We start from the raw sequence: 530,000 nt of genomic DNA on the forward strand, positions 1-530,000 counted from the left end.
GCCAGCTGCCTTAATCATTACACAACTGGACATCAAATCACTAATAAATAAAGGTTAAAACTCTGTATTGCTTGGCTGCCAGTTAGCAGTCATCCTCATTTCTGAAACCCTCAAGTCCTAAAAAGCTGTTTTGGTGGGAGAAATGACCCAAGGATACAGAGCAAGAAAATAACTATGCTAGCATCCATAAGTGCATTAGACAAATGTGTTTGTTATCTGCCTTCAGTCTATGGCATATTCCTACAAATTGCAAGCTAGAATTGAAGATTTTTGAAGCCTGAGCTCTTAAAGCCAGCCCAAAATTCAGCTGCAGGCCTTATTACAAAGTATTTACTTCAAATAAGGACTTTACTCATGAGGAGGCATAGTTTTGCTTCCTCAGACAAGACTGTTTATATTTGGTAGCCAACTAAGTCTCCACTTCTGCCATCTTTTTGGACCAGACAGAAATGCATTCCTTCTTGGAGTCTGAGGGCAAGATCTTCACCGTGACCCAACAAAAGAGCAAACGACAAAACCGCACCCGGCTAAACCACGTCGCTAAAACCGCGACATCATCAACGCGCTGACAACAGCACGTCAACAACAGCGCTTCGACAGAAGGGCGATTTACATCAGGGTGTCGGCAGAAGGGCGATTTAAGTTAAGGTAAGGGTTAGGTTTAGGGTTAAGTTTAGGGTTAGGTTTAGGGTTAGGTTTAGGGTTAGTTTTAGGGTTGGGTTTAGGGTTAGGGTTAGGGTTGGGGTTAGGGTTAGGGTTAGGGTTAGGGTTAGGGTTAGGGTTAGGGTTAGGGTTAGGGTTAGGGTTAGGGTTAGGGTTAGGGTTAGGGTTAGGGTTAGGGTTAGGGTTAGCATTATGTTTAGGGTTAGATTTAGCTTTAGGGTTAGGTTTAGTTTTACAGCGCGCTTCTGTCGCCGTGCTGTTGTCGGCGCGATTCAGTGCTCATTCATTGGAGCGCTTTAGAACACGCGGTTTTGTCACCGCAGTTTAGTCGGGCGTGGTTTTGTCATTCACCCTTTTGTCAGTGAACCGATCTCCACAGCTAGGAGAGGGAATCATATTTGACTTTTTCAAAGAATTTAGAACATAGAATCATAAGGCTGGAAGAGACCTTAGAGGCCCTCTACCCCCTGCTTAAGGCAGGAGATCTTTCACCAGGGGTGTCAAACTTATGTCATCACGTGACGTATTGCGACTTTTTCCCCTTCGCTAAACTGGGGGTGGGCGTGGCCAGCACATGATGCATCGGGCCCACAGGCCGAGAGTTTGACACCCTGCCTTACACCATCCTGGTCAAATGATTGGCCAGTTTATCTTTGAAAACCTCTAATGATGGAGTATCCATAACTCCCAAGATCAGTTTAGGGTACTTCGGATCAAGTTGCTTCTCAGAGAACTTCCAATTTGGGCTTCATACAGTTATATTGTCCTCAAAGGTATGTTAGCTTTCACTGAAATGAATTGTTCGAAGAAGTAATGAATTTATTTATTTTTTCAAAAAACTTCCAATTAAATTTTTCTGAGAGGTGTTTTATGGATAAAAAGAATTACTGGTGTTTGTTGGTAATAAGATGCTGTGTTGCTACAGAGACAAAAGACTGGCCTGTGTGCCTGCTCATGTCAAATAGAGTGGAGAAGGAAGAGGAGGGGTTGTTTTTTGCAGTAGGTGAGGAGCGGCCTTCATTGGGAACACCCCGTTTGGGGATGACACCCCGTTTGGGGAGAGCATCTCTGAAGGAATTTGTTTAGAACCAACACTGCTAAGTCTTAAATGCCAGGCTAAAACCATTTCATTTTTCTTGAGTTTCTAATCAAATGCTGGGGAGTGGATGTTTTTATCTGTGACAGGCCTGTTGTTGTACATTTTATTGTTGTTTCATCTTTGCTGGTGTTTAGGTTGTTGTTTTACTGCTTTATTCTCAGTTACCCTGTGATGTTTTATTCTTTGGAAGCCACCTGGTAAATTCTGTCTTAGAACAGAAGTTCTGGGGGGGGTTATTTAATTATTTATTTAAATAAATAGATGTCAAGAGGGAATAGGAACACAAGTGAAGAATCTTTCTTTCTTTCTTTCTTTCTTTCTTTCTTTCTTTCTTTCTTTCTTTCTTTCTTTCTTTCTTTTAAAAAAGGATATTCCAGCCTTGAAGAATTCCATGGGAAGGAAAGAATTCTAAGGGAAGGGCTGTTTTCAGAATTGAGGATTCAGTTGTGGTGTTCTACAACCAACAGAGTAGAGGAACCAGGCCCAAATGAAATTGGATTTTTTAAAGTTATTTATTAGATTTTATCTTGCCTTTATTACTATATAGGCTGTGAACATGCCTACTATTCTTTCTTTCTCCTACCTCACCCCCCAAAAAACAACAACAACAACAACAACAACCCTGTGAAGTGGTTTGGTCTGAGAGAAAGTGACTGGCCTAAAGTCCCTCAGCTGGCTTTCATGCCTAATTAATTAATGTTAATGAATGAATGGCTTTTATTTGCATTTAAATTTAATTAAGGCTAAACAATGTCAACACGCTTATTCTCCAGTTGCATATAATATTTCTGTCTCATTAAAAATGAGGCCTGTGCGAGGCAGCTTAGATTTGCCTGAGTGAATAGGTCAGTGTCATAGGGTGACAGGAATCTCTTTATGGAGGCAACTCAGTTTGTCACCATAAATCATTTTGCTTTGTCTTCTAGCCTGCTTATTGTCTTGTACCTTTTCCACACTAGCCATCTGGAGGAACAGAAGCATCATCTGATGCTTCTGGTAGCTAAATGGAAGGCAGAAGCCTCTTCTGAGGGGCTGCAGGTGCTGGAGAAAGTTGTCCCATCAGTTCAGTCAGTTTAAGCTCTACAATATAACTATGATGTAGCTTTACACTCAGTGGTGGGATTCAGCCAGTTTGCACCTATTCGGAAGAACTGGTTGTTAACTTTCTAAGCAGTTCGGAGAACCGGTTGTTGGAAGAAATCTCATTTTGGTTTTTTCCACTTTACAGGACTAATTCCTTAAAGGCAGGAAGGAAACATTCTGGTGTTGTTTCTAGCCTAATCTTTACTCCCTGCTTACAGAAACTGCCTCTCACTTAACCCTTATTACATTGTAACAGCTAAGGCGAAGCGCCCATTGACGTGAGTGATGTTGATTTGGATATGCCCACACAGTCACATGACTATCGAGCCCCGCCTACCCAGCTGGTCATTAAGGCAAAGAGCCGGTTGTTAAATTATTTGAATCCCACCACTGTTTACACTTGACATGTGTACAACGTTGTGTGAATTAGCTATTAGTTGTACTGTGCCCTATTTTTCCTCCAGAAGCTGAGGGTAGATGCATAACGCCCCCCTTCCCCTTGCCAACACCAATTTTATTCTCAGTATAAATTGCAAACCTAGAAAGAGCATGGCTGCTCCCAAAACTACTAAGTTAACTTTGCAGCTTAGCAGGAATTTAAACCATGATCTCCCCTGTCTTAATCTAACTCCTGAACAAACGCATCTCTTGATTTTCTCATTCTTTTTTTTAATTCAATCTTCCTCTGGAAATAAAGCAAAGGGGAAGGAAGGGACTGTTAAAGCCACGCAGAAAAAACCCCCTAAGGTTTAATAAGTCCAGTATCCTGTTTTCCACAGCAGAAACTCTGGGGAGTCTGCCAAACGAGCATAATGTTCTCCCATCATCTTTTGCTTGTGGGCTTTTGTGGCTGCAGAGGTTTCTAATATAAAAAATTGAATATCCACAGAGTTTCCATGACAATAATATATGCAGCACCATTCAGGCTGAGACCCATTGATTTCCATGGGTTTTAAATGTCCTCTAGGCATTTCTCTTTTGTCCCAGCCATTCCTTCTCCTGTTTTCTCTTTTGCTATTCCTTGTTCCAGACTTTCTTTCTGTATTTAATTGGTTTTTAGAAAAGGCAAAGGCTCTTGACTCTAATGATCAGATGCCTTTTTTCATGTCAAAGCTTTGATGCCACTTCCCGCCTCCAATGAAAGGCAACAAAACCATATTGCTTTTGATTCCTCCTTCAAACTGTTAACTATAATAAATGAAAAATATTTGGACAGGGCTACTGCTCGGCACATAAAATATAATGCACTGATGTATTTTTATAATTTGATATACTTCAAGTGAGGAATATATATGCTTCCCTTTTCTGTCTATCGGCTCACTCTGGGAGCCGTCCAGGCAGAAAGCCATTTTTTTTATGTTGCTTTGTTACATATATGTGTATGTGTGTGTGCATGTGTGTAATATATATATATATATTAGAGACATATATGTATGTATGTATGTATGTATGTATGTATGTATGTATGTATGTATGTATGTATTTGGTTCTCTCTCTGAACTTCCAAGGCTATTCATTATTGATTTCCTAGTGAACAGTGATTAGAGCTTTTCATCCAAATTAGAGAACTCTGTTCTATACAAGATTTCCTATCCAAAGACTTGTATCTGTAATGGAGTTTGGCCACAAGTAATTATCTTTCCCTATTTTATAGATGTATGCAGTTGGTGCCAAATCTTTGCCAAATAAACGCAGTCTTCCACTGCAGCCTGCTCTGTTCAATTCAGGCATCTGATATCAGAGGAAATCCGCCAGCCTTGCTTAATGTAGATGGGGAACAGCACTATGTGGTGCAAGATGTATTAGACACCAGGTGGCACAGAGGATGGTTACAATACCTTGTTTTATGGAAAGGTTATCCCCTGTTGGAGGCATGATGGGTTCATAGCAAGGACTGTAGGGTGCCCTACCTGGTAGCGACATTCCATCACAGACATCTCACAAAACGGGGGGGAAGGGATCCTTCGACTCCTAACTGACTGTAATTTTTAGCTCCCCAGATGCTGTCTCCATGTAGAGGGGGTGCATGTCAGCACCGGCCATCCCAGAGCCCCGGAGCTGCCATTCAGGGGAGAAAACTGTGCCAGCTGCCAGACCTTGTGCTTACCAGATGAAAGGGTCCTCTTCTACAAGCAGTCCAGCTGAGATATCTACAAAGCTCTTGATAACTGACTGTGAACAATCCATGATTAATTGCCAGGTGGTTTTCGCTCTGGGACATGAGGTGATGGGTGTGCGCATGCGTAGGGTTGTAGTTTATCCTAATTACCAAGTAACTAAAAAAGGTGGTGGGGTGCACCTGGTGGCAGCTCTGACAATTTATTCATTGCCTTAGTGCTTTGTTGGTCAGTCCATGCCGGGGGGGCGGGGAGAAGATAAACTGCATTTGCAAACCGTTTCTGTGTTTGACTGTTTTCATTAACTCTTCAGAACCTGACAGGTGTAAATAAACTTTGCCTTTTACTATGGGGATTTTCAAGCACCTAGACATTCATTAGGATGTTTCTATGACTAGAGAGCTCTTGGTATTCCTGAGAGGTCAGGATCAAGTTCTGGCTTTCTTGGTGAAAAAATATTACTTGGCTAATACGTATCTACCACACTCCCAGTCAATCCCTATATGGAGAATGGAGCAAGCACCTATAATACTTGCAAACATCAAAAACAATCAATTGACCTAATAAGATGCAACGTCAAGTAAAAGCAGGAAAAGACAAGAACAGGCAAGAACAGGGGAAGGAGGGAAGGTATGTGAGAAGGAGGGGGGGAAGGAGGGGGAAGGAAAGGAGGAAAGGAGAAAAGAAAGGAGGGAAGGCAGGGGAGAAGGAAGTAAGGGGGAGGGAAGAAAAGGGTATGGAAAAGAAGAAATGAGGGAAGAGAAGAGAAGAGGGAGGGAAGGAATAAGATACCTAACCTTTGATGTTTATAATGATTTGATAGTATGGGAATATCTCGAAATGTAGTTGTATTGTTTTTTACAAGTTATGGATGTTGTATTTTCTTTTTACCAATAAAATCTTTTTTAAAAATTAAAAAAAAAAAGAACAGGCAAGAATCCAAAGAACTTAACCATTGACATTATCTACCTCTATCAAACGGCATCAAAAGAAACAAGAGTGTAGGAAATTAGCATGGACAGTCCCAAAGTAAGTGACCTGTGATTGCTCCAGCTTTAGTTATATTTACAAAGTGAAAAAAGAACAAAGATGAAAGGGGTCTCTATGCTGTACCTGAAAGAAAATAAATTGGTGCTTTAGGCGACTGGAGGCTAAAACATATGAAGAATGGTTACAGGAATTGGGTATCCAGTTTAATGAAAAGGAGGACTAGGGGAGACATGATAGCAGCATTCCAATACCTAAGGGCCTGGCAAAAAAGAAGAGGGAGTCAATCTATTCTCCACAGCACCTGAAGCAGGATAAGAAGCAATGGATGGAAACTAATCAAGGAAGAGAGAAGCTCCTGACAGTTAGACAGTCAATAAGTGGAATGGCTTGCCTTTAGAAGTTATGGGTGCTCCAACACTGTAGGTTTTAAAGAAGAAATTGGAGATCCATTTCTCTGAAACGGTGTGTAGTTTCCTACTTGAGCAGGAGGTTGGACTAGAAGACCTTCAAGATTTTTCCCAACTCTGTTAATTCGTTAATTTGGTAGATGAAGATGATGTATCCAACAATATTAGCACTTCAAAGTTGGATGAAAGGGAAAGTCAATAAACTAATACATTACATAGTAGCAAGAGTTGACATTTTTCTATGTAATCTTCCAAAAGTCTGTCAGATGGGGAAAAAAATAGAAAAATAGAAAAATAAAGCCAACATCATCATGCAATCAAGTAAAACCAGAACAATGCTTCTTGCCAAGAGATGATGTTACCATGCATATCACAAGATTTTTTTTCCTTCTGTATAAGAGCTGGTACTATTTTTTTCCCACTTAATTGGAAAAGCGAAAGGTGATGGACCGTAGTTACGCCAGTAAAATAAGAAGCCGAGTAAAAGCAAACTTGACAAACATGTGCATTCTTGTGACATTCTATTTTTAATAAGATCTACCAAAGTTGAGCAAGGGACCTTGAAAAATGCAGAGCATGTGACAACCATGATCTCTTCCAGATGGTTTGCAAAATTCATGGGCTATCTGAATACTGAAAGGTTCATGATACCAAGATGTAGTCATGGCAATCTGATCCTGACAATCTGCCCCAATTTCAAAAAGAAAAAATAGAAATGTTTGGAAACACTCTTATTTGCTTCTTCTAATGATTACCAGCATAACAAAGATTTACTTGGAAACAAAACCCTATTAAAGTATGAAAGAACTTTTCCATATGATCTCAACCCTAGCTGCAGAAATCCTGTAAGCCCAGCAAAAAAAAAAAAACAGTTTTTAGTTATTATATTCATTCATTCATTCTGATAAAATAGATTCTATCAGACAAAGCCTTCTCCAAATATCTGACTACCCAGAGACATTAAAATAAGTCATTCTAGTTTAACATCTAAACATCTGAACAAAATTCCCCTGTGTCTAGCATCAAAGAAATGCCCTGGTTTGAATGAATGGAGAAGAATGTTTTATTTATTCATTTGTTTATTTGTTTGTTTGTTTATATTTATTTATTTATTTATTTATTTATTTAGGCAGCATATATAAGTACAAACATTATTTTGAATACATGAAATGGATACAAATAAAAAGGAACATTAGGACAGGGACGGTAGGCCTGTTGGTGCGCTTATGCACGCTCCATAGAGACCTCTTAGGAATGGGGTGAGGTCAACAGTAGACAGTCTAAGATCAAAATTATGGGGGTTTGGGGAAGAAAGCACAGAGTCAGGTAGAGCATTCCAGGCATTGACCACTCTGTTGCTGAGGTCATATTTTCTGCAATCGAGTTTGGAGCGGTTTACCTTAAGTTTGTGTCTATTGTGTGCTCGTGTATTATTGTGGTTGAAGCTGTAGTAGTCATTGACAGGTAGGACATCGTAGCAGATAATTTTATGTACTACGCTTAGGTCAGACTGATTACGGTGTAGTTCTAAGTTGTCTAAGCCCAAAAATTCAAGTCTGGTGGCATAAGGTAATCTGTTGCAAGCAAAGAAGCAGAGGACTCTTCTCGTGAAGTATCTCTGGACTCGCTTGATTGTACAGGGCGGGGCATAACCTTTTCCTAGGGGGTCACAGCAAGATCGACAGCAGTTTACAACTTCCGCGACACCTCATTTTAAAGCCCATAAAAAACTGAATTGAATGAGCTATTAAATGTTAAATTTGCTTTAAGAATGGCTGGAAAATTCGATTCGGAAGAACAAAGGATCATTGACAGAATAAAATGCATTGCCTTTCGAGAGGCTCGCGATGCTGGAGCGACGTTTATCAATCGAAAATGGATTGCAAACAAATTGAAACGTCATCCGGATTGGGTTACTGATAATTGGAACAAAACAGCCCAAGAATGTTTCACAAAATTTGGAGAAGGGCGTCCTCTGCAACTGTCCCAAGAAAGCAAAGCCATCATTGCAACTGGCAGTCGCAAACAACGAAAAGGAAACCGAAAATTGGCCCAAGAAATCCTTCAAATTTGTGGAAAACGAGTTGATCAAAGGACAATCGGCCGATATCGAGAACGAGAAGGTTTGAAGCCATTCCACGTCATTTGCAAACCATTGAAAACTCAAACACACGTTCAAGATCGGCTTTGGTTGTGCGATTGGTTGTCTGAATGGACCGAGGAAGATTTTCTTCATTTGGCGCCATCTGACGAATTCTTCGTTTATGCCATTCGAAAACCGAATTTCCAGAACGATCGAATTTGGGCTAAAGACGTCGACGACATCGCCAAACATGAACGATATCGACAAATCGTTCGCAATCCGACTTGCATCGGGATTTTCGTCATTTTCACAGCCAAGAAACTGCATTGGGTTTTGAAGGATAAAGGGGAATCCTGGGATGGCAGTTATTTCCATGAGAAAATTTTATTGGAGAATGTCATTCCATTTCTCAGTGATCCAGACAATGTCTTGGTGGTTGGTGAGGCTGTCTTTCTTCATGACAAAGCTCCTTGCATGCGTGCAAATGCGACTCAGCAATTGTTAAAGGAAAACAATGTCGAATTTTGGGGCAATGACGTCTGGCCGGGAAATTCGCCAGATCTCAATCCGGCAGAGAACATTGGGGCCATAATTAAGGATGAAGTGGAAGCTCTGATGATTCAGGAGCAAGGTCAAAATCGATATTCGGTTGAAACTTTGAGAATGAATTTGGAAACTGTGTTGAAAAATCTGGAAAATCGAACGGAACTGTTTGAAGATTTGTTGTGTTCTTATCCACCTCGTTTGAATGCTGTTCGAAGGGCTAATGGTGGTCATACTGACTATTAAATCGTGTCAATAAACTCAGTTTTTGATGGGCTTTCGAATGGTGTATGAATTATTTGTGTTGTTATTACAAGTGTTGCTGTGACCCCCTAGGAAAAGGTTATGCCCCGCCCTGTATTAATGTCCAATATGCAGTGTGGGTTCCAGACAGATGAGCTGTATTCGAGAATTGGTCTAGCAAATGTTTTTGTATCACAAATCACTGTTTCCCTTATCCCCTCCAAGACCAAGAGCATCCAAAACGTAAGAATAAAATTGTCCACCTTTTGTCAACTGAAGACCCCACTAAATTTTCTTCAACCAGTCAAGAAGCACACATTGCAAACTAATTGTGGCACAGTTTTTATTTAGTTGGCATTTCATTATTTTCATTTAATTTGATTGTGTTGTTTTCAAAACTGCAGAAAATGGTGCAATGGCTAAATTAAAAAAATGCAACAAGGGAAGCAGCAGAAAGAAAACCAGTTGAAAAGACAAGCTGGGAAGGATGAGATGGGACAAGACATTGCGGAGAGAGGAAAGAGACACAGAGGAGGAAAATTCAGTGAAGAAGATGTGAAAATGGAAAGCAGTAGTGAATCTAGGCCATGGATGCAAAAGAGGCAGAGAAGAGTAGGAGGTGAGGCATGTACCCATATGTTTGTCAGAAGTATGTATGTGGCCCAAAGACCATATTTTTTGCACATATGTCTATGGAGATTCTCAGTCATGGTGGTGCCAACTGGACTTTCTTGTTTTTCCTTGAGACATTTCCCTTCTCATGCAAGAAGGTTCTTCAGCTCTGACTGGATGATGAGGAATGGAAGGATTTATATTGCTTTCAGATATATGTGTATATTGCTGGTCATTTGCATTCTTTAAGAAAGTTGTTGAGGCATTTGGAGATTTATCTGTAACCCCATCTGAGTAGTGCAAAGGGATATGGAGCTTTCTTGGAACTGCTGAAAGGACTGTGTTGTAAACTGGAGATAGATGATGTCATACCCCTCCCCGTCTGTTGAGAGAAGGCTGTTCAATTTTGACATAGATAGCCTCTTTGACCTCTCTTTCAAACCAGTGGTCATCTCTGTCCAAAATGTGGACATTGTTGTCTTCAAAAGAGTGGCCTTTGTCTTTTAAATGCTGCTGGACTGCTGAATCTTGTCCTGATGGGTTTTCTCCTATATTGTGCCATGCGTTTATGAAGTGGTTGTTTTGTTTCCCCAATGTACAGATCTGCACTCATAATTAAAGGAAGCAGGCCTGAAGTTAGTACCATTTCCTTAACAATGGTCTAAGGCACAGGTAGCATTCCTGACGTCTTTCCCTCTATTTTGGATATTCATTAATGCAGGGAAGAAGAGCCTTTTATTCCCTTGTTGAGAACTGCATTCCTTTAGGAATAAACTAAAGGAGTCATATGCTGGGAAAGTGATTGGGTTAAGTTCCTTGTTTATAAGATAAAATGAAAGCAGATATAAATGTGAACATTACCATTAGTTCATATTATAAGGTTATTACTGTATACTAACCCCTATAGTCTTTTTACAGCTGTTCCTATTTTATTTTAGATGAGTGCTTGTAAGCAATCAAACTCTGTAAAAGAAGCATGAAGGAGATATCCAGGCTAAGCTCAAGGGAGGGATCAAACACATCATCAGTCATGAGTTCCTGCACACCCACAAGAGATCTAAGTCCAGCTCACCCTTAATTCTTATTCTTAATTCTAGACATAAGAACAGTTTTTCCCGAACACCATCACTCTGCTAAACAAATAATTCCCTCACCACTGTCAAACCACTCACTAAGGATGCATTACTATTACTATTAGTCTTCTCATCATTCCTATCACCCATCTCCTTTCACTTATGACTGCAGGACTGTAATTATGTTGCTTGTAACCTTAAATTTATATTGATATTGTTTCCTGATTGCTTATTTGTACCCTATGACTATCATTGTGCTTATGATTCTTGACGAATGTATCTTGTCTTTTTATGTACACTGAAAGCATATGCACCAAAGACAAATTCCTTGTGTGTCCAATCACACTTGGCCAATAACTATTCTATTCTATTCTATTCTATTCTATTCTATTCTATTCTATTCTATTCTATTCTACTCTATTCTATTCTATTCTATTTCCTCCAATTTTCCTTGACCGTTAGTAGTTGGGATTCTTGTAGAGAGCTTAATATTACAATAAATCTTTATACACATTTGAACTGCCTGAATCTCCTAATTTCCCTCATGCTTGATATTAATCTGAACTCATGTTTGACACACACACACACCCCTTCAGACTCAGCCTGGTCATCTCCTACAAAGCATTACTCTAGGAATACTTCCCTTAAGAAACGCAATAATACTATTCAACCATCTGGCAGATCTTTTCTAACATCACATAATCACCTTACAGACTAATTCATTTCATGGGTGCTCCTGGAAATCACTTAAGGAAGTACCTTTGGTGTATTCTAATCATCACTCTCCACTGAACTGTTGGATCTCTTTAATGTTTCCTAAGCATTTTTTGAGATTTCAGTTTCTTAAAATATCCCACCAGATTTTACTGCTGTAGTATTTTCATGTCTGTTGGTCCTACCTTTTCCTCCTCCCATTTCTCCCATCTGTTTTTAAGCATCTTGCTTCTGGACAATCCTTAAGGCAGCTGAGCTGGCGGTGGGACAAGTATTAACTTGGAAAATAATGAGCTAGGTGGGGGCTTTTTTTACATCAGTGAGAGATAGCACAGCTGCTGGTAAGATCATAAGGTGACCATTCTTATGTATTCATGAAAGCGCTCCTTCTGGGAACAGAGCCTAGTACACCTACCTTCTTGGCACAAATTAAATTAAGTTTCAGCTTAATATATTTCTTCTTGTAATTTAGAATGTGATTCATTCTTTCAAAAATGTAGTGGGGAAATTTATTGAAATGCTTGGCTAATAATGACTTCAAATTATCACAAGAGCAGGGCAGTCATTGGTGCTAATTTGATGTCATTTCAAGACACTATGGTTACAAATACACTGATTGGGTGTCATAATGTGCCTTTTGGGGTCTTGTCCAGGGGTGGATTCAGGCAGTCACTACTGCCAGTTTGTTCGTGGGCACTTTGTGTGCGCACACTTGATGCTAAGTACAATAAAAATTGTTCTGTGCATGTGCAGAAGCAAAAAACAAAATGGTAGGGCCTATGGTGCTGCCCAGACAACCAGTTCAGGGTCATGGCAGGTTCCAGCAACTCAGGCCATCAAGCCATTACCAGTTCAGTCAAACCAGTCCGAACCGGTAGAAACCCACCACTGGTCTTGTCTTAGGCCACATCTACTTTTTCTGATTGTCCATCTGAAAGCATGGGCAACTTCTCATTTCTTGAACACATCATCCTCCATCTATTCCCAACCACTGCAACTCCAACCCCAATCACATCTTGAAGCTTCACTTCTGAAATATTGTTTTCTGCCCTGAGCCATCATAAGACCTTCTGAGCCATTCACTTTCTTTTTTTAATTTGAGGCTACTGATGGATTTGAAGCCTACCATGATCCTTTGTCTCCGGTGGGCTGTCATTGAGCTATATGCCCATTTCTAGGCTGGATTTCTCAGTTCTCAGTTGATGAGCTGTTCCAACCTTTTTTGGATCATTGATCCAACAAAGACCCATAAAGATTACCGAGACCACTAAGAATACCTGTTTTTCTTACCATCTTTGCCTTGCATGCCACATACCATCTTCCCAGGGGGAGTTCTGATCCAGTCTCTATCCACTGTAGTGCATAAGTTCGCTTAAAGAATTAAATTGCAGCATAGCAAGGATGGAGTGAAGCTACAGTGTTTTAATTATGACTGCTTTTTTTGCTTCTGTGGATTTGGATCACCAGATCTTTGCTTCAAAGTTTCTATGAAACCATAAGAGAATGAAGAAACAATATGTCCCACTTAGTTTAATAATTGTGGTATCAAAGCAATGATGGTAAAATAAGGATAAGAGAAAAAGTCTGCATAGTGTCAAAAGAGAGAACACGGGGAAGGAGAGGAGAGGAAAATAACAAGGAAGAAACAAGGAAGAAAATAATGAAGAAAGTCCTTAAAAAGGAAGCCATTAGTAGACCTGCTTATATAAGGATCAGCCAATAAGGTTTGTCTTTCTTGAACAAATGGGAAGGGCAAGAAATGGGAGAATGACCACTTGAGGGGATGTAGGAACTCTAGCCCAGATCAGCAGCAATCCAGTCTTATTGACTCTTTATATTGGCTTTGGAAACAGTAAGGCACAGCATGGGAGACAAGAAATTTAGATTGCGTTACAGAATTGTCCTTAATGTGCGGTATGAAGCCATTTATTGTGGTTTGTATCTTGATAAATTTGTATCTTGTATAAACCAAGCATTCAGCCATTCAGCCAATCATGCTTAGGAAAGCAACATGTGAACCCACTCACAGAATATAACACCATGTCATACAGCATTGCAAAATGTGAAAAGGATGCTTTGCTTTGATGGAAGTTGAATCAGAGGAGCATCTTCTAATTAGTGGAGTGAAAGCAGAACCAAGCAGCTACTGCTCACAAGATGGTTCAGCCAATCAGAGAAAGTTGGCTCCATTTAAATGTTTTACTAAGGAGGAGCCAGGTAAGGCAAAGTGCTTCTTCAAGATGGAACATCTATGATCTTCACATTCCAGTAATGCTTTATGTTAACAATAACAGTATGAGCCAAGGTGGCGCAGTGGTTAAATGCAGCACTGCAGGCTGACTGCTAGATCAGCAGTTCAGCGGTTCAAATCTCACCGGCTCAGGGTTGACTCAGCCTTCCATCCTTCCGAGGTGGGTAAAATGAGGACCCGGATTGTTGTTGGGGGCAATATGCTGACTCTGTAAACCGCTTAGAGAGGGCTGAAAGCCCTATGAAGCGGTATATAAGTCTACTGTTATTGCTATTGTTATTATTGCTATTGAATTGAGCCTCAAATCTATAGCACCCATTTGGTCCTTTGATAATAGAAGAGTCTGAGATGAGGGATTCCCAACAAAATATGGGCTGTATCTTATAAGGACAAGAAATAATGTATTTGAAATAAATCTTGCAGAACTGAGTTCAAGGGTTGTGAGATGAATCTTGGAGCAGAAGAAAAGAAAGACAACAAAATAGTTTAAGGCCAAATACTAAAATTGTGATGGGAGACATGTGTTAGAAAGGGAGGCAGCCAATAATTTGCATAAAGTGTAGAAATAATATCATGTCACTCACAGATTCCAGCATCTCTATCTAAATGCAGAAAGTGCAAAGAACAATAGCAGTAACACCTAGACTTATATACTACTTCGTAGTGCTTTGCAGCCCTCTCTAAGTGGTTTACAGAGTCAGCATATTGCCCCCAACAATCTCTGCCCTCATTTTATTGACCTTGGAAGGATGAACAGCTGAATACACCTTGAGCAGATTAGAATCAAACTGCAGTTGTCAGAAGTAGCCTGCAAAACCGCATTCTAACCACTGCAACACCACGGCAAATAAGAAGAGCTAAATGTCTTAAGGCAGGAAAGCAAATATGATTTAGTGGTCTTAACAAAAATTAGCAAGATCAATGCATGAATGGAATGCAAGTGTTGAAGACTACAACTTATTCAAAAGGAAAGGAGGGTGCCATCAGATGTGAAGGAAGGGCAAATGTGTACAGATATCTAGGAATCTGACCATATAGATATAGACAGGAGCATTTGGGTAAGAATACAAGGAAAGAAAAATAACAAAATAACAAGAATAATATTGTATGGGTGGGTTGTAGACTAAGAAACTGTAGGAAGAAAAATTTAATCCAGTTCCAAGCTGGGACAAAGGCGCTGGAAATAAACTGGAGGCTGATTGCAAGGAAAGAAGGTTTATTCAGTTTCCAGAAACTTCAATGACAGCAGGAATGTTTCTGGGGTGGCTGATCAAATGGCTAAGTTAATGGATGGATTTCTATATGTTTCTGGGGTTTTGTGTATGAGATGTTCCAGGGGATTGTGCAATGTAGTGAGCCTTGTGTCTTTTGCTGTTCTAGTGGTGGTGGGTTAATCCTCTTCAGTTCTAAAAGTCATGTCCTGTTCTTAGAATTTGGGTGGGAGGATGTAAATTCTTAATTCCATCAACTCCAGCCATCTGTGGCTGAAGGCATTTTATTTATGAATAGATTGGCCCAGCCTTTCTTAATAGGTACAAAATATCCATCTCTAAAGACTTGAGGCTTCTGCTTGAAGCTATTAAGAAAGACTAGGGTTGCTTTCTGCCTTTAAGAGGATGTTTTTCCATTTCTCCTTTGGGGAAATATTCTATCCTGCCTCCCTTAATATTAAGAATAATGAATATTTTAATCTGGGGAAGTGTAGAGGGGGAAGGCTTCTTACAAAGCCATTCTGGGTCAAGTTTACTGAACAGTCTAAAAGGAGACACAGAGTAATAATGAGAGACTTTAGCTACCTAGACTAACTAGGTCATAGCTGAAAGGTTCTCCAAATTCTTGTTAGTCCTGAGTTTCATTTCCAGAAATTTGATAAGGGAATTGGCTTTCCTACACATGATTCTAATCAATAGGATAGGCCTGTTTGTAGAATTAAATGCAAATGGGGCTTTGGAAGGAAGATATTGCATTATCTTGAGGTACAAGATGCCACAGAAGGAAAACTGGAACATAGCTGTACACTGCATTTCAGAACAGCCAGTTTCTCAAGCTTAGAAAAGTAATAAATTAGGTTATGAAGCACAGGAGGGCTGGGAAATTCCCAAAAATAAGATATTGGAAATGCAATCACCTACATGTTTGGGGTGGGTGGAACTTTAGAAACAATCTGGATGCCTAGAGAGCTACTGACTGAGATAAAAGTTAAAAGACACATACATGGGAAATGGGAAATGTATGTAATCACCAAGGAGATTTACTAGCAAGTAGCTCATACTTGCAGGAAGAAAGAAATGGCAAAGTGCAAAAAGAGCACAAGCTTGCAAAGGAAAATAAAAAAGGGAGGGGGAGGAGGGGAGGAAAGGCTCAGTCATAAGCAAGGAAACAAACAAAAAGGGAGTGATTGCTCCTTCAAGGAGAAAGTTCCATAGTAACAGCTGACAGGATCAGGCAGAGCTCCTGTTTGGCCTTCTCTCCAAAAGGAACTGCATTGAAGTGGAACAGAAATGATTAATAAAAATAATTAATTTAGTTAACAGTTAAAGTGAAACAGAACAATTGACAAAAGAAGAAATTGGCTATCTGGAATAAAGAAAAAGTTAGGAACCACCTCATTTTTGTGAACAACTTTGTTTCTCCAGGACCAAACCAATATACACTATAAAAAGATGTTGAGACTCTAGAAAAAGTGCAGAGAAGAGCAGCCAAGATGATTAGGAGACTGGAGGCTAAAACATATGAAGAACGATTGAAGGAACTGGGGCATGGCTAGTCTAGCGAAGAGAAGGGCCAGGGGTGACATGATAGCAGTGTTCCAAAATCTGAGAGGCTGCCACAGAGAGGAAGGAGTCAAGTTATTTTTCAAGGCACCTGAAGGCCAGACAAGGAGTAATGGATGGGAACTGATCAGAGAAAGATTCAACCTAGAAATAAGGAGAAATTTTCTGACAGTGAGAACAATCAACCAATGGAACAGTTTGCCTTCGGAAGTTGTAAAAGCTTCATCACTGGAGGCTTTTAAGAAGAGATTCGACTGCCATTTGTCACAAATTGTGTAGGGTCTCCTACTTGGAGGGGAGGTTTGGACTGGATGACCTACAAGGTCTCTTCCAATTCTGTTAATCTGTAAATATGAGAAATGTGAGATTGTATACAATGGCAGTGGTGGGTTTCAATTTGTTTTAGAACCTCTTCTGTAGGTGTGGCCTGCTTTGTGGGAGTGGCTTGCCGCCCATGTGACTGGGTGGGTGTGGCTCGCCAGCCATGTAACTGGGTGGGCGTGGCCAACTTGTAAAATGTGGTGAAACTCACTTAACAATGCTCTTGCTTAGCAACCAAAATGTTGGCTCAGGAACTCTGGCATTGAAGTGTGCAAGTCTTAAAGCTGTCAAGTTACAAGACCCTTGAACCCCTAACCCTTTAGAAAAAAACCCCAGGAGTGTTCAAACTTGACAGCTTTAAGACAGCTTTGTGGACTTCAACTCCCAGAATTCCTTCTCTCGCTCTTCATCTTGATGATGTGTGGACGGGCAGCAGGAGGGAGCTGGAACTGGTTCAAATGGCACTGTAGATTTGTGGAACCTCTTCTATAGAAGATGTTAGAACTGGCAGGAACCCACCCCTGGTATATGGGCTGGAGAAATCAAAACAAAGGCATGGAGGTACAATTAAGGGAGTATCCTGGTTAGCAATGCACACAAAAATATTGTGTGTATGATGGAAGTCAACTAATATATTTAATCTCCTACAGTGGAGTTTAATTTCCAGTTTTATGGTTGGGTTCTGGATGACTAAATAAAAGGAAGCTTAAACAGGCAGGTCTGAATTGGTGATGGTGTCACGCAAGACTTCTGTGCAAAGCAAAGCTTCCAATTCACCCAAGCATCCATGTTACTTCATTGTATTTTCCTCCTCAAACAGATGGTGAATGTAATCCCCATAAAACACTGAAGGAAATCTGGAACATTTCCTAGAAAAAAATTATATTTTCATTATGTAAAATCCTTCCTCGTTCTCTTTCAAATTCTGTTTGAAGTGCATTTTAGCGCTCTCCCTTTAAATACCTAACCCACAAACAGCATATACTTTGGAAAGCTTAATAAAGCAGGATTTTATGAATTATGGCAATTCGTTAATGGTTAAAACAATCCTCCCTGTTCATTTACATACTACTGTGCTTTTTCTTTCTCCGGCAATTGGCTATATTTGTGTTTGTGATATCATAAGAAATCTCTATCCGGTTGCCATTTTTCAGAGGAAGGATCTCAAGCAGTTATTTTTGTTAGGAAAATATAGCAATATCTAATGCAAGTGTCATTGAGTTCTCCTCAATTGTAATCCTCATCGTAAAAGCAAGCAACCCGCTTTTTCTGGCTGTCCTTTAAACAAAGCTTAGCAAACACTTTAAGCTGAGGGATGACCTAAGTATGATAATAGCTAGTTCCAGTGATGATCGTCTCCTCCACCCCTCTTTGAAGTTGTTATTTTCTCTATGGGGGTCTTCCATTAAGTTCTAGTCCAAGGCTACTTGCAGTTGCTAAGAGGGAGATTCTCACTGGGTTTACTCCTGCCAAGAAGAGAGGTGTAGCGAATTTTCCATTTGTGAAAATCAGCAAACGTTCTTGACATTTAAGATTAAATGTTCACCTAGCAGTCAATCTAAATCTTATCCTTGTAAGAGAAAAATAACGGATTCCAGAATAAATGGAATTCGCATCTCACCGGCTATAAATTTACACACAGGAGACAGATAATCATGTCTTGTGGGTGGTGATTGTAAACGAAACACAGTGTTGTAGCATGGAGCGTCTGTAAAATCTTAATGAAATATATGGCTTATGGAGACTTAGCCATAACTTCCACGTTACTCCCTTGGAAAATAACCAAGCTCTGGTCTCCTTTGCCAGATGGCAATATGCTTCTTTGCTTTTAATTAAGTTTGTCTGTAGTCATGAAAGAGTGAATTGGGTGGGAATTCCTTTGTAGCACAATGCATTCTGAATTCTTTATCTCCTCTTTGTGAAGTGTGCAGTGGGCAAGGAGAGAAAACTATTTTCAGCACACACTCCATTCAATTAAGACCACTACGCTGAAAGTTTATGAATGTTCACTTTATCATTCATCTGAAATGGAACAGCATTTCCTTTTTCTTGAGCAGGGGATTGGACTAGAAGATCTCCAAGTTCCCTTCCAATGCTGTTATTCTATTATTCATATTTGGCAGACATATAAAAAGAGGTAGAAAATTCTGGGTTCAAATAATACATTGCTTCAGAGGGTTCTAAACAGGGGTGGGATTCTACTGGTTCAGTCAGTTTGGGCGAACCGGTAACTCTGATAGTTAGCTGAGACCGAACTGGCTCGCCCCGATGATCAGATGGGCTTACCTGCCCACCCGTGCTATTTTCCTACCTTTATATTCTCAGCTGATTCACATGGAAGGGCAGATTGCCACACGATTCAGCTGTGTTACTCCTCCGAGGAAACCCAGAAGTGAAGATTTCTTCAAATTTTCACTTCTTCTTTGTGCAGCAAATCGCACAATCACCGAACCAGTTGTTAAACCAGGAGGATCCCACCACTGGTTTTAAAGATTAATATACAATTTGAGAAAACCATAGGGTTCTCCTTTGGGATTGATGGACAAACAGTTTGGGGGCGGGGGGAGTTGTGGGATTTTGTTTTTTGTGCATGATAACTTCAGAGAGATTATTTTACGCAGAAAGTTGGGAAGATTTGGCCCAACCATAATAGAGGAATGGTTGGTGAAGATGGTAGAATTTGCACAAATAACTAAATTGATTTCTTTGATCAGAGAAAATACACTATTTTTATTGCTGATTGGAAAGCCCTTATGCACTGTTTGAATCAAACAGAAAAAAATGATTTATAGTTTTAATGATAAGACAGGATGGATTGTAGAAAGAATAGAGTTCTATTATAGCCATAGAGTAAGAGGTAAATTTATAGTTGTACTTATAACTGCTGTAAAGAAAACCAAGAAGTTACTTCTTTGTAACTTTTTTCTTTCTGTTTTATTTTTACTTTCCTCCCTTCTTCTTCCCCTTTTAGCTTTCTCTTTGATTTCTTTCTTTTCATTATTTTATATTAGTTTAAGACCATTACACTATTTCAAGGATTTTATTTACCTAAGTTAGGTTTTTGAACTTGGCGATTTTAAGATATATAAAATACCTTCTCAGCGGGAACAGCATGTGGATTAAGTGCTCTAGGAAAGTTCCTTCTACATCTTGTTTATGAATTCTCCTCATAAACAAAGGTGCAGGCTGAGAGCTTCATCAGATGAAAATATTTTTATTGAACCAAGCCTCTAAAACAATCTGCACTTTAAGCCAACAAAATTTGCTTTCTTTCCAGATTAGCCATGTGACTAGTTAGATAATAGCCAGAAATTGATGTTTAAAATGGTTGTGATGATTACTTTGTGTATCAATGCTGCCTATTATTACATTTGTTTTGAATAATGTACAGAAAATGTGCACTTATGAGCAGCTTCATTAATTGAATAATTTCATCCCTTCTGTATGTACAATGTTTCCAAGGAAACCTGATTGTTAAACATATAAATCAGGATATATGGCATCTTTAGGATAACATGTAACTTGATTTTAGGTAAGCATAAAACAAAAAGAACAAAAGATGGAAGGAACAATTCCCCAGTGTCATCTTGCTCCACTCATTCATTTCCTTTGGCCAAGTACAAATAAACGTAGCCCATGTTTGTGTCACTAATTCAGAGTAAATTAGTTGATATCTATATCCCCTAAGTAAGTAAGGAAATAAGTAGAAACAAAAGTAACGCTACTGCCACAATGAATTACAGAACAGTGTCATTATTTGTTCCATTATCATACTGAGTTTTAAAAAAATATTTTTTTTTATAATGAAAAGGAAGTAGGTTGCACTGGTTTATTTATTTATGTACAAAACGTATATGCCACCCATCTCACCAAAGTGGCTCTAGGAGACTTAAAAGTATGGAAAATAACTCCAGGTGACTAATAGCATCCTCACAGTCTTCGGATTCTGCTTTCAAGGCACCAGAGTAGATCCTGAAGAAATAGCCTTGTTTTTTAAGCCTATTATGTTACTTCTCACCTACATTTGGAAAACTTTCTATGTATTTGTATGTGTGTGTGTGTGTGTGTGTGTGTGTGAGTGTGTGTGAGAGAGAGAGAGGGGGGGAGGGGGGAGAGAGAGAGAGAGAGAGGGGTATAGGTCTGGGGACTGGAGAGAACAATATTCAGAGATAGTCGGATGAGGGCTAGATGGTGTCAAATCACAAATAAAGACCAGTTGCCAGACAATGGGGTCTTTGAGGATCCAGAGCGAATCGATACTCCAGTATGTAAGGAGGTTTTAAGTTTTCGTAGGCAGATTTTAACAGAAAATAGAAAACACATAACATACCAAGCACGATGTTGTCACTTCAACTGTGAGAGACCCCTTGACAACAGCAGAGAGACTCGAAAGACCCTGGTGCGCACCTCTCAGCATTCAGGCCTGTGCAGAAGTTCAGAGCTAAAAGGGCATTTTTCAGGGTTTCTATGAAAATTCAGTCCCAGGATTTCATGACCCTGTTTCCATGGTAACGAAACTGCAAGACCTGACCTTGACTGGATAATTCTGGGACGGGAATGGAAGTTTGAGAACTTTACAGATAAGACAGGGCTCTGCTCAGCTCAGAGTGAAAAACAAGCAGGTTTAACCACAGCTCAGAATGAAAGGTGGTTTGAAATTTCTTAATACGGAGGAGAAATCAAAATACAGGTGAAACTCGAAAAATTAGAGTATTGTGCAAAAGTTCATTTATTTCAGTAATGCAACTTAAAAGGTGAAACTAATATATGAGATAAGACTCATTACAGCTCATGAAAACCCGAAATCCACCATCTCAGAAAATTAGAATATTACATGTAATCAATAAAACAAGGATTGTACATAGAACAATATCAGACCTCTGAAAAGTATAAGCATGCATATGTATTCATTACTTGGTTTGGGCCCCTTTTGCAGCAATTACTGCCTCAATGTGGCATGGCATGGAAGCTATCAGTCTGTGGCATTGCTGAGGTGCTATGGAAGACCAGGATTTTTCAATAGCAGCCTTCAGATCTTCTGCATTGTTCGGTCTCATGTCTCTCATCTTTCTCTTGGCAATGCCCCATAGATTAAGGAGCCGAGGTGGCGCAGTGGTTAGGGTGCAGTACTGCAGGCCACTTCAGCTGACTGTTATCTGCAGTTCAGTGGTTCAAATCTCACCAGCTCAAGCCTTCCATCCTTCCGAGGTGGGTGAAATGAGGACCCAGACTGTGGGGGTGATATGCTGACTCTGTAAACCGCTTAGAGAGGGCTGAAAGCCCTATGAAGCGGTATATAAGTCTAACTGCTATTGCTATTATCTATGGGGTTCAGGTCAGGCGAGTTTGCTGGCCAATCAAGCACAGTAATCCAACAGTCATTGAACCAGGTTTTGGTGCTTTTGGCAGTGTGGGCAGCTGGAAAATGAAGTCAGCATCCCCATAAATCTCGTCTGCAGAAGGAAGCATGAAGTGCTCCAAAATCTCCTGGTAGATGGCTGTTTTGGCGACCCAGGCTGCCAAACCACTACCAGTTGGGCCGAACTGGTAGGAACCCACCACTGATACTGCTTCACAGTGCTTTACAGCCGCTCTCTCCTCATTTTACTGACATCGGAAGGATGGAAGGCTGAATTAACTTTCAGCCTGGTGAGATTTGAACTCCTGGCAGCGGGCAGAGTTAGCCTGCAATACTGCATTCTAACTACTATGCCACCACGGCTCATAAAATGGAAATTTTTGTTGTTGTCTTGTAGTGATGTTCAACAATATTTCTGCATCCAAGGCTCATCCTATCTCTCAGAGCACTTATAGGAATAAAAGGAAGGCATATTCCTATCTTAAGCCATCATGAGTTTTAATATTCTGAGGCTGAGGTTCCTTGTGGCCACGGTTTCATAAAATGGGGATCCCAGTCACAACCTGGCCTGGAATGAAGCCCCTTCCATTGCTTACAGAGTTCCACCTTCATATTTACTACTGTGCTTCCATATTTGTCGTGTAGGGTACAAAGTCTGCCATGAACATATCCCTCAATATAGGTAAATTGAGAATCTCAGCATTCTGTTATGAGGAAGGCAATTGTGCAGTGGGAAAACACAATTGTTTTTGTGCAATCAATTACATATTGATTCAGTCAGAATTCTGGCAAAGAATGGACCAAGATGAAAAAGGTGCTTGTATGAAAACGTGTGTTTGAAAAAGGGGAAACTTCTATTTGAGAAATTGTTCTGATGGAAATAAAATGGTTTTCCAATACAGGTAGACTCCTCTATATTGGCTACAAAAAAAAGGAGTACAGGTAATCCTTGATCTATGACACTTTTTTTTAGTGATTGTTCAAGTTATAACAGTACTGAAAAAAAAGGACCATTTTTCACACTTACGATCATTGCAGCATCCCCATGCTCACAGGATCAAAACTCGGACCACTTGACTCATATTTATGATGGTTGCAGTGTCCTGGGCTCATCTGATCACCTTTTGTGACCTTCTGACAAGTGAAGTCTACAGGGAAGCCAGATTCGCTTAACAGCCATATTGCTAACTTAAGAACTGTAGTGATTCACTTAATAACTATGACAAGAAAGGTCATAAAATGGGACAAAACATACTTAAAACTGTCATGCTTAGCAACAGACATTGCGGTCATACAATTTGTAAAGACAAAGTCCTCTTCAATTCATATTCTAAGGTGTTTTTCCCCCAGCTAAGAGACTTTTATCCACCACTCTTTAAATTAAAAGAAAACTGCACTAGCATAAAACTAGTTATCCTGCCATATGTATTGCGCACTCTACTTCATAGAGGCTAAGTAAAGGTAAAGGTTCTCCTCGCACATATGTGCTAGTCGTTCCTTTAGTGGATCGGCGGACGGACGAGCCAGGAGCCAGGACTGGAGAACGAGGAACCTTTTATTGTGAGTAAGAACTATTTACAGGCGATTCAGCACCTTCCCTGCTTGACAGCTATTTATACGGAGCTGTCAAGCAGGGAAAGCCAATGAGCACGCCCCTAGCAGCCCGCGCTTAGCCAAGCCGTGCCTTAGCCAATCAGGGCACGGCTTGGCTAGTTGCTAGCCTCTGGGTCGTAAGTCGAGGACTTTCCGAATCCTCAACAGTTCCCTCTAGGAGGCAGTGCTTATCTCCGTTTCAAAGCCGAAGAGCCAGTGCTGTCCAAAGATGTCTCCATGGTCAAGACTAAATGCCAAAGGTGCACTTTCCCACCAAAGGTGGTTCTTATTTTTCTACTTGCATTTTTACATAGTTTCGAACTGCTAGGTTGACAGAATCTGGGACAAGTAATGGGAGATCACTCCGTTATGCAGCGCTAGGGATTCAAACTGCCGAACTGCCAACTTTTCTTATCAACAAGTTCAGTGTTTTAGCCCCTGAGCCACCGCATTATAGAGGATAAGGAGTGGTCAAACTTTTAAAAAGTTTTTTGTTGATAATTTTTTGTTTTGTGGTCATTGTTGTTCATGCTTTCACATCAGTGTTTACTCCTGGCAACTACCTGGGGAAGTCCCTGCTGTTTCCTTGGCAAGGTTTTTCAGGAATAGTTTGCCCTTGTCTCCTTCCTAGGATTGAGAGAGAGTGAATAGCTGGCTTGGTGCCCAAAGCAGAACTAGAACTCAGGCTCTCCTAGTCCTACTCTGGTATCTTAATCATTACACCAAACTGCTATTTTTTTTTCATAGATGCATTTTAAGAAAGTCTAACAATTAGCTGATGGCTGTACTCCTTCTTTGACAATAATAGCAACAATCCTAGATTCAAAAAGAACTATACAGTTTTCCTTGTAAAATCTTAAAACAGTGTTGTTCTTTTTCTTACCAAATAAAGGTCAGTCCTAAACTTGCAACCATTCATTTAGCAAAATTTAGAACGGCACTGGAAAAAGTGACTCACAACTGGTAATTGCAACCGTCGCAACATCCCCATGCAGGGGTGGGATTGAAAACTTTTAGCAACCAGCTCTCTGCCCGGTTGCTGGGTGGGCGTGGCCATGGTGGGTGTGGCCTACCTGGCCTCCTGCACCATTGCAGGGGGGTGTTTTTGCCCTCCCCAGGCTTCGGAGGCTTTCTTCAAGCCTCTAGGAGGGCGTAAACAGCCTCCCTGGGCTTGAGAGACCCTCCGGACACCAGAAAAGGGCCCATTTCTGGACTTCCAGGACTTCCAGGCTGCTTGTTTTTCGCCTTCCCAGAGCCTCCGTACAGGCCCTGCACTTGCCTGGCATCCAAAACAGGCCACGTGGAGATTCATGAGAGGAGTGGAGCAAGGTGGGCTGAACCAGTCTGCCCTTACAACTACTCATTCAGTGAACCAGATGTAAAATTACCATCCAGTTTGCCTGAACCAGTATGAACTGACTGAATCCATGGTCATGTGACCAAAATTTGGATGCTTGGAAATTGGCATGTATTTAGGATGATTGCAGTGTCTCAGGGTCATTAGATCGCCATTTGAGGCCTTCCCAGTTGGCTTCTGACAAACAAAGTTTAATAGCAAAGCCAGATTCACTTAACCACCATGTTATTAACTTAACAACTGCAAGTGATTTCCTTAATAACCATGGCAAAAGGGTCATAAAATAGTGTGTGACTCACTTAATAACTGACTTTCTTAGCAGAATGGAAATTCTGGACTGAATTGTGGTCATAAGTTGAGGAATACCTGCAATTTATGTCTGCATGATATGAATAAGAACTGAGGCTTTGTTTCTATTCATGTGATATCCATCATTTCAACACTTTCTCTTCCCCTGTCATTGCTATTTCTTTACCATGGACTTGGGTGAAAATAAAGGATCATCACAACTTCAGTTTCTAAAAAAAATATTTACAAATATAAATAGATAAATAGGCAGTTTAGAAAGTTATGGAATTAGTTATGTCTAGTAAAAATATATATACTTGAACCATTGCCTATACCAAATTGCCTTTATGAGAAAACTAAATTTTGAACATTGGAGAAAATGGCGATATGGAAAAATGGGGTGGAAGCAAGGATATATTGACTTTGGTCCAAATGAAAGATGAATTTTTTACATATTCTATGTTAAAAGGTAAAAAGGATGTGGTGGCTCACTGGCTAAGGTGCTGAGCTTGTCAATCAGAAGGTTGGTAGTTCAGCAATTCGAATCCCTAGTGCCGCATAACAGAGTTAGCTCCCATTAGTTGCCCCAGATTCTGCCAACTAGCAGTTTGAAAGTATGTACAAATGCAAGTAGAAAAATCGGAACCACCTTTGATGGTGCTCCATGCGCCTTTGGCATTTAGTCATGCCAGCCACATGACCACAGAGAAGTTTTGAACAGCACTGGCTTTTCAGCTTTGAAACGGAGATGAGCACCGCCCCCTAGAGTCAGAAACAACTAGCACATATGTGTGAGGGGAACTTTTACCTTTACTATGTTAAAAGATAAATATCTTTTATTTATCTATTATAGATACCATTGGGTTATATCAGATATAATCCAATGGCAATATTTACAATTATAAAATGTATTAACAACATTGTTCAGGCCAAAGGCATTTTCATGTCCCGAGACAGTTGAGATACTAGAACAACTTGTCGAAGTCTTTAAAACTGAAAAACATACCATTAGTTTTTTTAGGTATTTGTACTCAATAAATCAATTCAATATGCCTATGTTAAGAAACAAGTGGAACCAAAAAATTGAGGTTTCTATATTGTGTAGACAATGGAAGAGCATCTTAACTCCTGTAGCAAGAGTGTTGATGGACCTCAGATTATGACATACAGCAAAAAATAATATTTTGAATTTATTGGATTCCATTATGGAAAAAGGACTGTCAAAAACAGCATTTTGTTAGAGATGTAAAAAGTATAATGCATTTTTAAACACATACTGTTATAATGTTCTCTGCTTAACTTGTTTTGGGAGAAAGTAGTGGATTATGTAAATACTACTGTACAACAAAAGCTAAAATTCTCAGAGATTAATATTCCCTTAAACTAAATATTTACTGTAGTTCATGGAATTTGACATCTAAACATATAAGTGGATTCTTTGTGCCTTTGCTATGGCCAAAAGACCAATACCGCAATATTGGAAAGATAAATTTATGGCCTCAATGGATTAAAACCTGATTGTATTTGTCACTTTATGAGGAGATTTCCTATAAGCATAGACTTTGTATGGACATGTAAAATGAAATGTGGGTCTCATTTATACACAATACAGTAGAATAAATATCTATACAGTATACATAATATCTCTCTCTGTGTGTGTATGTGTGTTGAATAATATTTGCATTAGATAACTATATATAGAATAATTGTTTATTGTTCTAAAAACATATTGCTTTTTATCTTTTTTCACTTCCTTCTTATAGTATCTTTTTCTCTTTGACTGTATGTATCACTTTTTGTGTATTATTCTTTGTTATTATTTTAAAAATAATGAGAGAGATGATAGAGAGATAGAGATGACAGATAGATAGATTGCACAATACAGATGCTTAGCAATATATTCCAGGTTCATGCTGATTTTAAAATCAATCTCCCACAAACTACTCATCAAAGCTTTCTATTTATGTTCCAATCTTTGTTTTAGCTCTCTCGTTTGTTCTATAGTTGTTAAGTCATCTGCTCTATCTTCAGAACTTCAAACACTGTCAGAATGCAATGTATCTTTTACTTCATCTATGCAGTTGGCTTCTATCATGTCTTGCCTTTCATTCTAAAATTCTAAAAGTGAAACTTTACCCATTCACTACTTTTCCTCTTTCTTGACTCTCCAGCAGTTTCATCAATTTTCATTTTATAGCACATATCCCTACCCAATAACTCCAAACAATGTAAGAGTGTTCCTACAGATTAATAGAATACAAGGTGAAACTTGTAATAGTCAGAATGTAAAAACGGACGCTTGCACTGTTATAAAAAAAACCTTTTATAAGGCCTATTCTTAACTTTATTATTTGGTGTCACTGCAAGATGAACCTCTCCTAAAAGTAAAAATGCTGATTTCCCTTTGCCACAGTGTTTCTCCCCGCCCCCGCCCCCCACCCGCCAAAAGTTTCACTGTTTATTGGCCATGAATAATGTGAACATGTAACCAAGCTGAAGATGAGAATATATATTTTACTAGAGTTCAGTTCCTATATAAGCAGTCATTGTTTTAATGTTCTTTGAAAAATAATATAGTTTACTTGTATTTGTTTTTCCTAATAATAGTACTCCAGATAAAATCACTGGGACAATTCATCTATATTCTTCCCAGATCTTAGGACACTGAAGAAAGCATTCTTATGACTATGTCAATACCACCCTCCTAGAAGAATGAAATATTTTGATATTTTTAAAAAGATAGAATATTATATTTCCCTAAATGAGAAATGGAGAAACATGGTTTTTTTTAAAGGCAGACTCAGTCTTTCTTAATGGCCCCAGCAGATATTTTGTGCCCATTAAGAAAGATTTGGCCAGCCTATTCAGAAAGGCTGAGTGCCAAAGAACTGAGGCCTTTGAACTATGGTGTTGGAGGCGATCAAACCGGTCAGTCCTAAAGGAGATCAACCCTGACTGCTCTTTAGAAGGCCAAATCCTAAAGATGAAACTCAAATACTTTGGCCACCTAATGAGAAGGAAGGACTCACTGGAGAAGAGCCTAAGGCTGGGAAAGATTGAGGGCAAAAAAAGAAGGGGGCAACAGAGAATGAGGTGGCTGGATGGAGTCACTGAAGCAGTCGGCATGGGCTTAAATGGATTCCAGAGGATGGTATAGGACAGGACGTAAGGAATAGGGAGGATAACTAACCTTCTGTATACTTAATATTCAAAACTGCCTTTCCACAATTCAGAAAGGAAAAAAAAAGTCCAAAAGATAGGCAGCGCCTGAGGGCAGAATCAAGAAAGGAATCAGCCTGGAGTCATTACATTCACATAAATGGCACTGTACATTCTTGAATTTCATTAACTCTTATCTAGCACCAATTCAAGTGCTGATCATTACTTGATCAGATTCTTGTGTATAAGCGTGAACAATAAATTAGCTTAACTGGAATTTAATGGGTAGACCTTATTCTTTGCACCTGACATCTCTGTGGGAAAAAAAAGAATGGTTCTTTTTTCTCTCCTTGTTCCCACACCAGATAGCTAAGAGATACAGGTCTTCAAGTACAGCATGTAACTTCCTTAATAAACCCCGCTCATCCTTTCGGCCTGAAGCATTTGTCTCCAGATAGCCTTAATAGGTTTAGGTTTCCTCATTTCCGGATGGTCTGCCAAAAATAAAAAGACCTCCAGTGAATGAAACACAATTATCACAATGTTTCCCTGTAAGAACTATTCCTTACACCCACTCATGCATTCAATTTAGGCATAACTAGTCAGGGCTCTAGTTAATTTGCAATCAACCCATTACTTTTCTCCTTGCTCAGATGACACAATCAGTACTTTCGGTGCCAACACTGACAGTCTCCTTGCCTATTCTTTTCAGCAGGGTTTCCCACATCTAATAGGAGTCTAAATTCTTTACAATGCACTTACTGTAACTGCCAATGAGGGAGGTGTTAACAAAGGCCTCTGGCAAATTTAGAATGCTTCAGACCCAGATAGTAAGCTACTCCATTCAGTGATTAATTGAAGAATAAGATACAGAGTGCTGTGTGCAGAAGACTAGCCTGCTGCTTTTCAGCATTTTGTGGAAGCTTTTGATTCTGCTCAAATGAACATGTAAGGCACAGGCTTTTGAAGTTGCAGACTGATTTTATACCGTATCCCACCCCAGGTTGGAATTTTTTTTTTGTTTCACAACAATTATAATGTTGCTTTGCCCAAAATGGTAAATAACTATGTTCCCATCACCCGGGTTTGCTTTCTTTGGGGAGTGCATAAGCCATGCAAAACAACACCACAACAACAATTAGAAGAATTGACAGGGTCATAATCAACTGCAGAGTAGGAAAACCTTTCTCTGATAATTAGAGATTGAGCTTTTTGTAAGCGTTCCTGTCATCATAATGCAAAGTTTCACATTTTGGGTGAATGGTTGATTGGAATGCTCATAAAACCTTGAGGAGACTTTCATAATGCTTTCTGTCCTGGAAAAGGAGAGAACAGAGAAGGAGAACAGTGAAGAACCAGGATGGGGAACACTGACAATGACCACTATTCATCTAGAAAGAGTGCAGAGAAGAGCAACAAAGATGATTAGGGGACTGGAGCCTAAAACATATGAAGAATGGTTGCTGGAACTCGGTATGTCTACTTTAATGGGGGGGGAAAAGACTAGGGGTGACAAAATAGCAATATTCTGATATCTCAGGGGTTGCCACAAAGAAGAGGGAGTCAAGCTATTCTCCAAAACATTTGAGGGCAGGACAAGAAGCAATGGGTGGAAACTAATCAAGGAAAGAAGCAACTTAGAACTGAGGAGAAATTTCCTGACAGTTAGAACAATTAATCAATGGAACAGCTTACCTCCAGAAGTTGTGAATGCCCCAACACTGGAAGTCTTTAAGAAGATGTTGGATAGCCATTTGTCTGAGATGGTAAAGGGTTTCCTGTCTGAGCAGAGAGTTGGACTAAAAGACCCTCGATGTCCCTTCCAACTCTGCTATTCTATTCTATTCTATTTATTCTATTCTAGTCTAGTCTAGTCTAGTCTAGTCTAGTGTCAGAAGCTCCAGTGGAAAAACTGATGTCTTCTGAGAATGCCCATCCATCTTACTTCATGAAAGTCAACTTTTGAATTGAAAATGTCCTCTAAATTTAAGTGTACACATGTGGCTTAAAGATTAAGGTGTCAAACTTTGAAACATGCCCTGCTGCCCCAGCCATCTTTTTGTTTCTCAGCTAGCCAGAGACTATGGGGGGTGAGGATGGGGAAGAGGTTGGAATGCCGGCTCAGACAACAACAATTAATCGTCCCATAAGAACTAAGGTCATCTCAACAGATCTGAAGGAGTTGCATAGGGACACCAGAACACTAATTGGACAATGTGACCTGGTCGAAGGAAGAGAGGAAATAATTCATTCTTTAATTAGGCGAAAACCGCAAAAACTAGTTATAGTTTGTTCTGCTTCATGCATGCTGAAATGATGTACTCAATAAAGTTATTCTTAAAGAGATCTGATCGTCTCAACTTGCTGGCTTGGTTGAGTTTGCCAGTTGGAACCTTGACAAAAGGACTGTTTAAAAAGTTGTGACAAACTATATGCAACAATAATATAGTAAATGAAGAGTTAAGATTTATTTAGTAGGGCCAGTTGTCTCCCAAAGGCAGCATTGAATGAGCAGCCCTGGTGATTATTTCTACTGAGAAAGCTTACTGTAGGTACTTTTGTTTAAGTGGAGTCATTATTTCTCAATTTGCAACTCAACACATGACTCATTTACATACAAATTATAGGTAAATTATACATCTACATTCTTTGTCAACCAATGTTCTCCCTCCTTTTGTTTTAGTGAGGCAAAACTGGCTCTAAAGCATAATTTCCATGGATAGAATAGGACTCTGGAGGGATTCTTGTGCTTGATAAGAAGTCACCTGCCATGGGAACACCAGGCACCCTGATTTCTTCTGCTCTGCCCAAGGAGGTTTCAGACAACCAAGGATAAGCTTGAAGGCAAATATGCACCTTGATACTGTTCCTTAATGGGTGGGCAAGCACAGAGGTCATGGTTGCACATAGAATAGAATAAAATAGAATAGAATAGAATAGAATAGAATACTTTATTAGCCAAATGTGATTGGACACACAAGGAATTTGTCTTTGGTGCATATGCTCTTAGTGTACATAAAAGTCATGAAAAGATACATTCATCAACAATCATAAGGTACAACACTTAATGATATAGGGTACAAATAAGCTACCAGGAAACAATCAATATCAATATAAATCATAAAGATACAAGCAATAAAGTTACAATTCTGCATCACTAGAAATAACAACCCTATTCAGGCTCAGATTTGGTGAACAACTCTGATATGGAGATACACCATGACTAACTGTAGAGCTATTCTATTGGAGGAGTGGATGCTTTTTGAATCAATATTGACTCCTGGTGATTGCCTGGACTAATCTCTACAGTTTTCTTGGCAAGATTTTAGAAGTGGCTTGAATTGCCCTCTTCTTCTAGGGCTGAGACAGAGTAACTGGCTCAAGGTCACCCAACTAGCTTTGTGCCTAAGATGGAACTAGAAGTCCCTGTCTGCCAGTTTCTAGCTTGGTGCCTTAATCACTGTATCAGACTGACTCCTGGTAGGGCAAACAGCTCCAATTAATTCATGAGAGCTAATTCAGATTTTTAAAATGAGTAAGGACGACTAGCAGACAAGCGAGTTCTGCAATTCCCAGATGGCAAATTTCTTCCTTTTCTCAGAAAGAGTTTATCATAGAAAGTGAATCTCTTTACTGACTCCTGCCACACTGCCTTAGGACACACAGACCAAAAATGCATACAGTCCTGTCCTATTTCTCTTTGTACTAGATCCTGAAGCTCCAGAGAAAAGATACCTTCTTAGCACATGTCTTCCAGGCCTCAAGCAATAGTCCTGTTGGACTTTGATCAGCAAAATAACTTTCGTAAACATGTTAATTTTTATCTTGAATAAGCATGGGAGGGAAATTTGTTTAGCTTGCTCTTTTAAGATTTCCTGAAAATGCAGATGTTCTGAGAAGCAGTTTGGGTGTGCATTTGCATACTCCCCGTGCTGTTTTCAGAAAAATAATAATAGTATATCAAGATAAAGGAAAGTGTCTACAAAAATACATATTATGCTGAAAAGAAGGTACTGAAAATGCTTCCCAATAAGAGCTTCCAACAATTGCTGACATTTCCAATAATGTAAATTCATGTGCAGTATGTCACAAATTTGAAGACGGGGATCGTTTTCATGTGGGGAGGATTATATGTTTGGATACAGAATTTTTTTAAGTAGATACATTTCTTAATAGGGTTCACTGATCTGGGTAATTCCACTCTGGAAAATCAAATTCAATGGAGGATTTATTCCCCCCCCCATTTCATTAATAAGACTTCAATGTGCAGTAAATATTATGCTGACATCCTGCAAATCAGTTTGGTTGCTTAACAAAGCTAAAGGCTAAGTTGTTAGAATTGCAATTAGTATGTTAAATCAATCTGATTGTAGTTATGATTTGATTTTAAGTAAACACATTAAATAAATTGTGGAGAGAATTATATATATACGTATATGTATATGTATATGTATATGTGTAGGTAGGTAGGTAGGTAGGTAGGTAGGTAGGTAGGTAGGTAGGTAGGTAGGTAGATAGATAGATAGATAGATAGATAGATAGATAGATAGATAGATAGAAGATAGATAGATAGATAGATAGATAGATAGATAGATAGATAGATAGATAGATAGATAGTATCTATTTAGATTTACAACCCCCGGTATGCCCAAATATGGGAGGAAGATCACTACTTCCATTCTCTGTCCTTTGGCTCGTCACAAGAGACCATCCAGGCAGAAACCCAATACAACATATATATATATGTATGTATGTATGTATGTATGTATGTATGTATGTATGTATGATGGAAGAATTATAGTATCCAATCCAACATCTGATTCTTTATTTTTCTGTTTTCCTCTATTAAGTTAATGACCATAATTCCAAGCTCAATTACAGTTGTTAGTTGAAAACTACCTATACAACTAAGTGTGTTTTCTGACTTCAGGGCAAGGATCAAATTGTGGATCAAATTAGCCACAAATTGTAACTATGGAGTAGTACCGTGTTTCCCTGAAAATAAGACAGGGTCTTATTTTCTTTTGCTCCCCAAAATAAGTGCTTGACTTTATTTTCGGGGAGGTCTTATTTAAGATCAGTTGCTCTATTTTGTTCTGGGTTACCAGACTGAACAATATACCTGTGTATAGCAATAGCATCCAGACTTATATACTGCTCCATAGTGCTTTAAAGCACTCTCTGAGTCATTTACAGAGTCAGCATTCCCCCCCACCCCCAACAATCTGGCTCCTCTCATTTTATTGATCTTGGAAAGATGGAAGGCTGAGTCAACCTTGAGCTCCATCAGGATCAAATTCCAGACTGTGAGTAGAGTTAGCCTGCAATACTGCATTCTAGCTACTGCTCTCGCCATGTGTATTTTAATAAGAACATATGCTTTTTAAGAGGCCTTTCTGCTTGGCCTAAAAATTCAAAAGCCTGCTTTAAATGACCCCATGCATTCTCCAAAGGGGCCACATTTCTGGTAACCTGTTCTGACCAAGGGTTCCCGAAACAAACTCCTTGTCCCGAGAAAAAAAAACTTTCATTAATTTACTGTGAATTCTACTCATTCACAGCCGGCAAAGTCTTTAAAAGGAGGATTTACAGTCACAGACCTTATCTGGGTTGGAGAACTGCTAGGCTGATATCTGCAGAACTTGGCAAGGAGTCTTGGAGAGTCATGAACCAATTAGCGAACTAATTGTCTCCTGCAAACTCCACTCCCCTTTCACTCCTCTTTTATTTCCTCTGGGAGGGGCCATTCATCGTCCACCTGTGGCCTTACTCCCAATACAACCCCTATTCTTTAGCTGTTCCCTTCGTCTGGCAACTCTGTGCATGCGCACCTGGGAACAGGCTCCAGCAGTTTGTCTGCCTCACTGATGTCTGACTCTGAAGGCAGCTGATAACTGGCATATGTCTCTGGCCCCCTCTCTGCCTTTGACACAGAACCTCATCAGAGCCTTCTCCAGATTCCAGAACTGGCCCATGTTCCTCCGCAACTTCCTCACTGTCCAAATCTGCTGCCAACTCCACTGGCCACTGGTGGGCCACAACATAACCAAGTGAGTCGCAATTAAACAGAAAAAATATGAAGTTCAAAGGTGAGCCCTGACTCTCTAAGCTATCTAGCTAAGCTATAATTTTCTCCTAAAGAGCGTACCATCTTCCCCTTGAAGACTGCTAATAAGACTTCTCGGAATTTCCACAGATCAGTAAAATATTTGGAGCGAAGCTAATTTGCCAGAGAACACACCAAACAAAAAGGACAGCCCTATCTGTTTCCAAAATACATGCTGAAGGAGTTGCCATCTGTGACAAAGTCTTTCAGTTGTGCTAAGTCTGTTAAATTCTATTATCTCTTTTTTTAAAAAAAAAAATGCATTTTTTTAACCATGCTGAAAAGCTTTATGCAAAAACAACCCAAGATGATCATAAGAGATTTATAACAAGAAAGGGAAAATTAGGTTTGTTTGTTTCCCTAAGCAAATGATGGATGTAGTGGGAAAGAACTGAGTATGATGAATATGCTTGGCTGATTATTTGCTTTTAAGAGAACTCCTGTGATGCAGTTAGACCATTCTAAGCCTATATCTGCCATGCAAATTCACAACAGTTGCAGTGGATAAAATACCTATATATTGTTACTCTTGAGTGACTTGTCAATCAAAAGTACTAGCTATATTTTTTTTTTCTTCCAGTTGTGGAAAGGGCTTCTGTGTGTATATATCCCACTCTTTGGAAGATCTCCTTTGGGAAGAAAAAAAACAATATTTATCACCAAGACTTTATGGTCTATGAATTTTGGAACATTTATAGGACCACATAGTAAATTTTCCTTAAAATATCTGAAAGGTGTTACTTTTTGAAAGATTTAAAAGTTATCTCCAACTTCAGATGAATTAATTTATTTTCAGAATCTTACATTTTTGCATTTTTAGACATTTTTGCATTTTTACAATAAATTTGTTTCATCTCATGCCTATATTATTTCGTAAGCTAAAAAATGTTCAGTTAGGGTTTTTCTTAATATGGTATGAAACAGAGACAAATATTATATTTGTTTGTTTTTTCTCACAAAAGACTCCTCTATTATACAAAATTAAACTCTCATTCCTTATTTCTACAATTAATTAATTCTAGACTTGTTTCTATTTTCCTACCTATTGTACAGCAACAGCAACAGCACTTAGACTTACAGTATATATTGCTTTATAGTGCTTTACAGCCCTCTCTTAGTGGTTTACACAGTCAGCCTATTGCCCTCAACAAACTGGGTCCTCATTTTACCAACCTCCATTGGAAAGGTGGAAGGCTGAGTCAACCTTGAGCCTGATGAGATTCGAACTGACAAATTGCAGGTAGCTGGCAGTCAGCAGATGTAGCCTGCAGTAATGCACACTAACCACTGCACCACCGCAGCTCTGTATTCTATAGTCTTCCTATTTTGGTAAGTTTACAATTATCTCTATCTTAATTTAGGTAGCATTTTCTATCTTCATGTCTATGGCACTATGGTACTGTATTTTCCAAGCATAACTATTTCTTAACCACAGGGTCCTTGGTGCTCTCTAAGCTTGGTAGTTTTCTTTAAGATGTTTCATTACCCAAATAAAAAAAACAAGCTCAGAGAACACCAAGGACCCCACAATTTCACCCTGAGCTACACATATTCTTTTCTATTGTTATTTCTTAACTCATTAAATCTTTCCTTTTCCCCTAGGTCTTCAGCTCATGTAGCCAATCTCAGTCCATTTGACTGTGACAACATCTATAGACTTGAGTAATGGGCTTTTCTCCCCTGTCCTCTGTTTCTGGAGCTGGCTGGGCTTCCCTTTTCTCACTGGTTTCACAAGTGCAAGAATTGCAGTTACAAAGGTACTTTTTCAGCAGGCAACTGGACTTTCTTGTTTTTTTCTTTCGAAGAAAAGAAAAAAAAACTTTTATTGTTTTCTTTTGTTTGGGATGAACACACTTTGAATGACGTTGGAGTAGGAATGGATTTCCAGAGGAAAAATTGCGGACTACAGGAATCAGGAGCACTACTCAGGTGACACAGATAAACGTCCAAGTGCTTCAATGACCCTCTAAAATGATGTAGATGACCAGATGTCTGCAAGAAATATAAATCTTTCCATTCCCCATTGTCCTGTCAGAGCTGAAGAAGCTTCTTGGGTGAGAAGTGAAACGTCTTCAAAAGAAAAAACAATAAAGTCCAGTTGCCTCCTGAAAAAGCACCTTTGGGATAACTGTGACCTGGATGACTGCGAATAGCAGTTAGACTTATATACCGCTTCATAGGGCTTTCAGCCCTCTCTACGCGGTTTACAGAGTCAGCATATTGCCCCCAACAATCCAGGTCCTCATTTTACCCACCTCGGCAGGATGGAAGACTGAGTCAACCTTGAGCCGGTGAGATTTGAACAGCCGAACTGCAGAACTGCAGAGAACTGAAGTAGCCTGCAGTGCTGCATTTAACCACTGTGCCACCTCGACTCCCTATAGACTGCAAGAATTTCAATTTTCTCTGATTGTCTGAAGATGCTGCTGAAGTGTTTTTTTTCTCATTTCTCTGCTGTCTTCCTGGCTCTACTCCTTTCTTGTCTCGCCCAGACCCAAGGTTGTTTTCTGGTCCATTTTATGAGACAAACTCAGGACTGGATTCCTTTACCGGTTGATACCAGTTTGCTTTGCGTGTGCGCCTGCCACGCATTGTTCACACATGCGCAGTTGACTGTTAATTGTTCTGCGCATGCACAGAAACATGTCGACAATGGCAGAAGAGGTTCGGGGGCATGGCAGGCCTGGGTCACTGCCAGTTCTGCAACCCAGGCCAAATCACCACTACCAGTTCAGCTGAACTGAGATGAACCGAGAGCAAGCCACCTCTGGACAAACTCCCTAATTAATGAGAGTTTTAACCCAGTTGGCACCAAAAATCTGAATCCCAGGAAGGGGAAAAATGCCTATTCACTGTAATGATGATTGATCTCTTCCACATATTATAAAAAATGATACTTATTTTCTCCTATTTTACACGTTTCTAAATGTTTGTATTCACTGTAATACATTTTTAGCTGTGTTGTTTACATTTTCTAGATGTCTAATTTTGTAAGTATTTTTGCCTCTTCATGTATGACCTGTCTTTAAAAGAACTACATTGCAAAACTCACTTGCAAACCAAAATGTTCAATGATGTATTTGTGTGAATTTTGTGTCTTTTTGGACATGGTGGCTCAGTGGCTAAGACACTGAGTTTCTCAATCAGGTCAGCAGTTTGGTGGTTCTAATCCCTAGCACCGTGTAATGGAGTGAGCTCCCATTACTTGTCCCAGCTTTTGCAGTTCAAAAGCACATAAAAATGCAAGTAGAAAAATAGGGACCACCTTTGGTGGGAAGGTAATAGCGTTCTGTGCACCTTTGGCATTTAGTCATGCTGGCCACAAGACCATGGAGATGTCTTCGGATAGTGCTGGCTGTTCAGCTTTGAAACGGAGATGAGCACTGCCCCCTAGAGTTGGGAACAACTAGCACATATTATGTGTGAATGGAATCTTTACCTTTACCTTTATTTTTGTAAAATGATCCTTTTTCCAGCATGGGCAAAAATTAATAAAGACCTTTAAATATGCTATGGCTGGCTATCTGATTATTGTTATTGTTCTCAAATAAATTCATCACCTGAATTTATAAATAAATGAACAGGTATCAGATGTTTGGAATTGGTTTTCCAACATTACTAATTCAGTAAACAATTGCAATAAAGATGGCAAATGAGTACTAGGGGTGTTCTTTCTCTGCCCTCTTCCAATATACCGTAAGTTTTAATAGCATTTCTAAATCATAGTTGCATGAATGTTGCTAGTAAGTTGCTTGAAGTAAGGGAACTGCATTAAGTTATATCCTGAAAGTATTCTGTACCAGAAGAATCAAAGAAAGGGATAAATCCATGGCTTTGACACTCCAAGAATGAAGTGGAAGATGAAAATCTAAATGGAATTCTTTCAAAATTATTCTCATTCTAATAGTTGCAATTTAAACCCTCTAGATATTTGTCTTTTCGTTTATTGTAAGTTATGTAAAGTTGTGTGCAAGCTGCACAGCCATATGAATGCTTTGAATAAGCAAACAAACATTGTTCGAATACAATTTTATTTTCCAAACTGTTTCTGAGACATCTGAAGTCTAGTCAGACTTTACTGAAATTGCTATCATGGGCATGGTGAATCTCAAACTGTCATCAAGAGGTAGCCTGATAGTTCTCCTCTTCCAGCTTGAGAAGGTCCTCTTCTAAACAAAAGCTGAGGACCTTTGACCAGTCAATTTTGCCTAACATAAAATACCTAGAATTGACAAAGCAGGTTCCAGAGACTCTTTTTGTCTGCTAGGTGACATTGGCTCTTTCGCCTTAGAAATAATCAGTTGATCCTTTGGTCAAATTGTTTCCCCATTCTGGTTTAGAAGATATAGGCTGTAAATTTCAGTTAGACCCAAATCCTTAAAAAGCAACTCTTTTTCACTATTTATTATATTCTATCTGAGGATAGTTTTCAAAACTGGAAATCCTGGGCATATTGGTTCCCAGTTCTGAACTCTACTAAGCTTGTTATTTAAAAATAAAACTTAGATCCCATACCATCTGAAATGTATACTCAATGTATGAGGAATGTGACACCATTATTCTGACAACAATAGCAAGAACAGAATTACAGAATAAGACTCCAACCCTCTGCTCAAGCAGGAGACCCTGTATCATTTCAGAAAAATGCCTGTTCAGGCTCTTTTTAAAAGCCTCTAGTGATAGAGCACCCACAACTTCTTAAGGCACACTGTTCCACTGATTAATTTTTTTCACTTTCCCCTTATTTTTAGGTTGCTTCTCTCTTAGATTAGTTGTGAATTTGTAAAACTTTTCCATGACTATTATCAAGTTGGCATGGAAAAGGGAGGGAGAATTCCATGCATACTTTCGACCAGGATCGGATCTCAGATTTCTGCAGCAGGTGTGTCAGGGGTGAAAGTTCACAGCCCACTGTAGCACCACGTTGGTGGATGTGATTTATGACACAGACTGAGGGGAGGGGAGCCACAGGGGTAAAGGTCAGATACCCATTAACCGGAAATCAGATTCAGCTCTGAAGAAGAACATGCCAAAATGTTGCTGCTAATAAATGACTGGATTTCTTTTGAACTTTGTCTCGAGGCTCGTAAATTAATTAGGGCATCTTTTGGGAACTTCACATTAGTCTCCATCCATTGCTTCTTGGCCTTGCCTCAGGTGCTTTGGAGAATAGGTTGACTCCCTCTTGTTTATGGCAATTGGATAGACATTGGAATGGAATACTGCTATAATGTCACCCCTAGTTCTTCTTTTCAGTAGAGAAACCCAATTCTTGCAACCCTTCTTCATGTTTTAGCCTCCAATCCCATCTTGGTTGCTCTTTTCTTCTGTTTATCTGTTTCTCTTTTTCAGAGATTCTACATCTTTTTTATAAAACAGTGACCAAAACTGGATGGAGTATTCTAAGTGTGGTCTTACTAAAGCTTTATAAAGTGGTACTAATACTTAATGTGATCTTGATTCTATCTCTCTGTGAGCAATGTGTGTCACAAAGTGTGCAATTTGGAGGCTAGGCATCATCACCACCAATCAGGAAGATTGGAGCTACAGAGCTAGGAGATGGACTGATAGCAATCAGTATGAAAAACCAATTCCAATACAATAAGGGACTTCCAATTCTGAGGCTGGGGTTATAAGCCATGGGTACACTTGTTGAGTGGAGAAAATTCGGATCTAAAATAAATAAATAAATAATGTAGATGTGTTGCAGTGGTGATAAACTGTGACTACCTGGAATTCCCTAAGAGGAACTGAAAAAAAAACCTAAGTGGGCATTTGCAAAAAGATTTTGGTTCTTACATTATAGAAACGTGAACATAATGTGGTTTTGTTATTGAATTCTAGGCATTCTTCATCTCTCAGTCAAGAAGTATTAGAGGTATCACAGTGTTCTTTGTTAGATAACAGTGAGAAACAGTGCTGATTCTCTATTTTTAATGGAAAATGTTTATGGACATATAAACTGATATAAAGATTTTAAAAGTGGAAGGGCAATTTCTAATTTTAAACCATTGAACTACAACCAAGATGACCATGTTGGCAATATCATTTATGCATATTAATGGAATTAGCATTGTGTTCAAGTCTGGTAGACATCAGGAAACTTTCTTGTTCTGCAGGCCTCTATGGCCAAGCAGATAAAGTCAAGATTTAAAAAAAAAAATGGACAAGAGGAACACAGTTTTTGTCTCCCTGGCCTTGGGGTGTGATGTGGCATATTTCATCAATGCTACTTTAGGATTTTGCCTTGTGTTTGTGCTTATTGTCAAGTTTTTATCAGATTCTGCCACTTCCCGTCTCTTCTCTAGGACATTATTGAGAAGTGTTACTTACTCTCCAGGAAAAGAAAAAGCTCTTAAACATCCAATGTTTTCCCCTCAGTCCCTGAGTGAATGAATAATGACTAAAAAGAATGTCATTTATTCATGTTGTCAAGGTGACAATACCTTGCAGAAGGATGAGTATCAGATTTTGATGTTCTTATCATTTTTCTTTACAAAATCAACACCACTGGTTTTAGATCTGAAGCAAAAACTGTGGCCATCAATGGTTGATACAGCAACAATAGTTACTTCATGGTTGCTAAGTTTTAAAATGCTCAGATATCAACCATATGGAAGGAGACATGTCCCTTACCATTTGTGATGTATCCATCAACTGATGCATTAAGAATTCTGATGTGTCCATCATAATTTGGTTAAAGCTGGAAAAGATTTAACGGCTGAACCTTGTAAATATCATAAACAGGTTTTTTTATATTTTTACCCAGTGCTAAATTAAAGGTTGAGGGGAAAAGGCATATTGGACTCTGATTTTTGGCAAGGCAGAATAGATCTTTCCCAGTCTATAAAAAAAGGAACATTTTCAAACATGTAATCAATTCATCAGCATATTTCCCCAGTCATTAATTCTTTCAATGACTTTGGGTCTGAAATTCATGCTTCTTCCTGTTACACAGGTCTGTGACTAAAAAGCTGTTTGATTATTTTCATCTAATTTTCATGTATTTTGGTGTGCTGAAAACAAATAAAATATTGAAAAAACTCCTAAACGTCATGATTTTCCACCACATGCAAAATTGTCTTCAAATTTATCATTTTTTAAATTTTTGGTATTTTTTTATATTATGGGTTTTTAACAGCAATAGCAATAGCAGTTAGACTTATATACCACTTCATAGGGCTTTCAGCCTTCTCTAAGCGGTTTACAGAGTCAGCATATTGCCCCCACAGTCTGGGTTCTCATTTCACCCACCTTGGAAGGATGGAAGGCTGAGTCAACCTTGAGCTGGTGAGATTAGAACCGCTGAACTGCAGATAACAGTCAGCTGAAGTGGCCTGCAGTACTGCACCCTAACCACTGCGCCACCTCAGCTCTTTAACCAAATTTAAAGTCCGAATTATTATTAATTAATTCACATAAGTACATTTAAGATATATAATGCCAAAAAAAACCTTAAAGGGTTTGTCCGAGTTATGTAAAAAAAATATAGCACTGTAAATCTGATGGTCAGCAATATATACATAAGCTAAGCAAGTTTTAAGTCCGTGCTTCTAATGGTAGAAGGGGTTAATCTTTCCTGAAGAATCCAGTGGGAGGGAGACACAGGGCACATAGCAGCATCTCCGGTCAGTGCAGGGGGCGGGGCCATCACTCTGACATCTCATGCACAGACACCGAGCTGCTCTCTCCTGCATGCCACACTTGTGCATGAATCATCAGGTTCTTGGTTCTAGGCTGTTTACACTTTTTCATCGTAATTCATGTTATCTCGTCATTCTTCAACCATTATGTTATGGCTCCGTGAAAGTGTATTAATTTGCCAGACAGTTTCTGTTTCATCTGTGGTGAATATAGAGTGTTGAAGCAATAACAGAATATTACAGACTTTGTGAAAAAAGTATACTTTGCATACTTTGGACTAAAAATTGGAGATCAAGATAAAGTTTGGGCGCCTCATAAAGTGTACAAATGGTGTGTTGAGGACCTCCGAAACTGGTTCAAGGGTAAGGAAAAAATATTTCCATTATGGGATTCCTATGGTATGGTGAGAGCAAAAGAACCATAGTGATGACTGTTACTTTTGTTCATGCGATGTGAAAGGGTTTAATTCCAAATGGAAGCATTCCATTTCATACCCTAACCTTCACTCAGCAATTCGTCCCATCCCCTATGGCACAGATATACCAGTACCCAAGTCCCCTGCTACCTTGGAAGAGATACCTAGCTCCTATGAAGGTGAAGTCATACCTGAACCAGATGACGAATCAAGTTCTGACTTTGAAGATGATACAAGACCAAAATTCTTTTCTCAGGAGGAGATGAATGATTTGGTGAGAGGCTTGAATCTTCCCAAAGATGCCGCTGAGTTACTCGGATCAAGGCTGAAAAGCAGGAATTTATTATTGCCAGGAGTGTCATCTTCATGGTTCAGACATCGTGAAAAGGATTTCGTTCCTTACTTTGCCCAGGAAGACAAGTTGGTTTATTGCATCAATGTCGAAGGTCTGATGGGTCAATTTAAAATCCAATATGATTCAGAGCAATGGTGTCTTTTTATAGATTCTTCAAAAAGAAGTCTCAAAGCAGTTTTACTCCACAACAGTTTTTAAGCTTCCATACTTGTAGGTCATTCCGTACACTTGAAGGAAACCTACGAGAACTTGGAACTGGTTCTTTGTAAACTTAAGTATGAAGACCATGGTTGGCAAGTGTGTGGGGACTTGAAGGTCTTGTGCATGCTGCTCGGGCAACAAGCTGGGTATACCATATATCCTTGTTTTCTGGGTCTATGGGACAGTTGAGACCGACAAAATCACTGGACCAAGAAGAGTTGGCAACCAAGGGTGCTAGAAGTCGGTGAAAAAAATGTCTTCTGAGAAATTTTGATACCTTCCCATAAAGTTCTTCTACCACCTCTCCACATAAATTTGGGATTGATGAAGCAATTCGTAAAATCACTTCCAAGAGATGGAGAATGCTTCAAATACTTGGTCACCAAGTTTCCATGCCTTTTGGAGGCAAAATTGAAGGAAGGTGTGTTCATCGGATCAGACATTAGAAGACTTATAGTTGATCAAGAGTTTGTCAATACCATGACGGATCCTCAAAAAGAAGGGTGGATTGTATTTAAAGAAGTTGTACAGAAATTTTTAGGAAATAACAAAGATCCTCATTACAAAAAGATCGTCGGAAGAATGCTGAAAGCATTTCAAGCTTTAGGTTGCCTGATGAGTTTGAAAGTGCATTTCCTCCAGTCCAACCTTGACTTCTTTCCTGAAAATGTGGGAACTGTGAGTGAAGAACAAGGTGAACGATTCCACCAAGACATTAAAGAGATGGAAAGGAGATACCAGAGAAAATGGAGCATTACAATGATGGCAGACTACTGTTGGATGCTTCAGAGAGACATTCCAGATGCTACTCACAAGCATAAATGTACCAAGAGGAGCCTCACAAGGAAGAAGAATCAAGTTTAGTGTGTGTAGATGAGCTCATTTCAGTTCAAAAAAGGATTTTCATGAAAATATTGTAATAATACTTTGATTGTATAAGTCTATTTCCATTTATTTTGAGGTATTGCCTTATTTAACATAGGTACCTAAATTGTCAGGAAACGTGATGTCCTATGACAAACAGAGGTCATTTTCGGATTCAGAGCACCCAAAAACATAAAGATTACATGGAATAACCAAAACAGCTCTGGAAAAAAAATTTGCAGACCTGTGTTACCTAGGAAAAAACTCTCTGGGTTAAAGAATAATTAATACTAATTTCTGTCAGTCTCATTTCCCAAACTATGTTGGTACTACTGCTTACATCTGAGAGTGGGGATTTAATAAAGTGGAAGAATAACAGAAAGGAAGGAATATTCAATAAATACACACATCTTAGTGAAAATGGAAATTTCATTTCCTACATGTCAAAAACTAAAGGTTGACAGATGGAATAAAAAGAATTATTTTCAAGTCACAAAAGAACAAGTATCAGATGTGTTATCCTTGTTTGAATCCCACTTTCAGTTACTTTGAAGAAAACAAATCTTGACTATCAAACAACAAAAATGCTAATGAAATCTCACATTTGTTTTATAGGGATGATCTGAAGCTTTATGGAAAATCAAAAATCAAAATCCAGTCATTGACAAACAGTGTCAGAACTTTTTTGCATAGTTGTATCAGGTCTAGAAAAATATACTACAGAACAAAAAAACCTTTGGTAAAATAAAAAATCAGAAATGGAATTAAAATTCCGAATGTCAAATGATCAAGAGCCATCAAGATAAAGTCTACAATTATGTGGGCCTTTTACAGTTGGATAACATTAAACATGGACAAGTTAAATTGTGATTAGTAAAGAATACATCCAAAGAGAGACAAAATTGCTAAGAACAAAATTGAGCAGTGGAAACATCATCAAATCCATAAATACCTGGGCCATCCTGTGATATATAGTATCAAAAGTCAACCTTCAAATCTCTAGGTTCTATCATATCTCAAGACCTAAAATGGACACCTAACATCAAAAATGTCATCAAAAAAGCACAACAAATAATTTTCTTTCTGCACCAACTCAAAAAGCTCAAACTACCCAAGGAACTGTTGATATAGTTTTACAGAGGAATTATTGAGTCTGTCATCTGCACCTCTATAACTGTCTGATTTGGTTCTACAACCCAACAAGACAAACACAGACTTTGGAGGATAATCAGAACTGCAGAAAAAACAATTACTACCAACCTGCCTTCCATTGAGGACCTGTATACTGTACGTGAAAATATTTACAGACTCTCACATGCTGGACAAAAATTGTTTCAACTCCTACTCTCAAAATGACGCTATAGAACACTGCGCACCAAGACAATGAGACACAGGAACATTTTTTTCCCGAACACCATCACTGACAAACAAATAATTCCTTCACCACTGTCAAACTATTCACTAAGGCTGCATTACTGTTAGTCTTCTCATTGTTCCTATCACTGCATGACTGTAACTTTGTTGCTTGTATCCTTATATTTATATTGATTGTTCCCTGATTGCTTATTTGTACCCTATGAGTATCATTGAGTGTTGTACCAGAGGTGAGTTCCTACCAGTTAGGCCTGATTTGGCTGAGTAGGTAGTAATTTCGCCTGCCACACCCCCAAACTGGTTCTATTGGCAATGCATATGGCGACACCATCTTGTTTTTTACTACTGCACATCTGCGCGTACCACACCTCAAGTTTGTGCACACCCAAAGCATGTCCCTGAGTGAACCAGCAATAGCGGAACCCACCCGTGTTGTACCTTATGATTCTTGATGAATGTATCTTGTCTTTTTATGTACAATGAGCGCATATGCACCAAAGACAAATTCCTTGTGTGTCCAACCACACATGGCCAATAAAGAATTCTATTCTATTCTATTCTATTCTATTCTATTCTATTCTATTCTATTCTATGTGATATCTTGCACAACAACCACAATAAAGGAATGCTTCTTAATGGAACCACACTGCAGGGAAATAGATCCTATTTAATTGCTGAGTAGGATTACAAAGTGCCTTCCTGGCTACAATATCTGCTGTGGTTCTGTGACAGGTTGTCAAATGTAAATTCCCAAAAACAAATATCGCTGGTTATTTTCCTACTTTCCGATGGCTGCTAGAAATACATGGTAACATTTGACAAATACAGGAAAACAGCAGATGTCAATCCAGCCTTCTTCTCTGACGGTTCTATTTCTGATTTATAGTTTGTAGAGACAACTTTGCAGCTCCTGACTAACGCATGACACATCTCTTATCAGTTTGGAACTGGAATGCCAAGATCTATGGCTGTACAGTTTTGGAACTGTGGAACGTGTGGAAAAGAAAATGATTCAGCTTGACTAGAGACGGGTTAAGTTACATGGTGTCTTAAACTGAATTTGACAGCTCTGAAGCCTGGTTCATCTCTTCTTCGTTTTAAAGCTATTACTAGTGCTACATGTTTCTGAATTCACCAATATGGGATTGTATTCTTAGGGAATAGGGGATGGGGGGGTGGTTACTCAACATATCTTTTTATATATTAAAATAATAATAGTGAACTGCATAATAATATGCATTTACACTGATGACTTATTTGGCTTTTATTTTATAATCAAAGTCCTAATCATTAGAAGGTTGATTTTTTATATATAGAAAAAAGATCCTGAGTAAAAGAGACACTGAGGTGGGGGTTGGAGTACCATGCTGACTGTAGCTACAATAACTAGCAAATGACTTACAAATGAGAGGAGCTAGAAAAAAACAGGACATATCAAAACTAGTGCACGGCTTACCCAACACATTTGCCGGTACCCTCTGCACGTCTCTCTTCAAAGATATCCAACATAACAGAATAACACAACTGGAAGGGACTTTTGAGGTCTTCTAGTCCAACTTCTTGCTCAAGCAGGAAACCCTGTAATATTTCAGACAAATGTTTGTCCAATATCTTCTTAAAAAGCACCCACAGATTCTGAAGGTAAGCTGTTCCACTGGCTAATTGTTCTCAACGTTAGGAAATTTCTCCTTAGTTGTAGGTTGTTAAGAGCTGTGGTGGCATAGTGGTTAGAGTGCAGTACTGCAGGCTACTTCTGCTGACTGCTGGCTACCTGCAATTTGGCAGTTCGAATCTCACCAGGCTCAAGGTTGACTCAGCCTTCTAAGGTGAGTAAAATGAGAACCCAGATTCTTGGGGGCAATATGCTGACTCTGTAAACTGCTTAGAGGGGGCTGTAAAGCACCGTGAAATGATATATAAGTCAAAGTGCTATTGCTATTGCTTCTCTCCTTGATTAGTTTCCATTGATATGATTTTTCTTAAGATGACTGTGATGGTTGTGTGAACTGGGTTAGATTGTCCTTAGGTTCCATTATGCTATTATTCCGTTGTTGCAGTTGTTAATAGCTTGTATTGGTTTTGATCCTATTGGTTTTAATTGTGTCCAGAGTCATAATTGCAAGATGAGAGGATATATAAATACTTTATAATTTATTGATATAAACAAACAAACAAATGTTTATATAAATAAATGAATGATTTGCCTCTAGAAGTTGTGGGTGCTCCAACATTGGAGGTTTTTATGAAGAGATTGAATAACCATTTGTCTGAAATAGTATAGGGTTTCCTGTCTGAGCAGGGGGCAGAACTAAATGACCAAGATCCTTTCCAACACTTGATATTCTGTTATGCACAAATAAATAATAAAACCCTAATAATAAACCCTAATAATAAAACCACTGAGCCAAGGTGGCGCAGTGGTTAAATGCAGCACTGCAGGCTACTGCTAGATCAGCAGTTCAGCGGTTCAAATCTCACCTGCTCAGGGTTGACTCAGCCTTCCATCCTTCCGAGGTGGGTAAAATGAGGACCCAGATTGTTGGGGGCAATATGCTGACTCTCTGTAAACCGCTTAGAGAGGGCTGAAAGCCCTATGAAGCGGTATATAAGTCTACTGCTATTGCTATTGCTATTGCTAAACTCTTTTGCAGCATACCTTTCATCTGTATAAATGGCTTGGCCTGAAGCAACCTGTACTCTACTCACTCAAGTTAGTTGCTGCAGTGAGTAGGCCCTTAGCCGTTAGCTTGCAAATAATCCTCAATATTAACACATGGTTGGAGGGGGGAGAGCAACAGCAGACAAGGTTGTGTTGTGTTGTGTTGCTTTCAGAGTTACCCTGATGGGGTGACGAATGGAGTTGCATAAACTATGTGACTCTGGCAACAAAATGTGATTGAAAGTTGTAAGATAAATTGAAATGTAAATATTTATGGGGGGGAGAGGGGAAGAGTGATTCAAAGGGCTAGTTCAATTTATTCAGGATTTTTATTTTATCAAAAGAGAGAATGAGCCTGAAAGACTCCATTTCCAAATTTGCTTCACTGTGCCTATTTTTATGTTATATTGTAATTAAAGCTATAATTACAGAACTAACTATAATGAGCTCCTTTCTTCAAAAGACATTGGAATCCAACTTTCTTTATTAAATTTTCAATTTGTTTCCTGCAGTGTTACATAGTTTATTCGCATTAATTGAAGGGGATCTCATAAATATTTTATCAACACAGGAATGTGATTAAAAGCAGGAGGTTTCTTATTCTTCTTATCCCAATTTTCCACCTTTTTTTAAAAAAAAAGTAACTTTCCTTGATTTTAATTTTTTTACATGCACTCAAGTTCCTTAGTAGTCTTAAAAAGAGTCTACCCTGATGTTCATCTTATATGAGATAAAATCAAGTTATATTAGAGCAATTCCATTCTGGTCTTGGAAGCATTTATTTCTATTCTTCTGGGATTGTCTTTTACTTAAGAGATGATTTGCCAAATGCTGTCTAAAAATACAGCAGTTACTAGCAGGATTTTCACATTAAATGGTTCAGTATTGCCTTCTTCAAGATTAGAATCTACATATCTGTAAAAACAGCTCTGCTCACTCTCAGTGCAATTGGATTATCATCTCTCCTGGCTATTTAGGAATATAACTCTTGGCATACAGATATACAGGCAAGGTTATTTTTATTTTAAAGAAGTCGCGCTAAGCTTCCTCTGGCAGAGAAAACTGAAGATGTAAGAAAATAGATGTAACGTAGACAGAGTAGGAAGTCTGAACAACAGCAAAAAAAAACAACACCCCACAACCATTTGGGTTAAAATATATTGCAGATGAACAGAGGAAATATAAAACATTGTTCACTGTAGCTGAATCTGGTTGAGCCCTATGCTAACAGGTTGGGTCTCCTGGGAAGTCAGCAAAATGCTCCCTTAGGTATATTTCTAAGTACTTCTCCTATTCACAAAGTTGATTTTGAGAAATCAGGAATGAATGGGTGATATAAATCTTGTCTTCTCCAACGGGGCACGTATCAAGTGTGTTTATATTTTTAAAAATCCCAGAATTTCCTCTCAGCATGCTGATTATTGCTGGCTGAAAATTTTCAGTTTGTAATCCCACTTATTTCAAAGACAAAGACAGTTTTTTAAGGCTGATGTCAATTTTAGAAATGGGAGTAGGTCTGTCAAAGCTGTGCGGAGCTTCAAAGGGATGTTTTGCTCTGATGATGCTTCAAAGTAAGTCAGACTTTGAATGTGGTATGTGAAGCCCCCTGTGAAAAATAATGGAGGTCCAGGTTTGTCGAAATGTGTGATGTTACTCAAAAGGTGGAGAGGCTAGAAGTAATTAAAGCCAGCTGGTGACCAGGTGATTCTATGATCTGATGAAGGAACAGGACACTGTAGATGGCAAGGACTGAATATGATGGACAACTCCTCTGACTTTTCCTTGAAGGCCGGATTGAGGGAGGATGAATTCATTCTGGCACGTCAGGACTGGGTTAATTAATGACTCTGAACTGCCAACTGAAAGAGATTTATGGGGGACTTTGACTGGGGATAGTTTGCAGGTCAGTGAAGAGAAGGAGGAGGAGTTGCTTTCCATGGTGGATCCAAGAGCACACAGGGCAGAGAAAAGACAAGAGCAAAGGAGATCTGCCTGATTACTCAGGAGAAGGCCCCTCCTGTCTTGATGGGCTCACTGGAAATCTATTTAACATGGCAAGTAGAGGGAACAATGTGTTTGGTTTATGGTTTATGGCTATGTGTTTATTCATGCTTCCTACTTGACTTTCTCTTTGGAGATTCTGAACATCTATTGCCAAATGAGTTCTCGTGGATGTACTTTCAGTTTTGCCTGGTGGATTTAAGTTTGTTTGGTGTACTTACTTGTTGGAGCAACTTTTAATGGACTATTTGGTCATTGCCTTGTGGACTGATCCTGGCCTGCTTGTGGCTGGATTTATTTGGGACAGTTCTGAGGCTGGGTGAAAGGAAATGCTGGGAAACATTAATAAACTCTCTAAAACACACTTATGTGTGTGTGAGTGAGACAGTGTGAGTGAGTGGGGCAGCACACTCAGGAATATGTGACAAACTAGACAGAATGGGATTTAGGGAGACTAGGTGACTTCAAGAAGCAAAAAACCCATTGATTTCAGAAAGGCATCTTTAATTTTAGTCAGAATAAAAATATAACACTCCCTACTCCCAAATTATAAAAGCGGGTTCCCAAGAAAACCTCTAGCAAGTTAAGTAATGCACAGCCTCTTTAAAACATTTCAATCACATAATTTCCATTTCTGGACTGAGTGGCCTTTAACATAAACTCTGAACTGATCCTCCATCATCTGGTTCCAACAATCCCTCACAGATAAGGACATGTAGCAGGAGGCAGAGGTTGTGATCTGGCTGGCATGGCAGTAAGAGGGCAGTTCCAGCTTGTGACAATGCTTTTTGAAGGTGTGTTGACAGGCAAAATATGTACCTGTGCCGAGACTGGTGGGATGGATAAACAGATATACTGACCTGCCATGCCTGGATACCAGCAGTTCGTGTGAGGCTTTGGGTGATGCCTTTCTGCAGAGATGAGAATTTATCAGAACTTACCCACTTCTTACTTCAAAAGAAAAAAATATGTTCAGTTCTTGAAAGAAACCTTGAAATGCTGACCTATTGCAATAGGATAAAAGAGCAAATATTTTTAACATTCTGTTTAATTTGCTACTTCTTCCAGTTAAACAAGACAGGCAGGTAGACACAAATTGTTTATTTTTTTTCCTATGAGCACTACCATCCCACTTACTTAACAAGATCAAGCAGGACTTTTTTTTATTAAACCTGCTAGCCAGATTTAAGCCCTGCCAAGCCACTATGTTGTTCTTTGTTGATGCTTTTGCTTACACTTCCTGTTTTTTTGTACTAGATCAGGGGTGTCAAACTCGTATCATCATGGCAGCATCACGTGACGTATCATGACTTTTTCCCCCCTTCACTAAACCGGGCGTGGGCGTGGCCAATGTGTGACGCATCCACTGGCTGCAAAACTGATATTTCTTAACATGATCAAGGTACAGCAGAGCTCAATAGGCCAGCCTGAATCAACTTTGTCCTTGCAGTCATGCACTAGGAGAATGCATTTATACATCCTCAATAGTATTAGTTACACTAGAGCATGACAAAATTGTGCTTAGATATAAACAACCAAGATTTGTTCCAATTTATTCATGCATTTCTTGGGGCTGGTTCTCACTTCAAACAGCTGGTGCAAAGTCAGAACATTTTGAAAGCTAAAGCTTTTACATCATCCCCATTGGCATGCATCTCTGGTTCTTTCAATTTTGAAATCAGATTTTCTGTATAAAAATATTAAGCTCACCACTTATGCTCAATCTATTGATGCCTTTATACTGTTATGTTTATTAAATTTGCAAATTGAAGGTCAACAAGGTGTCTTCAGATTATAGGAATTTAGGACAAGTATAAATGATGCAGTTATCAAGGCCACTTCAACTGAATCATCAATATCCAAATCAGTGTTTAACCGGGAAATACAAAAAGGCTTGTGTGCGTCTAGAAAATATGATTTGAAAGATACTGATAAGTATAAATCAGGGCTGTCAAACTCCTGGCCCATGGGCCAGATGCATCACGCATTGGCCACGCCCACATGCATTTTAGATAAGAGGGGGAAAGTCCTGATACATCACGTGATGCTGCCCTGATGACGTGAGTTTGACACTCCAGGTATAAATCAAGGAATATTACTTAAAATTGTGTTTTTCAACCTTAGCAACATTAAGATAGATTGACTTCAATTCCCAGAATTCTTCAGCCAGCATGGAACATCAAACCCAAATCACTAACACAACTGAATTTGCAGGTTGCTGCACAGATTCAAGGTCTGGGCGTATTGTTAAATGTATATAATAATGGACAAGTGCACTTTTTTCATGTGTCCTTTTAAAAACTTCTAATATGCTGAAAATGAGAAAGTGGAGGTGTGGGGGTGGGGAGTCATGCTGCAGTTCAAACGGCAATATTATCAAGACTTTTCTGAACTCAATACAGGAAACTTCTAGGCAGTCTATATAATATTTAAGACATCCTAAATTGTTTAGGAGTTTACATTATTTAGTACCAGAGTGGTAGATTTCCTGTGTATTTATTTCTAACTGTTTGGAGACTGCTCTTGTAATAAAGCAACTGTTAAATATATAGAAACCTCTTTGCCCTGTAATAGTTTGTTGTAAAAAGCAACTATGTCACCCATTTTTTTTCAGAGAAACATCACTATTGCATCAAATCAAAAATAACCAAAACACCCTATTTGGCCATAATTATTTTTGTAAAGCTTAGAATTTTCCTCACTAAGAGTCATCCCCAATTACTGTACGGTTTTCCCAACTTTAAAACCAGTTTTAAATTCCAATTTCTTCTGATCTTTCACCTTTATGTTCTTAGTCAGTATTGTCGTCTTTATTTATTCTTAAACCTGTCATTTCTCCAAAGATTTTAATCTTCTTCATAAAATGTTCAATGTTCTCTAATGGGTCTTGCACAATCAATACCAAATTGTCAGCAACTGCAGGTAATTTTTTAATTAAAAATTAGAAGTGTAAATTAATCAATGCATACAAAGGTTTACACATACACATATTAAGTGTGTTTCATGCCCACTGACATTGACCAACTCCTTCATTATCTGAACTTCAAGAGTTGAAGTGATGAGGAGACATAAGGAACAACACCAGCAGAAAATAAGAAGTGAATCCATGATCAATCTCATGGATGATCTGTTGTGAGACTTGTGTAGGGGTAACAAAATCATCTTTGTTCTTCTAAATCTCTTGGCAGCCTTTGAAATAATATCCTTTTACAGGTTAACAGAGTTGAAAAGGATCTTGTAGGTCATCTAGTCCAATCCTCCACTCAAGAAGGAGACCCTACACCATTTCTGACAAATGGCAATCCAATCTCTTCTTGAAAGCCTTCAGTGATCCTTCTGGGTTTCCAGAAGGATTGGGAAAAAAAATTGGAAAATAGGAGGCGCTATTTTATGGTAGTTCTACTCCTACCCAAATGAGTGGATCCAAAGGCAAAGGGGACCTTTTCCGTTGGGACCTTAAATGCTCAATTATGAGGTATCGCATGACTCAATCTTCCCTTTTATTATGTTCAGCATCTATATGAAGCCTCTGAAAGAGGTCATCGCTCAGTATAGGGTTACCTGCTCCAAACTGAACAATAACATAACAGTAAGTTGTAAGTATTGGACCTGGGTACTTGAGAGAACGCCTGCTGCCAATTACCTCCCAAAGACCCATTAGATCGCACAGGGCCGGCCTCCTCCGGGTTCCATCCACCAGCCAATGCCATCTGGCTACGACCCGGGGGAGGACCTTCTCTGTTGCAGCTCCGGCCCTTTGGAACGAACTCCCCGCGGAGATTCGGACCCTCACCTCTCTCCCTGCTTTCCGAAAAGCCGTTAAAACCTGGCTGTGTCAGCAGGCCTGGGGTTGATGAGCTCCCCTCCCCTCTCGACAGGTGTGGTTGTTGGTCATTTTACCAGTTTCTGTCCATAGCCAGGCCTTAAACCAGATTGAAACTGATCTTAAAAATCACCTTTATTCAATACACCCTGGAGTTGAACATCCAGAACCCATTATTCAAGCATCTTATCTAGAAGGGGCATGTTGGACATTGGTCCTATCTTTAGCTGTTTTCATCCCTTGGATTCCGACTTGGTTTGTTCAGAAACCATCTAATCCTTTCTCTTTTTACAAAGCTAAAACTGCTCCCTCTTTCAGTGAGGGATGTCCTAGAACCAATCAGACAGTCCCTCCCTACAAGACTTGAAAAGCCAAAAAGGGCAAGGATCATGCACACAAGTGGTAATTCAAACATGTTCAAGGACCCTGTCCAGCTTTTCAGGCCTCAACAATTCACACTCATCAATAAACCAGGACAAGATGGTGCTCTTGATACTTCTATTTCTGGAGTTGTATTGAATGTGGAGACTATGTTGTGGTGAATGTGGCAACTTCATCTTCAAAGTTGGCCATATTGCAACAGACCCCTTAAACTCAGAAAAGCACTACTGAATCACTCTGAGATGAAAACTTTCTCACTGTCATAAAACAGGTTTAATGGTGGGCTCGAAGTTGTGTTCAGTTGCATTTGGCATGAATTTTCCCCTGCATGTGTTCTAGCCTTCACCCCACTTGTAAACATAGTTTGATTGGCTTGGGGTAGCATATACATTCTATAAATAAATAAACCTTGGCTGCTATTGCAAAGTCAGAGAGAAACCAAAACAACTCTGAAAGAATTCACTATGCAATCTGGAAACAGCGTAGAAGACCACCATGGGAGAGCAAAAAGACTAACCTTCTAAAAGTAGAACTAAGCGTCCTACTTTGGCTGGTCTAGCCAGGATTTTTCCTCCAGTTCCAGCAATATGGCTAGTTTTCAGAAATACCTTTTAAAAAGATGATATAAAAGTTATCTGAAAAGAATTCAAAGGTCCAACAGAGCCCCAGATTGCTAAAACTACTTCATTCACTTAGTGTGTGCTGACAACCCAAATAAAGTTTTATAGTGACACCCACAACCAAATTGCTCCGTGCAGATTCATCAAGCCATAGAACGAGGAAACCATATTTAAAAGCTCAATTACAAAAAGACATTGGTAAATCTGGGCTTTCCTTTCTTTGATGTAAATAATACTTCAAGGTAACTACCAAGGATGCTTGTTCTCTTGTCCACACAATACAACTGTATTTTACTTGTTCACATCTCTCCTTCCTCCACAAAAATCTACATTTTTTAAGCTCATAGCATAACTCTGGATATTTTTCCTGTCATAGCATGCTCCATTGTTTGTTGTTTTTTTCCGCCTCAAATGTGAAAAATTGACTTCATATTTCATTTTTTTTTCTTAACATGGTGGATAGGGAGGTATAATTTTAAAGAGATAAAGCAAATAGTAGAAATACTTTTCTAGACAGTGCAAAAAACAGGATGTTTGTGTATGTTTGTTTGTGTGTATGTGTGTACACACTCATAAACATACATACACACACAAATAAAGTATATATGATTAGCCATAATTCAATCAAAGCTCAGGATTTTGCCATTGGATAAAACCTTTATTTAATTTATTTTTTACATTTCAAAAATAAAAAGGGATCCGGGCAGTGTAAAATAAAACCTCAAAATATTAAAAAACAGTATATAAAAATTAAAAGGCTAAAAATTAAAATTTGAGAATTAAAATGTTTTTAAGGAATGCAAGAATACTTAAACCTGTTAGGTAATGAGAATTTAATAGCTGCCAGCTGATGTAAGGTTGTAAACTATAAGATGATGTAATGCTATTACAATTTGTTAACAAAGGTTGAGGGAGGACTCTTATGACACCAACCAGCCCACAACTGTGTGCTCCTCTGGGCTTCTCATGCAAGGCTGTAGTCATGTTTAACTCCTTTTCAGAAAGCCAGGAGTGTGGGGGCCCACATCACCTTAATGGGAAGAATATTTTGCCTGAGGTTACACACATAACACACATTTCTGGCATTATTCATCTTACTTGCATTCCAAGTTTCTCAAAGGACTCCGTTCCAAAACTGTGTGCCAGGGCACCCCAGAAAAATCACTGGAATACCTATTAGTAGAACTGTTAGTGTCATGTACAATTTGCACACAATTTGGAAGTTGCTAAGTGCAGTATGAACTGACAATGTTGAAGCTTCTTCCCATTGACAGCATTATATTCAGGATTTCCCAACATCATCCTTGTAATTTATGGGTCTTGTTTCTTGTGTGGATACAATATTCTTAGTGTGGTTGACCAACACAGATGAACAACAACTTCTCTAGCTCTTGGTATGATACTTCTATTGATGGATATTGTTTATGCATCATTCATTGAATTTTGCAACTAAGTATAAATTTATATCTAAATTTACTATATCCATTGTTCCTCAAAGGCACAAATAAGTAGAATACGTTTTTGTGGGCCATAAACCATTAATTATCTTGGTCTGAGGGGTCTGAGGGGTAACGACATCATACCCCTGTCGTGGTCAGACCACTGCCTACTGAGGCTCGACTTCCGGAGACCAAACCCCCACTGTAGGGAGGAGGAACCGACCAGGTGGTTCCGCCCCAGGCGACTTATGGAACCGTTAAGGTTCCAGACGGAGCTTGGGGTTATTCCTGATACTTTCGCCCACAGTCCGGTAGAGACTCTGGTTGCTGCTTGGCACTCGGCAGCATCGGAGGCCCTCGACCGGATTGCGCCACTACGGCCCCTCCGAGGCGGCGGATCCCGGAGACCTCCTTGGTTCACCGAGGAACTCCGGGAGATGAAGCGCCGGAGGAGATGCCTAGAGCACCGATGGAGGTCCGATAAGTCCGAATCGAGCCGAGCAATGGTAACCACCTGCACCAAGGAATACACCAGGGCACTTAGGGCAGCGAAAAGATCTCACATAGCCACCTTGGTTGCGTCCGCTGAGTCCCACCCAGCCGCCCTGTTTAGGATAACCCGCTCCCTATTGAATAAAAGGGAAGCGGGGGAACCCTTGCAGGGCAGAGCTGAGGACTATGCCCAATTCTTAGCGGACAAAATTGCTCGGTTTCGGTCGGACTTGGACTCCATCCCCGCAGTTCCAGCCGAGGCACAGGAGGATCAAGTAGAACATCTCTGGGTTGAGTTTCAGGATGTTACCCCCGGGGATGTGGACAAGGCCATGAGGGCTGTAAGTGCCTCCACCTGTGTACTGGACCCATGTCCCTCATGGCTGGTTACTAACAGCAGTGAGGTGACACGAGGCTGGATCCAGGCGGTTGTTACCGCCTCTCTTCGGGAGGGGAACCTCCCTGCCGCACTGAAAGCGGCGGTGGTGAGACCCCTCCTAAAGAAACCATCTCTGGATCCAGCTGTTCTTAATAACTATCGCCCAGTCTCCAACCTTCCCTTCCTTGGGAAGGTTGTTGAGAAGGTGGTGGCCTTCCAGCTCCAACGGTCCTTGGAGGAAGCAAACTATCTCGACCCCTTCCAGTCAGGCTTCAGACCCGGTTACAGCACAGAAACCGCTTTGGTCGCATTGACCGATGATCTCTGGAGAGCCAGAGATGGAGGACATTCCTCCATCCTGGTCCTCCTTGACCTCTCAGCGGCTTTCGATACCATCGACCATGGTATCCTTCTGCGACGACTGCGGGAGGTGGGAGTGGGAGGCACCGTGTTGCGGTGGTTCTCCTCCTACCTCTCGGACAGGTCGCAGTCGGTGTTAGTGGGGGGGGCAGAGATCGTCCCCTAGGCCCCTAACTTATGGGGTGCCTCAGGGCTCGGTCTTATCCCCCCTACTATTCAACATCTACATGAAACCGCTGGGAGAGATCATCCGCAGGCACGGGATCAGATACCATCAATATGCGGACGATACCCAGCTGTATCTGTCCGCCCCGTGCCAACTCAATGAAGCGGCAGACGTGATGAACCGAGGCCTTGAGGCCGTTAGGGACTGGATGAGGGTTAACAAGCTTGTGCTCAACCCAGAAAAGACCGAGTGGCTGTTGTGCTTCCCTCCCAAAGATTCGATCAATATTCCATCACTCAGGCTGGGGGGTCAAATTCTATACCCCTCAGAGAGGGTTCGCAACTTGGGAGTCCTCCTGGATCCACAGCTATCGTTTGACCACCACTTGACGGCTGTGACCAGGGGGGCATTCGCCCAGGTTCGCCTGGTGCGCCAGTTGCGACCCTACCTGAATCGGGAGGCTCTCACAACAGTCACTCGGGCCCTTGTGACCTCTAGGCTGGAATACTGCAATGTGCTCTACATGGGGCTGCCCTTGAAGAGCATCCGGCGACTTCAGCTAGTACAGAACGCGGCCGCGCGAGTGATCGTGGGTGCACCTCGGTTCACCCACATAACACCTATCCTCCGCGAGCTGCGCTGGCTACCTGTCGATCTCCGGATGCGCTTCAAGGTGTTATTAGTCACCCATAAAGCCCTGCATGGTAGTGGATCTGGATACTTGAGAGACCGCCTTCTGCCAATTACCTCCCTGCGACCAATAAGATCTCATAGATTAGGCCTCCTCCGTATTCCATCGGCCAGCCAGTGCCGGCTGGCAACTACAAGGAGGAGGGCCTTCTCAGTAGTAGCCCCGACCCTTTGGAACGAGCTCCCCGTGGAGATTCGTACCCTCTCCACCGTCCAGGCCTTCCGCACAGCCCTTAAGAACTGGCTAGCCCGTCAGGCCTGGGGACAAGGATAGGCGCCCCTCCCGAATGATGAATGTATGTTGCTTGCTATTTTATTATATGTCTCTATGTCAATGTTTGTATTCCCCCTCCCTGATTTTATGTGAGCCGCCCTGAGTCCCCTCAGGGAAAAGGGCGGCCTACAAATATTAATAAAATCTCTAAATCTCTAAATCTTCATCATCACCTATCCAGATGGTGTCCTAACGTAAGATCTGGAGCTGATCAGAGCTAAATGAAACCCAGGCTTGCCTCTGACAAGATTTTTGTGATTGTAGGTTTTTTGCCCCCACTTCTGACAGTTCTGAAATTCTTCTGAAGGTCTTTGAAAAATTAGTGCTTCTCCCTGGCCTGAGGGTAAGGCAGTTGTTGAACACCTGTCAGTTTTTCTTTGGAGAGTTGTGTTAATGCATGATCTTTTTCTTTTATCTTATTATTCATAACTTTTTTAAAAGTAAGGTGTTTAGAGTCATTTTGGAATCAAGCAACCTCTAAATTTAAATAAATAACCAAAAAATTAAGAAAAAAATAATGAAAGCTTTTATTTACCATCTTCCCACCTACAATCTAATCCCAGAGGTCCTCCCCCAAATGATACTGGGACTTCTATTGAACAATGAAGTTTAAAATGTGAAAAATAGCAGTAGCAGTAGCACTTAGACTTATATATTGCTTCATTGCGCTTTACAGCCTTCTTTAAGTGGTTTACAGAATCAGTATATTGCCCCCCAATAATCTGGGTTCTCATTTTACCCACCTCGGAAGGATGGAAGGCTGAGACAACCTTGAGCTGGTGAGATTCAAAGTGCCAAACAGCTGGCAGCTGGTGATCAGCAGAAGCAGCCTGCAGTACTGCACTCTAACCACTGTGCTACCACAGGTATAACATATGCTCCAAATTATTGACATTAAAATAATGCAAATAATGCCATCCCTGTCTTCTCCAGATATTATATGCTATTTCTACTTACCACACTCATTTTTACAACATCTGGATGGTATACCAAAGTCAATGGCATTTTCTGCTCACACTGAACAATTTGGGCACTACCCCCTTTCCATTTTTCAAATCTGCACCAAATTTGGACTTATTTCAAGATTTCCACTTCTCTTTTCTTATGGATATTGATTTGGCTACATAAACCACTAATTTTTTTTTTATGCATATGCTCTCAGTGTACATAAAAATAGAAGAATCAAGAATCATAAGGTACAATACTTAATGATAGTCATAGGGTACAAATAAGCAATCAGGAAGCAATCAATATCAATATAAATCGTAAGGATACAAGCAACAGCCAAGTTACAGTCCTGCAGTCATAAATGGGAGGAGATGGAGATGGATAGGAACGATGAGAAGACTAGTGAATAGTTTGACAGTGTTGTGGGAATTATTTGTTTAGCAGAGTGATGGCATTCTGGGAAAAACTGTTCTTGTGTCTATTTGTCTTGGTGTTCACGTTTTTTGGCTCAAATCCATTGAGCTGATGTATTTGAAAAGCCAGAACACCTGGCTTTGACATGGGATTTTAGGGAAACAAAGCAAAGATGGCAGAAAAATGGCCAGAGCTAGGAAATTGTGGTTAAACTCCTGATTGTGTAGTTATAATCCTAATTGTGATACTTCAACCACGTTGCATCTAAAGAACCAAATAAAGACTTGGAAACCTTCAAGTGATATATGCCATGTAACTTGATTGCAGAATGTATGTCAAAAGCAGCAGGTAGCCTTAAACAAGTGAATTTGGCTTTCTATTAGCATGGCAGAAGTTTGTATAAAGAACTGGGAACAGACGAATACTAGGAAAATAGCTGTGCAACCACCTGTCATATTAGCATGGAGCACATTGTACACATCTGAAGCAGAGAAAATATAGCCTAATACTTTAACTGACACTTCCAACTGCTGCTATAATTGCCTCACCATTAAAATATTCTGTGTGTTTCCAAATAATGCCCATGTCCTTAACCTCTTCCCCTCCCTTCACTGTTGTCATCTAGGAGTGGCCACAATTATGCCTGTGTCTAAGTGTCGAGATTTTGTGACTGCACAATGAAAGCCTCACTTTTTTTTAGACCTGTCGCATGTGTAAATCATATTATGCCGGGGTGATGGTTGCTTATATAGAAGGCCAATATGTTGGCAAATAAATCATTCTTGTTGAGTATTTAATTCGTAAACCTCTTGCTCATCTCATAAATCTCTTGGTTGGCTTTCAGCTATCCCTTAAGGACTTATTTGGGAATCGCCACTTGAATTGAGTTTTAGGATCTGAACTTGACCACTTATTAGAATTGTAGACATGTGGCATTGTTTGCTTCTACAATTCCAGAATCTCTATTCAGGCACAAACAAACATGAAATTGTAATACATAAGAAAGGTTGAGTGATGGTGCTTCCAAACCACTTGCCGCTTTTTATCTGCTTATCAATACAAAAACTAGCCATCTTATCACCTCCAAGCCAGTCTTCTCTTTTTTCCCCTTCCCCCCAAAAGCCAGGTAGAAGACAATTCAGGAAGTCACCATACTGGTAGAGGCTTCTATAGATGTGCAACAAGTGTTCCTTTTTAACTACCGGTAGGTCCTTTTGCAGAAAAGTAATGCAAAATATCTCCACTGCTGCTTCTACCATTCAGTGAAAGGTATTTGGGAAGAAGTTTTTTAAAAATGAGGGGAAGCAGCAATATTTCTTTCGACCCTGGTTGTAAGAACTAGGAATACTAGATCAAGCACTTTGCCTAATCAATTACATAAGGATCTAATTCTTGTGCAGCAATTAAATATGGCTAGTGCAAATTCAAGGTTAGGAAGCTGGAAGTTAATTCATACTAAATACAAAAGTCAGCCAAAACAACAACAAAAAACCCGATCACCAGTTCATAGATCAAATAGAACTAAAAACTACTATATGAATGGATAATATGTTCTATGACTTTTAGACTAATTTGTGAATAAACAGCTAGCTAGATGATAGCTAGCTAGATAGCTAGATAGCTAGATAGCTAGATAGCTAGATAGCTAGATAGCTAGATAGCTAGATAGCTAGATAGCTAGATAGATGAATGAATGAATGAATGAATGAATGAATGAATGAATGAATGAATGAATGAATGAATGAATGAATGAATGAATGAATCCTTATCTTTGATTTAGGAGAAAAGTTTTACTTCCCGGCTCAAAAATGTAGATTCCACATAAGCATTTGTTTACTTAAAGTAGAATCTCAAAAAAGGATTTTTTTTTAAACATAACTATAGTTTCTTAAATTCTTTCCTGCCCATGAAAAGAAAGTTGAAGAAGATGTACGAACTGTCAGGTTCACTGTAACTTGTGTACATGATAGGAAACCATGATTTTTCAATATATCTGAACTTGATCGTTTTCTTTTCAAAGTTAGCTTAGGTTGAGCACCTAAATAATCACCAGTTAGGAAGAAGGCCATCTTGAATCCTTCCAGATTAGAACTTAAATTCAGGGACCTTCCAATTTTATTTTATATAGATTCAGTGTAAGCAAAGCTTTCTACATTAAAAATTCTATTATTTTGTAATTTTACTGATTATAAACATTGTCCTAGACTAAATCTGAAAATATTTGCCTAATTTTTCTTCTGGCAGAAAAAGAGCAAATGATACTTAAATGACTCAGGTGGTATTTTCAGACACTATGAAGAATCATAATTTAAACTGAAAGAGGTCACATCTCAGGCTAAGTACAACTAGCCTTAGTTGCAAAATCCATTTTCCAAAATGGCATATGCTGTGAGCTTTGATGCCATGGCTAAACCTATGATAATAGCATGAATATTAATTTGGCTTTCTGTGTTAATCTCTCTTGCAAACAGGGTTGGATTTTTTTTGTTTTGTTTTGGTTTTTTTGCAAATATACTGTTGTGTATGAACCATGAAGTTTAGTGTGCCAGTTTAGTCAGAGTTTTCTCTTATACACATATAATGCATAATATGAATTTGGGAGAGAACTGCCATGTAGGATCTGCAGTGTGGATTTTATTTAATCAATAATAGCCACAGGTATAGGGTTTGTCAAATTACAATAACAGTATCAATGACATCTGGAAGACTATGCCATGATTTACCATTTGAAAGGACTCTGCATTTTTGCACATCAGAAAAACTAGACACAAGGACAGTTTTTTCCCCGCATGCCATCACTCTGCTAAACAACTAATTCCCACAACATTCAAATGATTTATTAAGACTGTATTACTATTACTCTTCTCATCCTTCCTATTACCTATCTCCTTTTCTACTTATGACTATAGCCTTGTTGCTTATATCTTTATGATTTATATTGTTTTATTTAGTTTCCTAGTATGATTTCGATTGCTTATTTAGTATCCTATGACTATCACTGTTGTATCTTATGATTCATGATGAATGTATTTATGATAACTATGATCATAATTTATCATTTATATATTTTACGTACACTGAGAGATTATGCATCAGACAAATTCCTTTGTGTCCAATCACACTTGACCAAAAAAGAATTCTGTTCTGTTCTGTTCTGTTCTATTCTATTCTATTCTATTCTATTCTATTCTATTCTATTCTATTCTATTCTATTCTATTCTATTCTATTCTATTCTATTCTATTCTATTCTGCTATCTTACTTTAATGCTGCCTGGAGGTGCAGAACATTCAGAGGTAAGTCTCATTCAACAGTGATCTTGTTTTTTTTTAAGGAAAGCGGGGGACTTGGCTGAACAACTTATTTGACATCCAATTTCTAGGATAAATAAAAGCTTTGTGGTAGCCATGTTCTTGGCTCCCTAATGGAATGACAGCGATAAGCTATAGCTTGAGTCTCCTGCTATTGTTGTATGATGGAGTTTCTTGGAAACCAGTGGCTCTGTCAGTGAGTTGATGCCAACAGCATCAGGATAGCCTAGTATTAGCTTCATCAATGGTTACAACAAAAGAGAAAGTGGTGTTATTCTATGGGAGTTGAATATCAAAGCTGATATTCTTCAGCTTTGAGACAAAGGAAAACTGGTTCAGTTTACAATTTTTTCTCTTTTAGCTAGATACAACGCTCTCCTCTCACCAGAATTATAGCTGAAGAACATGAATGGAATTGCAAACCCTTTTCTGCTAGTTTTCCAAATAAAGATTTGACCAGCTGTATGTATTTTGTGGTAGGCTTCCCCATGGACCAATACATTTTAACTCCCCAGAACCTAATTTTGAGTTATGTGCTGGGATTCAAATGGGTAAGAAAAGTCATGACCCTTAACAAAATCTATTCCTTTTCCTCCCCCCCCCAAAAAAACCCCACAATTACACATATGAAAAATTGAATATAGGGCAAATATGATGATTCTACCACTTCTGATATGAACAATAAACACGTAACTGAATTCTGCAATTTAGAAGTTATATTTTTAGAAATCCACATCTCACCTTCTCATCCATTCACAGTGTCTATTTTTTTCCAAAGTGGAGACCAGCTGCAACCTCAAAACGTTTTAACAGTTTAGCCTCGAACCATCTTTACCCTAGTGACCAATGCAGGCAGATGCAAAACATGATAAACTACACAGCCACAAAACCCGTGAATCAGCACAATGTGGAAACAGTTGGCAATACTGAAGGAGCAAATTTTTTTAAAAGTTGAAAACTCACGAGGAGCAGCAGAAATAATCTGAAACCTTCCGACCCATGGGCACAACACAACGTCCCACTTGAATTATGAAATAGTATGACTTTTCTATCTAACTGTGATAGCACTTAGCACTTAGACTTATAGACCACTTCACAGTGCTTACATCTCACTCTAAGCAGTTTACAGAGTCAACCTATTGCCCTCAACAATCTGGGTCCTCATTTTCCCGTCCTCGGAAGGATGGAAAGCTGAGTCAACCTTGAGCTGGTGAGACCCAAACTGCCAAACTGCTGGCAGCTGGTGATCAGCAAAAGTAGCCTGCAATACTGCACTCTACCCACTGCACCACCACAGCTCCCATACAGTGATGCTGTACATAACAGAATAAAAGAGGTGGAAGGGACCTTGAAGGTCATCTAGTCCAACCCGCTGCTTAGGCAGGAAACCCTATACCACTTCAGACAAATGGTTGTCCAATTTCTTCTTAAAGACTTCCAGTGTTGGAGCATTTACAACTTCTGGAGGCATGTCATTCCATTGATTGATTGTTCTAACTGTCAGGAAATTTCTCCTTAGTTCTAGGTTACTTCTCTCCTTGCTTAGTTTCCATCCATTGCTTCTTGCCCTGCCCTCAGGTGCTTTCAGGCCTATAGAATACAGTATTGACACCATTATAACAGAAATATCATTTTGGCATGGAGGGACTCCAGGCTAGTTAACTAACAAGATATTCAAATAGTATCTAACCTGGGAAATATTCTACAGGTGAGGGGGGACTCTGCCACCTTTTCAATTGATCAAAGAAACTGAGTGAAATTTTGTAGTCATACAAATTCTTTGGTATCCCTCCCAGGACAATTTATTTTTTGCTGGGGATTCCATTCTTCTCTTCTGCTGCTCAATGATTGATTGATTATGTGTCATCAAGTCACAGTCGACTGTCAACTCCTAGCAACAACATAGATTTTTTTTTTCTATGACAGTCTGTTCCTAGCTTGATCTTTCAAGTCTTCCAATGATGTGCCCAAAACTGAGCCCATCCACCTTGCTTCAGGTCATCCTCTTCTTCTCTTTCCTTCCACCATTGCCAGTCTTAAAGCCTTCTCCAAAGAATTAGATCTTCACATCAAGCGTCCAAACTAGGATGAGCTGATCAATACATCAGTTTTTGATTAGAATCATATGCAAATAGCAATAGCACTTAGACTTATATACTGCTTCACAGTGCTTTACAGCCCTCTCTATGCAGTTTACAGAGTCAGCATATTGCCCCCAACAATCTGGGTCCTTATTTTATTGACCTTGAAAGGATGAAAGGCTGAGTTCACCTTGAGCGGTGAGATTTAAATTGCAGGCAGCTGGTCATCAGCAGAAGTAACTTGCAGTATTGCATTTTAACCACTTTACCACCACAGCTCATGGTAGATGGTATTGGCACAAACAGCACTGCATGAAGTGTAAAATATTAAAATGGATTTTCTGCAAAAATCTTGTTCTTCAAATTGGGAAGTCTGAATCAAAACAGTTGACATCTGTGCTTAAACCAGCTATGCTTACTATTGCTAAATTGACCAAACTGCACCTTCTATTTTCTGTCCTTGGCTAAAACTTTTTATATTTCCAGGACTCTTTTGATATTTTTGTTCATTCAGTCCAAGTATATACACTGTCTTGTTGTTCTGTTTAAGGTTCCATTCAGTGTCCAGATTATTAGCTGATAGGGACTGAGACATTCCCTGGTCCAGGAAAGGGAACCTAACCATTAACATACTTACATGCTAGCCATGTATCTTCATGCATTAAGAACTCTTATGAAAGAGCCCTATTTGAATTCCATTTCACCTGCTTTGTGACTTCATTATACAAAGAGCAAACTTAGTTAATCTATAAGTAGCTGAAGCTAACAAGGGAGCAACTAAAGCATCTCAGGTTAGATAGAAACATAAGCATCTGACACATGTCCCCAACTCTCAAGACTAAGAAATACACTGGCCAAAATTGGCTGATTTAAATAGCTTGGGAGAAAAGAGCTTAAGATTTAAATCTTGGAGCTGATACATATGTATATTGAATACATTCTGCCTATATTTACTTTTTTCTCATCTGCAAAAAAGCAATTTACTTGGCTGTGTTATGTTGTGAAACATCTTGTCACGCCCCACTCCACTCCATAATTAGGAAAGAAGACTAAGAGACTCCATGGGTTGGAAATCCAAAGTACTTTTACTAATTATAAATGGTAAGCGAGCAGTAGTGAAGCAAGATCTGAATAATATGGCGCGAAAGCAATTGATATATAGGAAAGCCCGTTCCCCCCCCTTAGGATCAAAGCTCCAGTCCAATCATAAGTCCTTCAAATGTCAGGTGTGAGATAACTTCAAAAAGACAGGCCGAAGATGGAATGTGTAGGCCGTTGATGCAGGCGGGAAACACGTACGCATGCGTAATCCCAACGACTGGTACATCCTAGAACATTCCTCCAGCATTCCTCCAGCACATCAATTAAATCCCTCCCACATACACGCCCCCCCTTCCCGTTTCATGGCAGCTGAAGCAACAGCAAAGCAGAAGCTGACATCCAGCCGTCCCCCGGAAAAAAGGCTGTCAGGCCTGGAAGAAAAAACAAACAAAACAGACAAATAACAAAAGAAATGAAAGAGGGAGGGGAGAGAAGTCAAGGCTTGTCGGGATAAGAAGCATAAAATTTCTGGAGTAAGCGGGGAGCACGAACGTGGGACTTATCAACCCATTCCGTGTGGGAGGGGGGAAAATGTTTCCAAGCCACAAGGTATTGGATGCGATTACGGTGCCTACGGGAATCAAGAATGTCACGAATTTCAAAATGATGTTCCCCATCAACAAGTAACGGAGCAGGCGGAGGGTCATCTGTGGGCCTTAGGTTGGACACCCGAACTGGTTTGATGAGGTTAATGTGGAACACTGGGTGGATACAGTTGAGATGCTTGGGCAATTGCAAACGAACAGAAACAGGATTGATAACTTTCACAATTGGGAAAGGGCCAACATACTTGGGACCCAATTTCTTCGATTTTTGTGTAGTATGCAAGAATTTCGTGGACAAATACACTAAATCTCCAACGTGGTACTCATAGGGCTGAGAGCGTTTCTTATCAGCCTGCTTCTTATGAGCCTTATGGGCAGCGTCCAAGGTGGAAAGAGTCAGGGGCCAAAGGCGACTGAGACGTTCACTCCAGTCTGCAACGGAAGGAACCTGAGGCTGGGCCGTAGGCAGTTCGGGAATAGGAACAAAATCCTGGCCGTAAACGACCCGGAAAGGGGTGAAGCCCGTGCTGGAGTGAACCGAATTGTTATAGGCCACTTCAGCATGTGGTAACAAGTCAACCCAATCGTCCTGTTGATAATTGATGAAACAACGTAAATATTGTTCAAGGACGGAATTAGTACGTTCACAGCCGCCATTAGTCTGAGGATGGTAGGCGGAGCTAAGGCCTTGGGCGGAACCAATGCGTGCGAGGAACTCCTTCCAAAATTTAGATGTGAATTGGACTCCACGATCGGAGATAATACGGTCGGGAACCCCATGTAACCGGTAGATGTGGGAAAGAAATAATTTAGCCAACGCCTTGGCGGAAGGAATTTTGTGGCAAGGCACGAAATGAACTTGCTTGGAAAACAAATCAGTGACCACCCAGATGACGGTGTGCCCCTGGCTCTCGGGGAGCTCAACAATAAAGTCCATAGAAATCTCCTTCCAAGGTGCAACCGGGCGGGCGACAGACTGTAGAAGTCCCTGCGGTTTCCCCGGCGGCTTTTTGGCGGCAGCGCAAACTGGGCAACTGGCCACATAAAGTTCAATGTCCTTTTTTAAAGAAGGCCACCAGAATTGTCTCTTTACGAGGTGCAAAGTTTTGACGAACCCAAAATGACCCGCCATCCTGGAGTCATGAGCGCGACGAAGGACGACAAGTCGTAGGGAAGCGGGGACGTATAATTTAGCACCAATCCACGGTAGATCGTCCCTCATGGTGCACTCGTCCCGATGGGTCAGGAACCAGTCGTCTTGAGGAAGAGCCGCTTTGAGGTCAGAAAGTAGATCGTGAGGCACTTCCTCCTGAGCTTTGGTCTGTTGACGTGTGAGTACCGGAGCTGCCAAGAGCGGTTGGACGATACTCAGTTTGGAACAATTATACTGAGGTAATCGGGACAAAGCATCGGCCATGAAGTTCTTTCCGCCCGGGATATACTTTAGAGTGAAATTGAAACGGTTAAAATATTGGGCCCAACGTATCTGTTTGGGGGAGAGACGACGAGGTGTGCGTAACGCTTCCAAGTTCTTGTGGTCAGTCCACACCTCAAATGGGTGTTTAGAGCCTTCGAGGAAATGGCGCCAAGTAGCGAGGGCCCAACGGACCGCAAAAGCCTCCTTCTCCCAAACCGCCCAGCGCCTCTCTGTGTCAGTGAGTTTACGTGAGGTGTACGCGCAAGGCTGTAAGTTACCTTGGTCATTGGCTTGTAGCAGAACGGCCCCAACGGCGACATCACTGGCATCAGCCTGGACGACGAAAGGCTGGTTGAGATCAGGATGTTTAAGAACTGGTTCAGCGGCAAAAAGGCGTTTAAGCTTTTCGAATGCCGCCTGGCATTCCATGGTCCAGTCCAAAGGCTTATTGGGTTTAGGCTTCGGGTCGCCTTTAGTCTTGAGTAAATTAGTAATAGGAAGAGCAATGTTGGCAAAAGAGGGAATAAATTGACGGTAGAAATTAGCGAAACCCAAAAATTTTTGCAACTGTTTACGAGTTTTGGGTGCGTCCCACTCAGTGACCGCCTTCACTTTTTCAGGGTCCATTTCAACGCCATCAGAGGAGATACGGTAGCCCAGATAGTCAATAGTCGTTTGGTGAAACTCGCACTTAGACAATTTGGCATACAGGTTGGCAGCACGGAGTTTTTTCAAAACAGTGCGCACCAGATTGACGTGGTGGTCGTAAGAGCGAGTATAAATGAGGATATCGTCCAGATATACGATAACGCCCTTATAGAGATGATCGTGCAGGATCTCATTAATAAATTGCATGAACACAGCAGGAGCCCCCTGTAGGCCAAAAGGCATAACTCGGAACTGGAAACAACCAAGAGGGCAGTTGAATGCGGTCTTCCATTCGTCCCCTTCCTTAATCGTACTCTATAGTAAGCTTCTCGCAGGTCCAATTTTGTGAAGATGCGGCCCTTCCCCAGTTGCGCTAACAAGTCCTTCATTAATGGCAGTGGGTAGAGGTTTTGAGTACAGATCGCGTTAAGGTTGCGAAAGTCACAGCATAAACGAAGAGAGCCATCTTTCTTTTCACGAAACAGTACAGGGGCAGCCACTTTGGGTCGAGCCGGTTCAATGAACCCACGTTTCAAATTTTTGTCAATGAAAGAACGCATCTCCTCCAGTTCCCTGGGTGACATGGAGTAAATGCGGGGTTTTGGGAGTTTGACCCCGGGTAAAATGTCAATGGAGCAATCAGTAGGCCTGTGGGGGGGTAGAATGTCCGAAGATTGCTCGCTGAAGACATCCTTAAGATCCAAATATTCTTTCGGGATTTTGTCCTCTCCTGCAATCCTCTCCTGCCCTCTAGCGGCTACTTCAGGAACGTTAGTGACGTCAGGTCGGTCCGGAGAGCCCTCCCCCACTGGAGGCACCTTCGAGCGAACACGTAAGCAGCCTGTCCGCCAATTTATGTGAGGGTTCCACTTTCGGAGCCATGGGATGCCCAAAATGAGTGGCCTGTCCATGCCAGGCGCGACCACAAAAGAGATTAATTCAGTATGCGTACCCATCCTCATTTCCAAAGGCTCAGTAAAAAAATGGGCGGGCCCCCCCCCCCGCAATCGATCCATCTATTTGGCAAAACACAATCGGGGTTTTCAAAGTGCGCAATTTGATGCCCAATTTTTCTACCATGGCGGGATTGATCATGGATCGGGAACAGCCGGAATCAAGTAAAGCTAGGAGGGTGGCAGGGGTCCCCTCAGGAGGAACTTTTAATTCAATAGGGATTAGAAGGGGCCCCTTGTTTGAACTCACCCAGCGAGGCGATGTGTCGTCATCAGAGTCCTCAGAAGAAGAGGAGTTAGCATCTGCGTCATCCTTTAATGGCTGGGCAAAAGGAGGGGGGTCGGTTTCCCCAGCGAACGCTGTCTCCTTCTTCTTCTTTTCAGAGCCTCTGGCAGGCTTTTCATCACGTCTGGGAGGGGGTTGGGCAGAGAGAGGCAGTTTAGCCCGACATTCGGGGGCGGTGTGCCCAAGCTTGCCACAGCGAAAGCATGTTAACGGTCTGGAGGAGCCAGAAGGGGGCCCTCTCGCGTCGCCTCGTCGTTTGGAAAACGATTGAGTAGTAGGAGGGGGGAGGGACCTGGCAGCCCTCTCTTTCCGCTTCCTTCTTTCTTCTGTGGCATAACGCAGACGGATTAAGTCAAGCTCGGCGTCAGCAGCATGCTCAAACCACGTGATTAAGCGTCTTGGCAGGTTACGATTGACACATTGTTGATAAATGTCTGCGTTCAACCCTTCAGCAAATCTGTCCAGAAGGGCGTCCTCCCCCCATCCTCTCATATATTGTGAGAGACACTGAAATTCCTGGATGTATTGGGCGACAGGTCTATCGTCTTGGTCGAAGGTTAAAAACTTCAATTTGTTCCGCTTCTCAGTTAATGGGTCATCAAAACGTTGGCGGAAAGCCTCCATAAAACGGTTGAAATTCCCCAAGAGGGGAGAGCCAGACATGTGCAAAGCAGTCGACCATGTAGCCGCCTCACCATCCAAAGATAAAAGAATCATTCTGACCCTTAAAGTGTCAGATTCAAAGTCCCGGCCATAAATTTCCATGTAGTTAAACACCTGCATAAGAAAGGAGGGAAGGCTAGTAGAATCCCCCTTAAAACGTACAGGCAAGGGAGGGATTTTAGCCATTCGATGTCTTCGGGGGGGAGGCTGGGGGGGAGGTCCTCTTTGATCAGCAAAACCTCTAGCCGCAGGGGGAGACACAGGCCGAGGGGGGGGTGGGGGAGAATCCTGGCGTGGGTAACGTTGCCAGTTTCTCCAGTCTCTTTCCTCCTCCCCCCTTCTCTCTTCCAAAAATGTTTGACCCCAATAATCAGGTAATTCACTCCGCTGGGGTTTTCTCATCGGGCCCCGGTGCTGATAGCCTCTCCATTCTCCTTCATCGCCCCCTCTTCTTTCCCCACAGTACCTTTGGCTCCAATAGTCAGGGACTTCACTCGCCTGAGGTTTTCTCACAGCACCTGGCTCCAGCGAAGTTTGTGGAGGTGGTCTTTGGGTGAGCCCAGCATTCCAGCTTGTCTCTATCTCTCTTTGCCCCGCTGAAGTTGACCAACGGGGTGGGGGGGAAGGTTCAGGCTGACTGGAAATTTGCAGTTGAAATAAATCTTCGTGCAAAGGTCGGTCAGACGGGCTGGGCTGGTGTAAAGAAAGGTCGGGAGGTCCTAGTTCACTGGAATCCCCTCCAACTGCGCCCTCCTCCTCTCTGGTCGGAGAAGACATTATTTCCCTTCTCGGTAGACGTAAATCTCCTGGAAAGGGATATATTCAGATCTTGCTTCTTGTCACGCCCCACTCCACTCCATAATTAGGAAAGAAGACTAAGAGACTCCATGGGTTGGAAATCCAAAGTACTTTTACTAATTATAAATGGTAAGCGAGCAGTAGTGAAGCAAGATCTGAATAATATGGCGCGAAAGCAATTGATATATAGGAAAGCCCGTTCCCCCCCCTTAGGATCAAAGCTCCAGTCCAATCATAAGTCCTTCAAATGTCAGGTGTGAGATAACTTCAAAAAGACAGGCCGAAGATGGAATGTGTAGGCCGTTGATGCAGGCGGGAAACACGTACGCATGCGTAATCCCAACGACTGGTACATCCTAGAACATTCCTCCAGCATTCCTCCAGCACATCAATTAAATCCCTCCCACATACACGCCCCCCCTTCCCGTTTCATGGCAGCTGAAGCAACAGCAAAGCAGAAGCTGACACATCTGTTGTTACTAAATATGAGAGTTTCTGAAGAGCTCATATTTATTACTATGTCTGGGTGTGATTGATATGAAATGAATAATTGTATTCTCTATATGATACCTTTATGCTTTACATATACATCTTTGTTCTTTATTCTTCTATTTATATGTCTCTTTCTATTATATCCTCTCTAAATCCTACAATGCTCTGTATGTCTCCTTCTATTACTAACTGATCAGAAGAGGGGAACAAAAGAAAGAACATAAGAGACTGGAAAAATACAGACAAAACCATCAACTGGCAGCATTTAGAGATAATTAATAGAAAGAAACTAAAGAAAAACTGAGTTTCTCCCACAAAACTGTGGAATTTCCTGACTCCATTTCTTCCTCTTAATCAGTGGAGGAAAAGGATATTTTCTTCCTTTACTCCCCCCTTCACTTTTCATCACTTTTGTATGTATACTACAGGGGTGGGTTTCAAAAATTGTTCGAACCACCTCTGTGGGCGTGGCCTCCTTTGTGGGAGTGGCTTGCCGCCCATGTGACCGGATGGGAGTGGCTTGCCGCCCATGTGACCGGATGGGAGTGGCTTGCCGCCCATGTGACCGGATGGGAGTGGCTTGCCGCCCATGTGACCGGATGGGAGTGTCCAAGACGATGTCACTGAATTCTTTCCCCCAACTACAATATGATTAAAATAAGTACAAAAACAATAAAAGAGCTACTTACAGATGGAAGATGCCTGTTCTTGCCAGTCTTCAGTATCACTGACTCCAATGAATGGGCTGCACAAAGAAGAGACACAGAAAGCAAGACTTTAATTGCATGCACTGCATTGGGATGAAACCAGCACACAAAATAATAGAAAAGGAAAATTACTCTCCTTTTTTGCATCTTCTGCACCACCACCTCACCACCTTGCTCCAATAACCTGCACAAAGGAGAGACACAGAAAGCAACACTTTAATTTCTGGCACTTCACTATCTCAAGGAGGAACACAACACAGATCACACCACACCCAGCAATAAAGACAGCTACTTACAGAGGAAGCATCGCTGGCTTGCTGGTCTTCTGCACACCACCTTCTTTCTTTACTTTGCTCAGAAAACCTGCACAAAGGAGAGACACAGAAAGCAACACTTTAATTGCTGGCACTTACACCTTACATAAGAATAACACAATGGAAGAGATACACTCAAGTACTTACTTGTGTTATTGCTTTTCTGGTTGTTGATATAATCTTTCATCCAAGAAGATAGTTCAAGAATGAATGTCATATTCCCAGAGCAATACAGTTTTCCTTTTTCTGAAATTTAGTTCTCCATTTCAAAAGACAGGAATATATGAATTCATATGAAATTATGAATTAGTACTTAGGTCGGTCCAACTAGCTATTCAGAAGTTAGTGGTTAGAAGCAATCGTAAAGCAAGATATGGAATTAAAACCAGAAATATTTTGTTGATTATTTGAAAGGGAGTATAATATATATTTAATTTTACACATGTTAGCAGCTGCTGGAATTGTGTTTGCACAACAGTGGAAAAACAGAGATATGTAAATGAATAAATATTACAATGTGCAGGAATAAATAAATGGACAATTAAAATCAAGAAGGCTTTGAATATTTTTTCACGTGGGATTGGTTTTAGCTATTGCCAACTAACGGAAACAGGAATTAGAAAGCCAAAAGTATGAAAGAAAACACCAATTATGTAAAGAAAGGTCCCTAAAATGTATAAGGAAATATTACTAGATAATTATTAATGCGTAGATAACTGCGGGACATTACACACACACACACACACACACACACACACACACACACACTATGATGGAAAACACCATAAAATAAGAATTCCCCCCCCCCCAAAAAAAAAGACAGCAAATGAAACCAGGTTTTTTTTCCTAAGCCTAAGGACAGGAAACACAAAGCCACTGGAATAAAAACCATCAAGGCATTGCGGGCAATTTTAAAGGACAGGCATTCACAGAACCATCAACCACCTCAGAATTACCTAAACAATGAGGGTGAAACACACTAAATCTGATTTTCTAGGATACATACACTTAGCGACCATTTTCACACTTAGCGACCGTTGCAGCATTCTCATGGCCACACGATCAAAATTTTGATGTTTGGCAACAGATTCGTATTTATGATGGTTTCAGTGTCCTGGGGTCATGTAATTGCCTTTTGTGACCTTTTGACAAAGTCAAATGGGGAAACCAGATTCACTTACTTATGTTACTAACTTATCAGCTGCAGTTATTCACTTAAGAACTGTGGCCAGAAAGGTGGTATAGTGACCAAAGTTACAATGGCATTGAAAACAGTGACTGATGACCATTTTTCACACTTAGCGACCATTTTCACACTTAGCGACCATTGCAGCATTCTCATGGCCACGAGATCAAAATTTTGATGTTAGATCCCAAGGTTTCAGTAAAACTATTCAATCATAATTAGTTTCATGCATTAGGATTATTTCAAAGCACAAGCAATAATTCATATTTCATTTCAAACTATGCCAACACACAATAACTTAACATGAAACCATTAATAATATTCCACACACAATAAGTTACAATAAAACTATTATAAAAAATTCAATGCACAATACATTTCAAAGTATTGAGTGTAGAATACTTTAAAAAGGTTTATTTTAATTTATTTTGGATATAATCTTTTTTTAAATAGTCTAAGACAATTTAAAAAAAGATTATATCCAAAATAAATTAAAGTAAACCATTTTAAAGTATTCTACACTCAATACTTATATGTAAAACTATTATAAAAAATTCTATGCATTAAATAAAATATTTTAAAATACATTAAAATAATAATTAAATAAAACCGGGCCACTTACCAGCAGCAGGCAGAATCAGCAGCATTCCGATGCGATGGATGGATCCTCGTCGCGATGGCAGGCAGCAGGAACAGGTAAGAAACCTGACTGGAGGGACAAGGCTAGGTAAAGTCACTTAGGTTGCCTGGCATGCTTAGCAAGCCAGGCGAGGGTAGAGGGGTGGTGGTGGGGGCCTTCCCTAGCGAAAACTAGGCCGCCGCCGCCCCCCCCCCCCCGACCAGAAGACGGCCAGGCGTAGTACGCGAGGCCGCGGCTTTCGCAAGGGAAGGCCTGGAGGACTTCCCTCGCGAAAGCTAGGCGGCTACCGGCGGCCCCCCCACCCGAAAGTGGCCACGCGGCCTACGCGAGGCTGCGGCTTTCGCAAGGGAGGCCTCCGCCACCGCCCGCACCACCCGGAGGCGGCCACACGGCCTACGCGAGGCTGCGGCTTTCGCAAGGGAGGCCTCCGCCGCCGCCCGCACCACCCGGAGGCGGCCACGCGGCCTACGCGAGGCCGCGGCTTTCGCAAGGGAGGCCTCCGCCGCCACCTGCACCACCCGGAGGCGGCCACGCGGCCTACGCGAGGCCGCGGCTTTCGCAAGGGAGGCCTCCGCCGCCGCCCGCACCACCCGGAGGCGGCCACGCGGCCTACGCGAGGCCGCGGCTTTCGCAAGGGAGGCCTCCGCCGCCGCCCGCACCACCCGGAGGCGGCCACGCGGCCTACGCGGGGCCGCGGCTTTCGCAAGGGAGGCCTCCGCCGCCGCCCGCACCACCCGGAGGCGGCCACGCGGCCTACGCGGGGCCGCGGCTTTCGCAAGGGAGACCTCCGCTGCCGCCCGCACCACCCGGAGGCGGCCACGCGGCCTACGCGAGGCCGCGGCTTTCGAAAGGGAGGCCGCCGCCACCCCCCCACCCGAAGGCGGCCACGCGGCGTACGCGACGCCGCGGCTTTCACGAGGGAAGGCCTGGAGGCCTTCCCTGGCGAAACCTAGGCCGCTACCGCTGCTACCACGGTCCCTATCCCCCCCCAGCTTCCTACCGCCGCTACCACCGCTGCCGTCGCCACCGCTCACCCGAAGTCCCGCCGCTAGCGTCCCGAGTCTTGCCGCCAGGGCTTGGTTGCTTACCTGTGGGGGAAGCAGCAAGCTCCTGGAAGGTCTTGCCGCCAGGGCTTGGTTGCTTACCTGTGGGGGAAGCAGCAAGCTCCTGGAAGGCGAAGGGAAGGCGTGAAGCGCGAAACGAGGCGTCTCGGCAACAAACCCTTTTGAAAAGACTCTTTGAGAGAAAGATTCTTTTCAAAAGAGGAATGTTAGCCGTTGGCGCCACACTTTTAAACGAGGCCAGCCCGCTCACTGATTGGCTGGACTCCAGCCAAACAGTGAGTGGCAGGCTGCGCTTAGTCCAGACGGGCGGGGGAGCGCGCGACAGGGCCCAGGACCGGTACCGGCGTTCCCGGAAGTTCATTACTTCCGGGTTCACCGACGAACCGGATCGTGCGATCCGGTGCGAACCGGTAGGAACCCAGCCCTAGATGTTTCTCTCCTAGGGTGCAAAGGAAAACAATTGCTGAGAACTTCACATAGGCATCAGGAATGGCATCCGGTTAGTAAATGTTTAGTTCCATGCAGTTGCCACAACTCCACCCTGAATTAAATGATTAGATAAAGGTTCCCCTCGCATGTATGTGCTAATTGTTCCATATCTTACATATTTTGTAAAATAATCCAACCAAATTAGGGAGTCTGATATAATTAACATGACCTAACAGATCATCTAAGGAAAGAATCCTTGAGGTCTCATTTTTGTAGAATGAAAAGGGACTGAAAGCCAAGGAGATCATTCTAGCTTCTTCACAAATATGAATTTTTAGAAGGATGTTAAAAATTAAGCTTTTTCAAAAAGTTCTGACTTACCCCATCATATTTCCTTATTTTTTTAAATTCTTTGCCTTTATTTTTTTCTATAATGAGTATTGAAATATTTATCAGTTTATAGTTTTTTTTTTGTTTAGAAGTCATTTAGATCCATATGATTTAATAAATTCTTCATGTCTTGGAAGCTATTGAGAATTATTGGTTTGCAACAGGACATACATATGATGGATGGATTGATTGATACAATAGTTGTAGGAATTGAGTATGTCTTGTTTCATGAAAATAAGGATTAGAGGAGACATGTTAGCAGCTTTCCAATATCTCAGGGGCTGCCCCAAAGAAGAGGGAATCAAGCTATTCTCTGAAGCACTGAGGGCAGGACAAGAAGCAATGTATGGAAAGTAATCAAGGAGTGAAGCAATTTAGAATGAAGGAGAAATTTCCTAACAGTTAGAACAATTTATCAATGGAACAACTTGCCTCAGAAGTTGTGAATGCTCCAACATTTTTAATAAAATGTCAGATATCCATTTGTTTGAAGTGGTGTAGGGTTTCCTGTCTAAGCAGGGGGTTGGACTAGAAGACCTTCAAGGACCCTTCCAACTCTGTTTTTCTATATTCTAATCAAGGAGAGAACCAACCTAGAATAAAGGAGAAAACTCCTGACAATTAGAACAATTAATTAGTAGAAAGGCTTGACTCAAGAAGTTGTGGGTGCTCCAGAAATGTATGTTTTTAAAAAGACATTAGACAACCATCTCTCTGAAATGGTATAGGGTTCTGTTTGAACAGGATGTGGACTAGAAGACCTCCAAGGTCCCTTCCAACTCTGTTATTCTGATAAACTGATTGACCATTCCTGAAGCGGGAGGTGCAAGATGACCATTCTGAAAGAAAATAAGAGGGGAAAGTGGGCTGAATATGGAGACAATAAGAAAGTCTAAAGCAGAAAAAAGTAGGCTTGGCAGCCTGAATAAAAGCAGATTTTAAAAGCTCAATGGTTTAGGAGACAGTATAGCAAGCATACCATCCTTGTTGTGCTCTCTAGTCATGTCCATCTTTTTATTACACTCCAACTTCTTGGCTTCCTTTACTAGAACCACCTTGCTGGGATTCTAGTATAATTCCCTCCCGCCTTGAATTTGCTTGTTAATAATTTGTGTCCCATCTTCTAAAAAATAAGCAGGACAGGAGAAAAATAGCCAAGGAACTTTTCTCTGTGCTTGGATTAATAAGGTTTATTTGGATAAAATGTTGATAACACAAGTAGTTTGCTTTCAGTTGTGGTTTCTATAAAGGCAATTCAAACCTGTTAGATTGTGTTTCTTTTTCTTTTTTCCCCTTTCATACTTTCATTGTAAAGAAGAGGAAGCTACTTTCTTCTGAGATGACAAGCTACTTTGAAAAATGATTTTTCCCTCCCCTCTAGAACTGTTTCATTTATTGTTTGTCAGTAAACTGGGTTCATCATGTCGGTGTAACATGCTTGCTTGCTACGTAAAAACATTGATTGAATTCAATTTGGACTGGTTTTTTTTTTGTTCACTGTTTAACAATATAAAAGGGAGGTTAGGAGACTTTCCAATATCTGATAATACATGTTTTGTTGTGAAAATGTGTCTGAAGAATAGTCACAGACACAAAAATGACTTAAATAAGGCTTGGTGAAACCCCAAGATAATTGAATATAGTACATTGGGATGAATGAACTGAAAACCTGTGCTGGCAGTTACAAAGGCATGATGACTGAGAAGCCAATGGGATTTTTTAGAATTCTAAGACAAGAGGCTTCAGAACAGCCAAATAGGGTTTAATTCAGGGGTGAAATCAACTTACCTTCACTACCAGTTCGCAAATGTAAGTGCACATGGGATCTTCTGCGCATGTGCAGAGCATCAAAGATGGACGTGATGACATCTGGGTGGGTGGGTGGAGCCTGCTACCAAGCAGACCTGCAAAAGTAAGTAGAATATCGGGGGGGGGATCTGCGGTGCCACACAATTTAGATTATCTAGAAAGCAGGAAATCCTCCTTTCTAGCTAATATAAATCGTGTGTCACAGCTAATCATCGGAAATACCGGTTTGCCCGAACCGGTAGCATTTTTTACTACTGGACTGGTCCAAATCGATAGCATTTCACCCCTGATTGAATAATATTGAATAAATATCAAGAGAATTAACATAGAAAAATATCTCAATCCACATCCCTTCAGCATGCTAGCAACTCTAAGAACGGCAGCATTCTTAATCAGACAAGCTCTCTTATCAATTTTATCTTACAATGAACAGGATTAGTCATCTGAATCAAACAATGCAGAGAATTTGTCAGCAAATAATTCTGATCTATAGGTAATTCTTTCATGGTTTCAAAGCCAATTGCATCCAAGAATATCTTCTAATTAATAGCAATATACATCCTAAAAGTTCAAAGACTACAAGCAAATAAAGATTGTATGAGACTTCCTGCTAGCCTTAACTCAAGGGATACAAATTTTTTTTTTCCTCAAACAGACCATGTCTAAAGAAGAAAAGGAAGCTCCAAAGACCCAGGCAATTGTGTATAATTTAAATCAAAATATGTCCAGGTTTTTGAACATGAGCCCTCTAATTTCATAATGAATTTAACAAAGAGCATTTATTGAAGGCCAAGGAGGAAAAAATAGTAGTCTAGCTATACAAGTGTTTTCAAATAGAATTTGACTTCTATACCCATAGCTAAGTAACAAATAATTTCATCAGAAATAGGGATAAATCTATTGACCACAACAAGTTATAGACATCCTTAATTTCCAATGAGCTAAATATAATTTATCTATCTCTTTGCTTTTTATGGCATTTTTTTCACAAGAGATGCACTCTATAAATGCTCTCATGCGGCAAGAGATGGTTGATACTGGCTAAAATCAGCAGCTAAGACTTAGCTGTGGTCCCAGCCCTTCCCAGCAAGTGAAGAGAATAAGCATTTGAGCTGAGCCAGTCATTCCCAACATTTTATTATTGCATTTGCCTCTCCCACGGGACACTTTAGAATGCTGCAAGAGGATATCTGCATTTGCATAGATGTGGTAAAGAAGGCATAATGTAAGAATAAGATAACAAGTCCCAGTGTAGCAATTGAGACTTTGTCCACTGATGCAGAGAGCAGAGGGAATGGCCTTGAGGGACAGAAGGAAGGAAGAGCTGCTGCCAAGGCAACAGTCAGATAAAAGAAACCTGAGTCCAGGGCAAGAATGTAACACACACAAATGTTTCAGACAAGCCCTCACTAGGAGGGAGGGAGGAGGCGGTATTCAGACATGCAAGTTTATTATAACTTTAGAATAAAAAACGTATTGACCTACATAGCTTTGATTTCCTAGTCATATCTACCATGAAGTATTGACAACCTTTCTGGACTATAATCATTCCAGGGAAATGTGGACTCTCACAACTATGAAAGAGATTCTATCCAGGTGGCAATAAAACCCAATGATCACAGCTGGCATTGAGATCTTCTGTTTTAAAGAACCAAGAGCAAACTTGACTACTTGCAATTTCCAGTTCATTCATGGAGGGAAATTATTTATTTATTTATTTCCTTATATGTTTTGTTTCCTGCCTTTAGTACTTTTATTAGTTACTCAACGCAGCAAACATACATAATACTCCTTTCTCTTTCTATATTTCCCACAACAACAGCCCTGTGAGATGGGTTGGGCTGAGAGAGAATGATAGGTCCAAAGTCACCCAGCTGGCTTTCAGGCCTCAGGTAGGACTAGAACTCAAAGTCTCCTGGTTTCTAGGCCAGTAGCATAACGACTACACCAGAGGTGATTCCTACCAGTTTGGACCGGTTCGGCTGAATAGTAGTTCTAGTAGTTCTAGTAGTTCTGAATACCAGTTCTATTGGCGGTGCCGCAGGTGCCACCATCTTGTTTTTTGCCTCTGCGCATACGCAGAAGTATTTTTTTTACTACTCCGAAGTGCGTCCCTGAGCGAACTGGTAGTAAGAGAAGCCGGACCCACTCCTGCACTACACCATCAGTGGTTATCAATCTTACATCAATGAACAGTATAGATACTTCCAGGAAATTCAGCAGATGAGACAGGAGGAAAATAGCCTTCCATTACTCCCTAGTAACTACATTCACAGCAAGTTGCCTGTGACAAGGTTACAGGGTTTAAACCTGCCACCAAGGTTAATAACTATTTATAGATTGAGTGTCACTGAATTATCCAATCATTTCCCCATGATTTTTTATAATGGCAAATTCCAGAGTTTAACTATGTATTACGTATTTCATTTTACCATCCAAAATGTCCCTGAATTTGGTTTTAAGGGATGATCCAGCATAGTGAGACAGGGAAAAAAAACTCTGTCCACATTTTCCATATCTTTTATTTAATGTACTTCTGTCATATTTCCCCTTACCAATCTTCCCATCAAATTAAATGAAATCAAAGATGCTGGTGGTTTTTTTTCTTTATTATTCATTGCTTGCCATTATTTGTAACTCTCCAACCTACAAAATCATGTTTCAGATGCAATGAATAGAATTTTGCATTCTATATCAGGAATCATCTCACCATAGATGTATAAAAATATATTATTACTTTGCATATTTTATTTTTAATTCTCTTTCTAACCTTTCCAAATATGTAATTGTCTTTTTCACTCCTTTTTTAAGTAGCTATATAGTCAGTTGACTTTTCACTGGAGTATTTATCACAAATCTAGATCCCATTTCTAATGTGTGAATGCCAGCTTAGATCTCATTAATGTATACAGAAGATTTGGATAGTTTGTGTTATTGTTGTTCTTGGTTTTTCATTTGCAGCTCAATCGCCTAGTGCGGAGAAAACCATTTGGAATTCTTTAACAATCTTTATTTTAACCACCCAGAAAAGTTGATATCACCAGCAAAGAGCCATGGTGGCACAGTGGTTAAAATGCAGCATTGTAGGCTAATTCTGCTGACTGCAAACTGCCAGCAATTGGGCAGTTCGAGTCGCACCAGGCTCAAGGTTGACTCAGCCTTCCATCCTTCCGAGATTGGTTAAATGAGGACATATATTGTTGGGGGGCAATATGCTGACTCTGTAAACAGCTCAAATAAGGCAGTAAAGCATTGTGAATATACCATATCCTTCACACTATAAGATGCACCTGACCATAAGACGCACCTAGGTTTAGAGGTGGAAAAGAAGAAAAGAAATCAGGCAGAGCCTGAGACGAACACTGATAGGTGTCCTCTCATGTGCCAGCTCTCTCTATTGATTCCTGCACTCCTGAAAAGAGACAGAAGAAGCGGGCAATGACAAAGACAGAAGACGTGGGGTTCAGCACTGTAAAAGGACCCCGCCACTGCGGCCCGGCTGCTATTCACCAAAGGACCTGCAACAGGACCCCTGAAGGTCTGTGATGCAATATTCACTCCATAAGATGCACAGACATTTCCACCCACTTCTGTGGGTGGGGGGGAAGTGTGTCTCATGGAGTGAAAAATATGGTAAGTCTAAGTGTTATTGCTATTGCTAAACTTGAATCATGCCCAATATCAAGGCTCACATTCAGTCCTCCGAGCTATGTGGTGTTTGGAATGCCTGTCTAGAACTAACAGATCATGAATATTCATTGATTCTACATTTTGATTCACTAAGGTACAATGATCAAACTGCAAAATAAAATAGTGTATTATTCAGCAAGATCGTAATCGCAGTTGGTGTCCCTGCAAGGCCGTTCTAATAAAACCTGAGACCTATTGTTGATCATGCTAAGTGCTGACATGAGATGACATTTTAAAAGGTTCATAGGCTCCTCATCTCTTTGGTGGAAATTCAGCAGATGACAACCAAATACTGATTTTATTAAGTGCAACTACAGGCCATTAGGTAATTAATATATACAACTTCATGTACAATATGGGGAATAATGTTTATCTGTCAAGTGCTGAAATACCTTTGTATCCCAGTGGGCATTAATATCACAAAAGGGAAGTGGCTAAAATGCATGAACATTAGCACTCTCGAATCTAATTGTAAGGAGACAATAAAAACTGAAGAAAGAAACAAAAAGAACAGAGTACATCTTCTCCAGCATCAATACCCAGATAAGTAGGGATTAACATCAAACAGTGAAGGAGAAAATAATATGTTAATCAAGGAACTATTAAGGTTAAAACCCACCCCTACTGTATATAAACCAACTATATGAACAGGGAGCAAACCCCACACTCACTAGCACTGATGTTGTTACCTAGTTAGGTAATGAAATGTCTGCAAACACACAATCAAGCTCAGAGAACCTGAGGACTTCACAGTTCAGGTCTGAGCTACAGATATTGTCTTCTATTGGGCTCAAGTCTATCTGGAAATTATCTGTACTCCCCCAATTATACTCTCTATATTGTAAGAGGATGATGGAAAATAATGGTTTCTATCTGAAACAATTATCTCAATATTTAAATGTGCATGGAGATTCTCAGTGATCCAGATCACAGTTGTCCCAAAGGTGTTTTTTCAAGAGGCAACTGGACTTTCTGTTTTTTCTTTGAAGACATTTCGCTTCTCATCCTAGAATTTCTCTCATCAGAGCTGAAGAAGCTTTTTGGATGAGAAGTGAAACATCTTCAAAGGAAAACCAGACAGTCTAGTTGCCTCTTGAAAAAGCACCTTTGGGATATCTCCATTTAAATCTCACCAGGCATGAGAAAAGCACTGCATCTGAGGGAAGCTACTAGTTATAAAAGCCTATTCTTGTTTTTTTTTAAATGTATGTTCCATTTTGAGTTAAAATGTTCAAGGAAACAAACCTAATCTGGTCTCAAATTTCTGTGAGCAGCCAAATTATGACAAAAGAATTGTTTTGGGAACAACCTCCCCACCTGATTTGTTATATTATGTAGGACAGGAGAACTGTGCCACATGTCTTTCTTAAATATTTCAATTAGAAATTCTGAAGCCATACAATCCTAGGATTTCCAAGTCTGGGCCTAGAATATATCCCAGAATATATGAAGAAGTGAATGCCCTTAGGCACTTCAACAATTCTATCCCTCATAAACCATCAAAAATGTTTCTACAGTCAGAATTTGTGAGAAGGGTTAGAAAAGAGAAAGGAAATGAACATTCATCACCAATTAAATTATGACTAAGGGGAAAATAAGAGTTGGGGAAAATCTATGCTCCCCCTTTCTTCGATTTCTCATCTTGTCTGTTCTCTTTTCTTTGCTTTATGTTTTGTTCTGAGGAAATAATGTGTATGTGTGTGTGTTACTGTTAATTCAGCATTTTATGCTAATTGGCTGTCTTTTCCAAGCAGAAGGCAGCCGAGCAGACAACTTCCTGTTAAAAGCTTTCTGTTTATTTGAATCATGGTTGTCAGTAGAAGCCCATGTATTACACTAACAATATTATTCCCAAGGAAGCTTTTATTAATTGATTGGGAGGGGAAAATATAAGGACAATTATAAGAAATACATGCAGAACAAGCCGTAAGACAGAAAAAGCCACATATCCCCCCCCCCTGCTCTTTTCAAAATAATCACAGGCATAGAAAATAAAAAGACACCCAGATTAAATTTTCATGGATGCAGGGCCTTTTGCTAGCTGGGCACAACAGCTCTAAAATTCATATCCACTTGACATGAGAAATGCAGATTCAGAGAATTCATTTCAAGCCAAGTTGAAAACTTATCTTTTGAGTTTTGCTTATGCAAGACTTAAATGCAGCTAAATGTTCAAGCTGCTGGTTATTGTTTTAGGTAAAACCCACTGAGATCCTTTGCATAAGCTGTGCTATAGAAATTGACTTTCAATTGTATCTAGTCTATACGCACTTGGAAACAGCACAGAGACAGCAAAAAATGTGATGAAGAATAAATACACGGGAAAAGACCTGATACCGCAAATCTTTTGTTTAAACACAAGCAGGAAGCTAAATTTTATCTGGTTGTCACATTCAAAACTGCTCGGTCAGTTACTACCATTCACCACACAGTGATAGATCCAGGTTGTTTACTTGTCAAATATATTCTTTTTAGGAGAAGGGGCAAAAGAAGGAGATTATCCTTTCACTTGAGCTGTTATGCTGTGTCATGATTGCTCTGTCATTCAAAAAACCACTTAAATTCAAGCAAATGTACCATTCAAATTAGCATTTATTAATTCAAAGCTCTGCAATTCTATTGTGGACCTGCCTCCATTCGCAGTACAGGCGCGTACATATTTTTGAAACTGTAAATCACTTAATCTGACATCGCTATTTTCAAGATGGAAGCTTTCTAAATCTTTCTCTCAACTTTATTTGACAGTCCTTGTTATGTCTTTTCTACTTATCCAACTCAAGGCCCTGGAGGTTTTCTGTTTCTTACGCTACTGAATCTCCTAACAAAAGTACTGCCAGTGAATTTTCAAGAATTACAATGTATGCAGGCAGGCTAAAGTAACTGAGCAGCAATACTAAATCACAGACTTGTTTAAGCAACCAGCAGCAATAATATGAATTTTGGTTTTCCTCCTGTGAGGAAAGAGATCTGGCAGGCATCATCTCCAAATTCTGTCATGTCCAAAAACCAAAAACAAAATGTAGAGATCCTTCCACGTTGAGTCCCTTTATTGTTTTATACCTATAGACAAAATCTTGCGAGATTGAGGATTCTACTATATGGATATACAATAAATTCTTCGAACTATTAAGGAGGGTCTGTCTTCACCCTCTTTCTTTTACACACAACATCTACCTTCCATCACAAATTCCTACATAGGTAGCCTTAATTCTAAAAGAAACAAAGTATATGCAGATCAGATATAAATGATGGGAAAATATAAAGTATCTAACTTTGAAATGAAATCCTGACACCAGAAAGGCTTGCTCATGGAATGCCAATTGAAATGATTGGCTTTAACTTTTTTCAGTGTTCAGCATCATCAAGTCACTAACAATGGTTGCGGCTATCAGAAATGCAGGAATCAGAACTTTGAATCTTCCCCAACACCAGAGGTGGGTTGCAAATCCTGATGCTACCAGTTCGCTCATGCTTGCGCATGCACTCAGGACACTTCTGCACATGCACAGAGGCATCCGGGCAGGTGGGCGGAGCCTCCCACCACCACCACTACTGGTTCACCTGATCTGGACTGAACCGGGAGCAACCCACCTCTGCCCAACATACAAAGTATTAAAAATAAAGAAGTAGTAGTAGAAGAAGAATCTAAAACAAACAACTCTATTACATTACTCTTTGTCTATGATGCAACATTTACAGTGACCATCATCCTATGGGTAAGAAAGATGTCTATGTTTTCCATAGATAAAACATATTTCTTCCAATGTTTCCATCAGGTTTCTAACCAGTAATTATTTTTATGATTTTTTTAAAAAATTGTCTTGAAATTAATTGTATCATTTTATGTTCTACACTATATATTTAATTGCTCTGGAGTCCCTTGAGTGTTAGAATAAATAGGAAAATGGAGTACAAATTAAAGAACAGAAAAAGAAATACATGTAGCTTGGGACCACCAATGTTGATAGAACATTAGTCTTTAGGTTTAGGTTTAGGTTTATTAAACTTGTATGCCACCCTATTCCCGGAGGGACTCGGGGCGGTTAACATACCAGAAGAGAATACAGAAAAAAACAAAAAGTCAGAGGACAAAATACAGAAGACAGTTTAAAACTCTCAATAGCCACAACAATTCGAGTAGGGATGGGAACTCATCAGCCCCAGGCCTGCCAGAACAGCCAGGTCTTGACGGCTTTGCGGAAAGCCTGAAGGGTGGTGAGGGTCCGAATCTCCATGGGGAGATCGTTCCAGAGGGTCGGAGCAGCCACAGAGAAGGCCCTCCTCCGGATGGTCGACAGTCGACACTGGCCGGCGGATGGAATTTGGAGGAGGCCTAGTCTGTGGGATCTAATACGTCTTTGGGAGGTGATTGGCAGGAGGCGGTCTCTCAAGTACCCAGGTCCAATACCCTGTAGACACTGAGTCTTGTTGATTAGTTCTTAATCTACTTCAACACCTGTGAAACCTCTTTGCATCAGTATAAATTCCCAAAATCGGTTGCGTAAAACGATCAAGTCACACTGTCTATAGCAGTGGACTTATATACCGCTTCATAGGCCTTTCAGGCCTCTCTAAGCGGTTTACAGAGAGTCAGCATATTGCCCCCAACAATCTGGGTCCTCATTTTACCCACCTCGGAAGGATGGAAGGCTGAGTCAACCCTGAGCCGGTGAGATTTGAACCGCTGACCTGCTGATCTAGCAGTAGCCTGCAGTGCTGCATTTAACCACTGCGCCACCTTGGCTCAATGATAGGCCCTATCATAATTTGCCAAGGACTCTGAACTTTTTTTCTCATATTTTTTTTTAATCATATTGTCTTTGGTCAATATTCTCAAAGTTTTTCCCAGTTTCAAGCTTTTTCTTCATGTTTTGTGGTTGATTGGTGATGTGCCCTATCAGACTCAGGTTCAAGACTCAGATTCTGAACCTGAATCTGAAAAAGGTGCTTCAGCTGGACCTGTAGAATGACAGCCTCAGGACACCCCGAGCCAAGAATCACATGAGGTGACAAGAGCATGTACAAAAGCACAATGTGGAAAGTGGCAGGCACTCTATGTGTTGAGCAGTGGCAGAGAAGAAAAAAGCAGAATAAATTCTAGTGAGAGGTATTCAAGGAGAGCAGGGTTTGCAAGATGGAAACATTGCTATACAATAGTATTACTAGTAATTGAATAATAATCACGTATAGTAATTGTTATAATAACAGTAATTAGTGTGGTAATGTAGAAGTAATAGGATAAAAATATAGAATAGAAATAGGATAAAATATAGGATACAGACAATAAAAACATTCACAAATAGATTTGTAAGTTTCATATTCCGTTTTTGAATCTTGTTCCCCCCCCCTGAAAAAATAAAGCATCTCCTTCTAAGCCTTCTAAGAAGATACTTAAAAATATACCTATCCAGAATCCAATGCTTTCATAACACTTTTGAATCTTGGTTAATCTAATTGGACACAGTTAAAAAAAACTGAACTTGTGACATCCATGGACTGACATATACATCTGGATATATCATATCAATGGTTCCCCATGCATGGCAATAAATGACCTTATCTTCAAACAAAAGCAAAAAGAGAACTGACTCCTGCTGAATTCGTATAATGGGGGCCATGTGTGGGACCATTCACTTCCAAACAACACTGACTGAAACTGACTGCAGAGAAAGGAAGACACCAGAACAATACAATGCCACTCATCTCCAAACCCAGCATCTGATTCAGAGGTGGTATTCAGCAGGTTCTGACCAGTTCTGGAGAACCGGTAGTGGAGATTTTGAGTAGTTTGGAGAACCGCTAAATACCACCTCTGACTGCCCCTGTCCCCATCTATTCTCTGCCTCCTGAGTACCAGCTGATTGGGAGGAAATTGAGATTTACGGTATCCTTCCCCTGCCACGCCCACCAAGTCATGCTCACCAAGCCATGCCATGCCCACAGAACCAGTAGTAAAAAAATTTGAATCCTACCGCTGATCTGATTCAGAAAGATTCCATGGTCAATGATACTGAAGTTTGTCAAAAGGTCAAGTAGAGCAAGGATGAATGCATGTCTTCCTGCCTCTGCCACAAGTCATCCAAAAGTTGACCAATGCTGTTTCAATCCCATGCCTAGGTCTGAAACCTGACTGAAATGAGTCCATATAATTCATTTTATTCAGAATCCACTGAAGTTGTGGATACAACCACCTTCTCAACAACCTTTCCTCTTCCTCACGCCCAACATGTTTGAGATCTTCCCAGATAATAGGGCATGATTACAATAGCTAAAAGAGACAGAAAGGGCCAAAAACAACTTCGCTTCATGTACATCATAGTCCTACAGGTCTATTTTTTTAAAATAATGAACAGAAAGCTAAAGCATGGATGTTGAATTGATATTTACCGATAAAGAAATAAAGGGAGACTAGTATAGATCTTTTTCAAGCTATTTAGTTCTCATCAGCTAGCCATACTCTTACAGGGATTCAAATCTGGGGTACTTCAAATCCCAGAAGGGTATGGCCAGCTGACAAGAGCTAAATAGCTTGAAATAGATCTATACTAGTCTCCCTTTATTTATTTCTCGCATCCTGGACATAAATTGTTTCAATTCATACCCTCAAAATGACGCTATAGAACACTGTACATCAAACCAACTAGACACAAGCAGGTTTTTCCTCTACTAAATCACTCTGCTAAACAAATAATTCCCTCAACACTGTCAAACCATTCACTAAGGCTGCATTACTATTACTATTAGTCTTCTCATTGTTCCTATCATCCATCTCTTCCCATATATGATTGTAGGACTGTAACTTTGTTGCTTGTTTCCTTATGATTTATATTGATATTGATTGTTTCCTGATTGCTTATTTGTTATTCTATGACTATCATTAAGTGCTGTACCTTATGATTCTTGATGAATGTATCTTGTCTTTTTATGCACACTGAGAGCATAAGCTCCAAAGACAAATTCCTTGTGTGTCCAATAACATTTGGCCAATACAGAATTCTATTCTATTCTATTCTATTCTATTCTATTCTATTCTTTGTTGGTAAAGATAAATTCAACACAAAAATAATTTGCTGCAAAAACGACTGCCTGCGAAGGGTCCTGGATTGGGGCTGAAAGGCGAAAGCAGAAACAGTATGCTACCCATATTTGGGTAGACCAGGTTGCCCTAATAGACAATACAATACAATAGCAGAGTTGGAAGGGACCTTGGAGGTTTTTCTAGTCCAACCCCCTGCCTAGGCAGGAAACTCTATACCGTTCCAGACAAATGGCTATCCAACATCTTCTTAAAGACTTGCAGTGTTGGGGCGTTCACAACTTCTGGAGGCAAGCTGTTCCACTGATTAATTGTTCTAACTGTCAGGAAATTTCTCCTCAGTTCTAAGTTGCTTCTCCATACCCAGTTCCTGCCATAACCATACCATCTCACTGGGGAGAAAACACATTAATGCATGGGTTTACAACATGCTTCTGATGTCAGATATGTCAAACTCGATTTCATTGAGGGCTGGATCAGGGTTGTGTTACATCTCAAGGGGCCTCGAGGGGCATGGCCAGAGGGTGTGGCTAGCTCAACATCACTCATTGAGGCTTCGTTTTTGGCCACGATCGCGTCCTGCAGCCCTCTACCAGTGAAAACAAAGCCCAGGAGAAGGCCCTCCCGAGCTCCATTTTCACTGGCAGAGGGCTGCAGGAGACTATTGTAGCCAAAAAGGGAGCACAGGAGGCCCATAAGTGGCCCTCCTGAGCTCTGTTTTGGCTTGCAAAGGCACCGTGGGCTGGTCCTTTGCTGTTTCCAGGGTGGGCCTGTGGGCCAGATCTAAGCACCCTGTGGGTCAGATCTGGGCCACAGGTCTTGAGTTTGACATCCCTGCCCTATGTAATTATTTTGCAGCACAATATTTTTCGTATCTACTCAAATGAAAAGCCCTCTATATTTAGCTGGGCTTCCTGCCATCTAAGCAACAAGATTTCAGTGATCGTGTACATGTGCCACTGAAGAAATTTCAACTTTATTTGACATAAATGCTTCTCGCAAGCTTGGCTCAACCTCCATAATAGAATTGCCACTGACTAGGTCAAGCCCAAATGGACATGCTCTAAAAGAATCTAATTGCTAATGCAGCTACCTGCTGCTTCTTACAGAAGCAGAGGCTAAAACACATCACTTTACTAAATGCATTGCAGTTACCCTGTAGTATTTACTGTGTACAGTAAGTTTCTACATGGGTGAGGCGACAAATTCATAGGTAGAAGCAAGAAGTACAGTATTTCTTCCTACTGGTATTTTTCTCTAAGTGAAATTGAACACTAATATTGTAGTGTTCTTCTTTCCTAGTTAACTTTCTCTAACTTCACTTAACATTTCTTAAATACTCTGCACCTTTAAAAAAAAGTGTAAAACAATTTTTTAAAAAAAATATTCTGCAAGCTGATGTTCTCCAGACAGGTAGAGGTTATAATATAACATATTTTTCGGAGTATAAGACACACCATGGTTTTGAAGATGCAAATTTAACTAAAAAAAAGTTTTTGCACTCTGCAAACCCCAAAACAGCCCATTTTTGTGAAAATGGACCCACTTTTCTTCCAAAATAGCCTTTAGGGGGCTTGCAGAGTGCTCCTGGAGGGTAGGGGACCCCCCCTCAAATAAGCAAAAATGGCCCATTTTTTGTGAAAACGGGCCCGTTTTTCTCAAAAAGAAAATGGTATGCATAGCCTTTAGGAGGCTCATAGAGTACTCCTGGGGGTTGGGGGGCACAATTGAGCAAAAACAGCCCGTTTTTCACTCATTTCTGCCTTTCTCAGTCCCCAGGAGTTCTCGGAAAGCCTTCTATAGGGTCTGCACGGCCATTTTGGTGAAGGGGAGGAGTTTCGGGAGGCAAAAAATGCTGTATTCAGTGTATATAACACACACAGATTTTCAGGCTCTTTTTTGAGGGAAAAGGGTGCGTCTTATACTCCGAAAAATACAGGTAGGTCCCATCAGTAAAGGAATGTCAGCTAGCAGGGAGTAAGAGTTGTGCCTTCTCTGCCATAGCCCCTCTGTCTGGAACATTCTCCCTCCTTAGATTAGGGTGGCCTGACTATGTTGGACTTTCACAAGGCACTGAAGACCTGGTTATATGTCAAGGTTTGGGACTCCAAGTATGTTAAGGGTCCTGGGTTGTTGTTGTTGTTGTTGTTGTTTTTGCTATATTGAAGTTTCTGGTTAAAATGTTTATAGGTTAAATATTATGTTACATTACATATATATTATATGCATTAAAATGGCTTTGGTTTTAACTGCTATTATGATTGTTCACCACCGAGAGTCACTTGAAAAGAGTGGCTATATAAATTGAATCAATAAATAAATAAGCTATGCTACATAGAAACCTCTGGCAAAAATTATCTGTTAATGAAAGATGCAGCAAAAGGTGCAGCATCAGATAATTATTACCTGCTTATCAGCAATTTTCAGATTGTTAACTGCTAGAGTAGTTGATACAATCCAACAGCATCTAGTTGAAAACAAGCTCTTTTCACTTAAGCAGAAAGGAAACCCCCCAAACAGCAGAATAACAGAATATATCACAAGAAAGAAGAAACTCTTAAAGTCCAATTCCTCACTTCCATTTCCCACTATCCTGTCAAAGCTGAAAAAGCTTCTTGGATGAGAAGCGAAACATCTTCAAAAGAAAAAACAAGAAAGTCCAGTTGAAACTCCTGGAAAGGCATCTTTGGGACAACCATGACCTGGATGACTGAGAATCTCTATAGACCTTTAGCTTTACAATTTGGGATGAACACCCTTTTAATAGTGTGGGAGTAGGAATGGATTTCCAGAGAAAAATTGCAGACTATAGGAACCAGGAGCACTGCTCAGGTGACCCTGAAGACACAGATAAATCTTCAAGTGCTTCAACAACCCTCTAAAAGGATGCAAGTGACCAGCTGTCTGCAAGGAATATAATTCCTTCCATTCCCCACTAACCTGTCAGAGCTGAAGAAGCTTCTTGGATGAGAAGCGAAACGTCTTCAAAAGAAAAGTCCAGTTGCCTCCTGAAAAAGCACCTTTGGGACAACCATGACCCGGATGACTGAGAATCTCTACAGACTCTTGTAGTCCAAACTCAGTGGAGGAAATACCATCAAAGCAATCAACATCTGGACAATCCCTGGAATAATGGACTAGATTCAAGCAGAACTAAAAGCCCTGGATGGGAAGTTCAGAAAAATAATGACAATGACTCATGTCCTTCATCTACACAGCAATGTTTTTATTTACCAAGATTCTGCTTACCAAGGAAAACAGGGCATTAAATGTTACAAATACAACAGATTGTTGTTGAAGAAGAAAAAGGGCAGCAAAGAGAATGCACTGAAGCTAGCATACATAGCATGAAGTTTTACTGAATACTGGAGAGACTCAAATGCCTCAGAAGAAAGACCAAATGAAAAATACAATAAATAGGGCAGATGCTATAATAAAGGAGACCTGCTTGTTGGTTCCTGACAGATATTTAATTGAGGGTACTCAATGAACCACATCTTTATATCAACTCAAATTGGATAGGCAAACAATTCAGGAGAGGAGGAGGAGGAGAAGGAGAAGTAGTAGTAGTAGTAGTAGAAGTAGTAGTAGAAGAAGTAGAAGAAGAAGTAGAAGTAGTAGTAGTAGTAGAAGTAGTAGAAGAAGTAGTAGTAGAAGTAGTAGTAGTAGTAGTAGTAGTAGTAGTAGTAGTAGTAGTAGTGTGGAAGCTAGGTAGTAAATGAGATGCATACCTTGTTATGCTACCTCTGTCTGTTATTGTTATTTCCAGCTGCATAAAACTAATGTTTATCACCAAGACTAACAGCATTTTCTTGTTTGTTTTTCAGATGCTTTTGTTTCAATGCCTCATTTCTGTTCTCTGAAAGCCTCTGAATGCAGCTTGTTATAACACTTCACACTATTTCAGATCAAATCAATGTAAAGCACAATTCAAATAGAAACAATTAAACTTGCAGTAGCCTACTCTACAAAAGAGCATTTTAGCTCCCATTTCCCCAGTTAGAATTCACACATCTTTCTGCTGGGCACACATAGAGACAATATAAAAGAGTGATAGGTGACAACTTTATGATGCTGCAGTCAGGCTTTAGGTGTTGAACTGGATGAGTGAACAAATTGATCTGCATTTACTAAATTAATGCTGGTCAAATTCTCTTGCAGTATTTTCTGCCTGTTGTCCTTCAATCTGACAAAAGAGAATTTGCTTTAGACAAATAAATCCTGCAAATACACCATCTTTGTCCTTATTTGGTTATGAGTTGGTCATAATCTCCATGTTTTTATTAGACAATCATCTCTACAGCACTCTGTGTTCTCCTGGCTTCCAAATCATTGAAATCCAGGGGAAAAACTATCTGGATTTTGGAAATATTCCTTCCATGGAGCTTTTTCAGGATTGGTGCTCTCTCACTGATAAGGGAAGATCCTGCAGTTTGGCAATTACAAGTAGGCCTCATTTAGCAGCTGCCTTGTACAGCAAGTTACAACAGTGGCAAAAAAATGTAATCTTAAGATCTATAAAGTAAAATAAAGCTGAAGTGAGATCATAAGAATAATCCCAGTTTCATTTAGTGACTGCTTCACATAATGACCCAGTTGCGTATCCCAATTGTAGTATTAAACAAGGACTGCCTGAACTATACTAGAGAATTTCTTCCTGGAAAACTTCAGAAAAATTGCCTGGAGAATTTTTCAAAGGCCATTTGCGTCCTGTTCTTTATCAAATGAGAGCTGCAGTAAAAAGCTGATTTCCATTTAAAATATAAAATCATAAAATATAAATTTTGTATTTTAAATATAAAATATTTAAAGCAGGGGTGTCAAACTGGATTTCTTCGAGGGCCAGATCAGCATTGTACTTATCCTCTCCGGGCTATTTTTAGCCAGGGCGGCCTTCTGCAGCACCTTGCCAGCCAAAATGGGGTGTGGTCCAGGCCAAAAACAGGGAGCGGGGTGCCTCACATGTCCCCTGCACCAGAGATGGATTCCTACTGGGTTGGCCAACTAGATCGTAACTCGGCCTGCCACACCCCTGAACCGGTTCTATCGGCGGCGCCATAAGCAGCACCATCTTGTTCTTTTAGTACTGTGCATGCGTGCATTGCCCGCATCAAGGGCACATGCACAGCACGTCCCTGAGTGAACAGTGGCAACAGCCATAACCCACCTCTGCCCCGCACCCCATTTTGAGTGCCAGAGGCACCGTGGGCCAGTCCTTTGCTATTTCCAGACCAGTCCCGCAGGCCAATTTTAAGCACCCCGCAGGCTGAATTCAGCCCATGGGCGTTGAATTTGACACCCCTGGTTTAAAGCATAAAATAGCACCTGTAACTCCAAACTCTGCCCTTTATGGACACAATGTAGTGACATATCATACTATTGAAACAGAAGCAAAACAAAAGCTGGGTCCTTCACTCATTTCAAATCCCTGCCATGAAGTCATCTAAATGGAAACAATCTCCTGAGTATTACAGGAAGATGTCACTGCCCAGAATACGAGAGAAATGTACCGCAAATCTTTGAAGTCATCTTACTTGGATGGCAAGAACAAACCTCAATATTGTTCCATGAATTATAGATGAAGGATGATCCTCGTATTAAGGGAGATAACAATATGATTCCTCCTTTTTCTTCCTACGAATTTTTTATTTTATTTTTTTAATGCTATTCATCTCCATGTGCAAATGCAAACCTTTCGCTTTTTTCAGGAAAACTGTTTATTTGTTTCAAGATCATTTCGGCCAACCCTCTGCTCTGTGTTTGTTGTTTAGTGATGCTTTTATGTTGTTATTGTCCTTTCCACCCTGCTTTCTTATTGTCCATTCAGTAGGATATTCTCCTAATCTGGAAATGAAGTCATGGCTTTTAAACAATTAGTTTTAAAAATGGAATTGATTAGAAGGGAATAAATGCCTATAAATACCTAAGAGAGAAAACCAAACATTGATTCCAAGGGACAGTTCATAAATAGTTCAGACATTTTGGTGCCTTGAGTTACGCTTCCAGACTGCCAGCCCAGGAGCGTAATGATACATAGCAAGACAGATCAAAGGCTAGAAATCACTTTGTTTTCTTAGCTTTGAAAGTAACTTCATTTACACTCTTTTTATATTAGTTTGCCTCACTGATACATCCAAGGAATGCACTAGGTACAGCTTTGTCTAATGGCAAAGAGGAATACAGGAAAATGAAAAATGCTTGGCTGTTAGATGCCGAAGCAAAGTGTTTCACTAAACATCTGATTTCAGTATCCAGGTAGAATGAATGATTCAAATCCAATTCATTTAATTTTTAAAACATAACTCATTCAACGCCATTGTGTCTTTTGATTTCTGCTACTTTTCAATACCTCTATCTTTCCTTTTTCATGGTTTTTTTTTCACCTGGGCAGATGCCCAAACCAAAGATTAATCAGTAAGGAATAAGTGCATTGTGAATATTTTTCTATGAGACATATTTCTTTTAAAGTGCCAAGAAATATACTGATAATGTACTGAAAGAGACACCCACAACCACAGAAAAAGAAAGGAAGAGAGGGGCAGAGGAGAGGAAGAGGAGGGAAGGAAGAAAGAGGTAAGGAGAGGAGGGTGGAAGGGAGAGAAGGACAGAGGGTCGGAAGGGGAAGAGGAAGGAAGGAGTAGGGGAGAGGTAAGGGAAGAAGAAAGGGAAAGGAGAGGAGGAAGGAAGAAAGTAGAGAAGGGAGGGAGGGAGGGAGAAAAGAAAGGGAAAATCAGGTCACTTCTGGTTTGCTTGTAGGGTCGGTTTAAGCCCTCCGGAGGCTTCAGGGACCTTCAGGAGGCTTCCCTGAAGCCTCCAGAGGACTAAAAAGGATCCTACGAGTGAACCAGAAGCCTCCTGAAGGTCCCTGAAGCCTCTGGAGGGCCTTCAGCGGGGGCGGGGGAGGCTGTTTTCGCCCGCCCCAGGCTCCTATAAAGCCTTTGGAGCCTGGGGAGGGCGAAAAAAGCATGCAGAAAATGGGGGAGGCGCACCTCTCATGCACGCATGCACACTGGGGAGGTGTACATTGCATTATGGGTGCGGCACACCCACACATGACACCCCCCTGCACTCCCCCCCCTATGGCACACAAGCCAAAGAAAGGTTCACCATCGCTGCTTTATAACAACAGGTACAACAGGGATCAGAGTGAATACATTTGCAATCAGAATGATTCAAGTGTAATATGATGGTGAATCTAGCTCATCTTTCTCTTGATGTGTTATATAAGATATAGGGAATAGTAATAAAGCAAACTAATAAATAGGTTTTACAGAATAAAAGTGTTTTACAAAACTGAGTAAAGCTCCTGTAGCAGAGGAAGAGGAACTTACCAAAACTACAAAGATTTGGGATTTAAACGATGCAAATATAAATCCATGTTTTCTTAAGTGTCCATGATATTTTGAATATTATTTTGATTTGGTGACAGTCCCTATGACTTACTGATATATACCAAAATCCAATATGAATGCAGCAATGCATTGAACCTGACAATTTATGTTTTTTAAAGAAAGTTTTAGATTTTTTTCCTTGCCCAGGTGGCACCATCTTATATATGTATATTTCTTTATGTGAAAGGGGATTTTGCTTCTCATGTCAAATTATCCTTTCACACTCTGGTGATCCCGAAGGAGAAGTTAATTCAATTTTTAAAAGGCACAGGCAGCTGTTGAATCAGAGGTGAAGTTTATTCCTGACAGCATAGTACACAATCAGCTGACTGGAAGTTGGAATTAAGTCTCTCTTAATCGCCCCTTTTATAGGAGAGTTTAGCTTTTGTTTTGGAAAGGAATTCCCTCCAGGAATTCTGAGAAAATGTCATGAGCCAGGTTACCCAAAGGGAGCACTCTGTCATCGGGCACCCTGCTGTGTTTATACTTTCTGCTTATTTAAAGGTGGCAATCTTCGGGAGGGAAAGAAATGGTTGGTTGGTTGGTTAGTTAGTTCAAAGGATCCCTGACATCCTGAAAGGAATGTTCACTTGAATAGGCTGATGTCACCTGCTACACTTTAATCTTTGTACCAAGCCTTTTACAATTTCTTACCTTTTGTCCTGATTGTAATATTTAATCTTCTACCCTGGTAGACCACGGGAAGACTGAATGGCAGAGAGGGTTTGATTCCCTTTTACTTAGTAGTATAACCTGCCTGGGATTCAAGATTTAATCTTGATTAAATGAGCTACTATTAAATACCTTCCTCCTCTTCCTCCTCCTCCTCCTCCTCCTCCTCCTCCTCCTCCTCCTCCTCCTCCTCCTCCTCCTCCTCCTCCCATATCTTTCATTGGATGTTGGCGATAATGTTGGCGATCCTATTTTTATCAACAACCGCACAACAGAGTGCTGCTACATTTTGTCCAAACAAATCCATTAGATTTTGAAGCCATGATGTTCCTCTTCTGCCTGGACCTTCTTTGCCTTCAATCTTTCCCTGGAGGATTAAGTGAAGTATGCCGTATTTTTCCAGGTGACGCATCACATGTCTGAAATAATATTATAACTTTTGCTTTTTAATGGTTTTAAATATCTCTCTACATTTTTTAATTTAGATTTGACAGCTGAGCATGTTTGTGTGTGTAGCATTTAGGTTCCCCTTTCATGACCTCATTCTCTGGGGGAAATAGAATAAATATGTTAGAGCGGGAGGGCACTAGAGAATGGCTCCCTTTAAATATCAAGGTCATCTTTGTGCTTCCTTTGTTAATACATTGTGTACCTTGGTCATAGTTCCCTGGGTAATTCTAGTAAAGTCAGCAAGTTGTAATAAAATATATCCTATGTGTTGTTGTTGTGGTTGTTGTGGTTGTTGTTGTTGTTAGGTAATCTTTGGTGAGATTCACAGCCTTTGAGTCTGGTTAGTAGCTCAACAGTTCGAGTCCTAACCAAGGACCTAGGAACTGTTAAGGTTACATCAGAGGTTATAAGTTGTTCCAAGTAGGGTGGTTTTTTGTAGAGTCAGAATATTCAAGTCTGGTAAATTTGGATTTTCCAAATAGCAAGGTAGCCATTTAGTTATTGCTCCAAGGGCTCCAGTTACAATCGGGACAACACACAGTTTCTTTTTCCATAGTCGCTCAACTTCAATTTGCAAGTCTTGGAACTTTGTGATTTTTTCTTGCTGTTTATCTTCAATTCGTGCATCACCAGGAATTGCAATGTCAATGAACCATACTTCGTTTTTTTCAACTATTGTTATGTCAGGTGTGTTGTAGGCCAAATGCCTGTCAGTCTGAATTCTGAAGGCCCACAAGATCTTGACTTTCTTATTCTCTAAAACCTGATGTTTCCAGTGGTTTTTGCTGGTGTTGTAGGTAGCCAGTTTGTGAAATTTTTCTGCATCCACTGATCAAGTGGTCGACTGTCTCATCTTTCTCATTAGAGAGGCAACATTTGCTGTTAGTGGTAACATGCTGAATTTTTGCCTTCATGCAATTTGTGGCTAAGGCTTGTTCTTGAGCCTCCAAAATAAAGCCTTCTGTTTCTTTTTTCAGTGCTCCTGATCTTAACCAGTTCCAAGTTAGCTTTTGGTCAGCTTTGCCTTCAATACTTTTCAAGTATTGGCCATGCATAGCTTTGCTTGTCCAATTTTCAGCTCGCTTCTCAATTACTTCTTTCTTATATTCAACTTACGACTTAGTTGTCTTCAAAAGACCTCCTGTATTTATTTCCTTAATCATTGGTTCTTCACTTTTCTGGATGTAGTCATTCAAGCTGTGTCTTTCTTCTTCCACAGTCTGCTTTACTTATAGGAGTCCTCGACCACCCTCTGCTTTGGTAGATATAATTGGTCAACATCACTTTTAGGGTGTAAGGCATGATTCATTGTCATAAGCTTTCTTGTTTTTCTGTCCAAATTGTCCAACTCCATCTGGGTCCAGTCAATTATTCCTGCAGAGTATCGAATCACAGGTATAGCCCAGGTATTTATTGCTTTTATGATGTTTCCTCCACTCAATTTGGACTTTAATATCTTGCGGGTTTGTCGAATGTACTTGGCTGAAGTTGATTCCTTGACTTTATTATGCATTAAGTCAGAGACCACTAAAATCCCCAAGTACTTGTAACCTTCTTCTGGTTTTATTGCCTTTATTAAATGGCTCCCTTTAAATATCAAGGTCATCTTTGTGCTTCTTTTGTTAATACACTGTGTATCTTGATCATAGTTCCCTGGGTAATTCTAGTAAAGTCAGCAAGTTACAATAAAATATATCCTATGTGTTGTTGTTGTTATTTACTTTATTCATTAAACATGGAGCTCAGTCAATTGACCATTCAAAAATGCACCACAAATATCATTGACTGGTGCTAATAGTTGATATGAGTTACTGGAGCAAGAACAGGGGCTCACCCCATCACATCGTACTTGAGTCTCAAACTGTCAAACTTCCAGTCAACAAGCCCAATGTCTTAAGCACTAGGCCACCATTCTCCCTGTCAGGAACATCTTATCGGCTACTTTAAAAATTAGCAATTGATGTAGGAGAAGAAGAGGCAGAGTCAAGAGAGGAATCAGTCTAGAGTCATCATATCCCTACAAGTGATCCAAGTTCAGCCTCCGCTTTTCTTTATTCTGTTATTTTTTTATCTAGCGCCAATTTAGAGGTTTTATTCCTTGTACCTGACAATTACTGCCTTACAGAAAAGCAAAATTATTATAGTAGAAGCTTTCATGGGTTTGATTCTTTTTCATGAAGTCTTTGCCATAGTTGCAGAGCATCTCAATGGATATTTTAATCTGATACATCTGAAAGGTGCCAGATTTTGTGGAGGGCTGGCAGAGAGAGAGTAATTGATTTCCAAAAATGCTCTCTTTCAGCTCAGATATCTCTTCTGTGCATTATAAGTTTCACGGGAACTACAAAGTATAAGCTATCAAAAGATCACTGCGGAAGCTTGGCTACCAGGTTAATAACACCAAAAACTCACTGGTTGAGCTAGCAAGAATTTCATTATGATTTAGAAAAATAGTCCATTTGTATCATTAAATGTTACACTAGCATGAGAGTGATAATGGGTTCTTAGGATCTCAGTGGAAGCTACAGGATATTTTGATATATATTGGAAAAGGCTATTAAATGATTGCCCTAGATTATCTATGCTTAAACCTGCTATTTCTGATAGAAGAAATTACACTTCAGTGGTATTGGACCTATTTCAAAAATTTGTATTTCCATGCATTTGCAAGGGAACCACTGCTCCAGGAAAAGATTAGCTTTGAGATTCCCTTCTTAAAAAGTTTCCATTCTTGCATATTTATTACCTTATTTTTGGTTACATGTGAAGTTTGTTGTGTCACTGCATGTGCCACCGAATGGGTAGAATGGTAACTTGGAACATAAGAAGAATAAATGATGAAGAACATAGATTAATGAATGTAATAACATAAATAAAAACAGACATGTTATGTGTCTGTGAAACGAAGAGAAAAGGGGAAATATATTCTATCTGAATGAAGCAGCTTTGATTGTATGGAGTGGAGCTGATGAATGCTTGCAGCAAAGTGAAAATATAGGTTTAATTATGAATAAAATGGCTAAAATATACGTCAAAAAGTATGCTCTGTTATTTATTCCTTTACTGTAAATGGTTGATCCTAAAAGTCAGATGATAGCCATCACTTTAATAACTTCATCAGTACTAAGCATACCACAATACTAAATTCTTCTGCAATTAAAAGCTGTGACATTCAGTTAGTAAGCCCTGTTTTTTAAAAAAGAAAAATTGGTTGACCATTCTAAAGATTGAGAGATATTTGTCAGATGAAATCAAAAATGGCTATAGACTTACAGATAATTCTGTATTAACACTGATCCTCAGTGTTCGCTCAGATAATGTTGTTTTTCCTCTGCTCCAAGATCAGTTGCTATTTCTAGTTTAGGATTTACTTTGTTTCATATTTCTCAACAGCATATACCCATAGATTATTCTTATATTAATTCTATACATACTTCTGGCATAGACAGTTTCTGTTGGGAGTGTGTTCTTGTCTATATATTTTTATGTTCTTATTGATGGCGATTAACTAGTGTTTAGCTACTTAGGGAGACTGATACAGAAATTTATTGGGTGTTCTTATTTACATTTATATGTCAATTCCTTAGGTTTTTATAGGAATAATGGCTTAGATGAATTGATGCTAAAATGTCTTCTTTAGAGCAACACTGAATATTGACTTCAGTTTTTAAAGTCAAGTATATAAGCCATCACAAGATGCTACAAATCAACCGCTGAATGTGTAGGTGTGAAATGGCCTTTAATTGTGGCAGAACATCAAGCTTCATTCTTGTATGAACTAGTCTAAACAATTAAATCAAAGCGACTCTTGTGCTGAATATTTAGCTAAGCAAGGAAAGGGTTAGTATCATTTAGAAGGGGGCAAAATCATCCTAGAATTTAGGGAGATGACTTTATGATCCAACATCTTAAACTAGCATTATGTAAAATTATCAATGTAAAGCTTGTGATAGTTGTCTTTAAGAGACAGGGACTTTGGCTGTCTAGACAGGATCAGATCTCATAGTCAATGAGTTTTGCAATCTGATCATTTTGTTTTTCTTTATATGGTTGGCACCTATCAGAACTTGACAGACTGCAGATATAATGATTACAACAATAGTAAGGATAAGTGTACCAAGTAGCATTATTAGCACATGAATGACTTTGTAGCTACTTGTTTATTTTCCCCCCAATGTTCCCCATGAGGTAGAATTGTTTAGGAGTTTAATAACATTTGGTTGGAAGGTGAAATACTCTTAAGAGTCTATTGTTTTACATTTTATTGCACTATATTCAGAACTGATAGGAAATTCATAATATGTACCAGGTGTTTCTTCTAAGTAATACTAGGTGATCTCTCACAAATGTACTCATATTCTGAACTAATGGCCAAGTTAGACATGACACAAATCACTTAACTGGAAATGTTAGTTTGTATTTTTATTTAAAAATAAGAGATCATGAACATATTACCAATTCTGCAATCTTTCCCCCTTTTAAAGCCCTACATGGTATCGGACCTGGCTACCTGAGAGACCGCCTCCTGCCATTTACCTCCCAGAGACCTATTAGATCGCACAGACTAGGCCTCCTCCGGATTCCATCTGCCGGTCAATGTCAGCTGGTGACCCCCCCGGGGGAGGGCTTTCTCTGTAGCTGCTCCGGCCCTATGGAACTATCTCCCCATTGAGATCCGGACCCTTACTACCCTTCTGGCCTTCCGCAAAGCAACCAAGACCTGGCTGTTCCAGCAGGACTGGGGCTGTTGATTTATCCAGCCCCATCCTAAATTATGAATGTTGTTGAATTTTTAATTGTTTTTTATTTTTTATATCCCCCTTCCCTTTTTATTTGTAAGCCGCCCTGAGTATTCCGAGAGTGGGTGGCATACAAGTTAAATAAATAAATAAATAAATAAATAAATAAATAAATAAATAAATAAATAAATATGGACTTGTTTTCACTGCATATAATCTGAATCTGGGCGGAATGGTATGTCAGGCTATATTATATGCATTGAAAGCAGAGGTGGTATTCAGCAGGTTCTGACCAGTTTTGGAGAACCGACAGCAGAAATTTTGAGTAGTTCGAAGAACCGGTAAATACCACATCTGACTGGTCCCACCCCTATCTATTTTCTGCCTCCCGAGTCCCAGATGATCAGGAGGGAATGGAGATTTTACAGTATCCTTCCCCTGGCATCCTTCCCCTTTTACATTTTATTTTAAAATGTAAAAGCTACCAACTGCTATTTTGTGTCCATAGCCAACTTACAGTCATCTAAAATTCAAACTACAAGTGACACTGATCGTGCAAACCATTAAAAAAAATCTTTCAGTATGAAACTTCAAATGTAACCATGAGCTATCATTTGGAGGGGGGCATTCTTACCTCCAACTACAGATTGTTCCATGATCTAGAACGAAAAACCAAGGACAGTTTTTGGTGTTAGCCAGATTCATAATGAACCTGCAAATGAATAAATGAACTTAAGGTATGAGACTATTTGTACTGAAGATGGCAGTTTTTCAAGACTATTTCAGCAGGGAAGAATGACATGACACAGCCTGGGAGCATACTGTACATCTATAATACTGCAACTATGACAATGATTTCTGCATGGTCCCAAGAATATTACCTGCAAGTGTCTATAAAGTCATCAGAATATCAGTTTAACTTGAAGCAGATTTTACCGAGATACATACTTTCATGTTTGCAGTTAATTGAATCAGAGCTGATCACAGTCATCAAATCTGAGCCTGAACAATCATTTATTACATTTTGACTGCTGCTTAGGGCCATTTACATGGGAGCCTTTAAAAAAATATACAGCCCTATTGTTAATGTTCTAATTTTGCTCTTTCCACACAGATGTATAAACAAAAATGTTACACAGTAGGTGTGGGCTTTTCCACTTTCGAAATGTCATACTTCTAAGACACCAATTTATCTGCCTTACCTTTTATTGCTACAAATAGCCATTGACTGTAACTGGGTCATTTTTTACAATAAAGATTCCCTTAGAAGTGCTATTTTAGTTCTATAAGGAGTGTACAGATCTATTTATTATGCATTTATGTTTTGTCTGTAACTAATAACTTGCCGTTGGCTGTTCAGAGGAATATCTATGTGATATTAATCAGGGTAGACAACTTTGATTACAAACCTGGGGTAGGGAAGAGCACTTAATATATAGAAAAGCTCTTAGGATGAGTGGGTGGGTGGGAGTCCATATAGAAAGTTAGGACATCTTTGTTGTTCTAATTTGATATCATTTCAACTGTTCAGAGCAGCATAATGGTGGTACTGTTAGCAATGGTGAGATATAGATTGCAAAAGGCATCATAAAATATGTAAAATATCAATAAGAAAAAATAGAAGCAGAAACCTCATTTTGGTTCTTTTGGATTCTTGATCAGTGTATGATATGTTGCAAATTTGAGCTACTACAGTTACAGACATGTGGGTAGGTAGGCTTATTCCATTCTAAAGGAAACCAGATTTTTTAAAGCAAGCCTTCTCACCCTTTCTGTGTTTTCTAGCAGAAGCATTTGCCAAAGGATCCCATGCAGTACTACTTGTCTCATCCTCTGCCCATCCTGGTGCTCGAGATATTTAAAGGATTATCTCTGTAAGCAGAAATGTTGGACAAAGGGAAAATATCTGAAGCTCTAACCAGCCGCTGCCATTATCTTCGTGAAGTGTTACTACCAATTTATAATGCCTTGGTAAGATCACACTTGGAATATTGCATCCAGTTTTGGTTGTTATAAAAAAGATGTAGGAAGAGTGCAGATAAGAGCAACAAAGATAATTAAGAGACTGGAGGCTAAAACATATAAAGAACGGTTTCTAGAATTGGGTATGTTTTATTTAATGAAAAGAAGGACTAGAGGTGGCATAATAGCACTGTTCTGATATCAAAGAGGTTGCCACAAAGAAGAAGGAGCCAACCTATTCTCCAAAGCACCTGATGGCAGGACAAGAAGCAATGATGGAAACTAGCCAAGAAATTCATTGTCCTTTCAAGCAAAAGACCATTTGTGTTCACCCAAAACATTCTTCACTTGAGCAGTCAGGATGGCCAGTCAATAAGGCTAATTTATATGTTGCAGTCATCCAGAGATCTATTTTGTCTTCTCAGCAAAGTAATAAAGAAATAATCAGGCTTTCCTATCCTGGGAACTCAAGTTATGCTTTCTAAGCAAGGATGATAGTATAAGATTTGTGTAAAGAGTGATAGGAAACTTGTTTTTCTCCAGTTTTTGCTAAACTGCAATCTCCAGCACCTGTTCTGTAATAGCCAATGGGGAAGAGGCTGGAAATTAAAGTTGAACATGTAGAAGGCAGCTTTGAGGAGGGTAGAAGAAGATAGAATCTCTTCCATCTTCTTCTGAAACCACTCTTGCTTCCCATTTCTATATCTGAAGATCTGAATAGGCAATTAGCCATAGTTTAACTTATCTAGGAATCAGACAATACACAGGATTCTGTCTATTATAAACCATGGTTGCAAATTATAGAAAAAGGTTCCTCCTAAACCCACTCCAGAAGTTGTATGTTAGCTTAGCCCATGGGTCCTCAAACTACAGCCCATGGGCCGTATGCAGCCCATCGAAGCCATTAATCTGGCTCATGCAGGACCATGGGCCCCACCCACATCACCCCACCCACCCTTCAGCTGAGCACAGTACTTACCTTCCTGAGCCCCACGGGCTGAAACTGAAAGGTAAGGCCAAATATTTTGGCCTACAGAGATGTTCTGGAGGTGGAGGGTGTAAAGCTGGGCACACAGACACCCCGGAAGGCCAAAAAACTGGGGAAACAGCCTGTTTTTCACCTCCCTCGCCTCCAGAAGATAAAGAAAAAGAGAGATAGACACAGAGAGAGAGAGAGACAGGCAGACAAACAGACAGACAAAGAGAGATTTCTCAAGCTCCTTGGGGCTGAGAAGAATTGTGCAAAACTGAGTTTCCTGTAGTGGACCACTAGACTCCTAAACAACTAAAAAAACGATCTAGTAAAAAGAAAAGGCAACCAAAAGAGCAACATACAAACAAAAGCAAATAAAACACCCCCAGGAGCAAAAGTTTAATTTTTGTGCATTGTTCAATGAACTGTGAAATTGGCCACACCCACATAGTCACATGATCTAGTCAGGCCCACCATCACATGCCCATCTAGCCATGCCCACCTAGCCGGTCCAGCTCCCCAACAATCTGAGGGACCATGAATTGGCCCCCTATTTAAAAAAGTTTGAGGAACCCTGGCTTAGCCTATCAAATCAATCCGATTTATATGTTACAGAGGCCACTTTCTCTAAGATCACTTATATCAGTATATGCAATAGCAATAGCAATAGCAGTAGACTTATATACCGCTTCATAGGGCTTTCAGCCCTCTCTAAGCGGTTTACAGAGAGTCAGCATATTGCCCCCAACAATCTGGGTCCTCATTTTACCCACCTCGGAAGGATGGAAGGCTGAGTCAACCCTGAGCCGGTGAGATTTGAACCGCTGAACTGCTGATCTAGCAGTAGCCTGCAGTGCTGCATTTAACCACTGCGCCACCTTGGCTCATATGCAACCCATAATAGATCCTGGCAGCTCTTACCAAAGTGAGCAACCTCAGAATATTTAAGGATTTAGATTCAGCGTTTTCAGTGACCTTATTTATATCCTCTGCCTGCTGAAAGTAAAGCAAAAACAACTAATATATGACCACTAGAATCCATTTGGAGCAATGTCAAAAAGTGATACATGATATGCATTTAGATGAGTAATCAAAACATTAAATAATATAATGTTTGCTACTAAAAAAAATGCAGTGGAGATATGAGCCAGGGTATCCAATGTCCACATCTGTTCCTCTCAATGTGTATTTAGAGCTGGTTTTCATCTATTAATAACTGATTGATCTTGTTCAGTGTTGAGTTATTTCTCATCATCTCAAGCACAGGCTAAATCTAAAGAAAACACAAGTAGATTCATTATTAATATTTCTGAAAAGAGAGAACTAGGCCGATTGTCTCTAGTATGTTTTGACCTCTGATTTATATAAACATGCAAAAATAAAAAGTCTTCCCAAATTATTAGAATATCAGTTGTGTTGGAAACAGTTTTCATTTATGAAGTATTTTGCATCCAAGCTGATTCTATTACCAGTGAAGAGAAGCCAGGACTTATAGTGTCAGCTAAAGCTTCACACTTAGCTTCACCTTTGAGATTCAGAGAGCTATGCTAAATTACAGCATGAAGAAAAGCAAATGCAGATTTTAATTCACTGAAAATAATTGAAAGGTCGCCTTTTAGAGTGCTACTTCTCTCATTTTGGGGGGTCAAGCAGATTCTCTTCTGGCGAGTCAACATCATTTGGGACATAAATTACAAGGAATAAAGATAAATCAATAGGTCACAATTGGTTCTTCCTTAAATCTTGTCTCCCAAAGAAGCAATTTCATATTTGGAAACATAGCTTTGTTGAATATCGAATGGGACAACTCACTGCGGCCAACTTGAAAGAAAGAAAGAAAGATATAAGAAAGAAAGAAAGAAAGAAAGAAAGAAAGAAAGAAAGAAAGAAAGAAAGAAAGAAAGAAAGAAGAAAGAAAGAAAGAGGAAAGTAAGTAAGTGGGGGAGACACACACACAAGAAATAAAGTAGGATGAAATAAATAAATAAATAAATAAACGAAAGATGGACAGAAGGAAGAGGAATAAGAAGGAAGGAAGAGGAAGAGAAAGACAGGAAGGAAAAGAAAGGAAGGAAGAAAATAAAGAAAGAATGAGGAGAGAGAGAGACAAGAAATAAGGAAGGAAGGAAGGAAGGAAGAAAGAAAGAAAGAAAGAAAGAAAGAAAGAAAGAAAGAAAGAAAGAAAGAAAGAAAGAAAGAAAGAAAGAAAGAACTTATGATCAAAATTGAGCCCAAAATTTTGGTTGCTAAGCAAGAGCATTGTTAAATGAGTTTCACCACATTTTACAAGTTGGTCGCTCCCACCCGGTCACATGACCATCAAGCCATGCCCACAAAGTAGGCCACCCCTACAGATAAGGTTCTAAAAATTTTTGAAACCCACAACTGGACAAGGCATTTTAGGGAAATGGGCTTCTAGTTCACAGAACGCACAAAATGATCTACCAATGGTAATTTGCCCACCTAGGTAATTAAATCCTACTCTGGCAGAGGGGAAACATGATGATTTAACAGTATATGCGCTGAATCTTAGGCAGAAAGGTGGGTTTAACAGGGGACATGGGAGCAGGAAAATTGCTGTCCTTACCCAGTCTCAAAACTGGGCTACAGAATTTGCCGTGCATAATGTTGGTCCTGTTTAAAAGCTCAGAAGGGACTGTTACTATGAAAAGAGGTGCAATGTAGGGCTCCAATGTCTCAGAAGGGGCATTTGGGGAAAATTAAGAAGAGAATGATAAACGCAATAGCCTTATTCTATGTCACTATTGTCAGGTTAGTAGGTGTCTTAATGTGATTCCTTATTGCTACCTAACATAAATGGCCAGTTATCTCCTACTATCTTTGGTTAGCTTGAGAGAATGGGGGAGGGGAGGAAATGAGAGAGGCGTATATCTGAATCCATGTGATTTTCCTTTTTGCTCTTTCTGATAGCCAATTGTAATGAAGGACTGGGTGCATTCTGAGCCTAGCAGCACAGCCAGTTTTGCTTCCAGCAGTATTTATATCCTCTTTTGGGCCTTGCCCTTGGGTTTCCTGTTCCTGCACAAGAAATGTATTCTATTGGCTGTAGTCAGACTCCCATGGGGGCATATGGGGTCATATTTGTCTGAATCAAGTTTGGTTGAAGCCTGGAGGATGATGCAATGTCCCCAGGTGATTTTGCAATGTAGACAACTTTGCTGCTAGAGAATCCTATTACGTCCTGGATGGTCATGTCTTAATCTAATCACATTTCTTGTAGATAGGCTGGCCCGGTCCTGCTGGGGCTATTAGGAAAGATGGGGACTGCTTTCCAAGAGCACGTTTCCCCTTTAGGGAAATATAATATTCTGCCTTTTTAAATATTTCTCAAAATACTTCATTCTTCCAAGAAAGGTGACTTCCCTCAAGCAGCTGGAATTCTCTTCTTGTTGCTAGTACAGCTCCCTGGAATGACTATGTAACTTTGCATGATCATTCAGGAACTTCAGGAAATTCTCATGGAGAAAATATTCTCAGCAGTGTGCCTTATATTTATTTTTATTTGAAGGTCTATCTGAAAGATCGTGGTTCCCTCTACCCAGGGATTAAAATCTTCAGAAGAAAGAAACCCTTCTGAAAATGTTTCTAATATCAGAAACTCGCTTCTCTGGCACGTAAAAGAGGACTTCCGTCACTTTTAGGCTATTCTTTTTGGAGCACTCCCTTCAGAGTTGTGTTTGGCTCCCAATCTCTCACTGTTTAGAAACAATGGTGTTTTTTTCCCCAGTGCTTTTAATTAATTTTACATTTTGCTTTTTGTTGTTATATTTTAATAAGTGTTAGTCATTTTGAATATGAAGACAGCAGTGGTGGGATTCAGCCAGTTCGTACCACTTCAGGAGAACTGGTTGTTAGGTTTCTGAGCAGTTTGGTGAACTGATTGTTGGAAGGAATCATTAGGGCAGAGAACTGGTGGTTAAATTATTTGAATCCCACCACTAAAAATCCCCTTGGCCATCTTTCTCTTTCAAACATAATTTGGTGGATCTTTCTTTCTTTCTTTCTTTTTCTTTCTTTCTTTCTTTCATTTCTTATTTCTTTCTTTCTTTGTCTCTTCTTCTCCTTCCTTTCTTTCATGTTAGAATTAAAAGTTTCTAAAAAAAAAAAAGGAAAAGAGAGACAAATGATACTGACTCCAAGCATTAAACCATGCATTCCTAGTGACTATTACTGTATATCAATTAGCACAATCAATACCCTTTTGTTTCTCTTATCATAAAGTCTTTCCCTACAGAGATTTCTGGAATAACAAGGACAAACTTCACAAGGCGCTAAGGTAAGGTGACCAGACGTCCCGATTTCAGCATGACAATCACGCTTCATAACAATTTGTCCCGTTTCCAGCTGTGTTTTTAAAAAGTCCCGATTTTCTGGCTTCATGTTGAAAGCCCAGTGGATTTGCTTAAGAAATCCTAACCGGGGCAAGACAAAAGACACCCTGTCTAATCCCTCTCTCTGTCTCAGTACTTTCATTGAAGATATTAAAACGTTAAAGCAACAAAACGGACCCCCCCTGCCCCTTTTACTCACTTTTATAAGAAAAAATGACCAAGTACCATAGAGCTGCAGGAAACACTTGGCTAGAGAGGGAAGTGACTGTTACTTCCTGGATTTTCCGGAGGGGAGGAGCACGGAGGTTGGAGGTCTGCTCCAAAATGGTGGCAAAGTTTCTTTGAAAAATATTTCCCTGACTAATTTCACCATTTTAAGTTGCTCAGTTCTTTGTATTAACATCTACATCATTCTGGATTGAATTGGAATGCTCACTTGTGCCTGCTGGTAAGTGAACTGGGGTTTTTCTTTTATTTTTTTAATGTATTTTAAAATAATATTTTATTTATTGTGCATAGGATTTTTTAAAATATTTTTATTCTGTGTGGATTCTTTTTTTAAATTGTCTTAGACTATTTAAAAAAAGATTCTATCCAAAATAAATTCTATGCACAATACTTTGAAATGTTTTACTTCAATTTATTCTGTGTGGATTCTTTTTTTAAATTGTCTTAGACTATTTTTAAAAAGATTCTATCCAAAATACAAAATACCAGCGGCAGTTATTCACTTAAGAACTGTGGCAAGAAAGGTGATATAGTGACCAAAGTTACAAGGGCATTGAAAAAAGTGACTGATGACCATTTTCACACTTAGTGACCATTTTCACACTAGCGACCATTGCAGCATCCTCATGGTCACACGATCAAAATTTTGATGTTTGGCAACAGATTCGTATTTATGATGGTTTCAGTGTCCTGGGGTCATATAATCACCTTTTGACAAAGTCAAATGGGGGAACCAGATTCACTTATGCTACTAACTTATCAGCTGCAGTTATTCACTTAGGAACTGTGGCAAGAAAGGTGGTATAGTGACCAAAGTTACAATGGCATTAAAAAAAGTGACTGATGACCATTTTTCACACTTAGTGACCATTTTCACACTTAGCGACCATTGCAGCATCCTCATGATCAAAATTTTGATGTTTGGCAACAGTTACAATTTATATTTGTAAATTGTAGTTATGTTGAAATAAAAAAAAATATTACAATACTATTTTTGCATTGTATGAAAATTTTTGTTGCTCCGTATAAAATTTTTAATCAAGTTCCATTCCCCCCCCCCCCCGGTCAAAGGTGTCTCTCTTTACCAATCTGAAAATCTGGTCACCTTATGCTAAGGTTCTCGGGATCGACTGAAACCTGTGAAAGCCAGGAAGCTTTTTTACTAGCAATTTCGATGGTATAGGCCCTCATGGAAATCAAATTGATCAGGTCTATGAGCAAAGGCTGCAGAAATCCTTCATTAGTGGATAACCTGTATTTTGACTATTGATAAGTAGGACCCATGGAGATGAGGATTAAGAAAAGCCTTGATATTACCACAGGTTGGATTAGAAGCAGTTTTAGATATTGAAGAACTTGTAATCGTAGGGCATGCTGTTGAAGTATTGTGAACTTATTGATTAGAATTTACAGACCATTAAAGTGAATTTATTATATTGGCTAGTTAGCCCACCACTGGATTTATTTGCTGACATGGCAACCTTGCTTGGATGAAATTATTATTGTAGGATTACATGAGTATACTCTATGTCTCTAAAGCCTGGCCTTGATTAAAGTAGAATAAAATGTAGTCAAAGCAAATCAAATCTACTCTCGACAGCTGATTCCAGAGTAATTTGTATGATCTATAGCAAAGCCGTGCTCAGGTATAGCATATACTAAGACCCAAGATCTGTTAACAAACAGTTGCTGAAGGTTCACTCAAGTTGCTCTGAACAATCATTGAGGTTTTCCAGATGTACACTTTAAACCCTTCCCACCTCTAATCCATCACATCATCAAAACTGGTAATTTGATATTTGATGACAAGTACATAATGTTATCATCTAACACTTGTACAGTTAGATTCTTTCTGTCTTCCCTCCCAAGGCAGAACAGTGAGGGAAGTCCAAGTGCTTCAGCATAATTAGGGAAGAGGAGGGGGAGAACGGAAGGAGAAGAAGAGGAGGAGGAGGAGGAGGAGGAGGAGGAGGAGGAGGAGGAGGAGGAGGAGGAGGAGGAGGAGGAGGAGGAAGCAGCAGTAGCAACATATAGATTCAGTGGGTGACAATTAATCCTACCTTGTAGACTGGTTGTTGTAGGAAAGGTGAGACTTAGTCTAACAAATAAATAAACATATCACAGGAAATGCAATCTTCTTTTTTTAAAAGCCAACATATATCTAGGATCCTTAATTTTGAGTATTAGTGGTATCTTTTAGTGCAATAGTGTCAGGTTTCTATTTTTCCATTATTCCACTTCTATCTTTTTTTTGTTAATAATATCTTAAACAATCTAAAGAAATATAAATAGCAGTTATTATGGTGGGGTCCTAAAAACAAGAGCAATATATGCTTGGTTGTTGCAAGGACCTTGTTCACTCCATAGCAGAATCAGAAAGCAAATCAATTTTCCTGTCACTGTTGCAAGGAAAATAGAGAACAGAAAATAGAGAAAAAATATTGAAGCCTGGATAAAGGTGCACAAACTGAAATGATCAAGGTGCAGAGAGTGAAATAGGTCTGCAATTGCAAACTAAGATAAAATGGAAACTTTCTTCAGAAAGAAGATAAAAATCTATGCTCTATCAGTCCTGAGTAAAGACAGAGAATTATGGTCTTAAACAGCCCAGTCCAATCCAAGGGTGATCTCCCTTAGTACTGAAGAGAAATCATCTGCTTGAAGATGACAATTGCTCATTAATTCATCCCAGAAGGCATGATGGATACTAAAAATGATGAGTACTGAGCAAACCATGTAAATTACCATGTAACCCTTTATTTCAGCCAGAAGGAGTAGCAAGTCATGGGACAGCCGACAATAGCAAGTTCTATCTTGCACATCAAGTATAGAGAGAAAAGAGAGTACCAGGACAGGATTTTCACTTCAAAATGCATCAAGTACCTAATTTGACAAGTTTTGAAGTGTTTGAGTACTGAGGTATGACTGTATATGCAACTTTGATGGGAGCAGCCTTAATTTGCTCAGGCAAATTTGCAGCTGCTATTTACATAACAACACATAGATGGGAGCATCAGTGAGATTGGTTTGACTGCATTAATTAATAAATGAAATTAATGCCACTCTAGTTTGGCCCTGAGAGGCCTCTCGTGTCTATCTTCATGAGACTTTATCTTTGCATATGCAAATTGAGTTCTTCTTGTCCTTAAAAAAGATTATTGTTTGCACTTGAAAAGTCATGCCTGAATTTCTCACAATCTCCCCAATTAGGAAGATAGATATAACACAAAAATCCTGTATACAAGTTTACCTAACTTTTAAAATTAGTGTTCCCTATTGCCAATCCTGAAACCAGTCCTGGAGAACTTTTCACCTCAGGAAATATGGTCTATAATGCCTGTGCAGGACAAACACTCAAATAAAGTTAATTAAAATCCACCCATTTGAAAAATTAATTGTCCCTTCCATGTGTCCCTTTCATACACACAAACCAACTTCTGAGATTCAAAATTCTTCTGTGCATATAGACAAATGCAAACACTTAGTCTTAAACAGAGCAAGAGAGACCAATGAATTCTGGATTCAACAAACATAAATTAACATTATTATTTCATAATAGGTTCCAGTGGGCACCCAGATTCTTAGGCTGAAGTATGTGTATGTATGTATGTATGTGTGTGTGTGTGTGTGTGTGTGTGTGTGTGTGTATGTATGTGTATGTGTATGTGTATGTATGTATATATATATATGTGTGTGTGTGTGTATGTATATGTATATGTGTGTGTATGTATGTATGTATGTATGTATGTATATATATATACATATATACATATACATATATACATATATACATATATACATATATACATATATACATATATACATATATACATATATACATATATACATATATACATATATACATATACATATATACATATATACATATACATATATACATATATACATTATATACATATATACATATATACATATATACATATATACATATATACATATATACATATATACATATATACATATATACATATATACATATATACATATATACATATATACATATATACATATATACATATATACATATATACATATATACATATATATGATTTTTACAACCCCTGGTAAGCCCCAATTATGGGAGGAAGCTAACTGCTTCCATCATCTGTCAATCGGCTCATCACAAGAGTCCATCACGACAAAAACCCAATATTTTTTACTGTTGCCTTTGTTATATTTGTGATTTTTTATTTGTGCTGATAAATAAATAAAGGGAGACTAGTATAGATCTATTTCAAGCTATTTAGCTCTCATCAGCTAGCCATACCCTTAGTGGGATTTGAACCTGGGCTATATTACATACTAGGCAGACCTTAGCCATTAGGCCACAGGCTCTTATCCATTATCAGCGAAGCCAGGGTGAAAGGTATCTATTAGATTTTTACAACCCCCGGTAAGCCCCAATTATGGGAGGAAGCTAACTGCTTCCATCATCTGTCAATCGGCTCGTCACAAGAGTCCATCACGACAGAAACCCAATATTAGAAACCCAAGATAAAAATCTAATAGATACCTTTCACCCTGGCTTCGCTGATAACGGATAAGAGCCTGTGGCTCTTGGCTAAGAAGTCTGCCTAGTATGTAATATAGCCCAGGTTCAAATCTCAGTAAGGGTATGGCTAGGTGATGAGAGCTAAATAGCTTGAAATAGATCTATACTAGTCTCCCTTTATTTATTTATCAGCACAAATAAACACACACACACACACATATATATATATGTATACTTCAAAAGATTTTATATATATATATATATATATATATATATATATATATATATATATATATATATATATATATTTATTTTGCTGGATAAAGTGATCTATTTAACCAAGGTGCTCTATGGAAACTATGAAAGGATATTGAGCATTTTCCCCTTTAAGTATACAAAAAGCAAAATAGATCAATAGTTATCTTTGCACCTGGCTGTAAACAAAAAAAAAACCTATGCGTGCTTATTATGTAGAAAGTCTCATTTAATGCAGAAGGTCCCATTCTTAGTAAGCCTGGTTAGGAATCTTGTCTTCTTCTATGTTGTGCTTTATTTGCTTCTCATTTGCTGTTAATTAAGGATTTTAATTTTTGAGTCCCCGTCTCAAGGAAAGTGTTGTGTTTTCCACTAGAAATCTCAGCTTTTTAATGGAAGGGTGAATTTTTCTAAAAAAAAGAAGGCGGAAAAGGCTAACACTGATTTAACAGGAGTTTTTATTTAGATAAGAGAAACTCATATATTACTTGGATAAATATAGTAATGCCTGTTTATTACAAGTTGAATAAGTTGGGCTATTACATTAAAACTTCAACTTTTAAAAAATTGTCCTGAAGTTTTCTTGCAGACCTTCATACGGTTTTTCTCAGGGATACCCGCAGAGAGCAGTCAAAAAGTTAAGATGGTAGCCATGAATTACCGGTAAATGAAAACATTATACAAAGAGATTAACTGTATTTTGTTGCCCTGCATACTAGGAAGCTTAATGAGTGAAGCTTGTTAAAGAGATATCCAATCAGGTGAAATTCAGCAGATTTTGGAGAACCGGTAGCAGAAATTTTGAGTAGTTTGGCGAACCAGCAAATACCACCTGTGGCTGACCCCAGGGTGGGATAGGAATGGAGATTTTGCAGTATCCTTCCCCTGGAGTGGTGTGGGAATGAAAATTTTGCAGTATCCTTCCTCTGCCATGCCCACCAAGTCATGGCAACAGAACCAGTAGTAACCAAATTTGAATTTCACCACTGGATCCAATCTAGTAGTAAGGAGAAATTTCCCAACAATGAGAACAATTAATAAATGGACCAGCTTGCCTCCTAGTAGAGGTTTTCAAAAATAGACTGAGATGGTAGGAGGATCCTACCATAAGCAAGGGGTTGAGCTGGAGGACCTCTGAGGTCCCTTCCATTCCTACGATTCTATGTTCTCCAGTTTAATGGCAAAGCCCACTATGGCAGGACTTTATGATGTGAGGGGAAAAGAGAATTAAGCTTTCTCTGTTCCTGGAAACTCAGTCTTCCAGCCCACTTTCAGATTATTTCAAAGTAAATGTGATGAAATCCCATCACTTTTCAATCATGAATTCCATGTGTGACACACGTAAAAGGATGGGCAGATTTTGATTATGAACTTGTGGCCTCCATCTTGATTTTTTTCCCTTCCACCACAAACTGTGAGTTTTGTTTTGCATTGCAAGTGATGTGTTATCCAATTTAGTTTGTGTGAAGAAAAGTTGCAATTTTTTTTGAATGCTGCCTTGTCACAACTTTTAGAATTGTTGTGTGATCCTGGGTGTGGAATCATTATAAAGAGGGATTTTTCATAAACCTAGTTAGCAGCCTGGGTGAAGTCATGTGCACTGATCATATGAAATTGGTCCTAGAAAATGTTCTTATCAATGATGAAGGGTTGGGAGTGCTACATATGTCTAGCCTATTGCAGAGAAGGATTAGGGGGGACAGGACAGCTGTCTTCCACTACTTGATGGCCTGACACAGAGAAGAAGGGGTTGCCTTATTCTCCAAAGTACCTAAGAGCAGGACAAAAAGTAACAGGCAGAAGATTGTTAAGGAGAAATCCAACCTATAAGTAGGGAGAAATTTTCTGACAGTAAAAAATATTAATCGATGGAATAACTTTCTCTCAGAGTTGTGGGTGCTCCATCACTGGAGTCTATTCAAGTTAGTCTATTCAAAAATAGACTGACAACCATTTGACCGGGAGGCTGAACTAGAAGACTTCCAGAGGTCCCTTCCTACCCTATGATTCTATAAGACTATTGCATCCATGGTGGCACAGTGTTAGTGTGCAATACTGCAGGCTACTTCTGCTGACCGTTTGGCTGCCTGCAATTTGGCAGTTCAAATCTCACCAGGCTTAAGGTTGACTCAGCCTTCCCATCCTTCCAAGGTGGGTAAAATGAGGACCCAGGTTGTTGGGGGCAATAGGCCGACTCTGTAAAACTGCTTAGAGAGGGCTGAGAAACACTGTAAAGTGGTAGATAAGTCTAAGTGATATTGCTATTGCTATTATGTATGATCCATTTTGTGTCAGCTGAAACCAAAATCTTTCTCATTTTTATGCATCACACGTAAAATGATAAGGTAATGAAAGTGGAAAAACAATGATGTATAATATAGAGGGTCCACAGTAACTAGCTCTTGATAGGAATGACAGCCCTATTTGTGTTGTTAAACAGTACATAATTAAAAGTCAATACATCCAGATCATTTAAAAAAACCCTCTGTAACTAGTCAACCTCTCACTTAGAATTCCGGCGAGAAAACTTTATTTAAAATCCAACTATGTCTAATTTGGAGGGGGAAAAAATCCCTTTGGAACAATATCAAAGTGGTAGATTAACATCCATAGGTAAAGTTCAGTTTAACGTTATCTATGCAAAAGAGATAAATGGTTGTTTATTTCCACACGTTGCTGGTAGCATACTGTTCAGACTTACATCCTTTGAGAATATCTGTCATATCAAAGAGAAAAGGATTCCTTATTAGGCTGTGCCCATTTCATAATGAACAGAAGTGGCAAATCTCCAGAGAAAAGAGTTCTTTACTTCCAAGCTCTGAGAACTTTTAAAGGAAGTTCGGTAACTATGGTTTCAGAAGATTTGTTCAGCCAAGGAACGGTTCTTCAGCCTCCGTTCATGCAAATGCAGTCCGCATAATCAGGCAATTGACTCTGTACTGCACCTCTCAAGTAACCATCTCAAGTCACAATGTTCCATAGATGGGGACTCTTGGAATTGGGTTCAAACCATTTAAAGACTGTATTTTCTTATCCCAGGAAATGGAGGAGATTGAAATAGTCAACCAGAATATCTGTGTTAAGATCCAAGTAACACACTGAAATGATTGCAGAAATAGCATAGTCAGCAAAGCAAGAACAGAACAGAACAGAACAGAATACAATTCTTTACTGGCCAAGTGTGATTGGACCAGAGGTGGTATTCAGCAGGTTCTGACCAGTTCTGGAGAACTGGTAGTGGAAATTTTGAGTAGTTCGGAGAACCGGTAAATACCACCTCTGACTGGCCCCGCCCTCATATATTCTGTGCCTCCTGAGCCCCAGCTGATCGGGAGGGAATGGGGATTTTGCAGTATCCTTCCCCTGGAGTGGGAAGGGAATGGAGATTTTACAGTATCCTTTCCCTGCCATGCCTACCAAGCCATGCTACAGCCACCAAGCCGCACCACAGCCACCAAGCCATCCCCACAGAACCGGTAGTAAAACATTTTGAAACCTGCCACTAGATTGGACACACAAGGAATTTGTCTTTGGTGCATATGCTACATAAAAAGAGAAAAAAATATATTAATGAAGAATCATAAGATACGACACTTAGTGATGGTCATAGGTTACTAATAAGCAATCAAATCATATTATATACCAGTATTAAGAAGAAAATATTATATCAAGAGGTTAACACTACTCTGTTGTTTTACATGCAACCTTTCAACCCTCCAGTTTTAAGGCTAAGCCCATTATGGCAGAGCTTTGTCAGAAGTAAGAGAGCTGAGGCATATTGGCACATACCAGTTCCATCCCATTGTCCCAAGTACATGGACTATTTGTTACACATTTAGTTTAAAAATCTGAAAGAGTACAGTAACATTATTTAGCGAAGATGCCTACAGCCTTCTCTGGGACGGGGAAATCAGCCTTCCATCCCTTTTCAGATAATTTTGAAGTAAATGAATTATAATATTTGGAAACAGCTGTGCATGCCAGCGTGTTAGGATAGAGCTTATATATACAGTCATGTATTTTAGCCCTATGTGCATGTAAGTAATTGATAGCAAACATACCCATAGGGTCATACTGCTGGCTTAGAATCAAAATGGCACCATTTAATTATGCTTTGTTAGGCTGTTGGCTTGAACCTGCTTTATTTCCATATCTAAATCTTGAATAGACCTAATTCTTTTAGTTCAGAAAATATTGAGTGTTCAAAGCTCAGAAATACTTTTAGGACAGGTTTGTATTAAGTCTCATATTCTACCTTGTCCTTAGAACAAAATTTGTCTGCTTTTTAGGAGTATTATTTCAAGTATTCCAGATCCCTGTTATTTTGGGTGTTTGCTATTGGATTGCTTTTCTCAAGCTTTTCCCACAGATCAGTTATATCTTTCCTACTTTTGACACAGCTCTCCCAGGAAATTACCACCTGAAAGCTATAGAAGTACCCAAAAAGCTTTCAGTGATTCTCAAAGGCGTTTTGAGTTTGTTGGAGATCTAAATCCTGAGTTTTTTAAAATCACTTTGTAAATTACCACAAGGGGCAGTAGGGTGTGGACAGAGATTTGTCTAAGAGATTGTTCATCTGAGGTCACTTCCTTCTGGCTACTTCCCAGGTGCACATAACTGGAACTCATGTTCTTAACTTCTCCTCCATCATGATGTAGCTAGCTGAGTGCTAGGCTGTGCCTCATCCTATGATGTATTTACGGTAAATAAATTTCATTTCTGTTATACAATTACATCAATAATCGTTGCTCACATAAGATTGGCCAATTTTTCCACAGATATCGTGGCAAGTAGTAATCAATAGGGAATGCTGTACCACCTACTCTTACAACATCAAAAGGGTCTTATTCCAAGTTTCCATTATTTCCTAAGGCCAAATATTCTGCTAGAAGATTTCAAGAAAATTGTTTCTTCCAGAATAGTTTTCCATTTGAATTTAAGAATGATTTCAATGATATTGTCTGAATATAAATTGGCAGCAAATAATACATTTTCTAAGATTTTCTAATTTTAGTTTCTATTTTTTCTCTTTTGCATATTCTTTCATTAAAATACCTAACTGCATCATACAGTTTGATAAAAGTGTAAGTGTATGTATGTATAAACATATTATATGAATCAAAAATAAAAATAGTGATCTTGATAATTTGATTCATTATCAATCTATATATTAATAGTATAATAACTACAAATATATCCTATGCCATAGTTTGCAAAAAACACATTGTAAAATGTATGGAAATATTTAATCGTACATGGAACAAATTAAGAACATTTGACCATGTTGCTTGAGATTCTTTTTTATCCCTTGTTGTTAGAAATAACATTTTTAAACCAGATGACCACAAAGTCATGGCAACACTGAATTTGTTCTGCACATAATTTTGGGAAATACAGATTAATTAACAGATTTGCTCTAGTTCGTCTTACAAGAATTGACAGAAGATGACTGAAAGAGGGAGGGAAGTATCTTGAGTTGAGTTCTTACTATAATCTTGTTTGCCCTATGCTTTTTAACCTTTCTAATAATGACTTTTTTGACACGATCTATTTATTTTTATAACTTTGTTGTACATTGCCCCAAGTCACTTCTGGTGAGATGAGCAGCTATATAAATGATATATATATAGTACTACAAAGGGATAAATTATTTCTGTATGATTTCCAAGGCATAAAACGTAATGCAATTAGTTGTAAAGATGTCCTTGTCCTAAACATAAAATCAGTATTGTGTTATCAATGAGACCTTAAAAGATAACCTTACCTAGTCTTCATGGTGTTTTTTTTGCTTTCTAGTCTCAATATCTATAGCCCACAGCTACAACACATAATGTATAGTCAAAGCTATGTGCAGTAATGTATGGTTGTGAGAGTTGGACTATAAGGAAGGCTGAGAGCTGAAGAATTGATGCTTTCAAATTGTGGGGTTGGAGAAGACTCTTGAGAGTCCCTTGGACTGCAAGGAGATCAGTCAATCTTACAGCAAATCAACTTTGTGCTTTAGAAGGACACATACTGAAACTGAGGCTCAAATACTTCAGCCACCAAATGAGAAGAAAAGAGTCATAGGAAAAGACACTGATGTTGGGAAATATTGAAGGAGAAGGGGATGGCAGAGGATGAGATGGGTTAGATAGTGTCATTAGTGCAGTGGTCATGAGTTTGGAGACAGTGAATGACCTGAGGTGGCCTGAGGTGATATGGTCCTTGGGGGTCACAAAGAGTTAGTCATGACTTAGTGATTGAACTACAAAAAACCAAAAGATGAAGGAGCTCATCCCACTTAACATTATACCAGCTGCTACGCAAAACACGGATTTTTGGTTTCCTGATCCTTTCGGTGCTACTCTGCTTGTATTCATCTTCATAAAATTCATGACCTCATAGCTAGGCCAGTATCATTCTTCGACTTTAAAAACACCAAATAATTAAAGTGATACATTTTCAGGAATGTTCTTCTTATCATGAACAGGAAGTTGCTTTTTCGAAGATAACTTTCCCCTCCAATGGGCCCAGCAATTAGTTGGCATTTTTATTGTAAAATTGAACTAATTTTATGGACTGCCTTCGGGTTCCCATTTGTGGCTATCTAAAGTATGCTTTTATGGTGTTGTCACTAAAGGGAAAGAAAGACTCTGAAATGGAAACAGCCTTTTTAGGAGTCATAAACCAAAATGCAGCACCCAGATTTAAATTCAATTGTAATAGATGGTCAGATTGAATTGTACGTGCAATACAGGAACATTTGTCAGGCAATCCATGTATGCAACTGACAGCTGCTCAGTTACTTGCCGTAAGGTATTTTGCACCGTTGGGAATAATCTGCCTTTTGCACCAAGATGTACACATAAAAGGAAAAAGGTTCCATGTAAGAAAGCTGCAAAGTCAGTTCATACCTGGAAAAGAACAGCATAGTTTTGAAGGGAAAAAAAAAAGCAAAATCCATATTAGAGGTAATTAGGTCAGGGTCCAAAAATAAAATTTCCAATATTGTAATGACTCAAACCACTTATGTGTGATGTAATCATACTTGGAATACCCTGTCTAGCATTTTATGGCAATATGGTAAGGATACCATTGATGTGTGAGATGAGCCTTGTAAATACTGAGCCTATTTATCATTTAAATCATATTTCCTCGACCTGATGCCTTGCTTTTATTATACTTTATTTATATACTTTATTTATTATACTTATGCCTTTATTATACTTCAATTTGGACTTCAGTAAGGCGTTTGACAAGTTAGACCATAACCTACTACTAGATAAAGTAGTAGAATGTGGGTTAGACAGCATCGCCACCAGATGGATTCGTAACTGGCTGACCAACCGCACTCAACGTGTAGTCCTCAATGGAACTGCATCTACATGGAGGGAAGTATGCAGTGGAATACCCCAAGGCTCTGTTTTAGGCCCAGTATTCTTCAACGTCTTCATCAATGATTTGGATGAAGGAATAAATGGGGAACTCATCAAATTTGCAGATGACACCAAGCTGGCAGGAATAGCCAACACTCCAGAAGACAGGCTTAAGATACAGAAGGATCCTGACAAACTTGAACATTGGGCACTATCTAATAAAATGAAATTCAATGGTGAGAAGAGTAAGGTTCTACATTTAGGCAAGAAAAACGAAATGCACAGGTACAGTATAGGTGGTACCTTGCTCAATAGTAGTAACTGTGAGAGGGATCTTGGAGTCCTAGTGGACAACCATTTAAATATGAGCCAGCACTATGCAGCAGCTGCTAAAAAAGCCAACACAGAGGGTTAGAATCAAGATCACGTGAAGTGTTAATACCACTTTATAATGCCTTGGTAAGGCCACACTTGGAATACTGCATTCAGTTTTGGTCGGCACAATGTAGAAAAGATGTGGAGGCTCTGAGAGTGCAGAGAAGAGCAACAAAGATGATTAGGGGACTGGAGCAAAATATATGAAGAACGGTTGCAGGAACTGGGTATGTCTAGTTTAATGAAAAGAAGGACTAGGGGAGACATGATAGCAATGTTCCAATATCTCAGGGGTTGCCACAAAGAAGAGGGAGTCAAACTATTCTCCAAGGCACCTGAGGGTAGAACAAGAAGCAATGGGTGGAAACTAATCAAGGAGAGAAGCAACTTAGAACTGAGAAGAAATTTCCTGACAGTTAGAACAATTAATCAATGGAACAGCTTGCCTCCAGAAGTTGTGAATGCCCCAACACTGGAAGTCTTTAAAAAGATGTTGAATAGCCATTTGTCTGAAATGGTATAGGGTTTCCTGCCTAGGCAGGGGGTTGGACTAGAAGACCTTCAATGTCCCTTCCAACTCTGCTATTATATTGTATTGTATTTATTTAATTCCAGAATTCACAGCTATCATCTGAACACTTTCTGGAGAGGATGGAAGTTGAAATCAAACCCTTCTTTCAGTTTAGTGAAGAATAAATTGAACAAAGCTTGATTGAACCTGATATAATACATTAAATCATTAAGATTGCAGAAAGCCATAGAATAAGCATCTATATTGTCAGAAACATATATAGCTATGGAAAACCATTTTGGTTATGTTACATTTCCTTAAGATTTAAACTACAACTAGACAACCCATTTGGGTGATCATTTCAGAGATATTTCCTTATCTAAACAGAGAAACAAAATGACTTGTTTCTGAGGGAGCTTCATCACTTGAGACTTTCAAGAAGAGATTGGACTGCCAATTGTTACAAATAGTGTAGGGTCTCCTACTTGGGTGGGGGTTTGTACTAGATGACCTACAACAGCGATGGCTAACCTTTTCTGGACCAAGTGCCCAAAGCGTGTGTGCCTGAATCCCCAAAATGCAATGTGCACGTGCCCCCACACACTCACGTTCCCCCACACACATGCGCGCAGCCCCCTTACATGTGTGTGCAGTTCCTGCATGTGCCCTGCCCCAGCACATGTGCACCCCCACGTGACCCCTCACATGTGTGCACCCCCTGCATGCACCCCACCCATCCCCAGCATGTGCGCATGGGCCCCCCACAATGCCCTACTCCCCTGCGCATGAGCAGCAGAGACCCGAAGACACAGCTGGCCGGCAGGTGGCACACATGTATGTGCAGTGGAGCTGAACTGGGGTGATGCTGACGTGCCATCAGAGAGAGTGCTGCATGCCACCTCTGGCATATGTGCCATAAGTTCACCATCATGGACCTACAAGGTCCCTTCCAATTCTGTTAATCTATAATGACCATGCAAAAAAAAATAATCAGTGGCAACAACTTCCTATTGGCTTCTTCAATGAGTTTCTTGTTGAAAGCTGGCAGGAAGCATCAGAAACAAACCTTCCTTCTTTTCTTCCTTCATCTCTGCCTGTTCCTCTACGTCTTCTCTTAAAATACAACGAATAATCTTTTCTTCCCTTATCCCATCTCTTATCTATAAAGAATTATTTAAAGTTTCATTGTTTCAGCTCCAATCAATAAGACTTCAGTAAAGGTTATCAGAGATAACAACATACCTGTTTTAATCATGATCAAACAAACTAAATTTATATTCCTTCTTTTTATTGTTAACATTCTTGATCTTTAGTCCCTTTAAATAATGTCCTAAAACTTGAATTCTTTTCATTTTTTTCTTTGTCACTTTTCACAAAATTCTTTGAGGCTTTAATGAGCCTTTTCTAAATCTAATATAAGAAAATTATACAGACTACTCTGTTGGTTTGTTATTTGTATATTCCTTTTAATTTATTTAAACATTAACTAGTTTCTTTTTGCTCCAATGTAGCATCATTTTCCATATCATTGTGGTAGTCTGTAATTTTTAAATCCACTTTTAGATCAGTCTAAATCTTGTCAGGTAAAACATGTTCCTTTTCAGTCTATATATAGAGGGGGACACTTAAAATTAACTTATGGGTTCATTTTTTCAAAAATATCCTTCAATATATCCAATATTAACATATTTTGTTTCATTCTGTATTAGTAAGTCAAATTTAAGCATTCTTTTCCTTCTGTTGTAATCTTGACTTACTTCTGGTATTCTCTAGTGTCCAATCTTCAAAATCTCATCCTATCATGTTTTTTTTTTTAAAAAGATAATTCAAAATAAAAGCATTTTCCCACAGGAAGTATTCTTATAATTAATTCCAAAATCTTATTTCAAATCCATCTGGACTTTTAGTCAGTTTATAATTTTCTAAAATCGAAGTTCTAATCAGCCTTTTGCTGTTTAATCCAAAAGAAAAAAAACAAGTTTCCTAAATTTTATTTAAAACTTATTTCACTAAGGACTGAAGGAAACCCACCCAATGCTGTAAAAATCTTGCAAATCCAAAGGTTCCTAATAACTGAAAAGCAATTGGCCAGCAATTGCTGAAGGTGATTAGAAAAGGAAGTTTGCAAAACCTGTGTCCTTTTGAAGGCACTGACTGTGGTTTGAGCAAGATAGCTATTCCCTCATCTCTAAGAGCTCTAAACCCTCTAGAAACCACTGTCTTTGTCAGAGTTTGTTGCATAAATTCAAATCCAGAAACACACACAGATAACTGATGCAGTAGGATTCATTAACTTATTTATATACATAAGAAGAGATGAATAAATGTACAATACCAACAGGTGGTTCTTCCAACTAAACACAAAGCAGGAGAGTTACAGGCAAACACAAGCAGTTAGTTTCATTTTCAGCAAACAAGCCCAGACAGACTGCTAGTTTACTTCTCAGAGCAGCAGACTGCTTAAGTTTCTTTTTCAATTTTGTGCACAGACTCAGATCTGTTTAAGCTCCCATTGGCTGACTTAGTTGCTATGCATATTCATTGGCTGACCTTGTTCCCATGTATCTCCCAGTCATGAATATTTTAACAGTCTTGTGGTGTCCTCATGAGGGCCAACTGTATGGAACATTTGGGAGAAATCTCAAATCCTATCCTTGTCCTCAGGGGAATTATGTAGAGATGGTCCACTCACTGGCTCTTCATTCCACTGTGACTGATAGCTTGCTTTTAGCAGTTTAGCAGGGCTGTGTCCAGTTCACCATTTCTTGCACAGAATCCCTCTGTAATTTCCCATATTTTAATTTTTTTAAGCAAAGTAACAACATGCAATATAGCATGACAATATTGGTTAGATGAGATGCCTGTTTATTCTTTTCCTTTTGTATACTGTAATAAATTTTTCTTCAAAAATGGATTGCATAAGAATCTATTCTGTTGTTTTCAAGTCCATGGTTAAAAAGAAAATTGTTTCTCACCCTCTTTTTGGGGGGTGACAGGTTGTTATGTAGAGTGATGGTCACCCTAGTACAGGGGTGTCATACTCGATTTCATTGTGGGTGGCATCAGGGTTCAATTTGACCTCAGGGGTGGGGGCATGGCTAGCTCACTCATGTCAGGGGCACCTGTGGTGGCCAGGTTCTAAGGCAGGACTTCCTTCAGACCATCCCTACCTCTAATTATAATTTCCTTCCTTCTTTCATTTTTCCCTTTTCGTCTTTTTCCTTCCCCTTGTAGGAAGTTATCACCCCTCCTCTTTCCTTCTTTTTCCTTCTTTGTTCTCTTCCCATCTTCCCTTCTTTTTCTTTGTCTTTCCTTTTTACTTTTCTCCTTTCCTGTTCCTCCTTGGGTACTCAAATGCAAAAGGGAAAACATTTCTTTTCTTTTGTTTTTACTTTGTTTTGCTAGCCTTCTGCCAGCGAAAACGGAGTCAGCTCCCAAGCTCCGTTTTCACTGGCAGAGAGCTAGAGGTAACTGTTGTGGCCAAAAACAGAGCCCAGGAGGGCCACACAAGCTCCGTTTTTGCTGGCACAGGCACCACAGGCCAGTTCTTCACTATTTTCAGGCAGCCCCATGGGCCGGATCTAAGCACCCATGGACTGGACCCGGGCCGTAAGTTTGAATCCCTGCCCTAGTAATTTAAAAGATTACTAAGAAATCACTCATTTCACAGATATTCCTGGTTATTAGGGATCCATTTTAGTTTTTGGACCAAGGAGTTGAAGGATTTGACTGGTCTGAGTGTCACCCTGCACCAGATTGGGTGCCCAAAGAGACCCACATGCAAGCTTTCTCATCTGATTTGGTGTCTGAGCTGGATAGGTTCCTGAATCCAATTTCAGGTCACAGATTAAGGAGAGATGAGCAAAGGAAGTCCTGCCTAGAGGTGGGTTGCTCCCTGTTCATCCTGGTTCGGCTAAACTGGTAGTGGAATTCAGGCCTGGGTCGCAGAACCGGCAACAACTCAGGCCCAACACGCCCCCAAACTGGTTCTCCAGTGTCTTCTGCCATTGCCGGCATGGTTCTGTCCGTGTGCAGAGCAATTTTTAGTTAAATGCGCATGTGCAAGCAACGCACGGAGGGCGCATGCGAGTGAAGTGAGTACTAACTGGTTTAGGAACCTACCCAGGTCATGCCCTCTACTTGAAAGAAAGAAGTGTGACACAGCCAATTAGTCAACTGGATAATCAGGGCCATAGAAAAGAACCTGTGATCTGATTGGCTTTTTGTGGCCTCGGGCCCTGGCTGTAGGCTGCTTTGGATTCCTTGGATTACCTAGTTGAACTGTGGACCAGAATCTGACCACTCTCAGATCATTTCTGAAGTGCCCATCTGCCTCTTGGTATTATTATCTGAAAAGTTAACGCTTGGGCCTAGGACGTCGTAACGTATTTTCGTAATATGCGTGCAGATCCAAGCAGTGCGGCTTTTTGCATTTGACTGATGGTGATTTTGTCAATTTTTAACTGTTTTAAATGTAATTCCAGTGCTTTTGGAATAGCACCCAGTGTGCCAATTACCACTGGAATTACCACTGCTGGTTTGTGCCATAGTCGTTGAATTTCGATTTTTAAGTCCTGGTATCTTGCGATTTTTTCATGTTCCTTCTCGGCGACCCTGCTATCACCTGGTATTGCGATGTCTATGATTGTGACCTTATTTTTCTCAACCAGTGTGATGTCTGGTGTATTATGCGCCAGTATTTTGTCGGTTTGTATACGGAAATCCCACAAGATCTTGACCATCTGATTTTCGGTGACTTTTTCAGGCTGATGTTTCCACCAGTTTGTTGCTGTTTTAATATTATAATTTTTGCACAAATTCCAATGGATCATTTGTGCTACTGAATTGTGCCGCAATTTATAATCAGTCTGCGCGATTTTTTTACAGCAGCTGAGTATGTGATCAACAGTTTCGTCAGCTTCTTTGCAGAGTCTGCATTTGGCATCATCAGAGGATTTTTCGATTTTGGCCTTAATGGCATTTGTGCGGATAGCTTGTTCTTGCGCAGCCAGGATTAGTGACTCTGTTTCTTTCTTTAATGTACCTGTTTTTAACCATAACCAAGTTTGTTCCCTGTCCACTTTATCTTTTATTTTTTCCAGAAATTGACCATGCAGTGCTTTGTTCTGCCAACTCTCCATTCTTGATTTTATCACATCTTTTCTGTATTCTTGTTTTGTCTGTTGGGCCTTCAGTAGATTTTTGTTCTTTACTTCGATTAATAGATGTTCTTGAGTTTCTTTTAAATAATCAGCCAGTGCATGTTTTTCTTCTTCAACTGTTTGCTTCACTTGTAATAATCCTCTGCCACCTGATTTTCGGGGCAGATATAGTCTATCAGTATCACCACGTGGATGTAAACTGTAGTGCATTGTCATTAGTTTTCTGGTTTTTCGGTCCAAAAGGTCCAAATCAGTTTGTGTCCAGTTAACTATGCCAGCTGTGTATCTTATAACTGGTATTGCCCAGGTATTTATGGCCTTGATTGTATTTCCACCATTCAATTTAGATTTCAAAATTTTCCTAACTCTGTTGGTATACTCTCGTCTGACAATAGTTTTTACTTCTCCATGCTTGATGTTATCCAACTGCAGAATGCCTAAGTATTTGTAGGCTTCATTTTTCTTTGCATTTAATTAGTTGGCCATTGGGCATTTCAATTCCCTCAGATGCAGTGATTTTTTATGGATACAGTGGCACATTTTTCCATGCCAAACTGCATTGAAATATCGGTGCTGAATACTCGGACTGTATTTGTCAATGATTGGATTTCTATTTCTGACTTTCCATAGAGTTTCAAATCATCCATATATAGTAAATGCGAGATTTTTTCAGCTTTTTTGGCTGTTTGGTAGCCTAATTTCATTTTTTTTAAGATTACTGATAGTGGGATCATTGCGATGATGAAGAGAAGAGGTGAAAGTGAATCACCCTGGAAAATTCCTCGCTTGATGTTAACCATTCCGTAGCTCTCATTCCCTACTGCCAACTCAGTTCTCCATTGTTTCATTGCCTTTTCAGTAAAGGATGTAATATTTTTGCTAATGCCAGTTGTTTCTAAGCATTTTATGATCCAACTATGTGGCAGTGAGTCAAATGCCTTTTTGTAATCAATCCAATTATTATTATTATTATTATTATTATTATTATTATTATTATTATTATTATTATTTTCCTCCAGTTTCACAGTGCAATTCACTGTGCAGTCGATCTTTCCTGGGCTTGCATCTTGCTAAGAAAAACAACACAGATATGCCCATGTAGTTATCAGGAATCTGATCTGACTTCAAGGCGTCTACCTTTCTTTATCTCTCCCCCCCCAAAAAAAAGGAAAGAGAAGAAACAACTTCAGCAAATAACAGCCATGAAACAGAGATAGCAGAAAGCGTACAACATGCTCCATTTAAAAATAAACCTGACCCTCTGCTTATGCATGTGTTGGAAGTGTCCTCAGCACTATTCAGAAAAAATTGATTCTGTACAGGCTCCAAGCTTTCATTTCATGGTTATTAAAATGATACTTAGAATGGGTGAAACCAGTGGTTCAGTGCCAGAGGCAGCCCAAATGGGTCCCTATTCCCATGTCTAATCTATAATATAAGCTTTTTCCCTAGATAACCTTAAAGGCTGCAAGCTTTAGATTAATCAAGTGGAAAATAAGTCTAAAAGAAGAATTAACTGCATAATACAGTTTTTATAAGAACTGCAGGTAGCTAACACCACCTCTCACAAAATAAAAAAAGGACTTCAAAGAGTCTGCTGGAATGCATATATGAATAAATAAAAATGTAATGTACTTCCTACCTTTGAAACTCATATGCAAATTTTAATATTTTAGTGTATGCTAATTGCCTTATTAATTAAGATGTGTTTAATTAGGAAAAGAAAGAACTACCTAATAAGTTGCACTTTTTATGTTCATGTGGCCTACTCTGGGGCCTTATCCGTAGACCATATTTAACTGGGTGATGATTAGTCAGTGTGGAAGGCTGTTGGGGTATGTTATAATTCAGAACTAACCTGGGTCTCTCTAACATTATGCTAACTTTGCTTAGTTAGCTAGAGCATTCAAACAAAGGTGAGAGGGCTTCTAAAAGTTAATTGTCTTGTCTGGATGCCTGTCTAGAAAAGAACTCCGAGAACATAATAGGAAACAGAATGTAGTAGGGAATAAGTTGGTATCTAAACTCCTCCATTCTGTCCTTGGAGGGCTGACCCAATCAGCCACACGGGGAGTTTTATGTTTACTGGGGAAATACCATGATACAAAAAAGATGTTAAGGCTCCCGAAAGAGTGCAGAAAATAACAATAAAGATGATAAAGAGTCTAGAAATTAAGCCATACAATGAACATTTGAGGGAACTAGCTATGTCTAGCCACCAAGGAGAAAAACTAAAGGTGAAATGATAGTAGTCTTCCAATACTTGAGGAGCTCTCACAGAGAACAGGATTCCAACTATTCTCCAAAGCATCTGAGGGCAGGACAAGAGGTAATGGGTGAAAGACATTATAGAGAGACCTAACCTACAACTAAAGAGAAACTTCCTGATAGTGAGAACAATTAATCAGTTGAACAGCTTACCTCCAGAAGTTGTAGAAAGATGATTCATCAGTGAAGGTTGACCACACAAGAAGAGATTGGAATGGAAAGGAGGGAGGATGAGGAGGGTGGAAGAAAGGGTAGAGAAAGCAATGGTGGGGAATCTAAGTAGGAGAGAGGGTAAGAAGGAGGAGAAGAAAGAAGGAGAGGGGAAAGAGAGGGGAAGAAGAAAGGAGGAAGGAGAGGAGGAAAGAAGAAGGCAGAGAAGAGAGGTTGAGAAGATAGAAGGAGCAAGATTGTTGCAAAGTAAGATGGAGGCATGAGATGGCAAGAAACACAAACTGAATTATATGTGTGTAAAAATAAATATAGAGATGAATAGACAAATGTTAAATGGCAACTATAAAAATGTATACTTGTGAAAGAACTTGAATGGGAAAAATAACAAACTTCTTTAAAAAAAGATCTCCAAGGTCCTTTCCAACCCTATTATTTATGTTCTATTTTTTCAAAACCGTAATTGTTGACAATCCTTCAGTACAGATAAAATAAAACAATTCTGTATACAGGCTGTTGTTAAACTATGAAAATCACTACCACAAGAAATGGAAATGGCCACAGTCTGGGTTAGCTTTAAAGAGGTCTAAGCAAACTTGTAGAGAATAAATTTGTTCTGATAGGGGACACATTTGTTTAAACACTGTGGGAACAAAACATGGCCATTGTTTTTTTATGAAAATATTTACTTTCAAGCCTTTAAGTGCATCATCAGCTCTACCACCATTGTGTGCTTCATATAAGTGCACCCAACTGCAATCTGGAAACATAAGAAAACAGAGCAAAATCTATTTTTCAGTGGGATATTTATGTTGAAACATGCTCAGTGATTGTGTGATTCATTGCCTATTCTGAAATCTTTGTGTACTCCCTCCCCATGAGGTTTATGGTTATAAGCTAGGCAAAATCACATCTGATACCTGTACAATTAGCACAAGATCCCAGCAAGGCTGTGTCCTCTCTCCACTTCTCTTCTCTCTATATACCAATGACTGCATCTCAAAAGATCCTTCTGTTAAAGTACTGAAGTTTGCAGAAGATACAACAGTGATTGTTCTCATTCAAGACCAGGATGAATCTGCATACAGATGGGAGATTGAACAAGTAGCCTTGAAGTGCAACCAAAAGAATGTTGAACTAAATACACTCAAAACTGTACAAATGGTGATAGATTTTAGAAGAAACCCTCCTATACTACCACCACTTACAATACTAGACAACACAGTGTCAACAGTAGAGTCCTTCATGTTTCTAGGTTCTATAATATTTCAAGACTTAAAATGGACACTAACATAAAAAAACGTCATCACAAAGGCACAACAAATAATGTTCTTTCTGCACCCTCAGAAAGCTCAAACTTCCCAAAGAGCTGCTGATTCAGTTCTACAGAGGAATTATTGAGTCTGTTATCTGCACCTCTGTAACTGTCTGGTTTGGCTCTGCAACCAAAAAAGACAGAAGTTGAAGCAATTTATGTCCAGACTTCAAAGGATAATTAGAATTGCAGAAAAAACAATTGCTACTAACTTGCCTTCCATTGAATACTGCACAAGTCAAAAAGAGGGCTGAGAAAATATCTCCAGACCCCTCACATCCTGGACATAAATTGCTTCAACTTCTAACCTCAAAATGATGCTATAGGGCTCTGCACACCAGAACAACAAGACACAAGGACAATTTTTCCCTGAATACCATCACTCTGCTAAACAAATAATTCCCTCCCCACTGTCAAACTATTCACCAAGGCTGCATTACTATTACTCTTCTCATTGTTCCTATCACCCATCTCCTCCCACTTATGACTGCAGGACTGTAACTTTGTTGCTTGTATCCTTATGATTTATATTTATATTGATTGTTCCTGATTGCTTATTTGTACTCTATGATTATCATTAAGTGCTGTACCTTATGAGTCTTGACAAATATATCTTGTCTTTTAATGTACACTGAGAACATATGCACCAAAAACAAATTCCTTGTGTGTCCAATCACACTTGGCCAATAAAGAGTTATATTTTATTCTAATTACAGAAAAGTTAAATCATTCCTTGTGAGACAATGTTTAACCATGAAGAAGAAACCTCAACACAGAAATACCCCATGATTTATTAATATTAAAAAATAACCTTCTCTAGGCACAAATAGTTAGACTTGTGTTATTAATTCCTCTCAACAGCCTTTTAAAAAAGTTTTCCCACCAACACTGCTTTTTCCTTTATACTATTTGCTTTAACTTCCTCTCGCCAGCAGATAATATATATATAGGTGCTATATTCCACATAATATTTACAACATATTTTTGAAGAATAAAGTTGGTGTATGTAAATAATTAATAGTTGGATCTTTGGCAAACATTCCTGCCACTGTTTAAAAATGTAAGTGCAAGGGGTTTATGTCTCCTGAGCATTCATCTCAAGTTACAGCCATAACAGGTCTGCAATCAAAGCAATCTTACCTAGGAGAATCTTGCATTAAACTTTCTCCAATGGCTTTGAAATAAGCTCAACCAAACTAGGGGCAATGCCAGAGATACGGTTTCATTTCAGTAATCCAGTTACTGAGTGCATTCATTCAGTGCCATAATATGTGCTGAGTCAGACAATTTCTAAAAATCTGAACCTCAGAAAGATCACAATACATCCTCACCAGCAATCAACACTCAGATAACACCAAGATTAGTACTAGACCTACAATCAAGCAGTAAACAATATCCCTACTTGTTCTGACCAAGGCTTTCCAAGAGCATGAAACAAACTCCTTGTCCCGACAAAAACCCCTTTTATTAATTTACTGTGAATTCTGCTGATTTACAGCCAACAAAATCTTTCAAAGGAGGATTTATAGTCACAGACCTTATCTGGCTTGGACAGCTGCCAAGCCGATATCTACAAAAATTGGCAAGGAGTCTTGGAGAGTTACAAATCAATTTAGAAACTAATTGTCTCCTGCAAACTCCACTCCCCTTTTGCTCCTCTTTTATTTCCTCTGGGAGGGGACATTCGTTGTCTGGCCTTACTCCCAATTTGACTCCTGTTCTTTAGTTGTTCCCTTCCTCTGGCAACTCTGCATATGCACACACTGGGAACAGCTCCAGCTGTTTGTCTGCTTTACTGATGTCTGACTCTGAAGGCAGCTGATAGCTGGCATAGGGCTCTGGCCCCCTCTCTGCCTCTGACACAGAGTCCTCATCATAGCCTTCCCCAGGCTCCAGGGCTGGCCCATGTTCCTCCCCAACCTCCTCACTGTCTGAATCTACTGCTAGCTCTGACAGCAGTGTCCCACAGTCACATGACCACATTTTATGATGGTTTTGTTCAAAAGGGCACTTTTTAGGTTTTGGCAAAACCACATCTTGGTAAACAATGGATTTGCTTAATGACCACCGCACTCATTTAAAAACTGCTGCAAAAAGTCTTAAAATTGAGTTGGTTTTATATCCGTTACCACTTACGGCTATATTTGTATTTGTATTTTGTATTTGTATTTGTATTTATTAGGATTTATAGGCCGCCCTTTTCCCTGAGGGGACTCAGGGCGGCTTACACTCATTAGGGAGGGGGTGCAATTCAAAAATAAACAATATGTGAACAAAGTAATATAATAAAAACACAACTTGCATTCAACACTCAACACTCGGGTGGGGCAAATTAGAAGCTTATCCCCAGGCCTGTTGGGATAGCCAGGTCTTGAGGGCTGTGCGGAAGGCCTGGACAGTGGTGAGGGTGCGTATCTCGACGGGGAGGTCGTTCTACAGGGTCGGAGCTGCAACAGAAAAGGCTCTCCTCCGTGTAGTCGCCAGTCGACATTGGCTGGCGGATGGGATTCGGAGGAGGCCCAGTCTGTGCGATCTTATCGGTCGGAGGGAGGTAATCAGCAGAAGGCAAGCTATTATATTATATTATAGTCGTAACTTGAGGATTATTTGTATATGTGTTTTCTTAAAAGATAATTCCTTCCAAATGCCTTCTACTCTCCTTTTTATTTTATTCACCTCTACATGAATAAGTAAAATGTTTGTTCCAGCATTTCTGTTGAGATTGAAGGAAAGCCTGAAACAAACATCTATATAAGTTTTGTCCTCTTAAAATTGATTGTCTACCTTAGACAAGTTCAAATCACCAGGACTAGACAGATTACAGGGTTCTGAAGGAACTGGCAGCAAAGATCTCAGAACCACTGAACTATACTTTTCAGAGATCCTGGAGCACCAGGGAACTGCCAGAGGACTGGAAAAGAGTAGATCTAGGAAACTACAGACCTATCAGCCTGACCTCAATACCAGGAAAGATTCTGGAAAAAATAATCAAGCAACGAATTAGCAAACACCTAGAAGTAAACAAAGTAATAGCCAAAAGCCAACATGGGTTTGTCAAAAACAGATCATGCCAGACTAATCTTATTGAACTCTTTGACAAAGTGACAAAATTAGTGGACCAGAGGAATGCCGTCAATATAGTTTACTTGGACTTCAGTAAGGCATTTGATAAGGTGAATCATAACCTACTACTAGATAAAGTAAAAGAATGTGGGTTAGACAGCATCACCACCAGATGGATTCGTAACTGGCTGACCAACCGCACTCAACGTGTAGTCCTCAATGGAACTGCATTTACATGGAGGAAAGTATGCAGTGGAGTACCCCAAGGTCTGTTTTAGGCCTAGTACTCTTCAACATCTTCATCAATGATTTGGATGAGGGAGTAAATGGGGAATTCATCAAATTTGCAGATGACACCAAGCTGGCAGGAATAGCCAACACTCCAGAAGATAGGCTTAAGATACAGAAGGATCTTGACAAACTTGAACATTGGGCACTATCTAATAAAATGAACTTCAATGGTGAAAAGAGTAAGGTTCTACATTTAGACAAGAAAAACAAAATGCACAGATACATTATATACTATTGAACAAGTAGTAACTGTGAGATCTTGGAGTCCTAGTGGACAAGCAATTAAATATGAGCCAGGAGTGTGCAACAGCTGCCAAAAAAGCCAACACAGTTCTAGGCTATATAAACAGAGGGATAGAATCAAGATCAGTAAAGTGTTAATACCACTTTATAATGCCTTGGTAAGGCCACACTTGGAATACTGCATTCAGTTTTGGTCGCCACAATGTAGAAAAGATTTGGAGACTCTAGAAAGAGTGCAGAGAAGAGCAACAAAGATGATTAGGGGACTGGAATCTAAAACATATGAAGAACGGTTGCAGGAACTGGGTATGTCTAGTTTAATGGAAAGAAGGACCAGGGGAGATATGATAGTAGTGTTCCAATATCTCAGGGGTTGCCACAAAGAGGAGGGAGTCAAATTATTCTCCAAGGCATCTGAGGGTAGAACAAGAAGCAATAGGTGGAAACTAATCAAGGAGAGAAGCAACTTAGAACTGAGGAGAAATTTTCTGACAGTTAGAACAATTAATCAGTGGAACAGCTTGCCTCCAGAAGTTGTGAATGCCCCAACACTGGAACTCTTCAAGAAGATGTTGGATAGCCATTTGTCTGGAATGGTATAGGGTTTCCTGCCTGGGCAGGGGGTTGGACTAGAAGACATCCAAGGTCCCTTCCAACTCTGCTATTGTATTGAATTGTATATGAAAAGGATCTTGAAATTCTAGTAAATTACAGGCTGAATCCATCCTGTGGCCAATTTTATTCTGTAACAATATGTATAATTTCTAAACAGAAGTCATATTTCAACAGTGTTCATTACTGATCAGACCCTACCCAATCTTAGTCTGGGCATCAAACTATAAACAAATTGGAATAAACTCAAAAAACAACGATGAAGTTGATTGAGAGATTGAAAATTAAGCCCTAAGAAGAGAGTTTTGGAAAAACTAATAAATTTATTTTTGGAGAAAAATTCCTCAAGAATTCATGTACTTGTAGAGCTGTAAAAGAGAAAAAAAGGCTATTCTCATTTCTAATGTTCTGAAATACAAGACATGGGGAAACAGTCCTAAATTAGAGGAAGGCAGATTACAGTTAAACATTAATCATCCTAGAGAATTGTGATAGTGGTTCAATTACCTAGGAAAGTACTGTAGTGGACTCACCTTTGATACATGTATTCAAACCAGTGGTGGGTTGCAGGCGGTACACCCCGGTACTCGTGTACCGGAGCCAGCCTGGAGCACCGGATACCATTCTGGTACAATGCTCCAGGGGGCCCACCCACCGTCCCGAGCTCCTTACCAGTGTTTAAAGGCTTCTGCACTTCCGCGCAGGCGCATGGTGCATACAGCACCTGCATGACACTCCGCAGAGCAGCTGGAGCGTCACAGAGGTACTAAGACACATGCACACGCTCTGTGTGTGTGCGCACACCATGCACGAATCCATGAGGATGCCACCAGGCCTGTTCCAGCCGGTTACAACCGATTTGAAACCCACTACTAATTCAAACTGACTTTATCTTCAATGACCGAAATAACTTTTCTAATTTGTTGGTGATGATTATTACAAGTAGGGTTTATTCTGCTGAAAGTATCCATGTATTATTGAGTCTTTGGGAAATGACATTTTTAGCCAATAATAAGGTATGATTCTAATGCAGTGAACAAACCACCTGTTCTACTGACCACTTTATGAACCACCGTGGCGCAGTAGTTAGAGTGCAGTACTGCAAACTACTTCTGCTGACTGTCTGCTACCTGCAATTTGGCAGTTCAGATCTCACCAGGCTCAAGTTTGACTCAGCCTTCCATCCTTCCTAAGTCAGTAAAATGAGGACCCAGATTGTTGGGGGCAATATGCTGACTCTGCAAACCACTAAGAGAGGGCTATAAATGCACTTTAAAGCGATATATAAGTCTAAGTGCTATTGCTATTACTAAGAAGGGCAGCTAACTATGCCTAGTTATATAGGGGCGGCAGACTGCCTGCTTAGTTCAGTTTATGTTCTCTAGTAAACAATGAAAACAAACATTACATACTGTATATACTCGAGTATAAGCCTAGTTTTTCAGCCCACTTTTTGGGCTGAAAAAAGCCGCCTCGGCTTATACTCGAGTCAGTGAAAAATTTGCCCGAAATGGAGGAGCAAAAGGGGCGGGGCCATGCCGCTGGGTGACACTCGTGAATGGCCCAGTGCCCCTGTGAGTTTCCCCTCCCTCTGTGTCAGTTTGCCGCGCAGCGCACACCGCACCATCCCCCCTCCTCACGTTCTAATGTAATGCAGGGCTGTCTTACGATTCCCCTTCCTCCCCCTCCTGCCGCTCTGCAACGATGTCCCACCTCCTCCTTGTTATGGCAAGCAGCCACATAGCGATGTCCCACCTCCTCTGGTACAGTGATCCAATGATAGGAATCACTGTGCCGTGTGTCATAGGAGGCGGGACATCGCTCCCGCAGCTGCACGGGACATCATCATCATAGCGGGACATCAGCATCATGAGGTGAGTGAAGTATTTCATTGAATACACCGCTAGTTTACTGTTTTTCTTTGAAATAAATATTCAAAAACATTATTGGTATCTATTTTTATTTTTGAAATTTACCGGTAGCTGCTGCATTTCCCACCCTAGGCTTATACTCGAGTCAATAACTTTTCCAGTTTTTTGTGGTAAAATTAGGTGCCTCGGCTTATATTCGGGTCGGCCTATACTCGAGTATATACGGTATGCAAGATTAAAACTCAACAGCTGTTTGGTGTTCGCCTGAAAGAAAGAGGTTTCAACAAGGTAATACCACCTGTGCATAGCTAATTGCAGTTTTTTGCAATCTGTTCCACAGCTAGACTGTAATGGGAGAAAGAACTAGGTTGAAAAATACTAGATTCACAAGCTTCCATGAAAAAGTCCAAAAGAATATCTGGGCCCATTTTACCCTTTCTCCAAATATATTAGCTTTTGCATTTGAAAGAAATTAAACTGTGGGCCAGGAAAACAACCTTTAAATCAGCTTTCCTTAACCCAGGAATTCAAAATGTGCTGGTCCACCAATTCTATTCTTCAGTTATAGACCAATGCCTCTAAAAAATCCGTAACTACAAAACAAGGTTTTAAAGGATTACAGCTGAAACATAGCAGGATGGATTTATTTGGTTACTTTTGACTGGCTGTGTCAGGTTATTTTACTTCCATCAAATCCCCCTGCTAATGAATCACTTTAACATTTTATTTTTTGAATTTAAAATTCATCTCTCTGGGTTATGAGTTCTGCTTGTTGCCGAATTCTGGTTGCTTCAATTCATTCAATCTTGTTTTGCTTGGTTTTCTTTCTATTTAATGTCAGACGGGCATACAATATTCTCATGAATGTATTAGTGAACTCATACCAGAGGTGCTATCCATCAGGTTCTGACCAGTTCTAGAGAACCGATAAATACCACCTCTGACTGGCCCAGCTGATCGGGAGGAAATGGGGATTTTGAAGTAACCCTCCCCTGGAGTGTGGAGGGAATGGACAGTTTACAATATCCTTCCTCTGCCATGCCCACTAAGCCACACCACACCACTCCCACCAAGCCATGCCCACAGAACCGGTAATAAAAAAAATTGAATCCCACTACTGACACATGCCGTAGATAAAGAAACATTAGGAGTTACACTGATTTGGAAAATGAATTTGAAACTTCATTTTCATCTCTTTTTGCTGAAGTTATAGTCCATTAAGTTTCCACTTTTTTCATCTAGTTTCATAAAGATCTCAACCCACTTATATCTATGTTTTTACCAAATCTGCTACTTGTAATCTGTCATCTTACTTCTTACTTTTAAATTGTTTAATCTGAATACTTCTGATTTCCAGTTTGAAAGTCTGTAATTTCTTTAAAATGCTATCCTGGTTAAGCTGCCAATTTGTCATGTATGTATGTATCCAGTGGTGGGGTTCAAATAATGTGACAACTGGTTCACCCAGGGTCAGGTTGGCCATTGTAGGAGGTGTGGTCCATCCCATTCTCTAGCTCCACTGCATATGCGGGACGAACTTCATGCAATGGTCAACCTGACCCTGGGTGAACCAGTTGTTAAATTACCTTCATCACCCGCTATCAAAATGGATCCTGTCTGCTGGGCTGCAATGAAAAAATGGGAAATGGAGCAGCCGGCATGAGGGAAGGAGGAGGAGCAGGGAGAAGAAAGAGGGGAAGTGGCTTTCTCCTTTCCTCATGCCGGCCACTCCGTTGCCCATTTCCCCATTGTAGCACAGTGCCCAGGATCCAGTTTGACAGCGGGGATGTGTGTTAATTTAACAACCACTTCACCCAAACCGGTGCAAACTGGCTGAATGCAATGTATGTATGTATGTATGTATGTATGTATGTATGTATGTATGTATGTATGTATCATTGAAATCAACCTTGAGAAAATACAACTTTTCTCCTAAGTCTTGTTTTTTTTTATCATTTGATAAAAATATCTTCCACTATTTGCATTTCTTGTTGTAATTTACTCAATTTCAACTCTAGAAATTTCTTTCATTTGTGATAAAGTAACAGAGGAACCAGTTATCATTGAGTCCTGTGATGGAAATTGGTGTTCTTCTAATTGTGTTATTCTTTACTCATTTTGATAACTAAAAAGTAATTTTATATCCTGAATATCTTTCAATTTAATATGCCCAAGAAAAAGTATACAGTTTAGAGTAAGATTTTAAATAAAATTCATTGATTTATAAATATGTTTAAATGCACATTATACAATATAAGACAAGAAGAAATAAAGAATGCCTTTAAAAGTATTACATATCATATGTTGGATGATGTTAAAACTTTAAAAGGAACTTTTGAATGAGGCCATTTTCTTCATTGAACACCAGAATAGGCAGTGAAGTTGCAGTATTTTTCTTTTTTCCTGTCTAAATATCTTGGTTTAGATTTTATTTAAATATGTAAATTTCTCTCTTAAATGCAAAGCTATAGCTTTGGTTGGGGGGAAGCTGTGGAATTGCAATCCTACTCTAAAAACATTAAGATGGCTGACCTTGCAACTTCCTGATGATTTTAACAGCCAGTTTTTAACTGGATCCATGATTATAGGTGATTAATGCATGCTGGGGTAAGAGTTGCATTACTAGTTGCTTAAAAGAAGCAATTATATGAGCTTTACTTTAAAAAAAAAAAACATCTCTAGGCCAGGGAGATCTTTGTAATTATAGGTTTCTAAACTTCCACTACTGATGAGGTGATTGAGAATGTTGTGGCTTGCAGGTCCACATATATCTAGACAAAATTACTGTAATTACCAGGATACGTTTCAGTTGGGGGATCACCTAGGATATGGAACTGAACCTGCTGTGATTGCATTGATGGGTGACGTACCTAGAAATGGGCGAAAGTGGGAAGGAGGGTTTGCAGCTTTGCTAATTCTTCTGGAGATCTCAGTGTTTTTTGCTGCTATCAGTCATGATTTTGTTCTGGGCCAATAACAGGCTTGGGCCTTGGGTTGCTACCCTGAAATACTCTGAACCTTCCCTATACCCAAATATAACAGATTAACAGATTTGGAAGGAATCTTGGAGGTCTTCTAGTCCAACCCCCTGCTTAAGCAGGAAACCCTACACCACATCAGACAAATGGTTGTCCAAACTCTTCTTAAAAATCTCCAGTATCGGTGTGCCCACAACTTCTGGAGGCAAGTCATTCCACTGATTGATTGCTTTCACTGTCAGGAAATTTTTCCTTAATTCTAGTTGGTTCTTTCCTTGATTAGTTTCCATTCATTGTCCCTTATCCTGCCTTCAGGTGCTTGGACCCCATCTTCTTTGTGGCAGCCCCACAAATATTGGAACACTGCTATCATGTCACTCCACTTCTCTTTTCATTAAACTAGACATATCCAATTCCTGCAACCATTCTTCATATGTTTTAACCTCTAATCTTCTTTGTTGCTCTTCTCTGCACTCTTTCTAGAGTCTCTCTTTATTGTGGCAACCAAAACTGGATGCAGTATTCCACATATAGTCTTATCAAGGCATAATAAAATGGTATTAACGCTTCACATGATCTTGAATCTATGACTTATAACTTAGAATAGTTTTATTGTCACTTTAAATGTACACTAATTGGCCTACATTAAAATGAAATTTCATTGCATATAGCTCTCAAAGGGTCACTACCTCCAGTATACACTACATAAAGATGACAAATAAATAAATAATATGCATATACCCACATACCAACATATATTATATGACACAGAGTAACAACACAGTCTAGTTCGAATGTATACAAGTACATGGAGAGAGAAACGAATCTTGCGAATTTACCAGATGGATGGCCTAGGGAACAAAGCTGCTACAGAATCTGGTAGCCCTGCTAGAAATACTTTGAAACCTCCTTCTAGTGGAGAGCAACAGAAACAGACCATGAAGTGGGTGTGTGGGGTCTCTAACAATACTTCGGGCTCTAAGCACATAGTGCTTATGAGCAGTATCCTGAATAATGGGATGCGAGCTTCCTATAATCTTCTCAGCTATCCTTACCACTCTGTATGGACCTGATCAAGATTTCCCTAGAACAGGGGTGTCCAAACTTGGGAACTTTAAGACTTGTGACGTCAACTCCCAGCTGGCTGGGGAATTCTGAGAGTTGAAGTCCACAAGTCTTAAAATTCCCAAGTTTGGACACCCCTGCCCTAGAAGATGGTGGCTGCTAACCTATAGTTGCTAACTTACAGTGTTCCACAGGCTCTAATTTGTCCCCTGTGCTATTACATATCTGCTGAGAAGAGTCACTGTGGCAGATGCCATCCTTATCTTCTAATTCCAAGGAAACAATATCAAACATTGTTTAAACTTGATAATTGGTTGGAAAAAGGGAACAAGCTGAAATTAAAACCTGACAAGACAGAGATACAAGAAAGAGAAATTGGACTCGGAGACTGCAGTAAAGTCTGTTTTTGAGGGAGTGTCACTCCCCCTTTCCTTTCAAAGGAGCAATTTCACAGTTTGGGGGTGCTTTTTTCACTCTCAGCTGTCATTGGATTCAGAGGCAGCAGCTGTGGTAAAGTAACATTAGTACCCCTTCTGAGTTTTTCACACTTGACAAACTGTTAGCCACATTTTGCCTATAACCTGTTTCTGTTGCAGTGTGCTTTATTTATTTATTTTTTACTTACTTAAAACATTGTATAGTCCACCATCTTGCAACCAACTCTGGATGATTCTGAATCAAAAGTTAAAATGATGTTGAAACTATGAAACTAAACAGATTGAAACATTAAAAACAACAAAGAACCAATGCCAAGTGAAACTTATTCCAGACTTTGGGGGGAAAGCACATCTTCAGTGTTTCTGAAAAACTAGGAAGGTGGAGGCCTGCTGAACTTGGGACAGAGAGTGCCATGGGGCAGGGGCTGACACAGAAAAGGCACACTTCCTAACTCCTATCAGATGGCAATATTTAAGGTAAGGGACTAGAAGCATACTCACCCTATTTGACCCGGTACAACAGATAGATGTCCTTAGGAAACATAGTCTCCTGTATAATTTGCGTGTGGGGGGGGGACTCAATTATCTTGGACAATCCTTGGGAAGCATACCAGAATTGTGATTGGTGCAAAATGAAGTGACATCAACTGATAACCAGTAATAGAATAACAGAGTTGGAAGGGACCTTGGAGGTCTTCTAGTCCAATCCCATATACCATTCCAGATAAGTGATGTCCAGTCTCTTCTTAAAAGCCTCCAGTGATGGAACACCCACAATCACAGTAAGAACTGCACTCTCTTCCAGAGGCCTACTAGGCACAAACACAAAATACTGATATTGATTTTTTCAACCCCTAACTGGCTTGGACCCTGGTTATATGTGAGGGATTCCTCTACACACAGGGGTGTCAAGCTCAATTTCATTGAGGGCCATATCAAGGTTGTGTTTGACTTTGGGAGGCCAAGGTGGGCTTGGCCAAGGTGCACGTGGCCAGCAGGACATCACTTGTGTTGGGGGGCACCTATGGTGGCCCAAGTACTCTGCCAGAAAAAATGGGCTCTGGAGTCATTTCCAATTGCTAGATGACTCCAGTCCCCTCCCTCTGGACTCCTAGTGAGAATGTCCTTGGTTCCCAACAGAAAGTATTTTATTTTGGCTACAGCAGCCCAGCTATCTCTACTTCCCCCTCCCTTTCCCACAGCTCCAGTCGTGGCAATGCTGAAGCCCCAAAATGGCCACAGCCAGAACTAGGGAATCCAAGGCCACAGGAGATTTTCGCCTTCTGCCTCCCAGTATTGAGAAAAATGGTGAAAATCCTCATTAATCACCAAGCTCTTGACTGTTAATTGAACTAATTTCAACTGATTTACCTTTCATCTTGATTTTAATTGTTTTGTTTTTATTCTTGTAATATTTTTGTAATATGTATTTTACAAAACAATCTTGTACAGCAAGAAAGGTTATAAATCTCCTCAATAAATAACTAGATTTTAATGCTATAATCTTTTGATGAAAGTCACCTTATTTTACTAATGGTTAGAACTCATCTTTAAAAAAAGCAAGTTAAGGTCATATAGAAGAGTGTCAGTGATCTAGAGTAAAGCTATAGGATTGTGAACAAATACTTGATTGACATCATGTAAAGCCACACTGTAGTGGCAACCTCACTAAGGTAAAATCAACCAGAAAAAAATGACTGTAATAGTAGAATCTTGCAACCTAATTGTGCTTCATCATTCCTCCTTCTCATTTCCATAAGTACATTTTCTTGGAATACATTTAAAAATGTATTCTGATACATGGAGGATCATGTCTGAGTCACTTCAAAATATGATCTGGCTTCTCCAGACTTAAATAATGTTTTAAATCTCTTTGTTTCAGTTTTCAATTCTTGAATATTTTTGTGAAATATTATCCGCTGCATGGAAGGTACATGTAGGATGCTAAGCCAGGTATTATAATCATACATTTTATTTATGCTAATGTATATTGTCATTTGCAAATAACCGTTGAGCATGTGGTATTAATTCAGTCAACTGTGTACTATTCATTAAAATGCAATCAAGAAAAACACAGTTTGGCATGATATTTCAAAAAGCCTTGAAATTTAAATGTTTTATGTATTCCAAGAAAATGTACTTAATTTAAAACTTGTATATAGCTGTTGATCTTACAGTATATCAAAATCTGAACCTGTCGCAAAGAATTAAAACAAAATCAATAGTAAAACAACATAATATATAACTCTATTAACCATAAACAGTAAAACGTTTTAAAAAAACCCACTTTCCAAAATCCAGTGCTTTCTGAACCTCTTCTTCTTTCCTAGGTAACTGTTCATAATAAGCTAAAGGTCTCCTGATGTGCAGTCAAATCATTTTCAATTCTTAGAGCCCACACAGATAGATCTTCTTCCTGATGAACCGCGGTGGCGCAGTGGTTAGAGAACAGTACTGCAGGCTACTTCTGCTGACTCCCGGCTGCCAGCAGTTTGGCAGATCGAATCTCATCAGGCTCAAGGTCGACTCAGCCTTCCAACCTTCTGAGGTCGGTAAAATGAGGACCAAGATTGTTGGGGGCAATATGTTGACTCTATAAACCATTTAGAGAGGGCTGTAAAGCACTATGAAGTGGTATATAAGTCTAAGTGCTAAATGCTATTGCTATCAATCCCTAACCTGATATTTCAAGTGTATCAATGATACACTCGTTGCCACTATAACTGAGTTCATCCACTTTATTATTGGTTGTATTCTTGTTCTCTTTCCTTCCATCCTTTTCCAAAGAGCTGGGTCTTGGCATCATGTGTCAGAAGGAGGGAATAAAGCCAGATATAATTAGGTTATATTTTAGGGGGAAACCAAGTATCTCAATTTGTGGCCTCCTTTTACCTTGAGAGCCTGTCCAAAATGTCTTCCCTGCTTGATCCTGAAGAAACAATACCTCATTTGCCCCTCCTTTTTTGAAAGTCAACTCCTCTGTGTTAAAATAGAGATGAGAAATAATAGATAACAAGATAGGAGGAATAAGAAGCATACTTGCCTGATTTACCTCAGAAATAGTCAGATACATGACTGATTACAGGCTTCAGAACCAGCTACCTGTAAAGCTAGACAAATTAGATGAATAGAATTCTTCCTGATGGACCATTCTGAAGCTTGTGAAGAAGCCACATTACCAAAACTGTCTAAATAATGATATGCCATTAAAATAGGTTTACAGATGAATGCCAGGGCCAATGTGCTGCTCAATATTGCAGTCTTATGGATTTAATGTAGCTACAGTTATAATGACTTATAATCCTTCTATTTCATATAACAGCAAAATGAACTATGACTGCTCATCTGGATATTGACGGCACCAATCAATCTGATTGCTGCTATCCAAGCTGATGAATTTCAGATGTGTACCATATACTGTAGCTGAGTTATATTTTAAGTGTTGTATTTATTTGTACGCAGCATTGTTCAAATTCTTAGTCTTCTATCTAATACACTTACTTCGTTCTGTTACCCTACTTGATCCTTTCCAGGAGCACACATTTTCTTCCTGTAGTATTTTAGTAATGTGCTACTGAGAAACTACATTAAGCCAAAGAACTGAAAGTAATTTGAAATAAGGAATACCATTCCACAGCAAAGATACTGTGAGGGTGCAGATAGATACCGGGGAATTGGATAGCAAAAGATACGTTTCTATTAGTAACCCTTAAGTGTTTTACAGTTTAAAAGTTTAATTCCAGCACTTTGAATAGAGCTCTCCTCTGATTATTGATGATTTAAAAATATGATTCACCTTTTCCAACTTTGGTAATATGGAAAAGAAAAGAATGGAGAATTTTGAATCTGCGTTTTTCACACTTCTGTTTTGGAAGCCATAGTATTAAGCCCTTAAAGTGGAACAGACCTGTGCAAATCAGTGGCATTCTGTTCAAACTGGAGATGTGTGATCTGAAGAGCCTGATTCAATTTGAGTTTGAAATTTGATATTGAGAGCTATCTGATTTGATTTGAGACACTTTCAGATTCAGAAATTTGTTTAAGAGAAGAAGGTTCATTTATAAGACATAATAGAAAAGTGTCAAAGCTGCTTCTTCTTTTTTTCTTTTTAGCAGAACCAAATGAAATAACAGGGACAGTAAAAAAATTTAAAGAAGATTTTAACCCAGCCAAGTTTTAGCTGGGTACCATCAAGGTTTTCACTGCAACATGCTTGAAACTTTCCCTTGCAATTGTGCAAAGGCATTGACAGATGGAAAAAGGATAGGAGAGCAACTCACCATTTATCCAAAAAATATTTGTAGCGAGGTTGAATCATTTCAGCAAGTGCTTTACTTTACTTTAAAAGGAAATCTTTCCAAAACTATTTCAAAACTAAGCTTTCTTTCCTCAAATGCTTTTCTGGGATGCCTGGCACAACACTGAAATATTCCTCTATATGGACTTAATTTTGTGATTTTCGTTAATGAATTTTAAATTTAATATAATTTTTAATGTTTTAGATAATTAAAATTATTTTTGACATTAATTAATACTGTAACACATACCTTACAGAAGAGAATAGCTCTGCTGCCTCTGATCACTGGATTTAAATGGTGCCAGGAGGGTGGCATGACAGGGTCGCAAGCTCAATCTCTTTGTAAGGATCTCTTAAACATCATCTTTACAGGGGTGGAATATTTAGCAGGTCTCAGCATTAAAACTTTTCATTCCAAAAGAGGTCTAAGAGCAAGAGGTTTCTGGAACCAATAGAAAAGAATATTTATAGCTCAGGCTGATCTATGAAATCCTTAGTACTCTCTGAACTTGTTTTCTTGCAGACATTTCATTACCAATGCACTGAAGATGTTACTATAGGAAATAACAGAATCTGAGACTGAGGGAGGGGTCAAGCACATCATCAGTTTAGAGACTCTTCACACCCACAACAGATCTAAACCCAGCTCTCCTTGAATTCCATTGACTCTTATCCACCCTCAATTTGCTCTGACTGTTAGTAGTTCAGGTTCTTGTTTAGAGAGAGCATGGAATACACTTGCACTCATTTGAATACCTCTGGTTCCTGATTTCTCATGCCTGACAGTTACCTCATTGGGTAATGAAAAGTCTGCAAGAAAACAACCAATTTCAGAGACCACTAAGGACGCCAGAGTTTTTGGAGATGAATAGTTTCATGGCTAGCTACTAAAGTTGGAGAACCCATCGCCTCGTTCAGCCCATTCTCCTCTCCCCTCATGCCTTCTCTACATATGACAAAAAAGTTGCAATATGGACTATGTCTGAAACAACTCTAAAAGCCACCAAAAAAAAACCCACCCTCAGGATTGAAAAAAATCAATGCTTTGCAGTGCTATGAAGCTTTGCAGCCACCTGATGTGACATGATATATTGAACTGGGTCTCTGTTTACATTTCAAATCAGTTTCCATAGGGCAGGCCAGTCAAATCTTTGTTGATTTGAAGCATCCCTCTAAAGGGCTGCACAGCTTTAACTTCCAACTATTGTCATTTTCATAGTAAAGTAAGGTAAAAATCCATAGTGCGGGTATAAAATTATATTGGAAAAATGTGTGCTATCCAGCTACTTAAATTATCCCTCCAATTATGTTTAATAATATTGTCTCTTCCCACTTACCCTTTATATTAAAGCAATAAATTTTTGGTGAGAAAATATTTTTTTTAAAGGAAATGTGTGTTCTTTTCATAACTACCATGTTTCCTAATCATGCCAATGTGAATTCAATACCACAAATCTATTTCTTCTGTTCTCTGGCCTAACTGAAATCAATCCTTCAAAGCAATGAGTGCATTGCAAATGTAAATGTTTTCTTAAAATCAATGAAATTATTTCACAATCTACTTTTTTAAGGTACAGTGAACCACGACTGCTGCTTCCCCCCCCCCTTTTTTTTTTTAGAAATTACTTGTTTTCTGCTTCAGAAATCTTGCACTCTTTACACACAGGTGCAAAAGAGGTAGCTGTGACTAACTAGTTGGTTATATCTTCTTGCTGAGAATTTCATTATTCTATGAGAAGAATGTCATCTGAAATGCATTGTTTTGGCTTGATTCATATGCAAAAGTATATTGAGTTGAGTGAGACATCATTCTCATCTAAACATTTTAATTATGATTTATTTAACTAACCATAATTGAGGCTGGTCCCATTCTTGGCAACTTTCTGGAACTCCCTCAGAATGGGCTTGTGGATTTCAGAGAAATGAAGAATTGGTAAGCCATCCATGTTTGCAAGATGGGCAGCTATATAAAAATGATGAATAAGTGAATGAGTGAATGGGTGAATCAATCAATCAATCAATCAATCAATGGAGTGGGGCTGGGGTCAAATCATTTGTTAAGACAAAATCAAACAAACCTATTTATAAAGATGTAATTCAACCAGTCCAGAACAAGTCTGCATCTATCTTTACACAAAGGGGTAAAACAGTCCAACCTATCAAAAACACCACCACAAAAATCAGATTAGAAACACAAATTGAAATAGGAAAGAAAATGGTAAGTGAGCACCTGTCTACCCTAGATGAGTTCAAATCACCAGGACCAGACGGATTACACCCCAGGGTTCTGAAGGAACTGGCAGATGAGATCTCAGAACCACTGAACTATATCTTTCAGAGATCCTGGAGCATCGGGAAACTGCCAGAGGACTGGAAAAGAGCTGATATGGTTCCCATCTTCAAAAAAGGGGAAAAAATAGATCCAGGAAACTACAAACCTATAAGTCTGACCTCAATACCAGCAAAGATTCTGGAAAAAATAATCAAGCAACGAATTAACAAACACTAGAAGTAAACAAAGTAATAGCCAAAAGCCAACATGGGTTTGTCAAAAACAAATCATGCCAGACTAATCTTATTGCATTCTTTGACAAAGTGACAAAATTAGTGGACCAGAGGAATGCCGTCGATATAGTTTACTTGGACTTCAGTAAGCCATTTGATAAGGTAGACCATAATCTACTACTAGATAAAGTAAAAGAATGTGGGTTAGACAGCATCACCACCAGATGGATTCGTAACTGGCTGACTAAGCGCACTCAACGTGTAGTCCTCACTGGAACTGCATCTACATGGCGGGAAGGACGCAGCGGAGTACCCCAAGGCTCTGTTTTAGGCCCAGTACTCTTCAACATCTTCATCAATGATTTGAATGAAGGGATAAATGGGGAACTCATCAAATTTGCAGATGACACCAATGGCAGGAATAGCCAACACTCCAGAAGATAGGCTTAAGATACAGAAGGATCTTGACAAACTTGAACATTGGGCACTATCTAACAAAATGAAATTCAATGGTAAAAAAAGTAAGGTTCTACATTTAGGCAAGAAAAACGAAATGTACAGGTACAGTATAGGTGGTACCTTGCTCAAAAGTAGTAACTGTGAGAGGGATCTTGGAGTCCTAGTGGACAACCATTTAAATATGAGCCAGCAGTGTGCAGCAGCTGCCAAAAAAGCCAACACAGTTCTAGGCTGCATAAACAGAGGGATAGAATCAAGATCACGTGAAGTGTTAATACCACTTTATAATGCCTTGGTAAGGCCACACTTGGAATACTTTATTCAGTTTTGGTCACCATGATGTAGAAAAGATGTGGAGACTCTAGAAAGAGTGCAGAGAAAAGCAACAAAGATGATTAGGGGACTGGAAACTAAAACATATGAAGAGCGGTTGCAGGAACTGGGTATGTCTAGTTTAATAGAAAGAAGGACTAGGGGAGACATGATAGCGGTGTTCCAATATTTCAGGGGTTGCCACAAAGAAGAGGGAGTCAAACTATTCTCCAAGGCACCTGAGGGTAGAACAAGAAGCAATGGGTGGAGACTAATCAAGGAGAGAAGCAGGACTGAGGAGAAATTTCCTGAGAGTTAGAACAATTAATCAGTGGAACAGCTTGCCTCCAGAAGTTGTGAATGCCCCAACACTGGAAGTCTTTAAGAAGATGTTGGATAGCCATTTGTCTGAAACGGTGTAGGGTGTCCTGCCTAGGCAGGGGGTTGGACTAGAAGACCTCCAAGGTCCCTTCCAACTCTGCTTTTGTATTGTATTGTAATAAGAATTACTTCAGCACTTTGCTTCAGCATCAGAGGGGATATGATATTCCTTGAACTGAAGTAGAGCACCTGCGGACAAAGCATTACTGTCAAATGCCAAGTGAGGCTATGTGGCAATGCAAAACATTCAAAGAGACAAATAGCCTTCCCTCTGAGTCTCAGTGAATTACAGCACTTTCCCACAGTCCTAAACTTTGTTCCAAAAGTGCTTTTTCCAAAGGCAATTGGTCTGTTTTTATCGTGAGGAGGAAGTAGTTAACATTTCACTTCTCATCCAAGAAGCTTCATCAGTTGTGGCTCGGTGGAAGTATAGGTTCTGATTGGGGGGGGGGGGACACAGATAAACCCCCCAAAATTTTTTACTACTAATTCTGTGGGAGTAGCTTAATGGGTGTGGCAGAGGAAGGATACTGTAAAATCTCCATTCCCTCTCCACTCCAAGGGAAGGTTACTGCAAAATTCCCATTTTGCTCCCGATCAGCTGGGACTCGGGAGGCAGAGAATAGATGGGGGTGGGGCCAGTCAGAGGTTGTATTTACCCGTCAGTGGTGGGTTTCAAAAATTTTTAGAACCTCTTCTGTAGGTGTGGCCTGCTTTGTGGGAGTGGCTTTCTGGCCATGTGACCGGGTAGGAGTGGCTTGCCAGCCATGTGACCAAGTGGGAGTGGCTTGGCAGTCATGTGACTGGGTGGGCGTGAAGAACTTGTAAAATGTGGTGAAACTCATTTAACAACGCTCTTGCTTAGCAACCAAAATGTTGGCTCAGAAACTCTGGCATTTGAAGCATGAAAGTCTTAAATCTGTCAAGTTACAAGACGCTTGCACCCCTAAACCCTTTAGAAAAAAAAACCCAGGGATGTTCAAACTTGACAGCTTTAAGACTTTAAGGTTTAGACAGGACTTAGAGGTGGGCAGGGCAATTGGTGAGGCAGCCAATCAGTGAGCGGCGGGTGGGGCAAGTGTGGTGTCGACAGGTAGGGGGAGGGAGCTGGAACCAGTTCTAAATGGCACGGTAGATTTGTGGGACCTCTTCTATAGAAGAGGTTAGAAGTGGCAGAAACCTACCTCTGTTACCAGTTCTCTAAACTACTCAAAATTTCCACTATCAGTTCTCCAGAACTGGTCAGAACCTGCTGAATATCACCTCTGCCCCAAGTGGCCTCCACAGCTCTCAGAGAGGAGTCTATGACAATTCACCAGGACTAACTCATCTTGGCCAACTCGCAGCAGCCAACTTTCTATGGCCAACTTGCTGGGGGGGAGGGGGCAAGAATTACACTAATAACAAAGAAATGGTGGAATAGAATCATTAAAGAAAGAATGCAAAGGGAGGAACAGAATGAAATGTGAATGAGAAAAAAATAGAATAATGTTTTATTTACTTTAAATAATTAAATTGAATTGTTAAATTGTCCCAAGGTGAGTTGTTCCATAGCAAGTTGGCCATTGCAAGTTGTCCCACAGCAAGTTGGCTGTGGTGATTTGTCCCATTCTGCTCAGAGAGAATGCTAATGACCAAATGACTGCAATCTGGTCCTTCTATCCTCTCCCCCATCCTTCCATTCACCCCCACCATCCAATCACAACTGATGAAGCTTCTTGAATGAGATGTGATTTGTCTTTTTCTTCTTCCTCAAGGAAAAAATGGTCCAGTTGCTTTTTAGTTTGAGACAACTATGACTTGGATGACTGAGAATCTCCATAGATACTCCTAAACATCATACTTTTAACCTTGGAGGTAGCAAATAAGAGAAAAGAAAATCTAATTCAATTTACTATCCAGAAGCATGTATGGAAGCATATAATTCAGTAATTATATGCTTCCATACATATGCTCATATGGGCCAGGGTGGCTCGGTGGCTAAGACACTGAGTTTCTCAATCAGAAAGGTTGGTGGTTTGAATCCCAAGTGCCACATAATGGCGTGAGCTCCCATTACTTGTTCGAGCTTCTGCCAACCTAGCAGTTCAAAAGCACATAAAAATACAAATAGAAAAATAGGTGGGAAGGTAACAGCATTCCATGCACCTTCAGCATTTAGTCATGCAGGCCACATGACCACGGAGACATTTTCAGACAGCGCTGGCTCTTCGGCTTTGAAACAGAGATGAGCATCACCCCCTAGAGTCAGGAATGACTAGCACATATGTACGAGGGGAACCTTTACCTTTATCTATACATATGATGCAACCTGCATTGTCTTTGTTTTTTAAACAACAAACATTTGTTCTTTGAAGATTGCACCTATTCCATTTAGCCTTGACTATAATCTTCTGCTTTCTCTTGATCTACTCACTCTTTGTTTATACATTTGCTTTACAATTTAATCCTAATTTATTTTCTATGTCCAATATCCTTTCTTCATACCAGTCAGTCACATTTGTATTTAATCCACATTCATACAGCATCCATTCATTCTTGACTGTATTTGTTTTTACCACATTTAGTTGTTAAATAATTTATTCCCACTGTATTTAATTACTTTTTATATTTCTCCTGACATACACAATTTTCATTTCCATTAATGAAATGGCATAAATATTCCATTATGCAGAACATTTTTATTTCTTTTGCAATAGATCACATGCTACCCATACCTTTCTACCTATTTTTGTGCACTTTAAAAATTCTCTAGCTATTTCCCCATCTTTTGTAACCCTGACACCAAAGTACATTGCTTGCCCTAGTTTTCTACCACTTCTATACAACCTGAAATTCTTCATTCTATTTCTCCTGTCAAATCTATTCCTAAACATAGCAATGCCAAAGTGACAAAATATGCTTTGCGATGTCAGAACACAATCTTCATTCTTTTGTAATTGGGTCATGATGTTGCTTGTAAGAGGAGGCAAAGTCTGTGCCATAGTTTACATCAACTATCGTGATTTCTTATATATTAATGATCATATCCATCTACTTCATTGCATGGTACAATCTATCCAATATTCACTGCAAATTATTCAATTTTCAGCCCGTAAGATTATTTGCATACAAAAGTATACACCTTGTACATATATGGGGAATGATGGTGGCATTATTCAAATTGTCAGCCCCAGCTTCAGTCTTCATGTTAACCTTAAGTTGTACATCTACCCCATTAAGAATAGATTTATATGTCAACACTTCTCCAATTACCAAATCAATATCTGTAGAATTACCAAGCATTTATTTATGATTTTCTAGCAGTTCAAGGTTTTGTTTCATTTTTTTCCTCAAAATATCACAGATGTGTCCATGCAAATCTTTCTAATACTGCTTTCAGCATTCTGCCACTTCTACCTCACCTGAAATCATTACAGCACTTTTATTTTTCAATCTGATCACCCTGGTAAAGGTTTCTTGTTTTGGTCCTATTTGCCCTCTTCTGAAACAACATTTTAATTAATTAAAATTGGTTTGCATTTCTGTTCTTTCATTATTAATTGTACCTTGCTTTCCTTGACTATTGGTTTTTTTCAACTCTTTTTTGATCTGTATATAATAATTAAATATCCTATACATCAGTGCCGGGATATGACCGGTACGCCCTGGTATAGGCGTACCAGTGCCTGCCGGTATGGTGCTCTGGAGGGCCCACCCACCTGCCCGCTCTCCTTACTGCTATTTGAGCCGATCGGGGCATTTGCGCATGCGCATGGAGCGTATGGCACCTGCGTGACACTCCGCAAAGCAGCTGGAGCATTGCGGGTGGTGGGTACATGCACGTAGTGGACACCTGGCCCCATTGCAGCATAGCAGTTGCAATGTGATCTGGAACCCACCACTGCTATACATATATTTATATATTAGAACAATATCATAGAACAATAGTTATAATGACTATATAATAATAGCAATAGCAATAGCAGTAGACTTATATACCGCTTCATAGGCCTTTCAGGCCTCTCTAAGCGGTTTACAGAGAGTCAGCATATTGCCCCCAACAATCTGGGTCCTCATTTTACCCACCTCGGAAGGATGGAAGGCTGAGTCAACCCTGAGCCGATGAGATTTGAACCGCTGACCTGCTGATCTAGCAGTAGCCTGCAGTGCTGCATTTAACCACTGCGCCACCTTGGCTCTAAAGTTAGAACTAATAAAAGTTAGAACAATTAATCAGTGGAATGACTTGCCTCCAGAAGTTGTGAATGCTCCCATATTGAAGGTTTTAAAGAAGAGATTAGACAATGGTACTGTCTGAATTGGTATAGGGTTAGGGTTTCTTCCTTGAGCAGGGAGTTGGATTAGAAAACCTCCAAGGTTATTCTGTTATTGCTTTCTTTTTCTTTTTTTACAGCAGCAACAGATTGCCTTTTTATATATATATCCTCACTCTCTTATGGTTTTTCATTTCACCAAGCATCCTTAACCTGGAATTTTGAATCCTGCAAATGCAGCGTATTTGGAAGAAGCTTTACTAGATGAGACTGTTTTAAAGGAGCCATCAGTCAGAAAAGATATTAGCTCTGTCAAGTGCTAAAGTTTCTTAGGGCAGGAATGCAAAGAATGTAAATATTCAGTTATAACTCAGTACTAGGGATATGGTGGCTCAGTGGCTAAGACACTGAGCTTGTCAATCAGAAAGTCGGCAGTTCAGAGGTTCGAATTCCTAGCGTCGTGTAACGGAGTGAGCTCCCGCTACTTGTCCCAGCTTCTGCCAACCTAGCAGTTCGAAAGCATGTAAAAATGCAAATAGAGAAAATAGGAACCACCTTTGGTGGGAAGGTAACAACATTCCATGTGCCTTCGGTGTTTAGTCATGCTGGCCACATGACCACGGAGATGTCTTTGGACAGCACTGGCTCTTCGGCTTAGAAACGGAGATGAGCACCATCCCCTAGAGTTGGGAACGACTAGCACATATGTGCGAGGGGCAGAATTGTCTCTTTCTTAACAAAACCACACTCCCAAAAATATAAAGATAATGAGTACATTGTAAAGGAAACATAAGCAAAGGATTGAGTGGTTAACTTTTCCCCATTTAGTAAATTTTACCCAACAATTTTCTCCCATTAGATTCTCTTCGTAGGTTAAGTGAATATTTCATTTTGATATTTTATTTAATGAGGGGAAAAAACTATTCTAGGTCATTATGGCTGCTGCTGAATGATGTTAGTTTTTCCTGTCTGTTCCTCTGTTTACCTGGGATTTCAGCTGAACTTATCTAGTTATATCACTTGATACAATTTTGTCATTACTGCCATGTATTATGGCTTTAACTTTTAAAATGTTGTATAGTTTTATTCATTTGCTTCCTGGTAATCTGTTTTGGGATTCCTGTGACAGTATGTCCAGAACCCAAGAGAGATTCACATGCTGACCCACTTAGGCAATTTTCACTTATTAGGAAAGAGAACAAACTCCTCATCAGCCTGCACCAAGACTGTGAGTAAAAAATTGAAAACAATTCTACCTCAACAATCTTATGATCGTTGCACCATCCCCGTGGTCACGTAATTAAAAGCCAGATGCTTGTGTTGGAAGAAATGTCCTTCTGGGTTCAGTTCCAAGGAGGGAAAAAGACACTGAAACATGGAGGCTGCTTGGAAAGATGGTTTAATGGTGGACAGGGTCACATGGCTTGAGTTCCTGAACAGGATGACATGGCTTGAGTTCCTGAGCAGAAAAGGGCAGAGATGCTGAGAGTCCCAATCTGAGCCCCTACCTCTCTGTTTCCTGTTCCTAGTAAGAAATGTATTCTGATTGGTTGCTGTCAGAGATCATAGCTAGCTTTGTAGGTTATGTGCTAAGTTTGGTTGAAACTTGGTGGGTGGTGCAATGAAGGGCAATGAGATGGGGTAGATCTTTGTTATCTATAATAGATTGACCCAGGCCTTAATGGCCCGTTGACAAACAACAACAACAATAACAAAGGCCCGTTGACAAAGGTGGGGGGACAGAGTTTCTGGCTCTCTGAGTTTCTACTTCTCTTTTTAGGGGGAATATTCTGCCTTTTTAATATTTCCTAAAATATTTCATTTTCTAGGAGAGGGGTGGGCTTTAACTTCCTACACTTGGTAAATATCTCATAGTTATGATGGTTGCAGTGTTCTGAGATCATGTGATCAGCTTTTGCAACCTTCTGACAAACAAAGTCAATGGGGAATCCACATTCAAAATTAACAACCATGTTACTAACTTAACAAATGCAACGATTCCCTTAACAACTGTGGCAAGAAAAGTTGTAAAAAGGGGCAAACTCACTTAACAAATGTTTCACTTAGGAACATAAATTTGGGCTCAATTGTGGTTGTAACTCAAGGACTATCTGTAGTACGGGTAGTACTTGATTTACAGCGATTCGTTTAGTGTCCATTCAAATTTACAATGGGATGAAAAAAATGACTTACAATCAATCCTCCCACTTACGATTGTCACAGGGTCTCCATGGTCACATGATTAAAATTCATGCATTGACAGCCGGTATGTATTTGTAATAATTTCAGTGTGTTTGTGTTGTTGTTGTTGTTGTTGTTGTTGTTGTTGTTGTTGTTGTTGAAGGTTGTGACCTTCCCAACCAAATTCTAAGAATCCAATAGAAGCCAGATTTGCTTAACCACACGATTCACTTAACTGCAGTGATTTGTTTAACAACCATGGCAAAAGGTCATCAAATGAGGTATCTGTCAGCCTTCAGGCTGCCATCCAGGAGGAACCTGTCCATAACCATGCCCGCTCAGCCATGCTTACACGCCACTAATGCTGCCACATTGATGCTGCCTCTCTGATGTCGATTGAGCCTGTAGCTGCATGTGGCTCTTCAACTCAGAAGCAACTGCCTACTCTGATGTAACTCTTTTGCTTGGATGCGGCTAACCAGGAAAGAGGCTATGATGACACTGAGTGGGGGTGTGGCTGAGGGTGTGGGTCATGGTGATTGGTGATGAGGGGTGGGTGTCGTCTGGGTGGAGTTGTGGGTGGAGCTGGGTGGGGTAATGGTATATATATATATGGGTGATGGTGTTAACTTGGTTAGAACTGACTTGGATTTGATTACCTTTGAATCATTGTCATTTAGTGCTTGTTATCACATAGTTTCTTAGATAGAGATAAACATTTTTCACCAAACAAACTGAATCTCTGTTTGTATGCAACGCGAATGGAACATGACAATATAACTCACTTAACAATTGTCTTACTTAACAACAGAAATTCTGGTCTCAACTGTGGTCGTAAGTCAAGGACTACCTGTAAACTGGATTTTAAAGTGAAAGCAGCCTACTTACTGCGATTTCTATAATCTTCTCCAATCGCCTTTCAATAAATCTTGTTAAAGAAACTCTGGAAGAATCTTGCTTTCCACTGGAATAGTTTGCAAAGAACATGACAATTATTTTGAATGACAAATGGCTACAAATATCATAATAAATGAGGCTGCACAGTACTTCAGAATCACAAGCAAAATGACATGTCTACAGTATATGCCATACTTTTCCTTTAGTTCTTTAAACCAGTTGTGTCTTTTCCAGGGGTTATGTGGCTCTTTCTACAGCTGCCACACAATTCAGCCAAACTCACCTCTGCCTGAAGGAGTTGCAAACAGTATGGTTGTACTTCCAAGCTCTTCATATGCACCTTTGTATCAGGGTTCCAAATAGCATCCAAAAGTACATCCGAGTCCAAGGCAAAGTATTGCTCAAAGTTCCAATTCATTAAGAGAGCCAGGTTGGCACATCCAAGAAAACCCAAATCTGAAAGCTTCCTGGTTTTCCCCACCTAGTTGAAAATTCAAGATCTTGCCCCCACACCCACAAATCCATCACATGGTCCAATCTCCCACTGCCATTCTGGCAGCTCCGCCCATCCAATTCTGGTCAGGTGCAGAGGTGCAAAGACGAAGGATGACCTTGGCTTTCTAGAAAAAACTTTGTTATGGCTACATCGCATCTAACTCCGTACAATCCCCCCTCCCATTTTCCCACAATAGAAATTGTGGGAATAATCGAAAGCGTGACAGGCCAAAGATCCAAAAGAAAAGATGGCTGCAGGCCTGACACTTTGTGCTTTTGAATTTGAATATCAGCAGTGGATTCAAATGCCAGGTCTGTTGTTCATAAGGCTCCCCTCGTCCGGGACTTAATTTTAGACGAGAGGGCAGACCTGGCATGTATTACTGAAACCTGGCTGGGCCCGGAGGGAGGAGTCCCCCTCGTAGAGATGTGCCCAGAAGGATTTCAGGTGCTTCATCAGCCGAGAGCCCAGGGAAGGGGTGGCGGTGTGGCTATCGTTATCCGGGAGTCTTTAGCACCTCGTAGGATCCCTGCTCCGGAGCTTGTCGGGTGTGAGTCCCTGCTGGTGAAGTTGGACCTCAAGGGTCAAGTGGGTCTGCTGTTAACGTACCTGCCTCCCAACTGTGTTGCAGCAGCCCTCCCCTCGCTCCTGGAGTCAGTAGCCGAGCTAGCAATTGAGTTCCCCAGGCTTATGGTTCTGGGGGACTTCAATTTGCCTTCGCTCGGTGAACACTCTGATGGAGCGCAGGAGTTCATGGCTTCCATGACAGCCATGGGCTTGACCCAGGTAATTTGGGGCCCAACCCATTCAGCGGGTCACATGCTCGACCTCATATTCCTCTCGGAGCAGTGGATTTGTGATCTTGGTCTGAGGGGTAATGAGATCATACCCCTGTCGTGGTCAGACCACTGCCTACTGAGGCTTGACTTCCGGAGGCCAAACCCCCACTGTAGGGAGGAGGAACCGACCAGGTGGTTCCACCCCAGGCGACTTATGGACCCTCTGAGGTTCCAGACGGAGCTTGGGGTTATTCCTGATACTCTCGCCCACAGTTCGGCGGAGACGCTGGTTGCCGCCTGGCACTCAGCGGCATCGGAGTCCCTTGACCGGATTGCGCCACTACGGCCCCTCCGGGTCGGCAGATCCTGGAGGCCTCCTTGGTTCACCGAGGAGCTCCGGGAGAAGAAGCGCCGGAGGAGACGCCTAGAGCACCTGTGGAGGTCCGATAAGTCCGAATCGAACCGAGCACTTTTGACAACATGCACCAAGGAATATATCAGGGCATTGAGGACAGCAAAAAGAACATATATTGCCACCTTGGTTGCGTCCGCTGAGTCCCGCCCAGCCCTGTTTAGGATAACCCGCTCCCTCCTAAATAGGAGGGATACGGGGGACCCCCTGCAGGGTAAGGCTGAGGATTATGTCCAGTTCTTAGCGGACAAAGTTGCTCGGTTTCGGTCGGACTTGGACTCCACCTTTGCAGATCCAGCCGAGACACAGGGGGATAACTTGGCACACCATCTCTGGGTCGAGTTTCAGGATGTTGCCTCTGGGGATGTGGACAAGGCCATACGAGCTGTGAGTGCCTCCACCTGTATTCTGGACCCGTGTCCCTCCTGGTTGGTTGCCAACAGCAGTGAGGTGACACGAGGCTGGATCCAGGCGATCGTTACCGCCTCCCTTCGGGAGGGGCACTTCCCCGCCGCACTTAAAGCGGTGGTGGTGAGACCCCTCCTGAAGAAACCATCCTTGGATCCAGCCGTTTTCAACAATTACCGTCCAGTCTCCAACCTCCCCTTTGTTGGGAAGGTTGTTGAGAAGGTGGTGGCCTTCCAGCTCCAACGGTCCTTGGAGGAAGCTAGTTACCTTGACCCCTTCCAGTCCGGCTTCAGACCTGGTTACAGCACAGAAACCGCTTTGGTCGCATTGACCGATGATCTCTGGAGAGCCAGGGATAGAGGCTATGCGTCCATCCTGGTTCTCCTCGACCATGATATCCTTCTGCGACGACTGCGGGAGGTGGGGGTGGGAGGCACTGTTTTGCAGTGGTTCTCCTCCTACCTCTCGGACAGGTCGCAGTCGGTGTTGGTTGGGGGGCAGAGATCGTCCCCGAGGCCCCTAACACATGGGGTGCCGCAAGGTTCGGTCTTATCCCCCCTACTATTTAACATCTACATGAAACCGCTGGGCGAGATCATTCGGAGGCACGGGATAAAATACCACCAATACGCGGACGACACTCAGTTGTATCTGTCCGCCCCGTGCCAACTCAATGAAGCGGTGGACGTGATGAACCGGGGTCTTGAGGCCGTTAAGAACTGGATGAGAGCTAACAAACTGGTACTCAACCCGGACAAGACCGAGTGGCTGTTGTGTTTCCCTCCCAATAATTTGGCCAGTGTTCCATCGCTCAGGCTGGGGGGTCAAATTTTACACCCCTCAGATAGGGTTCGCAACTTGGGAGTCCTCCTGGACCCACAGCTGACTCTTGACCATCATTTGTCGGCTGTGACCAGGGGGGGCGTTTGCCCAGGTTCGCCTGGTGCGCCAGTTGCGACCCTACCTGAACCGGGAGGCCCTCACAACAGTCACTCGAGCCCTTGTGATCTCTAGGCTGGAATACTGCAATGTGCTCTACATGGGGCTGCCCTTGAAGAGCATCCGGCGACTTCAGCTAGTCCAGAATGCAGCCGCGCGAGTGATTGTGGGCGCACCGCGGTTCGCCCACATAACACCTATCCTCCGCGAGCTGCGCTGGCTACCTGTTGATCTCCGGGTGTGCTTCAAGGTGCTACTTACCATCCATAAATCTCTCCATGGTAGTGGATCTGAGTACTTGAGAGACCGCCTCCTGCCGATTACCTCCCTTTGACCGATCAGATCGCACAGATTAAGCCTCCTCCGAGTTCCATCCGCCAGTCAGTGCCGACTGGTGACTACGCGGAAGAGAGCCTTCTCAGTAGCAGCTCCGACCCTTTGGAACGATCTCCCCGTGGAGATTCGCACCCTCACCACCGTCCAGACCTTCCGCACAGCCCTTAAGAACTGGCTATCCCATTAGGCCTGGGGATAAGATTCTAATCCGCCCCACCCGAATGCTGAATGAAAGTTGTGTTTTATTGTTTTATTTTTTATTTACGCACTGTCTTATGTTTTATCTTGCACCCCCCTTCCCATGAACTGTAAGCCGCCCTGAGTCCCCTCAGGGAAAAGGGCGGCCTATAAATAACAAATAAATTCTAAATTCTAATTCTAAATATTCATCCTGAACTTGATGATTCAGTGTTCTTTCTGATTGCTAATTGCCATCTTCTATGCACTTAATATTAAGCCTTTAACAAATGAAATGTGTTATTGAGGAATACTGTTTTTATTATTACATCATAGAATTTTACCCATTTAATCTTCTGCTCCTTTTATATCCAGTGCTTTATAGTGCTAACTCCAATCACTGAGAAACTGAAAACTGGAATAATGCAAGATTCCCCCAACCTACTCTTTGCTTGTGCACATCTGTATACATCAGTGGTGGGATTCATTTTTTTTTTACTAGCAGTTCTGTGGGCGTCACTTGGTGAGTGTGACATGGCTTGGTGGGCGTGGCAGGGGAAGGATACTGTAAAATCTCCTCCACCACCCATTCTAGGGGAAGGTTAGGGCAAAATCCCCATTTCCTCTTGATCAGCTGGAAATCAGGAGACAGAGAATAGATGGGGGTGGAGCCAGTCAGAGGTGGTATTTACTGGTTCTCCGAACTACTCAAAATTTCTGCTACCGGTTGTCCAGAACTGATCAGAACCTGCTGAATATCACCCTGGATATACATGGCAACTTAAGACCTGCTTCAATTTTTTTTAACTTACAACCCACCCGCCCAAAGAAAGAAGGGGGAAAAAATTCAATCATTTCTTATAAATGTAAGGTGGTGTTTTGAGTATCTATGGATAATACAGCAGATTTGCTATTTCAGGAGCTCCTTTTTCATTTGCCTGAAACACCTCACTCAAGCTCAGGAACAAAATGCTAGCAATTTGGAGAGCAGCCTCAGGTGCTGTTGGTTGAACCTTGTTAGCAGAGAGGCTTGTTAGTCAATCAGAAGCACTGCATGAAACAGGCAAACATAATACTCCCAAAATGGAAATAGATTTCTCGATTTCCTACCAAGACAAAGGCAAATGATTGTTTGGGATGCATTAGGAATGCCAGGCAGTGGTGCGCCTCCTAAATGCAGGGAGTCTGGCTCAGATGCTGTCACCAGCCGTGGCTTGCTGAGCAGTTCATTGTGACCTGCGGTCATTCTTGCTTCTGGCAAACAGGTTGCCTGGCTCACTTACCACCAACCGAGTCTGGAATTTAGCTTCCATTTGTAGCCGTCCTAATGTGGGTTCAGAAATACAATGAGGTTTTGCCCAAGTTGAAATAATCAACCCATTCTGTAAACTTATAAATTTTCCAATGGATGGACCTTACTGTTGATTGAGTGGACTAAAATATGTATTTCACAGGTTTGTTTAGTTTTAAGACTCAAAGAAAGACTTGAACAGGAAACATCATTAAGACTCAAGTACGTTCAGTATTCTTGGAAGTAATTAAGGTTTTCTGGATGGATTCAGTGCAGATTATGTCATGGTTAATTGTATCATGGTTATTGAATTTACCTAATTTTCTGATTGTGGCATACTCAAAATCATAAACATGTTGTCTGGGTTGCACATAACACACTGAACCATAAACACTCCAATCCCTGAAGGTAGCCAACTGAAACCTGATAAGATTGAGGTCCTCCAAAGAATCTACCATTCCTGTGGGAAAAGTATACAGGATCTCTGCAGTCCCTCCCAGCTTTCTACGTCTTTGATTTATGAATTTAGTTGTATTTATTATTGTGGACTTGTAGAGCCTGGGATTTTTAAAAAAACAGTTTGTGTTATTTGTTTTCCAGAAAATTTTGCTCTTGCTAGTGAATAAATTTACACAGAAAAGTAGACCAATTTCTAACTTTAACAACATTGATTTTTTTAAGTAGTTAATTAGGTTAGTCCTTGATTTACTACCATATTTGAACACAGGGTTATGGTTATTAAGTCATTGTGCTAATAAAGTTGGAACATCACATAACTGGACCTGACTTTTCCTCCAAGGTTGGTAAAATGAAGACCCAGATTGTTGGGGGCAATAGGCTGACTCTGTAAACCACTTAGAGAGGGATGTAAAGCACTGTGAAGCAGCATATAAGTCTAAGTGCTACTGCTATTGCTATCCTGTCTGACCTCTGATCATGTTCAATGCCAGCAGTTATGATCTTTCTTTATCTCAGCATCACAGGAAACAATGTAAGCAAAATTATCTTGAACTAAAATATTGAAAATAATTCTCTCCCCTTTCATATCAATCCCAACTCTTCATCATATCCCATGTTATCTTCCCTCTTTCTCTTTCTCTTTTGCTTCTTTACTTTCAAGTTTTGTTATTTTTTTAATATTGAAAGCAGATCTAATAAGTCTTACAGTTATTATCTTCAATTAAAAGAATAGGACTTTTTTTTTCACCACTCTACATTCTCCAGCTCAATATAAGGTTTCTTTTCTAGTTTTCCCACCTGATAACTTATCCTAAAGGATCAGTTCTTGATCATCAAATCTTTTATCCATGAATTCTTACCCAGCCATTTCTCCTCTTACCTATTTCATGGATATCTGGCTGGCTCCTAATGTAAAACATCATATTTTTGCTCCTAAAAACAGAGGATTCCTTCTCTTTGTCTCAGGATAATAGAGATACATTATTTAGTTCGTAGAGTTGAAATTCTTCAATAGGAGAAGCTCTAATGAAGGTTTAGGGTTGGAACCCTGAGGGCAAGTGACCATGCAATATTGGAATCAACATTATGCAACACAAATAGTAGAACAAAGTGAAACTAGAGTCTTGGACTTTAAGAGAGCTAAATTCAATACACTTAGAGAGAGCTTGGGAAGAATTCCATGGATGAGAATCCTCAAGGGGAAAACAACTCAAGAAGCTTGGAATTTTGAAAAATGAGATTACAAAAGCCCAGTCTAGCACAATACCAATGAAGAAGAAAATAACAATAGCTGCCAAAAGAAACCCAGCATGGCTGCATAAAGAACTCTCTGACAAATTGAAAGACAAAAAAGATAAGTATAAAAGGTGGAAAAGGGGGAATATAACTAAGGCAGAATATCAGCAAATAGCCACAGCCTGTAAAGATGAAGTGAGGAAAGCTAAGGCTCACAATGAAGAAAAGCTTGCCACAAAGTAAAAATAACAAAAAGCTTCTTCCAACATATTAAAACAAGAAAAAAAGTTAAGGAAACAATTGGTCAATTGCTTGGAGAAAGTGGCATGAAGGTGACAAGCAACAGGGAGGAAAGCACAACTATTTAACTCATTTTTTGCATCTTTCTTTACACAAAGGGATAAAACAGTCCAACCTATCACAAACAGTACCACAAAAATGAGATTAGGAACAAAAGTTGAAATAGGAAGAAAATGGTAAGTTAGCACTTGTCTACCCTAGACGAGTTCAGATCACCAGGACTGGATGGATTACACCCCAGGGTTCTGAAGGAACTGGCAGACGAGATCTCAGAACCACTGAACTATATCTTTCAGAGATCCTGGAGCATCGGGGAACTACCAGAGGACTGGAAAAGAGCTGATGTGGTTTCTCATCTTCAAAAGAGGGGAAAAAAACAGATCCAGAAAACTACAGACCTATCAGCCTGACCTCAATACCAGCAAAGATTCTGGAAAAGATAATCAAGCAACAAATTAGCAAATAAGGTTTCCTGCCTAGGCAGGGAGTTGGACTAGAAGACCTCCAAGGTCCCTTCCAACTCTGCTATTGTATTGTATTGTACTGTTATAAGAATCTACTGTAAACAAAGATTCAGTTGGCTAAATGCAGCTCAGTCTGGCTTATCACACTGCACGACTAGTTGCTGAGTGATTCCAGCCTATGGGATGAGTTTATTGTTTAGTGCATCCTATGAATCCAACAAAGTGGGATGTATAAACCAAGTTAAGTAATTATGGACAAGTGGTTGGTAGGGAATACAGCTCCTATGTTGTGTGATCCCTGAGTGTTCATAATTCAGTGTGTGGTATATCCCTCCCCTAAGATAAAACATAATTCAGATGCTGTGCAAACACAACTTCTATTTTAGAGCTGCCAAGGAACAGTGTGGAACTCATCTTAACATCCCTATATGTTTCCCTCTGAAATTTTACCCTGATCATTTATTACTTTTCTGAGCTCTGTAATCTAAATTGCATATTGACCTAGTTTCCTCGACCTCTTTCCATTTTCCTCTTCCTTTATCAAACCCAAAACATGAAACGTATTATACATTAGTAGGTTTTATGGGGACATTAGTGGCTCAGCAGTAATGCCATCATTCTTCCCGTATTGTTTTTTTGATGGCTTTATGTCCAATCGAAGTTTGCATTTAGCTCAGTTATTTAGCTGATGAACAGATCTGTGATCCAGCTTTCAAGCTGGCTTTCTCCCCTCCCTTCCCCCTCATCTTATAGTAATGCATACCACAGCTAGAATCTAATTTAATGTATTTCATGAAGTCTAATGATGAATTAATCTGTATTATGGTCCAAAGAATAGAGGGCTTCAGAGCTAGTTTATATTATTAGCAAAAGCACCCTGTAGCTTTCCTTTTTCTTAAAAAATTCTATGCTGGATTATAATAGCCCCTATATGTCTCAGACATCATAGGGATGCCCCTGGTGTCTTTTTGAGCCAGAATAGAAAGTGGTGGTAACTGGAAATTCTGATAATAGAGAACCTCATAACTAGAGAATGACAAGTTGCAGATGGCACCCTATTTCCCCCAAATAAGACCTCCCCAGACAATAAGTCCAATCAGGCTTTTGAGTGCATGCACTAAAATAAGCCCTTCCCCAAAATATTGCAACACAGCAGCAGCCATGAGGTGACCATGCTCGCTACCTCCTGCATCTCAAAAATAATAAGACCTCCCCCAAAAATAAGGCCAAGCACTTATTTCAGGGGTCAAAAGAAATAAGACCCTGTATTGTTTTCGGGAAAAAACATGGTAGAATAGATCATGGACAATCAAAACAAGTACAAATAAATGGATTAGTGTGAATGGCCTTTGTCTTGGGTTTATTTACTGTTAATTTCAGTCTTTCTCACTGAAAAAAAATATGTCTTATCCACAGTACATGTGAATTCCTCCACGCTTGGAAAAAATCGGGATGTTCTACATGATGATGGGAGCTTGTCTTACCTTCTCTAACAAAGGGCATCCGAGTAAAAACTCACCAACCATGAAGAATAGAAATAGAATAGAATAGAATAGAATAGAATAGAATAGAATAGAGGTCTTCTAGTCCAACCCCCTGCTTAGGCAGGAAACCTATACTGCTTCAGACAAATGGTTATCCAACATCTTCTTAAAACTTCCAGTGTTGGAGCATTCACAACTTCTGGAGGCAAGTTGTACCACTGATCAATTGTTCTAACTGTCAGGAATTTTTTCCTTAATTCTAGGTTGCTTCTCTCCTTGATTAGTCTCTACCATTGCTTCTTGTCCTGCCCTCAGGTGCTTTGGAGAATAGATTGACTCCCTCTTCTTTGTGGCAGCCCCTGAGATATTGGAATACTGCTATCATGTCTCCCCTGGTCCTTCTTTTCACCAACAAATCAGAATTAACCTATTTTGGAGAGGTGTGTAATCCTATGCAGCCGCTCCTATTCATTGCAGGGCCATAGTTTAAGGACGTCTCAGGTAAGATGCACCCAATGAAAGTTCCCTTTTCCAATGCATCATCACTACTTTTAACATGCTTGTCTGCTGCACCTTTTGCACAATGGATGTTGTTGACCTTAAGGAAGGTCAGGGGTAGAACATAGGGTTTTGTGTTATGTGTAGAAAGGGAATAGGCTCCCCCGCTTTCCTATCATGCAGCATTTTCTGTTGTAATCTTATGATGGGGAGAAGAGGAAGCAGGGAGGATAAGTTTTTTTCTTCTTTTGATGTTCTCCCATTCTTCCAATCAAGTTGGTGTTTTTTTCCCCTCTGTCCTTCACTTTCTTTTTCTGGCATCCTTTTTCTCCCTCTTCTCCCAGCAATAGGCTGCAGGAAATAGGAAGGTGCTCTTACCACGGCTGACCTTTTGTAGAGGGCTTTTGAAACTAAAAGGTGAAGACTGCATACAGCTTGAATACTGATGTTGCTGATTCCAGAGAGATACAAAGTCCCAAGCCAAGACTTGTGCTTTCTGAGATGAGGGATGAAATGGCACCATCGCTGCCATCAAGAAGACACACTTGAATCAGACAGCAGAGGCAATGAAATAGCTGAGTGCAGCTGTTCTAACCTAGAAGAACAGGGAGTGCAACTGTCTAGCTTAGAAGCAAAGGAAACAAAAAGACCAAACCTTGCTAGCAGTCAACACCCAGATAAGCAGATTAACCCCAAGATTAATGCTACATCAGTAATCAAGCCATAAACAATACCCCAATCAAGGAACTACCAATTCAGGCACACAATTAGAACAACAGCCTCATCAAGGAATCATCTTTTCTTTTCAGGAAGTCCTCTTCAATTAAGGGGGGCAGCCTGGTCAGCCCTGGAGCTGACCTGATTGAGGCCATTTTGATCTTCAGTGTTGCCACACTGGAGTTGAAGGATAGGGAGGTGGGAACAGAGATAGTTGGGTTTTGTAGCCAAAACAAAATACTTTCTCCTGGGAACCAAGGGTGGCCAGAGTGAGGAGGAGTCACCAGGCAATCAGATGGAACCTTGATTGGACCAGGTTTGGGAAAGGGGAAAAATATTTACTTTTAATTAGGTAAAAACCGTGGGGACTATTCAGAGTCGGTTTTCACCAGTCTATGCCAATATGATAGGTCCAATCAAAACTATTATTTGAGCTACTTGCCTCGGCATCCTGTTTGCTATGGGCATATGAATTGGAAACCCTGACCACCATCAAGAACACTCCTACCACCACCACCAACAGGGCAAACTTTGCATATAAGCAGAGGTCAAACTCCACTTCTAGCACTGATAATGTTACCTAACTGGGTGATGAAATGTCTGCAAGAAAACAACCAAGACTCTGGAAAATAGAAAGGACTATTGTTGTTCAAACCCGCTTTAAGCATCTGTTGGTAAAGATAATTACCCTGAACTGGCTAATAGTAGAATCAGTCCTGGCCCCTCCAGTTTAAACAGGGATAAACTGTGGATAAGGGATACTCACTGTCTGAGATTGAAGGCAACTGCTATTGGTCAAAGTAGATCATTGCACAATGTAAATGTCTAATCTACCTCCTGTTTGCAGTTCTGCTTCTTTTTTCTTTGTTAAGAGTTGCATGTAAGAGGTTAGAGCTGAATCTGCAAAGCTAATAAGGAGAGAACAGCCATGTCAACCCTTGATGACCCTGGCACTGATTAAAATGCTACTCATCAGATTGCTCACAACTGGGATCCCCCCCCCCCCAGTTTCTAACAATGGTTTTCCCCCAAACACAATTTATAATTCTCACAATTCATGATCCTTGACACATTTCTCATCCATTCCTTTACACAATAAACTGCTCATGTAGAAAAAGAAATCAGGTCTATATAGTGGATTCATGCTACATTGCTCCTTCAGTTTAATTCATTCCAGTCAATGAAGATCTACATCCTGATCAGATTTTCCTTCAGCATATTACTAGGTGTCCTGGCCAATAATATTTAAGTAATGACAGTTCTTTTGGGTAATAAATACGAATGGAACATGCTTTCTAGAAAGAAAATCTGCAAACATACAATCTGCATGTTATAATATGGTGTTCAGAATCAATATATAATTTTAATTAAGAACAGGGACACAAAGCTATTGTCTTATCATCATCATCACTACCAATGCCATTATAATTATCCCCAACCCTATTGGAATTATGAAAGCCATCAAATCCTAGTTCTTTCAACAGGCTTGGGGATCCCATGGAAACATGATTTGCTTGTTTGTGTGTGTTCTTTGAGGGTTTGTTCCTTATTAAGTTTTTTTCCTCTAAATTTTTTTCAGCATTCCCTTTGTTTTTCACAGAAAATCTGTAAGTAATGGTGCCATCCTTGTTGACAAAGGCACTAGATTTCAGATTTTAAGAGCGTTTTAATGGCCTCAAAAAATTATCATGAACTTTGAACATTTCAGAAACTCCTTCTCTTATCCTTGGAGCAGAGGTGGGTTCCTACCAGTTCGCACCTATTTGGTAGAACCGGTTCGTCAAATCTACCGAACCGGTTAGAAGATGTTCCACCAGTGGACCCGGAAGCAGGCCACACCTACAGAAGAGGTTCCAACATTTTTTGAAACCCACCGCTGCCCTTGGAAAGTTTATGATCAATGCCAGATTGGAAATCTATTCATGGGAAATAAATTAATTTTATGGAGATTGGCTCTAATAACAGAATCTTCTATTGTCTACTTGTTCTATAGTTCCTCCACCTCCTTATTGTTCAATTGAATTAGAGTGTCTATCTAAACTGTTTTGAAACATTAAGGTAAAGGTTTCCCGTCGCACATATATGCTAGTCATTCCCAACTCTAGGGGCAGTGCTCATCTCCATTTGAAGAACCAGCTCTGTCCGAAGACATCTCTGTGGTAATGTGGCCGGCATGACTAATGCTGAAGGTGCATGGAAACATTGTTACCTTCCCACCCAAATGTGATTCCTATTTTTCTATTTGCATTTTTACATGCTTTTCAAACTGCTAGGTTGGCAGAAGCTGGGACAAGTGATGGAAGTTCACTCCATTACACAGCGCTAGGGATTTGAACCGCCAAACTGCTGACCTTTCTGATCAGACAAGCTCAGCATCTTAGTTACTGAACCACCGTGTCCCTTTTGAATCACTACCAGACTGGAAATCTATTCCATGGAAAGACTAAAATAATTTTATGGAGATTGGCTGTAATACAAATCTTCTGTGTCTACTTGTTCTGTAGCTCCTCCACCTCATTCATAGAGAGGTGTCTGACCTGACCTAAACTGTTTTGAAACATTATCTCATTGTAAAAACATTTCAACCATTTTGACTAGGCAACAGATCCTGTATATTTCCATCAAAATCATCTTCCTGCTTCCTATAAGTACTATGATCAATTCCATTCACTGGCTCCAGGCAAATTATGTGCTGCTCATTGTGCTTCTAGCTAAAGCCTGCAAACCCTAGATGCTTAGCTATAAGGCAACATGAGTCCCATGCCAAAAATGATTCCTATCTGTCAAATCTTGATGGCATGTGAGCTCATGACCAGGAAAAGAAGAAACAACTGTGTGTAAAAGTTTCTGAGATTCTTCCAGTGACTCCAAACTCCTGCCAAGGCCATAGCTGTTTTGCAAGGTGTTGTGACTAACCAGGTGGCAGAAACTAGCTGACAATGGCTGATCTTGAAAAAGAAAACCAGACTGGACATTGCTAGTGTTTAGATGGCATGACCTAGCTCAGTGTTTCTCAACCTTGGCCACTTGAAGATGTCCGGACCTTCAACTCCCAGAATTCCCAGCCAGCAGTCGAGGGTCATTTTGAGGTCATTTCCACCCAACTTATATTTGGTGTTCTCATTTTTATTGCCAATGTGTAGGACAGAGAAATTTGTAGTACAAAGAATTTGAAATAAGAATTTATGCAATAGAAGGAATAATCAGGCTTAGAACCAAAGTATTTTAAGAAATAGGGCATATTCAGCTGGCCACTACAGGCAACTGGTGGAACTCTGGTTTTAGAAGGAGCTTGGAATTTTTCTTAAGGACCTATCAGGCACTTTGGTCAAAATCTTGGCTGCAGCCAGAGAAAGGCATGTAACAATGGCCCACAATCAGATTGCTCCTATGAAACCACCTTCTGTATGCCAATCTAGAGATGTTCTTTGGTTTTCTGAGGAGCTCTAACAGGTGAAATGCCAGAAACAATGCCTGGAGTGCTGATGGAGAAAGACAAAGAATGTATCTGATCAAATACAAGCAAGAGCCCACATTAGGGCCTACATCATGGTGATAAGGATGGTGAAACATTGCTATTTCTCTGCCTTTTTTTGCATTTTCCAATAGCCTTCTGATGGCCCTGTTTAGGATGATCCACAGCCTCTATGGGGGAGGGGGGTTTGGGCCATAGGAAGTGTACCTAGGACCTAGGAAGATTGGCACTCTCGTTGTGTCCCCTCAACCCTCTAGAGAATCACATGCTTCCAAAGATTAGAACAGCACCCTCTTTTGGATTTTTTTGGGGGGGTTGCAGGACTGGGGTTGATATTTATTATTTGTTCGATGGCCTCTGTTTTCTTTTGATGCTTTGCTGTCCATTGGATTATTTTAGTCTGGACTGCATGTATGATGCAAAGTTTTAGCTGTTTTTATGTTTTCCCTACTTCTGTACACAATTCAGCATCCATTTCAGTTGGGCAGCTAATAAATTTAAATAAGTAAATAAGTGTGAGAGTGCACACAGTGTGACTATTTTGAGACAACCAGGAGCAAAATACAGTAAGCAGAAGTTTGTTTTTCAAATAGTGGTTATCTACAAGGAATATATACATACATGTACTAGGCAAAGTCAGGCAATCAATCATCAACTATAGTATGGAAGCACACACACACAGAGAGATGCAACCTCGCAGGGCCTCTCTTATATTACAGCCCCTTAAAGCGGTAGCAGTCAAATAACCCTTCTGACTCATTGCTACCATTGCATCATCGTTACATTATTACAACATTACAGCAGCTGGTCAGCTATTAAAGTATCATTACCCTGACAGATTGTAACTCAGGTTGAATAAAAATGATCTCTCAAACTTCTCCATACAGTTTGCAAACCATAATACTTGAGTGCAGAAGAAAGAATATTGAGTAGGAAAGGAAAAATTCTCGAGTACTTCAGAAACTATGCAAACCTGAATCCAAACATGGCTTCATTGTATCCTGAACCACCAGCCTGAAGAAATAAATATTCAGGGTTGATTCTCACAAAATTAAATGACTGTTTGAGAGTTGTATTTTGGCCAAGTTAGCATCAGCCTTAGCTTCCTCTTGCCTTTGGATGCAATAAGCAGCCAGAGGCCCATTGTTTGTCTGCTTTGGTGTACAAATGTTTAAAACAGCTTCTTTGGGGGCTTACTTAAATATATATCAAGCATTTGGCTCAAGAAATGAAGATGTCATCCACCAAGAGTCATGATTTATAACTGTCCATGGCCATAGATCAAAGAAACTGAAATAGTAATAACAGCTCTTGATTTAACAGAAGCAGCTGTGAATAGCCTTGGTGCTTGCAGTTTGCTTGCAAACACTCTTTCCTTCTGCAGTCTGCTGGTTTTTATGAGTGGAAATAGGTAATATGGGCATTTAAAGCTGCTGCAGTATCTGCTGAGGTACAAGATCATCTTTTTTAGTTTGACTGCTACAGCTTTCCCTCCCCCTCCCCTTAAGTAGAGGCTTTCATCATCAAATCCAATCTGTTCCTTTAAAAAAAAACTATACAAGCAATACAAACCCAAGGAGAAATTTCCTAACGGTGAGAGAAGTCGACCAATGGAATAGCATGCTTTTAGAAGTGGTGGGAGCTCCATCACTGGAGGCTTTCCAAAGGAGATTGGACAACCATTTGCCTGGAATGGGGTTGGACTAGAAGACCTCCAAGGTCCCTTCCAACTCTATTATTCTATGTTCTAACATGACAGCCTAGGATTGACTGCATGCCATCTTCTTATGTTGAGCTTGCTGCGGTTGTCTTGCATGTATAGGAATTGAAGTTTGTATACTCTTTTGTCTTCTTTTGAAACTGGCCATCAAGACCTATCCTCAGTTCAGCATAAGAATCCAAATGAAGCATAGATGTCCAGTTTGAACCCCACCAGCTTTTTTGAGTGTATGTTTTCTCTGTCAAACAGCTCTTATTCTTAGTAAAATTGGCTAACCTTCAGAACAACTACCAGCAACATAACTACCATGGTAAGAGATCTAGGAGATAAAGTTCAGCAATATCTTGTGGGCATCTACTGCATGTCATTTTATTCTTGAGCTTTGTCGGATTGTTGTTGGGGGCGATATTCTGACTCTGTAAACCGCTTAGAGAGGGCTGAAAGCCCTATGAAGCGGTTATATAAATCTAATTGCTATTGTCTGGTTCAGAATACAAAATAAATAAGTCATCAATTAACAATTATATGAACTGATGTTAGAACAAAACAAAACATCAGAGTTTGGAGGTCTTCTAGTCCAATCCCCTGCTCAAGCAGAAGACCACACACTATTTCAGACAAATAGTTGTCCATTAGAATGGAAGGAATTGTTGGGAAATGCTCACTCAGAGAGTGAGGAGGAGTCATGGGAAATTAGCCTTGCATCGTTGCAAAGCTGCAAGAGATCCAGAATTGACATTCCCATTTAAGCTCCATTTAAGCTCCCAAGGGAAAGCAAGCAGTATGAGAAGTGTCCTATATTAGCGGAAAAATATAATAAATACAATACCTGGCACCTACAATATGCATAGAAGCTGGCTGAGTGACTTTCAGCCAATCACTTTCTTGGACTTAGATTTAGACTTAGAATAACTTTATTGTCACTTTGAGTATACACTAATCGGCATACATTAAAATGAAATTTTGTTGCATACATCTCCAATATACACTACATAAACATGACAAAATAAATAAATACAAAATTATGCATATACCCACATATATTATATTAGACAGAGAAACAACACAGTCTGGTTTCAATGTATAGATGTACATTGTGAGCAAAACAAATCTTGCAAGTTTACCAGATGGATGGCATAGGGAACAAAACTGTTACAGAATCTGGTAGTCCTGCTAGAAATACTTCAAAACCTCCTCACAGAAGGGAGCAACAGAAACAGACTGTAAAGAGGGTGTGTGGTGTCTCTAACAATGCTCCAAGCTCTAAGCACATAGAGCTTATAGGCAATATCCTGAATCGCCTAGAAAGCAAGCTTCCTACAATCTCGGGCTGTCCTTACCACTCTCTGTATGGACTTTCTATCTGAGGCACTGCTGCCACCAAATTAAACAATGATGCAGTTTGTTAAAATGCTCTTAATTGTGCCTCTGCAAAAAGTGGCCAGGACAGAAGGAGAAAAATGTGCTCTCTTCATCTGATGCAGGAAATGCAGACACTGGTTTGCATGCTTCACTAAGGATGACATGTAGAGAGACCAATTCAGATTGTTAGTTATCTGCACCCCCAGATACTTAATACTGTTGACCTCTACAGCTGCATCCTTGATACTGAGTGAAGAATGACTATGCTGACTCTTCTAAAATCTACAATGATCTCCTTTGTTTATTAACATTTAGAACCAGGTTATTTTTCTCTCTGTCCTAGACTGACAAGTTAGATATTTCTACCAACTCACATTAGATCAGCATGTCAGATTATAGTTTATGATCTTTAGTGACGAATCCTTCATCTTGCACTGGATTACTTCAGGCTGATGAGAAAATTATATGTTGGTGTATGTATTTGTACACCCTAAAATACCAATAGTCCTTATTTAGCAGCCACTTGTTCAGCTGCCATTCAAAGGTATGATAGTGCTGAATGAGAACACTTACACTGGTCCTTGAAGTTGTAGCTATTGCAATATCCCTACAGTCTCATGATTGCAATTCAGGTGCTTGGCGATCTGCACGCAATTATAATGGTTGCAGTGTCTTGTCGTCATCTGATTCCCGTTTGTGACCTTCACCAGCAAGCAAAGTCAATAACAGCGGGAAGGAAGCCACAAGTTGTGGTCATGTGACATAATGCTTAACAACCATAGGTGATTCTATTAATGACTGCAGCCAGAAGTGTCAGAACTGCCTTTGTAAGGTAATGCGGGTCACATGATTTATTTATTTATTTTTGCTTTACAGTCACACATCGCTTAGCAACAGAGTTCCTGGTCCCAATTACAGTCATTAACTGAGGACTTCCTGTAGTAAAATCTTCTGCATATATCATTTATTATTTGCAAATATAACAGTTTCCCTAATAGAATCAAATCTGTAAAGCTTCTGCTGTTAGAATGTTGGGCTAAATTTTCAGAAGTCTGACAATAATCAGCCTTCTCAACATACGTAAAGAAGAAGGCATTGTTAAGTCATTGATTACATTCTTTATAGGAAAACAACTCAATTTAATTAGATTTGCCAAAACAGATGGTTGTCATAGTTACACATTTACATGTCAGGATCAGCCATTTTTAATTAGAGGCCATCTGAGAGTTTGGATATGCATATATAAATGGATCCTTTCCAGAGTTATTTTTTTGCATCTCCTATAGGCTTTCTAACCCAGGGTCAACAACAACAACCAGGAATTTTATCTCCTTGATAATACGTAATACATGAGAAAACTAATATTTAATAAAATATTATTCTCAGGACAAACAGTACCTCTTTTAGAAGTCTAGACAGCTTGTAAAACCATTTCTCACTTCAGTTTCTAAAGGGTGTCTGTTTCATGCATACATATCTACTTGGGGTAGACGATAGGACCCAGCAGGAGATTGGCCATCTGTTAGATCTTCTCCCAGATGCTCCTAGTTACAGATATTAACTAAGAAAGTGGTGGTTTTTCCCCTAGCTCTTCAAAAAAGTTATCGGTATCTTATGAAGTGAGTCAAGTAAACAATAATATTTGATACAAGAGGTAGAAATGGTATGTGTTTTTGTGTTGCCAAAAGAAAGAAAATACATGGGTGGACGGGTGGATGGGTGGATGGATGGATGGATGGATGGATGGATGGATGGGTGGATGGGTGGGTGGATGGGTGGGTGGATGGGTGGGTGGATGGGTGGATGGGTGGATGGGTGGGTGGATGGGTGGGTGGATGGGTGGGTGGATGGATAACAAGGTACCTATAAGGAAAAATATCCTGCTGTGGAGGGCAACTTCAAGATTCATGTTGTTCTTTCTTCTGTCTTTCATCTTTAAACTGGGCTTGGACCATCAAACGGTTGTGAATAAACTTTCCAACTAGCCTCTGTCATGGTTCCAAGCATAGTGCTGGTTTTAGTGAGTTGAATCCATGACTACTATGTAAATTGGGAGGGGGAGGAGGAAGCTAAATGGCCTTCTCCAAATACAATAAACAGCATATTCAATATAGTCATGTGAATTGGATAGCTGTACTTAAAATAAAACAAACCAATTGTCGTCATTGTTAATTGATAAATCTGTTAGATTAACCAACCCATGAAACCTTTGGATTAAAATATATGATTAATATTCAAAGTTAAACTCTGAATTAATTTTGCCTTTGACTGACAAAGGTCACCCTTTAAAGACAGCAAAGTGCCCATTCTGGACAGAGAAGGACCATTGGTTTGAAAGAGGGGTCAAAGAAGCAATCTGTGTTAAACTTAAACAGCAACCCTCTCTCAACAGGGGAGGAGGATACCTTACCTACTCCTCTTCACAAACATAGTTCTTTCAGCAGTTCCAAGAAAATCCACATCCATTTGCAATCTGACTCAGGTGACGTTGAGGGCACAAATAACCCTCAAGTGGCTTCAATGACTCTCAGAGAGAGTCCTAGCGACCAGATGACTGCAAGGGATATAAATCCTTCCATTTCCCATCATTCAGTCAGAACTGAAGAAATGGAAAAGATAAGAATGAAACATCTTTAAGGGAAAAAAAAACAAAGAAAGTCCAGTTGCCTTTTGAAAAAGCACCTTTGGGACAGCCATGACCTGGATGCCTGAGAATCTCCATAGACATTCAAAGTGAAAGAAATTGTGGATATTTGAAGTTGCCCATTGTGCAGTACCAAAAAGAGAAAGTCACTGAGTGTATTAACTGGATTTCCAGAAGCCCAGGATTCGCCTTTAGTATGTCTGCACTAGATGCTTTCCGTCATTTGTTGCTATTGGAAAGAAGAAAGAAAGAAAGAAAGAAAGAAAGAAAGAAAGAAAGAAAGAAAGAAGAAGAAAGAAAGAAAGAAGAAAGAAAGAAAGACAACAGACAGAAAGAAAGACAGAACAGCATAGCACAGCACAGCAATTTAGGGCTTTGAAGGCTACTCAGAGGTCATCTAGTCCAACCCCCTACTGCAGCAGGAAACCTTACATTGCTTGGATTATTTTGGTGCCTCTAACAGAGGAAAATTTCCAGAAAGGAGAAGGAGTTTATTAGGACAGACTGCCATACAGAGAAGGCAGAGATAGTCCTTGTCTTATAACTACAATTGAACTAAAATTTTGGTTGCTGAGCAACAGCATTTTACCCAATTCATGACATCTCCTGGTGAATTACATCAAGTTGGCCATGTCCACCCAGTCACATGACCACCAAGCCATGCCCACAAAATAGGCCATGCTCACAGAATAGGTAGTAAAAAGTTTTGAAACCCACCCCTGCAAACTACCCATACATCAGGCTAAGCCAAAACTATATAAACTACCTTAAGTCATAGTATATCTACTAGCTGTAGATTGTGAGGTGGGGAATGAAATAAAAGGGGGAGATAGGTTGGTTTGGTTTGGTTTTATTGAACTTATATGTGTGATGGTTTCTTAGGGTTAGGGATAGAAATGTTCAGAAAAAAAGAAAAAGCAGAAATGCTCAGAAAAGTGTTATTATTTAATGACAAAGCAATTATTGGTTGATAGTATGATCAGCATGGCATTGGGGAGCTAGATAACATTTAGAAAATAGAACATAGAAAAATTCATTCAACCATTTTCTTAAATCAAGTAGAGCTTAAGATACTGATAAGATGTGGCTCCTTTTAGCTTCAAGGTTTTAAATTTGTGTTTGTTTTGTTTATTTTAGGTTTTAAAGACTGGATCTGCTTTCCTGCTGTAGGTTTGGGGGAAAAAAACATTGTAGGCTCTACCATCTACTTCAGGTCTTATGGCTGAAACTATTTTGGGATGGAAATATAATACCTTCTGTGGTTTGGAGGTACAGAAACCAATAGATTCTTCTCTGAAATCTAAACTGTACACAATTTGCTGCTGATCTTGAGGGTGTGACACATATGCCTCGTGTAGCACATATCCTCTTGTTTTTGGCTGAAAGGGATCCTCCCTCCACATCATCATCATCTCCTTTTTATGACCTCATAATTCCTTGTGGGGTGGAGTGTAGGCAACTGGATGGAGCAGAGGGCTGGATGCCCTTCCTTTCACCAATGTGGAATTTTATTTAGCAGATAAATTCACATTGTACACAGAAAGAAATATCTGCCTCTACCTAGGATCAAACTATCCTCCCCTGCACATCAGTGACCATAGTTCATTCCATGAGTGGAAAAGCCAATATGATATCTACACATTATAAACATTTGGCCCTGGCAATTATGTGTACTAAATGCCCTGATTTTCCCCACAAAAAATAGTATAGCAAATTATGGATTGAGCTCATGTGTGTTGAAATAACACCTGCCTTTAAGGAGCGTGTTTACAGAAGTCTGTAAATTGTAAATATAACCTAGTATTACCCCCCATTGAGCAAGCTGTTAGGAGAGGTGCTGTGGTTACATGTCTGTGTGATAGAAACCTGAAGAAGCTAGACTATGAGGAATGCTCTTCACCCAAACTTCGTTTCTAGATAATGTGGAAGAGATTGTATGTTCTTACAGTTCCAACTGCAAAACTAAGAGTTGGTGTGAGTCTTATTATCTAGTAGGGGTAGTATCTGGTAGTGAATAATTGTAGGTATCTGGACAATACAAGGATGAAAGGGAATAATACCAACATCAGCCTGTTAATTCTTCTACAGGTATAACAGTATGTATGATCAGTAACTGAAATGAGCATACATTTTCCTTTTTATAAAGAGCCACTCTCTGTTTATACCTTTAAGTGTCTGCCAATGGTTTTTATTTGGATAAAGCTTGGCCCACTATATCTCATTAACATAAGACTATTATTATCAATTTGCCAGCACAAAGGAATACAGGAAAAAAACATCTCACCAACAGCTTCATTTCAAGGTGTAATCAGTTTGTTAGACTATAGCTTTCCCTGTTTAGGAATATCAGGGCTGGGAAAATCAAAAATTCAGATAAACATGTTTTAATGTGTACATCCTCATAGTATCACTCTTATTTTCTTCTAATTTACATCTTCTTCGAAGTAACCCAATTTCAGCTAACACATTTACACAGCCACCCTCGTGACTGTTTTGTATTGCACGGTATTCAGAATATAACAATGTACACCGCTGAGAATTGTGACAGACTTTGTTTATTACCTGTACAAAAGAATACAATTCCTTTCAGGCCACAGCTCAGGTAAAAGTGGATCCTGAGACTCCTCAGCCACAATGAAATCCAAGTTGTGAAGTTTTATTTCTTTCTTTTCTTTTTAGAGATAGATCTGGATAAAAAGTCCTGATCACACTCGGCTGCAAAAGACAGCACCGATCGTACAGATGAGAGGATTATTGAACAAGTTACAGACTGTGCAGGTCAGATGGAACCAGATGAAAATAAATCAAGGGATGAAGCTGCCTAGGTAGGAAAATGTTTGGGAGCAGCAATCACACCGCATAGTCAGAAGAGAAAAGTTTACAGCCACTGCATCTCATGACAGTGACAAATAACTCTCACAACATGGTCCTTCACAAGGAAAATGGTTCAGAAATATCTCTTAAAGGCTGTGAAATCTGAATGTGAAAAATGAGACTGAGCATTCTGTAGCAGCCATCTTGCTATGATAGTGGTAAATATGGAAAACACTTGGAAACGGTTTTTCAATTTCCAAAGACTCAACACGCTGATTGTGGTTTATAGGCTGCCTGCTTTTGCCTCCAGGAAATAGTTTTTGTGGATTATTTTTTTACTCTCCTTTCAGCAGATTTGATGGAGAAGGAAAAGAAATTAAATTTCTTTCAGAAATGATTTCTCTCTCGAATACTATAAACTCTGTTAGAAATGTTGTCTCTTGCCCAAGCTGTAAGTGATGGTCAGAGGCCTAATGGTCTCATTGGTGATCTCAGGTCAAACATCCTTTTTGAAGCACATCCAAGTTAAAGAATATCTCTACAAACACATGATGAGAGGGGGATCTGTAGATTGTGAGGTGAGGAAGGAAATAAATGGGGGAGATAGGTGGTTTCTTAGTAATAATAAAGAGAACATGGAGAAATGTTCAGAAAAGTGTTAATTATTTAATGAACAAAGTAATTATTGGTTGATAGCAGTGGTGGGTTCTTACCGGTTTGGACCGGTTCGGCTGAACTGGTAGTGGTTTGGCGGTCTGGGTCACTGGTTCCAGTTCCCCAGGCACTGCCGGCAGCGCCGCCATCTTGTTTTTCAGTTCTGCACATGTGCAGAACAATTTAATTGCACTGTGCATGTGTATGCAGCGTGCATCAAGTGTGTGTGCAAACACACACACAACACAAAGCGTGCGATGAACGAACCAGTGGTAGTGCTGGCAAGAACCCACCCTGGTTGATAGTATGGATAAGCATGACATTAAGGAGTTAGATAATGTTTAGAAAATACAACATAGAACAGAGTTGGAAGGGACCTTGGAGGTCTTCTAATCCAATCTCCTGCTCTAGAGCTAGGGTGAAGCCTCGCTGGCAGAGGGGACTCTTCCTTCCCCAGGATCGGCCCACGCTTTCCACTGCTCTCCTCTCCTCTGCCTTCTGTTGCTGCTGCACATCAAGCACTGGACCCAGCTGTCCCTCCTCTTCTTCATCCCATCTCCAGACCTGGGGGTTGTTGACTCTCCATCTGAGGGCTGAAAGATGGCCCAGGCTCTGCCTCTGTCTCTCTCTCTGCAAGCTCAATTCCATCTTCTCCCTCAGAACTCTTAGTTTGCCCTGATACTGACCCTGACTCCCACTCCGCCTCCTCCTCAGATTTGGTTGGAGAGGCTGGTGGCCGACATGCTACAACAGAGACCTTGTACTATTCTGAACAAATGGCTGTCCAGTCTCCTCTTGAAAACCTCCACAACACCTCCACAACTCCAAGCACCCACAACTTCCAAAGGTAAGCTATTCCACTGATTAATTGCTCTCACAATCAGAACATTTCTCCTTAGTTCTAGGCCAGATTTCTAATGATTTTTCTACCCGTTACTTCTTGTCCTGCCCTCAGATGCTTTGGTGAATAGAATTCTACCCCTTCTTCTCCATAACATCTCCATAAGTCCTTGGAAGACTGCTACGATATCACCCCTTCTCTTTTGTAGATTACACATACTGTATATAGTTCCCTTAATCTTTCCCTCAATATGTTTTAGCTGCCAGGCCCTAATCATTTTTGTTGCTTTTCTCTGCACTCTTTCTAGGGTCTTAACATCTTTTTGTAAGGATGTTTTCTTTACAAGGTGTAATAAAAGATACAAACAGTAATGGTTTTCTCTTATGTTGCTACTGGTTCGGAATTGGGAGCTCACAGTGGTGCTTCTGCGCATGCGCAGAATTTTCTGCACATGCGCAGAGCACCTATGATGACATCTGGGTGGGTAGGCGGAGCCTCCCGCCACCGCTATCGGTTTGCCCAAACCAGGACAAATCAGTAGAATACCAACTCTGGATACAAAGATAGTTTTCCTTCAGCTGACCTTAAGTGGTCACTTATGAACACATTCATGAAGTTTTTTTTTCTGAACAATACGACAAGGAGGGATTCCTTTCTTCCCAGATGACATTGTGGCTTCCCGGTTTAGCCAACAGGTATTTCCTGTGTCTTCCATCCAAATATTAATTACAGCCATTCCTATTTAGTTTTTTGATATCAACTACCGCCACAATAAAATAATCATTTTGTTCCTCCTCAGGCCATAAGAGAATGAATGAATGAATATTATATCAGGGTGCCTCTGAAATTCCTTTGTGGCGGCTTTAAGGTAGGTGAGTATGCTATGAATTTGAAATGTTCTCATTATAGTTCTGAATATTGACCTTTTTGATATCAGATCAGGGACTAATCATTTGCATAAAAGCTAATCCGTTTCTTATGTTGGAATACAAAATCACATTGCTGAAGATGATGTTATAACTCATACTGGAAGATAACCACTGCCTGAAATAACATTATTTAATTCTCTAATAATGTTGCTAGAATAAATAGAAAAATTTTGCATCGGCATCTGGTTTCTATATCTTTATCTTTGTTAGGTCATTTGTTGTTGATGATAAAATTATTGTAGAGTGCCTATTCGAAGCATTGCACCGAAATATATGAAAAGAAAATCCAAGATGAACAGCAGATAACTGATATTCAGTTTTGATTGGTAGTAATTGAGAATTATAGTAGATAATAAGCTTTTGGTTCTTTCCTCTCTTTCTTCTATATCTTCATCTAGAGTTATGATAGACCTCTTTTTGGGTACACACTTGGTTTGGGGTTTTGGGAGGAGGATAAAATTATTTTATCAAGAATTTTAATTATAGTAGCAAAATCTGATACAAAGCAAAATTAAAGAGAAGAAAAAGAAGATAAGAAATAAATATATAAACAAAAATGAATATAATAAGAAAGATAAAACTACAGTATATAAACAAGTGACTTCTAATCTTCATCACAATATAACAATTTAGTGACTCTTTACCTACTTTAAGGTTAAAACAATTGTCTCTTCACTTTATATCACATCTGTTATCCATGAACATAACCATTACTTTTCACTCCTGGTGTTAGCAAAAAGTCCAAAAACAGTTGCCAGAAGTAACAATATATCTTCTTTTAATATTGATTAAATAAACCAACTTTATATTCTTCCATTTACTTGCAACTATTAATTCTTAATTCATTCAAATATTGTCATAAGATTGGATTTCTGTTCATTTCTTTTTGATCCGTCCACTAAATTCTTCAAGGATTTAACAAGCCTCTCTTGTAAATCCAACAGGAAAAAATTGTGCAGGTCACTCTTTTAGTTTGTCACTTGTATTTCCCCTTTGAATTTTAAAACATCACCAATTTATTTTCTAAATCTATTGAAACATCATTTTCTAAATCATTCTCTCAGCCTGTCAGTTGTAATATCATCATCTCAATATCATCTCTGTCTTGTCAGGTAAAATTGTTCTACTACTGCCATTTCTTCAATGACATTGAGCATAGTCTATCCATAGAAGCAGACATGATAACCATCTTTGCTGATACTGTAGTTACTCATTTCAGACTCTAGTCCCTAAAATTCTTCTTCAGTATTTCATTGTTATAAAGTCTTGGATTTTATACATTTGCTTTTTTCCTCTACCTAAAATCTTTAATCCTTTCTAGTGTCCAGTTTTTAAATCATGGAAATACTTTTCTCTGTTATGAATTTCAAAACCCCAAACAGATCTATTTCAACAGGAAGTATTTCTTCATAATAAAATATTATTGTAAATATGTCACTATTTCAAATTTACTAGACTCTTGTTCTATTTATAACTTTCTAAGATGAAAGTGTTATTTAGTCTGTTTCTGTTGGTTTCAGATACATTAAATTCTCAAGCTTATAACTTTTTTTTGTTTGGAAGTGAAAATAAGCTCTCCTCATGAAAACTTTTCACATTTGTCATTCCAAAAAATTTCATTAATTTTTAAATTAATAGCCAATTCCTAGAAGTGATCTTAAGTGAGATTTGCAAATTTAAAAAAAAAACCCTCTGCCATAGTTGTGAGCAAAATGGCTAATCCCTTCATCATCTGGTGCTTAGACCTGATGAAAACCCTTTTCCTATTATCTCCTTGTGAGGAGCAGTTCTCTGGAACACATGTGGGCAATCTCCACCCTCCTTGTATCCCAAGAATTTTCAAGCAGTCCCCTCCCCAGTTCCTCAATCTTTGCTGTGGTCATTTTCAGAGCCCTTATTAGTTTGTCATATCTTTCCTGGATGACCTCCCACATTTAGCCTGGTTTATTTCTATTTTCTTTGTTTTGTATTTTTCTTTTCAATGGATTGATATTATAATTTGATTTACATCATTAAATTGTGAGTGGATGCCCAGGAACTCAGAACAATAAATACTTATACAATGAGGTATGGCCGCAGGCAATAGATTTGATGAAGTTTATTCCAGTTGATGCCATTAAAAATGTTTAATATTTAAGGTGCCATGGTTCTCCTTTTTGGATCTGCTATAAGAAGATAGCATGATTTTGCAATTGAAAACAAATGCGTATTTTGAGTCCTTGGGTATGCAAGCTATGTTATCTTCTTTCGGTGAAGAGACAGCTACACAGAAGCAAAGAGGGTGCATTCATGGAATTTATTAAGCTGCTGAAGTGACAACATGCTTTTCTGTAAACAGAACAATGCTTCCCCTGAATGTTATATGGTGTCTGTATAGTACATAGAATTTTAAGCAGTTTTTCAATTGATGTGAAAATAAAGCTGTCTTAAGAAGCATGAAAAATCAGAAAGTTTGAAACTGTGAGACTTGTGTCATCACCTATTCATTAACGAAGAGATTAATAAAAAAAATTCTTACATGAATGTCACATGGAAAGGGACAATTTGGGGCTCTGAGAGAGATGTATAGCTAGTTTGGAGTTTGTATAGCTGAGTTTGGAAACATGAACTTCAGGCTGGTCTGTAAAATAAAAAAAAGTGATATGATGATATCCTCAAAGTGAAGGCAGAAATCATCTCCCCTTTCAGTCAACTTCTGAGATGTAAGTTACGACTGAAACCTTACCATTTTCCAAATCCCACAGGAATTAGCCATTTCTGTTCTGTGATGCATTAAGGAAGTGATATCAGCAGTGCTTTAGAATATCGATCCCTGGTTTCTAAAAGCACACGGACACAACCCTGTCCCCAGCTGAGAATCAAAGAAAGGAAAATTGAAATATATGGACATTGGCTTCTAGTGCGTATCACTATCGAATTTTTCACCTGTCCTCAACCACTCACACCCACCTCTCTGAATTTATGTTATTTATTGAGGGAGTAATAGAGATAGTGTATAAAATAAAAATATATCAGATATGTCAACTAAATGGAGCCAGATTCTGACAGCAGCTGAAAAGAGATCCACTCTTCACATAAAGTATTAACATTTATCTCCAGTCTGAAATTGTTTATCCACTGAAAATTTCTCCTACATCTTAATGCATAAAATGCACAAATGTGACTAGAGAAAACTCGTATGATTCAACTAACAGAATGATAAATAAAATTACATGGTACACTAGAAAGGTCTAACAGTTATTTGTAATGAAATATAATTGGCTTGGTCTTCTTTGAGAATAATCTCCTTACTGGATTGCAGAAACATAGCCCATGTTTACTTCAAGAACAAGAAAATGCAAGCATTAAATTATATTTAATAGTTGGTATGATAATAAGATAATAGGATTGTTTCTCTCTTCTGCTTACGTTCTGCTGGTTTTTTTGTGATTCCTATGCTTAATTGCTCAGTTTTAAAGTCTATAGTATAGCATTTTTAGTTTTACTAAGATTAAAGCTATGTTGGACCACAATTCCCATGGTTCCAAGACCACAGCCAAAAGCCATGCTGTTTGTAAAAGATGGGACTAGTTATCCAAGATATCTATTGTTACAGATGGACATAGCACAGATTTGTATGTCCCCATGGATTGATTCGCCAAACCATGAGAATTTTAAATTGCTGTCATTGGCCAGCTAGTCTGCTGGAGCTCCATAAATGGTGACTTCTGGTAACCTGCTGGCAGTTCGTATTGCAGCAGCTAGGGAAATAAAAAGTGCCAAAAGTTTCCACGTCTAGAGTCTGTTCTTTCCTGTGCCAATCTAACACCTACACAACATCCATTTTATATCCCTGCATCCATTTAGTCAGGGGTCCCCAATCCATGGGCTGCAGAAGTGCCAAGCAGGCAGATGTGCGCACATGCTCCATTTCGCCAGCGGCAGGCACACATTGCCACAGCTTGTGCAAATGGGTATGTGCACTTCAGGTCCAGAAATTAGTGCAACTTGAATAACTTGAAGTTGTGCAGTGGCCCTCCAAGCCATGATTGCCACCTGTGTTTTATGTTCAGGAAGACTCCCAGATTGCACACCAGCTCTGTATGAGGTAGTGCCATCCTAAGAAGTGCAAAAACATGATGCCTGTATATAATGGTGACATTAAACCCTTGAACTCATTTGGGGAAATAATGGTCTAAATCTCCACCCAGCTCTAAAACTCACCGGAAGACTTTGGATCCATCATACTGTCTCAACTCTTATATATCTGTTCTAAAGATTAAATGTTTGGTTGAAAGTGAGCTAGAGGTTCTCTTGAAAAAAGAGAAGTATATGGATATGTAAAATAATAAATATATCAATACCACTTAGAATACTTCAATGGGCTAGGGGTGAGATAGTGGGGAGGTTATTCTAGTATCTGGAGGAATTCACAGCAGACATATAGATGTTCCAAGAAACCTTGGCTACAGCCATTATTCATTGTGACTTTGTGCTCTTGTAACCCAACAGAAGGATCACCTGTATAGGTTTTCTGAATGATAAATTCTGACAATGAACAATAGGGAGAACAAAAAGTTTATTTTTCCCGAAGTATGAATAAATTTTGTTCTTCTGTATCTCCCTGTGTGTATAAAAAGTATCTTATATGCATCAAAAACTACAGGTCTACTCACACAGCATAGTAAGCAAACAACTAGATATTACAATCCCAGGCCAGCAGTGTAAGTACCAATATATGGAGTGTGGGTGCATAATATCTTACAAATGATGGGAAAATCCTCAGTAATCTTTGGGTGCATTTTATTAGCTAGCATACAGAAATGAGTTAACTTGTGAGTCATAATAGGCAGCTTAGCTGAAGAAAAAGGAATAAAAATAAAAACCACCCAAGTGTCTAGAAAGAGTCAATAAAAAGGTAAAGTCTAGAGTTGGTAAAAAAGGTGGCATAAATCTGTATAAAAACACAATTTCAATGCCAACCGTTTCAATAGTTTGAGAACCACGAGGACAAAAGATTTTGTTAAAGTAGGCATTATTCACATAGCTACATACTTATAGCAGTTAACAGCTTTTAACATTCAGTCTTTCAAAAGTTCCCTTCACATACATGCATATGTGTGAAAAAGAGATGTCACAGATATTTAAAACAGCTTGCAAGGAGGAGAAAAAAAATAGATCATACATTTATGAAAGAGTCAAGTTTAAGTTTTGGAGTGCACATTTGAACTAAAAACAAATTTCTTTTAAAATGGTTCTTGGGTTGATTTTTTTTAAGCATTTCTGGACTGAGAAATAAATTATATTAAGCTCAATGGATTTAATTTTAAATCATTTTGATGGATATCATTTCTATTCATGGACCTTACAATGAAGGCCGCTTAGAATAAAACCTGGGTTTTTAATTCAAATAATGTAAAAAGCCTATAACAAAGGAAAGATTTTGACTCCTTGTTTTTCAATTGGAAAGAGTAGGTACCAAAGACAATTAAGATGTTGCTGAACCACTGGACACTATTGCATGTAACACAGATGTTTGTGCGGGTAAGATTATCACTCCCGCTGTCAAGCAAAACCAAGCATTTAATAGTGAGTGCCATTCTATGTGCATGAATCATACAAGTGGCAAGAAAATAGGGACAGTCAGGCATAACATAGGTTATGTAGACAGTAAACACAGGGTCAATCAAAATGGACTCAAATGTCTATACACCAAAGCAGAGAGTATGAGGAATAAACAGGGCGAATTAGAAATTCAAGTAAATGTGGGCAGATATGATATTGTTGCCATTACAGAAACTTGATGGGATGAAACCGACAAATGGAAAATACAACTAGAAGGATTTAAATTATTTAAAAGAAATAGACCAAATAAAAGAGGAGGTGGAGTTGCACTATATATAAGAAATAATTACCTCTCTACAGAAATAGAGCACAACAATGATGAGAACTATCTTGAATGCATTTGGGTCAATATTAAAGGTTTTTTGGGGGGGAGGAAATGACATTGCCATAGGTCTATACTACACGCCACCCAACCAAGCAGAGGAAGTAGATGAAATTTTTGCTAGTCAGCTAACTAAGGTATGTAGGAAGCACACCACAATAGTAGTGGGGGATTTTAACTACCCTGAGATCAACTGGGAAACAAACTCTGCACCAAGTGGAAGATCCAACAGGTTCCTAACAAGCCTAGCAGACAACTTTGTTTCCCAAAAAGTAGAGAAGGGAACAAGTGGATCAGCCATATTGGACTTAATTCTCACTAACAGAGAGGAAATGATAGAAGGTGTTGAAACCACAGGAACCCTGGGGGAAAGTGACCATGCAATATTGGAATTCAACATTATGCAAACACAAGTAGTAGAACAAAGTGAAACTAGAGTCTTGGACTTTAAGAGAGCTAATTTCAATAAACTTAGAGAGAGCATGAGAAAAATTTCATGGATGAGAAATCAGAATTAGGAACACAAGTTGAAATAGAGAAGAAAATGGTTCTGAAGGAACTGGCAGACAAGATCTCAGAACCACTGAACTATATCTTTCAGAGCATCGGAGAACTACCAGAGGACTGGAAAAGAGATGATGTGGTTCCCATCTTCAAAAGAGGGGAAAAAACAGATCCAGGAAACTGCAGACCTATCAGCCTGCCCTCAATACCAGGAAAGATCCTGGAAAAGATAAACAAGCAATGAATTAGTGAACACCTAGAAGCAAACAAAATAATAGCCAAAAGCTAACATGGGTTTGTCAAAAACAGATCATGCCAGACTAATCTTATTGCATTCTTTGATAATGTGACAAAATTAGTGGACCAGAGGAATGCCGTCAATATAGTTTACTTGGACTTCAGTAAGGCATTTGAAAAGGTAGACCATAACCTACTACTAGATAAAGTAAAAGAATGTGGGTTAGACAGCATCACCACCAGATGGATTTGTAACTGGCTGACCAACTGCATTCAACATATAGTCCTCAATGGAACTGCATCTTCATGGATGGAAGTATGCAGTGGAGTACCCCAAGGTTCTGTTTTGGGCCCAGTATTCTTCAACATCTTTTTCAATGATTTGGATGAGGGAATAAATGGGAAACTCATCAAATCTGCAGATGACACCAAGCTAGCAGGAATAGCCAACACTCCAGAAAATAGGCTTAAGCTACAGAAGGATCTTGACAAACCTGAACATTGGGCACTATCTATAAAATGAAATTCAATGGTGAAAAGAGTAAGGTTCTACATTTAGGCAAGAAAAACGAAATGCACAGGTACAGTATAGGTGGTACCTTGCTCAACAGTAGTAACTGTGAAAGGGATCTTGGAGTCCTAGTGGACAACAATTTAAATATGAGCCAGCTGTTTGCAGCAGCTGCCAAAAAAGCCAACAAAGTTCTAGGCTGTATAAACCGAGGGATGAATCAAGATCACGTGAAGTGTTAATACCACTTTTTAATGCCTTGGTAAGGCCACACTTGGAATACTGCATTCAGTTTTGGTCACCACGATGTAGAAAAGATGTGGAGACTCTAAAAAGAGTGCAGAGAAGAGCAACAAAGATAATTAGGGGACTGGAGACTAAAACATATGAAGAACGGTTGCAGGAACTGGGGATGTCTAGTTTAATAGAAAGAAGGACTAGGGTGATAGCAATGTTCCAATTTCTCAGGGGTTGCCACAAAGAAGAGGGAGTCAAACTATTTTCCAAGGCACCTGAGGATAGAACAAGAAGCAATGGGTGGAAACTAATCAAGGAGAGAAGCAACTTAGAACTGAGGAGAAATTTCCTGACAGTTAGAACAATAATCAGTGGAACAGCTTGCCTCCAGAAGTTGTGAATGCCCCAACACTGGAAGTCTTTAAGAAGATGTTGGATATCCATTTGTCTGAAACAGTATAGGGTTTCCTGCCTAGGCAGGGGGGTGGACTAGAAGACCTCCAAAGTCCCTTCCAACTCTGCTACATATTATTATTTTATAAATATGGACATTCTTAGGAAGAATAAGTATTCTTAACTTGCTTGTCTTAAGACAGGTTCATGCCAAGGTAAGCAATTATACCTTAACAGAATAACACAGTTGAAAGGGACCTTGGAGGTCTTCTAGTCTAACCCATTGCTCAAATAGGGGACCCTATACCATTTCAGATAAATGGCTGTCCAAACTCTTCTTAAACGCAATGGAAAACCCACAACCTCTGGAGGCAAACCATTCTACTGGTTAATTCTTCTTACTGTCAGGAAATTTCTCTTTAGTTCTAGGTTAGATCTCTCATTGATAAGTTTCCATCAATTGCTTCTTGTTCTGACTTCAGGCCCTTTAAAAAATGGGTTGACCCATTCTTCTTTGTGGCAGCTCCTCAAATATTGGAACACTGCTATCTTGTCATCCCTAGTCCTTATTTTCACTAGAGATACTCAAGTCCTGCAACTGTTCTTATGTTTTAACCTCTAGGCTTCTGTTCATCTTTGTTCTTCTTCTTTGCATTCTTTATAGTCTCAATATCTTTTTATAATGTGGTGACAAAAACTGGATGCAGTATTCCAACTTTCTTCTTGAAATAAAATTGTTTCTAGTTCAAATGTATATTCCAAAACTTAGATTTCTTTCTTTCATAAAGATTTGGTATACTTTTTTCTCTCTACTATGTTGAAAAAGTGACATAACTGGTCCTCACACCTATAACTGTGCTAGCATCTATGAAGTCACTTGATCAAAATTTGGACATGTTGACAACCAGCATGTATTTATGATAATTACAGTTTTCCAGCATCCTGTGATTGCCATTTGTCACTTTCCCAGGCTTCTGAGAAACAAAGTCCATGGGAGAATCCGGATTTGCTTAACTGGCATATGATTCATAATACAACCACATGAAAAAAAGTCATAAGATCAGGTAGAACTCTTTTAACAGTCACATTCCCTAGCAATGGATTTTCTGGGCCCAATTGTCATTGTAAGTCAAAGACTACCTATTTCAGTGTTTTTCAACCACTGTGCCGCGGCACACTAGTGTGCCGTGACATAGTGTAAGGTGTGCCGTGGGAAAATTACTTTATATATAGTCAATATAGGCACAGAGTTAAATTTTTTAAACATTTTCTAATGGTGGTGTGCCTCGTGATTTTTTTCATGAAAAAGTGTGCCTTTGCACAAAAAAGGTTGAAAAACACTGACCTATTTCACCCCAAATCAAGGAACATTTACTAAGAGCTTCCTCATTATTTTCAGAATCATCCCAATTTTCTTATCCAATATATTTATTATAGGTGGAACAGTCATTGGCCCAATGGCTTTGTTGATGGTAGTGTCATTTTTGGAACATCTTAACCTTTGTGGTAAGAATGACCAACTTGTGGTTGACTTTAAGAAAACTTTCAAGAACAGGTTCCTTCAGGTTCAGGTTCCTAGGAAAGAAACCCTTAGCTGGAGAGTGAATTGGTGGAGTATTTTACTTATTGGTTTTTATATTCTTTTGCTCTAAGCTGCCTACGGTATGGAAATGTTTGTATAAATAAAAACAAAGAGAGCAAAAGATGTTTGGGCTTAAGTTCCTAAGCATGCAAAAGAAGCACAATGATGTCATTTATGTGATATCATTCCACAATGTGAATTACAAAATTTGCATCAGTCATGACATCATAATGCCCATGACACACTGTCCATAATTTGTACTGCTTCTATAACAATGCCAGGTGTGATGCCACTTCGACTCTTTCTCTCCCTGCAGATGCTCATGAGTATATTAGTTTAATGCAAATGTAGAAAGAATGGCTACAATTTAAACTGAAATACAACATCCTATAGTGGAGCAAACCATGACCAGATAATTTATGTCCAGGGGCTCACGGATGATGGCAACTTCAAGGCCTTTGTTGCATTTCCTTATGGCTCAATTTTACTCATTTTTATGGGTAGGATTAGTCAAGCAAAGGACTATCTGGCAGACAGCTTTTCAAGCAGTACGCAGCTCTCTGTAAAATAGGATATAGAGTAACCTTACAAAGTTAGTTCTTTAATATCACTAATTATCCCAAAATAGATCCTGAACATAGCTATGGCCGCTGGCTCTTTGTAAAGCTTTAGTCATTACAAAACCATCCAAATCAAATAAAGTAAGAATAGGATGTTTTAGATCAGCAGTTCCCAACCTTATCACCTTAGCTGCCCAGAATAAGGGGTGGGCGTGTGAATAGCAGGCACACATGCGCAAACACAGCTCATGCATGAATCTGCACTCATGTGAGCAGCGGGCACTTGTGCTCAAGCACAGAGGTCCATTCACGCGAAGGGAGAGCTCTATTCACATGAGTGGAGCTTTGCAGATGACTGCAAGGACCCACCACCTGCGTGAGTGGGTTACACCACAAAACCGCACTCAACTTAACCACGCCCGACTAAACCGCGTCACTGACGTCATCAACAGGGTGACATCAGCGCGGAGACAGAAGCACGCGGTAAACCCTAAACCTAAAATTAACACCTAAACCTAAACCTAACCCTAAACCTAACCCTTAACCTAACCCTAAACCTAACCGTAAACCTAACCCTTAACCTAATCCTAAACCTAATTCTAACCCTTAACCTAACCCTAACCCTAACCCTAACCCTAACCCTTAACCTAACCCTAAACCTAACCCTAACCCTTAACCTAACCCTAAAGCTAACCCTAAAGCTAACCCTAAACCTAACCCTTACCTTAAGTTGAATCGGCTTGCTTTCAAAGTGCTATTTAAAGCGCCCTTCTTTCTCCGCGCTGGCTGTTGTCGCCCTGTTGATGACGTCAGCGACGCGGTTTAATCGGGCACGGTTTAATCGAGTGCGGTTTTGACGGGTCACGGCGTGAGTGGAGTTCCGTGTGTGTACTTGGCCATTGCTTGTGCAGCCTGGTTTCAAACAGGCCAGGGCCCGATAGTGGACTGCTGCCTGGGCATTGGGGACCTCTGGTTTAGATCTTCATCACCTGCATCCCTAGAATATTTTTTTATACCAGAACTATATAGTTAGAGATAAATACACATTGCACTCAAGAGTTTAAATACCCTAAATGGAAATTAAGTCAAAAGGGATGAAAGGCCCACAATAAAGTGTGTTTAACACAAAAGGACAACCTTGTGGATTACCTACCTAGGTTATGTCTAATTCAAATTATCTGAATTGCATACTTTGAATCTCCATTGGATTTTGAATGAGATGCTTATCTATATTTCTATAAAAATAGATTCTTTTTCAAATGTTTGACAGAATAAATCATGCTCTTTCATAGCATTTATTTATAATCCTTTGGGTTTTTATAGAGTAATAAGAGAGAAGTGTTCTCAAATACGGATAGTTATTTAAATATCTTAAAATAAATAAAAAAGTCACTTATTTGTGGTGGTTGGCTATATAAATTGCATATTTAAACAAAGATATTTAAAATATAATGGGGAAGATTTTGAATGTTATGAGTTGTAATTTTTTCCCCTAAAAAAACCCAAACTAATTTTGCAGTGAACGTATATAAAATGTTAAAAAGGAAAAAGATAAATAAAATTAAAATTGTAAATGGTCTAATGTTGTCTTAATTTAGACTGCACGCAGAATATTTGGCAGATTCAATTGAATGAAAAGTGACTGCTGTAGTATACTAGATAGAATTTAGCATCTTTTCAAACAGAATAATAATGTGAAATAATTTTGTTTTTAAATACATAAAATTTTATTCCCACTAATAAACTTTGGGGTGGGGTGGGGGTTGGTGGGAGGAAAGCTGACATCTTTTATTACATGCATAATTAGCTGAACACATTTCCTTCCATGTGCCAAGACTGGCTTCTACACATTTAAGTAATATTTATGCAAATATTCCTCTATGCATATATATGTGCTTTATTAGATCCTTATTCTAGTTTATAAATCTAACATTCAATAGAGTGAGGATTAGCAATAGGGTCAAAGAATATTGAGCAATTATAGATAGCTAATCCCAATCTTCTGATTGGCTACACTAGCATTAATGATATATACAAACAGGTATTATCACACCAATACATAAAGATTGCTTTTTAAAAAAATCTAAGAACTTTCATTTTATAATGTTTTTGGTCTGTTGCTCTGGACTGCAATTGTGATGATGAAAATCAGAAAACGGTGAGGACTTGAGAAGGGACAATTAAGTGAAATGGATTGGATTGGGTCTATCTATAATGTGTAGATAAGTCTTTTAAGAAAGGTCTATGCTCATTTTTCAGGGACCTTCCCATTCAAGCTTGCTTCATTCTGTTGTTTTCAAGGTACCCCACGATACCCTGAGTTACTTCAATCATTACATAATTTTACTATGTATTTGGCTTCATGTAGAAATGAATTCACTCATCATCTTCATTTTCATCACCATCACCATCATCTTATAGTTATTTCTGCAGGTCTTGTTGACTTTTTGAGTCAACAAGAACCATCTCACAAGAATCAAAGGCAGCGTGTCCAATTGCACACTTTTCATGTCTGCATTTATTGTATCTTGCCATCTTTGCTTTGGACTTCCATGCGGGCTCTTAAATTAGAAGGCGATATGGGCAAATGGTGTGGGGTGCTGCTAGTAGAACATGGTTGTACCACTGTAGGCGTTTCTCCTGCATTTTCTCTGATATTGGCATGGTGCCCATTTGCTTCCAAATTTTTTCAACCCTTCTAGACCATTACCTAGAAATTGCATAATTGCATAGAAATGAATCCTCTATGATTTGTAAACCATAATTTCTCTTGGGAGATGGGTTTGTAAGTAAGAACACTTAATTATGGGTTAGCATTAAGTGTGTGATCTCTACTACACATTCTTCTGTACATTATCCCATTCATTTGATGAATTAAAGATTCTGATACGATTTATGCCACGTCATTCCTTATTTTGCTCTCTTTCTCTCCAACATTTAGTTTCATTATGAATGAGCTACCACATCGCTTCCATTTGGGTAAATCCTAATTAAACATTTGATCTTAGGGTTTAAAGATAACTGGATGGCTTCCTTGAGTTGCTCCCAAATTTGAAAATATGTGCAGAAGTTTTGCTGAATGGATAATGGATGCTGTGGCTCTCAGCCAGACCTCTGGACTGCACAGCACACTGATGTGATTGGTAATGCTCCAGACTGAATCTGAAGCTGGAAACTGTAACTGTATATTGCCAATTCTATAAACGGACTTGAGATATCACAAAAGTCAGTGAAGTCACAGACACAAGTAAATGGCCTTCCAATTTATTAGACTTGGGGTTTTCCTCTTTGTTGGAAAGCAATGCATTTCTCCCTGGAACAGTTCTGAATGGACAAATGATAGAATAGTAAGGGGAAAGTCCAAATATCAATGAAGGAGAATATCTGTAGCTCAGGGTTGAAATGAGGGTGCTCCCTGAACCTGGTTGTTATGTTATAGTGGCTTAGTTTATGTTCTACAACAGTGATGGCTAACCTTTTTGCCGTCGTGTGCCAAAAGCGTGTGTGCGCGCCCACATCCATAATGCAATGTGAGCGCTCCACCAGCCTCTGCGTATGCATGCGTGACCTCTGCACATGAATACATGGCCCTTCCCCTTGCTCCCTGCCCCTGTGCATGCACCCCCGCCCATTTTTGGCTTTCAGGTTGGTGCAGGAGGCTTTCCAAGCACAAAATGGGACATAGGAGGGCATTGCACAGTGCCCTCGCGCCCTATTTTGGTTTCCAGGTTGGTGCAGGAAGCCTTTCAGGCCCCAAACAGGGCACAGGTGCTGTGCAAGCCCCCAAAATGCAATGGGAGCATCCCCACGGATGTGCCATGCCCCTGGGCATGCGCAGCAGAGACCCAAAGACCAGCTGGCTGGCAGGATACGCATGCACATGCACAATGAAGCTGGACTGGGGTGACAGCTGGTATGCCACAGTTTAGCTATCACGGTTCTAGAACCTCCAAGATCATTTCCAATTAAACTGACTAGGCAAACCACTAGAATATAAATTGAGAACAAACCTCAATTCCCTTCTAGTGCTGATGACGTTACCTAGTTTGGGTAATGAAACCTCTGCAAAAAAAACCCAACCAAGCTCAGGGAGCAATAAGGACCCCTCAAAGTCAAAATATTCCTTTTCTTTCTGGTTTCATTCAAATCCCACTTTTATATGGTTCTAAAAATAAAAAGGACAATGTCCAATATCTTCATGCAGATATTACCTTATAAAAAAGTTTTCTTTTACTTTTTGTAGGATCTTGGTAAGGAAAACTGAAATCCCATCTCCATCACTGCTCTGATCTCTCCCTTCAAATGAGGCAATTTGCATTCAGACCTGTGGATGCAATTGTAGTTTTTATTTAATTTATAGGGCTGCCCGTCTTATAGGCATGACGCTGAGAAACCAACAGAATAAAAACATAGTAAAAAAAAATCACATATCCAAAAATACTAATTTAACACAACCACAACCAAGGAATGTGCCATATTAACAGTTTCCACCAGGGTTGACAGCAAAACTAGATTTTAATACCTAATAGGAAGCCAGCATCACCATTAATCCCTTTAGTATCTGATCCCCAAATGAATATGCAGCAGAGATGGGTTCCTACCGGTTTGGACCGGTTCAGCTGAATAGGTAGTAACTTGGCAACCTGGGTTGCTGGAACTGGCAGCAACCCAGGCCTGCCAAGCCCCTGAACCAGTTCTCCTATGGCGCTGCCATCTTGATTTTCAGTTCTGTGCATGCGCAGAACAATTTTCATTGCCGAAATGTATTTTTTTTCGTTTTTACACGTTTTTTGCATGCAACAACATTTTTAGGTAGAAATGCGCACGTACACAGAGCTTCGCTCCTGCGTACGCATAAATGTTTTTGCGCACCGAACCAGCATTAATGCCTGCAGCAACCACCCCTGATATGCAGGTCCCAATAGAGCCTTTTTGATGTCTGCCAAATTCCAGGTAACACTGTAATATGTGTTTAGGATTATTTCAATTAAATACACTACATGGATAACTAGCCCGCTTCATGACAAAGTCTTCATCATCAACTACATTTCTAGAACACAGTGGTATTCTTAGAAAGTAAGAAATGGGCAGCCCCGGGGCTTTGTCAAAAGTGTATTTACCTGTCCAGGTGGGAAAAAACTAATAGTAAAATAAGGTAGAGAAGAGCACCTGTTGATAGGGAATGGAAGGAAACAACCTTACTGGTTGTCCTTGTGGTAAAATGGTGAAATGCCACTGGCCAAGCCCTCAATCATATCCATTTTAAGCCCCAAATCACATATTTAAAATGCCAAATATCTCCAAATGGGTCAAAAAAGTTGGGTCTGCTTTAACAGAATCCTTTTTTACCCCTTCTTTTCTTTTCCTTTATTGAATCCTTTAAAGAAAATTTGTAAACAAATAGAACAGAAAACATGAAAGCCCCAAAGAATGCCATATAGATAAATAAATCTAGATGTTTTTAATGTCATGGGGATTATAGCTTTTTAATACATCATTAATTACTTAAAATAATTAGTTATATTCTATATATCCCACTAAGAAACCAAAATTCACTCTTACACTTAAGCCAAGCATGAGTAACAAACATCATAGTCAAAGCAATATAAATCAAATGAAATTATGAAGCATAGTAAATTCAGTCTGTGTACTAACTTTCTGATTGAGATATTTTACGAAAATCTCAGAAGGATGTATTGCCATCAGCAGTTGGAATATGGCCAAGTGATACAAGTGACACGTGTTATGTCTTCATGTTAAATCCACAACTTATGTAGTTACCTTAGACATCAGTATGAAAGGGCAGAGTTTGTGTTGTGACATGAACCATGGTAGCATAGTGGTTAGAGTGCAGTACTGCAGGCTACTTCTGCTGACTGCTGGCGGCCTGCAATTTGGCACTTCAAATCTCACCAGGCTCAAGGTTGACTCAGCCTTCTAAGGTGAGTAAAATGGGGATCCAGATTGTTGGGGGCAATAGGCTGACTCTGTAAACCACTTAGAGAGGGCTGTAAAGCACTGTAAAGCGGTATATAAATCTTAAGTACTATTGCTATCACCGCAGGAGTATTGCCATTCTGATGTAGTTTTAGTTTGCTGCAGGGGTTTGTGTTACTGCACTTTTTAAAAATCATTTTTTTTTCCTGTAGCAACAGTGTACAACAGCTTTAATTTCTCTGTTCCACAAAATAAGAACAAAGAGCCACCATCTTGTCATTAGTGGGTCAGTTTTGCCACCGTTGTGTTATCAAAGTAGCATCTCAAGAAGTACAACAGATAGTCAAATCTTATGTTTGTATTCTGAAAAATCATTTTCCTCCACTAGATTTTGCACACTTCAGATAGGAACATTTTTTTTTAGCTCCGTGATCCTCTCCTGAATCCGACAGAAATTCAATAAAATCCCCCCCCCCCCCCCAAGCATACAGCACATTGCCTGCCTGGAATCTAAGAGTCAGAAAGACTTACAGCAAATCTCTCTCAATAGGCTAGAGCTGTTCTTCTCTGCTGTATTATACTGCAATTCTTCTGCTAAAGATAATACATCTCATTTGTAAATTGATGTGCCTTTTGTACGGTTTTCAACCAATTCACTTCCATCATAATTATTTTGCTTGTTCCTTTCCCCACCCAAACATTAAAATGGAACTTTACACAAGCTGATATCCAAAGAATGAGAACTTCCTAGACAATTCCATTTTATGTTTTTATAGGTTTACCTGTCCTCATAGCTGTTTGGAAATTGGGGAGTAGATAGAAGTAAGGAGAAGTAATAAGTACAAAAATAAGAAGTATATAAGTAAGGGGTAAAATGAAATGGCAGAAATATGAAAAGGAACTGAAGAGAGACCAAGCGCCCTGCAATAGTTAAGATGTTGGTGAGGTAGGTTAAAACTCAGCTTCACATACAGAATTCACTGGGTGATTTTTGGAACAGTCCAACCTATTTTACAGGGTTATTGTTGTGGAAGGGGGAATGGAAAGTGAGAAAAACTAGTTTCTGAAAGAAAATAGAACAACAGAGTTGGAAGGGACCTTGGGAGGTCTTCTAGTCCAACCCCTTACTCGGGCAAGAAACCTGCACATACCATTTCAGACAAATGGTTGTCCAATCTCCGTTTAAAATCCTCTAGTGATGGAATACCCGCAAGTCAGATACAGATCTAAGAGATGAATAAGCAGCAATAATGCATTATAACATTAAGCAGAATAAATTTCAAGAGAGTGTTAGCTTCTGTGCCATCTGAGTCATAAAGAATACAATCAAGGAATTAAAATAGGTGACGTTAACTGCTTTCCTTCCAGCCCTTTCACTAACTAATCTATAATCAACTGAAGTTTCATTTCTCATGATTTAATCAATGGCCAGCCTCTTCCTATAAATTGATGCATTCAATTAGCTCAACAATGCTAGCGCATCTGTGTGATATGTAACTGTTGTTTTGTAGGGCTATGTAAAGCTTGGGATTTGACTTAGAAGAAAACCCTTCAAAATAGGTACGTGTGAAAGCATTGTTTTCTCTGCTGCTCATTGAAGCAGCTGCATTTGTAAATGTGTTCTAAATTGAACCATTACATCGTTCGTGTAATTCTATGGTTAATTCATTTGGTGAAGATGAATAGAATAGAACAGAACAGAATTCTTTATTGGTGATTGGACACAAAAGGAATTTGTCTTTGGTGCATATGCTCTCAGTGTACATAAAAAGATAAGATACATTCGTCAAGAATCATAAGGTACAACACTTAACGATAATCATAGGGTACAAATAAGCAACCAGAAACAATCAATATCAATATAAACTGTAAGGATACAAGCAACCAAGTTACAGTCATGCACTCATAAGTGGGAGGAGATGGGTGATAGGAATGATGAGAAGACTAATAGGAATAGTAATGCAACCTTAGTGAATGGTTTGACAATGGTGAGGGAATCATTTGTTTAGCAGAGTGATGGCGTTCGAGGAAAAAAACTGTTCTTGTGTCTAGTTGTCTTGGTGTGCAGTGCTCTATAGCGTCGTTTTGAGGGTAGGAGTTTAAACAATTCATATCCAGGATGGGAGGGGTCTGTAAATATTTTCATGGCCCTCTTTTGGACTTGTGTACTATACAGGTCCTTAATGGAAGGCAGGTTGGCAGTAATTGTTTTTTCTGCAGTTCTAAAAAACTTCTAATTCAGTTCCAAGGAAACTTTACTGGCTAAAATTTTCAATCTTCTGAATTCCAAATTAGTCATTCTAGAGCATGGGCGTCAAGCTCCTGTGTCATGACATTTTCCCCCTTTACAGAATTGGGGTGGGCGTGGCCTATGCATGACACATCTGGCCTGCGGGCAGCCAGTCTGACACTCCTGTTCTATAGCTTGATCCGTCAAACAAATCCCCAAACGAATCAGTCCTTATTTGTGTAGAAAGGATGGCCCATTTTTCTTGCTTTGAAGGACTTAAGCCACGGGGACTAATAATGCTGTGAATCAAGTGAAGTTGACTTTGCTCCCAGTCTGCTTCATTTTAAATTAGAATATGGTTAACCATAAAAAAGTGCCCCAATGACAAACAATTGCTCTTTAATCCACTGCTGTAATAGCTGTTTTATTCCTGACATGTATCAGCAGGAGCTCAGATGGCATTCAGGGAAATTTATTTATTTATTTCCGTTGAAAGCTCCATGCCGCCCTGCTGGTTGTAATGAATTTGTATTTGTCAAATAGGTTTTCTGCTTAAATAAAAGGTTAATGATAAACAACGTTTCTTGAACCGCTGGGTACTGCATTCATCTTGAACAAATGGGAGTTGGGAAAGGGATCTCTGTGAACGATATGAAAATGAGCAGGCTATTTCCTCATTAATATGTCCTTATAGCAGAATAAAAAGAACCGAGGAAATGTGAGAACAGCATCTCAGCTCTTCAAGGAAAATGTGGCCCATTGTTTTGCAATCTAACAATTTTAAGTTGTCTCTCTCTCTCTTCTTCCTTTTTATCCTGCCACAATCAGATAGATTCTGAGTGGTGAATATAGTAAAACAATTATCCACTGTGAAACCTAAAATTAGACAAAAACATCACAGTTAGCAACAATGACATTATACCAACACAAACCAACAATAAAGGCCGTAAAAATAAAAACTGCAGATGGCACCATTAAATCAGGAGAAAGATCTGCCAAGCAATTCATTTTTCCACAGTTGTCAAAATATCAGCAAAGAGGGGGTTAGATTCTTCCACAGGACTGTCATTGCTGCAGAAAAGAAATGCCTTTTTGCCTCAGTCTGAAAATGTGAGATTTGTAGCAGTTTCTTCCTGGTTGAGCAAAAGTCTGGTAGTAATTGGAGTAGGTGGTCTTACAGGTATCTGGCCACCGAGCCATAAAGGGTACTTAGGTCAATGACTCCAGTTCAGAGGTGCGTTCCCAATTATTTTACTACCGGCTTGGACATGCTCCAACTCTTGCACCCGCGCAACACTTCTGCGCATGTGCAGAAGCATCTGGGTGGGAGGGCGGAGCCTCATGCTGCTGCTACTACTGGTTCGGCCAATCCGGGCTGAACCGGCAGCAACCCACCTCTGCTCCAGTTGCTAAGCCAGTAACATGGCTGTTAATTGAATCTGGCTTTCCCATTGGCTTTGCTTGTCAAAAGATTGCAAAAACTGAGCAGAGGACTCTGGGACATTGCAAACATCATAAATACATGCTCGTTGCCAAGTGGCCGGATTCTGATCACATGACCATGGGGATACAAAAGTATTTGTAAGTCTTTTTTTTCCAGTGCCTTTATAACTTTAGTTACTAAACAACAAATGGATGCAAGCAGGAGTGAAATTCAGCAGGTTCTGGAGAACTGACAGCAGAAATTTTGAATAGTTTGGAGAACCAGCAAATACCACCTCTGGCTGTGGGGTGGGAATGGAGATTTTGCAGTATCTTTCCCCTGCCACAGCTCCAAGCCAGGCCCACAGAACTGGTAGTAAAAAAGTTTGAATTTCACCACTGGTTCTAAGTCAAGGATTACCTGTACAATTTGCATTTTTGGCTATCAAGTAGTACTGTGAGCACAGCACAGGTAATTGATGTTTTGCCTCCAATTTTAAAACCAGGCTAATCTTCCTCCAGTCTAGCTTCTTAATATATATTTCATTGTATAAATAAGGGGAGAGTACATGGCCCTGTCTCACCACCATGAAGCCAGGTGGTTTCACTATGTTCTCTCCATACAGTGCCTGACTTGTATGTAGGTTTCTCACGAGGCTAATGAAATGTTCTGGCACTCCCATTTTTCTGAGCACATTTGAGATCAACAGCCCTTATATAATCAGGGAAGCACATACTGACTTCTTTGGCTATTCTTTGGCTTCCTCCCCGTCATCCATGAGCCATGGTGGCGCAGTGGTTAGAGTGCAGTACTGCAGACTACTTCTGCTGATTGCACCCCAGCTAGGCTTGAAATAAGGTTCCCATTTATTTTGGGCTGTGGGTTAGTACATGATGAAATGTGAGTAAATATGACATGAGCACCTTTCCAAACTTTCTGTAAACCATAGGGGAGTTAAAAAGTGTTGGAGCCTGTACTTGATAAATTCGAAGGCTTCAAATGCTGTTCTGTAGTCACACATTCCAAATTCACGTCTTAAGAGTTAACTAATTCTACCTATATAGAGAGTAGTACACAATTAGAAACACACCGACATGGGATAGGACCATACATTTATTTGGTAACTAGAAATATTAAACACCCTTTCCTAAATCCACCCTCTCCCCAAATTTACTTTCTTCCTAGTGCAATTTCTTTTTCCAAGAAATGAGGGGAAAGAGCCAGAGCGAGAGAAAGAAAAAAAAGGAGTAGCAGAAAGCTATCCTTTACATCCTTAGGCAGGCATTCTACTGAAGAGTCCCACCTGGTCAAGGGAGAATGTAACCATTAGTAATTAGTTAAAATAAAATAAAAATATTTTATTTTTTGCCATTCACATTTTATTCTGCACCTCCTTTTGCGTCCTTTCTTTAATGATTCTATTCCACTATTTCTTTGCTATTAGTGTAAACTCTTGTCCCACAGCGAATTGTCCTGAGCTTGTCGATGAGAAAAGTCGGCAGTTCGAATCCCTAGAACAAGTCTCCTGCCTGACCAGGGGGTTGGACTAGATGACCTCCAAGGTCCCTTCCAACTCTGTTACTGTTTACTGTGGCGAGATGGCTGTGGCAAGCTGGTCATGGCGAATTGCCATAGACCCCCCCACCACCACCAATGGCGCCGCGGACTTCGCAATATCACAAACGGATCCAACACGTTTCGACGAAAAAATGTGAAGTACGCGTACACTGCCAATCCCGGCCCTTGCAGCGGTGTCTGTGGACCACCTTCCATTCCATTTTCTGCCCGATTCTTTCCTCCAACGCGTCTAACAGGCATCTTGTAGAACTTAAAAAGAGTTTGGATGGGTCGCGACTGGGGATCCTAAAGCAAGCGAGCGAGCCAGAGAGAAGGGGAAAGCGGGCTTCGGCGTGTGCGCTGCGTGGTTAAGAGTAGAGGCGTGCATTCCCTTCAACACGCTTCTACACGTCGGAGTTGGAGGCTTCGCCCAGTTTCTTTTCCGTGCAACTGGCCCTCTATCCTCAGCCTCCGGGGGAAGGCTCGCCGTTCTTGCGGGCGCCGGTACCTCCTGCAACCCGACCGCCTCCGGCCTGATCGAGCCCTGCAGCCGCCCCTGTTCGGGCGGAAGCTCCTCCCCGATTTACCCGCGTGGCTGAAGATGGCGTCTCCCATGGCGAGTCAAGCTGGGGCCGTAATCCGAGATTTGCCTTTGCTGAGAGCCACCCTCCTCAGGCGCAATCCGGTGAGTGCGCCCGCCCCTCGCGGCGAAGCTTCGGCCTCTTGTAGCCAGGCGTCTTCGGGTGGCAGAAGTTGGTGGGGAGAGGGGCAGCCCGATCCGTCCCGGGCTGCCTCCCAGCGCCCGTCAACTTCGTAGGCTGCTCGGGGCTAGATCGAGGGTGTTTGATATTTCTTTCACCTCTCAGTTCATTCTCCAGAACTCAACACGTGGACCTGTCTCAACCCTCTTCAGTTCTTCCAGATGCTCTGCTAAACAAATTATTTCCTCACCACTGTCAAACTATTCACTAAGGCTGCATTAGTCTTCTCATGGTTCCTATCACCCATTTCCTCCCACTTGTGACTGCAGGACTGTAACTTTGTTGCTTGTATCCTTACGATGTATATTGATATTGATTCTTTCCTGATTGCTTATTTGTACCCTATGATTATCACTAAGTGTTGTACCTTATGATTCTTGACGAATGTCTTTTTATGTAAACACAGCATAGGCTCCAAAGATAAGTTCCTTGTGTGTCCAATCACACTTGGCCAATAAAGAATTCTATTCTATTCTGTTCTATTCTATTCTATTCTATTCTATTCTATTCTATAGGTAGGATCTGATGTTTTTTGGCCAGGGCTAAAGATTCAGCCTTCACCTTAATTAACGCACTAGACTAGTGCTTTCCCAATAAAAAAAAATTAAAAGGGTGAAGAAAGGCAATGGGCTTGATCAAATGTCACTTTGGAAAGATTTTGAGTACATTTTTTTTTTGCTGGGGAAGTAACTCCACGAATTACAGTGAAGGGAATCCTTATTCTTACTCAGGTGTGGATCTCAACAATTTCATGATCTCTATCCCTCTCCCTCCCTGTCATATTGACTCCTGGCCAGTGCCTGGGCTAGTCCCTGCAGCTTTTTTGGCAAAATTTTAGAAGTGGTTTGCTATTGTTTGCTTCCTAGGGCTGAGACAGAGCAAGTGACCAAAGGTCATCCAGCTGGCTTCCTGAAGAAACTGGGACTAGAGTCCTGCTCTTCAGATTTCTTGCCTGATGCTTTAACTATCAAACTGGCTCTCCTCCTATTTCATAGCATATGTTATTATACTCTTGCTTCCCCCCAATATATTGCTGCTTTTCAAGGAAGTGGGGCCTCTCTTCTTGATGCAGGTTTTGCTCCAAGGGGGAAACTGGTTATTGAAAATCTTAAGCCTCGGCTTTTCTGATTTTCCCCTGAACAAGCTTGAAGGTGGGTCAAAGAGCAGTTACTTCCTCTCTGCTTGTTTCTTTATTTATGGTAAGTGGTAGTCGCCCAACAAAGCTGGTTTCAAGAATACAGGTAGTCTTCACTTACTAACCTTAATTGGGGCCAACAACTCTATTGCTAAGTAGCATGGACCTAAAGTGAGAAGTCATGTGACTGCACCTGAGTCACATCAGTTTCTCAGTTCTGATTGCATTAATAAACTATTCTCCAATGCACATGATGGTAGAACAAGAAGCAATGGGTGGAAACTAATCAAGGAAAGCAGCAACCTAGAGCTAAGGATAGATTTTCTGACAGAACAATTAATCAGTGGAACAACTTGCCTCCCGAAGTTGTAAATGCTCCAACTCTGGTGGTTTTTAAGAAGATGTTGGATAACCATTTGTCTAAAGTGGTGTAGGGTTTTCTGCCTAAGCAGGGGGTTGGACTAGAAGACTTCCAAGGTCCGTTCCAACTCTCTTATTCTATTCTGTTCTATTAAGCATGATGCCACATAATCACGACTTACCAAGCTACCTATTGACTTTAACTGTGGGAATCTGTCCATGAAGTTTGCAAACCATGACTGCAGGATACTGCACATTTTGTAAATGTGCACCAGTTACCAAATACAATCATGTGATTCTGGGAATGCTATGACAGCTACAACTTTGAGGATTGGTTATAAGTTGCCTTTTTCCGTGCTCTCATAACTTTGAATGATCATTGAACAAGTGATTGATAAATGAGGGCTATCTTGTAGTCAGTATTAACAGTTTCCATAGACAATTACTTGGTTAGAACTGGTTAATATTTCTTAATTCAATTGTTGGCTGAAGGGGAATATCTAAATGAATACAGCAGTGATGGGTAACCTTTTTGGTTGTCGCATGCCAGAAGCATATGCGTGCCTGCACCAATAATTAATGCACCTGCAAAAAAACCCATGCGCCCTGCTCCATGCATGCGCCTCACTTCTCCTCACACATTTTTGGCTTCCAGGTTGGTGGAGGAGGCCTTCCATGCCCAAAATGGGGTGTACGAGGGGGCCTCGTGTGCCACCCTCCACACCCTGTTTTGGGCCTAGAAGGCCTCCTGCGCAAGGTCCCAAATGGCAATGCGAGCGCCCTCTTGCATGTGGCCTACCCACCGCACATGCGCATGTGCATCCCCTGCATGCGCCCCACCCTCTACGCATGCGTGGAAGAATCCTGAAGATCAGCTGGCTGGTGGAAGGTGCGCGCATGCGTGGTGGAGCTGGGCTGGGGCGATGGCTGGTGTGCCCGCAGAGAGGGCTCTGTGCACCACCATACAGGTTCGCCATCTCGGGAATAGAGGAAGTGATACTTCCAGGCAGGAGTAATGGAGTCAAAGCAAGGAGTTGGCCCCATTGCAAATGGAGGTCAAAGCTGTGTGTGAAACTCCACAGATGCTGCTTGAATTGCTGCTTGGTTTGATCAGGAAGGGTGCTTGTGAACATCAGAGGGAAAGAGAACCAGCAATAGTGCTTAGTACTACTTTGAAGGAAGTGGTTCCCATCTCTCAGGAGCCTGCCTGCTGTTACTGTTGACATCAGTTGCTTTGCTGTGTCAACAGAGAATAGCACAATGGAGACATCGCAAATCTACTTGCTTTGGGACACAGAACAAACCCTCTGGAAATGCTCAGGATGTATTTGTTACTTATTAAGAGCTGTGAACACCTGGACTTTTACCTAGGCCTTTCTCAAATGTGAGGCGACCCCTTTTTCATCCTACTTGTCATTACGTTTTACTCAATTTATTGAAATTTGTTTTGATTGTTGTGAACCACCCAATGGTTGAGAGTTGGGTGGTATTTACATTTCTAATAAATAGTTCTTGCTATTCAAAGCCTATCTTAATATTGAACATTAAAATCTAGCCCTTGTTTGAAAATTTCCAGATGAAGGTAACCTCTGAGTTTTGGAGATCGGTTGATATATCACAAACATTGTATTAGGTTGGCTTTTTTTTAGATGTTCAAAGTGCACAGGCTCAGCAATCTTTATTATTACCTTGTAAATCAACTTTTACTGGGTGGAAGGCCGCTCTGGGAAAAACTAGTGGGTGGAGTCAGGGCAACGTAAGTGTAATCATCTCTTGGCTTTAAATAAAATTTAACAAACAAATTGATGTAGCCACCCAACTCACACATACCGTAGGTGGCTCTGGGTGGCTTACAGTATTTAAAAATCTAATGCATAATGAAACCTCATAAAAAAACTCCAGCCCTCCCACGGTGGCAGCAATAGCACAAACAAATCAGTCACTTGATCAGTTCCATCTCATCCGTGGTCACTAGGCCCACCGATAAAACCAGATTTTGGGGGGGCTTTTGGAAATGCAACAGGATGGGGGATAACTATACCTCCAGGGCAATGCTGGGACCATTATTTTCCAATATTTAATATTTTAATTGTCAACCAGTTTAATATATATATATATATATATATATATATATATATATATATATATATATATATATATATATATATATATACCGTATATATATATACCGTATTTTCACGACTATAAGCCGCACTGAAAATCCTAAAATTTGATCCAAAACCGGCAGTGCGGCTTATAACCCGGTGCGCTTTATATGTGGAAAAGGTCTCCCAGCTGCTTTCGGGGCTTCCTGGAGCGCCAAGAACCTTCGCGCTGTTCTCCGCTCCTCCTCGCGACTGCAATAGATGTCCAGAAGCGGCTTTTGGGGCTAATGGGGATTGGATTTCCAGCTCGATAGCCCCTGCCGCTTCTGGACGTCTATTGCAGTTGTGAGGAGCCGAGGAGAGTGCGGAGAACAGCGCGAAGGTTCTTGGCGCTCCAGGAAGCCCCAAAAGCAGCTGGGGGAGGCGCACGGCTTGGTTTCTCCTCCCTGGACGTCGCAGCAGCAGCCCCAGGCGCACCGATCTCTGTGTTTTTCGCATCGGGGTGTGCTGAGCATGCCCCGATGCGAAAAACACAGAGTTCGGTGTGCTTGGGGCTGCTGCTGCGACGTCCAGGGAGGAGAAACCAAGCCGTGCGCCTCCCCCAGCTGCTTTCAGGGCTTCCTGGAGCGCCAAGAACCTTCGCGCTGTTCTCCGCACTCTCCTCGGCTCCTCACAACTGCAATAGACGTCCAGAAGCGGCAGGGGCTATCGAGCTGGAAATCCAATCCCCATTAGCCCCAAAAGCCGCTTCTGGACATCTATTGCAGTCGCGAGGAGGAGCGGAGAACAGCGCGAAGGTTCTTGGCGCTCCAGGAAGCCCCGAAAGCAGCTGGGGGAGGCGCACGGCTTGGTTTCTCCTCCCTGGACGTCGCAGCAGCAGCCCCAAGCGCACCGAACTCTGTGTTTTTCGCATCGGGGCATGCTCTTGCAGCACACCCCGATGCGAAAAACACTGAGATCGGTGAGTTTGGGGCTGCTGCTGCGACGTCCAGGGAGGAGAAACCAAGCCGTGCGCCTCTCCCAACTGCTTTCGCGGCTTCCTGGAGCGCCAAGAACCTTCGCGCTGTTCTCCGCTCCTCCTCGCGACTGCAACAGATGTCCAGAAGCGTCGGGAAACGTGCGGCTTATAACCCGGTGCGCTTTATATGTGGAAAAAGTTTGAAAAATTAACGTTAATTGATACTGCGGCTTATAATCCGGTGCGGCTTTTGGTCGTGAAAATACGGTATATCCAGCTTGCTGTAGACTACATCCAGTCTTTTTGGAGTTGTTTGGAATTACATTGAATGACACCTGCCTTTTCCAGGATTTTTCCTAGAATGATGACGTGTGGAAGAAGAAGATTGGACCATGTGATGGATTTGTGGGTGTGGGGACAAGATCATGAACTTTCAACTGGGTGGGAATCCTAGGTAACTTCCAGAATTGGGACTCCACAGATGGTTGCCAACATATCTGTCTTATTAAAGTGGAACATTAAGGATAGCTCTGCCTTGGACTCTGATTTAATTCTGCATGATACTTGGAATGCTGACATACGGTTTTCTAAAGCGGTGCTAATATTTCACATGATCTTAATTCTATGTCTCTGTTTATACAACACAGGATTGTATTAGCTTTTTTGGCGGCGGCTGCACACTGCTGGCTCATATTCAAGTGATCATCCATTAAGATTCCAAGGTCACTCTCACAATTACTGTTTTTGAGCAAGGTCTTGCTTAATCTGTACTTTGATTTTTCCTGCCTAAATGTAAAACTTTGCTTTTTTCTACATTAAAATTCATTTTGTTGGATAGGGCCCATTGTTCAGGTTTGTCAAAATCATTTTGGATCCTGAGCTTGTCTTCTGGGGTGTTGGCTATTCCAGTTTAGTATCTTGCTAGGTGACCTTGGTTACTAGGTGACCTTGGGCCAGTCACTCTGATTCAGCCCAACCCACCTCACAAGACTCTTGTTATGGGGAAAATTGGAGGAGGGAGATTAGATAGGTTTGTTGTTTTGAATTAATAAAATTAATAAAGGCAAATAAAAATTAAATAAATTAACTATGCCAACACCTCTGGTAATCCAGGGCATGCTTTTCTCCATGAGAGCAGAGTAGGAGAGAAATAGGGTCATTTGCTTCCCTCCCAGTTTTCTAGATTGCTAGTCTCTCAGTAACAATCATAGCGTAGATTTAGAGAAAGATTTTCTTTTGCCATTGAGAGCTGCAACCAGGCTTTGGGGTTGCTCACCTGTGTTATAAACCAACTAGTTCAGGGGTGTCACACTGAAAGCCCATGAGCCGGATCTGGCCCAGGGGTGCTTTGATCTGGCCCATGAGGCCACCCTGGAAACAGTGAAAGACCAACTTGCGGTGCCTCTGCCAGTGAAAATGGAGCTTGGGGAAGCTGCGGGGGGCCCATTCGGCTCCTTCAGCCGCAACAGCCTCCCTTTTCCCTGGCAGGGGGCTGCTGTCGCAGTGACGTCGAGCTGGCCATGCCCCCCCCCCCCGGGTCAAACACAACCCTGATGCGGCCCTCAATGAAATTGAGTTCGACACCCCTGGACTAGTTGTAGATCCTGAAGATTGAAAGCTCCAGTGGCAACAAAATTTCCCCTTATTTTCTTGTGCTTCTCACAGTAGGCATGCTTTGATTTTTTAACCTTTGATGAAAAGTCACCTGCTTTAGCCCCACTATCGACTTGATACCTCCTTCAGTTTTATTGCTAACTGCCTACATGGTTTTTACTGTTAACCTCTTCTCTCTACAATTTCAATTTCGCTGGCAAAAGCTTTTTCCTCTTCAACTCTTCCGATACAACATGCTTTATATATAGTGTTTTCTCTGTAAACTAGATGCTAGTGAATACAAGATACAAGGCAACTGTCAAGTGTAAGTTGGCGTGTTTGAGGTTTTAAATACCAGTTGCGACAAAACAAAAATACAGTATGTAGGTGTGTTGAACATAATCTTGATTTAAACCGCCAGAAGAAAGCCATGAATTTTTAATTAAAACAGGAACAAAACAAAAATACTTGAAAAACACCCAACCTGTTTTTTTCAGCTGCAGATTTAAAGAAAGAATACTTCAGTAGAATATTATTCAATCAATGAAATGATTAGTACTTTTAAAATTGGAAAGCATTAGGCTTTAGCTGTATATTGAAAAATAAAAGATTAAACATGAATGCCTTAACAACTTCACTATTTTAAATCTCCTTTTTTTAAAAAAAATTGCGGGCCTTGATTTAGTTCTATTTCAGGGTGCATTTCAGCATAAATTATATACAGGTAGTCCTTGACTTATGACCACAATTGACACCAGAATTTCTGTTGTTAAGCAAGGTGGTGGTTAAGTGAGTCATGAACAATTTATGACCTTTTTGCCATGGCCATTAAGTGAATCATTGCAGTTGTTCTTTAAATGAATCATTGCAGTTGTTAAGTGAATCATGCAGTCTTTAAGGGAATCTGGGCTTTTCCATTGACTTTGCTTGCCAGAACCTGACTGGGAAAGTTGTACATCATGAGTATATCATGAGTACATGAGCCCAGGACTACAATTAATCCTCGGTTTACAGTGGTAATTGGGACCAGAGTTTCTGTCACTAAGTGATACGGTTCTACAGCAGGCTGTCATGTGACTGCATTGCTTAGTGATGGCAATCCTGGCAGTCCCTGTTGTCAATGTTAAGGTAGAATGTCAGGTCATTAAACAAGTCTCCGGTTGTTTGCAAGCAGGGTGGTAAGTGGCTACTGCCAGGCAGGGGAACTTTTCTGGGTGAGTAGCAAGGCATAATATGAGCGTGGCAGGGCCAAGGGTAGCTGCAGCCAGGTGGGTATTTGGCAAATAATCTACGGAAATCGCTAAGTTTTCTTGACCTGCTCCTGAGTTGCCACAGGGGGTTGGGAATCGCACCTCACAGCTGCACCGAGGAATTCACACCTCAGTCAAAACGACACAGCCTAGTCTGCTGAAGTCAAGGCCATCTCCACGGAGACTTGCAATGGCTGGAGTGAGTGATTTCTACGACCTGCGAAATTGCTTCCTTGGGGAATGTGATTGATGACACACCCTGGGAGGAGGGGGAAACAGGGTCAGAGGCAAGGCACAAATTGGGTGAACCTAGAGCTGGCTTCACCTAGGTTGTGCCGACATGGTGCTCCTAATAAACAACTGGATTTCTCTTGCTAAATGGCTTGAGACTCTTAATTTTATTAGGGCATTGGTCGGAACCCTTACAAATGACTTGTGGCCTTCCTTGCCAGCTTCCCCTCTTGACTTTGCTTGTAGGAAGTTGGCAGGGAAGATTTCAAATGGCAATTATGTGACTGTGAGATCCTGCAACTTTTGTAAATGTGAGCCAGTTGACAAGTACCCTGATCACAATCTTGTGTTCACAGGTTACTGGGATGGCTGGAACTTCAAAGTCCAGTCATAAGAAACCCTTGTTTAGCACCCTAATAACTTTGAAGGTTGCAAAATGAGTGGTCATTAAAAGAGGATTACCTCTATGCATTGGTTTTAGAAAATCCCAGTTCTGTTCAGAATTGCAGAGGAGGGGTACTTTATACATTTTGCGCTGTGGCCCCTTTATTTCCTTTAGAAATTGTAGCCATCTCCTTGCTGTCATGTCCCCCGCGCCCCAGCAGTTTTGCATCCAATGAGATAGTAAAAGGCTCGTAAGAAAAAAATGTTTGTAATGTTGGTGGGGTGAATGCAATTGATGTTTGAAAAGCAAATGTTAATGGGCAGCAATTAATTTGGATAGTACTGCGGGTTTGTTTTTTTAATTAAAGAAAATATATTGCTGTACTTCTGGTGTGCAAAATGTTCTCTCCCTGGGCCGTTCTGTGCATGCAGTCAGCATTGATTGTATGTGTTCATCTGGACACAGAATTGAAGCACATGCATCCCAGAAGAGTGGAAGACAAAGTGCAAAGCCATATGTAGCGGTGTGTGGAAGTAGCAGCAGCAGTTTAGTAGAAGAAAAGACTCTGGGAAGGTTGGGGAACAGCTGGGTGGGCTCTTCAGGTAAGGCAGCAGTGTCTGTTGGGAAGGAAAGTGCTGGGAATATTGGGATAGAGTAGATGGTTGTTTGGGAGAAACGGTCACAGGTGCAGGGAGTGAAAGAAGCTGTAGATCGTTCTGATATTCAGCATACCTGAATCCAGGTGTGACAACCACATCTACAAGAAAAGGATCTTCTGCAGCATGGTGGGCAGGTTGGGGCATAGTCCGTGCCGAAGTGAAGGAGCAAAAAGGATGAGGTTCCACCAGATTTTTCTCAAATCAAATGTGTCAGGTTTCAGTCCAGCTGGCCTGTTCTGGTTGGATATCCAACTGCTATTAAAAGAGAATTTGATAACAAGACTGATTATTTGTGTATTAAAGTTTCTTTACCATGTGGAATGGGAAAAAGGAATGATTACCTTTAAGATTAGTTGTTCTGTTTGCTTCACCTAACTAAAACAAATGAAACAGAAGAGCCGAGGTGGCGCAGTGGTTAGGGTGCAGTACTGCAGGCCACTTCAGCTGACTGTTATCTGCAGTTCAGCGGTTCTAATCTCACCGGCTCAAGGTTGACTCAGCCTTCCATCCTTCTGAGGTGGGTGAAATGAGGACCCAGACTGTGGGGATGATATGCTGACTCTGTAAACCGCTTAGAGAGGGCTGAAAGCCCTATGAAGCTGTATATAAGTCTAATTGCTATTGCTATTGCTATATTGGTACTAATACCCCCTGTGGGGAGGTAAATGAGTAATGAATGTCCTGTCTCTGTTTTGGGAGATTGTATATGAGGGCTATGTGACACAGGAAGGCCAGGTACTTTAGCCAATATGTTGGCTAAAAGTATAAAAGACTGTAAACAACTGCCCTTCGGGGTTCAGATTTTGCTTGACCAATCGCTACTGAACCTTTGCGCAAATAAACCTCTCCCTCTGACAAAGAGCTAGTTTTGTCTCATTTTCTGCTACACTATTGTGTTTTGTATACGAAACATTTTCTAGTTTGACATTCCACAGTTCTCACTGATAAACCCAAGAGTGATTTGATACAAATCCCATGTATGCAGACAATATAAAAGGATGCCGTGATTCCATGAAACTGGTCCCTTTTTAAAAAGCAATTTATGAGTAAACGTCTCGGCTGATGTAATTGTCCAACTTTGTCCCAGTCAGTTTTGGTTTCACTTTACAAATTACAGCTAGGTTGTCCTTAATGAACCAGTGAATGTTTGAATTGTTTAACCCACGAATTAATAGCTACAGTATATGTAATGGCTTTTTAACTATATGTCATTTAATTAGTTTCGAATAATAGTTTCTGAAATCTTCCATAAACAGTTTTAAAACAAATGTATCGCAGATTTCTAGTTATAAAAATGGGTTTGAACAAATGCCCTTATTTGTTTTTTTTTCTACCAGTTAATTAGAACAAAATTAACATTCATGTTAAATTAACTACAATATTAATATTGTTTTCAAAGGAGCATAAAACTAATATGTAATAGTTTTATGGTGGCTATTATTTGTGATTAGTATTTTATGTTGAGAAAGTGGTGGCCTTTCAGCTCCGACGGTCCTTGGATGAAACCGATTATCTGGATCCCTTTCAGTCGGGATTCAGGCCTGGCTACAGCACGGAAACTGCTTTGGTCGCACTGACCGATGATCTCTGGAGAGCCAGGGACGGAGGTCATGCCTCTGTCGTAGTGCTTCTTGACCTCTCAGCGGCCTTCGATACCATCAACTATAGTATCCTTCTGCAGCGGTTACGGGAGGTGGGGGTGGGAGGCACTGTTCTTCGGTGGTTCTCCTCCTACCTCTCGGACAGGTCGCAGTCGGTGTTGGTTGTGGGGCAGAGGTCGACCCCTAGGCCCTTGAAAGACAGGGTGCCACAGGGTTCGGTCCTGTCCCCCCTCCTGTTTAACATCTACATGAAGCCGTTGGGCGAGTTCATTCGGCACGGGATAAAATATCACCAGTATGCGGACGATACCCAGTTGTATCTGTCCGCCCCGTGCCAACTCAGTGAAGCGGTTGATGTGATGTGTCAGTGCCTGGAGACTGTTAGAGTCTGGATGGGGGTAAACAAGCTTGCACTCAGTCCTGACAAGACCGAGTGGATTGTGTGTTTCCCTCCCAAAAATTGGCTAAATATTCCATCGCTCAGGCTGGGGGGGTGAAATTCTACGCCCCTCAGACAAGGTTCGTAATTTGGGAGTCCTCCTGGATCCACAGCTGACCTTAGAACATCATTTGTCGGCTGTGACATTTGCCCAGGTTCGCCTGGTGCACCAATTGCGTCCCTACCTGAATCGGGAGGCACTCACAACAGTCACTCATGCCCTTGTGACCTCAAGACTGGACTACTGCAATGAAGAGCATTCGGAGACTTCAGTTCGTTCAGAATGCAGCCGCGTGAGCGATTGTGGGTGCACCTCGGTACACTCACGTTACACCTATCCTCTGCGAGCTGCACTGGCTACCTATTGGTCTCCGGATACGCTTCAAGGTGCTAGTCGTCACTTATAAAGCCCTTCATGGTATTGGACCTGGGTACTTGAGAGACCGCCTGCTGCCAATTACCTCCCAAAGGCCCATTAGATCCCACAGATTAGGCCTCCTCCAGATTCCATCTACTGGCCAATGTCACCTGGCTACTACCCGGAGGAGGGCCTTCTCTGTGGCTGCTCCGGCCCTTTGGAACGAACTTTCCGCGGAGATTCGGACCCTCACCTCCCTCCAGGCTTTCTGTAAAGCCGTTAAAACCTGGCTGTGCCGGCTGGCCTGGGGTTGATGAGTTCCCTTCCCCCCCCTGAATTGTGTGACTGTTGATTGTCTTTTAAATTCTCTTAGTATTTCGTTTGTTGTATTATCTTCTTGTTTTACACCCCCCCCCCCCTTGGGTTTGTTAGCCGCCCTGAGTCCCTCAGGGAACAGGGAGGCATATAAATGCAATAAACCTTCAACCTTATGTGCAAGTTTCCCTCCCTGGTCAGTTCCTCCTTCCATTTCAATTTTTAAGTTTAGTAATTTTTTACAGCTGAAGAAACTAGTTTTCAATTAAAATGGGATATTAAGTGTTTTAGTAGAGGAAATATGATCCCCACTATACCAATACATTAATTAAATATTATGATAGGAATCAGCATGCTAATTTTTTGAGTTATTGTAAAGCCTAGCTTTATTACAGGTTATACAAGATCTTAACAGGGTGAAATGAATCTCAGTCAATCCAGCCCTGTGTGCATTGTGAGATGATAATGAGATTTGAGTAAGAAAGAAATAGGAGTGATTCAATCCCACACTGGGCAAGGTAGCAATCTTAACAAATGTGAAAGGGCTGGAGAAAAAATAGACAGATAGAACTACATGTGGGAGAATAAACATACACATACACACAATAAAAAACACAATCTAGAATGCTCGCCAAGTTACCCTGTTGACCAGGCAGGTTATTGCAGTGTTATGTATCAGTCAGGGCTGCCACACTAATATGGAACTTGTGATATGGAAAAATGGAAAATCAATTTATTTTCCTTCTTTCTTCTTCTCCTTTTCCTTCTCCTTCTCCTCCTCCTCCTCCTCCTTCATCTATGTATGTATGTATCTATCTATCTATCATCTATCTATCTATCTATCTATCTATCTATCTATCTATCTATCTATCATCATCATCTATCTAAAAAAGGCTGTATGTATGTATGTATGTATGTATGTATGTATGCATGCATGCATGCATGTATGTATGTTCCAGCATAACTGGAGTGCCTCGAGCAATTTCAACCAAACTTGCTACACAGATGACTTACCTTCTAGAAACAAATACTAGAGGGGGGAGGTAAGACACCCCTGGTGTGTGTGTGTGTGTGTGTGTGTGTTTGTGTGTGTGTGCGTGCATGTGTGTGTGTCTGTGTGTTCCAGCATAACTCTGGAACACCTGGCCCGTTAAGGAGAGTGAGTGCTGTGTCCTAGAGCAACAATTGTTTGTGATGTCAGTTCCTTTGCAGCTTCCTCTGGAAAGCCCGCCATGATGTTTGTCCTCCAGTGGATCAATGGATTTGGGGCAAAATGCCAGGATCGTAGACAGGGCAGGAAAGAAGAGTGCATGGAAGGGGGAAGGGAGAGGGCAGGAATGATGGGCATAGGAGTAGGGGGAAGAAAGGCCCCTCTCAATGGCTCCCTGCAAGACAAAACCTTCGACGTCTATAAATATCAGGGCAACGCCAGGTTATCAGCTAGTACTATAATAAAAGGGGACAATACACTATATGGTGTCTTAACTTGGGATGAGCACCTTTCTTCTATTCAGTTTTTAATTTATATGGCACTTGCCAATTTCAGTGCTTGGAGTACGGGAAGAAAATTTGAATACCGGTACTTTATTTCTTACTGTTCTTACACTACTGTTAAGTACTGTCATTCCAAGTGTAAATAGGATTGCAACACAAATACAGGTAGTGTTTGACTTACAACTCTTCATTTAGGGACTATTTGAAGTTACAACAGTGTGATAAAAAATGACTTAAGACTGATACTTGGCACTTATGACTGTTGCAGCATCCGTGTGGTCACATGATCAAATTTAGGCCCTTAGTGAATGCCATGGATTTGGGGTGGTTGCAGTGTCTCAGGGTCATGTATTGTCATTCGTGACCTTCCCAGGAGGTTTCTGACAAGCAAAGTCAATGAGGAAACTGATTTTACTTAATGAACATGTGCTTCAGTTAATGACCAGGACAATAAAGTTCATAAAGTTGCAAAGAATTCACTTAACCACCATCAATGGAAGTTCCAAAAGCAGTGATCCAATATTTGATGGGCTGCCACAAGGAAGATTGGGGTGTGTGTGTGTGTGTGTGTCAATCTATGCTCCAAAGCACCTGAAGGCAGGATAAGAAATAATGGATGAAAACTAATAAGAGAGAGAACCAACCTGGAAATAAGGGGGGGATTTTCCTAACAGAGCAATTAATAAGTGGAGTGAGTTGCCTCTAGAAATTGTGTGTGCTCCAATGCTGGAGATTTTTAAGAAAAGATTGAACAACTGTTTGTCTGAAATGGTATAGCTTTCCTGTTTGATTAGGGGGCTGGACTAGTAGACCTCCAAGGTCCCTTCCAACTTTATTACTCTGTTCTGTTCCATTCCTGATTGCAATTCTACATAAAGGACCATATATAATTTATTAATGCTGAATTTTATCTTAGTAAAATATTCTAAAACCTTTTCACATTTTTATTGTTCTAGCAAGCTAGTTAGGCTTGCACTCTATGCATAAGGCTACTATTATTATTGCAAAATACTGATCTGAGCAGAAATGCTACATTTATTATTAACATGGCAGAGTTAAACATAGTTTTAGTCTGATGCGTGTTTATGTGGAATTATATCCTATTGGGTTTAATAAAGCTTATTTGCAAATCAGTGTATGACAGTCTTGGCTGAAAATTAAGCGCTTGTGTTTAGGAATCAGAATATTGGTAGGAATTATATATGTTTAAGTAACACATTAAATCTATTTAGACTGTTAGCCTAAACTCACCAGAGTCTCTGAAATCAATAGAGCTGCTGTGTATGTTAACTGAGAACAATGTGAAATCTTAAAATGTTCTTTCTCATTAAATGACATATCTATATTTGTTTACAGATGATCATATAGGTATATTTGGCACAGCATTTAATTTCTGGAATGGAGTTAACTACTGCTGTTTGCTAATGAAAAATAAAATATTTTACTCTGATCTTTAAAAAATGAAGTCCTATGCATCCTGAATAATTGAATAAATGGAACACTGTAATTTGGGGCAAACTTATAACTCAGACATTGTTTACATGATAATTTTTGAGGATTAAAATATAAATATGCATGTACAGTAAAGGCAGCTGTCATGGTAAAATTAATGCCCCTATTTAGAATGTTTTCTGAAAGCAAAAAGCAAGCCAATGCTAGGATTGAAATATTTGCAAAATTTACATTATATGTGTACTTTACTTCAAATACTAGAGTTGCATTGAAGTGTTGGAATAAAGAGAATGGCAGAATGTAACCTCCAAATTAATTAATTAGTTAAAGTAGTCTAGTTATTCTGCTAAAGTTGTAATTATTTTTCAAAAGTTGCTGGGTAGGGGAAGGAGAAAGAAAGAAAAAGCTTTAAAATGCATTTCTTTTGTTCCACAAATGTTCTAAAACTTATTTTAAAAAGAGCATATGGAATGTTAAAATGTATTGATAAAATATTTCAATTAATGCAGTGTTTATTAAAAAATTCTTCACAACTGTATCACATAATATTAAATTGTGTAGGTTGTTTATCTTATAAACCTTGCTGCCATTATATAAATTCATGGCTTTTCAAACGTTGTGGTGCCATAATACCTTAAAATGTAAAATGAATTTGTGTGATTTCCCTACCTGAATAAAACTAGTGATTTATTTACCGTTAGGTTTGGGTACAGAACCAGTCTATAAATTTAACACATTTATATTATTGTTATCTATTCACAACAATGTGAAGTCACAACTGCCAGTTCTTCAGCTGGTGTTGGCTTTCATACACATTGAGTTCTTCCCAAGAACTTAGGGAATGTAATATAATGTCATAATGTAATGAATTTCTAAATGCTGTCTAATTATGGTATGACACCCAGTGTGGGTGTCAGGCACACTGTAACCCATAACCAGTTTATGCCATAATTGTTGATTTTCAGTCTTGATATTTTGTGATCTTCTCCAATTCTTTGCTTCTAGTCTATTATGTTTTGGTATTGCCACATCAATTACCCTCACTTTTTTCTTTTCAATTACAGTTATATCTGGTGTGTTATGCGCCAAGACTTAACAGTCTGCATTAGGAAATTCCTTAATATTTTAACTTGATCTTTTAGTAGTAGCTATCATTAATACTAATATAGTATTAGTATAATCATAGTCTAATTCTTGATTTCTAGCATTGGGTGTAGGAGTGGAGAAATATAGCTGTCAGAGCATAAGTAATGCCCTGTTGGCTTGAACCCCTATTCCATCTAATCTATTAGACAGGGGTGTCAAACTCAAGTCCTGGGGCCCGGGGCCCGGATTATGCTCGCTGGGTGCTTAGGCCTGGCCCATTTGTCACCCTGGAAACAGTGAAGGAATGGCCTACGGTACCTTTGCCAGCTAAAATGGAGCTTGGGGGGGGGTGTTGCTGGCAGAGGGTTGCAGTAGGCCATCATAGTCGAAAATGAAGCTTGGGTGCCTGTTTCACTGTCAGAGTGCTTGGCCCCACCACAGATGCTCTGACAAAAGTGATGTTGAGTTGGCTATGCCCACTCCAGGCTCCCAAGGTCAAACACAACTGTGATGTTGCTCTCAATGAAATTGAGTTTGACACCCCTGTATTAGACTGTTTTCATAATGGCCAACTAATTGGCTAAAAAAGCCCACTAGTTTCCTAGTAGCTGGTTTCTGAGGCAGTGAACCTGCAATCTAGGTTAGTAATCCCTATTCTCATGTATTCCATGAATTGGTCTAACCTCTTCCCTTCCCTTCCCTCCCCTTCTCTTTTTGCCCTGCCCTGCCCTCTCCTCCTTTCTTTTTTTGAAGCCAGACAAGATGGTAGCCAGCATCTCATGGTAGCAAAATCCAACTTCAATTGCATATTATGTAAAAGAAATTCCTATTATCTTTCCTGATGCTTCCAAGATTCAGTGTTATTGAGTGATCTCTAGTGCTAATATTTTCAGAAGGGCTAGACATGTTTTCATTATCTATTTTATCCACTCCATGCATAATCAGGTGCCTTCTCATTTGCCTCCTTTTTGACCTAAAACGCCCTCAATATCACAATCTTTGCTCATGGAGAAGCTGCTCCAATCCCTTGATCCATTTTAGTTGCTCTCATCTGTATTTTCTCTAGTTCCTCTTTATTTGTTTCACCAGCTTCATTTCTTACCCTACTTGAGGTTTGCAGCTTTGAAAATCCAGTAGAATTTTAGATGTATTTGACTGTTCCTGTAGACTTTTGCATTTAACATGTGAAAGTAGGGCATGGAGGGAGCAAATATACTTGCTCCATTATATGAAACGGATTAATATATACAACCATGCTCTACCTCCATATGCTTGCACAATGAGAATGGATAATAGGGTATATAATAGAGCGATGGTTGCTGCAAACAGTAACTTGGGAGAGGCAGTGATCCTTTGTGTCTTCAATAGGGTTTCTATGGTATCTCTTTGATCAGCAGGAGAAGCAAAATACTGGAATAGATGTTCCTTTGATCCAGCAGAGTTCTTTTATGGAATTCTTTTCTAAAAATCTTCTTGGGTAATGTAAGAAAGTGATGATAAACTTTATCAGAATAACAGAATAACAGAGTTAGAAAGGACCTTGGAGGTCTTCTAGTCCAACCCCGTGCTCTGGCAAGAAACCCTATACTATTTCAAACAAATGGCTGTCTAGTCTTCTTAACAGCCCAAAAGTGATGGAGTACCCACAACTTCTGGAGGCAAGTTGTTCCACTGACTGTCAGGAAATTTCTCCTTAGTTCTAGGCTGGCTCTCTCCTTGATTAGTTTCCACCCATTGCTTCTTGTCTTGCCTTCAGTTTGAATTACCCACTATGTATCTTCTAGCTACTGATTTTGTGAAAGGTCATTTTGTTGGCTTCTTCCTCATTAATTTTCAGTGTTACGCCTGTGATTTGGAAATGACTTTTTTTAAAGATGGAAGCTTCCAAAATTTTGCGAGGGAGCATCTTCCTTATTTTGCCTTATTGGGGCTCGGTAAGGAACATATTAGGGGACGCGGCGGCTCAGTGGCTGCTGAGCTTGTCAATCAGAAAGGTTGCCAGTTCGGTGGTTCAAATCCCTAGCGCTGTGTAATGGAGTGAGCTCCTGTTACTTGTCCCAGCTTCTGCCAATCTAGCAGTTCGATAGCATGTAAAATGCAAGTAGAAAAAATAGGGACCACTTTTGGTGGGAAGGTAACAGTGTTCCATGTGCCTTTGGCATTTAGTCATGCCGGCCACATGACCATGGAGATGTTTTTGGACAGCGCTGGCTCTTTGGCTTTGAAATGAGATGAGTACCGCCCCCTAGAGTCAGGAACGACTGGCACATATGTGCACGGGGAACCTTTACTTTTACCTTTATGGGACATATTGGAAGAACTTCTCAGGAACATATGCTGTGCACAAAGCAGAATGATTATTTCATTATCCTCAGTATGAATCTTTCATGTTTGCTAAGGAATTCTGGTTGTTATACACAGAAGATCCATACTCATATAATCCAGTCCCATGGCAAATGGTTTCTTTGATGTTAAACTTCCCATGGATTTCTCATAATAGCACGCTTTGCAAAAAAAAACTACCCAAATCAAACTCAAAACTTAAAAGTGTATTTCCGTTCCGATAGTTTTAAGCATTTTAACAGTGACTGAAATTGGACTGATTGCAAATAATATCCAAATCAACTGGTATGCTAGGATTATGTGGATGTTCCACATTTGGGGGGAAAAAAAAGGGCAAAACGGGCAGTTTTTTCCCCCAAAATGGGGATTATTCGCGTGTGTAATAGTTACAATGACACAAACATAATTACCAAATTTGATTTTCTGAGCTTCATTTTCCCCACATGCCTATCTGATTTTTTAAAAACAATCATTGTTTTGGAGAATATACTTCATTATTTTTGGTTTAATGTTAATATATTGATATTGCAATGTTGGAAAAAGTGGTCTGATTTCTCTGTACGGTCATTTATATTGCTTGTGAATTGATATATCATGTCATTTTGAAATGGGCCAAGCAACAGCTCCACTAATTTAGAATTGTTTATTCATTAAATTTCTATGCTACCCATCTCACTATCAACCAACTCTGATATTAACAGACGTTGTCACTGTTTTGGAAGAAATGGTACTTTCTGGTTTAGGGAATTTGGGCTAAAGCTGACTGCATCTTTAGTCCTTTGCCAGGAGGGCTTTATGGTGATTGTATTCCAAAACAAGCATGTTGGAGATGTTCCTCACTGTTGAGTTGTAGACAAAGAAACAAAGGGGATCCTTCTGCAGGTTTTGCTAATGACGTCCCTGAAATTTATGTATTTATTTATTTATTAATTAGACTTATATATGGGAAATGGGACATGGAACCCTGAAATCAGGGGTAGGCTGCTATGGGTTCGCCCAGGTTTGGGAGAACCTGTAGCAAACCTTGTAGCCGGTTTGGCGAACCTCCAAATCCCACCCCTGGCTGGCCTGCCCAGCCCCTCTCACCCCTCCTCTCCCAGGAGTCTCCACATGGCCCATTTTGGATGCGAGGTAAGTGCAGGGCCCACATGGAGGCTCGGGCAGGAGGAAAAATGGGCCTCCCAGAAGGGAGAAGCCCATGGGAGGCAGTTTTCACCCTCCCAGAGGCTTGAGGAAAGCCTCTGGAGCCTGAGGAAGGTGAAAATTCCCCCTCTGTGGTGCAGCAGGGCAACTAGGCCACGCCAACCATGGCCATGCCCACCCAGCAACCGGGCAGAGAACCCATTGCTGAAATTTTTGAAGCCCACCCCTGCCTGAATTCTTACTAAGTGTTAATGCAGGCACCCCAAATTTGTCCATTTATTTTTGAGAAAACCAGCTGAAGTGGTATTAAGCCGTTGATCGCCTTTGCCTGGGCAGAGACACCTGTTCAAAGCCCATGGAGATTTGAGACAGTTTTATGAGCAAAAAAACCCCCCTCATCAACAATGCTTTGCATCTGCCTTTTTCCCTCTACTGTGCTTAACAATGTTGACTGCCCGTCATTGAAATGAATAAGGCAGATGCTCAGTTTATGAAAGGACGGTCTATAAAGCTGTGGATTCTTATTTTTAAAATACGCCTTGCATTTCCCTCTGTGTGGAGGGTAATGTGAGATTGAAAGGAAGACTAAAAGAGTGCCATTAGCAGAAGCCAAAGATTAGGTTACCCTTTATAAAATGAACAATATTTAAATGATTTAAATATTCCCCAGATTTGTTCCTAGAAGGGTCATTTATTAATCTTTACTTATCAGGAGCTTTCCGTAACAGACTGCAGACTAGAAATGCAGTCTTAACTTTTTTGTCCCTTCATACACATTTTCAATGGAATTTGCTTGCAGCTCTGCAGGATTTTAGCCAAAAGGGTTACCTCCCCATTGACATTTATGAATACCATCCTAAATCGGTTTTTTAATAAAATAAAATAAATTGTATTGATGTAAGCGCAGCAATATTTTTGTAAGCCTGCTATAAAATTTACCTGTTCCTTACCCAAATTCCTTTAACCTGATTTAAAGTTATAATATTCAAAGCACTATACTTTTTGCCAGGTTTCCTCTATAATTACAATTTTCTTTGGAAAGCTTCTGGTTATCAGAATCGCATTATTCTTTATCCTTTTATTTTTCTCTTGCAACACTTTGTTCAGTAGTGTTGACCTTAAGTCTTATAAGGCTTTATGTTTTAGTGGGCGATAAACACCATCTGGAGTTTCATAGTTTTCTATAATTGTCAAATGACCTGCAAAAATGTGTTACGATTAATATCCAGAATTTGGACTAATAAGAATTAAGCTCAATACTAGGTGATACTTTCTTTCTTATTTAATACTTTTAGGCTACAGTCTACATATCAGTACAATTCTAATCTCTGTAACTGTTCTGATTCTTAAGGGAGAGTGATCTGAAACTAAAAAAAACCAAGTATCACAAATTTATTTTAGCAAATATTAAATAAGCTCCAGAGGACTTGTACCCAAATATTTATAGTACTTAAGACATTCAGGCTATCTTAAAGTGTATTAAGGCACCAGGCAAAGTTATTGGGAAAATAAAAGGGAAGGGAAGGATATACTGTATGGGTATAGCAATAGCAATAGCGCTTAGACTTATGTACAGCTTCACAGCGGTAGAGTCAGCATATTGCCCCCAACAATCTGGATCCCCATTTTACTGACCTCAGAAGGATGGAAGGCTGAGTCAACCTTTAACTGGTGAGGTTTGAATTCCTGGCAATGAGTAGAGTTAGCTTGAAATACTTCATTTTGATCACTGCACCATCATGGTTATATATGTATGTGTTCACACACACACACACATACACACAAAGTGGGAGGGAGGGAGGGAGGGAGGGGGGGAGGGAGGGAGGGAGGGAGGGAGGGAGGGAGGGAGGGAGGGAGGGAGAGAGAGAGAGAGAGAGAGAGAGAGATGATTCAGTATATAACCATTTCTTCTTTAGATACCTAAGTAGTAGGATTTCTGTGTCTTGATGTCTGGAACAAATGTGCTATATCAATGCAGGACTCTGCCATGACAGATTGTATTTATATTTGGGGAGAACCTAATCGCTCATGAAATGTGCTTTGATGCTAAGCACTGTAACTATTTTTCCTAGCTTCTTCTCTACCTTGACTGGGAAACACAGGAACTGTAGAAAACATCACTATGCTACTTAGAGACATATTCTGACAATGTAATTTTAAAGTTAGTTATAAGATACTAGAGATATATGTATGTATATATGTATGTATGTATGTATGTATGTGTGTGTGTGTGTGTGTGTGTGTGTATATATATATATATATATATATATATATACACATACATACATACATACATACATACACACACATACATATACATATACATATACATATACATATATATACATACATACATACATACACACACACACACACACACACACACATATCCGGTATGTACAGACACACACAAACGACAAACACTGCAAGTAATGCATATTATAATGTTATAATTATCAAAGCAGATTAATTAACAATTCTTCCTTATTCTGGCAATTGAATGAAGAGCTAACAAGGCTTTCAGATTTTACTGTTTGTGAAAGTCAGGTAGTTGGAGATTGAAGATGATATAAACTAGACATATACAATAAATAAATGGTAATATTATATTTCAAGCTTTCCTTGGTTACTGAAGGTTACATTTTCATTGGCTGTCCATCTTCTTTCTTTTCTTTTGTTTTTTTAATTGAAACCGAAACCTTATCATGTTTTATGGGTTGAATTTGCACCAGAATTACGTATTAGTCTCAGTAGTAATTTGAGTTTTTGTTCTAAATCCAGAGCATTACCTCATTTGATCTTAAATAATAGAAACTGTGGGTTTTGCCTCACAGAAAAGTGAGTTCATGGGATCTATTATGCTGATTTCCTGTATTTACAATCTTGACTATTTTGCCATTAATCAATTTGAATGAAGACTGAGTGTTCCATTTTTTACTTACTGCATTCAATTTCTGACTTTTCTACATTGAATTCAAAGGTTGCTTTGCAGGTGAAAATAAATGCCTAATGATTTAAAGGAGATGTTTCATAAGAGACAAGGAGACTAGTGAAACTAAGTCAATCAGTGTACATATGAAATAATCCAGTCTCTTTTTAGGCCAATGGAACTCTATAATCTCACATCTATATATCATTCAACAAAGGGGAGAAATGGTTATAGTGAAGCAAAAGATGACACTTGAGAAAGTAGCACGGACTTTCCATCCAGTTCCATCACTGTTTACAGGTCTCATTAAACCATATTTACAAAATAAAAATTGTTTAAGCCTTGCTGATAATATATTCAAAAGCATTTGCATTCCTGAAAGAAAACAACAGAAAGGTACAACTGGATCATTTTAAAATGATTTTATTGCTTCTAAGATAATAACAGAAGGTAAAGAAAAGCAAAAGGAACAAAATACAGAAATATCTATGTAATTTAAAAAAAACCATCAACACATGCTTAAAAATGAAAGAAAAAAGAACAAGTGAAAAAAAGTTAAAATGTGCCCTTATAGTAAACAATCATTATATTATAAATATTGTGCAAGTATGCCTGTTTGTGTGTGTGTGTCCGTCCTATCTATCTATCTATCTATCTATCTATCTATCTATCTATCTATCTATCTATCTATCATCTACCTACCTATCTATCTGTCTTTCTTCATTTTTAATACACTTGCATAACTATAGCATTTTAACCTAATGTATTCTATTTAAATGTTTCCAATATTTTAATCCATTCAAAATTTTTGTCTATAGGCAGGCCACCCATAAGTAGCAAATTTAATCAACTCTTAAATCCATTGAGTAAAAAGGACCATAGATTTATCTTTCCAATGCTACAGTATCAATCGTTTAGCTGTAGTAAGGGGAGAAAGAATCCATTTATGTTGTCCCATTGTCAAATTCCACAACTAGGTACATAATTCAAGGTAATATTATCCTCTGAAAATTTTGTCTCACATTTGCATTTATGTAATCAAATACTTTCTCCCAAAACTTACTTAGTCTAGAACATTGTAAAAGTATATGTTTTAAGGAAGCATTATCCTGACATCTCCAACAAAATGCTGTCAAAGACAATCCTTTTCTATCCAAGCATATGGAGTCCAGTAAATTCTAAATATCTATTTTTGTTGTATAAGTTGCGTGTTTAAAGTGCATTGACATTTTTGCTATAGAAGTTAACACATTGTCTCATTATATAGGCAATATAGGAACTTTTAATTCTATTCAGTCTATTCAGTTCTTAATTTCTGCATATCAAATTGTTTTATTGATAACAAATACCTACAAAAACTAATAGTTTTTTTTGTTTCAAAAGATTTAACCAGTTATTCTAATATCTTAGGTGATTCAGAAGCTGAAAATGCTCCTGTTCCAAACAATGAGTTAATACATATTGTAGCCTTAAATAAATATCACCACTGAGTTGTATCTGATAGATGATATTAATCGTTAAGCTGATATTTATCTCTTATTTGATAGATGATATTTATCTCTCAGGTCAGCATATGTTAAAAATTCATCCTCATTATCTATCAGTTGGTCGAAAGTCAATATCCCTGCTTTTATTCAATTTTCTCCCAATTTTTAATGTTGGATTTTCCCATGGAGTTAATTTAGCATGGGAAAAAGGATCAAATCTGTTTTTGTTTGTTTGTTTGTAACTCACCTTTATTATTTTTAATATATTAAGCCAGCAAACTTATTTTTTTTCCTATTTCCCCCCACAACAATAAACCTGTGAAATGGGCCAGGCTGAAAGAGACTGGTTGGCCCAAGGTTGGCTAGCTTTCATGGCTAAGGTGGGTCTTGAACTTACGGTCTCCTGCTTTCTAGCCTTGTGCCTTAACCACTAGACCAAACTAGCTCTAAACTAGCTCTTTTATTAGACTTTACATTCCATAGCTTTCCAACAAGTATAGTTCCTTTTAGAGATACTAGAGTTCTGTTGTATTTAGATCCTATTACTGTCTATCCAGCCAAAGGTACGATATAGATGTACTCCATTTTGCCCCCTCAACTTTTAGGGGAAATTCCCCCCTCCCCCAATATTCTTGACCTTTGGTGTTCTGGGGCTTCAGAAGATGAGTTGGGGGAACTCATGAAGAGTGTGGATTATAGAATTAATTATTTCAGTTATAATTCTTAGGATGGCCCTGCCTTGTAACAAATAGTATTTTTTAAGGATTGGTATTGTTTTGATTGGTATGCATTGAGAAAATGAAACTAAGGATCCACTCAAAATCTTTTCTTAATCTTGTTGGTTTCACATCCTCAGTTTGTTCTATTTATTTTGGAGGTGGGGAAGTGAACTGAAAAAGGAGATAGAGAAGGAATTGTGCTGTTCATAAACAAAGAACCAAACCTTACATGTATTCTTTCTTTCTATCAGCTAGATGCGGCTGCATGATTATAGCCATTGGGGGAGAGAGCTTGATATTCTTCCCCCCCTCTTTTTGCTGTGTAGGATGGACAGGTAAATTTACAGTATGCAATGCATATATGTAAGTATCCAAGCCACTTTAGTTAATAAAGACTAGGCTTTATCTTAAAAGAGTCTGTAATAGAAAGAATACTGACCTTCAGGATCCAATGGACCTGAAATGATATCCTGCTTTGTCCTAAATTGAATTAGGCTTTTATGACCGAACTGTAAGTGAAAGAGTATGTTTTGCAGAAAATGAATGGTTGCCTCTCCGAATATCATTTTCAGTAGCTTAACTAAAAGCACCCATTTGGATGTTGTGCATGCTGAGTAATTCAAGAATGATAAGCAAGCTGATGATAGTAATAACCAAGGAAGGTTAAAAGAGAGAGGGAGAGAGATTACAATTTTTGTCACCCCCAGGACTTTGTGTTGCTGCTCTTTATGCAAAAGGAGCATCTTTGACGCTCCCCCTCATCAGATTTGGATTACTTTATGCTCATGGGGAGCAGTTCAGCCGAGTGGCTCAAACTGGAGTTAATGTGCATTATTTCGGTACTTATGGGGGATCTTTGGGCAGCTATTTTCTGTTCTGTAAAAGTGGCGCAGCAAGGGCTGGAGGAATGAAATCTGGTTGCATTCAGAATATTCTTCTAGGCTCAACCTCTCCTCCGGTTTCAAAAATGTGAGGAGAGGCAGGTGAGATTACAGCTAATCCTCGACTTCCAACAATTTGTTTAGTGACTGTTCAAAGTTACAGCAGCACCGAGGAAAGTGACTTATGGCCACTTTTCACACTTACGACCATTGCAGCATCCCCATGGCCATGTGATCAAAATTCAGATGCTTTGCAACTGCCTCATAGTTCATGATCGTTGCAGTATCCCGGGCTTGTGTGATCACCTTTGTGACTTTCTGATAAGCAAAAAGTCAATGGGGAAGCCGGATTCACTTAACAGTCGCATGGAGAAAATGAAAGTAACATTAACAACTGCGGTGATTCACGATCATTCAAGATCGTAAAATGGGGCAAAACTCACTTAACAATGGTCTCGCTTAGCAACATACATTTTGGGCTCAATCATATCAGAAGTCAAGCCAAGCTTCTCCAGCCAAGATATTTGAGTGGAACTCTGAGACATGCATACCAGTGGTGGGTTTCCAATTTTTTTTACTACCGGTTTGCTCGGGCGCACATGATACTTCTCTGCATGCGCAGAAGCATCGGGGTGTGTGGGCGGAGCATCCCGCCACCACTACTACCGGTTCAACCGATCCGGGAGCAACCCACCTCTGACGCATATGTTCATTTAGAGAGCCGTGATGGTGCAGTAGTTAGAAGGCAGTGCTCACAGCTCACTGCAAGGAGTTCAGTTCTGACTAGCGTAAGGATGACTCAGCCTTCCATCCTTCAAAAGTTGGTAAAATGAGGATCCAGGTTGTTGGGCAAATATGCTGACTCTGTAAACAGCTTTGAGAGAGGCTGTAAAGCACTACGAAGCAGTATATAAGTTCTATTGTTACTGCTGTTTATTCAATGAGTTTGACCATCTATTTCACAGCAGTGCTTCATGGAAGCTAACTACATACAAAAACACAATGCAATAAACTTTAGCATGATAGAAATTCACAACCAGAAGATATTAGTTTGGGGAAAGCCAACACCTTTGCAATATATGCAAATCTTGGCCTAATTTCCGATGATAATTTCTGCTGTAAAAAACAATTTATTTGAAAACGGTAGTGCGGTTTTACCTGGTTAGTGTTTCTTTTGAATGTACACTTATAGGATGACAGCTGGTATTTGACATGTGAAGGAAGCCTGTTTGAACATCTTACCAAATTGCAGCTGTTGTCTTTGGGTTATGCTATCAAATTCAAGAGAAACCTACAGCAAAGCACTCTTTTAATAGAAGTGCCTCAATCAAGCCATTTCATTATCATCTCAAACACACACACACCATTTCCCCTAGTTTTCTTTTTCTACTTTTCTTCAAGAATCTGCGACTACTGACCATGTAATAGTCAAATTAACATATAGTAATCCAGCCTAGAATTAAGGAGAAGTTTTATTCTCCTTAAGGAAGGAAACTGGTGTTGTAGTTGTCCAGTACTGGAAGTTTTTAAGAAGAAACTGGACAGCCATTTTTCCAGAATGGTATAGGGCAGAGGTGTCAAACTCGATTTCGCTGAGGGCTGCATCAGTACTGGAAGTTTTTAAGAAGAAACTGGACAGCCATTTTTCCAGAATGGTATAGGGCAGAGGTGTCAAACTCGATTTCACTGAGGGCTGCATCAGGGTTGTGTTTGACTTTGGGGGGCCGGAATGGCTGAGGGGGGCGTGGCCAGCTCGACATCACTCATGCCTTGCTGTTGCTTCAGCTGCCATGAAACGGGGAGGGGGGGCTGGTATTTGGGAGGGGTTAATTGATGTGCTGGAGGAATGTTCTAGGATGTACCAGACGTTGGGATTGCGCATGCGTGTGTGTTTCCCGCCTGCATCAACGGCCTCGACATTCCATCTTCGGCCTGTCTTTTTGAAGTTATCTCACACCTGACACTTGAAGGACTTATGATTGGACTGGAGCTATGATCCTAAGGGGGGGGGAACGGGCTATTCTATATATCAATTGCTTTCGCGCCTAATTAAGCAGACTTTGCTTCGCAACTGCGTGCTTACCATTTATAATTAGTAAAAGTACTTTGGATTTCCTTCCCATGGAGTCTCTTAGTCTTTCTTTCCTAATTATGTAATGGAGTGATGCTGACAAGAAGCAAAGTCTGCAAAATCCCTTTCCAGGAGATTTACGTCTACCGAGAAGGGAGATAATGTCTTCTCCGATCAGAGAGGAGGAGGGGGCCGTTGGAGGTGCGGATTCCAGTGGAGTAGGACCTCCCGACCTTTCTCTACACGAGCCCAGCCCGCCTGACCTATCTTTACACGAAGATTTATTTCAACTGCAAATTTCCAGCCAGCCTGAACCTCCCCCACCCCGATGGTCGACTTCGGTGGGACAAAGAGAGACAGAGACAAGCTGGAATGCTGGAATCACCCAAAGACAACCCCGACAACCATCGCTGGAGCCGGGAGCCGTGAGAAAACCCCAGACGAGTGAATTCCCTGACTATTGGAGTCAAAGGTACTTTGGGGAAAGAAGGGGGGATGATGACAGAGACTGGAGAAGCTGGCAACACCAGGGGCCCATGAGAAAACCCCAGCGGAGTGAATTACCTGATTATTGGGGTCAAACATACTTTGAGGAAAGAAGGGGGGAGGAGGAAAGAGACTGGAGAAATTGGCAACGTTACCCACGCCCGCCATCTCCCCCTCCCCCTCGGCCTGCTTCACCCCCTGCGGCTAGAGGTTTTGCTGACCAAGGGGGGCCACCCCCCCGAAGACATCGGATGGCTAAAATCCCTCCCTTGCCTGTGCGTTACAATGGTGATTCTGCTAGCCTGGCCTCTTTTCTTATGCAGGTGTTTAATTACATGGAAATTTATGGCCGAGACTTTGAGACTGACATCATAAGGGTCAGAATGGTTCTTTTGTCATTAGATGGTGAAGCTGCCAAATGGTCAACTGCTTTGCATATGTCTGGCTCTCCCCTCTTGGGGAATTTCAACCGCTTTATGGAGGCTTTCCGCCAACGTTTTGATGACCCGTTAACGGAGAAGCGGAGCAAATTGAAATTTATAACCTTTGAACAAGACGATAGACCTGTCGCCCAATACATCCAGGAATTTCAGTGTCTTTCACAATACATGAGAGGCTGGGGGGAGGACACCCTACTGGACAAATTTGCTTCAGGATTAGATGAAGACATTTATCAGCAATGTGTCAATCGTAACCTGCCTAGACGTTTGATCACGTGGTTTGAGCATGCAGCGGACGCTGAACTCGACTTAACCCGGCTCCGTTATGCTAAAGAGGAATGGAGGAAGCGGAAAGAGAGGGCTGCCAAGTCCCTCCCCCCTCCAGCCACTCAATCGCTCTTCAAACGGCGAGGGGAAGGGAGGGGGGCCCCTTCAGGCCTCTCCAGACCTTTAACATGCTTTCGTTGTGGCAAATTAGGGCACACCGCCCCCGACTGTCGTGCTAAATTGCCCCTCTCTGCTCAACTCCCTCCCAAACGTGAGGAAAAGTCTGGAAGAGGCTCTGAGAAGAAGAAGAAGGAAACAGCTTTCGCTGGGGAATCCAACCCCCCTCCTTTTGCCCAGCCATTAGAGGGAGACGCGGACGCCAACTCCTCTTCTTCGGAGGACTCCGATGACGACACATCGCCTCACTGGGTGAGTTCAAACAAGGGGCCCCTGCTAATCCCTATTGAGTTAAAAGTTCCTCCTGAGGGGAAACCTGCCACCCTTCTGGCCTTACTTGATTCTGGCTGTTCCCGATCCATGATCAACCCAGCCATGGTGGAAAAATTGGGCCTCAAATTGCGCACTTTGAAAACCCCAATTGTGTTTTGCCAAATAGATGGATCCATTGCGGGGGGGGGCACCCATTTTTTTACGGAGCCTTTGGAAATGAGGATGGGTACCCATGCTGAACTAATCTCCTTTGTGGTCGCACCTGGCATGGACAGGCCACTCATTTTGGGCATCCCGTGGCTCCGGAAGTGGAACCCTCACATAAATTGGCGGACAGGCCGCTTACGCGTTCGCTCGAAGGTGCCTCCAGTGGGGGAGGGCTCTCCGGACCAACCTATCACTGACATTCCTGAAGTGGCTGCTAGAGGGCAGGAGAAGATTGCAGGAGAGGAGAAAATTCCGAAAGAATATTGGGATCTTAAGGAAGTCTTCAGCGAAAAATCTTCGGACATTCTGCCCCCCCACAGGCCTACTGATTGCTCCATAGACATTTTACCCGGGGTTAAGCTCCCTAAACCCCAGATTTACTCCATGTCGCCCAGGGAAATGGAGGAAATGCGTTCTTTCATTGACAAAAATTTGAAACGTGGTTTCATTGAACCGGCTCGACCCAAAGTGGCTGCCCCTGTACTTTTTCGTGAAAAAAAAGATGGTTCTCTTCGTTTATGCTGTAATTTTAAAAACCTTAACGCTGTATCAACTCAGAACCTCTACCCACTCCCATTGATGAAAGACTTGTTGGCACAGCTAGGGAAGGGCCGCATCTTTACTAAATTGGACCTCCGGGAAGCTTACTATAGAGTACGCATTAAGGAAGGAGACGAATGGAAGACTGCTTTCAACTGCCCTCTTGGCTGCTTCCAGTTCCGGGTTATGCCTTTTGGCCTACAGGGAGCTCCTGCTGTTTTCATGCAACTTATTAATGAGATCTTGCACGATCATCTGTACAAGGGCGTTATCGTATATTTGGACGATATCCTTATCTATACTCGCAATTATGACCACCACGTCGCTCTGGTGCGCACTGTTTTGAAAAAACTCCGTGCCGCTAACCTTTATGCCAAATTGTCTAAGTGTGAGTTTCACCAAACTAAAATTGACTATCTTGGCTATTGCATCTCCCCTGATGGCATTGAAATGGACCCTGAAAAGGTGAAGGCGGTCACTGAATGGGACGTGCCCAAAACTCGTAAACAATTGCAAAAATTTTTGGGTTTCGCTAATTTCTACCGTCAATTCATTCCCTCTTTTGCTAAGATTGCTCTCCCTATTACTAATTTGCTCAAGACGAAGGGCGACCCGAAACCTAAACCTAATAAGCCTTTGGACTGGAACATGGAATGCCAGGCGGCATTCGAGAAACTTAAACGCCTCTTTGCCGCTGAACCAGTTCTTAAGCATCCTGACCTAGACCAGCCTTTCGTCGTCCAGGCTGATGCCAGTGATGTCGCCGTGGGGGCCATTCTGCTGCAAGCCAACGACCAAGGTAACTTGCAGCCTTGCGCGTACACCTCCCGAAAGCTCACTGACACGGAGAGGCGTTGGGCGGTCTGGGAAAAGGAGGCTTTCGCGGTCCGTTGGGCCCTCGCTACTTGGCGCCATTTCCTAGAGGGCGCTAAATACCCATTTGAGGTGTGGACTGACCACAAGAACCTGGAAGCGTTGCGGACGCCTCGTCGTCTCTCCCCCAAACAAATGCGATGGGCCCAATATTTCAACCGTTTCAATTTCACTCTAAAGTATATCCCGGGAGGGAAGAACTTCATGGCGGATGCTTTGTCCAGATTACCTCAATATAATTGCTCTAAACTGAGTGTCGTCCAGCCGCTCCTGGCAGCTCCGGTACTCACGCGTCAACAGACCCAAGCACAGAGGGAAGTGCCTCAAGATCTACTTTCTGACCTTAAAAAAACTCTTCCTCACGACAACTGGTTTCTGAACCATCGGGACGAGTGCACCATGAGGGATGATCTACCGTGGATTGGTGCTAAATTATACATCCCCGCGTCCCTACGGCTCGTCGTCCTTCGTCGCGCTCATGACTCCAGATTGGCGGGTCATTTTGGGTTCGTGAAAACTTTGCATCTCGTGAAGAGACAATTCTGGTGGCCCTCTTTAAAAAAGGACATTGAACTTTATGTGGCCAGTTGCCCAGTTTGCGCTGCCGCCAAAAAACCGCCGGGGAAACCGCAAGGACTACTCCAGTCCGTCGCTCGCCCGGTTGCCCCTTGGAAGGAGATTTCTATGGACTTTATTGTTGAGCTTCCCGAAAGCCAGGGGCATACCGTTATATGGGTGGTCACTGATTTGTTTTCCAAGCAAGTTCATTTCGTGCCTTGTCACAAAATTCCTTCCGCCAAGGCATTAGCTAAACTGTTCATTTCCCACATCTACCGTTTGCATGGAGTGCCCGACCGTATTATCTCCGATCGTGGGGTCCAATTCACTTCTAATTTTTGGAAGGAATTTCTCAAACGCATTGGCTCCGCCCAGGGCCTTAGCTCCGCCTACCATCCTCAGACTAACGGCGGCTGTGAACGTACAAATTCCGTTCTTGAGCAATATTTACGTTGTTTCATCAATTATCAACAAGACGATTGGGTCGACTTGTTACCACATGCTGAGGTGGCCTACAACAACTCGGTTCACTCCAGCACGGGGTTCACCCCTTTTCGGGTCGTTTACGGTCAAGATTTTGTTCCTATTCCCGAATTGCCTAGTGACCAACCACAAGTTCCTTCAATTGCGGACTGGATTGAGCGTCTCAGTCGCATTTGGCCACTGACCCTTTCCACTTTGGACGCTGCCCATAAGGCCCATAAGAAGCAAGCAGATAAGAAACGCACTCAGCCCTATGAATACCGGCCTGGGGATTTGGTGTATTTGTCCACGAAATTCCTGCACACTACGCAGAAGTCGAAGAAATTAGGACCCAAATATGTTGGCCCTTTCCCTATTGTGAAGGTCATCAATCCTGTTTCTGTTCGTTTACAATTGCCAAAACACCTCAACCGAATCCACCCGGTGTTCCACATCAACCTCATCAAACCTGTTCGGGTTTCCCACTTGCGCCCCCCAGATGACCCTCCACCTGTTCCGTTGCTAGTTGATGGGGAACGTCATTTTGAAGTTCGTGAAATTCTTGATTCCCGCAAGCACCGTAATCGCATCCAATACCTGGTGGCTTGGAAGCACTTTCCTCCCTCCCACACAGAATGGGTTGATAAATCCCATGTTCGTGCTCCCCGCCTGCTACAGAAATTTTATGCTGCTTATCCCGACAAGCCTTGACTTTCTTTCCCCCCCCTCTTCTTTTTGTGTTTTGTCGTTCGTCTGTTTCGTTTGTTTGTTTGTTTTTTTCCAGGCCTAACAGCCTTTTTCCGGGGGACGGCCGGATGTCAGCTTCTGCCTTGCTGTTGCTTCAGCTGCCATGAAACGGGGAGGGGGGGCTGGTATTTGGGAGGGGTTAATTGATGTGCTGGAGGAATGTTCTAGGATGTACCAGACGTTGGGATTGCGCATGCGTGTGTGTTTCCCGCCTGCATCAACGGCCTCGACATTCCATCTTCGGCCTGTCTTTTTGAAGTTATCTCACACCTGACACTTGAAGGACTTATGATTGGACTGGAGCTATGATCCTAAGGGGGGGGGGAACGGGCTATTCTATATATCAATTGCTTTCGCGCCTAATTAAGCAGACTTTGCTTCGCAACTGCGTGCTTACCATTTATAATTAGTAAAAGTACTTTGGATTTCCTTCCCATGGAGTCTCTTAGTCTTTCTTTCCTAATTATGTAATGGAGTGATGCTGACAAGTGCCTGTGATGGCCCAAGCACTCTGCCAGAGGAAAAAGGGCTCCCGAGCTCCGTTTTCGGCTGTGATGGCCTCATGCAACCCTTTGCCAGCAAAAATGGAGCTTGGGAGAGCAGCATGCAGCCTCCGTTTTTGCTGGTAGAGGCACCGCGGGCAGCCCTGTGGACCAGATCTAAGCACTCCGTGGGCCAGATCCAGCCCCAGGGCCTTGAGGTTGACACCCCTGATATAGGGTCTCCTTCTCAAGCAGGAGACTGGGTTAGAAGAGCCTTAAGGTCCCTTTCATCACTGTTTCTCTTTATGTGAAGTCCTCATTACGCTCGGTTGGTTATTGACTTTCCACAAGTTTTCCCGCCTATTTCTGCAAGACAGAAACTCTTTAAAGCATTCTGATGCTTTTCTCTTTTAGTCCCCCCCACTTCAATACACTTTTGTATAAGGAATCCTTAATCTTCCATTCAATCTAAACTTTGCTGAGCTATGATGGCATTAATTTAAGATGCTCTGGGAATAGTACATTTTATCTAGATTGTAGATTTCCTAATTTGAAAAAAAAAGTTTGTGGTCGAGAGACTGATAAATGTCTACACCCTTGGAAGTTTGTACAGCTAGTTCTTCACTGATTGATTCCTTGATTGATCATTAAATGCCCAGTAAATGAGATTTATTTCTATAGCAGTTAGAAGGTTATTCTATATTGGAATAGACAGGGAGCTCATTATGCTGCTGCAGTTGTTTTTTTTGAAGTCCCTCTTTAAAAACCCTTTCTACCATTTGGCTGTTCTCTGTTACAACACAGCAAACTTTCTGATCCATCTAAATAAGTTCGGATAACCAAATACACATTTATTTACATTTCCAGGAGGTGAGAAATCAGATTGCTTTCTTCTGTAATGGACTTCTGTTTGCCTGGGTATTTGATCTAAATTGTTGTGAAAGGCAGAAATCTTCTTTCCGGTTAGTGTCTTTGATCATGAAGAACAAATTATGTTGCTTCTCATTGTGGCTTATATCTGTGCTTAATCTCAGTTTTTTGCCTCTCCAATATGATTTCCAAGAAATACATCTATAGTAGTGGAAGGTGATTTCAAGTACATTAGAAAAGTAGTGGGAACTCTGATAGAAATATGGATGACCTTAATATATTTTAACATATAATGCTAATATAAGCATCCGAGGGCATTCATGTGTAACTATATCTTTTCACTTACATATAAGAACATTTCAAATACACTTAAGTAGAATCAGGCTACTAAAAGCTAATACAAGCTATTGATTTTTTTCTCCACATTTCTTAATAAACAATCTATGTTGTGGGTTACATCATTCACATAATTATATATAGCGTATCAGCTGCACCATTCTTGAAATCTTATTTACATTATAGTTAAGATTGCAGTGTGTTCTATACAGGTTTGACCTTGTATTCTAGAGCTTCAGCTGGTGCAAATGATGCTAGCTAATACAGCATTATTTTGAAAAGCCTTCTCTAGTTGTCACTTGCTTTCCCAGACATAATTTAAGGTCTTGGTTGCTTGTTTATTTATTTAAATGTGTATGACTCCCAACTAATCAACAGAACGGTCTAAGGTTTAGTGCCTGACAGAAATCACCCATCTCTGAATATTAAATTTGGCAGGAAAGGCTCTATAAATTTGTCCGGATTTTCAGATGCCTGTGTACTGGGGCATCTGGGAAAAGGGTCATCCATCCCCCCCCCCATGTTGCTTCCAAGATAAATGCTTTTCTATGGGAGCTGAGTTTAGCTCTGTTTCTGCTTTGTGAAAATAAGTTAAGATTTTCTTCAAGAAGGCTTTATGTTATTTATATTTTATTTGAGATTGTTAGCTTCATTCTACCGGTAAGTAGATAGTAATGTATAAATTGAAATAATAAATAAAGCTGTTTTTTTTCTTGGCAAGATTATTTAGTGTCTACCTCTAAAAGCCACTTCCTAGTGGTAGTGCTGGCTTTGGAATCAGAGAATAAGAAGGAAGATGGGAGATGGAGAAACAGTAATTGCAGGATTGAGTATAAAAGAAAATAAGTAATTGGGAAGGTGCAACAAATTACTGTAAATAATCATTTAAATAGAAATTGCAAGAGATAGGTGAGCATCATAAGGGGTTGAAGTCTCCTATTTCAGGACTTCTTCTCCTGCCTGTGTCTTGTCTTGATTCCCAATGACTTCCTTTTATGTAGAAGAGATGTTTTATGACTTATTGAGGTGCACCAGAAAGCAAACGTGAGCAACAACAATTCACAAAATCAGCTTGGCGAACAACCACTCCTTTCCCTGTGGTAGCTATCTTGTGACTTAGACTAAGAGACTTATTTTATTGAAATATAAATATTCCCACCATTCTATCCATGTTGGAAAATGTGGGTGACTTGAAAATACCAAGTATGTTTTAACCCATGATAACTCTTCAGCCTAATTTGGCTGTTGATGGATGGGTGTGGGAAGGAAACATATGTTGTATTAAGAAGGACATGGATGACTTCAGAGTTCAGACTCAAGCAGAAGAAGACAGTTATGATTCTGTTAATAATTTTCATTCTTTCTTCCTTAAAGTGCTTAACAGTCTTAAATTTCCAATTCATGTACCTTAATTACAGAGAATAAGGAAGTGGTCTTAACACAGAGCACTATCAGTGACAAAGAGAAAAACATGGCTGACATCAAAACAAGAAGCAACTCCATACAAGTCCTCTGGCGGGCACCTTCCTAATTCACATGTGTATAAGGGGTGGTGTGGTGGAGAGTATGAATGAATGTTGAATGTTTATTTTATTTATATGCCGCCCTTTTCCCCCGAAGGGGACTCAGGGCGGCTCACAACTCAAACCAAGGGAGGGGGATACAAACAAAAATTAAAGCGGCACGCAACAATACATAATTTAAAACACACAACAGTCATACCATTCGAGACGGGGGCAACAGTTCTTTAGCCCCAGGCCTGTCGGAACAGCCAGTTTTAAGGGCTTTGCGGAAGGCCTGGAGGGTGGTAAGGGTTCGAATCTCCACGGGGAGTTCGTTCCAGAGGGTCGGAGCAGCCACAGAGAAGGCTCTCCTCCGGGTAGTCACCAGTCGACACTGGCCGGCGGATGGAATTCGGAGGAGGCCTAATCTGTGGGATCTAATCGGTCTAGAGGAGGTAATTGGCAGCAGGCGGTCTCTCAAGTACTGAGTAAAACACAGTGAGAGCTGCAAGGTTGATATCAGCCCCTGTATGTAGAGCAAGCTAAGAAATCAATTCTACAAGAAGACTAAACCTACTATTATTAATATTACCTCTAGCTATAAATCTTGCAAGTCTGACTGCTTTGCTTCTCTCCTTTCCCCATGCCACAAAATATGTGTGGTGTTTGGCTCAGTCATTTGCAACTTCTTGTTTCAGGCTTGAGCCATGTTTTCCCTTTGTTCTTTAGTTAGACATCCAATCTTTGTCAAAATCATCTTCCTTAATCTCTACATTACTTCTGAATATGGTGCGACACATTTTGGTTATTGCCTGTAAGGGAGCCTTCTTCAGATGGGAGGAATCACCTACTTTCTGTCTCTCAATCGTTTTTACCATTCTTTTTCCTGCTTTCTTCAATCCCATTTTTCTGCCCCACTCCTCCAACCAAAACATTTAGCTGAATTGGAGTACCAGTGAATGCCCTCGTGCTGGTAAATATTTTTGCTTTCATGGATGTTCTTTTGCATAATAATTGCTCCAATTTTCTTGAACGGTACACTGCTTCATATTATAACTACTGTATTAATAATATAGTTAGAGGGCAGGAAGATTATTAGAACTTTAGAATTACTAGAAGTCATAAAATACTGTAATGTATATTTTCTTTTTTTGAAAAAAAAATCTGTTTTTTCCCTGTTGAATGGAAGAATAAATGGGGGGAGGGAGATCCAAATTCATACAGGTTACATCAGCCATTGGGATCTGGATTGCTGCAACTAAGCAATGCAGCCATAAAGCAGAACATCATGTGGCTGCATGACTTAGGAATGGCAATTTTCATACCTCCTGGTTGCCATTGTAACCCCAAGATGCATATATCATTAAGCAGGTAGAGGTAGAGGTTGTAAATAAATAATGTGGGTGTGCCTTTGGGGGGGAGACGTGTTGTGGGAGGAGAATCTATACAAGTCATATGTGAATTGAAGGAGGCAAGAAGGGCCAGCACTGACTGCACATGAGTGAGTATGGACAGAGAGCCTGGGAGACCTGGTATAGGTGGCATTTGAGTTGTGGGAGGTTAGGAGAGGGCTTGGGAGAGATCATAGAGGCTGCATTTGGGGAAGTGGGTGCTGTAGGCAGGAGAAAAAGTGGGGTGTGAACTTAGTGGAACAATTTGCAACCTTCCCTACTAGCTACTCTATTGTATTTGCTTGTGGGAAGCTGGTCAGAGAAGATCTCAAAGGGTGATTATGTAATCATGGCTCGCGCTAGCGCTGTCTCCCTCTCTATCTCTCTCCCTCCCTCCCTCCCTCCCTCCCTGCCTCCCCCCATCTCTCTTTCTCTGTGTGTGTGTGTTTGTGTATGTATGTATCAGAGGTGGGTTCCTACCAGTTCGCACCTATTTGGTAGAACCAGTTCATCAAATCTATCAAACCGGTTAGAAGAGGTTCCACCAGTGGACCCGGAAAGCAGGCCACACCTACAGAAGAGGTTCCAAAATTTTTTGAAACCCACCACTGGTATGTATGTATGATAAGGGAGGAGAGCTTGTGGCTTAGAGGTTATTATAACTGCCTAACATATAAAATAGCCCAAGTTCAAATCCCAGTAAGGGTATAGCTAGCTGATGAGAGCTAAAGAGCTTGAAATAGATCTATACTAGTCTCCCTTCATTTATTTATCAGCAAAAAATTCTATATATACACACATCTATCTACACATACATAAATGCACACACACACACACACACACCACATGACTACGAAAGTGCTGCAATGGCTGAACTTTGAAGACTGGTGGTAGCCCATTTTTTTCAGCACCATCATAATTTTCAATGGTTGATGAATGAATGGATATAAACTGAGGATTGCCTGCATTTCATTACAATATTTGTAAACCCACGCTGTTTGCAACTGGGTGATAGAATTCATATAAAGCAGAAGAGACAATTCTGCTAAAAATTTTGAAATAGTTTCTAGCTGTTAAGATATCTGACCATCACATTAACGCATAAAATGTGAATTAGAAAACATACTCTGAAGATTTGGATCAACAAAATGCTACAAAAGAGAAGGCAGTTTTCCAGGTTTTTCCTCGGATAGTAGGAAAAAGCTGTAGGATGGAGAAAGAAAGAAAAAAGAAAAAGAAAAAAAAGACTCAAGATACACCTTTGAAGCCTGCACTTTACAATTCAGTTCCAAGATGGTGAAATCAAATATTTAAACATTATTAGATGTAATATAACACCTCTCATTTTTCTTGCATTTAGTGAATATTTATTTATGAAACATATTTCTATGCTCCTCCATTCAAAATGATGCTAGCTGGTTCACATAGAAAACAAATGTAATATAAGGCATCCCCGATTATAAAAATAAAAACACAACGATTCAAGGAATACATAAAAGACTTCTGAGTGTGACTTCAATATGATATGAGCCAAAACATTAAAAATGAAGGTACTTAAAATAAAAATAAATCCCTTTAGTAGAAAAAATATCATTTGCAAATGCAGGCAGTACTTTGCGCAGTTGATTATGCGGTTGCATATTGCAGTATGAACCTTTTCATCAGAAACTTCAAAGCTCTTACTTTTAGGTCAGAAAAAAAGGTTGTTTATAGAGCTTTGAAGTTTTAGATAATGAAAATTAGCATGCATTGACTAAAGTTAGTTACAAATGCAAAATGAGTTATACTATTAGTGATCATAATACAGCTGAGTCCATGTATTCTTCAGCAAAACTACATGCTTTTATAAAATCCTTGCAGATTAGTGCCTAGAGTCATGAAGATTTCTATATTACCGACCCTGTATATATAGGCCCAGGATGGCGAATTTACGGCACACGTGCCACAGGTAGTATGCAATGCCCTCTATGTGGGCATGCGAGCCATAGCTCTAGTTCAGCTCCACCGCTCATGCACACGTGCCTCCCGCATTCGTGATGTGCATGCGGGGGCCATACACAAATGCAGGGGGGTGTATGCAGGGGGCATGCATGTGCAGGGTACATGCACAGGGGTGGGCGCATGTGAAAGGGGCTGCACGTGCATTGCATTTTGGGGATTCGGGCACATGCGTGCTTTGGACACTTCATCTGGAAAACATTAGCCACCACTGATACAGCCTAAAAAAAGGCAAAAATTTCTCCTGTCCAGTTGTGTCTGACTGTAGGGAGCAGTGTTCATCTCTGTTTCCTGGCTGAGGGAGCTAGTGTTGTCCAAGATGCTTTTGTGATCATCTGACTGGCATGACTATGCTGAAAATGCATGGAACGCTGTTTACCTTCCCACCAAAGTGGTACCTATTTATCTACTTGCATTTGCATGCTTTTGAACTGCTAGGTTGGTAGGAGCTGGGGCAGGAGTCTCAAACTGCCAACTTCCAGTTGACAACCCCAGGGTTTTAACTTAATTCCAGTTTTAAAACAATGTTCATCTGCTAATCTAGACTCCCTCAATACAGATTGAAAATACAGATTGAATAAATATAAAGAGAGTCTTAGCCTTATCTCACACCTTTGCTGACACAGAGCTCACTCTTTTTCACAATGGCCTGTTTAGCTTGCTTACCTATATACAGAGATACATAAATACAGGTTTTGCATGAAGACCATGAACTGATCCAAACTGATCTGGGATTTTCCAAGCTGATCTGGGTTTTTCCAAAGGATATTCCATAACTTTACATCATCAAAGCATGATATCACTGAAGCATGTTCTAACCTCTTTTTGATATTCTTTGCCTTTGAAATGAGTGAAAAATGGGCTGTTATTTGCTCAATTTTGCCCCCCTCCCAGCCCCCAGGAGCACTCTATAAGCTTCCTAAAGTCTCGGCATGCCCCCTTTTTTTGACAAAAAATGGGCCCATTTTCACAAAAAACAGGCTGTTTTTTACTCATTTTGGGGAGGGGCACCCACCAGGAGCACTTTACAAGCCTCCTAAAGGCTATTCATGCCCTTAAAAAAAAAACAAAAAAACAACCAGACCCGTTTTTGCAAAAAAATGGGCGTTTTGGGGAGGTCTGCAGAGTGCAAAAACTTTTTTTTAATTGCCTCTTCAAAATCTTGGTGGATCTTATACTCCAGTGCATCTTATACTCTGAAAAATATGGTACTTCTTCAATCCCTGTAGTCTTCTGACTTTGTAATGTTCAGAGTGCTGATTTAACTTCATCTGTTAGACATTTCTGTAAATAAGAAATATCTTCTATTGTATCTTGGATGTAGACACCTCTTGGATGTTGACATCTTTACTATTGTAATGGTATGTGGGAAAGACCTTGGGAGGCGGGACGAAGTGATGCTACCTAGACAATGGTCAGATAAGAGTCAGCATAGCCTGCAGTGGGTGGAACGAGAGGCTCAGAAGGGACTCTCTTTAAATTCTTGGGTTGTAAAGGTGATGGTGGGTGAATTTGATTTTAAGACTGGCAAGATTGATGTTAGAGTTATTAGATAGTCTAGATAGGAAACATGACTAGATAAACTTATTGTGAGGGCACCTTAATAAAATCTGGCAAGTCTGATAGTAAAATTTTCCCACCAAGTGAAATATTCAGAAAAATGAAACTGCATTTACATCTTCATTTGTATAGTCAAAAATCAAAGAAAAAAATGGAAGTGGAGGAAAATTTTTAACTGTGCAACGTTTAAATATGTGACATTGTCAAGAGAACAATGTTCATGCATTTTACGAACGTTTCAGCTGGGTCTGTAAACAACGTTTATCTCTTTTTCTAGTTTTATAGATGTCGCTCCCTGTTCCATGAAAACCAAAGAACAAGAAAACCCAAATCTGGTTTTATATATTTATTGATTGATTTGTCACAAAACTTCCTTAAATTTCATAACTTCTGGTAAGCTACAATACAGTTGTTCAAATTCTCTGAATGTTTTGGAGAGGATAGATGTTTGGATGAGTTAGTGCTGAAGGCTGAACAAATTAAAATGCACTGAATGGAAGTAAAATAAACACTTGGAAGTGCATTAAAATTAATTTTCAGCATTGGTGAGCGGGTATTCTTTCAGTTCTTTGTTGAAAAAAAACATGTTTTATGCCAGTTTCCTGTTTGTAAATGTTTTGAGTGTTTTGCGAAAGCTCCAGTTGCAATTTTAAAAAAATAAATAAAGCTTTATACCCTTTTCGGTGTTAAGCAGATAATCCACCATTTCTAGGGATTAGTTAATAGTTTCAGTTCCATGGATTTTATTTAGCATTTTAGCTTTTTGCTAATTACTGCTTTTACAGGGTGTGAGCTTTGTGCATCTTGATACTTAGCTTCTGCTTTGAAAAGCTGTTTTATTTTTATTTAATTAATTAGATTTTGGTGTTGTCGACTCCAGAGCGACTTTTCAAATATCCCATATTTATTATCCTACATAGTAGAATGGATAGATTGAGGGAAGCTCAAAACCCTTTTCCATGAAAGACCTTAAGACTTGTCATTGTTTTGGGAATCTTTATATTTTAGTATCTTTTAAGGCAAGGATTAACAATTCCCCCAGATACATAGCATTAAAGCAATTTCTTTACAATCTATATGTTCAATAGAAAGTTAATTCTTTGTTTAAGCATTTCCAGAGTACTGTGCTGTTTTGTATCTTCCCGTTGATTTATCAAGTCACGTTAGCTGAGATCTATACAGGGTGGGGCATAACCTTTTCCTAGGGGGTCACAGCAACACTTGTAATAACAACACAAATAATTCATACACCATTCGAAAGCCCATCAAAAACTGAGTTTATTGACACGATTTAATAGTCAGTATGACCACCATTAGCCCTTCGAACAGCATTCAAACGAGGTGGATAAGAACACAACAAATCTTCAAACAGTTCCGTTCGATTTTCCAGATTTTTCAACACAGTTTCCAAATTCATTCTCAAAGTTTCAACCGAATATCGATTTTGACCTTGCTCCTGAATCATCAGAGCTTCCACTTCATCCTTAATTATGGCCCCAATGTTCTCTGCCGGATTGAGATCTGGCGAATTTCCCGGCCAGACGTCATTGCCCCAAAATTCGAGCCTCTCGAAAGGCAATGCATTTTATTCTGTCAATGATCCTTTGTTCTTCCGAATCGAATTTTCCAGCCATTCTTAAAGCAAATTTAACATTTAATAGCTCATTCAATTCAGTTTTTTATGGGCTTTAAAATGAGGTGTCGCAGAAGTTGTAAACTGCTGTCGATCTTGCTGTGACCCCCTAGGAAAAGGTTATGCCCCGCCCTGTAGAGTGCAAGAACAAGAATCCTTGTGGTATTTTTGGATATGCCATTGTGAGTGATTTAGCATAGACATTTTCTGGTTAGCCTTTAAGATCAGTGTTTGGTGCTCAATAGTTATGTGCAAAATAAATAAACATTGACAAAGAAAAGTGGCAGCAATTTTGACTGAGAAAATTCCATATATGATAACGATATTATGGTGGGTGATATTACCATATTCAGGCTGACCTCAGACAAAAGGGTCACAAAAGTGTGGCTATTTTAGGAATTATTTGGATTAGGTGCAGTATTAGGACATTCATTAGTTTGCTGAGCTCTCTGTTCAATTCTTTGAATGGTTCCCCCTTTTTGTCATTTGAAATGCATAATGCATAATAGAAAAACAACAAAACCACATTTTTAAAAGTTATACCATGAATTTATGTAGATTATGATAGCATAATTAATTGTTCTGTTTTGGGACTAGAGCAGTGATAGCTAACCATTTTGTCCTCGTGTGCCGAAATCACTTGTGTGACAGCATGGGTGCATGTGCCCACACCCACAACACAATGCGCCCCACCCTCTGCACATGTGTACAGGACCTCCACACTTCCCCCACCCCACGCATGTGCACGACCCTCCCGCGCTCCATCAGCACATATGTGTAACCTCCCCACGCCCCATTTTGGGCCTAGCAGGCCTCCCTGAAGCCTCCTGAAACCAAAAATGGGGCAGGGGGATCCCCCTGTGCTCCCCCACAACCCCATGCATGCGCATGTGACCCCCTGCACATATGCACATGACCCCCATGCATGCACGCATGACCCTCCTCACACATGCACGTGCGTCTTACGCATACACAGCAACGACCCGCAAATCAGCTGGCTGGTAGGAGGTGCACGTGCATGCGCTGGGGAGGTGAGCTGGGCGACAGCTCACATGCCCACAGAGAAATCTCCGCGTGCTGCCTGTGGCACACGTGCCACAGGTTCGCCATCACAGGACTAGAGTAATGGTTTCCGGGCTCATTTTGGAAATGAAACAAATCAGGTACAGGTATTCCTCACTTAATGACCATTCGTTCAGCGAACAAAGTTTAAATGGCACTGAATGAATGGTTCCTCCTTGAGGTTCTGGCTATCCTAGCACCCTGCCCCCCCCCATGATCATGTGATTATGATCTGAATGCTGGCTTGAACTAACAATGGTTTGGGATCTTCCCTGCCAGCTTCCCACCAGCTAAGTCAGTGGTGAAGCTAGAAGGGAAAGTGGCAAGTTGCTTTGGTTACGTTTTTTTGTGCCTATCAACAGCCAATCTTATATGCTGTGCTTGGATTGGGCACCTTCCCTCAACTTGTAGCAGCCACCCCAAGCTGGGCCGCCTTTGAACTATGCTGCATGCCATTGTGCAACTTTGCACACCCCGCAGTAGCCAACACAACCTGTGCTTGTGTCGCATTGCACCCTCCCTTTGCATGCGTTCCCCACCTGCAACAGCCCTGATACATTCTATTGTGCTGCATCGGCTCTTCACGCACTCTCATGCACACTGCGCCACCCTGCAGCAACCATCCCAGCCCTGCTGTGCTTCTAACATGCCACATATCCCTTTGCTAAGTAGTATAGTCTTGGGACATCATACTTTACGACTGCATTGCTTAGTGACAGAAATTCTGGTCCCAATTCTGGTCACTTGTTGAACAACTACCATATTTTTCGGAGTATAAGACGTACCTCCCTCCCCCCCCCAAAGAGGGTGAAAATCTAGGTGCATCTTATATACTGAATACAACATTTTTGGTCCACTGAAACCCCACCCCTTTTGCAAAAGGGCCGTGCAGAGGGTTTGGGAGGCCTGCAAAGTGCTCCTGGGAGCTGGGGAGGGTAAAAATGAGCTCTGCATGCCCCCCCCTTTTTTTTTTGCAAAAAAAGAGACGTGCAGAGGGTTTGGGAGGTCTTGTAGAATTAAAAAACTTTTTTTTAACTTACCTCTTCAAAATCATGTTGCGACTTATACTCCGGTGCGTCTTATAGTCAGAAAAATACAGGACCTGTTCAGTGACCATTCTAAAGTATGATGGCGCTAAACAAGGGGGACTTTCGATAGGTCCTTGTAGTCCCCACAGTCACATGAACATGATCTAGCAATCGGTCTGGATTTCTGACTGTCACTGGACTTAGTGGTCATATGATCACTACTTGCAACCTTCACTGCCAGTCATGATAAGGAAAGTGAATGGAGAAACCAGCAGGAGGTTGTCATGTGAATCACATGATCATGAGCCCAGGTGGCGCAGTGGTTAAATGCAGCACTGCAGGCTACTTCAGCTGACTGCAGTTCTGCAGTTCGGCTGATCAAATCTCACCGGCTCAGGGTTGACTCAGCCTTCCATCCTTCCGAAGTGGGTAAAATGAGGACCCGGATTGTTGTTGGGGGCAATATGCTGACTCTGTAAACCGCTTAGAGAGGGCTGAAAGCCCTATGAAGCGGTATATAAGTCTAACTGTTATTGCTATTGCTATTGCTATGAGACATTGAGATCATGCAGAATTCAGCTAAGGATAGCACTGCAGTTGGAATTGCTGGACATGCTGTTGTAAATCAGCATGGTCATGTGACATTATACTTTATATTCACATCAGTTAATGTGGTGCTCCTTGTCAAACATTGGATGACATAGGGACTAGCTGCAATTTGAGAGTTTATACAGGAGGAAAAACAGACTTTCTCCAACTAATAAATGTTGCGCTTAATTGGATAAATGGCCTCAATATTAATATACAGAGCACTTATTCCATTCTTATGAATCAATGTGTTTTGAAATGTAACCTACAGCTTACATGTAGTATTTTAAATTCCTCAAACCTTACCAAATTGACTACATGTTTCCATCATACAATGGACCTTCTGTATATTTTTATTATTGTTATCCATATGCTCTATGCCAGTGTCTCCTTTATCTCCCCCCCTCCCCCCCCCCGCAATCTGCGGTCTGGTGCCAGGCCTGCTTGGAACCAGGCCCCAGAAGTGGTGGGCAAGTGTGTACGTATGCACGTGCTCAATGCTGCATTTGTAAAAGTGGCACGCATGCATACATAAAACCCTCCCTTCTCCCCCCCATCGCCACTGCTGCTCTACGCCATACACTGAATAAGTAGCTTCACAAGGAATTTGCCAGTCCCAATGACCATTATTAACTAGGGATTAGAGGCCCTGTACTGATTTTAGATACGTTTCGACCTTTATTGCCAATAGTTTATAGTAGGGCTAACCTTATTTGGTAATCAGAATTTTTTGAGTCGTATTTCAGTTTTTAAAAAAAAGTTTTTACTGAACATATTTTTTTTGTTGTGCGCTTGTTGGGAGCAACTTTTTGGTTACCTGCTTTGCATTAACCTGCTTACTTTTCCCCTGATCATTTTTTCCAATATAGATTAATATTTACTCTGAGATGATTGCGTCTCTTTACTTTAACCTTATCTCATGAAAGCTGCCTGATTAGTTTCAACCTATTTTATCTTCTGAGTTCTCCAGTGAATTCTCTTAATTTCTAGAGAGAATATCTAGAACAGTCAAAATTACTCCTACGCTGTGTTCATGCAGTAGATCAACACAGCAGCTGTAATGCAATCTTCTCTAGTCTGATGCTGTCAAGATAGGTTGATCTTTTAAATTTGGCTAAACCAGATGAATTGTAATCTTGCCCATTTGAAGGATAGTTGGTCGAGGAGTGCTAATATAATGGAATGTGTTACGGAACGTATTCGTGGATATTGTAATGATTGAATCAAAGACAAACAAATATCTGTTGCTCAAGATATAGTGGAAACTTTTCCAGTAGTAATTTGTGACACTGTTTTTTTTTATACCAATGCATTTAACTCTTCATTGTGTCACAGATTAATTGTGATACATGAAAGAAGTTAGGGTTATACTTAAATACACAAAAAGAAAAAGGTGTCCCTTTTTCTCTGGCCAAAGCAGAGATTATGTTTTTATCCGTGTGCTTTTTTCCCCAAGACAAAAGCTTTTAGGGGAAAAAGGTAAGAAGATGGAACTTTTTGGATGCTTGTAATTTAGAAGGGGGGGGGGATATTTTACCTTAGGGTTGTGAAATTTCTGTTTTGGAACACCATCTTTTTTTGAAGTAAGAGATTTTGGTGATAACACAACAGCTAATGTAGTGCAAAATCACATTAGAATAAAGTCATCATATACCAGTGATGGCGAACTTTTTTTGGCTCGTGTGCCAAAAGGAGAGGGAGCGCAGGGGGGTCGTGCACAGGTGTGCCACACCCATAATGCTATGTGCACGACCACAGCGTGCATGCATGCATGACCAGCAGTCCCCCCATTTTTGGTGTGCTTTTTTCACCCTACCCAGGCTCCAGCGGCTTTATAGGAACCTGAGGAGGGTGAAAACAGCCTCCACGCCCTCCGGGAGGCCCTCAGGAAGGTGAAAAGCCTGCCCTATGAGCAAACTGGAAGTTCAAGAACGGACTTAAGGTTTGCTTGTAGGTGGTTTTAGCCCTCCGCAGCCTTCAGGGGCCTCCAGGAGGATTCCGTTCCCGAACTTCTGGTTTGCCCATTGGGCCAGTTTTTCATGCTCCGGAGGCTTCAGGGAAGCTCCTGAAGTCTCCAGAGGGCGAAAAATGGCCTCAAAAGAAGGCCGAAGTCAGCTGGCCAGCACGCACATGCCCGCTGGCCAGCTGACAGGGCAAGCCTCGCGTGTCCTGACAAATATGTCTGCGTGTCACCTGTGGCATGCGTGCCACAGGTTCACCATCACGGTCATATATGTTCCCAAACAATTTCTTTATCAATATACTTTCTTGGCATTACAATCTGCCAGGTGTGAATTTGTTAATATATTATATATGTTTTGTAATTTAAAAAATAAAACCTGGACATGTGCTTTTTTTACTTTTGTTCTTTTATAGCTATTTAGTGACTTTAATTTTTTTTTTTCTGCTTGAATTACATGATTAGGTAGCCTTACAAATCTCATTGATTGGTACATGCCCAAATCATTACAATGCTTGGGAGCACAGCACTGCTCTAATGTTAATTAAAGTTGCAGCATCTTGTTTTCAAGCTTCAGGTACATCCTGAAAAAAGATGTTGCAAGTTTAAAAACGGTAGAGGAGATCCTCGGGTTACGAGCAGTCATTTAACAACTGCTTGCAATTATGGTGGCCTTTAAAGCAAATGTTGCAAACTTCCCCCCTCCCAACCGCTCCCCCCCGTGACATGACTGCATATCAGGTACTTGGAACTGTCTCATATTTATGGTTGGTTTCCGTGCTCTGCAGTCACGTGACCATGATTTTTTATTGTTTTTTTCCCCATGCAAATTTCTGGCAGTTTTTTCTAGTTTTTGGCAAAAAAAAGAACCATTCAGGAGAATGGATTCTGACTTACAACCTCACGATTTGTTTGCTAGATGTGTGATTTGAACTTATGACCATATGATTTCCTTAACAACCATGTAAAAATCAGGTCTGGTTACATGGATGCCTTGACCATCAAGACTTACGACTGAAATTCCAGTCCCAATTATGGTCATAAGTCAAGGACTTACCTGTAGTGAGTGAGCAATTATGACTTTTTTTCAAATTTTGGAGAAGTCTGGAAAAGTGAGGCTGTTTTATAAATACCCCTGTGACTACGCAAAACCCCTGCAAGATTTTTTTCCTTGTATTCTTAATAAACTTGATGCTGTGATTTTCTTAATAATCTTAAAACGTTTATTAAGATATTTGTTTTTTGGAGAGAGAGGATGGCCAAAAAAAACAAAAACCTTTAATCAGAAAAAAATTCATTTGAACTCTCCAATCCAAAATTGATAGGTATGTGCATAAATGTATGATATTCATATCTGAAAATTTATATGTTAAAAGTAATAACTTTTATTTCATATTGCCATAACGGAAATGCCTGTGTAGAGGATGAACAAACCATTGAAATTTAAATGAGAAAATAATGTTTTATCCCTCTTGGAGAAATTGCCTGTGAATACATGATAAAAATTTAATTGAAAGAATAATAAAGATATTGCTTCTAGTCATTCTCCCTCATATGCACATATAAAAAAACAATTACCTCATCTTTTTCACCTTCAGAGTAACTCACATTACTCAGATTTTTAAGGAGATTGAAGTGAGGCATGGCAGATTACTGAATAGGTATTATTAATTGAAAACTGCATACTGTTTTCAGGCCTTTTAAAACAGGAATAAACCTTAAGATGGGAAGACATCTTAGATAGTTTCTTGTTTAAAGAGGACTTCTCATCAGCCTTGAGCAACAGTGCTCCTGTTTTCATAAAGTTTTGTGAACATTTATTTATATTTTAACTAGACTGCCTCTTATAGTAATGCATGGTTTAGTAGATATTAGTTTAATGGTGCAATCCACTACCTGGCCCTTCACTTACACAGTCCTCTACTTATGACCACCATTAGGATTTGATTTTTGATTGCTAAGTGATGTGGTTGTTAAGTGAATCATCACATAATTGAACCAGGGATGGGCTGCTATGGGTTTGCCTGGGTTTGGGAGAACCCGTAGCTAACGTTATGGCCGGTTCGGAGAACCTCCAAATCTCACCCATGGCTGGCCCTGCCCTCCCCTCCCAGGAGTCTCCACATGGCCCATTTTGAATGCAAGGTAAATGCAGGACCTATGCAGAGGCTTGGGGAAGGGGAAAAATGGGCGTCCCGGAAGTTCTGGAAGGCCAGAAATGGGGGGGGGGAGGCAGTTTTCACCTTCCTAAAGGCTTGAGAAAAGCCTCCGGAGCCTAGGGAAGGCGAAAACGCCCTCCCCCCCAGCTGTGGTGCAGGAGGCTGACTAGGCCATGCCCACCATGGTCACGCCCACCCAGCAACCGGGCAGAGAACCCGTTGCTGAAATTTTTCAAGCCCACTCTGCATTGAACCCAATTTTACAACTATTTTTACCATGGTCGTTTAAACAAATCTCTGTAGTCATTAAGTATACCATGTTGTTAAATGAATTCAGCTTCTTCCATTGACTTTGTGTTTGAGAAGCCAACTGGAAAAGTCACAAGTCATGATTATCTGACCACAGGATGCTGTAAACATTGTAAATGTGAGCTGGTTGCCAGGCATCCAAATTGCAATCATAGGGGCAATGTGATGGAAGTAATTTTGAGTAGAGACCATAAGTCATTTTTTCAGCACTGCTATAACTCTGGACCATTGTTAAATACATGAATAAATTGAGGACCTTCTTGTACATTTCATTCAACGATTATTGTGTGATATAAAAAGTTGTAGCTAAACACATTTTGTGAAATTGCTTAGAAACTAGCAGAAAAGAATACTGTGAATTAAAGATGGTGTAGGAAGTTAGCACCTACCCCTCTCCTAGAAAAATGAGATATTTTAGGAAATATTAAAAGGGCAGAATATTTCAAAAAAGAAGTAGGAACTCAGAGAGGCAGAAACTCACGCACACCCCTTTGTTAGTGGGCCATTAAGGAATGAGCCAGTCTAGTCTACATAACAAAGATCAGAGCCATTTCATTGCCCTTCATTGCACCACTCACCAGGTTTCAACCAAACTTAGCACGCAGACAACCTTCACAGCTAGCTATGACCTCGGGCAGCAACCAATCAGCATACTCTTCCTGTGCCCCAGGAAGTTCAAAGCCCAGAGAGGCATAAAGCCCAGGGACTCTCAGCATCTCTTCTCTTTTCACCCAGGAGCTCCAAGGCATGTGATCTTGTCCACCATTAAACCATCTTTCCAAACAGCCACCATGTGTGCAGTGTCTTTTTCCCCACTTGGAACTGATCCCAGATGGGCATTTCTTCCAACAATGGATTTTAGCTGCCAATTTATCTTATATCTGTTGGCATCAAGTGGGTTCTTGCTGATTGACAAGAAATTAAGCAGTGATCTACATTTACTTTTTCTTACTATTATATGCCTTTCCAGTGTTTGTTCAGTTTTGCCTCCTACCTTCTTCATAGTGTGGTAATGATGGCTAACTCTAAAACACAATGAAGTTTCATGACTCCATAGATTCCATAGATTCCATAACCATGTATCCTTTAGATGCGTTAAAATTACAATTCCTAGAATTCCTGATCTCTCTTTATTAGCATCTACCACAAAAAAAAAAAAATGATCTCAATCTTTGTACCAGTAAACAATGGTTGACTTCAGCTTTATAAATCTGTGGTCAGTGCTTTATGAAAAGATCATCTCTACTCATTCGTCAAAGAGGGAGGAGAGAAAAGGGGGGGGGATAATTAATCAGATTTGTTTTACTACTTATTGGCATGCACTATGCCAACCATGTTCAAATACTTTGTCCTCCTAATGAGAAGGAAGGACTCACTGGAGAAGAGCCTAATGCTGGGAAAGATTGTGGGCAAAAGAAGAATGGGACGACAGAGAATGAGGTGGCTGGATGGAGTCACTGAAGCAGTAGGGGTGAGCTTAAATGGTCTCCAGAGGATGGTAGAGGACAGGAAGGCCTGGAGGAATGTTGTCCATGGGGTCCTGATGGGTTGGACATGACTTCGCAACTAACAACAACAACATGCTACCACCAGAAAGCGTTAAAAGAGGCAAAATTATTTCGATGATTACTTAGGGGTTAACACAGACTCTCCGTGCCATAAAACAATGTAGATTAAATTCCACGAGGTAGATTCATAGCCCACTGTGCAAATAATAATAGTAATACAATCTTTTTTTTTCTATTGAGATATGCTTGTGGGTTATAAGAGAATGATATTTCTGGTGCAAAGGCTATCTTGTTATTAATTGTATAGAGCGGTGGTTTTTAAACCTAGAAGCAAAGAAGCTGATGTTCGTGGAATTAAAATGAATCCCTATCCTGTTGTTTTCAAAGAAATTGTAATGGCAGAGGTTGGCATAAGATGCCTTGCTTATTTAATTTCTCTCCATTTTATTCTCAGAGATGGCCTATCAGTTTTATCATCTCTCATTAACTAGTAATTCCTCAACCTCTTTAGAAATTATTATGTAGGCTCTGATGCACATAGTTAACTTCTCTGTTCTCATTGATTTGTAGATTGTTCTTCTAAGAAGACTCTATTAACATACTTTGTTAAGAAGAGAGAGAGGGAAAGAAGTGTTTTTAAGGTGTGCTAGCCTCAAACACTGGTCTACTCTGATACTTAATATATAGCATATTTAGTTCCTATAAAAGCAGTATCAGCTCAAATTATCTTTCCTGATCTCTTTTGTCTATAAACACAACATTGTCATCTACATTTATTGTATAATTCAGAGTTTGCAATAGAAAAGCTTTGCTTGTTTTATTGATGGAAAACAGACCTTTTTATTATTACAGACAACCTGGTGTGTTTCCTTTCACATAGAGTTGGAATTGCAGAGAGCATTTTGTATTACAGGTCATCGCACACAAGCAAATCTAATAAAATGAGGGGCAGAAGAGCATGTAATATATATCAGCCTTTCTTTGGCTGGTGTTTTCCAGAGAAATTGGGGTTTCAATACTAGCATATTCCCCCACCCCCACCAAAAAATAGGTATTTGAAAATATACTATATAGAATAACAATATGTAAACATTAAATGTAGCTCTGTTGGTTTAGCAAGTGAGCATTCATTATTCTGAAGGCTATATTTTGTATTCTGCTTTTTGGAAAGCAGTGACTTCAGCACGATTGTTACAGTCTAAGTAGGAAATGGCACCACACATGAACCACTTTATGGTTTACTATATTGTCTTTGTCGGTTCTAATTGCCTTGGAGCGTGATCCATTTCCATATGGCCTAAGTCAGGGATCGGCAACCTTAAAAACTCAAAGAGCCACAAAAGTCCTAACCGGAAGTCCACCATTCAATTCTGAAGCTGACTGGAAGTCCGGTTCCCCCACCATAGAGTCTCCTCCTAGTGCAGAGTCCTTTTTCCACTACCTCTCCTAACCGAAAGCCCTATAAATTGTGGAGCTGACCGGCGACAGGGAGCCACAGCAGAGGGATGAAAGAGCCACATGCGGCTCCACAGCCATAAGTTGCTGACCCCTGGCCTAAGTGCTCCATGGTTTATTCCATACATTTGTTCCCTGAGATAACAGACTTGAGGACAGTATGGAATCCTCACAGGATGAAGACTCATCACCCTTGCTTGATGCACTTATGTACCTTCCTGAAAATGTGTGACATAGGTCATAGTCTTTCATTTGGTGTTGTGACATTTTTCCTACTGGCATACATCTCTGTAGTCAACTTACTTGATGGCGCTTAGACAGGAAGAGGGGGCAGTCAAAGAGAAGTTGCATTTAATCTCACAGTTCTTGGATAGGATGATGCTCAGCTACATAGCAAGCTAGCCAACCCTAGCTGATCTTGCAGAAACTAAGCAGTGTGGGGCCTGGATCATGTAGTTGAGGGACTACTAGGAAATTCCAGAGCTATGAGCTATAGCGCAACATTGAGAGACATGTCCCAAAGTAATGGCAAAAGATTTCTGAACTGTTGCTGAGAATTTCTGAAAATGATTATATATTAAATCACAAGGTGCTGAGCTTGAAGCTTTTTAAAGATGAGATGCTATATAGTCATGAAAATGGATTTTTCTCTGTCCTACAGCTGAATGGTATGCTTGTCTGAGTACAAATATTCCCTATCTATAGCTTGTGGCATACGTCTTTCTCTCTGTATCTTTGCGCTGTTAATCTCTCTCTGGGACTGTTTGTTTTATGCTTTGATCACAGTGCTGTTTTCATTGTTACTTAATCTGAATTGGTGTTATAACTTATTTGTTAGCCACCCTGGGGAGGCTGTTATAGGAACCTATAAATACTGCAAACAAATAAATACAATTGATTAAAGTTGAATACATGTTTGACAAAAAATATTTGAAAAATATCAAACAGAATGAGATACTGCAGAATAGAAGTAAAATAGCCTACATCACAGTTCAGAATGTAACAAAGATGATTGTTTATAAGGAGAACATATGACATTTACAAAGGCAGATAGTTAAATGAGTCCCTTGGGTTTGAAGTGGTTAGTGAGCCTGAATGAATGAATGAACAAACGAATAAATCCATCCATCCATCCTGGAACATACTATCCAGTGGTGAAATTCATTTTTTTATTACCAGTTCTGTGGGCGTGGCTTGGTGGGCGTGGCTTGGTGGGTGTGACAGGGGAAACATACTGCAAAATCTCCATTCCCACCCCACTCCAGGGGAAGGTTACTACAAAATACCCATTCCCACCTCACTGGTGCCAGCCAGAGGTGGCATTTGCTGGTTTTCTGAATACTCAAAATTTCCAGAACCTGTCAGAACCTGCTTAGCTCCCTCCCGCCTGACTTTTCATAAGAGCCTTCTGACAGATGGCTTGGGCATCTAATGGGGAAGCTTCAAACTGGAGGAGGTTGACTAATTAAAGCCTAATCCCAACCCCCCCCCCCCCCCACCGTATCTGGCTCCCTCCTTTGCCATTAAGAAGGGAGGGAGGGAAAGAGGGAGGGAAGGAGGGAGGGAAGGAAGGAAGCAGCAATCTTCCTCCTTCTAATCATGTGAATATAGTGACCTGTATTGATTAGTTATAATGAACACTTGAGCTGTCACGGATTTGGAATATAAAAGGTTATCAACAAGCATAGTTGGGAATAAACAAGCACATAATGCTAATTCAGACGTGATACCACACTGAGGTTTACCATTTCATGAATAATTAATACTTGATTATCCACATAGTTCCTTGGCCTCTCTTCTTTTGCATCCTTTTCTTCTCCCCAGTTTAGCGAAATCAGAATTTAGCTATTGTTTTGTGGATTTCATCTGATTTCAGAAGTGATCTGCAGCCGAGGTTTCTGCATTATTGTGATCACATCCAATTCGCAATTTCTCTCTTCATAGCTCTTAAGAAGAACTATCTTTCATAGAGAAAGAACAAGTGCTGTGATGCTAGGTTGCTGTGATTCAGTCTCATATTAGGAAAGGCTTCATGTGCAGAAAATCTCAGAATTTCTCTGTGTAATAGAGAAAGTATGGACTTTGTTGTTATTGTTAGTTGCGAAGACGTGTCCGACCCATCGTGAACCCATGGACAACGTTCATCCAGGCCTTCCTTTCCTCTACCATCCTTGAGTCCATTTAAGCTCACGCCCACTGCTTCAGTGACTCCAGCCAGCCACCACATTCTCTGTTGCCCCGTTCTTCTTTTACCCTCAAATTATCTCAGCATTAGGCTCTTCTCCAGTGAGAACCAAATACTTTGGTGGCCAAAGTACTTGAGTTTCATCTTCAGGATCTGGCCTTCTAAAGAGCAGTTAAGGTTGTGCTCAATGATGAGGAGCGGGAGTGCTACCAGCGGGCTGTCATCAATCCTGATTGGTCCATAGTCTGAGAGAAATTGTTGCAGCCACGCCTCTACTCCTTCTCCCAGTTCCTTTCAGTCTATGGTCCAAATAGGCTGGTAGTTCCTTAGCTGTTGCTAGTTATAGCTTTCTGTACTAAATTATATGTTCGTTTTGGCTAATTCGACCTTCCTCCAAATTTACTTCAAATTGGCTTTGTGTATTGCTGTTAGTGAAGGGGGCGTCGGATTTTGTCACCGTCTCATGGGAGCTGCTGGATCGCGATCGGCTTGATCCAGAGGGCCTACAATTGAAGACTCCACTGTTGAGGCTGAGGTGGGTGGTGACTGATTTATTAAGCGTTGCTGGCTCGCACAGCTGTGGTCCCGGGTGCGGGAAAAGCCGTGGTTCTTTTAAAAGCAGTTCCCCTGACAGCTCTCTCCTTCCCTTACAGCGAGTCAGCAGTCACCACCGAGGTGCCTTTTTGGGACGCCAGAGATCGCGGCAGCACCGGTCTTCCTAGGGGGCTCCCAACAATAACTGCAGGAGATTGGGGGCTGGGGCCTTGAATCTTGGCCGCGTTGCCTGCCATTCTAGCATGGCGGGCAGCCGTTATCTTAACCGGTGGCCATTTTAGAAGCTAGTAGAAGAGCGGTGGCCATTTCGAATCAGCCATGAGGTTTGTAAATTGCAATTTACGATTGGCAAGGCATTAACAGAAATTCGACCGCAGTTTTAAAGGGGAAGAAGGACCTAATCAGCGGTTTCCCACTAGGTTACCAGTGGAGTACCTTTGTTAGAAAAGAGTGATAGGATGTCCTTCAGGCAGGAGAAAACAGCTCTACCTCAGGGATCTGAGGCACCGGTTTCTGGAGTCAGGCCTAGGGCAGTGGCAGCGAGGCCCACGGCAGCGCAAAGACCATCCAGGTCCACGCTACAAGATGAGCAGCATAGGCAATGGGCCTTGGAGAAAAGAGTGGCCCGGGCAGAATGCCTGCTTCAGGACCATCAAGAACGTGGTAATGGATCTCCCTCAGCTGCGGTAGTTGCAGGGGACGTGGCAGACAATCTGAAGCTTGAGGATAAGAAAGCTGTACTCATCCTTAGGAAGGGTTTTCAGGCTTCAGCTTGGGCCCGAAAGGCGACTGCTGCTGCTTCTTTCTTTAATAGAACAACCTTGTTGTGGCTGCAGCAGCTACAGGAGCGTACCCCTCTGGAGGATACTCGCACAATGAAAGTTCTCAGTAACGTCATTGCAGCAACCCAATATTCAGCGGATGCCACACTTGATTCCGTTAAATTTGCCTCCTGAGCTCCATCTGCCTCTGTAGTTTCAAGACGTCTCCTGCGGTTAAAGAACTGGCAGGTGGATAATAAATCGAAATTTCACCTCACTTCCACACCATACGGTGGCAGGAATCTCTTTGAAGAGGCCTTGGAACCAATATTGGTTGAGAACAAAGAAAAGAAGAAAGTCCTCCCATCTACGACCAAGCGCCAGGAGAACCATCCTGCACCTTATCACAGGAGATCTTTCTTCCGTCCCTCTGAGTCTGAATTCCAACAGAACAGGTACTATGGTTCAAGTGGGACAGGTTCCAGTCCAGGAACTACTTCCAGGACAGGAATAGAGGCCAGGGTCAGTCCAGACGGCCCTTTCAAGGGGGAGGTGGTCATCCATTCTTCAGAAGGAAGTGAGTCAAATCCCATGCTTCCCATCGGCGGCCGCCTATATCATTTTGCGTCACAATGGGAATGCATAACGACAGATGCGTGGTTCCTCGCCACAGTACAAAAGGGTCTCAGACAGCTTCTTACCTCGGAAAGGGGGGTATTACAATTAAAATCTTTAGAGGTATTAAAAGAGGAGAAGGTAGTTCAAACATGGTTCCAGTATGGGCAATTACAGGCTAGGTGGAAAATAGACCAAAAAATTGGTTTTATCCAAGTTGAGGATAATCTGTTTAAACAAATAAGAGATCAAAGCTTAATGCATATAAAGAGGATATATAATGTATTAATACAGATGGATTCGGAAACAGAATTAGTTAAAGATTGTATGATAAAATGGGCTCAAAATATTGAGGAACCAATAATGTTGGATACATGGGAAAGAATCTGGGTAAGAAATGTGAAATTTACACAAGCTCAAAATCTGAGAGAAAATTTTTACAAGATGTTCTATAGATGGCATTTAGATCCTAAAAAGTTGGCTTCTATGTATCCGAATGTACAGCCTAAATGTTGGAGGTGTGGTTCTCTCGACGCTACATATTATCATATATGGTGGACCTGCCAAAAGGTTAAGGCATTTTGGATAAAAATATGGTGGGTCATGCAAAATGTTTTTAAAAGAAGGATAAAGTTTATTCCTCAGTTATTTTTACTAGGTATATGTACTGACTTTACAGTGGTAGAGACCAATTTGATTCTGCACCTGATAACTGCAGCAAGACTGTTGGTGGCGCAATATTGGAAGAAGGAAGACTTGCCTACAATCCAAGAATGGACATTGAAAGTAACAAACTTAGCCGAAATGGCTAAAATATCGGCATATCTCAAAGATCATTCAAATGAGATATATAAACGAGACTGGAAAAAATGGATTGACTATATACAAAATAAATACGGGACTAAGAAATTCCAGTTAGCCTATGCTTAAGATCAGAAATGATTTAAACTGTTAAAAGTCAGTTCAGTAAGAAGAAGCTAAGGTCAATCTAGAATGTCATTAATTTCTTTATTTCTTTTTTCTCAATAGATTTTAGACTGTGTTAGTTAAAAATCCATACCGCGTACGGGTTCTGGGAAGTCAGGGGGGGGGGAGGAGGAGGGGGGTGGGGGGGTGGAGGGAGGGAGGGGTACACACAACAAAAAAAAATTGTACTTCAATGTCTTAATGATTGACAAATGATGACATATTTGTGTTTTTTTTTAAAGAAAAATAAAAAAGTTCTGTTTTTTCAAAAGGGTCTCAGACTGGAATTTCTCTCTTCCCCTCCCAACTTCTTCAGATCTTTCCCTTCCTCCTGGAATCCGGTAAAGCAGGATCTGGTGCGGCTCACAATTCAAATTATTGGAAATTTGGGCAATAGAGACCGTTCTCCAGTGCACTGCTCAGAGAGCCCAAATGCTGGGTTAACACAGCCTATCTGCCCTTGGACTGAGTGATGTTTTTCTTGACCACGCCTCCCTTTGCTTGCACATGCTCAATTCGAAAACTCAGTCCGCCCGAGTTAGGGCTGTTTTGGGAGAGCTCCAGTCTAAGAGCAGAAAGGCTGGAAAAAGTTTCCCAATTTGGACCACGTTTAAATTCTCAGATAGAGGAAATCACGCTTCTACATCAGGTCTGTCTATTTGCCTCCAGTGAGGCTTCCGTAGCTTTAAGAGAAGGGCTGCCGGGTTTTCCCTGCTGTTGCTAATTGCAAGCACTGCAGGGGGTTGAAAAGGCTTGCACAGCGGGGGCTGGCTAGCAAGGGAGCAATTAGTGGGATAAACCAAGTTCCCTGTTGGAACAGGGGCGTCCCAGGGGGAGGAAAAGTCCAGCAAGGCTCTGAGAAGGCTCTAAAGCAGGTGAGCCGGATTGCTAGGATTCCCTCGCCTGCTCCATTTTGCCCGGCAACAGCAGCGACGGCTGGAGCCTTCGCGCGCCTTTCAGGGCTGGAAAGAGCGGGAAGCGGCTGCGTGCGCACCCCCCCCCCCATTTTGGATCGCTCCGACTCACTGGGCAGAGCGGCAGAGCTCAGAGCGTGCGAGGAACAAGGCAGCAAGAAGAGCCCAGCCAGCCAACGGAGCCTCAGCGAGCCCTCAACGACTGCAGAACGCCGCGGGGAGGCTGGGGGCTAGTCTGGGAAGCCAGCTAGTCTCTCCCTCCGGAAAATAAGCTAAGTCTCGGGGAACCGAGGGCGGTGGGAGGAAGGAAATCCGACCCCAAGGCGGCCCTTCCCTCCTGGAGATTCTGCCAGCGCTTTTGGACTGCAAAGGCCAGCGCGTGCCCATCCCAACTCCAGCTATCTTCCAGGCCTCGTGGGGACCTGAAATGGCTGAGGAATGCAGGGAGGCCTTAGGGGATCAGGTGGGGCCCTCCAGCAAGCGCTGCAAGCTGGATCCCTCTGTAAATAAAGGCAAAGGGCACAAAGGCTCACTTGAAAGGTCTTCTCCAAGAGCCACAGTGGATCCCAGGGAGGTTTCAAGGCCCCTTCAGCCAGAACCTAGCCCAGACCGTCGCAGCAGGGAGTCAGCTTCCCCTGATCGTGAGGCCCAATCCCCCGGGGACAGTGAATTCTTGTCTGGGGATAACTATGCATCCAGGGATCCATCTCCTGAAGCATCTTGGGGGTACCCCGACTCCCCTAGCTCCTTCATCGGAGAGGAACGAGATTCTGTCCAGAATTCCCCCTTTGGGAAGGGTGGATCCAGCTCAGGCAGGCCTAGCCGTCGCAGGCCCAGTAAGCAAAAGAAAAAAAGGGGAAAAAGTCCTGCTCTTTCGGATGAAATGAGGGAGGTAATTGCCTTAGCCATCTCCCAAGGGATAGCTGAAGGCATTAAGCGCAAGGGCTCTCGCAAGGGCAAGGCCCCAAAGGAGAAACGCAAACCTAGGGCCTCCACCTCTAAGCAGCCTGTATCCTCTCCATCTTCAAGCCCCTCTCACTCTGGGTTATCAAGTTCTGAGCAGGAAGAAGGGGAGATTTTCGCCCTTTCCGAAGACGAAAACCCCACCCCTGACAAGCCAAAATTCTCTGGCCTGTTTCAACCGTCATTATTCAAGTCTATCTTGCACAAAGCCATGACGGCCACAGAGTTAGGCCCCACTTCCAGACCTGAGGCCTCTCAGGCTTCCACTTCCAAGGATCTTAAGCATGGGTTGTTCAAAGAGACAGTAGAAACTCCCGAGGTTATTCCTGTGCCAGACCTATTTATGGACGCGGTACAGCGCCAGTGGCTACAGCCGGGCACCCTGACCAACCCCAGTGGGGGGGATAGAACTCTATATGCAGTAGAAGATAAAATGGAGGAAATCCTCAAATTCCCAGAAGTAGATGCCCCAGTCGTGTCTCTGACTTCCAATTCCAACCTGCCAGCTGAGCTCCTAGTGGGACTTAAGGCAGAAGATAAGAGGTCAGAAAAGGCATGTCAGAAAACACACATGGCGTCTGCCTGGGCCATCAAGGCATCCACCTCTGCCTCCTTTTTTATTAGGGCCACCCTATTCTGGCTGCGCCAACTCAGGTCCAGACCCCTGCCCAGGAAATCTAGGTGGCGCCATGAGCTAACCAAGATTATTACCGCTGTCGAGTATTCGGCGGATGCCACCTTGACAGCAGCAAAATTCTCTTCCAGAGCTCTAGCTTCCAATATCACCTCCCGCCGCCTCCTATGGCTCAGGCACTGGCAGGCCGAAATGAAGGCTAAATGGAAGCTGGCATCGGCCCCATTTAAAGGGGGCTTTCTGTTTGGAGAGGCCCTGGACAAGTTTGTCACCGAAACCAAGGACAAACGCAAGATCCTTCCGGCAACCTTTAAAAGGGGTGACCGGAAAGGGGCGGGGTCCTTTCGTAAGAGACCCTACAGGAGCCAGGAAACAGGGCAATCTTCTCACCCTTCCTCCTATCAGAGGCCCTTTCAGGCAGGGGGGGATAGGCACCAAGACAGATCCTTCGGGGCTCGTGCCAACCAATCCCAGTCTTCCTTTCGGAGACCATTCCGAGGAGGAGGAAACAACAGTGGTGAATCCCGGCCCTTTCGTAAGGGAAAGTGACGGTCACAGGGATCCCCCCCATCGGGGGTCGGCTACGGCTGTATGCCGACAGGTGGGAGGAGATAACATCGGACAAGTGGGTCCTCAACACCATTCGCAAGGGCCTTCTCCTGGACTTCCTATCCTTTCCCCAAAGAAAGTTTATCCACTGCCCTACACCCAGGAACCCAGAAAAGAGGGAACGCATGAGGGCAGAAATCTGCCATCTCCTAGAGATAGAGGCGATAGAGCCAGTCCCCAGGGATCAGCAGGGGAGGGGCTTCTATTCGATCCTCTTCCTAGTGCCCAAAAGTTCAGGGGGGTGGAGGGCCATCTTGGACCTCAAGAGCCTAAATCAGCATCTGGCTTACAAGAGGTTCAAGATGCAGTCACTCCACTCCATCCTGGGCTGTGTGAGGGAGGGGGACCTATTGACATCAATAGATCTCAAAGAGGCCTACCTGCATGTCCCCATCCATGTGGCCCACAGGCGGTTCCTGAGGTTCTACGTGGAAGGGAAGCATTTCCAGTACAGGGCTCTTCCCTTCGGGCTATCATCTGCGCCCAGAACATTCACCAAAATTCTGGCAGTGCTAGCAGCTCATCCGGTTCATCTGGAATGTTATTTAGACGACATAATCATTCACTCTCTCACCACCAAGCAGGCACACCGCGATGTTTCTCTAACTGTGCAGACCCTGCAGTACCATGGCTTCTCTGTCAACATGGAGAAGAGCCAGTTCCGACCATCCACCTGTATACAGCACCTGGGTGCGGTCATCAACTCCACCTCCTGCCAGGTATTTCTTTCGCCAGACCGGCTGTCGAACCTGAGACGCAGAGTGAAGCACTGCAGCCTTGCCAGGTCGGTACCCATCATTCAGCTGTCCCAGCTCCTAGGGATAATGATCTCGTGCCTGGGGGTGGTTCCCTGGGCTCGCCTTCACGCCAGGGAGCTGCAGTGGTTTCTGCTGCCAGTGCAGAGGGCCAGGAACAGCAACTCACTCAGGCGGGTTCGGCTCCCACGAAAGGTGATCCGGTCTCTGGCATGGTGGAGGTCCAAGGCAGTCAGGAAGGGCTGCCTGTTCAAGGAGCCGGAGAGACTAGTTGTCACCACGGATGCCAGCCTCCTGGGGTGGGGCGCCCACTGTCAGGGCCACCTAGCCCAAGGCCGATGGACTCAGAGGGAGGCCGCCCACAGCATCAATTGGCTGGAACTGAGGGCAGCTCGCCTAGCGCTGAGAAAGTTCGCATCTCTAGTAAGAGGGGCTCATGTACTGTTGATGACAGACAATGTGGCGACAAAAGCGCACATAAACCGGCAAGAGGGCACTCGATCAAAGGCCCTCATGCTCGAGGCAGAAGCGCTGGGCAGGTGGGCGGAACGTCATCTGGCTTCTCTCAGTGCAGATCACATCTCTGGCGTAAGCAACCGGGAAGCAGACTGGCTGAGCCGCCAACGCATCGACCACTCGGAGTGGCGCCTGCACCCGGACCTGTTCCAGCAGATCGTGAGGAGGTTCGGCAAGCCACAGGTAGACCTGTTTGCCACACACAACAACACACAGCTCCCACGCTTCTTCAGTCGCTACCACTCGCCCCAGGCGGAGGGAACAAATGCTCTGAGGTCAGCGTGGCCTCAGGGACTTCTGTATGCCTTCCCTCCACTTCCGCTCATCCCTCAAGTGGTGAACAAGCTCCTGACCGAAAGGCAGACCTCATTCTGGTGGCTCCCTTCTGGCCCAGAAGGCCCTGGTACGCAGACCTGGTCAGCCTCTCAGTTCAAAGACCTTGGAGAATCCCCCGGGACAAGATTGCCCTCAGCCAGGGGGCCATCATCCATCCGGAGCCCCAGTGGCTGCAGCTAGCCGTTTGGCACTTGAAGGGGAGCTCCTGAGAAAGCAAAAATTCTCTGACCAGGTCATTCGAACAATCCAAGCGTCCAGGAAGCCCTCTACGACTAGAATCTACGATGCCACCTGGGCCGCCTTCTCACGGTGGTGCAAGACTAGGAACATAGAGGCCTCCTCAGCCTCGATCCCCCAGACCCTAGACTTTTTGCAAGAGGGTCTGGATAAGGGCCTTGCAGTCAGCACCCTCAGACGCCAGGTTGCAGCGTTGTCTACCATCCTGGCAAAGGGCTCCTCTCGCTCGCTGAGTCAGCTCCCCCAGATCAAGAGCTTTCTCAAGGGAGCAGCGAACATCAGCCCTCCAACTGTTCACCGGTATCCGTCATGGGATCTTCCATTTGTGCTTAAGGCCCTGACCAAAGCCCCATTTGAGCCTTTTAAAAAAGACCAGTCTGCGCTACCTCACCATCAAAACCGCTTTCCTGGTGGCCATTACATCCGCTCGCAGGGTAGCCGAGCTTGCTGCGCTCTCTGTCAGGGAGGATTTGTGCGTAGTTTCCCCGGACAGAGTAATATTGAGACTTGATCCGTCATTTGCTCCGAAAATTAACTCCCTGTTTCACAGGACTCAAGAACTTATTTTGCCCAACTTCTGTCCCCATCCTTCTCACCCTAAGGAGCGTGAGTGGCACAAGCTGGACGTGAGACGGGCCGTGCGCACGTATGTAAAGAGAACAAAGGACTACCGCCGGTCAGAGGCTTTCTTTGTCTCCTTCCTCCCTGCGTCCCTGGGCCGCAAGGTCTCCTCTCACACTGTGGGACGTTGGCTACGTGCTTGCATCAAACTGGCATATGAGCACCAGGGCAAGACGGCTCTGAGACGAATCACCGCTCACTCCACCAGGAGTGCTGCAACGTCTGCAGCCTGGGCAACCCAGGCCTCTATCCTAGACATTTGTAGAGCGGCCACCTGGGCTTCCCCCACGGCCTTTATTAGAAACTATAAGATTGACACCTTTGCCTCAGCCGAAGCCTCCTTTGGCAGAAGAGTATTACAAAGAGTGGCTGGAATGCCAGAGGCTTCGGCGCTTCCCCACCCTGGGACTCAATAGCTTGGGCATGTCCCAGCATTTGGGCTCTCTGAGCAGTGCACTGGAGAAAGACCGTTGGCTTACCTGAACGGTCGTTCTCGGGGCACTGCGAAGAGAGCCCAAACCCACCCGGGTGTTAGTATTGAACGATGTGGCTGTATTGACTGTATTTGATTACAGGACGGTTCCTTCGTTTTCGAATTGAGCATGTGCAGGCAAAGGGAGGCGTGGTCAAGAAAAACATCACTCAGTCCAAGGGCAGATAGGCTGTGTTAACCCAGCATTTGGGCTCTCTTCGCAGTGCCCCGAGAACGACCGTTCAGGTAAGCCAACGGTCTTTTCTTTGGGGGAGCAAGATTTAGGGTTTTATTCCAACCTTTTTATAGTCCCAAAGAGTTCGGGGGTGGGGTGGGGATGGAGTGCAATCCTAGTTCTGAAGCGTCTGAACAAGTTTATTGTATACCGTTGATTTAAAATGGCGTCCTTGAGCTCCATCTTGCAAGGAGTTAGACAGGGTGATTTCGTGGCCTCTATAGACCTGACTGAAGCATAACTTCGTATTCTGATATTGCCTTCTCATCGCAGATACCTTAGGTTCACTAAAGAGGGAATTCATTATCAATATAGGGCATTGCCATTTGGACTGGCCTCAGCCCCGAGAATATTCACCAAGGTCATGGTGGCGATGGCAGCCTACCCTACATGTATCCCTATACGATTACAACTTTACCTGGATGATGTCTTAGTGCAGGCTCACTCCTATGAGCAGTTGACACCCTTCAACGAGTCAGCTTTTCAGTCAATTTCGATAAGAGCCATCTACACCCCACTACTAAGTTATTACATCTGGGGGCAGTAATTGACTCTAAGGAAGGGGTGGTTTTTCTCTTAAAAGAATGTAGATCCAAATTACAGCAATTAATATTGAAATCCATGTCAGGAGGATGGTGCCTATTGTAGACCTTTCGTATCTTTTTAGGACAATGATTTTGTGTATGGGATATTTCCCTGGGCACGCTTTCACACCAGGATGTTACAGTGGGCCTTGATCCCATACCAGAGAGAGATGATGAGCAACTCACCTTTGGTCATTCCAGTGTCTCCACAGGTCCGCCTGTCGCTCTGGTGGTGGCTGTCCACAGCACTCGAACGGGGGTCGCAGTTCAGAGAGCCAACGAGAGTAACCGTGAATATGGACGCAAGCTTTTACGGCTGGGGGGCGTTGAAAGATGATTCAGGGCCATTGGACAAAGACAGATCTGCGCCACAACATAAACTATCTAGAGCTCAAAGCGACATATTTGGCCCTCCGCCATTTCCAGCAAGACTTGCGGGATAAACACATATTCATTCTTACCAACAACATCGCCACGAAGGCACATATGAACAGGCAAGGTGGGACTCATTCAAGAGCTCTGTGGACAGAGGCACACAGACTGATCTTATGGGTGGAGACACATGTGGTTTCGATCACAGTGGACCACATTTCCGGGATTGCCAACCGCCAGGCGGACTGGCTCAGTCGAGCCACAGTGGACAATGTGGAGTGGCAGTTGCACCTGGACCATTATTCTATGGGTCTGTCGCAGGTTCAGGACTCCAGTGATTGATCTTTTTGTGACCCCGAAGAATGTTCAGCTACTGAGCATTTGTGACCAGATATTGGACATGAGGGGCCGAGGACATGGGGCATTGAGATGCCACTGGCCGTTGGGCCTTCTATACACATTTTCCCCCTTCCCCTTCTTCCAGGGACCATCAGGAAGATAGTGTCACAGGGGAGGAGATAATTCTGTTAGCGCCGGATTGTCCCAGGAGGCCATGGTATGCAGATCTGATCCAACTGTCAGTGTCCCCACCTTGGAGGATTCCCAGGGAGGAGATTTGCTTGTGCCAGGGAGTGTTAATTCATCCAGAGCCTCAATGGCTAAAACTAACCGCCTGGCACTTGAAAGGGACATGTTGAGTAGGGCCCAGGTTTCCAATAGGGTTATTTCCACATTGGAAGCAGCCAGGCAACTGTCGACCACTAGAATATATAATGCTACATGGTCGGCATTTCTAAGGTGGTGCGACGTGGCATCCATTGTTGCAGAAGAGGCTTTGGTGTTAGATTTTTTGCAAGATGGGTTAGACAGGGGTCTAGCATTCAACACCTTGCTCCACCAAACGGCGGCACTCTCCACTATTCTACCGGGTGAAGGCCAGGCCCCCTTATTTCATCTTTTTTAATTAGAAGGTTTTTTAAAAGGGGCAGCTAACTTTGCCCCTCCAGTTATACATAGTTTTCCTACATGGGACTTGACTTTGGTTCTACAGGCTTTGACTGAGTCTCCTTTTGAGCCGATTTGAACGGTATCCCTTCAGTTTTTAACTCTGAAAGTGACATTTTTAATTGCTATAACATCAGCTAGATGCATTTTGGAGCTAGGGGCTCTATCTTCCCGGAAGATTTATGTATTTTCCACCAGGATAGGTTAACCTTATGATTAGACTTCTTTCTAAAATTAATACTCCCTTTTATAGGACACAGAAGATAGTGTTGCTCAATTTTTGCCCAGCTCTGTCTCACGCTAGAGAGGGTCTTTGGCATAGACTAGATGTCCGCAGGGCATTGAGAATTTATCTTAAATGGACGGCCTCGTTTTGGAAGTCGGAAGCTCTCCTGGTGTCGTTCCAGCCATCCACACAGGGAGCAAGAGTGACATCAAACACTATAGGCAGGTGGCTGAGGAAAGCTATTTCCTTGGCCTATGAAGCCAAAGGCAAGAGTCCACCTCGGGGTATTACTGCACATTCTACTTGTAGTGCGGTCACGGCGGCGTGGGTGACTAGAGCGCCATTCAAGGATATCTGTAGGGCAGCTTCTTGGCTGTCCCCTACTTCATTTATTCGACACTACAGATTGGACGCTTATGTGTCAGCTGAAGCATCTTTTGGACATAGAGTATTGCAGCAGGTAGTGGCTCCATTGGCAGCCTCAGATTCATAAAAATTCTCCCTCCCTATGGACGTTAGCTTGGGTACGCCCCACTGGTAGCACCTCCCGCTCCTCATCATTGAGAACGATTGTTGGTACTTACCTGAACGTCGATTCTAATGATGAGAGCGGGAGGTGCTACCTTCCCACCCTGTTTAGTGTAGTGGAAAAGGGGGGGGGAGCTGTTTGCCTTGTTTGTGAGTTTCACAGATTTACTTCCCTACGATCTCGAAGAACTGGGCAGAAGGAGTAGAGGCATGGCTGCAACAATTTCTCTCAGTCTATGGACCAATCAGGATTGACGATAGCCCACTGGTAGTACCTCCCACTCTCATCATTAGAATCGATGTTCAGGTAAGTACCAATGATCGATCTCCTCTAGGACTGACCAGCTTGATCGCCTTGCAGTCCAAGGGACTCACAGGAGTCTTCTCCAGCACCATAATTCAAAGGCCTCAATTCTTTGGCACTCAGCTTTCTTTGGTTCAACTTTCACAGCCATACATTGCAACTGGAAAAACCAGTATGGATCAGCATTGGAAAATCTGATGAAGCAGAAGTCCACCTTTACATTAAGGGCTGGAGAAAATATCTATATATGGCACCCAATTCCCAGTAACTCTACTAGTATCAAAAAATGATGGATAGTTTTCTAAGTTCAAAGCTGAGCAGCTAAGTCACATTGAACCATCTTTGAATGGTCAAAGGTATGAAAAGTCATTAACATTTTTCAAAAGAAACTGTTCCATCACATAGATATGTCAGTACTTTCAAATTAATAACTCTTTATTGGTACATGCTTTTCACGAACACAAATGACCTTTGTACATGTTATTTTGTCATTTTAACTTGTCAATAAAGGTAAGTTTCCTGAGCAATTTCTGAAATAATACATGGCGGGGGAGGGGGTAAGATAAAAGATGGTTCCTTGGTCAGATTGCAATAGACCATTAATTAGAAATCAAGGTTGTGTCATTGATAACACACACCAGGGTATTTTGGGGAGGGAAGGCTCCCGCTTCTGGAATAGGATGGCTCTCTCTGGAAGCTCATAAAGACTTGGTTCTTCTCCAAAACCTTTGGGACTTGATTGCTTTGGAGCGTCAAGGGCCATGAATGTGTGTTTGTTTATTTCTGTCGCTGTCTCCCTCCCTCCGTGTGTGTGTGTGTCTGTCTGTCTGTCTGTCTGTCTGTCTCTGTCTGTTTCTCTGTCTCTGTCTCTGTCTCTATCTGTCTCTCTCTGTGTGTCTCTCTGTTTCTGACTCTGTCTGTCTCTCTCTATCTCTGTCTCTGTATGTCTCTGTCTTTGTGTGTGTGTGTCTCTCTCTATTTCTGTCTCTCTCTGCATTGGTAGTGGGCTGGTGCTTTTGTTCATCACTTAGAATTGCCTTGATAATTGACTTCTGTATTCATATTACAACAAAAAGTATTCACCCATGGACTGTTTCCTATTCCAGAAAGGTAGTCACACAGCAACATTCAGTAATCCTTAGGCTTCCCTGTTATTGGTTTGTGAAGTTTGGGCCAATATATATTGCTTACCTCTGGGGTAATGTTGTCTAATTTGTTGATATGAATACCAGAATGAGCAATACAGCTGGCAGGTAATAGATGCAAGAGCTGGATATGTATCCTTCCCAAAGTTTTTTCCCCCCTCCATCTAGTGATGTTTGATTGAACACTCACTGAAATATGAGGAAGAAGCTAGATTTTTTTTAATGATCCCTGTAATTCATAGTTTCAAATTCCTCAAAGGCCATTTTTAAACCTAGAAAATTAAGTTCCAGAATAGTTTGATTCACTCGTTGTACTGATTTACAGTTTTGTAATTGTAATTTTCTGGGTTCTTGTGCAACATGGCATACAGGTTATAATGGTTAGATTCCCATAACAGAATAAGTCAAACCCAAACAAACTGCAACGTAGTTTAAATGTCTTGTGTAAACCTGACTGATTAGTGTTGGTTCAAAGTTTTGGGTTTATACATCATACAGAATTCAATGCCCCATAAACAAAGAACTGAATAAACAATAGAATTGTTTTTTCATAATTGTTACATAATTGTTACAGTTATATCTTACCTAACCTTACAGATGAAACTCAAAAAATTTTAAGTTGCATTATTGAAATAAATGAACTTTTGCATGATATTCTAATTTTTCGAGTTAGTGCGATGTTTTTGTCTTGAATTCTTAAAAGTCATTTTGTCCTTTCTTAAGTGTTTCCCCTTAACTTAGTATTAGTTTGATGCAATATGAAAACCCCGGTGTAACTCAGTAGGATAGATTCTTTTTGTGTGTCAGAGAATGAAGGATTTTGCATCTTGTTTTCTACAACAAGACTTCCTTTCTCCGGTGCTTATAATGTAACTTTTAAGCACATATGCATTAGCTCTGTAGAGCCTTTAATACACAGTCAATTTCAAGTGATTTCCAAAGGGTACAGTTAATCAATGGCTGTAGTAAGCAGCGGTAGGGTGCTTTCATTTATCTTCACTGGTAGTTCATTTATCACAAGGAGTTTGTGTATTGTGAAAAATCCTGATTGAGAGCCTGTCTTCTTTGAAATTCAGCATGGAAAGCAAGGGCTTGATGCTTAGAAGTTTTGTAGCTTACAAAGGGAAATAGCAATAAAGGGAAATGGGTTTGTTTCTCCCTTTCAATTGGCAGCATGTTAGACTTTGAGAGTTTCTTAACATTTGTCAGTCTCAAGAACAGTGATAAATAATATATTAAATAAGTAGCTGTTTCCTTGATTCCCCAGTGAATTTTAACAAGGCATGGGATGCAAATTGTTGAATTATTGGAAAAGTGTATTATAAGCAGACTGGGGAGGTTAGGTGAAAAGGTAGTAAGTTTATATTAATTTAAGAGAATTATTTTATTTCCTTTTGCGTTCTGTGGTATGTGAATTCATCATCTACTTTAGCTAATATAAAAAAGACCTTAATATCTCCTTGACTAGAATAATGATGATTGAAAATGGACATTACTAAGCTCATCTCTAACCAAATGTAAAAAAATTCTGAGTTTTAGGGGGAGAAAGGCTTTGCATAACATTTCCTCCTGAGAGATTTGTTGCCGGTTCTCTATAAGCAGTGATAATAGCAGTCGCAGCAGAGCATACTCAAGTCATACTACTAATCAGCAAGCTTAGGGAGAGATGAAGGAAGGAAAAAGAAAAGGAATATTTCTTTTTTCTCATCTCCCCTCTTGCCCCTTATTAGTTGTAAGGGGAAAAAATGAGGCAACAGTTTTACAGAATGCAGAATAATAGAGTTGCAGGGAACCTTGGAGGTCTTCTAGTCCAACCCCCTGCTTAGGCAGGAAACCCTACACCACTTCAGACAAATGGTTATCAATCTCTTCTTAAAAACTTCCAGTGTTGGAGCATCCACAACTTCTGGATGCAAGTTGTTCAACTGATTAATTGTTCTCACTCTTAGGAAATTTCTCATTAGTTCTAGGTTACTTCTCTCCTTGATTAGTTTCCCTCCATTGCTTTTTGTTCTGCCTTCAGGAGCTTTGGAGAATAGCTTGACTTCCTCTTCTTTGCGGCAGCCCCTGAGATACTGGTATCATGTCACCCCTAGTGCTTCTTTTCATTAAATTAGACATATCCAGTTCCTGCAACCGTTCTTCATATATTTTAGCCTCCAGTCCCCTATTCATCTTTGTTGCTCTTCTCTGCACTCTTTCTAAAGTCTGCATATCTTTTTTTTATGATATGGTGACTAAAACTGGATGCAATATTCCAAGTGTGGCCTTACGAAGGCAGTTTTGGACTAGTGAGCTGACAGAATTGATTTTGGGTATGGAGTATAATGAACTAGGGGAGAAGAACTGGGAATTTTTCTCCAGCTACAAAGTAGAAATTAATTGAGACTAATAAAAGTGCCTCGATTTTGTGGGATTTTTTTTACAAGCTTCCTTCCCTTTGCCTCTTCAAAAGCAGTATGTTACCTGAGTCCAAGTATAGATCAGTTTGCCAATATTTTTAATATTCCTAACTTGCTTAGTGAGAACAGTTGTTCTGTGGCATTTTGCTGCAGTTGGGAGGGTTGTGAGACAGCAGACTAATTTAGACATAACATTTGTGGTTTGTTAAAGCGTGGGAATGAGAGTTAAGCCCCTGGTGCCTTTTTGTCTCCTTTCTCTTGCAGTTCTCCAAGCTCTGCCTGTAGAGTTTAGCCTTTCTTGCTTAATTTAAATCCAAGGGGATTTTTTTTTTAATATATTCAAAATAGGGTAGTGGTTTAATCATCATTAATGATGATTTAGCTTGTGACACCACTATTTAATTTATAGGGTCATAAACTGTTATTAAAACCAAAGTTATCTGATTTTGATCTAATGGGAAATTAATGCAACAAAGCTGTAACAAAAGTGTAGGAGGAATTGTCAAAAGTCTTTTTGCTAAAGAGTTATTGAGGATAAAAGTACACAATTTGAGGATCCAGAACCTGTCCTTTAAATGCTTGAACAGTAGCTGTCTGATCTCTCTCTCTAAAATACCACACTAACGAGAAAATATTAATTAAACAGTAAATATTAACTGCATTTGATTCAATGTGTTTAAAGTATATTGTCAAACTAAACTTTGTATTAAATCAACCCTAGTAATTCTTTAAGCCTCATTTGGTCAGTGATTTGGTTTAGTGCTGTGATGGTGAACCTATGGCAGAGGTGGCACGCAGAGCGCTCCGTGTGGACACATGTGCCGTCAGCAGCTGCACTTCTGATTCCGGTGCATGCTTGTGCACCAGCCAGGTGATCTTTGTGTGTGCTGGAGCCCTGGAAACCTGAAGACCAGCTGGCATGTGCATGCCGGAAACCAAAGGACCAGATGGCTGACATGTGCATGCACATTGGCCAGCACGTCTTCGAGTTTCTGGGGGTCTGGCACGCACGCGCACATACATACACACACGATCTGGTTTGGCCAGTTGGTGCCGAAAAGGTTCGCCATCACTGGTTTAGTGGTTAAGAGCCAGTTTGATGTAGTGGTGAAGACACTAGGCTGGAAACCAGGAGCTGGTGAATTCTAGTCCCACCTTATGCATGAAAGTCAGCTGGGTGGTTTCTCCCCAAGCCAACCCACCCCACAGGCGGGTTGTTGTGGGGAAAACAGGAGAAGGAAGGAATATAGGTATGTTCTTGAGTTATTTATAAAAGGAATAAAAAATGTGGGTTAATAAATTGCCTATCTAGTCATGTTTTTGAAGAATGGCTCCTAGCATCTCAGGCAAACACCAAATGGAGCCCTCATCCTGAAAAAGCTGCCAATCATTAAGCTTGTGTCCAGCTTGACCCAACAAAAGCCACTCCCTTGACTCTTCTTGAGCCAACTTCCATTCAACTCCTTTGGGTGGCTTGCTCTGAATGACGCTCAACAGATAGCCATTCTGCCTTGTTGCATGAGAGGAAGTCTAATGTCCTCTCCTTAACCTCAGTAGAGATGCCTGCTAATAGGTTCCTTTCCCATTCGCTTCGATCTTTTATCTTTTTAAAACAAGAAGCAGACGTTGTGGAGTTTTGTAGCTCAGTCTCTTTTGTGCAGGGATAATCTCAGCCCAATTAAAAACCTGGGGAATGAATCTGATTAATTCAGCCCATGAATTTCCTATTTTGCCTATGCATGCGAAAGCGAGGAAAAGAAATACATATTTGTAGAAACGATGTACTGCTGTATCCTATATCATACACAGGAAAGCATCTTTCTTGAATTCCACAGCAAAACAGCTCGCATTCTGTTGCATATTGCCTTCTAATCCAGTATTTTCACTTATCTTGCATTCTGTTTGCCAATGAAGTAATTTTGCATATGCTATGTAATATCCTTTCTCGGCTGTTGTTATCATGTTGCTGTTTTAGAATGAAGCAACTAAGCTGCTGGTTAGAATTTTCAGAGCACATTCTGCAATTAAGTAACCTTCGGGTGCTTAATTAGATCTATAAAGAGAATATAAATACTGCAATTACCCTGAAAAAATATTTGGGTAATAATATCTGTTATAAAAATCAACAACTATTATTCAAAGACCTTTGTAAGCAGTGATAATCTCAGCAACCTTTATGTTTCTATAATGTTGACGTGCCTGAAATATTGCTGTTGTGCAATCTCTCATAGATGGGACTGCTCCTAACCTTGTGTTCCATAGGCATATCTTGGTTATTTCATTCATCACTGTTCAGGCACCCTGAAGCTAGGAATAAATTAGTGTGGAAAGATTTTTGCCATCATCATCCTGAACAGTAGCACTGTTTGTCAGGCACCATGTATATATTGTTGTTAGGGATTCAGTGATCATTGTTCAGCCAGGTGCAAATGAGAGATAGTATATTTGATCATTCATTCTCCCTTTTGTTGGGTGACTCTGATGGGTCATTCAGACCACTGCCAATAGGATTACAATGTCCACAGGCTGTCTTTGGTGAGTAGTTTCTCTTTGGCCTGTAAAGAGATCAAGGGTGAGAAGAAAACCTACGGAGATCTTGGGAGCTTTAAAAATTACCTTTCAGCTGCTGTATTAATGAGGTTCTTGCATGGAGTGAAGAAATATCCAATGATTATAATGATTATAATAATATAGGGAAGTAGAAGGCTATCTGGCAAGGCTACGATCAGGGAGGAGTGTTGGATAAGAAACCAGATAATGTGAGATAACCATGTCCCCGTAGGTCTATCTATAATTGCAAACCATCATGAAGGCATGTTTGGCATCTATGTATATATTAACAGATTTGCTAGAGGCCATTATATACGTGTGTGTGTGTGTGTGTGTGTGTGTGTGTGTGTGTGTGTGTGTTCGTAGATTCGTAGGTATGCTGGTCTTGTTGTATTTGGGTCTTTTCCCATGTAAGATTGAGATTGTCTTGGCAACGTTTCACTCGCCATCTTCAGGCTGGTTTTGGGCTTAAAGCTTGGTCAGAGCTGCCATCTTTCTATAAATCTTGGTGGGTGGGTGTGGAGTGCTGGCGTTGTTTCAGTAAGTGGAATGATTGGTTGTGTGGTTGTACATGATTGGTAGATTGGTGTTGATTGGTGCCGGCTGTGTGTCCATTGTTGTTTCGTGTTGTAACGGCCTGGGTGGTGGGTGGGGCTCGTTTGTTGACTAGGGCTGGTTTCCAGATGTCTGGTAGGTGGGAGGTATTGTCACGTTTATTCATATTGTGGGGGTGTTCCTCTATCTTGATAGCTTCCATAATTATTCTCTTGTTGAAGTTTCAGTTTTGGAGATTACCCTGTTCTCCATAGTGAGGGGAGGAGTATCCAGGATGAGTTGACCTTATCCTCTTGTTGATTGAACTGAGTCAGATAAGTTCTTAGGACACAGCTCTGGTCCACCAGGCACCGCCCAGTTATCGACTCAATCCCTCAACTGGATGGTTTGCCATCCTGGATCTCCGATAAATTTGAAGAAATTTAAAGAAAGCAAAATAATTAATCTGTCTCCCTACCGCAGCAGCCGCATGAGAGCTGGACAGCTCCCTGAGCTGCGAAAGGACGGCCAAAATCCCCCTCACACACAGAGGGATTAATGGGCGACTGGGCAGTTGGCTTCCAGTGCTGGAAAGGGCAGGGAAAGGAAGCGGCTGGGCTGCTGCTACCTTTCATTGGGTTCATGGAGTGAGACATCCTTGCTGTCTCTTCCTCTCCCTCACTGGGCAATGCAGGGCTTTTTGCTCCTCACTTCAGCCAGTTTGCCGAACTCCAGAAAAATTCAGCTACCGGTTCTATTGAAACAAGTCCAGATGGGCTGAATTTCATCACTGTTTAAAATCCAACTGTGTGGTGTAAATTTCTGAAATTATTATTCAATTACTTTTTTTTAACATCTATTCACTGCAAAAAGGTTGGAGTTGCTTTTAGTCGTTAATTTGGCTAATTTAACTTCTGTGGGAGTGAATGGTTATTGCAGCCTACAAAACCATATGTGTCTTACAGTTAGGATGGGAGGCTTTTAATACAATTAAAATGCTGGTAGATTTTTTTTATTATATAAGGCTTTAATATTGCATAAAAGCATGATATATATACAAAGAACGACACCATATTTCTGAAATGCAAAATAGTTTAGCAATAATCAATTTTAGACTCCTCTGTTTAACATCAAGATATTAACATCATAAATAATTTGGGTTTAAATGTTTTGTTTCAAATGGTGGTGTTCCAGCCATTGTGATGAACAGCAGGGTAGTTGCAAAAGAAGTTAGTCCATTTCTTCATAAGGGGGGATGTCTTTCACAAGAAGGATAATGTAATTTAAACATTTCTAAGTAGTGCTGTAGTTCTGTAAGTTGACTTTTGCTTTCATTTGCTTTCACATACTTGATCGTCAGAAGTTCATGGTGATAGAACTGATGCTGGGGTATTATAATTAATTATATTGCTTTTCAGATTTTATATTTGCAAATTCACCTACTTGCTAAAATTTGTCACCACAAAATCAGTACTCACAATGCTTTTGCAGTCATTCACCAACATACAAAGCGATAAAAAATTTGAATTGCTCAATGTGACATTCCCTACTGAGTTTCAGTATTTGCTAATCCAGTGTTAATGGCGATTTCATAGAATATAAACTAACATGAATAACAACAATTCTATTACAGTTCAAATGAGAAAATTGTGATTACTTTATCATTTCATTTCATTTTCATTTCTATACTAATGTAATGTAATTGTAGAAAGGGACTACCTATCAAGAATTCAGAGTGGTACCAAATTTCATTGGTAATAACAGTATTTCCTTGCACAAGCACAAATATTGTAACCTATTGGAGAACTTGATACTGTCATTTTTGTGATTTAGAAATGTGGAAGAAGAAAGCTGATAATATTCAATGAATTTATTTAAATGCATGGTTAAGTTGGAAGAATGCAGGTATAAAATAACAATAAAAATTAATATGCACATTTTAATATCTTTTTAGATTTTAGAATGTTTTTCTTTCGATTCAAGATAGTGCACTTCCTGCAAAATAAGAATTTTTTTTTCAGATAGCAGAGTTTATAATGAATATTTTTCTCTTTCTCTATTTCATATCATTAGGGTATTCAGTTAACTCCTAGACGATGGCTAAACCTGCAAGAATACCAGAGTAAGAAATTGATGGCTGATCATGGGGTCACAGTTCAGAAATTCTTCGTGGCTGACACTGCAAATGATGCTATTGAGGCTGCTAAAAGATTACGTAAGTTGACTAATCATAGAATTAAGCCCTCGCTATTAACCAGCCAGAAAATTAAGTTACGCTGAAGTAAATAAATATGCATAGTTACTGTGATCTTCAAAGCTGGAGCACCTTTTATTCTGGAGAGTAGAAATGTGTGAAGAAAATTAACATGTGTTCATCTTTGGATTTTTAACCCTTATAATCCAGATATTTTGAATGGCTACAATAAAGGTATGATTATGTAACTGTTCCATTGGCTTTCCAGGATCTAATTTCATTTCTTTGAAACAATTTTTATAGTAATGTCAAGCATAGAAAATCAGGAATACAGGCAGTTCAAATGAATATGTAGGTTTATTGTAAGCTTAAGCTTTCTACAAGCCAGGGTGGCGCAGTGGTTAGAGGGCAGTACTGCAGGCTACTTCTGCTAACTGCCAGCTGCCTGCAATTTGGCAGTTCAAATCTCACCAGGCTTAAGGTTGACTCAGCCTTCCCATCCTTCCAAAGTGGGTAAAATGAGGACCCAAGTTGTTGGGGGCAATATGCTGACTCTGTAAACCACTTAGAGAGGGCTGTAAAGCACTGTAAAGTGATAAGTCTAAGTGTTATTGCTATTGCTACAAGAATCTGAACTACTAATGGTCAAAGAGAGTTGGCAGTAGAAAAGAGTCAATGAGATTCAAGGTGGGCTGGACTTAGATCTCTTGTTGGTGCGAAGGGCTTCGAAACTTACAATGCATTTGACCACTCCCTATGACTCATCATGGTGATCTCCTATAAGTAAACATGGATAGCGAGCACTAATAGAATTGTAACCAAAATGGAAGATAACACTATATATTAGAGAACTGAGAAATTTGCAGAGGTCCTTTAATTTCAGCAGGTATAAATGCGATAGAAAAAAAATGCAAAAAATATTTTGAAAAAAAAAAGATACTATTAAGGGACTACCATCACAAAAATATTGCAATGAATGCATAATTTAATTTATGTATATGATGTGATTTGTAGAGCTACTTATCTTGCACTACTGACTCTGGGAGGCTGATGAGGATTGAAGCACAATCAGACCCACAAAATGTAACCCTATGCCTCTGAGGATAAACAGCAACCCTAGTCTCAGAAAAGGCCTATTGATAACAGCAGGGTTTATTTACGCACCTGTTCCAAAGGTCTGGAGAAATAGATAAATCTTCAAGGCCTTGCAAAAAAAGCTAATAGGAATGGAGCCGCCTGAATCTCCAGGGGATGCTGTTTCACAGGGTAGGTGTTGCCCAGTGGTGGGATTCATTTTTTTTTACTACTGGTTCTGTGGGTGTGGCTTTATGGGCGTGGCAGGGGAAGGATACTGCAAAATCCCTCCCCGCCCCACTAACTGCTTTCCAGCTATTTTCTCCTGTTCAACAAAAGATCAGCTGGGAGGCAGCAGGGGCAGGGCCTGCCTATTTGCCAGTTCTCCAAACTACTCAACATTTCCACTACTGGTTCTCCAGAACCTGTCAGAACTGGCTGAATGCCACCTCTGGTGTTGCCACCAAGAAGCCTTGACTCCAAGATCTGAAAAGATGACATTGTTCAACAGATGGGAGCTGGAGCATGCCACCTCTACTAATCTGGTGGGGTGAGCAGAAACAATAGAAGAAAAGCAAGTACTATAGCTCTATACCCCAGAGGCTTTGCAGGTGATGATCAGCATCTTGAATTGCACCTGGAAACTTACTGGGAATCCCTGCAACTTACAGAGCAGCAAAGTTGTATGAATATAACAAGAAACACTCTAAAACTGCCTGCGGTGCTGCATTCTGGGCCAGCTGCAACTTCTGAATGTTCTTCAAAAGGCAACCCTATTGTGATGTACAGTATAGTAATCCAGCTAGGAGCTGATCAGTATTCAATCAGTATTCAGTATTTTTAAACATCCACATATGTAAATACACTCATAGGTATTATTTAATACATGTGCCTGTGCAAACACAAATACTCACAAATTGTCCAGGGGAGAACAACATCAAAAAGCAACCACAATGGAGGAGGTTAAATCACTTCTCTCATGTGATTGCCTGAGTCAGACTGCTTATTTTAAAGTAAAAATCAAAGAGTCAGCTATACCATTTGCATTTAATGTAATGTCGTTTGACACGTTACGTGTGCTTAACTGTGAGAAATAGATAGTCTAAATTAGTGATCTGGGTTCTCATATACAAACTTGCTCTTCCGTATCTGAAAGTTGTTTTACTAGTCATTCTTCAAATTACAGTGATAAAAGGTAGAATAATATCATATGTGCCACTTCAGCAGATTAAATGAGAATGCTCTTGTGTGAGGCTCTGAACCTTACATGTTTAATCTCTCCCTTTTCTTCTCTCATCAGTTCCCTTTAATGACTGCTGAGCTCAGAAAAGCTCTTGTAGCGAACTCACTGATTGCTTTCAACTTGAGATATGATACGACTTAATAAGCAACGGAGTTATAAATAGGACAGCAAAGAAAACCAATCATATATACCTATTATAGTAAAAAAAAGGGTGAATTTGTGGATTGAGTAATGTTCCTACAGCTTGACATTTCATGGTTTATTAATGATATTGTCATTGATTATGGTTATGATTACAAGAGAGAGTAAGTGTATACACACACACACACACACACACACTCACACACACACAATACATGTTGCTTTAAAGAAAAAAGAAGTAGAGAATATATGGGAAATAATGCTCTAAAGAACTTCAGTATGAAATATGCAGCAGTTCACATAAGGGATAGGTGAGCACAATTTTTACCGGGGGTGGGGTGGGCTGCTACAGGTTCGCCTGGGTTTGGGAGAACCCATAGCTAATGTTATGGCCGGCTCGGAGAACCTCCAAATTCCACCCCTAGCTGACCTCTCCCACCCCACCCTTCCTATGAGTCTCCACGCGGCCTGTTTTGGATGGAAGGTAAGTGCAGGGCCCATGTGGAGGCTCAGGCAGGGCCTGTTTCTGGCCTCTGGAGGGCCTCCAGAGCCCAGGGGAGGCAGTTTTCGCCCTCCCAGAGCCTCGAGGAAAGCCTCCGGAGCCTGGGGAAGGCAAAAATGTTGTCCCCACCTGCTGTGGTGAAAGAGGTTGACTAGGCCACACCCACCATGGCCATGCCCACCCAGCAACTGGACATAGAACCTGTTGCTGAAATTTTTGAAGCCCACCCCTGGTTTTGACCTCTCTGTCCTTTCTAGATCATACCTTCATCATTCCCCTGTTACCTATTCTGCTTTCATGGGATAGTTGGGGCTGCAGCTAAGGCACGGTTGGGGGTGTGCAAGATGCTCTGCAGGTAATCCTCACCCCCAGTTGGGACAGGACAGGTATGTCTGTCGTTAAGCAAAGTAGTCATTAAGTGACCATTAACTTTTTAGCCATGAGAGTTAAGCCAATCTGGCTTCCCCCACTGACTTGCTTGTCAGAAAGCCCTTGGAAAGGTTGCAAATGGTGATCACGTGACCCTAGAACTCTGCAACCAATGTAAATACATGCTGGTTACCAAACTTTGATCATATGACTATGGGATTGCTATAACCAGTGCAAGGTCTGGTCACATTTTTCAATGAATGAACATATTTTTATATCTTATTCCTAAAAGTGAATTATAATCAGTCCTTGAACTTTTTGAAAATAGTGCATATTCTGCACTGAACTTCATTAGACCTTTATACACTATCTTATACGCCAATTTTCTTTTTTCTCTAAAGCAACTATAGTACTATGGTCTATGTGTGTGTGAATACACTTGCTTACTCTTGTAGCCAGCCCCATAATCAATGACATTATCATTAATAAACCATGAAATGTCAAATGTTGCCACTTCGAACAGTCATTAAACAAATGGTCCTAAAGCCAAAGTTAGGAAATCATACAAAAGTGAAAATTAATGTGCTGATTCATTGATTGAATTGAATTGTTTCATGTATTTCATTTCTGAATGCACATCCCCTGTCAGATTATTGCTCATATTATTTAAGATAATCAAATACCCAATAGATTAATTGTTTAATGTTCTTCACTTTTTATTATAATGAGAGATAAAGGAAGTTATTTGACTAAAGTATCCTTTAGCAGAGTTCAGTTGAATTGATGGAATAAAGTTTAAACTTACTCTGACAGCATATTTCAAACTTGTTAAATTGTTGTATACTTAATCCATTGAATCAACATATTTTTATATCTTCATTTCTAAAAGGTTGGTATCCTTATTATTTGTCCCACTGTAGTGGTATGAGCAAATACAGTGTTATATAAATAACAGCCACCACTGCCCTTCATCAACCCTTGAATTTTGAATGAAATTTGATTTATTCTGTATTATATATGTTACAAAGTCATCTGGATTGTACTTGCAAAAAATTATCAGTGCAGCTCATAGATTCTATCTTCCAGAAGTGAAGAGAGGCAAATTCTAAAGTAGAGAAGGCACCAGAAAAGTAAAATAAAGAACTCACAGAAATCAAATGTTAACAATATCTGTGAATGCTGTAGAAAGAGATGAGGAGAAACTTTTAGGATTTTAAAAGCTGATCTTTGTAGTATTAAGAGAGGCGTTATCAACTCTCAGGATGAATTGCTCGATATTAACTACAATACTAGTGCAGATCTATATTTTGTTGAATAGTGTTCAATATGTTCATATCATTCGCATACACACAAATTGCTATTAATTGTTCAGTTCAGTGAGTGTCTTCCAAATCAAACCTGGAATTAACTGAAAGGATGGCAGTCTTTGCATACTGTACCCCAATGAGGTTTTCCCCCATCAAATTAACTTCATTTATTTTTTAATAAACATATCTAATATTCATCTCTCCTCCTATTTTCCCTACAACAACCTGTCAGGTGAATTGGGCTGAGAGAAAGTGAATGGCCCAGCCAGCTTTCATGCTTAAGGCAGGACTAGAATTCACTATCTCCTGATTTCTAGCCTGATGCCTTAAAGCCAGTCAATAGATAAAATATATTTACACTGACAAAACCTTTCCAAATCATCACCCTATGGCAAGCTTTGCATTATTTATGCCCTGTATCTTGTCATCATCTTTTTCCTATAGTGCTTTTTACTCCTGACAATACAGACTTCAGGAGCCTTTGTAAATTCAGATGAGTAAAAGTGTCACATTGTCACTGGATCTGGAGAAGTTTACTTCAGATACATGGTTTACACTCTTTTCAATTGAAGAGGTAGGGTATTCTGGTTTTATCTTTATTCTTGAATGTTTATGCTCCTCTCATGTTTTAATGTTTCCCCTTTTCCAAATCTTTATTTTTATTGTATGCTTATCAGGCTGCAGTCCTTATCTTCTCATGTTGGTTTAGTCACACAACTGTAAAATAGTTCTGTTCAGAACTTCTATCTATTTTCTGGATAATAATTGGATAGTAATTAAATAATATTAATGACACTTTAGATAGTAACTGAAGTCAGGAACAGATTTATCCTGATATGTTTAATAGATTTTTTAATTAATGGTTTCCCTCGAAATACCGAAAAGTCACTACAAGTTTAAAAGGGGAAAGAAATAAAATTATTTATGGGACTGTTTTTTTAATCAGATGAAGCATAACAGATGCTTAGAAAATTACAGTAAAGTCACATTATTAAATTTTGTCTTCAAAGGGTATTTAGTAAAAGATTGAACTCAAAGATGCTTTGGTTTGAACAATTCTCTAATGAAGTTAATGTACAAAAAGTATTGCTGATGAATCAAGTAATTTTATGTTCCAAGACAAGAGGCTATGGGGAAAAAAAACACCCACTTGATGTACAGTCTTGAAAGTTATCTATTATGGCTGCTGTTCTTAATGACAGAGCTCAGGAAAAAAAAAACAAGAAATGCACCTTTTTGTATCTAATTTTAATGTGGAATAATAAACCAGGATATTTGTGGACCTACTTTTGAAAGTGTTCTGTGAACAATCAGAATCAATTGTGAACATTGTCATGGACCTTATTGTTAGAAATGAGACAAAGAGAGAAAACAGATGGGGATGAATGCGGCATTCTAAAAATATCAGTGTCAATTATCAGTTTATGTTCCACTGAATCTGAATAAACACAACAACATTTGTTAGTTGAATATGTTTTCAGAATTGGTAAGTTTGGGTAGCTGTTTTCTGCAAACAGAACAAGATTCCTTTTTTACTTCATCTTGCTGAGGCCAGCCTTTTCTCTGGCTAGGCCTGCTTTCAGATATTTTCTTGCGGCATGGAAACATATTTCAAATTCTCTTTTTTCCTAGTCTCTCTTCTTGAATTTTATATGGAGCTTCTTTGTGAGTGAAGGAGAACTTTTAGTTTTTTTTTTTAAAGAAAATAAAAACAAAGACTGTCCCACTTTCAATGAAGAAAACATTAATTTAAAACAATAATTAGCATCGGAGACAAAGAAAAGTTTTTAACAAGGGTGGCCCTCTTTGTAGATGTATGCTGATTATGGGTACAGGCAGTAAGATATTTGATTCGCTATAGCACATTATCTATCCATATAAGATCATGAGGCGATTAGGGTATAGCTATGAGATCATAGGGCAGTGATGGCAAACCTTTTCAGCACCAAGTGCTGAAAAGGGAGCGTGCGTGCACACGGGCAGTATTGAGTGCCTAAAAGGGAGCACTTCGCGCAGGTGATCGTCTGGGCTGCGACCAGGAAGAGGAGCTATCTCGGGGGCATGCTCACACTGGAAAATGAACTTCTGGTTTCCAGCATGCATGTGTGCGGTGGCCAGAAAGTCTTCTGTTACTGCCACGCATGCACACACACTGATCAGTGTGCATGCTCATGCCAGAAAATAGAAGACCAGCGCTTCCTGCTTCTGGCATTATCACATGCACAAAGGCCAGCTGTTCTTTGTGTGTGCATGCGCACCAGAAACACGGAAAAGGAACAGGCGCCATGCATGCCAGGCGACATGGCTCCATGTGCCACTTAAGGCACGTATGCCACAGATTCACCATCACAGTCATAGAGGCTTGAAAGAAAGAACTCATTTCCTCTCTAGGGAATGCTATATTTTATCCCTGTTTCCCAAACTATTCCTTGCCTCCTAGTCTTTTCCCAGCCTATCAGCATGTCTTGACCTTCTAAATATCTTATGGCTTAGCTGACATTTTAGTTTCCCTGGGAACATGTATTTGGGGAGAGGTTAATTTTCCTTGCCTAATTTGATGTCATATTTTCTCCTTCCATTGAGGGTTGATTTATTGCTAAGTTAGTCCTTTATTTTGTTTGGGAAGATGTTATAGTGTTAGGGCAGTGGTTCCCAAATTTTACAGCTTGGCAGCCTGGTTGGGGCAGGGGAAAGGGGAACCGGCCCACGCAAGCCATGGGCATACATGTCCACCAGCCTGCCAGTCCATGGCCAGGTTGCAAACCAGCCACTGCCCAGTAGTAGGCCATGGTCCAGGGATTGAGATTGGGGATCCCTGCATTAGAGGTATTTTCTCCAAAATTCCACTTTGACTGCAAATGTCGCCCTTCATTTATAAATATAGATGCAGTTATGTGCTGGGCTGCGCTGCGCTGAAAATGTATGGAGTTGTAAGTTTGTAGTAAAAGAGGAAACATTCTTTCTGTGCTTCCCCAAAGAAGTAGTCCCTACATAATGAAAACATTGTTTTTACTATCAGCCCTGGACTCTGGACAAAGAAATAGCACTGCTAAACTTTGTTGCTTTGATTGCTCATATTGCTGGACTTACAATCCCCTTAAAGTAGTAATCAAAGACATGTTCAATTTTTCAATCAAAGACATTCATTCTAAATTCCCGACTGTGACCAGAGTATAGTCCAATTTTGCTTTGCCATAGGAGGGTTTGCTCTCCATGTTTTTCTAGGGGAATATAATGGAGTGCAAGAAGTACCTTGGGAAATAGGAGGAAGAACCATAGACTAGACAATGATTGGATAAGAGGCACTCATAGAAGGAATGGAGAAGTGGCAAAGATCTCAGAAGGGACCTTCCCTAGTTTCTTGGACTGTAAGGATGGGGGTGGGAATATGTTTTCTGAGATGCAAGAGTCTCAGAAGATTCTAGTGTAGCCATACAATAAAGATAAAGCTGGTACTTCTGGAAATGCTTCTTGTCTAGAACTTTTTTACAAGGTGGAAAGGAAGAGAGAGGACTGCCTCATTTTCTCTCTGTTACATTGCAGTACAGTTTTAAACAGGCAACTTTAATAGAGGCGACCTATGCCATGTGATTCATCTTCTCCCCGAGAAGAATTGATTTGGACCCCCCTAAAAGTGCATGCAAGCAGGGCATGATTTCTGTAGGAAGAGGCAACATTTCCTCTTAGATCCACCTAACCAGAAGAAGGGCAGAGAAAATATCTACAGACCCCTCACATTCTGGATATAATCTATTTCGATTTCTCCCCTCAGGAGGCTGCTAGAGAGCATTCCATGCCAAAACAACTAGACACAAAGATAGTCCCCCCCCCCCATGCCATCACTCTGCGGAGCACTTAATTCTCATTTCTCATCTTTTCTCATCTTCACATATTTCCTACTATCTTGTCCTATTGGTTTTTTGTGATTTAGCAACTGTTGTTTGTAACTTATGATTAATGATTATAATTTATGACCTATGACTTGTTTATATGTACACTGAACTTATGAACCAGAGACAAATTCCTTATGTGTCCGATCACACTTGGCCAATAAAGAATTCTTCTGTTCCCCTCCACCCCACCCTACCCTACTCTACCCTGCCCATTATTTCTCCGATGTCTATTATACATACCTGCATAGACAGAACAATATATTTTATAACCTATCAGTCAAATCCCCAGATTTTCTTGAAAAGAAACCCTAATCCAACAAACTTCTACATGTTGGAGTGATTGTTTCATGAATGAGCTTTTTGATAATGACTTTCATATTGCTCATTGATCAGTTGAAGCTAAGCTAAAGGCAGAAAGAGAAACTGAGTAGGTAGATAAGAGCGCTTTCCTTTCCAGCACAGCCTCTAAATAATTAATCTTGGTAACTGTTAATTATCATTGACATACTGTTCTTCCCTAATATGGCTCATTTACCACCACCTTTGCTTTTGGACCTGGACCAGAAGGAAGAAGGTTTCTTCCCCCTGCAATTAATACACTGCTAATTCTCCATACCATCAAGGTTTTTTGAGGTAAAAGAATTTACAGCTGCTTTGGCTTTCCTGAATATTTACACTATTACAAAGTAAATGTTTAAGGTACACTTTTAAAAAAAAGTAAGTTAAGAGTTTAACGATAGTCTAGATTCTCTGATACAGGTAATCCTTGACTTACAACAGTTCATTTAATGACTATTCAAAGTTACAGCAGCACTGAAAAAAGTGGCATAACTATTTTTTACACTTACAACTATTGCAGCATCCCCATAGTCACGTGATCAAAATTCAAAAGCTTGGCAACTGATTCTTATTTGTGACGATTGCAGTGTCTCAGTATCATAAAATCACCTTTTGCAACCTTCTGCCAAGCGAAGTCAATGGGTACGCCAGATTCATTTAACAAGTGTGCTACTAACTTAACAGCTGCAGTTACTTAACACTTAATACTTCACTTAACAGCTATGGCAAGAAAGTCATAAATGGGGCAAAACTCACTTTGCTAAGTGAGACATTTGTTAATTAACAACATAAATTTTGGATTCAATTGTTGTAACTCAAGGACTACCCAAGAGCAATATATTTATTTTAACAATTTTTTTTAGATGAGCTAAAAGAGATCACGATTTCTTTAATATCTAAGAAATATATTAATCTCAGTGAATGATTAGGGATAAGCTCTCTTTCTCAGTCAAATGTCAGGATTCCAAGTAATATATCCATACCAAACAGAACTCCGGGGCAGGTAGATTCCTCAAAGAACAGCTTTATTAGATATATCATATTGGCACAGGCTGGTGAAAACCGATTCTGAATGTTCCCATGGTTTTTACCTAATTAAAAGTAAAAGTTTTCCCCCTTCCCCAAATAATCAGTCACATGGTCTAATCAAGGTGTTGCCTGGTTGCCTGGTAACTTCACTCCTCCTCTCTACAACCATCTATGGGAATGACCTTGGTTCCCAGCAGAAAGTATTTTGTTTTGGCTACAAAGTACAGCTATCTCTATTCCCTCCTTATCCCTAGCTCCGTGTGGCAACACTGAAGCCTCAAAATGGCCACGGTCAGGTCAGCTTCAGGGTTGGCATCAAATTTACTTCACCAGTCTTCAAAAAGCTACAATAGGGAATATGGCATACACTAATCTTAGCTCCTGAAGAAAGGGTATAAATAACACACATAAATTAAATAAATAAGCAGGCAACCATGAAAATAAGAAACTAGGGAATTTTATGATGTAACTATTTTTTCTTTCTTTCTAGTGTTTTCCTGCAAATGTAGGGTCTGTTTTTTGTCAGATCAATCAAGTGAATTGACTGACTGTCCAAAATCACGCAGCTAGCTTTCATGCCTAAGGCAAGACTAGAACTCTCAGTTTCCTGGTTTCTAGCCTGGCACCTTAACCACTAGACCAGTGTTTTTCAACACTGTGCCGCGGCACACTAGTATGCCGTGACATAGTGTAAGGTGTGCCGTGGGAAAATTACTTTATATATAGTCAATATAGGCACAGCGTTATTTTTTTTTTAACATTTTCTAATGGTGGTGTGCCTCGTGATTTTTTTCATGAAAAAAGTGTGCCTTTGCACAAAAAAGGTTGAAAAACACTGCACTAGACTCAAACTGAAAGCGTTTAAAAAAAAAAAGTTTTAGAAAGTTTCACTGAGGGAGCAAGTGACTTCAGCCTGCTACATACCTTTAGTTTTTTTACAACCCTTCTTTGCCACTAAATGTCTTTGAAGCAAATAGATTTATAGTAATGTGAGTAATGGATAGGGGGCTAGCAAATCAAAATCTCATTTCAGATGTTTGACACTAATGTTGTGCTGAGTTACTGTTCCCTGAGTTGGATTTCTGAACAAATTACTAAAGTTGCCAGCTGGAAGTAGAAAAAGAGGCAAAAAAACAAAACAAATATTGTTAGAAATGGGTGCTGAATTTCACTGTTAGCATATGTCATACAACTCGTTTTTTCATCCTGGATAGGCTTAAAATGATCACCATCATCATAGAGTTCCTTTGATCTTTCTTTTTTCAGATGACACAGTACCTAATATGCACATGATAGAAATCCAAATCCGAGCGCATGAAGCAGACAGTAATCATGTTTTATTTATTCCTGATTCTTTTCTGATGCATATTACTACTTTTCAGCAGTAATAGTGCAAAATAACAATCTGTGCAATTGAAAATACAGTATAGGCTTCTTTAAAAAAAACAACAATAATACTTATAAGGAGTATCTTTTTTATGAAATATAGTATAACAGAAAAAAAAATTAGATTGTTCCTAGTTCATAGCTGGAATCAGAATTAACAGGCCCCATTTTTTCCATGCTGAACTTTTTACCAAAAAATTGTATTGCAGTGGATGTATCTACTTTCCATTGCATTCCGTAACTATAGGAACAGCTTGGAAGGTTGGGGAAACTTAGTGATGATGTTGTACACGTGGCATGTCATAAAATCTGTTTTATTGGTTGTGCACACCTTTTCATAAGGACCTTAGAATTGCAGTTGTGACCTCTCCCTTTTCCTTTTAACAAAAAGAACAATTTTAAGTCAGGTGAATGAGAGTAGCTGGCCTAGAGGTAGCTTGAAGCTTCAGAGTTGAGCAGAATTTAGAATTTGAATATCCCCAGCTCTATTCAGTGCTCACAGATTTTTGTTAATATCCCTAGAATGTGCTAATTAATTTTCTATTTATATTCATAAAATTTATTGTCCATTTTTCATTATAAGTGTACGGATGTATAGATTACCACAACCAAACCTTAAATTCATTTAAGCAAAAGACTTCCTAGATTAAACCTGCTCTGAATATTTCTGGAGGTTGCCATGATGAAGTAGAATTAATTAGCAATAGACTGCTAAACTCAGAAGATTATTCCTTGAGCAGATTAATCCCAGTGATGGTCAGGTGCTTCTCTATATCATCTCCTTGGAAGTGGCTTACAAAATGACTTGTTGCTGTACAAGTCCATTTAGTTAGACCTCTCCTTACTTGAGGTAAGAGGAATTAGGCTTCTTGTGATAGTGGCTGCTGAATCTGAGTAATCCTTATGGAAGAAAATTTCCACAGGAGAATCTTAAATTTAAGACAGGAGAATCTGTTTTAAAAGGAAACAGGAAGAGGAAGACATCTCTAGCTACTGAATATAATCTGTAGTTTGGGAGATTTTTTATTATTGTTATGATAGTGGCATTGTGCGATACTCCAACTTGTTTTTTGAGTATGTTGCTTTGTGACTGCTTTCTTGCTGTTAGTGCCCGTGGGATTTGACTCAAAAATTTTCTCAGTAGCATGAAATGTGCCAGGACTGACAGTTTGTTTTGACATCCATTTTGCTGTCACTTAAATGTCCCTGAAATACACAAACAAGATGTAAAATTACAGTCATGGTTGAGAAATCATATTTTGTGTTATTTCCATATCTTTTTCTTTTTTTTTGTTCTCATGTTTCATGCTAACTTTGTAAAGGCTGACCTACCCCCCCCCAAATGTATTCACTTTAGATTTATTATTAATCTTCTGTTTATTACTGGAGTCAGTCACATGTGGAGGACTGTCAAATAGTTATCTGTGCCAATACCAATTTGGGAGGTGATTTTCATGTGACTTGATCTATTGATGGACAAAACATTTCTCCCAGTGCCTATAAAAAAACATTTATCTAGCTCCATGAATACCATTTCCCTGCCTGCCACTGTTCCTGTATCCCCACATCCATTGCTTATTAATGGATTTGTGAAAACATAGATGCCTTTTGCTCTCTTCCCAACAATATGGTCTCCCACTTTAAGTGGTACAAGAGCACAGGAGATATAGAAGTAAAGGCAGTGAAGAGAAAGAACCCATTCAATTATAGTAGGTTCCTTTATATATCTCCAAATGTGAACTTGCTTCTTAAAGGGACAGTAACATCCCAAATGAGAACATCACCTGAACCCTGGAATCGTGACCCGTCAAAACCGCGCTCGACTAAGCCGCGCCCGATTAAACTGCGTCGCTGACATCATCAACAGGGCGACAACAGCCAGCGCGGAGAAAGAAGGGCACTTTAAATAGTGCTTTGAAAGCAAGCCGATTCAACTTAAGGTAAGGGTTAGTTTTAGGGTTAGCTTTAGGGTTAGCTTTAGGGTTAGGTTAAAGGTTAGGGTTAGGGTTAGGTTTAGGGTTAGGTTAAGGGTTAGGTTTAGGATTAGGTTTAGGGGGGTTAGGTTTAGGTTTAGGGGTTAATTTTAGGTTTAGCGTTTACAGCGTGCTTCTGTCTCCCTGCTGTTGTCGCCCTGTTGATGACGTCAGCTACGCGGTTTAGTCGAGCGCAGTTTAGTCGAACGCGGTTTTGTGGTGGAACCCCCTGGAATCACCTTTTGAATTTTGCTTCTGTTTGTTCTCCTTTGTCCAGCCCTTTATGAAAGCCCTTGAGATATCCATCCCGAAGCTCTCAGGGAACTGGTAGATCAGACTTCCCATAAGGCTGAACAGATATATTTTAGAATTGCTTTGTCACAGTGTCACAAGAAATAAAACGAGAACTCCTGCAACTAACACCTCAACTTACAGTTCATTGAAGTGGTTAAAGATACTAAACTTAATGGTAACAAAAACTACTGAGATCTAGTGATACCAACACAATTATATTTCAATTATTTCTCTTGGTATAGATTATACATCAAAGTAATCAAGATTGTCTCAGCATCAGGTCCAGGTCTAGATTCAGATTTCATAGGATATTGTCAGACATCTGTTTCTAAGAGTTCTAAGCAAGAGTTCTGGAAACTAATCAAGGAGAGGAGAAACTTAGAACTGAGAAGAAATTTCCTGACAGTTAGAACAATTAATCAGTGGAACAGCTTGCCTCCAGAAGTTGTGAAAAGACTGTGCTGCTGCAGCTCCAAGAACTTTACAAGTATTTGGAAATATTTAGAATAACAGAGTTGAAAGAGACCTTGAAGGTCTTCTAGTCCAACCCCCTACTTAGGCAGGAAACCCTACACCACTTCAGACAAATGGTTATCCAACATCTTCTTTAAAACAGTGTTGGGGCATTTTCACCAGTTTGACTAAATGGAGAATATTGAACATTAGTTTGTAGTTGTTTAAATTAGCCAAGCCCAAATGTGGTTTCTCTAATAAAGGCCTCATCATCACCATCACCTCCTTTAATTTGCAGGAAATTCCACCTATTTTGGACAAGCATAATAATAGCATTAGCAGGTTAGTATCTTTAGAGATCCTTGTGAGCCAAGCCAAGGGAGAATCTGATAGGCAAGTAGTGACACAAACTGATAGGACAAGCTTAAACACTTCCTGTGCGAGACAAATCATAAAACTGGTTCAGACAAATATTAAATGATAATCACTGGGCATTTTGGAAAAAAGTAGTCCTCAATTAAGGGCTAGTTAACTGTGAGAGGGATCTTGGAATCATAGTGGACAACCATTTAAATATGAGCCAGCATATTTGGCTCTTAGGGAGTCAAACTATTCTCCAAAGCACCTGAGGGTAGAACAAGAAGCAATGGGTGGAAAATAATCAAGGAGAGAAGCAATCTAGAACGGAGGAGAAATTTCCTGACAGTTAAAACAATTAATAAGTGGAACAACTTGCCTCCAGAAGTTGTGAATGCTCCAAAACTGGAAATTTTAAGAAGACATTGGATAACCATTTGTCTGAAATGATATAGGGTTTTCTGCCTAGGCAGGGGGTTGGACTAGAAGATCTCCAAGGTTCCTATTCTATTGTATTCTATTCTATTCACAACAACTTGTACAGTGACCATTCAACATTTTGATGGCACTGAATGAATGGTGGTTGCCAGTCCTTGAAGTTCTGGTTCTTCCAGCATCCCCATAGTCACTTGATTGCAATCTGGATATTTGATAACCAGTTCGCACTTATAACAATTGCAGCATCCATGATCATGTGATTTATGACTTTCCCTCCTGGCTTCTCACAAACAAAAGTCAATGTGCAACCCAGAAGGCAAGTTGCTTGGATTAAGTCTCTTTTATCCACACAAGTCTCGCTGCACTTGCAACCCATTTGTAGTCCTGAACCCCTTATTCCAGGGGTCCCCAACCCTATGTCCATGAACCAGCACTGGGCCGCAGCATGCTAGAAACTGGGCCGTGCAAACAAGTGAAGCCCCATTCGTGGGATGCAGGCAGCATGCGAAACCCCACTCCTTCCAATCTATGGAAAAACCTTTCTCCACAGAACCGGAACTGTATAAGGGGGTTGCTGCCTTATACAGATAGTCCTCAACTAGTCACTTAAAGAAGTTACGGTGGACCTCCTTACAACATGCTTTGAAAACTACAATGGCTGCACATGCGCATGTACACCAGAGACACCATCAGAGGACTGTATTTTGGGAGCTTTACAGTTCTTGGCAGCATCTGATGATCATATGACTGCAATTTGCTAGCTTTTTTTTGCTGATCTCTGGCATTTTCAGCAAAATACACCTATTTGTGAAAATTGATTTGCTTAAAAATTGCATGTTACGCTTTATGGCCACTGCAAAAAATAGCAATAGCAATAGTAGTTAGACTTATATACAACTTCACAATCTTTACAGCCCTCTTTAAGTAGTTTGCAAAGTCAGCCTATTTTCCCCAAGAATCTGGCTCCTCATTTTACCAACTTTTGAAGGAATCGTCAGGTCCAGTGCTGTAATGCTCCACGGCTTAATGACCGTAATTTTGGGCTCAGTTATGGTAGTAAATCAAGGACTACCTGTACGTAGAAAGCATATAAATGGAACTAATGGAGGAAGATTCTTGTGGAACTGTTCACAAAGGCAGTTCCGTGGTGTCATGCAATAAGGAATCATATAGAATTGGATGTTGGAAAATAGTCAAGGTCTGGGTCAGCAGTGATTTTTTTTTAAAGTTTCATCTGATGCATCTTTTCTTGTATCAGCAAGGCAGTAGACAGTGTAAGATATGAATTTAATAGCATTTTTCAGCATTTTATATCCTCTGAGGCTTATTACTGTAGTTTTATTTTTATATGCCGAGAATCCAAGGGAGAGGGATAATTGGAGTTAATTCAATGATTGTGATTAGGGGAGGAGTTTAAAAAGGGTATTTTTTTATCTATAGCAGTTTATTAAATCAGCAGAGTATGGTATGTAATTCTAGTTTAAAACAAACCTACTGTTAAATTGGAATGTCATTCAAGTTCAGAAACAATGGCAGCTCATCTTCTTATGGAAATGAAAGGTATTGTTGAGAGAAATAATATAGTTTGATATCACTTATTTTGATACAAAGCTGATAGTTTGCAAAGGGGGAAGCTGCACTGATTTTAAACAGGATTTGAATTACTCTGTGTCAGTGGTGGGTTTCAATTTATTTTACTACCGGTTCGCTCGTGCGCATGCTCGCAACGCTTCTGTGCATGTGCAGAAGCATCCGTGTGTGTGTGTGTGTGTGTGTGTGTGTGTGTGTGTGTGTGTGTGTAGTCTCTTGCCACTGCCACTACCGGTTTGCCTGATCTGGGACGAATGGCAGAAGCCCACCTCTGCACTGTGTAGAACTCAGAGAGAATGAGTGGGATCCTGGATCTTCCATCTCATGCAAAAAAACAAGTTGTTGTATTTGCATTTTTAAAAAATTTCTGGTCTTTTACGCTGCCCAGAGTTAGGATAGAAGTGGGCGGCCTACATATTAAATCAAGAAAGAAATCATCTAACTCCAAATGAATATGCTTTCTTCCCACTGCTGAATGTAGCAGAAAGGAGAAGAAAAAAAGCAATCCTATTCAGTTCTGAATCTAAATTCAATTCTGAATGGTTTTGTGTGCTTGTGATCTAGCAGAATTTTCTCTAGTTCTAAATAGATGTTTGTTTAGTAATTGAGGAAAACAAGGGTAAATGAGTCTAAGGGAGCAGTTGTTCCATTTCATTTCCTATAACCTATCTTTAGTTACTTAGCCACATTTTTTCCTCCTGCCCTGTTCTATGCTGTCCTGTCCTATCCCATCCCATCCCACCCACCCCCATTGATTTTATTTATTTATTAGTTTTTTTATCCCATATTTATTATTTTACAAATGAACATACCTAATACTCCTTCTTCTCCTATTTTCCTCACACAAGAACTCTATGAGGTAAGTTGGACTGCAAGAGAGTGACTGGCCAAAAATCACCCAGCCAGCTTTCTGCTCTAAGGCGGTATTAGAACTCGCATTGTCCTGGTTTCATCCCATCCCCGCAAATTCACACCATAACACTTGATACATCTGATGGACTGCACTTCTGAAAGCTCATACTATCATTTCATGAGCTGTAAGCCATAATCATCACAATTATGAAAAATCACGGCTTGAACTATCTTGCTTTGCATGTAATGAGTCTATCTCATATATTAGTTTCACCTTTTAAGTTTTGCACGATATTCTAATTTGTCAAGTTTCACCTGTAGCAGTGGCTGCTGAAGTGTCACAATTTGTCTCTTTTTAAAGAAAAAAATATGAAAGAAAAAATAATATTCTAATGATCATTCATGCATGCTCTTACATACAGTATGTAGTCAGTATGTTAGATGATACCATTATATGATATTTTTTTTGCCTGTTGCTCTGGTTACAGACTGGTGTTGATTATTTTTTTACGAGTGTTTATTATACCACAAATCTTTTAGCGTTATAATGTGGCTCTTTTAAGTTCTATATTGTGCATTCCCAAGAATCGAAGACTGCAGCAACATAAATACTACATATATAATTAATAACAGCTATGAAGACAGCAGATAGGCCGTGATAAAAATTCCATAATTATCATTATAGTGCGTTTAATGTCTAAACTTAGACAACAATGGCCAATGTTACCATTTGGGATAAAAAAGGTGAGACTCTTGCACACACTCACCCTCCCTCTCACCCCAAGAAAGTTTATAGAATAAAACCTTCTTTTCCTTGCTCAAATGTCCACAAACTATCTCTCGAGCGTTGTCCTTTCAGAGTTTTAAAGTTTTATATGTCTCTTACAAGTTATGAATAAAGATTTATGATCCATCTTTTAAATTCAGATTTTGATGGAGATTTTATTATCTGACCTATAGTTGAGAGAAGCTGTATAATGCAGCATATTAAGAACTTTTAAAGCACCCTAGACAAATGTTGAAGTACAAAATTGTACAGTAGTGGCATAGCAAACTGAATGTCAAGGGAGACATTGGCGATTCTAGACATGGGGATAATGAGTAAAGCAACATGAAAAACAAGATAGTTAACTACGTTTCTTAGCTGATGTAATCCCAAGGAGAAAGCAGATGAATATATTCCATTTTCTGTTCTTTTGCTGCTTTAAACAAAACGATCTGTAATCTCTGTTGGTGAAGTAGTAAATAACTTCAGTAAATAAGTAACATTTGATATAATTCATCTTTCTGAATGGGTTGATCGCACAAGTAAATCAGATATTAAAAACTAATGGCCCAGTTTTTAACTTTAGCAAGAAGGCACTCTTGTGTAAAGTGACTGATCAAGAAAGAGGTCTTGGAATTATAGTGGACCACCAGAGGAAGATGTGATACACTCAACACTTGGAAGGTTATTGCTGTAAAAAAAAGGCATCTTCCATGCTTGGCATTAATAGGAAGGGAAGAAATTGAAAATAGAATGGTTAAGTATTAATATCATTATACCAGTCTTGGTGTACAGGTAGTTCTTGCTTAGTGGCTACATCATCTAGCGACATTCACAGTAACAGTGGTGACAGAAAAGTCACCTGTACAGACCTTCACAGATCTCTATAACAGAGGAAAGCTAAAGTAAGAAAATAGTGTTGGTTTCATAACCCATCAGCTTACAAGAAATCTGACCATGGCTCAATAACAATAGCCAGCAAATCAAACAGTCCTAAACCAGACCATGACTCAGAAGTATACGAACAAACAACACTAATTTGCATCACATAGATGGTTCTTAAAACCAAAGACCATGTCTCTCTAACAATAGCCAGTCAATCAAGCAGTCTAAAATCAGATCATGACTCAGAAGTAGCTGAACAAACAACATCCACACTAATTTGCATCACATAAAAAGCTATTTAAAGGCCAGGGCTCTGACAGATGAACACAATTCAAAACACACTGATGATGTCTCCTCGAATGGTAACGAAATGTTTGCAACCGAATTGCCAGGCTCGGAGCTCAAACAGCCCAATTACCAACCCGAGCTACTACTATTCAAAAACATTTCAACCAGTGTTGGTTTCATTTAGAAGTTGTTTTGCTTAATGATTGAATTGCCAGTCCAAGTTGTGCGCAGTTCTGGACATCATACCTTAAGAACTATATTACAGAATTTTAAAATAAGTTCAAAACAACCAGTTTTGAATTTAATTTAATTTAAGGGCTAGAACTTTTTGACAAAAGTTTAACAGAAATTCCGGTTCTTTTGCCTGGAATTCAGGAACCCTAACCCTAATCCTACCAGCCTGTGATAGGACTGAAGGTGATCTGCTGAAACTAAATGAAGGGGTAGAAGAAAATGCTTTTTCAGTTAGTGCATAGTTAAGCTGTACAATTTTCTGCCAGTGCAGTTGTATAATGAGATTTGGATGGTTTGGGACGGTTTAAATTGGCTACTAATATTTATGACTGTTTATTTCAAACTCATAGCTAACATTCCTTAAATCAGGGGAGGACAAGTAATTTTCTCAAGGGGCCACCTGAGAAACTGGGACTGTTGTGGAGGGACACCAATACCCTGGCCCTCTGCCCCTGTGATGCCCCGGTTTATAGTTTCCCTTATCTGTTTTCACTTTATGAAGATAGGAGCAACATTTACTTTTCTCCAATCACCTGACACTTCACTCTTTTCCAGGATTTATCAAACATAACTACCCCCAGACGGAGAGTTAGTTCCCTCAATGTCAGAGAACGCACTTCATTTGCTTCTGGAAATCTAAAATCAATCAGAGAAAATAAGTATTGCCTGGCTGTGTTTCTGTCATTCCCAGCCTTCAATCCTATTTCTTCCTGTTGCTGCTGTACAATTTCTTGGTGGAAACTTGATGGGTGAGCGAATGTGGCTAAGCGTAAGAACTTGCATGTTAAAAGCGCATTGTTCATACATTATTCACCATTTCTCTATTTGTCATCAACACATCATGACAAAAAAAAGGCTAAAAGGTTGAACGTTAACAACAGCTGGCATAGAGGTTATGTTTAGGTCATATCGCCTTCATTTAACAATGGCACATTGATTATAGAAATTCCTAAATAGGCTCTTACTGCCAGAGAGTAATAAAAGATCTGCTTCCAAGTTAAAATTTCATTTGCTTCAGAGCCTAGATGATACGCTATCCTCCGTGCACTCTTTCCATAATAATGAAATAAGCACTTGGCACTTAGTATGAAATGTTACCAGCCTAGTAGAACATTTCGGCAATTCTAATTATAAAGCAATACCTAGGTAACCTCTTCATACCTATTATCTTTTATCAGTTAATTAGCTGTTCTTTAGTTTCCAAATTACAACCCGGGTGGTAAAATGGTGCTCTTTTGCTTAAATGGCATAGATTTTGCAGAAGCTACTATGAGCTTCAACTATAAACTGGATGGCTATGTACAGGATTACTCTCCTATAAGTGATTTTTAAATTTGTTTCACCTGTGTTTATTACTACCTCTTATGAAGATAGTCCCCGAGAATTACTTTTTTTGTCTGTTTCTACTTAGAATCCCACAGTTTCGAAAATGTGTTGTAATTTTCAGCTCTTTTCTGTATTTAGGGATTAGAAATCCTTCACCTCTTTTTTCTTTTCTAAATGAATTATTTTCAGGAGAACTTCCACAAAACCTATTTGTCAGCCTTGATGATACTTTAAGGAAGGGGTGTCAAACTTGATTTTATTGAAGGCCACATCATGATTGTGTTTGGCCAGGGGGGCGTGGCTGAGGGGCGTAGCCAGCTTGAAGTCACAGTGGCACCTGTGGTGCCCCGAATGCTCTGCCAGCGAAAACAAGCTCCCGAGCTCCGTTTTTGGGTGCAACAGCCTCCTGCAACCCTCTGCCGTGAAAATAGAGCTTGTGAGGGCCGCCTGCGGCCCTCCCAAGTTCCGTTATCACTGGCAGAGGCACTATGGACCTGTCCTTTGCTGTTTCCAGGGAGACCTGCGGGCCACCTCTAAGCACCCTGTGGACTGGATCTGACTCACGGGCCTTGAGTTTGATACCCCTGCTTTAAGGAGATAAATAACTATAAGATTCACAGGATACTATGTTTACTTCACCCAAATTTTAAAACTAGGAATGCTCATATTAATGTGAATTACAATAGCTAATGAATGCACTGTAATAGCCGCTTTCCTTCCATACCTCCTACTGTATATACAGAGATGGCTAAAAGTTGGTGAACCGTTTTGAATTATTATTATTATTTCTACATAAATATGACCTAAACGATGATCTGCTAAACTAGTGTTTCTCGAACTTGATAACTTCAAGAGATGTGGACATCCCACAGATGCTGTCATAAGAATTCTGGGGGTTGAAATCCACACATTTTACAGTTGCTAAATTTGAAAAACTGTGTGTGAAACAAATGAGTTTCATTAAATGAATTCGTAGATTGCTCCTGACACATTTGTTTATTTGGTTTTTAAAAAATCTAGTTTTAGGACTTGTATGGCTATTTGGTTCTCGGGCCTTCGCTCCAGCCGATTAGCCTCTGGGGCCAGCGGGAGGCAGGAAAAAGGATAGGGATGTTCCTCTTCTATCTTCCCTTGCACAATGCAACCTTCTGGGAAGTATAGTTGAAAGCGTTGGTGGCCCAGAAGTGGCCATAATTTCCCCAAATTTCCTTTCCACAGGAGTCATCCTCTTAGCATTCTGTAAGTTAGCCGATTCAAGTTATTTTGGTTCTGCAATTTTTGCCCTATACTTCCCAATTTTGCCCAGTTGACGATCTTGAACAGACACAAGAGTTTTCATAGCATATAGATTATGTGCCTGGAGAATAACATCATGATTTTTTATTTTACTTACATTTCCATATAAACGAGATGGACAAGATTTATTCTGTCCTGGCCCCATCACTACGTTTTGAAATGTGCCATTTAGAGACCAAGTGCAGCACACAGCTCAGGAAGCGACTTGAGAATTGAACATTTTTATTTCCAATTGTTTCCAGTTTATCAGCCCAGCTCACCTCACTGGTTTTTTGTTAGGAGGAACTAGTTTGGTCTAGTACAGATGTCTCCAACCCCCAGACCATGACCTGGTCAGCACAGGTCCACAGCATGCCAGCAACTGGGCTGTGCAAACAAGTAAACCTTTCTCCACAAAACCAGTCCTTGGTGCCCAAAAGATTAGGGGCTACTGATTTAGTAGTTAAAGCACCAGTTTAGAAACCCAGATGGTGTGAATTCTAGTCCTACTTTAGCCATGAAAGCCAGCTGGCTGACCTTGAGCCAATCATTCTCTCTCAGACCAAGTGTCAACTCGCAAAGCATCCCTGGCCTGTTCTTGAGTTGCCATAGGAAAAGGGGGAAACGGGACATGATTGGGGCTGTACATTATGTGGGGTCAGAGCTGGCTTGCTGTCAGGGTTCCGACGGATGCCCTAATTAAATCATGAACCTCGACCAAGCTTTAATTAGGTTTTTAGGCCTTAATTTAATTAGGGCATCCGTCAGAACCTGACACCAGGATTGTTGTGAGGAAAATAGGAGGAGGAAGTGTGTTGGATTACGTTATTTTAACGTAATCTTGCGTTATTTTAAAAATGATAAAGGCAGGATACAAATAAATGAATTACAAATAAATAAAATAGATATGCACCTTCTTGTGGCCTGACCATTAATGATCCCTCTACCAAACCACCTGGTTTTCACTTGCTTTGCCTTATTTGGTTGAAATTGAACAGAATTAGGTGTGATGCTAGAAGACATGTCTCTACCCTATAGCATTGAGGATGGAAACAGTCCCATTGTTGCAATTGTGGTTCTGATATGCAAACTATTAAACATATTGCGCCCACGAAGTGTGTTCTCTGGTACCCTCCCAATTCTACGTAAAGCAACCCCAGAAGTGATTGCATGGATAGCTAAATTGGTATCCAGTTATGAAGGCCATTGCCACATTCAATTCTGAGGCCACTGCGATACCCCAAAGAAGTTTTACTTATAATTATGTGGACTGTGCATATATGTTTACTTCTCTTCTTTCATTTTTTTTTCATTTTATTTTTCATTTTATTAAGATTTATAGGCCGCCCTTTTCCCTGAGGGGACTCAGGGCGGCTTACAATCACGGGGAAGGGGGTGCAATATCGAAAAACAAACAAAATGTGAACAAAAGAAAAATAATAAAACACAACTTTCATTCAACAGTCAACACTCGGGCGGGTAAATTGGGAACCTATCCCCAGGCCTGATGGGAGAGCCAGGTCTTGAGGGCTGCGCGAAAGGTCTGGATGGTGGTGAGGGTGCGGATCTCGACGGGGAGATCGTTCCACAGGGTCGGAGCTGCAACAGAAAAGGCTCTCCTCCGTGTAGTCGCCAGTCGACATTGACTGGCGGATGGGATTCGGAGGAGGCCCAGTCTGTGCGATCTAATCGGTCGGAGGGAGGTAATCGGCAGAAGGCGGTCTCTCAAGTACCCAGATCCACTACCATGGAGAGCTTTAAAGATGGTCATCAGTACCCTGAAGCGCACCCGGAGACCGACAGGTAGCCAGTGCAGCTCGCGGAGGATGGGTGTAACGTGGGCAAACCGCGGTGCGCCCACTATCACTCGCGCGGCTGCATTCTGGACTAACTGCAGTCGCCGGATGCACTTCAAGGGCAACCCCATGTAGAGCCCATTGCAGTATTCCAGCCTAGAGATCACAAGGGCTCGAGTGACTGTTGCGAGAGCCTCCCGGTTTAGGTAGGGCCGCAACTGGCGTACCAGGCGAACCTGGGCAAATGCCCCCCTGGTCACAGCTGACAAATGGTGGTCAAAAGTCAGCTGTGGGTCCAGGAGGACTCCTAAGTTGCGGACCCTATCTGAGGGGTATAAAATTTGACCCCCCAGCCTAAGTGTTGGAACATTAGCCAAATTGTTGGGAGGGAAACACAACAGCCACTCGGTCTTGTCCGGGTTGAGTACCAGTTTGTTAGCGCTCATCCAGTTCTTAACGGCCTCAAGACCCCGGTTCATCACGTCCACCGCTTCATTGAGTTGGCACGGGGCGGACAGATACAGTTGCGTATCGTCCGCATATTGGTGGTATTTTATCCCGTGCCTCCGAATGATCTCCGAATGATCTCTTCTGTCATGTTCTCACCATATGCTGTGTGTGTGTGTGTGTGTGTGAGAGAGAGAGAGAGAGAGAGAGTGTGTGTGTGTGTGTGTGTGTGTGTGTGCGCGCTCCAGCATAACTCTGGAACGCCTTGAGCAATTTCAACCAAACTTGGTACACAGATGACTTATTCTTTGGAAACAAACACAGTGGGGGTAAGACACTCCTAACACTCTCGGGTTGTATGTTCTGTTATGATACAGCCTGTTGTCCCTTCAAATGACTTCTACTGTACTGCCATAAAATGGTTTCTACTGTACAGTGCAGTGGAGTTGCCATGGTACCGACTTCTCAATACTTCACAAGGGGGGTCCTTTTGGTAAGGGGGAAAATTCAACATTAGAAATTACATTTTCCCCCTATAATTAAATATCCAGACAACACCAGGTTATCAGCTAGTAAATGCATGATTGCATGAAGAGATTTATATATTGTGGATTATTTATTTATTCAAAAGAGAACTACATTCAGAAATATGTTCTACAAAGATATCTTAGAGATCTTTGGTGCAGAAAGTCGTTATGAAGAATGAACAAAGAAAGTTGTATGAAGAATGAACAAACAAATTGTTTGAAAAATGTGGGAAAATGGGGCCCTTCTTCTTGCCCTATTCAACATTGAAAAGCTCATAGTTTGATTCTTTCTTCAGCTGTTCTTTACATAAGACTGCCTACCCTGTGACTTGAACAAGCTAGCTATATCTCCATTCGCTTTTCCTTGGAGAAGTTTGCAAACTCTTAACTACCAAATAGATTCTAGCCAACCCCTAACATCTTCTATTATACAACTTTTTTATATTAGATCTAACGTTGCTAAACTATAGTTGATTTAAAGAGGTTACAGGCTGCAAACGTTATTCTTCAGAAGATGTGCTCAACTTACACAAAACGCCTGGATAAACCTCTCCGGGGAAAGGAGAACAAACAGCGCTCACACCTTGCCCTTTGGTTTAGATTGTGAGTTCTTCCTTTTGATCTTTCTTCTGCACTCGAGAACTAAAAATTGATTTTCCCAGTTGAATGAAAAGTGGAAAAAAAATGGTGATGTTTTATTAAAAGACACTTCATCCTTCCCTTCAAACTCCTATTTATTTGTATACAAAGAATGTCAATTTGTCTTTGTTCTTTCAGAAAATGTGCTTACCAGATAGGCATCTTCCTGGAAATTTAGTCTCTGAAAATAATCCACAAAATAGCAGGTAATAATCCTATAAATCTAAGACGAAAGAAATTTAAAAACCACCCAAGTGAATACCATTAAAAACAAGATTGAACGTAAGGACAAGTCTATATTGGAAAAACAATATATATGTATACATAGGAAATTCCCATTGAGCAGAAAAAACTAGTTCAATGTTAAAATAGGGGCTTTACTAGATTATGAGCATACAAAGTAAAAGTATTGATCTCTTGCCTATTGCCATTCACTTGAGATGTTTTTAATCCTAAAATCGCCTTAATAGAATTAAGGGGTTAATAAGGTGTGGGGAGGGGACTCCTTCACTCTCCAAAATATAAAAAAAGCCAGAAATTGCAGCTTTTGCTTGAATGTATGTTGTGATTTACCAAACTTGTACCATTACCTTCTCACCATAGTCAGGATCCCCAACCTGTGGGTGATGACCGGGATCTGTCCACAGCCTGTTGGGAACAGGGCCGAGGGTGAGCGAAAGAAGCATTATCTGTGCATATGTGGGATCTAGGTTGCAAATTAACCAATTGCTCCCTCCCCCAGTCTATGGAAAATGTCTTCCACAAAACCACGCCATAGCCCTTGCTGTCTAGCCCTACTTCCCACTGTTCTGACCGAGGCTTCCCAAGAGTATGAAACAAACTCCTTGTGCTGGCAAAAAAAACCTTTTATTAATTTACAGTGAATTCTGCTCATTCACAGCCGGCAAAGTCTTTCAAAGGAGGATTTATGGCCACACTCCTTATCTGGCTTGGAGAGCTGACAGGCCGATTTCTGCAGAACTGGGCAAGCAATCTCAGAGAGTCACTAACCAATTAGTGAACTAATTGTCTCCTGCAAACTCCGCTCCCTTTTCACTCCTCTTTTATTTCCTTTGGGAGAGGTCATTCATCGTCTGGCCTCACTCCCAAGTCGACCCCTGCTCTTTAGTTGATCCCTTCATCTGACAATTCTGCACATGTGCACACTGGGAACAGGCTCTAGCTGTTTGTCTGCCTCACTGCTATCTGACTTTGGCAACAGCTAATAGTTGGCATCCGGCTCTGGCCCCCTCTCTGCCTCCAACACAGAGTCCTTATCAGAGCCTTCCGCAGACTCCAGGACCTGCCCATGTTCCTCCCCAACCTCCTTACTTTCAGAATCACTGGCGGGCCACAACACCCATTGCTTCTTACACATGGGATTATGGTCTTCCTCCACAGAGGAGAGATCCTGGTAAATTAAGCTTCCTTTAGATAAGAGATAGGTTCCTACTGGTTGTATCGGTTGGCAGCAACCCAGGCCTGCCACGCCCTGGAACTGGTTTTTCCTATGGGGCCGCCATCTTCATTTTTGGTTCTACGCATGCACAGAACAATTGTAATTGCACAAATTTATTTATTTTTCTTTTTTAAATGTTTTGCACATGCTCAGACTTATTTTTGTGCAAATTTGCATGAGCACACACCGAACCAGCAGTAATGCCAGGAGCAACCCAACCCTGCTTTAGATACGTTGATATATGGATAGATTTGGTTCTAGGTATTCTGTATTCCACTTCTTTCTTTGACTGGCACATTCCACATTAGTAGTGCTAGGAAAGGATTCTCACATATCAAAATGACTTCCTTTTCCACATAAAGAAGCGTCCATTGGCACTGATAGAAACTTTTTCTAAGTGTTGTCATTATATGCCATTAAGTTCAGAAAGTGTGTTGCCACCCTCTTACTTACAAATAAAGCTATCATGTTGAACTAAATATAGTTGTGTGTGAATGTCAATAAAGTTAAGGTGTGTCTCCAGAGTTTTTTCTACAGGTAGTCCTTGACTTATGGCTATTTAACTATAATTTGAAGTTACAATGACACTGAAAAAAGTGACTTATGACCAGTCCTCATGGTTACAACTGTCACATATCTCTGTTGTCACAGGTTCAAAATCTGAGTGCTTGGCAACCAACATTTATTTACAATGGTTGCAGCTTCCCAGAATCAAATGATTGCCATTTTGTGATATTCCCAACCAGCTTCCAGCAAGCAAAGTCAATGGGGCAGTCTGGATATAATGAATGTCAAGCTGGAAAAGGAGTGTGTGTGGGGGTGGTGGGAGGGGATCACTTCAAGAGCACCATGGTTTTACAGGAGTAAGCAGTACATTTCAGAGAAGCCCCGATAAGAGATTGCACAGTCATAAATGGAGAAGGAAGAAGAACTTTAGGGTAGCCATATCTTAGAATCTCCCAGTTAGATTAGACGGTTATAGCTTTAGTCTGGCAAGATTCTGTCTATTATGTGTAAACTAGTAATGGACTGGACTCATTTGGATTTCACCAAATTGTCTTTGGGCTTGGGTCTGATATTGCATTTGCTTAATAACTGTGTGATTTGCTTAATGCCTGTGATGATTTGCTTAATGACTGCAGCAAAAAATTGGGCACAACTCATTTATGGCTGCATCACTTAGTGATAGAAGTTATACTCCCAATTGTGGTCATAAATTAAGGATTATCTTCAACAGAGTTCCTAATCTTTTCACATTAAGTGGACTTAGCCAAAGGCTGCCTTAGATTTTGCAGCATTAATATTATGCTTGCTTATTCCTTTCCTTGTGCTGTACTTTGTTGATACCATCTAGATTTCAGAAAATCCAAGACAGAACGATGATGGAGGTGATATAATAGACCAAATCATCATCTGGAACGGCTTTCCACACTAGCTTAATCATTTTGTAACTGCAGAGGAAACATCGATTCGTGCTTTTGTTTAAAGCATCCTCACCCTTCCCATTATTTGGATACCATGATCAAAGGAGCTGCATCATTAATATGCAACTCCAACTTTGGCCACTCTGTTGAACAGCAAATGCACAGTACAAATACTGGAGGAAAACCAAGTAGAATTTATGAGGTATTATGACACAAGTGTGAAATTGGGGTTAGGTTGTGGGGCTGAATCCTGAAGTCCCACTATTAATATTATTATTTCATTGAAAGAGGCTTAGTAGAGTGAAGTTCCTGAAATAGATTTGAGATCCCCAACTTGAACATGTGGTTATTTCGAAACAGTATTTACTACATCTGTCAGGCTGAATCTGATAATTTTATTCTTTGTTTTTATCCTCATTGTTCTTTTTGTAAGCTGCCCAGAGTTGTAATGCTTGAATTGTGGGCATATAAATTCCCAAAATGAATGAATGAGATGAGAAGGCATGAGATGACAGTGATTTTAACAGGACTTCTGTGTGGCATCTATTTCTACAGGGGGCAGGAGAACAATCATTCTGACACAGGGAGCTCTGTATGGTGTATGAACTTCTTGGAGTAATTTCAGGCAACTGACTTGATAGCATCCTTGGAGACTTCAGCAGAAAACTGCCAACTGTGGCTGTTTGGTCTGTGGTGACAAGAAAGTGACATTGTAATATTTCATTGCTTTATGTCACCCACAAAGATTTGCAATTTTATTCTCTTTTAAAGAAGACTTCATATTATTTTACCACTCTTAATATTTTTTTAAAAAATCAGGGGACCACCTTCCATTTGTAAAGCATTGATGAGGAAGAATCTGATTTTATAGGTTTTATAGGTTACAGGTTTTTATATATAGAAACATATTAGGATGGAAAATGAATTATTGAAATAGTATGAATTATTTTACTGCGGTCTGAAACATTGCTTATTCATGAGCTAGGTTATCAATGTTTAATCATACAGTGGTATGCTTACAAATCTTAATCAAAGTTTATGATTATTATCAAGTTTAGCTTCTGGAATTTGATTTCTGTTCATGAATGATCTTTTTTATTGATTGATAGGTTTAAACATATTGTATCCTGCATAATGCTTTGCATTGGTATTAAAGTCGGATTTTTTTTCAAAAAGGAGATCCTTGAAGCCTCTCTGCATTTAAAATGTGATGCGAATAGTGATATAGAGATACCAAAAATGGTCCTTCAGTTCCTGTTATTCTTGTAGCACAGCTGTTAGATACACTGAAATATCTGCATTATTCTGTCTCCATTATAAAAACCTTAAGCCAAATATCTTCAGCTGATTTCATTCTCTATCCACAGTTACGGACAGATGGTTGATGCCAGTTTCCAGCAAGGTTTTTTTTTTAAAAAAAATCTGACTGTGTGTTAACATTATGGCCAGCTTTATGCTTCAGGGAAGTTTATGTATTATTTTATTAACAATATTGTGTGTAGCACAGTAATTGGAAGGCTGCAGAGCAAAATTCTGAAATTGAAAAAAGTTGTTTAAAAAAAAAGTAATTAAAACATATGTTGAATACCAGCAACAATAGAATAAACGTCCTTGAAACACAAAAGAAAATTTAAAGGATCTTCCTGAGAGGGGGAAAAAAAAGTGGTCCAGGAGAACATCTCTAACAAACTTATTACATAATTAATGTGCCACTTCAAAAAAAGTCCTCCCTTTTGTTGTTTTAATTCTTTTTTCCGTTTTGTATGCCAACTAGTAGAGTCAACCAGCAAAACACATCCTTATAGATGCTATACTCTTTTAAGCAAGCAAGCAAGCAAGCAAGCAAGCCAAGGCCCCCAAGCAGCTTCAGTGAGGTGAAATGAGAGTTATGGGGTGTCTGACAAGTGAGTTATAGGGTGTATGTCAGTGGTGGGTTCTGGGCGGTATGGCCTTGTATGGCCGTACCTGTAGTAGCCGGGAGCAGCGGCCACTGTATTGGTACAGTGGCTCATTTGGCCTGCACGCACGCATTCTATGGTTGTTTATAACACAACTGGCGAATTGCACATGAACACAAAGCATGCACAACAATCACCGAGCAGCTGGGTGTCACAGGGTGGTGGTGTGGGCATGCGTGCACAATGCACATGCCTGACTAGGACATCCGGCCCTGTGCACAGCATACGGTTGCAACGGGATCCTGAACGCCCCACTGGGGTGTGTGTGTGCGTGTGTGTGTGTGTGTGCGCGCACTGAAGCATCCCTGCAGTCATTCGTAAGGATAAATGGCTGTGGTGTGATGCAGTAGCTGTAACTTCTAAACCATGTCATAAGAAGCTTTTTTGGGAGTTGTATATCATAACTTCCATTGGTTACTAAGGGACTGGTCATAAGCTGAGGACTACCTTCCTTCCAATGAAGTAAGAAGATTAAATCAACATCAAAATCTAAGGGACTGGTTTAGAGAAACCTCAACAGCACTTTTTTGTGCAGTTGTTGATAAAATAGGATTGCCATATCCATCATCTGATTATGGATATGGCGGGAGAGGAGGAGGGGGAGGAGGAGGGGCAGGAAGAGGAGGAGGAGGAAGGAGAAGAAGAAGGGTTGCAGGAACTGGGTATGTCTAGTTTAATGAAAAGAAGGACTAGGGGATACATGATAGCAGTCTTCCAATATCTCAGGGGTTGCACAAAGAAATAGCAATAATAGCAATAGCAGTAGACTTATATACCGCTTCATAGGCCTTTCAGGCCTCTCTAAGCGGTTTACAGAGAGTCAGCATATTGCCCCCAACAATCTGGGTCCTCATTTTTACCCACCTCGGAAGGATGGAAGGCTGAGTCAACCCTGAGCCGGTGAGATTTGAACCGCTGACCTGCTGATCTAGCAGTAGCCTGCAGTGCTGCATTTAACCACTGCACCACCTTGGCTCTTAGGGAGTCAAACTATTCTCCAAAGCACCTGAGGGTAGAACAAGAAGCAATGGGTGGAAACTAATCAAGGAGAGAAGCAACTTAGAACTGAGGAGAAATTTCCTGACAGTCAGAACAATTAATTAGTGGAACCACTTGCCTCCAAAAATTATGAATGCTCCAACACTGGAAGTTTTAAAAAAGAGATTGGATAACCATTTGTCTGAGTGTTGTAGGGTTTCCTGCCTAGGCAGGGGGTTGGACTAGAATACCTAAGGCACCTTCCAACTCTGCTATTCTATTATATTCTATTCAGAAGAAGGAGAAGCAGAAGATAGCAAACATAGCAAAAAGCATCTTCTTAAATAACAGCATAATGAATCAACTCAGCCATCAGAAGAACAGTAGGCCCACCCATACAAGCCTTTACAGACCCCTGGAACAGGCAGGCCTCAATACCTTTCTTAAATCTTAGCTGGGCTGGATTAAATAGATCTTGGAGAGAATCCTGTGCCAAAGAAAGGGGTCAGAGGGCCATTTTCTGATCCCTATTGGTGACACTCCCTTAGTATCCATTTCCTGCTGTTATTGGATAGGCAGATGCCATTAGGAATTGGTCATTGCCTGTGGCCGATTGGATCTCCCTAGTAATAAGGATTATGGTAGGGAGAAAACTGAGTGAGATTTTCTACTAAGAGATGGCATCTTGATTCATTCTCCAATGCAAATGAAAGACAGCTGGCATTGAAATTTATTTAAAGGTATAATAGTTCCCACCATGGATCCTTAGGTCATCACAGCCACCATGATTTGTATGGCTTCCATTTGACCTAAAATCTCTTAATCTATTTCTTCTTTTTTTTAAAAAAAGAGACCCCCCCTCCCCTCCCCACAATAATGTAACTTTTAGCGCAGGGGTATGAAATTTGCTGTGTTATAAATCTATCTAAACACTTCACAGCTGTCATTCTGGCTGGAGCTGCTGAATTTCAGCAACATCTGGACAGACACGTTACCTACCTCTGTTTTAATTAGGTTTGAATGATAGATGTGCATAAGATGATCAGAAATATATGGCATTTAATTTTTATCTATCATCGTCTTGATTTAATTGGATGGTTGTTTCTTACCACCAAGCCTTTTTGTGTGGAGTAAATTAAGAATTGTAAGGAGGGAAAATAAATATTAGATTTACTCAACAGGTGCTCAGTACTTGGTTCAGATAGGTCACTAAAATCTATTGGTCTTGATTCATGATGCAATTATGAATGGAAATATCACATATGTTTATTCTAGCAATCTTTTTTCTTGAGCTGTATGGGCTCAAGCACACCGCGCACAATTCAGTGAAAATCAATTGTGGCCTAAGCTTCATAGGCATTAAATCATTAAAATAATCCCATTGTTTTCCATTGAACATTTAGGAGGCAGATGAACATGTAAGCCTTATTTCCCCCCATGTGATTGTATACCCCCCCAAAAATAGTGATAACCTTTAATACACAAGATATTGTTTGCAGCTATTTTTTGTGCCTGAGTTGCACTTCTGCTCTTATCTGATTAATTCAGTCTTACAGATGCTTTGAATTTTTTGCTTTCATTTTCTTAATATATTTGCAAAGGTATAAATACAAAACCAATGTCCTTCTTCAAAGTAATAGTCAATAAGGATTATGTTTTCCTTGGATTCTGATTTGGTCTTTACAGAGTGACCATAAGCTCATTCACCATAGAGCTTTGCATTCTGTGTAGACCATTATTATATAGTGCTCAAGGAAAGGCATCATTGGGACAAAAAAATAAGCAGTATATTGATACTTCACCCTGCTTCAGGCTGTAGCTAAAAAAAACAACCTCAATTTAATTCCTGCTGCTTATGGGTTTTATAAGCACCATGTACCAAGTCTTATATGTCTCTATTCAGTTAATATTAGGCGGTAGGGGGAAAAATATCTCAAAAAAGCACGTAGCCATTTTTGTTAGAATGTCTCTGGTTTAAGAAAACAGCTTGATTGCACATGTCCAGGGTTTTAAAGAGCGGTAATGAAAGTAGAAGGCAATTATTGCACAGATTAACTCATTTCATTTCTCATTTGCCCAGTAAAATTGGCTTTAAAACCCCAGTCCTGGAGATGGTGTGTCAAATTTGCTTTGTAAATTTGTAATCCAGCACAAACCTCCAAGATACTATTCATATTACCACAGTCATGATATTGACATTAATTAATAACGATGAAAGTTACTTTGGGGAGAAAAGAGTTCAGTGATTTCAAAATTCACACTGTTTTTAAAACATGATTTAAAGCTCTTTATTTGGTCTAGGGTGAGCAGTGGCAAGAGTAGCTGAGTTTTTCTTGGGTTTTTCCCCCCATGGTTTGAGACCCGGGATCCTTCATTTTTTTTAATGAGTTAATCTTATTTAGAGTTGTTTTGGATTTGATGTGTTTCCTACCTTACATGCAGAGGTGGGCTTCACATAATTTAACAACTGGTTCACCTAGTGCAGAACTGAAAATGTGAGCGTGCATGGCTTCAAACACACACGATTCATGCACACTTCTAGCACACCTTCTTGGGCAGGTGTGCGGGCGAGGCACAGAAATCAGCTGGGCTGCGTGAGATATATAGGACGGGGTAGCGCTGGGGCAGGTGGGGGGACCCAACCAGTGATCAGAACTACCGATTCGCCTGAACTGCTCCGAACCGGCAACAGCCCACCTCTGCTTCCGTAGCAGGAATTGTGCTGCCAATTTTAATTTAATTTATTTTATTGTATTATTGAATTATTTGGTCACTTACCCTTGATGTACTCTAGTTTTGGCTGTAATAGACAAGGAGAAAGAAAATAATCCTCTTTCTCACAACAAAATAATTTTCCCTTTCTGCAGATCATCAGGAGAGTTTGTTAGTTCATAACTTGGCCGGAACTGGGTGTTTTTCCTCCCCTGAAGCAGGTAGACTCATTCCATGTTCACACACAACCAGATTAGCGGCAGGGGAATTCTTCCTTTTTCTCTCTTTCCCTTCATCTTCCCCTTCCCCCTCACCTTTCTTGTACCTAATACCAGCAGGCCATCTTAGGGTCAGTGGATAGGCTGTTGTGCACACCACTTTCCGTCCTTCAGCAGAGACAAAGAGACACAGCCAGGATCTATTAGCAGTGCTTCTCATGACCTTACCTGGCTTCTTTGGCCTTTAGGGTACGCCCGTCTCTGAGCAGAATCAGAAGATAGTAGTTTAAGAGCCGGGTGGCGCAGCGGTTAGGGCGCAGTACTGCAGGCTACTTCAGCTGACTACTAGCTGCAGTTCAGCAGTTCAGATCTCACCAGGCTCAAGATTGAGTCAGCCTTCCATCCTTCCGAGGTAGATAAAATGAGGATCCAGATTGTTGGGGCAATAAACCGCTTAGAGAGAAGTGTAAAAGCACTATGAAGCAGTATATAAGTCTAAGTGCTGTTGCTACTCTGAAGACAGAAGCAATTCTGTGCTAAATTATAGAACAGGAGGTAGATCAAGCTATCAAATGGTAAAATAGAGAAGTATAAGTAGAGGAAACTGACACCAGAATATATTTCATTCTGTTGTTCTGCATTTTAGGTAACAAGATGTTTATTTTCTCACATTATCCACATCTCTGTACAGCAATAAAATGTTTCTTCTATTGAGAGATTAGTACAATGTCCACTTCAAGAAACATAGACGTCTAGTAGTAGAAGATAGTTCTCCACTAGATCTCCACCATGTAGCAAACTCTGGATTATGTTCATTTTATAAAAATCCTCATAGCATGCTCTCAGCTTTTTGGATCTATTCACTGGCAAAGAAGTGACTTAAGCTCGGTTCTAATTACTCTTGAAGCTAACCCTCAATATATTTCTAGAGCTTAAAAGAAAAAATTTCTGAACAGTAAGTACTTTGTTAACCAGGCATTATCACAGAGAGTCTGAATTTGTTGAATGTTTGTTCAATTTATAAACAAAGGCAGTGTTCCCTACATAGCATTTCTTCCTAATTTTCCCTACAGCGACAGCCCTGTGAAGTAGGCTGGGATGAGAGATAGTGATTGTCCCTAGATGACCTAGTAGGATTTTATAGTTAAGGATAGATTAGAATTTGGGTCTCCCCAGCTCCAGATTAATTAATATATTACACTGGCTTTCATCTACAACTGAATATGTGTAATGTTAAATGAATTTGCAAATCTGCTTGTCTGAATCTGCAATGGTGTAATTAAGTAGCAACTGTGCACTGTGTGTTGGAATTGTGTAATTGTAATACTTTTCCTGTATACAATCTCCTGTATAATTGTATAATATTTTTCCTGTGTAATTGTAATACTTTTCCTTTACCCACAGAGATCCATACCCATTTGCTGTTGATATATTGTTCATATCATTTCTTGTTGCATTCTCAAATGATCCAAATCTTTTCCTTTGGCTTCGGGGAAAAAAAAGAAGACAATCATTATATACATATAGGGCAGTTTGAGTTTGTAACCTATGGCCCCTACAGTACTTCCCTTAATTTTTAAAGAAAGATCCATGGCTATCCATGGAATATTATATTTATATTTTTTGGCTCATGTGTAAGTCATTTGGTCATCTTGTTTTTTTTTTTTAATGTTCTCTTTTAAGTAGTCAAAATTAGAGTTGATGATAATTTCTATTTTACCAACTTTGCCCATATAAGTAGAAAAGGGGGGGGGAGTACAATTGTGTCTCTTCCAAATGAAATTGGGACCACTGAATTTTCCTTGTCTCTATAATATGAGAACTATTTTTATTTTCTTTTTTTTTTCATTTAATGTGTGAAGATTAGAAAATTAGTTTTAATTATTACTTATGAGGCACCATATGGTTACCCTATAATTTTGGCTTCCCAAGGAGCTTTGTGTGCGTATGGAAAATGAAATTAATTAGGATTCACACTTTGAAATCTATTATTAACTTAATAAACCTAGCAGCTTATGGAGTGCCTTCCTCCAATGTGTGATGTAATTGTTTATGATAACAAGCCACTATTTATAAAGCCTCATAGGAAATCTGACACAGGTGGAGAGGAAAGGTCAAGAGAAATGCTTTTGTATCTATAATAGTGCTTGAAGTTTATTGTGCATAAATTATGAAACAAATATTTACAGCATTTTTACTTAGTTTAACAGAATTTTTTTCTTGAAATCCAAAGCTGCATAATAACATTTCACAATGCTTATGGTGTGTCCAGAAGATTAAATATATTTCCTGCTCATTTCAATTTCATGTTGTTGCTAGCTTAATATATAGTGTTATGCACGTAGTTCCTGCTTTACAACTATTCCTTTAGTGAGTGAAATTACAACAACGGCACTGAAAGAGTTCCCACAATTATGATTGTTTCATCATCCCCACAGTCATGTGATCAAAATTTGGGCGCTTGGCAATTTCACCTTTACAACCAGCATCCAACAAGCAAAGTCACTGGAGAAAGCTGGATTCATTTAATAACTTCCTGATTCACTTAACAGTTGCAGTTCATTTAACAGTTGCAAGTGACATCATAGCAGTGTTCCAATATTTGAGAGGCTGCCACAAAGAAGAGGGAGTCAAGCTATTCTCCAAAGCACCTGAGGGTAGGACAAAAAGCATGGGTGGAAACTAATCAAGAGAAGCAATCTAGAACTAAGGAGAAATTTCCTGATAGTTAGAACAATTGATCAGTGGAATAACTTGCCTCCAGAAGTTGTGGGTGCTCCAACACTGGAAGTTTTTAAGAAGATATTGGATAACCATTTGTCTGAAATGGTTATTGGGTTTCCTGCCTGAGCAGGGGGTTGAACTAGAAGACCTCCAAGGTTCCTTCCAACTCTGTTATTCTGTTTTCTGTTTATTTAACAACTTTGGCAAAAAAAAAAAAAGGGTCACAAAAATGGGTGCAATTCATTTAACAACCATCTTGCTTAGCAACAGAAATTTTGATTCCAATTGTGGTGGTATATCTCTGCTTCATGTTATTCTTACTGACATCCCCTTGGCTAACCAATCAGTGGTGGGTTGCCAATTTTAGTACTATTGGTTCGAGCGCATGCGCAGAAGCTTCTGGGTGGGTGGGCGGAGCCTCCCACCATCGCTACTACCGGTTTGCCCGATCCAGGTGGAACCGGGGCAACCCACCTCTGTAACGAATGTGTGCTTTACTTTATTAAGGCAGAATACATATTTGGAATTACTGACAAGTCTGGATAAATGACTGTCAGAAGTATCAGTGGGCCTTGATGGTGGATCAGACCAGAACAAAATACACTTATTTAGCATCTTGCAAGAATTTCACCAACCTATGGACAGGATATGGTCCACTAACAAGCTACATTTATTTCTGTCCAATTCTGGTGTGCAGTAAAATATGTAATGGAACATAGTAGCTTTGCAACCTAACCTAAATTGGTTATTGTTTGATGCTAAATACTTACAAATATTTAAGTACCTCTAATATTTGAAGTACATAATGTATTCCTTTCCCCCTCCCCAAGTCTTTATTTAGCATTTTGTTACTGTGTGAATTTATGTCAAATTAATTGAGTAACATATGAAAACTTTAAGTGTGACATGTGTTCTGTAAACTCATGTAATTCTTTTGAGTACAAAATTTAGAAGTGAAGTTCAAGGTTTTTAATATTATTTTGTAACTGAAACTTTGTAGATTTTTTTTTAAAAAGTTTGGCTCTCTTTTAGGCAGCTTACTTATTGTTTACTATTCCTTTTTTTAATGCAAACTTTTGGAATGCATTGCTCTAACTGAGTAATGTTTCTCTTGGTTTCTGGGTGTAATGAAAATGGACTTAACACAATCTTGGATTTTAAGATTTGATACCTGAAGTTAAGCAAATCTGTTTTTCTAAAGTCTCTAAAATTTAACTCATTAGCAGACTGTTGTTTAGTTGGTATTTAAACAAGGTATTGACTTTATACTAGGCCAGTCATATCTTTTGTGTCTAGTATTACATTAGCCAGTATTGTGTATTCTGACAACAATCTTGCAGGTTTTCTAATTCCCCTCTCTCATATCCTTTGCTATTGATATTTTTGCCTGAAGACTATCTGTCATATTAACCAAATTGTGTTCAATAGCATTAATTTGTTGTATACCCATCACATTCTTGAACAAAGTTTTAAATCTCCCACCTTATTTAGATAATATTAATTCAGTTTGTCCAGATTTTAATTTTGCTTTTCCTGTGTCCTGATTATTACTCAGTGTGAAATATCTTTTTAAATTATTTGATAAAAACTTTTGGAATACTTTAGATTTACCTTCCTTAGCATGAGCAAACAAAAACTTCAGAATAAAACTTAACTTAATAAACTACCTTTCTTAATTCTTGGTTTGGGATAGTTCAGTCTGAAATAATAGAAGTTTGTCTTTCTTCTCTTTATATTCTAGAACAAATGTGTGTTTGAATGCAGTAGACATTGATTGTCTACTATCTTATAAATCCTTTACAGGTAGTCCTTGACTTACAACAGTTCACTTAGTGACCATTCAGAGTTATAATGGCATTGAAAAAAGTGATTTATGATCATTTTTCACAGTTACAACCTTTGCATCATTCCCATGATCATTTGATCAAATTTCAGATTCTTGGCAACTGGTTCATATTTATGGTGGATGCTGTATCCCAGTGTCATGTGATCACCTTTTGCAAACTTCTTACAAGCAAAATCAATGGGGAAACCAGATTCACTTAACAACAGGATTACTAATTTAATAACTACTATAATTCATTTAACAACTGCGGCATGAAATGTTGTAAAATGGGGCAAAACTCACTTAACAAACATCTCACTTAACAACATAAATTTGGGGCTTAATTGTGGTCTTAAGTCGAGGACTACCTGTATATAAACTTTCAGGTAAAAAAATAATCAAGATCACACTTTTGCCAGATTATGTAAATATATTTCAGTCTCCTTAAGGCTTTTGCTTTAATATATACGTGTGTGTGTGTATGTGCATGTGTTTGTGTTTGTGTTTGTGTGTGTTTCACAGATGTCTGTATCTTGCCTTGTAGGAGCTTCATCACTGGAGGTTTTTAAGAAAAGACTGGACAACCACCTATCTGTATAGGGTCTTGTCCTTGAGGGGGGATGCACTACAAGACCTCCAAGGTCCCTTCCAGGTCTATTCTGATTAAATCACAACTGAATGTTCTGCTATAAAGCATAATTAAGGCTTCCTATGGTGACAGTATCTGTGGCTGTGAGGAAGGTTGATGACTTTTATCTTACTAAATAAAATCAAGCTGAGTTCATGAGGACATGTCCATGTTGTTTCTTCAAAAAAACAAACAACATGGCCTTCTGAGATGCCCCCCCCCCAGACTTCTTACTCTAGAATTTCCTACAGGTTATTCATTCAAATACTTAATGTCCAACCACCTTTACCCTTTTAGATACTTCAATATAATTTAATAATTTAAATAAGATTATTTATTTATTTATTATAGATGCTTGTCAGCAACAGTCAAGAACTGCTGACTTTCTTTGTTTTATTATATTTGTCATATTGTTACAGGTAGTCTTCAACTTACCATCACAATTGAGCCCAAAATTTCTGTTACCAAGTGAAACATTTATTGAGTTTTGCTGCATTTTACGACCTTTCTTGCCACAGTTAAGTGAATCACTGCAGTGCATAATATGGTTGTGAAGTGAATGTGGTTTCCCCATTGACTTTGCTCGTCAGTGGGTCACAGAAGCTGATCACATGACCCCAACGCATTGCAACTGTCATAAATATGAGCCAGTTGCCAGGCATCTGAATTTCGATCACATGACCACATGGATGCGGCAATGGTCCTAAGTGTAAAAAATGGTCATAAGTCACATTTTTCAGTGCCATTGTAACTTCGAACAATCAATAAATGAACTAAGTTGAAGACTGCCTGTACTCCGCTTTTACTCAAACCACAGAAGCGTACAAAACTCCAGCCTCCAACTTTTGCCCCACAAGAATACTGAGGTTTGAGTCTGTCCCACTGAAATTCCGTGGCTGAGGAAGCTGGGTTTTGTCAGTTCTAGTCCAACACACAAACCATATTGCCTTGCTGTCTCTTTGTACAACATAATTGATATTTAAATTATTTGGCTATGTAACAGGAAAGCTATGATTCTGGCTAGTTTTGGATGACTGATTAGGATTACAGCAAATTTTGATTTTTAGCTCTTTTATATCTATTCAGTCCCATAAGTTCGTTCAATTCCATTTGGCTATAAAGAGGAGAAGATTTGATTTAGCCTTCTTTTTGACATCTAATATTCTGTTTCAAGGTTTCTTTCTTATGGATAAAAATAAGTAAGTTAACACCAGTGACGTGCGGTCAGCTTTATGGCTGGTGAGGCAGCTTTTTAGACTTATGGACGTCAACTCCCAGAATTCCACAGCCAGGCATGCTCAGTTCCGATTTAAAGCGACAGCATTTTTCCCCTTTGCAAAATAAGTTTTCCCATTCTTTTCTTCTCCCTTCCTCTCAAACAGACACATGCACACAGAGAACTTGGATCCCTCTCTCACTCACTCACTCTCAAACAAACACAAACACAGAAGTTGGATTGGATATATTTTCCAAAGGCTTTAAAGCAGCTCCTCTGCCATACCCCCACTTCCCCTGCTGCCTTCCAATCAAACTTTTTGAATTCCTCCCCCCTCCCCACACACGGACCTTTTCCAGCTGTTTCAGAGACGATTTCAACTCTGCTTCTGCCTGCCCTCATGAAAGGCTAGAGCTCTGAGTCACACTGAGCTAGTTGCTCCCAGAGAACTCTAAAAAGCCTTAAAATGCCCTCTACAGAAGGCGAGAGAACACGTGCCTCCTTTGCATACGAAATTTTTTGCTTGTTAACCCTTGCTTAACTCTTAAAAGGTGAAAAATTACTTATACACAGGAGGCCCCTATTTCTCTGGCCTCCTCCTATAGCTAACACTAAGCACTGTTCCAAGTCACTGTGAATCTGGTAGCAACTACCTTGGCTTTAATTATTTTTAAAAAATTCTTTAAAATTCTTTCCTTTTCCTCATGACTGGTGAGGCCACGCCTCCCCTGCCTCTAGTGACTGCACGTCCCTGGTTAACACTACAAGTTAAGCTACAATTTGGTTAACTATGTTGATTAAACCACTATTGGCTGGAGGTACATAGGGTGCTAAACCACTTATAAGCAAGGTAGAAGAAGCACAGAATGTATCTTGTAAATTGAAATGCAGACCAGTATTTCAGTTGACACAGAACTAGACAATTAGAAGTCTAAAAGTTACAAATCAAAAATAATGAATCTCATCCACAGAATATTGATTCATGGTGTTCCGTCAAATTGTTTGTGACACCTAGCAATTTATAGATTTTCTCCATGAATATATAGAATATATCCTAAATATTAATTCGAAAGCCGCCTTTTCTTTTAATGTAATTTTGGAGCCTGGCTTTACATTTCTATGTGGCAGAATAAACTGCAAGAGCATTCTAACTCATCTACTTCCTAAATTATTGGTGCTTAGTTTATTATTCATTCTAGTTTATATTAAATTATAAAATGATGGTGCATACCTCTGATGAGACTTCATCTCCTTACGGTAGTTAATATGTACCAGTTACCTCAGGGCCACAATATTTCTTTTTATATTGTTTAATGCAATAGCTTTTAAATGAGGGGGGGGGGGGAAGGCAATGATATTGTAAATGCAAGCAAATAAAAGTCTTGACAGATTCCTCACCTACCCTTCAATGATCCAAGCAGAAAGACATATTCAAAAATAAAATGTGCCTTTATTTTCTTCTGCAGTATTTTTGTATAATTAAATGTGTGTGTGAGAGGGTAGTGTTTTCTTTTGGTCTTCTTTTCTTTTAACTTAGCCCATATAAACTGTAGCTTGTGGTATCCAATTGTAGCTTGAACTCTGTTGCTTCTCTTCTTGTTGGCATTGGGGATAAAAATAGACTAACTACAATTTCCCATCACTCAGCTATAAAGGCACAAAATCAGACATCGGTTAGAACAATAAATCAGTGGAACAGCTTGCCTCCAGAAGTTGTGAATGCTCCAACACTGCAAGTCTTTAAGAAGATGTTGGATAGCCACCTGTCTGAAATGGTATAGGGTTTCCTGCCTAGGCAGGGGTTGGACTAGAAGACCTCCAAAGTCCCTTCCAACTCTGCTATTGTATTGTATGATGAATGTCAGATATGTTTTCCCCTCTTCTTTTTCACTTCTTAATTTGTCACTTTCTGAAGGAGCCTAGTGATAAGTGGGCCAATTTTATCATGTTTAGATTACGTCTTCGTTCATAGACAGGGGTGTGAAACTCGTGTCGTCACGGCGGTGTCATGTGACGTATCGGGACTTTTTCCCCCTTTGCTAAACTGAGAGTGGGCATGGCCAGCGCCTGATGCATCTGGCCCAGAGTGCCATGAGTTTGACAGTGATAGAGATAGAACCCATACTTCTTTGATTATCCAGGTGATTGTTCTTTCATTAAATGACCTCAGATTTCACAAGTTGATAAGAAGACCTGAAGGTAAATGGTAAGTGAATAGACTGGGAATTACAAGGCAAGGATGGAAAACTTTGATTTCCCTGGATTAATGGGTTGGGATAGTTACTTCATACTAAGAATGAGAGAGATTCTCATTTGGGAGACATTCTCCAGAATATTCTCATTTTATCCAGGAAATTCTTATTGTGGAAATATTCCCGCCTGGATTATTGTCCTAATAAGTATTGAGAATTAAGCGAAATACTAGGGAGACAGAATGATAGATGGACCCATCATCACTCTTCTCTTGGTTTGCCTTATAACTCAACTTATGTATTTTGTGGTTATGGAAATACCAATACTTCAACCAATACTTGCTTGCTTACTACTTCTAGTTAAAAGAATATCTAGTAGAGAAGCTGAAATAAGAACTTCGATAGCTGCCTCTGAGCCAGATCTGACTAAATTGGACTAGATGAATCTATGGTCTAATTTTAGGTAAAGTAGCTTCATTGCTTAGGTGAATTTAGCAGGGCCTTGATATGTACAAATTACAGTGAAAATATCTGAAATGCATTTCTACTGTAATAATAAATACCCATTAATTATTCACCACCATACCTTTGTAAGAAACTATATTTATTATCCTGGTCACAATGCATAATGTCAGTCTCCCTTGATTAATACTTGGCAGAAAATCACTGATTTACAGAAACGGTTCTATTTGTCAGCTGGACTTGGCAAATGTCTCAGACATGGCTCAGAGAGATAAGAATCTTTTTTTAGACAAGGAAAAAAGAGAACAAAACAGTTGATTTTCCATTGACACTAAGAAGATACCCATGATTTGTAACAACCACTGTACGAACAGTGGTTTAACTCATTGTATGTTTGGGTTTTTTCCCTTTCTGGCCTTTCCATGAATTAATGGACTTCTTGTGCAGAACTTTCTTGAAGCCAAACCATTATTGAGTGTTGACATAACTGTCATCTTAGACCTGAGAACTACTGGCGTCTGTCTTAACCCCCGCATATAATTTCATTCGGAGGTCACTGATTGCCTTAGATATATTTTTGATCAGGATTTTTTAATAGAACTGGGAAAAGGAACAATGTGTGCCCTATGCGTTCATTCACATCATAAATGAGAGGGTACAGAAAAAGAATTACAGTAGGTTGCCATCGATCTGATTAACCTCTTTGACTGTTTTTTTTTTAAAAAAAAAAACTTGGACAGCTTTTGCCAAGAGCTCCTTCCTGTAGCTTTGCTCTAGCGCAGGGAGAAAGGTAGATATTGGTTTATTTGCCCAATATAAAAAAAACTAAGTTTATTTTAAAAAACTGTGAAATACCCCCCTAAGAGGTAACTTAGCAACCATACAGTACTGGAATAGTATTAGTGAAAAATTTCCTCTTGAAATTATGCAGCTAAACGTCTGTCTCTCTTTCTTAGGAAAATTATATACTGTATACTGAATTTTCAGCTCCAATCAAAATTTGTAAAATCAATATAACTAGCTAGTCTACTTTAAGGGCATAGGATAGAATTAGAATTAGAACAGAACAGAATAACAAAGTTGGAAGGGGCCTTGGAGATCTATTCAACCCCTGCTCAAGCAGGAAGCCCTATACTCAGTGATACCACCGAGTGCCAAAACTGGAGTGCGTGCGCATGTGCCAGAGCACCAGAATCCAGAGGAGAGCAGCTGGACGGTGCACATGCGCACAGCAGCCAGCTCTTCTGGGCTCCGTCGCATGAATGTACTCTGGATAACTGGTCCAGCATGCATGTGCAGCAACCAGCTGCTCTCTTCCAGGTTCTGGCTGGGTGGCACGCATGTGCGTGACGGAACCTGGAACCTGGAAGAGAATCTGGTGACAGCACGCGTGCCCACAGAGAGGGCTCTGCATGCCACCTCTGGCACGCATGCCATAGGTTCGGCATGATTTGTCTGGAATGGTATAGACTATACCATTCCAGACAAATCATACCTATAAAGGAGCAAAGTGTCCTCTTAGATCGGGCTTTCCTTCAACAAAACATGAATGTTTATTCACCAAGTTATGCAAATTTATCAGATTTCTTGCCCTCGGTTCCTCAAGGCTTATAAAGAAACAGACCAAGGGAAAAAAAGAAGGAAAAATAGTTCTTAATCTCTCTCCTCTGGCTCCTAGATTTTGCCATTATCATAACAAAGGAAAAAAAAAGAATAAATTGAATGGAGTCCAGGAGTGCAGGTGTGCAGCTGGGGGCAAAAGCAAAGTGTTTTGTTCTTAATGATTGCCTGATTTCAGCGCTGCCTACAAGACACAGCATAAAAAAGTTATCCTTCAGCAAATGTTGTGAATTTGAGGAGTCTCTCCCTGCAAAAAAGATTAATATATTTTTAGCATCCAAAATAAAGTGCCTGGGGGTGGGGATGGGGGTGGGAGATCTTCTGTAAGCCTTTATTCTGCCTGCTTTTATAGCTATAATGATTTCTTTGCAGTATTTGCATTTCTTGCAAGCCTGGATGATTTATTCTGATCCTGTGTTTTGCTTATGAATCTTGTACAGTAAATTAGACTGAGGTAGACAAAGGCCCAATGTTGTCCTATATATCCCAGTCCTGATCAATGCTTGGAAGCTGGATGGGGAGTAATCTGCTTCAGCTCTACCCAGTAATGGTGGCGATGAAGGAGAATATCTGTAGCTCAGGGATGAAATGAGGGGTCCTTGGTGCTCTCTGGACTTGGTTGTTTCATTACCCAAACTAGGTAACATCATCAGTGTTGGGAGGGCTCTGGGTTTTTGTCCCCTTGGTTCAAATGAGATACCATCTCTGAGTCTTGCCAGAGAGTCAGACCACTTTGGAGATCCTCCTGGATTCACAGCTCCACAAATGTGGTTAGGGAAGTCTTCAGACAGATTCATCTTCCACATCAATTGAACCCATTCCTGGAACAGGACACTTGCTCCCACTCACTCATGCCCTGGTCATTTCCTGGTTGGACTACTGCAATGTGCTCTATGTATTGAGGACCAACTGGAAATTACAACTGGTCCAGAATTACAAATATAGGGGAAGTTATGAGTGTTCCATGCTTACATTACTGCTGCATCACCCACTTACATCACTGCTGAAGAGCTGCACTGATGTTCAGGTACAATTCTAGGTGCTGGGTTATCACATTCAAAGCCCAATGAAAGCTGGTTGGATGAATTTGGGCCAGTCGCTTTCTCTCAGCCAAACACACACACACAGGGTGGTGGTGGTGGTGGTGGCAAAAGTAAGAGGAGGAAGTATGTTTGCCTCCTTGAATTATTTGTAAAAATAATAAAGACAGGATTTAAATGAATACATAAAATGGCACAAAGCCAGATTATTTGTAGGACAGATTATTTGCTCTCTACTAGATCAAACAAGGAAGGCATCTTATAGGTTCCTTCCCTTAATTGCTGCCGCCTAACAAAACCTAGAATTCTCTCCCTCCTCACAGCTGGCAGATCTCTACCCTCCTAGCTTTTCAAAATGCTGTAAAGACCTGGCTTTTCCCACAAACCTTCGGATAGCATGAGACTGTAGTTGACAGAAGTTTGACAGTTGGCTTGAATATGTAGGGATGCATTGTGTTGAGTTATCAGGAAATTTTATGCTGATTTTTATGATTTTCTTAAAAATGTTTTCATTGCTTAATCATGTATCAGCTACTCAGGGTTAAGTTACCACCAATGGTCAGCTACACAAATACTTTAAATTAATAAATAAATATGAACTTGTTATTATTAAAATTATTACTATTAAAAGGAATACTTTATTTTCTATTTACTATTACGAAAGAAAGAATTCTACAAATAATAAGCAATATCAGTTGTTAAATCAATTCAAAAAGATATAGAAGTATAGTCCTCAACCACCAAAACTGAGCCCAATATTTCTTTTGATAAGTAAGACAATTGTTAAGTGAGTCACATCCCATTTATGACTATGTTTGCCATGGTGTTATTAAGTGAATCATTGCAGTTGTTAAGTGGATTGTGTGGTTCTTTAGCAAATTTGGCTTCCTCCATTCACTTTTCTTGTCAGAAGCCAGCTTGAAGGGTTGCAAATAGTGATCCCATGTCCCATGTGGGAAAGTGCAACCATTACACATACATGCCAGTTACTAACTGCCTGAATTTTTGATCATGTGACCACTAGGATGCTACAACAATTGTAAGTGTAAGAACTGGTCAAGTCACTTTTTTCAGTACCACTGTAACTTTCAAGTGTGACTAAACAAATGGTTGTAAGTTGAGGACTTACAGTTCAATACATAAAAAACCCCAAAATTTGTATGCGACACAAATCCATATATAACACGAATGGAAACCAATAATGCTTTCCAATCGAAGTTAAATTTTGCGTCAGATTTGCTTTTAACCTAGGAAGTTATTCCTCGCATTGAAACATACTCCCCAAATTTAATAAGCTACTTTTTCCCCAAAAAGGAATCAAAGATCTTTTCCATTATAAAGTGTATAAAATCTCTGCAGCCATTAACATATATAGTGCTAGTTTTCTATATTTTGGATTGATATATTGTTTAGTGAAATTCAATAAGAGCATTTGAGGTTATAATGGAATTACAACCTTCAGAATCTGTTCCATTCTGCTCTAAATCATTTCTCAGCGATGTTGAGCTGTAGACTACAACATTCTCACCACATGTAAAAAAGGATGCAACCTATTAATTCTATTTTCATGTATTGTTTAGAAAAGGATTTTTTTTTCATTTAACCAATCAAGATTGAAATAATATACCAATGTTGAAATACACTTTATCTTAAGTACAGGTAATCCTCAACCTGTGCAGTTGAGTCCTATCACTCAAATAGAGTTTAGCCCAATCACTATAATAATGAACAAGCCCAAGTGACTGTATTGAATAAGGGTTGGGGGAATTATCTGGAAGTCGCCAGAATTGAGAAAAGTGGTCATATGCCAATAGACATGATATTCACAGCATCTGTCTACCTGACTACCTACCCACCCACTCTGTTTCCCCCCAAAATAACTCCTAACTGGAAAATAAGCTCTAGTATGATTTTTCAAAATGCACGTAATATAAGCCCTACCCCCAAAATAAGCCCTAGTTAAGATTATCATCCAGACAGATACATATGGTACCGTATTTCCCTGAAAATAAGACCTGACCAGAAAGTGAGCCCTAATGCATCTTTTGGGGGAAAATTAATATAAGAACCGGTCTTATTTTCAGGGAACACAGTATTTATCTATCTATTACAGTGATACCTTGGTACTGAGCAGCTTTGAAACTCATCAAATTTGGTACTCAACACATTTTGATGTGAAAATTTTGCCCAAGTACACATTGTTTACTTGGAACTCAATGCACAAGTTACAACTTGTCAGTGTCAGCTGCCTTGTCATTCACCATATTATTCCTTAGGGTTTGTTTTTTTTTTGGTACTTAGCGTTTTGGGGACTCAGAGCTCTTCCTGGAATCAATTAACAATTAGTACCAAGGTACCACTGTATCTAACATTCTCCCTCCCCCCCTTCCCCCTTTCTCTCATTATAAAATGAAAGTTTATATTTCTTTTTTCTGGAGGGGAAAAAAGAGTAAAGAATAGAATATGGAAATGGCCACCCATGGAGAGTAGGATGGAATAAAATTGTTAGAAGTAGAGTGGATGTTAAGTTTAAAATAAAAAAAAACATTCAAGTTGTTATGTACACATTTAATATCAAGATGAAATCACTGACTAGCTCTGGCAGGTGGGAGGCTGATCAGCATTTTATAGAGAAACTTCCATTTCACACTTCACTTTCATATCGCAGTTTGTGTGCTTGCTATTTGTGGGAGGGCTGTCTGTAAAACCACAGGCTGCTTTTGGATGCAGTTGGCCTTGTTCCAGTTCTTCCTATGTCAAAGGAAAGAAAAAAAGTCTCTGTTATGTCTCATAATATTTGTATAGAATAGAATAACAGAGTTGGAAGGGAACTTGGAAGTGTTCTAGTCCAACACCACTCCACCCCCTATACCATTTCAGACAAATGGTTATCCAACATCATCTTAAAAACTCCCAGTGTTGGAGCATTCACAACTTCTGGAGACAAGTTGCTCCACTGATTAATTGTTCAGGAAATTTCTCCTCAGTTGTAAGTTGCTTCTCTCCTTGATTAGTCCCCCCCCCCCCTTGCTTCTTATTCTACCCCCAGGTGCTTTGGAGAATTGTTTGACTCCCTCTTCTTTGTGGCAAACCCTGAGATATTGGAACACTGGTATCATGTCTTCCCTAGTCCTTCTTTTCATTAAACTAGACATACCCAGTTCCTGCAACCATTCTTCATATGTTTTAGCCTCCAGTCCCCTAATCATCTTTGTTGCTCTTCTCTGTACTCTTTCTAAAATCTCAACATATTTTTTACACCATGCCGACCAAAACTGGATGCAGTATTCCAAGTGTGGCCTTACCAAAGCATTATAAAGTGGTATTGACACTTCACATGATCTATCTTGTATCCCAATCTTATCTATGTCCAGGATATAGATCCACTTAAGAAAAGTTGTCATTTTTACTCAACAACCTGGTGATCAGAAAATCATCAGTGGCAACATTTTCTTCTCTCCCTCCTTTTCTTCATGCCACAAATTTATGCCCATTTGCTAATTTTCTATTAGGACTCTTTTAAAGGACCAAAAATTAGAGTCTGCATTATTGGGATGTCTCAGAACCAGGAATGGAAAAGAATATCCAGGCAGAAGATTCTCAGGCTTTGGATCAAAGAGCTACTCTCTACTGAGAGTTTAGATACTCTCAGTGGATAACTTGTGCTGAGAAAAAGATGCAAGAAGCCATAGGAAAACATGGGAAGGTAAAGCTAGGCAGTTGTGCCTTCTTGTTGTTGTTAAAATTTTATTGTTAAATCAATAAAATAATTTTAATTAATAAGATAACAATAAATAAAACAACATGAAAAGGGAAAGAACACATATGCATATGTAAAATGAATTTTCCACTAGAGTGAAAGTTGAACTAACAATGTGATTATTATAACATTTTTTTAAAAAACACAGCAAAACAAACAAGATAAAAAAGAATGATGGGAAATACTAGAATGTCCCCCCTCCCCTATAACAGCATGTTTTTGCAATAAGATTCTATAAGAAATCATAACAGGTCACCACCTAAGTTTACCCATTAAGCTATGCCAAGGTTTGCTTGGGAATAGCTTACTGAATAACCACAAAGGCCAGACTTTCCATATCATGGCAGGGAAGGTTACAAGTATAACAGCTGCCAGCTGTTGATTTCTCCTCCTCCTCCTCCTCCTCCTCCTCTTTTGTTCCATTCATTTAAAGACCCACACAGTTACTTAATGACCACAACTAAGAGAGAGACAAGTATGTAGTTCTTCAACAAAAGAATCACATGGGCAACTTGCTTAATGACCATTTCGCTGAATGACCAAGATTCCAGTCCCCATTGTCCTAAATTGTGGAATACTTGTAAATGCTTAAATAAGTAAGCTATATTGTTACATTGGTAAGTGATCTTCACTTCAACCAGCTTATTTTTCAACAAGTTTAATTTAGATAGAATGCTTATAGAATGGCTTGCTTAATTTAGATAGAATGCTTATAGAATAGCAATGCTAGGTAGACACAGCTAAACTTTTTGAATATTCCAGCTAAATTCTTGTTGTTTACTTCGGCTTTGTCGTTTTGTTTGTTTGTTTGTTTTAAAAATACTTAACTGGTTAGTTCCTTATTAGGTGGGATGCTAAGTTATTAAACAAAGAAAAAAGGATATTCTTGCTAAATCACAGTCAGGAGTCCTTGATGCTCTTTCAGTGTTGTGGCCCCCCAGCAGCCAGTGGAGCTGGCAGCAGAGTCAGACAGTGAGGAGATTGGGGAGGAACATGGGCCAGTCTTGGAGGCTGGGGAAGGCTCGGACGAGGGCTCTGCGTTGGTGGCAGAGATGGGGCCAAGGCCGCCTGGCAGTTCTCAGCTGCTTTCGGAGCTAGACAGAGGAACAGCTGTAGCCTTTTCCCAGTGTGCGCATATGCAGAGCTGCCAGAAGAAAAGAACAGCTAGGAAAAGAGTGCCGACTTGGGAGTAAAGCCACAATGGAAGGTGAATGGCCCCTCGTATAGGAAATAGAAGAGGAGCAAAAGGGGAGTGGGCTTTTGCAGGAAACAATTCGTTCGTTCATTTCAGAAGTGTGAAGATCTGTCCGTGAACCTCAGAGACTCTGTGCCAAGTCTTTCCTTGCACTGCACTGTGTTTGGAAAATATTTACATGGCAACTTTCCAAGCTAGATAAGGTCTGTGGTCATAACTTCACCTTTGAAAAACTGTTTACCAGGCCTTTGCTGAATATGAATGAAAGGGATTCACATTTGTTTAATAAAAGGAGTTTTGTTGGGACCAGGAATCTGCTTCGTACTTTTTGGGGAAGTCTAGGTCAGAACACTCGGATTGTTTGGTTGTTTGTTTGCAGATATTTCATTACCCAAGTAGGTAACTTCATCATTGCATAATATGAGCTTTAGAGCAGGACAGTAAGACTGTCACATTTGTACCTGTATTGCAAATTATCTCTGTTACTCTACTGATTTGATCTGTAATTCCCTTTATGGAGATGAAATATAGAAACAATTTGTATGTAGGTAAAATTAGTAACCCCATATTGCTAGCCCAAGCATCCATATTACTTCATGAACCAGTGTTCAAAATGATACACACTACGGTGGGTTGAAGACAAGTTGCTCATTCCTGCTATAAACATTTGCAGCAGACTAGAGCAATCACTGGTTGCCAAAGAGAGTCCAGTTTTTATTGATTCACAATAATCCACAATGTAGACTCCTGTTACAGTTTCAAAGTGTCCCACTTCCCTTTGTATTCACCACACTCCAGTGCAAAAGTGTTGTCTCTTGCAAAAATTGCTCCATTAGATTTAATTCATTTGCTAGCTTTACACTGAGCACAAGCCTTTCAAATTGGACATAGTGCTCTAAACAAGTGTTTCTTTCACTTAGTTGCATTTGAAATGGGAGGAACATTATAAGATCTACAGTTTCCTATTCTGCTTTCTTGTATCGTTTGTTCATTCTTTATTGTTCACTATATTTTGAATCTCACCTTCCCATACAATTCTAAAAATACATGTATTATGATTCTCTATGTTCTTTTCGTATTATCAGACATTTAAAATTGGATTTTTGAAAAAATATTAATATCATTTACACATTTGTGCGATGCCACTATAAAAACACAAATTTTCAGAAAGTAGCTTGCCTGGCCAATAATGCAGTTTTGACACTTTCAGGTGCAAAGCTTAATAACTAAATTTGTGGCAAAACTAAAATGCTATAAACAAGCATCAGACTTACCTTTCTAATTTGTTTTTAGTTTGGAGCTGTGAAGCAAACACTAATGAATTTCACACTCCGTCTTGTAGTTCAATAGACGGCATTGGCAATTGATTGAGAAGCCTTAATTGCAAAGTGAAGTGGTGCTGAGAATGCTGTGTTATACTGCATTGTAGCACGTTCCAGTAGTTGTAAATATTGACATGACACTTTATATTGTCATGCTAATCTCTTTCTAAAGGAGAGGAGAAAAGAAAGATTGCATACTCTCAAAGGGAAAAGGCTTTTTAGCATCTTGGAATTATTTGTAGTTTTGTTGAAGCTATTTCATAGATGCTTACCAAAGAGATCCATTTTAATGTTGTTTTCTGACTATCGGCTTATTTCGTTTCCAGCACCTGCTAGAAAAAACTGTGTTTTTGATGCGTTATCCAGTGAGAATCGGTAAATCATGTATACATTTCAAGTTTCGGGTTAGGTTTTTAGTATGTGTTATCTTTCCTGATATGAGGTGAGAATTAAGGGCAGAGACAAAATAAAAATATGTGGTCAGACATGTTTGTGTGCACGCACACACACACAAAAACACTAGAGATTATTTGCAACAAGCTTTTTTAGAATTGAGACCTTCAAGGGAAAAAGAATCGGTGCAGAGTGAATTTACTTAGTAAATACTAACATTTCAGGGCTTGTTACTGTAAAATAGGATTTGGCTGGTTTACTTCATTTTCCACAGTTTCGGCAAGTAACTGTGGAATTAAATTATTTCATGTCATTTCCCTTTAGGTGCAGGAAGCCTGACTGACCCTGTTCTCTCTGCTGTATTGATTAAAAATGGAAATCTAATTTTTAGATAGTTAGACTTGTTTATGGATTTATTTACTTTTTTTCAGAATGGTTGCATACAAGATACTTTGCTGTCTCAAGGCTCTTTTGACAAATTTGAGAAAATTAAAAATATCTGTTCAGTTTTCTTCTTAACCCCCCAGTCTTTTTCAGCTTGATATGTTGCCAACATAAAAGTAATCAGCATATATAGTAAGCTCTAATTATAACTGATTTGGCCTAAAAAGCTTTTGGCAGAAAAGTCGCCATCATAATTGACAAATTTAAAAAAAGAGGAAAAAAACAGAGAAACCAAAGTTCAGAAAGACGTAGAAAGAAAAAGAATCGTGAGAAATGGTTTCTGTTATTCACAACAGTTATAAGTACAATTCTATTTAACCTCTCAAGTTATAATACTCTGTTTTTCTGTCATCTAGCTCTTTGAAGAAAAACATTAATATATCTAATTTTGTTCCATTTTGTATTAGTAATTGAAATTTAAGTGTTCTACTCCTTTAACTTTAATCTTTAATTCTTTGTAGTTCTTCGAAATCTTATCTTCTTCTAAAGAATTCAAAACATGACAAGGATTCTTATCTTGATCTTTAATCCATCCAAATAATGTCCTAGGAGTTTATTTTTGTTTAATTTTTCCTTTATCCTTTCACCCAGTTATTCAAAACTTTAACAAATCTCATTTGTAAATCCAAAATGTATCACTCTTTTGATATGTTATTTGTAAAACCTTTTTAATTATTAAAACATCAGATGGTTTCTTTTGTATATACAATGTAGCATCTTTTTTTCCACATCATTCCTGTAGTCTGTCATTTTAAAATTCACTTTTAGATAATTCTCAATCTTGCTAGTAAAACTTGTTCCTCTTATATAACATCTTCCAAACACTGTCTGTCATGACATATGCTCTTAAATTTAACCCCTGGGTCTATTGTTCAAAAATATCTTTTAATATAATTAATGCTAAAATATTTTGCTCGATTCTGTATTAGTAAGTCAAATGTAAGTGTTCTTTCCCCTTAATTGTAATCTTTAATTCCTTCTAGTTTCCTTTAATATCCAACCTTCAAAGTTACTTCCTTTCATATTTCTTTTAAAGAATTCAAACCATGGGAAGGATGCTAATAATTAATTCCAAAATCAAATCCATCTGGACCTTTAATCCATTTATAACTTTCTAAAATCAAAGTTCTCATCAACCTTTTGCTGTTTATTTCAAAAGAATTTTTAAAGTCCTTGAACTTGTATTTAAACTTATTTGCTAATGATTGAAGGAAACTCACCCAGTGTCAATCTAAAGGTTCCTAATAGCTGATAAGCACTTAACAAGCAACTTCCAAAAGGGATTAGAAAAGGAGATATGTGACTCTGTTGTCCTTTGATGACGCACTGTGCTTTAAACCCACTGGAGGTCTCTGTCTTGTGGTCCCCTCTTGAGGAGCAACTGTCTGGAGCAGTGGTAACTAACCAGTGGTCCGTGGACCAATGGTGGTCTGCGAGAAAATTTTGGGTGCCAGCAGATAAATTATTTGGATTTTTTAATATTGCACTAAATACTATTTATCTTTTTAAAAAAATCATATTAGTGGTCCACAGGATTTCAAATGATGAATTTAGTGGTCCCTGTGGTCTGAAAGGTTGGTGACCCCTGGTCTGGAATACTTGTGGGCAAACTCAGGTTCTCTTCTGGTCCGGAGAGGAGTTCTAAAGGGCTAGTCTACTCACCAGCTCTTCATTCTGCCACAATCATTGGCTGTTTTTTGCAGAGCTAACTTCACTTCAACATTTCATCCTCAAAACAACTCAAAATAATTACACATAGTGACTATTAGCAGTAAGAAAATAAATGTTCTGTCACAATGGAGACAGTGATTTCCGGTTGTTGATACTGTCACCTGGAACATGATTTATTTGAACAATCTTCTGATAATTTGTATGCTGGACAACACAGAACTAAAACGGGATCTTTCGGGACGGAGGCTTCATTTACGTTTCCTTGTAATCTACCCTTTGGGTGACAATGAATTATTAAGAAAAGCTGGGACTGAGAGAAGAGGCATATTAGAATGCAAGACAGATGTTGAAGTGGAAGGATTTGTTGTTTAGAGCAATATATATATATCAAAAGTAAATTTTGGAAATAGATATTTTCTAGCGTATGCCATGTGTAAGCTATCTGGAAAGAAAAATGTCTTTTTTCCTACTTTAACTGCACTCTTTTGTAATACAGATTTACAGTACACTAGATTAAAGATTTCTTTTCTTGCTTAGTGATAATCTTTCTTGCTTTCGGTCTGTATTTTTTTATGTGCTATCTGTAACCCAATGCCTCCAGAGCATTCCCCTTCTCTTTAAATCCTGTTTCCTGATTATTCTAAGCACTTTACTTAAATCCTGTTTCCTGATGATTCCTAAGCGCTTGTGCCTGGATATGGGAGCATATCCAGACTCCCAAAGCTTGCAGCCCTTCAGAAACCTTCAAAGGTCGTTACTGAAATTTAACTTTTAATATGGCAGCTATAAGTTATTAAACCTATAACTGAATATTAATTTTATTCTGGAGCAACAACAGAGATGGGCCAGTCAGTTCTTTGCTTCTCTCCATGGACAACAGAGATTGTAGCAGAGTAATTATCTAATCCAGCCCTGTATTTATGTGCCCAGATTATGCATATCTCTTGTTGACCATTCCTCTGCTTAACGATTGGCGTTGATTTGTCTAATTTTGGCTTTTGCCTGCCCTCTTTCTTGGAGGAAAATATATTGGGGTATTGAATCTGCAATTTTTCCTCTCTGGGGAAAAAATAGATAACAAGAGCACAAAGCAGATAATAGAGAAGAACTGTGGAAGTTATATAGTATATCACTTCATACTAAAAGGATGTATTTTAAATTCATTAGTCATATTAGTTCTCAAACTCTGGACAATGACCATTTTTGGTTAAGGCAACAGGTTAGAATCCAGGAGACTGTGAATTCTAGTCCTTCTTTAAGCATGAAATCTGCTGGTGGAATGGAATGGAATAGAATGGAATATAGAATAGAACAGTTTAGTTGGAAGGGATTTTGGAGGTCTTCTAGTCCAACCCCCTGTTTAGGCAGGAAACCCTATACCACACAGGCAGCACCCAGAGCCATATCTGCCAGCACGCAAGCTGTCAACCCCAGCGCGCATGCATACTCTGGCCAGCTGATTTTCAGATTTCCGGAGGGCAAGGGGAAACCATTTTTGCTTCCCCATGCTTCGGAGGCTTTACTGGAGCCTGGGGAGGGTGAAAACGGCCCCCCAGATGCCCTCTGGAAGCAGGAAATGGATTGTTTCCAAACTTCCATTAGGCCCACTGGGTCAATTTTTCGCCCTCCCCATGTTCAGGGGGCTTTCCTGGAGCCTGGGGAGGGCAAAACTGGCCTCCCCCAGCACCCCAGAAGAAATACCAAGCTCAGCATGGAGGCAAGCAGTGTGGTGCGCGGGGGGGGGTGTTGTGTGTGCATGCACTTGTTGGTGGGCGCTTTGCATTATGGATGTCAGCACACACACACACGCACTATCACGTACAAATGTCGCATTTTTGGCACCCAACAACAAAAAGGTTAGCCATCACTGCCCTATACCATTTCAGAGAAATGGTTATCTGAGTTTTGGCCAGTCACTCTTTCTCTCTATCAGCCCAACTCAGTTCATAAGGTTGTTGAAGTGGAGAAAATAGGAGGAGGAAGGAATGTTAGATATGTTCACTACCTTGAGTTATGTATAAAAATAATAAAGGCAGGATAAGAAAATTAATAAAATGGTGCTATTTGTATAAATAGGAAATGTTGTACTAATGTAAATAATTTCAGAGGAGATATTTTCTTCTTTCCCTCCCTTCCTCTCTTTCTCCCTCTCTCCCTGCCCCCCCTTTCTCTCTCTCTCTCTCTCTCTCTCTCTCTCTCTCTCTCACACACACACACACACACACACACACACACATACATAGTAGGATTGATAGTTTACAAACTAATCATGTGAGTCCAAGGCACAAGTGACATCCTCTCTACTTGAAGCATACATTGTCAATTCTCATGAATATACCGTATAAAACGCACCCTCAAAAAAGAGGCTGAAAATCTGGGTGCATCTTATACACTGAATACAGCATTTTTTGCCTCCTGAATCCCCTCCCCCTTCACCAAAATAGCCGTGCAGAGCCTTTAGGAGGCTTATAGACTAAGGTGACCAGACGTCCCGCTTTTGGCGGGACACACCCGCTTTCCAATGCATTTTCCCGCGTCCCGCCCGCCTTTTTAAAAGGCACACTTTTTTTGGCGCTCGCAGCTCCCGCCCATCAGCTGCTAGCTTGCTGGGCTGGCTCATCGTTCTGTTCTCTATCCTACCAGATGAGCCAGCCCAGCAAGCTAGCAGCTGATGGGCGGGAGCGGCGAGCGCCAAAAAAGTGTGCTTTTAGCCTTTTACCTCCTACAAATTTAAGCCAGCCCAGCCTGCCGCTCACTGATTGGATTGGCCTGGACTCCAGCCAATCAGTGAGCTGGCTGGGATGGGAAATTTTCAGCACGCCTGCGCGAGTCTCCATTTCCTTTCGCCAAAAGACGAAAGAGGTTGCAGCTGCGCTGACTGGTGAGTAATCTAATTCTAATCGAATTTTTCGCTCGCCGCGGCAGGAGGAGAGGTTGGGGCGCTGCCAGCCGCCCGCAGACAATTTCCTCTCGCTTCCGGGGGTCCCGCCGCCCGGCAGAAGCCCCTGCCTGAACCGCATGGAAGTTATCTGCGGGCGGCGTCCGTTCGTGATTGGAATTGATCGCCGGGGCTTCTGCCAGGCGGCGGGATCGCAGCCTCTCACTTCCGGGGGTCCCGCTGCCCGGCAGAATCCCCTGCCTGAACCGCATGGAAGTTATCTGCGGGCGGCGTCCGTTCGTGATTGGGATCAATCGCCGGGGCTTCTGCCGGGTGGCAGGATCGCAGCCTCTCACTTCCGGGGGTCCAGCCGCCCGGCAGAAGCCCCTGCCTGAACCGCATGGAAGTTATTTGCGGGCGGCGTCCGTTCGTGATTGGAATCGATCGCCGGGGCTTCTGCCGGGCGGCGGGATCGCAGCCTCTCACTTCCGGGGGTCCCGCTGCCCGGCAGAAGCCCCTGCCTGAACCGCATGGAAGTTATCTGCGGGCGGCGTCCGTTCGTGATTGGGATAAATCGCCGGGGCTTCTGCCGGGTGGCGGGATCGCAGCCTCTCACTTCCGGGGGTCCAGCCGTCCGGCAGAAGCCCCTGCCTGAACCGCATGGAAGTTATCTGCGGGCGGCGTCCGTTCGTGATTGGGATCGATCGCCGGGGCTTCTGCCAGGCGGCGGGATCGCAGCCTCTCACTTCCGGGGGTCCAGCCGCCCGGCAGAAGCCCCTGCCTGAACCACATGGAAGTTATCTGCGGGCGGCGTCCGTTCGTGATTAGGATCGATCGCCGGGGATTCTGCCGGGCGGCGGGATCGCAGCCTCTCACTTCCGGGGGTCCAGCCGCCCGGCAGAAGCCCCTGCCTGAACCGCATGGAAGTTATCTGCGGGCGGCGTCCGTTCGTGATTGGGATCGATCGCCGGGGCTTCTGCCGGGCGGCGGGATCGCAGCCTCTCACTTCCGGGGGTCCAGCCGCCCAGCAGAAGCCCCTGCCTGAACCGCATGGAAGTTATCTGCGGGCGGCGTCCGTTCGTGATTGGGATCGATCGCCGGGGCTTCTGCCGGGCGGCGGGATCGCAGCCTCTCACTTCCGGGGGTCCAGCCGCCCGGCAGAAGCCCCTGCCTGAATGTGGAAGTTATCTGCGTGGAAGTTATCTGCGGGCGGCGTCTGTTCGTGATTGGGATCGCTCGCCGCCTCCGAGAGGGTATACAGAACACTATTTACCTAAATGTGCATATATACAGTTTAGTATTTTAGCATTTATTTTTGAAAAAAATCAAACTCCTAAATCATGGTGTATAGCTTATTGCTCCTATCTTGGACATATTTTTTCTGATCAAACATTTGTGTTTACTGGGGTGGTGCATAAAGCTGAAAAGAGTTATTGTTTGTAATTTTTCTACATTATTTTGCTGTGAAAGAAGAGTTTTCTTCTTGGGGATAGATATTGATGGAGATTTCTTGTGCCATTAGGAATTGTTGCAAAGAAAAGATAAAGAATCTTATGGAGTGATATTGGTGAATTTTTTAAAAAAAATAGTCTGTGTTGTCTTTCTGTCCCAAATAGTTAAATATAATTTCATTATGAACATCTGCAGGGCTTATGGGATTCCCATAATATGGGAGAGTCATGCCTTTCTAGATCATATTTGCCCATTTGTGGTTTTCTGTCTCATCTGTGAAATTCACAACCTTTTATTTGTTATGTTCTGAATTTTTCTCTTTTTAGAAAGTGATAAGAAATCTACCTGCAATTTAATCTTGACCAGGCATCCTGACTTTTAAGAAGTCACTGACATGCCAGTTTTAAAATTGTTTTTTTTCTTGATAGTTAAGGTCAAAAATTTAAACTTGCTGTCACAACTTTGAGCAGGGTGTGAGATTGTTGATGTCCATTTTACTGTCTTTCAATAACTTCTGTATAATGTTCCAATCAAGCCTCAAATTAAGATGTTACCAACTAGAAAGCCCTACCTTTGTCATGAATGGGATTACTAGCAGGGCCTCCCCAGAAGATATTTAAAGCTCTGGTAAGATAGCTTTGAGGGGGGTGGTCTTTAAATATTTGGACTTTAAGCTGATTTTGGAAAATCTGTAAATTTGAAAGCACAAAAAATGCTATTGGCTTGTTTCCAGATGAGTCATTTACTGTAAGGAGTATAGGCTCAATGTATTTTAAAATAATATTTTATTTATTGTGCATATGATTTTTTAAAATAGTGGTATTCTGTGTTGATTCTTTTTTTAAATTGTCTTAGACTATTTAAAAAAAGATTCTATCCAAAATAAATTGAAACAAGCCATTTTAAAAATTTCTATGCACAATACTTTGAAATGGACTCAGGAGTCATGATTGACACTGAGTGAATTTGCACTTTTAATAATCAGGAAGATACAATGGCATTGAAAAAAGTGACTGATGACCATTTTTCACACTTAGCGACCATTTTCACACTTAGCGACCGTTGTGGCATCCTCATGGTTACGCGATCAAAATGTTGATGTTTGGCAACAGATTCGTATTTCTGATGATAGTTTGAAATGGTGACAGTATAAATTATTGCTGGTGTAATACTTAACAATGGTTTTTAAGGATTTCTTTTATTTATAGAATACCTTTTTTATTATTTTGGGGGGATTTTTACTTTTAAATTGTTTATAAAATGTATTTACTACAAGAAATGTTCCTTTTTGCAAATGTGATCTTTGCAAATCTTTGTGATGCAATATGTTCAGACCAGGTTTATGTGTCTCAAAGTGGCTGCTATTCTATGGGCAGGCCAGGTTGGTGCAAGGCAGCTTTGCCAGATTTGGTGTGTTTCACCCTCATTGAATTTTATATCGTATAAAGAATGGAAGGAGGAAGGAAGAGAAAAAAGGAGGAAGGGAGTGAGTGAGGAAAGAAGAGGATGGAAGGAGGGAGGAAGGAAGGAAGAGAGGGAAAGAGCAGAAGACAGATAAGGTGAAGGTAGATCAGCAAGAGGAATGAAGGAAGAAGTGAGGAGTCTCGAGGAGGGGGAAAACATTTAGTGACCAAAGTTACAATGGCATTGAAAAAAGTGACTGATGACCATTTTTCACACTTAGCGACCGTTGCGACCATTTTTCACACTTAGCGACCGTTGCGACCATTTTTCACACTTAGCGACCGTTGCAGCATCCTCATGGTCACGTGATCAAAATTTTGTTTGGCAACAGATTCGTATTTATGCTGGTTTCAGTGTCCTGGGGTGACCTTTTGACAAAAAAAATTTTTTTAATCAAGCCCCCCCCCCCCCCCCGGTCAAGGGTGTCCCTCTTTTCCAATCTGAAAATCTGGTCACCTTATTATAGACTGTTCCTAGGGGCTGGGGAGGGCAGAAATGAGTGAAAAACAAGGTTTTTTTGCTCAATTTTGCCAGCCCCCAGGAGCCCTCTATAAGCCTCCTAAATGCTCTGCATGCACTTTTTTTTTACAAAAATGGGTCATTTTTTGCTCATTTTTGGGATGCCCCACCTCCAGGAGCACTCTACAAGCCTCCTAAAAGCTTTTGGGGGGGAAACGGGGCCCGTTTTTGCTAAAAATGGACCTTTTTGGGAGGTCTGCAGAGTGCAAAAACTTTTTTTTTAATTTGCCTTTTTAAAATCTTGGTGCATCTTATACTCTGAACAATACTGTATGTCTGTCTGTCTGTCTGTCTGTCTGTATGTATGTATGTTGCTTGGATGATCATGGAGAGTCATGTTCCTATTATTCAGTAGGTGTGGGCAATCAGAAGTAGCTACTAAAACATGTGGAATGTTTGTGAGGATGCTTACTTTTTTATTCCTCTTTGATATTACCTAATTTATGGGCATTATTATAATGTTGGCAAATTACTTTTCTAGTGACTCCTAGCATAGATTTTTGGGCTTTTTAGAGTTGCTACAGATGAACTGGCATCTTTGTCCAGCTATCTAATAAGGTCTTGTTCCTGGTTAGTTATAGATGGTTCCAATTCCATAAATGTGAATTTAAAGTTAACTTTCTTCCTCCTCCACTTGCATTACTTAAATTGTATTACATTGCTAAAATTAATTGTGCTTGCCATTTGGTTAACCATTCATCTTTGTAAATCAGATTCCTTTCGGATCTGGCATCAGGCTGAATAGTTTGAACTTGTATTTAAACTTCTATTATATACAGACTTGGCTAGCTCACTCCTCCTGCTGGATTGAAGGGGAGATGTGAAGAATACACAGTGTCAGTACTCAGTAGAATTTTAATTTCTTAAAAGGGCTAGTTCACTTCTTACCCCTGAGGCAAGATATTTTATGAACAGATTTAAAAGTACTGGTCTCGGTACAGGATCCTTGAGAAATTCCACTCCCTAATTTTCTCCGCTGAGAAATTTACCCATTTATTTTCCTCCTCTTTTCTTTCTGCCTTATAATAACTACAGTAGCTAGCAATCCATAAAAGGCCAGCTCCACTGTTCCTGGCTCCTGAGTTTCTTCAAGAGCTTTAATGAGGATCTTTGTCAAAGGCTTTGTGAAAATCCATGTATAGAGTGTCACCTCCATTCATGTGCCTGTTAACACTCTCAATAAACTCTGCAAGACAGGTGAGGCAGGTTTTACCTTGGTGAATTCCATGCTGATTTTTCCTTCAGCAAGGTTTGTTTCTCTACAGATGATAAGCTTGCCGGTTTATAATTTCCTCTATTTCCCCTGAGTCTCATTTTACCATTTTACATTTTATTCATTGTCTCTGTGACTGCCAGTCTAAAGTTGCATTGCGTCATTCACATGTGCATGCTATTAAGAGTAAAACAGAGCTGTTTTTTAACATTAATATGCAGGAGAGTTTTTCCTTTCACCTGTCACATAATGAAATTGGCTCATCCAGGTTGTAGCTTAAATGCATTTTCCCCCCTCTTACAGAAGCAACAGAAATTGTGTTGAAGGCCCAGATCTTAGCTGGAGGAAGAGGCAAAGGTGTATTCAGCAGCGGTTTGAAAGGAGGTGTACATTTAACAAAAGAGTAAGTCTAGTAAATGCAACACATTTTTTTTCCAAATTATTGTTTCTTTGAAGGTTTTTTAAAAATATTCATATAGTGCTGTATTAATTAATTCCTCTTTTTTTGTAGTCCGAAAGTGGTAGGACAGCTTGCTAAACAGATGATTGGATATAATCTTACAACGAAGCAAACTCCAAAAGGTGGTGTTAAAGTTAAGAAGGTAAGAAAGCCTCCCACCTTTATCAGGTGCACTATGACGCTACTGAGCCAATTACAGTATGTTATGGTTCACTAGATCTATATCTAATCAGTGTTCATATGGGAATGAAGGATACGCACTGCTTATTTACATTCCTTCACTTTTTATACTTTACTCTTTCTGGCTTATAAATGTCAAATCAAAAAGCACATTCTATTTAGGTTTTCTTTTGTGGTCTTGCAGAATGGAAAAAGGTTATAGTTAAGTATAGTCTTTATTGTCATTGTACAAAATAAATACAATGAAATTGGTTTTAATCTCACTGGTGAAATCCATGACAACAAACAACATAAATAGTATAAGGAATAATCCCAATGCAAGTAATTAGGGGAAAAGAAAAAAGAAAAAGAAAGGAAAAAAAACTAGTCCTAAGTTCCTGTGTGTGCATGGAATGATTGTGGTTGTGTTTAAGAGTCTGACAGCCCAAGGATAGAAACTATTTTTAAACCGATTTGTTCGGCTGGCTATGTTTCTGTCTTCTGCCCAATGGTAGAAGTGCGAAGAGACCAGGGTGTGAATCATCTCTGAGTATCTTCCTTATTCTGCTAAAGCAACGAGACCTGGTGATGTCATCCAGTGGTGTTAGAGGGCAACCAATAGTTACTTGTGCAGAATTGATCACTCTTTGTAGTGCCTTCCTGTCTGCAGCAGTTAAACCAGCATACATACTATAATGCAATATATGAGGACATAAATCATCATTAGTTGTATTTGCTAAGATCTAAAGTACTTAAATGACATAATGTACACCTTATATGTATAAGGTGACCAGTTTATGTATAGAGCAGTCATGTTAAAAAAATTCATTCGGGAACAGACTTCCAGTTTGCAGGTTGGGTGGTTTTTCACCCTCCAAAGGCTTCAGGGAAGCCTCCTGAAGTCTCCGGAGAGAGAAAAACCGCCCAATGTGCAAACTGGAAATCGGTTCCAATTTGTATGGAAGGAAGTTTCAAGCTCATTGACTCCCATCCGAATTCTGCAAATTCTTCAAAGTATTAATCTGAGCTTCCCTAAAAAAATTCTCTTTTTCTTTGACTGGACTGGACAGATTCTTGCTAAACAGAAAATCTTGACAATCATTTTTTTTATTATTATTACCAGAAGATTAGGGAAAGCAGTTTACTTTCAGTCAAAGTGAGTATCTTATTACTCATGCATGGATTCATCTATAGGGAAGAATTGTTCTTTGTCTTGTTTCATTTTATCTTCCTAGCAATCCTTTTAGCCCTCAAGACCAAAAATATACCATGTGCTAAAATATTTTATAAATGTGATTCCTGGTGGCATTCATATGTGTCTTTGGAAACAGTCATTTTAAAATGTTAGATTTAAAGTTGAGATGCCAAATGTTACACAAACTACTGTGAAGTTTGTTCCGGAGATTTATTAGGATATAAAACAATGTAGTGTACCGCTCCCCCATGCCTTGCCCCCATACAGCTGGAGTTACGTAGTTCTTCTTACCCCAACCAGAAGCCATATTTACGTCTCTTGAGAAGAAGTAGGGGTTTCCAATAGAGAACTCTCATAAACCAGTGAAATTCGATATTACAGGACTTCTTGAGAAAGTTGGGTTAGAAGTGACACAACCTAGTTTATAGTCCTGGGTGCAGTTGGCCTCCTTATCAACCAATGAGCTTCTGAAAGTACATTTCTTTCCCTGAAGTGATACATAAAAACGTTAGTGTAAGATCAATCTATCTTAAATAAACAGAGTTTTCCCCCCTGGCTCCTTCAAACATGGGCAGCTATTTTATAAGTTTACATAAAATTCTCCTACGGCATCATGACATTTGGAGAGCTTGGTTATCTTCAAAGACAGTTTCAGTATATCGCAGTTGATTTACCTGCCCTTGTTCTCCAATAGGGTGGGATGCTGCCGGTGTTACTGCTGCTGTGCTACATGCAAATTTGCCTATAAATTGTTCTGCGCATGCACAGATCATTAAAAAAGGACTAAAAAACATGCCGGCAATGGCATGGGCAACCGGGAAATCGATTTGGGGGTGTGGCCAGCCTGCCACCCCTACCGGTTCGGCGACACAGTCACAATTTCTGCTAATGGTTCACCAGAACCAGTGTGAACCGGTAGCAACCCACCTCTGAATGTAACTATTGAAGTTTCATTTAGATGGATGTTTTTTTTAAACAAAAACAATTAGAGTTCTTGTAATAATATTCTATGGAAGATATTACAGAAGGTTTCAATAATAAGGATGTAAATTCCATCCCTTCATTTAAAATTTAAATATTTTATGTTCCTGCTTTGGAGCAGTATTAATCATTTTATTTAAAAATAAAATTTGCAAAATTTTGTCTAAATGGGTGTAATTTTATGCTTGGAATCAGACTGGTACATATTCTTGCATTGGACATGTATTTAGGTATTGGAGTATTTATAAACATCTCTTTGTGTGTGTCTGTGCTATATGTATATTGACTTGTTGCTTATGGATTGTTTCCCGCAGTATTATTTGTATACTGTATGTATAGAAAAATGCAGGTGTAAATCTTGAGTATTGATGAGTCTACAGTGGAAGGTCCTATTGCCTGTTTTATATAGACAAGACTTAATGTTGCATACCATGTATTTTTTGTCTGCATGTATTGGAGAGTCCTTTCTGTGTCTGTGTGGACTAAAGATCCAATTCTTTACCACCCAGATGCCACATTGAGATATGAAAGTGAAATAAGTACAGATTTTTTACTGTAATATGGATAAAGCAGAATAAAAAGTTGGTTAATCTGTCAGTGTTTTGGACTACTAGAGTTCCTTGGGAATTCCAATGGACAAAACAAAATTCTGTACTGCTGAGCTATAAGAAACAGGTGCATGTATCCTTAGTTGTATGTCCAAATGGAATTCTATCACAAATAAAAGATGGTGCCATACATGTTCCAACAAATGCCAAATTATAGTTCCTTGTGAGTAACTCTGAGGGAGGGAGGGGGGAAGAAAGGAAGGCTAAATGAGATAAGGTAGCAGAAGAAATACATTGACTCACAAGCTCGGAGAATGAATCTTCACCCTCATCCTAGACTTGAGCTACAGATATTCACTACTTCTCCAAAAATACATCAGCATTGGATGGAAGCACAGAAAACTTTTCTGGAAATTCCAGGTCTTCATCAGGAACCAGCTACCACTCAGTATTTTCTCTCTGGACCAGAGGAACACTTTCCTCTTTTTAAATGAAAAGTGAATTTCATAGTAAATGTCAGTATTGCTTTACCAAATGATACGGGTTACAGGTGGGCATGAAATGAAAACCACACCTTGTTTGGGGTACATTGTGCCTTGGGATTTGGGCAGACATGTTCCAACCAGGCTTGGATTTGCAGCTGAAATCTGGAACCTCTAGTTCCAAATTTTGGATACATTCTAGATATCTTGTTAGGAAGGCAAGGCTAGTATGCTTGATCCCTTTCTCTTAAACATAGTAATATCAGCACTTGTCTTTCTTTCTGTTGCTGCTGCTGCCTCCTAATTCAAATGCAAGTCAATGTAAGAGGCCATACTTACCTATCTCTACCACCAAAAGTCTCAGATTTTATGTTTATGCACGTGCCTTTCAAGTTTGTCTTGCTTTCTGGCAACTGCCTGGAAACGTTTGTCCATTTGCCTTGCCCTTGCCTTGTCCCAAAGGTGCTTTTTCAAGAGGCAACTGGACTTTCTGGTTTTTGTTTGAAGGCATTTCCCTCCACATCCATTTGCACCACTCAGGTGACCCTAATAACACAGATAAACCTAAAGATGACCTTAATGATCCGCTAAAAGAATGCAAATGACCAGCAATCTGCAAGGAGCATAAATCCTTACATTCCCCCTTATCCAGTCAGAGCTGAAGAAGCTTCTGGTATGAGAAGCAAAATGTCTTCAAAGAAAAACCAGACAGTCCAGCTGCCTCTTGAAAAAGCACCTTTGGAACAACCATGACCTGGATGACTGAGAATCTCCATAGACATTTGTTATTGCCTTCTTCCTACCGCTGAGAGTCACTGACCCAAGGTCACCCATCTCATTTTGTGCCTAAGAAAGGACCTAGAATCCATAGTTACTAGCCTGGTGCTTTAACCACTACATCAAACTAACTCTCACTTTTATCATGTTTAAATTCAATTCAGCATCTTTCTTTTGTTTGATGCTGCTGCCATGTCTTCAAGCAGAGCATAACCTATCTTCCCCACCCATCTCTTCCTTTCCTTTCCTGCAGTCATGTTTCTTTATTATCACTATTCTATGCGTATTTTATTTTTCCTGTGTTTATCTTTTCTCTCGGTGCACAAAACATTTTGCCCATCCATCCATCCATCCATCCCTAGAATAGATAATATAGAATTCATAATCTTGCAATAAATATATCATTTAATATCTATTACTATCAGAAGGCTGAATAAGGAAGACCATCCCATGTTATGAATATCTTACTGAGGTTATTAAAGATGCCATGCCTTTAAGATGCTATCCTATTCTGGTTAGTATGGCAGCTTCATCTTAACAATTAAGATAAGACACAATTTGTAATTTTGCATAGTGTTTATAGCATGTGAATTATGTTTGTTGTTTGCTTAATATACTACTGAAATTATTGACATGCATTATTTCAGCTTAATTCTTTCACATGCTAAATGAGCTTCCAATGACTTGATGTAGATGTAACAATTGCAGCAGTGCTGCAAATATTGTGAGCATATAATGTGAAATGGTTGGGCTGTATTTATTGTTGATGTGAATGTGCTTTAGTCTAATCTGTTTCGCAAGGGTGACCCTCAGGCCTAAAGAAGAAAGAGACAACCTGCCTCCATCATGAAATGTACAGCCCTAGAATAATTGAACATATTTTGATTCTATTTTTCACATATTTAACAGAGGTTGCTGCAATTAAGGGGCACTGGTTTCTTATAGCAATAGCACTTAGACATATACTGTTTCAAAGTGCTTTATAGCCCTCTCTAAGCAGCTTACAGAACCATCATATTGCCCCCAACAATCTATGTCTTCATTTTACCGATCTCGGAAGAATGGAAGGCTGAATCAACCTTAATCCTGGTGAGATTCAAACTGCCAAACTGCTGGCAGCTGGCAGTCAGCAGAAGTAGCAGAAAAGGTTGGGCGGAAACGTCACACATACGCATGCTCAGGGCTGCACTCTGGAAAAGCCGAACTTCCAGGTCCAAGCACGCATGCGCTCCTGATGATCAGCTGGCCAGCGTGCATGCATATACTTATTTTCGACATTGCCGTGAGCACAAAGGACAGCTGATCATCACACGGGCATGCGCACCAGAAATCTGGAAGACAAACAGGCAAGACCATGCATGCCAGGTGACATGACTTTGCATACCACTTTGGGCACACATGCCATAGGTTCACCATCACAGCCATAGAACAGTGTGGAACAATCCATCCAGTATTCACTTCTTTATTTGCGTACATACAGTAGACAGAATCTTGCCAAACTAGATTCTTACTACTCTCACCCTAAAGGATATAATGTGGGAGATTCTAGGGAGAAGCTATCCTTACTTACTTCCCCTGTCTCTTATCCAGATCGGGGCTGAGCTGCCTCTTTTCTCCCCCACTCCCTTTCTTGAATGTTCTCCCTCCTTCCTGAGAAACTGCTCCTTCACTGTAGTCCATCACACCAACCTCCACCCATAGACACCATCTCTCACAGATTGCCATGTTGAAATGGAAAGGTATATTACAATACATGATGATAATATAATAAGCCACCTACATTTTAATGAAATAATTGATTTTATAACATATCGCTGAAGGATTCCAGAATGTGGGTTGATCTCTGGCATTCAATTACTACATATGCTAGATTCTCTTCCTCATTTGGAAGACTTTATTTCTTATACAGCCAATAAAATGTAAAGACTGTTGGATCATGTTAGCCAAGGCATACTAATAATACATTCTCAAATTATATTTTTTAGGTTATGGTGGCAGAAGCACTAAACATTTCCAGAGAGACATATTTTGCAATATTAATGGATCGAGCTTGCAATGGACCTGTTCTCGTTGGTAGCCCACAAGGTGGGGTTGATATAGAAGAAGTAGCTGCAAAAACTCCAGAACTTATTTTCAAGGTACATTTTAGTTTAAAATTGTTCGTGTTCAAACAAACTGCACTGCTATATTCTCTTTGAATAAATAATCAAATAGGGTTGATGTGATTATTTCTTGAAAATATAATACAATATCTGTAAAGCATTCATCAAATGTTCCATATGCATTTATATTGCTACACCCAGAAGGGTTAGGGTTAATTTTTAATATTTGATTTTAATGTTTGTAAGCAGTCCAAATAGAGGGATGCGGTGGCTCAGTGGCTAAGATGCTGAGTTTGTTGATCAGAAAGGTCAGCAGTTCAATGGTTTGAATCCCTAGCACCATGTGAGCTCCCGTGTCAGCTCCCAAGTGAGCTCCCGTTGCTCGTCCCAGCTTCTGCCAACCTAGCAGTTCAAAAGCATGTAAAAATGGAAGTAGAAAAATGGAACCACCTTGGTGGGAAAATAACAGAGATCCGTGTGCCTTTGGCATTTAGTCATGCCGGCCACATGACCACGGAGACATCTTTGGGCAGTGCTAGCTCTTCAGCTTTGAAATGGAGATGAGCACCGCTCCCTAGAGTTGGGAACGAATAGCACAGATGTGCGAGGGGAACCTTTACCTTTATCTTAAGCAGTCCAAAGTCCTCTCAAGATGAGATGGGCAGCAAACAAATCTAATGAATAAAATAATAAATAAATTCATGCAAATTCTGATAAATATTTAACATGAACAAAGGTTATTATCAATAACTTTTGTGCATCATGACTTCACACAAATTACTTGAATTACACACAGTGGTCCTCAACTTTTAACAGTTAATTTAGTAACTGTTTGAAGTTACAGTGACACTGAAAAAAGTGATTTATGACTATTTTTCATATTTGCAACCGTTGCTGTATCTTCATGGTCACATGATCAAAATTCAGATGCTTGCCAAGTATCTCATCGTAATGACGGTTGCAGTAGAGGTGCGGTAGAGGCAGTGGTGGGATTTAATTTTTACTAACGTTTCTGTGGGCGTGGCTTGGTAGGTGTGGCATGGCATGGCTTGGTGGGCGTGGCAGTGGAAGGATACTATAAAATCTTCATTCCCACTGACTCCAGGGGAAAGTTGCTGCAAAATCCCCATTTCCCCCCCATCAGCTGGGACTCAGGAGGCAGAGAATAGATGGGGGCTTGACCAATCAGAGGTAGTATTTACCGGTTCTCCGAACTACTCAAAATTTCTGCTACCGGTTTTCCGAACTACTCAGGATTTCCATTACCGGTTCTCCAGAACTGATCAGAACCTGCTGAATATCACCTCTGGGTAGAGGTACAATATTTTAGAACAAACTTAGAATAACTTTACTGTCACTTTTAACTGTACACTAGCCTGCATACATTAAAATGAAATTTTCTGGCATACAGCTCTCAAAGCTCCCTCTCCAATATTCACTACGTAAACATGACAACAAAACACTTTAAATATCATATGCAGTCTGGAGTGGTATAGAAAAACAATAGCAAAAGCTTCTGTTTCTATTGTTTTGTAAATGAGCCCCCTATTCACTGAGCAGGTAAACATTATATTTTTCAAATTGGTTGCTCAAAATTCCTTTTCTTTTCACATGACAGTCTGCTATTATTTCAAATTATAGGAGTGGGGAATGGCTACTACATGAAAGAATGCTTAATGAGCAGTAACAAAGCTTAACCTGGAACTGGTCTGTAATTTTGTGAGCACATAACATTCTGTAAACAGCAGCAGCAGCAGCAGCAACAATAATGATGCATATTTGAACTAAAAAATTAAGAAGAATATTGTTGAGCATTAACAACATTGCTTTGGTTCCGTGTCTAAATTGGTCATAAAAATTAACAGAATATGTATTCATCAATGCCATCTGTACAGTAATTAAAAGTGAAAACTGGTGTCAGATTGCCTTGTCAGCATGCCACCCTGAAGAATTTCATGATTTTCCGAGGGACTCTTTCTCATGGAGAGAGTGGTAATTATAACATACCCTGTAGCGGCATTCTTGGAATTTTGGCAACTTGCCAAATTTTAATTGCTAATTTGCAGAATATGTTAAGTATTTTTTAACCATTTAAATTATTTGTTTTCCAGCTGAATACTCTTGTTTATGCCCTTTATTGTAACAGGAAGAAATAGATATTTTTGAAGGAGTAAAGGATAACCAAGCAGTACGGCTGGCAGAAAATTTGGGATTCAAAGGGCCTTTGCAGCAGCAGGTAAAATTTTCAGGAATCAGCTTTTAACTATGCTGAGCTGTTCAATGAATCACTTTGCTCAATTCGCCTTTAGGATCTTTCCAGTTGCACACGGCTTGTATTCAGGGCGTCGATGGTCTTTGTTTCATCATAATGTCTTGTTATACATTGTAAGCATTCGGGAAAAATAGAATATGCTATCAATTAGTGGTAGCAACAATGGCAACCATTAATTAAATTCCAATAATCTATTCTTCACTGTATATTGGAAATGCTGGCTGGTTTTTTTACAGACGGCTTTTTAAAGTGTCTGTTGACATTTCCAAAAGGACCTTTCCAGAACCTTGAAAGTGCTTTGTGAGCATGGGAGGGAACCAATTTGTTTCCATGTACAGAAAGGAGTGGATCTAGGTCGGAATGGTCTGATTAAGTCCTCCTTAACCAATTTTGTTGTATTTAAGTACAATGACAATAAAGATTATACTTATACTTAATACAAAAGTTCAGTTAAGAAAAGACATCATATCACTTCCTCATCACCTGGTTCATGCTATAGTAGGAAGCTTCAGGAGAAAGAAGATGACCACAACCCCAAATACCATCTGGTCATTTGAAGGAGCTATATTGTCTAAAGTAGCACTAGCATTCAGCAAAATAATCAAAAGATTTCTTGACTGAGATTAGAAGGGAGTTGAGGAAGCGACATGAACCACATGACACAACTAAGTTATTTGAAAGAATGACCACATTTCAGAAAACCACATTCACGATCAGGCTGATGGTGCAAGAGAGAAATACAAGTAAATACACTGCATGGAATACCTGGCCCTAACTCTTAAATTTATCTTCTTTGTTAATATATTTTTATTGTTTTATATCACAAATTTCATTTCTTTATTGAACAGTGCGTTCTCTAGGTGTCCAGCATGTTAAAATATAAACATCCTCATAATCATTATAATCATGGATATATAGACATATATGTGATAATCATTACTGAAAAGTATGCTATCTTCCATTATAATATCAATTATATAACCATCAAAATATCTACTAATCATTTCTTTCTTTCTTCTGTAGTCCATATTTCACGTAAATCCACTCATCTAACCTCTGTATCTGTCAGCTAACCATTTGTAGAAAGATTCCCATGTCACAAAATATTCCGAATCTTCTTTTTCTTTGATTTTTAAAATTAACTTATTCATTTCTACATTTTTTATCTTCTTATACATGCATAAAACCCTTGTCATTTTGTACAGGTAAAAATTAAGAAAAAATAGAGATAAAACCATGTATGTTTTTACATGTTTATAGAGGTCTGGCCTCTATTTGTCATCATAGATACTCTCTAACCAATGTTTCTCAATCCCAAGAAGTAGGGGCTTCAGTGACCAGAATTTGGAGAGTCTAAGTCTACATTTTTAAAGTCTTTGGCATGAGCAACACTCAACTCTAACATAGAATAATAAGACCATAGATAATGTATACAAGTGATTTTTTTATATATATACTTTTTGATGATCGTAACCAGGGAAATTTTATTATGAGGACAAAACCAAGTCTCCATGCTGATCCACTGATCAAGGGATGAGTTGATAACATATACAGACATATTGTATTCTATATGAAGATACAAAGTTCTCTATTATTGTATTATGGCACCTGATTGTGGGCTGAATGCGAAAGAAAATCTTACTTAAAGAAATTCATTCTGAAAAGTTATAGGCATTATTAAAAAATTACTTGACCCTACTGCTAATCCTTTTGCTACTCTGTACAAAGTGCTGTCTAAATCAGCATCTTGTTCCCATAATGGCCAAGCAGGTTGTAGCAGAAATCACTGGAACTGAATACTATTCTACTATAGTTACATTCCTAGTAGTTTATGCTGAAAGACACATTTGCCTCCTTTACTTAACATAAGCCCATTTTAATAGTAACCGTTTACATCTTAATACTTTTACATCTTGTGAAAATTTTGATACCCATTTAAAACTACTCATATAATTTGTATTTTATAATAATCTAGAAATCAATAAAATTATATATATATATATATATATATATATATATATATATATATATATATATATATATGTGTGTGTGTGTGTGTGTGTGTATGTATATGTACATGTACATGTATATGAATATGTATATGTATATAGTTATTCGGGTTTTCTCCCGCGTAAAATTGGAGATGTCTTGGCGACGTTTCAACGAAGTCTCATTCGTCATCTTCAGGCTTCTTCAGGCTTGGTGCTTCCAGCTCCTGGAAGAGAGACTTCGTCGAAACGTCGCCAAGACATCTCCAATTTTACATGGGAGAAAACCTGAATAACTAGAGACCTACATACTAACACCCGCGAAAACCTCAGAAAACACACACACACAAACGTATGTATGTATGTATGTATGTATGTATGTATGTATGTATGTATGTATATATATGTATATAAACAAACCACTCATATGAGTAGCACTACTATTTTTGGTAGTAGGACTTCTATAGTTATTTTTTTAAATCTATCTTGAATTCCTTTCCATTCATGTTTATCTAGCGATACAAATGGTCACATGAATAAAAAGAAACAAATTTAGATTTTCTGTATATATTTTACTGCTTTAAGATTTATTCCCAGTGTTTGAAACTTGTGCAAGTCACTATTTTTTTGAGTTTATATATTTTTATTTATTAAACAGATTTATATGACCACCCAATTCACATTTTGTAACAAGCTTGATCTTTTCTTCCTCCTCTGGGAAGAGAGAGATGATAAATTGTTTTTCTACAGACTTTCCCATATCATCAAAATGCCACTTTTATAAAACCTTTGAATTTTTAATATACCACTTTTAATTAATTTCCATCCCAACTGTGCAATTAACAAATGCATAAACATTAAGATGATTAACACCCATTTGAAGTTTTAGCAGTATCATTAATGAGAGAGAATTATTATTAAATCTTTTTAGCTTTTCATGTCATTATTAGCACAATGCATGAACTGCTTAACAAAACAACATCTAATACACTTCTTCCCATGTGCTATAACCTTTGCAGTGTGATTTACTGAAGCATAGAAACATAATGGCTACATCAGTGTAATCAAAGGTCTATTTAATTTGGTCTTACGATAATCATTTATATTCCCCAGTAGGTAGATACTAGAAGAATTGTGGTACTATGGTTAAAATCTAATGTCTAACAAGCTGTGGATACATTTTCATAATGCTTGATAGCCTTTTAGTTGTCTCTTTGATGAGGATGGTTATTTAACAATCTTCTAAAATAATGTATGATTATTGAATTTCTTTTCAAGCATCAATACGGAGAAATGTGCTTTAAGTTTACTTTATGGTAACTATATCAGATTCAAATGTATAGCACTAGGCTTTATGTTACGTGTTAAGTGGAATTGCTAATTCAGATTAAATGTATTCTGAAAAAAAAATGACAGCTGAATTCTGCACATTTGTACATGCATAAAATTGCTTATACCAGTGGAAATAGTAAATTCCACTGGAATGACTTAAAATTGTGGGATAATAATAATGTCCTGTTCTCAGCAATTATTCTGGGCTGTCCTACTGCTGACCTTGCCTCTTAGTCCTTTAAAAAAAAAAGTTCATTGCTCCAAACATCCACAATTTTCATCATCATGAAGCCAACTGTAATTGCCATTTTAATTTCCAAAAATGACCAGATGTAGCATTGCTTTGGATTGCCATGGAAAATCAAAAGAGGAAACCTCAGAAATCCATTAATGTGTCTGCTGTTAGTTTACCACTTCTTTCAAATAAACAGTCTGGATTGACCACCATCTGAGAAGTTAAAGATTCCACTCAAAATAGTCTTGCACTAAATAGAATCTATGTCTTAGAGAGGCAAATTAGTCTTTAGTGCTTTGGTTTTTTTTTGTGTGTGTGTGTGTGTGTTTGTTTTGTTTAAAATTGAACAGTCTTAAAGCAGAGATCCTCAATCTCCTTTGAATCAAAACTGTCTGTCTGTCTGTCTATCTATCATCTCTTGTTGCTTATGAAGGTCATTTTGCAACTCAGGCTTCTTCTGAAATTGGTAAGAAGTATCCCTTATCTAGTGCTGCGTAACGTAGTGATCTCCCATTACTTGTCCCAGCTTTTGCCAACCTAGCAGTTCAAAAGCATGTAAAAATGCAAGTAGAAAAATGGGAACCACCTTTGGTGGGAAGGTAACAGGACTCCATGTGCCTTCGCCATTTAGTCATGCCGGCCACATGACCAAAGAGACGTCTTCGGACAGCGCCGGCTCTTCAACTTTGAAATGGAGATGAGCACCACCCCCTAGAGTCGGGAACAACTAGCACATATGTGCGAGGGGAACCTTTACCTTTATCCCTTAGTACAAATCCTAGGAATCTATTAGTTAATGTCCATGACATCGTTGGTGACTAGTAAACCAATGATACAATACAATACAATAGCAGACTTGGAAGGGACCTTGGAGGTCTTCTAGTCCAACCCCCTGCCTATGCAGGAAACCCTATACCGTTTCAGATAAATGGCTATCAACATCTTCTTAAAGACTTCCACTGTTGGGGCATTCACAACTTCTGGAGGCAAGTTGTTCCACTGATTAATTGTTCTAACTGTCAGGAAATTTCTCCTCAGTTCTAAGTTGCTTCTCTCTTTCATTAGTTTCCACCCATTGCTTCTTGTTCTACCCTCAGGTGCCTTGGAGAATAGTTTGACTCTCTCTTCTTTGTGGCAACCCCTGAGGTATTGGAAAACTGCTATCATGTCTCCCCTAGTCCTTCTTTTCATTAAACTTGACATACACAGTTCCTGCAACCGTTCTTCATATGTTTTAGCCTCCAGTCCCCTAATCATCTTTGTTGCTCTTCTCTGCACTCTTTCTAGAGTCTCCACATCTTTTCTACATCGTGACGACCAAAACTGAATGCAGTATTCCAAGTGTGGCCTTACCAAGGCATTATAAAGTGGTATTAACACTTCACGGGATCTTGATTCTATCCCTCTGTTTATGCAGCCTAGAACTGTGTTGGCTTTTTTGGCAGCTACTGCACACTGCTGGCTCATATTTAAATGGTTGTCCACAAGATCCCTCTCACAGTTACTACTTTTGAGCAAGGTACCACCTATACTGTACCTGTGCATTTAGGTTTTCTTGCCTAAATGTAGAACCTTATTCTTTCCACCATTGAATTTCATTTTATTAGATAGTGCCCAATGGTCAAGTTTGTCAAGATCCTCTGTATCTTAAGCCTGTCTTCTGGAGTGTTGGCTATTCCTGCCAGCTTTGTGTCATCTGCAAATTTGATGGGAGTATATGGGGAACTCGTCAAATTTGTAATTGACACCAAGCTTTATTTATTTATTTATGATGTATTTAGCCTCATTGTTTGGGGTGAAAAGTAACTCAGGTGTAAATTCTTTCTTTCTGGGCTTATCACTTTCCATCAGATTAACCTTACATCACAAAGTTGCTTTAAAGGTCAAATAGGAAAAGGAAGAATCATCAATAAATTTCTAGGAGTCAGGAGAAGAGATAAAGCTTTAAGCAACCAGGAAAAATAAATCACCAATTCATAAGAAGCGTATTAGACTTTCTTCTTCACAAGAAGCATACTAAACTTGGCATATATTGGCATATAAATCCAATAAACAAACTAACTAACTAACTAAACTTTCAAACTTTTTTGATTCCGGTTTGGAGTGTTTTATGGTGGGCTGGTTGTGGGGGGGCACAATTCTGATGTTGGGAGATGATTGGCCACCGCTGCCATATGTATTAAATATTTGTTACTTTCGTTGTTAGCTTATTTGTGGAACATTTTTAATTATGCCATCTATTTGATGAGGGATTTTCCCTGAAAAGAAAGATAATACAGACAGAAAGTTACTCAGGGAAGTTTAATCCTGGTCACACATCAGTGAAATTAAGCACAATGAATAAAGCCAGGTTTTAAGAGCAAATATCCCAATTTTTTAACTGTTGTTTCTGCAGCAGAAGTCACATTTTGATGTAGGAAAGGTGGGTTTAAGTATTTTCTAAACAAATTCAGCAACTAATCTACATTTGTCAGCTGCATATTGCTTCACAGTTTCTGAATTTAGTCTCATTAAGGTAATCACTTTAACTTCCATATCAGCATAATATATTCATTATGAACTCTCAAACTTGGTTCATTGTGCTTAAATTAAGTTTGTTTGAATTAATGATGCTGTTCTTCCTTCCTACAAGGCCCTATTTAGTGCACTGTGAAGAGGGAGTCTTTATGCAATATTTGACAATGTTTTGAACCAGCAATCAATTTTTTTTTACTTGAGGGAGGAAGAGGCTAAGGCATCAGCCATCAATTTGAAGACAATATAAAGCATTTCCACTTAATAAAAGTATGTTAACATTTTAACCTCTCTTACCAATGAAGAAAATACAAATAGGTTTAATGGTATGTTAGGATTATTATTATTATTTTCTTTATCCCCTTCCTATGGTTTTCTGTTTATGTTATTATGTATTACGTTTTCAACTTCAGGCAGCAGATCAAATAAAGAAGTTATACAATCTTTTCCTACAAATTGATGCCACTCAAGTGGAGGTGAATCCCTTTGGTGAAACTCCAGAAGGACAAGGTATCGCTCTCTTTTTTTAAGCGGGGTAATGGGTTGAATATTGATCTAGCAAAGAAAACTTTTTAAATTAATGTTCTTCAGCATGGGGTTTTAGTACTTCAAGCCAGAGCTAACGAACATTAAAAAGTAATAAAAATTCCTCACATTCTCTGTATCAGAATGGTGCCTAGATACAATTTATTCCTTGTGTTTTCCTTGTCACCGGCAAAATCGGCCTTCTATTTATGGCTTAAGCTTGGGTTAGACTTCTGTGTCACTGCAAATCAGGGAACATGTGCATCTGTCGTTCAAAGACGGTTGCATAGCTGTTGCATTTATACTTCTGCAAATGTTAATGTTGTTTGAATATGCTTTGCCTTCTGCCTGCCTCCCAACAGACAGTTGCATATAGGATGTGCATATAGGATGTGTATCTCCACACAATAACCATATAGGATGCATATCTCCACACAACACATAGTTGATATTTGGGAGATATGCACATTGACCCATCTGCAACCATTTATTACCTAGGTTTACCCATCAAACTCTGCCCAGGTATGTCTTGACATCTATGTGCAGTTGTGGGCAAGTTGAAATCAAGCTTTAGCATAATTATGGTTTATCGTTATATTCATCTTGACACTAAACATTCGTTCCAACAGGATTGCACTGGGAACTATAATTTAAAAATCACTGTAGATTTTCACAAGGCAGTTATGGAGGCAGTTCATTTATTCTATGGAGTTAACAGACATTTAATCTTCCCACAGAGAATCCTTTTCTTCCTTAGTGATTATTTATTCATGGAAGACATTTATACACTATCCTACTTGAAACTAGAACAACTTTCATAGCTGCTTTCATGTTTTGGTTAATCAAGTTTCCCCTTTCTAGTTCCCTTTGGAACATATTTACAGAGTTATTTTTTAGAAGCTCTGTTCTCCATGCACATGATGTAGTTTGGTAAGGTTCCAATGAACACCTCCATTTTGTCTTCTTTGACATTATCACATAATCCTTTGATAGGGATGAAGCATCTCTGCTGTATCTATATCAATCTGTTTTTCTGGTGACCAAGTCTTCATGTGAACATTAAAGGGATTTCTACCTTTGACATGTCAATGGCCTCAGTTCTTTCTCACCTCTCTTGAGGACCACAGCACGCATGGTTCATTCTATGCTTTATACTCTCCTATCAAGAGTAGTTCTGTCTCCCAATTCATCTGGAACAAATCTTCGATCCAATCTTGATTCCTTCCATCCTACAGCTTGGAGAATTCAGTTCCACAACTGCTCAGGAATAAGATAGAAGGGATTATACCGCAGATAAATAGAAATACTTTCCAGTATTTGGAAAAACAATTTCCTATTTGGCAATAACAGATAGTCCTCGCCTTATGACTACAATTGACCCCCAAAGTTCCATTGCTAAAGAAGAAAGTTGTGATCTGTGTCCCATTTTACAACCTTTTTTACCACAATTGTTAAGCAAATCATTGCAGATATTAACTGAAACATGCGGTTATTAAGTGAATTGACCTTCTTCCCATTGATTCTGAATATCATATGTCAGCTGGGGAGCTTACAAATGGGCGTCACAGGACCCTGGGACAGTACAAGTGTCATAAATGCATGCCAGTTGCCAAGTGCCTGAATTTTGATCATGTGACCATGGGGATGCTGCTACCATCAAACAAAAATTGGTCATGAGTCATTTGCTGTTGTAACTTCAGACATTCACTAAATGAATGGTTGTCACTCAAAGACTATCTGTATCTGATCAATCCACCTACTTTAGGCACTCAATCATGTTTGTGTGTCTGTGTGTGTGTCTGTGTGTGTGTTTTCCAACATAACTTAGGAACGCCTCAAGCAATTTCAACCAAACTTGGTACACAGATGACTTACTCTCTGGGAAAAGGTACTGTGGGGGTAAGACACTCCTAACAGCCCTCAGGGTGTGTGTTCTGTTAAGATGCAGTCTTTTGTGCCTTAAAATGGCTTCTACTATACAGCACAGTGAAGTTGCCATGGTAATGACTTCACAGTACTCCACAAGGGGGCTCCTTCTGGTAAGGGGGAAAATCCAACATTAGAAATTACTTTTGGTCCAGATATCCCCCACCTAAATAAATACCCAGACAACGCTGGGTTATCAGCTAGTCAGTCATAAAAATAACCACCCATTATCGGCCTTTCATTTCCATTTAAAACAAAGTTTTTCTTTTTTCCTTCACTGGGATACTTCCCTTTCCTCCTATCCACTGGAATCTCTACCAGCTCCCATCTGAAGCCTTTATTCTTCTTCTTTCTATGTTAATACTGAATCTTATGAATTCCTGGCTACCCACTTCCTGTCACAGAGGAAAAAGTTCTTGAATACTCCCAGTGTCAGAGTTATATGACTTTAGAGCAAAGCTTCCCAAAACGTTTCATTCATTACTTGAAACTGATTATCAGAAAGCCCTTATTCAAGTGTTCCTGTTGTGATTGGGTAATGAATTTGTATGTTGTTACCCAAAGAAAAGCTACTTTTGCTCAGATTGGTGTATTTTCTTCAGATTTAGGAAGCAGTGCTTTCTAAATAGAGATATCCTCCTTTTCTTACAGTCCATATGAACAAAACAGTTCTTTCCCTGGATGCCACTTTCCTTCCAAAATTATTTTTTCCCCATCAATTAAGACTTTAGACTGCCTCCATTTTTTCCCAGCCTCTCAAGTGTTTGTCTTGTACATGCTTTGACTTATGACTATGCGGTCTTGTTCTACGGAAACCATCATTTATTTCTGTCTTCCAAGGTCATCTTTATAGAGTAAGGGCTTAATAGATGGATGCAACCATGAAGTTTTGTTGAAGGCTGGCTAAGCAACAAATCTCCTTCGGATTTGTACTATTTTAAAACAGTAATTGTCGCATTGACAGTTTGTCTTCTCAGAGATTCCCTTCCTGGAATTCTATCAGACAGCCACATGTGTTCATCCTTCTACCTTCATCCAGCATTCAGAGAGATGCAACATATGGAGGGGCATCATAAAATCCATTTTCTGGATTATAAAATTGTTATTTATACATATATATGTGTGTCTGAAAAACCATGCAGAAGACTCTATTAACTCCAGTTCTTCGAATAGTTGTCCGCGAACTTACAACCTGCTTCCCTGCTTTCTTGGTCAAGTGGTGTCAAGTGACTTCATTCCTTCTCATGCACTGCATTGATCTTAAGAACTAAAGAAGTCCAGTGGAAATTGTCCTTTGTTGCGTGCAGTGCAGAGCTGCTAGTGTTAGAAGATTGCAAATGTTTAGGTAGTTCTATGCAGATCCATAACCAATGCGTATATGAAAATGATGATGTTATCCGTTCAGTCGACTACAATTCTGTGGGCCAGGTCTCTCCACATCTTCCAATCTTGCCCTATTTCTTTGAGGTTTTTCTATGCTCTGGCTAGTGTCCATGTGTCTCTATTAATAATCATATGAAGAACTGCATACACAGGTAAATAATTGATGGGTTTTTTTTTAGTAATAGTGTTGTTGATTGTAACAAAAAAGTCAACTCGTGGGACACATGCATAATAAGGAACTTCAGATGGCATGTTTTGTGGAAGTTGTGATTGTGGTTTATGAATGAAAAATATAAAATTTGACTTGTTAATAGGTACTGTAGGTTTAATTATCCTTTTCCCAGTCAAATTCATAACATCTAAATAAGAAAAGTTTAAATTGGTTCCTGTGATAGGCTACAGTATTTAACTGGAGGTATAGATAAGCCGAGTAAATAAATCTAAACTATATGAAAAATGACCTTAAATAAATCCTTAATGGCCGAATTGAATTCACTATTTTTATTCTTACTTTATTGACATTGTACATATATACACAGTATACCCATACAATGGAATTCACATAACACCCGGAGACCAGGCCCAACACACATGACAATTCCCAAACTTCTTTCTTGTATCGTCTCAAAATGTCAAATATTAAGATCAGTTGTATTTTGCACAATTGGGGAGCAAATAGCATAATTTGCCCAGATTTTTTAAATATTATTTTTATGGTTACAGCCAATAAACACCCATTTTAGTAAAATTAAGTAGACCAGTTTGGATTTTAAAATTATACTGTGTCTTATTTGACAACAATCTTAAAAGACACAGATCTTCAATAATACAATCAAGATGTCCTTGCTATTTTAAGAAATTGTTCTTTTAGACAGCAGAATGAAACAAAGTTATTTTTAAAAAAGCAAATGGCATAAAATTATTTCAGAATAATTTAGTGCAAGAGAAGAGAATAATTTAAATAATTTAGTGTAATAGAATACAATAAGTCAAAAATTAAAATGTGGCCATGATGAAGTGTACTTGTTTTATGACTATAATGTAAAATAGTCATGTTAAACTGAATTATTAGACAAATTATTAATGATAAAAATATATACAATTTAGCACTCCCCCCTCTTCACCCTTTTCCAACTCTGAAAGCTCCCTATGGCATTTTGTATATATATAGAAGAAAGAATTATGTTGGTTAGAATAATAGTAGAAGATATATTATTTGTGTATCATTATGCAGTGTCTTGCCACTGGATGCTGCTGATAAGATTATGCTGCTGATATAAATTGAGGATTAATTCCTTAATTTGGGGAGGAAGAAGAAATTGTGCATTTTAATGGCTCATTAGCCTACAATTAGTTCAACATTTTGAGGGCCACACCTGTCAAATATAATGAAATATACATTAATAAATTAAAAATTAGCTTAATATGTGGCACTTTTTTTCCTGCATGCTGCCAAGAATCACCTGATCATGGTGTTATTGTTGTTGTTTTTTTACAAAAAATCCAACAAATGAACAAATTCTGCAATCCAGACATAAGGCTAGAAACGGAAAAGTTTATGCATTGTCTGTTATTTCCTCCACGCAAAGATTTCATCCTGCATGTTCTTCAAAGAAAATTGCTAATTTAAAGTCGTGGCTAAAACATATAAAGAATGGTTACTGGAATTGGGTATGTCTAGTTTAATGAAAAGAAGAACTAGGGGAGACATGATAGCAGTGTTCCGATATCTCAGGGGCTGCCACAAAGAAGAGGGAGTCAAGCTGTTTTCCAAAGCACCTGAGGGCAGAACAAGAAGCAATGGGTGGAAACTAATCAAGGAGAGAAGCAACCTAGAATCAAGGAGAAATTTCCTGACTGTTAGAACAATTAGCCAGTGGAAGAACTTGCCTACAGAAGTTGTGAATTCTCCAAAACTGGAAGTTTTTAAGAAGAGATTGGACAACCATTTGTCTGAAATGGTATAGGGTTTCCTGCCTGGCCAGGGGGTTGAACTAGGAGACCTCCAAGGTCCCTTCCAACTTTGTTATTCTGTTCTTATTCTATTCTATATACCTTTTTCATTAAGGGACAATGTCATTTATAATCTGGATTGGGACCCTAGTGTTTAGAGTTAAAAATGGCCTCAGTTTTGCAATTCACAAACAGAATGCATCCAGTTTTAGCTATACAATATCTTAGAAACAATCTTCTACAGCAGCAGTCACAAAGTGATATCAAAATGATGCCTTGTGTGATGATCCCTTCCCACCACACACACACACCCCCAGGGACTCAGGCTGAATGTCCAATTCCCAACCCAAATGGTGTGATGTGAGGTGCATCTTCAGGTGTTTCGCCCATCTGGCATTCCGGGACAGTGGACCTTGAATGGGTATAAACAAGTCCATTCAGCTGTGCAGTAGATCAAATGTTTCTTTCTTGATTCTGTTTAATGTTAGATTCCCGGGACAGGCATATCAGATTGAATCGTATAAGCACTTGAGGATTCATATTAAGAAATCTTTTGGGGCCAGTGGGCTACAGCATCCTGCCAGAGATGGGGAAGAGACTGACAACCGCAGCAAAGAGTATTGCAGCCAGCGTAATTAACTCCTTACGTATCTCAAACTAGGAAAGAGGAGTGAGATAGTAATGCTCTAATTTGGCCAATGTGGGACTACAGGCATTAACAAGGGTGACTTTTAGGCAAACTGGGAATGCTTTCTTTGCTAGTGGAGATGTAAGAAGAAGCCTAGAAATGCTTGGCAACCACATATCTGCCAGGTCTCTGCTGAGCTTACTTTGCTCTATGGTTTTATTGTTGCTTCTTGGCTCTTCACCAAGAAGAAAGACAACAGGGACCAGAGACAGGAATTTGGCTTTTTAAACTGAATTAGAAATGAACACTGTTTGAAAATGATACTTGTTGTTCTCTGCTGTGTTAACTAAAACAAAATTGCAGGAATGCTTTGTTCGCTATGAGATGGATCAGAGCCTGTGAATCCACAAAGCCCTTGTGATAAAGCCATTATGTTATTTCAATGTTAAGCCATTTCTCTGTTGTACTGTTCCCCCGTTTCACTATTTCAGCTTCACACTGAACCTGTAGTAGACGTAGATTTAATACAAGGAAAATTCTGCCAGTTGAGCAGTCTAGCATTATTTACAGTTCTACAACCGGTGTACTCCATTATAGTGCTCTCTATAGGGAGACATCTAAATAAATTTTGCAGATAGGGCTGATCAGAAAGAAAGAACTGGAAAGGAAAGAACATGCCTACATCAACCTGAATAGCATTGGTCAGATCCAACCCTCTACTGATCTCCTGATTTCACCTTCAACTTAGTGGTGTTGTGGCCTACCAGTGGCCAGCAGATCTGGCAGCAGATTTAGACAGTGAGGAGGTTGGAGAGGAACATGGGCCAGTCCTGGAGTCTGGGGAAGGCTCTGATGAGGGCTTTGCTTCATCAGCCGCGAGCCCAGGGAAGGGGTGGGGGGTGGGGGTTGTTATCCGAGAGTCCCTAGTACCTCGTAGGATCCCTGCTCCGGAGCTTGTCGGGTGTGAGTCCCTGCTGGTGAAGCTGGACCTCAAGGGTCAAGTGGGCTTGCTGTTAACGTACCTGCCTCCCAACAGCGTTGCAGCAGCCCTCCCCCTGCTCCTCGAGTCAGTAGCCGAGCTGGCAATTGAGTTCCCCAGGCTTATGGTTCTGGGGGATTTCAATTTGCCTTCGCTCGGTGAACACTCTGATGGAGCGCAGGAGTTCATGGCTTCCATGACAGCCATGGGCTTGACCCAAGTAATCCGGGGCCCAACTCACTCGGTGGGTCACATGCTCGACCTTGTATTTCTCTCGGAGCAGTGGAGTTGTGACCTTGGTCTGAGGGGTAGTGAGATCTTACCCCTGTCATGGTCGGACCACTACCTACTGAGGCTTGACTTTCGGAGACCAAACCCCCACTGTAGGGAGGAGGAACCGACCAGGTGGTTCCGCCCCAGGCGACTTATGGACCCGTCGGGTTTTCAGACGGAGCTTGGGGTTATTCCTGATACTCTCGCCCGCAGTCCGGCAGAGACTCTGGTTGCTGCTTGGAATTCAGCAGCGACAGAGGCTCTTAACCGGATTGCGCCTTTACGGCCGATCCAAGGCAGTGGATCCAGGAGGGCCCCTTGGTTTACTGAGGAACTCTGGGAGATGAAGCGCCGAAAGAGACGCCTAGAGCACCGATGGAGATCCAGTAAGTCTGAGTCGGACCGAGCACTTTTAACATCTAGCATCAGAGTCTACATCCGGGCAATTAGGACGTCAAAAAGAACACACATTGCCTCTCTGATTGCTTCCGCTGAGTCGCGCCCAGCCGCCTTGTTCAGGATAACCCGTTCCCTCCTAAATAGGAGGGATACGAGTGATCCTTTGCAGGGCAGAGCTGAGGATTATGTCCAATTCCTCGCGGATAAAGTTGCTCGGTTTCAGGCGGACCTGGACTCCAATCCCGCAGAACCAGCTGAGGCACCAAGGGATAATCTGGTAGGACATCACTGGATTGATTTTCAAGCTGTTACCCCTGAGGACGTGGACAAGGCCATGAGAGCTGTAAGTGCCTCCACATGTGTACTGGACCCATGCCCCTCCTGGCTGGTTGTTAACAGCAGGGAGGTGACACGGGGCTGGATCCAGGCGGTTGTTGCCGCCTCCCTTCGGGAGGGAGTCTTTCCCCCTGCATTAAAAGCGGCGGTGGTGAGACCCCTCCTGAAGAAATCATTTTTGGATCCAGCCGTCCTAAACAACTATCGTCCAGTCTCCAACCTCCCCTTTGTGGGGAAGGTTGTTGAGAAGGTGGTGGCCTTTCAGCTCCAGCGGTCCTTGGAGGAAACCAGTTATGTAGATCCCTTCCAGTCGGGCTTCAGGCCTGCTACAGCACGGAAACCACTTTGGTCGCATTGATCGATGATCTCTGGAGAGCCAGGGATGGAGGTCATGCCTCCATCCTAGTACTCCTTGACCTCTCTGCGGCTTTCGATACCATCGACCATGGTATCCTTCTGCGACGACTGCGGGAGGTGGGGGTGGGAGGCACTGTCTTACGGTGGTTCTCCTCTTACCCTCGGACAGGTCGCAGTCAGTGTTAGTCGGAGGGCAGAGATCGACCCCTAGGCCCCTAACGTATGGGGTACCGCAGGGTTCGGTCCTGTCCCCCCTCCTCTTTAATATCTACATGAAACCGCTGGGTGAGATCATTCGACGGCACGGGATAAAATACCACCAGTATGCGGACGATACACAGCTGTATCTGTCCGCCCCGTGCCAACTCAATGAAGCGATGGACGTGATGAGCCAGGGCCTCGAGGCTGTTAGGGACTGGATGGGTGTTAACAAGCTTGTACTCAATCCAGATAAGACCGAGTGGCTGCTGTGCTTCCCTCCTACTAATTGGCTAAGTGTTCCATCTCTCAGGCTGGGGGGTCAAATAGTACGCCCCTCAGATAGGGTCCACAACTTGGGAGTCCTCCTGGACCCACAGCTGACTTTTGAACACCATTTGTCAGCTGTGACCAGGGGGGCATTTGCCCAGGTTCGCCTGGTGCACCAGTTGCGTCCCTACCTGAACTGGGAGGCTCTCACAACAGTCACTCGTGCCCTTGTGACCTCTAGGCTGGAGTACTGCAACGTGCTCTACATGGGGCTGCCCTTGAAGAGTATTCGGCGACTTCAGCTTGTCCAGAATGCAGCCGCGTGAGCGATCGTGGGTGCGCCTCGATTCACCCACGTAACACCTATCCTCCGCGAGCTGCACTGGCTGCCTGTTGATCTCCGGGTACGCTTCAAGGTGCTAGTCGTCACCTACAAAGCCCTTCATGGTATTGGATCTGGGTATTTGAGAGACCGCCTACTGCCAATTACCTCCACTAGACCAATAAGATCCCACAGACTAGGCCTCCTCCGAATTCCATCAGCCCGGCCAGTGTCGACTGGCGACTACCCGGAGGAGGGCCTTCTCTGTGGCTGCTCCAACCCTCTGGAACGAACTCCCCGTGGAGATTCGTACCCTCACCACCCTCCAGGCCTTCTGCATAGCCCTTAAAATCTGGCTGTTCCAACAGGCCTGGGGCTAAAGACTCGCCACCCCACTTCGAATGGCATGATTGTTGTGCTTTTTATTGTGTATGGTTTTTTATGTTTTGTAACTTGTCTGTTTTTCCCCTCCCTTGAGTTGTGAGCCACCCTGAGTCCCTTTCAGGGAAAAGGGCGGCATACAAATAAAGCAAAATGAAATGAATGAAATTGTGTTAGAGGCAAAGAGGAGGTCAGAGCTGTATGCCGGTTATCAGCTGTTGTCAGAGTCAGACAGCAGTGAGGCAGATGAACAGCTAGAGCCTATTCCCAGTGTGCGCATGCGCAGAGTTGCCAGACAAAGGGAACAACTAAAGAGCAAGGGTCGACTTGAGAGTAAGACCAGAGGATGAATGGCTCCTCCCAGAGGAAATAAAAGAGGAGCGAAAGGATAGTGGAGTTTGCAGGAGTACAATTAATTTGCTTAATTGGTTAGTCCAGACTCTTTGCCAAGTTCTGCAGATGTCGGCTTGGCAACTCTCCAAGCCTGATAAGGTGTGTGACTGAAAATCCTCCCTTGAAAGACTTTGCAGGCTGTGAATGAGTAGAATTCACTGTAAATTAATAAAAGGGAGTTTTGCCGGGACAAGGAGTTTGTTTTCATGCTCTTGGGAAGCCTCGTCAGAACAAGTGAGTGGTGACATCTTGTACTCATCAGCTTAAAAGAGAAAACACTATTTTAATTTCAGTGAAGATAAGGACAACTTGAACCTATCCCATTCATATACTCAGGCTGAAATGAAGGCAACATAGAGATTTTATAGAATTTTTTTTCCCCTAGTAGGTTGACACCTAGTAGGTTTGTGGCAAATTGCTTTTTGATAATTGCTTTTGCAAGCACTTAAAATCTGGGGTGAAATTCTAATTTTGTTTTCCTTTACCCTTTTATTTCCTTTTCCATTTAGTGGTATGCTTTGATGCCAAGATAAATTTTGATGACAATGCTGAGTTCAGGCAAAAATCCATATTTGCCATGGATGACAAATCTGAGAATGAACCAATAGAAAATGAAGCTGCGCATTATGACTTAAATACATAGGTCTGGATGGAAACATTGCCTGTTTTGGTGAGTAAAAACATCGCTATAACTTCCTTGTCTGGTCTGAAAAAAACGCATGGCTAACATCGCATATCTAAACAGGGTTGGATCAAACCTCTCTACAAACACTTATGACAAATACCTTAGAAGTAAAGAGTTTTTCAAAGCATGAAAAAATACTGGTTTTTCTAGGGAGAAAGACTTCCATGAAAAGAAAAGAACAATTTTGCTAAGGACAAATGAGAACAGTCGTGCCTAAAATTCCTGTTTGATTTCTAGCTCCCTCCATAATGGTTGGGCAAGGACTGAACTTAGAGTTGCATAAAGAATTGTAGACTACTACTTAATCTGTATCTAGATTAATACCACTGGTACATTAGCTCTATGAACACCACAGCTTGCTTCCTTCCTTCCTTCCTTCCTTCCTTCCTTCCTTCCTTCCTTCCTTCCTTCTACTTCCTGCTACTTGGGTAGTTCCCAAGCAATAACTCTGCGGGGTGAGTTGGGCTGAGAAAGAGTGATTAGCCCAAAGTCACCCAACTGGCTTTGATGTCTAAAGCAGGACTAGAAACTCATAGTCTCCTGGTTTCTAGGCAGCACCTTAATTGCTAGCCCAATTGGCTCTCTAATTGATTCACTAACTTAATAAGCCAGAGATGCACACCTGTGCACTAACAGGATATAAACTCAGGGTATGAACCTTTCCTTACACAGGTAGTCCTTGACTTACGACCACAATTGAGCCCAAAATTTCTGATGTTAAGTGAGACATTTGTTAAGTGAGTTTTGCCCTATTTTATGACCTTCCTTGCCACAGTTGTTCAGCGAATCATTACAGTTGATAAGTTAGTAATACAGTTGTTAAGTGAATCTGGCTTCCCTATTGATTGTACATGTCAGAAATTCGCAAAAGGTGATCACATAACCTTGGGACACAGCAACAGTCATAAGTGTGAACCAGTTGCCAAGCATCTTTAATTTTGATCACATGATCAAATGATGCAAAGGTCATAACTGTGAAAAATTGTCATGTAGCTGAAATGAACTGTTGTAAATTGAGGACTACCTGTATTATAAGCCATCTGAAAAGATCTATGTTTGGTAGAGTATTTTTTATTGAATTTCATTTATATAACCACCCATCTTACAAAGTGACTCTGGACAATGAACATAATTTCAAAAAATCCACATAAATAACAAGTAACAAAAACCTACAGAAAATAAGTATCCAGCACATGTTTTTTTCAGAATGGTTTGGCTATTTTCACAAGGCTTCTTCTATAGAATAATGCCAAGACAATCAATACAAAATTTCTTTATAAGTTCAAATCTTCATTCATGTAATTCTTTTTCCGAAAGAGATTGCTTTCCAAGGTAAAGAATATTGATACTATTTTTTTACATTAACAACCACTTAGATAAAAAGATACAGGATTTAAGTTTCTGTATTACTCACTCACAAACTATAATCTGAAGCTATCCAAGAATGCGTTATCATGGATGGCTGAGACTCACAGAACTTCGTAAGTGGGATATCTCTGATTATTTATGTATTGGTTCTTCATGGCAGCAGACTGCTCTGGAATTTCCTGCAGAAAAGCTATTAACTTAAATAGCTTTTCTGCAGGAAATTCCATTAGAATCTTATCTAATGTTATACATAGATATCAACTTTAGAATTTCTACATCACTTGTAACTTCAAAACTATCAGATGTGTCTGTTTTCATTTGTCATAGAATGATATTAGGAATGTAATTCAACATTTTTCTCTCATACATTATTTTCCCAATTCTGGGTGGGGGCGTGTGGGTTTCTTCCCATGACTGGAAGCTGGTATTGTGTTTATGCATGTTGTGTAATCCAGATCATAATGTGAGCTCATGTGTTATTTTTATTGTAAACAAAAAAAAAGGTGCATCTCTCATGACCTGTTTATTCTTTAATGGGAATCCCAGGATTGCATTTTAAGATGGGAGTTCATAATTCCTTTATCCCAACCGAAATTCCCTACTTTGTCATTTCGATTTTGGCAGAACTCTCTCTTTATTGGCTTTCTTATTCACTAGATTAGCTGTTCATGTTTACATAACAAACAAATCAGGGGTGGGTCGCTGCCAACATTGCTGCCGGTTCGTTTTGTGCACACGTCGCTGCCCCTGCATGCGCAGTTGCCTGTAAATTGTTCTGTGCATGTGCGGAACATGAAAAAATGACTAAAAAACAAGCCGGCAAAGGCGACCGGGAACTGGTTCAGGGACATGGCCAGCCTGCCATTTCTACCGGTGTGAACCGGTAGAAACCCACCTCTGAAACAAATGTGTAATGCACATTACATGTTATATATCATACATTACAAGTTCATAAACACCATAGGGTTAGAAGCGGCTGTTTGACCTCTAAGTCCAAACCCTGGTAGAAATGTATCTGTCTCTCACAAGAAAAGTCTAGCTATGCAATGAAGTTTATATTTTAATGGGCTAAGCCATTTCTTCTATCTCATTCATGAGCTAAGCATATTTGCAACGGGACGACCCCTTAATGTATATAATGGGGGGGACCCCAGGCCGTGGTCTCCTACTGGACCTTGGCAGTTCAGAATGGTCCGCAGAAGTGGTGACTGAGCGCATGTGTACACACGGATCCCCACTTACGCGAACAGCAGGCAAGCATGTACATGCATAGTCAATTACATGAGTGACAAGTACGCGTGTCTGCTGCTGACGCAAACAAAGCTACACAGGTGTGTGTGCTTGCCCACTACTCCCGCAGAACCATCCCCTCTCCACCCACCCATCCATTCCTCCCCCCACCAGTCCGCAAAGCCGGAGAGTTTGGTACAGAGAACCCAACAGTTTTTAAAAGGAAAAAGTAAGACATTTTCTAGCGTTGGTAAAACTGTAACTAGTGGGAATTTGTTAAAGGGGCAACTTTTTTTACAACATATTATTAGAAAGAATGTGTTGTTGTAACATTGTTTTGTGCAACGTTAATGAAATTAGGCACGGCCCATAAAACTGCAAAACTGACTAAAGGGTCTGGGTAAGTGAAAGAATAAAATGAAGACATGAAATATGGAGTTTCTTCTGATTTTATAATTGGGTTTTATTACTACTTTTTTGTTCCTCTGCTGTATTGAATGCAAGAAGAGGGGGGAGGAGTTAAGTTCAGCAAATGTTCTCCAGCTTACATAGCACCCTCACCTTCCTAGGTGCTTAGCTCCCTCTTCTTCTCCCTCACGTTTTAGTGTTTTTTTCTGCTAAACAACTAATTCCCACAACACTGTCAATTATTTACTAAAACTGTATTACTATTATTCCTCTCATCCATCTTAGTTCCTATCTCTTCTCACTTATGACTATAACCATGTTGCTTGTATGCTTACAATTTATATTGTTTTATTTGTTTCCTAGTTTGATTTGATTGCTTATTAGTAACCTATGACTATCACTAACTTTTGTATCTTATGATTCTTGATGAATGTGTTTTATTCTCTTTTATGCCCCTGAGAGCATGTGTAACCAAAGACCAAATTCCTTGTGTGTCCAATCACACTTGGCCAATAAAAATTCTATTCTATTCTATTCTGTCACCCACCAGCATCCCTACCCCTCTGTTAATTTACAAGGAAAAGAGGAAACTCATTTTTTTCTCATTCACAAGGAATGTGGTACCTTAAAAATGTCCCCATTTTGCTATTTCTGAGTCATACATTGAGTAGATGGGAATATAAGAAAGAGCAGAAGGATGCCTTTTCTCACTGTTAGACATAAGCAATGCCCATTTTCAGTATTATTGAAATACATATTGGCAGTATATGGGATATGCTTGCTTAGGCTGTGATTTATTCATTTAGTGTTTCTGTGCTCCCTCCTTTTTCAAAAAAAAACTCAGTAAATTGAGACACTTTGGATCAGACTCACAGGACTTGAAGCAAATGTCCACATTTCCATAAGTTTAAATTTTTCTCCATCTGTTCCTTTCTCTTCTTGCTTCTGTTCTTTTTTCCTTTTATCTTCTCCCATTTTTGGGGTTTTGGCACCTTGGAACCGCATTTGCACATGTTCATATTTCGTCTTCTAAAAAAACATCAGCAATTTAAACTCTCTTAATTACAGTAAATGGTGCTGGACTTGCAATGGCAACCTGTGATATCATTTCCCTTAATGGTGGAAAACCTGCCAACTTCTGGATCTTGGCGGAGGTGTGAAAGAAGCACAAGTGTATCAAGCCTTCAAATTGCTCACTGCAGATCCCAAGGTAAAAGCACAAAACTTGACTTTGACCGATGTCTTCATACATAGAATTATACATAGATAGTCCTTGACTTATGACCCAATTGACCCCCGAAATTTCTGTTGCTAAATGAGACATTTGTTAAGTGGGTTTTGTCCCAGTTTACAACCTTTCTTGTCACAGTTGTGGAGTGAATCATTCCCGTTGTGCAATTAATAAACACAATTGTTAAGGAAATCACTGCAGATGTTAAATTAGTAACATGGTTCTTAGATGAATCTGGCTTCTCCAGAATGTAATTAGGTACTTTTTCTTATTTTGCTTCTTTTCAGAGGTATATTGTTTTCTCCTCTATTATTAGAATTATTGTTTCATTGCATAGTCTGCCAGATACTATATTATTATTGTTATCACTTTTATTCATTAAACAATCAACTCAGTCAACGAACATTTAAAGATGCATTATTAATTTCATTGACTGGCACTGATGGTTGATACGGTTGCTGCCAGCATCCTAGGTATCAATCAGTATCTTCTTAAAATGTATGATGTTCCGAGTAGCATTATTATTATTTTGCAGTTCCACTGCTGTTATAGCAGGAAGCTACAATTTCTTGATGTATTTTGTAAAATTGTTGGACACGGTACCAAGTGCCCCAATAACAATGGGTATCACTGTTACATGTTTCATCCATAATTGTGTAGTTTCAATGGTTAGGTCATGATATTTTGTGATTTTTTTCTAGTTCTTTATCTTCCACTTTTGCATCTCCTGGTACAGTTACATCAATAAATTGTGCGCTTCGGTTTCGACAACTGTGATATCTGGCATATTGTGTACTGCAATTTCTTGATGTATTTTGTAAAATGTTGGACATGGTACCAAGTGCCCCAATAACAATGAGTATCACTGTTACATATTTCATCTATAATTGTGTAGTTTCAATGGGTCATGATATTTGTGATTTTTTTCTAGTTCTTTTTCTTCCACTTATATTGTTTCTTGAACACCAGAGAAGCATTTTGGTCCCCTGATATTTGTCCCCTTAGCCCAGCGATGGCGAATCTTTTTTGGATTGTGTGCCCTAAGCAGGGGGAGAGCAGGGTCATGCGTGGGTGTGCCGCACCCATAATGCAATCCATGACACACACACCCCCGGCATGCATGCACACATGACAAGCGCGACCCTCAATTTTTTGCTTTGCTTTCCCCCCCCCCCCTCACTAGGCTCCAGAGGCTTTACAGGAGGGCGTTCTGGAGGCTTCAAGAGCTTCCCTGAAGCCTCCAGAGGCAAAAAATGACCCTAATGAGCAAACTGAAAGTCACTTCTGGGTTGCTTGTAGGGCTGTTTTTAGTCCTCCGTAGCCTTCATGGAAGCTCCTGAAGCCTCTGGGGGAGTGGAGGGTCGAGGGAGGCTGTTTTCACCCTCCCCAGGCTCCTATAAAGCCTCTGGAGCCTGGGGAGGGCAAAAAATGGCTTTAAAAAAGGCTGAACTCAGCTTTGTGCGCTGGCCAGCTGACAGGGAAACACCTCGCGTGCCCTGACAAATAGCTCCACATGCCACCTATGGCACACGTGCCATAGGTTCGCCATCCTGGCCTTAGCCCATTCATTTCTTTTGTTCTGTTTTCTTTAAAGGCCCTGCATTCTGCTGCATCTTTCCTAAACTTTCCCACCAAGGTGCATTCCCTCCATCCCTGCCTCCCCCTCCCATCCCCGAAATAAGTGGCCTGCTAAAAACTCTGTTTGCCTTTGGGCACCTTGCTAATAGGAATGTCATGTCTTGACATGGATGTACCGTCGGGGGCCCTGTAGGTTTGTACGTTGTAGAGTTCAAATCATAAAGAAAATTATTGCCATCCTTTTAAAAAAAATCATTAACTCTCGTTCCTTTGACTGTGTTCCTCTGTGTTCCAGCTATTGCTCCCTGTTTTTCCCCCTCCAGTTCTTTCTAAATGAAGCCGCTTTCCAACTGCTACCTTAATCCCTTGGCCCTTCAGCATGACTGATTTTAGCTTCTACCCTTTTGGCACTGCTACAGCCAGGGTGATTGGTTCATGTCAACAAGCCATCTGAGATGCACAATATTGCCAAAATATTCGCTCACCCATCCACATAATCAGACTCAGTTGTGAGCGAATACTTTTGGCAATATAGTGTAGCTTGTCTCTCTCAGTCAGTCCTTCCCTCTCTTCTCCTCTCTCTTATCTCTTTGTCTCCCATCTCTCTTTCCCCCTCCTCCCTTCTCTCTCTCTCTCCCTCCCTTCCTTCCTCAATATGGGAGGATAAAGTTTTAATTGGGGGTTTCATGGATATATTGCAAGCAATCAGTCTCCATTAAATGCAGGTATCCACCAATAATGTAGAGTTTTAGAAGAATGTCATTTTTTTTTCCTCTCAGTAACTTGTCCTGCCATGCACTTTAATAGCAGTGCTTTACAGACCTCTCTAAGTGATTTATAGAGTCAGCCTATTGCCCCCAACAATTTGTGTCCTCATTTACTCACCTTGGAAGGCTGAGTCAACCTTGAGCCTGGTGAGATTCGATCTGCCAAATTGCAGGCAGCCGACAGTCAGCAGAAGTAGCCTACAGTACTGCACTCTAACCACTGTGGCAACAAGGCTCATATCCCATCACACTAACCTATTTGAATAGAATGGCTGAAAAGATTTAGGAAATGTACTTTAAAATCTGGTTCCTGACCTTCGGGTTTTCCAGATCTTCTCCATGACCTTCCACTCCCATATCCCCACATACCATTTGTCTATATGATGTCTTCTCCTCTTCCTTTAAGTCTGAAAGAGACAATTCTAACATGCTCAGGCTCTGTGTTTGTAGTAACATAAGAAAGTACAATAAAAGTGAGGGGGCTGTAGTGCCTACCTCAATGAAGGCAATGATACATCCCGTTTGAGAATCCATCATTGGACACAAAATTGTAGTGTGATCCCGAGACGTTTGCAACTATTCCAAATACATGCTGGTTGCTAATCATCCAAATTTTGATTCCATGACGTGTGCGGCAGTCGTAAGTATTTGAACTGGATGTAAGTCATCTTTACCCGTCTACCTTTGTAACTTTGAACAATGGTTAAATAATTGTAAGTTGAGGACTACCAATAATAATAATATCAGAATTTCAAACAAATGATTGTTAATGACTTTTAATATTCAGGAGAGATAATATGGAGTGACATATTTAAAATACAATACAATACAATAGCAGAGTTGGAAGGGACCTTGGAGGTCTTCTAGTCCACCCCCTTCCTAGGCAGGAAATCCTATACCATTTCAGACAAATGACTATTCAACATCTTCTTAAAGACCTCCAGTGTTGGGGCATTCACAGCTTCTGGAGGCAAGCTGTTCCACTGATTAATTGTTCTAACTGTCAGGAAATTTCTTCTCAGTTCTAAGTTGCTTCTCTCTTGATTAGTTTCCACCCATTACTTCTTGTTCTATACTCAGATGCCTTGGAGAATAGTTTGACTCCCTCTTCTTTGTGGCAATCCCTGAGATATTGGAACACTGCTATCATGTCTCCCCTAGTCCTTCTTTTCATTAAACTAGACATACCCAGTTCCTGCAACCGTTCTTCATATGTTTTAGTCTCCAGTCCCCTAATCATCTTTGTTGTTCTTCTCTGCACTCTTTCTAGAGTCTCCACATCTTTTCTACATCGTGGCAACCAAAACTGAATGCAGTATTCCAAGCGTGGCCTTACCAAGGCATTATAAAGTGGTATTAACACTTCACGTGATCTTGATTCTATCCCTCTGTTTATGTAGCCTAGAACTGTGTTGGCTTTTTTGGCAGCTGCTGCACACTGCTGGCTCATATTTAAATGGTTGTCCACTACGACTCCAAGATCCCTCTCACAGTTACTACTATTGAGCAAGGTATCCCTATACTGTACCTGTGCATTTAGTTTTTCTTGCCTAAATGTAGAACCTTACTTTTTTCACCATTAAATTTCATTTTAGTATATAGTGCCCAATGTTCAAGTTTGTCAAGATCCTTCTGTATCTTAAGCCTGTCTTCTGAAGTTTTGGCTGTTCCTGCCAGCTTGGTGTCATCTGCAAATTTGATGTTCCCCATTTACTCCCTCATCCAAATCATGATGAAGATGTTGAAGAGTACTGGGCCTAAAACAGAGCCTTGGGATACTCCACTGCATACTTCCCTCCATGTAGATGCAGTTCCATTGAGGACTACACGTTGAATGTGATTGGTCAGCCAGTTACGAATCCATCTGGTGGTGATGCTGTGTAACCCACATTCTTCTACTTTATCTAGTAGTAGGTTATGGTCTACCTTATCAAATGCCTTACTGAAGTCCAAGTAAACTGTATCGAAGACATTCCTCTGGTCCGCTATATTTGCCCAACATATATAATTTTGGCTATTGTTAACCATTGACTAGCATAAATAGAAGAGTTGATAGGAAGCTTCATTGGTATGCTTCTCTCTCACACACACACATCCTTATTCCCATACCATGTTTTTATATCAGGCACAAACAATTGTAACATGAAATAAATATTCATTATTTAGTACTTATCATTTTTATTGGGCATGCAATTATATCAAAGAGCAATACCTGCCTTTCTTATTTCTTGTTTTTTTTATTCATGACACTTTGTCTAATTTTGTTTACTTCTGTGCATGTAAGGGTTAGAGCCTCATTGTCATTATCAAGTCTCATGATGTTCGTTTTCTAAACATCTCTGGCACTGGTCAGAATCAAGAAAGAAAAATAGCATTACACATTTCTGCTTCTTTGGCTTTATTTACAGCTGTCAAAGTGTCAACATAATATTGTTTGTCCTTTTAAAAAAATATTTTCTCCGCTATCATTTTCCTTGTGGTTGCACAAATTCTTAGAATTTATTTTTAGAAAATGGGAGCCTACTATTTCAATAATAAAGCTGGCTTTTAAGCATTATCTAGCATAACAAGCTACATGGGGGGGGAGGGATGTAAATGATACATGAAATACCATAAACAGCTAAAACAGATAAAAATGGGGAAAATAAGCAAGAAGATGGAACAAAGATATGAGCTTCAGCGGCTGATTTAAAAAAAAATAGGCATCCTGTATGGCGGTCTCAGTTGCAGCAATCTTGCTTTTCCACTGAAAGAAATCAAGCTTTTTAGAAAGAATAATTAATGACACTCTGCATATTAAAGCAACTTTTCCTCTGAACTCGCCCAATGAACTTTGAGCAGATTTCACGTTCCTTAAAGGACAGGTGAGCAGTGTCTGAATTGGAGATGCAAACTATTAGTTTACAGGCAGAGAGATGTAGTTTCTTCCTTATTAATTTCAAAATTATATCAACAAAATCACTTTTGGAAAGAAAACGGAATATTTGTTCTCTCCGTAATTAGCTGAAACAATTACTTGGCAGTAGAGTAGAAGGCTCATTATTCCAAAGCAAACTAAATTTCTTGTGAGTCCAACTGGTGTTTCTGTCTGCCAGTGCCAAGTAGGCTAGTTAATTTGAGGCATTCCAAGACAGTGTAAAAGACAATAGTTCATTACTGCTATGTTTAATCAATACCCCATAAAGATCCCAATAGAAGATAATATATACAGTATAGCTTGGCTGTTCACTTGCAGACATTTCATTACTGACTAGGTAACATCAGTGCTAATGAGTGTGGGGTTTGCTCCCTGTTTATTGACATAGCTTAGTATGCCAATGTTGATGGGAGTATAAATTTCTCCTTGGTTGTTTCTTGATCTGTATCAATTGAAGATTTCAAATATTCTTCAAGGTCAGTCCCATGTAGAGCACATTACAGTAGCCAAATCTGGAAATAACTTAGGCATGACTGAGTTTAAGCAGGATTTGCTGATTCAGGAATGAGCATAATTGGACCATAAGACGAAGCTGTGCAAAGGTCCTCCAAACCACAACTGTCACCTATTTGTCAAGCAGGAGTCGTAAACCTAGGAGGTCCCCCAGGTTACAGACCGCAATTGAGATTGGAGGGAAAACTCCTTAATCTTACAACACATGAACAGTCTTGACCATAGTTTCAACTGGGAAACCATGAGCATCCTAGACAAATCCAAAACTAGCACAGAGGTACCCCGCTAAGGCAGGGGTATCAAATTCATGGCATCATGTTGTTGTCACATGATGTATCGCAGCTTTTTCCCCTTCGATAAACTGAGGATGGTATGCTCAGCATCCGGCCCACAGGCCACGTGTTTGACACCTCTGTGCTAGGGAATTCCTGGAAGCTTAGCATTCAGGGAAATCTGCCATCAATGGACACATAAGGGTAAATCCCATTTACACACAATTCAGAAGAGATAATAAAAATGCTAAGAAATCTTCAAGAAAACAACTAATCAAAGAGAACACTACCAACTCCACCTCATAAAGAGTTTTTTTTTTAAAAAAAGTAGTGTTAAGATAAAGTGTGTTTAACTACTATTAAAATCACTGAAACGTAAGTCCCTAGTTATATACTTAAGGTTCACTGAATGTAATGAAAATGAAGAAGATGTCATTTTTAATGGATTATACACTTTGGCTAAGAATTCCCTTTTTAGAAAACAATACTCTCCACCTCAATTGCCCAGTGTCTAATTCTGAATGAAATGAAATGTAAATAGCACTCAGTTTCAAATGTAATGCAGTATGATAGCGGTGGATTTGTTGACTTGTCAAATTGCATGTCATTAAGTAATAGAGAATCAACCACATTTTTCTATGGTCATTAACAAGTATTTTGCATTCCAATTCAAATGCCATGTATCTTTTACATGCTTCATTGCCTAGTTGTTCTTTGAACAGTGTGAAAACATCTTTGGTTTATTGCTTGGGTTTATTTTTTGGGAGGGAGGGAGAGAATATTTTCAAAGCCTGGTGTGAAGAGCACAGTATGAAGTTGTTTCTAAGCTGGAGAAAAATGGCATAATGAAAAAAAAAGTTATTTGTTAATGAGCATTGCATTTATAGCCTTAAATTACAAGCCATATTTCCTGGCATGATTAGGAAGCTGTATTTAGGGACAAGGCAATAGTTTACTAATAAAGTAAGGCACAGTGGCCAAGTATTTAAGACGCTGGGCTTGTTGACTGGAATATTGGCAGGTTGAGACTCAAGTATCATGTGATGGGATAAGCTCCCGTTCTTGCTCCAGTTTCTGCCCACCTAGCAGTTTGAAAGTATGCAAATGCAAGTAGATAAATAGGTACCACTTTGATGGGAATATTACAGCATTCTGTGCATCTTTGGCAAATGGTCATGCCAATCACATGACCCTGCAAGCATCTTCAGACAATGCTGACTCTTCAACTGTGAATCAGAGATTAGTGTCCTCTAAAGTCAGACATGAATAGCAGGGTAAAGCTTTATTTACCTTTAGTAGTAAAATATGTAAATCGTCATATCCTTTATATAAATATAGCTTCCAAGTTACTTTCTTGAATCTCTAAAAGTATTTGATTATCAAGGCTGGGAAGTATCTCTATTAAGATACTAGAGAACTGGTATCAGAGAAACTACTCACGACTAATTGTTGAATATAGAAGAACCAGGCAAAAGTTTGATCTGGTGACGATACTTAGTCGTTTGAGATCATATAATATTGTCAAAAGTGATTGATATGGATATAAAATGGGAAGTTTATGTCAATCACTTCCTGTAACTTCTTACCCCAAACTTAACAAAGGACACTTTCCCAAAACATTGAGCTCAGCTACCCAGTATTTTTAAAAGAGAATAATTGTGTATTCCAAAGCTAGAAGCTGTGTTTTTTTTAATGACATGCCAGATTCTTTTCAGACAAAATTCAATATATACAGTATATTTTGCTCTGAGGCAGTTTGGTGCAATGTCTAAGGTGCTGGCCTAGAAGTTCTAGTCCTGTCTTAGCCCTGAAACCAGATGGGTGACTTTGGACCAGTCTTTCTCTCTCAGCCCAACCTACCTTACTGTTTTGTTGCAGAAAAAATAGGAAAAGGAAGAATATTCTCTGCCTTGAGTTACTTATAAAGTAATTAAAGCAGGATAAAGGAAGGAAGGAAGGAAGAGAAAGAAAGAAAGAAAGAAAGAAGGTAAGTAGGTAGTACGTAGGTAGGTTTAAAAGGTAAAGTTCCCCTCACACATATGTGCTAGTTGTTCCTGACTCTAGGGGGCTGTGCTCATCTCCGTTTGAAAACCAAAGAGCCAGCACTGTCCGAAGAAGTCTCTGTGGTCATGTGGCTGGCATGTCTCTACACTGAAGGCGCACGGAACACTGTTACCTTCCCACCAAAGGTGGTTCCTACTTTTCTACTTGCATTTTTACATGCTTTCAAACTGCTAGGTTAGCAGAAGCTGGGACAAGTAATGGGAGCTTACCCCATTACACGGCGCTAGCAATTGAACCGCTGAACTAGCGACCTTTCTGATCGACAAGCTCAGCATCTTAGCCACTGAGCCATTGTGTCCCTTTTATTATTTTATTATTTTTATTATTTTGTTAGTAGGTTTAATAACAATTTCTATTTCTGTAATAGAAATGTTTATACAGACAGTTGCAAACATTGGCTGCAGATGAAGCAGATATGAATTAGGTTAAAAATATTTCGGACCATTTTATCCTTCAGAGCATTGAAGAAGACATAGTTATTTATTTTATCGTACAGTACAGAAGAGGTAATGATCTAGTGCAATTAGCAAACCAAAAGAGATTTCAAGAGTTAGGAAGAGAAAACTTGAGGGTGGGGGGAAATTCTGATACTCTTCAAATATCTGAAAAGTCAGATTTCTTCTTATCATTTGAAATACAGAGTAATAAATTAAAATTACAGAAAGGCAGATTCAGATTGAAAACTTCCAAACAATAGCAGCAGTTCAGTGCCAAAAACAATCACTGTGAGAATTGGTAAGTTTTCCCTTCGCTGGATGTCTTTAAGGAGAGGCTAAACAATCATCTGCCCAATGTGCTTTATTTAGAGTCCTGCACTGAGCAAGAGATTGGACTCAATAATCTAAGTCAAACTGTACACTTATTCATAGCATAAGTATTTGCTATAAATTCCATATGCAAAGACATGCAGGATTTAACCTTTAAAAGGAGATATATGGTGGTGCAGTGGTTAGAATGTAGTATTCCAGGCTAATTCTGCCAACTGCCAACAGTTTGAGTTTCACCAGTTCAGCTTTTCATTCTTCCAGAGTCGGTAAAATGAGGACCTGGATTGTTGCGGGCAATATACTGTGAACTGCTTAGAAAAAGCTATAAAGCTTATGAAGCGGTATATAAGTCTAAGTGCTATTGCTATTACTATTTTGGAACATTTTCCAGAAGAAGGTGACTGGTTGGTTGATTATATGGCATCAAGTCATTTTCAGCACTTTGCAATCAGATAGATAGATCTACATTCGTGTGGAAAATTTTCTAGAAAAATGGCGGCATCTTATTTTAGATACAGACAAAATATCAAATGGGGATATACCAGTGGTGGGTTTCAGGTGGCACGCCCCGGTACACGCTTACCAGTGCCTGCCGGAAGCAGTAGCCACCGTATCGGAACGGTGCTTTGGAGGGCCCGCCCGCCCACCCTCGTTCCTTATCTGTATTTGAAGGAAACAGGCCATCTGCACCCGCGCGTACAGCGTATGGTCTTTTGTGACGCCCAGCTCCCGCTGCAGTATACCAGTTGCAACAGGAACCGCAACCCACCACTGGGATATACAGTATAATTTGCACTATAATTAAAGTATCAAAAAATCGATCCTGTTTCTGGAGCTTGTTTCCAGTGAGAATATACTAGTTTTAGATCCTGTAAACAGTATTTTTTTTGTGTGTTTTTTTAAAACTGAAATGATGTATTTTAAAATTCTGAATTGTGCCTTTTAACTATTTGTGCAGGGTTTTTTTTCCTGCAATGTCTAATTAGCTGTAAAATCTGAAGGAGGATTTTTTTAAATAGAAATAATAAATGCAATTAGAATACTACTTATTCATCCATGATTTTGCTGCAGTATTTTCTGAAAGTCCGTATTTTACTGACAACCACAACTTCAGGAAAGCAATTTTCTTTTTGTGTGTTGTTCTTTTCAATGCATTTAAATTTGTTTCACAATGTTTCTCCATTTTCCACTCCCCTTTTGGGAAGCAAGCATTTTTTGCCATGATTTAGTATGCTGTCCTTCCTTATTTCAAGGCAAAACCTTTGTTTGCTGTGCGAGCATTTTTCAATCCATTGGATAGAGAAGTGATTTAATGCGCTTTTAAAAAATGAATGTAATGGGTTGCTTAGACTGGGCGGGGGTACTAATGTAGACTTCATCAAACTTAGTTATAAAGTCCTAGTAGAAATGTGGATAAGCAGCTTGATGTGAACAAGGCACTGAAATGCTTTACTAGCGAGGAATACTTTCTCTCTAGTAAAAACATAAATTAGAGCTGGATATAGATGCTCTTTCAAGATTGTCCTTCAGATTTGTGAACAAAAAAATTAAAGAATTTCTCTGAATTTCCGCAGAGGATGAAGAAATTCTCCAATAATTCTAGTGGCAAGCAGAACAATTCCAATGACAGTAGAACTGCTTTTGGAAAAAAAAAACAGAATTTTCTTTGGAGTTCAAATGAACCATGGGAGGGTGCAGTTTGCCAGAGATAATCATGTTGTGAAAGAAAAGATATTCACACAGATTCTTGGCTGCCACAAGTGAGTAATGTCAGACTAACCCTATTTCCTTTTCTGGCAGAGTAACTAGCATAATACATCAGGGATGTACTTTGATCTCAGAGAACATGCCAGCAAGTTTCCCATAATATCCTCATTAATAAAATGATAACATGTGGGCTAAATGACACAACTGATGGATTCAGAATTGGCTGAATAACAGCATCCAAGAAGTATTCATAAGTGAAGTGTTGGGTGAAGGGCAGGTGGTTGTCATAAAATGGATCTGGATTGTGGGCAATAAAACACAAATGTGCTCTGTAGTAACTGCATTATTTTAAGGGATATGTTCCTGGCGTGACCCGACAAAAGCACGCCCGACAAAACTGCGACGACAAAACCGCGTCGCTAAAACCGTGATGTCATCAACGTGCCGACAACAGCGCGTCGACAACAGCGTGTTGACAGAAGGGCAATTTGCAACAGCGTGTCGGCAGAAGGGTGATTTTAGTTAAGGTAAGGGTTAGGGTTAGGGTTAGCATTAGGGTTAGCGTAAGGTTAGCGTTACATTTTGGGTTAGGGTTAGCGTTAGGTTTAGGGTTAGCGTTAGGTTTAGTGTTAGGTTTAGATTTACAGCGCCCTTCTGTCGGCGCACTGTTTTTGGCGCGATTCAGCACTCATTCGTCGGCGCGGTTCAGAACTCGCGGTTTCATCACCGCGGTTTAGTCGGGCGCGCTTTTGTTGGTGAACCTGTTCCTGGTACTCTCCATGGCTATTATTAAAGGCATAATTGCAGTGGTGGGTTGCAGGTGGTACTCCCCGGTACACGCGTACCGGTGCCTGCCAGAAGCAGCAGCCACTCTACCAGAATGGTGCTTTGGAGGGCCCGCCCACCCTTGTTCCTTACCTGTATTTGAAGGAAACTGGCCATCTGTGCATGCGTGCATAACATACAGCATCTGCACGATACTCCGCTGAGCGTCGCAGGTGGGTACACATGTGTATGCAGCACACGTACCCATGGTGCACGAACGGTTCCCGTTTCAATGTACCAGTTGCAAAGGGAGCCGAAACCCACTACTGCATAGTTGGAGGTCTACATTTTCAGACTTTAGCATCTTAAAGTAAACCTCTAAGCTTCAGTGTTGTAATAGCATTTTAAGATTTCTTACACCATCTGGGGGAAAAATAGTCCAGAATAACTTGCTTCTGAAATAGGATTAGGTTGCAGGGATTTGAAGAAGGATCTGAATAAATGCTAACGTCAGAGTTCCAAGTAACAGCCCAGATGAAATCAAAAATCCAAGGCCAGAGGCTTCCTCAAAGTATAGATGTCACGTTCCGGCAGTCACATTGCAAAAAACCAATAGAGAGACAAGTTTGTTTGATGCAAAGTTTTTATCTCACTCTAGCAATCAAGTGTACTGAATGACAATGATACAAAGGTAAGCAAATCCAAGTCAGTTCTAACCAAGATATATATATATAGTGTGCAATATAGCCCAGGTTCAAATCCCAGTAAGGGTATGGCTAGCTGATGAGAGCTAAATAGCTTGAAATAGATCTATACTAGTCTCCCTTTATTTATTTATCAGCACAAATAAAAAAACACAAATATAACAAAGGCAACAGACAGCCTAGTGCAACAGACAGCCTCCCCCCTGAATGGCGACCAAGGGCTGATAATAGATTTTTTAGGCACATCATATTGTCATATCTGGTGAAAAGCCCAACTCTAAAGCTCCCTGGGTTTTCCCCACCCTATTCAAAATCCAAAAGTTCTTTCCCCCCCCACCATTACACGCAACCATCACATGTCCCAATAAGGTCAGAGTCCCAGACGTGGATGACTCCCATCCACACCCCGCCAGGTGCTGGTGAGAGTGTTCTTGGTTCCCAGAAGAGAAAATGTTATTTTGGCTACATACTTCCCCAGCTACCTCTGCTCCCCCTCCCTTTCCCACAGCTCTATCCAACCTTGCTGTGGCAATCCTGAAGACGTTCCAAGATGGCTCCAGGGTTGACAGCTGGTGTAGGTAGATGACAGAATAATTATGATAGCTTTGACTCAACTTTTGTGGACATCTTAAGTTAGGAGGCCTTTCTATGGGTTTTTTGCACTATAGCCTTGAGGTGCTTGGTTCCTCTCAAATAAGTCCTCTTAGACTCACAATTCCTGCTTCAGAAGCACATGGCAACTGAATGTAAGGGCTTTTGCACAGGATCATTTTATGCACCAATTGTGTCTATTCCTGGCTCAGGAGCCCTTGCTCATTGTGGCTCCTCCTTTCAATTTAGAATACTTTAATGGACTTTACATAGGCTTGCCCTTGAAGGTTAAAAGGCTGAAATTGACTTGGAGCATAGATAGCTAGTTAGTTTTTGGTGCCTCTCAATACAGTTATAATATACTGCTGCTCTGTAAACTGCACTTACAGAGCAGCAGTGTATTATCCAGCAGACTTCAAAATTTCATTCAAGATGCTGTTTAGCATTATTTCTGATGTTTGGGTTTCTAGAGAAAGTTATAGTTCTTGCTGTTTTCTTGTCAGTTTCACTGTTCTATCAGCAAGCTTGAAAAAAGCAAAATAGCTTTTTTCAAAATAGCCTTTCATAGATCCGCTGGTGTCAGCCTTCCCAGGCAGACCAGAAGAAAACATTTTGTAAAACAAGGGAGTAACTTCTTTAATTTAACAAATAGCCATGACTCATGATCCCTCATTGGAAGCAACTCTCTGATTTCTGGTTCTGCTTTGATGTTTGTGTGGATTCTGCTCTGGACTAGCTGAGAATATTGACCTGGCTCTTGGAACTCAGGACTGGATTTTAACTAATCTTCTGTGCACTCCTTTTAAAAGTAAAACCACACAGGCAGGCTTCTTTCAGAGACTCTGCGTTAGATTACGTTCCTTGTCTGCTGTTATTTCCCTGACTCTGACTAAACTGCTAGTTTCCATAGCAACTGTGTGAGTTAATATTGTAGGCACAAGCAGGACACAGATTTTGTTCTAGAACATCAAAGCATCAAAATACTGTGGTTCTTGTGTCTTCTTTTGTTGCTGTGGCCAATCCAAAGCAGTGAGGCAGAACTTGTGGGATATAAATGACTTGTTTCAAGTTCAAAACAAATCTTTTCTCCTGTCCTCTGTTGTCTATAATATCAACATTTTATTTGCCGCTTTCCTATCATCCCTCAAACCCTCAATATCCCAAACAGTTTCAGGCTTATTGCTGTACTTTAAGAATATTAAAATAATAGCCATGTGTAAATCATAATACTTGCAAGAACCAGAATATTCTATGTTTAAGATTCTTTTGCTTATTATATTTTTAATCATTTCAGTAACTAGCACCGTGGAAAGGCTTTAAAATTCCTTTCTATTTTCTGTATTATTAGAACTGTGTCCATGCTGACTTCTTTCCTGAACTATAGAAACACTGGGCTTTCATGCTATGAAAAAGGGAAAGAAAAACTTCCTGTACTCTAGTCGTCAACAATCAAAATATTACTCTGTTTACTGACTTGAAAGGCGGGAGGAGAGCTCTGCATGGTTGAATTGTATAATTAGATTACTTCTGTGCTTCCACTTGATAATGGTTGCAATCCTATACAAGTCTTAAACTCACTTCTGAGTAGACACATATGTAGCCTCAAATGGCTTTTAAGCTTCTTGTCCTATGGCAAGCAAAAGTTGGAATATTCCTCTTGTACACTGTTCAAGCTATCTCATTTAGACTGTTACATTGTGGAGAAATAGGGAAGGGGATATGTCCTTAACTGACCTGAATATTTGCATAGATTGACAGTAATCATGCATATAATACTTCTAATTTTTGTGATAAAAATATTACCAATATACAAAAGAGAAAGAAGCTCACTGAGTCACAAATCTCTGTGTGGTGCGTATGTATGTATGTATGTATGTATGTATGTATGTATGTATGATAGAAGGAAGATACAGTAGATAGATAGATGGTAGGTAGGTAGGTAGGTAGATAGATAGATAGATAGATAGATAGATAGATAGATAGATAGATAGATAGATAGATAGATAGATACAGGGGTGGGTTTCTCGCCCCGTTCCAACGGTTCGGTTGGAACGAGGCCGGCGGCGTCCTCGCGCATGCGCGCGGCGCGCGCACATGCATACTAGCGTCTGTGCGATGCTCCAGCTGCTCCTGGAGGATCGCGCAGGCGCTGTATGCATCCTGCGCATGTGTGGAAGCGCAGAATTCGGCAAAACCGGGTAAGGAGCGGGCACGCGGGTGCGGGGGGGGGGCCTTCGCCGTTCCCGGAAGTTACTTACTTCCGGGTTCGGCGACCAACCGGATCGCGGGGACCGCCGCGAACCGATTGAAACCCACCCCTGGATAGATAGGTAGGTAGGTAGGTAGGTAGGTAGGTAGGTAGGTAGGTAGGTAGGTAGGTAGGTAGTAGGTAGATAGATAGATAGATAGATAGATAGATAGATAGATAGATAGATAGATAGATAGATGATAGATAGATAGATAGATAGATAGATAGATAGATAGATAGATAGATAGATAGATGATAGGAGACAGACAGACAGACAAATATATATATGTATGCTTTCCTTGTGGCCTTCGTTTATTTTTGTCTGCTATTGTCCTGTAAGGCAGTATGCAAATGTTGAGAAGAAAATGGAGAAATGGAGAATATTCTAGATATTTTGGGCCAAGAGTAAAAGTTGTAAAAAAAAAATAATAACTTGGCTGCTGAACAAGCCCTATGCATTTGAATGAAGCCTGACAGAAGCCTAGATGGCGTTGCATAGAATTACTTTTGCTTATGGAAGGGGAAAACAAATTTTCAGAGGACAATGCTGGTTTTGCTCAGGCTGGTTGAGGAAATTACTTGGTTGGCAGAGCAATTTAAGTGGTGGAGGTACAGCACTTACTCTCCTCTTTAGCTTGGAGCAGCTAAAGGAGTGACAGCAGCAATCAGTGGGGAGACATGTATGAAGGGTTGATTGTGCAATTCTTCACCTTCAATAAGAATCAGGCTGTCATGAATATATTCACTTCCCACCCCCTTGCACAGAATGTCCATTCTACTTAAAAACCAGGATGGAGAAGATGGGGGAAGGCATTCCTTTTAAGAGAGCGGGGCGAGTTGTCAGCTTCCAACGTTTATGAAGTGGGTCACCAGCCTACTGGGATATCTTTATCCTAAGGGGAACCATTTGCATCTGAAAGAAAACGTAGTTATACCCAATCGGGGATTTTAAAGAAAAGCAAAGATCATTGTTGAAATGCCATGTTTGGGAGGGGAAAGGGAAATCTTTCATTTGCTTGGCAAGCACTTGCCAGATTGAGTTGTGTTCACAAACTCCAACTGAGAATTTTATTAAGCAGGAGAGTCAGCGAAGCTTTATCTACATTGACAAGGTAATGTCAAGTGTGGGTGATTAAAGTAAGCACATTAAAGGCAGAATATATAACACCATTGACGAAGCGGTTGTTATTTATTTATTTGGATGTTAATCATTTCACGGGGAAGCAGAAAAGGATGCTCGTTAAAAATGAGTTTTTATATTGTAGGAAGTTATCACCCAGCCCTCTCCCAGAAAAATGAATATCCTGTGAAAAGGAAAAAAACATGTTTTAAAAGACAGAATAGCTGCCTGCAGCTTCCTGCCATCCCCCTTTGTCAATGAGCCATTAAGCCTGAGCTTGTCCACTTTACATAATAAAGAGTTCTCCACTTCAGTTCCAGGGAATGGGATTAAGGCATGATAATATTGGCCCATTACCCAACTCACCACATGGCATCTGAGAACTCAACCAAACCTGGATTCAAAATGCAGCCTAGAGAGTTGCCCCTGCATTGCCCCATGGGAGTCTGACAACCAATCAGAATACAAGCTCAAGATCAAAGGCCAGAGGGGGCATAAAACCAGGGACTCAGCATCTCAGTCCGCCCTTCTCTTCTCTTCTCCATTAACATTGAAGCATGTGATCACCTTTTCTGTTCAGGACTCAAGCCATGTGGTCCTATCCACCATTAAAACCATCTTTCCAAACAGCCTCCATGTCTCCAGTGTCTTTTTCCCCACTTGGAGCCTAACCCAGAAGGACATTTCTTCCAACAATATGTTTCCTTCTTTCCAGGATTCTTTCCTGCCTCCCCTTTTCTTAAACTATGCATTGGGGGAGCAGAATTAACTTTTTAAAGCTGCATCCTGATTAAGCTATCTTTTATTGATCTCGTTATAAGCCTTAAGAAGTAAGCCTTTGAGAAGAGAGAGAAAAATCAATTACAGTTAAGAATTGGAGAGCAGTTAGAGGGAGGGAAACAAATGCACAGAGTCAATATTTTATAGAAGGTGATGAAACTTGTGAATGCTCAATACCCAGCAAATCATTTGATTTAAAGGGTTGGGGACTGCAATGCATGACTTTTCATTGAAGAAATACAAAAGAACAAATTACTGTTTGTGGAAAAGTCACCGAAACCATATCAGAATTGTTTACTTCCTACTGCTCCTTAGAGATTTTCTCTTTAGACGCTGATTGAGTATGTGCTCGGTGTATTGTTAAAAAGAAGGGTAAAAAACCCTTGCCTTTAATCAGAAATTTCATACACCCCTATATATGCTTCTTTTTTATATGTGAGATGTTGCAAGAAGTATCTTACAATTTATTTCAGAGTTGAGGATGATTTGCTGGCCACAGAAGTCTTTTGACCAAAAAGCCATTCTAAATTATTACTAAAATACTGTATCATCTCTTTAATATGCCCCACCTCCCTACATGCATATATATCCTCCTTTGAGAAGATTAAAGCAAAATCATAATCTTGTATGCATGAAAAGAGCAGCAACATTCGTCTTTCTGGTCCACGGTACTGTGCATATTGATCCTGATTCAAACTCCCACATGAGCTGGGCATACTTTCTTTTGGTGGTAATACAGAGCTGTGTACTCAGAGGTCCAGAACCTCTCCTGCCCCACAGAGATCTTCAAAATCTTCCATCGAATTGTAATTTTGAAATGAGTGACGGTGGAGGGAGGGAGACTATTCAAGTAGGAAGAGTCATTGCCATAGTAAGAACTGAAGGTTTCCTTCACCCAAGCCTCACTTTTGATGATTGTACAGACACACTGATGCTATTTCCTTAGCAGAAATAGGGAAGTAGTTTTGCCACTGGCTTCTCCTGTGTTTTTTGTGGTTGTTTTGTTTTTGTGTCCTAGTCTTAGTTTACAGCCTAGGTTTCCCTAACCAGACCTGATTCTGCATTAAGCTTATTTTAGGTCAGCTAAGATTGGCTGGATGCTACAAGTTGCTGAGACAAAAATATTGCATATGTTTAATTTAGTTAAATATACATCTCATGAACTTCAATTAGGTTTACTGTGGCCTAGAGGTGGAGTTGTCGCCTCACAATCAGGAGATTCCAAGTTTGATCCTAGGTAGAGACAGATGTAGGGTCTCCTGCTTGGGCAGGGGGTTGGACTAGATGACCTTCAAGGTCCCTTCCATCTCTGTTAATCTGTCAATACTTCAGCTCTGGTACCACCCATTAGTTTTGGAGTACACCTCCCTACATACAATTCCAAGGCCAAAAGTGACCTTTTGTTCAAAAAAGCTTATGCAACATCTTTGGCTTAGTAGAATTATAGTATATATACATATTTTGTCCTAAGGCTGAACTGCCATTTATACAGAACTCCAAATTGGTCAAGAGATATGTCTAAAGTAGAGCATATACTGCTTCCTTCCATTAACCAGCTAATAATCCATTTAGCTTTCATATTAAAATTTTGAGTCCCCCACAATTGGCAAGAGATGAAAAAGTGACAGTAGCTGGAATCAGCCAAACCAGGAAGGGATTGTTGTATTTAGTTCAAAAACTGCATAATACATTCTGTTTTGTTAATTGATTGAGTGTGGAATTGAAATCAATGTATATGTAAAGGAAAATAAAGAAGCCCTAAAATTAGGCCTGATGATTCTGCATGAGCCTCCAGGTCAAGTTCAGTCCCAAAATGGGACTAATGAATTATGAATGATCCTTTACCCCTAGTATTTCAGCAACACAAGTATGGTTATGAAAGATTGCCATGCTTCCATAGCTGGGGGAGATATCTTCTTGTCAATCCCTAATAGAAAACAGACAGAGGTTTAATGCTAAAATCAAGTGCTGTATTTAGCATTTGAATATAAGTAGCACTTTATGACGTGTTGAATTTCTGCTGTTGAGTATACTTGGAAACCCTATCACCCATCTCTTTTCCCATTACTCCCTCTTCCCCTCCCTTCTTCGGCAGGAGAAGAAGTGTTCTGGAGGCGATGGTACTTAGGCTACAAGTAAAACAGTGATTGCCCAGTCATTCAGGGCTCTGAGGAATGTAGAAACTTCACAGATTGATGCTTGACAAAATAATTAGAAAACTGTCATTTGAAGAAACCATTCTAGTATTCCCTAAAGAAATGTGCCTAACCCAAATATGTGCTGTCCAGATCTAGAGGTTAAATGTACAGGAAGACGAAACACAGCCTGTCACTCGAGCAAATTGCTTCAAACATGCCGTGGAAATGATGCCCTCCTGCTCTCCCTCACTTTCTCTTTCTGAAAAACAAAAAAAGACTTAGACCATTTATTGAATCTACCTGCCTTGATCTTGTCCCTGCATCGAATAGATTTTTAGTCAGTTTCCGCCTAGCTCCAGTATCAAATAATGAAGGGTGTGGTAGGGTTGCTAGATGGATGTTCTCATATGTACATTATTTCACAGTTTGTTCTGCATTGGTACAGAACAATTTATACATGTTTATACCTTTGAGACCTTGGCAAACTACTGCAAAACAAAATGGATAATCTTGGAAATTAGGGACAAAAAGGCAAGACATTTCTGTGTGTGGGTGTTGGATAAAGGAAGGAAGGAATACATAGAAATTCAATTATTCGTGGTGAAAATCCACTGTGGATTGCTGAATCCATTATAGAGTTGCTAATCCACCTTATACTCATTTCTCTGGCTTCATCTAATATTGACAGTGAGAAGAAGACTATGTAAGACAGTCAATATTTACGTTGGATACAGTAAAGGCAGAGCAAGTTTTGGTGATTTGGTTTTATTTGCTTCATTTATCAGAACACTATAGGGTTGGAGAAAAAATTCTAATATTTTTATCCCCTTGAGTTCCCAGGTACATACTACTACCGTATATAATCTAATAATTGATGGACAGACAGAACTGGGAAAGAATTTAATGTAACCTCATGAGCCTATGTCTGCTTCTGAGTACCATTAGGGAGTGGGTTCGTTGGCTTCATTTTCTTTTTACTCAGAATGCATTAGGTTATAATGATATATACATATGAGCGGCATGGTGGCCTAAAGGTGGAGTTCTCACCTCACAATCAGGGGACTGTGATTTCGATCCTAGGTAAGCAACAAATATTCCTCTCTTTGGCCACAAACTCCACATAGGCGTCAGGAAGGCCAGCTGGCCAGTAAACTCTCGAGCTCCATTCAGTCACCCTGACTCCCCCACTCCCCCCAATGCAACCGATTACAGAGTCATTAAAAGAGAAAAGTAGACGTATACATGTAAAGGAGCTACATATATACGGGAGACAGAAAAGGTGGGGTCCTGGACAGTGTCCACAATCTGTACCTGATAATCAGACGAAATAAACATTATTGCATGGAACATGAGATGGGGTTAAGCAGGTTGGTTGGTTGGTTGGTTTTTTTGTTGGTTTGTTTGTTTTTTTGTTTGTTTGTTGTTTTGTTTGTTGGTTGGTTGGTTGTTTGTTTGGTTGGATGGTTGGTTGGTTGGTTGGTTGGTTGGTTGAAAAGAGCAGCTAGATATTTAAAGAGCTTTATTTTCACATGCATGAAGCAACATCTACTTCCTCATTCATCCTGTGTTGGACTATGGGATTGACTATCTCTGTTCTTCAGTTTCTATATGTATGCAATCATGAATTTCCAAATAAGTTTCCAGAAAGAATGAAAAGTCCTATTTAAATTCTAAAACAAAACTGCAGTTTAAATAATGATTGCCTATTGCTGTTTTATTGTTAGAGAGCCCACTGGATTTTGTGTGTGTTTAGTGTCTGAAATGATGGGGTTCCCAATTCAATCTTCTGCTTTTGCAATTTCAGATATACCTTAGGTGTATGAATATATAGGGAACAGCCTAAATCAGAAGAATTTTGTAATAACCCCAGGAAGGGGGGGAAATGGCTGACCAAGCTCTCCTAATGAAAAGTATAATTGGATTATCCCAAAGGTGCTTTTTCCAAAGGGCAACTGGACTTTGTTTTTTCTTGAAAACGTTTCATTTATCATCCAAGAAGTTTCTTTAGTTCAATTGAAGAAGCTTCTTGGATGAAAAGTGAAACGTCTTCAAAGAAAACAAAGTCCAATTGTCTTTTGAAAAAAGCACCTTGGGACAACCATGACCTGGATGACTGAGAACCTCTATACACGTATAATTAGATTTATTGTAGTTTTGCTGTGATATCTTAGTATTGCTAGAATTCTAGAATTCAGCCAGCACCGTGTAGTTTTTTGTAAGTTAGCTGGCTGTAGATACTGTTCTCTGTAGTTAATTTGATATATACTAACCCAACCAAATTTTGATGATGTGAAAAACGGTAAAAATGTACAAAAGAAAATCTACATAATTCCCATCCATATCCTTGGCTTTGGGAGCCATATCAAAAGTTGTGTTCATAAAATCTCTTTAGGGTTATCACGTTCCACTTCATAGTTATCCTATAATTTCTTCTCTTCCACATAACCAATTTTTTACACATTTTGCACGCTTCTTTTTATCACAACAAGTGTAAGTAAACCTTATCTTGAAACTGTTCTCTGGAACAGAGGATTTGTTGGTACATTTTCTTCTCCAAAATAATATTTCAGTGCTACTATTCCTTAACACTTGATTTAAAAAACACCGTTATAAACAACGCCCTTAGAAATATTTTCAGAAGTCAAGGAGAATTTGGTGACTACTGTTGACATTTCCATGCCAACTTTGTTAGTTTTTCCAGTTTTCCTTCTAAAATGCATCAGTAAGCTTTTTTTCCTATATCTAGGATGGGAAGAATTGTCTGTGTTTATTTTATATAAATGAACTTGTACAGGTAAGTATAATAGATAAAAGAGTAAATAAAACAACTTCCAGTTCCTTCACCAAAGAAACTCAAAATCCTTCTCCAATCTTAATTCTAATTCTCTTGTATTAGAATAATTTTAACGAGATATTCATGACATAACGTCATTAATCTTACTTGTGCTACTATATTATTTTTTTTTCCTGTCTAACAGCTGTTATAATTGTTTTAATAGACTGTTTTAATTTTCTGTTCTTAACCTCAATTTTTATACAGTGGTGTTTAATGTTTTTATGTTTCAATATAACTCATGTTGGAAAAGGTTTGTTTTTAAAGTTGGCATCTAAAGAAGATGGCTCAAGCCATTAGCCCACTGTGTCATGCAGTAGATCAGTGGTTCCCAAAGTGGGCGGTACTGCCCTGGGGGTGGTGGGATGACTTAGGGGTGCGCTAAGAGGCATGGGGGGGTGACAGGGGGTGCTAAGATGCAAGGGGGTTGGCAGGGGGGCGCTAAGAGGGCAAGGAAAAAAAAGATTGTGTATTGTGTTGGCTGCAGAGGGTGTTGCCCCTAGGTTGGTAGCTTCCCCTTAGCTAATTCTCAGATGGAAAGGAGAAACTTGCCAAGCAGAAGATGGACTGTTTAAAGCCATTAAACGCGCGGGCAGAAGGACGAAATTACCCAAACAAACCTGGAAATAGCTGCGGGTTTCCCTTTAAGCAATGTCACCACCCTCCCCTCCAATCACTGCCTTCCTCCCAGGAGAGGGGCGCACACCGCTTCAATTGCCCACCCCCCAACACTGCCGGCATCTTAACTGACCGGCTTGGCTTGTGAAAAGGTTTTTTTAAAAAAACAGTCAGTGGGCGGGGAGATCATGCACGTTGTTGTTAAGGGGGGGAACCCACCAATCGAATTCTAGTTGAGATTGCGAGAGAGCTCTTGCCACTGGTTTAAAAATGATCACATATTTGTTGCCACAAAGAAGAAGGAGTCAAACTATTCTCCAAGGCACCTGAGTATAGAACAAGAAGCAATGGGTGGAAACTAATCAAGGAGAGAAGCAACTTAGAACTGAGGAGAAATTTCCTGACAGTTAGAACAATTAATCAGTGGAACAACTTGCCTCCAGACGTTGTGAATGCCCCAACACTGGAAGTCTTTAAGACGAGGTTGGATAGCCATTTGTCTGAAACTGTATAGGGTTTCCTGCCTAGCAGGGGGTTGGACTAGAAGACCTCCAAGGTCCCCTCCAACTCTGCTATTGTATTGTATTGTATTTCATGCTATCCTTTTCCTTTGCATGGAGACACTGCTGGGTAAAAGTAACTGGGGGGAGGAGGTGATGAGTGGAAGTGTGGTCGCTCTCTTTTGGTGGTGTGTATTTTGGTTAGGGAGGTTTGGATTACCAGCAGGAGGGAGCTCGCATTGCAATCTTCCATTTCTAGCCTTGGAAATACGGGTATTGTTAAACTCACGGGAGCTTTCTTTGATATAGTATATATATAGTAGTATGTATATACTACTATAGTATAGGTCAGGAGTCCCCAAACTTGGCAACTTTAAGACTTGTGGACTTTAACTCCCACAATTCTCCAGCCAGCATAGCTGGGAGTTGAAGTCCATAGCTGTCTGGAGAATTCTGGGAGTTGAAGTCCACAAGTGTTAAAGTTGCCAAGTTTGAAGACCTCTGGTATAGGTTCTCCTGCTTGAGCAGGGGGCTGGACCAGAAGACTCCCAAGATCCCTTCCAGCTCATTTATTCTAAAGCTTATAAAAGCTCCACTCAATGCTGGTTGCGGGTGGATTTTCTTTTAGTATATGTATTTAGTTTTTTAAATATCCCCATTCCCATCCTCTCTCCTTGCAGAATTACTGGTTTTGAATAGTTGGTTCGGTGAGCAGAAGTTTAGCCATTGAAACCACGTAAGCATTTAAAGGGAGAATGTCTGTGTCGTGCAAAATAATTGGCAATCTGAAGGCGATAAGATTATATTGTATGCCTTTGTATGTGTGGATATGTGCACACATAAATTTTGCAGCAGGGTTAACAATGACCAGAGCACCTCTTGGTTAGCGTAGCCAATAAGAAACTTGGCCAATAATATTAAGGCATGTATGAGCAATTATCTGTCCATGGTTGCTTAAAAAAAATGACAACAGAGTTTCTGGCCATTTTTCGATGGGAACTGGATGAAAACAGTAATACAAATCTTAAAATTGAGATTTTTTTTTAAAAAAAGGAAAAATAGATTGTACTTCAATTTTGCTTAGATGTATGATGTGAGTCAATCGTTTTTGATATTTAGACCACCAAATCTTAAAGACTATGCAGATGGTTTGGAAAGGGTTAGTAGCAAAGCTAGTGTTGATATTGTGGAAATTAATGAAACTGAAAATTACAATGATGTTATTGCAGGGATGTGACTATCCAGCTGAAGTTGTTTCTCTGACATTCTAAGACTTAGATGTCTGAGTGATATCAGGATCTTTTTTTGATGGAAATTCCAGATTGGGTGATAAATCCATTTTCAGATACTGAGGAAGATGGGTAGTGGAGGAACAACTCATAGAGCTGCAAAATGACATTGAGCTGAAGCCAAAGTTTAAGAAATCGTACCAAGAGTTTTGGTTACAGAAAGAAATTGCTATCCTGCACTATGGGCAGTGGTTAAGAAGCTCCTTGTTGCATTTCCAACATCATATTTGGTGGAATGTGGCTTCTCTCCAAACAAAGAAATCTACTCCAAATTACTGAACGTGGTGATTTAAGACTCCTGCTAAGTGACTTAAACCAGACATTGGGAAACTGGTATCGCTTCATCAAGCCCATCCATCACATTAAGAATTTACTGAACAGTGAAGTAGTTACTAAATTTTACTGAGTTTACTAAGTTACTAGTTACTAAGGTTCTTGATAAATAACTATCAGACTTTGAAAACCTGGTATCACTGGATCGTTGAATTGACATTAACTAAAAAGGTTTTTAAATTGGATTTTGAATAAATGTGCAATTAATTGTTACAGTTTTGAATGTTACTATTATTATCTTCCTTCCACCGTGCAAACTGCCCAGTCACATGACCCCCCCAGCCACACCCACCAAGCCACGCCCACAGAACCGGTAGTAAAAAAAATTGAATTCCACCACTGGGTGGGGGGCACTGAGGATCAGTTTGTTGCACCAAGGGGGCGATGGACTGAAAAAGTTTGGGAACCACTGCAGTAAATGAATGTATGCACCCAGGAGTCTCAGAAACAGGACAGAAGGTCAAACTACGCCATCCAACTTTTCCTGACCTGGTTTCTTACTTTGCCAAAATAAATGCAACCCTTGTGTCTTCTAATTTCCAGCAGCACAGTGATATTGAGCCTTCTGAGTTTGATGAGTCAAAAATTCAGAAAATGCCTAACTTGACTGCTGGCAGGACATCCCACCCCCACTCCGAAAAAAGAGAAACAATCCTTTATGTATTCATTTATTCATTTTTTTAAAAAAAATACAGTCCAATCATGTGTGTGATTCCCCTCACCCTAAACCTTCAGGTGGAATCTCTTTCTGTTGACAGCTCCCCACAGCTTACCTAAGATACTATTCTATTCTATTTATTAAATTTATAGGCCGCCCAATCCCAGAGGACTCCGGGCGGCTTACAGAAATAGAAATATTAAGAAAAGGTTAAAAACAAATAAAACACAGCAGATTAAAAGAAACACAACATGCACCCAGTCTAAGCGGGGCTGGACCTCAATCAAGAGGTCAACAGCCCCAGGCCTGCTGGAATAGCCAGGTTTTGATAGCTTTTCGGAAGGCCATGAGAGTGGGTAGTGTCTGGATCTCTGGGGGTAGCTCATTCCATAGGGCCGGAGCGGCAACAGAGAAGGCCCTACTCCGAGGCGTCGCCAGCCAACATAGCTCCAGGTCTCCCCAAAGCTTCATTCTTGAAGTGGCTTTCAAGAATGCTCTTCCATGGCCTTTGCAGCCTTTAGAAAACTGTGCAAAAGCATGACCTATTCTCACCCATTTTTTCAGAGGCTCTGGAGACCATGTGAAGGCATGACCCTCTTGCATAACTTTTGGAGGCCATACAAGAGCATAGCAGCAGCACTAGCACTTAGACTATATATTGCTTCACAGTGTTTTTTAAACCCTCTCTAAGCGGTTTACAGAGTCAGCCTATTGCCCCCAACAATTTGGCTCCTCATTTTACCCACCTCGGAAGGATGGAAGGATGGAAGGCTGAGTCAACCTTGAGCCTTGTGAGATTTGATCTGTCAAATTGCAGGCAGCCGGCAGGCAGCAGAAGTAGCCTGCAGTACTGCGCTCTAACTACTGTGCTACAGTGGCTCATGCCCCATTCTTACGTGCACAGCCTTTGAAAATCACACAAGGATTGGGCATGCTTTCTAAAATAGTTACCAAGTATGGTGAACACTGGTATGTCAACCAAAATGTGTGTGTCACCTTTGGCAGGCATGTTATAGATTCCCCATCACTGCTGTAGCATGAAGGACTCTTGTCAATCCTGATGTATCAGCAATCTGATATGCTTATTTAACATTAACCAGGACACAGTACTCTGTGATAAGGTAGTCCTTCCTTTAAAAAAATACAATCAGCAAGGAAAGGCTTTATGCTCCTATGAAAAAGTTCTCAAGCCAGGGAGCTTTTTCAAAGTAAAATGATCAAAAAGATACTTTTTTCCCCCAGGCTGTAAAAAGGAAAGGAGGGACATGGTGGCTCAGTGGCTAAGATGCTGAGCTTGTCAATCAGAATGGTCAGCTGTTCGGTGGTTCAAAACCCTAGTGCCGCATAATGGAGTGAGCTCTCGTTACTTCAGTGGTGGGTTCTGGATCCCGTTTCAACCAGTACAATTGGAACGTTCGCGGTGTCACCCACATGGACGTGTGCGGCATGCACATGTGTCGTACTTGCCTGCGACGCTTCTGAGAGTCTCCACGACGCTCCAGTTGCTCAGCAGAGCATTGCGCAGGCACTGTACGTACCATGCACGTGTGCGGAAGCACCATAGGCTTAAAGGACAGGAAGGAGCTCGGGTGGGTAGGTGGGCCCTCTGGAGCACCGTACCGGAACAGTACCCGGTGCTCCGAGCAGGCTCCGGTACACCCGTACCGGGTCCTACCACCTGTAACCCACAACTGTGTTACTTGTCCTAACTTTTCCCAGTCTAGCAGTTTGAAAGCACATAAAAATGCAAGTAGAAAAATAGGGACCACCTTTGGTGGGAAGGTAATTGTTCCATGCGCCTTTGGCATTTAGTCATGTCAGCCACATGACCACAGAGATGTCTTCAGACAACGCTGGCTCTTTGGCTTTGAAACGGAGATTATCACTGCCCCCTTGAGTCAGTAACAACTAGCACATATGTGTGATGGAAATCTTTACCTTTAAAAAGGAAAAGAAATTCAAACACAGGAATCAGATTCAGACCATCATTCCTGCTCAGAAGATTATCTGTCCTCCATGATTGTAGGTAGCAGGTTGTTCTGACGCCTTGATAGTCATTCTTTTTTAATGTCCTTATTTACATTGTAATCTCAGTAGGTTACTATTTCATTATTCTATTTCATTATAATGAGTAATTTAATCATTAATGTCTTATTATAAGGTTGACTGGGCTGTTTTTGTGCCTCAAAACAATCTAGCCACAGAAAGAATATTATGTTTCTCTCTAAAAAAACGTAGATCATCGTAATTCCATAATCATCTAAATATGATTTATTTGTTTATTATTACTTATTTACACGGACTTAGAAACACGCAACTCTGCAGTGATATCTAACTTTTTTAACTTTAAAAACTCCTTGTCTGTGAAGAAATGTGCAAGGGTTTGCTTATAATGGGTGCAGTGGTTTCTGCTACAACCTGTGTGTGATCCTTAGAGCATAGGATGAGCGTTTTTCAGAAACTGAAGAGGGGTTGCCCATATTATAGTATAGTATAGAATAGAATAGAATTCTTTCTTTCTAGTGGCCAAGTGTGATTGGACACACAAGGAATTTGTCTCTGGTGCATATGTTCTCAGTGTACATAGAATACATTCATCAAGAATCATAAGATACAACACTTAGTGATAGTCATAGGTTACTAATAAGCAATCAAATTATACTAGGAACAAATAAAACAATGTAAATTTTAAAGATACAAGCAACATGGTTATAGTCATACGTGGAAAGAGATAGGTACTAGGAAAGAGATAATAGTAATATCATCTTAGTAGATAATTTGACAGTGTTGTTAGCAGAGTGATGGCATTTGGGGAAAAACTGTCCTTGTGTCTAGTTGTTCTAGTGTGCAGTGCCCTATAGCATTGTTTTGAGGGTAGAAGTTGAAACAATTCATATCCAGGGTGTGGGGGGGGGGGGGATCTGTAGATATTTTCACTTTGACTCGTGCATTATACAGGTCCTCGATGGAAGGCAGTTTAGTAGCAATTGTTTTTTTCTGCAGTTCTAATTATCCTCTGAAGTCTGTGTCTGTCTTGTTTGGTTGCAATGTCAACCAGACAGTTGAAGAGGTGCAGATGACAGACTCAATAATTCCTCTGTATTTTTTATTTTATATTATTTATTTATTCAATTTATTCATCATGCATCTCATTTTACGCAACACATGACACATATCTGGTATCTTCTTGTCTGTTCTGTATGCCTAAGTGTCAATAGGAAGCCATAATTGATGGAAAAGGCCTCCTTTGAAATAGAAAGAACAATAAAAAAGAAAACAGTAAAGTTTGAATTCAGTTAAATCAGCAATAGAGCTCCTGTTAAATCAGCCCTGCTCAAATACTTGTTCCTTTTCTTAAGGCCTCACATTTATTACATGTAAACGTTACATCTTTTTCAAGGGGATGTTGTGAACTACTTTTATACAGGAGTGAGGATAGAAGCTTAAAAGCAAATCATCTGCCTTAATACCAGCCACAGCTTGTTGCATTCATCAGACATGGGTGCAAATTGTGGCCATTTGGTTTTCTTTAGATCTCAGATGCAAGTTCCACTCAAAGAATTCTAAGCCCCCATTTTTAGCTGAAATCAATGTATGCTCCTTTTCTCCTTCCATCAAGATCTCTCAATATCAGAGGCTAAATTGGAAAGTGTAAACTCTATAGACACATGTCAAGAGAGTTGCCGAACCACATATTGATCTACTGTGTCTCATTCTGCAACCACATGTCTTTATTTCTCTCTTAGCCTCTTCTTGAATATTGATTTATTTTTTTTGTCTTAATACCATGATCTTTTTATTTTCGGTCTATGTCAGTAGGGAGAATATTATTCTGTCTCTAGACTTAATCTTCTCTTGGGTCTTTTTTCTTCCTCCAGAAAGTTCACATTAATCTGTTAGCCTTATCATATAAGTTACTGGTGCTAAAACTATAATTTTAAACTCAATGGCAGTTGTAATTCCACAGGCCAGTCTTGGTACGACAGGCAATTCAGTGAGTATAAATATGGAACTGCCAGTCATGTAATGGCATAACATGGATGCTTGAGAACATGGAGAAGAGAGCAGGATTTGCAGGAAAGAGTTGTTATGGCCACGTTTCCTCAATCCAAAGAAGGGGAGAAAATGTGAGAAAGAAATTCGGAGTAAGTCCCGGTTAATTTTGCTATGTATATGTTGATCTAGGTACCTGCCAAAGCAGGTACATGCTTTGGAAGGTACATAGATCAACATATACATAGCAATATTAAATGGGACTTACTCCAAATTTCTTTCTCACATTTTTCCCCTTCTTTGGACTTTCAACGTTACGTTACATTACCCGATCAGCAATAAATGTCATTCCAGAAATCCAGATGGTTCTTCTTTCTGAGTTTGACGGCCTCAGAAGGCTAGCACTGACAACATCATTAAACCATCTACAGCTTCCTTTAAGAGCAAAAGAAGGTGCAGACAAGGAAACCCATAATTCTTCTATATCTATGTCACATGCCCACCCCACTCATGCCAGTGGAACAGACCCCATCTCTTAAGGCATTGAAGCAGATGGGATCAAGAAGAAAGACTTCACTGGATGTGGGAACTGCCCCCTCCATTTTGACCTTCCAAAAGGGTATCAAAATCTAGCTTTGTCAGTTGGCCTGACGCCACGATGTGGGCACTCAGCACAGGAGGTAGCTGACAGGATAAGAAGACCTCATCCCTATGCCATCTATCTCTTGCCTCTTATAAGCATGGCTTTAGCACAGTTTTAAATAATATTCTAATGCCAGTTCATTTTAATCTTTTGACTTATTTTTAGGGGAGGGAATGATACAGAAATTTAATAAATAAATAAATGAGTCCATCAGTAAAAACTGATCCAAATTAGAAAGGCACACTTGTTTTACATAACTCAAGTATTACCATAGTCATAATGTATGAAAGAATTGTTCCCATGCTGCTGGGAATATGGTCTGTTAGCTGATTTTCTCCTGAACAAATTAAAATGCTCACGAACAAATTAAAATTTTGACCACTCAACAGTTAATTGGTTGCTGACTATGGTTGATCAAGTTAAGTTACAGTATATTGGAGATTATTAAGCATATTTTCCATTTTATAAATTTCTTAAAATGCTAATTAAAAAGAAAGTAAGTTCTCAGGAATATAAATTTTATCTTTCAGTGAAAAATCAAAATAGTGATTAGGATCCATATACTTTCTAAAACTTTTTTTTTCTGTTTGTAATTTTCACTCAACCTAAATGGTTTATCATAGGTCAACAATCTTTAGAGATACCTCAAATGTGCTAACTTAAAAAAGCATACAAATCCAGACTCTTTACTTCTTTGAATAGAATTGTAGGGATCTTCACACCAGTTGCATTCACAAAGTTGTGGTTGCTGCAACATCTCTATGGTCATATGATCATGATTTTCGATGCTGCCTACCAGCTTCCAACAAGCAGCATCAATGAGGGAGCCTCCAGGAAGTTAGACCACAACATTACTTAAACCGAGGACTTGACCGCACAGGGAAACAAGAGCCAGTGACTTATTAGCTGGCCATCAGTGTCCCAATCAACCAATAAAAAGCACACCCAACCAGGCATCACATAATACTAGGTATAGAATAGTTCAAAGCATGGGTCTCCAACCTTGGCAACTTTAAGACTTGTGGAAGTCCATAAGTCTTAAAGTTGTCAAGGTTGGAGACCCCTGGTCAAAAGCATACATTCCGGTAGAAAGAAGTTCCCTGAGGATGGGCTCCATCACAAATCCAAAAACTCAGAAGGCTAAACCTCTAGTCCCAGTGACTGACCAAGACTAGATCCTATACCACAACATTGTTTGAATCAAGCAGATAGAATCAATCAAGATTCAAGATTGAATCAATCTACTAATGTAAATAATGCATTAAAAATCTGAGATCCATAACTCATATAGAATTGAAGTTTCCACCAAGTTCAGAGCAGGTTTATTCCTTTATTTCTGATCATTGTCGCATCCCCATGATCCCATGATATAAATAAATACTATTTTGAGGTGATGATGGGAACATTTGAGTAAAAACAAATAAGGTCAGCCCAGTTGTGTTGCCTCAAAGGGCAAGTGGATGGGTCAAGCTGAACTCACTTGGGTCCCATATACATTGTCAACTACAGTGAGATGCTGTCATTTTTAACAAGGAAGGAAAAGTTTCTTTTCAAGATTTAAGAACCAAGAAATATGCAAGTGTGATGCTTAAGCAATAATAATTGAGGCATCAAGGCTTTTCTCGGGGATTAATGACTTGTGGGGAGGAGCTAATGGCCCAAGCACAGCCAAGGGCAATTAAATCCAGCTCATTAATCTCTAAGGAGTGCACTCCATTCAGCTCATCTTTGTTACTGCAAAATAAATATTGGGAAAGAGGCTTGAACACACTGGAAAGTGGACTACTTAGCATCATTTAAGGTGGTGAGAATATTGTTGCTTCCCGGATTTTTGAACTAATTTGCTTGAGTCTTTTCTGGTTTTTTCCATATTGCCAGGCATTTCTCCCCCACTTTGTCATGTTTAGATTTACCAATCATCAATCACTTGGAACACTTGGCTTTGGGAACATTAAGATTCAGGAATCTTGCATTTTTGCATTAAAGGACATACCAGACTGCAGTATACAAACAGAAATGCAAAAAGTACTGAAGTGTTTAATGAGTGATGTGTGTACCTTTAACTCCAGGATTCTGTTTAACCACATAATCCTGGGTGATTTTTTTTTAAACAAAAGTGAAATGATTGCCCCTATCCTTTTTATGGAAATAAAAAGTATTGAAGCTAATTATATCAAATGAGTTCATTTTATGCCAAAGGAGACGCAAGGAGAGAATTGCATCCCTAATTGTGGCACTGAAAGAAAGATAAAGAAGTACTTTAAATGTGATTTGCTCCTAACTTCTCTGAATGCTGAATATGTTCATGTTTCAAGTTGCAATACTCTCTGATCATGTCCTTTCCCAAAAGTTGAATGAGATTGTGCAGAAGTGATCAAATGATGTCATGCCTTCGAGATGTCAATTCTCTGAGGGTTTTTTTTAAACTCAGTGTAATCTACAAAGATGCATCTAATATCCAGTTCTTAATACTTTAAGGTTGACGTCTCTCACTGCCTCAATATTTGAGAATGCACTTTTGGAGCACCCATTCCGCAGTTCCTAAAAAGCAAATATTTTTGGAGATGTGAGATTTCTTTTTTTTTTACACTGCATTATTCATGGCTCCTGTTTAGAAGCTTAAAAATAGTATTAATCTCCCAGTGTTGCCTCTTTCTATTTGGCAAACCTTGATTTCCTTGGTGCTTCTAATGGGCCTTGAAATTGCTATGTCCTTTTCACTTTCCTTCTCAATATACCATCATTGTCTGTATTACAGTGGCTTTCTTAATTATCTCTTATTTTGGCAAATAGTAATCTGGATTGAACTAGGTGAACAATTCTGAGAAGAGACAGCTGTTCTAAAAAGGTTTCTCTACCCACTTCTGATTTTCAGGATATATCATCTTCATCTGTCAGAGAGAGATGTGCCGTTCCTTTTTGTTTGTTTGTTTGTCTTATTTGATTGGATAAGGTTCTTGAGAAAGGGGAGAGTTTTAAACAAAGAATTGAGCATCATGAACCAGATTCACAGTAGGTAAAGGTTATCATAATTCAACAAAAGTTGAATTATTATCATAATTCAACAAATGTTGCTACAGCTAAAATGATCTGCTCTGCAGAACGTATCTTATTAATTTGTAGATTATCCCATTGTAGTTTTCTCCTTAAATAACCTTTGTTATGGGCCTCACATTTAGGTTTTTTTAAAAAACCCACAATGGGTGTGACATTCTACAGATTGACTACAAGCAAATTTGAACTGATACAAATAATGGAAATACCTCAATGTATGCAAATATCTGTTTAATAGGAGCAATTCATCTGTCGCATTTAATTTGTGAAACCTAAAGCACGTTCGGCATTAGCAGAACGGAACTACTTATTCAGGATAGTTGCATGCATGCCCAGTAAGACAGACCCAGTAAGTCTGTCTGCCTATCTGTCCATCCATCCATCCTTCCCTCCCTCCCTCCCTCCCTCCCTCCCTCCGTTTATTTAGTTCATTCAATTTCTATAGCCACTCTTCTCAATTCAATTGACTGGGTGGTGAACAATACTACACCAATTAAAACCATAAAAGTCTCCCAAATTCTACATACATGCAATTGAGAATTATGATAATAATTACATAAAAATTAACAGTGCAACCAGACCGCTAACACTTTCAGGATCCCAGACTCAGGCACATAGCCGGGTCTTTAGACCCTTATGAAAGGCTAACAGGGTCAGGCCCAACAAAGGAAGAATGTTCTAGAAGGGAGGGGCTACTACCATAAAGGCATACTTCCTGGTTCCTGCCAGCCAATATTTCTTGATTGACATCCCGCTGCTAGGAAAATTTAACAAGAAAGGTTGGGCATGAATCTAACATACTGGCTGACCAAGGTAGCAATCACAAAGGCTCTGCCTATTTCCTTAGGTTCAATTGGCTCAAACTACATAAACTGAACCAGACAAAATCCCCACAACTTCTACTGGGTCTGCCTCGGGGCTGGGTTCCAATGTAAAGTGAACACGAGTGATTTTGTCTTCCAATCATCTGAATATTGCTCACAGCAATTCCATAGGTGAACTTCAGTATTATTCCCCATTGTATTACTATTCACCCTATAAGTCCGTGATGGCATGTAGAGCCCTCTCTGCGGGCACCTGAGCCGTCGCCTCAGCTCCACCACGCATGTGTGCGCGCCTCCCACCAGCCAGCTGATTTTTGGGTCACGTGCACATGCTTATGGGGGGGTCATTTGTGCATGTGTGGGGCTGTGGGATTTGGCACACACACCCCACGGACCTTTTTTGTCCAAGGAGGCTACAAGGAGACCTACTAGGCCCAAAACGGGGCGCCGGGGGTCGTGTGTGCATGTGCAGGGGCTGAGGGTGGCATGTTGCATGTGCATTGCATTATGGGTGCGGGTGTGCGCTTTCAACACACGACAAAAAGATTAGCCATCGTTGCTATAGGTAAACTGTAGTATTATATGGCCAAAAGCATTCCATAGTAAAGTTGTACTGAGATATTATAGCAAGAAAGCAGACATTTTCAGGCTTGGCGGTACAGATGGGGAGCTGCAATTAACCTTTGAGTAGTACATTGGGGCCCATGTTTAAAAACCAGGTGAAGCCAAGATAAAAGCTAAATTTGATTTAATATCATTTAAATCAATTATCGGCAGTTAATGGGATTGCTCCTTGTGCATTTAAAAAATTTCCCATTCTGTAACATTAAAAAAAAACAGAGTTGCCTTTGATAAACTCTGGGGTGTCATAAGCTTCCCATTAAAATTCTCGATTGCTTACTTGCAGGCTGAAGAGGTAGAGTTTATTGTATAATACTTTTAATTAAGTAAACAGAACTTCTTCAATCTGGTGCTTTTTGAATGAGTCCCAGCATTTCAACTAGCACAAATTAGAGAAAGTAGAAAGGCCATTTTCAACCTTGCTGCTCAATTTGTAAGAACAAGTTCAACCTTGCTGCTCAGTTTGTAGAAACAGCTTGGACTTTCTAGTGAATGTGCAAGAAGTTTAAACCTACCTAAACCAATGACTTGTCAACTCTTATCCTGACCTGACCCTTTCCTGCAGAGAGAAAACAACTTCACAACTCCTGGGACAAAAAGTTTAAAATGCCAGGTCCATAGAGAAAAGAAGTGTGACACAGGCAGAAATTTCATCTTTTCACTATACACAATTGAGTCTTTTTACAGAGTTAGAGAGTTGGAAGAGACCTTGGAGGCCTTCTAGTCCAACCCCTTCTCAAGCAGGAAACCCTATACCAGTGTTGGCGAACCTGTTCCTCACCGAGTACCGAAACGGGATCACATGCGTGTTGGAAACTGGAAGAGCAGCTGCCCGGTGCCCATGCGCGCACTGGGAAGATGATCTTCCGGTTTCCAGCATGCACATGTGCACCAGTTTCTGGCATTTATGCATGCGTGAAGACCAGCTGGTCAGTCCACATGTGCACACTGGAAACTGGAAGACCATCTTCCCGGTGCGCACTAGTGCACCAGGCAGCTGCTCTTCCGGTTTCCGGCGCTCCTGCGCAAGTGAAGACCAGCACGCCGGAACCCGGAAGAGCAACAGGTAACGACTCCCGTACCTGGAGAGATGGCTCTGTCTGCCACTTCCAGCACAGGTGCTATAGGCTCACCATCATGGCTCTGTACCATTTCAGACAAATGGTTGTGTAATATACCTAGACTACCTAATCTAGAGTACCTTTGATTTTATTTAGGCTAAAGTAGCTTCCTCTTTTCATTCCTGAGATTTAAAAGCACAGGTTTTAGTTCTCACGGCTGTGAAGAAACATTCTGATTAGTGTTCGATGTGAGATCTATGATCTGAGAAGAAAAGGGAAGCTCAATGTCCTGAAGATTGAAGTTGGGGCCCCTGCAAAGTTTATCCTTCACTGTGATCATGCAGGCAAAGTAAATTATCTTCTGTATCATGAATGTATATTATATTAAGTTAAAACTCTGAATTTAATGAAGTGCGGATTCAGATTTGAACTTGATTTCTGCAAGCTGATAAATAAAAAAAAGTTAGTTTTCCAACTAAAATAAGGCCCTTGTTATTGCTGATGAGTAAAATCTACATCAGTAGCTGCTGCGGGTTTTATAATGCTTAGTGATGAATATGAAATTTAGTAACATATTTTTTTAAAAGTCCATAATTAGGTTGCAATCCTAAGAGCCCGGTGTAATCCCAGTAGTACCTACAGAATTTGTATTCCTTGAATACGTAATTTCATATTGGATTTAGTATATTTTCTAAGCGTTATTTAAATCAGAGTAAATGTGGTCACAAAACAAACCATTATTTTTTGAATTCTAAGGCCAAGTAATGTGACCTAAACTATGCTGACTTTTAAGAGTTTCAAGCTTGAATGGTCGGCAGTAAATTAGTCGCACAAGTATCACTGCTGACAGATAATGAAAATCATGTAAATTCAGAAACATTTGCTTTTAATTATGATGCATGAATGTAGACCTAAATTTGTATCCTTTTTCAGAATTACGTGTTATTGAGTTTCCTGACTTAGAAATAAAAAGTAACGAGTTGGGCTTTTGAAGAAGTAAAGAAAGCAATTTTTATTTAAAGGTAAACAATAACAATGCAACCAATATTATACATTTGTTGAAAGAGATACAGTACACTATTAAAAGCTAATTAGGTGTAATATTCAAATTTTAATTCCCTTCAAACGATAGATGAGGCCTGGAGACAAAGACCTGGAGACAAAATGTAGAATGGTTACAGGAATTGGGTATAGCTAGTCTAGAAAAAAGAAGAACTGGGTAGACATGATAGCAGTGTTCCAGTATTTGAGGGGCTGCCGCAAAGAAGAGGAGGTCAGTATATTTTCCAAAGCACCAGAAGGCAAGATAAGAAACAATGGATGGAAACTAATCAAGCAGAAAAGTAACCTAGAATTAAGGAGAAACTTCCTAACAGTAAGAACTTCTAATCAGTGGAACAGCTTGTGGTGGGTGTTTTATCACTGGAGGTTTTTAAGAAGAGACTGGATAGCCACTTGTCTAAAATGGTATAAGGTCTCCTGCTTGAGCAGGAGGTTGGACTAGAAGACCTCCAAAGTCCCTTCCAGCTCTAACCTGATTAATGTTAATCTGTCATTCCGTCATATCATACGAACAAAAATTATTCTGTGGATCACAAGGCAGGAAGAATAAAATAATTTAAACACAATAAAGTTTAATAATTTAAACTTTAAAGGCCCACATTGTAAACATGGATAGTTGTGAGATAAAACATGGTGAGGTGAAAGAGTTGACTTGTGAAACTCTCTCCTGCCACAACTGATTACACAATTGCAGAGAGGTACACAATAGAATTTAACTCCGAAAGGAAGCTTTCTGACAGTGGACTATATGGCATGAAAGTTTACTGCAATAGGATTGGAAAATTTGAAAAAAGGCTGATTTTAGAGAGTTAAACTTACTGGAGAAGGAACTATAAATTTAGCATTATCTAATATTGAGGTCAGGAGAGCTGTTCAAAAATGACACAGCCCACATCATTATCTAACATATCAGAAGAATTACATCTGTTCCTTGCAGGTTTTGTCTGCAGTGGAAGATATTTCATCATGTTCTTAGTCTGGTGTGGATAAGATATCTTTTGCTCCAAAAAAGATTTGAGTTTTGAGCACAGATGGGATGACATGGTTATAACAACCATTTCATGAATGCATTTCATGACCTGACTTGTAATAGAAATCCCTTAATAGTCTTGCCCACACAATATGTCCAAAAAAAAAAAAAGATGTTAATACACAGATGTCTCCACCAGGCTAGGCTATATTGCTTTGGTTTTTCTTATCAGTAATCTGAATATTTTTCTCATTTGCAAAATGGTGCATTTTGTGGAGAAAGAACCGCACAGAATTTCTGAAAAGAATCTCTGTTATCAAAGGGAGAACAGCAGTCCTCCAAAGGTGGCAATTAAAGCAGAAGTCAACAAAACACGGCTTCAGTCAGAGATTAAGTACTGTACAAACTGGGGTGTGACTACTACAGGTTGTATACGGGCGTTAATGGATTGGAAATAAAAGATCTATTATTCCTTTCAATAGCAGCATTTCTATAATGTCTTTGAGGCCGACCCTTTTTTTTACAGCTGCAAGAATGGAAAGGGTTCAGCATCATGAATTTACTGATAACTTCATTAATCAACATAAAGGGTAAAGAAAGAATGCATTGAGGATTCTGCTTTAATTCAGGCTCCTGTTAGAATGCCAAGAAAGGAATAGATCAAACAATCGAACCATTTTATTTATTTCCTTTAAAAAGAGGTGTGAAATGGGATAAGGAGTAGAAGGCATACCTGGCTTTAAATGTGGGTATCAAATCAAAGCTTTTTCTAATTCATTTTGTCCTAATATTAAGTGTGGTCTAGATTAAAATCAAGATATATTGCCGGAATTATTTGCTCAGAGGTTTTTTTTCTGTGTTTTGTACCTCATGATCAAATCATTCTTTTTCCAATTTGCTTAAGAGTACATGTAAATGTACACGGTGGCTCAGTGGCTAAGAAGCTGAGCTTGTCGATCAGAAAGGTCGGCAGTTTGGCAGTTCAAATCCCTAGCGCCACATAATGGAGTGAGCTCCCATTACTTGTCCCAGCTTCTGCCAACCTAGCAGTTCAGAAGCATGTAAAAATGCAAGTAGAAAAAAAGGAACCAACTTTGGTGGGAAGGTAACAGCATTCCCTTAATAATGCCGGCCACATAACCATGGAGATGTCTTTGGACACCATTGGCTCTTCGGCTTTGAAACGGAGATGAGCTTCGCCCCCTAGAGTCAGGAACGACTAGCACATATGTGTGAGGGGAACCTTTACCTTACATGTAAAGCAGTTCCTTTCATCGACTGATTGAACAGTTGAACAATTTTATTTTATGTCACTTTATGTTACTGATGTATAAAGTTGACCATCAACCTCTCGAACAAAAAGCTACATGACCATCACACCTCACCTAACCTTCTGGCCCTAATGCCCAGGGGAACAACCAGGTCTCCAGAGTCTGCAGTTGTTGACATGTAGAAAAAATAAGATCTGAATCCATAATGAGCAACAATGTGGATCACATCTATTGTTGGAAGCTTTTACAGAATTTCAGGGGTGTGATACGAACATATTTCCCCTTCATCTTTATATCACTCAGCAATGGAACTCCTATACTGCATGCCAAAAGTTCCACATATCATTTCTGGCAATTTGGGCAAGCTGCTTTTGGAGAGCTATCACTAAGAAGTGCAGATGTGACAGGTGTAACTACTTTTCAAGTATTAGGTACACTTTAATTGTTTGGGGTTTTTTACTTTTATGTTCATTACAAAAAACATAGGGGCTGATGTGTTGCTCCAGTTTAGCAGATCTCCAGTCTATTCTCCAAGGATCACTAGATATGCAGCAGGTGATATCAGTGGAGTAGGAAGGGAAAAAATTGGTCCCTGGGGTGGTGGGGAAGATTAAAGGGTAAAGAGAGCATTGTGAGCCCAGCAGAGGCAAAAAAAAAATACATTGCCACTGCCCGTTGGGAAATCAGTAACATATTTTAAGTGATGAAAGATTTTAAGTCTTGATGATGATCCACATTAGGGGTGAATATAAAGGACGGATGGATGGATGGACGGACAGATAGGTAGATTTATAGCATTCTACCTCCCAAAGTTACCAGACTCTTGGCAGTTTATGGTAATAAGAGTATAAACCAAACAATACCAATGAAAACTAGAATGTGCATTTTAGGATAGAAACAAATATTTAAAACCATAAGCTATAATCACTCTCATTAATGCACAATGATAGAAGAGACTATTTGTGGATCCGAGTTGAACTATGGGGTGTGCTTGCTGTTCTCTCTGCTTGGTGGTTTTCTTGTAGACCTTTTATCACCAAACTTGTACACTAAGGATGTAACTTAATTTGGTATTAAAACATCTACAAGAAAAACCATCAGGCTCAAAGGACACCAAAGACCACACACCCACTAGGAAAAGTTAGGTTCCACAAATTCCATGGGACATTTTGAGGTTAGCAAAATGACTGTCAAGGATTGCTTTGTTCACTATGGGCTAGTTCATGGGTGCCAAACTCAAGGCCCGGGGGCCAGATCCAGCCCACAATGTGATTAGATCTGGCCCATGAGGCTGCCCTGGAAACAGTGGCAGACCGCCCCCCCCGGCACTTCAGCCCTGGCCCAGGTCAGCACTGATCTAAAACTTGGTGGCAGCCATCTGGGCCGGAACATGGTCAGCCTTAGATCTGCATGGCTGCTGTGGAGTCAACGAGGGGCTTCCTCCGACCGCTGGGCACATGCTGGAGACAGTGGATCCCCCAGCCCCATGCAGGCCATTTCAAGCACACACACACACCCAATGCAAGCAACATCAAGCTGGCCACAACCACCCGGCAGCTGCAACCACCCAGCCATGACCACCACTGCCCCTCCAAGGTCAACCTCAACCCTGATGTGTGGCCCTCAATGAAATTGAATTTGACACCCCCTGGGCTAGATAGACCAACTCATTGTGAAGCAATTTCTTTTTTCTTTCCAAAATCTTCTAGACTAGCCATTTATAGCATCAGCCAACCATTGGAATAGTAATATAAAGTCTATCTTCATTAATGATTTCTTGCCAAACCAAGGTTGGATGATGCTAAAAATTAGTCTGAAGATCAAATTGTCTTTCTATTCTATATTATAGTATACTGGAAGTTTCTAGTTTAGACCCTGAACTATTTTCATTACATTTTTTTTAAAAAAATTAGGGCTACCAGACGTAGGGGGTCACCCAGATTTTTACAATCAAAATTTTACACGGTACTTTTACAAGTTAGAGGAGAAATAGGGGGACAAGTAAGATTTCCTTTGCAGAACAGGTTTTAACTAAACAAAAGCAGCATCAAGCTGCAATTGCATTATTATGTAATTTTATTGCTTAATAATATATTTAAATGGTATCTAGAAAAAAGGGTGTTTTTTTCATGTAGCGATTGATCGTGTTAATGATCAATTACATCAGGGACATATGGTACAGTAATGTTATATTTGAACATATATAATATGTAATGTTATCATGACCATATGTAACAGTAATGTAATATTTATTAATCTATTCAACTAAGAACTCACTTACCAGAAAAATAAAATAGTTAAGAATCACTCTTATTTGGAACAAAATGGTGGTCACAATGATGTGATCAAAATCCCATTCATTTTTAGAGGGGAAATTATTTTAATATACAGTGTATATAAAGGTGTGTGTGTGTATACATGCATACATACACATACACATACATACATACATACATACATACATACATACATACATACATACATACAGTTTCCATATGTCCATTAAACTTTGGATAGCGAGATGGGTGGCATATAAATTTAATAAATTAATTAAACAAACCATGCAATAAGGTTTAATCTGCGAGAATTAGATTTAGATGGGCTAGTATTAAATCTAGTAAAAAATCTAAAACTTGGTTAAAATTTGCCCATATACTTATTGCCTCACAACTGAAATAAGAAGTTCAGCTCTTATAACGGGGGAGAAATCTAGAATATTTTAACATGAATACAATAAATTCAATGTGTTTATTAAAAGACTTAAGCACCAATAGTTAAAGTATCTTCTAGGTCTCTCTTTTTAAATCTACAAATTGTTTTACAGATACCAAGCACTATTTTATTTCCATATTGATAGAAACTCAGCTCACTAGAGGAAAGAATGTCAATTCCAATTTTACCAGATTTCTTTCTAACTAGGAATGTTATAAAGGTAAAATCACAGTAAAAATATCACAAAGTTTATTGTAGAATAGGAGAAGTTGGAAAACAGGAATCAAACTGTCCCTGTAGTAATGCCAATTAATTTACTAAGTACTTTTTAAGTTTATTCTCTGATTATTTCCTTCCCCCCCCCCCACACACACACACTTTTGGTCCATATGCTAAGAGCTCAGTTGTTTTGTTTTCCAAACCAGAATTTTCTGAAGCTAAAAGCCTTGTGTGGCTCTCAACAAATTTATCTCAACCCTTGACCTTTCACATTTCTGGGCCACCAGATTTTTGAAAGAGTTTTCCATTAATAAGAGCGAGCCTCTTAGAAGTGAATATAAATAGAGAAGCCTGCAATTAATAGATAACCTAAAACAATAGTTTTAATAGCTCTTGATAGAGAACATTTCATATGTAAGGGGATTTTCTTAATTTAAAACAAAACAAAAGCTGAATGAACGTGGGTGAGATTAGCAATAGGCATCAAAGGTACAGCATTGTTGGTGCTGAAAAGAGCCACACATGTGTAGATGGTTGATAATGCAGATAATCATTCATTTGTATATACCCGACTTCCATAATGAGAGGGGGCTACAAGTTCTGTTTGTGCTTTTTCTATGCGGTTTGAATTAGATAGGGAAATGATTAATTACGGAGCTATATTTCTTGTCAAGTCATGAATAAATATATTTAGCTTCCATATAGCTGTTTACAAACAAGAAAGTTGCATCTCCACCAAAGATTTGATTAAAAGAAAAATTCAGTTTATCTTGGTATTCTCCATAGGATACTTCTCCCCATGTCTGTACTTCTGGCCTACTGTAATTAAAAGGCTCCTAAACATTTTAATTAAACCAAAGGGAATCAGAAAAAGGCTACTTTTAATCAGCCTTTCCAATGTCCAAGAACAAGGTGAGGTTTATATCATGGAGGGCTGACCTTCTCAACTTTCTTTCCACAGTGTTCAGAACCATCTATTTGGGCTAGGGGTGGGGAACAATGGCCCCTTTACAACCTGTGGACTTTGACTCCCAGAATTCCTGGGGGGCTGGCATACTTTTCAATGCAGAAGGAAGAGGGAGGCCTTTCTGCATAGCTTCCTTCCCTGTTGTGGCCCGCCAGCGGCCAGCAGAGCTGGCAGCAGATTCAGACAGTAAGCAGGTTGGGGAGGAACATGGGCCAGTCCTGGTGTCTAGGGAAGGCTCGGGCGAGGGCTCTGCGTTGGAAGCAGAGAGGGGACCAAGGCCATCTGGTAGTTATTTGCTGCCTCCGGAGCCTTGACATCAGCCAGGGAGAAAAACATCAAGAGTATTTGCATGCTCAGAGCTGCCAGAAGGCAAGAACAATTAAGAAAACAGGGTCAACTTGGGAATAAGGCTTGGAGATGATTGGCCCCTCCCATAAGACATAAAAGAGGCGCGAACAGGACATGAGCTTTTGCAGGAAGCAATTAGTTCATCTGGGCGGTTCAAGCTTTGAAAAGTTCAGTTTGACTCTGTGCTAAGTTTGGCCTTGCTCTGCATTTCTGGTAGCATTCCAAGGGAGATAAGGTGGGTGTTTATCAACATTCCCCTGAAAGACTATGGCAACTCAAGCAGACATCTGTCAGAACCTTCACAGACTGTTTGTGAAGCCTTGTGGATTGTTAATGACCATAATTTACAGCCGTATAAATAAAAGAAGGTTTTTGGGACTAAGATTGTGATTTATTCTTTCTCAGGAAGCCTAGGTCAGAATATTCCCTTTGTTTTCTTCAGGTTTACTAATAAAAATGCCTGATACGTTTGATGTCAAGCTCCCCATTTTCAGACTGAGTCTGAAAATCAGTGGTACTTAATATTGTAGGTAGTTTTCTCCAGCCTTGTTCCATCAAGATAGATGGAGTTGAAGACTATGGGAGTGGTGTGCCTGACAGATCCAAAAGCATTGAGTTTTAATTTTACTCTGCAGTTCTCTTTGTTCCCTCAATACTCAAAATGGTAGAAAAGAAAGAAAAAGGAGGAGTCTGTGTTTTTTAAAAAAAACATATTTTGGTTACTTGCAAATTTCTTTGTAGGAGACACCATAGCTACTGAAGTAGCTCTGGATCAACCTGGTAATTTTTCTTTGGAGAATGAATGTCCGTCATCCCTTCCATAATGTCTCTTGTTGATTCTCTGCAGTGTTGTGTTACTCCAGGTTTCCAATAATGTTTCTATATTTGGTCTATTTGGCTAAGTAGCACAATATTCTCTTCAGATTCATGTATGTTGATTGGATTTCTCTGCTAGCTTTCCCCTTCCTCTTTATATATATTTTATTAAGTCAGATATCATATTACAAAAATGCTTTTTTCCCTAACTAAAGGAAGTTAATTACGTTTTAAAGTTAGGAGTGGCAACCCATCAGAGATATTTTAGCTGAATGCATCTCGTTAAGCGATAACATTGAGAATCATTACAATATTGTTCCAATATATGAGAATGTTTCAGCATAAATATCTTAAGATAAAAACACCAACAAATCATTTATTATCTTGTGTGGTATCTTAAATGTGCTCAGCTGGATATTAAAAAGAATTTCATCAGAGTGAATTTAGATATTTCTCTGTCAGCATATTTAGGCCCATCTAACTCATGGTTTCCCAACCTTAGCAACTTTAAGAGACGTGGACTTCAACTCCCAGAATTCTCCAGACAGACCTAATTTAACCAGTGTTAGGAGAACAATAGGGGTTTCTTCTTACTTTCTAAAAAGTCTTTTAAATGGCCAGAAAGCATCCTCCATCTTTCATTAAGTTTTAAAAGGACTGGATGTTTACTGCAATGTTCTTACACAAAAAATAATGGTTTTTCTCCCAGTGCTTCCAGGATTAGTCCTGTGTCCATGCAACTATAGGCAGCTAACCAAAGCAAATCTATCCCAATCATTTCATCTGTACCAGAAGTGGTATTCAGCTGGTTCTCTCCGGTTCAGTGAAGCCGTAGCGGTGGCTGTGGGAGGCTCCGCCCACCCACCCCAATGTAAAGCACAAGCACTGTGATGCGCATAAGGTGATGTGACGACGCAGTACTCATGTGCTCACATTTGTGAATCGATAGGGAAGGTAAGTGAATCCTACCGTTGATCTGTACAATCAACGAGACTCATTACTAGTATACTATTAGACCAAAAGATCTTACGTAAGCCAAAAGACCCAGCAGCCCAAGAAGAGAAATCAGGAGTCATCTAAAGCGTACAGTGTCAAGACTGCAAGAGCCACTTCTTAGGACAAACAGGCAGAAATCTAATAGAACACATCCAGAAATACCAGCTAGATGTTAGAAGACATGATGAACCCTCCTTGATTTCACAACACACAGAGAGACTTAACCATAGTTTCAACAGGAAAACTGTGACTATCCTAGATTAAGCCAAGTCCAAAAAGCACTAGAGAATTCCTGGAAGCCTGGCACTCTGATAAATCAGCCATTGACAGCCCATAGATATAGACAACACATACTGTTCAAAAGGCACAATAGACAACCCAAACGGGGGAACACTTCCCCACCAGGATGAGCAGAGATTAACATCATACCAACAATCAAGAAGTAAACAATATCCCAGTCAAGCAACTGCCAAGCTAATAGTAACAAGCCAAATCAAAGGACTACCAAGACCACCCCCACCAACACTGACAGCAATATGAAATAAGAGGAGATCCCATTCCTTACTGGCACTGATGATGTGCTGATGATGATAGTAGATGTTACCTAGTTTGGGTAACAAAACATCTGAAAGAAAACATCCAAGCTCAGAGAGCACGAAGGACCCCTCGTAGACTCGTTATATCCATCAACATGTCTTAAGGCAGGAAAGACATTTCGTTTATTAACAAATGCAAGTTTCCTGCCTTAAGAGTCAATTGGTGCTGCCAAGGCTTCTGTCTCCTTGTAGAGCTTTTATATGCCTATCATTTGTTCCTTACCAGGAGAGAATGGTTCTGTTATCTCATTTCATTGCATCTAATTACAAAGCCATTGTTTTTTATGTTTCATACTATGGTTCATTGGAATTGAGGCATCAGGGACATGCTTATCTCAATATGGAACATTCGGTCCTTAAGCCGGTTGCAGATTGAGACATGAATGGGGCAACTGAACTGTGATTTGTTTTAAAGCTACTCTACACATTTACAAATAGAACTTCAAATTGGCAGAGATAAAAGGCCTTCAAGCTCATTACCAAGCCCGTGAGCCATCCAGTTCAGTCTGCAATATGAATTCTGAAGTTAGCACTTCAGAATGTTATTACAGATCATTAGTTTTTAAGCTGTCAGTTATTCAGGTTTTTTTTAAAAAAAAAAATCAAATTAGTTTTATATAACTGCAGAAGATAAAAATGGACATTCATCATCCAAGTTTTTTTTTCCTCTCTCAATGAATGGTCTTTAATATACTTATTATTATACAATTGTATCACAGCGGCCAGTTGTTTCGCCGGATTTGGCATTGGTTACTAGTCGGGCCCCACCCAGGGGCCTAGGACGTCGTAACGTATTTTCTTAATATGCGTGCAGATCCAAGCAGTGCGGCTTTTTGCATTTGACTGATGGTGATTTTGTCAATTTTTAACTGTTTTAAATGTAATTCCAGTGCTTTTGGTATAGCACCCAGTGTGCCAATTACCACTGGAATTATTACTGCTGGTTTGTGCCATAATCGTTGAATTTCGATTTTTAAGTCCTGGTATCTTGCGATTTTTTCATGTTCCTTCTCGGCGACCCTGCTATCACCTGGTATTGCGATGTCTATGATTGTGACCTTATTTTTCTCAACCAGTGTGATGTCTGGTGTATTATGCGCCAGTATTTTGTCGGTTTGTATACGGAAATCCCACAAGATCTTGACCATCTGATTTTCGGTGACTTTTTCAGGCTGATGTTCCCACCAGTTTGTTGCTGTTTTAATATTATAATTTTTGCACAAATTCCAATGGATCATTTGCGCTACTGAATTGTGCCGCAATTTATAATCAGTCTGCGCGATTTTTTTACAGCAGCTGAGGATGTGATCAACAGTTTCATCAGCTTCTTTGCAAAGTCTGCATTTGGCATCATCAGAGGATTTTTCAATTTTGGCCTTAATGGCATTTGTGCGGATAGCTTGTTCTTGCACAGCCAGGATTAGTGACTCTGTTTCTTTCTTTAATGTACCTGTTGTTAACCATAACCAAGTTTGTTCACTGTCCACTTTATCTTTTATTTTTTCCAGAAATTGGCCATGCAGTGCTTTGTTCTGCCAACTCTCCATTCTTGATTTTATCACATCTTTTCTGTATTCTTGTTTCGTCTGTTGGGCCTTCAGTAGTTTTTTGTTCTTTACTTCGATTAATAGATGTTCTTGACTTTATTTTAAATAATCAGCTAGTGCATGTTTTTCTTCTTCAACTGCTTGCTTCACTTGTAATAATCCTCTGCCACCTGATTTTCGGGGCAGATATAGTCTATCAGTATCACCACGTGGATGTAAACTGTAGTGCATTGTCATTAATTTCCTGGTTTTTCGGTCCAAAAGGTCCAAATCAGCTTGTGTCCAGTTAACTATACCAGCTGTGTATCTTATAACTGGTATTGCCCAGGTATTTATGGCCTTGATTGTATTTCCACCATTCAATTTAGATTTTAAAATTTTCCTAACTCTGTTGGTGTACTCTCGCCTGACAATAGTTTTTACTTCTCCATGCTTGATGTTATCTAACTGCAGAATGCCTAAGTATTTGTAGGCTTCATTTCCACTGCATTTAATTAGTTGGTCATGGGCATTTCAATTCCCTCACATGTAGTGATTTTGCCCCTTTTTATGGATACAGTGGCGCATTTTTCCATGCCAAACTGCATTGAAATATCGGTGCTGAATACTCGGACTGTGTTTGTCAATGATTGGATTTCTATTTCTGACTTTCCATAGAGTTTCAAATCATCCATATATAGTAAATGCGAAATTTTTTCAGCTTCTTTGGCTGTTTGGTAACCTAATTTCATTTTTTTTAAGATTACTGATAGTGGGATCATTGCGATGATGAAGAGAAGAGGTGAAAGTGAATCACCCTGGAAAATTCCTCTCTTGATATTAACCATTCCGTAGATCTCATTCCCTACTGCCAACTCAGTTCTCCATTGTTTCATCGCCTTTTCAGTAATTATTATTATTATTATTATTATTATTATTATTATTATTATTATACAATTGTATCACAGCGGCCAGTTGTTTCGCCGGATTTGGCATTGGTTACTAGTCGGGCCCCACCCAGGGGCCTAGGACGTCGTAACGTATTTTCGCAATATGCGTGCAGATCCAAGCAGTGCGGCTTTTTGCATTTGACTGATGGTGATTTTGTCAATTTTTAACTGTTTTAAATGTAATTCCAGTGCTTTTGGAATAGCACCCAGTGTGCCAATTACCACTGGAATTACCACTGCTGGTTTGTGCCATAGTCGTTGAATTTCGATTTTTAAGTCCTGGTATCTTGCGATTTTTTCATGTTCCTTCTCGGCGACCCTGCTATCACCTGGTATTGCGATGTCTATGATTGTGACCCTATTTTTCTCAACCAGTGTGATGTCTGGAGTATTATGCGCCAGTATTTTGTCGGTTTGTATACGGAAATCCCACAAGATCTTGACCATCTGATTTTCGGTGACTCTTTCAGGCTGATGTTCCCACCAGTTTGTTGCTGTTTTAATATTATAATTTTTGCACAAATTCCAATGGATCATTTGTGCTACTGAATTGTGCCGCAATTTATAATCAGTCTGCGCGATTTTTTTACAGCAGCTGAGTATGTGATCAACAGTTTCGTCAGCTTCTTTGCAAAGTCTGCATTTGGCATCATCAGAGGATTTTTCGATTTTGGCCTTAATGGCATTTGTGCGGATAGCTTGTTCTTGCGCAGCCAGGATTAGTGACTCTGTTTCTTTCTTTAATGTACCTGTTTTTAACCATAACCAAGTTTGTTCCCTGTCCACTTTATCTTTTATTTTTTCCAGAAATTGACCATGCAGTGCTTTGTTCTGCCAACTCTCCATTCTTGATTTTATCACATCTTTTCTGTATTCTTGTTTCGTCTGTTGGGCCTTCAGTAGATTTTTGTTCTTTACTTCGATTAATAGATGTTCTTGACTTTCTTTTAAATAATCAGCCAGTGCATGTTTTTCTTCTTCAACTGTTTGCTTCACTTGTAATAATCCTCTGCCACCTGATTTTCGGGGCAGGTACAGTCTATCAGTATCACCACGTGGATGTAAACTGTAGTGCATTGTCATTAGTTTCCTGGTTTTTCGGTCCAAAAGGTCCAAATCAGCTTGTGTCCAGTTAACTATACCAGCTGTGTATCTTATAACTGGTATTGCCCAGGTATTTATGGCCTTGATTGTATTTCCACCATTCAATTTAGATTTCAAAATTTTCCTAACTCTGTTGGTGTACTCTCGCCTGACAATAGTTTTTACTTCTCCATGCTTGATGTTATCCAACTGCAGAATGCCTAAGTATTTGTAGGCTTCATTTTCTTTGCATTTAATTAGTTGGCCATTGGGCATTTCAATTCCCTCACATGCAGTGATTTTGCCCCTTTTTATGGATACAGTGGCGCATTTTTCCATGCCAAACTGCATTGAAATATCGGTGCTGAATACTCGGACTGTGTTTGTCAATGATTGGATTTCTATTTCTGACTTTCCATAGAGTTTCAAATCATCCATATATAGTAAATGTGAAATTTTTTCAGCTTCTTTGGCTGTTTGGTAGCCTAATTTCATTTTTTTTAAGATTACTGATAGTGGGATCATTGCGATGATGAAGAGAAGAGGTGAAAGTGAATCACCCTGGAAAATTCCTCGCTTGATATTAACTATTCCGTAGATCTCATTCCCTACTGCCAACTCAGTTCTCCATTGTTTCATCGCCTTTTCAGTAAAGGATGTAATATTTTTGCTAATGCCAGTTGTTTCTAAGCATTTTATGATCCAACTATGTGGCAGTGAGTCAAATGCCTTTTTGTAATCAATCCAGACCATATTCAAGTTCGTTTTTCTGTTCTTACAATTTTCTAATATCATTTTATCAATTAGAAGCTGATCTTTGGTGCCCCTGCTCCTTCTTTTGTTGCCTTTTTGCTCTACTGGCAAGATGTTGTTTGTTTCCAAATAATCCATCATGTTATCTGCAATAATGCCTGTGAGTAATTTGAAGGTTGTTGGCAAGCATGTTATTGGTCTGTAGTTTTCAGGTGTTGTTCCTTTAGTTGCATCTTTCTGAATCAAGTATGTTTTTCCAGTTGTCAACCATTCATCAATTTGGCCCTTTTGTAAAATTTCATTCAGTTGCCTGGCCAATATTGCATGTAAACTGGTCAGATATTTGAGCCAGAAACCATGTAATTGGTCCTTTCCAGGTGATGTCCAATTCTTTACCTTTTTAACTCGATTTTTGACCATCTCAGTTGTTATTTCTAATACTTGCATTTGCTTGTTGCCAATGCTTTTCTCAAAGTCATGTATCCACTTTGCTTCCTTGTTGTAGTCCTTTGCATTTTCCCACAATTCTTTCCAGAATTCAACTGTGGCCTGTTTTTCTGGTTTTTCACTTTTGGTGTCACCATTTACATTAAGACTTTGATAAAAACGCCGTTGGTCTGATCGAAATTGCTGATTTTGTTTATATTGGATGATTCGTGCCTCATATCTTTCAATTTTTCTAGCTGTTGCTGTTATCTGCTGTTTTACAATCTCTACAGCTTCATTGATGTTTCTTGTATCCAATCTATATCGTCTGATTAGCCGATCTATGATTTTGTTGTTTTTAAGCCGTTGCTCATGCATGTTCTTTAAGTTACTAGCATCTGCCCTTAATTTTTTGATTTTTTGTTCTAAACGGATTTTCCACTTTGGCTTTGATGCTTTTTCTGTTGTGTGACTAGGTACTTTAATTTTAATGCCTAGTTCATTAGTGACTATTACAGCTGCGCTGTACATTAATTGGTTTGTTTCCAAGATGGATCCTGGTTCAATTGTTGAAAACACTGCATTAACCATTTTCATGATAGGGGCCAAAATTTTCTTAGGCACAGTTTTTAGTGATGGTAAACGTTGCCTTTCCTCATTAAGCAGAAAATGCTCCATGATCTTATCCTTCAATTCTTTTTGTTTTTGAGTTAGTTCATCAGTTGGTTCAGTGATAACTGGTTCTAGTGGTGGTGATGTTATTTCCTCCCCGAGAGCTTCTTCTGGGAGTTCTACTATAATGTCTTTAGTTGTGTCTTGAATATCAGTTATTTCCGCTTGTGATATTGTTTTTTGGGTTTTGCAATTTGCCTGAATTTCCTCATGTTCAACTTCACTAAACACTTTATTCCGTATAATAAATCGCCTTTGATCTGCTAGTCATTGTTCACTAACATTTGAATCTGGATATTGTTGTTTCCATAATTCATACATTCGCTTTAAATAGCCTCTTTTTTCTGGCTCTGAGTTGTAGTAACAGGCCATTATGGCACGGTTTTCATCTGCACTATATTTTTGTCGTTTTGTTGGCTGGTCCACTTGTAGCCCACTTGTCGACGGATGTCCAGGGACCCCAACATCCGCCGCGGCCCTTGTTAACCCGCGCGACGACCGATGCGGTATGGAATTCTTATTTGTTTTTTCACCATATTGTATGGGTTGGCGGGGGGTTTTTTACGGGACCAGATGCCAACCTGACCCCAACCCTCCTCCTTTCTCATCCGGGCTTGGGACCGGCAACGACGGAGTTATTATTATTATTATTATTATTATTATTATTATTATTATTATTATACAATTGTATCACAGCGGCCAGTTGTTTCACCGGATTTGGCATTGGTTACTAGTCGGGCCCCACCCAGGGGCCTAGGACGTCGTAACGTATTTTCTTAATATGTGTGCAGATCCAAGCAGTGCGGCTTTTTGCATTTGACTGATGGTGATTTTGTCAATTTTTAACTGTTTTAAATGTAATTCCAGTGCTTTTGGAATAGCACCCAGTGTGCCAATTACCACTGGAATTACCACTGCTGGTTTGTGCCATAGTCGTTGAATTTCGATTTTTAAGTCCTGGTATCTTGCGATTTTTTCATGTTCCTTCTCGGCGACCCTGCTATCACCTGGTATTGCGATGTCTATGATTGTGACCTTATTTTTCTCAACCAGTGTGATGTCTGGTGTATTATGCGCCAGTATTTTGTCGGTTTGTATATTTTTATTATTATTATTATTATTATTATTATTATTATTATTATTAAAATTTATATGCCGCCCAATCCCGAAGAATTCCTTAGCAACTAAACCAACAGTCCCTTACAAGGAGGAAAACGTTTTGCAAATCCAAGTAAAAATGGGTAAGGTATCATATTTATTGGGTTGTTTTAAGCACTGTATCATCACTACTTTGCTTTGCTACTAAGAAATATAGGTAGTTTTTGGTTGATGACCAGTCAGTGAGGAACCTGGCAGGAGAACACAAATGGTGATCGCCTGACATTGCAGTTAATGACCACACACGTTTTGTCAAACAACTGCAACAGAAACTTCCAGAATTGCCATTGTAAATAAACATACCTGTGTAGCTTAGTGAACAAATATACATACATACATACATACATACATACATACATACATACATACATACATACATACAATAACCCAAACAGGAGTGGGTTCCTACCGGCGTTGTTACCGGTTCGCTTCGCGCGTTTGCACAGTTCACTGTAAATTGTTTTGTGCATGCTTGAAAACTATTAAAAAACATGACGGCAGCAGCGACTGGTGAACTGGTTTGGGAGCGTGGCCAGCCTGGGTCGCTGCCGGTTCTGCAACCCAGGCCAAATTACCACTAACAGTTCGCCCGAACTGGTGTGAACCGGTAGAAACCCACCTCTGGATCCAAATACTGGCTCTTATCCTTAGCTATAAAATAACACCAAACATATGACATCTTTCCAACAACATGACTGCAACTGGAGTTGCACGTACAATCTCTCAATATAATTATCTGTTATGACCCCCCTCCCTGGCCTGTGAATAAACCAGAACACAGGCTTGGCTGTTTGCCACTATTTAATTAATGAGATAACAAATCCCAGGCAACTCACATTCAAGATAATAGGTTGGCAGCAACCCAGAAAGTTCAAATGAAGCAACGCAGATAATCCACATGACACGGCTAGAATATAGACAGATTTCTTCAATACGAGTTCGAACGGTTGTTTCCTGCAAATGTCCCCTCCCAACACCTCACTTATAGAACCCTCTTGGGAGGGGCCCATCCATAATCATCTGTGCGTAATTATCTTCTATGAGACTGCCTACGGAGTTGCTGCTTGCGTTTCTCAGCCCTTCTCAATCGAGCATCAGGGACAAATCCCTCCAGGTGCAGGGTAAGATGTTCTTGACTCTCTGAGAAAGGAATGTTATTATGACTATATATCTCCCATACTCCATACAATCCCCCCTCCCATTTTCCCACAGCATTGAATGTGGCAGGCCAGAAGGCCCAATGCAAAAGATGGTTTCCAGGCCTAACAATAATAATATGTTACATTATAAATATAATATAATATTATATAATATAATATACACTATAATAGCAATAAGACTTATAAACTGCTTCATAGTGCTTTACTCTAAATGGCTTACAATGTCAGACTATTGCCTCCAACAATCTACATCCTCATTTCACCAACCTGGGAAAGATGGAAGGCTGAGTCAGATTTGAGCCGGTGAGGATTGAACTGCTGGCAGTGAGCTGAATTAGCCTGAATGTCACATGGAAAGTATTAATGCATGTTCTTGCAAGATACAAGCATCTTGTGGAATTAAAACTGGGTTTTTTAGCTAGTAATATCCATTAAAAATTATATCAGGTTCCTTTGATGTTGACTTGAGAGGTACAAGTTTTTTCAGTAAACTGTAATAAATCAAATACATTAATAATGTCAACAAAACATCTTCAAACAACACCCCAAGATTAGAATTAACTCCCATTTTTGAAGACTACATCCTTTTTTTCAAATAATCAGACTTTTTAATTATTTGCAAGAAATAAATATTTCACATAATACATGGCATTCAAGAATTCAATCTGTTATTTCTTTTTTTTTAATTCAGATCCCTTGTTTTCAAGTTTTCATTTATTAATTAAAAAGTAACTTGAGCTGCAGGAGGTATATAGAATAACTAAGAAGCTTCATTTTCTCCTGCCCTGGTAATAAATATCAAAGATAATTCTCAAGTAACTGGAACTCTTAAATATGCCCAGCAGTGACTAATTGTTCCTCTTATTTCTCTTCCTCCTTTTTTGTTGGCCCTATCCAACAAAATGCAATTTACTGGTGAGAAAAATAAGTTCGTATACATAGTCAAGAAAAACCAAATGCACAGGTACCTGGCTCAATAGTAGTAACTGTGAAAGGGATTTAGGTGTCCTACTAAACCAACATTTAAGTATGAGCCAGTAGTGTGTTGCAGTTGCCAAAACTGCTAATTCAGTCCTTGATTGCATCAACAGAGGGATAATTTCAAGATCACATGAACTGATAGTACCATATTATACTGCACTAATAAGACCACACTTGGAATACTATATCCAGTTCTGGTCACCATCACATGAAAAAGATGTTGAGACCTTAGAAAGAGTGCAGAGAGGAGCATCAAAGATAAGAAGGGATCTGGAGACTATAAAACTATAAAAAAATGAATGAATGAGGGAACTGTATATGTTCTAGTCTAACTAAGAGAAGAACTAGGGGTGATATGATAGATTCTTCCAGTATTTGAGTGGTTGACCTATTCTTCAAAGCACTTGTGGGCAAGACAAGCAGTGATGGGTGGAAGATCATTAAAGAGAGATCTAATCTAGAATTTAAGAGAAATTTCCTGGCAGTGAGAATAATTAATCAGAGGATGGCTTGCCTCCAGAAGTTGTGGGTGCTCCATCACTGGACATTTTCAAGAAGAGATTGGACGCCCATTTATCTGGAATGAGATGGGATCTCCTGTTTGAGCAGGGTGTTGGACTAGATGACCTTCAAGGTCCCTTCCAACCCTGTTATTGTTTATTTTATGTTCAACATGTGGTTACACCATATTTTAGAGGAAGCAAATAAACATATAATGAATTTAGTTGAGGATGAGACTTAGGTGTTCCCTTGCTGTGGCTTTTGCTTAAACAAGAATGTGGCTAATATCATCCAGGAACTGAATACAATTCCTTCAAATCAAGTAGGTGAAATTAATTTGAATACTTCATTCAATTAAAGGAATAACATCGATGTCTTTAAGGCTGCAGATGCTAAAGCACCAGTATATCCCTTAAACCTCCTGAAACCCATAGCAAAATAATCCCTCCCCCCTTTTTTTAAGTGTGGATTTCAACAAACCTTGTAATGTCTGTGGTGGCCTTTGCACTTATAGAAACACTGTGCCTCTGATTTAAAAGGTAGCATTTACTTTATACTTTAAGGAAACTTTGCCTACAGGAGACAGAAATAAACTTCAGGGGAAAGAGCCAGAAAAAAAAATCTTTCACCAATTTTTCCAAAAGGTCAGAGTGGGAGTAAGTGAATGCAGCATGGTTGGTTTTTTTCTTTTCTTCCCAAGTTAAGTTATACTCTTTCTGCATAATATTTCTCCCTTCAGCCACTACCCAATTCCTATCAACTCATGGGCTGTGCATGACACTGAAACCTGAAATTTCCTGACAGTTAGAACAACTAACCAGTGGAACAACTTGAAATCTGTAAAGGAAAGAGCCACATTGATGAATTAAAAATTACAGGGGCCCACAATGAAATACTTGGCACCAATCAACTATTTGGGGTTTAGCCACGTGGCAACAACACTAAAGGGATACCCAGCAGTTCAGCAGTGAATTGATCATTTGCTTCAAAATGCCAGCAGGCCACATGTGGTTCGATGGGGGGGGAGCACATGTCCTCCAATGAGCTATAAGGTGTGCAGACCTGAACAAGTCATTGATAGGAATGTATCAGTGGTATATGTTATGTTTATACCCTTGTAGTAGAATAGAATAACAGAGTTGGAAGGGACCTTGGAGGTCTTCTAGTCCAACCCCTTGGTCAGGCAGGAAACCCTATACTATTTCAGAAAAATGAGTGTCCAATCTCTTTTTAAAATCTTCCAGTGTTGGAGCATTCACAACTTCTAGAGGCAAGTTGTTCCACTGGCGAGTTGTTCTAACTGTCAGGAAATTTCTCCTTATTTCTAAGTTGCTTCTCTCCTTGTTTAGTTTCCACCCATTGCTCTTCTGGTCCTGCCCTCAGGTGCTTTGGAGAAGAGCTTGACTCTCTCTTCTTTGTGGCTTCCCTTTAGACATTGGAACACTGCTATCATGTCTCCCCTAATCCTTCTTTTCATTAGTCTAGACATACCACCACTTCCTGTAATGGTTCTTCATATGTTTTGGACTCCAGTCCCCTAATCATCTTTGTTGCTCTACTCTGCACCCTTTCTAGAGTCTCCACATCTTTTCTACATCGTGGCAACCAAAACTGGATGCAGTATTCCAAGTGTGGCCTTACCAAGGCATTATAAAGTGGTATTAAACTTCACCTATATCTATTTAATTTTACATGGAATAATATTTATTTGGAGTTTATAAACAGACACAAACTGATTCGTTTGCAGCCATGTATGTTACATACCCCAGCATACATACTCACATTTCTATTCCCTCCCTGTTGTCTTTGTAGCCACAGTTCCCTCTAAGGTGCGTGGGTGAGCGGCCGCGCACGTGGCAACAAAACACTGCGCAACTGCCGCCCAGTGGTTTTTGTGAAACACTTTCCACGAGGGGAGAGCCAGCCTGGAGACAGCAATCACGGCAGGAAGTAGCTGAGAGAAGGGGTGCAGGGGTTGGGAGAAGGCATGGGACCGGGCTGGCTCCCAGCAGTGGCTGCTCGGATTTGCCATTTGAGAGAGAGAGAGAGAGGAAGGGAGGGAGGAGGAGGAGGGGAGGGAGTGAGTGAGGGAGAGCGTGAGCTTCCACTTTCGATCTGCCACCCAAAGACTGAACGGAGAAGCAAAGAGGCAGGAGAGACAAAGCAGGAGAGATGAAGTGAGAGCCAATCCGGGTTATTCCTTCCAAGAGGCAACTTTCCCATCGAATGACTCGCTGCCCTAGACTCGAGGAGACCCTCTGCAGTCCCTCTCATCCGTCCGGGATGCCAGCAAGAGTGTTGGGCTGAAGGAAGGAGGGATTCTCTCTCTCTCTCTTTCTCTCTCTCTCCCTCTCTTTAAGAGAGAGAGAGAGAAAGAGAGAGAGAGAGAGAGAAAGAGTTAGTTAGTTGGTTGGCAGACTTAGCACTTTGTTAAGTTTGTTTCTCTGTGTGTTGTGTATATATACATGTCTCAATGGGTGCAATTGTGCAAGCATTTTTTTCCTCTTTAAAAGAATTTTTGGATTTCTCCTCACCAAACCTTTAAGACTGAAAGAGTTAGAGTTGAAATATAAAGAGATTGTCAATCGCCATACTGTTAGATTGATAGGCAATTATGGACTATCTTGATTATATCCTCCTTAGAAAGAATATGCTACTGTATGGTTGAGAAAAAGATCAAGCTTCATTCCATGGAAACCCAACAAAGTTCATAGGGAGCGTTTCTTTCTATAATGGGCTTTTTTGGTCAACGTGAATATCAGTTATCAAAAATGTAGGTAGAAAATTAAGCAGGCAATAGGCAATTACAAAAAGGGAAGCCAACTTTCTGAATCTGTTTCTTTGCACTTAGTGACTTATAAATAGACTAATGTTCTGAAAACCTGACCTAAATTACTATATATTTTAAATAGCTGTAAAGCTATGCTGAAAAAGTTGTTCTCATGGTATTGTGATAAATTCAATAAAAAGAAGGGAATTCTTGATGAATTTAAGGAGAAATGAGAGTATTGGATAGTAAATGGACAAATAAAATTACCAATCAAAGAGAATATTTGCACCTCAGGGTTGAAATGAGATGTTCTCTCTTACTCTTTCCTCTTCCTCTCTTCTCTCTCTGTCTCTCTCATCCTCTTTCTCTTTCTCTCTCTTCTCTTTCTCTCTCCCTCTTTTCCATTCTTCTGTCACTTTCTCCTTCTCCCTTCTCTCTCCTCTTTGTCTCTTTCTGTCTCTTTCACCCTCTTTCTCTTTGTCTCTCTTTCTCTCTCCTTTCCCACTCTTCTGTCACTTTCTCTGTCCTTCTCTGTCTCTTTCTGTCTCTCTTCCCTCTTTTTTTCTTCCTCTCTCCCACTCTTTTATCACTTTCTCTCTACTGCCCAACCTGTCCCCATACTTATCTTCGATTGATCATGTTTGCAATAATTTACCTTCTTTCCTAAATAGGCGTAGTTCCCTTACTGGATCCCTCGCTCACTCAAACACACACACACACACACACTCACGCATAAAACCATTTTTCTCCATTCCAATTCGGATCCTATAAATCAATTGCTCTGTGAAACATCTGTAAAAAAAATTCAGGTGCTCAGGCATGAAAATGTGCTGCTCAAATACTATACTTTTCCACACACACTGAAAAAAAATTAGAGGGAACATTGTTTGTAGCTAAAGGAAAAATGAAAATTGCTGCAACATTAAGTGCTTGGTGCAACTATGGACTTCAGGTCCAAAATTCCTAGTGTTCACCACCTGACATTAGCTGCAGTTTGCAGGAAGAAATGAGGGGATTTCATCTGTGTTTCCCTCTTTTGGGAGAAATAGGACATTTACTTCCTTCTTCAAAAGGGGAGGATGAGGAGTGCAGGATTCTAAGGTACATTGTTTTGATTAGAGTAGCTGAGTAGTCTATCAATATTGTAACCTCCCTTACTAACAATTAATTTAAAAACCAGGGATGTCTCTCAGAAGGAAGGAAGATGGAGGGAGGGAAGGAGGAAGGAAGGAAGGAAAAAAATTGGAAAGTGATAGGATTGGAAAGGCTTGGTAAAATGCCAAAGGAGAAATTGATGGAGATCATGTGAAAAATACAGTGACAGTAGAAGATGACACTATAGAGGAATGATAGCTAACCGGCACCGGACTGAGTGCCGAAAGTACACGCAGCCAACCCCTGTGCATGTGCCCCCTGCATGCGCCCTGCCCATGCATGTGCCACCCAACCCCTGTGCATGCACATGTTCTCCCCACATGCACCACGCACCTGCGCATGTGCACTCCCCTGCACGCACCCTGTGCATGCTCAGCAGAGACCCAACAACCAGCTGGCTGGCGGGAGGCACACTTGCATGCACAATGGAGCTGAACTGGGGCGACAGCTTGCATGCCCCCAGAGAGGGCGCTGCGTGCCATAGGTTCCCCATCATGGCTATAGAGAGCAAGTAAACATCAACTAGTTTCATCCAACCACCCACTGGACTCCTGCAGTTTGGAAACTGCTCTGTCGGTTTTTTACTGCTATGTCGGTTTTCTGTGAAGTTTGCACTATTTGTAGTTCTTTTTTAAAAATGTATGTTCCACACTACCACTGGATATAATGCTTACTAAAGTGGATCTATAAGATTCGAATAATAGAAAATCGTACTTATAATGCAAAAGGTCTTGCAATCCAGAAATCATCTTGCCAAAAGAATTCCTTTTTGTGTTTCTTGTTCCTCTTCGCCTTTCAGAACATTTGCATTGCTCCCCCATCCTGTAGCTTTGCAACCATGTAAAACATGATGAAGAAGCTGTACAGAAACACATTTTCTGCCAGAGCACACTGGTAAAATGCTGGCTAAATGTGCCGTCTGTTGTGTCACATCACTTAAATTATTAATCCTACATTTGCTTTATCCTCCATACTACTTGCATTTCTCGGATTGCTGCATAATTCTTGTTTCATTATACAGCGCGGGAACTTTGGGTACATGTTGGATTAATCATTGGAGAATATGGATTTTGTTTTTAAGTTATATAAATAATAAATAAACCCCCCAATCCTTTGTTCATTTAGCACAAATCTCAAAAGCAAGCACATGGAGATGGGTTTTTGTGATTTGAAAAGTTTGTAGTTTGTTTGTAGTTTATTTATAGGCCGCCCTTTTCCCTGAGGGGACTCAGGGCGGCTTACAATCAAGGGAAGGGAAGCTTTAAATCTATTGACACTTTTGCCAGGAGTGGCATGAAGTAATCACCCTGCCTTTTGAGGGGGAGGGGGGAGGGATTCAACTCTTGTAACTTATTTATCATTGTTAGCAATTCCAATTCCTTATACAAGTAGCCCTCATTTAGCAACTGCTTCAAATAACAACCATTTGCAATTAGGACAGTAATGAAAATAATTTCCTGACCTTCAAGTCTCTAAAAGCCTTCAGTGTTAAACTGATTCTGGTCTGGTCAGTTTCAGGCGTCAGCTACCAGTTGTCCAGAGGATTCTAACTCAACTAATCAAGGTTTCAGAGCTGAGCTTCTTAACTCGGCTTTGAGCATCTTTGGGGAAGCTCTCCATTGTGAAGAAAAGCAGCTCAGGAAGAAATGACCTGTTTCAGCAATCTCTCCCCCCTGCAAGGAGGCCCCAAAAAATGAAGGAAAAACAGGTCAGGCACAGGACATTATAGCAGCATCTCTCTCAATTACATGGTTCACTTAGAAACCATGTCACTCACCAGAACAAATTACAGTCACTAAGTGTGAAATGCCTGTATGTACCAGCAAAAGGGCTTCACTACCAGCATAAGAAATGCCTTCCCAGAAAACAGGTGCTGTTTTCAAGTGTTTCATGGGCAAACATGATCCTGGAGACTAACCTTTTAGCTTTTTATTTTATGCTAGTGGGAGGTGCTGGCAATTTAGCTAAAGGAAACTCTAGTACTGTGATGGCGAACCTATGGCACGCATGCAACAGGTAGCATGCAGAGCCCTCTGCCAGCCGCCACCCCACCTCAACTCCCCTGCGCATACACATGTATCACCGGCCAACTGGGTTTTCAGTCTGTGCCGCACATGGTGGGGGACGGGGCGCATGCAGGAAGTGCACGTGCATGCACGAGGCACACGCATGGGTTCGTGCACATGCATGGGACAGGTGGAGTCATGCGTGCATGCGCGGGGGGCACGGATTGAATTATGGATGCGCATTTCGTTAGCCATCACTGCTCTAGTCCCTTTTTTCAGTCTATAATCAGCTGGGGTTACATTGAGCATTCTAATCACAGCACTGATTATCCCAACTATGCAGCCAAGTCCTGATTATGCCATACCGAGCGGAGACCCTGGCTCACCCACCCAAAAGACATTTCATTATAAGCTTTGCCTGGTGCTATAGCCAAGCAGAGCAGAGGCTCTTAATTCCTGAGTCTCTCTCTCTATCACCAGACACCTTTGGGAACCCAGGGCAAAACAGAAAAAAAAGGAAAATACTTGAGAAACCAAGCTGAGCAGCCCAAGGTTCTTGCCAAACTATTTTCTTCTGATTGGGTGAGGACTGGGGAGGGACCTAACTGGAAACATAGCAGGGCTTTGAAGGAAGCAACAAATTTGCATTTCCGACTTCTAAATGACAGATTTTCCACATCATTAGTGGAACGGGAGATGCCAAGTTACAACTCAGAGATGGGCATTGCTCAATTGGCATCATGCTCTAATAACAAAGCAGATTTGTGCGCCTTCCCTTCCCACATTAAGAAATAAAATCTTCTTGTAGATAGTAAAATGGATATTTGAGTGTCCTACATTTTATTTGTTTGTTCAATTTCTATGGCCGCCCATCTCAATCAATGACTCGCATTGTGGTGTTAATAGTCGTCAGTCTAGGCTGTGCCTTGCTTTTCTGCCCATAGAATAAATCTTAGGAACCGAAATGTATATTTTGAGAGTGAAACTTTGCCTGTTCATGTTTTTTCCTCTTCGTTTCTTCTGTTTTGAGGTTGTCTTTGGGCTCCTTTTGTTAGTCAGGAATGCATAGCCTTAGAGAAGTGTTTCACAACCTCAGGAATTTTAAGATGTGTGGGGCTGCAGCTCCCAGAATTTCCCAGGCAGCATATTGTCTAGGGGAATTCTGGGAGATGAAGTCTACACCTCTTAAGGTTGTTGAGATTTAAAAAAAACTGCTTTAGAGGAACAGAAGGGACCTCATTCAAGAACGCAGAGGGAATATTATGAAACTCAGACATCGGGTGGCTGTAGGGAAACACAAATGTACCAATAAAGGATAATATTTGTAGCTCAGGGTTGAGGGGAGGGGTCCTTGGTGCTCTCTAAGCTTGGTTGTTTTCTTGCGGACATTTCGTTAGCCAAACTAGGTAACATCATCAGTGCTAGTCAAATGCGTTATCATCCCGTTATCCCTCTCCCTTTTATACAGATGGGGAAAAGCTTCAAAATGAAAACATTTTTGCTTGCTGTGCATATTATAGTATAAATGCTAACTTTGTTGGAGAGGATATTCCACCATAGGGGTTGCATAGCTAGGAATGATGAATGTTCTCACATGTATGCTGTGGCTCAGTTAAGGAAGACTCCCATCTGGGAAATAGCAGCATTTGAGAAGCCAAACCATTTTGAGCATGGTACGTGAAGAGTGATGCTTATAGGAGGCTCAGAAGTGGAACACAGCTGACTTTTGAATCTAATGAGACATCTTCTCATTAAGTAGAATCTCACTAAAGATTTTGGCTGCTGCATTTTGGTTTTGATTTGCCACCAAGGACTGTTCCATAAAAATGCTTACAGTAGCATAAATAAATAGTCACAGGAGCATTAAAAAAACATTTCAAGAAGTTTGTGATTGATATAGCAATCGCACCTTGCAATAGTTTCAGTTGAATCTCTGACAAATTCTGAATCAGGGATAGATCTGGTGTGCTATCCCAAAAGAAAAGTGGTAGAAGTATAAATCAATTTAAATAAAGCAAAGCAACTAAATGCAGTACAGCTAAAATGTATCTATGTCCCCTTATCACATAAAACTTTCAGTGGTGGGATTCAAATTTTTTTACTACCAGTTCTGTGGGCATGGCTTGGTGGGTGTGGCGTGGCTTGGTAGGTGTGGTGGGTGTGGTAGGGGAAGGATACTGTAAAATCTCCCTTCCCTCCCAACTCCAGGAGAAAGTGACTGCAAAATCCCCAATTCCTCCCAATCAGCTGGGACTCTGGAGACAGAGAATAGAGGGGAGCAGGGCCAGTCGAAGGTGGTATTTACTGATTCTTTAGACTACCGTATTTTTTGGAGTATAAGACACTTTTCCCCCAAAAAAGAGGGTGACAATCTGGGTGCTTCTTATACACTGAATACAGCATTTTTAGCCTACCAAAACCCCACCCCATTTGCAAAAATGGACTCCTGGGGGCTGGGGAGGGGAAAAATGAGCAAAAAATGGACCCAGTCCCCAGGAACTCTACCAGCCTCCCAAAGCTCTGCATGCCCTTTTTTTTGCAAAAAAATGGCCCATTTTTGGCTTCTTTTTGCCGCCCCCCCCCCCCGCCCCTAGGAGCACTCTACAAACCTCCCAAAGCTCTGCAAGTCCTTTTTGGGGGGAGGGGGCAAAAAACGAGGCATACAAAGGGTTTGGGAAGCCTGCAGAGTGCAAAAACGTTTTTAAAAAAATTACGTCTTCAAAATCATGTTGTGACTTATACTCCACTGTGTCTTATAGTCCCCCAAATATAGTACTCAAAATTTCCATTACCGGTTCTCCAGAACCATTCTCTTCTAAATACCACCTCTGAAAACTTTGTCATGTAACAAATCATAAACTATTGGTGATTCAGCTTCCAACACTAAGAAGAACTAAAATTGAGGCCATTCACATATTGATGATATCCCACGCAAGGACTTCACCTGGCAAGAAGTCTTTCCATAGAGACTAACAATTGGTAATTAAGTCTCTGCGATTTGTCTAGGATTAACTTCAGTGCAACCTCATCTCATTTTACCCTATATTGAGCATACAGGAAAATCCTTTTCAGGGCTGAGTACAGGAAATCCTCGACTTACGACCACAATTGAGCCCACAATTTATGTTAAGTAAGACATTTGTTAGGCCCCTTTTTACGACCTTTCTTGCCATAGTTGTTAAGTGAATCATTGCAGTTGTTAAGTCAGTGACATGGTTGTTAAATGAATCTGGTTTCCCCATGGACTTTGCTTTTTGGAAGGTTGCAAAATGGGATCGATCACATGACCCTGGGACACTGCAACTGTCATAATTATGAATCAGTTGGCAAGCATCCAAATTTTGATCACATGACCATGGGGATGCTGCAACAGTCCTGGGTGAAAAATGGTTATAAGTCACTTTTTTCAGTGTGCTTGTAACTTTGAACAGTCACTAAGCAAACTGTTGTAAGTCGAGGACTACCTGCTTTGGAGAAGGCCTCAGAAGAGAAGACAAAGAACACCATGGCCAGTCTGTTTCACAAAGCAATTTCAAAGGAGTATGTTGTTGTTAGTTGTGAAGTCGTGTCCCACCCATCACGACCCCATGGACAATGTTCCTCCAGGCCTTCCTGTTCTCTACCATCCTCTGGAGTCCATTTAAGTTCACGCTGACTGCTTCAGTGACTCCATCCAGCCACCTCATTCTCTGTTGTCCCGTTCTTCTTTTGCCCTCAATCTTTCCCAGCATTAGGCTCTTCTCCAGTGAGTCCTTCCTTCTCATTAGGTGGCCAAAGTATTTGAGTTTCAGAGGAGTATATCAAGTTCTCAAAACAAGGAGTCCCTTCAAACATTTATAAGATCCAGTGAATATTAAGTCTCCTTTGATTCAAGCATAATTCCTAGAAATAAATTGGATACATCCATATAGATTTCTTGATAATAATGCAGTAGCAGCTAACCATTGTTTTCATTCAGAATCTTTCTCTCAACTTTCCAATCAGGTCTACAGCCCTTCTATTTGGTGGAGGTCCCCTATTTACATACTGATCAGACCAGAGGTGGGTTGCTCCACCGGTTTGGTGAGCGCAAAAAGCTTGCTCCATGCTTGTGCGCATTTGCTCATAAATAGGTCTGTACATGGGCAAAGCATTAAAAAATGAAAAAAAATTAATTTGTGCAATGAAAATTGTTCTGTGCATGCGCAGAACCGAAAATCAAGATGGCGGTGCCATAGGAGAACCAGTTCGGGGGCATGATAAGCCTGGGTCGCTGCCAGTTCCAGCGACCCAGGCCACTAAACCAGTAGGAACCCACCACTGGATCAGACTCAGCCTTGTTTAGCTTCCAATCCTGTGCAGGTGCTTCCATTTGCTGCAATCACTATTTACTGGGTGGAAGCCCGTAAGATAAGTGTAATACTGAACCCCAATGTCTTAAGCCACACACTCATTTTGGAAGGAGACCATTGGAAATCAAAAGAGTCAGACCAGTTCATATGAATACATTAACCTACAATGATCAGGGACACTGGAAGAGATGCCTATGCAAATTCATCTTGCATATTGACTACTTAGTTTATTTATCCAAAAGTTAGCAAATGTATCTGAAAACCAAAACACAGCATTTATTTTTTTTCTACTTCCTAAGGCCAGTGCTATCTCCTGTGCCAATATGTGTCTTTCCACTCCAAATTCATACTACCCTCTAGTGGTGGTTTTATACTAGCTTTAATCTTAACTTCAGTTTCTCTTCATCCAAAATGATCCCAAAAGCCTCATATTTCCATGAAAACATGAGAGTAGCATCCTCGGTCCCTGAGAAGTAAGATCTTCTTCCCAAGTCCTCTTGCAAACCCTGTCTTGGGAATCACCTTGGTAGCAACATATTTTTAAAAACAGAATGTTGAGTATCACATTTCTAGCCGGTGAAAGAGTTAAGCAAAGTTTGTTTTCCTGGGCAGAGGGGAGAGTATTCAGCAATTCATTGAGATACCTGGGGGTATAGAAAAGATTTTGTTGGATTCCACTCACAGAAGGCTTGAGGCAAGATTTCTCCAATATGTATCTTTTAATTCATTGCAGGCAAGGCTTTCCTGACAGTTGTGAGCAGCTTATTTCAGCTAAAATAAATGGGGCAGGATAAAGAGCTTTCAGATTAGTAAGGTCAGATAGTGATACTGTAATTTTGGAATGTTGTTTATAACATATACTCCTTTGATACCGGTGTTTTCTGATAGAGACATCTGACTCCAGCAGCAGTTGAAGAACTAAATTTGGAAGATTAGCTTTCCTTACCACAAGATTAGATAACCTTTTATTTGTCTTCAAGAGAAGTCGCTCATAAAGAGAACATTAGCAGCAGCTTTGATTCTTGGGATCTAAAGACTCTTGCTAATTAGCCCCTTCATTTTTACTCACCAGGGTTTTGGGAGTAGGGGGAATAAGAGAGTGAGAAATATCTGAGTTAGGAGATTTGTTTTCTAAATTATCTCTCCGCTTTCTGTTGAGAAAACCCACTGCGGTTTTAGAGACACCTTTATCTTTAGGCTATTAAAACTCTTCTGTTTGTCTGTTTGCAACCTTCCACTGGGGAAAACGGTACATCATAGGACAACAGTTTTTTTTTTTAATCAAGGTACTTAAACCATGCATCCAAAATCTAAGACCTATTATTCCTGTGGGAATTAACATTTCAAGGGTTTTCAGACCAGTTGTATTGATAAAGTTGTGGCTGCTTTAGCATTGCCATGCCATCCTATAATACTGTTGCACCACCACAGTCATATGTGGTTAGCTGCAGTAATATGATATAATTTCTCTAAAACTCTCTGCAGCTTACCAGAAGTGAAGCCAATGGGAAAACTGGCAAGAAATTTATCCTCCCCTCTTACCTTTGCTACCGGTTCAAAACTGGGAGCATGCATGCACTTGCTTTGCTCGCATGGCGCTTCTGCGCAGAGCATCTTCGATGACGTCTGGGCAGGTGGGCAGAGCCTCCCGCCACCACCACTACCAGTTCACCCAAACTGGAAGAATACCACCTCTGCTCCCACTGCTTTTTTGCCCACCCTTGGTCATTCATCTGTTAATAAGTCTAGGTAAGAAATTATTTCTGAAACAATGACCTTCGGGTCAGGAGTTGTCTAGCTTTAAATTAAAAATTGCTTGTGGGGGAAAAACAACGTTTGCTTATGAAACTGCAGCTTCATCTAAATGATGTTGTTTTATGAAAGAATCTGGTTTTGTTTTATGCTTGGTATTATAGTCCACAAACAGCTGGGATTGTTGTTTCAAAACATTCCTTCTCTGTGTCGGTTTGTCTGTCTCCCTGCTTTTCTCTCTACTATTGATTCTGTTCTTTGCCCGCTAAGAATGGATTTGATGTTCAGGCTGTGAAGGGATATGTACCATTGTGATGTGTGATCTTTTCTTAGGAGGACTCCACGTTTGAGAAGTGTTTTTCAGAGTTCACACCCTGCATCTTCCCAAATATAAGCAAGTACTTTTAGCCACCGTGTACGGTGTTCCCTTTGTCAGCATAGCATTCTGGGTGAGAAAGATTGCAGCTGTAGGCAACAACTATGTAGCCAATATTCAGATCTATAAACGCATGTTCTGTGCAGGGGAAGATTTTTGTTCTGTGAGGTTTGTTTTCTTTTGGATGTCAAAGTACTTCAATGGGTTTGTCAAGCTGAAAATGAACGTATATTTATTTCATGCCTTAGTATTGGTGTATAGATATACTTAGACAATATATTGTGTATTATAATGTACTGTTTAACAAAATGTATTTTATGGTCATGCAGAGTCTCATGGTCAGTTTCAAAAAAGTACAAGGCAAGGAATATACAAGTATACCCTAGAAAATATACTAAGCGTGTCTATTTTTTATTGAAAGGGTGCAAGGAACATTGGCTTGCAAGCTATGATGTTAGGTGGAAATGTTAATCATTAATACACCTTCGGAGGCATTTTCTCTCCTGTCTGCAGGCAGGAACTCTGTTCTCAAGGCACATTTTATATGCAGTGCGCCTGATATGTTAATAAAGGCTCCTTTGCAGTATGCAGTGGGTGGTTTTTCTCTTTTCCCCCCTGCTGAACTCTTTTCAGCTTTTTTTTTTGTCTTCCTTTGCATTAAAAAAAATGCTGGAATAAATCCCTTCATTGGAATTCATCACTTGGAATGTTAAAGTTGTTTTAAAGAAAAGCAAAATCCATTTAAGGCAGCAAAGGAACAATAAACAATGCTTTCAGTTTATAGCTGAATCTCTTTACTGTTTGCACTGGTCTCTTGGCTTATTTATAAGATTTCACTGAAGCCCAAGATTAAATTCTCCACCTGACTCACTTTCATATTGATTGAACTCAATCAGGCTACTCTCTAATTTAACTGATTTTATTTATGTTGTTATTGTTATTAAGGCCAGGAATACAAATATCAATTCCTGAATCTAATTTAAAACACACTTAGTTGCTTTTCAGTTTTCAAAATGAATCCTAACTAATTTATGTGATCCATTGTTTGTGTGTGTGTGTGTACACAAACATGCGGTTCATTAAGGTTAGGATTAATTTTGAAAATTGAAAAGCAGATCCTTAAATGGGAATAATCTGTTTTAAGAATGTGGAATTTTTATTTAGAGATTGTGTAACTCTTAATGTTCACCTATTGTTGTGTGGTGTATTTGAGACAAGGGAGTTTTCCTTTGCACCAAACACAATTCCTTTGTGCGTGCTACAATTCAGATATAACTGAATCTGCCTCTGTTGTACAGTATATAAATGGCTTTAGAGGATCCAGAAGTAGCTATGTATTTATACACTTCATCTTATTCTGGTTTCTCCCCCCCCCCCTACATCTGACTTCCTGGCTTGTTTTATATTGTTTTCCTTCACTACCTCTAGCATGTCTACCAGCTCCAACTGTTACAGTGGAGTGAGTGTAGAAATAAAGAGCATTGTGATGTCATGGAGAGTTCTACTGAGTGATTCAAAGAGGAAAAAAGACACTTGAAACACTGAAAAGTGAACACTGACATTTAAATTGCATCTTTAGTTTGTTTTCTAATAGCTCTTATCAATGGGCATAGCAATTATTCGGGGACATAATAAGAATTTGGGACTGAATGCACACATGAGACTTCACCAATATGGTGTCATTGTTGGACAGTGGATTTGAACACTCACTGTACAAAGAAATCTTTGTGGGTAGCCAAAAACATTGTGCGTAAGAGAGATTGTCTGTATGTGTTTGTAAATAAGCAATACTTTCTTTACAGTTGCCTATTGAAAGGCCTGGGGTCAAATAAGAGGAGGGTATGCATAACATAATTTAACTGGAAGTCAGATGAAGTGAATCTGATTCCTTGGAGCTGATGGATAGCTCTTTTCCCAGTAGGACTTGACAATTAATCTGTTGTGATGAATTCTCTATTACTTCCTCGTCTTGTTCATTATAAAGGAATTTCTCACCTCTATTTATTCAGTAGGGACAAATATATTCAAACTGCTTTGAGTGTGGAATATGTGCATAAGAATCCTCATGATAAATGAACAGTAGCTCAGATTATGATGATAGAAAGAACAATAACCTTACTCTTTCTACTTGCTTAGGCTACACAGGAAAAAAATGATTCTCTACTATCTAACTTCTTACCTTTGAAAGGCTTATAACAATGAAATAAACCATTATTTAAAAAAAATTAAAAAAAACTGATGCCCTCCTACCACTTTCTTGAGAACATTCCTCATAAAGCAGGAATTCTCAGAACTCTGAAACTTGAAGTCCACAAGTCTTAAAGTTGCCACGTTTGGAGACCCCTGCCATAAATGGAAGGAAAGACAGGGAATCAGGTGCAAAGAAGGAAGGCAGTGGCAGGAAGAATCTCATCCAGTTCACCCGTCATCCAGATATCAGCCAGGTGTAGTAGAGTTTTCTACCAAATCCCTGGAAAGATCTCCAAATATCCATTGGAAACCAATAGTATGCCTAAAAAGACCTGGAGCACGCGATTCCAATAAATCCTCCCTTTCATTGGACAGTGCCAGTCATCATCCTCTTTTAATGACCCCATAATCCCTTGCGGGGTGGAGTCTGGGCAACTGAATGGAGCTAGCAGAGCGTTTAATGGCCAGATGCCCTTCCTGTCTCCAATGCAGAGTTTTTGTTCAGCAGATATATTCTCACTATGCCTAGAGAGAGAAATCTCCCCCTCTACCTAAGATTGAACTCACAGCCTCCTGATTATGAGGCAAGAGTTCCACCTCTAGGCCACCACACCACTCAAAAGAGATCAGCAGTGCCAGTGAACTTCAGAAAATGACATTAATATAAGTCTAACAGAACCCACATCCAAATCGCAAATAATTAGCAAATCGCAAATGATGCGGATTCTGTTAGCCTTACATGAATATCATTTAATAAGATAAGATCTTAGCTTAGATTGTGCTTACATCATTACATTAAAGAGATCTAGGACACAACCATCTGTGTAAGACGGTTTGGTGCTTACGGTGGGTTATCATTGCCTGAAATGTCATAAAGCTAAGAGGCTCAGATAGTGTTACTATTCTAGAGTCTGTCTTCACTACAGAGATTCATAGCTGGTTATATGAGGAACAGGCTACTGAAGTCTCTCAGACGTCCATGGCCCTATCCTTCCCAACACTGGAGTTCTGACTACTTCAGCACCAGTGGTGGGATTTTTTTTATTATTATTATTGCCTGTTCTGTAGGCGTCGCATGGCTTGGTGGGCGTGGCAGGGGAAGGATACTGCAAAATCTCCATTCTTGCCCCAATTGTGATCGTAAGTCGAGGATTACCAGTAGTATATTCCTTCTCGACCAGATTGTGCAGGAGAAGCTCCATTGGGAAGCTCTTTTTACTGTCTTCAGCATAGTTGCCGTTTCTATTTGGAATCGCTACTAGGATTTCCTATCTTAGGTAAAAGATAAAGATTCCCCTCGCACATATGTGTTAGTCCTTCCTGACTGTAGGGGGAGGTACTCATCTCCGTTTCAAAGCCAAAGAGCCAGTGCTGTTCGAAGACATCTCCATGGTCATGTGGCCGGCATGACTAAACACAAAAGGCATACGGAATGCTGTTACCTTCCCACCAAAGGTCGTTCCTATTTTTCTACTTGCATTTTTTACATGCTTTTGAACTGCTAGGTTGGCAGAACCTGGGACAAATAATGGGAGCTCACTCCGTTACGCGGTGTTAGGGATTCAAACCGCCGAACTGCCGACTTTTCTGATCAACAAGTTCAGCGTCTTAGCCATTGAGCCACCGCATCCCTTGCTCCTATCTTAGATGACATATTTACTCATCTGAATGCTCCCATCTGCAGTGGTTCCACTTCACAAGGCTTAAAACAGGTGTACTTTTCTCCAGAGCATTCCTACAAAATTACTGAATTGTAATTTTAAGCAACAGAAGGGGGAAATTATTAAATACGTACCAAACACACATGTTGACTTATTTAATTAAATCATGTGAACTGTATTTAAAAATCAACGTCTGTATGTCTGTCTGACTGTCTGACCAACCGACTCCCTTCCATTTCAGAATTCATCTTCTTTTGGTATGTCAGTCAATGGCCAATTATGACCCTTGGTTCCAAATAGACTGCATGTCCCTAACTGAAAACAATTTTAACAAATGCTGCAACTTCAATATTCTTTCTTGTAAAACATATTGTCCCTTTATGAAAAGCTGATGTATGGCATCCCATTTAGGTTTCTGGCAGAGTCACTGCTATATCTATTAGGCAAAAAAGAATTGTTTTCTAAGAATTAGATTACCTGCTACCAATTTCCTGTGGACATTTTCCTACTGCCTTCAGAGGCAGAACCTCCATGTCTCCTGTTGGCCTTTATCCTGTCATTCAAAACATGACCTGATCATAATTTAGTTTTATTCATTCTCTTCTCTTTAATAGAAACCTTTGGATATGTATTATATGTTTATATATTATAGTGAAACCAGCACCAAGCGAAGAGCAGGATACTGCTGCAGATCTTCCAATCAGCAACCATTCAATATATGGTTTGTCCATATCCATCACAACTTAGCATACACTCTTTCAGAACACATAGCTTCTCTGATCATTCCCCAGAGTAGCAACAACTGAAAAAGATATAATAGTTATCAAGAGACAAAAGAAGAACCTACAAACGTTATAGTGATCCAGATAAACTACAGTTTTATGTAAAGGAACAAGTAGCTAGGAAATAGGCTGCAAACGTAGCACCCATAAAGGGCCTTTATCTTCATATGAATACAGCAGGTGTCTGTCCAAGATGTTTTTTTATTGTTCCCCATTTGTCTAGGCTTATACAGCGTTTATCTGCTTCTTCCCTCTCCCGCTAAAGGGCTCTGTACCATAGCTTACTAGTTTAACTATAAGTAGTCATCAACTTACAACCACAATTGACTCAAAAATTTCTGCTGCTAAGTGAAACATTTCGTAAATGAGTTTTGCCCCATTTTACGACTTTTCTTGCTACTGTGTAAAAGCTTCAGTGGATAGCATAGTAACACGGTTGTTAAGAGAATCTGGCTTCTCCATTGACTTTGATTGCCAGAAGACAATAAAAGATGAGCCCAGGATGCTGCAACCGTCATGTATATGAGTCAGTTGCCAAGTGTCTGAATTTTGATCATGAGACCTTACAGATGCTGCAAAGGTTGTAAATGTGAAAAGTCACTTTTTTCAGTGCCATTGTAACTTCAAACGGTCACTAAAGAACTGTTGTAAGTCGAGGACTACCTATTTCTGTGAGCGTGGTTTGGTGGTCGTGTCATAGCTTGAGGGAAAGAATTGGTGGTTGTGGCAGTGGAAGGATACTGTAAAATCTTCATTCCCACCTGACTCCAGTGGAAGGTTACTGCAAAATCCTCATTTGCCCCCGATCAGCTGGGACTCAGGAGGCAGAGGTGGTATTTACCGGTTCTTTGAACTATTCTCCGCTACCAGTTCTCCAGAACTGGTCAGAACCTGCTGAATACCACCTCTGATACACACACAAACACATATTTATATACATATACACATACATACATACATACATACATACATACATACATACATACATACATACACACATACCTACACACATACATACATACATGCATGCATATTGAAAGCATAACAAAGCTATATCTGGACAAGACCAAATATCCCCCGAAAATAACTGAATCAAAATGTAAATGAGACCCATCAAAGGTTATTGGCAAACCCAACAGGCCAGGAAGTAGCCATTCTCTTTATATGCAGTCCTGCACCTCAGACAGAGTGTTCGGAACTAATGCAGGCTTAGAAATGTATGAAAAACAAGCAAGGAAAAGCAAACGTTTCCCATCTGGGGAAAGGCAGATTGGAAGCCTTACCTTGTTTCCCATTTCTAAGTACATTTTGGCTAAATGAGTTCTCCCAGGTTGGAATTATAGAGTGCGGAGCCTCAATAATCAACCTGAGAAAGGGAAATAACCCATTTTTGTTTGTTTGTTCATTAACTACCCCAGGAGAAATTGTTGCTGTTCACTAATGGTGTACAATCCAGTGTTGGTGGCTGTTCTAAATTTCATTCTACATAATCATTAAATAAGCAACAAATGTGGAATTTGGGGGGATATATTACATTTTCACTGGTATAGAACGCCATACTGTTGAAAGTGTAAATCTCTCCAGTAGAAAAGAGCAACCTATATGTTAATATTCTATAATCAGAAAAATATGTCATACCAAAATAGATTGTATCAAAGGGTTCTTAGACTCCCCCTTTTCCCACAGCAATGTTTAAATCAGAGGGTTGGGATTATGTTACTAATCACAATTCTCAAAGCTTCTATAGAAGATGTAGTTTAAAGCACTTTAAATGCATTTTATGCATCTCCTCCACCACAAAGTGGGTTCATCCCTATCATCATTATAATGGAGAACTGACATTTTTTTTCAAAGCATCTCAATCTTTTGAACTCAGAATTCAGAGATTCGGATCTTTATTTCAAGGACTTACTAAAACCAAAGAGCTCTCCCTGGATAAACTGAGTCATGGCTTGGTGCCCCCTTTAAAAACTAAAGTGAAACATTTCTTTGATTTAAAAAAGATGCGAGCTTTAAAAAGCCTCTGAGAGTCTTCTCGTGTTCTTAAAAAGTCCAAATCAGAAAATAATTTCCAGTTAATGTACTCACTTTCCAATAACGTCTCCCCACTCGGTTCCCTAGGGCCTCGATTTTCAGATTTTGAAGATAGTGAAATTCACTTCAAAATTATATGGCAGCAATAGCACTTAGACTTATGCGCCGCTTCATAGTTCTTTTACAGCTTTCTATAAGTGGTTTACAGAATCAGCATATTGCCCTCAACAATCTGGATCCTCGTTTTTCTTACCTCGGAAGGATGGAAGGATGAGTCAACCTTGAGCCAGTCAGAATTGAACCCCTGGCAGTCAGCAGAATTAGCCTGATTCAGCATTTCAACCACTGCGGCACCATGGGAGTGGGAGGGGGAGGGGGAGGCACAAACTGACTACAAGCAATGGCATGACAAAGTAGCAACAATGATGCATTGGAAGATGTGCAAGAAATATCATTTGCCTGTAAGCAAGAACTGGTGGGACCCTAAAATAGAAAAAGTCATAGAAAATGAAGAAGTTAAATTGCTCCGAGACTTCAAAATCCAGACAGACAGGCACCTGCCATATAACACCCCGGACTTAACAGTTGTTGATTAGAAAGACAAAAAAGTCTGGATAGTGGATGTGGCAGTGCCTGAAGACAGCAGAATACAAGAGAAGAAACTGGACAAGATAATAACATACAAAAACCTATAAATAAAAATAAAATGACTGTGGCAAAGGCAGACAAGGATAGGACCAATAGTAATAGGCGCCTTGGGTGCAATCCCAAAACAACTGGAGCACCATTTGAACACCATTGGCGTTGACAAATTTGCCATCAGTCAATTGCAGAAGGTGGCTTTACTTGGAACAGCTTCCATCCCACAACGATATCTGTAATAGTGTCAAACATCCAGATTTGTCTTTCCCAGGTCTTTGGTAGGGACTCAATAGGTTAGACAAAAATGCCAAACCCAGTCTGAACATCTAGGTTTATTCATCTGTGTGATGAATAAACAATACCCTACTCAAAATTGTCTATGTACTCAGATGTTACCTTAACAGCTTTTAAGTTTTTATCAGTCTATTAAATTTTAACAATGATAATAATAATAACAACAATAATGATAATGATAATAATTAATGATGATAACATAATAACTCAGACCATCATACATTTTAAGAAGATACTTGGTTGATCCCTTCAATGCTAGCTGCAACCCATATCAACCATCAGTGCCTGTCAATAATATTTGTGATACATTTGTAAATGTTCAGTTGACTGAGTTTCATGTTTAATGAATAAAAGTATAATAATAATATAAAATAATAATAATAATAATTCAACTCAACAAAAGAGTACATTTGATGTGCTTCAGCAGATGGAAACATTAAATACTATGGAGCCTGATTAGTATTGAATTGTAATCTGTCCAGAATCTGTTGTGAATCAGGCAGTCTCAAAACAGACTAAATAAATAAATACCCTAGATCTGGAGGAAAAGACCATTAGGTAATACCAGAAAGGTTAGCTAGGCTTGGAAGTAATCAACAACGATAGTATCCTGGAAGAGAGTGAAGATAAATTAATTGTATGATGCAAGAACATTGCATCATATCCAGGATCATCTCTATTGGTCTCAAGGTCATCACTATTTTTTTATATCTTACAGTCCTTTAATTATTCTCCAGATTTAATTGACATCAGGATCTTCTGTAATTATTCTTGTGCAGATGGTCAGATTAATGTAACATGTACTTTAATCATCACATGGGCACAGAAAGTAAGCCAAGCTATTTCGGACTTCATAAAATTAGTTGTTTAAGATTAGGAATAATCTAAACTGCTCAAAGTTAGTGTAACAGGAAGAAGCTGAGTTCAATGCAGAGATGTTATTAACTTCTTTTTTTTATTTCCTTTGTCTCAATATATTTTAGATTATGTTTGTTAAAAATCTATACCGTTTACGGGCTCTGGGAAGTCGGGGGGGAAGGGAGGTGGGGTGTTAGGGTGGAGGGGGGATATATAGTATGTGCTAGATTTTAAAGTAACATGACGGCACTTGTATACTGTTGCTCTTTAATTCCACTGTAAAAATAGGACAAGCTGAATATATTAATAGATTGTAGAAATACACCGAAGGGAGGAATAGAGGGATAGAAGAAAGAGGGGTAGAGAGGGTGGGAGAGAGGACTGGAGGGAGGGGGAGAAGGAAGGGGGGGAGTGTATCGGGTGAGAGGAGTGGTAGAGGGGGAGGGGAAGTAGGGTAGAAGTGAATGATGGAGGGAAGATGGAAAGTTGGAGTGGGGCGAAAGAAAGGGTGTATGGAGGGTCGAAGAGGTACATTGGGTTTCTATTTTGGGGGGTATTGTCGACAAGAGGAATGGCTGTGTTTATTGTTTAATGTTATATGGCCCCGGTTATGCACAGTATATATGTGACGGTACAAAAATGAAATGGAAAATAAAAACACATTTACAATTTTTTAAAAAAAGAGAGAGAGAATACAACTTCAGCTCTGCTGAAGTTGGCAGAACAGATTAAAAAAAATTAGTTGTCCTGCTTTCTCAGCTAGTTTGATTTGGAAAATTCAGTTTGGGTCATAAAATTGAAAAATGTTAATTACCTGTTCAAGCCTATGATATATTGAATCATAGTAGTTGTCATTATTTATTATATTATTTTTAGTTTCATTTATATACCATCTTTTTTCTGGGAGTTTAAAAGATTCAGTTTGATCTAGTGGTGGAAGCACCAGGCTAAAAACTGGGAAACCGTGTGTTCCAGTCCCGCCTTAGGCATAAAGGATGGCTGGCTGACTTTGAGCCAGTCCAGAGGTGGTATTCAGCCAGTTCTGACCGGTTCTGGCAAACTGGTAGCGGAAATTTTGAGTGGTTCAGAGAACTGGCAAATACTACCTCTGCTGGCCCCGCCCCCATCTATTCACTGCCTCCAAGAGTCCCAGCTGATCAGAGTCTCTGATGATCAGATGGGTCTTTTTCTGTTGCCCTGCATAGGGAAACAGAGCTGGAAAGCAGGTTAGTGGGGTGGGGAGGGAATGAGGATTTTACAGTATCCTTGCCCTGGAGTGGGGTGGAAATGGGGATTTTGAAATAGCCTTCTGCTGCCATGCCATGCCCACCAAACCAACCATAGAACTAGAAGTAATGAAAAAAATTGAATCCCATCACTGAGTCAGTCCCCCCTCTCTTAGCCCAACACAACACACAGGGTTGTTGTGAGGAAAATAGGAGGAAGAAGGAGTGTTAGATATGTTCACTGCCTTGAGTTATTTATAAAAATAATAAAGGGGGGGATTATAAATAAATGAACAAATAAACATAAAAGCAGTGGATTCAGGAAGTACATGATCCCAAGTCACCTCAGGAGTTTCTGACATGGCAAATGGGATTGAACTTGGGTCTTCCAACTCCTAGTTCAACATTTGGATTATGACACCACATTGGCTTTCTGTATGTTTCAATTGATTACTCTCTGTTTCTTCTGTGTGTGCTTGGAATCATTCCTGACAAGAGCCTATATTATTATTATTATTTAAAAGCACATGTTTACAGCATAGATGCATTTCTGAAAAATTGAATGTAAGTTTTTTTTTTCTTCCAAAGGTTGAAGCAATTTTAGTAAATATATTTGGTGGAATTGTTAACTGTGCCATTATTGCCAACGGTATCACCAAAGCTTGCCGAGAGCTTGAACTGAAAGTGCCTCTAGTGGTCCGACTTGAAGGTAGGTGGTGGGATCCAAACTTTGTTGGGTATCATTTGATCTGTTCTCTGATGGTTGATGCTGGAGCTAATTTTCTAGAACATAGAATATCAGAATTGGAAGGGACCTTGGAGGTCTTCCAGTCCAACTCCCTGCTCAAGCAGGGAACCCTATATAACATTTCAGTTCATGTGAAACTGGAATGAGATGGTTTGCTTCAGGATAACAAATGCTGAAAGATGTGCAACAGAGAGCAGCCCACTTGCCATTTTTCTTGGTTGAAGGAGACTTAGACTCAACATTCTAGGTTGAGTGGACTTCCGCTAATAGCCTAAAATTATAGTCCTTAGATATAATGAAAGATGCTGCCTGTCACTTATCTTCAATCTCCATACACCTACTGCTCTATCCGTCTCTAGAAATGGTATGGATATAACCAGTGGTGGGATTCAAAATTGTTCATTACTGGTTCTGTGGGCGTGGCTTGGTGGGGTTTGATATGGTTCTGTGGGCGTGGCAGAGGAAGGTTACTGCAAAATCCCCATTTCCTCCCAATCAGCTGGGACTCGGGAGGCAGAGAATAGATGGGGACGGGGTGGTATTTACCGGTTCTCCGAACTACTCATAATTTCTGCTTCTGGTTCTCCAGAACTGGTCAGTACCTGCTGAATACCACATCTGGATAGAACACGGAATCAGCTGTAGACTTTTCTTTGGCAGAAAACTGTGTTTAATCAACCTATTATAGCAATTAGACTTATATATCGCTTCATAGGGCTTTCAGCCTATTATTGCAGCATTTCAGCCCATTCATGCCTTCTTGTAGCTTTAAACCTGTTTTCTTCAACCTGATACCCTTCAGGCATATCAGGATTGCAAATCCTAGAACTTCTGGCCATCTGGAGGCTACCAAGTTATGGTGGTAGGATGCTTTAATCCCATCATGTTCTAGGTTCGGAGGGAGTCATCACCTGCAAAACAACATCTCTGATCTCTGAATCAAATATTATGGTTGTTACAACACAGTTCTTATGGAAATGATCTTTATTATTTTGACATATTACTCTAGAATCTAGGATGCACCCCTGCCCACAAACTTCATAACAATTTAGCCAAGATAATACTGATGATGATACTAGTCTTCCTTATAAAAAGTCCACACTATTTCTATAATCTCTGGTTCCCCATACTATAATTTCTGGTTTTCCATACTTGTCTATTCATTAAATAAATCTCACATGATTTGAGATAAAAATTAACAATAATTCATAACGATGAGAACTCCAAGATACTGTAAAATGAAGCTGAAAGAATACAGCATGGAACAACCCATTCTTTTTTATGCATTTCTACGACAGAGGGTTGATAATTATTCCTATAAATCTTTAGCAGATTTGTGGCTGGACTTTAAAAAATTCTTTGCTCTTCTACTGCAGTACATTGCAGATGTCTTGATGAGTAAAGTTTTAATCAGTCAACTCTGTCTTGATTTAGCAGGATTTTCTGGACAAATCTTTGTTCTCAGCTATGTAATAATTACAAGCTGTTTTACCAGTGGATAAAGAAAGGATTAGTCTCTCGTTCAAAAATAGTAACTTTATACTTACAGGTATTTGCTTAATATAAAAGAAAGAAAGAATGAGTGCTCCCCAACTGAGAAGTACATTTTTTTTTTATAAGTGCCCAAAGTGATTAAAAGAATCATGTACTCTGCATTTAATGGATGAAGTAATTGTTCCTGCTGGGAAGTGCTCCTCTGTTTCAAGAGATTTTTATAACTAATTGTTGAAAGGATGGATTAAAATTAGGTAATTACTGCCCATAGAACCTATAGCTGTGATGGCGAACCTATGGCACGTGTGCCAAAGGTGGCATGCAGAGCCTTCTCTGTGGACACACACGCCATCGCTAGCTGCTCTTCCGGGTTCGGAGGAAGCTTGGCTCAAGCTGCACTGCTCCAAGACTGCAAACTGCTGCGCCATTACTCAGGAGGCTGCTTTCTTCACCGGCCCTGCTCGAGAAGGGCGAAGACCGCTGGGTCCTTTTGAGAGCCCCAGCAATGCCCAGCTTCCTGCCACTGCACGAGATACAAAGACAAACGGGCTGCTTTTTCCTCCGAGCACTGTTGAGGCCGCTCATTGGTGGTCATGTGGCAGGCGACAAATTGTGGCTCCACTAAGCACTGCCAGGGAGAAAGCACACAGCCCCTGCTTGGGTGCCGCCGGGTTGCGCTTTCGGCCTACAAGGAGTGGTCAGGCGGAAGAGGCACTGCCGCCGCCCCCTAAGAACAGCTGGCAGGGTTGGGAACCAGCCAAGTGGGAAAAGCCAGCTTGCAGTCGCCAAGAGGAGCTGGCACTGCGGGCAAAGCGTGCTCCAAGGGCAGCATGCCAGCAACAGCAGGCTGGATGACTTGGTCTTTTGCAGTCCTGCCAGCTGGCTGGCTGGATGCTACCCAGAGCATGAGTCTGGCAGGAGGAGCCGCCGCTGCTTCTGCAAAGGCAGGCCATTCGTGCTGGCAAAGGTTGGTCCAAAATGGGGGGGTGTCTGGGGTGAGGGGCACATGCATGCACAGGGGACCGCACATTGCATTATGGGTGCTGGCATGCAGGAGTGCTAGCGTGCGCACGCATGTACTTTTGGCACACAACAACAAAAAGGTTAGCCGATACTGATCTAGACTCTTCTTAAAAACATCCAGTGATGGGGCGCCCACGATTTCTGAAGGCAAGCTGTTCCACTGGTTAATTGTCCTCACTTTAGGAAGTTTCTCCTTAATTCCAGGTTGCTTCTCTCCTTGATTAGTCTCCATCCATGTATCTTGTCCTGCCCTCGGGTGCTTTGGAGAATCATTTGACCTCCCTCTTCTTTATGGCAGCCCCTCAAGTCCTGGAATACTGCTATCATGTTCCCCCTAATTCTTCTTTACTTTAGACTAGCCAAACCCAAATCCTGCAGCCATTCTTCATATGTTTTATTTTCCAGGCCTATCATCATCTTGGTGGTTCTTCTCTGAACTTTTTCCAAGGTCTCAGCATCTTTTTTGTAGTATGGTGACCAAAATTGCTGCAGTATTCCAGGTGTGGTCTTCCCAGGGTTTTGTAAAGCGGCAGTAATATTTCACGAGATCTTGATGTATTGGTTTAACATATACATCTGATAAACACATGCTGATTTATGAGTTGTGTCTAGTCTTTCCTGCAAATAATGCCACAAAATAATTAAAACATGGTTTGAACAAAATATGTCCAGCCTACTACAATATGACTGAATGCAGAACATAAACCCAGCCGCATACAAATATGTTTTCTTTAATTTTAAACTTCAGTTGCAAATATTACATGCACTCCTGGTTTCTAACAATAATAAGGAAACCAAATTCTGTGTTGTGGTTTTTTCAGTCTTCCAATGACCTGAATTGGTTTGGAATCCAGCTGTGGCACAGTTAGTAAAATATTTTGTCTGATTACCCCCTGTATTATAGTTCACGTTTAAGGGAAATCTTGATTATAGAAAGAAACCATGCAAATTTCTCTTCCATGTTATTTCCTCTGTTTAGCAGCTTTATTCAGTGCAAGCACAGCACGGATTGTTTTGATTGCTTGGGACTGGAACTCTGTTTACAGGTCTCTAACACCATCCAGTGGCAGTAGGTTAATGTTGGTTTACTTCAGTGAAAGAAAAGTTCTCTGTTTTTAAACCACAGTCAGGAAGAAGAAGGAAAAATCTTAACTCTTTTTTTTTTTTTAAGATTTCCACTGTTAAATACGCTGCAACCTTTTTTTAAAAAATTTCTGGCACTTCGAATATCAAAGGAAGCTCAATTTATTAAAATCACAGCTTTTGATCACAGATTCCAAACAATGACCCTTGGCAAAACATTTTAAAAAACATACTGAGCATTTTTATACCTTTAACATTATTTTTTTAACAAAGGCAAATGTATACGGCATCTTTTGTTTCCATTTATTTCAGAAATATGTTTTTACTTATTTGTAAAGAGAAGTGCCATTGATATTATTGAACTAATCATTCTTGTTCATGATGCTCAATACATCGTGATGTCAATCTTTTTTCTTTCTCTCTCTCATGTCGGACTTTTTTAATTCTGTGCAATGAATTTTATTCACCTTTATGCCTTTGATGAACATTTTTTGCAGAAATCACTGATAACTATTGTGAAAGTGTTTCCTATAATAAGAAAAATAATAATGAAAATAGATTGGATAAAACTTATAGCTATTTTGGGGAAACTTGTCGTCTTGGTCTTTTCATCTTTTTTGAACGGCACTATAGAAATCTGAAAGCAACTATATGTATCTCGGATGCTAATTCTAATAGTTTGCTGTAGCAGAGCCCCTTGTAACGCCTATATCAGTGATGGCGAACCTTTTTTGACTCACGTGCCATAAGTGGGGGAACGCAGGTGGGTCGTGCTTGGGCATGCCGCACCCATAACGCAATGCGTGACACCCCCCTCCCAGTGTGCATGCACACACTACAGGCGCTCCCCCCATTTTTTGCATGCTCTTTTCCGATTTTGTTGGAGCGTCATTTCGAGTACTCCAGAGGCTTCAGGGTAGCTTATGAAGCCTCTGGAGGGCCTCCGGGGGGGGGGGGGGCAGGGGAGGCTCTTTTCGCCCTTCCCAGGCTCCTATAAAGCCTCTAAAGCCTGGGGAGGGTGAAAAATGGCTTCAAAAAATGGCGAATTCAGCTGGACCGCATGCCCATATGCACTGGCCAGCTGACAGGGGCAGTGCCTCACGTGCCCTGACAAATGGCTCCGCATGTCACCTGTGGCACACATGCCATAGGTTCGCCATCCCAGGGCTATATAAATATTGTGTCTACCTATGAATATGTTCTTCAAACATTTTTTAAAACTCAGAACACTAATAATGGTTAGCCTTCCTTCCTTCCTATCTATCTACCTACCTACCTACCTACCACAGTTGCCAAAGCAACAAATAATTCAGTGGATTGCAACTCATTTTTTTCTCTTTTCCATTGTTTCCCATGGATATTATATTGTCAACTGCCCAGAGTTGCTTTGGGTATTGATGTGGGTGGCATATAATTTTAATTTAATTGAGTAATTAAACATGGATAAAGGCTTGGTAAGAAAATATCAAAAACAGGAAAAAGAGAACATGCTTGACACTTCTACCAAACTAAAACAATCTTGGTGCCCGTTGAGGGTTTTAACCAGCTCAGCATGTTGTCTTTTTAATAAATTACCTGTGGAAAAAACCCTATTATATTTGAACATCACATTCTTTGAAAATGACCCGGGATATTGATGAGAGCACACAGATCATTTTTAGAATGACTAACATTCTTGTTTCCGCATTTAGTATTATCTGCAATTAAAAAAGCTGAAGCAGGGCTTCCTGGGAGGAGCCTACTGGTGGGGGCAGCAAAAAATCAGCTGCCTCCGAATTCCTGGCTACGTACCTGTTTAGAGGATCTTCCATCTGACGTCTTATCAGGTTTTCTTATCCTTCAGGCAAGAAGGAAAGAAGAAACTGTTTTGCTGGCAAATGCTCTTCGATTTTTGCAGCTTTTGTGCTTGCAGGAAAGGGGGGCTAGCCCAAGGCAGAACGGCTGTCCGTGCTGGGAACTTCAAACTGCCTTGTGCAGGACAAAGTAGGTCTCTCCCACTCTGCTCTAAGCTTTGTTTGATTTATTCTTATCACGAGCTGGATCCGTTTACTGTGGACAATAATTGCTTATCAACATTTTAGCTTCTTTTCTTTTTCTCCTCCGAAAAATTATTTACTCAGAGGCTTCTAAAATGGCGCCGAGCAGGCTGGCCTCTCCGGTAATAACGAACACTTTTTGCTAACTCTCACAAAAATTCAAAACAAAAGAGATTGCTTATCATTTGTTTTGGTTTCACAATAGAAGAATTTTACTCCTTCATTAACCTTGCTTATTTGGAAGTTAAATGGTGATGAATCTGTTGAATGGTCTTGTTACAATGTTTACTCACTGAAAGTTTTGCCAAGCCTTAAACTTCAAAATAAAAGCCTCTTTACTTAAAGCTGCAAACTCAGGCAATAGAGTTTTATTAACTGCAGGCAGATAAATTTTGAAATGGCTTCAAAACCAAATATTAACTTGAAGTCGTCACCCTCTACTTCCAGGGGCACATCCTCAGTGCCTGGCACAAAGCTGCAGCCTCCGCTTCCTACACCCCCTGCTGGGGATGTGTTAACGAAAGAATTTTTCCTGAGTAATCTAAGCGAGGCTCTTAATGCACAGACAATTAAAATGGAAGATAAGTTTAGAGATAATAGAGAGGTGGTAAAGCAGGAGAGAAAAGAGGAAATGAAAGAAATGAAAGAAGAAATTAAAAGTGAAATAAATGGACTTAAACAGGAGCTGTATGAGAAATTTGATGCTAAGATTGATAAAATTAGAGATGACGTGCTGAGTCTTGTAACTGTATTAACAGAACATATTTCTGGAGTGGAAGATACTCTAGAGGTTCTTAATGATGCCAATGCTAACTTGACATTGAAAACAGAGGTGGTGGAACAAAAAGTGGAAAAAGCTGAAAAAGAAATTATTATGATACAGTACCGACAAATGGAGTTCGCATTAAGAGTAAGGGGGCTGCGTGAGGAGAAACAGGAGAACCTGAAACAGATCCTATCGGAAGCCTTTGACCGCCTGATGGGAAGACCAGGGACCAATCAAGACTGGCGAATTGACAAAGCTTACCGCGTTAACTCCTGGCTGGCAAAGCAGAAGCAGCTTCCTCGAGACATCGTTATATATTTTACTACAAGAGAGTTTAGAAATATGGTACTGCAAGCATCTTATAATACTAAGCTTCAAATTGGCGGTCAAGACCTGGCTGTTTTGAAAGAGATACCACCTCAAATGTTAAGAGCCAGGAGGGACTACACTTTTTTGGTCGAAGAACTCAGAAATCGTCAGATACAGTATAGATGGGATGCACCATTTGGCATCATATTTACATTTGATAAGCAAAGATACCGCCTCAACTCTGTATGGAAAGCCCAAGATTTTTATTATAATATATTGAAGGCCGGACACCCTGCACCATCTGGACCTAGAGAAAGACCACAAGAAGGACAGGATAGACAGCAAACTACACAACCACCAGACAAGATGGAGCATCTCTCTTCTCTAGAAGTGCAAGGTGCTATGGAACCAAGACCTAGCCGCATGACTACTAGACGTATGGAGAAACAAGCTAAAAAGCAACAGCATCAACAATCATCGGCCATCGATCAAGGATCTACAACAACAAATCTGGAAGCAATGGGAGGAGCTAGACCTAAGGTTAAACAGGCTGTGCAGGAAGCTCTAAAAATGCTTCAACCAACCAAAGATGACAACTAAGATTTTAACATGGAATGTCAACGGACTGAACTCTCCACAGAAGAGGAAGAAAATATTTCATTATCTCAAACAGTTTAAGAACGATGTAATTTGTTTGCAAGAAACTCATATCAAGTCAACTGATCAAAAATATTTGATCAACTCAAAACTTGGTCAACATTTTGCAGCTTCTGCTATGGAAAAGAAGAATGGTATAGTTGTATACTTAAGAAAAGATATGAAAGCTGAATTAATAGAAGCAGATCCCTTCGGAAGATATATTGCTTTAGACTTAATCTTAGAAGGGAAAAAGACATTACTTTTGGGAATTTATGCTCCCAATCAACAGCAAGATAGATTCTATAGAAATCTTCATGCTAAATTAGTACAGTGGGACTATAGTTCCTGTATACTATTGGGTGACTGGAATGGAGTGATAGATACTAAGAGAGATAAGAAGATTTCCCGCCTAAATACCAAGATGCGAGCAAAGTTACCCAAATCTTTCTTTGACATTATGGATGATTTTGAATTGAGAGACATTTGGCGAGAAAGAAATGCAGAGGAATATGACTTCACTTTCTTCTCGGACAGGCATCAATCCCTTTCAAGGATTGATTTTATCCTAACCACTAATGATTTGCTTTCTAGGGTCAAGAAAACAAAGATTGCAGCTAGGGTCCTTTCGGACCACAACCCAGTTTGGATGGAGTTGGGAAGGGTAGTGCAGGCAAGAAGGTCTTGGAGATTGAATGAAAACTTATTTAGATATGAAAAGTATATTAATGATTGTAAAAAATTACTATCTGAATATTTTGTTTTGAATATGAATAAGGGTACATCTATGGAATTTGTATGGGACGCAAGCAAAGCGTATATGAGAGGAGTTTTGATGAATATAAATAAAACACATAGAAATAAGCAAGGGTTAAAACGAACAGAACTGGAAGAGGAAATTAAGAGAAAAGAGCTGGAGTTAACAATGAACCCAGATGATACAAAGGTTAAGGAAGCTATTAACATATTAAAATCTCAATTTGACATGTTGATCTCTGACCAGGTGGCTACTAATCTATTATATGCAAAACACAATACTTTTTGTAATGCAAACAAACCTGGCAGATGGTTAGCTTATCAGATTAGGAAAAAAAGGAAAACTCGAAATATATCTAAACTGATTTACAGAGGGAAGGAGGTGTTTCAACAGGAAGAGATTCAAAAGGCTTTCTGGGAATTTTTTACAGAACTGTATAAAGGGGATAAAATTAATGGTTTAGACATAGATAAATATTTAGACAAAGAGAAAATACCTTCAGTTAGAGAAGAACACAGGCAAAAATTGAATCAACCAATAACCTCGGGGGAAATCCTGCAGGTAATTAAGCAATTAAAGTCAGGGAAAGCACCAGGTACAGATGGCTTGACAGCGGTTTACTATAAAAACTTACAGTTAGAAATGGTAGAACCTCTTAGAGAATTATTTAATATGATTCAAACGGAAGGTAAAGTCCCTCCATCTTGGAAGACAGCGTTTATATCTTTGATACCCAAAGAAGATCAGGATACTACTCAACCCAAAAATTATAGACCTATTTCATTACTGAATGTAGATTATAAAATTTTTACTAAAATATTAGCAAATAGGTTAATGTTGGTCACTCAACAATTGATACATACGGACCAAACAGGTTTTATACAAGGGAGACAGATGAAAAGTAATGTTAGATTAATTATTAATGCATTAGAATATTTGGGAAAGAACAACCAGATCCCTGCTGCGTTTATATTTTTGGATGCTGAGAAGGCCTTTGATCGAGTTAACTGGCAATTTCTGTTGATGATATTGCAAAAAATGCAGATAGGAGATAATTTTTTACAGTCAATTAAAGCAATATACCAACAGCAAACAGCACAAATCATAGTCAATGGAAGTCTAACAGACTCTTTTCAAATTGGAAAAGGTACAAGACAGGGCTGTCCTTTGTCCCCATTATTGTTTATTATAACTTTGGAAGTATTGTTGAATAAAATACGGGGCTTGGATGGTTTAAAAGGGATCAAGATTAGGCAGCAAGAATATAGAGTCCGCGCTTTTGCGGATGATTTGGTTATAATATTGGAACAACCGCAGGAATCCAGTATGGTTTTAATGAATATGATTAATCAATATGGTCAAGTGTCGGGCTTTAAAATAAACTTAGGAAAAACCAAAATATTAGCTATAAATATGAATATTAAACAAAAGGAAGAATTAGGAGTGATGCTAGGATGTGAGGTAGTTAAAAAAGTCAAATATCTTGGAATTAACATTTTAACTTCAAATGGGAAATTATATAAGCATAATTATGAACCACTTTGGCATAGCATACAGACAGAGATGAAAAAATGGGAGAAATTGCACCTATCTTTGCTGGGTAGGATAGCGGCAGTGAAAATGAACATTCTACCAAAATTTTTATTTCTCTTCCAAATGTTACCTATACTAAAAAAAGATGCGAACCTTTTAGAATGGCAGAAGGGTATTAACAAATTTGTGTGGGCAGGAAAGAAGCCGAGGGTAAAGATGAAAATAATGCAAGATGCACGTGAGAGAGGAGGATTGAAACTACCTAATTTAAAACTATATTATGATGCAGTGGCATTATCTGTAATTAGTGATTGGATTCACTTAACCAATGATAGAATATTGAACATTGAGGGACACGATCTGCTATTCGGTTGGCATGCTTACCTGTTATTCAACAAAAAATTGGATAAGAACTTTAAAAGTCATATTTTAAGAAATGCTTTATTGCGGGTCTGGAAGAAATACCAATATAAATTAAATGACAAGATACCCATGTGGGCAATTCCTAGACACGCAATTGAAAATATGAATACAGCACAAAAACAGGACAGAATTACTTACAGACAGCTTCTTACCTCGGAAAGGGGGGTATTACAATTAAAATCTTTAGAGGTATTAAAAGAGGAGAAGGTAGTTCAAACATGGTTCCAGTATGGGCAATTACAGGCTAGGTGGAAAATAGATCAAAAAATTGGTTTTATTCAAGTTGAGGATAATCTGTTTAAACAAATAAGAGATCAAAGCTTAATGCATATAAAGAGGATATATAATGTATTAATACAGATGGATTCAGAAACAGAATTAGTTAAAGATTGTATGATAAAATGGGCTCAAAATATTGAGGAACCAATAATGTTGGATACATGGGAAAGAATCTGGGTAAGAAATGTGAAATTTACACAAGCTCAAAATCTGAGAGAAAATTTTTACAAGATGTTCTATAGATGGCATTTAGATCCTAAAAAGTTGGCTTCTATGTATCCGAATGTACAGCCTAAATGTTGGAGGTGTGGTTCTCTCGATGCTACATATTATCATATATGGTGGACTTGCCAAAAGGTTAAGGCATTTTGGATAAAAATATGGTGGGTCATGCAAAATGTTTTTAAAAGAAGGATAAAGTTTAGTCCTCAGTTATTTTTACTAGGTATATGTACTGACTTTACAGTGGTAGAGACCAATTTGACTTTGCACCTGATAACTGCAGCAAGACTGTTGGTGGCGCAATATTGGAAGAAGGAAGACTTGCCTACAATCCAAGAATGGACATTGAAAGTAACAAACTTAGCTGAAATGGCTAAAATATCGGCATATCTCAAAGATCATTCAAATGAGAGATATAAACGAGACTGGAAAAAATGGATTGACTATATACAAAATAAATACGGGACTAAGAAATTCCAGTTAGCCTATGCTTAAGATCAGAAATGATTTAAACTGTTAAAAGTTAGTTCAGTAAGAAGAAGCTAAGGTCAATCTAGAATGTCATTAATTTCTTTATTTCCTTTTTCTCAATAGATTTTAGACTGTGTTAGTTAAAAATCCATACCGGGTACGGGTTCTGGGAAGTCGGGGGGGGGAAGGAGGAGGGGGGGTGGGGGGGTGGAGGGAGGGAGGGGTACACACAACAACAAAAAAATTGTACTTCAATGTTTTAATGATTGACAAATGACATATTTGTGTTTTTTTTAAAGAAAAATAAAAAAGTTCTGTTTTAAAAAAAAAGCTGAAGCAGCACAAATTATTAAACATTGAGATGAGGTTCATTATTTTTTAGTGGCAAAGGAAAAGGGAATTAGGTCAAAATGATGTTTGCCTTTGAGAAGTTGCCTTGAGCCTCTACTATGTGCATAAATATAGAACACTAATGATTAGCACTAAGGAGCACTAGAGTTTGTTAGTTGGAAACAACTGTCAATACAAATAATCCAGTTTTCCAACTATATAATTGACCATTTTTTATACTTTGCCTCTGTATTTTGAAGAGAGGGAGGGAGGGAGATAGAAATACACAGTATAGATCACTCCCTAGAATGCCAGTTTATCATACCAAAGTTACTGTATTTTTCGGAGTATAAGACACACCAAGATTTTGAAGACGCAAATTTTTTAGAAAAGTCTGCAGACCTCCCAAAAACAGCCCATTTTTGCAAAAACTGGCCCATTTTTTGTCAAAAAAGGGGCATGCATAGCCTTTAGAAGGCTTGTAGAGTGCTCTTGAGGATTGGGGGGGGGGCAAAAATGAGCAAAAAACGCCCCATTTTCTGCTCATTTTTGCCCTCCCTAGCCCCCATGAGCACTCTGGAAGCCTCCTAAAGGCTATGCACTGGCATTTTTGCAAAGAGGTCAGGGTTTCAGGAGGGCAAAAATGCTGTATTCAGTGTATAAGACGCACCCAGATTTTCACCCTTTTTTTTTTCAGGGAAAAAGGTGCGTCTTGTACACCAAAAAATACACTAATATCCTAAAAAAACTAATATTGGAAGTAACGTAATAAACATGGATACAGATTCATCATCCTCAACTTTTATACCAATGAAATAATGATCCCTTTCTACTGGACCCTGTTTCTTGGCCATAAGTCTCACACAAACGGCTTTGTCAAATTTCTCTCCCCTTTTTTATGAGCTTATGTGGTGTGTCAGAGTTGCAAAAGGCTTTATTGCCACATAAAGTGGCACAAATTAAGTTGGTATGGCTCGGAAAAGAAGCAGAAACCCAGCTTATCCTAGGGTAGAAGTAGGAGGTGATTAATAGCAATTATAGTACAAAGTGCACTTCAGTTGTTTATAGTTTCTTATAGTTTCTTATTTTGTACACTCTGCTGAGCCCGGGTCTTTTTATACTCATATGCTTACAATTGAGACAGATTGCACATGCTGCTGGGATTGTGAAATTGTGAGTTTTAATGTTAAAAATCATGTTCTGTGCAATACAAAGAAAAGATCTTGCAAGACTTCTTCTTATCACATAATGAACACCCCTTGATATCTTTCTGGATAGAAATAACATGTTCCTCTTAGTGGTTATCTACAAATGTCATGTTACCATTGTACGAAAGGTAGTTTTATCTCCTCACCATCCTCCTTCCCCTGAAAACACCTCATTTCTCCTCTACTTTCCTGGGGAAAAGGAAGAGACTTCAAGTGATGTCTCTCTTAGCATACTCAAAGGCTTTTCTCCTTATGGGTCTTCAGGTTTAAAAAGTATCTTTCAAAGCAGTTTTATTTGAGTGAGTTACAGAACTCTGAAGAGCTGTGTATTATATCAATATGTATATTGTATACTGCTACCGGTTTGTCCAGGTTCGGGAGAACCCATAGCTAATGTTACGGCCGGTTTGGAGGACCACGCAGCCAATTTTGGATTTGAGGGAAGTGCGGGGCATATGTGGAGGCTTGGGGAGGGGGGAAAACTGGCCCCCTGGAAGTTCCAGCTAGAAATGGGCAGTTTCCGGCCTCCAGAGCCCAGGGGAAGCAGTTTTTGCCCTCCCAGAGGCTCGAGGAAAGCCTGCTGAGCCTGGGGAAGGCGAAAATGCATTCCCTCCCCCCTCCCCCCCGCCATGGTGCAGGAGGCCAACTAGACCATGGCCATGGCCACCATGGCCATGCCCACTCAGCAACCGGGCAGAGAACCCATTGCTGAAATTTTTGAAGCCCACCCCTGATATCAATCAATATTATATCAATATCAACAAGCAAGCTAATAACTGAAATATTTACATTCATGGAGAAAAGCAGTATGTGTATGCACAGAGATAAGATGGGTGGATGGAAGAACAGATAGAAAGACAGACTTAAAATTAATTCACTGGCAAATACTGGCAGATACATTAAAGTTTTAGCATTTCTTTTGACCTCTCCATTTTGCATCACAGTTCAGAGATTATATATATATAAATTTATCAGCACAAATATAACATATATATATATACATACATACATACATACATACACACACACACACACACACACACACATAACTATTGAGCATCTACTGTGGAGATATGTTGCTCATAGCAAGGATTGAAATTTCAATCTTAAAGCCTAGGAGCAATTATTTTGAAATGATATCCAAAGTTAAAGTCAATGTAATAGTCTGGTTAAGAGCCTGAGCTGTGAATCAGGAAGATTGTCGTTCAAGTCTTCCCAGTGCTGCAGAATTACAAGTTAGCTTTCAACTGTGTGCACAAATACACACGCACACTGACACACTCCTTTCGAGGGTTATGAAGATAACAGTGACCTGTTTTTAAAATTACTGCAGGAATTCTGACGAAACAGACTATCCACAAAACACTATGCAAGGTAACAAATACCTCTCACTAGGTAATAGTTCGCTTTATTAATCATGCTTCGTGGACATTATAAAGCCTTTTAATTAGCATTACAATTCCTCCAACATCTCTGCTGCTTGTTGTAATTCCAAGGTGCCTGCCATTTTGATTTATAAGTAGAAACACTTACAAACCTGTCAGGCAGGACAGAAGATCTGGCTGATTTTGTTAAACATTTCAACACTTCAGGAGGGCAGGATGTGGCTGTTGGCTCTTTTCCCATCAAAATCACAATACATGTGTGAATATTTCACTCAGGGGCTGAGATTTCTACCCCTGGGAGCAGTTTTTAATAGTATTGTAGGCCCTCCTTATTGGCATTCATTGTTCATGGTGAAACCTGCCAGCGCATAGTGAGAGGAGATGATCTTGAATGTTGACAGCCATTGGTTATGCACATTATACTTTCTGCTACCAAGGGAAAGATGCCATTAGTGTCACGAAGTGCCCAATCAGCATCAAAACAGAGGGGAGAAAGAGAGAGAGAGAGACTTCTGGGGAGGAACTAAATCTGCATGAGCATTTCTGTCAGAACACTTCAACTGGGCCTGTCTTTTTTCAGTATTAATGAACAAAGAGCTGCAGGATGCGAGCAGAGACCAGTCCTTTTTTTTTTAATTAATCTCCTCTGATTTGGTCATGCATGTGTCTTGTATAGGAGCCTGACACGGTGTTTCATCCACATCACTGAAACGTCTCTCTTAATTTATGGCTTCTTCCTTTCCCCCTTTCTTTCTTTGCAGGCTACAAGTCTTACCGTTGACTGGACTTGATGTCTGTGTCCACTTCTAAGATCTCTGAGGGTAGCCCTATGCATATTTATTCAGAACAAATTCCCTCTTTGTTTAAAGACAAAAAAAGAGGTTTGCAGTCAGGTAAACATGCATAAGGCTGTAACGTAAAACTTTAAAAGCTTGTATGTTTGTCCCCTCCTAAGGGAAATACCTTGCCCTGCAACTGAATGTACAATCTGAATAATCTCTGGTTTATCTTATCGTGGCCGATTCAGAAGATACTTTGAGTGAACTTCTTGCACAGGGTTGAAGCATCTACTGGACACGCCAGAGAATGCTGGAGTAAAAGAAAATGGCCTTGTAGCGAATCACAGTGTTGGCTTGTCTGGTTTTATTCTGCGAAAGGTCCTTCTCAGAATCAGCCCTGGCAGTAGAGAGATTAAGAGAACTGCTTCTGACAGCAAGCGCTTTCTGTTCTCAGTTGAGGATTGAACTGTTTGTCCAGCTCAGCGTGTTCTTCAACTTTTAAAGTAGCTGCATCCTGTCAGGTTTGGAGGAAGGACAGCATCCCATCACCAGTGTTGACCTGACAATTAAATCTTTGCTCCTGCATGTGGAATGGTGATGAAGGAGTATCATCTTTGTTGGTTCATTTCCTGGCAGGAAATGTTTCTCAGGGCAGCCCTGATTTTTCCCAACCTTATTTAGAGATGCTGGAAAGGAACTGTTCTGTGATGGAGAAACCACCCATCTCTAGTAGTAGACCTAGAAGAGATCTTTGCCTTTGAGAACAGATAATTCGATAGGTGTAAGACCAGAGGTGGTATTCAGGCGGTTCGGACTGGTTCACCTGAACTAGTAGTGCCGAACTGCGGGCGCCCACTTCCTACCTTGGCTCCAAAACATCCTATGTAGCCTCATTTTCGGCTCTGTGTGCATGTGTGCATGCGCTCACAGTTGCAAACCAATGGTAAACCTAAGTGAATCCCACCGCTGTGTAACACCTCTGTTTATATTCATGTTGTAAGAACACACCAGAGTCTGTACATTTTTTTTAATGAAATGTATATTTTGATTTAGTTTTCTGGTGTTAGCTTTCTTCTTCATTCTGATAAATGGACACAAAAATAAATCATGGTAGGCTATTTATAATCTCTACCAGAGTAATTTGTATTAAAGTGGGGGGGGGGGATCTTGATCTATATCTTACGTCTTTGCTAATATTCCTTGTCTGATCCTGTGCTGTGTAATTTATTCTGTTGAAACATTTCATGAAGAGCTATTTATCTATTAATATGCAGTTGAAGTAAGTTAAATGACTCTGTATTAAGTTGGCCAAATGGTTGTGATTGCCTTCTTCTGTCTTCTGGATCCATAGGAGAGCAATATTGTATTTTACAGTGGTTATCCTGCACCTGGTGGATTCAATTTGATTCAGCTGCCTACTAGATTCAGTGTAAAATTTAAACATAGGAGGAGGCATTACCAAAAAAAGACCCACTGGACATGTACTTTAATAATGTAGAGTCAAAATCCAACAGACCCACACATTTCATACAACTAGAAATGGTTTCAATAGTGTTATGGTTTTTTTATGGGGCCGCCATATGAAATGTGCCTGATCTTAACTGTACTGTACCTTCACATTCCTCTTACAGCTTTCAAAAAATTAGAAGTGAGGGATCCTTGGTGCTCCCTGAGTTCAGTTGTTTTCTTGCAGACATTTTGTTAGCCAAATTAGGTAACATCAACAGTAGCACCTGAGTTTGGGTAATGAAACATCTGCAAGAAAATATCTCAGAAAATATCCAATATCTCAAGGGGTGTCACAAAGAAGAGGGAGTCAAGCTATTCTCCAAAGCACCTGAGGACAAGACAAGAAGTAATGGGTGGAAACTAATCAAGGAGAGAAGCAACTTAGAATTAAGGAGAAATTTCCTGTCAGAACAATTAATCAGTGGAACAGCTTGCCTCCAGAAGTTGTGAATGATCCAATACTGGAAGTTTTTAAGAAGATGTTGGATAACCATTTGTCTGAAGTGGTGTAGGGTTATCTGCCTAAGCAAGGGGTTGGACTAGATGACCTCCAAGTTCCCTAAAAGGTTTAAGCAAAATGAAGAATATAAGGCCCAAGCCTATGCCGATGACTCAGAATTTGTTCTAGAGGATCCATTAGAATCCACCGTGAAATGAATTCAAAAATTAGAAGAATATGGCAAAGTGGCAGGACTAAAGATCAATAAAGACAAAACAAAAATGATAACCAAGAACATGACAAAAAGCAAAAAGAGGAACTGGAAGTAGCAACCAGAGTGCAAATAACTAAGAAAGTGAAATACCTGGGGATCTGGGAGTCGGCAAAATGTTCCACAATTAAAGACAATAATTATAATAAATTAGTGATACAAATAAAGAAAGATTTAGAAAATTGGGAAAATATTCAGCTATCACTCATGGGACATATAGCAACAATTAAAATGAATATTTTACCAAGAATCTTATTCCTATTGCAAGCTGCACCTATTAATCTGGGTAAAAAATTCTTTCAAGAATTAAACAAAATAACCACTAGGTTCATTTGGCAGGGACGAAAAGCGAGGATTAAACAAAAGTCAATGCAAGACAGCAAGGAGAGGAGAGGTTTAGCATTATCAAATTGGGATTTATACGCATCAGCAGTAATAATAACATGGATGAAGGATTGGATAGAGCTAAAGAATAAAAGAATTTTGACCTTAGAAGGCCATGATTTGTAAGCAGGCTGGCATACATTCCTATGGGATGATAAAAATAAAACGCACAAATACTTTCAAAATCATTTAATTAGAAGAGCTTTATTGCAAAAATGGCTCAAAATCAAAAAAATTCACTATGTGAAAATCCCGAATTGGCTATCACCAACAGAAAGGACAACCCATCCAAATTTTATAGATTTGAACAAAATGCTAAGATACAGAGATTTAATTGATAGACAGGGAAATTTAAAAACAATTGAAGAATTGGCAGAACGGAACATGAAAGTTGACTGGCTAACTTACCTCCAAATCAAAACTATATACAATAATGATACTAAATTATATGACATCGAAACAGAACCACACGAATTGGATAAAATTATTCAAAGCTCAGATAGAAAGATGATAGGGAGAATATATAAATTTCTCCTGAAGTATAAAATAGAAGAGGAAATTGTGAAAGAACAAATGATAAAATGGGCACAGAACTTTGGCTATAATATTGAATTAGACAAATGGGAAAAATTTTGGGGAACAAACTTAAAAATGACACTTATCAGTTGCATACAAGGAAAACCAGTACAGAATGTTTTACAGATGGCACTTGGCACCAACAAGGTTAGCTAAAATCTTAATAAATACCTCCCCAAAATGTTGGAAATGTGAATCAATACACGGAACATATTACCATTTATGGTGGACCTATGAGGAGGCTAAAATTTTTGGGAAAAGGATCAAAAATTGGCTGGAGGCAATAACGGGGGTTAAAATAGAATAGAAACCTGAAGTTTTTTTATTAGGAATAATGTCTGAGAAATACAAAAAAGAAATCCAGTATTTAATATTACATATAATTACGGCAGCAAGGATTGCCTTTGCCCAGAAATGGAAAAACAAATTAACTCCAAGCGAAGATGAAACAATTAGAAAGGTTATGGATTGTGCTCAAATGGATAAACTAACTAAAGAAATCCAGGGAAAAGAAGAATCAGAATTCTACCAGATATGGGATAAGTGGTATAGGTGGATGGAGGAAAGAAACAAGAATCAATGAAGGAATATAACAAAACTCAAAAATAATAGTTATGAGTAAAATAAGAGGGTTAAGAATGGTGAAATCCGAATGAAATACAATAGAAGGGGAAATAATATAAGGTGAGCAGTATCGATTGATAATTGCTATTAGAAAAAACAGGAAGCTCCTGTTCGTATTGTATTGTGTAAATGTGGTGTATGTCTAAGTTTTGTGTGTATATATTTTACATGTTTGTTAATAAAAAAAAATTTTTTTAAAGAAGACCTCCCAAGTTCCCTATTCTATTCTAGTCACAACAACTTGTACAGTGACCATTCAACATTTTGATGGCACTGAATGAATGGTGGTTGCCAGTCTTTGAAGTTCTGGCTCTTCCAGCATGCCCATAGTCACTTGATTGCAATCTGGGTACTTGGTAACCAGCTCACACTTATAACAATTGCAGCATCCCATGGTCTGTGATATATGACTTTCCCTCCTGGCTTCTCATAAACAAAGTCAATGTGCAACCCAGAAGGCAAGTTGCTTGGATTAAGTCTCCCTTATCCACACAAGTCTTCCTGTTCTGTTCTGTTCTGTTCTGTTCTATTCTATTCTATTCTATTCTATAACAACCAAACCCAGAGAGCACCAAGGACCTCTCATTTCAGCCTTAAGCTACAAATATTCTCCTTTATTTAAAAACTAGAAGGAAATAGGAGTTAACTTTTTTTCCCCTCCTCTTTCCCTTCAGGAACAAATGTTCACGAAGCCCAACGCATTCTGAACGAAAGTGGGCTTCCCATTACTTCCGCAAGTGACCTTGAAGATGCTGCTAAGAAAGCAGTGGCCTGCGTGACAAAGAAATAAAGAGAAATGACACCAGAGATGACATTCCAGAACTGCCATTGAAGACATGATTTTAACCAGCCACAAGCACCGAGATTTGGCTTAAGTGTCCTGTTAATCACAAAACTGCAAAATATTCAGTGGGTGAAACTTGGAATTTTCATTTATTCCACCGAAGCCTTTATTTTTCAATATTGGGACAGAATGTTCTACAAACAAATATGAGTAACTACTGTCAGTTGCCATTTTGGGTTTCTCTTTTTAGGTGTTAATTGCTTGTGACTCCCAATTTTTCTAAGATACTTTGATGCATCTTTAATGTGAAAAAAGGATATTTGATTGTGGTTGGCCCTTTGTTGGAGAATGTTTTCAAACTCTAAGGAACTACTAGGGTAGTATCAAAGTTTAGAAACGCCTTTTCTAAATCATGTGGGGAACTTCCAAAATTAGGGGTATGATGTGGCTTGGGAACCTGATGTTGAAATACAAGCCATCATAACATCTAATTCAGGCATGCCAGAAGCTTCCAATGTGCCTCCAATAACTCTTTGAATTCCAAATAATATTTAATAACACTTTCCAATTAAGGCTAGAGCATCTTTATATTGCATAATTGGAAATAAATGGATGTAATTAGATTTCTACCACCATCATGTCAAACTTATTATAAAATGCAGTGATTCATATCCAATGTATACCTCATATTAGAAGAACATTCAAAATCATAGTTCCATGAAAGAGTCGTTTTTTATTGTCCTGTAAATTCGCATGTGATTGCTTTAAGTACTGAAGGAGAATTACACACCCTAATGTCACATTTGGCAGTATCTGTGAACATATCATCCAATTAATATGCACTGTCTTTAGAAATCAATATGTATAGTAACTTAAAATAGCCTTCTCATGAAGAAACCTAGAGGAGTGATTACTTAAGGCATTTGTACTGCTATTCTAACATTATTAATCAAAATTGGTAATAATCAAAACTATCAGGAAACCTGCTGTCATCAGAAAGAATATGAAAAATAAATTGAGGAATGATGCCACCTAAGCACTTTTAGTATATTCTGTGAATTTCAGTGCAAATGTTCACCAACTGCAACATCTTCATACTGAAGTAAAGTGGATTTCCAAGTGCTTTAACTTTTGCTTGATTGTGCCTTTGATGTTTGGGAAATATGTATTCACAAAGTGCAAAGGCTATCAAATTAATTCAATAACCATTATTAAAGTGTTCAATTAACAATGGAGTTTTGAAATTCAAGATACTTGTTGAAATCAGAAGTTATAAACAATGTTATTCAACTGACAAGCCAAGAATTTATGTGATTTTTAAAAGTAAATAATATGAATACTTTTTTGTTTATTTCAATTAAACACTATTAATAAATTTCCCCTGGGGTTACACATTTGAATTTTGCTGATCAATGCTGTCATTATTTTTACCATGGTCATTAATGGCTACCAATGAAAGCCATTTTTGAGAATAGTTTTAGAAGTCCCATGAATATAGTCATTCCATTAACTGTTAAGTAAATAAAAATACTCATGTCATACATATTTTTCTTCCTATCATAAAAATCTTATAAAAGCAGGCACAGGCAACTTAGAAGGCACTTACAAGGTTATATAAAAGTTTGTAAACTCTCTTGAATTTTCACTATTTCTGCATAAATATGATCTAAAAAACATGATTTGTTCTCCATGTAAGTTTTAAAACTAAATTAAGAGAATGTCAGAGTTTGTTGCAGAAATCAAATCCAGAAAACACACACAGATAACTGATTCAGCAGGATTCATTAACTTCTCTTTATATACAATATAATACATGAAGTAAATATACAATACCAACAGCTGGTTCACAGGCAGAGGAGAGAACAGTTGTGTTTCAGAGTGCTTAATACAGACAAAGATAACCTCCTCTATACCGGACAGTTCAGCTAAGCCTAAGCCACACCCAGGGACCTAGCTGTCTCCAGCAAATACTGTTTTAGTTTCTAAACAGCCCCCCTTGACTGACTTAGTTACTATGCCTATTCATTGGCTGACCTTGTTGCCATGCCCTATTCCAGTCAGACCCCAATGGCTGACCTGTCTCTGTCCTATTCCAGTCCATGAATATTCTGACAGAGAAGCCAGTTAAATAAATGAAAAAGAAAACATGATACTTTTTACCTATTTATTCTTTGCTGTATCTTCTGTTGACAACTTTCTTTTATCACTGTGTTCCTCACTCCCTTGGCCACCCAAGAAATGTGGCAAAGACAAAAAGCTGAAAGGGTGTGCTGTTTTTATGATAATATAATAATTTAGTTACAGTGCATAGAGCCATTGATTTGGGATATAAAGGAGTAAAAATGGGTGCAATCAAGTATCAGGTTGCATTTTGCAAATGACTTTTATGTAAATATATAGATGAATATTTACATACATAGACAATATAGAGAATGGACATGACTGGATCTGGTTTTCCCCACTGACTTTGCTTGTCAGAAGGTCTCAAAAAGTGATCACATAATCCTGGGACATTGCCACCATCATAAATATGAGCCAGTTGCCAAGCGACTGGATTTTGATCATGTGACCATGGGGATACTGCAACAGTGTGTGAAAAATGATCATAAATCACTTTTTCAGTGCCATTGTAACTTCGAACATTCACTAAACAAACTATTGTAAGGTGGAGACTACCTGTACCAAGTTAATCTCCCAAAGTGTGGAACCAATATATGCTTGGTCCTATTTCACCAGGAATCTAGAGCCCCTTTTCCTTGCACCGTAGTGGGTGGTGTTTTCCAATTGGCTCATACAGGCTCACAAAGCCAAATTGTTGAAATTTTGTGAGCCAATTAAGAGCAGAGCTAAGCTACTACAATTAGTGCACCAATCACCTAGCAACAATGGCACAGCCAGTTCTTAAAATATTGACTAGCTTGCTATTGATCTTAACTCTTCATTAGTCAACAGTTTCACTCTAATATTTCCAGGCAGGGCTGGGAAAGCTTCCTACCTGCAATTTTCCAGTGAAACTTTCCAGGTTTTGCTAAAAAGAAGGTAGCTTTTCGTGTTTCTACTGATCCTAGTCAAGGAATCCTCCTGAGACTGCAAAGGGATGCTTCTCTTACACAGGCTCAACACCTTTATCACAGCTACAGGCCAGGGGTGGGTTCCAGCAGTCACTATTTGTGTAGTGCGCTTGATGCATGCTGCGTGCACACACACGCTTGATGTGTGTTGTGCGCACATATGCAATACAATAAAAATTGTTCTGCGCATGCACAGAAGAAAAAGATGGTGGCACCTACGGCACTGCCCGGAGAACCGGTTCAGGGGCGTGGCAGGCCTGGGTCGCTGCCGGTTTCCAGTGACCCAGGCCTCCAAGTCACTACCAGTTCAACCGAACTGGTCTGAACCGGTAGGTACCCACCACTGCTACAGGCTTAATTAAAGTTTTTCTTACTCTCACTTTCCAGCACAGTTTTACTGACGGATAGTAGGTGTGCTGAATTTCTCTTGAAGTCAAGATTTGTTTGGAAAACTAATGTGGCCAGCTGTTGATGAAAATAGGTTATTCTGTGAATGAGCTGCTGCCGCTTAGGAAGATAACACGCTGGGATTTTTTTTTTGGCAGGATACTTGACATTTCCTAAGCTGATTCTTCAGAGCCCAGGCAGAGCAGAAACAGGTCATCGCCGGAAAAGGTTGACAGTGACAAAGTGTCTGTAAACACTTCAGGGATAGGACAGCTCAGAGGGCTTTTTGCCACCTAAATAGGTTTGTGCAAACTCTATGAGATGAGGAGGAAGCAGCCATTCAGTCATTGTTCATCCAAGAAGTGGCTAAGCAATAAACCGAACAACCAAAGCAGGCAATTTGACTTGGCTCACACAGACTGTTAAGCCCCCAACTGCGTGGTTGGTTTGCTTTTGGTCATTGTGTATTTATTTAGCATTTAAGCCACTTGTATGGCTGCCCAGCACACAAAATGACAATAACTATAAAAGAAACACAACAATGTAATGTAATGGCCCAAAACAGTGTATTCAAAATTCTAAAGCCTTTTCCAAACAACCTCATCTAACATCCTAACTCAGTGCTTAGAGAGGAGGAAAAACAAGTGTAAAGCCTTATGGATGGTCACTAGGTTTGGGGCCAACTGAATCTAGAGAAATGAGGTCCAAGGGGCAGATGCTATGATGGAGAAGGGACACCACCTGTATTCCATTGTTTTATGGAAGCTGTCAGGTTCCGATGGGTTAAGGAAAAAAGCCAAACACAGATATGGTTCGAAACGCAGTTTATCTCCGGCACTAACTGACCAACAAAGCACTATTCCATTGTCAGAGTTGACATCTGGTGCTCCCCATCATCTTTTATACTGTATGTGCTGTTTAGGCTAACCCCATCCCTCACACACACACACACACCCCCCTCACCATGTGATTCAGAGTGAACATTACCCAGGAGTAAGCATGGTTATAGAAACTTCGCAGATGAGTCACTCCAGGCTCTTCAGCTATGTGAAGGGGGGGGGGATCCCCCGATAAATCCTCAGTTGGCCAAGGCGGCTTTTCCAGGTGAATCTGGGCAGTCTGTTGCAGTTACAGTATCACCCATGCGCTTTCAGCTATGCAGGGCTATCCATGCTGGCAGGGGGGACACCCATGCTGCTGCTACCGTTCCCCAGCTGATTGGCAGCTCTCAGCAGCTCCCACAGCTTCCTGTCACTCCCCCACCCAAATGGCACCTCCGGGCTGGTAGGCTCACCGGAGCTGACAGAGGCAACTCAAGTCTGTTGGATTTCATGAGATAGACAGATAATCAAAATAGTCCAGTCCTGTGCTTGCTTCGGCAGCACATATACTAAAATTGGAATGATACAGAGAAGATTAGCATGGCCCCTGCCCAAGGATGACACGCAAATTCGTGAAGCGTTCCATATTTTTAGCATTCTGGATAAAAATATGGTGGATTATAAAAAATATTTTTAAAAAGAGGATAAAGTTTACCCCACAGTTATTCCTGTTAGGTATAACTACTGATTGTACTTTCATAGAGACTAACTTGATTTTGTACTTAATAACGGCAGCAAGACTGTTGGTGGCGCAATACTGGAAGACGGAAGATTTGCCTACTATTCAAGAATGGACATTAAAAGTAACAAACTTAGCAGAGATGGCTAAAATATCAGCATATCTTAAGGATCACTCAGATGTGAAATATAAACTGGAGAGGCTGATTAGGCCATGCCCACTCAGCAACCGGGCAGAGATCCTGTTGCTGAAATTTTTGAAGCCCACCCGATACATAGTACATTTCTAATTGCTATAGCTAGGAATGCTCAGTTGTTTGCCAATAGAGGGATGTGGGATGGAGTGTGTGTCTGTGTGTGTAGATTTTTCCATTATGAATGTTTCACAGACTAACAGCATAGTGCATTCTTGAAAGAGAAGGGTCTTCCCTAGGCAGTTACTTAACTTCGAAATGCCCTCCTGAGAATAGTAAGATTAATGTTTCTTCTGTGATCAAATTCCTGTGGCCTTTTGAGAGTATGAAATAAGAAACACAGGGAAGAAGAGAATGGCTGTGCAAGGAACAGTGCATCACCATTGCCCCAAAGGCATGCAATTAAGTACTTATGTTCTTCACCTTGCCCCTCCCTCCCTCCCTCCCTCCCCCCACCTCTAAACCCTTTCAGTGCACTGTAGGTTTCCATCTAATATAAATCAGTCGTTTTGCATCCTTCGTACAAGTGGAAATTGTGCACCGATTTGAACCTTTCCGCCTGTTCAAGCTACAAATGGAGATGAACAGAATGGATTGGTTTTTCTGCCTGTCAAATGTCAATCAGCAGGACAAAATGCTTTATGCTGTAGTTACAGGATCTGACAATTAAAGCAGTTGCTGAAAGCATTTTATTGGAACATACATCACCATTTATTCCAATTATACCACTATTAAACATTAAGAATAATTGTAGCAAGTGATGCCTAATAGTAGACACCCATCTGTTCCAATAAATTCTAGCCAAAAAGTTTGGGTTTTTTAAAAAAATTCAGAAGTCTCTAAAACTAATGGAGCGAAGTTTCTGGGTGTATCGCAACATACAAATCAAACTACCTGAGACTAATTATAAATTACCTCTTGCAGAAGGAAGTAGGGGCAAAAAGGGTGCAGAGAACATGAAGACCCTTTATGAAAGGAAGGACTTCAGACTGCTGGTGTGAGTTTTCCTTCTTTGTGGTTTTGGGTTCCCTGAGGTTTAAGTGTGAGTACACCTATGTTGTAGAGAGAGAGAAAGGAAACACTGAAGGCACGGTCGTGTGTGTAGGTGGGAGGGGGGGAGGAAATTAATTTGGAGAGTTGAAAGGTGATGAAAGAAATGTCCTTCTGGAGACATGGAGGCTGCTTGGAAAGATGGTTTATTGGTGGACAGGACCACATGGCTTGAGCCCTGAGCAGAAAAGGTGATCACATGCTTCAATGTTGGTGGAGAGGAAGAAAAGGGCTGAGGGAGGGGTTTGCTAGGCTTTTTATAACCTGTTTAGTCCCATCTCTCTGTTTCCTGTTCCTGTGTAAGAAATGTATTCTGATTGGTTGTCAGACTCCCATGGGGCCATTCAGGGGCTACTCTCTAGGCTGTGTTTTGAATCCAGGTATGGATGAGTTCTCAGATACCATGTGGTCAGTTGGGTAAAGTTCCTTAATCCCATCCCCCCTGGAGCTGAAGTGGAGAAGTCTTTATTATGTAAGTGGACTAGCTTGGCCTTCTTAATAGCCCATTAACAGTGGGGATGGGCAGGAAGCTACAGGCAACTATTCTGTCTTTTAAAACATGTTTCTTTCTTTTCATATCCAGAGAAATATTCTGCCTTTTCAATATTTCCTAGGATATTTCATTTTTCTGGGGGAGGACTGGATGATAACTTCCCACAAAGGAAAAGTATGGTGTGAAGAGGAGGCAAAACCGAACGTCAACAGTTTGGTGGAGTGAGCAATAACACTCTCAAGATAGGAAGGAAGGAGTAGCAGAATCAAGCAGCTTCACCCGCCTTCCAAAGTCGCTGACCAGCTACAGCCAAGTAATTGTTTCCCTCCCTCCTACAAACCGATAAGGACTGAGAGGTGGAGAAGCAATTCTGAAAACAGGCCGCAATTACCAGCCTATTTCAACCTTCAGTGGGACTTTCTGAAGACTAAGGGCTGGAGAGTAGAGGAGTATAGAAGGCTAAGCGTAAGTTGAAAGACCATTAACTCTGGGTAAAAGGGACAGATTTCCCAGTTGTTAAAGGAGAGGAGTGGGGGGGGATGGTGTGTCTCCTGTATTTGTTGCTAGGAAAAGCAAGCAATCAACAACACCCGGGAGGGGAGCAGGGAAAGTGATATCCTTGTTCAGCATTACCACTTATAAATACATCACTAGGCACAGTTAAGTAGGTAAATTACATATATATATAATAGTGAATGAAGGTAAATATACATGTTCCAGGATGTGTATATAATAGGTTGAATGCATTAAGAGTGTATCTTTTGAATAGTTAACCTACTATTTTGTAAAAAAAGGAAAGAAAAGCTTTCGGCTTTCTGGTCTGTGGTTTGCCCTAGACCTTAATTTTAACACTGACACAGCCTTATATGTACTGATTTTATGGAAATAATTGGATAAAGGTTGAAACCTAACCAATAACCCTGAAAATAAAAGCAGAAATAGCAATTGGTAAACATGATGGTCAAGAAACATACAAGAGTCTATTCCAAGTAGTTGAGAGGCAGCTTGGTGTAGTGTTTAAAGCATCAGTTTAGAAATCAGGAGACCATCGCACCTTAGGTATGAAGTGAACCTTGGGCCAGTCCCTTGGAAGCAGACAATGGCAAACCACTTCTGAAAACGCTGTCAAGGAAATTGCAGGAATCAACACTGACTTGAGGGCATATCACAATGTACTTCAATGATCAGATCTGAATCAAAGGTTTATCTGTGTCCTCAGGGTCACGGAGACCATCTATGTCAAAATTGAACAGCCCTCTCTCAACAGAGGGAGAAGGATATGGCATCATCTATCTCTAATCTAGTGTATAACCCAATCCTGTCAGCAGATCCAAGAAGTCTCCACACCCATTTGTACTACTCAGGCAATGGTGAGATTCAGCTGGTTCGCCCCGGTTCAGGCAAACCAGTTGTTAAATTACCCATCCACCCAATATCAAAATGGATTCTGGGCACTGCACTGCACTGCACTGCACTGGAAAAATGGGCAACAGAGTGGCCAGCTCGTGGAAAGGAGAAGACTGATTTGCTTCTTCCCTCATGCTGGCTGCTTCGTTGCCTGTTTCTTCATTGCAGCACAAAGCAACGCTCTGGATCCACTTTGATAACAGGAGGGGGGGATAATTTGCCTGGCCAAACTAACCTCACAGTATCCCCTACATTGGGCCCAGTTTCTATTGCGCTGCCAACTTAATTTCTCACCCCTACTTTTGCCTGCAGACTGACCACCATCCCCTGCACGCAGCTCCACAGGGAGGGGAGGAATCCTTCCCTCCACTTCCCTGCAATTCTTCACCTTCCCGTGTGAGCTCTCAGGAGCATCATGTCCTTGTCTCTATGGTAAATCCTCCTCCTTGTTCCTCAGAAATCTCGCCTCTTAAAGGAGTCGCATCCGGAAGCACCCTCAGAAACAGCCTTTTAGCAAAGAGTGGAAATTTAACAACCACTTCACCCAGGGTCAGGATGGCCGTCACAGGAGGATCGTCCCACATGTGTGGCGAAGCTGGAGGATGGGGATGGGCTATGCCTCCCATGATAGCCAACCTGACCCTGGGTGAACCAGTTGTTAAATTATTTGAATCTTACCACTGTACTCAGGTGACGCTGAGTAAAGCTAACTTGGAACTGGTTAAGATCAGGAGCACTGAAAAAAGAAACAGAAGGCTTTATTTTGGCAGCTCAAGAACAAGCCTTAACCACAAACTACATGAAGGCAAAAATTCAACATGTTACCACCAACAGCAAATGTCACCTCTGTAATGAGAAAGACGAGACAGTCGACCACTTGATCAGTGGGTGCAGCAAAATTTCACAAACTGACTACCTACAACACCATGACTGTGTTGCTAAGATCATTCACTGGAAAATGTGCCAAAAGTTTGGATTTGAGTACAGCAAAAACTACTAGGAACATCAGGTTCAGAAGGTTTTAGAGAATGAGAAAGTCAAGATCTTGTGGGACTTCAGAATTCAAACTGACAGGCACTTGGCCCACAACACACCTGACATAACAATAGTTGAAAAGAACAAAGTATGGTTCATTGACATTGCAATACCTGGAGATGCACGAATTGAAGATAAACAGCAAGAAAAAATCACAAAGTACCGGGACTTGCAAATTGAAGTTGAGCGACTGTGGAAAAAGAAATTGTGTGTTGTCCCGATTGTAATTGAAGTCCTTGGAGCAATACCTAAAGGGCTACCTCGCTATTTGGAAATTCTCAATTTATCGGACTTGAACATTCTGACTCTACAAAAAACCACCCTACCACCCTACTTGGAACAGCTTATATCCTCCAATGTTACCTTAACAAACCCTAGGTCCTTGGTTAGGACTCAAGCTGTTGAGCTACCAACCAGCCCCAAAGGCTGTGAATCTCACCAAAGGGTGGGGCCCGACTAGTAATCAATGCCAAATCCGGCGAAACAACTGCCCACTGTGATACAATTCTGTTGTGGTGGTGGTGATGATGATGATGATGATGATGATAATAATAATAATATAAAAGGGGTGGAATTTGCTTCATGATAGGAAAACATGTTTAATTCTTTGCATTCCTTGACCTCACCTGTAGACACCTATGGCTAAACTCTCTTCAAATTTGTGAAAGGGACTATAATTTCTGGGGTGGTGATACAGGACCCTCCCAGTGGTGGGATTCAAAACATTTTACTACTGGTTCTGTGGGTGTGGCTTTGTGGGTGTGGCATGGCTTTGTGGCCATGGCAGGGGAAGGATATGCAAAATCCTCACTCCTTCCCCACTCCTAGGGGAAGGTTACTGCAAAATTCCTATTCCTTTCCCACCCCACTAACCTACTTTCTCCTACCAGCTCCATTCTCTTGTTCAGGGCAAGAAAAGAAGATCAGCTGGGAAGCAGCAGGGATGGGGCCAGCCTGTTTGCTGGTTCTCCGAACTACTCAAAATTTCCACTATCTGTTCTCCAGAACCTTTCAGAACTGGCTGAATACCACCTCTGTCACCCCCCCCCCAAAAAAAAAATACAGACAGGAACAGTGAATTCAATTGGTAAACAACAAATGATGTGGACACTCTTGGAAAGAGTGAGAAATATCAAAGCTCCTTCCTACCTCTTCTGGTTGAAGTTGGCATCCCAAGGCAAATTTAATACAGCGTAACTTTGGAACAGTTTTGAGTTTCCTTTCACAAGGAAGTGGGTGGGAAACAAAAGGAAATGTGTTTTGTGAACAGTGGTAGGTAGGTGGGTGACAATTACTCATGAGGCAGTCCTTTTTTATCCTAAATTCACTGCCCTGTAATAAACACCTTTTTTCCTGACTTTTAAAAAATGGCTCTATGCAAAGCAGAATGAAACGGAGCCTACTCATTTCTATAAATTCCAGCTTGACAGCTGGAACATCTTCAGTTTGACAAAGAAGCTTAGGATTCTGCACACTCACTAAGATTTTAGTTTCCTTGAAGTTGTGCCATTAGGTTAGTGGGCATCTCTGAACAGCCCTGGTGGCGCAGTGCTTAAAGTACAATATTGTAGGCAAATTCTGCCCAAAGCCTGGAGTTCAATCCATGATGAGCCTCAAGGTTGACTCAGCTTTCCATCCTTCCAAGGCCAGTAAAATGAGGACCCCAATTTGGGGGGGGAGGGGAATAAAGAAAAATAATGTTTACATTGAAAACCGCCCAGACAGGTTTGTAAAGCACTATGGGGCAGTATATAAGTCTAAATACTGTTGCTATTTCTTTTTTATTAAGACACTTTTGTAGGGAAAACAGCCCAACTTCAGATGTATAATCTAGATTTTCTTTGAAAGCGACTTGCCATCCTTGGGGTATGATTTAGATACACATACACATACACGTGTATGTGTATGTGTATGTGTATGTGTATATGTATATATGTATATGTATATATGTATATATGTATATATGTATATATGTATATATGTATATATGTATATATGTATATATGTATATATGTATATATGTATATATGTATATATGTATATATGTATATATGTATATATGTATATATGTATATATGTATATATGTATATATGTATATATGTATATATGTATATATGGATATATGTATATATGTATATATGGATATATGTATATATGTATATATGTATATATTGGGGAGTTGCCATCATAACATTCTCAGCAGCAGCATCACATCACATCACAATTTCACAAAAATAGATCTTTATTTATTTTATGTATTTATTTCATAAAGCATGTATTAGACAACATATATGTGTGTGTGTGTGTGTGCACGCGCGCACACGCGCGCGTATGTATGTATGTATAAACATGATTATGAATACATGAAATGGATACAAATTCAAGGGAACATTAGGACAGGGACGGTAGCCACGCTGGTGCGCTTATGCACTCCCCTTACAAACTTCTTAGCAATGAGGTGCAGTCAACAGTAGACAGCCTAAGGTTAAACTTGTGGGGGTTTGGGGAAGAAACAATAGAGTCAGGTAGAGCATTCCAGGCATTGACCAATCTGTTGCTGAAATCGTATTTTCTGCAATTGATTTTGGAGCAGTTACCTTATCTATTGTGTGCTCGTGTATTGTTGTGGTTGAAGCTGAAGTAGTCATTGACAGGTAGGACATTGTAGCAGATAATGTTATGTATTATGCTTAGGTCCTAAGGAGTCCTAGTTCAAAGTTGTCTAAGCCCAACATTTCAAGTCTGGTGGCATAAGGTATTCTGTTGAGAGCAGAGGAGTGGAGGACTTTTCTTGTGAGATATCTCTGGACTTGCTCAATTATATTAATGTCCGATATGCAGTATGGGTTCCAGGCAGATGAGCTATATTTGAGACTTGGTCTAGGAAAAGTTTTGTATGCTCTGGTTAGCAGTACAATATTACCAGAGAAGAAGCTATGCAAGATTAGGTTAACTCTTAATGTCTTTTTGGCAATGGTGTTACAGTGAGCTCTGGCACTTAGATCATTAGAGATGAGTACTCCAAGATCCTTGATGGAGTGAGGGTCATCTACAAGATTGTGTCCACCCAGCTTGTATTTTGTGTTCTGATTTCTTTTGCCAATGTGTAATCGTCCTCCACAGCCAACCGCTAGTTCTTCATAATCCTGGAAAATTGAAGAGCAAATTATCATAAGAATCTCTATGGAAAAGGAAACAAATCTTTAAAATGTCTCTGTAGCCTTGTCTAAACCTGGCAAACAGAGAGAATATATATATATATATATATATATATATATATATATATATATATATATATATATATATATATATATATATATATATATATATATATATATATATATAAAAACAGCATATGTTTCAAACATACACTGGAGGTTTTCTGTTCTTCTTTGCTGACTGTGATATGCTGTGTAATAGATTGACTGGCGTTTTAGCCTGCAATTGTAATAGGAGGGGATCTATTCAAGAATCTTGGAATTATAACAACAGCAGTTGCAATGCCCCAGAAAGGCAGGAAATGTGGACTAGGCTTAACAATAGGAGGGAACAAGCAAAAGAAGCTGTACATTAGCAAAGTAAAGATCATGAAGAAGCAATGAATATCTTACAAGGTATTTGAAAAGCTCTTTGCAAGGAAGGAAATGACTTAGTATGAGTCCTATATATCCACAAATATTTAATGTTCACCGAGAATATATTCTTTTTCATACATTTTTCTTATGTTAGACTGCATATCTGCCATATACTGCTGGACAGCAAGATAATAGTATTAAGACTAGATTCTTAAGGAAAGTGAAAAGTGCAGCCTGAATATTGGATGTCCTGATATAGATTCTGTATCTAATATTTCTAACTACCTGAAGCTGCCGTTTACTAATGGGCATTATCATTTTTTTGAAATGGCTGCTACATAGTGACATATACTGCAAACAGAAATATATTTCTTTGATTAATGTAAGAGCAATTATCATAATTTATTTTTCTCAGTATGAAATAGGGAGGGGTGATTTTCAGTCCACTGAATTTGAATTCCTCCTGCTCCTCCCCCCCCCCGGAATATTTGGCCTTTGAATGTGTAATCCCATCTGGAAATGTCAAACAGAAACATGCAAGAGAGATCCTTTTCATCCCTTTATAATCATCCCTAAATATGGATCTCTTGGTGTAGTGATATTGATAGTAATGTAGTAGTAGTAGGTTCTGTGTGTATCTGTGAATGAATGTGTGTGAGAGTGAGAATGATTGAGTTTAGGCTGGTAATGATCTTAAATTAAGATAATTCCTACTCCCTTTTCCTGATCTTGACACATTCTTGTTTAGCTTGTCCTAGCAAGCCATTCGTTTTCTAGTGTGTTCAAATGAAATGTATGTATACATAAGCTGACTATTCAACTCCAATTTGTAGTATTAAGTTCAATAAATGTCAGGATCACTAGACTTTATTTGTTGGGGAACCCTCCCAAAGGTTATTTTCCATTTCTGCTAAGGCTTCTGTATGTTCAAACTACAAGTCCAAAAATAATGATCTTAAAAGAAAAAGAGAGAGAATATTGATTCTTCTATAGCAATATTAATCCTATCTGCTGACACATTGTTCCAAAAAGAATGTTCTGAGTAGAAAAATAATATTCCCATCCTTGGATTAGAAGTTTTGATGGCACAAAAGCTTCCCTAGTTGGAGTGTTGAAGGAAAAAAAAAACACTTGTTTTTCTGCTACAATTCCCAGAATTCCTAGTTAGTTTTTGCCATATTACCTAGGAGTTCTGGAATTTGTAGTTCCACCCATCTTAAAGGCTTTTGGTTACCAAAGAAGACTGTAGCATCTATTACAAAGCATGTTCTTTTGTATTTGAAGCCAGTACACCTGAACACTTTTATGTATGTATGTATGTATGTATGTATGTATGTATGTATGTATGTAAGTACTTAGTTAGTTACTTACCTAATTACTTACTTAGTTACTTGGTTGCTGGCTGGCTGGCTGGGTCTAGAAAATTAAGAGAGTAACAGAATTGGAAGGGACCTTGAAGATCTTCTAGTCCAACACCCTGGTGAAGCAGGAGATACCATTCAGGCAAATGGCTGGACTGGACAGTCTCTTCTTAAAAATCTCCAGTGATGAAGCACCACAACTTCTGAAGGCAAGTCCTTCCACTGGTTTATTCTCACTGTCAGGAAATTTCTCCTTAGTTCTAGGTTTTAGTCATTTTAGTCATTTTATTGACATTTATAGGCCGCCCTTTTCCCTAAGGGGACTCAGGGCGGCTTACATTTCATAGGAGGGGAGTGTAAGACAGGACACAAAAGAAATGTGAATAAAGGAAAATAACCAATAAAAACACAACATTCATTCGACATTCGGGCGGGGCGAGATTAGGATCTTATCCCCAGGCCTGACGGGATAGCCAGATCTTGAGGGCTGTGCGGAAGGTCTGGACGGTGGTGAGGGTGCGAATCTCCACGGGGAGATCGTTCCAAAGCGTCGGAGCTGCAACCGAGAAGGCTCTCCTCCGCGTAGTCGCCAGTCGGCACTGACTGGCGGATGGAATTCGAAGGAGGCCTACTCTATGCGATCTGATGGGACGAAGGGAGGTAATTGGCAGAAGGCGGTCTCTCAAATAGTCAGATCCACTACCATGAAGGGCTTTATGAATGGTGAGTAGCACCTTGAAGCGCACCCGGAGATCAACAGGTAGCCAGCGCAGCTCACGGAGGATCGGTGTTATGTGGGCGAACCGCAGTGCGCCCACAATCACTCGCGCGGCTGCATTCTGGACTAGCTGAAGTCACCGGATGCTCTTCAAGGGCAGCCCCATGTAGAGCACATTGCAGTATTCCAGCCTAGAGATCACAAGGGCTCGAGTGACTGTTGTGAGAGCCTCCCGGTTCAGGTAGGGCCGCAACTGGCGTACCAGGCGAACCTGGGCAAATGCCCCCCTGGTCACAGCTGACAAATGGTGATCAAAAGTCAGCTGTGGGTCCAGGAGGACTCCCAAGTTGCGGACCCTGTCTGAGGGGTATAAATTTTGACCCCCCAGCCTGATTGATGGAACGTTGGCCAAATTGTTGGGAGGGAAACACAACAGCCACTCGGTCTTGTCTGGGTTGAGTACCAGTTTGTTAGCTCTCATCCAGTCCTTAACGGCCTCAAGACCCCGGTTCATCACGTCCACCGCTTCATTGAGTTGGCACGGGGCGGACAGATACAGCTGTGTATCGTCCGCGTATTGATGGTATTTTATCCCGTGCCTCCGAATGATCTCGCCCAGCGGTTTCATGTATATGTTGAATAGTAGGTTGCACCTCTCCTTGATTAGTTTCCATCCATTGGTTCTTGTCTTGCCTTCAGGTGCCTTGGAAAATAGGTTGATTCCCCCTCTTCTTTGTGGCAGCCAAATATTGGAACAGCACTATCATGTCACCCCTAGTCCTTATTTTCACTAGACTAGACATACCCGATTCCTGCAACCATTCTTCATACGTTTTAGCCTCCAATCTCCATCTTTGTTGCTCTTTGGTGAGCTCTTTCTAGAGTCTCAAACATATTTTTAGATCAATGGTGCCCAAAACTGGATGCAAAATTCCAAGTATGTTTTTAACCAAGGCATTATAAAGTGGTACTAATACTTCACGGAATCTTAATTCTTTCCTTCTGTTAATGCAGCTTAGGAAAAGAGCCTGTCAGGCCTGGAAGCCATTTTGGTCATTGGATCATCGGACCTGCCACATTTAGTGCTATGGGAAACTGGGAGGGGGAGTGTGTGGAGCCGGGGAGATATATAGCCATAACAACATTCCTTTCTCTGAGGGTCAAGGACATCCTGCCTGTCACCTGGAGGGGTGTGACTGGGCGGCATCTCCAGTTGGGATGGTGCTTTGATCAGACCATGTGATGGACATGTGGGTGCTGGGGCAGGGACCTGGAAGCTTTCAGATTTGGGTTTTCCCAGATGTGCCAATATGACATCTCTAATAAAATGGAATTTTGAAGAAACTCAAGCCTCGGAGGTTTTTTTTTCGTTGGAGGTGTTACCTGGAACCCTGATAGAGCCTTTTCTGCCACAGCCCCACAGCAAGATCTTGCTCCCCCCCCCTTGTGGCCCTCAGGAAGGCCCTTAAATACTGACTCTGCCAGCAGGTATGGGGCAGTGGTGGTTGCCGCGGGTACGGCTATACTGGTAGTGGCCGGGAGCAACTGAGACCCTACCGGTGGCTCATTTGGCCCACCCACCTGCTGTTTTATGCAAAAGATACACTGCACACACGCGTACAGCGTGCAGTGCCTGCATGTGCCCCAACAAGCAGCTGGGTGTCACAGGGGCAGTGGATTAGCAATAGCAATAGCAGTTCGACTTATATACCGCTTCATTGGGCTTTCAGCCCTCTCTAAGCGGTTTACAGAGTCAGCATATCGCCCCCACAGTCTGGGTCCTCATTTCACCCACCTCGGAAGGATAGAAGGCTGAGTCAACCTTGAGCCGGTGAGATTAGAACCGCTGAACTGCAGATAACAGTCAGCTGAAGTCGCCTGCAGTACTGCACCCTAACCACTGCGCCACCTCGGCTCCTTTTGCATACACAGCACATGTCAGGCTCATGCACAGACAGACTGCGATCAAGTAGCAATGGTAAGAGCAACCCACCACTGGCATGGGTGCCCAAAAGGAGAAGCTGTAGACTGCAGATGTTTGGGGCATTAACAGAGAAGGCACAACCACTGCTTCACCCGGTGCCAGTGGTTTATCAGCTTACACTTAATCATTTAATTTGTTTTTATGCTTCTAATTGTTTTTATAGCTCTATTTTTACTATATTGTAAGCTACCGAGAGTCTCTTTGGGCAGCAAGATGGGAGACATATAAACTCAATGATGAATAAATAAAATCATTGAACAGGCTGAGAAATTTGCGTTCTCCAGAAGTTGCTGAATTACTAATCCCAGGAGCAGCAGCAGTGGCAGCTCCAGCCAATATGGCTTATAGTGAGGTATACCGGTAGTTGCGAATCCACAATACCAGAGAGCTGTAAATTCTTCTTTCCCTGTTCTGGAATGTGCTTCAACATTCTTTGTGGTCTGGGACTGGCATGTTGGAAGAAATATCCTTCTGGGTTTGGTTACAAGTTGGGGGGAAAGACACTAGAAACATGGAGGCCGCTTGGAAAGATGGTTTAATGGTGGACAGGACCACATGGATTGAGGTCCTGGAGAAAAGGGGGATCGCATCTTTCAAGATGTTGGGGGAAGAAGAAGAAAAATGGCAGAGATGCTGAAAATCCCTGGTTTAATGCCCTCTCTGGGCTTTGAACTTGAGCTTGGATTCTGATTGGTTGTCAGACTCCCATGGTGCCATGCAGGGGCAACTCTGTAGGCTGTGCTTTGAGTCCAGGTTTGGTTGAGAATTGCTTCTTCTCAGAAGCCATTTGGTGAGATAGGTAGAGGGTTAATCCTACTTTTGTTATGTAGAGTAGACTGGCTCAAGCCTTAATGTCCCATTGACAAAGGTGGAGGGGGTGAATTTCTGTCTCCCTTTTAGAGGAAATATTCTGCCCTTTTAAAATTTCCTAAAATATTTCATTCTTCTAGGACAGGAGTGGGTGCTAACTTCCTACAGGCACAAACAGGGTTTTCAGCAAATTAGTTAGCAGGGAGAAAAGTACCAAGACCAAAGGTTAGTCTGAGGGGGGTGGGGAAGGGGGCAAAGAACCAATCAAAGCAGGTTCCCTTTGAGAACCACCATGAATCAATATTTTTCTTTAAGGAGGAAATGGGTCTGCAATCCATCATCCATTCCATTTGTAGCCTTTCCTTGATTCCTGGTCAAGGAAAGGGAACTGGCCCATTCTTAACAGCAGTGAGCTAAAGATGTATGTGAAATCTGCCCAAGTGCTAATCAAGTTCCAACCTTATTCACTTTAGCATGGAGTTGGATCAGAGAGGCAGGGTAGGAGTGCCATTCCTCAGCAGCCTGCCATAATGATGGCTTGCTTGGGAGCTGGTTGTCAGAAAGAAATGCATTGCATTTCCTTTATTACTGTTAGGTCTGTCCTCTCTTTGGGAAATACTTGTAACTAAACCTGTAAGGTTCATTTAGAGAATGTTGGAGGTGAATGACACCTTGGCTGAAAAGTTGCTGCTATAATACATTTGATATTTTATGCATGACCTGGATGGAAAGATTATTGTTTGGAAGGCTATCAAACAACATTGATAATGGTGGAGGTGGAGGGAAAGGAGGAGAAAGGCTGCTCAGCAAACTTTGCTTCAAATAGAAACTAAGAGAGACATAACATTTTTTAACTTTTTTAACTTTTTTTCATTTTATTTATTTATAATCTGCCTTTATTATTCTTATAAATGGCTCAAAGTGGCAAACATACCTAGCTCTTATTCCTCCTCCTATTTTGCACCTCAGGCAGAAAATTCAGATACACACCTTGCAAGAAGGTACCCGGCATTGCCCAGGTATTTATTTATAGGGGGAAAATGTCCAGACCAAATGTAATTTCTAATGTTACATTTTCCCCCTGACCAGAGGGAGCACCCTTGTGGAGTACTGTGAAGCCGTTACCATGGCAACTCCATTGCACTGCCCAATGGAAGTCATTTTACAGTACAGTAGAAGCCATTTTAATGCACAACAGGCTGTATCTTAACAGAACAACCCCCCAAGGGGTTTTAGGGGTGTCTTACCAGTGGTGTGGGTTGCCAATTTTTTTACTACCAGTTCAGGCACGCTCACATGCACGTCCAGGTGGGTGGGCGGAGCTTCCAGTCACCGGTACTACTGGTTCGCATGATCCGGGCCGAACCGGGAGCAAGCCACCTCAGTGTTTTACCCCCACAGTTTTTGTTTCCAGAGAGTAAGTCCTCTATGTACCAAGTTTGGTTGAAATTGCTTGTGGCGTTACAGAGTTATGCTGAAACACACACACACACACAAACACACACTTTATATATCTGGCTTTTAATGATGCTGGATCAAGCCATCTTGATTTTTTTTACACCACTCTCCCTCCACCACCCCCCAGGAAAAAGTTGACCATACAATTAGTTGCCATTTGAAAGCCTCTCTGTTTCCCTGTAGCTTTCCTGTCTAAAATCTGCATGAGTTAATGGTACATTTGTTAGAAGGGGAACTCTTCTGATGCAGGTTTTTATGTACTGCTGTTCCTTGAGTGATTAGTTAATTTTGTTAATACCAATTACATATAGTCCACAATTTGCAACAGTTTGTTTACTGACTATTTGAAGTTACAACACCACTGGAAAAAGTGACATGACTATTTTTCGCACTTATGACCATTGTAGCATCCCCATCGACATGGGATAAACATTTAGGTTCTTGACAACTGATTCATATTTATGGCGGTTGCAGTGTCCCAGGGTCATGTTATCCCCTTTTGCAATGACAAGCAAAGTCAATGGGGAAGCCAGAGTCACTTAACACTATGTTACCAGTGGTGGGATTCAAATAATTTAACAACCGGTTCTCTGCCCTAATGACCAGCTGGGTAGGTGGGGCTTGGTGGTCATGTGAATGTGTGGATGTGGCCAACTCAACGTCACTCATGTCGATAGGCGCTTTGCCTTAGCTGTTACAATGTAATAAGGGTTAACCAGAGAGACAGTTTCTGTAAACAGGGAGTAAAGATTAGGCTAGAAACAACACCAGAATGTTTCCTTCCTGCCTTCCTTACAGGATTAGCCCTGTAAAATGGGGAAAAATAAACAAAATGAGATTTCTTCCAACAACCGGTTCTCCAAACTGCTTAGAAAGTTAACAACCGGTTCTCCCGAATAGGTGTGAGCTGGCTGAATCCCACCATTGTGTGTTACTAACTTAACAACTACAGTGATTCATTTAACAACTGAGGCAAGAAAGATAATAAAACAGGGCAAAACTAATTTAACAACTGTCTCACTTAGCAACAGATATTTTAGCTCAAATCTGGTTATATCTTGAGGACTACCTGTGCTGTTTTAATGTTTTTTTGAAAAATGTACGCCTCTCCTTTTAGATTGGAGAGAGGCATACATTTCAATAAATTAAGAAAATCTCCACTGTGATATATTTTACAAAGATGGTACAGCAAGTTGCTGTTATAGGCAAAAAAACAACAACAAACCAAGCCAGCTTTATTTATTTACTTCTTGGCAGTTTTAGATTTGAGACTTGGGTTAAACATGTTTTTGTGACTGCTGATTTGTTGTATACAAAAAGGGCCCTGAGGTTTATTTATTTTTTTGTTGGGGAGGTCTGATTGGACTTGTACTTCTGCCTGATTTATTCTTCTATTTTTCTCCATCATTTTATTACCTTTTTTGTTTCAGCTGTTTCTCATCATAAAGTACCAACTGAATTGTCCGTGGGCAAAAGGTATGTTTTGCAAAGCTCTGGGAGTTGGGTTTTTTTTAATACTAAAAAGGCTTCTTTAGATTGAGACCATTTAGGCTATTAGCTCTCCTTTACTTGGATGGCTAAGGGACAATGGTGAGTTCCGGATCCCGTTGAAAACGGTACGATGCAACGGGGCTGGGCATCTACTACATGAATGCACGTAGCATGCACACGCAGTGCACGCATTCATACTTAGGCCCCGTGACGCTCCAGCTGTTCGTTGGAGCATCGCGCAAGCCCTGAACAGCTCAAATACAGATAAGGAGAGCGGGCGTGTGGTTGGGCCCTCTGGAGCACCATACCGGAACGATACTTGGTGCTACCATCAGGCACTGGTACACCCGTACCGGGGAGTACCGGTCGTATCCCACAACTGCTAAGGGAATAAAAGTTCAAAACTATCTTTCAGCTTAGGACACTTCCTCACTGAAGATTAAAAGACACATTCATTTCATCTTGAAAAGCAGTGTCACATAGTACATAAATTAAGATAGCCATCTTTAGACTGGTTGGGAATTAAGAGGTATAATTTCCAACATAACCAGAAAATTGGGAAGTTAGGAAAGGCTGAACTACATCACTCACTTCATGCCATCACAGATTAGATATAGGATTATCTAGTTTGGGGTGTCAAACTCAGGGCCCGCAGGCCGGATCTGGCCCATGGGGTGCTTAGATATAGCCTGAGGGTCTGCCCTGGAAACAGTGAAGGACTGGCCTGTGGTGCCTCTGCCAGCAAAAACAGAACTCGGGAGGGCTGCATGCGGCTTTTCCAGGCTCTGTTCTTGGCCGTGATGGCCTCCTGCAGCCTACACAGAACCCACACACGGCCTCCCTTAGCTCTGTTTTGACTAGTAAAGGGCTGCAGGAGGTGACCCAAAACCCAGGCCATGCTCCCGGCCATGGGCCTCTGCCTCCCCCCAAGGTCAAACACAACCCTGTTGCAGCCCTCAATGAAATCGAGTTTGACATTCCTGATCTAGTTAATTTAGAACCATAGTGGTGCAGTGGTTAGAATTCAGTATTGCAGGCAATCTCTGCCCACAGCCAGGAGTATGATTGCGACCGGTTCAAAGTTGACTCAGCTTTTCACCCTTCCAAGGTTGGTAAAATGAGAACCCAAATTGTCGAGGGCAATATGCTGTTTCTGTAAACTGCTTAGAGAGGGCTGTAAAGCACTATGAAGTGGTATATAAGTCTAAGTGCTATTGCTTTCGCTACCTAGTTAATGTAGAGTTGTTTTAAACTAATGCACAATAAGCCACCACTTTTTTTGTATTTGTGTGATAACAAGGCATCCAACTGGTCTTTCTTTGAGATGGCAGGAATCTGTCCATGGTGTGCTAGGAAGGGGAAGCAGGCACATTCGTAGAAGCTTTATCCTTCTGAGGGCTTCAACCTGAGCTTCTACTAGATACTTCAGCCTACATTCTTGTGTGTTTACATTAATAGTTTTTTTTTGACATTTGACAAGGTGCAAAGGTATCCAGTTGTTGTTGTTAATTGTGAAGTCGTGTCCGACCCATCATGACCCCATGGACAACATTCCTACAGGCCTTCCTGTCCTCTACCAGCCTCTGAAATCCCTTTAAACTCACGCCTACTGCTTCAGTGACTTGATCCAACCACCTCATTCTCTGTCATCCCCTTCTTCTTTTGCCCTCAATCTTTCCCAGCATTAGGCTCTTCTCCAGTGAGTCCTTCCTTCTCATTAGGTGGCCAAAGTATTTGAGTTTCATCTTCAGAATCTGTCCTTCTAAAGAGCAGTCAGGGATGATCTCCACATATCCAGACAGGAAGACTAACCAACATTTTCCCCAGTTTATTACGGTACTCGGAGTTACTGAAGCTTTTAATAGATGCTATGACATTTTTCTTTTAAAAACAGGTATCTCTGTATGTGGTGTCTGACAGTAACTGCAGCACGAAGAACAAATATTTGGACATATTTACTATCCCTCCGGTAAAGGCTAGGAAACTATCTTGTGGAAAGGAAAATTAATTGGATTTTATACTTTCTAGTTAGAACCTGCTGAGTGCTTTAAGTATACATTAAAATAAGGTAAAGAAACCCAGGAAGGCTTTTGAAATTATTTCCAAACCTCTTAATAGCAGTTATTCTGTGGGTCACACAATCAGGATGGATAGCTGCTTAGAATGGAAAACTTGGCTCAATTGCCTCACCCTTAGAGATGCCTGAAGAAAATATTTTCTGCATCTTTCAGTTCTTTTATTAACTTCTTTTACTGTACCAAATATGGTCTTAATTATGTTCGGGATTTGGAGAATTATCTTCCAAAGGGACAGGTAGAGGGGTGGGCTTCAAAAAATTTAGCCACGGGTTCTCTGCTCGATTGCTGGGTGAGCATGGCTATGGTGGGTGTGGCCCAGTCGGCCTCTGCACCAGGGCAGGAGGGAGTTTTCGCCCTGCCTGGGCTTCGGAGGCTTTCCTTGAGCCTCCAGAAGGGCAAAAACAGCCTCCCCCAGGCTCCGGGAGGCCCATTTTTCACCCTCCTTGAGCCTCCGCATGGGCCCTGCACTTACCTGGCATCCAAAATGGGGCACGTGGAGACTCTTGGGAGGGGAGGGGAGAGGAGAGGTGGGCGGGGCCAGCCAGGAGTTGGATTTGGGTGTTCGCCAAACAGCACAGAATCTTCATTAGAGGATCACCCGAACTGGACAAACACGGAGCAGCTCACCCCTGGACAGGCATAGCCCCATGGCCTTTGGTATAATTTCTTTCCAACTCCCACTAGTTTAGAAAGAATACATCATAAGAGTACAAAGACCCAAAGGACAGGGATTGCTTGGACTTTTCCCTCTAGGAGTGAGAGAGCTTCAACCTTGGAAGAAGAAATCCAGTATCTGAAAAATACCTCTTGGGCTCTTTTCGTCATTTCTGGAATTTTTTGACATCCAAAAGGGACAAAATACACAAAATATGACTGAGATGATAATACACAAACAGAAGCTAGCTGCCTTCTGAACATTTTGGAATCTGTGCTAGCCTTCCTGTCTACTTCTTGAGGTGGAAGAAAATTCTGTGAAAGATAGAATAGAATAACTGTTTATTTATACGTACACTAATCGGCAATGAAATGTCATTGCATTCAGCTTTCAAAAGATAACCATTCTGCATATATCCATGTACCAGGGGTAAAATTCGACCGGTTCTAGCCAGTTCGGGTGAGCAGTAGTGGAGGTGGTGGGAGGCTCCGCCCATCCACCCACCCGTCATCACGTCCTGTTTTTGTTGCTCTGTGCATGTGCAGAAGGTCCTGTGCATGCGCGGAGGTGGTGCATGCGCTCAGATTTGTAAGCTGGTAGCGAAGGTAAGTTGATTTCACCCCTGCCACGTACATAATATATATGACATATAGAAGCATCATCATCTAGTTAGAATATACAGGTGCATGATGAAGAAGAAGAAGAAAGAATCCTGCAAATTTGCAAGACAAATGGCATAAGGAAAAAAGCTGTTATAGAATCTAGTACTTCTAGTATTGATACTTCAAAACCTCCACCCAGCAAGGAGCAACAGAAACAGACCATGAAGTGTGTGTGTCTGTGAGGGGGGTGTCTCTAACACTTCAAGCTCTAAGCACATAGCGCTTATAAGCAGTATCCTGAATAATGGGAATCGAGCTTCATCTTCTTGGCTGTCCTTAACACTCTCTGTATGGACTTTCTCTGTGAGGCACTGCTACCACCAAACCAAACAGTGATGCAGTTTGTTAAAATCCTCTCAATTGTGCCTCTGTGGAAAAATATGTGTTCTCCTCATCTGACATGGGAAATGCAAACGTTGGTTTGGACACTTCACTAAGAAAGAGAGAGAGCACTGGACAAAGATGTTGAGCATTCTTCTGGGGTTAGCATTTAAGGGAAAGGTATCTCAGCTATAAAGCACTAGAACCAGCCTAGATAAAGAGACCAACTACACTGTAAGGATTTTATCCAATGCTGCCCCTCATCTGAAGCAAAGACAGCAAAGATTTATTTCAGCAGACGAGAAGGGGCTGTCACAGAGAAGAACAAGTCCACCTATTCTCCAAAACACCTAAGGGCAGTAATGGTTGAAAATTTATCAAGAAGAGATCCAATCTAGAATTAAGGTGACATTTCCTGACAGGAAGAACAATTAATTAGTGTAACAGATTGCCTCCAGAAGTTGTAGTGCTTCATCACTGGAGGTTTTTAAGAAGAGACTGGGCAGCTATTTGTCTGGAATGGTCTTCTGCTTGAGCAAGAGATTGGACTAAAAGACCTTCAAGGTCTCTTCCAACTCTGATATTCCCCATTCCCCATCTTCATTCTCCATTGCATTGCAAACCTCCCATTAAGACTCCCCAACTCACTGATCTAATGGTGAGTCCCAAAATGTCTTAGGCTGGCGGTCTGTATAACTATATGAAAAAATAGGATCCAGGATCCTTGCTATAATTAATTAATTAACTAATCAATTCTGAAGCAAGTTTGAAAATAACCACCACAATGAACTGTAAGCTAGGAGTTTCTTAAGAGGTGGCTATTTATTTGAAACATGAACATTGCATGGATTTGCAAAGGGGGAAATTGACATTATATGCATCCTGATTCATGCAAATGATGCTTATTATATACTTGTGTCACTCGCCCAACAATATCATGGTGTGTATGACAACTTTTTGATATTACTGTGGCCTGTAGCTACTGATTTTTGAAGAGTGGGGGGTGGGGATGAGAAAAAAGTTCAATGGCATTTAGTAGAATTGGTTAGCAGGACTGCAGAATTTCAGACAACCTTTAGATGGCAGCAAACAGTGTGTCTGTATTTCTTTACTGCCATCTAGTGGTCATTCAAGCTTGGCTAACCCAAACATGGCAGTCTTACTACAGAGATTCTTGAATCCTTCATTTCCCTTAAATTGTTGAATTCCTTCGTTTCCCTTAAAAACAAGTAAACTGGCCCTGCTGTATTTAAGGGTCCCCAGATTATTCTGATCAGTGGGCCTTGTCCTGTATCTTAAGCCCTGCTCTGATGACATAACTGAGGTTCCTTAGCTTCTGCCTGCAAGGGAAGAAGCTCAATTTGACTAGAAAGGGCACAGTTGCTCCAGTGCAGCCTTGCCAGCTTCCTTTCACCCCTTTCCTGGCATTAGTAAAGGCTGCAGAGAGTGACATTTCAAATCTCTACAGACTATTATTTTATAAGAGGAGTTGCTTACATTTTGTTTCACTGGATTGCATGGACTTGCTACATAGTCAAAACCAATATTGACTGGCGACAAAAATAAATGACCTTCTGACATTCTGTGGTTCTGTGTCTTCGGAGAAAAAATGAAAGAAATGCCTACCAACAGCAATAAACCAAGTCTATTTCTCATCCCTCCAATGTTCTTTTGAAATACACACCTTTGACAAGAAACTCGGAGTCTCTAGAACATGCCAGTCGCTCAGGCAGAGAGCATTATTCATGTCCTATTCTGAGGCACCGCAGTTGTTTTCAAACTCAGTAAAATGAAGTAGTAAAACAAGAAGCTGTGGGGATTTCTTTTCCTTCACTTGATTTTTATGTTTGTTTCTAGCTTTGGTACAAGCAGCAAAACGCTTTGAGCTTCATAATGTTTCTTCTTGGTGGGGTCCGTGTTCTGGACTACAGATAAATGATTAGATATACATTCTCTTTATTATAAGTTTCAGGTAGAATTCCTAGCAGAAATGTTTCTGGCTTCAACTCAATATGTTGTTGCAGTGGTGGGTTTCCGTTTTTTTGTACTACTGGTTTGCTCGTGCATGTGCGCTTGCTCGTGCACATGCGCAGAAGCATCCTGGAGGGTGAGTGGAGCCTCCCACCGCCGTTACTACCAGTTTGCCCGATCCAGGCCGAACCGTGAGCAACCCACCTCTGCGTTGTTGTATGATCTCTTCCAACCATGTCTTAATTTTTGTCCAATACGTCTTTGCTTCTCCACATGTTTACCACGTATGATACTAAGATCCAGGTATTTGGTGGCACTTCCAACATTCAGCTGAGTTGTCTTTAAATATATTTGCCAACCTCGCTGTCCATCTGCAAAACTCTGAGTGACTAGGAGATGGCAACAAAGATTAATCCATGTCTGTTTGTTGCTATCTAGCAAGAATGTAGATTATTAAAACTCCCATGAGTTAGCTCTCTTTGGGGGAATCATTTCAAACTTCCAGTGAGACAAAAATAATTTCAGAGATGCTGCTAACAGGAAGTGATAATATGAAAAATATATCAAGTATTAAAAAGCAGTACTTTATAAATAATCTGTTTGCCGGAGTGATGTGCATATAGAGATTAGATGGATAGTTGATGTGTGTGTGTGTGAGAGAGAGAGAGAGAGAGAAGAGAGAGAGGGAGAGAGGGAGAGAGGGAGAGAGAGAGAGATGATACATAATTAGATTAGGTAGGTAGGTATGTAGGTAGGCAGGCAGGCAGGCAGGCAGGCAGGCAGGCAGAGAAAGAGAGATATAGAAAGAGAGATAGAAAGAGAGAGAAATTGTCGATGTAGTTCATCCACCTAACTATGAACAATCAGTATCTCTTTATCTCTAAAACCAGCCTGGGTTGAAACTGAGCATTAATTATAATTATCCTTACTGTGATCTTGATAGGACTATAAAAAGAATATTTCATGTACTCAGCAAGATCAGTCTATTGGTCATGGTGATCACAATACCACAGAGGCCATATTTAATACTTTTTTGAAAAGCATACACTCGTTTTTTAAAATATTTATGTCGTCTTCAGAACGTTCCATTCCTTTCCGGCAATTAGGTGTTTCCTTTATCAAAGCAATGCGATTCTCTTTGATGAGGTTGCTATTGCCAAGACATTCCTTAGTCCTGAACTAATGGTACATAATTGGCTCGTTGGGTGAGAGCAACTGGAAATAGCTGAGAATGGACACTTAGGTGCCATATGCATCTCCAAGGTCCCTTCCAACTCTGTTATTCTATTCTGTTATGATCCCCTATAGGATAGCATTATCCAACCATGCCCTTTCAGGTTGCCCAAACAAGTTGATCTTTAATAGGAAGAAATGGGGGGGGGGGGGATGACTGTGAATCATTGTGTAGGTGGATGTTTGCAATAGCTCTCTATGAAATGGTAACTTCCACAGCAAACCAACAGCCCAAAAACAGTGAGAATAAAATGATCTTTACCTAAATTTGCACCTGTACCAGTTGCCTCCAACAACTCTCCTCTTTAGGACTCCGATGAGTCAGTGAACAAAAGGATGTGAAAATATATTTATGCATGAATAAATGTGCCTGTATAGAAACAAATTTTATTTCATATAAAACTTTCAGATTAAGACCTGAGTTTCTATATTTAATTATGTACCACTGTATTATGATGGAATTAGAGTTAAAATATGCGACAGGAAGAGAGCAGCCTGCCTCTGGAAGGAAAATCACATGTTTTATTTGCCTGGATTTGTATACAGGTACTCCTTGACTTACAACCATTCAGTTAGTGACTGTTTGATATTACAACAGCACTTAAAAAGTGACTTATGACTGAGTTTCACACTTATGACCATGACGGTATCTCCATGGTCAGATGATCAGAATTTGAATGAATGGCAACTGACAGTTGCATTGTCCCGCAATCATGTCATCACCATTTGTAACCTTCCCGTCAAAGTCAATGGGACAAGGTGGATTCACATAACCACGTTGTGATTCACTTAATAACTGCAATTATTCATTTAACAACTGTGGCAAGGAAGGTTGTAAAATGGGGCAAAATCACTGAACTCCTGCTCTGCTTGTCCCAAAGGTACTTTTTTCAAGAGGCAACTGGACTTTCTGGTTTTCCTTTCAAGACGTTTTGCTTCTCATCCAAGAAGCTTCTTCAGCTCTGCTTTGCTTAGCAGCAGAAATGTGGGGCTCCATTGTGGTCGTACGTCAAGGACTGTCTGTACTATAATATGTGAAATTAGCTACCATGGTTTGGAATTCCTGATTGAAGTTTAACATGTAAACCAGATTCCTAGCACGAACCTCTACTTATTTAATAAATTTATAAGATTCACGTGAATCAATAAATACATTCAAGTCAACTCAGCCATGGTCTGTCGCTATCTCTCAACCTCTTTCTCACAGGATGGTTGCTATGAGTATGAAATGGGCGGAAAGGAAGGCCATAACTATTATCAATCAGGGAAAGAAACATTGGTTAACTCAACTGAGTTTTCTCAATGAACGCATCCAACCATTAATGACATGCATGACTTTGTGCTGGCCTAAACCATGCCTTACACAAACCTAGCCAGAGTTAAATAGCAATGTGTAGCTGACTTCCTGGGCGGAGCTTACTGATGGTGGCAGCTTAAAATAGCTGCCCCCGAATTCCTGGTCACGTATCTGTTTAGATGATCATCTACCTGACGTCTAACAGGTTTCTTATCCTTCAGGCAAGAAGGGAAGAAGATATAGTTTTGCTGGCAAATGCCCTTCGATTTTTGCAGCTTTTGTGTCTGCAGAGAGGGGGGGGGCAGCCCAAGGCAGAACGGCGTCCATGCTGGGAACTTCAAACTGCCTTGCGCAGTACAAAGTAAGATCTCTCCCACTCAGTTCACAGTTTTGATTTATTTGATTTTAATGCGAGCTGAATCCGTTTACGAGGACATTAATTGTTTACCAAGATCCTAGCTTCTTTTTTTTTACAAGATCTTCTTCTGAAAATCTATTTACTTAGAGGCTTTTAAAATGGCGCCGAGCTGGCTGGATTCTCCTGTAACAATGATTATTTTCTTAATCTCCTTGTTAAACGCTACAGAACTTTAAAACTTCAAAGGAGACAGGAGTGACTTATCACCAGATGACCCAGATTTGAAGTCCCAACAGGTTCCCCTTCATGGTCAGGTGCAGAGGTGGGTTGCTAATTTTTTTTTTACACAGGGTGCACTCCTGTGTGCACTCATGCGTGCGGCTGACGCTTCTTGCCGATCCAATCTGAATGGGCAGCAACCCACCTCTGGTCAGGTGGCTGCTCTTCAGGCACTCAGCAACATCATTGTCATTTTTGTCAAAACCAGCATTTACTCTTGGATTTGGCAAAATCAGGCAATAGCAAACCATTGGTTCACTTAACAGCCACAGCGTTCACTTAACAACTGCAGAATCACTTAACAATTCCAGTGATTTGCTTAATAATTGCTGCAAAAAAAAAGATAATAAAATAACCCATGTTATGACTGTCAAGAGTTATGGAGCCGAGGTGGCGCAGTGGTTAAATGCAGCACTGCAGGCTACTTCAGCTGACTGCAGTTCTGCAGTTTGGCTGTTCAAATCTCACCGGCTCAAGGTTGACTCAGCCTTCCATCCTTCCGAGGTGGGTAAAATGAGGACCTGGATTGTTGTTGGGAGCAATATGCTGACTCTGTAAACCGCTTAGAGAGGGCTGAAAGCCCTATGAAGCGGTATATAAGTCTAACTGCTATTGCTATTGCTATTGCTATGTGTCAGGGTTCCAAGTAATACACCCACTGCAAGCAAAACTCAATAGCGCTATTGGACATGTCATATTGGCACAGATCTGGTGAAAACTGACTCTGAAGGTTCCCACAGTTTTCACCTACCATATTTTTCGGAGTATAAGACACACCTTTTTCCCTCAAAAAAGAGGCTGAAAATCTGGTTGCATCTTATACACCGAATACAGCATTTCTTGCCTTCCGAAACCCCACCACTTCACCAAAATGGCCATGCACAGCCTTTAGGAGCCTTGCAGAGTGCTCCTGGGGGCTGGGAAGAGCAGAAATGAGCGAAAGACAGGCTGTTTTTTGCTCAATTTTGCACCCCCCCCCCAGGAGCACTCTATAAACCTCCTAAAGGCTATGCATACCCTTTTTTGATGAAAAAATGGGCCAATTTTCGTGAAAAACACCATTTTTGGGAGGTCTGCAGAGTGCAAAACCTTTTTTTAAAAAATTGCCTGTCAGCACTGAAGCTCCAAGACAGCTTTGGTCAGGTCAGCTTCAGGGTTGACATAATGACTATGATGAGCAGGCTGTATTATGGTCCTAACTAGAGGACTACCTCGGGAAAGATCAACATAGGAGATCTAATCTGACTTTGGTCTCCTGTATTAATTTGCTTCTAATTTGCTAAATGACTCCATTCCATCACTGTCTGTAAAAAAAAAAAAAAAAAGATTTAGCTAGTATATCAGTCAGTTACCATATTTAGACCAGAAAGATTGTGCTAAACTGTCCTTGGATAGCAAATATCTTAGGTTGACTTTGCATGCAAAGCACCGTCTTTTCCTATGAGATGCAGTCTGCTTCTATTTAAACTGCAGTGATGATTTCCAAAGGTGCTATATGCATAAATAATAGCATTTGTACAAAATGGTTCTCTTTTGTCCACTTTTTTGTTAGAGGCAGATTCTCTTTTTTGTCAATTATCTTCTTAATGCCCAAGAAATGCCATAAGGTCAATATCTTGCCACTGCAGTAAAGAGGGTGAAAAAAAAATACATCCAGACTTGTTCCAATGCTAGGAAATACAAATGGGAAGAGAAGTAGATTCTCAATTGATCATACCGTAAGTAACAAGCTGGAAGATAGCGTGCCTATTCTTTGAAACAGGTATTGTTAAGAGATTGCAATTTATTATTGTTTGTTTGTTTGTTTGTTTATCATATTTCTAAATTGACCATCACACACTCATTGGAGATGGGAAATAACCTAAACAGCACCTTGACTTACTACTGCTGCAGTTGGTTAATTTTGCAGAGTAATCATACCTTAACATAGTGGTTCCCAAACTTGGCAACTTTAAGATTTGTGGACTTCAACTCCCAGAATTCTCCAGCCAGCAGAGCTGGCTTAAAGTTGCCAAGTTTGGGAACCACTGCCTTAACACATGAATATTTATTTATTTATTTATTTGTCAAACAAGTATAAGATAACAAGTATAGGTATGAACATAAACATGAAAAAAGGAAGTAGATGCAGATAAATGGGGACAGTAAGACAGGGATGGTAGGCACGCTGGTGCACTTACTCACACCCCTTTTAAGAACCTCTTAGGAAAGCGGTGAGGTCCACAGTAGACAGTTGAAGGTTGAAGCTATAAGGGTTTGAGGCTGTAACAATGGAGTCGGGCAGAGCATTCCAGGCATTGACCACTCTATTGCTGAAGTCGTATTTTATGCAATCGAGTTTGGAGAGGTTTACCTTGAGCTTGTATCGATTGTTTGCCCACGTATTATTGTGGTTGAAGCTGAAGTAGTCATTTACAGGTAGGACATTGTAGCAGACAATTTTGTATACTATACATAAATCCGACTGCAGGCCCAAAATTTCGAGCCTGGTGGCATAAGGGATTTTATCATGAGCAGAGGAGTGGAGTACTCTTCTCGTGAAATACCTCTGGATCTGCTCAAACATATTAATGTCTGATATACTGTACAGTGTGGGATCCAGGAAAATAAGCTGCATTCAAGAATTTTGTATGCCCTAGTTAACAATATTATGTAAGGCTCAGGATATGCTGTTGAAGAAACAGCTTGCTGGCATGTATTGAAATGGAGTCAATTGTCAAGTAAGACTGATCAGAGTAACAGATTTTTCCCACAAGCTGGAAAGCTGCATTCAGCAAGGGCTGAAGGAAAGATCTATATAACCAACACAGTTGCCTGTTCAACCACCTGACTGACCTAACCTGCTGAGATAAGATGTAATGGAGAATCAAGTTGCACTGAAGTGTAGAAAAGAAATTCAGCCATTGCGAAGTTGTCTTTCCTGATGGCATGTGAGGCTGCCATTGTCAGAGTGGGAGGAACCAGAATGAGCTGATCATAGAAGTTTCTTTACTGCTAGTTATCTATTTACAAGAATCTCACCACATTGACTGCTCTCTCTTGGAAACCCTAGGGATAAAAACTCTAGGGATCTGGAGTAGGGGCTCACTCCATTGCTGGAGGGATTCCAAACTAGTCAGTCTCTTAAGTCCAGCCCCACTCTACCTGCAGATTCCACTGCAACCATCTTGAACTTTGCTTCAGGCAGCAAAGTATTTTTGGGTAGGCCTGGATCAGTGTTGGGATTCAAAAAATTTAACTACCAGTTCTGTGGGCCTGGCTTGGTGGGCGTGGCAGGGGAAGAATACTGTAAAATCTCCATTCCCTCCCCACTCCAGGGAAAAGTTACTGTAAAATCCCCATTTCCTCCCAATAAGCTGGAACTCAGGAGCCAGAGAATAGATGGGGTCAGTCAGAAGTGATATTTACCAGTTCTCCAAACTACTCAAAATTTCCACTACTGGTTCTCCAGAACTGGTCAGAACCTGCTGAATATCACTTAAACCGGTTAGCAATCCACCCTGTAGATGCCATCTTACATACTCTCCCAAAATATATCATGCTTAGCCCATCATTAATTACTATATAGATCTTTTGCACTTTGGCCATTAGGAATTGAAAACAATTTGATGGCACATAAATGAAATCAATCCATCCTGAGGGAAATCAACCCTTACTGTGCTTTGGAAGGACAGACACTGAAGCTGATGCTCGACCACCTTGACCATCAAATGAGCAGAAAGGACTCAGTGGAAAAGCCCCTGATGTTGGGGAAAAGGCAAAAAGAGAAGGGGACAGCAGAGGATGAGATGGTTCGTTGTCATTGAAGCAATGAACATGAATTTGAGCAAATGCCTTGAGACAGTGGAGGGCAGAGGGGCTTGGCGTGCTATGATCCAGGGGATTGCAAAGAATTGCATGTGACTCAGTGACTGAAGAACAAAAACCAATCAAACCAATCAATCATAATTGCTTCCTCCTTATCAAGTGTGATGTTTTGAAACAGCTCAGACTAGCTAAGGAAGCAGGAAGGAGAGCATCTGTGTGGCATACTCTCTCTCCAACATGATCCCTACGTGTGAATGAAAAGAAAAGGTCACCTTGCAATAACAAAGAGCAATTATCTGAAGGTGTTAGCCTCTGTGCTCTCTTCTTTTATTTTGTTCTTCTATGCTGCGTTCTGCTTAGAAGCAGGAGAGTATCAAACCTGCATATGTCAAATACTATTGACATCAAATACCTTTCATCCAACCCCAGACCTCCCCAACGTCTTTTGAGCCCTTCACCCACGAAAGTGGCCTGTCACAGCTGATTTTTTTCAAGGGAGGAATCATGTGGCATATTGAGACAATGCCGTTCTGGCACATGCCTTCCAGATTGCCCCCCCCCCCCTTTACTTCAGTTGTGCAAATATCAGTCTGCATAATAATTAGATTCTCAGGAAACACCAGTAGACATCATGGTGGGATCCAGTTTAAATCCCTCCCTGCCAATTTATTTATTTATAATGCATTTATTTATTTATTTATTTATTTATTTAACGTACTTAATTGAAACTGGAATTTCTTTGCTTCATTTTGTCCTGACCTTGGACAATAAATAACATGTGTATGTCTCGCAACCTGCATGTGTGTGTGATTGTGTGTGTGTGTGTGTATGTATGTATGTGTGTATATGTATGTGTATACACACACACACACACACACACACACACACTGAAGCTACACTAGTTACCATTTTAGTGAGGTTCAAGCTCTGTCTTCTGTTCCAAAGTTTGAAAGAAAGAAAGCAATATCCAGATATCCACACTTTTCAAAGCCTAAAGTTGTAAATATATAGATATATTTAAACCAGTGTATTGAAATCCAGAGTTTGAAGTTATCCAATCTCTCTCTCTCTCTCTCTCTCTCTCTCTCTCTCTCTCCCTCCCTCCCTCCCTCCCTCCCTCTCTCATATATATATATATATGGGGGGGGGTGTTCTGTTACAATACAGCCTGTTGTGTCTTAAAATGACTTCTACTGTACAGCACAGTGGTCTTGCTATGGTAACAGCTTCACCGTACTCTACAAGGGGGCTCCCTCCGATAAGGGGAAAATCCAATATTAGAAATTATGTTTGGTCCAGACATTTTCCCCCTATAAATAAATATCCGGGAAATGCAGAGTTATCACCTAGTCAACCATAAGTCTGAGCAGCAAGCTGAACTAAGAGACACTGACTTGCTCAACATCAGATCAACTACTACCTTGCAGTAGTGGGTTCCTACCAGTTTGGACCAGTTCGGTGAAACCAGAGTACCTTGGCGGCTTGGGTCGCTGGAGCTGGCAGTGACCCAGGCCAGCCACGCCCTTGAACTGGTTTTCCCCGCTGTTGGTTCTGCCATCTTGGTTTTTGCTTCTGCACATGCGCAGAACAATTTTTTATACTGCGCAAGTGCACACAGTGCACATTAAGCTCATGCATGGGATGCATTCCTGAGTGAACTGGCAGTAGCAGCTGCTGGAACCCACTCCTGCTACCTTGAACCTGTAGCAATCCAATGGTACAATTTGAGATTTTAGCATCACATCCCTTGAGAACTCATACTTTAATGTAAATTATAAACTTTTGTGAGATTTGATGTAATGTAAAGATTCAGCAAATAATAAAATAGTAAGTTGTATTGAGGTACAACAGTTCATTTAAGGACCATTGAAAGTTACAATAGCACTGAAAAAAGTAACTTATGACCCTTTTTCACACTTGCAACCATCACAGCATACCATGGTCATGTGATCAAAATTCAGATGCTTGGCAGCTGGTTCATATTTATAACGATTGCAGTGTCTCGGGGTCATGTTATCCCCTTTGCAACCTTGTGACAAGCAAAGTCAATGGGGAAGCCAGATTCACTTAATAACCGTGTTACCAGCTTAACAATTCCAATGACTCACTTAACAACAGTGACAAAAAGTCATAAAATGGGGCAAAACTCACTTAACAAATGTTTCACTTAGCAACATAAATTCTTGGCTCAAATGTGATTGTAAATCGAGAACTACCCATAATCTAGAAGTATGCCAAGTATTAAAATTTTAGCTGTGTTGCCATAAAACCATGGTAAGACATGGTAAATTCAAGAGGCAAATCACTAGGAAAGGTATCAAAATTAGAATGAGAAGAGTCTTCAAAGTTATAATCCCTGCCTATAAATATATTGTTCAACTCACTTTGAAAAAACTGTGTACATTTCCAGTTATCACTTTAAAAAAAAAAGGTTGCAAAACTGAAAAAGTAGGACAAAAAGGCAAACCAAAAGTTTTTTTTTTTAAAGAAATGTTTGGAGTATGTTTAGCCTTGACAAAAAGATGAGTGAAGGAGCATGGTAACAGCTTATAAAAGAAGAGACGATGTGGAGATATGTTGTTACAGAAAATAGGCTGTAGATAGCACATCTACAGGTTGTTCCAGATAGTTTTTCACCTCTGGAAATAAAGGTATTCATTGACTTATGACCACAACTGAGCCCAACAGTTTTCTTGTTAAATGAGACTTTTGTTAAGTGAATTTTTCCCCATTTTACAACCTTTGTCACTACAGTTGTTAAGTGAATTGCTAGTTCACTTAAGTTCACTTAGGCAAGTGAAATGTTAGTAACATGGTTGTTCAGTGAATCTGGCTTTCCTATTGAATTTTAGCAATAGCAATAGCAATAGCAGTTAGACTTATATACCGCTTCATAGGGCTTTCAGCCCTCTCTAAGCAGTTTACAGAGTCAGCATATTACCCCCAACAATCCGGGTCCTCATTTTACCCACCTCGGAAGGATGGAAGGCTGAGTCAACCTTTGAGCCGGTGAGATTTGAACAGCTGAACTGCAGAACTGCAGTCAGCTGAAGTAGCCTGCAGTTCTGCACTCTAACCACTGCGCCACCTCGGCTCTTCTTTGCTGGTCAGAAGGTCACAAAAGACAATCACATGTCCCCAAGATACGACAACCGTCATAAACATGAGTCAGTTGCCAAGAGCCTGAATTTTTATCATATGACCACTGAGATGCTGCAACAGTGGGAAGTGTGAAAAACGGTCATAAGTCACTTTATAACTTTCTAACGGTCACTAAATGAACTGTTGTAATTCGAGGACTACCTGTAATGCCTTTCTCAATTTCAGAGAAGTAGCCAGCTTAGTCTGTTGCAAAGACATTTGCAACAGACACATTGCAGAAAACACATTTATTATGGAATAAGGTGCTGCAACTCTATTCTATCATATCTGAATTATGCAAAGCTGTGTGTATCTCACCTGTCCTCACCAAGAAGGAAGCAAACACTGTAAGTAAATGTCAAATTTGTCAATAAGACATTTTTTCCACATGATGTTTATTTGTGGATTTATAGCGAGGAAGCTACAAGGGAGCAATCAACTACATAAAACGTTATATAGAAACATGCCTGCTTCAGTTACAATATGATGCTTAGATGATATATGTCCGTGATGGCGAACCTGTGGCACGCAGAGCCCTCTCTGTGGGCACACACACCGTTGCCAGCTGCTCTTCTGGTTTCCAGTGAACACATGCACCGGAGCACCGGAAAACAGCCAAAAAATGGGCCAGTGTTTGGGCCATTTTCAGGCTGCTTTTCGGGCCAAAACTGGCCTGAAAATGACCCAAATACTGCCCTCAAAACAGGTCTGTGTGCGCCAGCCAGCTGGTCTTCTGGATTCCGATGCTCCAACGCATGCATGTCCATTCTGGTTTGGGCACTCGATTCCAAAAAGCTTCACCATCACTGATATATGTAATGAAAATTACAGGTAAACCTCAATTTATGAAAAGTCGCTTAGTGACAATACAAAGTTACAACCTATATCTGAAAAAAGGGGACTTATGAGCCAGATCTGAAGTTCTGACAGTCCCCTCAGCACTTGGCAACATGGTCCTATTTACAGCTGTTTGCAGCATCTCATGCTCACACAACTGTGTTTTAGAACAGCTTTGCCTGCACTTCCTATTTTTGGTAATGCCACACCATAGCAAACAATAGATTTATTTGATAACTGTGGCATTTGCTCACTGACCTTGTTGTTTGCGCTTAAGACCACCACCATTGCTTAATGACTGCCGCAACAAGCCTTGCAAAATAAGATCAGTCACCGTCCTGAGGTAATTGTTATGAGTTACATCTTTAATGGCCATTACAGCTGTATTGACATTAATATATTTATTAAACTTATATGCCACTTTTAACTGGACAACTGGTGTGTTCCATAGCAACAGTGTAATGTACAATATTTCAGTGCAAAAATCAATATATTAAATATAATCATTTATATAAGCATTTCCTATTGGACACGGACATCAATCAGTTTCTGAAAGACTTTGAAAACAACCAAGTCTGGTCTTCAGAAGGCCATTAAGAAGGAGAAAGGAGCTTGCTTCAAAGATAAGCTACCCCAAAGGGGAGACCCCACAAGAGGGAGGCCCCTTGTTCCATCACCACTACATGTTAGTCTGTGTGCAACTCAGGGGTGGGTTTCAGCCGGTGTTGCTGCCGGTTCACTCATACGCATGCTTCATGCGCATGCACAGTTCAATATAAATTGTTTTGCGCATGTGCAGATCTCAAAAATAAGATGTGACGGTGGCGACCAGGGACCTGGTTCAGGGGCATGGCCAGCCTGGGTCGCTGCTGGTGCTGGCATGCCACTACCGGTTTGGCCAAACCAGGGCGAACCGGTAGGAACCCACCTCTGGGGCAGCTCAACATGCAGTTAAACCCATCTATCCTCCAATAAAACAGACCATGTGCTTAGATCTGGATGCTTTATTGAAAGAACAGAATGTGGTGAAACCGGGGAAAATAGGAATACATATAATGAGAACCAAATACAAGGTAGGCAGTTTTGAGTTACTGCTGAACATAACAAATACAAGCAATCTAATTTTCACCAGCGATGCTCTGTGTGTGGGATGTGGGCTTGTCCTTGGATGAACAGGTGCCACAGAGTAAGATGGATTATTCTTGGTGGTTCTGTCTCATCCAAATGCTAGAAGGAAATGAAGTCTGGCTTCCCAGCATGCATTTGTTTTGAGAGTGCAGGCTATGGATTAAGGGTTAGCTTCAAAACACTATAATTGGTATTTCTCTCTCTGGCCACTAGATGGGGCTAGAGAGCAACAACAGAATATACAAAATTATATGCTGAGGCATGAAGCCCCTCAAGAATGCTCATTTTCCCATATCAAACAGCAAAAAAGAATATTTTCTCCTTGCTTAGATTGGGCAGGCAGTGGAAAGGCACTAGGACTATGAGAGGCAGTCTCACAGATAAATGTGCCTTGAACCACCCACGACTTTATAAATAATGAGCAGCTCCTTGAACTGAATTGTACTCATTGAATTGCACTCAGAAACACACTAGCAACCTTTCAGCATTGGTAACTGTAGTGTAACATGACATAACAGGGCTGCCTCATGAGCATATGATGCTGCGTTTTTTGCCAGGTTTTAAGTGGTCTTCAAGGGAATGCCAGGTTATGGCAAATTGCAATAGTATAGTCCAGGGTTGACAAGGATATTACGTACTTACTTCACTGCTGCAATGGAGCTGGGCCAGAACTGTTTTGGAGGAGCAGTAAATACAGCTCATGGGATGCTGTGAATCCAGGATGCCCAAATTGAAAAAGAACCTTTTACAGAGAAACAATACTCTCTAGAAAATAGGTTTCCAAACCTGGCAAGACTTGTGGACTTCAACTCTCAGAATTCTCCAGCCAGCCATGCTGGCTGGAGCAAAGTTGGTATCAAGCCAGAATCAGCAGGCTTTTGAATGAACAGCCCCTCTGGCTTGTTCGGTTTAGGTCTAAATCTGCCCACCCCCCCAACCAGAATTTGAAATTCTGGCTTAGAACATATTATTTATTTATTTATTTATTTATTTATTTATTTATTTATTTGGGTTTGTTTGTTTGTTTATCTATCCATCTATTTTATTTTATTTATTTTGTCAAGCATGTATTAGACAACAAATATATGTATAAACATGATTTTGGATACATGAAATGGATACAGATAAAAACTTCAACCAGATCTCCTATTCAGCTCAAAGTAGAGAGTTGTAATTGAGTTCCGTAAGTATATTGGTGATTCCACTCTTCTCAACCAACAGATGTCATATCCCACAGGATTCATGTAGATGGCAAATAGGGTAGAAGGAAGGAACAGAGCCCTGGACCATAGCAATAGCACTTAGACAGATATACCACTTCACAGTGCTTTTACAGCCTTCTCTAAGTGGTTTACAGAGTCAGCATATTGCCCGCAACAGTCTGGGCCCTCATTTTCCCGACCTCGGAAGCATGGAAGGCTGACTCAACTTTGAGCCTGGTGAGGTTCGATCTGCCAAACTGCAGGCAGCTGGTGATCAGCAGAAGTAGCCTGAAGTACTGCACTCTAACCACTGTGCTACCGTGGCTCTATGGAGTACCTAAGGCTCTAATTTAGCCCTCCTCACAATTACAGATTGTAACTGTCCACTGAGTTGAACCTGTACAGAGAAGGGCCTTCAACCTCACCCCATCCCATCTCTTGTAGACAGTTCAGAAGGTTATGAAAGCCATGCTTTAAATTTTCTGGTTATATTCCCATAGCTTGTGGTTATAATAGTTGGAAACTATATTGCAAATTGTTTTGAGAGTAATCTTTTAGTGCAATTTCAGCAAATTTGAATAATAGCTCCAAACAAATAGGCCAGAATTTAATAACGATAACTTCTAGAAGAGAGCTTTTGGCATGTGTTTGAATTATTAACCAATAAGGCAGCCATTTTACTTGGGCAGGATATATTTAAAATATTAAAAGTATATATCACAAAATTAACAAAGGAGGATAATAATGTCGAATCAAGGGGGAGAAAATGAAAGAAAATAAATAAACACAATGGAAATCAGGCAAACGCAAAGACAAAAGAAGAAATAATCAGGAAACCATACAACAAATGAATGTTAATCATTTACAATGACAATAGTGAGCAAATGGTGCCATAATTGTGTTAGGTGGAAAATTGCCTTCTTTAATTCAGACTCTCAAGTGTAAAGACAGCTGCTGAACCTGAGTACAGTTCTCATCATTACGTTTTGTACTCATCATTAACATTAAAAAATTTCTATAATTTATAGGTAGTTGTAGCTAGGCATGTTGTAACTGGCTACACCTTGTGCAAAAACAGACCCCACATACTGCAGTACTGTAGTTGAAAATAAACTAGTGCTTGGTTTCACACCATATCTGCTCTGAAAACAACACAGCCTTTCTCAGCCTGATGGCCTCCACATCAGGGGTGGGCTCCGGCAGTGACTACTGCCGGTTCGCTCGTGGCCATGCCGCATGTTTAATGTGCACTGCACGCGCATGCACAATGCAATAAAAATTGCACTGGGTTGCTGCCAGTTCCAGCAACCCAGACCACCAAACCACTATCAGTTCGGCCGAACCAGTCCAAACCGGTAGGTACCCACTTCTGCTCCACATGGGTTGGAGATTCTGCTTCTAGATATCTATGGAGATTCTCAATCATCCAGGTCATTGCTGTCCCAAAGAAGCTTTTCCAAAAGGCAACTGGATTTTCTTGGTTTCCCTCCCCGCCCCCTAGAAAACATGTTGCTTCTCCTCCAAAAAGTTTGGTTAGAACTGAAACAGCTTCTTGGATAAGAAGAGAAATGTTTTCAAGGAAAAAACCCCAAGAAAATTCATTCTGCTTCCAGAATTCATTGAATTAGGATGGTACAGTAGGAACCCATGCTAGATTGTGTCTAGGAGTAGTGGTTGCTGGACCCACAATTGAGGGTTTTTTTTGGGGGGGGGGTGTTTAACTCTTTTAATCTCTTCTAATATTTCATGCTGTTTTATGTTGTTGGTTCTATTGTACGCTGCCCAAAGTTGGTTGGAGACAGGAAGTGTCTACATTGAATAAATTAAATTAAATTAAAATTCCTATTGCCTTTGGCCCCCCTGCCTGGGAATTATAATTGCAGCCACAACACATTTGAAGGGAGCCAAGTTGGGGAAGGTTTATATTATGGTGATAAGAAAAGCACCTCTTTTTCATAGAAGGTGTAGGAAGTTAGCACCCACCTCTCTTCTAGAAAAATGAAATATTTTATGAAATATTAAAAGGGCAAAGTATTTCTCCTAAAAGGGAGGCAGAAACTCATCCCCACCCCTCTTTGTCAATGTGCCATTAAGGTGTGGGCCAGTCTATTCTACATAACAAAGATCTACCTCCTTCAGGCAGAGCCATAATAGGAATCCCAAAGCCCTTTCATTACATCATCACCCTGCAAGAGTCAATCAAGCTTGGGACTCAGGACAGCTTCCAGTTGCATCTGCATGGCCCCATGGGAGTCTGACAACCAATCAGAATACAAGTTCAAATTCAAAAGCCCAGAGTGGGCATAAAACCCAGGCACTCTCAGCATCTCTTCCCTTTGTTGCCCAGGACCTCAAACCATATGATCCTGTCCACCATTAAAACCATCTTTCCAAACAGCTACCATGTTTCCAGTGTCTTTCTCACCACTTGGAACTAAACCCAGATGGACATTTCTTCCAACAAATGGAAGTTCAGCCCCTCATAATTCCAATTGAAAGGCTAAATTTACCATTTTTAAAAAGGGAAGGTTTACAGTGAAAGTCACAGAATTCCTTCAGGATATGCCTCATTTTAATTCTAGTATGTCTATTTGAAATACGTATCTTATGTTGGCCAAAAATTCTTGGAGGCTTCTATGCATGTCTCAACAGTGCCCCTTATGGAGCTTCTTCCTCCAGGAGATCTGGAGATATCTTGACCAACTTGGCCTTTGGGAAGACTGCGAAGGCTTGACTTGTCTCCTGGCATTGGGTTGGGATGATAGATAAGCCCAAAATGAGTATGATTTGTCTGGATGATTTTTTAAAAAGTTTTTGTATTGGATTATTTCGATATTGTTTTCCATTGGGTTATCAGATTAACTGAATTGGAAGGGACCTTGTAGGTTATCTAGTCCAACCCCCTCTCCGCCCGAGCAGACCCTACACTATTTGTGACAGATGGTAGTCCAGTCTCTTCTTGAAAGCTTCCAGTGATGAAGCTCCCACAACTTCTGAAGGCAAGCAGTTCTATTGGTTAATTACTCTTACTATCAGAAAATCCCTCTATTTCTAGGTTGAATCTCTCCTTGTTCAGTTTCCATCCATTATTCCTTGTCTGGCCTTTAGGTGCTTTAGAAAATAGCTTGACCCCACCCCCTCCTCTCTATGGCAGGCACTCAAATATTAAAACACTTGGAATAAGGAAAAATCTTGAAACAAATATTGGAAAGGTTTGATATTTTATTATAATACTCTTGTTGATTGTTGATTATACTTATATTGAATATATTTGTCAGGCCTGCAATTATATTCCTTTTAGAATTTTGGCCTGCCACACTTTCTCTTATTTCATTATGCTGTTTCATTAGTATAGTCGATGGGAGGGGGGAATAGACAGGAGTGAGATTGTGGAATGTATTGTTTTCATTCTTTATTAGAAGCTAAGGCCATCCTTTGTCTCCGCACCAGTACACCTGACCGGAAGCAGTTGGGTGTGGATGCCAGCATGGAAGAAGAAGATTGGACCATGTGATGGATTGTGGATGTGGGGACAAGATCATGAACTTTTAACTGGGTGGAATTCTAATGTCATTTCCAGTATTGGAATTAACACAGATGTGCTAAGATGTCTGCTTTATTAAATTGGAATTTTAAGGTTCGTTTGGCCTTTGATTCTGATTTAATTCTACATGATACTTGGAATGCTGACAATATTATTTCTTGCACAGTTTAGATGGCTCGCCAACTCATGCCTAGGTGAATGAATGGGGAACTTCCATTCAAAACCCCATCACATACAACTCATGAAAACCCCACCCCACTTCGTAACAGCAGCAGTATAATCAAATCAACCCCTTGGTTGTTTCCATCTCTATTTGTGGTCCCCACAACCCTGTTTTAGGGCCTTTCAGAAGAACAAAAGAGTGGGAGCTAATCATACTTGGAGGGGAATGATGTTCTGTAAAGAAGGGGCCACCTCTGAGAAGACACTTTTTTCATGGTCCCACAACATGTACATCCTTAATTGATGGCATCCCCAACATACCCTGCCTCCTTGTGGGCCGAGTGCAGAGGTGGGTTGCTAATTTTTTACTACCAGTTTGGGCGCACTCCCGCTCATGCTCCCGCACGACACCTCTGCACACCTGTGATGCTTCTGCGCATGCACAAAAATTTTGCGCATGTGCAGAAGCATCCGGGAGGATGGGCGGAGCCTCCTGCCACTGCTACTACCAGTACGCCCAATCCAGGCTGAACTGGCAGTAACCCACCTCTGGCCAAGTGGATGTAGTAAGGGAGAGGCAGTCCTTCAAATAATCTGGCCCCAAGCCATGTCGTTGATTATTATTTGTTTGAAGGTCGGACGGTAGACCCTATAAATTTTATAAACAAATAAATAGGCTGGAAGGTGTGACTTGGTGTAAGACTTGAAATATCACCTATCAGGGACAGAATGAGCTATATCTTTCCTTATCCCCGATGATGTGCAAAGGTTATTCTTGAAACATTAGCAACATGTTTGTTTCTGCTTTCTTTTTGACAACCCCTCACTGAAGTGTTTAAAAGCTGTTTTTTGTGTGTCAAGGACTTGTCAGATAATTTATTATTAAAAAGCAAAGAACAATCATTCGAGGTAATAGAGCTCTGATGCTCCGCGGCATTCTCTTCCTTTAATGTATTCATAAAAGACTACAGTGGTAGATTTCCCTTTTAGGTGGGTCAAAGCGAGGGCAATGAGTACCAAATCAATGTCTCGTCTTCTTTGCATATCCGCTTTTACGGAGAATACACTTCCCGCTCAGATTTAAACTGCCTTTTAGCGTGATTTTTGTTTCATCAAAAGAAAATTCACATAAGGCGATTTTTCTTTTTTGTTTTAACAAAGGTGATCTTTTTTTTTTCCTCTCCACAAAAGAGATGCATTTTTAAATTAATGAATGAAAAGAGCAAGCAAGACTAGACAGAAGCATCAGCCTCTCAGCCTTTTTGCAGAATAAATTATCTCGGGTCAGTTTGGAAACAGTTTCAGGGTCAAATTCTCATCTAGGCACAGATTAAAAACTAATTTAGCTGTAGAATATCCTGTATTAAAGCTTTTCCATGCAAATAAATAGCCAGAGGTCTCATTTTCTTGTGCTTTATTAGCTAGGCACATTACACATTTGCACAGGGTTCATGCTTCTTTACTCAGGTTCCAAGTGTTACTTTTTTATATATAAGTCAGGGAATATATCACCAGGGTATTCTTTTGAAACTCTGTCTTTTTTATGGTACGCCATAAAATGATGATGAGAAGAATGAAGACAAAATAGGCTTTTTTCCAACCAACCAGAACAATGTAGCCAATCTCTTCTTGAAGCTCCCATAACTTCAGAGGGCAAGCTGTTACATTGGTTGATTGTTCTCACTGTCAGAAAGTTCCTCGTTATTTCTAGATTGAATCTCTCCTTGGTCAGTTCTCAACCATTATCCCTTATCTGGCCTTCAGGTGCTTCAGAAAATAGCTTGACCTCTTCCTCTCTGTGGCAGCCCCTCAAATATTAGAACACTGCTACCATCTCTCCCCTGGTCCTTCTCTTCACTAGAGTAGCCATGCCCATTTCCTGTAACCATTCTTCATATGTTTTAGTCAGTGGTGGGATTCAAATAATTTAACAACCAGTTCTCTGCCCTAATGATTTCTTCCAACAACCAGTTCACCAAACTGCTCAGAATGTTACCAATAGCAATAGCAGTTAGACTTATATACCGCTTCATAGGGCTTTCAGCCCTCTCTAAGCGGTTTACAGAGTCAGCATATTGCCCCCACAGTCTGGGTCCTCATTTCACCCACTTTGGAAGGATGGAAGGCTGAATCAACCTTGAGCCGGTGAGATTTGAACCGCTGAACTGCAGATAACAGTCAGCTGAAGTGGCCTGCAGTACTGCACCCCAACCACTGCGCCACCTCGGCTCTTTATATTAACAACCGGTTCTGCCGAAGTGGTGCGAACTGGCTGAATCCCACCACTGGTTTTAGTCTCCAGTCCCCTAATCATCCTGGTTGCTCTTCTCTGCACTTTTTGTAGAGTCTCAACATCTTTTTTATAATGTGGTGACCAAAACTGGATGCAGTATTCTAGGTGTGGTCTTACTAAGGCTTTATAGAGTGCTATTAGTACCTCACTTGATCTTGATTGTATAACCATGGCTGATATGTGTCGTAGGGGTACTTTTTATATGGATGTCCCAAGGGTTCTTTTCCAAAAGACAGCTAGACTTTCTTGAGCCCCCCCCCCCCCCCCCCCGAAAACAGTTTGCTTCTCGTCTTCAGTTCTTGGATGAGAAGTAAAATGTTTTCAAGGGAAAAACCCAAGTCCAATTTCCTTTTGGAAAAGCACCCTTGCGACAATCATAACTTATATGATTGAGAATCTTCATAGACCCTTTGATAGTGATGGCAATATATAGTATTAAAACCAATTAGAATTTTTCTTTAAAAAAAAACTGATGAAAAAAAAACCTTTTTCCAAAAATGCAACTCATGCATTGTAGAAATGTATATATTAATAGCATCATTTCACCAAGAGCCTATGGCTGAACCTAAAATCCATAAAAATGAACTCCATTCCAAAAACCAGCTTCTAAGAAGCAACTTCCTTAGTTTTAAATAATGAGAAGCTCTCCAAAAGTACTTGGTCTTAGCTGTCCTCCAAAGGCCTGTTAGTGAGGGATCAGTTACAAATTCTGTTTTATTCTATAGAAATAGTAGCACAGGATTATTATATAGCCATACAGCTTAGCAATAGCAATAGCAGTTAGACTTATATACCGCTTCATAGGGCTTTCAGCCCTCTCTAAGCAGTTTACAGAGTCAGCATATTGACCCCAACAACAATCCGGGTCCTCATTTTACCCACCTCGGAAGGATGGAAGGCTGAGTCAACCCTGAGCCGGTGAGATTTGAACCGCCGAACTGCAGAACTGCAGTCAGCTGAAGTAGCCTGCAGTGCTGCATTTAACCACTGTGCCACCTCGGCTCTTGGTAGCAGAAAATGGTTACATAGTCATACAGATCAAATGAATTGTATAGTATGCAGTCACCATGGGCCTTACTGCTTAACAGTTGCAACTGTCACAGGAAACTCCTCAGAACAAAAGGAATCATAGATTATAACCATAGATGCAAACTAAATGCTGCCACCTTCTGGCTGAATAATTCTGTAGTTGTTGCAATACAAAATACATTCTAACATGTATTCCAATAGGACCTCTAACCATGAAACCATCATGTAAGAGTGATCATTAACCACTTCACCTTTGCTTTTTCTGATGGAAGTAAAATAAATGAGAAAAGAAACTATTTTGATTAAAAGGATAAGCTAGAGCTTGGATAGTGTGCTAACTGGATGCTAACTATATCATGAGGTTTGGTTTCTCTTTCTTCTCCAACATAATTTTCTGCAGCTTGAATTCTTTCACATGTGCTGGGCTGCTATTCATCCATTGGCTGGGAATTTTGGAATTTCTGTCTCCACATATCTGGATGATGCCACCTTGAGAAACGTGTGTCCCTCTGATTTCATGAGGATTGTTTCCAGTGGCCAGATTTTAGCTCCATCTGTAAAATAAGAGTTTAATCTCAGCCCAAACATCATTGCTGCTGATATAAATTTATTCTGACTACTGTAATGCTATCTTTAATCTTTCACTTGGCTAACATTGGCGGATGGTCTATCTGTGTTTGCACAATTCTCTGAGATAGGAATAGCTATTAAGGGAGCTAAGTGGGAATCTGCCTCTGCTCTGCTCAAAGTTTTGCTGTTGAATAAATAAATTGTGATTGGTGAACAATAGGATGAAACACACATAGCAGATGACAGAGGGCTCCCTGACCAATACCAGAGGAACTCTCATCATCTGCGATAAGCAAATATAGCTTCTTCTGCAAACAAGAGGTGCAAGCTTTAGATAGGTGATGGAGGTGAATTGCAAGTATGGTTTAATATTTTAAAACATTTCTTCAAGTATTTTGTCTTCTTTTTGTTTGTTCTTTTGTCTATACTTTAAATTTCTTCTGAATTACACAGTGCTTTATACTGTATTTCTAATGACTGCATTTGTTTTAAGTGTCTATCATGTATACAGGAGTATAGCCCACTGAAACAATGGAACAATAGTAGTAACTGTGAGAGGGATCTTGGAGTCCTAGTGGACAATCATTTAAATATGAGCCAGCAATATGCAGCAGCTGCCAAAAAAGCCAACACAGTTCTAGGCTGCATAAACAGAGGGATAGAATCAAGATCACATGAAGTGTTAATACCACTTTATAATGCCTTGATAAGGCCATATTTGGACTACTGCTACTACTACTCAGTTTTTGTTGCCATGATGTAAAAAGATGTTGAGACTCTAGAAAGAGTGCAGAGAAGAGCAACAAAGGTGATTAGGAGCGTGGAGGATAAAACATGAAGAACGGTTGCAGGAACTGGGTATGTCTAGTTTAATGAAAAGAAGGACTAGGGGAGACATGATAGCAGTATTCCAATATTTCAGGGAGCCATTCTCCAAGGCACCTGAGGGCAGGACAAGAAGCAATGGGTGGAAACTAATCAAGGAGAGAAGCAACCTAGATCTAAGGAGGAATTTCCTGACAGTTAGAACAATTAATCAATGGAACAACTTGCCTCCAGAAGTTGTGAATGTTCCCACACTGTAAGTTTTTAAGAAAATGTTGGATAACCATTTGTCTGAAGTGGTGTAGGGTTTCCTGCCTAAGCAAGGGGTTGGACTAGAAGACCTCCAAGGTCCCTTCCAACTCTGTTATTCTATTCTAAATGGTTTGGAAGTAAGTTAATGTCAGGCGCAAGACATCAGGAGCTAGGATTGAGTTCAAAAGCAAGTTTATTTTATGCTACCTCTACACAGGAATCTGATCTACTAAGGGTCAAAACAAATTGACCATTAGTAAGTTCCAAAGTTGGACTTAAGTCTCTTGTGGAGGCATAGAGATACCAAACTGATGCATTTGACCCTGGCCTTGGGATCAGCTTGGTCATCTCCTACAGTTAATCTTCCAATATTTAGTTGGGCTTACAGTATTGTCAGGTAAGTGGGAATAGGATTGCAGCTCTATTTAACAGGATTTTCCACTGGCCAAGATCATCTTTTAATGTCGATAATTGTTAATTTTTGTTCTGACATTTAGCCCATTAGATATAGTAATTTTCATGTAAAAGAACTCTATCCCATATTAGTCTCCATGGATCTTCTGCATTGAAGCATATGTTCTGCCAGTAAATTATAGTTTTAGGTTACACAATATTTACCTTCTTTTCCTAAGCATCATAAATTTTAAAAAGCATGAATGTGCATGTCCTGTAAGACTTAAAAGGATTATTTCACTTCCTGTCCAAGGTCATTCCCACATACTGTTTCAGAAGTTGTGTTTAACCCTCACTGTTTTTGACTTTTAAATTGTGAATTGTATAACCATGTCAGTGTTCATTTTTATTTACCCTTTTTACTTAAATTTTGTTAGCTAGCTACGAGGGTGGGATTCAACCAGTTTGGACTGGTTTGGATGAACCAGTCATTCTGGTTAGCATTTGACCCCACTCACCCACCCCTGCGCTTATCTGTCCTATATTTCTCTGTTTTGTAGCTCAGCTGATTCATACGGCACAGTGGATTGCCACACATCAACTGTTTTACTCACAGGCGCTGACAAAGAAGGTAAGTTTTGAAGCTTAAAAAGGTCACTTTTTAATGCTGCATGGGTGTGTAAAGCGCGCGAAGCATGCACTCACTGAACTGGTTGTTAAACTAGCTGCATTCCACCACTGGCTAGCTAAATATTCATTGTAATCGAGAGGCATGATATATCAAATAAATTAACAATTAATTATCATTCTAGATATGCACGTATATAGCCTTCACAGCAAAGAACCAATGAGAACTATCATAAGGCAATTCTCTTGATAGACTCAAAATCAAGTCTCAAAAATGGGGAGACATGTGCTAAGTATAATCTCAAAAAATTGCTTGTTATTATTTCCATACAAGTGGAGATGACATTTTTGGGGCTAGAAATAATACTTTGGTTGTAGATATCTTGTGCTTCAGTTCTCATGGCTTCCTCAATACAACAAGGATACCTTTCAGAGACACAGATGTTAAATGTAGAACACTTTAGTTAGTTGTGAAGTCACGTCCTACCCATCGCAACCTCCAGGCCTTCCTCTACTATCCTCTGGAGTCCATTTAAGCTCATGCCGATTGTTTCAGTGATTCCATCCAGCTACCTCATTCTCTGTTGTCCCCTTCTTCTTTTGCCCTCAATCTTTCCCAGCATTAGGCTCTTCTCCAGTGAGTCCTTCCTTCTCATTAGGTGGCCAAAGTACTTGAGTTTCATCTGGCCTTCTAAAGAGCAGTCAGGGTTGATCTCCTTTAGAACTGATTGGTTTGTGCCTTGCAGCCCAGGAGACTCACAGGAGTCTTCTCCAGCACCATAGTTCAAAGGCCTCAGTTCTTTGGCGTTCAACCTTTCTTATGGTCCCACTTTCATTGAAGGCTTGCAGCTCTCTAAATACAAGATGATCAGAATATGAGCGACTGAGCTTTATGATCCGAGATTCATGCTACAATATCCTACCCTTCCTTTGAGAATGACAACCACATTTCTTTTGAGTAAAGGTTATGCACCTGTCTCCTCTAGAGCACCTGTCTACCCTAGACGAGTTCAAATCACCAGGACCGGATGGATTATACCCCAGGGTTCTGAAGGAACTGCCAGACAAGATCTTGGAACCACTGAACTATATCTTTCAGAGATCCTGGAGCACCGGGGAATTGCCAGAGGACTGGAAAAGAGCTGATGTGGTTCCCAACTTCAAAAAAAGAAAAATATATATCCAGGAAATCAGCCTGATCTCAATACCAGGAAAGATTCTGGAAAAGATAATCAAGCAACGAATTAGTGAACACCTAGAAGCAAACTAAGTTATAGCCGAAAGCCAACATGGGTTAGTCAAAACTAGATCATGCCAGACTAATCTTATTGCATTCTTTGACAAATTGACAAAATTAGTGGACCAGAGGAATGCCATCGATATAGTTTACTTAGACTTCAGTAAGGCATTTGATAAGGTGGACCATAACCTACTATAGATAAAGTAGAAGAATGTGGGTTAGACAGCATCACCACCAGATGGATTCGTAACTGGCTGACCAACTGCACTCAAAGTGTAGTCCTCAATGGAACTGCATCTACATGGAGGGAAGAATGCAGTGGAGTACCCCAAGACTCTGTTTTAGGCCCAGTATTCTTCAACATCTTCATCAATGATTTGGATGAGGAAATAAATGGGGAACTCATCAAATTTGCAGATGACACCAAGCTGGCAGGAATAGCCAACACTCCAGAAGATAGGTTTAAGATACAGAAGGATCTGGACAAACTTGAACATTGGGCACTATCTAATAAAATGAAATTCAATGGTGAAAAGAGTAAGGTTCTACATTTAGGCAACAAAAACGAAATGTACAGGTACAGTATAGGTAGTACCTTGCTCAGTAGTAGTAACTGTGAAAGAGATCTTGGAGTCTTGGTGGACAACCATTTAAATATGAGCCAGCAATGTGCATCAGCTGCCAAAGAAGCCAACATAGTTCTAGGCTGCATAAACAGAGGGATAGAATCAAGATCATGTGAAGTGTTAATACCATTTATTATAAGTGGTAAGGCCAGACTTGGAATACTGCATTCAGTTTTGGTCACCACGATGTAGAAAAGATGTGGAGACTCTAGAAAGAGTGCAAAGAGCAACAAAGATGATTAGGGGATTGGAGACTAAAACATATGAAGAACAGTACCAGGAACTGGGTATGTCTAGTTTAATGAAAAGAAGGACTAGGGGAGACATGATAGCAGTGTTCCAATATCTCAGGGGTTGCCACAAAGAGGAGGGAGTCAAACTATTCTCCAAGATACCTGAGGGTAGAATAAGAAGCAATGGGTGGAAACTAATCAAGGAGAGAAGCAACTTAGAACTGAGGAGAAATTTCCTGACAGTTAGAACAATAATCAGTGGAACAGCTTGCCTCCAGAAGTTGTGAATGCCCCAACAGTGGAAGTCTTTAAGAAGATGTTGGATAGCCATTTGTCTGAAACAGTATAGGGTTTCCTGCCTAGCCAGGGGGTTGGACTAGAAGACCTCCAAGGTCCCTTCCAACTCTGCTATTGTATTGTATTGTATTGTAATTCTGCCATATAGCTATGTTCTAGTTCTACGCATCTGTTGATACATATTTAGAGACATGAAAAATAGTCACTGAAGGAAGATTGTCAAAGAAATTTCAAGGGGAAAAAAGAATTGGGAAAAGATAGGGTTGTGTTGCTTTTTCAAGAATGTTCGTGTTTGCATCTAAACATTATTTAAATTCTGTTTGGTTAAGACAGGATACTTGTGCTACAAAAAACAGCAATTAGGGGGTTATAATCCTCAGTAGACAGTTTGCCAAACAAGAAAGATAGACCAGTAATGATGCTGACAGGTTTATTGTCCTAATGCTGGCAAAAAGAAAAATAGGAAAAAAGTTGGTTGAGGCAGCAGGATCTTGAATCTTGAGAAAAAAGAATTAACTGCCTGTAAAAAGCAGTGGGTGGATGCATTAAAAAGGCTCTGGCATTTCAGTTTTATATATTCACTTACTGCAACATTTTTTTCCAACCATTTATATTCTTTCCTCTTTTCCCCTTCTTATTGTTTTCTTACATCTGTAATTCAGAGCTGCCAGGAAAGAATTCAGAAGTAGAGAGACATACAATAGCTTGATTTAGCAAGGGAGAAATAGAGTTGCTGTGAATTACTCTAGGCTGGAGTTGTCCATCAATCTCTGTGATGATCATTAGCCAAATATTTATTTCAAATATATATTTGTATAGCTCTACTGTCGTACTTTTATCCCCTAGCCTAATGATTCATATATGCCACACCTTTAAAATGATTCATCTTATCATCATGTAGGAAGCCCCCACCCACCCTAGAAGAATGAAATATTTTGGGAAATATTAAAAAGGCCAAAATATTGTGGGGGGGGGGATATTTCCCCAAAAGGAGTGTTGGAAGAAATGTCCATCTGGGTTCAGTTAGAAATGGGGGAAAAGACACTGGAAACATGGAGACTGCTTGGAAAGATGGTTTAATAGTGGACAGGATCACATAGCTTGAGTTCCTGAACAGAAAATGGGATCACATGCTTCAAGATGTTGGGTCAAGAAGAAAAGAGAGTGATGAAGGGGCTTGCTGGGTTTTTTATACTGTCTGTTCAGCCCCACCTCTCTGTTTCCTGTAAGAAATGTATTCTGATTGGTTCTCAGACTCCCATGGGGCCATGCAGGGGCAACCCTCTAGGCTGTGTTTTGAGTCCCAGATGCCAGGTGGTGAGTTTCTGTGGAAGGCTAATCCTATCTTTGTTATGCAAGGTAAACTAGCTCAGGCTTTAATGGCTCATTGACAAAAGGGTGGGGGTCAGAAAGCTGTAGGGAGCTTCTTTGTCTTTCAAAAACATGTTTTTCCCTTTTCACATCCAGGGAAATATAATATTCTGCCTTTTCAATATTTCCCAGGATATTTCATTTTTCTAGGAGAGGGTTGGGTGCTAAATAAAAAAAACTGAAGGGATGCAGAAACCAGCCCCAGTTTCCCTGCCCCCAAGCAGAAACTTAAGGAGGCCAACTTTTAGAAGTGCAGATTTGGTAATCCATTCAGAAAGAATGGGTCAAGAGGGAAACGCAGATAAGCAACAAACAAAAGGTTGACAAAATTATCTCAGACAAGCACCTAGGATTTTCATTTCTCCTTATGCCTATATAGCCAGCCATGATCCCCATAGCAATCTGACAACATCCAATAGAATATTAAAGGATGTTCTTGCACAGGAACAGGAACCTCAAATACAAAGTCCAAAGAAGGTATAAAACCCTTCTCACAATCATAACTTGGATCAAGGGCTATACTAAAAAAAGAGGGCTTTAGCAATTCAGGACATGGATGCTTTGTGTGCTTCAGTATTTTTCATTGCTTATTTATTTTACTTATTTCTTGGTCTTCCCTGTGGAAATCAGTATCACACATAGCCCCATAGCTCTTCTTATCAAGGCAGTCAATAGGCCCAGTCTATGCTGCGTGAACAGTAGATGCTTCCCCAAAGTGAAAAGTTAAATTATGTCACAATAAGGTAATGAAAATGCAAGGCAGGTATGGGGATTCAGACAGAATCCTGATTATGTGACCATGGAAACCACTATGGTGCATGCTTCTCACAGTTTCCAAGCCTGGCTGAAATCCAGTCTTACAGCAAAGTGTCAAGACTTTTGTGATTGGAGATATGGTGGACTCATCAGAAGTGGCTACTTGTTTCACCATGGATTACTTATATTTGGTGTAATGATTCGTGGTTAGGTGATATTCCTTTGCAGATTACCAGGAAAAAAACACATTAGGATTAATTATCTGAATGTAAATGATTCAGATGCCTAAATTAAGAAACAAATCACAGTGTCAGCAGTCCATCCAGCCAAGCAAAGTTGTCTTTTCATAAATCAGAATCTTTTATTCATGCAGCTTCCTGTAGACTATACTAACTGCTAATAATTGATCTGGTCTTCAGATAGATTTTTTTTCCATGTCTATTTACAGATGACTAAGTGCAATGCAACAGCGTTGGACTGACAATATTGCAACCACACTTGAAACATGTTGGAAGTGCTGCACGCAAGAGTATTATTTTATTCATTTTTAATTTATTTTATTTAGTCAAGCATGAATTAAGTAACAGATATAAGTATAAACATGATTATGAATACATGAAATGAATATGAACACAAGGAAATATTAGGATAGGGACATTAGGCACACTGGTGTGCTTATGCATGCTCCTTAAAGACCTCTTAGTAATGGGGTGAGGTCAACAGTACACAGTCTAAGGGGAGTTTGGTGAAAAAACAACAGTTTCAGGCAGTGCATTCCAGGCATGGAGACCTCTGTTACTGAAGTTGTATTTTCTGCAATCAAGTTTGGAGTGGTTTACCATAAGTTTGTATCTATTGTGTGCTCATGTGTTGTTGTGGTTGAAGCTGAAGTATTCATTGATAGGTAGGACATTGTAGCAGATAATTTTATGTACTACTCTGTACTCTAGGGTTTGAGCCATTGGATACACTTTTAGTTATGTGGATCAGGGGTCTCCAACAGTGGTGGGTTTGCATTTTTTTACTAATAGTTTGCTCATGTGTGCATGTGCATGTGCATGCAATGCTTCTGCACAGCATTCTGTGCAATGCTTCTGCGCAAGCATCTGCACTTCTGTGCAATGCTTCTGCGCAAGCATCTGGACAAGTGGATGGAGCCTCCCGCTGCTGCTACTACCAGTTTGCCTGTTCCAGGCTGAACCGGGAGCAACCCACCTCTGGTCCTCAAATTTGTCAACTTTACAACTTGTGGAGTTCAATTCTCAAACTTTCTTAGCCAGTCATAGGAGTCGTGATGCGCAGGTGGAGTTTTCAGCACATGTTTGGGTTTCTTGATCAAGTAAAAAAATAAGAGAACTGCACTGCAGGTATATTTTACACTTTGTGAACAAACTGACTTTGCCCTTTGAAATAAATACCAGAATTCGTACATGTAGGCGGCTGCTACTTCACAATAAAAATTATGTTGACGTAAAAGCTAGAACTGTCATCAATTTCTCAGAATCATTTAGGAATTAGTCCTCCAACATTAAAACTTCCTGCAGTGTAACCTACAAACCAACTGAACTAATATAATAGTTTGGGAAATAAGGCATGCTTCAAAAGCTAGAGAAAAACAGCATATCCAAAGGGATAGATCCATGTATTTCTGAAGCTAAAAATCCAATAGGAGATAAAGCAAAGCAACATCTCCAAAAAATTTCTTTCCTTCCTTCCTTCCTTCCTTCCTTCCTTCCTTCCTTCCTTCCTTCCTTCCTTCTTCCTTCCTCTGAATAGTATTATTTTCTATTTGCTATTAAACAAATGTTATTGCTGAGATAATAGACCTGGCCCATAATGACACTTTCTGTAATAGATGGGGCTAACCCAGTTGGACTCTTGCTTCATGTTTAGAGTTGTAGATTTTAAACCCCACCTCTCTGTAGATGTTATAAAGTGCTTATAAAAAATAAATATTATAAATAATTATAATTGATATTTTCTTGAAAATCAGACCAATCAGATAAATTACATTGTAATTACCTTCGAAACAATACACAAGTCACTTCCACTAGCAATGTATAAAATCTTCTCAAGTTTTCCAACTGTACTTGTGTTAAAGTAACGGTAATGAGAAGGCTTTATATCATTTTTATGATGATTGAATGGCTCTATGAAGTAATTCAGTACTTGAGAAGCAACCTACATCAACACCTGGCAAGCATAACAGCCAATTGAGTATATAATGACTGTTTATATCAGGGGTCCTCAAACTTTTTAAACAGGGGGCCAATTCACTGTCCTTCAGACTGTTGGGGGAGCGGACCAGCTGGGTGGGCATGGCTAGATGGTCATGTGACTGGGTGGGTGTGGCCAATTTAGCAGTGCATTAAACAATACACATAAAATTAAATTTATTGTGGTCCTGGGGGGGGGGGAATTAAGTTAGTGAAGGGATGAGGTTCCCCTGCGGGGGCGGTGAGGAACTTCTGTGTGTGTGTGTGTGTGTGTGTGTGTGTCTTTCACTGTCTCGCACATCACATGCACACTCTCTCTGGGGCCTTTTCCTCCAGAACAACTCTACCGCCCAAAATGCATCCCATTTTTGGCCTCTTCAGCCTCCAGAATCATTCTGCTACGCAAAAATGGGCTCATTTTTGGCTTCCCAGGTCTTCTGTGCATCCCTTTTTTTGCCTTCTCGACTCTGCCACCCATAAACAGGACTGATTTTGGCATCCTGAGGCCTCCGTGCATCCCGTTTTTGGCCTCCTGGGCCTCCATAAGGCGAGTGGGGGCCGGTGAGTAGATGAGGCTGAAGTGGACTTTACCTCAGGAGCCTCCCATCCTCATTGCGAGTGAAGTGGACTGAGGAAGAATGAGGCAGGAGGCTCTTGAGGTAAAGTTAATAGCGTTTATTCAAACAGAACAGAACAGTAGACAGGCTAGCAGTAGATCGGGACTTTGCCCTGCTTGACAGCTATTTATACGGAGCTGTCAAGCAGGGAGGCCAATAGGCGCCTGTCTGACAGCCCGCTCTCAGCCAGCCGCACCTTAGCCAATCAGACGCGGCCTGGCTGTTGCTGGCTGTCAGACGGACGCGCGAGGACTAAGCAGAGGCAATGTGGGCGGGGCAGCCTCATGGTCCCATGTGGGCCAGATTAATGGCTTCGGCAGGCCATATCTGACCCCAGACCTTAGTTTAAGGACCCCTGGTTTATATCATTGTATCTCTTGATATTTCATGATCCAGATTATTTTAATTTCAGGAATTGGCATTACACTTTACAAAATCTAAATCTGTGAGTAAGGTCGATGCTTCTACAATACAATAGCAGAGTTGGAAAGGACCTTTGAGGTCTTCTAGTCCAACCCCCTGCCTAGGCAGGAAACCCTATACCATTTCAGAAAAATGGTTATCCAACATCTTCTTAAAGACTTCCACTGTTGGGGCATTCACAACTTCTGGAGGCAAGCTGTTCCACTGATTAATTGTTCTAACTGTCAGGAAATTTCTCCTCAGTTCTAAGTTGCTTCTCTCCTTGATTAGTTTCCACCCATTGCTTCTTGTTCTACTCTCAGGTGCCTTGGAGAATAGTTTGACTCCCTCTTCTTTGTGGCAACCCCTGAGATATTGGAACACTGCTATCATGTCTTCCCTAGTCCTTCTATTCATTAAACTAGACATACCCAGTTCCTGCAACCGTTCTCTTTGGGTTTTTTTTTTTTAATGCAGGCAGGAACCTAAACAAAGATTCTACTTTCTTGGAAAGCCTGTTGGAAAGGCTGAATAAAAACAAGGGATTATCAAGACATATGCTTGACTTCTGCAATACATGAAAGAAAACAATTAAATACTTGTTGGTTATTATTTGTAGATTAAAGAGCTATTTCATTGTTTCCATCTGGAAGAACCCCAACATTAAGAGTCATGATTTGCTGCTAACTGTGGCTTTAGGGACTTACAAAGAGAATTTCATTATTCTGTTACTTCAAAGCCAACTTTAAATTATTGATCTGTTAAGAGCAGCAACCGAGCCTTTCTTTCATACGAATACATCCACTGTATGTTTCAAACATAGATGTTTCTTGCAAGGAGCATTTTTTTGGTCAATTGTAAGAAATGGATGTGACCTACTTTAGTGGCTCTGAACATGTGGCTTGTGAAATCTGAATACAAAAGATCGGCAGAAATTTCAGTGAAATTAGAAATTATCTATTGTTGAGACAGAATTTATTTTGAAAATTTGCTTTTCATATGCACTGTTTCATGTCACCCATTCACAGCTGATAAAGTATTATATATGTTTAGAGGACACATAATCTAAATGACAGGGAAAAATGAGAGATGTATACTTTGATCTTGAGTTATTTAGCAAAAGCTGGCCTCTCGATGAATTTTAAAGATGTCTTTGCTTTGACAGTGTCTATTTTCCTTGTCATCCCCATGTACCCTAACAGTATCATATACATGCATAATATAAGAATAACACTGTGCAAAAGTACTTATTGAATTCAACAAGAAGGAATGCTGGGCCCAGAGATTTGCTGAGCAACTCTCCTACCCAATAAACAATCTTTCTCAAAAAGTATAACTCTTCAATGGACAAATGCCATAGGTTCCTAGGAAAAAGTCTCTTTTCCTGAGCTTTCCTAGACACCTTTGTTCACACACACATACACACACATGGAGGGAGGGAGGGAGGGAGGAGAGGGAGAGTAGGGAGGGAGAAAGGGAGAGAGATATGAGGGAAGATAGATAGATAGATGATAGATAGATGATAGATAGATAGATAGATAGATAGATAGATAGATAGATAGATAGATAGATAGATAGATAGACGGACAGATGATTGACTGACTGACATAGGCAAGTAGATGGGTAGGAAAGTAGGCAGATGATGTAGCTGGATGGGTGGGTGGAAATAGTTAGATAGTTAGATAGTTAGATAGTTAGATAGTTAAATAGATAGATAGATAGATAGATAGATAGATAGATAGATAGATAGATAGATAGACAGACAGACAGACAGACAGACAGACAGACAGATGTCATTTAATTTCCAAGCTAGCTTTCTGACCTCCTAAAAACTAGCTATTTACCTGTGTAATAAAGCTGTATTGCTATTATCCTTCTCATCTTCTCATCTTTCCTACTACCTTCTCCTATTGTAGGCATGTCAAACTGGCAGCTCTTGGGCTGGATACATCACACACAGACCACACCCACCCTGGCTCCACAAAGGCAAAAAATGTCACATGATATGTCACAATCTGGCCTGTGACGTGATTGAGTTTGGCACCTGTGTCCTATTGGCATCCTATAATTTATCACTTGTTTGTATCTTATGAATTATGATGATAACTTATGACTTGCAACTTGGTTGCTAGTATGTACACTAAGAGTTTATGCACCAGGGACAAATTCCTTGTGTATCCAATCACACTTGGCCAATAAAGAATATTCCAATAAATGGAGCTTTGATAGCAAAGAAAACAATCAGCCATTGTCCTTTCTAATAGAAGCATAATTTCAATTATATTTAGATTTCAAATGGCTCTTTCTACAAAAAAAATTGTGTTTTTGTCCCCTCCATGTGTTTGCCTCCTCCTCAAACTTTATATACTGTACATCTGGAACAGAGATCAGGTTTTTATGTCTGAAGGCCTTAATTCCCTCATGCATTTGAGCTTTACGTATTTTAAATATGCCTTGATAAAACTTTTCTTTCAAAGGCTTCATAAAGCCCTTTGCTGTTTTCTGAGCAGCAGCTGTAGTAGAACTTTCCTCCCACATCTGGGGGGAATGATCAGAAGGTACATACATAATGCAGAAGGCAGCCTCGCATTTGGGAAATTGATCTCTAGATGGGCCTCTACTTTCTTTCACTTCTTAACAATCAAAGATTGTACAGGTGTTCATTCAAAACTGCAGTTAAGAATCACAGGGGAATCCGCTCGCCATATGTGCGGGCTCATCATTTTTAAGGCACAGAAGAACATGTATAATCAACTCAGAGGAACATTCACTCTCTGTGCTGAAATTGAGAAGATCGACACATTTTGGGAATAATTTAACATTCTCTCACAGTCTTATGTAGGCATTTCCAAATGCCCATCTTTTCAGTCCCCCAAATCATTTGATTCCATAAGCTGGGGTTGATCAGATTATTTTATCAGAAAACCCCTATGTATTAGCTACTCCCCCTACTTTTGTGCCATCTGCAAATTTGATCATCTAAGCATCAATTTTTATGAATACATATATTAAACCAAGTCAAATGAAAGACCTAGCCCTATGCCACTTCATCTAAAGCTGCTTTCCAGTCCAAGTGCTTCTTATGCATGGTCATTCAGCCAATTTTCAATCCACCCATCTCAATCCTTCATTTAGCCTATATTTTACCATTTTATTAATCAGGATATTATGAGAAACATGTTTGAATGCGTTTTTTGGAGCTCCAGACATATTCATGGCATTCCCAAGACCCAATGAGTTAGTAATTCTGTCAAAAAAGCAGATACAGTTTGCTGGGTTCAATTTGTTAAAAACCTATACTGCTTCTTGTTAGGTGTTGTATCCTGTTTAAGTGATAGCAACCATGCTGATAAAAAAATTCTTTGAGGACTTTGCTCTACAATTTCCTGGATCCTCTTCATTCTCTTTTTTGAAGAAAGGGGACACTACTTTGTCTTCTCCCATCTTCTCCGGGAATTCTCAAAGATTATAATTACAGCTATGCAGTCACTTCAGTGCTCTAGAGTGTCAATCATACTGTCCTGGAATCTTGAGTTAATTTAAAGTAACCAAAGGATTCCCTTTTTCCACTACTGCCATATTTATGGTGAACTTACAATATATCCAAATCATGAGTAGACCCAGAGGTGGTATTCAGCAGGTTCTGACCAGTTCTGGAGAACCAGTAGCAGAAATTTTGAGTAGTTCAGAGAACCAGTAAATACCACCTCTGACTGGCCTCATCCCATCTATTCTCTGCCTTCTGAGTCCCAGTTGATCAGGAGGGAATGGGGATTTTGCAATAATTTTCTCCTGAAGTAGGGTGGGAATGGAGATTTTACAGTATCTTTCCCCTGCCATGCCCACCAAGTCATGCCCACCAAACCATGCCATGTCCACAAAGCCATGTCCACAGAACCAGTAGTAAAAAAATTAGAATCCCACCAGTGAGTAAACCTACATGGTGCAAGAAACCTGTTAGGAATGTAGTCTAACAGTTGAGTTAGCGATATATAAACCATGATGGTAGTGCTGTATCGTTAAG

At 40.2% G+C, this 530,000-nt stretch overlaps 1 protein-coding gene and 1 non-coding gene across 2 annotated transcripts; both read left to right on the forward strand.

Moving 5' to 3' along the window:
* Positions 1–204,509: 204,509 nt before the first annotated feature.
* Positions 204,510–470,360, forward strand: SUCLG2 (succinate-CoA ligase GDP-forming subunit beta). The gene is given in 13 exon segments (XM_032210819.1): positions 204,510–204,650; positions 279,689–279,830; positions 342,303–342,402; positions 342,511–342,601; positions 348,587–348,739; positions 350,850–350,939; positions 357,458–357,554; positions 367,877–367,996; positions 367,999–368,037; positions 372,127–372,195; positions 372,198–372,268; positions 449,480–449,600; positions 468,851–470,360. Coding segments are annotated over 13 exon segments (1,293 nt in total). The 5' UTR covers positions 204,510–204,566; the 3' UTR covers positions 468,967–470,360.
* Positions 470,361–473,784: 3,424 nt separating this feature from the next.
* LOC116505100 lies at positions 473,785–473,891 on the forward strand. The gene has a single exon (XR_004254889.1). It is a non-coding gene; the product is annotated as a U6 spliceosomal RNA (small nuclear RNA).
* The last annotated feature ends 56,109 nt before the right edge of the window (positions 473,892–530,000 follow it).

This window comes from Thamnophis elegans, chromosome 2 (assembly GCF_009769535.1).
Source record: "Thamnophis elegans isolate rThaEle1 chromosome 2, rThaEle1.pri, whole genome shotgun sequence".
Taxonomy (NCBI): domain Eukaryota; kingdom Metazoa; phylum Chordata; class Lepidosauria; order Squamata; family Colubridae; genus Thamnophis; species Thamnophis elegans.